Source organism: Orcinus orca, chromosome 4, assembly GCF_937001465.1.
Source record: "Orcinus orca chromosome 4, mOrcOrc1.1, whole genome shotgun sequence".
In the NCBI taxonomy this organism is placed as follows: Eukaryota; Metazoa; Chordata; class Mammalia; order Artiodactyla; family Delphinidae; genus Orcinus; species Orcinus orca.
The window spans coordinates 61,412,443-61,989,158 of record NC_064562.1 but is presented as its reverse complement, the minus strand read 5'-3'; positions in this window follow the sequence as shown (position 1 = coordinate 61,989,158).

Below are 576,716 nucleotides of genomic sequence, written 5' to 3'. Positions count from 1 at the left end.
GGGGTGGCTGTGTCTTTTTGATTTTAATTTCCCTAAGCTATAGGACCATAAGTGGAAGTGCCCTAGGCTCTGTTGCTTTGTTTTTTGGATGTTTTAGGAAACACCATACACTTCTCCAGAGTGGCTGTTGGCAATGTACATCCTGCCCATCAGCATAACAAGGCTCCCAGTTCTCCATGGCCTGTTCTGCCTTTCTGGATTTTACACTATTTTCAGATGGCCCTTTTGACCAGGGGGCAGTGAGACTTCATTGTAGTGCAGATTTCCTTTGCAAGCTTGCTTGGCTTGCCAAAAAGGGCGTATGCGTTTTTTCCTGAATATATTCAGGAAAAAACGCATACGCCCTCTTTGGCCAAGTGCATCATTGTGGACGTTCTGCCTCTTTTCCTATTCTTTACATGCAATTCCAGTCTACCTCCTGAAATCGGTTTCCTGCAATTCTGCCCCGCTTTCAAGTCCTCTTGGTAGCCTTACTTCAATATATTTTTGGACGATAGCTGTCATTTATAACTCTGCATGTTTGTGAATTACAGTGCCCCTGAGCTCCTTTCTTCAACTCGCTTTCTTGTGAGCTGGCCGCAACACCCTAGGATTGCTTCAGGCCCTATTGTGGTTCCGGCACGGCATGCTGAGCCTTTGGTTAATTCCTCTTCCTGGTGGGAAATGAGAGTTAAATTTGCCCATCCAGACACCTCCAGCTAGTCTCTCATTGGTTCTCCCTATTCCTGTTCATTTTCCGCAGAAATTGCAAACTGGGCAAAACAGGAGGTGAAAGGCACTGACTCTCCAAGTGGGGAGAGTGTTAGTAAAGCGTCTGGAATGTTGCACCCGAGTTCCAGGGGACGAAAACTGAGACACATTTGAACACGTTTCCCAATCACACGGTGGATCATACTCTGGGTTCCACATGCATGTTTTAGCTGAAGGAAGAATCCCTTAAATCTGGAGAGTTTAGACCCATGGAACGGGTACCATGCAATATGACTTCAAAGGGCCTGCATTTGCTCACCAATCCTCACCAATCCTATCACTGCTGTGTTTATGCCGCTGTACACACGCTTGATTCTGTTTCGGAGACATATAAATCCATAGGTTTTAAGATTCTTACTAGTCAGGTATATTCTTAGGCGTTTAATATGGGGAGTTGAGTCCACTTCGTTGAGCAAGGAGTAGCTCTTGTCTATTACATATTTGGCTTATGGAACGGTATCTGTGCTAATTTCAATCTCTGGTTTTATGCAGCACCCCAACTCACCTTTCCCCTTAAGCAATCTTAAGTTGGTTTTCTATGTTTGAGACCATGTTCTGTTTTGTAATTCAGTTCCTGTGTAGCCAAGTTTACATTCCGTGTAGTACTGATATCTTATGATGTTTCTTTTTCTCTGTGACTTATTTCACTTAGAATCATCGTACCTGAATCCACTCATTATGCTGCTATGGGCCTGATGACATAGATTTCATTGCTGGGTGATATTGCATTGTACGTAAGTACCACAACTTCTTTATCCATTTTTCGCTTTCTGTGATATTGAACTTCTACCGTAAAAGATTTTCTTAGAAACAGAGCTGTCCCAAACATTGGGGTGGCTGTGTCTTCTTGATTTTAATTTCCCTAAGCTATAGGACCATAAGTGGAAGTGCCCTAGGCTATGTTGCTTTGTTTTTTAGATGTTTCAGGAAACACCATACACTTCTCCAGAGTGGTGGTTGGCAATTTACATCCCACCCATCAGCATAACAAGGCTCCCAGTTCTCCATGGCTTGTCCTGCCTTTCTGGATTTTACACTTTTTCAGATGGCCCTTTTGACCGGGTGGCAGTGAGACTTCATTGTAGTGCAGATTTCCTTTGCAAGCTTGCTTGGTTGTCCAAAAAGGGCGTATGCATTTTCTCCTGAATATATTCAGGAAAAACGCATACGCCCTTTTTGGCCAAGTGCATCATTGTGGACGTTCTGCCTCTTTTCCTATGCTTTACATGCAATTCCAGTCTACCTCCTGAAATCGGTTTCCTACAATTCTGCACCGCTTTCAACTCCTCTTGGCAGCCTTACTTCAATATATTTTTGGACGATAGCTGTCATTTATGACTCTGCAGGTTTGTGAATTACAGTGCCCCTGAGCTCCTTTCTTCAGCTCGCTTTCTTGTGAGTTGCCCGCAACACCGCAGGATTGCTTCAGGCCCTAGTGTGGTTCCGGCATGGCACGCTGAGCCTTTGGTTAATTCCTCTTCCTGGTGGGAAATGAGAGTTAAATTTACCCGTCCAGACACCTCCAACTAGTCTCTCATTGGTTCTCCCTATTCCTGTTCATTTTCCGCAGAAATTGCAAACTGGGCCAAACAGGAGGTTAAAGGCACTGACTCTCCAAGTGGGCAGAATGTTAGTAAAGCGTCTGGAATGTTGCACCCGAGTACAAGGGGACGAAAACTGAGACACATTTGAACACGTTTCCCGATCACACGGTGGATCATACTCTGGGTTCCACATGCATGTTTTAGCTGAAGGAAGAATCCCTTAAACCTGGAGAGTTGAGACCCATGGAATGGGTGCCATGCAATATGACTTCAAAGGGTCTGCATTTGCTCACCGAACCTCACCAATCCTATCACTGCTGCGTTTATGCCGCTGTACACACGCTTGATTCACTTTCGGAGACATATATATCCATAGGTTTTAAGATTCTTACTTGTCAGGTATATTCTTAGGCGTTTAATATGTGGTGTTGAATCCACATCGTTGAGCAAGGAGTAGCTGTTGTGTATTACATATTTCGCTTATGGAACGGTATCTGTGCTAATTTCAATCTCTGGTTTTATGCAGCACCCCAACTCACCTTTCCCCTTAAGCAAGCATAAGTTGGTTTTCTACATTTGAGACCCTGTTCTGTTTTGTAATTCAGTTCCTGTGTAGCCAAGTTTACATTCCGTGTAGTAGTGATATCTTATGATGTTTCTTTTTCTGTGTGACTTATTTCACTTAGAATCATCATACCTGAATCCACTCATTATGCTGCTATGGGCCTGATGACATAGATTTCATTGCTGAGTGATATTGCATTGTACGTAAGTACCACAACTTCTTTATCCATTTTTTGCTTTCTGTGATATTGAACTTGTACCATAAACGAGGTTCTTGTAAATAGAGCCGTCCCAAATTTTGGGGTGGCTGTGTCTTTTTGATTTTAATTTCCCTAAGCTATAGGACCATAAGTGGAAGTGCCCTAGGCTCTGTTGCTTTGTTTTTTGGATGTTTCAGGAAACACCATACACTTCTCCAGAGTGGCTGTTGGCAATTTACATCCCGCCCATCAGCATAACAAGGCTCCCAGTTCTCCATGGCCTGTCCTGCCTTTCTGGATTTTACAGTTTTTTCAGATGGCCCTTTTGACCGGGGGGAAGTGAGACTTCATTGTCGTACAGATTTCCTTTGCAAGCTTGCTTGGTTGGCCAAAAGAGCGTATGCGTATTTTCCTGAATATATTCAGGAAAACACGCATACGCACTTTTTGGACAAGTGCCTCATTGTGGACGTTCTGCTTCTTTTCCTATGCTTTAAATGCAATTCCAGTCTACCTCCTGAAATCGGTTTCCTGCAATTCTGCCCCTCTTTCAAGTCCTCTTGGCAGCCTTACTTCAATATATTTTTGGACGATAGCTGTCATTTATAACTCTGCAGGTTTGTGATATACAGTGCCCCTGAGCTCCTTTCTTCAACTCGATTTCTTCTGAGCTCTCCGCAACACCGCAGGATTGCTTCAGGCCCTAGTGTAGTTCCAGAACGGCACACTGAGCCTTTGGTTAATTCCTCTTCCTGGTGGGAAATGAGAGTTAAATTTGCCCGTCCAGACTCCTCCAGCTAGTCTCTCATTGTTTCTCCCTATTCCTGTTAATCTTATGCAGAAATTGCAAACTGGGCCAAACAGGAGGTTAAAGGCACTGACTCTCCAAGTGAGGAGAGAGTTAGTAAAGCGTCTGGAATGTTGCACCCGACTACCAGGGGATGAAGACTGAGACAGATTTGAACACGTTTCCCGATCACACGGTGGATCATACTCTGGGTTCCACATGCATGTTTTAGCTGAAGGAAGAATCCCTTAAACCTGGAGAGTTGAGACCCATGGAATGGGTACCATGCAATATGACTTCAAAGGGTCTGCATTTGCTCACCGAACCTCACCAATTCTATCACTGCTGCGTTTATGCCGCTCTACACACGCTTGATTCTCTTTCGGAGACATATAAATCCATAGGTTTTAAGATTCTTACTAGTCAGGTATATTCTTAGGCGTTTAATATGGGGTGTTGAGTCCACTTCGTTGAGCAAGGAGTAGCCCTTGTTATTACATATTTGGCTTATGGAACGGTATCTGTGCTAATTTCAATCTCTGGTTTTATGCAGCACCCCAACTCACCTTTCCCCTTAAGCAAGCATAAGTTGGTTTTCTACATTTCAGACCCTGTTGTGTTTTGTAATTCAGTTCCTGTGTAGCCAAGTTTACATTCCGTGTAGTAGTGATATCTTATGATGTTTCTTTTTCTGTGTGACTTATTTCACTTAGAATCATCGTACCTGAATCCACTCATTATGCTGCTATGGGCCTGATGACGTAGATTTCATTGCTGAGTGATATTGCATTGTACGTAAGTACCACAACTTCTTTATCCATTTTTCGCTTTCTGTGATATTGAACCTGTACTATAAACTAGGTCCTTGTAAACAGAGCCGTCCCAAAGTTTGGGGTGGCTGTGTCTTATTGATTTCAATTTCCCTAATTATAGGACCATAAGAGGAAGTGACCTAGGCTGTGTTGCTTTGTTTTTTAGATGTTTCAGGAAACACCATACACTTCTCCAGAGTGGCTGTTGGCAATTTACATCCCACCCATCAGCATAACAAGGCTCCCAGTTCTCCATGGCCTGTCCTGCCTTTCTGGATTTTACACTTTTTTCACATGGCCCTTTTGACCGGGGGGCAGTGAGATTTCATTGTAGTGCAGATTCCCCTTGCAAGCTTGCTTGGTTGGCCAAAAAGTCCGTTTGCGTTTTTTCCTGAATATATTCAGGAAAAAACGCATACACCCTTTTTGGCCAAGTGCATCATTATGGACGTTCTGCGTCTTTTCCTATGCTTTACATTCAATTCCAGTCTACCTCCTGAAATCGGTTTCCTGCAATTCTGCCCCACTTTCAAGTACCCTTGGCAGCCTTACTTCAATATATTTTTGGACGATAGCTGTCATTTATAACTCTGCAGGTTTGTGAATTACAGTGCCCCTGAGCTCCTTTCTTCAACTCGCTTTCTTGTGAGCTGGCCGCAACACTGCAGGATTGCTTCAGGCCCTAGTGCGGTTCCGGCATGGCACGCTGAGCCATTGGTTAATTCCTCTTCCTGGTGGGAAATGAGAGTTAAATTTGCCCTTCCAGACACCTCCTGCTAGTCTCTCATTGGTTCTCCCTATTCCTGTTCATCTTCGGCAGAAATTGCAAACTGTGCCAAACAGGAGGTTAAAGGCACTGACTCTCCAAGTGGGGAGAGTGTTAGTAAAGCGTTTGGAATGTTGCACCCGAGTACCAGGGAACGAAAACTGAGACACATTTGAACACGTTTCCGGATCACACGGTGGATCATACTCTGGCTTCCACGTGCATGTTTTAGCTGAAGGAAGAATCCCTTCAACCTGGAGAGTGAGACCCATGGAATGGGTACAATGCAATATGACTTCAAAGGGTCTGCATTTGATCACCGATCCTCACCAATCCTATCACTGCTGCGTTTATGCCACTGTACACACGCTTGATTCTCTTTTGGAGACATATAAATCCATAGGTTTTAAGCTTCTTACTACTCAGGTATATCCTTAGGCGTTTAATATGGGGTGTTGAGTCCACTTCGTTGAGCAAGGAGTAGCTCTTGTCTATTACATATTTGGCTTACGGAACGGTATCTGTGCTAATTTCAATCTCTGGTTGTATGCAGCACCCCAACTCACCTTTTCCCTTAAGCAAGCATAAGTTGGTTTTCTACATTTGAGACCTTGTTCTGTTTTGTAATTCAGTTTCTGTGTAGCCAAGTTTACATTCCGTTTATTAGTGATATCTTATGATGTTTCTTTTTCTGTGTGACTTATTTCACTTAGAATCATCGTACCGGAATCCACTCATTATGCTGCTACAGGACTGATGACATAGATTTCATTGCTGAGTGATATTGCATTGTACGTAAGTACCACATATTCTTTATCTATTTTGTGCTTTCTGTGATATTGAACTTGTACTGTAAAGGAGGTTCTTGTAAACAGAGCCGTCCCAAACTTTGGGGTGGCTGTGTCTTTTTGATTTTAATTTCCCTAAGCTATAGGACCATAAGTGGAAGTGCCCTAGGCTCTGTTGCTTTGTTTCTTAGATGTTTCAGGAAACACCATACACTTCTCCAGAGTGGCTGTTGGCAATTTACATCCCGCCCATCAGCATAACAAGGCTCCCAGTTCTCCATGGCCTGTCCTGCCTTTCTGGATTTTACACTTTTTTCAGATGGCCCTTTTGACCGCAGGGCAGTGAGACCTCATTGTAGTGCAGATTTCCTTTGCAAGCTTGCTTGGTTGGCCAAAAAGTGCGTATGCGTTTTTTCCTGAATATCCAGGAAAAAACGCATACGCTCTTTTTGGCCAAGTGCATCATTGTGGACGTTCTGCCTCTTTTCCTATGCTTTACATGCAATTCCAGTCTACCTCCTGAAATCGGTTTCCTGCAATTCTGCCCCGCTTTCAAGTCCTCTTCACAGCCTTACTTCAATATATTTTTGTACGATAGCTCTCATTTATAACTCTGCAGGTTTGTGAATTACAGGGCCCCTGAGCTCCTTTCTTCATCTTGCTTTCTTGTGAGCTGGCCGCAATTCCGCAAGACTGCTTCAGGCCCTAATCTGCTTCTGGCAGGGCATGCTGAGCCTTTGGTTAATTCCTCTTCCTGGTGGTAAATGAGTGTTAAATATGCCCATCCACACACCTACCTCACTCTCAACCCCTTGGTGATGTGGGTCCTCTGGTTTGTGGCCACCTTTGCTGGGTTCCTCACCTTTCGATGATGTGGCCCCACTAGTGTGAGGACATTCCTGCCTGGTTCTCATCCACGTGGTTATGTGGTCCCCCTGGTGAGAGTCTGTTCCTGGCTGTGTTCCTCACCCACCTGTGAGGGAGACCCTCTGCTGATAGGTCACTCCTGCATGGCTGGAACACATTGCCTTGGTGAAGTCAGCCGTGTGGTGGCAGTTGGAGTGTGCTGGAATCTGCTCCCCCCGGTGATGAGGGCCCTCTTGGGTCAGGCCCTAACTGCTGGGCTCACTAACTTTTCTTAGTGAGCCCAGTGATGTTTTGGCACTCCTCTTAGGATCCCATCTCCATGGGGATGTGGGCCTTCTGCTCTGAGGTCCCAACGGCTGGGTTGTTCACATTTTCATGATGTGGGCTCTCTGGTGTTAGTTCACAGAGGCCTGGATCCCATAGCCTCTGTGCTCTTGGCCGCCTGCTGGGAGGTTCCAACTCCTGGATTCCTCACTTTTTTAATTTTTTGGACCCTCTGTTGTGAGGATCCTCCTGCCTGCCTCACTCCCAGCCCCTTCGTGATGTGTGTCATCTGGTTTGAGGCCACATGTGCTGGGTTCCTCACCTTTCGATGATGTGGGACCAATGGTCTTAGGAGACTCCTGCCTGGTTCACATCCCCTTGGTGATGTGAGCCCTCTGTTGAGAGTCTGATCCTGGCTGGGTTCCTCACCCTTCTGTGAGGTGGGCCGTCTGCTGTGAGGTCACTCCTGCCTGGCTTGCTCATCTCGCCTTGTGGACATGAGCCCTCTGGTGGCACTTGGAGCCTGCTGGGAGCCTCCTCCCCTCGGTGATGAGGGCCCTCTGGCGTCAGGCCCTAACTGCTGGGCTCCCCACATTTTGTGATGTGCTCCCAATGGTGCGAGGACACTCCAGCCAGGTTCACATCCCCATTGGGCTGTGGGCCTTCTGCTCTGAGGTCCCAACGCCTGGGTTGCTCACAGTTTCATGATGTGGGCTCTCTGCTGTTAGTTCACTCCTGCCTGCATCCCATAGCTTCTGTGCTCTCGGCCGCCTGCTGGGAGGTTCCAACTGCTGGATTCCTCACCTTTCTTATTCTTTGGGCCCTCTGTTTTTAGGCTACTCCTGCCTGCCTCACTCCCATTCCCTTAGTGATATGTGTCCTCTGATTTGAGGCCACATTTGCTGGGTTCCGCACCTTTCGATGATGTGGCCCCACTGGAGGGAAGACAGTCCTGACTGGTTCCCATCCCCTTGCTGATGTGGGCCCTCAGGTGAGAGTCTGATCCTGGCTGGGTTCCTCACCCTTCTGTGAGGTGGGCCCTCTGCTGTGAGGTCAATCATGCCTGCCCGCACATGTCACCTTGGCGACGTGGACCCTCTGGTGGCAGTTGGAGTGTGCTGGGATCCTCCTCCACTCGGTGATGAGGACCCTCTTGCCTTAAGCCATAACTGCTGGGCTCCCCACATTTTCTGATGTGCGCCAAGTGAGTGAGGACACTCTTGCCAGGTTCCCATCCCCATGGGGATATGGGCCTTCTGCTCTGAGGTCAAAACGGCTGGCTTGCTCACAGTACCTTGATGTGGGCCCTCTGCTGTGAGTTCACTCTGGCAAGGATCCCTTATCATCGGTGCTCTGAGCCGCCTGCTGGGAGGTTCCAACTGCTGGATTCCTCAACTTTTTATTCTATGTGCCCTCTGTTGTGAGGCTCCTCCTGCCTGCCTCACTACCAGCCCCTTGGTGATGACTGTCCTATGGCTTGAGGCCACATGTGCTGCGTTCCTCACCTTAAGATGATGAGGCCCCACTGGTGTGAGGATAATCCTGACTGGTTCCCATCCCCTTTGTGATGTGGGCCCTCTGGTGAGAGTCTGATGCTGGCTGGGTTCCTCACCCATCTGTGAGGTGGGCCCTCTACTATCAGGTAACTCTTGCCTGGCTTGCTCACCTCGCCTTGTTGACATGAGCCCTCTGGTGGCACTTGGACCCTGCTGGGAGCCTCCTCACCTCTGTGATGAGGGCCCTCTGACGTCAGGCCCTAACTGCTGGGCTCCCCAACTTTTCTTAGTGAGCCCAGTGATGCTCAGGCACTCCTCTTAGGTTCCCATCTCCATGGGGATGTGGGCCTTCTGCTCTGAGGTTCCAATGGCTGTGTTGATCACAATTTCATGATGTGGGCTCTCTGGTGTTAGTTCACTCTGGCCTGGATCCCATAGCCTCTGTGCTCTTGGCCGCCTGCTGGGAGGTTCCAACTGCTCGATTCCTCAACTTTTGTATTCTATGGGGCCTCTGTTGTGATGCTCCTCCTGCCTGCCTCACTCGCAACCCCTTCGTGATGTGGGTCTTCTGGTTTGAGGCCACATGTGCTGGGTTCCGCAACTTTCAATGATGTGGCCCCACTGGTGTGAGGACACTCCTGCCTGGTTCCCATCCCCTTGGTGTTGTGGGCCCTCTGGTGAGAGTCTCTTCCTGCCTCGGTTCCTCACCCTTCTGTGAGATAGGCCCTCTGCTGTGAGGTCAATCCTGCCTGACTTGCACACATCACCTTGGCGATGTGGGCCCTCTGTTGGCACATGGAACCTGCTGGGAGCCTCCTGCCCTCGGTGATGACGGCCCTCTAGTATCAGGCCCTAACTGCTGGGCTCCCCACGTTTTCTGATGTGAGCCCAGTGATGCCAGGACACTCCTGTCAGGTTCCCATCCCCATGGGGATGTGGGCTTTCTGCTCTGAGGTCCCAACGCCTGGGTTGCTCACAGTATCATGATGTGGGCTCTCTGGTGTTAGTTCACTCCTGCCTGCATCCCATAGCTTCTGTGCTCTCGGCCACCTGCTGGGAGGTTCCAAATGCTGGATTCCTCACATTTTTTATTCTTTGGGCCCTCTGTTTTTAGGCTACTTCCTACCTGCCTCACTCCCATCCCCTTTGTGATGTATGTCCTCTGATATGAGGCCACATGTGCTGGGTTCCTCACCTTTCGATGATGTGGCCCCACTGGTGGGAGGACAGTCCTGACTGGTTCCCATCCCCTTGGTGTTGTGGGCCCTCTGGTGAGAGTCTCATCCTGCCTCGGTTCCTCACCCTTCTGTGAGATAGGCCCTCTGCTGTGAGGTCACTACTGCCTGGCTGGCACATGCCACCTTGTAGACGTGGGCCCTCTGTTGACAGTTGGAACCTGCTGGGAGTCTCCTCCCCTCAGTTATGAGGGTCCCCTGGCATCAGGTCCTAACTGCTGGGCTCCTAACATTTTCTGATATGTGCTAAGTGGTGCGAAGCCACTCCTGCCAGGTTCCCATCCCAATGGGGATGTGGGCCTTCTGTTCTGAGGTCCCAACGGCTGGGCTGCTCACAGTTTCATGATGTGGGCCCTCTGCTGTGAGGTCATTCGTGCCTGGTTGGCACACATCGCCTTGGCGACGTCAGCCCTCTGGTGGCAGTTGGAGCCTGCTGGGAGCCTCCTTCCCTTGGTGATGAGGGTCCTCTGGCATCACGCCCCAACTGCTGGTCGCCCAGAATTTTCTGATACGTTCTCAGTGGTGCGAGGACACTCCTACCAGATTTCCATCCCCATGGGGATGTGGGCCTCCTGCTCTGAGGTCCCAATGGCTGGGTTGCTCAGTTTCATGACATGGGCCCTCTTCTGTGAGTTCACTGTGGCCTGGATCCCATAGCCTCGGTGCTCTGGGCCACCTGCTGGGAGGTTCCAACTGCTGGATTCCTCACTTTTTTATTCTATGTGCCCAGTGTTGTGAGGCTACTCCTGCCTGCCTCACTCCGAGGCCCTTGGTGATGTGGGTCCTCTGGTTTGAGGACACATGTGCTGAGTACCTCACCTTTCGATGATGTGGCCCCACTGTTGTGAAGACACTCCTGACTGGTTCCCATCCCCTTGGTGATGTGGGCCCTCTGGTGAGAGTCTGATGTTGGCTGGGTTTCTCACCCTTCTGTGAGGTGGGACCTCTGCTGTGAGGTAACTCCTGCCTGGCTTGCTCACGTTGCCTTGGCAATGTGAGCCCACAGGTGGCAGTTGGAGCCTGCTGGGAATCTCCTCCCCTCAGTTATGAGAGCTCTGGATAAAACACATATGCCCTTTTTTGCCAAGTGCATTATTTTCCAAGTTCTGTCTCTTTTCCTATGCTTTAAGAGCGACTCCCGTGTACTTTCTGAAATCGGTTTCCAGCAATTCTGCTGAGCATTCAAGTCCTCTTCGCAGCCTTACTTCAGTATAATTTTGGATGATAGCTGTCATTTATAACTCTGCAGGTTTGTGAATTACAGTGCCCCTCAGCTCCTTTCTTCAACTTGCTTTCCTGTGAGCTGGCCGCAAAACCGCAGGATCTCTTCAGGCCCTAATCTAGTTCCAGCACGGCACGTGGAGCCTTTGGTACATTCGTCTTCCTGGTGGGAAATGAGAGTTAAATTTGCCCGTCCAGAACCCTCCAGCTACTCTCTCATTGGTTATCCCTATTCCTGTTCATTTTCCGCAGAAATTGCAAACTTGGCCAAACAGGAGGTTAAAGGCACTGACTCTCCAAGTGGGGAGAGTGTTAGTAAAGCGTCTGGAATGTTGCACCCGAGTAACAGGGGACGAAAACTGAGACACATTTGAACACGTTTCCCGATCACACGGTGGATCATACTCTGGGTTCCCCATGCATGTTTTAGCTGAAGGAAGAATCCCTTAAACCTGGAGAGTTGAGACCCATGGAATGGGTACCATGCAATATGATTTCAAAGGGTCTGCATTTGCTCACCGAACCTCACCAATCCTATCACTGCTGCATTTATGCTGCCGTACACATGCTTGATTCTCTTTTGGAGACAGAGAAATCCATAGGTTTTAAGATTCTTACTAGTCAGGTATATTCTTAGGTGTTTAATATGGGGTGTTGAGTCCACTTCGTTGAGCAAGGAGTAGCTCTTGTCTATTACATATTTGGCTTATGGAACGGTATCTGTGCTAATTTCAATCTCTGGTTTTATGCAGCACCCCAACTCACCTTTCCCCTTAAGCAAGCATAAGTTGGTTTTCTACATTTGAGACCCTGTTCTGTTTTGTAATTCAGTTCCTGTGTAGCCAAGTTTTCATTGCGTGTATTAGTGATATCTTATGATGTTTCTTTTTCTGTGTGACTTATTTCACTTAGAATCATCGTACCTGAATCCACTCATTATGCTGCTACGGGCCTGATGACATAGATTTCATTGTTGAGTGATATTGCATTGTTCGGAAGTACCACAACTTCTTTATCCATTTTTTGCTTTTTGCGATATCGAACTTGTACCGTAAAAGAGGTTCTTGTAAACAGAGCTGTCCCAAACTTTGGGGTGGCTGTGTCTTTTTGATTTTAATTTCCCTAAGCTATAGGACCATAAGTGGAAGTGCCCTAGGCTCTGTTGCTTTGTTTTTTGGATGTTTCAGGAAACACCATACACTTCTCCAGAGTGGCTGTTGGCAATGTACATCCTGCCCATCAGCATAACAAGGCTCCCATTTCTCCATGGCCTGTCCTGCCTTTCTGGATTTTACACTTTTTTCTGATTGCTCTTTTGACCGGGGGGCAGTGAGAATTCATTGTAGTGCAGATTTCCTTTGCAAGCTTGCTTGGTTGGCCAAAAAGGGCGTATGCGTTTTTTCCTGAATATATTCAGGAAAAAACACATACGCCCTTTTTGGCCAAGTGCATCATTGTGGACGTTCTGCCTCTTTTCCTATGCTTTACATGCAATTCCACTCTACCTCCTGAAATCGGTTTCCTGCAATTCTGCCCCGCTTTCAAGTCCTCTTGGTAGCCTTAATTCAATATATTTTTGGACGATAGCTGTCATTTATAACTCTGCAGGTTTGTGAATTACAGTGCCCCTGAGCTCCTTTCTGCAACTCGCTTTCTTATGAGTTGGCCGCAACACCGCAGGATTGCTTCAGACCCTAGTGTGGTTCCGGCACGGCACGTTGAGCCTTTGGTTAATTCCTCTTCCTGGTGGGAAATGAGAGTTAAATTTGCCCGTCCAGACACCTCCAGCTAGTCTCTCATGGGTTCTCCCTATTCCTGTTCATTTTCCGCAGAAATTGCAAACTGGGCCAAACAGGAGGTTAAAGGCACTGACTCTCCAAGTGGGGAGAGTGTTAGTAAAGCGTCTGGAATGTTGCACGTGAGTACCAGGGGACGAAAACTGAGACACATTTGAACAGGTTTCCTGATCACACGGTGGATCATACTCTGGGTTCCACATGTATGTTTTAGCTGAAGGAAGAATCCCTTAAACCTGGAGATTTGAGACCCATGGAATGGGTACCATGCAATATGACTTCAAAGGGTCTGCATTTGCTCACCGAACCTCACCACTCCTATCACTGCTGCATTTATGCTGCCGTACACATGCTTGATTCTCTTTTGGAGACATAGAAATCCATAGGTTTTAAGATTCTTACTAGTCAGGTATATTCTTAGGTGTTTAATATGGGGTGTTGAGTCCACTTCGTTGACCAAGGAGTAGCTCTTGTCTATTACATATTTGGCTTATGGAACGGTATCTGTGCTAATTTCAATCTCTGGTTTTATGCAGCACCCCAACTCACCTTTCCCCTTAAGCAAGCATAAGTTGGTTTTCTACATTTGAGACCCTGTTCTGTTTTGTAATTCAGTTCCTGTGTAGCCAAGTTTTCATTGCGTGTATTAGTGATATCTTATGATGTTTCTTTTTCTGTGTGACTTATTTCACTTAGAATCATTGTACCTGGATCCACTCATTATGCTGCTACGGGCCTGATGACAAAGATTTCATTGTTGAGTGATATTGCATTGTACGGAAGTACCACAATTTCTTTATCCATTTTTTGCTTTCTGCGATATTGAACTTGTACCGTAAACGAGGTTCTTGTAAACAGAGCCGTCCCAAACTTTGGGGTGGCTGTGTCTTTTTGATTTTAATTTCCCTAAGCTATAGGACCATAAGTGGAAGTGCCCTAGGCTCTGTTGCTTTGTTTTTTGGATGTTTCAGGAAACAACATACACTTCTCCAGAGTGGCTGTTGGCAATGTACATCCTGCCCATCAGCATAACAAAGCTCCCAGTTCTCCATGGCCTGTCCTGCCTTTCTGGATTTTACACTTTTTTCAGATGGCCCTTTTGACCGGAGGGCAGTGAGAATTTATTGTAGTGCAGATTTCCTTTGCAAGCTTGCTTGGTTGGCCAAAAAGTGCGTATGCGTTTTTTCCTGAATATATTCAGGAAAAAACGCATACGCCCTTTTTGGCCAAGTGCATCATTGTGGACGTTCTGCCTCTTTTCCTATGCTTTACATTCAATTCTACTCTACCTCCTGAAATCGGTTTCCTGCAATTCTGCCCCGCTTTCAAGTCCTCTTGGCAGCCTTACTTCAATATATTTTTGGATGATAGCTGTCATTTATAACTCTGCAGGTTTGTGAATGACAGTGACCCTGAGCTCCTTTCTACAACTCGCTTTCTTATGAGCTGGCCGCAGCACCGCAGGATTGCTTCAGGCCCTAGTGTGGTTCCGGCATGGCACGTTGAGCCTTTGGTTAATTCCACTTCCTGGTGGGAAATGAGAGTTAAATTTACCCGTCTAGACACCTCCAGCTAGTCTCTCATTGGTTCTCCCTATTCCTGTTCATCTCCCGCAGAAATTGCAAACTGGGCCAAACAGGAGGTTAAAGGCACTGACTCTCCAAGTGGGGAGAGTGTTAGTAAAGCGTCTGGAATGTTGCACCCGAGTACCAGGGGACGAAAACTGAGACACACTTGAACACGTTCCCCAATCACACGGTGGATTATACTCTGGGTTCCACATGCATGTTTTAGCTGAAGGAATAATCCCTTAAACCTGGAGAGTTGAGACCCATGGAATGGGTACCATGCAATATGACTTCAAAGGGTCTGCATTTGATCATCGATTCCTACCTATCCTATCACTGCTGTGCTTATGCCGCTGTACACACGCTTGATTCTCTTTCAGAGACATATAAATCCATAGGTTTTAAGTTTCTTACTAGTGAGGTATATTCTTAGGCGTTTAATATGGGGTGTTGCGTCCACTTCGTTGAGCAAGGAGTAGCTCTTGTCTATTACATATTTGGCCTATGGAACAGTATCTGTGATCATTTCAATCTCTGGTTTTATGGAGCACCCCAACTCACCTTTCCCCTTCAGCAAGCATAAGTTGGTTTTCTACATTGGAGACCCTGTTCTGTTTTGTAATTCAGTTCCTGTGTAGCCAAGTTTACATTCCGTGTAGTAGTGATATCTTATGATGTTTCTTTTTCTGTGTGACTTATTTCACTTAGAATCATCGTACCTGAATCCACTCATTATGCTGCTATGGGCCTGATGACATAGATTTCATTGCTGAGTGATATTGCATTGTACGTAAGTACCACAACTTCTTTATCAATTTTTCGCTTTCTGCGATATTGAACTTGTACCGTAAACGAGGTTCTTGTAAACAGAGCCGTCCCAAACTTTGGCATGGCTGTGTCTTTTTTATTTTAATTTCCCTAAGCTATAGGACCGTAAGTGGAAGTGCACTAGGCTCTGTTGCTTTGTTTTTTGGATGTTTCAGGAAACACCATACCCTTCTCCAGAGTGGCTGTTGGCAATTTTCACCCCGCCCATCAGCATAACTAGGCTCCCAGTTCTCCATGGCCTGTCCTGCCTTTCTGGATTTTACACTTTTTTCACATGACCCTTTTGACCGGGGGGCAGTGAGACTTCATTGTAGTGCAGATTCCCCTTGCAAGCTTGCTTGGTTGGCCAAAAAGTCCGTATGCGTTTTTTCCTGTATATATTCAGGAAAAAACGCATACACCCTTTTTGGCCAAGTGCATCATTGTGTACGTTCTGCCTCTTTTCCTATGCTTTACATGCAATTCCAGTCTACCTCCTGAAATTGGTTTCCTGCAATTCTACCCCGCTTTCAAGTCCTCTTGGCAGCCTTACTTCAATATATTTTTGGACGATAGCTGTTATTTATAACTCTGCAGGTTTGTGAATTACAGTGCCCCTGAGCTCCTTTCTTCAACTCGCTTTCTTGTGAGTTGGCCGCAACACCGCAGGATTGCTTCAGACCCTAGTGTGGTTCCGGCATGGCACGCTGAGCCTTTGGTAAATTCCTCTTCCTGGTGGGAAATGAGAGTTAAATTTGCCCGTCCAGACACCTCCAGCTAGTCTCTCATTGGTTCTCCCTATTCCTGTTCATCTTACGCAGAAATTGCAAACTGGGCCAAACAGGAGGTTAAAGGCAGTGACTCTCCAAGTGGGGAGAGTGTTAGTAAAGCGTCTGGAATGCTGCACCCGATTACCAGGGGACGAAAACTGAGACACATTTGAACACGTTTCCCGATCACACGGTGGATCATACTCTGGGTTCCACATGCATGTTTTAGCTGAAGGAAGAATCCCTTAAACCTGGAGAGTTGAGACCCATGGAATGGGTACCAGGCAGTATGACTTCAAAGGGTCTGCATTTGCTCACTGAACCTCACCAATCCTATCACTGCTGCGTTTATGCCACTGTACACATGCTTGATTCTCTTTCGGAGACATATAAATCCATAGGTTTTAAGATACTTACTAGTCAGGTGTATTATTAGGTGTTTAATATGGGGTGTTGAGTCCACTTCGTTGAGCAAGGAGTAGCTCTTCTCTATTACATATTTGGCTTATGGAATGGTATCTGTGCTAATTTCAATCTCTGGATTTACGTAGCACCCCAACTCACCTTTCCCCTTAAGCAAGCATAAGTTGGTTTTCTACATTTGAGACCCTGTTCTGTTTTGTAATTCAGTTCCTGTGTAGCCAAGTTTACATTCTATGTATTAGTGATATCTTATGATGTTTCTTTTTCTGTGTGACTTATTTCACTTAGAATCATCGTACCTGAATCCACTCATTATGCTGCTACAGGCCTGATGACATAGATTTCATTGCTGAGTGATATTGCATTGTACGTAAGTACCACAACGTCTTTATCCATTTTTCGCTTTCTGTGATATTGAACTTGTACCGTAAACGAGGTTCTTGTAAACAGAGCCGTCCCAAACTTTGGGGTGGCTGTGTCTTTTTGATTTTAATTTCCCTAAGCTATAGGACCATAAGTGGAAGTGCCCTAGGCTCTGTTGCTTTGTTTTTTAGATGTTTCAGAAAACACCATACACTTCTCCAGAGTGGCTGTTGGCAATTTACATCCCGCCCATCAGCATAACAAGGCTCCCAGTTCTCCATGGCCTGTCCTGCCTTTCTGGATTTTACACTTTTCTCAGATGGCCCTTTAGACCGGGGGAAGTGACACTTCATAGTAGTTCGTATTTCCATTGCAAGCTTGCTTGGTTTGCCAAAAAGGGCGTATGTGTTTTTTCCTGAATATATTCAGGAACAAACTCATACGCCCTTTTTTGCCAAGTGCATCATTGTCGATGTTCTGCCTCTTTTCCTATGCTTTAAATGCAAATCCAGTCTACCTCCTGAAATCGGTTTCCTGAAATTCTGCCCCGCTTTCAAGTCCTCTTCACAGCCTTACTTCAATATATTTTTGGACGTTATCTGTCATTTATAACTCTGCAGGTTTGTGAATTACAGGGCCCCTGAGTTCCTTTCTTCAACTCGCTTTCTTGTGAGCTGGCCGCAAACCCGCAAGACTGCTTCAGGCCCTAATCTGCTTCTGGCAGGGCATGCTGAGCCTTTGGTTAATTCCTCTTCCTGGTGGGAAATGAGTGTTAAATATGCCCGTCCAGACACCTACCTCACTGTCAACCCCTTGGTGATGTGGGTCCTCTGGTTTGTGGCCACCTTTGCTGGGTTCCTCACCTTTCGATGATGTGGCCCCACTAGTGTGAGGACCCTCCTGCCTGGTTCTCATCCACGTGGTTATGTGGACCCCCTGGTGAGAGTCTGTTCCTGGCTGTGTTCCTCACCCTTCTGTGAGGGAGACCCTCTGCTGACAGGTCACTCCTGCATGGCTGGCACACATTGCCTTGGTGAAGTCAGCCATGTGGTGGCAGTTGGAGCGTGCTGGGAATCTCCTCCCCCCGGTGATGAGGGCCCTCTTGGGTCAGGCCCTAACTGCTGGGCTCACCAACTTTTCTTAGTGAGCCCAGTGATGCTTTGGCACTCCTCTTAGGATCCCATCTCCATGGGGATGTGGGCCTTCTGCTCTGAGGTCCCAACGGCTGGGTTGTTCACATTTTCATGATGTGGGCTCTCTGGTGTTAGTTCACAGAGGCCTGGATCCCATAGCCTCTGTGCTCTTGGCCGCCTGCTGGGAGGTTCCAACTGCTGGATTCCTCACTTTTTAAATTTTTTGGGCCCTCTGTTGTGAGGATCCTCCTGCCTGCCTCACTCCCAGCCCCTTCGTGATGTGTGTCATCTGGTTTGAGGCCACATGTGCTGGGTTCCTCACCTTTCGATGATGTGGGACCAATGGTCTTAGGAGACTCCTGCCTGGTTCACATCCCCTTGGTGATGTGGGCCCTCTGTTGAGAGTCTGATCCTGCCTGGGTTACTCACCCATCTGTGAGGTGGGCCGTGTGTTGCGAGGTCACTCCTGCCTGGCTTGCTCACCACGCCTTGTGGACATGAGCCCTCTGGTGGCACTTGGAGCCTGCTGGGAGCCTCCTCCCCTCGGTGATGAGGGCCCTCTGGCGTCAGGCCCTAACTGCTGGGCTCCCCACATTTTGTGATGTGCGCCCAGTGGTGCGAGGACACTCCAGCCAGGTTCACATCCCCATTGGGATGTGGGCCTTCTGCTCTGAGGTCCCAACGCCTGGGTTGCTCACAGTTTCATGATGTGGGCTCTCTGCTGTTAGTTCACTCCTGTCTGCATCCCATAGCTTCTGTGCTCTCGGCCGCCTGCTGGGAGGTTCCAACTGCTGGATTCCTCACCTTTCTTATTCTTTGGGCCCTCTGTTTTTAGGTTACTCCTCCCTGCCTCACTCCCATCCCCTTTGTGATGTATGTCCTCTGATATGAGGCCGCATGTGCTGGGTTCCTCACTTTTCGATGATGTGGCCCCACTGGTGGGAGGACAGTCCTGACTGGTTCCCATCCCCTTGGTGTTGTGGGCCCTCTGGCGAGAGTCTCATCCTGCCTCGGTTCCTCACCCTTCTGTCAGATAGGCCCTCTGCTGTGAGGTCACTACTGCCTGGCTGGCGCATGCCACCTTGTAGACGTGGGCCCTCTGTTGGCAGTTGGAACCTGCTGGGAGTCTCCTCCCCTCTGTTATGAGGGCCCCCTAGCGTCAGGCCCTAACTGCTGGGCTCCTAACATTTTCTGATATGTGCTAAGTGGTGCGAGGCCACTCCTGCCAGGTTCCCATCCCAATGGGGATGTGGGCCTTCTGTTTTGAGGTCCCAACAGCTGGGCTGCTCACAGGTTCATGATGTGGGCCCTCTGCTGTGAGTTCACTGCGGCCTGGATCCCATAGCCTCGGTGCTCTGGGCCACTTGCTGGGAGGTTCCAACTGCTGGATTCCTCAACTTTTATATTCTATGGACCCTGTGTTGTGAGGCCGGTCCTGCCAGCCTAATTCTGAACCCCTTGGTGATGTGGTTCCTCTGGTTTGAGGACACATGTGCTGGGATCCTCACCTTTCGATGATGTTGTCCCACTGGTGTGGGGACACTCCTGCCTGGTTCCCATCCCCTTGGTGAAGTGGGCCCTCTGGTGTGAGGCTGATCCTGACTGGGTTCGTCACACTTCTCTGAGGTGGGCCCTCTGCTGTGAGGTCATTCGTGCCTGGTTGGCACACATCGCCTTGGCGACGTCAGCCCTCTGGTGGCAGTTGGAGCCTGCTGGGAGTCTCCTTCCCTTGGTGATGAGGGCCCTCTGGCGTCAGGCCCTAAGTGCTGGTCTCCCAAAATTTTCTGATACGTTCTCAGTGGTGCGAGGACACTCCTACCAGATTTCCATCCCCATGGGGATGTGGGCCTCCTGCTCTGAAGTCCCAATGGCTGGGTTGCTCAGTTTCATGACATGAGCCCTCTTCTGTGAGTTCATGTGGGCTGGATCCCATAGCCTCGGTGCTCTGGGCCGCCTGCTGGGAGGTTCCAACTGCTGGATTCCTCACTTTTTTATTCTATGTGCCCAGTGTTGTGAGGCTACTCCTGCCTGCCTCACTCCGAGGCCCTTGGTGATGTGGGTCCTCTGGTTTGAGGACACATGTGCTGAGTACCTCACCTTTCGATGATGTGGCCCCACTGGTGTGAAGACACTCCTGCCTGGTTCCCATACCCTTGGTGATGTGGGCCCTCTGGTGAGAGTCTGATGTTGGCTGGGGTTCTCACCCTTCTGTGAGGTGGGACCTCTGCTGTGAGGTAACTGCTGCCTGGCTTGCTCACGTTGCCTTGGCAACGTGAGCCCTCAGGTGGCAGTTGGAGCCTGCTGGGAATCTCCTCCCCTCAGTTATGAGAGCTCTGGATAAAACACATATGCACTTTTTTGCCAAGTGCATTATTTTCCAAGTTCTGTCTCTTTTCCTATGCTTTAAGAGTGACTCCCCTGTACCTTCTGAAATCGGTTTCCTGCAATTCTGCCCTGCTTTCAAGTCCTCTTGGAAGCCTTACTTCAATATATTTTTGGACCATAGCTGTCATTTATAACTCTGCAGGTTTGTGAATGACAGTGCCCCTGAGCTCCTTTCTTCAACTCGCTTTCTTGTGAGCTCTCCGCAACACCGCAGGATTGCTTCAGGCCCTAGTGTAGTTCCGGAACGGCACGCTGAGCCTTTGGTTAATTCCTCTTCCTGGTGGGAAATGAGAGTTAAATTTGCCCGTCCTGACTCCTGCAGCTAGTCTCTCATTGGTTCTCCCGATTCCTGTTAACCTTATGCAGAAATTGCAAACTGGGCCAAACAGGAGGTTAAAGGCACGGACTCTCCAAGTGAGGAGAGTGTTAGTAAAGCATCTGGAATGTTGCACCCGAGTACCAGGGGACGAAAACTGAGACACATTTGAACACGTTTGCCGATCACATGGTGGATCATACTCTGGGTTCCACATGCATGTTTTAGATGAAGGAAGAATCCCTTAAACCTGGAGAGTTGAGACCCATGGAATGGATAATATGCAATATAACTTCAAAGAGTCTGCCTTTGCTCACCAAACCTCACCAATCCTATCACTGCTGCATTTATGCCACTGTAGACATGCTTGATTCTCTTTCAGAGACATATAAATCCATAGGTTTCAAGATTCTTACTAGTCAGGTATATTCTTAGGAATTTAATATGGGGTGTTGAGTCCATTTCGTTGAGCAAGGAGTAGATCTCGTCTGTTACATATTTGGCTTATGGAACGGTATCTGTGCTAATTTCAATCTCTGGTTTTATGCAGCACCCGAACTTACGTTTCCCCCTAAGCAAGCATAAGTTGGTTTTCTACATTTGAGACCCTGTTCTGTTTTGTAATTCAGTTCCTGTGTAGCCAAGTTTACATTCCATGTATTAGTGATATCTTATGATGTTTCTTTTTCTGTGTGACTTATTTCACTTAGAATCATCGTACCTGAATCCACTCATTATGCTGCTACGGGCCTGATGACATAGATTTCATTGCTGAGTGATATTGCATTGTACGTAAGTACCACAACTTCTTTATCCATTTTTCGCTTTCTGCGATATTGAACTTGTACCATAAACGAGGTTCTTGTAAACAGAGCCGTCCCAAACTTTGGGGTGGCTGTGTCTTTTTGATTTTAATTTCCCTAAGCTATAGGACCATAAGTGGAAGTGCCCTAGGCTCTGTTGCTTTGTTTTTTAGATGTTTCAGGAAACACCATACACTTCTCCAGAGTGGCTGTTGGCAATTTACATCCCACCATCAGCATAACAAGGCTCCAAGTTCTCCATGGCCTGTCCTGCCTTTCTGCATTTTACACTTTTTTCAGATGGCCCGTTTGACCGCGGGGCAGTGAGACTTCATTGTAGTGCAGATTTCTTTGCAAGCTTGCTTGGTTGGCCAAAAAGGGCGTATGCGTTTTTTCCTGAATATATTCAGGAAAAAACGCATACGCCCTTTTTGGCCAAGTGCATCATTGTGGACGTTCTGCCTCTTTTCCTATGCTTTACATGCAATTCCAGTCTACCTCCTGAAATCGGTTTCCTGCAATTCTGCCCCGCTTTCAAGTCCTCTTGGCAGCCTTACTTCAATATATTTTTGGACGATAGCTGTCATTTATAACTCTGCAGGTTTGTGAATTAGAGTGCCCCTGAGCTCCTTTCTTCAACTCACTTTCTTGTGGGCTGGCCGCAACACCGCAGGATTGCTTCAAGCCATAGTGTGGTTCCGGCATGGCACGCTGAGCCTTTGGTTAATTCCTCTTCCTGGTGGGAAATGAGAGTTAAATTTGCCCGTCCAGACACCTCCAGCTAGTCTCTCATTGGTTCTCCCTATTCCTGTTCATCTTACGCAGAAATTGCAAACTGGGCCAAACAGGAGGTTAAAGGCAGTGACTCTCCAAGTGGGGAGAGTGTTAGTAAAGCGTCTGGAATGCTGCACCCGAGTACCAGGGGACGAAAACTGAGACACATTTGAACACGTTTCCCGATCACACGGTGGATCATACTCTGGGTTCCACATGCATGTTTTAGCTGAAGGAAGAATCCCTTAAACCTGGAGAGTTGAGACCCATGGAATGGGTACCAGGCAGTATGACTTCAAAGGGTCTGCATTTGCTCACTGAACCTCACCAATCCTATCACTGCTGCGTTTATGCCACTGTACACATGCTTGATTCTCTTTCGGAGACATATAAATCCATAGGTTTTAAGATACTTACTAGTCAGGTGTATTATTAGGTGTTTAATATGGGGTGTTGAGTCCACTTCGTTGAGCAATGAGTAGCTCTTGTCTATTACATATTTGGCTTATGGAATGGTATCTGTGCTAATTTCAATCTCTGGATTTACGTAGCACCCCAACTCACCTTTCCCCTTAAGCAAGCATAAGTTGGTTTTCTACATTTGAGACCCTGTTCTGTTTTGTAATTCAGTTCCTGTGTAGCCAAGTTTACATTCTATGTATTAGTGATATCTTATGATGTTTCTTTTTCTGTGTGACTTATTTCACTTAGAATCATCGTACCTGAATCCACTCATTATGCTGCTACAGGCCTGATGACATAGATTTCATTGCTGAGTGATATTGCATTGTACGTAAGTACCACAACGTCTTTATCCATTTTTCGCTTTCTGTGATATTGAACTTGTACCGTAAACGAGGTTCTTGTAAACAGAGCCGTCCTAAACTTTGGGGTGGCTGTGTCTTTTTGATTTTAATTTCCCTAAGCTATAGGACCATAAGTGGAAGTGCCCTAGGCTCTGTTGCTTTGTTTTTTAGATGTTTCAGAAAACACCATACACTTCTCCAGAGTGGCTGTTGGCAATTTACATCCCGCCCATCAGCATAACAAGGCTCCCAGTTCTCCATGGCCTGTCCTGCCTTTCTGGATTTTACACTTTTCTCAGATGGCCCTTTAGACCGGGGGAAGTGACACTTCATAGTAGTTCGTATTTCCATTGCAAGCTTGCTTGGTTTGCCAAAAAGGGCGTATGTGTTTTTTCCTGAATATATTCAGGAACAAACTCATACGCCCTTTTTTGCCAAGTGCATCATTGTCGATGTTCTGCCTCTTTTCCTATGCTTTAAATGCAAATCCAGTCTACCTCCTGAAATCGGTTTCCTGAAATTCTGCCCCGCTTTCAAGTCCTCTTCACAGCCTTACTTCAATATATTTTTGGACGTTATCTGTCATTTATAACTCTGCAGGTTTGTGAATTACAGGGCCCCTGAGTTCCTTTCTTCAACTCGCTTTCTTGTGAGCTGGCCGCAAACCCGCAAGACTGCTTCAGGCCCTAATCTGCTTCTGGCAGGGCATGCTGAGCCTTTGGTTAATTCCTCTTCCTGGTGGGAAATGAGTGTTAAATATGCCCGTCCAGACACCTACCTCACTGTCAACCCCTTGGTGATGTGGGTCCTCTGGTTTGTGGCCACCTTTGCTGGGTTCCTCACCTTTCGATGATGTGGCCCCACTAGTGTGAGGACCCTCTTGCCTGGTTCTCATCCACGTGGTTATGTGGACCCCCTGGTGAGAGTCTGTTCCTGGCTGTGTTCCTCACCCTTCTGTGAGGGAGACCCTCTGCTGATAGGTCACTCCTGCATGGCTGGCACACATTGCCTTGGTGAAGTCAGCCATGTGGTGGCAGTTGGAGCGTGCTGGGAATCTCCTCCCCCCGGTGATGAGGGCCCTCTTGGGTCAGGCCCTAACTGCTGGGCTCACCAACTTTTCTTAGTGAGCCCAGTGATGCTTTGGCACTCCTCTTAGGATCCCATCTCCATGGGGATGTGGGCCTTCTGCTCTGAGGTCCCAACGGCTGGGTTGTTCACATTTTCATGATGTGGGCTCTCTGGTGTTAGTTCACAGAGGCCTGGATCCCATAGCCTCTGTGCTCTTGGCCGCCTGCTGGGAGGTTCCAACTGCTGGATTCCTCACTTTTTAAATTTTTTGGGCCCTCTGTTGTGAGGATCCTCCTGCCTGCCTCACTCCCAGCCCCTTCGTGATGTGTATCATCTGGATTGAGGACACATGTGCTGGGTTCCTCACCTTTCGATGATGTGGGACCAATGGTCTTAGGAGACTCCTGCCTGGTTCACATCCCCTTGGTGATGTGGGCCCTCTGTTGAGAGTCTGATCCTGGCTGGGTTCCTCACCCATCTGTGAGGTGGGCCGTCTGCTGTGAGGTCACTCCTGCCTGGCTTGCTCACCACGCCTTGTGGACATGAGCCCTCTGGTGGCACTTGGAGCCTGCTGGGAGCCTCCTCCCCTCGGTGATGAGGGCCCTCTGGCGTCAGGCCCTAACTGCTGGGCTCCCCACATTTTGTGATGTGCGCCCAGTGGTGCGAGGACACTCCAGCCAGGTTCACATCCCCATTGGGATGTGGGCCTTCTGCTCTGAGGTCCCAAAGCCTGGGTTGCTCACAGTTTCATGATGTGGGCTCTCTGCTGTTAGTTCACTCCTGTCTGCATCCCATAGCTTCTGTGCTCTCGGCCGCCTGCTGGGAGGTTCCAACTGCTGGATTCCTCACCTTTCTTATTCTTTGGGCCCTCTGTTTTTAGGCTACTCCTACCTGCCTCACTCCCATCCCCTTTGTGATGTATGTCCTCTGATATGAGGCCGCATGTGCTGGGTTCCTCACTTTTCGATGATGTGGCCCCACTGGTGGGAGGACAGTCCTGACTGGTTCCCATCCCCTTGGTGTTGTGGGCCCTCTGGCGAGAGTCTCATCCTGCCTCGGTTCCTCACCCTTCTGTCAGATAGGCCCTCTGCTGTGAGGTCACTACTGCCTGGCTGGCGCATGCCACCTTGTAGACGTGGGCCCTCTGTTGGCAGTTGGAACCTGCTGGGAGTCTCCTCCCCTCTGTTATGAGGGCCCCCTGGCGTCAGGCCCTAACTGCTGGGCTCCTAACATTTTCTGATATGTGCTAAGTGGTGCGAGGCCACTCCTGCCAGGTTCCCATCCCAATGGGGATGTGGGCCTTCTGTTCTGAGGTCCCAACAGCTGGGCTGCTCACAGGTTCATGATGTGGGCCCTCTGCTGTGAGTTCACTGCGGCCTGGATCCCATAGCCTCGGTGCTCTGGGCCGCTTGCTGGGAGGTTCCAACTGCTGGATTCCTCAACTTTTATATTCTATGGACCCTGTGTTGTGAGGCCGGTCCTGCCAGCCTAATTCTGAACCCCTTGGTGATGTGGTTCCTCTGGTTTGAGGACACATGTGCTGGGATCCTCACCTTTCGATGATGTTGTCCCACTGGTGTGGGGACACTCCTGCCTGGTTCCCATCCCCTTGGTGAAGTGGGCCCTCTGGTGTGAGGCTGATCCTGACTGGGTTCGTCACACTTCTCTGAGGTGGGCCCTCTGCTGTGAGGTCATTCGTGCCTGGTTGGCACACATCGCCTTGGCGACGTCAGCCCTCTGGTGGCAGTTGGAGCCTGCTGGGAGTCTCCTTCCCTTGGTGATGAGGGCCCTCTGGCGTCAGGCCCTAAGTGCTGGTCTCCCAAAATTTTCTGATACGTTCTCAGTGGTGTGAGGACACTCCTACCAGATTTCCATCCCCATGGGGATGTGGGCCTCCTGCTCTGAGGTCCCAATGGCTGGGTTGCTCAGTTTCATGACATGAGCCCTCTTCTGTGAGTTCATGTGGGCTGGATCCCATAGCCTCGGTGCTCTGGGCCGCCTGCTGGGAGGTTCCAACTGCTGGATTCCTCACTTTTTTATTCTATGTGCCCAGTGTTGTGAGGCTACTCCTGCCTGCCTCACTCCGAGGCCCTTGGTGATGTGGGTCCTCTGGTTTGAGGACACATGTGCTGAGTACCTCACCTTTCGATGATGTGGCCCCACTGGTGTGAAGACACTCCTGCCTGGTTCCCATACCCTTGGTGATGTGGGCCCTCTGGTGAGAGTCTGATGTTGGCTGGGGTTCTCACCCTTCTGTGAGGTGGGACCTCTGCTGTGAGGTAACTGCTGCCTGGCTTGCTCACATTGCCTTGGCAACGTGAGCCCTCAGGTGGCAGTTGGAGCCTGCTGGGAATCTCCTCCCCTCAGTTATGAGAGCTCTGGATAAAACACATATGCACTTTTTTGCCAAGTGCATTATTTTCCAAGTTCTGTCTCTTTTCCTATGCTTTAAGAGCGACTCCCCTGTACCTTCTGAAATCGGTTTCCTACAATTCTGCCCTGCTTTCAAGTCCTCTTGGAAGCCTTACTTCAATATATTTTTGGAATATAGCTGTCATTTATAACTCTGCAGGTTTGTGAATGACAGTGCCCCTGAGCTCCTTTCTTCAACTAGCTTTCTTGTGAGCTCTCCGCAACACCGCAGGATTGCTTCAGGCCCTAGTGTAGTTCCGGAACGGCAAGCTGAGCCTTTGGTTAATTCCTCTTCCTGGTGGGAAATGAGAGTTAAATTTGCCCGTCCTGACTCTTGCAGCTAGTCTCTCATTGGTTGTCCCGATTCCTGTTAATCTTATGCAGAAATTGCAAACTGGGCCAAAGAGGAGGTTAAAGGCACTGACTCTCCAAGTGGGGAGAGTGTTAGTAAAGCATCTGGAATGTTGCACCCGAGTACCAGGGGATGAAAACTGAGACACATTTGACCACGTTTGCCGATCACATGGTGGATCATACTCTGGGTTCCACATGCATGTTTTAGATGAAGGAAGAATCCCTTAAACCTGGAGAGTTGAGACCCATGGAATGGGTAATATGCAATATGACTTCAAAGGGTCTGCCTTTGCTCACCAAACCTCAACAATCCTATCACTGCTGCGTTTATGCCACTGTACACATGCTTGATTCTCTTTCGGAGACATATAAATCCATAGGTTTCAAGATTCTTACTAGTCAGGTATATTCTTAGGCATTTAATATGGGGTGTTGAGTCCATTTCGTTGAGCAAGGAGTAGCTCTTGTCTGTTACATATTTGGCTTATGGAACGGTATCTGTGCGAATTTCAATCTCTGGTTTTATGCAGCACCTGAACTTACGTTTCCCCTTAAGCAAGCATAAGTTGGTTTTCTACATTTGAGACCCTGTTCTGTTTTGTAATTCACTTCCTGTGTAGCCAAGTTTACATTCCGTGTATTAGTGATATCTTATGATGTTTCTTTTTCTGTGTGACTTATTTCACTTAGAATCATCGTACCTAAATCCACTCATTATGCTGCTACGGGCCTGATGACATAGATTTCATTGCTGAGTGATATTGCATTGTACGTAAGTACCACAACTTCTTTATCCATTTTTCGCTTTCTGCGATATTGAACTTGTACCATAAACGAGGTTCTTGTAAACAGAGCTGTCCCAAACTTTGGGGTGGCTGTGTCTTTTTGATTTTAATTTCCCTAAGCTATAGGACCATAAGTGGAAGTGCCCTAGGCTCTGTTGCTTTGTTTTTTAGATGTTTCAGGAAACACCATACACTTCTCCAGAGTGGCTGTTGGCAATTTACATCCCACCATCAGCATAACAAGTCTCCAAGTTCTCCATGGCCTGTCATGCCTTTCTGGATTTTACACTTTTTTCAGATGGCCCTTTTGACCGTGGGGCAGTGAGACTTCATTGTAGTGCAGATTTCTTTGCAAGCTTGCTTGGTTGGCCAAAAAGGGCGTATGCATTTTTTCCTGAATATATTCAGGAAAAAACGCATACGCCCTTTTTGGCCAAGTGCATCATTGTGGACGTTCTGCCTCTTTTCCTATGCTTTACATGCAATTCCAGTCTACCTCCTGAAATGGGTTTCCTGCAATTCTGCCCCGCTTTCAAGTCCTCTTGGCAGCCTTACTTCAATATATTTTTGGACGATAGCTGTCATTTATAACTCTGCAGGTTTGTGAATTAGAGTGCCCCTGAGCTCCTTTCTTCAACTCACTTTCTTGTGGGCTGGCCGCAACACCGCAGGATTGCTTCAAGCCATAGTGTGGTTCCGGCATGGCATGCTGAGCCTTTGGTTAATTCCTCTTCCTGGTGGGAAATGAGAGTTAAATTTGCCTGTCCAGACACCTCCAGCTAGTCTCTCATTGGTTCTCCCTATTCCTGTTCATTTTCCGCAGAAATTGCAAACTGGACCAAACAGGACGTTAAAGGCAGTGACTCTCCAAGTGGGGAGAGTGTTAGTAAAGCGTCTGGAATGCTGCACCCGAGTACCAGGGGACGAAAACTGAGACACATTTGAACACGTTTCCCGATCACACGGTGGATCATACTCTGGGTTCCACATGCATGTTTTAGCTGAAGGAAGAATCCCTTAAACCTGGAGAGTTGAGACCCATGGAATGGGTACCAGGCAGTATGACTTCAAAGGGTCTGCATTTGCTCACCGAACCTCACCAATCCTATCACTACTGCGTTTATGCCACTGTACACATGCTTGATTCTCTTTCGGAGACATATAAATCCATAGGTTTTAAGATTGTTACTAGTCAGGTATATTCTTAGGCGTTTAATACGGGGTGTTGAGTCCACTTCGTTGAGCAAGGAGTAGCTCTTGTCTATTACATATTGGGCTTATGGAACGGTATCTGTATTAATTTCAATCTCTGGTTTTATGCAGCACCCCAACTCACCTTTTCCCTTAAGCAAGCATAAGTTGGTGTTCTACATTTGAGACCCTGTTCTGTTTTGTAATTCAGTTCCTGTGTAGCCAAGTTTACATTCCTTGTAGTAGTGATATCTTATGATGTTTCTTTTTCTCTGTGAATTATTTCACTTAGAATAATCGTACCTGAATCAACTCATTATGCTGCGACGGGCCTGATGATATAGATTTCATTGTTGAGTGATATTGAATTGTACGTAAGTACCACTACTTCTTTATCCATTTTTCGCTTTCTGTTATATTGAACTTGTACCGTAAACGAGGTTCTTGTAAACAGAGCCGTCCCAAACTTTGGGGTGGCTGTGTCTTTTTGATTTTAATTTCCCTAAGCTATAGGACCATAAGTGGAAGTGCCCTAGGCTCTGTTGCTTTGTTTTTTGGATGTTTCAGGAAACACCATACACTTCTCCAGAGTGGCTGTTCGCAATTTACATCCCGCCCATCAGAATAAAAAGGCACACAGTTCTCCATGGCCTGTCCTGCCTTTCTGGATTTTACACTTTTTTCCGATGGCCCTTTTGACTTGGAGGCAGTGAGACTTCATTGTAGTGCAGATTTCCTTTGCATGCTTGCTTGGTTGTCCAAAAAGGGCGTATGCGTTTTTTCCTGAATATATTCAGGAAAACACGCATATGCCCTTTTTGGCCAAGTGCATCATTGTGGACGTTCTGCCTCTTTTCCTATACTTTACATGCAATTCCAGTCTACCTCCTGAAATCGGTTTCCTGCAATTCTGCCCCGCTTTCAAGTCCTCTTGGCAGCCTTACTTCAATATATTTTTGGACGATAGCTGTCATTTATAACTCTGCAGGTTTGTGAATTACAGTGCCCCTGAGCTCCTTTCTTCAAATCGCTTTCTTGTGAGCTGGCCGCAACACCACAGGATTGCTTCAGGCCCTAGTGTGGTTCTGGCACGGCACGATGAGCCTTTGGTTAATTCCTCTTCCTGGTGGGAAATGAGAGTTAAATTTGCCCGTCCAGATACCTCCAGCTAGTCTCTCATTGGTTCTCCCTATTCCTGTTCATTTTCCACAGAAATTGCAAACTGGGCCAAACAGGAGGTTAAAGGCACTGAGTCTCCGAGTGGGCAGAGTGTTAGTAAAGCGTCTGGAATGTTGCACCCGAGTACCAGGGGACGAAAACTGAGACACATTTGAACACGTTTCCCGATCACACGGTGGATCATACTCTGGGTTCCACATGAATGTTTTAGCCGAAGGAAGAATCCCTTAAACCTGGAGAGTTGAGACCCATGGAATGGGTACCATGCAATATGACTTCAAAGGGTCTGCATTTGCTCACCGAACCTCACCCATCCTATCACTGCTGTGTTTATGCCGCTGTACACACGCTTGATTCTCTTTTGGAGACATATAAATCCATAGGTTTTAAGATTCTTATTAGTCAGGTATATTCTTAGGTGATTAATATGGGGTGTTGAGTCCACTTCATTGAGCAAAGAGTAGCTCTTGTCTATTACATATTTGGCTTATGGAACGGTATCTGTGCTAATTTCAATCTCTGGTTTTATGCAGCACCCCAACTCACCTTTCCCCTTAAGCAAGCATAAGTTGGTTTTCTACATTTGAGACCCTGTTCTGTTTTGTAATTCAGTTCCTGTGTAGCCAAGTTTACATTCCGTGTAGTAGGGATATCTTATGATATTTCTATTTCTCTGTGACTTATTTCACTTAGAATCATCGTACCTGAATCCACTCATTATGCTGCTATGGGCCTGATGACATAGATTTCTTTGCTGAGTGATATTGCATTGTACGTAAGTACCACAACTTCTTTATCCATTTTTCGCTTTCTGTGATATTGAACTTGTACCGTAAACGAGGTTCTTGTAAACAGAGCCGTCCCAAACTTTGGGGTGGCTGTGTCTTTTTGATTTTAATTTCCTTAAGCTATAGGACCATAAGTGGAAGTGCCCTAGGCTCTGTTGCTGTGTTTTTTAGATGTTTCAGGAAACACCATACACTTCTCCAGAGTGACTGTTGGCAATTTACATCCCGCCCTTCAGTATAACAAGCTCCCAGTTCTCCATTGCCTGTCCTGCCTTTCTGGATTTTACACCTTTTTCAGATGGCCCTTTTGACTGAGGGGCAGTGAGACTTCATTGTAGTGCAGATTTCCTTTGCAAGCTTGCTTGGTTGGCCAGAAAGGGCGTATGCGTTTCTTCCTGAATATATTCAGGAAGAAACGCATACGCCCTTTTTGTCCAAGTGCATGATTGTCGATGTTCTGAGTCTTTTCATATGGTTTCGATGCAATTCCAGTCTACCTCCTGAAATCGGTTTCCTGCAATTCTGCCTTGCTGTCAGCGCCTCTTCATAGCCTTACCTCAATATACATTTTGAAAATAGTTGGCCTGTATAACTCTGCAGGTTTTTGAATTGCAGTTGCCCTTAGTTCCATTTTTCAGCTCTTATTTTTGTGATCTTGCCTCATATCCACAGGATTTCTTCAGGCCCTATTCTTCTTCTGGGGTGCCTTGCTGTGCCTTTGGTTAATTCTTCTTCTATGTGAAATTAGACTGACATGTGGCCATTGAAACCGCTACAGCTATTTTCTCACTGGTTCCCCCTATTCCCATTCATCCTCCGCACTAACTGCAGACTGTGCGATACCGGAACTTAAAGGCATTGACTCTCCATGTGGGGATGTTGTTAGTATAGTGGCTGGAATGTTGATCCGGAGCCCCAGGAGAGGAAAATGAGGTGCGTTTTAGAAACCTTTCCCGATCATATGGTATACCATCTGCTGGATTTCCCATGCATGGTTTAGCTGTAGGAAGATTCCCTTCAACCTGGAGTGTTGGGACCCTTGGAATGAGTAGCATGAAGTATTGCATTAAACTTTCGGCAGTTGCTCACCAAAGCTCACCAATCCTCTCAGCCCCAAGTGTCCAGCCTTATGTCTTATCCAGCTGTGGGTTTATATGTGGTCATTCCAGGTTGCATCACAGCCCCTGAGCGAATTTTGTAAGAATTTTTCTCTCTTTCATTGTTTCTGCGTTTTGGTTTTAAAATTTATTTCTATAATGGGGTTTAGCTCATTTTCACTGCTGTGTTTGTGCCGCTCTGCACACACTTGATTCCCTTATGGAGATATATCAATACATGGGTTTTAAGATTCTTATTACTCAGATATATTTCTCTGTGGTGTATAGGGTGTGTTGAGGCCAGTTCATTGAGCAAGGTGAAGATGTTGTCTAATACCTATTTGGTTTATTGAACGGTATCTGTGCTAATTTCAAACTCTGGTTTTATGCATCACCCCACCTCTCCTTTCCCCTTAAGCTGACATAATTGTGTTTTCTAAATGTGAGACACTGTTCTGTTTTGTAATTCATTTTTTGTGCAGCCATATTTATCCTCCCTCTATAAGTGATATCTTATGATATGTTTCTTTTTCTGTTTGACTTATTTCAAGTAGTATTATCGGACCTAAATCCACTCTTTATCCTTCTACTAGCCTTATTACATTGATTTCATGGTGAAGAGATATTCCATTGTACATAAGTACCACATTTTCTTTATCCATTGTTCTCTTTCCTGGGATATTTAAGGTGTACTGAAGTTGAGGTTCTTGTAAACAGAGTAGCCCTAAACTGTGGTGTGCTTGTGTCTTGTTGATTTTTAGACTTCCCTAGATATACTCCCATGATTGGAAGTGGCCTATGCTCTGTAGCTCTGTTTTTTAGATGATTTAGGAACCACCATACACTTCTCCGGAGTGGCTCTCGGCAGTTCACACACTGTCCATCAGCGTATAAAGGCTCCCTGTTCTCCATGGCCTGTCCTGCATTTCTGGTTTTTACAATTTTTTTGGATAGCCCTTTTGACCGGTGGGAAATGAGACTTCTTTGTTGTGCACATTTGCATTGCTTGCTTGCTTGGTTGCCCATAAAGTGCGTATGCGTTTTTTTCTGGATATATTCAGGAAAAAACGCATACTCCCTTTTGGGCCAACTGCATCATTGTCGAAATTCTGCCGCTTTTCATGTGCTTTAAAGATGAGTCCAATCTATCTCTTGAAATCTGTTTCTTGCAATTCTGTCTTGCATTCAGATCCTCTTCTTTGCCTTACCTCAACATATTTTTGGACGTTAGTTTTCATTTATAACTCTGCAGGTTTGTGAATTGCAGTGACCCTGAGCTCCATTTTTTAAGTTGCTCTTTTGTGAGCTGGCCTCAAAGCCGCAGGATTGCTTCAGGCCCTATTTTGGCTCTGGCGAGGCGGGCTGAGCCTTTTTTTAATTCTTATTCTTAATGGGAAATTAGAGTGACATGTGCCCGTCCAAACCCCTACAACTATTCTCTCATTGGTTCCCCCTCTTCCCGTTCATCCTCCTCACAATTTGCAAAATGTGTGAAACAGAAGTTTAAATGTGCTGATTCTCTAAGTGGGGAGATTCTAAGTAACGTGGCTGGAATGATGAACAGGAGCACCAGGAGAGGATAAATGAGGTGCATTTTAGACACATCTCCCGATCACATGGTGTACAGTCCTCTGGGTTTTCCATGCATGTTTTAGCTGTAGGAAGATTCCTTGAACCTGCAGATTTGGGACCCATTGAATGGGTACCAGGTAGTATTACTTTAAAGGGTGTGCATTTCCTCACCCAACCTCACATTTCTCTTAGCTCGAACAGTTTCCAGCCTTATGTCTCATCCTGCTGTGGGTCTAGATGTGTTCAATCCATGTTGCATCACCGTCCCAGAGGAAAAGTTGTAAGAGGTTTTCTCTGTCTCTCTGTCGTTTATTTTTTTCAATTTATTACTATATTGGTTACAGCTGATTTTCAAAGCTCTGTTTCTTGCTGCTGTACATCCACTTGATTCACGTAGAGAGAGACATCAATAAATTCTTTTTCAGATTCTTACCAGTCATAGATATTCTTTTCCGGTGACTTGAGTGTGCTGGGTGCAGTTCTTTTAGCTACCGTGTAGGCCTTGTTGATTATCAGTTTGGTATTTGGAATGGTATCTTTGCTAATTTCAACCTCCTGGATGATGCCTCACCCCCCCCCACCTTTCCCGTTTAGCAGCCTTACGCGTGTTTTCTACATATTTGACTATGTTTTTGTTTTGTAATTTATTTCATGTGTAGCCATTTTGGATTCCACCTTTAAGTGATATCTTATGATACGTGTCTTTTTCTTTTTGAATTATGTCACTTAGAATGATCATACGTAACTCCTCCGGAGTTGTTACAACTGGCCATATTTCATTGATTTCCAGGCTGAGTAATATTCCACTCTACATAAGTACCACATCTCTATCCATTTTTTCCCTCCAGAGACATTTAAGTTATATCCTAGTCGAGGATCTTTTAAACAGAGAGGCAGTAAACATTGGGGTGCCTGTGTCCTCTCGATTTTTGTTTTTCCCAAGATATACGCCCATGAGTGCAAGTGCCCTATGCTCTGTAGCTCATTTTTTAGATGCTTTAGTAAACACAATACACTTCTCCAGAATGGCCGTTGGCAATATACATTTCCACTATAAGCCTCACAGGGCTCCCTCTTCTCCTTGCCCTGTCCTGAATTTCTGGTGTTTACACTTTATGAGGATGGGTCTTCTGACTGATGCGAAGTGATATCTTTTGTAGTATTGATTTCCAGTGCCCACCTGTTTGGTTGGCTAAAAAAGTGTATGCCCTTTTCTTGAATATATACAGAAAAAAACGCATACAGCCTTTTTGGCCAACTGCAATGTTGGCAATGTTCAGCCCCTTTTCTTGTGCTTAATGGTGAGTCCTTTCTACCTCCTCAAATCCCTTTCCTGCCATTCTCCCTTGCTTACCAATCCTTTTCTCTGACTTTCCTCAAGACATTTTTCAGTGATAGATATTTTCAACTCTGCAGTTTTGTGAATTTTACTGCCCCTCAGTTCCATTGTTCAACTTGTGTTTATGGGAACTGGCCACAAAGCAGTGGGATTTCCTCAAGCCCTATACTGTTTCCATGGGCAACCCTAGCCTTTGGTCAATTCATCTTCCTGATTGGAAATTAGAGTGACATGTGCCTGTCTGAACACCTAGGACTTGTCTCTCATTGTTCCTCATCCTTCCGCTTCATCCTCTGGACAAATTCCAAACTGTACGCAACAGGATGTTGACAGTGCTGACATCTCCAAGTGGGGAGACTGTTAGTAAAGACGCTGGACCGGTGAACCCAAGCACCAGGAGATGAGGAGATGAGATGCCTTTTCCAAACTCTTCCCGATCAGACGGTATACCATCCTCTGGCTGTGACAGACATGTTTTAGCAGTAGGAAGAGTCCCATTCATGTAAGGAGAACACCAGGGCTTTTTCAAAATCAGTGTCTCCCCGAAACCCAAACTGGGGAGTTTTTTAAGCTATGGCTACACATATGTTCATTAAGGGCCTTGGGAAGTAGGCAGAGTCCAAACTTTAGATGATTGAAGTCTTCAGGGTCAGAAGCACTCACCACCGGCTTCCCTTAGGTTACACTTTAACTGTCATTGATAGAAGATGTCAATAAAAATATCTATTCTTTTTCCGATTATTTCCCCTTATAGGTTATTGCAAAATATTTAGTGTAGTTCCCTGTGCTATACAGTAGTTCCTTGTTGATGATCTATTTTATACATAGCAGTGTGTATGTGTTAATTCCAAACTGTTAATTTATCCCTCCTCCGACCTTTCCCCTTTGGTAATAATAAATTATAAGATTTTATACTTCTCAGAAATGGGGGAGCTGAAAGAGAGGTATCATTTTCAATGGAAAAGCATTTAAAACAAGATTGAAGCTTTAACCAAGATTATTAGATGTACATCCTTGGAAAGAAATAACTTCATTTCTCTAATATTGACTTGACAAATAAGACAAACCTTTTCACTGAACTTGCTTATAATAAAGTGATGGAAATATCAAATGGAAGTGTTAGAAACATCTTATTTTACCCGAGCCTTATAAACTGTTCTATGTTAACTACAGTTTGGCTCACACATCTGTTCATTGAAGTTACAATAGTCTCAATTTCTGTTACTGATCCTCCAGAGTGGACCCCAACAAGTGTCCCCCTGCCCAGTGTCATTGGGGCCAACAGATCGAGACTGAGTTTGGTTCACAAGCAAAGGAAACTTTATATTTTGATCAGAGAATGGAGAGGTGAGAGCATGCACTACCCCGTGGGCTGTGGGCTGGGCTGCTGTGTAGAGATCCTGTGAGAGTCAGTGGGAGGGAGGGGGCGGAGCTCTCGAGGGCCAGGTTGGCTGCAGCTCAGGCTCTATATCTCGGAGTCTGCACTGGGCCCCAGGAGCTGAGGTGTCGACCCAGCCATTCTGCACTAGGAAATCTGGTCTGAAGTGCCGCGTGTGGAACCTCTGCATGCGGGACCCTAGGAGCACGTGAAATTAGACAAAGCACAAAGGATAAAAAAGGTCAGACTTGACTTTATTGCCCAGATTCTATTTTTATCTCCCAGGGATTTTTAATGGGCTTTGCTGGGGACAAACCCCTCCTCTGCCTTTTGTCCCGTTCCTCATTCTTGGAGTGCTGGGGGTGCAGACCCTTCTTCTGTAACTGCTGAGTGCTGAGTTGGGAGCCCTCATACCAGGGGACGAGGGTCAGAACTTCTCCCCAGCAGCCTCCAGGTGACGTTGATTGGCCCCAGGACCCCTGCCTCCCTGCTCGTCCGCCTGAGCACCAGCATTGGAAGTGTTATAGATTCTAATGACCTTTAAGGGTCCAGGAAAGAGATGTGCAGAGACGCTGTGGGGGCCGGTTTCACCCCGCCCCACATTTGTTTGGCCACCTTAGGCTGACCGTTTCTGCCAGCCTAGATGCTCTGACCAGTAGTCTGCTCTTTCTTCAATTAGGCCCCTGAATTAACGTAAAAACAGCACCAGGTGTCAGAGCCCTGCCCACTCAACTCCCAGACAGTCCAGGGTCAGTGGTGATCAAGGACCATGATGGCCACTGAGTCAACAGCCTTTTGAAGTAAACAGGAGTCCAGCCGGTCTTATTGGCCACCATCATCACGGTGTCTGTAGGCTTTTCTATGGTGACAGTGTGATATACGGTTCCCCCACCAAGATTATTAGCTCCCCTCCGGGTGCAGTAAGTCCTGCAAGCAGTAGTCTACTCCTTCGGGACACACTATTGTTGTTTTATGAGAGAAACTCCAGGTCAAGTGATGTTCACACGAGTCGTCATGGTGCCCTGTTGCCCCCGGTTATCTCTCTGGATGTTGGAGTTGGAGGGCCTCCTCACTCGAGGTCGGTGTGCCCACGGAGCGAACCCTGCAACTTCAGGGCATGGCTGGTGATTAGGATCACCACGTGGGGTCCTTTTCCCTTAGGAAGGAGGTGGCCTTTTGGGCTGCTGATTTCCAGGTTTTTAGATACCGCCAGTATCTTGGCCAGATGTGGCAGTGGGCCAAGCCCCTTGGTGACTGTAGTTTATCCTACCTGGATGGCATTCTTGCGTTGTTCCATTTCAAGTGGTCCCAGTTTTTGCACTAATTCTCCAATGGCGATTCACCTTTCACCGGGAATGGAAAGGTCAAAGGGTTTAGCTCAATTAGGGAGGTCCAGGGCAAGGGTCTGAATTGACTGCTCTTTCCATTCTTGAAAGGCCACTTCTGGATTCTGTTCAAAAGGATCATCATCTTTTCCTTTCAGTGTTTCATATAGAGGCCCAGCTAGTAGACTGTAGTTAGGGATCCAGAAGCAGCAAACCCTGGCCTCCCCAGGAGCCCCTAAGCTGTCTTCTAGTTTTAGAAAGGGGTAAGGCTGCAAATGGTTTCTTCCCTTTCCTGGGATGGGCTTCTCTGACCTTGTGTGAGAATGAAGCCCAGGCAGGTCACCGCAGTCTGTGATATTTGAGCTTTTTCTTGGACAACTTCTATCCTTTATTGGCTTGGTAGTTCAGAGGCCTCCTTAGTAGGGCTGGCGATCAGAATGTCATCTGCATATTGAAGGAGGGTTTCCTTTTCCAGAGGTAGAACTTTTCGGTCTTTAGCTAAGCTTTCCCCAAAGATGGTGTGGGAATTTTTGAACCCTTGGGGCAAGACGGCCCGGAAGTATTGTTTTAGTTGTATGTTGAGTCCTGCCACTCACAAGCCAAAATTTCTTGTGACTCTGGGACTAATGGAATACAAAAGAAGGCATCATTGAAGACTAATACAGAATACCATGTCCTGGTGGTTGGTAGAATGACCAGCAGGGTGTAGGAATCAGGAGCAACTGGAGGTATATCCTCGGTGGCTTCACTGACTGTCCTGACATCCTTTACCAGGTCCCCAGCAGCCCATGGGGCTCTCGTGGTCAGGCCAATCCCAGGATATGGAGCTCTCCTGGGCAGGTACCCCACCCCCAACCCAGCCCACGGGGCTCTCATGGTCAGGCCCCTTCCAGGATACAGAGCTACCCTTGCAGGTACCGTGGCAGGGCTGGGCACACAGGAACCATGCACATAGCCCTCATTGAAGAGGACCCCCAGCTCACCTGTCGCTCAGAGCTGACACAGAGCACCTCAGAGCAGGACTTGAACTAACAAACAGCAGCTCCGACAGGTCTGTGACCCTGGGCATCACTCTGTGTGGCCTCCCTCCATCTGGTCTTCCAGAGACTTCCACTGCACCCAGGACACCAGGCCTCTGTCTCCAACCACCACCCACCCCTCCTCTCCCTGACTCCTGGGTTCCTCTCATTAGGAGAGGGTTTTCTTGAAGTTGTCTCCCACTCATGGGCCAGATAAAATGATTAGAAAACAAGCCAAAGCTGCAGCCCCTTGTCTATCCTGACTCTCAGGAGCCCACACCTGTTCCTTGGACCTGGCCGGTTCAGCAAGTTCCATTTTCTGCAACTGTGAGCCCCTGAGGGGTGATGATTGGCTGACCTGGGCAGCCTTACCGTGCCGGCCAGCCCTCCCCAGGTGTGCCTGGGTTGAGATCAATATAAATACCACTCCAGGCAGCAAGAGCCCCTGCAGCTGTGCCTGACGCCATTTTCTCTGCCCTGTCAGCAGTCTCGGGGCTGGGCTGGTGGGAGGGAGTGAGAGGCCACGGCTTTGTGGGTGGCCCAGTGTGAGTGGGGCTCTGCTGGACTTTCTGCAGCAGTTGCCAGGCTGCCACCTGCTAAAGAAGAGGATGTGTCACCCATACCTGCTGCTGGAATTTCTCCCTGGGCAGAGGTGAGGAAGGAAAAAAGCAGTGGGGGCAGGGACAGGACGGGTATCTCAGGCAGGGAAATGGAAATCTTCCAGAAGAGCACCCAGGGCCAGGACCATCCTGGCTGGCCTGCAGGCACCAAGTCAGCTGGCATGCTGTCACTCGTGTGGCTCCATGGCCCTTCCTCTAGGCTTTCAAGTCCTTGTATATATTCAGGTGTTTTACCTGGGAAGGGTGGGAACAGTTCAGCAGCAACTGGCCTGGGGCTCAGCTCACGTTTACTCACAGATGCCTTGGCACGGTGCCCCAGCTTTGCAATGAGGACGCTTGTTGTGTGGGGGCTGCTGGCTGAATGGGAGACGATTCCCCACCACTGACCAACTTCAGAATTGTTTACAACTGGAGCAAGTGCCCTGATACGGTTTTCCTCTGTGTAACTGGTGGGTTCTGTTTTTTTGTTCTCATTTTCGTTTTTGGTTCAAGGTAGATTTTATTCCTCTTTTTTGTATTTACAGATATAAGCATGGAAATAATTTATTCATATAAATACATGTATGTGAAGGGAATAATTGTTTTTTCTGTTTTATTTTTTAAATTTTATTTCTTTTTAATTTTGAATTTTATTTTATATTTTTATACAGCAGGTTCTTATTGGTTATCTATTTTATACATATAAATGTTTACATGCCAATCCCAATCTCTCAACTCCTCCCACCACCACCCCCCCAAGAGCTTTCCCCCCTTGTTGTCCATACGATTGTTGTCTGCATCTGTTGCTCTATTTATGCCTTGCAAAACGGTTAATCTGTACAGTTTTTCTAGGTTCCACATATATGCATGAATATACAAGATTTGTTTTTCTCTTTCTGACTTACTTCACTCTGTATGACAGTCTCTAGATCCATCGACGTCTCTACAAATGACCCAATTTCATTCCTTTCATGGCTTAGTAATATTCCATTTTATATATGTACCACATCTTTATGCATTCGTCTGTCTGTGGGCATTTAGGTTGCTTCCATTACCTCGATATTGTAAATAATGATGCAATGAACATTGCGGTGAATGTCTCTTTTTGATTTATGGTTTTGTCTGGGTATATGTCCAGTACTGGGATTGCTGTATCATATGGTAATTCTATTATTAGTTTCTTAAGAAACTCCATATTGTTCTCCATAGTGACTGTATCAATTTATATTCCCAACAATAGTGGAAGAGGCTTCCTTTTCTCCACACCCATTCCAGCATTTGTTGTTTGTAGATTTTCAGATGATGCCCATTCTAACAGGTGTGAGGTGATACCTCATTGTTGAGTCCATTTCGTTGAGCAAGGGGTAGGTCTTGTCTATTACATATTTGGCTTATGGAACGGTATCTGTGCTAATTTCAAACTCTGGTTTTATGCAGCACCCCAACTCACCTTTCCCCTTAAGCAAGCATAAGTTGGTTTTCTAAACTTGAGACCCTGTTCTGTTTTGTAATTCAGTTCATGTGTAGCCAAGTTTACATTCCGTACATTAGTGATACCTTATGATGTTTCTTTTTCTGTGTGACTTATTTCACTTAGAATCATCGTGCCTCAATCCACTCATTATGCTGGTACAGGCCTGGTGACACAGATTTCATTGCTGAGTGGTATTCTGTTGTCCGTAAGTACCGCAACTTCTTTATCAATTATTTGTTCTCTGGGATATTTAACTTGTACTGTAGAAGAGGTTCCTGTAAACAGAGCCGTCCCAAATTTTGGGGTGGCTGTGTCTTTTTGATTTTAATTTCCCTAAGCTATAGGACCATAAGTGGAAATGCCCTAGACTCTGTTGCTTTGTTTTTCAGATGTATCAGGAAACACCATACACTTCTCCAGAGTGGCTGTTGGCAATTTACATCCCGCCCATCAGCATAACAAGGCTCCTTTTTCCCCATGGCCTGTTTTGCCTTTCTGGATTTTACACTTTTCTCAGATGGCCCTTTAGACCGGGGGGAAGTGACACTTCATAGTAGTTCGGATTTCCATTGCAAGCTTGCTTGGTTTGCCAAAAAGGGCGTATGTGTTTTTTCCTGAATATATTCAGGAACAAACTCATACGCCCTTTTTTGCCAAGTGCATCATTGTCGATGTTCTGCCTCTTTTCCTATGCTTTAAATGCAAATCCAGTCTACCTCCTGAAATCGGTTTCCTGAAATTCTGCCCCGCTTTCAAGTCCTCTTCACAGCCTTACTTCAATATATTTTTGTACGATAGCTCTCATTTATAACTCTGCAGGTTTGTGAATTACAGGGCCCCTGAGTTCCTTTCTTCAACTCGCTTTCTGTGAGCTGGCCGCAAACCCGCAAGACTGCTTCAGGCCCTAATCTGCTTCTGGCAGGGCATGCTGAGCCTTTGGTTAATTCCTCTTCCTGGTGGGAAATGAGTGTTAAATATGCCCGTCCAGACACCTACCTCACTCTCAACCCCTTGGTGATGTGGGTCCTCTGGTTTGTGGCCACCTTTGCTGGGTTCCTCACCTTTCGATGATGTGGCCCCACTAGTGTGAGGACCCTCCTGCCTGGTTCTCATCCACGTGGTTATGTGGACACCCTGGTGAGAGTCTGTTCCTGGCTGTGTTCCTCACCCTTCTGTGAGGGAGACCCTCTGCTGATAGGTCACTCCTGCATGGCTGGCACACATTGCCTTGGTGAAGTCAGCCATGTGGTGGCAGTTGGAGCATGCTGGGAATCTCCTCCCCCCGGTGATGAGGGCCCTCTTGGGTCAGGCCCTAACTGCTGGGCTCACCAACCTTTCTTAGTGAGCCCAGTGATGCTTTGGCACTCCTCTTAGGATCCCATCTCCATGGGGATGTGGGCCTTCTGCTCTGAGGTCCCAACGGCTGGGTTGTTCACATTTTCATGATGTGGGCTCTCTGGTGTTAGTTCACAGAGGCCTGGATCCCATAGCCTCTGTGCTCTTGGCCGCCTGCTGGGAGGTTCCAACTGCTGGATTCCTCACTTTTTAAATTTTTTGGGCCCTCTGTTGTGAGGATCCTCCTGCCTGCCTCACTCCCAGCCCCTTCGTGATGTGTGTCGTCTGGTTTGAGGCCACATGTGCTGGGTTCCTCACCTTTCGATGATGTGGGACCAATGGTCTTAGGAGACTCCTGCCTGGTTCACATCCCCTTGGTGATGTGGGCCCTCTGTTGAGAGTCTGATCCTGGCTGGGTTCCTCACCCATCTGTGAGGTGGGCCGTCTGCTGTGAGGTCACTCCTGCCTGGCTTGCTCACCACGCCTTGTGGACATGAGCCCTCTGGTGGCACTTGGAGCCTGCTGGGAGCCTCCTCCCCTCGGTGATGAGGGCCCTCTGGCGTCAGGCCCTAACTGCTGGGCTCCCCACATTTTGTGATGTGCGCCCAGTGGTGCGAGGACACTCCAGCCAGGTTCACATCCCCATTGGGATGTGGGCCTTCTGCTCTGAGGTCCCAAAGCCTGGGTTGCTCACAGTTTCATGATGTGGGCTCTCTGCTGTTAGTTCACTCCTGTCTGCATCCCATAGCTTCTGTGCTCTCGGCCGCCTGCTGGGAGGTTCCAACTGCTGGATTCCTCACCTTTCTTATTCTTTGGGCCCTCTGTTTTTAGGCTACTCCTACCTGCCTCACTCCCATCCCCTTTGTGATGTATGTCCTCTGATATGAGGCCGCATGTGCTGGGTTCCTCACTTTTCGATGATGTGGCCCCACTGGTGGGAGGACAGTCCTGACTGGTTCCCATCCCCTTGGTGTTGTGGGCCCTCTGGCGAGAGTCTCATCCTGCCTCGGTTCCTCACCCTTCTGTCAGATAGGCCCTCTGCTGTGAGGTCACTACTGCCTGGCTGGCGCATGCCACCTTGTAGACGTGGGCCCTCTGTTGGCAGTTGGAACCTGCTGGGAGTCTCCTCCCCTCTGTTATGAGGGCCCCCTGGCGTCAGGCCCTAACTGCTGGGCTCCTAACATTTTCTGATATGTGCTAAGTGGTGCGAGGCCACTCCTGCCAGGTTCCCATCCCAATGGGGATGTGGGCCTTCTGTTCTGAGGTCCCAACAGCTGGGCTGCTCACAGGTTCATGATGTGGGCCCTCTGCTGTGAGTTCACTGCGGCCTGGATCCCATAGCCTCGGTGCTCTGGGCCGCTTGCTGGGAGGTTCCAACTGCTGGATTCCTCAACTTTTATATTCTATGGACCCTGTGTTGTGAGGCCGGTCCTGCCAGCCTAATTCTGAACCCCTTGGTGATGTGGTTCCTCTGGTTTGAGGACACATGTGCTGGGATCCTCACCTTTCGATGATGTTGTCCCACTGGTGTGGGGACACTCCTGCCTGGTTCCCATCCCCTTGGTGAAGTGGGCCCTCTGGTGTGAGGCTGATCCTGACTGGGTTCGTCACACTTCTCTGAGGTGGGCCCTCTGCTGTGAGGTCATTCGTGCCTGGTTGGCACGCATCGCCTTGGCAACGTCAGCCCTCTGGTGGCAGTTGGAGCCTGCTGGGAGTCTCCTTCCCTTGGTGATGAGGGCCCTCTGGCGTCAGGCCCTAAGTGCTGGTCTCCCAAAATTTTCTGATACGTTCTCAGTGGTGCGAGGACACTCCTACCAGATTTCCATCCCCATGGGGATGTGGGCCTCCTGCTCTGAGGTCCCAATGGCTGGGTTGCTCAGTTTCATGACATGAGCCCTCTTCTGTGAGTTCATGTGGGCTGGATCCCATAGCCTCGGTGCTCTGGGCCGCCTGCTGAGAGGTTCCAACTGCTGGATTCCTCACTTTTTTATTCTATGTGCCCAGTGTTGTGAGGCTACTCCTGCCTGCCTCACTCCGAGGCCCTTGGTGATGTGGGTCCTCTGGTTTGAGGACACATGTGCTGAGTACCTCACCTTTCGATGATGTGGCCCCACTGGTGTGAAGACACTCCTGCCTGGTTCCCATACCCTTGGTGATGTGGGCCCTCTGGTGAGAGTCTGATGTTGGCTGGGGTTCTCACCCTTCTGTGAGGTGGGACCTCTGCTGTGAGGTAACTGCTGCCTGGCTTGCTCACGTTGCCTTGGCAACGTGAGCCCTCAGGTGGCAGTTGGAGCCTGCTGGGAATCTCCTCCCCTCAGTTATAAGAGCTCTGGATAAAACACATATGCACTTTTTTGCCAAGTGCATTATTTTCCAAGTTCTGTCTCTTTTCCTATGCTTTAAGAGCGACTCCCCTGTACCTTCTGAAATCGGTTTCCTGCAATTCTGCCCTGCTTTCAAGTCCTCTTGGAGGCCTTACTTCAATATATTTTTGGACCATAGCTGTCATTTATAACTCTGCAGGTTTGTGAATGACAGTGCCCCTGAGCTCCTTTCTTCAACTCGCTTTCTTGTGAGCTCTCCGCAACACCGCAGGATTGCTTCAGGCCCTAGTGTAGTTCCGGAACGGCACGCTGAGCCTTTGCTTAATTCCTCTTCCTGGTGGGAAATGAGAGTTAAATTTGCCCGTCCTGACTCCTGCAGCTAGTCTCTCATTGGTTCTCCCGATTCCTGTTAATCTTACGCAGAAATTGCAAACTGGGCCAAACAGGAGGTTAAAGGCACTGACTCTCCAAGTGAGGAGAGTGTCAGTAAAGCGTCTGGAATGTTGCACCTGAGTACCAGGGGATGAAAACTGAGACACATTTGACCACGTTTGCCGATCACATGGTGGATCATACTATGGGTTCCACATGCATGTTTTAGATGAAGGAAGAATCCCTTAAACCTGGAGAGTTGAGACCCATGGAATGGGTAATATGCAATATAACTTCAAAGGGTCTGCCTTTGCTCACAAAACCTCACCAATCCTATCACTGCTGCGTTTATGCCACTGTACACACGCTTGATTCTCTTTCAGAGACATATAAATCCATAGGTTTCAAGATTCTTACTAGTCAGGTATATTCTTAGGCGTTTAATATGGGTTGTTGAGTCCATTTCGTTGAGCAAGGAGTAGCTCTTTTCTGTTACATATTTGGCTTATGGAACGGTATCTGTGCTAATTTCAATCTCTGGTTTTATGCAGCACCTGAACTTACGTTTCCCCTTAAGCAAGCATAACTTGGTTTTCTACATTTGAGACCCTGTTCTGTTTTGTAATTCAGTTCCTGTGTAGCCAAGTATACATTCCGTGTATTAGTGATATCTTATGATGTTTCTTTTTCTGTGTGACTTATTTCACTTAGAATAATCGTACCTGAATCCACTCATTATCCTGCTATGGGCCTGATGACAGAGATTTCGTTGCTGTGTGATATTGCATTGTACGTAAGTACCACAACTTCTTTATCCATTTTTCGCTTTCTGTGATATTGAACTTGTACCGTAAACGAGGTTGTTGTAAATAGAGCCGTCCCAAATTTTGGGGTGGCTGTGTCTTTTTGATTTTAATTTCCCTAAACTATAGGACCATAAGTGGAAGTGCCCTAGGCTCTGTTGCTTTGTTTTTTAGATTTTTCAGGAAACACCATACACTTCTCCAGAGTGGCTGTTGGCAATTTACATCCCACCATCAGCATAACAAGGCTCCCAGTTCTCCATGGCCTGTCCTGCCTTTCTGGATTTTACACTTTTTTCAGATGGCCCTTTTGACCGGGGGGCAGTGAGACTTCATTGTAGTGCAGATTTCTTTGCAAGCTTGCTTGGTTGGCCAAAAAGGGAATATGCGTTTTTTCCTGAATATATTCAGGAAAAAACGCATATGCCCTTTTTGGCCAAGTGCATCATTGTGGACGTTCTGCCTCTTTTCCTATGCTTTACATGCAATTGCAGTCTACCTCCTGAAATCGGTTTCCTGCAATTCTGCCCCACTTTCAAGTCCTCTTGGCAGCCTTACTTCAATATATTTTTGGACGATAGCTGTCATTTATAACTCTGCAGGTTTGTGAATTACAGTGCCCCTAAGCTCCTTTCTTCAACTCGTTTTTTTGTGGGCTGGCCGCAACACCGCAGGATTGCTTCAGGCCCTCGTGTGGTTCCGGCATGGCACGCTGAGCCTTTGGTTTATTCCTCTTCCTGGTGGGAAATGAGAGTTAAATTTGCCCGTCCAGAAACCTCCAGCTAGTCTCTCATTGGTTCTCCCTATTCCTGTTCATCTTACGCAGAAATTGCAAACTGGGCCAAACAGGAGGTTAAAGGCACTGACTCTCCAAGTGGGGAGATTGTTAGTAAAGCGTCTGGAATGCTGCACCCGAGTACCAGGGGATGAAAACTGAGACACATTTGAACACGTTTCCTGATCACACGGTGGATCATACTCTGGGTTCCACATGCATGTTTTAGCTGAAGGAAGAATCCTTTAAACCTGGAGAGTTGAGACCCATGGAATGGGTAATATGCAATATGACTTCAAAGGGTCTGCCTTTGCTCACCGAACCTCACCAATCCTATCACTGCTGCGTTTATGCCACTGTACACACGCTTGATTCTCTTTCAGAGACATATAAATCCATAGGTTTCAAGATTCTTACTAGTCAGGTATATTCTTAGGTGCTAAATATGGGGTGTTCAGTCCACTTTGTTGAGCAAGGAGTAGCTCTTGTCTATTACATATTTGGCTTATGGAACCGTATCTGTGCTACTTTCAATCTCTGGTTTTATGCAGCACCCCAACTCACCTTTCCCCTTAAGCAAGCATAAGTTGGTTTTCTACATTTGAGACCCTGTTCTGTTTTGTAATTCAGTTCCTGTGTAGCCAAGTTTACATTCCCTGTAGTAGTGATATCTTATGATGTTTCTTTTTCTGTGTGACTTATTTCACTTAGAATCATCGTACCTGAATCCACTCATTATGCTGCTACGGGCCTGATGACATAGATTTCATTGCTGAGTGATATTGCATTGTACGTAAGTACCACAACGTCTTTATCCATTTTTCACTTTCTGCAATATTGAACATGTACCGTAAGCGAGGTTCTTGTAAACAGAGCCGTCCCAAACTTTGGGGTGGCTGTGTCTTTTTGATTTTAATTTCCCTAAGCTATAGGGCCATAAGTGGAAGTGCCCTAGGCTCTGTTGCTTTGTTTTTTAGATGTTTCAGGAAACACCATACACTTCTCCACAGTGGCTGTTGGCAATTTTCATCCCACCCATCAGCATAACAATGCTCACAGTTCTCCATGGCCTGTCCTGCCTTTCTGGATTTTACACTTTTTTCAGATGGCCCTTTTGACCGGGGGGAAGTGACACTTCATTGTAGTGCAGATTTCCGTTGCAAGCTTGCTTGGTTGGCCAAAAAGTGCGTATGCGTTTTTTCCTGAATATATTCAGGGAAAAACGCATACGCCGTTTTTGGCCAAGTGCATCATTGTGGACGTTCTGCCTCTTTTCCTATGCTTTACATGCAATTCCAGTCTACCTCCTGAAATCAGTTTCCTGCAATTCTGCCCCGCTTTCAAGTATTCTTGGCAGCCTTACTTCAATATATTTTTGGACGATAGCTGTCATTTATAACTCTGCAGGTTTGTGAATTACAGTGCCCCTGAGCTCCTTTCTTCAACTCGCTTTCTTGTGAGCTGGCCGCAACACCGCAGGATTGCTTCAGGCCCTAGTGTGGTTCCGGCACGGCACGCTGCGCCTTTGGTTAATTCCTCTTCCTGCCGGGAAATGAGAGTAAAATTTGCCCGTCCAGACACCTCCAGCTAGTCTCTCATTGGTTCTCCCTATTCCTGTTCATTTTCCGCAGAATTTGCAAACTGGGCCAAACAGGAGGTTAAAGGCACTGACTCTCCAACTGGGGAGAGTGTTAGTAAAGCGTCTGGAATGTTGCACCCGAGTACCAGGGGACAAAAACTGAGACACATTTGAACACGTTTCCCGATCACACGGTGGATCATACTCTGGGTTCCACATGCATGTTTTAGCTGAAGGAAGAATCCCTTAAACCTGGAGAGTTGAGACCCATGGAATGGGTACCAGGCAGTATGACTTCAAAGGGTCTGCATTTGCTCACCGAACCTCACCAATCCTAACACTGCTGCACTTATGCCGCTGTACACACGCTTGATTCTCTTTCGGAGATATATAAATCCATAGGTTTAAAGATTCTTACAGGTCAGGTATATTCTTAGGCGTTTAATATGGGGTGTTGAGTCCACTTCGTTGAGCAAGGAGTAGCTCTTGTTATTACATATTTGGCTTATGGAACGGTATCTGTGCTAATTTCAATGTCTGGTTTTATGCAGCACCCCAACTCACCTTTCCCCTTAAGAAAGCATAAGTTGGTTTTCTACATTTGAGACCCTGTTCTGTTTTGTAATTCAGTTCCTGTGTAGCCAAGTTTACATTCCGTGTAGTAGTGATATCTTATGATGTTTCTTTTTCTGTGTGACTTATTTCACTTAGAATCATCGTACCTGAATCCACTCATTATGCTGCTATGGGCCTGATGACAGAGATTTCGTTGCTGTGTGATATTGCATTGTACGTAAGTACCACAACTTCTTTATCCATTTTTCGCTTTCAGTGATATTGAACTTGTACCGTAAACGAGGTTCTTGTAAACAGAGCCGTCCCAAACTTTGGGGTGCCTGTGTCTTTTTGATTTTAATTTCCCTAAGCTATAGGACCATAAGTGGAAGTGCCCTAGGCTCTGTTGCTTTGTTTCTTAGATGTTTCAGGAAACACCATACACTTCTCCAGAGTGGCTGTTGGCAATTTACATCCCGCCCATCAGCATAACAAGGCTCCCAGTTCTCCATGGCCTGTCCTGCCTTTCTGGATTTTACACTTTTTTCAGATGGCCCTTTTGACAGGGGGCAGTGAGACTTCATTGTAGTGCAGATTTCTTTGCAAGCTTGCTTGGTTGGCCAAAAAGGGAATATGCGTTTTTTCCTGAATATATTCAGGAAAAAACGCATATGCCCTTTTTGGCCAAGTGCATCATTGTGGACGTTCTGCCTCTTTTCCTATGCTTTACATGCAATTGCAGTCTACCTCCTGAAATCGGTTTCCTGCAATTCTGCCCCACTTTCAAGTCCTCTTGGCAGCCTTACTTCAATATATTTTTGGACGATAGCTGTCATTTATAACTCTGCAGGTTTGTGAATTACAGTGCCCCTAAGCTCCTTTCTTCAACTCGTTTTTTTGTGGGCTGGCCGCAACACCGCAGGATTGCTTCAGGCCCTCGTGTGGTTCCGGCATGGCACGCTGAGCCTTTGGTTTATTCCTCTTCCTGGTGGGAAATGAGAGTTAAATTTGCCCGTCCAGAAACCTCCAGCTAGTCTCTCATTGGTTCTCCCTATTCCTGTTCATCTTACGCAGAAATTGCAAACTGGGCCAAACAGGAGGTTAAAGGCACTGACTCTCCAAGTGGGGAGATTGTTAGTAAAGCGTCTGGAATGCTGCACCCGAGTACCAGGGGATGAAAACTGAGACACATTTGAACACGTTTCCTGATCACACGGTGGATCATACTCTGGGTTCCACATGCATGTTTTAGCTGAAGGAAGAATCCTTTAAACCTGGAGAGTTGAGACCCATGGAATGGGTAATATGCAATATGACTTCAAAGGGTCTGCCTTTGCTCACCGAACCTCACCAATCCTATCACTGCTGCGTTTATGCCACTGTACACACGCTTGATTCTCTTTCAGAGACATATAAATCCATAGGTTTCAAGATTCTTACTAGTCAGGTATATTCTTAGGTGCTAAATATGGGGTGTTCAGTCCACTTCGTTGAGCAAGGAGTAGCTCTTGTCTATTACATATTTGGCTTATGGAACCGTATCTGTGCTACTTTCAATCTCTGGTTTTATGCAGCACCCCAACTCACCTTTCCCCTTAAGCAAGCATAAGTTGGTTTTCTACATTTGAGACCCTGTTCTGTTTTGTAATTCAGTTCCTGTGTAGCCAAGTTTACATTCCCTGTAGTAGTGATATCTTATGATGTTTCTTTTTCTGTGTGACTTATTTCACTTAGAATCATCGTACCTGAATCCACTCATTATGCTGCTACGGGCCTGATGACATAGATTTCATTGCTGAGTGATATTGCATTGTACGTAAGTACCACAACGTCTTTATCCATTTTTCACTTTCTGCAATATTGAACATGTACCGTAAGCGAGGTTCTTGTAAACAGAGCCGTCCCAAACTTTGGGGTGGCTGTGTCTTTTTGATTTTAATTTCCCTAAGCTATAGGGCCATAAGTGGAAGTGCCCTAGGCTCTGTTGCTTTGTTTTTTAGATGTTTCAGGAAACACCATACACTTCTCCACAGTGGCTGTTGGCAATTTTCATCCCACCCATCAGCATAACAATGCTCACAGTTCTCCATGGCCTGTCCTGCCTTTCTGGATTTTACACTTTTTTCAGATGGCCCTTTTGACCGGGGGGAAGTGACACTTCATTGTAGTGCAGATTTCCGTTGCAAGCTTGCTTGGTTGGCCAAAAAGTGCGTATGCGTTTTTTCCTGAATATATTCAGGGAAAAACGCATACGCCGTTTTTGGCCAAGTGCATCATTGTGGACGTTCTGCCACTTTTCCTATGCTTTACATGCAATTCCAGTCTACCTCCTGAAATCAGTTTCCTGCAATTCTGCCCCGCTTTCAAGTATTCTTGGCAGCCTTACTTCAATATATTTTTGGACGATAGCTGTCATTTATAACTCTGCAGGTTTGTGAATTACAGTGCCCCTGAGCTCCTTTCTTCAACTCGCTTTCTTGTGAGCTGGCCGCAACACCGCAGGATTGCTTCAGGCCCTAGTGTGGTTCCGGCACGGCACGCTGCGCCTTTGGTTAATTCCTCTTCCTGCCGGGAAATGAGAGTAAAATTTGCCCGTCCAGACACCTCCAGCTAGTCTCTCATTGGTTCTCCCTATTCCTGTTCATTTTCCGCAGAATTTGCAAACTGGGCCAAACAGGAGGTTAAAGGCACTGACTCTCCAACTGGGGAGAGTGTTAGTAAAGCGTCTGGAATGTTGCACCCGAGTACCAGGGTATGAAAACTGAGACACATTTGAACACGTTTCCCGATCACACGGTGGATCATACTCTGGGTTCCACATGCATGTTTTAGCTGAAGGAAGAATCCCTTAAACCTGGAGAGTTGAGACCCATGGAATGGGTACCAGGCAGTATGACTTCAAAGGGTCTGCATTTGCTCACCGAACCTCACCAATCCTAACACTGCTGCACTTATGCCGCTGTACACACGCTTGATTCTCTTTCGGAGATATATAAATCCATAGGTTTAAAGATTCTTACAGGTCAGGTATATTCTTAGGCGTTTAATATGGGGTGTTGAGTCCACTTCGTTGAGCAAGGAGTAGCTCTTGTTATTACATATTTGGCTTATGGAACGGTATCTGTGCTAATTTCAATGTCTGGTTTTATGCAGCACCCCAACTCACCTTTCCCCTTAAGAAAGCATAAGTTGGTTTTCTACATTTGAGACCCTGTTCTGTTTTGTAATTCAGTTCCTGTGTAGCCAAGTTTACATTCCGTGTAGTAGTGATATCTTATGATGTTTCTTTTTCTGTGTGACTTATTTCACTTAGAATCATCGTACCTGAATCCACTCATTATGCTGCTATGGGCCTGATGACAGAGATTTCGTTGCTGTGTGATATTGCATTGTACGTAAGTACCACAACTTCTTTATCCATTTTTCGCTTTCAGTGATATTGAACTTGTACCGTAAACGAGGTTCTTGTAAACAGAGCCGTCCCAAACTTTGGGGTGCCTGTGTCTTTTTGATTTTAATTTCCCTAAGCTATAGGACCATAAGTGGAAGTGCCCTAGGCTCTGTTGCTTTGTTTCTTAGATGTTTCAGGAAACACCATACACTTCTCCAGAGTGGCTGTTGGCAATTTACATCCCGCCCATCAGCATAACAAGGCTCCCAGTTCTCCATGGCCTGTCCTGCCTTTCTGGATTTTACACTTTTTTCAGATGGCCCTTTTGACCGGGGGGCAGTGAGACTTCATTGTAGTGCAGATTTCCTTTGCAAGCTTGCTTGGTTGGCCAAAAAGGGCGTATGCGTTTTTTCCTGAATATATTCAGGAAAAAACGCATACGCACTTTTTGGCCAAGTACATCATTGTGGACGTTCTGCCTCTTTTCCTATGCACTACATGCAATTCCTGTCTACCTCCTGAAATCGGTTTCCTGCAATTTTGCCCCGCTTTCAAGTCCTCTTGGTAGCCTTACTTCAATATATTTTTGGACGATAGCCGTCATTTATAACTCTGCAGGTTTGTGAATGACAGTGCCCCTGAGCTCCTTTCTTCAACTCGCTTTCTTTTGAGCTGGCCGCAGCACCGCAGGATTGCTTCAGGCCCTAGTGTGGTTCCGGCACGGCATGCTGAGCCTTTGGTTAATTCCTCTTCCTGGTGGGAATTGAGAGTTAAATTTCCCCGTCCAGACACCTCCAGCTAGTCTCTCATTGGTTCTCCCTATTCCTGTTCATTTTCCACAGAAATTGCAAACTGGGCCAAACAGGAGGTTAAAGGCACTGACTCTCCAAGTGGGCAGAGTGTTAGTAAAGCGTCTGGAATTTTGCACCCGAGTACCAGGGGACGAAAACTGAGACACATTTGAACACGTTTCCCGATCACACGGTGGATCATACTCTGGGTTCCACATGCATGTTTTAGCTGAAGGAAGAATCCCTTAAATCTGGAGAGTTGAGACCCATGGAATGGGTACCATGCAATATGACTTCAAAGGGTCTGCATTTGCTCACCGAACCTCACCACTCCTATCACTACTGCGTTTATGCTGCTGTACACACGCTTGATTCTCTTTCGGAGATATATCAATCCATAGGTTTTAAGATTCTTACTAGTCAGGTATATTCTTAGGCGTTTAATATGGGGTGTTGAGTCCACTTCGTTGAGCAAGGAGTAGCTCTTGTCTATTACATATTTGGCTTATGGAATGGTATCTGTGCTAATTTCAATCTCTGGTTTTATGCAGCACCCCAACTCACCTTTCCCCTTAAGCAAGCATAAGTTGGTTTTCTACATTTGAGACCCTGTTCTGTTTTGTAATTCAGTTCCTGTGTAGCCAAGTTTACATTCCGTGTAGTAGTGATATCTTTTGATGTTTCTTTTTCTGTGTGACTTATTTCACTTAGAATCATCGTACCTGAATCCACTCATTATTCTGCTACGGGCCTGTTGATATAGATTTCATTGCTGAGTGATATTGCATTGTACGTAAGTACCACAAGTTCTTTATCCATTTTTCAACTTCTGCGATATTGAACTTGTACCGTAAACGAAGTTCTTGTTAACAGAGCCGTCCCAAACTTTGGGGTGGCTGTGTCTTTTTGATTTTAATTTCCCTAAGCTATAGGACCATAAGTGGAAGTGCCCTAGGCTCTGTTGCTTTGTTTTTTAGATGTTTCAGGAAACACCATACACTTCTCCAGAGTGGCTGTTGGCAATTTACATCCCGCCCATCAGCATAACAAGGCTCCCAGTTCTCCATGGCCTGTCCTGCCTTTCTGGATTTTACACTTTTTTCAGATGACCCTTTTGACTGGGGGGCAGTGAGTCTTCATTGTAGAGCAGATTTCCTTTGCAAGCTTGCTTGGTTGGCCAAAAAGGGCGTGAGCGTTTTTTCCTGAATATATTCAGGAAAAAACGCACACGCCCTTTTTGGCCAAGTGCATCATTGTGGACGTTCTGCCTCTTTTCCTATGCTTTACATGCAATTCCAGTCTACCTCCTGAAATCGGTTTCCTGCAATTCTGCCCCGCTTTCAAGTCCTCTTGGCAGCCTTACTTCAACATATTTCTGGACGATAGCTGTCATTTATAACTCTGCAGGTTTGTGAATTACAGTGCCCCTGAGCTCCTTTCTTCAACTCGCTTTCTTGTGTGCTGGCCGCAACACCACAGGATTGCTTCAGGCCCTAGTGTGGTTCCGGCATGGCACGCTGAGCCTTTGTTTAATTCCTCTTCCTGGTGGGAAATGAGAGTTAAATTTGCCCGTCCAGACACCTCCAGCTAGTCTCTCATTGGTTCTCCCTATTCCTGTTCATTTTCCGTAGAATTTGCAAACTGGACCAAACAGGATGTTAAAGGCACTGACTCTCCAAGTGGGGAGAGTGTTAGTAAAGCGTCTGGAATGTTGCACCCGAGTACCAGGGGACGAAAACTGAGACACATTTGAACACATTTCCCGATCACATGTTGGATCATACTCTGTGTTCCACATGCATGTTTTAGCTGAAGGAAGAATCCCTTAAACCTGGAGAGTTGAGACCCATGGAATGGGTACCATGCAATATGATTTCAAAGGGTCTGCATTTGCTCACCGAACCTCACCAGTCCTATCACTGCTGCGTTTATGCCGCTGTACACACGCTTGATTCTCCTTCGGAGACATATAAATCCATAGGTTTTAAGATTCTTACTAGTCAGGTATATTCTTAGGCGTTTAATATGGGGTGTTGAGTCCACTTCGTTGAGCAAGGAGTAGCTCTTGTCTATTACATATTTGGCTTATGGAACGGTATCTGTTCTAATTTCAATCTCTGGTTTTATGCAGCACCCCAACTCACCTTTCCCCTTAAGCAAGCATAAGTTGGTTTTCTGCATTTGAGACCCTGTTCTGTTTTGTAATTCAGTTCCTGTGTAGACAAGTTTACATTCCATGTATTAGTGATATCTCATGATGTTTCTTTTTCTGTGTGACTTATTTCACTTAGAATCATCGTACCTGAAAACACTCATTATGATACTTCGGGCCTGTTGACATAGATTTCCTTGCTGAGTGATATTGCATTGTACGTAAGTACCACAACTTCTTTATCCATTTTTCGCTTTCAGTGATATTGAACTTGTACCGTAAACGAGGTTCTTGTAAACAGAGCCGTCCCAAACTTTGGGGTGGCTGTGTCTTTTTGATTTTAATTTCCCTAAGCTATATGACCATAAGTGGAAGTGCCCTTGGCTCTGTTGCTTTGTTTTTTAGATGTTTCAGGAAACACCATACACTTCTCCAGAGTGGCTGTTGGCAATTTACATCCCGCCCATCAGCATAACAAGGCTCCCAGTTCTCCATGGCCTGTCCTGCCTTTCTGGATATTACACTTTTTTCAGATGGCCCTTTTGACCAGGGGACAGTGAGACTTCATCGTAGTGCCGATTTCCTTTGCAAGCTTGCTTGGTTGGCCAAAAAGAGCGTATGCGTTTTTTCCTGAATATATTCAGGAAAAAACGCATACGCCCTTTTTGTCCAAGTGCATCATTGTGGACGTTCTGCCTCTTTTCCTATGCTTTACATGCAATTCCAGTCTACCTCCTGAAATCGGTTTCCTGCATTTCTGTCCCACCTTCAAGTCCTCTTGGTAGCCTTACTTCAATATATTTTTGGACGATAGCTGTCATTTATAACTCTGGAGGTTTGTGAATTACAGTGCCCCTGAGCTCCTTTCTTCAACTCGCTTTCTTGTGAGCTGGCCGCAACACCGCAGGATTGCTTCATGCCCTAGTGTGGTTCCGGCATGGCACGCTGAGCCTTTGTTTAATTCCTCTTCCTGGTGGGAAATGAGAGTTAAATTTGCCCGTCCAGACACCTCCAGCTAGCCTCTCATTGGTTATCCCTATTCCTGTTCATTTTCCGCAGAAATTGCAAACTGGGCCAAACAGGAGGTTAAAGGCACTGACTCTACAAGTGGGGAGAGTGTTAGTAAAGCGTCTGGAATGTTGCACCCGAGTACCAGGGGACGAAAACTGAGACACATTTGAACACGTTTCCCGATCACATGGTGGATCATACTCTGGGTTCCACATGCATGTTTTAGCTGAAGGAAGAATCCCTTAAACCTGCAGAGTTGAGACCCATGGAATGGGTAGCATGCAATATGACTTCAAAGGGTCTGCATTTGCTCACCGAACCTCACCAATCCTGTCACTGCTGCGTTTATGCCGCTGTACACACGCTTGATTCTCTTTCGGAGACATATAAATCCATAGGTTTTAAGATTCTTACTAGTCAGGTATATTCTTAGGCGTTTAATATGGGGTGTTGAGTCCACTTAGTTGAGCAAGGAGTAGCTCTTGTCTATTACATATTTGGCTTATGGAACGGTATCTGTTCTAATTTCAATCTCTGGTTTTATGCAGCACCCCAACTCACCTTTCCCCTTAAGCAAGCATAAGTTGGTTTTCTGCATTTGAGACCCTGTTCTGTTTTGTAATTCAGTTCCTGTGTAGCCAAGTTTACATTCCATGTATTAGTGATATCTCATGATGTTTCTTTTTCTGTGTGACTTATTTCACTTAGAATCATCGTACCTGAAACCACTCATTATGATACTTCGGGCCTGTTGACATAGATTTCATTGCTGAGTGATATTGCATTGTACGTAAGTACCACAACTTCTTTATCCATTTTTCGCTTTCAGTGATATTGAACTTGTACCGTAAACGAGGTTCTTGTAAACAGAGCCGTCCCAAACTTTGGGGTGGCTGTGTCTTTTTGATTTTAATTTCCCTAAGCTATATGACCATAAGTGGAAGTGCCCTTGGCTCTGTTGCTTTGTTTTTTAGATGTTTCAGGAAACACCATACACTACTCCAGAGTGGCTGTTGGCAATTTACATCCTGCCCATCAGCATAACAAGGCTCCCAGTTCTCCATGGCCTGTCCTGCCTTTCTGGATTTTACACTTTTTTCAGATGGCCCTTTTGACCGGGGGGCAGTGAGACTTCATTGTAGTGCAGATTTCCTTTGCAAGCTTGATTGGTTGGCCAAAAAGGGCGTATGCGTTTTTTCCTGAATATATTCAGGAAAAAACGCATACGCCCTTTTTGTCCAAGTGCATCATTGTGGACGTTCTGCCTCTTTTCCTATGCTTTACATGCAATTCCAGTCTACCTCCTGAAATCGGTTTCCTGCATTTCTGCCCCACCTTCAAGTCCTCTTGGTAGCCTTACTTCAATATATTTTTGGACGATAGCTGTCATTTATAACTCTGGAGGTTTGTGAATTACAGTGCCCCTGAGCTCCTTTCTTCAACTCGCTTTCTTGTGAGCTGGCCGCAACACCGCAGGATTGCTTCATGCCCTAGTGTGGTTCCGGCATGGCACGCTGAGCCTTTGTTTAATTCCTCTTCCTGGTGGGAAATGAGAGTTAAATTTGCCCGTCCAGACACCTCCAGCTAGCCTCTCATTGGTTATCCCTATTCCTGTTCATTTTCCGCAGAAATTGCAAACTGGGCCAAACAGGAGATTAAAGGCACTGACTCTACAAGTGGGGAGAGTGTTAGTAAAGCGTCTGGAATGTTGCACCCGAGTACCAGGGGACGAAACCTGAGACACATTTGAACACATTTCCCGATCACTTGTTGGATCATACTCTGTGTTCCACATGCATGTTTTAGCTGAAGGAAGAATCCCTTAAACCTGGAGAGTTGAGACCCATGGAATGGGTACCATGCAATATGATTTCAAAGGGTCTGCATTTGCTCACCGAACCTCACCAGTCTTATCACTGCTGCGTTTATGCCACTGTACACACGCTTGATTCTCTTTCGGGGACATATAAATCCATAGGTTTTAAGATTCTTACTAGTCAGGTATATTTTTAGGCGTTTAATATGGGGTGTTGAGTCCACTTAGTTGAGCAAGGAGTAGCTCTTGTCTATTACATATTTGGCTTATGGAACGGTATCTGTTCTAATTTCAATCTCTGGTTTTATGCAGCACCCCAACTCACCTTTCCCCTTAAGCAAGCATAAGTTGGTTTTCTGCATTTGAGACCCTGTTCTGTTTTGTAATTCAGTTCCTGTGTAGCCAAGTTTACATTCCATGTATTAGTGATATCTCATGATGTTTCTTTTTCTGTGTGACTTATTTCACTTAGAATCATCGTACCTGAAACCACTCATTATGATACTTCGGGCCTGTTGACATAGATTTCATTGCTGAGTGATATTGCATTGTACGTAAGTACCACAACTTCTTTATCCATTTTTCGCTTTCAGTGATATTGAACTTGTACCGTAAACGAGGTTCTTGTAAACAGAGCCGTCCCAAACTTTGGGGTGGCTGTGTCTTTTTGATTTTAATTTCCCTAAGCTATAGGACCATAAGTGGAAGTGCCCTTGGCTCTGTTGCTTTGTTTTTTAGATGTTTCAGGAAACACCATACACTTCTCCAGAGTGGCTGTTGGCAATTTACATCCCGCCCATCAGCATAACAAGCCTCCCAGTTCTCCATGGCCTGTCCTGCCTTTCTGGATATTACACTTTTTTCAGATGGCCCTTTTGACCAGGGGACAGTGAGACTTCATTGTAGTGCCGATTTCCTTTGCAAGCTTGCTTGGTTGGCCAAAAAGAGCGTATGCGTTTTTTCCTGAATATATTCAGGAAAAAACGCATACGCCCTTTTTGTCCAAGTGCATCATTGTGGACGTTCTGCCTCTTTTCCTATGCTTTACATACAATTCCTGTCTACCTCCTGAAATCGGTTTCCTGCATTTCTGCCCCACCTTCAAGTCCTCTTGGTAGCCTTACTTCAATATATTTTTGGACGATAGCTGTCATTTATAACTCTGGAGGTTTGTGAATTACAGTGCCCCTGAGCTCCTTTCTTCAACTCGCTTTCTTGTGAGCTGGCCGCAACACCGCAGGATTGCTTCATGCCCTAGTGTGGTTCCGGCATGGCACGCTGAGCCTTTGTTTAATTCCTCTTCCTGGTGGGAAATGAGAGTTAAATTTGCCCGTCCAGACACCTCCAGCTAGCCTCTCATTGGTTATCCCTATTCCTGTTCATTTTCCGCAGAAATTGCAAACTGGGCCAAACAGGAGGTTAAAGGCACTGACTCTACAAGTGGGGAGAGTGTTAGTAAAGCGTCTGGAATGTTGCACCCGAGTACCAGGGGACGAAAACTGAGACACATTTGAACACGTTTCCCGATCACACGGTGGATCATACTCTGGGTTCCACATGCATGTTTTAGCTGAAGGAAGAATCCCTTAAACCTGCAGAGTTGAGACCCATGGAATGGGTACCATGCAATATGACTTCAAAGGGTCTGCATTTGCTCACCGAACCTCACCAATCCTATCACTGCTGCGTTTATGCCGCTGTACACACGCTTGATTGTCTTTCAGAGACATAGAAATCCATAGGTTTTAAGATTCTTACTAGTCAGTTATATTCTTAGGCGTTTAATATGGGGTGTTGAGTCCACTTCGTTGAGCAAGGAGTAGCTCTTGTCTATTATATATTTGGCTTATGGAACGGTATCTGTGCTAATTTCAATCTCTGGTTTTATGCAGCATCCCAACTCACCTTTCCCCTTAAGCAAGCATAAGTCAGTTTTCTACATTTGAGACCCTGTTTTGTTTTGTAATTCAGTTCCTGTGTAGCAAAGTTTACATTCCATGTAGTAGTGATATCTTATGATGTTTCTTTTTCTGTGTGACTTATTTCACTTAGAATCATCGTACCTGAATCCACTCATTATGCTGCTACGGGCCTGATGACATAGATTTCATTGCTGAGTGATATTGCATTGTACGTAAGTACCACAACTTCTTTATCCATTTTTCGCTTTCTGTGATATTGAACTTGTACTGTAAATGAGGTTCTTGTAAACAGAGCCGTCCCAAAATTTGGGGTGGCTGTGTCTTTTTGATTTTAATTTCCCTAAGGTATAGGTCCATAAGTAGAAGTGCCCTAGGCTCTGTTGCTTTGTTTTGTAGATGTTTCAGGAAACACCATAAACTTCTCCAGAGTGGCTGTTGGCAATTTTCATCCCGCCCTTCAGCATGGCAAGGCTCCCAGTTCTCCATGGCCTCTCCTGCCTTTCTGTATTTTACACTTTTTTCAGATGGCCCTTTTCACCGGGGGGCAGTGAGACTTCATTGTAGTGCAGATTTCCTTTGCAAGCTTGCTTGGTTGGCCAAAAAGGGCGTATGCGTTTTTTCCTGAATATATTCAGAAAAAAACGCATATGCCCTTTTTGGCCAAGTGCATCATTGTGGACGTTCTGCCTCTTTTCCTATGCTTTACATTCAATTCCAGTCTACCTCCTGAAATCGGTTTCCTGCAATTCTGCCCAACTTTCAAGTCCTCTTGGCAGCCTTACTTCAACATATTTTTGGACGATAGCTGTCATTTATAACTCTGCAGGTTTGTGAATTACAGTGCCCCTGAGCTCCTTTCTTCAACTCGCTTTCTTGTGTGCTGGCCGCAACACCACAGGATTGCTTCAGGCCCTAGTGTGGTTCCGGCATGGCACACTGAGCCTTTGGTTAATTCCTCTTCCTGGTGGGAAATGAGAGTTAAATTTGCCCGTCCAGACACCTCCAGCTAGTCTCTCATTGGTTCTCCCTATTCCTGTTCATTTTCCGTAGAATTTGCAAACTGGACCAAACAGGATGTTAAAGGCACTGACTCTCCAAGTGGGGAGAGTGTTAGTAAAGCGTCTGGAATGTTGCACCCAAGTACCAGGGGATGAAAACTGAGACACATTTGAACACATTTCCCGATCACATGTTGGATCATACTCTGTGTTCCACATGCATGTTTTAGCTGAAGGAAGAATCCCTTAAACCTGGAGAGTTGAGACCCATGGAATGGGTACCATGCAATATGATTTCAAAGGGTCTGCATTTGCTCACCGAACCTCACCAGTCCTATCACTGCTGCATTTATGCCACTGTACACACGCTTGATTCTCTTTCGGAGACATATAAATCCATAGGTTTTAAGATTCTTACTAGTCAGGTATATTCTTAGGCGTTTAATATGGGGTGTTGAGTCCACTTAGTTGAGCAAGGAGTAGCTCTTGTCTATTACATATTTGGCTTATGGAACGGTATCTGTTCTAATTTCAATCTCTGGTTTTATGCAGCACCCCAACTCACCTTTCCCCTTAAGCAAGCATAAGTTGGTTTTCTGCATTTGAGACCCTGTTCTGTTTTGTAATTCAGTTCCTGTGTAGCCAAGTTTACATTCCATGTATTAGTGATATCTCATGATGTTTCTTTTTCTGTGTGACTTATTTCACTTAGAATCATCGTACCTGAAACCACTCATTATGATACTTCGGGCCTGTTGACATAGATTTCATTGCTGAGTGATATTGCATTGTACGTAAGTACCACAACTTCTTTATCCATTTTTCGCTTTCAGTGATATTGAACTTGTACCGTAAACGAGGTTCTTGTAAACAGAGCCGTCCCAAACTTTGGGGTGGCTGTGTCTTTTTGATTTTAATTTCCCTAAGCTATAGGACCATAAGTGGAAGTGCCCTTGGCTCTGTTGCTTTGTTTTTTAGATGTTTCAGGAAACACCATACACTTCTCCAGAGTGGCTGTTGGCAATTTACATCCCGCCCATCAGCATAACAAGGCTCCCAGTTCTCCATGGCCTGTCCTGCCTTTCTGGATTTTACACTTTTTTCAGATGGCCCTTTTGACCGGGGGGCAGTGAGACTTCATTGTAGTGCAGATTTCCTTTGCAAGCTTGATTGGTTGGCCAAAAAGGGCGTATGCGTTTTTCCCTGAATATATTCAGAAAAAAACGCATATGCCCTTTTTGGCCAAGTGCATCATTGTGGACGTTCTGCCTCTTTTCCTGTGCTTTACATTCAATTCCAGTCTACCTCCTGAAATCGGTTTCCTGCAATTCTGCCCAACTTTCAAGTCCTCTTGGCAGCCTTACTTCAACATATTTTTGGACGATAGCTGTCATTTATAACTCTGCAGGTTTGTGAATTACAGTGCCCCTGAGCTCCTTTCTTCAACTCGCTTTCTTGTGTGCTGGCCGCAACACCACAGGATTGCTTCAGGCCCTAGTGTGGTTCCGGCATGGCACACTGAGCCTTTGGTTAATTCCTCTTCCTGGTGGGAAATGAGAGTTAAATTTGCCCGTCCAGACACCTCCAGCTAGTCTCTCATTGGTTCTCCCTATTCCTGTTCATTTTCCGTAGAATTTGCAAACTGGACCAAACAGGATGTTAAAGGCACTGACTCTCCAAGTGGGGAGAGTGTTAGTAAAGCGTCTGGAATGTTGCACCCAAGTACCAGGGGACGAAAACTGAGACACATTTGAACACATTTCCCGATCACATGTTGGATCATACTCTGTGTTCCACATGCATGTTTTAGCTGAAGGAAGAATCCCTTAAACCTGGAGAGTTGAGACCCATGGAATGGGTACCATGCAATATGATTTCAAAGGGTCTGCATTTGCTCACCGAACCTCACCAGTCCTATCACTGCTGCGTTTATGCCACTGTACACATGCTTGATTCTCTTTCGGAGACATATAAATCCATAGGTTTTAAGATTCTTACTAGTCAGGTATATTCTTAGGCGTTTAATATGGGGTGTTGAGTCCACTTAGTTGAGCAAGGAGTAGCTCTTGTCTATTACATATTTGGCTTATGGAACGGTATCTGTTCTAATTTCAATCTCTGGTTTTATGCAGCACCCCAACTCACCTTTCCCCTTAAGCAAGCATAAGTTGGTTTTCTGCATTTGAGACCCTGTTCTGTTTTGTAATTCAGTTCCTGTGTAGCCAAGTTTACATTCCATGTATTAGTGATATCTCATGATGTTTCTTTTTCTGTGTGACTTATTTCACTTAGAATCATCGTACCTGAAACCACTCATTATGATACTTCGGGCCTGTTGACATAGATTTCATTGCTGAGTGATATTGCATTGTACGTAAGTACCACAACTTCTTTATCCATTTTTCGCTTTCAGTGATATTGAACTTGTACCGTAAACGAGGTTCTTGTAAACAGAGCCGTCCCAAACTTTGGGGTGGCTGTGTCTTTTTGATTTTAATTTCCTTAAGCTATAGGACCATAAGTGGAAGTGCCCTTGGCTCTGTTGCTTTGTTTTTTAGATGTTTCAGGAAACACCATACACTTCTCCAGAGTGGCTGTTGGCAATTTACATCCTGCCCATCAGCATAACAAGGCTCCCAGTTCTCCATGGCCTGTCCTGCCTTTCTGGATATTATACTTTTTTCAGATGGCCCTTTTGACCAGGGGACAGTGAGACTTCATTGTAGTGCCGATTTCCTTTGCAAGCTTGCTTGGTTGGCCAAAAAGAGCGTATGCGTTTTTTCCTGAATATATTCAGAAAAAAACGCATATGCCCTTTTTGTCCAAGTGCATCATTGTGGACGTTCTGCCTCTTTTCCTATGCTTTACATGCAATTCCAGTCTACCTCCTGAAATCGGTTTCCTGCAATTCTGCCCAACTTTCAAGTCCTCTTGGCAGCCTTACTTCAACATATTTTTGGACGATAGCTGTCATTTATAACTCTGCAGGTTTGTGAATTACAGTGCCCCTGAGCTCCTTTCTTCAACTCGCTTTCTTGTGTGCTGGCCGCAACACCACAGGATTGCTTCAGGCCCTAGTGTGGTTCCGGCATGGCACACTGAGCCTTTGGTTAATTCCTCTTCCTGGTGGGAAATGAGAGTTAAATTTGCCCGTCCAGACACCTCCAGCTAGTCTCTCATTGGTTCTCCCTATTCCTGTTCATTTTCCGTAGAATTTGCAAACTGGACCAAACAGGATGTTAAAGGCACTGACTCTCCAAGTGGGGAGAGTGTTAGTAAAGCGTCTGGAATGTTGCACCCAAGTACCAGGGGATGAAAACTGAGACACATTTGAACACATTTCCCGATCACATGTTGGATCATACTCTGTGTTCCACATGCATGTTTTAGCTGAAGGAAGAATCCCTTAAACCTGGAGAGTTGAGACCCATGGAATGGGTACCATGCAATATGATTTCAAAGGGTCTGCATTTGCTCACCGAACCTCACCAGTCCTATCACTGCTGCATTTATGCCACTGTACACACGCTTGATTCTCTTTCGGAGACATATAAATCCATAGGTTTTAAGATTCTTACTAGTCAGGTATATTCTTAGGCGTTTAATATGGGGTGTTGAGTCCACTTAGTTGAGCAAGGAGTAGCTCTTGTCTATTACATATTTGGCTTATGGAACGGTATCTGTTCTAATTTCAATCTCTGGTTTTATGCAGCACCCCAACTCACCTTTCCCCTTAAGCAAGCATAAGTTGGTTTTCTGCATTTGAGACCCTGTTCTGTTTTGTAATTCAGTTCCTGTGTAGCCAAGTTTACATTCCATGTATTAGTGATATCTCATGATGTTTCTTTTTCTGTGTGACTTATTTCACTTAGAATCATCGTACCTGAAACCACTCATTATGATACTTCGGGCCTGTTGACATAGATTTCATTGCTGAGTGATATTGCATTGTACGTAAGTACCACAACTTCTTTATCCATTTTTCGCTTTCAGTGATATTGAACTTGTACCGTAAACGAGGTTCTTGTAAACAGAGCCGTCCCAAACTTTGGGGTGGCTGTGTCTTTTTGATTTTAATTTCCCTAAGCTATAGGACCATAAGTGGAAGTGCCCTTGGCTCTGTTGCTTTGTTTTTTAGATGTTTCAGGAAACACCATACACTTCTCCAGAGTGGCTGTTGGCAATTTACATCCCGCCCATCAGCATAACAAGGCTCCCAGTTCTCCATGGCCTGTCCTGCCTTTCTGGATTTTACACTTTTTTCAGATGGCCCTTTTGACCGGGGGGCAGTGAGACTTCATTGTAGTGCAGATTTCCTTTGCAAGCTTGATTGGTTGGCCAAAAAGGGCGTATGCGTTTTTCCCTGAATATATTCAGAAAAAAACGCATATGCCCTTTTTGGCCAAGTGCATCATTGTGGACGTTCTGCCTCTTTTCCTATGCTTTACATTCAATTCCAGTCTACCTCCTGAAATCGGTTTCCTGCAATTCTGCCCAACTTTCAAGTCCTCTTGGCAGCCTTACTTCAACATATTTTTGGACGATAGCTGTCATTTATAACTCTGCAGGTTTGTGAATTACAGTGCCCCTGAGCTCCTTTCTTCAACTCGCTTTCTTGTGTGCTGGCCGCAACACCACAGGATTGCTTCAGGCCCTAGTGTGGTTCCGGCATGGCACACTGAGCCTTTGGTTAATTCCTCTTCCTGGTGGGAAATGAGAGTTAAATTTGCCCGTCCAGACACCTCCAGCTAGTCTCTCATTGGTTCTCCCTATTCCTGTTCATTTTCCGTAGAATTTGCAAACTGGACCAAACAGGATGTTAAAGGCACTGACTCTCCAAGTGGGGAGAGTGTTAGTAAAGCGTCTGGAATGTTGCACCCAAGTACCAGGGGACGAAAACTGAGACACATTTGAACACATTTCCCGATCACATGTTGGATCATACTCTGTGTTCCACATGCATGTTTTAGCTGAAGGAAGAATCCCTTAAACCTGGAGAGTTGAGACCCATGGAATGGGTACCATGCAATATGATTTCAAAGGGTCTGCATTTGCTCACCGAACCTCACCAGTCCTATCACTGCTGCGTTTATGCCACTGTACACATGCTTGATTCTCTTTCGGAGACATATAAATCCATAGGTTTTAAGATTCTTACTAGTCAGGTATATTCTTAGGCGTTTAATATGGGGTGTTGAGTCCACTTAGTTGAGCAAGGAGTAGCTCTTGTCTATTACATATTTGGCTTATGGAACGGTATCTGTTCTAATTTCAATCTCTGGTTTTATGCAGCACCCCAACTCACCTTTCCCCTTAAGCAAGCATAAGTTGGTTTTCTGCATTTGAGACCCTGTTCTGTTTTGTAATTCAGTTCCTGTGTAGCCAAGTTTACATTCCATGTATTAGTGATATCTCATGATGTTTCTTTTTCTGTGTGACTTATTTCACTTAGAATCATCGTACCTGAAACCACTCATTATGATACTTCGGGCCTGTTGACATAGATTTCATTGCTGAGTGATATTGCATTGTACGTAAGTACCACAACTTCTTTATCCATTTTTCGCTTTCAGTGATATTGAACTTGTACCGTAAACGAGGTTCTTGTAAACAGAGCCGTCCCAAACTTTGGGGTGGCTGTGTCTTTTTGATTTTAATTTCCTTAAGCTATAGGACCATAAGTGGAAGTGCCCTTGGCTCTGTTGCTTTGTTTTTTAGATGTTTCAGGAAACACCATACACTTCTCCAGAGTGGCTGTTGGCAATTTACATCCTGCCCATCAGCATAACAAGGCTCCCAGTTCTCCATGGCCTGTCCTGCCTTTCTGGATATTATACTTTTTTCAGATGGCCCTTTTGACCAGGGGACAGTGAGACTTCATTGTAGTGCCGATTTCCTTTGCAAGCTTGCTTCGTTGGCCAAAAAGAGCGTATGCGTTTTTTCCTGAATATATTCAGAAAAAAACGCATATGCCCTTTTTGTCCAAGTGCATCATTGTGGACGTTCTGCCTCTTTTCCTATGCTTTACATGCAATTCCAGTCTACCTCCTGAAATCGGTTTCCTGCAATTCTGCCCAACTTTCAAGTCCTATTGGCAGCCTTACTTCAATATATTTTTGGACGATAGCTGTCATTTATAACTCTGGAGGTTTGTGAATTACAGTGCCCCTGAGCTCCTTTCTTCAACTCGCTTTCTTGTGAGCTGGCCGCAACACCGCAGGATTGCTTCATGCCCTAGTGTGCTTCCGGCATGGCACGCTGAGCCTTTGTTTAATTCCTCTTCCTGGTGGGAAATGAGAGTTAAATTTGCCCGTCCAGACACCTGCAGCTAGCCTCTCATTGGTTATCCCTATTCCTGTTCATTTTCCGCAGAAATTGCAAACTGGGCCAAACAGGAGGTTAAAGGCACTGACTCTCCAAGTGGGGAGAGTGTTAGTAAAGCGTCTGGAATGTTGCACCCAAGTACCAGGGGACGAAAACTGAGACACATTTGAACACATTTCCCGATCACTTGCTGGATAATACTCTGTGTTCCACATGCATGTTTTAGCTGAAGGAAGAATCCCTTAAACCTGGAGAGTTGAGACCCATGGAATGGGTACCATGCAATATGATTTCAAAGGGTCTGCATTTGCTCACCGAACCTCACCAGTCCTATCACTGCTGCGTTTATGCCACTGTACACACGCTTGATTCTCTTTCGGAGACATATAAATCCATAGGTTTTAAGATTCTTACTAGTCAGGTATATTCTTAGGCGTTTAATATGGGGTGTTGAGTCCACTTCGTTGAGCAAGGAGTAGCTCTTGTCTATTACATATTTGGCTTATGGAACGGTATCTGTTCTAATTTCAATCTCTGGTTTTATGCAGCACCCCAACTCACCTTTCCCCTTAAGCAAGCATAAGTTGGTTTTCTGCATTTGAGACCCTGTTCTGTTTTGTAATTCAGTTCCTGTGTAGCCAAGTTTACATTCCATGTATTAGTGATATCTCATGATGTTTCTTTTTCTGTGTGACTTATTTCACTTAGAATCATCGTACCTGAAACCACTCATTATGATACTTCGGGCCTGTTGACATAGATTTCATTGCTGAGTGATATTGCATTGTACGTAAGTACCACAACTTCTTTATCCATTTTTCGCTTTCAGTGATATTGAACTTGTACCGTAAACGAGGTTCTTGTAAACAGAGCCGTCCCAAACTTTGGGGTGGCTGTGTCTTTTTGATTTTAATTTCCCTAAGCTATATGACCATAAGTGGAAGTGCCCTTGGCTCTGTTGCTTTGTTTTTTAGATGTTTCAGGAAACACCATACACTTCTCCAGAGTGGCTGTTGGCAATTTACATCCCGCCCATCAGCATAACAAGGCTCCCAGTTCTCCATGGCCTGTCCTGCCTTTCTGGATTTTACACTTGTTTCAGATGGCCCTTTTGACAGGGGGCAGTGAGACTTCATTGTAGTGCAGATTTCCTTTGCAAGCTTGATTGGTTGGCCAAAAAGTGCGTATGCGTTTTTTCCTGAATATATTCAGAAAAAAACGCATATGCCCTTTTTGGCCAAGTGCATCATTGTGGACGTTCTGCCTCTTTTCCTATGCTTTACATGCAATTCCAGTCTACCTCCTGAAATCGGTTTCCTGCATTTCTGCCCCACCTTCAAGTCCTCTTGGCAGCCTTACTTCAACATATTTTTGGACGATAGCTGTCATTTATAACTCTGCAGGTTTGTGAATTACAGTGCCCCTGAGCTCCTTTCTTCAACTCGCTTTCTTGTGAGCTGGCCGCAACACCGCAGGATTGCTTCATGCCCTAGTGTGGTTCCGGCATGGCACGCTGAGCCTTTGTTTAATTCCTCTTCCTGGTGGGAAATGAGAGTTAAATTTGCCCGTCCAGACACCTCCAGCTAGCCTCTCATTGGTTATCCCTATTCCTGTTCATTTTCCGCAGAAATTGCAAACTGGGCCAAACAGGAGGTTAAAGGCACTGACTCTCCAAGTGGGGAGAGTGTTAGTAAAGCGTCTGGAATGTTGCACCCGAGTACCAGGGGACGAAAACTGAGACACATTTGAACACGTTTCCCGATCACATGGTGGATCATACTCTGGGTTCCACATGCATGTTTTAGCTGAAGGAAGAATCCCTTAAACCTGCAGAGTTGAGACCCATGGAATGGGTAGCATGCAATATGACTTCAAAGGGTCTGCATTTGCTCACCGAACCTCACCAATCCTATCACTGCTACGTTTATGCCGCTGTACACACGCTAGATTCTCTTTCGGAGACATATAAATCCATAGGTTTTAAGATTTTTACTAGTCAGGTATATTCTTAGGCGTTTAATATGGGGTGTTGAGTCCACTTCGTTGAGCAAGGAGTAGCTCTTGCCTATTACATATTTGGCTTATGGAACGGTATCTGTGCTAATATCAATCTCTGGCTTTATGCAGCACCCCAACTCACCTTTCCCCTTAAGCAAGCATAAGTTGGTTTTCTGCATTTGAGACCCTGTTCTGTTTTGTAATTCAGTTCCTGTGTAGCCAAGTTTACATTCCGTGTATTAGTGATATCTTACGATGTTTCTTTTTCTGTGTGACTTATTTCACTTAGAATCATCGTACCTGAATCCACTCATTATGCTGCTACGGGCCAGATGACATAGATTTCATTGCTGAGTGATATTGCATTGTACGTGAGTACCACAACTTCTTTATCCATTTTTCGCTTTCTGTGATATTGAACTTGTACCGTAAACGAGGTTCTTGTAAACAGAGCCGTCCCAAACTTTGCGTTGGCTGTGTCTTTTTGATTTTAATTTCCTTAAGCTATAGGACCATAAGTGGAAGTGCCCTAGGCTCTGTTGCTTTGTTTCTTAGATGTTTCAGGAAACACCATACACTTCTCCAGAGTGGCTGTTGGCAATTTACATCCCAGCCATCAGCATAACAAGGCTCCCAGTTCTCCATGGCCTGTCCTGCATTTCTGGATTTTACACTTTTTTCATATGGCCCTTTTGACCGGGGGGCAGTGAGACTTCATTGTAGTGCAGATTTCCTTTGAAAGCTTGCTTGGTTGGCCAAAAAGTGCGTATGAGTTTTTTCCTGAATATATTCAGGAAAAAACGCATACGCCCTTTTTGGCCAAGTGCATCATTGTGGACGTTCTGCCTCTTTTCCTATGCTTTACATGCAATTCCAGTCTACCTCCTGAAATCGGTTTCCTGCAATTCTGCCACACATTCAAGTCCTCTTGGCAGCCTTACTTCAATATATTTTTGGACGATAGCTGTCATTTATAACTCTGCAGGTTTGTGAATGACAGTGCCCCTGAGCTCCTTTCTTCAACTCGCTTTCTTGTGAGCTGGCTGCAACACCGCAGGATTGCTTCAGGCCCTACTGTGGTTCCGGCACGGCATGCTGAGCCTTTGTGTAAATCCTCTTCCTGGTGGGAAATGAGAGTTAAATTTTCCCGTCCAGACACCTCCAGCTAGTCTCTCATTGGTTCTCCCTATTCCTGTTCATTTTCCGCAGAAATTGCGAACTGGGCCAAACAGGAGTTTAAAGGGACTGACTCTCCAAGTGGGGAGAGTGTTAGTAAAGCGTCTGGAATGTTGCACCCGAGTACCAGGGGACAAAAACTGAGACACATTTGAACACGTTTCCCGATCACACGGTGGATCATACTCTGGGTTCCACATGCATGTTTTAGCTGAAGGTAGAATCCCTTAAACCTGGAGAGTTGAGACCCATGGAATGGGTACCATGCAATATGACTTCAAAGGGTCTGCATTTGCTCACCGAACCTCACCAATCCTATCACTGCTGCGTTTATGCCGCTGTACACACGCTTGATTCTCTTTCAGAGACATAGAAATCCATAGGTTTTAAGATTCTTACTAGTCAGTTATATTCTTAGGCGTTTAATATGGGGTGTTGAGTCCACTTCGTTGAGCAAGGAGTAGCTCTTGTCTATTATATATTTGGCTTATGGAACGGTATCTGTGCTAATTTCAATCTCTGGTTTTATGCAGCATCCCAACTCACCTTTCCCCTTAAGCAAGCATAAGTCAATTTTCTACATTTGAGACCCTGTTTTGTTTTGTAATTCAGTTCCTGTGTAGCAAAGTTTACATTCCATGTAGTAGTGATATCTTATGATGTTTCTTTTTCTGTGTGACTTATTTCACTTAGAATCATCGTACCTGAATCCACTCATTATGCTGCTACGGGCCTGATGACATAGATTTCATTGCTGAGTGATATTGCATTGTACGTAAGTACCACAACTTCTTTATCCATTTTTCGCTTTCTGTGATATTGAACTTGTACCGTAAATGAGGTTCTTGTAAACAGAGCCGTCCCAAAATTTGGGGTGGCTGTGTCTTTTTGATTTTAATTTCCCTAAGGTATAGGTCCATAAGTAGAAGTGCCCTAGGCTCTGTTGCTTTGTTTTGTAGATGTTTCAGGAAACACCATACACTTCTCCAGAGTGGCTGTTGGCAATTTTCATCCCGCCCTTCAGCATGGCAAGGCTCCCAGTTCTCCATGGCCTCTCCTGCCTTTCTGTATTTTACACTTTTTTCAGATGGCCCTTTTCACCGGGGGGCAGTGAGACTTCATTGTAGTGCAGATTTCCTTTGCAAGCTTGCTTGGTTGGCGAAAAAGGGCGTATGCGTTTTTTCCTGAATATATTCAGAAAAAAACGCATATGCCCTTTTTGGCCAAGTGCATCATTGTGGACGTTCTGCCTCTTTTCCTATGCTTTACATTCAATTCCAGTCTACCTCCTGAAATCGGTTTCCTGCAATTCTGCCCAACTTTCAAGTCCTCTTGGCAGCCTTACTTCAACATATTTTTGGACGATAGCTGTCATTTATAACTCTGCAGGTTTGTGAATTACAGTGCCCCTGAGCTCCTTTCTTCAACTCGCTTTCTTGTGTGCTGGCCGCAACACCACAGGATTGCTTCAGGCCCTAGTGTGGTTCCGGCATGGCACACTGAGCCTTTGGTTAATTCCTCTTCCTGGTGGGAAATGAGAGTTAAATTTGCCCGTCCAGACACCTCCAGCTAGTCTCTCATTGGTTCTCCCTATTCCTGTTCATTTTCCGTAGAATTTGCAAACTGGACCAAACAGGATGTTAAAGGCACTGACTCTCCAAGTGGGGAGAGTGTTAGTAAAGCGTCTGGAATGTTGCACCCAAGTACCAGGGGACGAAAACTGAGACACATTTGAACACATATCCCGATCACTTGTTGGATCATACTCTGTGTTCCACATGCATGTTTTAGCTGAAGGAAGAATCCCTTAAACCTGGAGAGTTGAGACCCATGGAATGGGTACCATGCAATATGATTTCAAAGGGTCTGCATTTGCTCACCGAACCTCAGCAGTCCTATCACTGCTGCGTTTATGCCACTGTACACACGCTTGATTCTCTTTCGGAGACATATAAATCCATAGGTTTTAAGATTCTTACTAGTCAGGTATATTCTTAGGCGTTTAATATGGGGTGTTGAGTCCACTTAGTTGAGCAAGGAGTAGCTCTTGTCTATTACATATTTGGCTTATGGAACGGTATCTGTTCTAATTTCAATCTCTGGTTTTATGCAGCACCCCAACTCACCTTTCCCCTTAAGCAAGCATAAGTTGGTTTTCTGCATTTGAGACCCTGTTCTGTTTTGTAATTCAGTTCCTGTGTAGCAAAGTTTACATTCCATGTAGTAGTGATATCTCATGATGTTTCTTTTTCTGTGTGACTTATTTCACTTAGAATCATCGTACCTGAAACCACTCATTATGATACTTCGGGCCTGTTGACATAGATTTCATTGCTGAGTGATATTGCATTGTACGTAAGTACCACAACTTCTTTATCCATTTTTCGCTTTCAGTGATATTGAACTTGTACCGTAAACGAGGTTCTTGTAAACAGAGCCGTCCCAAACTTTGGGGTGGCTGTGCCTTTTTGATTTTAATTTCCCTAAGCTATAGGACCATAAGTGGAAGTGCCCTTGGCTCTGTTGCTTTGTTTTTTAGATGTTTCAGGAAACACCATACACTTCTCCAGAGTGGCTGTTGGCAATTTACATCCCGCCCATCAGCATAACAAGGCTCCCAGTTCTCCATGGCCTCTCCTGCCTTTCTGGATTTTACACTTTTTTCAGATGGCCCTTTTGACCGGGGGGCAGTGAGACTTCATTGTAGTGCAGATTTCCTTTGCAAGCTTGATTGGTTGGCCAAAAAGGGCGTATGCGTTTTTTCCTGAATATATTCAGAAAAAAACGCATATGCCCTTTTTGGCCAAGTGCATCATTGTGGACGTTCTGCCTCTTTTCCTATGCTTTACATTCAATTCCAGTCTACCTCCTGAAATCGGTTTCCTGCAATTCTGCCCAACTTTCAAGTCCTCTTGGCAGCCTTACTTCAACATATTTTTGGACGATAGCTGTCATTTATAACTCTGCAGGTTTGTGAATTACAGTGCCCCTGAGCTCCTTTCTTCAACTCGCTTTCTTGTGTGCTGGCCGCAACACCACAGGATTGCTTCAGGCCCTAGTGTGGTTCCGGCATGGCACACTGAGCCTTTGGTTAATTCCTCTTCCTGGTGGGAAATGAGAGTTAAATTTGCCCGTCCAGACACCTCCAGCTAGTCTCTCATTGGTTCTCCCTATTCCTGTTCATTTTCCGTAGAATTTGCAAACTGGACCAAACAGGATGTTAAAGGCACTGACTCTCCAAGTGGGGAGAGTGTTAGTAAAGCGTCTGGAATGTTGCACCCAAGTACCAGGGGACGAAAACTGAGACACATTTGAACACATTTCCCGATCACATGTTGGATCATACTCTGTGTTCCACATGCATGTTTTAGCTGAAGGAAGAATCCCTTAAACCTGGAGAGTTGAGACCCATGGAATGGGTACCATGCAATATGATTTCAAAGGGTCTGCATTTGCTCACCGAACCTCACCAGTCCTATCACTGCTGCGTTTATGCCACTGTACACACGCTTGATTCTCTTTCGGAGACATATAAATCCATAGGTTTTAAGATTCTTACTAGTCAGGTATATTCTTAGGCGTTTAATATGGGGTGTTGAGTCCACTTAGTTGAGCAAGGAGTAGCTCTTGTCTATTACATATTTGGCTTATGGAACGGTATCTGTTCTAATTTCAATCTCTGGTTTTATGCAGCACCCCAACTCACCTTTCCCCTTAAGCAAGCATAAGTTGGTTTTCTGCATTTGAGACCCTGTTCTGTTTTGTAATTCAGTTCCTGTGTAGCCAAGTTTACATTCCATGTATTAGTGATATCTCATGATGTTTCTTTTTCTGTGTGACTTATTTCACTTAGAATCATCGTACCTGAAACCACTCATTATGATACTTCGGGCCTGTTGACATAGATTTCATTGCTGAGTGATATTGCATTGTACGTAAGTACCACAACTTCTTTATCCATTTTTCGCTTTCAGTGATATTGAACTTGTACCGTAAACGAGGTTCTTGTAAACAGAGCCGTCCCAAACTTTGGGGTGGCTGTGTCTTTTTGATTTTAATTTCCCTAAGCTATATGACCATAAGTGGAAGTGCCCTTGGCTCTGTTGCTTTGTTTCTTAGATGTTTCAGGAAACACCATACACTTCTCCAGAGTGGCTGTTGGCAATTTACATCCCGCCCATCAGCATAACAAGGCTCCCAGTTCTCCATGGCCTGTCCTGCCTTTCTGGATATTACACTTTTTTCAGATGGCCCTTTTGACCAGGGGACAGTGAGACTTCATTGTAGTGCCGATTTCCTTTGCAAGCTTCCTTGGTTGGCCAAAAAGAGCGTATGCGTTTTTTCCTGAATATATTCAGGAAAAAACGCATACGCCCTTTTTGTCCAAGTGCATCATTGTGGACGTTCTGCCTCTTTTCCTATGCTTTACATGCAATTCCAGTCTACCTCCTGAAATCGGTTTCCTGCATTTCTGCCCCACCTTCAAGTCCTCTTGGTAGCCTTACTTCAATATATTTTTGGACGATAGCTGTCATTTATAACTCTGGAGGTTTGTGAATGACAGTGCCCCTGAGCTCCTTTCTTCAACTCGCTTTCTTGTGAGCTGGCCGCAACACCGCAGGATTGCTTCATGCCCTAGTGTGGTTCCAGCATGGCACGCTGAGCCTTTGTTTAATTCCTCTTCCTGGTGGGAAATGAGAGTTAAATTTGCCCGTCCAGACACCTCCAGCTAGCCTCTCATTGGTTATCCCTATTCCTGTTCATTTTCCGCAGAAATTGCAAACTGGGCCAAACAGGAGGTTAAAGGCACTGACTCTCCAAGTGGGGAGAGTGTTAGTAAAGCATCTGGAATGTTGCACCCGAGTACCAGGGGACGAAAACTGAGACACATTTGAACACGTTTCCCGATCACATGGTGGATCATACTCTGGGTTCCACATGCATGTTTTAGCTGAAGGAAGAATCCCTTAAACCTGCAGAGTTGAGACCCATGGAATGGGTAGCATGCAATATGACTTCAAAGGGTCTGCATTTGCTCACCGAACCTCACCAATCCTATCACTGCTACGTTTATGCCGCTGTACACACGCTAGATTCTCTTTCGGAGACATATAAATCCATAGGTTTTAAGATTTTTACTAGTCAGGTATATTCTTAGGCGTTTAATATGGGGTGTTGAGTCCACTTCGTTGAGCAAGGAGTAGCTCTTGCCTATTACATATTTGGCTTATGGAACGGTATCTGTGCTAATATCAATCTCTGGCTTTATGCAGCACCCCAACTCACCTTTCCCCTTAAGCAAGCATAAGTTGGTTTTCTACATTTGAGACCCTGTTCTGTTTTGTAATTCAGTTCCTGTGTAGCCAAGTTTACATTCCGTGTATTAGTGATATCTTACGATGTTTCTTTTTCTGTGTGACTTATTTCACTTAGAATCATCGTACCTGAATCCACTCATTATGCTGCTACGGGCCAGATGACATAGATTTCATTGCTGAGTGATATTGCATTGTACGTGAGTACCACAACTTCTTTATCCATTTTTCGCTTTCTGTGATATTGAACTTGTACCGTAAACGAGGTTCTTGTAAACAGAGCCGTCCCAAACTTTGCGTTGGCTGTGTCTTTTTGATTTTAATTTCCTTAAGCTATAGGACCATAAGTGGAAGTGCCCTAGGCTCTGTTGCTTTGTTTCTTAGATGTTTCAGGAAACACCATACACTTCTCCAGAGTGGCTGTTGGCAATTTACATCCCAGCCATCAGCATAACAAGGCTCCCAGTTCTCCATGGCCTGTCCTGCGTTTCTGGATTTTACACTTTTTTCAGATGGCCCTTTTGACCGGGGGGCAGTGAGACTTCATTGTAGTGCAGATTTCCTTTGAAAGCTTGCTTGGTTGGCCAAAAAGTGCGTATGAGTTTTTTCCTGAATATATTCAGGAAAAAACGCATACGCCCTTTTTGGCCAAGTGCATCATTGTGGACGTTCTGCCTCTTTTCCTATGCTTTACATGCAATTCCAGTCTACCTCCTGAAATCGGTTTCCTGCAATTCTGCCACACCTTCAAGTCCTCTTGGCAGCCTTACTTCAATATATTTTTGGACGATAGCTGTCATTTATAACTCTGCAGGTTTGTGAATGACAGTGCCCCTGAGCTCCTTTCTTCAACTCGTTTTCTTGTGAGCTGGCCGCAACACCGCAGGATTGCTTCAGGCCCTACTGTGGTTCCGGCACGGCATGCTGAGCCTTTGGGTAAATCCTCTTCCTGGTGGGAAATGAGAGTTAAATTTTCCCGTCCAGACACCTCCAGCTAGTCTCTCATTGGTTCTCCCTATTCCTGTTCATTTTCCGCAGAAATTGCGAACTGGGCCAAACAGGAGTTTAAAGGGACTGACTCTCCAAGTGGGGAGAGTGTTAGTAAAGCGTCTGGAATGTTGCACCCGAGTACCAGGGGACAAAAACTGAGACACATTTGAACACGTTTCCCGATCACACGGTGGATCATACTCTGGGTTCCACATGCATGTTTTAGCTGAAGGTAGAATCCCTTAAACCTGGAGAGTTGAGACCCATGGAATGGGTACCATGCAATATGACTTCAAAGGGTCTGCATTTGCTCACCGAACCTCACCAATCCTATCACTGCTGCGTTTATGCCGCTGTACACACGCTTGATTCTCTTTCAGAGACATAGAAATCCATAGGTTTTAAGATTCTTACTAGTCAGTTATATTCTTAGGCGTTTAATATGGGGTGTTGAGTCCACTTCGTTGAGCAAGGAGTAGCTCTTGTCTATTATATATTTGCTTATGGAACGGTATCTGTGCTAATTTCAATCTCTGGTTTTATGCAGCATCCCAACTCACCTTTCCCCTTAAGCAAGCATAAGTCAGTTTTCTACATTTGAGACCCTGTTTTGTTTTGTAATTCAGTTCCTGTGTAGCAAAGTTTACATTCCATGTAGTAGTGATATCTTATGATGTTTCTTTTTCTGTGTGACTTATTTCACTTAGAATCATCGTACCTGAATCCACTCATTATGCTGCTACGGGCCTGATGACATAGATTTCATTGCTGAGTGATATTGCATTGTACGTAAGTACCACAACTTCTTTATCCATTTTTCGCTTTCTGTGATATTGAACTTGTACCGTAAATGAGGTTCTTGTAAACAGAGCCGTCCCAAAATTTGGGGTGGCTGTGTCTTTTTGATTTTAATTTCCCTAAGGTATAGGTCCATAAGTAGAAGTGCCCTAGGCTCTGTTGCTTTGTTTTGTAGATGTTTCAGGAAACACCATACACTTCTCCAGAGTGGCTGTTGGCAATTTTCATCCCGCCCTTCAGCATGGCAAGGCTCCCAGTTCTCCATGGCCTCTCCTGCCTTTCTGTATTTTACACTTTTTTCAGATGGCCCTTTTCACCAGGGGGCAGTGAGACTTCATTGTAGTGCAGATTTCCTTTGCAAGCTTGCTTGGTTGGCCAAAAAGGGCGTATGCGTTTTTTCCTGAATATATTCAGAAAAAAACGCATATGCCCTTTTTGGCCAAGTGCATCATTGTGGACGTTCTGCCTCTTTTCCTATGCTTTACATTCAATTCCAGTCTACCTCCTGAAATCGGTTTCCTGCAATTCTGCCCAACTTTCAAGTCCTCTTGGCAGCCTTACTTCAACATATTTTTGGACGATAGCTGTCATTTATAACTCTGCATGTTTGTGAATTACAGTGCCCCTGAGCTCCTTTCTTCAACTCGCTTTCTTGTGTGCTGGCCGCAACACCACAGGATTGCTTCAGGCCCTAGTGTGGTTCCGGCATGGCACACTGAGCCTTTGGTTAATTCCTCTTCCTGGTGGGAAATGAGAGTTAAATTTGCCCGTCCAGACACCTCCAGCTAGTCTCTCATTGGTTCTCCCTATTCCTGTTCATTTTCCGTAGAATTTGCAAACTGGACCAAACAGGATGTTAAAGGCACTGACTCTCCAAGTGGGGAGAGTGTTAGTAAAGCGTCTGGAATGTTGCACCCAAGTACCAGGGGACGAAAACTGAGACACATTTGAACACATATCCCGATCACATGTTGGATCATACTCTGTGTTCCACATGCATGTTTTAGCTGAAGGAAGAATCCCTTAAACCTGGAGAGTTGAGACCCATGGAATGGGTACCATGCAATATGATTTCAAAGGGTCTGCATTTGCTCACCGAACCTCAGCAGTCCTATCACTGCTGCGTTTATGCCACTGTACACACGCTTGATTCTCTTTCGGAGACATATAAATCCATAGGTTTTAAGATTCTTACTAGTCAGGTATATTCTTAGGCGTTTAATATGGGGTGTTGAGTCCACTTAGTTGAGCAAGGAGTAGCTCTTGTCTATTACATATTTGGCTTATGGAATGGTATCTGTTCTAATTTCAATCTCTGGTTTTATGCAGCACCCCAACTCACCTTTCCCCTTAAGCAAGCATAAGTTGGTTTTCTGCATTTGAGACCCTGTTTTGTTTTGTAATTCAGTTCCTGTGTAGCAAAGTTTACATTCCATGTATTAGTGATATCTCATGATGTTTCTTTTTCTGTGTGACTTATTTCACTTAGAATCATCGTACCTGAAACCACTCATTATGATACTTTGGGCCTGTTGACATAGATTTCATTGCTGAGTGATATTGCATTGTACGTAAGTACCACAACTTCTTTATCCATTTTTCGCTTTCAGTGATATTGAACTTGTACCGTAAACGAGGTTCTTGTAAACAGAGCCGTCCCAAACTTTGGGGTGGCTGTGTCTTTTTGATTTTAATTTCCCTAAGCTATAGGACCATAAGTGGAAGTGCCCTTGGCTCTGTTGCTTTGTTTTTTAGATGTTTCAGGAAACACCATACACTTCTCCAGAGTGGCTGTTGGCAATTTACATCCCGCCCATCAGCATAACAAGGCTCCCAGTTCTCCATGGCCTGTCCTGCCTTTCTGGATATTACACTTTTTTCAGATGGCCCTTTTGACCAGGGGACAGTGAGACTTCATTGTAGTGCCGATTTCCTTTGCAAGCTTGCTTGGTTGGCCAAAAAGAGCGTATGCGTTTTTTCCTGAATATATTCAGAAAAAAACGCATATGCCCTTTTTGGCCAAGTGCATCATTGTGGACGTTCTGCCTCTTTTCCTATGCTTTACATTCAATTCCAGTCTACCTCCTGAAATCGGTTTCCTGCAATTCTGCCCAACTTTCAAGTCCTCTTGGCAGCCTTACTTCAACATATTTTTGGACGATAGCTGTCATTTATAACTCTGCAGGTTTGTGAATTACAGTGCCCCTGAGCTCCTTTCTTCAACTCGCTTTCTTGTGTGCTGGCCGCAACACCACAGGATTGCTTCAGGCCCTAGTGTGGTTCCGGCATGGCACACTGAGCCTTTGGTTAATTCCTCTTCCTGGTGGGAAATGAGAGTTAAATTTGCCCGTCCAGACACCTCCAGCTAGTCTCTCATTGGTTCTCCCTATTCCTGTTCATTTTCCGTAGAATTTGCAAACTGGACCAAACAGGATGTTAAAGGCACTGACTCTCCAAGTGGGGAGAGTGTTAGTAAAGCGTCTGGAATGTTGCACCCAAGTACCAGGGGACGAAAACTGAGACACATTTGAACACATTTCCCGATCACTTGTTGGATCATACTCTGTGTTCCACATGCATGTTTTAGCTGAAGGAAGAATCCCTTAAACCTGGAGAGTTGAGACCCATGGAATGGGTACCATGCAATATGATTTCAAAGGGTCTGCATTTGCTCACCGAACCTCACCAGTCCTATCACTGCTGCGTTTATGCCACTGTACACACGCTTCATTCTCTTTCGGAGACATATAAATCCATAGGTTTTAAGATTCTTACTAGTCAGGTATATACTTAGGCGTTTAATATGGGGTGTTGAGTCCACTTCGTTGAGCAAGGAGTAGCTCTTGTCTATTACATATTTGGCTTATGGAACGGTATCTGTTCTAATTTCAATCTCTGGTTTTATGCAGCACCCCAACTCACCTTTCCCCTTAAGCAAGCATAAGTTGGTTTTCTGCATTTGAGACCCTGTTCTGTTTTGTAATTCAGTTCCTGTGTAGCCAAGTTTACATTCCATGTATTAGTGATATCTCATGATGTTTCTTTTTCTGTGTGACTTATTTCACTTAGAATCATCGTACCTGAAACCACTCATTATGATACTTCGGGCCTGTTGACATAGATTTCATTGCTGAGTGATATTGCATTGTACGTAAGTACCACAACTTCTTTATCCATTTTTCGCTTTCAGTGATATTGAACTTGTACCGTAAACGAGGTTCTTGTAAACAGAGCCGTCCCAAACTTTGGGGTGGCTGTGTCTTTTTGATTTTAATTTCCCTAAGCTATATGACCATAAGTGGAAGTGCCCTTGACTCTGTTGCTTTGTTTTTTAGATGTTTCAGGAAACACCATACACTTCTCCAGAGTGGCTGTTGGCAATTTACATCCCGCCCATCAGCATAACAAGGCTCCCAGTTCTCCATGGCCTGTCCTGCCTTTCTGGATTTTACACTTTTTTCAGATGGCCCTTTTCACCGGGGGGCAGTGAGACTTCATTGTAGTGCAGATTTCCTTTGCAAGCTTGATTGGTTGGCCAAAAAGGGCGTATGCGTTTTTTCCTGAATATATTCAGAAAAAAACGCATATGCCCTTTTTGGCCAAGTGCATCATTGTGGACGTTCTGCCTCTTTTCCTATGCTTTACATGCAATTCCAGTCTACCTCCTGAAATCGGTTTCCTGCATTTCTGCCCCACCTTCAAGTCCTCTTGGCAGCCTTACTTCAACATATTTTTGGACGATAGCTGTCATTTATAACTCTGCAGGTTTGTGAATTACAGTGCCCCTGAGCTCCTTTCTTCAACTCGCTTTCTTGTGAGCTGGCCGCAACACCGCAGGATTGCTTCATGCCCTAGTGTGGTTCCGGCATGGCACGCTGAGCCTTTGTTTAATTCCTCTTCCTGGTGGGAAATGAGAGTTAAATTTGCCCGTCCAGACACCTCCAGCTAGCCTCTCATTGGTTATCCCTATTCCTGTTCATTTTCCGCAGAAATTGCAAACTGGGCCAAACAGGAGGTTAAAGGCACTGACTCTACAAGTGGGGAGAGTGTTAGTAAAGCGTCTGGAATGTTGCACCCGAGTACCAGGGGACGAAAACTGAGACACATTTGAACACGTTTCCCGATCACATGGTGGATCATACTCTGGGTTCCACATGCATGTTTTAGCTGAAGGAAGAATCCCTTAAACCTGCAGAGTTGAGACCCATGGAATGGGTAGCATGCAATATGACTTCAAAGGGTCTGCATTTGCTCACCGAACCTCACCAATCCTATCACTGCTGCGTTTATGTCGCTGTACACACGCTAGATTCTCTTTCGGAGACATATAAATCCATAGGTTTTAAGATTTTTACTAGTCAGGTATATTCTTAGGCGTTTAATATGGGGTGTTGAGTCCACTTCGTTGAGCAAGGAGTAGCTCTTGCCTATTACATATTTGGCTTATGGAACGGTATCTGTGCTAATATCAATCTCTGGCTTTATGCAGCACCCCAACTCACCTTTCCCCTTAAGCAAGCATAAGTTGGTTTTCTACATTTGAGACCCTGTTCTGTTTTGTAATTCAGTTCCTGTGTAGCCAAGTTTACATTCCGTGTATTAGTGATATCTTACGATGTTTCTTTTTCTGTGTGACTTATTTCACTTAGAATCATCGTACCTGAATCCACTCATTATGCTGCTACGGGCCAGATGACATAGATTTCATTGCTGAGTGATATTGCATTGTACGTGAGTACCACAACTTCTTTATCCATTTTTCGCTTTCTGTGATATTGAACTTGTACCGTAAACGAGGTTCTTGTAAACAGAGCCGTCCCAAACTTTGCGGTGGCTGTGTCTTTTTGATTTTAATTTCCCTAAGCTATAGGACCATAAGTGGAAGTGCCCTAGGCTCTGTTGCTTTGTTTCTTAGATGTTTCAGGAAACACCATACACTTCTCCAGAGTGGCTGTTGGCAATTTACATCCCGCCCATCAGCATAACAAGGCTCCCAGTTCTCCATGGCCTCTCCTGCCTTTCTGGATTTTACACTTTTTTCAGATGGCCCTTTTGACCGGGGGGCAGTGAGACTTCATTGTAGTGCAGATTTCCTTTGAAAGCTTGCTTGGTTGGCCAAAAAGTGCGTATGAGTTTTTTCCTGAATATATTCAGGAAAAAACGCATACGCCCTTTTTGGCCAAGTGCATCATTGTGGACGTTCTGCCTCTTTTCCTATGCTTTACATGCAATTCCAGTCTACCTCCTGAAATCGGTTTCCTGCAATTCTGCCACACCTTCAAGTCCTCTTGGCAGCCTTACTTCAATATATTTTTGGACGATAGCTGTCATTTATAACTCTGCAGGTTTGTGAATGACAGTGCCCCTGAGCTCCTTTCTTCAACTCGCTTTCTTGTGAGCTGGCCGCAACACCGCAGGATTGCTTCAGGCCCTACTGTGGTTCCGGCACGGCATGCTGAGCCTTTGGGTAAATCCTCTTCCTGGTGGGAAATGAGAGTTAAATTTTCCCGTCCAGACACCTCCAGCTAGTCTCTCATTGGTTCTCCCTATTCCTGTTCATTTTCCGCAGAAATTGCGAACTGGGCCAAACAGGAGTTTAAAGGGACTGACTCTCCAAGTGGGGAGAGTGTTAGTAAAGCGTCTGGAATGTTGCACCCAAGTACCAGGGGACAAAAACTGAGACACATTTGAACACGTTTCCCGATCACACGGTGGATCATACTCTGGGTTCCACATGCATGTTTTAGCTGAAGGTAGAATCCCTTAAACCTGGAGAGTTGAGACCCATGGAATGGGTACCATGCAATATGACTTCAAAGGGTCTGCATTTGCTCACCGATCCTCACCAATCCTATCACTGCTGCGTTTATGCCGCTGTACACACGCTTGATTCTCTTTCAGAGACATAGAAATCCATAGGTTTTAAGATTCTTACTAGTCAGTTATATTCTTAGGCGTTTAATATGGGGTGTTGAGTCCACTTCGTTGAGCAAGGAGTAGCTCTTGTCTATTATATATTTGGCTTATGGAACGGTATCTGTGCTAATTTCAATCTCTGGTTTTATGCAGCATCCCAACTCACCTTTCCCCTTAAGCAAGCATAAGTCAGTTTTCTACATTTGAGACCCTGTTTTGTTTTGTAATTCAGTTCCTGTGTAGCAAAGTTTACATTCCATGTAGTAGTGATATCTTATGATGTTTCTTTTTCTGTGTGACTTATTTCACTTAGAATCATCGTACCTGAATCCACTCATTATGCTGCTACGGGCCTGATGACATAGATTTCATTGCTGAGTGATATTGCATTGTACGTAAGTACCACAACTTCTTTATCCATTTTTCGCTTTCTGTGATATTGAACTTGTACCGTAAATGAGGTTCTTGTAAACAGAGCTGTCCCAAAATTTGGGGTGGCTGTGTCTTTTTGATTTTAATTTCCCTAAGGTATAGATCCATAAGTAGAAGTGCCCTAGGCTCTGTTGCTTTCTTTTGTAGATGTTTCAGGAAACACCATACACTTCTCCAGAGTGGCTGTTGGCAATATTCATCCCGCCCTTCAGCATGGCAAGGCTCCCAGTTCTCCATGGCCTCTCCTGCCTTTCTGTATTTTACACTTTTTTCAGATGGCCCTTTTCACCGGGGGGCAGTGAGACTTCATTGTAGTGCAGATTTCCTTTGCAAGCTTGCTTGGTTGGCCAAAAAGGGCGTATGCGTTTTTTCCTGAATATATTCAGAAAAAAACGCATATGCCCTTTTTGGCCAAGTGCATCATTGTGGACGTTCTGCCTCTTTTCCTATGCTTTACATTCAATTCCAGTCTACCTCCTGAAATCGGTTTCCTGCAATTCTGCCCAACTTTCAAGTCCTCTTGGCAGCCTTACTTCAACATATTTTTGGACGATAGCTGTCATTTATAACTCTGGAGGTTTGTGAATTACAGTGCCCCTGAGCTCCTTTCTTCAACTCGCTTTCTTGTGTGCTGGCCGCAACACCACAGGATTGCTTCAGGCCCTAGTGTGGTTCTGGCATGGCACACTGAGCCTTTGGTTAATTCCTCTTCCTGGTGGGAAATGAGAGTTAAATTTGCCCGTCCAGACACCTCCAGCTAGTCTCTCATTGGTTCTCCCTATTCCTGTTCATTTTCCGTAGAATTTGCAAACTGGACCAAACAGGATGTTAAAGGCACTGACTCTCCAAGTGGGGAGAGTGTTAGTAAAGCGTCTGGAATGTTGCACCCAAGTACCAGGGGACGAAAACTGAGACACATTTGAACACATTTCCCGATCACTTGTTGGATCATACTCTGTGTTCCACATGCATGTTTTAGCTGAAGGAAGAATCCCTTAAACCTGGAGAGTTGAGACCCATGGAATGGGTACCATGCAATATGATTTCAAAGGGTCTGCATTTGCTCACCGAACCTCACCAGTCCTATCACTGCTGCGTTTATGCCACTGTACACACGCTTGATTCTCTTTCGGAGACATATAAATCCATAGGTTTTAAGATTCTTACTAGTCAGGTATATTCTTAGGCGTTTAATATGGGGTGTTGAGTCCACTTAGTTGAGCAAGGAGTAGCTCTTGTCTATTACATATTTGGCTTATGGAACGGTATCTGTTCTAATTTCAATCTCTGGTTTTATGCAGCACCCCAACTCACCTTTCCCCTTAAGCAAGCATAAGTTGGTTTTCTGCATTTGAGACCCTGTTCTGTTTTGTAATTCATTTCCTGTGTAGCCAAGTTTACATTCCATGTATTAGTGATATCTCATGATATTTCTTTTTCTGTGTGACTTATTTCACTTAGAATCATCGTACCTGAAACCACTCATTATGATACTTTGGGCCTGTTGACATAGATTTCATTGCTGAGTGATATTGCATTGTACGTAAGTACCACAACTTCTTTATCCATTTTTCGCTTTCAGTGATATTGAACTTGTACCGTAAACGAGGTTCTTGTAAACAGAGCCGTCCCAAACTTTGGGGTGGCTGTGTCTTTTTGATTTTAATTTCCCTAAGCTATATGACCATAAGTGGAAGTGCCCTTGGCTCTGTTGCTTTGTTTTTTAGATGTTTCAGGAAACACCATACACTTCTCCAGAGTGGCTGTTGGCAATTTACATCCCGCCCATCAGCATAACAAGGCTCCCAGTTCTCCATGGCCTGTCCTGCCTTTCTGGATATTACACTTTTTTCAGATGGCCCTTTTGACCAGGGGACAGTGAGACTTAATTGTAGTGCCGATTTCCTTTGCAAGCTTGCTTGGTTGGCCAAAAAGGGCGTATGCGTTTTTTCCTGAATATATTCAGGAAAAAACGCATACGCCCTTTTTGTCCAAGTGCATCATTGTGGACGTTCTGCCTCTTTTCCTATGCTTTACATGCAATTCCAGTCTACCTCCTGAAATCGGTTTCCTGCATTTCTGCCCCACCTTCAAGTCCTCTTGGTAGCCTTACTTCAATATATTTTTGGACGATAGCTGTCATTTATAACTCTGGAGGTTTGTGAATTACAGTGCCCCTGAGCTCCTTTCTTCAACTCGCTTTCTTGTGAGCTGGCCGCAACACCGCAGGATTGCTTCATGCCCTAGTGTGGTTCCGGCATGGCACGCTGAGCCTTTGTTTAATTCCTCTTCCTGGTGGGAAATGAGAGTTAAATTTGCCCGTCCAGACACCTCCAGCTAGCCTCTCATTGGTTATCCCTATTCCTGTTCATTTTCCGCAGAAATTGCAAACTGGGCCAAACAGGAGGTTAAAGGCACTGACTCTCCAAGTGGGGAGAGTGTTAGTAAAGCGTCTGGAATGTTGCACCCGAGTACCAGGGGACGAAAACTGAGACACATTTGAACACGTTTCCCGATCACATGGTGGATCATACTCTGGGTTCCACATGCATGTTTTAGCTGAAGGAAGAATCCCTTAAACCTGCAGAGTTGAGACCCATGGAATGGGTAGCATGCAATATGACTTCAAAGGGTCTGCATTTGCTCACCGAACCTCACCAATCCTATCACTGCTACGTTTATGCCGCTGTACACACGCTAGATTCTCTTTCGGAGACATATAAATCCATAGGTTTTAAGATTTTTACTAGTCAGGTATATTCTTAGGCGTTTAATATGGGGTGTTGAGTCCACTTCGTTGAGCAAGGAGTAGCTCTTGCCTATTACATATTTGGCTTATGGAACGGTATCTGTGCTAATATCAATCTCTGGCTTTATGCAGCACCCCAACTCACCTTTCCCCTTAAGCAAGCATAAGTTGGTTTTCTACATTTGAGACCCTGTTCTGTTTTGTAATTCAGTTCCTGTGTAGCCAAGTTTACATTCCGTGTATTAGTGATATCTTACGATGTTTCTTTTTCTGTGTGACTTATTTCACTTAGAATCATCGTACCTGAATCCACTCATTATGCTGCTACGGGCCAGATGACATAGATTTCATTGCTGAGTGATATTGCATTGTACGTGAGTACCACAACTTCTTTATCCATTTTTCGCTTTCTGTGATATTGAACTTGTACCGTAAACGAGGTTCTTGTAAACAGAGCCGTCCCAAACTTTGCGTTGGCTGTGTCTTTTTGATTTTAATTTCCTTAAGCTATAGGACCATAAGTGGAAGTGCCCTAGGCTCTGTTGCTTTGTTTCTTAGATGTTTCAGGAAACACCATACACTTCTCCAGAGTGGCTGTTGGCAATTTACATCCCAGCCATCAGCATAACAAGGCTCCCAGTTCTCCATGGCCTGTCCTGCGTTTCTGGATTTTACACTTTTTTCAGATGGCCCTTTTGACCGGGGGGCAGTGAGACTTCATTGTAGTGCAGATTTCCTTTGAAAGCTTGCTTGGTTGGCCAAAAAGTGCGTATGAGTTTTTTCCTGAATATATTCAGGAAAAAACGCATACGCCCTTTTTGGCCAAGTGCATCATTGTGGACGTTCTGCCTCTTTTCCTATGCTTTACATGCAATTCCAGTCTACCTCCTGAAATCGGTTTCCTGCAATTCTGCCACACATTCAAGTCCTCTTGGCAGCCTTACTTCAATATATTTTTGGACGATAGCTGTCATTTATAACTCTGCAGGTTTGTGAGTGACAGTGCCCCTGAGCTCCTTTCTTCAACTCGCTTTCTTGTGAGCTGGCCGCAACACCGCAGGATTGCTTCAGGCCCTACTGTGGTTCCGGCACGGCATGCTGAGCCTTTGGGTAAATCCTCTTCCTGGTGGGAAATGAGAGTTAAATTTTCCCGTCCAGACACCTCCAGCTAGTCTCTCATTGGTTCTCCCTATTCCTGTTCATTTTCCGCAGAAATTGCGAACTGGGCCAAACAGGAGTTTAAAGGGACTGACTCTCCAAGTGGGGAGAGTGTTAGTAAAGCGTCTGGAATGTTGCACCCGAGTACCAGGGGACAAAAACTGAGACACATTTGAACACGTTTCCCGATCACACGGTGGATCATACTCTGGGTTCCACATGCATGTTTTAGCTGAAGGTAGAATCCCTTAAACCTGGAGAGTTGAGACCCATGGAATGGGTACCATGCAATATGACTTCAAAGGGTCTGCATTTGCTCACCGAACCTCACCAATCCTATCACTGCTGCGTTTATGCCGCTGTACACACGCTTGATTCTCTTTCAGAGACATAGAAATCCATAGGTTTTAAGATTCTTACTAGTCAGTTATATTCTTAGGCGTTTAATATGGGGTGTTGAGTCCACTTCGTTGAGCAAGGAGTAGCTCTTGTCTATTATATATTTGGCTTATGGAACGGTATCTGTGCTAATTTCAATCTCTGGTTTTATGCAGCATCCCAACTCACCTTTCCCCTTAAGCAAGCATAAGTCAGTTTTCTACATTTGAGACCCTGTTTTGTTTTGTAATTCAGTTCCTGTGTAGCAAAGTTTACATTCCATGTAGTAGTGATATCTTATGATGTTTCTTTTTCTGTGTGACTTATTTCACTTAGAATCATCGTACCTGAATCCACTCATTATGCTGCTACGGGCCTGATGACATAGATTTCATTGCTGAGTGATATTGCATTGTACGTAAGTACCACAACTTCTTTATCCATTTTTCGCTTTCTGTGATATTGAACTTGTACCGTAAATGAGGTTCTTGTAAACAGAGCCGTCCCAAAATTTGGGGTGGCTGTGTCTTTTTGATTTTAATTTCCCTAAGGTATAGGTCCATAAGTAGAAGTGCCCTAGGCTCTGTTGCTTTGTTTTGTAGATGTTTCAGGAAACACCATACACTTCTCCAGAGTGGCTGTTGGCAATTTTCATCCCGCCCTTCAGCATGGCAAGGCTCCCAGTTCTCCATGGCCTCTCCTGCCTTTCTGTATTTTACACTTTTTTCAGATGGCCCTTTTCACCGGGGGGCAGTGAGACTTCATTGTAGTGCAGATTTCCTTTGCAAGCTTGCTTGGTTGGCCAAAAAGGGCGTATGCGTTTTTTCCTGAATATATTCAGAAAAAAACGCATATGCCCTTTTTGGCCAAGTGCATCATTGTGGACGTTCTGCCTCTTTTCCTATGCTTTACATTCAATTCCAGTCTACCTCCTGAAATCGGTTTCCTGCAATTCTGCCCAACATTCAAGTCCTCTTGGCAGCCTTACTTCAACATATTTTTGGACGATAGCTGTCATTTATAACTCTGCAGGTTTGTGAATTACAGTGCCCCTGAGCTCCTTTCTTCAACTCGCTTTCTTGTGTGCTGGCCGCAACACCACAGGATTGCTTCAGGCCCTAGTGTGGTTCCGGCATGGCACACTGAGCCTTTGGTTAATTCCTCTTCCTGGTGGGAAATGAGAGTTAAATTTGCCCGTCCAGACACCTCCAGCTAGTCTCTCATTGGTTCTCCCTATTCCTGTTCATTTTCCGTAGAATTTGCAAACTGGACCAAACAGGATGTTAAAGGCACTGACTCTCCAAGTGGGGAGAGTGTTAGTAAAGCGTCTGGAATGTTGCACCCAAGTACCAGGGGACGAAAACTGAGACACATTTGAACACATTTCCCGATCACATGTTGGATCATACTCTGTGTTCCACATGCATGTTTTAGCTGAAGGAAGAATCCCTTAAACCTGGAGAGTTGAGACCCATGGAATGGGTACCATGCAATATGATTTCAAAGGGTCTGCATTTGCTCACCGAACCTCACCAGTCCTATCACTGCTGCGTTTATGCCACTGTACACACGCTTGATTCTCTTTCGGAGACATATAAATCCATAGGTTTTAAGATTCTTACTAGTCAGGTATATTCTTAGGCGTTTAATATGGGGTGTTGAGTCCACTTAGTTGAGCAAGGAGTAGCTCTTGTCTATTACATATTTGGCTTATGGAACGGTATCTGTTCTAATTTCAATCTCTGGTTTTATGCAGCACCCCAACTCACCTTTCCCCTTAAGCAAGCATAAGTTGGTTTTCTGCATTTGAGACCCTGTTCTGTTTTGTAATTCAGTTCCTGTGTAGCAAAGTTTACATTCCATGTAGTAGTGATATCTCATGATGTTTCTTTTTCTGTGTGACTTATTTCACTTAGAATCATCGTACCTGAAACCACTCATTATGATACTTCGGGCCTGTTGACATAGATTTCATTGCTGAGTGATATTGCATTGTACGTAAGTACCACAACTTCTTTATCCATTTTTCGCTTTCAGTGATATTGAACTTGTACCGTAAACGAGGTTCTTGTAAACAGAGCCGTCCCAAACTTTGGGGTGGCTGTGCCTTTTTGATTTTAATTTCCCTAAGCTATAGGACCATAAGTGGAAGTGCCCTTGGCTCTGTTGCTTTGTTTTTTAGATGTTTCAGGAAACACCATACACTTCTCCAGAGTGGCTGTTGGCAATTTACATCCCGCCCATCAGCATAACAAGGCTCCCAGTTCTCCATGGCCTCTCCTGCCTTTCTGGATTTTACACTTTTTTCAGATGGCCCTTTTGACCGGGGGGCAGTGAGACTTCATTGTAGTGCAGATTTCCTTTGCAAGCTTGATTGGTTGGCCAAAAAGGGCGTATGCGTTTTTTCCTGAATATATTCAGAAAAAAACGCATATGCCCTTTTTGGCCAAGTGCATCATTGTGGACGTTCTGCCTCTTTTCCTATGCTTTACATTCAATTCCAGTCTACCTCCTGAAATCGGTTTCCTGCAATTCTGCCCAACTTTCAAGTCCTCTTAGCAGCCTGACTTCAACATATTTTTGGACGATAGCTGTCATTTATAACTCTGCAGGTCTGTGAATTACAGTGCCCCTGAGCTCCTTTCTTCAACTCGCTTTCTTGTGTGCTGGCCGCAACACCACAGGATTGCTTCAGGCCCTAGTGTGGTTCCGGCATGGCACACTGAGCCTTTGGTTAATTCCTCTTCCTGGTGGGAAATGAGAGTTAAATTTGCCCGTCCAGACACCTCCAGCTAGTCTCTCATTGGTTCTCCCTATTCCTGTTCATTTTCCGTAGAATTTGCAAACTGGACCAAACAGGATGTTAAAGGCACTGACTCTCCAAGTGGGGAGAGTGTTAGTAAAGCGTCTGGAATGTTGCACCCAAGTACCAGGGGACGAAAACTGAGACACATTTGAACACATTTCCCGATCACATGTTGGATCATACTCTGTGTTCCACATGCATGTTTTAGCTGAAGGAAGAATCCCTTAAACCTGGAGAGTTGAGACCCATGGAATGGGTACCATGCAATATGATTTCAAAGGGTCTGCATTTGCTCACCGAACCTCACCAGTCCTATCACTGCTGCGTTTATGCCACTGTACACACGCTTGATTCTCTTTCGGAGACATATAAATCCATAGGTTTTAAGATTCTTACTAGTCAGGTATATTCTTAGGCGTTTAATATGGGGTGTTGAGTCCACTTAGTTGAGCAAGGAGTAGCTCTTGTCTATTACATATTTGGCTTATGGAACGGTATCTGTTCTAATTTCAATCTCTGGTTTTATGCAGCACCCCAACTCACCTTTCCCCTTAAGCAAGCATAAGTTGGTTTTCTGCATTTGAGACCCTGTTCTGTTTTGTAATTCAGTTCCTGTGTAGCCAAGTTTACATTCCATGTATTAGTGATATCTCATGATGTTTCTTTTTCTGTGTGACTTATTTCACTTAGAATCATCGTACCTGAAACCACTCATTATGATACTTCGGGCCTGTTGACATAGATTTCATTGCTGAGTGATATTGCATTGTACGTAAGTACCACAACTTCTTTATCCATTTTTCGCTTTCAGTGATATTGAACTTGTACCGTAAACGAGGTTCTTGTAAACAGAGCCGTCCCAAACTTTGGGGTGGCTGTGTCTTTTTGATTTTAATTTCCCTAAGCTATATGACCATAAGTGGAAGTGCCCTTGGCTCTGTTGCTTTGTTTCTTAGATGTTTCAGGAAACACCATACACTTCTCCAGAGTGGCTGTTGGCAATTTACATCCCGCCCATCAGCATAACAAGGCTCCCAGTTCTCCATGGCCTCTCCTGCCTTTCTGGATTTTACACTTTTTTCAGATGGCCCTTTTCACCGGGGGGCAGTGAGACTTCATTGTAGTGCAGATTTCCTTTGAAAGCTTGCTTGGTTGGCCAAAAAGTGCGTATGAGTTTTTTCCTGAATATATTCAGGAAAAAACGCATACGCCCTTTTTGGCCAAGTGCATCATTGTGGACGTTCTGCCTCTTTTCCTATGCTTTACATGCAATTCCAGTCTACCTCCTGAAATCGGTTTCCTGCAATTCTGCCACACCTTCAAGTCCTCTTGGCAGCCTTACTTCAATATATTTTTGGACGATAGCTGTCATTTATAACTCTGCAGGTTTGTGAATGACAGTGCCCCTGAGCTCCTTTCTTCAACTCGCTTTCTTGTGAGCTGGCCGCAACACCGCAGGATTGCTTCAGGCCCTACTGTGGTTCCGGCACGGCATGCTGAGCCTTTGGGTAAATCCTCTTCCTGGTGGGAAATGAGAGTTAAATTTTCCCGTCCAGACACCTCCAGCTAGCCTCTCATTGGTTCTCCCTATTCCTGTTCATTTTCCGCAGAAATTGCGAACTGGGCCAAACAGGAGTTTAAAGGGACTGACTCTCCAAGTGGGGAGAGTGTTAGTAAAGCGTCTGGAATGTTGCACCCGAGTACCAGGGGACAAAAACTGAGACACATTTGAACACGTTTCCCGATCACACGGTGGATCATACTCTGGGTTCCACATGCATGTTTTAGCTGAAGGTAGAATCCCTTAAACCTGGAGAGTTGAGACCCATGGAATGGGTACCATGCAATATGACTTCAAAGGGTCTGCATTTGCTCACCGAACCTCACCAATCCTATCACTGCTGCGTTTTTGCCGCTGTACACACGCTTGATTCTCTTTCAGAGACATAGAAATCCATAGGTTTTAAGATTCTTACTAGTCAGTTATATTCTTAGGCGTTTAATATGGGGTGTTGAGTCCACTTCGTTGAGCAAGGAGTAGCTCTTGTCTATTATATATTTGGCTTATGGAACGGTATCTGTGCTAATTTCAATCTCTGGTTTTATGCAGCATCCCAACTCACCTTTCCCCTTAAGCAAGCATAAGTCAGTTTTCTACATTTGAGACCCTGTTTTGTTTTGTAATTCAGTTCCTGTGTAGCAAAGTTTACATTCCATGTAGTAGTGATATCTTATGATGTTTCTTTTTCTGTGTGACTTATTTCACTTAGAATCATCGTACCTGAATCCACTCATTATGCTGCTACAGGCCTGATGACATAGATTTCATTGCTGAGTGATATTGCATTGTACGTAAGTACCACAACTTCTTTATCCATTTTTCGCTTTCTGTGATATTGAACTTGTACCGTAAATGAGGTTCTTGTAAACAGAGCTGTCCCAAAATTTGGGGTGGCTGTGTCTTTTTGATTTTAATTTCCCTAAGGTATAGATCCATAAGTAGAAGTGCCCTAGGCTCTGTTGCTTTGTTTTGTAGATGTTTCAGGAAACACCATACACTTCTCCAGAGTGGCTGTTGGCAATTTTCATCCCGCCCTTCAGCATGGCAAGGCTCCCAGTTCTCCATGGCCTCTCCTGCCTTTCTGTATTTTACACTTTTTTCAGATGGCCCTTTTCACCGGGGGGCAGTGAGACTTCATTGTAGTGCAGATTTCCTTTGCAAGCTTGCTTGGTTGGCCAAAAAGGGCGTATGCGTTTTTTCCTGAATATATTCAGAAAAAAACGCATATGCCCTTTTTGGCCAAGTGCATCATTGTGGACGTTCTGCCTCTTTTCCTATGCTTTACATTCAATTCCAGTCTACCTCCTGAAATCGGTTTCCTGCAATTCTGCCCAACTTTCAAGTCCTCTTGGCAGCCTTACTTCAACATATTTTTGGACGATAGCTGTCATTTATAACTCTGCAGGTTTGTGAATTACAGTGCCCCTGAGCTCCTTTCTTCAACTCGCTTTCTTGTGTGCTGGCCGCAACACCACAGGATTGCTTCAGGCCCTAGTGTGGTTCCGGCATGGCACATTGAGCCTTTGGTTAATTCCTCTTCCTGGTGGGAAATGAGAGTTAAATTTGCCCGTCCAGACACCTCCAGCTAGTCTCTCATTGGTTCTCCCTATTCCTGTTCATTTTCCGTAGAATTTGCAAACTGGACCAAACAGGATGTTAAAGGCACTGACTCTCCAAGTGGGGAGAGTGTTAGTAAAGCGTCTGGAATGTTGCACCCAAGTACCAGGGGACGAAAACTGAGACACATTTGAACACATTTCCCGATCACATGTTGGATCATACTCTGTGTTCCACATGCATGTTTTAGCTGAAGGAAGAATCCCTTAAACCTGGAGAGTTGAGACCCATGGAATGGGTACCATGCAATATGATTTCAAAGGGTCTGCATTTGCTCACCGAACCTCACCAGTCCTATCACTGCTGCGTTTATGCCACTGTACACACGCTTGATTCTCTTTCGGAGACATATAAATCCATAGGTTTTAAGATTCTTACTAGTCAGGTATATTCTTAGGCGTTTAATATGGGGTGTTGAGTCCACTTAGTTGAGCAAGGAGTAGCTCTTGTCTATTACATATTTGGCTTATGGAACGGTATCTGTTCTAATTTCAATCTCTGGTTTTATGCAACACCCCAACTCACCTTTCCCCTTAAGCAAGCATAAGTTGGTTTTCTGCATTTGAGACCCTGTTCTGTTTTGTAATTCAGTTCCTGTGTAGCCAAGTTTACATTCCATGTATTAGTGATATCTCATGATGTTTCTTTTTCTGTGTGACTTATTTCACTTAGAATCATCGTACCTGAAACCACTCATTATGATACTTCGGGCCTGTTGACATAGATTTCATTGCTGAGTGATATTGCATTGTACGTAAGTACCACAACTTCTTTATCCATTTTTCGCTTTCAGTGATATTGAACTTGTACCGTAAACGAGGTTCTTGTAAACAGAGCCGTCCCAAACTTTGGGGTGGCTGTGTCTTTTTGATTTTAATTTCCCTAAGCTATATGACCATAAGTGGAAGTGCCCTTGGCTCTGTTGCTTTGTTTCTTAGATGTTTCAGGAAACACCATACACTTCTCCAGAGTGGCTGTTGGCAATTTACATCCCGCCCATCAGCATAACAAGGCTCCCAGTTCTCCATGGCCTGTCCTGCCTTTCTGGATATTACACTTTTTTCAGATGGCCCTTTTGACCAGGGGACAGTGAGACTTCATTGTAGTGCCGATTTCCTTTGCAAGCTTCCTTGGTTGGCCAAAAAGAGCGTATGCGTTTTTTCCTGAATATATTCAGGAAAAAACGCATACGCCCTTTTTGTCCAAGTGCATCATTGTGGACGTTCTGCCTCTTTTCCTATGCTTTACATGCAATTCCAGTCTACCTCCTGAAATCGGTTTCCTGCATTTCTGCCCCACCTTCAAGTCCTCTTGGTAGCCTTACTTCAATATATTTTTGGACGATAGCTGTCATTTATAACTCTGGAGGTTTGTGAATTACAGTGCCCCTGAGCTCCTTTCTTCAACTCGCTTTCTTGTGAGCTGGCCGCAACACCGCAGGATTGCTTCATGCCCTAGTGTGGTTCCGGCATGGCACGCTGAGCCTTTGTTTAATTCCTCTTCCTGGTGGGAAATGAGAGTTAAATTTGCCCGTCCAGACACCTCCAGCTAGCCTCTCATTGGTTATCCCTATTCCTGTTCATTTTCCGCAGAAATTGCAAACTGGGCCAAACAGGAGGTTAAAGGCACTGACTCTCCAAGTGGGGAGAGTGTTAGTAAAGCGTCTGGAATGTTGCACCCGAGTACCAGGGGACGAAAACTGAGACACATTTGAACACGTTTCCCGATCACATGGTGGATCATACTCTGGGTTCCACATGCATGTTTTAGCTGAAGGAAGAATCCCTTAAACCTGCAGAGTTGAGACCCATGGAATGGGTAGCATGCAATATGACTTCAAAGGGTCTGCATTTGCTCACCGAACCTCACCAATCCTATCACTGCTACGTTTATGCCGCTGTACACACGCTAGATTCTCTTTCGGAGACATATAAATCCATAGGTTTTAAGATTTTTACTAGTCAGGTATATTCTTAGGCGTTTAATATGGGGTGTTGAGTCCACTTCGTTGAGCAAGGAGTAGCTCTTGCCTATTACATATTTGGCTTATGGAACGGTATCTGTGCTAATATCAATCTCTGGCTTTATGCAGCACCCCAACTCACCTTTCCCCTTAAGCAAGCATAAGTTGGTTTTCTACATTTGAGACCCTGTTCTGTTTTGTAATTCAGTTCCTGTGTAGCCAAGTTTACATTCCGTGTATTAGTGATATCTTACGATGTTTCTTTTTCTGTGTGACTTATTTCACTTAGAATCATCGTACCTGAATCCACTCATTATGCTGCTACGGGCCAGATGACATAGATTTCATTGCTGAGTGATATTGCATTGTACGTGAGTACCACAACTTCTTTATCCATTTTTCGCTTTCTGTGATATTGAACTTGTACCGTAAACGAGGTTCTTGTAAACAGAGCCGTCCCAAACTTTGCGGTGGCTGTGTCTTTTTGATTTTAATGTCCTTAAGCTATAGGACCATAAGTGGAAGTGCCCTAGGCTCTGTTGCTTTGTTTCTTAGATGTTTCAGGAAACACCATACACTTCTCCAGAGTGGCTGTTGGCAATTTACATCCCAGCCATCAGCATAACAAGGCTCCCAGTTCTCCATGGCCTGTCCTGCGTTTCTGGATTTTACACTTTTTTCAGATGGCCCTTTTGACCGGGGGGCAGTGAGACTTCATTGTAGTGCAGATTTCCTTTGAAAGCTTGCTTGGTTGGCCAAAAAGTGCGTATGAGTTTTTTCCTGAATATATTCAGGAAAAAACGCATACGCCCTTTTTGGCCAAGTGCATCATTGTGGACGTTCTGCCTCTTTTCCTATGCTTTACATGCAATTCCAGTCTACCTCCTGAAATCGGTTTCCTGCAATTCTGCCACACCTTCAAGTCCTCTTGGCAGCCTTACTTCAATATATTTTTGGACGATAGCTGTCATTTATAACTCTGCAGGTTTGTGAATGACAGTGCCCCTGAGCTCCTTTCTTCAACTCGCTTTCTTGTGAGCTGGCCGCAACACCGCAGGATTGCTTCAGGCCCTACTGTGGTTCCGGCACGGCATGCTGAGCCTTTGGGTAAATCCTCTTCCTGGTGGGAAATGAGAGTTAAATTTTCCCGTCCAGACACCTCCAGCTAGTCTCTCATTGGTTCTCCCTATTCCTGTTCATTTTCCGCAGAAATTGCGAACTGGGCCAAACAGGAGTTTAAAGGGACTGACTCTCCAAGTGGGGAGAGTGTTAGTAAAGCGTCTGGAATGTTGCACCCGAGTACCAGGGGACAAAAACTGAGACACATTTGAACACGTTTCCCGATCACACGGTGGATCATACTCTGGGTTCCACATGCATGTTTTAGCTGAAGGTAGAATCCCTTAAACCTGGAGAGTTGAGACCCATGGAATGGGTACCATGCAATATGACTTCAAAGGGTCTGCATTTGCTCACCGAACCTCACCAATCCTATCACTGCTGCGTTTATGCCGCTGTACACACGCTTGATTCTCTTTCAGAGACATAGAAATCCATAGGTTTTAAGATTCTTACTAGTCAGTTATATTCTTAGGCGTTTAATATGGGGTGTTGAGTCCACTTCGTTGAGCAAGGAGTAGCTCTTGTCTATTATATATTTGGCTTATGGAACGGTATCTGTGCTAATTTCAATCTCTGGTTTTATGCAGCATCCCAACTCACCTTTCCCCTTAAGCAAGCATAAGTCAGTTTTCTACATTTGAGACCCTGTTTTGTTTTGTAATTCAGTTCCTGTGTAGCAAAGTTTACATTCCATGTAGTAGTGATATCTTATGATGTTTCTTTTTCTGTGTGACTTATTTCACTTAGAATCATCGTACCTGAATCCACTCATTATGCTGCTACGGGCCTGATGACATAGATTTCATTGCTGAGTGATATTGCATTGTACGTAAGTACCACAACTTCTTTATCCATTTTTCGCTTTCTGTGATATTGAACTTGTACCGTAAATGAGGTTCTTGTAAACAGAGCCGTCCCAAAATTTGGGGTGGCTGTGTCTTTTTGATTTTAATTTCCCTAAGGTATAGGTCCATAAGTAGAAGTGCCCTAGGCTCTGTTGCTTTGTTTTGTAGATGTTTCAGGAAACACCATACACTTCTCCAGAGTGGCTGTTGGCAATTTTCATCCCGCCCTTCAGCATGGCAAGGCTCCCAGTTCTCCATGGCCTCTCCTGCCTTTCTGTATTTTACACTTTTTTCAGATGGCCCTTTTCACCGGGGGGCAGTGAGACTTCATTGTAGTGCAGATTTCCTTTGCAAGCTTGCTTGGTTGGCCAAAAAGGGCGTATGCGTTTTTTCCTGAATATATTCAGAAAAAAACGCATATGCCCTTTTTGGCCAAGTGCATCATTGTGGACGTTCTGCCTCTTTTCCTATGCTTTACATTCAATTCCAGTCTACCTCCTGAAATTGGTTTCCTGCAATTCTGCCCAACTTTCAAGTCCTCTTGGCAGCCTTACTTCAACATATTTTTGGACGATAGCTGTCATTTATAACTCTGCAGGTTTGTGAATTACAGTGCCCCTGAGCTCCTTTCTTCAACTCGCTTTCTTGTGTGCTGGCCGCAACACCACAGGATTGCTTCAGGCCCTAGTGTGGTTCCGGCATGGCACACTGAGCCTTTGGTTAATTCCTCTTCCTGGTGGGAAATGAGAGTTAAATTTGCCCGTCCAGACACCTCCAGCTAGTCTCTCATTGGTTCTCCCTATTCCTGTTCATTTTCCGTAGAATTTGCAAACTGGACCAAACAGGATGTTAAAGGCACTGACTCTCCAAGTGGGGAGAGTGTTAGTAAAGCGTCTGGAATGTTGCACCCAAGTACCAGGGGACGAAAACTGAGACACATTTGAACACATTTCCCGATCACTTGTTGGATCATACTCTGTGTTCCACATGCATGTTTTAGCTGAAGGAAGAATCCCTTAAACCTGGAGAGTTGAGACCCATGGAATGGGTACCATGCAATATGATTTCAAAGGGTCTGCATTTGCTCACCGAACCTCACCAGTCCTATCACTGCTGCGTTTATGCCACTGTACACACGCTTGATTCTCTTTCGGAGACATATAAATCCATAGGTTTTAAGATTCTTACTAGTCAGGTATATTCTTAGGCGTTTAATATGGGGTGTTGAGTCCACTTAGTTGAGCAAGGAGTAGCTCTTGTCTATTACATATTTGGCTTATGGAACGGTATCTGTTCTAATTTCAATCTCTGGTTTTATGCAGCACCCCAACTCACCTTTCCCCTTAAGCAAGCATAAGTTGGTTTTCTGCATTTGAGACCCTGTTCTGTTTTGTAATTCAGTTCCTGTGTAGCCAAGTTTACATTCCATGTATTAGTGATATCTCATGATGTTTCTTTTTCTGTGTGACTTATTTCACTTAGAATCATCGTACCTGAAACCACTCATTATGATACTTCGGGCCTGTTGACATAGATTTCATTGCTGAGTGATATTGCATTGTACGTAAGTACCACAACTTCTTTATCCATTTTTCGCTTTCAGTGATATTGAACTTGTACCGTAAACGAGGTTCTTGTAAACAGAGCCGTCCCAAACTTTGGGGTGGCTGTGTCTTTTTGATTTTAATTTCCCTAAACTATATGACCATAAGTGGAAGTGCCCTTGGCTCTGTTGCTTTGTTTTTTAGATGTTTCAGGAAACACCATACATTTCTCCAGAGTGGCTGTTGGCAATTTACATCCCGCCCATCAGCATAACAAGGCTCCCAGTTCTCCATGGCCTGTCCTGCCTTTCTGGATTTTACACTTTTTTCAGATGGCCCTTTTGACCGGGGGGCAGTGAGACTTCATTGTAGTGCAGATTTCCTTTGCAAGCTTGATTGGTTGGCCAAAAAGGGCGTATGCGTTTTTTCCTGAATATATTCAGAAAAAAACGCATATGCCCTTTTTGGCCAAGTGCATCATTGTGGACGTTCTGCCTCTTTTCCTATGCTTTACATTCAATTCCAGTCTACCTCCTGAAATCGGTTTCCTGCAATTCTGCCCAACTTTCAAGTCCTCTTGGCAGCCTTACTTCAACATATTTTTGGACGATAGCTGTCATTTATAACTCTGCAGGTTTGTGAATTACAGTGCCCCTGAGCTCCTTTCTTCAACTCGCTTTCTTGTGTGCTGGCCGCAACACCACAGGATTGCTTCAGGCCCTAGTGTGGTTCTGGCATGGCACACTGAGCCTTTGGTTAATTCCTCTTCCTGGTGGGAAATGAGAGTTAAATTTGCCCGTCCAGACACCTCCAGCTAGTCTCTCATTGGTTCTCCCTATTCCTGTTCATTTTCCGTAGAATTTGCAAACTGGACCAAACAGGATGTTAAAGGCACTGACTCTCCAAGTGGGGAGAGTGTTAGTAAAGCGTCTGGAATGTTGCACCCAAGTACCAGGGGACGAAAACTGAGACACATTTGAACACATTTCCCGATCACTTGTTGGATCATACTCTGTGTTCCACATGCATGTTTTAGCTGAAGGAAGAATCCCTTAAACCTGGAGAGTTGAGACCCATGGAATGGGTACCATGCAATATGATTTCAAAGGGTCTGCATTTGCTCACCGAACCTCACCAGTCCTATCACTGCTGCGTTTATGCCACTGTACACACGCTTGATTCTCTTTCGGAGACATATAAATCCATAGGTTTTAAGATTCTTACTAGTCAGGTATATTCTTAGGCGTTTAATATGGGGTGTTGAGTCCACTTAGTTGAGCAAGGAGTAGCTCTTGTCTATTACATATTTGGCTTATGGAACGGTATCTGTTCTAATTTCAATCTCTGGTTTTATGCAGCACCCCAACTCACCTTTCCCCTTAAGCAAGCATAAGTTGGTTTTCTGCATTTGAGACCCTGTTCTGTTTTGTAATTCAGTTCCTGTGTAGCCAAGTTTACATTCCATGTATTAGTGATATCTCATGATGTTTCTTTTTCTGTGTGACTTATTTCACTTAGAATCATCGTACCTGAAACCACTCATTATGATACTTCGGGCCTGTTGACATAGATTTCATTGCTGAGTGATATTGCATTGTACGTAAGTACCACAACTTCTTTATCCATTTTTCGCTTTCAGTGATATTGAACTTGTACCGTAAACGAGGTTCTTGTAAACAGAGCCGTCCCAAACTTTGGGGTGGCTGTGTCTTTTTGATTTTAATTTCCCTAAGCTATATGACCATAAGTGGAAGTGCCCTTGGCTCTGTTGCTTTGTTTTTTAGATGTTTCAGGAAACACCATACACTTCTCCAGAGTGGCTGTTGGCAATTTACATCCCGCCCATCAGCATAACAAGGCTCCCAGTTCTCCATGGCCTGTCCTGCCTTTCTGGATATTACACTTTTTTCAGATGGCCCTTTTGACCAGGGGACAATGAGACTTCATTGTAGTGCCGATTTCCTTTGCAAGCATGCTTGGTTGGCCAAAAAGGGCGTATGCGTTTTTTCCTGAATATATTCAGGAAAAAACGCATACGCACTTTTTGTCCAAGTGCATCATTGTGGACGTTCTGCCTCTTTTCCTATGCTTTACATGCAATTCCAGTCTACCTCCTGAAATCGGTTTCCTGCATTTCTGCCCCACCTTCAAGTCCTCTTGGTAGCCTTACTTCAATATATTTTTGGACGATAGCTGTCATTTATAACTCTGGAGGTTTGTGAATTACAGTGCCCCTGAGCTCCTTTCTTCAACTCGCTTTCTTGTGAGCTGGCCGCAACACCGCAGGATTGCTTCATGCCCTAGTGTGGTTCCGGCATGGCACGCTGAGCCTTTGTTTAATTCCTCTTCCTGGTGGGAAATGAGAGTTAAATTTGCCCGTCCAGACACCTCCAGCTAGCCTCTCATTGGTTATCCCTATTCCTGTTCATTTTCCGCAGAAATTGCAAACTGGGCCAAACAGGAGGTTAAAGGCACTGACTCTACAAGTGGGGAGAGTGTTAGTAAAGCGTCTGGAATGTTGCACCCGAGTACCAGGGGACGAAAACTGAGACACATTTGAACACGTTTCCCGATCACATGGTGGATCATACTCTGGGTTCCACATGCATGTTTTAGCTGAAGGAAGAATCCCTTAAACCTGCAGAGTTGAGACCCATGGAATGGGTAGCATGCAATATGACTTCAAAGGGTCTGCATTTGCTCACTGAACCTCACCAATCCTATCACTGCTGCGTTTATGCCGCTGTACACACGCTAGATTCTCTTTCGGAGACATATAAATCCATAGGTTTTAAGATTTTTACTAGTCAGGTATATTCTTAGGCGTTTAATATGGGGTGTTGAGTCCACTTCGTTGAGCAAGGAGTAGCTCTTGCCTATTACATATTTGGCTTATGGAACGGTATCTGTGCTAATATCAATCTCTGGCTTTATGCAGCACCCCAACTCACCTTTCCCCTTAAGCAAGCATAAGTTGGTTTTCTACATTTGAGACCCTGTTCTGTTTTGTAATTCAGTTCCTGTGTAGCCAAGTTTACATTCCGTGTATTAGTGATATCTTACGATGTTTCTTTTTCTGTGTGACTTATTTCACTTAGAATCATCGTACCTGAATCCACTCATTATGCTGCTACGGGCCAGATGACATAGATTTCATTGCTGAGTGATATTGCATTGTACGTGAGTACCACAACTTCTTTATCCATTTTTCGCTTTCTGTGATATTGAACTTGTACCGTAAACGAGGTTCTTGTAAACAGAGCCGTCCCAAACTTTGCGGTGGCTGTGTCTTTTTGATTTTAATTTCCTTAAGCTATAGGACCATAAGTGGAAGTGCCCTAGGCTCTGTTGCTTTGTTTCTTAGATGTTTCAGGAAACACCATACACTTCTCCAGAGTGGCTGTTGGCAATTTACATCCCGCCCATCAGCATAACAAGGCTCCCAGTTCTCCATGGCCTCTCCTGCCTTTCTGGATTTTACACTTTTTTCAGATGGCCCTTTTGACCGGGGGGCAGTGAGACTTCATTGTAGTGCAGATTTCCTTTGAAAGCTTGCTTGGTTGGCCAAAAAGTGCGTATGAGTTTTTTCCTGAATATATTCAGGAAAAAACGCATACGCCCTTTTTGGCCAAGTGCATCATTGTGGACGTTCTGCCTCTTTTCCTATGCTTTACATGCAATTCCAGTCTACCTCCTGAAATCGGTTTCCTGCAATTCTGCCACACCTTCAAGTCCTCTTGGCAGCCTTACTTCAATATATTTTTGGACGATAGCTGTCATTTATAACTCTGGAGGTTTGTGAATGACAGTGCCCCTGAGCTCCTTTCTTCAACTCGCTTTCTTGTGAGCTGGCCGCAACACCGCAGGATTGCTTCAGGCCCTACTGTGGTTCCGGCACGGCATGCTGAGCCTTTGGGTAAATCCTCTTCCTGGTGGGAAATGAGAGTTAAATTTTCCCGTCCAGACACCTCCAGCTAGTCTCTCATTGGTTCTCCCTATTCCTGTTCATTTTCCGCAGAAATTGCGAACTGGGCCAAACAGGAGTTTAAAGGGACTGACTCTCCAAGTGGGGAGAGTGTTAGTAAAGCGTCTGGAATGTTGCACCCGAGTACCAGGGGACAAAAACTGAGACACATTTGAACACGTTTCCCGATCACACGGTGGATCATACTCTGGGTTCCACATGCATGTTTTAGCTGAAGGTAGAATCCCTTAAACCTGGAGAGTTGAGACCCATGGAATGGGTACCATGCAATATGACTTCAAAGGGTCTGCATTTGCTCACCGAACCTCACCAATCCTATCACTGCTGCGTTTATGCCGCTGTACACACGCTTGATTCTCTTTCAGAGACATAGAAATCCATAGGTTTTAAGATTCTTACTAGTCAGTTATATTCTTAGGCGTTTAATATGGGGTGTTGAGTCCACTTCGTTGAGCAAGGAGTAGCTCTTGTCTATTATATATTTGGCTTATGGAACGGTATCTGTGCTAATTTCAATCTCTGGTTTTATGCAGCATCCCAACTCACCTTTCCCCTTAAGCAAGCATAAGTCAGTTTTCTACATTTGAAACCCTGTTTTGTTTTGTAATTCAGTTCCTGTGTAGCAAAGTTTACATTCCATGTAGTAGTGATATCTTATGATGTTTCTTTTTCTGTGTGACTTATTTCACTTAGAATCATCGTACCTGAATCCACTCATTATGCTGCTACGGGCCTGATGACATAGATTTCATTGCTGAGTGATATTGCATTGTACGTAAGTACCACAACTTCTTTATCCATTTTTCGCTTTCAGTGATATTGAACTTGTACCGTAAACGAGGTTCTTGTAAACAGAGCCGTCCCAAACTTTGGGGTGGCTGTGTCTTTTTGATTTTAATTTCCCTAAGCTATATGACCATAAGTGGAAGTGCCCTTGGCTCTGTTGCTTTGTTTTTTAGATGTTTCAGGAAACACCATACACTTCTCCAGAGTGGCTGTTGGCAATTTACATCCCGCCCATCAGCATAACAAGGCTCCCAGTTCTCCATGGCCTGTCCTGCCTTTCTGGATTTTACACTTTTTTCAGATGGCCCTTTTAACCGGGGGGCAGTGAGACTTCATTGTAGTGCAGATTTCCTTTGCAAGCTTGATTGGTTGGCCAAAAAGTGCGTATGCGTTTTTTCCTGAATATATTCAGAAAAAAACGCATATGCCCTTTTTGGCCAAGTGCATCATTGTGGACGTTCTGCCTCTTTTCCTATGCTTTACATTCAATTCCAGTCTACCTCCTGAAATCGGTTTCCTGCAATTCTGCCCAACTTTCAAGTCCTCTTGGCAGCCTTACTTCAACATATTTTTGGATGATAGCTGTCATTTATAACTCTGCAGGTTTGTGAATTATAGTGCCCCTGAGCTCCTTTCTACAACTCGCTTTCTTGTGTGCTGGCCGCAACACCACAGGATTGCTTCAGGCCCTAGTGTGGTTCCGGCATGGCACACTGAGCCTTTGGTTAATTCCTCTTCCTGGTGGGAAATGAGAGTTAAATTTGCCCGTCCAGACACCTCCAGCTAGTCTCTCATTGGTTCTCCCTATTCCTGTTCATTTTCCGTAGAATTTGCAAACTGGACCAAACAGGATGTTAAAGGCACTGACTCTCCAAGTGGGGAGAGTGTTAGTAAAGCGTCTCGAATGTTGCACCCAAGTACCAGGGGACGAAAACTGAGACACATTTGAACACAATTCCCGATCACTTGTTGGATCATACTCTGTGTTCCACATGCATGTTTTAGCTGAAGGAAGAATCCCTTAAACCTGGAGAGTTGAGACCCATGGAATGGGTACCATGCAATATGATTTCAAAGGGTCTGCATTTGCTCACCGAACCTCACCAGTCCTATCACTGCTGCGTTTATGCCACTGTACACACGCTTGATTCTCTTTCGGAGACATATAAATCCATAGGTTTTAAGATTCTTACTAGTCAGGTATATTCTTAGGCGTTTAATATGGGGTGTTGAGTCCACTTAGTTGAGCAAGGAGTAGCTCTTGTCTATTACATATTTGGCTTATGGAACGGTACCTGTTCTAATTTCAATCTCTGGTTTTATGCAGCACCCCAACTCACCTTTCCCCTTAAGCAAGCATAAGTTGGTTTTCTGCATTTGAGACCCTGTTCTGTTTTGTAATTCAGTTCCTGTGTAGCCAAGTTTACATTCCATGTATTAGTGATATCTCATGATGTTTCTTTTTCTGTGTGACTTATTTCACTTAGAATCATCGTACCTGAAACCACTCATTATGATACTTCGGGCCTGTTGACATAGATTTCATTGCTGAGTGATATTGCATTGTACGTAAGTACCACAACTTCTTTATCCATTTTTCGCTTTCAGTGATATTGAACTTGTACCGTAAACGAGGTTCTTGTAAACAGAGCCGTCCCAAACTTTGGGGTGGCTGTGTCTTTTTGATTTTAATTTCCCTAAGCTATATGACCATAAGTGGAAGTGCCCTTGGCTCTGTTGCTTTGTTTTTTAGATGTTTCAGGAAACACCATACACTTCTCCAGAGTGGCTGTTGGCAATTTACATCCCGCCCATCAGCATAACAAGGCTCCCAGTTCTCCATGGCCTGTCCTGCCTTTCTGGATATTACACTTTTTTCAGATGGCCCTTTTGACCAGGGGACAGTGAGACTTCATTGTAGTGCCGATTTCCTTTGCAAGCTTGCTTGGTTGGCCAAAAAGAGCGTATGCGTTTTTTCCTGAATATATTCAGGAAAAAACGCATACGCCCTTTTTGTCCAAGTGCATCATTGTGGACGTTCTGCCTCTTTTCCTATGCTTTACATGCAATTCCAGTCTACCTCCTGAAATCGGTTTCCTGCATTTCTACCCCACCTTCAAGTCCTCTTGGTAGCCTTACTTCAATATATTTTTGGACGATAGCTGTCATTTATAACTCTGGAGGTTTGTGAATTACAGTGCCCCTGAGCTCCTTTCTTCAACTCGCTTTCTTGTGAGCTGGCCGCAACACCGCAGGATTGCTTCAGGCCCTAGTGTGGTTCCGGCATGGCACGCTGAGCCTTTGTTTAATTCCTCTTCCTGGTGGGAAATGAGAGTTAAATTTGCCCGTCCAGACACCTCCAGCTAGCCTCTCATTGGTTATCCCTATTCCTGTTCATTTTCCGCAGAAATTGCAAACTGGGCCAAACAGGAGGTTAAAGGCACTGACTCTACAAGTGGGGAGAGTGTTAGTAAAGCGTCTGGAATGTTGCACCCGAGTACCAGGGGACGAAAACTGAGACACATTTGAACACGTTTCCCGATCACATGGTGGATCATACTCTGGGTTCCACATGCATGTTTTAGCTGAAGGAAGAATCCCTTAAACCTGCAGAGTTGAGACCCATGGAATGGGTAGCATGCAATATGACTTCAAAGGGTCTGCATTTGCTCACCGAACCTCACCAATCCTATCACTGCTGCGTTTATGCCACTGTACACACGCTAGATTCTCTTTCGGAGACATATAAATCCATAGGTTTTAAGATTTTTACTAGTCAGGTATATTCTTAGGCGTTTAATATGGGGTGTTGAGTCCACTTCGTTGAGCAAGGAGTAGCTCTTGCCTATTACATATTTGGCTTATGGAACGGTATCTGTGCTAATATCAATCTCTGGCTTTATGCAGCACCCCAACTCACCTTTCCCGTTAAGCAAGCATAAGTTGGTTTTCTACATTTGAGACCCTGTTCTGTTTTGTAATTCAGTTCCTGTGTAGCCAAGTTTACATTCCGTGTATTAGTGATATCTTACGATGTTTCTTTTTCTGTGTGACTTATTTCACTTAGAATCATCGTACCTGAATCCACTCATTATGCTGCTACGGGCCAGATGACATAGATTTCCTTGCTGAGTGATATTGCATTGTACGTGAGTACCACAACTTCTTTATCCATTTTTCGCTTTCTGTGATATTGAACTTGTACCGTAAACGAGGTTCTTGTAAACAGAGCCGTCCCAAACTTTGCGGTGGCTGTGTCTTTTTGATTTTAATTTCCTTAAGCTATAGGACCATAAGTGGAAGTGCCCTAGGCTCTGTTGCTTTGTTTCTTAGATGTTTCAGGAAACACCATACACTTCTCCAGAGTGGCTGTTGGCAATTTACATCCCGCCCATCAGCATGACAAGGCTCCCAGTTCTCCATGGCCTCTCCTGCCTTTCTGGATTTTACACTTTTTTCAGATGGCCCTTTTGACCGGGGGGCAGTGAGACTTCATTGTAGTGCAGATTTCCTTTGAAAGCTTGCTTGGTTGGCCAAAAAGTGCGTATGAGTTTTTTCCTGAATATATTCAGGAAAAAACGCATACGCCCTTTTTGGCCAAGTGCATCATTGTGGACGTTCTGCCTCTTTTCCTATGCTTTACATGCAATTCCAGTCTACCTCCTGAAATCGGTTTCCTGCAATTCTGCCACACCTTCAAGTCCTCTTGGCAGCCTTACTTCAATATATTTTTGGACGATAGCTGTCATTTATAACTCTGGAGGTTTGTGAATGACAGTGCCCCTGAGCTCCTTTCTTCAACTCGCTTTCTTGTGAGCTGGCCGCAACACCGCAGGATTGCTTCAGGCCCTGCTGTGGTTCCGGCATGGCATGCTGAGCCTTTGGGTAAATCCTCTTCCTGGTGGGAAATGAGAGTTAAATTTTCCCGTCCAGACACCTCCAGCTAGTCTCTCATTGGTTCTCCCTATTCCTGTTCATTTTCCGCAGAAATTGCGAACTGGGCCAAACAGGAGTTTAAAGGGACTGACTCTCCAAGTGGGGAGAGTGTTAGTAAAGCGTCTGGAATGTTGCACCCGAGTACCAGGGGACAAAAACTGAGACACATTTGAACACGTTTCCCGATCACACGGTGGATCATACTCTGGGTTCCACATGCATGTTTTAGCTGAAGGTAGAATCCCTTAAACCTGGAGAGTTGAGACCCATGGAATGGGTACCATGCAATATGACTTCAAAGGGTCTGCATTTGCTCACCGAACCTCACCAATCCTATCACTGCTGCGTTTATGCCGCTGTACACACGCTTGATTCTCTTTCAGAGACATAGAAATCCATAGGTTTTAAGATTCTTACTAGTCAGTTATATTCTTAGGCGTTTAATATGGGGTGTTGAGTCCACTTCGTTGAGCAAGGAGTAGCTCTTGTCTATTATATATTTGGCTTATGGAACGGTATCTGTGCTAATTTCAATCTCTGGTTTTATGCAGCATCCCAACTCACCTTTCCCCTTAAGCAAGCATAAGTCAGTTTTCTACATTTGAAACCCTGTTTTGTTTTGTAATTCAGTTCCTGTGTAGCAAAGTTTACATTCCATGTAGTAGTGATATCTTATGATGTTTCTTTTTCTGTGTGACTTATTTCACTTAGAATCATCGTACCTGAATCCACTCATTATGCTGCTACGGGCCTGATGACATAGATTTCATTGCTGAGTGATATTGCATTGTACGTAAGTACCACAACTTCTTTATCCATTTTTCGCTTTCTGTGATATTGAACTTGTACCGTAAACGAGGTTCTTGTAAACAGAGCCGTCCCAAACTTTGGGGTGGCTGTGTCTTTTTGATTTTAATTTCCCTAAGCTATATGACCATAAGTGGAAGTGCCCTTGGCTCTGTTGCTTTGTTTTTTAGATGTTTCAGGAAACACCATACACTTCTCCAGAGTGGCTGTTGGCAATTTACATCCCGCCCATCAGCATAACAAGGCTCCCAGTTCTCCATGGCCTGTCCTGCCTTTCTGGATTTTACACTTTTTTCAGATGGCCCTTTTAACCGGGGGGCAGTGAGACTTCATTGTAGTGCAGATTTCCTTTGCAAGCTTGATTGGTTGGCCAAAAAGGGCGTATGCGTTTTTCCCTGAATATATTCAGAAAAAAACGCATATGCCCTTTTTGGCCAAGTGCATCATTGTGGACGTTCTGCCTCTTTTCCTATGCTTTACATTCAATTCCAGTCTACCTCCTGAAATCGGTTTCCTGCAATTCTGCCCAACTTTCAAGTCCTCTTGGCAGCCTTACTTCAACATATTTTTGGACGATAGCTGTCATTTATAACTCTGCAGGTTTGTGAATTATAGTGCCCCTGAGCTCCTTTCTTCAACTCGCTTTCTTGTGTGCTGGCCGCAACACCACAGGATTGCTTCAGGCCCTAGTGTGGTTCCGGCATGGCACACTGAGCCTTTGGTTAATTCCTCTTCCTGGTGGGAAATGAGAGTTAAATTTGCCCGTCCAGACACCTCCAGCTAGTCTCTCATTGGTTCTCCCTATTCCTGTTCATTTTCCGTAGAATTTGCAAACTGGACCAAACAGGATGTTAAAGGCACTGACTCTCCAAGTGGGGAGAGTGTTAGTAAAGCGTCTCGAATGTTGCACCCAAGTACCAGGGGACGAAAACTGAGACACATTTGAACACAATTCCCGATCACTTGTTGGATCATACTCTGTGTTCCACATGCATGTTTTAGCTGAAGGAAGAATCCCTTAAACCTGGAGAGTTGAGACCCATGGAATGGGTACCATGCAATATGATTTCAAAGGGTCTGCATTTGCTCACCGAACCTCACCAGTCCTATCACTGCTGCGTTTATGCCACTGTACACACGCTTGATTCTCTTTCGGAGACATATAAATCCATAGGTTTTAAGATTCTTACTAGTCAGGTATATTCTTAGGCGTTTAATATGGGGTGTTGAGTCCACTTAGTTGAGCAAGGAGTAGCTCTTGTCTATTACATATTTGGCTTATGGAACGGTATCTGTTCTAATTTCAATCTCTGGTTTTATGCAGCACCCCAACTCACCTTTCCCCTTAAGCAAGCATAAGTTGGTTTTCTGCATTTGAGACCCTGTTCTGTTTTGTAATTCAGTTCCTGTGTAGCCAAGTTTACATTCCATGTATTAGTGATATCTCATGATGTTTCTTTTTCTGTGTGACTTATTTCACTTAGAATCATCGTACCTGAAACCACTCATTATGATACTTCGGGCCTGTTGACATAGATTTCATTGCTGAGTGATATTGCATTGTACGTAAGTACCACAACTTCTTTATCCATTTTTCGCTTTCAGTGATATTGAACTTGTACCGTAAACGAGGTTCTTGTAAACAGAGCCGTCCCAAACTTTGGGGTGGCTGTGTCTTTTTGATTTTAATTTCCCTAAGCTATATGACCATAAGTGGAAGTGCCCTTGGCTCTGTTGCTTTGTTTTTTAGATGTTTCAGGAAACACCATACACTTCTCCAGAGTGGCTGTTGGCAATTTACATCCCGCCCATCAGCATAACAAGGCTCCCAGTTCTCCATGGCCTGTCCTGCCTTTCTGGATATTACACTTTTTTCAGATGGCCCTTTTGACCAGGGGACAGTGAGACTTCATTGTAGTGCCGATTTCCTTTGCAAGCTTGCTTGGTTGGCCAAAAAGAGCGTATGCGTTTTTTCCTGAATATATTCAGGAAAAAACGCATACGCCCTTTTTGTCCAAGTGCATCATTGTGGACGTTCTGCCTCTTTTCCTATGCTTTACATGCAATTCCAGTCTACCTCCTGAAATCGGTTTCCTGCATTTCTACCCCACCTTCAAGTCCTCTTGGTAGCCTTACTTCAATATATTTTTGGACGATAGCTGTCATTTATAACTCTGGAGGTTTGTGAATTACAGTGCCCCTGAGCTCCTTTCTTCAACTCGCTTTCTTTTGAGCTGGCCGCAACACCGCAGGATTGCTTCATGCCCTAGTGTGGTTCCGGCATGGCACGCTGAGCCTTTGTTTAATTCCTCTTCCTGGTGGGAAATGAGAGTTAAATTTGCCCGTCCAGACACCTCCAGCTAGCCTCTCATTGGTTATCCCTATTCCTGTTCATTTTCCGCAGAAATTGCAAACTGGGCCAAACAGGAGGTTAAAGGCACTGACTCTACAAGTGGGGAGAGTGTTAGTAAAGCGTCTGGAATGTTGCACCCGAGTACCAGGGGACGAAAACTGAGACACATTTGAACACGTTTCCCGATCACATGGTGGATCATACTCTGGGTTCCACATGCATGTTTTAGCTGAAGGAAGAATCCCTTAAACCTGCAGAGTTGAGACCCATGGAATGGGTAGCATGCAATATGACTTCAAAGGGTCTGCATTTGCTCACCGAACCTCACCAATCCTATCACTGCTGCGTTTATGCCGCTGTACACACGCTAGATTCTCTTTCGGAGACATATAAATCCATAGGTTTTAAGATTTTTACTAGTCAGGTATATTCTTAGGCATTTAATATGGGGTGTTGAGTCCACTTCGTTGAGCAAGGAGTAGCTCTTGCCTATTACATATTTGGCTTATGGAACGGTATCTGTGCTAATATCAATCTCTGGCTTTATGCAGCACCCCAACTCACCTTTCCCGTTAAGCAAGCATAAGTTGGTTTTCTACATTTGAGACCCTGTTCTGTTTTGTAATTCAGTTCCTGTGTAGCCAAGTTTACATTCCGTGTATTAGTGATATCTTACGATGTTTCTTTTTCTGTGTGACTTATTTCACTTAGAATCATCGTACCTGAATCCACTCATTATGCTGCTACGGGCCAGATGACATAGATTTCATTGCTGAGTGATATTGCATTGTACGTGAGTACCACAACTTCTTTATCCATTTTTCGCTTTCTGTGATATTGAACTTGTACCGTAAACGAGGTTCTTGTAAACAGAGCCGTCCCAAACTTTGCGGTGGCTGTGTCTTTTTGATTTTAATTTCCTTAAGCTATAGGACCATAAGTGGAAGTGCCCTAGGCTCTGTTGCTTTGTTTCTTAGATGTTTCAGGAAACACCATACACTTCTCCAGAGTGGCTGTTGGCAATTTACATCCCGCCCATCAGCATGACAAGGCTCCCAGTTCTCCATGGCCTCTCCTGCCTTTCTGGATTTTACACTTTTTTCAGATGGCCCTTTTGACCGGGGGGCAGTGAGACTTCATTGTAGTGCAGATTTCCTTTGAAAGCTTGCTTGGTTGGCCAAAAAGTGCGTATGAGTTTTTTCCTGAATATATTCAGGAAAAAACGCATACGCCCTTTTTGGCCAAGTGCATCATTGTGGACGTTCTGCCTCTTTTCCTATGCTTTACATGCAATTCCAGTCTACCTCCTGAAATCGGTTTCCTGCAATTCTGCCACACCTTCAAGTCCTCTTGGCAGCCTTACTTCAATATATTTTTGGACGATAGCTGTCATTTATAACTCTGGAGGTTTGTGAATGACAGTGCCCCTGAGCTCCTTTCTTCAACTCGCTTTCTTGTGAGCTGGCCGCAACACCGCAGGATTGCTTCAGGCCCTACTGTGGTTCCGGCATGGCATGCTGAGCCTTTGGGTAAATCCTCTTCCTGGTGGGAAATGAGAGTTAAATTTTCCCGTCCAGACACCTCCAGCTAGTCTCTCATTGGTTCTCCCTATTCCTGTTCATTTTCCGCAGAAATTGCGAACTGGGCCAAACAGGAGTTTAAAGGGACTGACTCTCCAAGTGGGGAGAGTGTTAGTAAAGCGTCTGGAATGTTGCACCCGAGTACCAGGGGACAAAAACTGAGACACATTTGAACACGTTTCCCGATCACACGGTGGATCATACTCTGGGTTCCACATGCATGTTTTAGCTGAAGGTAGAATCCCTTAAACCTGGAGAGTTGAGACCCATGGAATGGGTACCATGCAATATGACTTCAAAGGGTCTGCATTTGCTCACCGAACCTCACCAATCCTATCACTGCTGCGTTTATGCCGCTGTACACACGCTTGATTCTCTTTCAGAGACATAGAAATCCATAGGTTTTAAGATTCTTACTAGTCAGTTATATTCTTAGGCGTTTAATATGGGGTGTTGAGTCCACTTCGTTGAGCAAGGAGTAGCTCTTGTCTATTATATATTTGGCTTATGGAACGGTATCTGTGCTAATTTCAATCTCTGGTTTTATGCAGCATCCCAACTCACCTTTCCCCTTAAGCAAGCATAAGTCAGTTTTCTACATTTGAGACCCTGTTTTGTTTTGTAATTCAGTTCCTGTGTAGCAAAGTTTACATTCCATGTAGTAGTGATATCTTATGATGTTTCTTTTTCTGTGTGACTTATTTCACTTAGAATCATCGTACCTGAATCCACTCATTATGCTGCTACGGGCCTGATGACATAGATTTCATTGCTGAGTGATATTGCATTGTACGTAAGTACCACAACTTCTTTATCCATTTTTCGCTTTCTGTGATATTGAACTTGTACCGTAAATGAGGTTCTTGTAAACAGAGCCGTCCCAAACTTTGGGGTGGCTGTGTCTTTTTGATTTTAATTTCCCTAAGGTATAGGTCCATAAGTAGAAGTGCCCTAGGCTCTGTTGCTTTGTTTTGTAGATGTTTCAGGAAACACCATACACTTCTCCAGAGTGGCTGTTGGCAATTTTCATCCCGCCCTTCAGCATGGCAAGGCTCCCAGTTCTCCATGGCCTCTCCTGCCTTTCTGTATTTTACACTTTTTTCAGATGGCCCTTTTCACCGGGGGGCAGTGAGACTTCATTGTAGTGCAGATTTCCTTTGCAAGCTTGCTTGGTTGGCCAAAAAGGGCGTATGCGTTTTTTCCTGAATATATTCAGAAAAAAACGCATATGCCCTTTTTGGCCAAGTGCATCATTGTGGACGTTCTGCCTCTTTTCCTATGCTTTACATTCAATTCCAGTCTACCTCCTGAAATCGGTTTCCTGCAATTCTGCCCAACTTTCCAGTCCTCTTGGCAGCCTTACTTCAACATATTTTTGGACGATAGCTGTCATTTATAACTCTGCAGGTTTGTGAATTACAGTGCCCCTGAGCTCCTTTCTTCAACTCGCTTTCTTGTGTGCTGGCCGCAACACCACAGGATTGCTTCAGGCCCTAGTGTGGTTCCGGCATGGCACACTGAGCCTTTGGTTAATTCCTCTTCCTGGGGGGAAATGAGAGTTAAATTTGCCCGTCCAGACACCTCCAGCTAGTCTCTCATTGGTTCTCCCTATTCCTGTTCATTTTCCGTAGAATTTGCAAACTGGACCAAACAGGATGTTAAAGGCACTGACTCTCCAAGTGGGGAGAGTGTTAGTAAAGCGTCTGGAATGTTGCACCCAAGTACCAGGGGACGAAAACTGAGACACATTTGAACACATTTCCCGATCACATGTTGGATCATACTCTGTGTTCCACATGCATGTTTTAGCTGAAGGAAGAATCCCTTAAACCTGGAGAGTTGAGACCCATGGAATGGGTACCATGCAATATGATTTCAAAGGGTCTGCATTTGCTCACCGAACCTCACCAGTCCTATCACTGCTGCGTTTATGCCACTGTACACACGCTTGATTCTCTTTCAGAGACATATAAATCCATAGGTTTTAAGATTCTTACTAGTCAGGTATATTCTTAGGCGTTTAATATGGGGTGTTGAGTCCACTTAGTTGAGCAAGGAGTAGCTCTTGTCTATTACATATTTGGCTTATGGAACGGTATCTGTTCTAATTTCAATCTCTGGTTTTATGCAGCACCCCAACTCACCTTTCCCCTTAAGCAAGCATAAGTTGGTTTTCTGCATTTGAGACCCTGTTCTGTTTTGTAATTCAGTTCCTGTGTAGCCAACTTTACATTCCATGTATTAGTGATATCTCATGATGTTTCTTTTTCTGTGTGACTTATTTCACTTAGAATCATCGTACCTGAAACCACTCATTATGATACTTCGGGCCTGTTGACATAGATTTCATTGCTGAGTGATATTGCATTGTACGTAAGTACCACAACTTCTTTATCCATTTTTCGCTTTCAGTGATATTGAACTTGTACCGTAAACGAGGTTCTTGTAAACAGAGCCGTCCCAAACTTTGGGGTGGCTGTGTCTTTTTGATTTTAATTTCCCTAAGCTATAGGACCATAAGTGGAAGTGCCCTTGGCTCTGATGCTTTGTTTTTTAGATGTTTCAGGAAACACCATACACTTCTCCAGAGTGGCTGTTGGCAATTTACATCCCGCCCATCAGCATAACAAGGCTCCCAGTTCTCCATGGCCTGTCCTGCCTTTCTGGATTTTATACTTTTTTCAGATGGCCCTTTTGACTGGGGGGCAGTGAGACTTCATTGTAGTGCAGATTTCCTTTGCAAGCTTGATTGGTTGGCCAAAAAGGGCGTATGCGTTTTTTCCTGAATATATTCAGAAAAAACGCATATGCCCTTTTTGGCCAAGTGCATCATTGTGGACGTTCTGCCTCTTTTCCTATGCTTTACATTCAATTCCAGTCTACCTCCTGAAATCGGTTTCCTGCAATTCTGCCCAACTTTCAAGTCCTCTTGGCAGCCTTACTTCAACATATTTTTGGACGATAGCTGTCATTTATAACTCTGCAGGTTTGTGAATTACAGTGCCCCTGAGCTCCTTTCTTCAACTCGCTTTCTTGTGTGCTGGCCGCAACACCACAGGATTGCTTCAGGCCCTAGTGTGGTTCCGGCATGGCACACTGAGCCTTTGGTTAATTCCTCTTCCTGGTGGGAAATGAGAGTTAAATTTGCCCGTCCAGACACCTCCAGCTAGTCTCTCATTGGTTCTCCCTATTCCTGTTCATTTTCCGTAGAATTTGCAAACTGGACCAAACAGGATGTTAAAGGCACTGACTCTCCAAGTGGGGAGAGTGTTAGTAAAGCGTCTGGAATGTTGCACCCAAGTACCAGGGGACGAAAACTGAGACACATTTGAACACATTTCCCGATCACTTGTTGGATCATACTCTGTGTTCCACATGCATGTTTTAGCTGAAGGAAGAATCCCTTAAACCTGGAGAGTTGAGACCCATGGAATGGGTACCATGCAATATGATTTCAAAGGGTCTGCATTTGCTCACCGAACCTCACTAGTCCTATCACTGCTGCGTTTATGCCACTGTACACACGCTTGATTCTCTTTCGGAGACATATAAATCCATAGGTTTTAAGATTCTTACTAGTCAGGTATATTCTTAGGCGTTTAATATGGGGTGTTGAGTCCACTTAGTTGAGCAAGGAGTAGCTCTTGTCTATTACATATTTGGCTTATGGAACGGTATCTGTTCTAATTTCAATCTCTGGTTTTATGCAGCACCCCAACTCACCTTTCCCCTTAAGCAAGCATAAGTTGGTTTTCTGCATTTGAGACCCTGTTCTGTTTTGTAATTCAGTTCCTGTGTAGCCAAGTTTACATTCCATGTATTAGTGATATCTCATGATGTTTCTTTTTCTGTGTGACTTATTTCACTTAGAATCATCGTACCTGAAACCACTCATTATGATACTTCGGGCCTGTTGACATAGATTTCATTGCTGAGTGATATTGCATTGTACGTAAGTACCACAACTTCTTTATCCATTTTTCGCTTTCAGTGATATTGAACTTGTACCGTAAACGAGGTTCTTGTAAACAGAGCCGTCCCAAACTTTGGGGTGGCTGTGTCTTTTTGATTTTAATTTCCCTAAGCTATATGACCATAAGTGGAAGTGCCCTTGGCTCTGTTGCTTTGTTTTTTAGATGTTTCAGGAAACACCATACACTTCTCCAGAGTGGCTGTTGGCAATTTACATCCCGCCCATCAGCATAACAAGGCTCCCAGTTCTCCATGGCCTGTCCTGCCTTTCTGGATATTACACTTTTTTCAGATGGCCCTTTTGACCAGGGGACAGTGAGACTTCATTGTAGTGCCGATTTCCTTTGCAAGCTTGCTTGGTTGGCCAAAAAGAGCGTATGCGTTTTTTCCTGAATATATTCAGGAAAAAACGCATACGCCCTTTTTGTCCAAGTGCATCATTGTGGACGTTCTGCCTCTTTTCCTATGCTTTACATGCAATTCCAGTCTACCTCCTGAAATCGGTTTCCTGCATTTCTGCCCCACCTTCAAGTCCTCTTGGTAGCCTTACTTCAATATATTTTTGGACGATAGCTGTCATTTATAACTCTGCAGGTTTGTGAATTACAGTGCCCCTGAGCTCCTTTCTTCAACTCGCTTTCTTGTGAGCTGGCCGCAACACCGCAGGATTGCTTCATGCCCTAGTGTGGTTCCGGCATGGCACGCTGAGCCTTTGTTTAATTCCTCTTCCTGGTGGGAAATGAGAGTTAAATTTGCCCGTCCAGACACCTCCAGCTAGCCTCTCATTGGTTATCCCTATTCCTGTTCATTTTCCGCAGAAATTGCAAACTGGGCCAAACAGGAGGTTAAAGGCACTGACTCTCCAAGTGGGGAGAGTGTTAGTAAAGCGTCTGGAATGTTGCACCCGAGTACCAGGGGACGAAAACTGAGACACATTTGAACACGTTTCCCGATCACATGGTGGATCATACTCTGGGTTCCACATGCATGTTTTAGCTGAAGGAAGAATCCCTTAAACCTGCAGAGTTGAGACCCATGGAATGGGTAGCATGCAATATGACTTCAAAGTGTCTGCATTTGCTCACTGAACCTCACCAATCCTATCACTGCTGCGTTTATGCCGCTGTACACACGCTAGATTCTCTTTCGGAGACATATAAATCCATAGGTTTTAAGATTTTTACTAGTCAGGTATATTCTTAGGCGTTTAATATGGGGTGTTGAGTCCACTTCGTTGAGCAAGGAGTAGCTCTTGCCTATTACATATTTGGCTTATGGAACGGTATCTGTGCTAATATCAATCTCTGGCTTTATGCAGCACCCCAACTCACCTTTCCCCTTAAGCAAGCATAAGTTGGTTTTCTACATTTGAGACCCTGTTCTGTTTTGTAACTCAATTCCTGTGTAGCCAAGTTTACATTCCGTGTATTAGTGATATCTTACGATGTTTCTTTTTCTGTGTGACTTATTTCACTTAGAATCATCGTACCTGAATCCACTCATTATGCTGCTACGGGCCAGATGACATAGATTTCATTGCTGAGTGATATTGCATTGTACGTGAGTACCACATCTTCTTTATCCATTTTTCGCTTTCTGTGATATTGAACTTGTACCGTAAACGAGGTTCTTGTAAACAGAGCCGTCCCAAACTTTGCGGTGGCTGTGTCTTTTTGATTTTAATTTCCTTAAGCTATAGGACCATAAGTGGAAGTGCCCTAGGCTCTGTTGCTTTGTTTCTTAGATGTTTCAGGAAACACCATACACTTCTCCAGAGTGGCTGTTGGCAATTTACATCCCGCCCATCAGCATAACAAGGCTCCCAGTTCTCCATGGCCTCTCCTGCCTTTCTGGATTTTACACTTTTTTCAGATGGCCCTTTTGACCGGGGGGCAGTGAGACTTCATTGTAGTGCAGATTTCCTTTGAAAGCTTGCTTGGTTGGCCAAAAAGTGCGTATGAGTTTTTTCCTGAATATATTCAGGAAAAAACACATACGCCCTTTTTGGCCAAGTGCATCATTGTGGACGTTCTGCCTCTTTTCCTATGCTTTACATGCAATTCCAGTCTACCTCCTGAAATCGGTTTCCTGCAATTCTGCCACACCTTCAAGTCCTCTTGGCAGCCTTACTTCAATATATTTTTGGACGATAGCTGTCATTTATAACTCTGCAGGTTTGTGAATGACAGTGCCCCTGAGCTCCTTTCTTCAACTCGCTTTCTTGTGAGCTGGCCGCAACACCGCAGGATTGCTTCAGGCCCTACTGTGGTTCCAGCACGGCATGCTGAGCCTTTGGGTAAATCCTCTTCCTGGTGGGAAATGAGAGTTAAATTTTCCCGTCCAGACACCTCCAGCTAGTCTCTCATTGGTTCTCCCTATTCCTGTTCATTTTCCGCAGAAATTGCGAACTGGGCCAAACAGGAGTTTAAAGGGACTGACTCTCCAAGTGGGGAGAGTGTTAGTAAAGCGTCTGGAATGTTGCACCCGAGTACCAGGGGACAAAAACTGAGACACATTTGAACACGTTTCCCGATCACACGGTGGATCATACTCTGGGTTCCACATGCATGTTTTAGCTGAAGGTAGAATCCCTTAAACCTGGAGAGTTGAGACCCATGGAATGGGTACCATGCAATATGACTTCAAAGGGTCTGCATTTGCTCACCGAACCTCACCAATCCTATCACTGCTGCGTTTATGCCGCTGTACACACGCTTGATTCTCTTTCAGAGACATAGAAATCCATAGGTTTTAAGATTCTTACTAGTCAGTTATATTCTTAGGCGTTTAATATGGGGTGTTGAGTCCACTTCGTTGAGCAAGGAGTAGCTCTTGTCTATTATATATTTGGCTTATGGAACGGTATCTGTGCTAATTTCAATCTCTGGTTTTATGCAGCATCCCAACTCACCTTTCCCCTTAAGCAAGCATAAGTCAGTTTTCTACATTTGAGACCCTGTTTTGTTTTGTAATTCAGTTCCTGTGTAGCAAAGTTTACATTCCATGTAGTAGTGATATCTTATGATGTTTCTTTTTCTGTGTGACTTATTTCACTTAGAATCATCGTACCTGAATCCACTCATTATGCTGCTACGGGCCTGATGACATAGATTTCATTGCTGAGTGATATTGCATTGTACGTAAGTACCACAACTTCTTTATCCATTTTTCGCTTTCTGTGATATTGAACTTGTACCGTAAATGAGGTTCTTGTAAACAGAGCCGTCCCAAATTTGGGGTGGCTGTGTCTTTTTGATTTTAATTTCCCTAAGGTATAGGTCCATAAGTAGAAGTGCCCTAGGCTCTGTTGCTTTGTTTTGTAGATGTTTCAGGAAACACCATACACTTCTCCAGAGTGGCTGTTGGCAATTTTCATCCCGCCCTTCAGCATGGCAAGGCTCCCAGTTCTCCATGGCCTCTCCTGCCTTTCTGTATTTTACACTTTTATCAGATGGCCCTTTTCACCGGGGGGCAGTGAGACTTCATTGTAGTTCAGATTTCCTTTGCAAGCTTGCTTGGTTGGCCAAAAAGGGCGTATGCGTTTTTTCCTGAATATATTCAGGAAAAAATGCATACGCCCTTTTTGGCCAAGTGCATCATTGTGGACGTTCTGCCTCTTTTCCTATGCTTTACATGCAATTCCAGTCTACCTCCTGAAATCGGTTTCCTGCAATTCTGCTCCACTTTCAAGTCTTCTTGGCAGCCTTACTTCAATATATTTTTGGACGATAGCTGTCATTTATAACTCTGCAGGTTTGTGAATGACAGTGACCCTGAGCTCCTTTCTTCAACTCGCTTTCTTGTGAGCTGGCCGCAATACCGCAGGATTGCTTCAGGCCCTAGTGTGGTTCCGGCACGGCACGCTGAGCCTTTGGTTAATTCCATTTCCTGGTGGGAAATGAGAGTTAAATTTGCCCGTCCAGACACCTCCAGCTAGTCTCTCATTGGTTCTCCTTATTTCTGTTCATTTTCCGCAGAAATTGCAAACTGGGCCAAACAGGAGGTTAAAGGCACTGACTCTCCAAGTGGGGAGAGTGTTAGTAAAGCGTCTGGAATGTTGCACCCGAGTACCAGGGGACGAAAACTGAGACACATTTGAACACGTTTCCCGATCACACGGTGGATCATACTCTGGGTTCCACATGCATGTTTTAGCTGAAGGAAGAATCCCTTAAACCTGCAGAGTTGAGACCCATGGAATGGGTAATATGCAATATGACTTCAAAGGCTCTGCATTTGCTCACCAAACCTCACCAATCCTATCACTGCTGCGTTTATGCCGCTGTACACATGCTTGGTTATCTTTCGGAGACATATAAATCCATAGGTTTTAAGATTCTTACTAGTCAGGTATATTCTTAGGCGTTTAATATGGGGTGTTGAGTCCACTTCGTTGAGCAAGGAGTAGCTCTTGTCTATTACATATTTGGCTTATGGAACAGTATCTGTGCTACTTTCACTCTCCGGTTTTATGCAGCACCCCAACTCACCTTTCCCCTTAAGCAAGCATAAGTTGGTTTTCTGCATTTGAGACCCTGTTCTGTTTTGTAATTCAGTTCCTGTGTAGCCAAGTTTACATTCCGTGTAGTAGTGATATCTTATGATGTTTCTTTTTCTGTGTGACTTATTTCACTTAGAATCATCGTACCTGAATCCACTCATTATGCTGCTATGGGCCTGATGACATAGATTTCATTGCTGAGTGATATTGCATTGTACGTAAGTACCACAACTTCTTTATCCATTTTTCGCTTTCTGTGATATTGAACTTGTACCGTAAATGAGGTTCTTGTAAACAGAGCCGTCCCAAACTTTGGGGTGGCTGTGTCTTTTTGATTTTAATTTCCTTAAGCTATAGGACCATAAGTGGAAGTGCCCTAGGCTCTGTTGCTTTGTTTTTTAGATGTTTCAGGAAACACCATACACTTCTCCAGAGTGGCTGTTGGCAATTTTCATCCCGCCCATCAGCATAACAAGGCTCCCAGTTCTCCATGGCCTGTCTTGCCTTTCTGGATTTTACACTTTTTTCAGATGACCCTTTTGACCGGGAGGCAGTGAGACTTCAATGTAGTTCAGATTTCCTTTGCAAGCTTGCTTGGTTGGCCGAAAAGGGCGTATGCGTTTTTTCCTGAATATATTCAGGAATAAAGGCAAACGCCCTTTTTGGCCAAGTGCATCATTGTGGACGTTCTGCCTCTTTTCCTATGCTTTACATGCAATTCCAGTCTACCTCCTGAAATCGGATTCCTGCAATTCTGCCCCGCTTTCAAGTCCTCTTGGCAGCCTTACTTCAATATATTTTTGGACGATAGCTGTCATTTATAACTCTGCAGGTTTGTGAATTACAGTGCCCCTGAGCTCCTTTCTTCAACTCGCTTTCTTGTGAGCTGGCCGGAACGCCGCAGGATTGCTTCAGGCCCTAGTGTGGTTTCAGCATTGCATGCTGAGCCTTTGGTTAATTCCTCTTCCTGGTGGGAAATGAGAGTTAAATTTGCCCGTCCAGACACCTCCAGCTAGTCTCTCATTGGTTCTCCCTATTCCTGTTCTTTTTCCGCAGAAATTGCAAACTGGGCCAAACAGGAGGTTAAAGGCACTGACTCTCCAAGAGGGGAGAGTGTTAGTAAAGCGTCTGGAATGTTGCACCCGAGTACCAGGGGACGAAAACTGAGACACATTTCAACACGTTTCCCGATCACATGGTGGATCATACTCTGGGTTCCACATGCATGTTTTAGCTGAAGGAAGAATCCCTTAAACCTGGAGAGTTGAGACCCATGGAATGGGTAACATGCAATATGACTTCAAAGGGTCTGCATTTGCTCACCGATCCTCACCAATCCTATCACTGCTGCGTTTATGCCACTGTAAACATGCTTGATTCTCTTTTGGAGACATATAAATTCACAGGTTTTAAGATTCTTACTAGTCAGGTATATTCTTAGGCGTTTAATATGACGTGTTGAGTCCACTTCGTTGAGAGAGGAGTAGCTCTTGTCTATTACAAATTTGGCTTATGGAACGGTATCTGTGCTAATTTCAATCTCTGGTTTTATGCAGCACCCCAACTCACTTTTCAGCTTTAGCAAGCATATGTTGGTTTTCTACATTTGAGACCCTGTTCTGTTTTGTAATTCAGTTCCTGTGTACCCAAGTTTACATTCCGTGTAGTGGAGATATCTTATGATGTTTCTTTTTCTGTGCGAATTATTTCACTTAGAATCATCGTACGTGAATCCACTCATTATGCTGCTACGGGCCTGATGACATAGATTTCATTGATGAGTGATATTGCATTGTACGTAAGTTCCACAACGACTTTATCCATTTTTCGCATTCTGCGATATTGAACTTGTACCGTAAACGAGGTTCTTGTAAACAGAGCCGGCCCAACATTTGGGGTGGCTGTGTCTTTTTGAATTTAATTTCCCTAAGCTATAGGACCATAAGTGTAATTGCCCTAGGCTCTGTTGCTTTGTTTTTTAGATGTTTTAGAAAACACCATACACTTCTCCAGAGTGGTTGTTGGCAGTTTACATCCCGCCCATTAGCATAACAACTGTCGCAGTTCTCCATGGCCTGTCCTGCCTTTCTGGATTTTACACTTTTTTCAGATGGCCCTTTTGGCCGGGGGGCAGTGAGACTTCATTGTAGTGCAGATTTCCTTTGCAAGCTTGCTTGGTTGGCCAAAAAGTGTGTATGCGATATTTCCTGAATATATTCAGGAAAAAACGCATACGCCCTTTTTGGCCAAGTGCATCATTGTGGACGTTCTGCCTCTTTTCCTATGCTTTACATGCAATTCCAGTCTACCTCCTGAAATCAGTTTCCTGCAATTTTGCCCCGCTATCAAGTCCTCTTGGCAGCCTTACTTCACTATATTTTTGGACGATAGCTGTCATTTATAACTCTGCAGGTTTGTGAATTACAGTGCCCCTGAGCTCCTTTCTTCAACTTGCTTTCTTGTGAGCTGGTCGCAACGCCGCAGGATTGCTTCAGGCCCTAGTGTGGTTCCGGCATTGCATGCTGAGCCTTTGGTTAATTCCTCTTCCTGGTGGGAAATGAGAGTTAAATTTGCCCGTCCAGACACCTCCAGCTAGTCTCTCATTGGTTCTCCCTATTCCTGTTCATTTTCCGCAGAAATTGCAAACTGGGCCAAACAGGAGGTTAAAGGCACTGACTCTCCAAGTGGGGAGAGTGTTAGTAAAGCATCTGGAATGTTGCGCCCGAGTACCAGGGGACGAAAACTGAGACACATTTGAACACGTTTCCCGATCACACGGTGGATCATACTCTGGGTTCCACATGCATGTTTTAGCTGAAGGAAGAATCCCTTAAACCTGGAGAGTTGAGACCCATGGAATGGGTACCATGCAATATGACTTCAAAGGGTCTGCATTTGCTCACCGAACCTCACCAATCCTATCATTGCTGCGTTTATGCCAGTGTACACATGCTTGATTCTTTTTCAGAGACATATAAATCCATAGGTTTTAAGATTCTTACTAGTCAGGTATATTCTTCGGCGTTTAATATGGGGTTTTGAGTCCACTTCATTGAGCAAGGAGTAGCTCTTGTCTATTACATATTTGGCTTATGGAACGGTATCTGTTCTAATTTCAATCTCTGGTTTTATGCAGCACCCGAACTCACCTTTCCCCTTCAGCAAGTATAAGTTGTTTTTCTACATTTTAGACAATGTTCTGTTTTGTAATTCAGTTCCTGTGTAGCCAAGTTTACATTCCGTGTATTAGTGATATCTTATGATGTTTCTATTTCTGTGTGACTTATTTCACTTAGAATCATCATACCTGAATCCACGCATTATGCTGCTACGGGCCTGATGACATTGATTTCATTGCTGAGTGATATTGCATTGTTCGTAAGTACCACAACTTCTTTATCCATTTTTCGCTTTCTGTGATATTGAACTTGTACCATAAAGGAGGTTCTTGTAAACAGAGCCGGCCCAAACTTTGGGGTGGCTGTGTCTTTTTGACTTTAATTTCCCTAAGCTATAGGACATAAGTGGAAGTGCCCTAGGCTCTGTTGCTTTGTTTTTTAGATGTTTCAGGAAACACCATACACTTCTCCAGAGTGGCTTTTGGCAATTTACATCCCTCCCATCAGCATAACAATGCTCCCAGTTCTCCATGGCCTCTCCTGCCTCTGGATTTTACACTTTTTCAGATGGCCCTTTTGACCTGGGGGCAGTGAGACTTCATTGTAGTGCAGATTTCCTTTGCAAGCTTGGTTGGTTGGCCAAAAAGGGCGTATGCGTTTTTTCCTGAATATATTCAGGAAAAAACGCATACGCCCTTTTTGGCCAAGTGCATCATTGTGGATGTTCTGCCTCTTTTCCTATGCTTTACATGCAATTCCAGTCTACCTCCTGAAATCGGTTTCCTGCAATTCTGCCCCACTTTCAAGTCCTCTTGGCAGCCTTACTTCAATATATTTTTGGACGATAGCTGTCATTTATAACTCTGCAGGTTTGTGAATTACAGTGCCCCTGAGCTCCTTTCTTCAACTCGCTTTTTTGTGAGCTGGCCGCAACACCGCAGGATTGCTTCGGGCCCTAGTGTGGTTCCAGCATGGCAAACTGAGCCTTTGGTTAATTCCTCTTCCTGGTGGGAAATGAGAGTTAAATTTGCCCGTTCAGACACCTCCAGCTAGTCTCTCATGGGTTCTCCCTATTCCTGTTCATCTTCCGCAGAAATTGCAAACTGGGCCAAACAGGAGGTTAAAGGCACTGACTCTCCAAGTGGGGAGAGTGTTAGTAAAGCGTCTGGAATGTTGCACCCGAATACCAGGGGACGAAAACAGAGACACATTTGAACACGTTTCCCGATCACACAGTGGATCATACTCTGGGTTCCACATGCATGTTTTAGCTGAAGGAAGAATCCCTTAAACCTGGAGAGTTGAGACCAATGGAATGGGTAACATGCAATATGACTTCAAAGGGTCTGCATTTGCTCACCGAACCTCACCAATCCTATCACTGCTGCGTTTTTGCCGCTGTACACACGCTGGATTCTCTTTCGGAGACATATAAATCCATAGGTTTTAAGATTCTTACTAGTCAGGTATATTCTTAGGCGTTTAATATGGGGTGTTTTGTCCTCTTCTTTGAGCAAGGAATAGCTCTTGTCTATTACATATTTGGCTTATGGAACGGTATCTGTGCTAATTTCAATCTCTGGTAATGCAGCACCCCAACTCAACTTTCCCCTTAAGCAAGCATAAGTTGGTTTTCTACATTTGTGACCCTGTTCTGTTTTGTAATTCAATTCCTGTGTAGCCAAGTTTTCATTCCGTGTTTTAGTGATATCTTACGATGTTTCTTCTTCTCTGTGACTTATTTCACTTAAAATCATCGTACCTGAATCCACTCATTATGCTGCTATGGGCCTGATGACATAGATTTCATTGCTGAGTGATATTGCATTGCACGTAAGTACCACATCTTCTTTATCGATTTTTCGCTTTCTGTGATATTGAACTTGTACCGTAAACGAGGTTCTTGTAAACAGAGCCGTCCCAAACTTTGGGGTGGCTGTGTCTTTTTGAGTTTAATTTCCCTAAGCTATAGGACCATAAGTGGAAGTGCCCTAGGCTCTGTTGCTTTGTTTTTTGGATGTTTCAGGAAACAGCATACACTTCTCCAGAGTGGCTGTTGGCAATTTACATCCCGCCCATCAGCATAACGAGGCTCACAGTTCTCCATGGCCTGTCCTGCCTTTCTTATTTTACACTTTTTTCAGATGGCCCTTTTGACCGGGGGGCAGTGAGACTTCATTGTAGTGCAGATTTCTATTGCAAGCTTGCTTGGTTGGCCAAAAAGGGCGTATGCGTTTTTTCCTGTATATATTCAGGAAAAAATGCATATGCGCTTTTTGTCCAAATGCATCATTGTGGACGTACTGCCTCTTTTCCTATGCTTTACATGCAATTCCAGTCTACCTCCTGAAATCGGATTCCTGCAATTGTGCCCCGCTTTCAAGTCCTCTTGGCAGACTTACTTCAATATATTTTTGGACGATAGCTGTCATTTATAACTCTGCAGGTCTGTGAATTACAGTGCCCCTGAGCTCCTTTCTTCAACTCGCTTTCTTGTGAGCTGGCCGCAACACCGCAGGATTGCTTCAGGCCCTAGTGTGGTTCCAGCGTGGCACGCTGAGCCTTTGGTTAATTCCTCTTCCTGGTGGGAAATGAGAGTTAAATTTGCCCGTCCAGACACCTCCAGCTAGTCTCTCATTGGTTCTCCCTATTCCTGTTCATTTTCCGCAGAAATTGCAAACTGGGCCTAACAGGAGGTTAAAGGCACTGACTCTCCAAGTGGGGAGAGTGTTAGTAAAGCATCTGGAATGTTGCGCCCGAGTACCAGGGGACGAATACTGAGACACATTTGAACACGTTTCCCGATCACATGGTGGATCATACTCTGGGTTCACATGCATGTTTTAGCTGAAGGAAGAATCCCTTAAACCTGGAGAGTTGAGACCATGGAATGGGTACCATGCAATATGACTTCAAAGGGTCTGCATTTGCTCACCGATCCTCACCAGTCCTATCACTGCTGCGTTTATGCCGCTGTACACACGCTTGATTCTCTTTCAGAGACATATAAATCCATAGGTTTTAAGATTCTTACTAGTCAGGTATATTCTTCGGCGTTTAATATGGGGTTTTGAGTCCACTTCGTTGAGCAAGGAGTAGCTCTTGTCTATTACATATTTGGCTTATGGAATGGTATCTGTGCTGATTTCAATTTCTGTTTTTTTGCAGCACACCAACTCACCTTTCCCCTTAAGCAAGCATAAGTTGGTTTTCTGCATTTGAGACCCTGTTCTGTTTTGTAATTCAGTTCCTGTGTAGCCAAGTTTACATTCCGTGTATTAGTGATATCTTATGATGTTTCTTTTTCTGTGTGACTTATTTCACTTAGAATCATCATACCTGAATCCACGTATTATGCTGCTACGGGCCTGATGACATTGATTTCATTGCTGAGTGATATTGCATTGTACGTAAGTACCACAACTTCTTTATCCATTTTTCGCTTTCCGTGATATTGAACTTGTACCATAAAGGAGGTTCTTGTAAACAGAGCCGGCCCAAACTTTGGGATGGCTGTGTCTTTTGAACTTTAATTACCCTAAGCTATAGGACCATAAGTGGAAGTGCCCTAGGCTCTGTTGCTTTGTTTTTTAGATGTTTCAGGAAACAGGATAAACTTCTCCAGAGTGGCTGTTGGCAATTTACATCCCGCCCATCAGCATAACAAGGCTCCCAGTTCTCCATGTCCTGTCCTGCCTCTGGATTTTACACTTTTTCAGATGGCCCTTTGGACCTGGGGGCAGTGAGACTTCATTGTAGTGCAGATTTCCTTTCCAAGCTTGGTTGGTTGGCCAAAAAGGGCGTATGCGTTTTTTCCTGAATATATTCAGGAAAAAACGCATACGCCCTTTTTGGCCAAGTGCATCATTGTGGATGTTCTGCCTCTTTTCCTATGCTTTACATGCAATTCCAGTCTACCTCCTGAAATCGGTTTCCTGCAATTCTGCCCCACTTTCAAGTCCTCTTGGCAGCCTTACTTCAATATATTTTTGGACGATAGCTGTCATTTATAACTCTGCAGGTTTGGAATTACAGTGCCCCTGAGCTCCTTTCTTCAACTCGCTTTTTTGTGAGCTGGCCGCAACACCGCAGGATTGCTTCGGGCCCTAGTGTGGTTCCGGCATGGCAAACTGAGCCTTTGGTTAATTCCTCTTCCTGGTGGGAAATGAGAGTTAAATTTGCCCGTCCAGACACCTCCAGCTAGTCTCTCATTGGTTCTCCCTATTCCTGTTCATCTTCCGCAGAAATTGCAAACTGGGCCAAACAGGAGGTTAAAGGCACTGACTCTCCAAGTGGGGAGAGTGTTAGAAAAGTGTCTGCAATGTTGCACCCGAGTACCAGGGGACGAAAACTGAGACACATTTGAACACGTTTCCCGATCACACGGTGGATCATACTCTGGGTTCCACATGCATGTTTTAGCTGAAGGAAGAATACTTAAACGTGGAGAGTTGAGACCCATGGAATGGGTACCATTCAATTTGATTTCAAAGGATCTGCATTTGCTCACCGAACCTCACCAATCCTATCACTGCTGCATTTATGCCGCTGTACACACGCTTGATTCTCTTTTGGAGACATATAAATCCATAGGTTTTAAGATTCTTACTAGTCAGGTATATTCTTAGGCGTTTAATATGGGGTGTTGAGTCCACTTCGTTGAGCAAGGAGTAGCTCTTGTCTATTACATATTTGGCTAATGGAACGGTATCTGTGCTAATTTCAATCTCTGGTTTTATGCAGCACCCCAACTCACCTTTCCCCTTCAGCAAGCATAAGTTGGTTTTCTACATTTGAGACCCTTTTCTGTTTTGTAATTCAGTTCCTGTGTAGCCAAGTTTACATTCCAAGTATTAGTGATATCTCATGATGTTTCTTCTTCTGTGTGACTTATTTCACTTAGAATCATCGTACTTAAATGCACTCATTATGCTGCTACGGGCCTGATGACATAGATTACATTGCTGAGTGATATTGCATTGTACGTAAGTACCACAACTTCTTTATGCATTTTTCGCGTTCTGTGATATTGAACTTGTACCGTAAACGAGGTTCTTGTAAACAGAGCCGTCCCAAACTTTGGGGTGGCTGTGTCTTTTTGATTTTAATTTCCCTAACCTATAGGACCGTAAGTGGAAGTGCCCTAGGCTCTGTTGCTTTGTTTTTTGGATGTTTCAGAAAACACCATACACTTCTCCAGAGTGGCTGTTGGCAATTTACATCCCGCCCATCAGCATAACAAGGTTCCCAGGTCTCCATGGCCTGTCCGGCCTTTCTGGATTTTACACTTTTTTCAGATGGCCCTTTTGACCGGGGGGCAGTGAGACTTCATTGTAGTGCAGATTTCCTTTGCAAGCTTGCTTGGCTGGCCAAAAAGGGCGTACGCGTTCTTTCCTGAATATATTCCGGAAAAAACGCATACGCGCTTTTTTGCCAAGTGCATCATTGTGGACGTTCTGCCTCTTTTCCTATGCTTTACATGCAATTCCTGTCTACCTCCTGAAATAGGTTTCCTGCAATTCTGCCCCACTTTCAAGTCCTCTTGGCAGCCTTACTTCAATATATTTTTGGACGATAGCTGTCATTTATAACTCTGCAAGTTTGTGAATTACAGTGACCTTGAGCTCCTTTCTTCAACTCGCTTTCTTCGGAGCTGGCCGCAACACCGCAGGATTGCTACAGGCCCTAGTGTGGTTCCGGCATGGCAAGCTGAGCCTTTGGTTAAATCCACTTCCTGGTGGGAAATGAGAGTTAAATTTGCCCGTCCAGGCACCTCCAGCTAGTCTCTCATTGGTTTTCCCTATTCCTGTTGATTTTCCGAAGAAATTGCAAACTGGGCCAAACAGGAGGTTAAAGGCACTGACTCTCCAAGTGGGGAGAGTGTTAGTAAAGCGTCTGGAATGTTGCACCCGAGTACCAGGGGATGAAAACTGAGACACATTTGAACACGTTTTCCAATCACGCGGTGGATCATACTCTGGGTTCCACATGCATGTTTTAGCTGAAGGAAGAATCTCTTAAACCTGGAGAGTTGAGACCCATGGAATGGGTACCATGCAATATGACTTCAAAGGGTCTGCATTTGCTCACCGAACCTCACCAATCCTATCACTGCTGCATTTATGCCGCTGTACACACGCTTGATTCTCTTTTGGAGACATATAAATCCATAGGTATTAAGATTCTTACTAGTCAGGTATATTCTTCGGCGTTTAATATGGGGTGTTGAGTCCACTTCGTTGAGCAAGGAGTAGCTCTTGTCTATTACATATTTGGCTTATGGAACGGTATCTGTGCTAATTTCAATCTCTGGTTTTATGCAGCACCCCAACTCACCTTTCCCCTTCAGCAAGCATAAGTTGGTTTTCTACATTTGAGACCCTGTTCTGTTTTGTTATTCAGTTCCTGTGTAGCCAAGTTTACCTTCCGTGTAGTAGTGATATCTTATGATGTTTCTATTTCTGTGTGACTTATTTCACTTAGAATCATCCTACCTGAATGCACTCATTATGCTGCTACGGGCCTGATGACATAGATTTCATTGCTGAGTGATATTGCATTGTACGTAAGTACCACAACTTCTTTATCCATTTTTGGCTTTCTGTGATATTGAAATTGTACCGTAAACGAGGTTCTTGTAAACAGAGCCGTCCCAAACTTTGGGGTGGCTGTGTCTTTTTGATTTTAATTTCCCTAAGCTATAGGAGCATAAGTGGAAGTGCCCTAGGCTCTGATGCTTTGTTTCTTAGATGTTTCAGGAAACACCATACACTTCTCCAGAGTGGCTGTTGGCAATTTACATCCCGCTCATCAGCATAACAAGGCTCCCAGTTCTCCATGGCCTGTCCTGCCTTTCTGGATTTTACACTTTTTTCAGATGGCCCTTTTGACCGGGGGGCAGTGAGACTTCATTGTAGTGCAGATTTCCTTTGCAAGCTTGCTTGGTTGACCAAAAATTGCGTATGCGTTTTTTCCTGAATATATTCAGGAAAAAACGCATACGCCCTTTTTGGCCAAGTGCATCATTGTGGACGTTCTGCCTCTTTTCCTATGCTTTACATGCAATTCCTGTCTACCTCCTGAAATCGGCTTCCTGCAATTCTGCGCCACCGTCAAGTCCTCTTGGCAGCCTTACTTCAGTATATTTTTGGACGATAGCTGTCATTTATAACTCTGCAGGTTTGTGAATGACAGTGCCCCTGAGCTCCTTTCTTCAACTCGCTTTCTTGTGAGCTGGTCGCAACACCGCAGGATTGCTTCAGGCCCTAGTGTGGTTCCGGCATGGCACGCTAAGCCTTTGGTTAATTCCTCTTCCTGGTGGGAAATGAGAGTTAAATTTGCCCGTCCAGACACCTCCAGCTAGTCTCTCATTGGTTCTCCCTATTCCTGTTCATTTTCCGCAGAAATTGCAAACTGGGCCAAACAGGAGGTTAAAGGCACTGACTCTCCAAGTGGGGAGAGTGTTAGTAAAACGTCTGGAATGTTGCACCCGAGTACCAGGGGACGATAACTGAGACACATTCGAACACGTTTCCCGATCACACGGTGGATCATACTCTGGGTTCCACACGCACGTTTTAGATGAAGGAAGAATCCCTTAAACCTGGAGAGTTGAGACCCATGGAATGGGTACCATGCAATATGACTTCAAGGGGTCTGTATTTGCTCAGCGAACCTCACCAATCCTATCACTGCTGCGTTTATGCCACTGTACACACGCTTGATTCTCTTTTGGAGACATATAAATCCATAGGTTTTAAATTTCTTACTAGTCAGGTATATTCTTAGGCGTTTAATATGAGGTGTTGAGTTCACTTCGTTGAGCAAGGAGTAGCTCTTGTCTATTACATATTTGGCTTATGGAACGGTATCTGTGCTAATTTCAATCTCTGGTTTTATGCAGCACCCCAACTCACCTTTCCCCTTCAGCAAGCATAAGTTGGTTTTCTACATTGGAGACCCTGTTCTGTTTTGTAATTCAGTTCCTGTGTAGCCAAGTTTACATTCCGTGTAGTAGTGATATCTTATGATGTTTCTTTTTCTGTGTGACTTATTTCACTTAGAATCATCGTACCTGAATCCACTCATTATGCTGCTATGGGCCTGATGACATAGATTTCATTGCTGAGTGATATTGCATTGTACGTAAGTACCACAACTTCTTTATCCATTTTTCGGTTTCTGTGATATTGAACTTGTACCGTAAACGAGGTTCTTGTAAACAGAGCCGTCCCAAACTTTGGGGTGGCTGTGTCTTATTGATTTTAATTTCCCTAAGCTATAGGACCATAAGTGGAAGTGCCCTAGGCTCTGATGCTTTGTTTCTTAGATGTTTCAGGAAACACCATACACTTCTCCAGAGTGGCTGTTGGCAATTTTCATCCCGCCCTTCAGCATAACAAGGCTCCCAGTTCTCCATGGCCTGTCTTGCCTTTCTGGATTTTACACTTTTTTCAGATGGCCCTTTTGACCGGGGGGCAGTGAGACTTCATTGTAGTGCAGATTTCCTTTGCAAGCTTGCTTGGTTGGCCAATAATTGCGTATGCGTTTTTTCCTGAATATATTCAGGAAAAGACGCATACGCCCTGTTTGGCCAAGTGCATCATTGTGGACGTTCTGCCTCTTTTCCTATGCTTTACATGCAATTCCAGTCTACCTCATGAAATCGGCTTCCTGCAATTCTGCGCCACCTTCAAGTCCACTTGGCAGCCTTACTTCAGTATATTTTTGGACGATAGCTGTCATTTATAACTCTGCAGGTTTGTGAATTACAGTGCCCCTGAGCTCCTTTCTTCAACTCGCTTTCTTGTGAGCTGGTCGCAACACCGCAGGATTGCTTCAGGCCCTAGTGTGGTTCCGGCATGGCACGCTAAGACTTTGGTTAATTCTTCTTCCTGGTGGGAAATGAGAGTTAAATTTGCCCGTCCAGACACCTCCAGCTAGTCTCTCATTGGTTATCCCTATTCCTGTTCATTTTTCGCAGAAATTGCAAACTGGGCCAAAAAGGAGGTTAAAGGCACTGACTCTCCAAGTAGGGAGAGTGTTAGTAAAGCGTCTGGAATGTTGCACCCGAGTACCAGGGGACGATAACTGAGACACATTCGAACACGTTTCCCGATCACACGGTGGATCATACTCTGGGTTCCACACGCACGTTTTAGCTGAAGGAAGAATCCCTTAAACCTGGAGAGTTGAGACCCATGGAATGGGTTCCATGCAATATGACTTCAATGGGTCTGCATTTGCTCAGCGAACCTCACCAATCCTATCACTGCTGCGTTTATGCCACTGTACAAACGCTTGATTCTCTTTTGGAGACATATAAATCTATAGGTTTTAAATTTCTTACTAGTCAGGTATATTCTTAGGCGTTTAATATGGGGTGTTGAGTCCACTTCGTTGAGCAAGGAGTAGCTCTTGTCTATTACATATTTGGCTTATGGAACGGTATCTGTGCTAATTTCAATCTCTGGTAATGCAGCACCCCAACTCACCTTTCCCCTTCAGCAAGCATAAGTTGGTTTTCTACATTGGAGACCCTGTTGTGTTTTGTAATTCAGTTCCTGTGTAGCCAAGTTTACATTCCGTGTAGTAGTGATATCTTATGATGTTTCTTTTTCTGTGTGACTTATTTCACTTAGAATCATCGTACCTGAATCCACTCATGATGCTGCTATGGGCCTGATGACATAGATTTCATTGCTGAGTGATATTGCATTGTACGTAAGTACCACAACTTCTTTATCCATTTTTGGCTTTCTGTGATATTGAACTTGTACCGTAAACGAGGTTCTTGTAAACAGAGCCGTCCCAAACTTTGGGGTGGCTGTGTCTTTTTGATTTTAATTTCCCTAAGCTATAGGACCATAAGTGGAAGTGCCCTAGGCTCTGATGCTTTGTTTCTTAGATGTTTCAGGAAACACCATACACTTCTCCAGAGTGGCTGTTGGCAATTTACATCCCGCTCATCAGCATAACAAGGCTCCCAGTTCTCCATGGCCTGTCCTGCCTTTCTGGATTTTACACTTTTTTCAGATGGCCCTTTTGACCGGGGGGCAGTGAGACTTCATTGTAGTGCAGATTTCCTTTGCAAGCTTGCTTGGTTGGCCAAAAATTGCGTATGCGTTTTTTCCTGAATATATTCAGGAAAAAACGCATACACCCTTTTTGGCCAAGTGCATCATTGTGGATGTTCTGCCTCTTTTCCTATGCTTTACATGCAATTCCAGTCTACCTCCTGAAATCGGCTTCCTGCAATTCTGCGCCACCTTCAAGTCCTCTTGGCAGCCTTACTTCAGTATATTTTTGGACGATAGCTGTCATTTATAACTCTGCAGGTTTGTGAATTACAGTGCCCCTGAGCTCCTTTCTTCAACTCGCTTTCTTGTGAGCTGGTCGCAAAACCGCAGGATTGCTTCAGGCCCTAGTGTGGTTCCGGCATGGCACGCTAAGACTTTGGTTAATTCTTCTTCCTGGTGGGAAATGAGAGTTAAATTTGCCCGTCCAGACACCTCCAGCTAGTCTCTCATTGGTTCTCCCTATTCCTGTTCATTTTCCGCAGAAATTGCAAACTGGGCCAAACAGGAGGTTAAAGGCACTGACTCTCCAAGTAGGGAGAGTGTTAGTAAAGCGTCTGGAATGTTGCACCCGAGTACCAGGGGACGATAACTGAGACACATTCGAACACGTTTCCCGATCACACGGTGGATCATACTCTGGGTTCCACACGCACGTTTTAGCTGAAGGAAGAATCCCTTAAACCTGGAGAGTTGAGACCCATGGAATGGGTACCATGCAATATGACTTCAAGGGGTCTGCATTTGCTCAGCGAACCTCACCAATCCTATCACTGCTGCGTTTATGCCACTGTACAAACGCTTGATTCTCTTTTGGAGACATATAAATCCATAGGTTTTAAATTTCTTACTAGTCAGGTATATTCTTAGGCGTTTAATATGGGGTGTTGAGTCCACTTCGTTGAGCAAGGAGTAGCTCTTGTCTATTACATATTTGGCTTATGGAACGGTATCTGTGCTAATTTCAATCTCTGGTTTTATGCAGCACCCCAACTCACCTTTCCCCTTCAGCAAGCATAAGTTGGTTTTCTACATTGGAGACCCTGTTCTGTTTTGTAATTCAGTTCCTGTGTAGCCAAGTTTACATTCCGTGTAGTAGTGATATCTTATGATGTTTCTTTTTCTGTGTGACTTATTTCACTTAGAATCATCGTACCTGAATCCACTCATTATGCTGCTATGGGCCTGATGACATAGATTTCATTGCTGAGTGATATTGCATTGTACGTAAGTACCACAACTTCTTTATCCATTTTTCACTTTCTGTGATATTGAACTTGTACCGTAAACGAGGTTTTTGTAAACAGAGCCGTCCCAAACTTTGGGGTGGCTGTGTCTTTTTGGTTTTAATTTCCCTAAGCTATAGGACCATAAGTGGAAGTGCCCTAGGCTCTGATGCTTTGTTTCTTAGATGTTTCAGGAAACACCATACACTTCTCCAGAGTGGCTGTTGGCAATTTACATCCCGCTCATCAGCATAACAAGGCTCCCAGTTCTCCATGGCCTGTCCTGCCTTTCTGGATTTTACACTTTTTTCAGATGGCCCTTTTGACCGGGGGGCAGTGAGACTTCATTGTAGTGCAGATTTCCTTTGCAAGCTTGCTTGGTTGGCCAAAAATTGCGTATGCGTTTTTTCCTGAATATATTCAGGAAAAAACGCATACGCCCTTTTTGGCCAAGTGCATCATTGTGGACGTTCTGCCTCTTTTCCTATGCTTTACATGCAATTCCAGTCTACCTCCTGAAATCGGCTTCCTGCAATTCTGCGCCACCTTCAAGTCCTCTTGGCAGCCTTACTACAGTATATTTTTGGACGATAGCTGTCATTTATAACTCTGCAGGTTTGTGAATTACAGTGCCCCTGAGCTCCTTTCTTCAACTCGCTTTCTTGTGAGCTGGTCGCAACACCGCAGGATTGCTTCAGGCCCTAGTGTGGTTCCGGCACGGCACGCTAAGCCTGTGGTTAATTCCTCTTCCTGGTGGGAAATGAGAGTTAAATTTGCCCGTCCAGACACCTCCAGCTAGTCTCTCATTGGTTCTCCCTATTCCTGTTCATTATCCGCAGAATTTGCAAACTGGGCCAAACAGGAGGTTAAAGGCACTGACTCTCCAAGTGGGGAGAGTGTTAGTAAAGCGTCTGGAATGTTGCACCCGAGTACCAGGGGACGATAACTGAGACACATTCGAACAGGTTTCCCGATCACACGGTGGATCATACTCTGGGTTCCACACGCACGTTTTAGCTGAAGGAAGAATCCCTTAAACCTGGAGAGTTGAGACCCATGGAATGGGTACCATGCAATATGACTTCAAGGGGTCTGTATTTGCTCAGCGAACCTCACCAATCCTATCACTGCTGCGTTTATGCCACTGTACACACGCTTGATTCTCTTTTGGAGACATAAAAATCCATACGTTTTAAATTTCTTACTAGTCAGGTATATTCTTAGGCGTTTAATATGGGGTGTTGAGTTCACTTCGTTGAGCAAGGAGTAGCTCTTGTCTATTACATATTTGGCTTATGGAACGGTATCTGTGCTAATTTCAATCTCTGGTTTTATGCAGCACCCCAACTCACCTTTCCCCTTCAGCAAGCATAAGTTGGTTTTCTACATTGGAGACCCTGTTGTGTTTTGTAATTCAGTTCCTGTGTAGCCAAGTTTACATTCCGTGTAGTAGTGATATCTTATGATGTTTCTTTTTCTGTGTGACTTATTTCACTTAGAATCATCGTACCTGAATCCACTCATTATGCTGCTATGGGCCTGATGACATAGATTTCATTGCTGAGTGATATTGCATTGTACGTAAGTAGCACAACTTCTTTATCCATTTTTCACTTTCTGCGATATTGAACTTGTACCGTAAACGAGGTTCTTGTAAACAGAGCTGTCCCAAACTTTGGGGTGGCTGTGTCTTTTTGATTTTAATTTCCCTAAGCTATAGGACCATAAGTGGAAGTGCCCTAGGCTATGTTGCTTTGTTTTTTAGATGTTTCAGGAAACACCATACACTTCTCCAGAGTGGCTGCTGGCAATTTACATCCCGCCCATCAGCATAACAAGGCTCTCAGTTCTCCATGGCCTGTGCTGTATTTCTGGATTTTACACTTTTTTCACATGGCCCTTTTGACCGGGGGGAAGTGAGACTTCATTGCAGTGCAGATTTCCTTTGCAAGCAAGCTTGGTTGGCCAAAAAGTGGGTATGCATTTTTTTCTGAATATATTCAGGAAAAAACGCATACGCCCTTTTTGGCCAAGTGCATCATTGTGGACGTTCTGCCTCTTTTCCTATGCTTTACATGCAATTCCTGTCTACCTCCTGAAATCAGTTTCCTGCAATTCTGCCCCGTATTCAACTCCTCTTGGCACCCTTACTTCAATATATTTTTGGACGATAGCTGTCATTTATAACTCTGCATGTTTGTGAATTACAGTGCCCCTGAGCTCCTTTCTCCAACTCGCTTTCTTGTGAGCTGGCCGCAACACCGCAGGATTGCTTCAGGCCCTAGTGTGGTTCCGGCACGGCACGCTGAGCCTTTGGTTAATTCCTCTTCCTGGTGGGAAATAAGAGTTAAATTTGCCCATCCAGACACCTCCAGCTAGTCTCTCATTGGTTCTCCCTATTCCTGTTCATTTTCCGCAGAAATTGCAAACTGGGCCAAACAGGAGGTTAAAGGCACTGACTCTCCAAGTGGGGAGAGTGTTAGTAAAGTGTCTGGAATGTTGCACCCGAGTACCAGGGGACGAAAACTGAGACACATTTGAACACGTTTCCCGATCACACGGTGGATCATACTCTGGGTTCCACATGCATGTTTTAGCTGAAGGAAGAATCCCTTAAACCTGGAGAGTTGAGACCCATGGAATGGGTACGATGCAATATGACTTCAAAGGGTCTGCATTTGCTCACCGAACCTCACCAATCCTATCACTGCTGCATTTATGCCGATGTACACACGCTTGATTCTCTTTCGGAGACATAAAAATCCATAGGCTTTAAGATTCTTAATAGTCAGCTATATTCTTAGGCGTTTAAAATGGGGTGTTGAGTCCACTTCGTTGAGCAAGGAGTAGCTCTTGTCTATTACATATTTGGCTTATGGAACGGTATCTGTGCTAATTTCTATATCTGGTTTTATGCAGCACCCCAACTCACCTTTCCCCTTAAGCAAGCATAAGTTGGTTTTCTACATTTGAGACCCTGTTCTGTTTTGTTATTCAGTTCCTGTGTAGCCAAGTTTACCTTCCGTGTAGTAGTGATATCTTATGATGTTTCTATTTCTCTGTGACTTATTTCACTTAGAATCATCGTACCTGAATGCACTCATTATGCTGCTACGGGCCTGATGACATAGATTTCATTGCTGAGTGATATTGCATTGTACGTAAGTACCACAACTTCTTTATCCATTTTTCGCTTTCTGCGATATTGAACCTGTACCGTAAACGAGGTTCTTGTAAACAGAGCCGTCCCAAACTTTGGGGTGGCTGTGTCTTTTTGATTTTAATTTCCCTAAGCTATAGGAGCAAAAGTGGAAGTGCCCTAGGCTCTGATGCTTTGTTTCTTAGATGTTTCAGGAAACACCATACACTTCTCCAGAGTGGCTGTTGGCAATTTACATCCCGCTCATCAGCATAACAAGGCTCCCAGTTCTCCATGGCCTGTCCTGCCTTTCTGGATTTTACACTTTTTTCAGATAGCGCTTTTGACCGGGGGGCAGTGAGACTTCATTGTAGTGCAGATTTCCTTTGCAAGCTTGCTTGGTTGGCCAAAAATTGCGTATGCGTTTTTTCCTGAATATATTCAGGAAAAAACGCATACACCCTTTTTGGCCAAGTGCATCATTGTGGACGTTCTGCCTCTTTTCCTATGCTTTACATGCAATTCCAGTCTACCTCCTGAAATTGGCTTCCTGCAATTCTGCGCCACCTTCAAGTCCTCTTGGCAGCCTTACTTCAGTATATTTTTGGACGATAGCTGTCATTTATAACTCTGCAGGTTTGTGAATTACAGTGCCCCTGAGCTCCTTTCTTCAACTCGCTTTCTTGTGAGCTGGCCGCAACACCGCAGGATTGCTTCAGGCCCTAGTGTGGTTCCGGCACGGCACGCTGAGCCTTTGGTTAATTCCTTTTCCTGGTGGGAAATGAGAGTTTAATTTGCCCGTCCAGACACCTCCAGCTAGTCTCTCATTGGTTCTCCCTATTCCTGTTCATTTTCCGCAGAAATTGTACACTTGGCCAAACAGGAGGTTAAAGGCACTGACTCTCCAAGTGGGGAGAGTGTTAGTAAAGCGTCTGGAATGTTGCACCCGAGTACCAGGGGACGAAAACTGAGACACATTTGAACACGTTTCCCGATCACACGGTGGATCATACTCTGGGTTCCACATGCATGTTTTAGCTGAAGGAAGAATCCCTTAAACCTGGAGTGTTGAGACCCATGGAATGGGTACCATGCAATATGATTTCAAAGGGTCTGCATTTGCCACCGAACCTCACCAATCCTATCACTGCTGCATTTATGCCGCTGTACACACGCTTGATTCTGTTTCAGAGACATATAAATCCATAGGTTTTAAGATTATTACTAGTCAGCTATATTCTTAGGCGTTTAAAATGGGGTGTTGAGTACACTTCGTTGAGCAAGGAGTAGCTCTTGTCTATTACATATTTGGCTTATGGAATGGTATCTGTGCTAATTTCAATCTCTGGTTTTATGCAGCACCCCAACTCACCTTTCCCCTTAAGCAAGCATAACTTGGTTTTCTACATTTGAGACCCTGTTCTGTTTTGTAATTCAGTTCCTGTGTAGCCAAGTTTACATTCCGTGTATTAGTGATATCTTATGATGTTTCTTTTTCTGTGTGACTTATTTCACTTAGAATCATCGTACCTGAATCCACTCATTATGCTGCTATGGGCCTAATGACATAGATTTCATTGCTGAGTGATATTGCATTGTACGTAAGTAGCACAACTTCTTTATCCATTTTTCACTTTCTGCAATATTGAACTTGTACCGTAAACGAGGTTCTTGTAAACAGAGCTGTCCCAAACTTTGGGGTGGCTGTGTCTTTTTGATTTTAATTTCCCTAAGCTATAGGACCATAAGTGGAAGTGCCCTAGGCTATGTTGCTTTGTTTTTTAGATGTTTCAGGAAACACCATACACTTCTCCAGAGTGGCTGCTGGCAATTTACATCCCGCCCATCAGCATAACAAGGCTCTCAGTTCTCCATGGCCTGTGCTGTATTTCTGGATTTTACACTTTTTTCACATGGCCCTTTTGACCGGGGGGAAGTGAGACTTCATTGCAGTGCAGATTTCCTTTGCAAGCAAGCTTGGTTGGCCAAAAAGTGGGTATGCATTTTTTTCTGAATATATTCAGGAAAAAACGCATACGCCCTTTTTGGCCAAGTGCATCATTGTGGACGTTCTGCCTCTTTTCCTATGCTTTACATGCAATTCCTGTCTACCTCCTGAAATTGGTTTCCTGCAATTCTGCCCCGTATTCAACTCCTCTTGGCACCCTTACTTCAATATATTTTTGGACGATAGCTGTCATTTATAACTCTGCATGTTTGTGAATGACAGTGCCCCTGAGCTCCTTTCTCCAACTCGCTTTCTTGTGAGCTGGCCGCAACACCGCAGGATTGCTTCAGGCCCTAGTGTGGTTCCGGCACGGCACGCTGAGCCTTTGGTTAATTCCTCTTCCTGGTGGGAAATAAGAGTTAAATTTGCCCGTCCAGACACCTCCAGCTAGTCTCTCATTGGTTCTCCCTATTCCTGTTCATTTTCCGCAGAAATTGCAAACTGGGCCAAACAGGAGGTTAAAGGCACTGACTCTCCAAGTGGGGAGAGTGTTAGTAAAGTGTCTGGAATGTTGCACCCGAGTACCAGGGGACGAAAACTGAGACACATTTGAACACGTTTCCCGATCACACGGTGGATCATACTCTGGGTTCCACATGCATGTTTTAGCTGAAGGAAGAATCCCTTAAACCTGGAGAGTTGAGACCCATGGAATGGGTACGATGCAATATGACTTCAAAGGGTCTGCATTTGCTCACCGAACCTCACCAATCCTATCACTGCTGCATTTATGCCGATGTACACACGCTTGATTCTCTTTCGGAGACATAAAAATCCATAGGCTTTAAGATTCTTAATAGTCAGCTATATTCTTAGGCGTTTAAAATGGGGTGTTGAGTCCACTTCGTTGAGCAAGGAGTAGCTCTTGTCTATTACATATTTGGCTTATGGAACGGTATCTGTGCTAATTTCTATATCTGGTTTTATGCAGCACCCCAACTCACCTTTCCCCTTAAGCAAGCATAAGTTGGTTTTCTACATTTGAGACCCTGTTCTGTTTTGTTATTCAGTTCCTGTGTAGCCAAGTTTACCTTCCGTGTAGTAGTGATATCTTATGATGTTTCTATTTCTCTGTGACTTATTTCACTTAGAATCATCGTACCTGAATGCACTCATTATGCTGCTACGGGCCTGATGACATAGATTTCATTGCTGAGTGATATTGCATTGTACGTAAGTACCACAACTTCTTTATCCATTTTTCGCTTTCTGCGATATTGAACCTGTACCGTAAACGAGGTTCTTGTAAACAGAGCCGTCCCAAACTTTGGGGTGGCTGTGTCTTTTTGATTTTAATTTCCCTAAGCTATAGGAGCAAAAGTGGAAGTGCCCTAGGCTCTGATGCTTTGTTTCTTAGATGTTTCAGGAAACACCATACACTTCTCCAGAGTGGCTGTTGGCAATTTACATCCCGCTCATCAGCATAACAAGGCTCCCAGTTCTCCATGGCCTGTCCTGCCTTTCTGGATTTTACACTTTTTTCAGATAGCGCTTTTGACCGGGGGGCAGTGAGACTTCATTGTAGTGCAGATTTCCTTTGCAAGCTTGCTTGGTTGGCCAAAAATTGCGTATGCGTTTTTTCCTGAATATATTCAGGAAAAAACGCATACGCCCTTTTTGGCCAAGTGCATCATTGTGGACGTTCTGCCTCTTTTCCTATGCTTTACATGCAATTCCAGTCTACCTCCTGAAATCGGCTTCCTGCAATTCTGCGCCACCTTCAAGTCCTCTTGGCAGCCTTACTTCAGTATATTTTTGGACGATAGCTGTCATTTATAACTCTGCAGGTTTGTGAATTACAGTGCCCCTGAGCTCCTTTCTTCAACTCGCTTTCTTGTGAGCTGGCCGCAACACCGCAGGATTGCTTCAGGCCCTAGTGTGGTTCCGGCACGGCACGCTGAGCCTTTGGTTAATTCCTTTTCCTGGTGGGAAATGAGAGTTTAATTTGCCCGTCCAGACACCTCCAGCTAGTCTCTCATTGGTTCTCCCTATTCCTGTTCATTTTCCGCAGAAATTGTACACTTGGCCAAACAGGAGGTTAAAGGCACTGACTCTCCAAGTGGGGAGAGTGTTAGTAAAGCGTCTGGAATGTTGCACCCGAGTACCAGGGGACGAAAACTGAGACACATTTGAACACGTTTCCCGATCACACGGTGGATCATACTCTGGGTTCCACATGCATGTTTTAGCTGAAGGAAGAATCCCTTAAACCTGGAGTGTTGAGACCCATGGAATGGGTACCATGCAATATGATTTCAAAGGGTCTGCATTTGCCACCGAACCTCACCAATCCTATCACTGCTGCATTTATGCCGCTGTACACACGCTTGATTCTGTTTCAGAGACATATAAATCCATAGGTTTTAAGATTATTACTAGTCAGCTATATTCTTAGGCGTTTAAAATGGGGTGTTGAGTACACTTCGTTGAGCAAGGAGTAGCTCTTGTCTATTACATATTTGGCTTATGGAATGGTATCTGTGCTAATTTCAATCTCTGGTTTTATGCAGCACCCCAACTCACCTTTCCCCTTAAGCAAGCATAACTTGGTTTTCTACATTTGAGACCCTGTTCTGTTTTGTAATTCAGTTCCTGTGTAGCCAAGTTTACATTCCGTGTATTAGTGATATCTTATGATGTTTCTTTTTCTGTGTGACTTATTTCACTTAGAATCATCGTACCTGAATCCACTCATTATGCTGCTATGGGCCTAATGACATAGATTTCATTGCTGAGTGATATTGCATTGTACGTAAGTAGCACAACTTCTTTATCCATTTTTCACTTTCTGCGATATTGAACTTGTACCGTAAACGAGGTTCTTGTAAACAGAGCTGTCCCAAACTTTGGGGTGGCTGTGTCTTTTTGATTTTAATTTCCCTAAGCTATAGGACCATAAGTGGAAGTGCCCTAGGCTCTGTTGCTTTGTTTTTTGGATGTTTCAGGAAACACCATACACTTCTCCAGAGTGGCTGTTGGCAATTTACATCCCGCCCATCAGCATAACAAGCCTCCCAGTTCTCCATGGCCTGTCCTGCATTTCTGGATTTTACACTTTTTTCAGATGGCCCTTTTGACCGGGGGGCAGTGAGACTTCATTTTAGTGCAGATTTCCTTTGCAAGCTTGCGTGCTTGGCCAAAAAGGGCGTATGCGTTTTTTCCTGAATATATTCAGGAAAAAACGCATACGCCCTTTTTGGCCAAGTGCATCATTGTGGACGTTCTGCCTCTTTTCCTATGCTTTACATGCAATTCCAGTCTACCTCCTGAAATCGGTTTCCTGCAATTCTAACCCGCTTTCAACTACTCTTGTCAGCCTTACTTCAATATATTTTTGGACGATAGCTGTCATTTATAACTCTGCAGGTTTGTGAATGACAGTGCCCCTGAGCTCCTTTCTTCAACTCGCTTGCTTGTGAGCTGGCCGCAACACCGCAGGATTGCTTCAGGCCCTAGTGTGGTTCCGACAAACCACGCTGAGCCTTTGGTTAATTCCTCTTCCTGGTGGGAAATGAGAGTTAAATTTGCCCGTCCAGACACCTACAGCTAGTCTCTCATTGGTTCTCCCTATTCCTGTTCATTTTCCACAGAAATTGCAAACTGGGCCAAACAGGAGGTTAAAGGCACTGACTCTCCAAGTGGGGAGAGTGTTAGTAAAGCGTCTGGAATGTTGCACCCGAGTACCAGGGGACGATAACTGAGACACATTCGAACACGTTTCCCGATCACACGGTGGATCATACTCTGGGTTCCACACGCACGTTTTAGCTGAAGGAAGAATCCCTTAAACCTGGAGAGTTGAGACCCATGGAATGGGTACCATGCAATATGACTTCAAGGGGTCTGCATTTGCTCAGCGAACCTCACCAATCCTATCACTGCTGCGTTTATGCCACTGTACACACGCTTGATTCTCTTTTGGAGACATATAAATCCATAGGTTTTAAATTTCTTACTAGTCAGGTATATTCTTAGGCGTTTAATATGGGGTGTTGGGTCCACTTCGTTGAGCAAGGAGTAGCTCTTGTCTATTACATATTTGGCTTATGGAACGGTATCTGTGCTAATTTCAATCTCTGGTTTTATGCAGCACCCCAACTCACCTTTCCCCTTCAGCAAGCATAAGATGGTTTTCTACATTGGAGACCCTGTTCTGTTTTGTAATTCAGTTCCTGTGTAGCCAAGTTTACATTCCGTGTAGTAGTGATATCTTATGATGTTTCTTTTTCTGTGTGACTTATTTCACTTAGAATCATCATACCTGAATCCACTCATTATGCTGCTATGGGCCTGATGACATAGATTTCATTGCTGAGTGATATTGCATTGTACGTAAGTACCACAACTTCTTTATCCATTTTTCGCTTTCTGTGATATTGAACTTGTACCGTAAACGAGGTTCTTGTAAACAGAGCCGTCCCAAACTTTGGGGTGGCTGTGTCTTTTTGATTTTAATTTCCCTAAGCTATAGGACCATAAGTGGAAGTGCCCTAGGCTCTGATGCTTTGTTTCTTAGATGTTTCAGGAAACACCATACACTTCTCCAGAGTGGCTGTTGGCAATTTACATCCCGCTCATCAGCATAACAAGGCTCCCAGTTCTCCATGGCCTGTCCTGCCTTTCTGGATTTTACACTTTTTTCAGATGGCCCTTTTGACCGGGGGGCATTGAGACTTCATTGTAGTGCAGATTTCCTTTGCAAGCTTGCTTGGTTGGCCAAAAATTGCGTATGCGTTTTTTCCTGAATATATTCAGGAAAAAACGCATACGCCCTTTTTGGCCAAGTGCATCATTGTGGACGTTCTGCCTCTTTTCCTATGCTTTACATGCAATTCCAGTCTACCTCCTGAAATCGGCTTCCTGCAATTCTGCGCCACCTTCAAGTCCTCTTGGCAGCCTTACTTCAGTATATTTTTGGACGATAGCTGTCATTTATAACTCTGCAGGTTTGTGAATTACAGTGCCCCTGAGCTCCTTTCTTCAACTCGCTTTCTTGTGAGCTGGTCGCAACACTGCAGGATTGCTTCAGGCGCTAGTGTGTTTCCGGCACGGCACGCTGAGCCTTTGGTTAATTCCTCTTCCTGGTGGGAAATGAGAGTTAAATTTGCCCGTCCAGACACCTCCAGCTAGTCTCTCATTGGTTCTCCCTATTCCTGTTCATTTTCCGCAGAAATTGCAAACTGGGCCAAACAGGAGGTTAAAGGCACTGACTCTCCAAGTGGGTACAGTGTTAGTAAAGCGTCTGGAATGTTTCACCTGAGTACCAGGGGACGAAAACTGAGACACATTTGAACACGTTTCCCAATCACATGGTGGATCATACTCTGGGTTCCACATGCATGTTTTAGCTGAAGGAAGAATCCCTTAAACCTGGAGAGTTGAGACCCATGGAATGGGTACAATGCAATATGACTTCAAAGTGTCTGCATTTGCTCACCGAACCTCACCAATCCTATCACTGCTGCGTTTATGCCGCTGTACACACGCTTGATTCTCTTTCGGAGACATATAAATCCATAGGTTTTAAGATTCTTTCTACTCAGGTATATTCTTAGGCGTTTCATATGGGGTGTTGAGTCCACTTCGTTGAGCAAGGAGTAGCTCTTGTCTATTACATATTTGGCTTATGGAACGGTATCTGTGCTACTTTCAATCTCTGGTTTTATGCAGCACCCCAACTCACCTTTCCCCTTAAGCAAGCATAAGTTGGTTTTCTGCATTTGAGACCCTGTTCTGTTTTGTAATTCAGTTCCTGTGTAGCCAAGTTTACATTCCGTGTAGTAGAGATATCTTATGATGTTTCTTTTTCTGTGTGACTTATTTCACTTAGAATCATCGTACCTGAATCCACTCATTATGCTGCTATGGGCCTGATGACATAGATTTCATTGCTGAGTGATATTGCATTGTACGTAAGTACCACAACTTCTTTATCCATTTTTCGCTTTCTGTGATATTGAACTTGTACCGTAAACGAGGTTCTTGTAAACAGAGCCGTCCCAAACTTTGGGGTGGCTGTGTCTTTTTTATTTTAATTTCCCTAAGCTATAGGACCATAAGTGGAAGTGCCCTAGGCTCTGTTGCTTTGTTTTTTAGATGTTTCAGGAAACTCCATACACTTCTCCAGAGTGGCTGTTGGAAATTTACTTCCCGCCCATCAGCATAACAAGGCTCCCAGTTCTCCATGGCCTGTCCTGCCTTTCTGGATTTTACACTATTTTCAGATGGCCCTTTTGACCGGGGGGCAGTGAGACTTCATTGTAGTGCAGATTTCCTTTGCAAGCTTGCTTGGTTGGCCAAAAATTGCGTATGCGTTTTTTCCTGAATATATTCAGGAAAAAACGCATACGCCCTTTTTGGCCAAGTGCATCATTGTGGACGTTCTGCCTCTTTTCCTATGCTTTACATGCAATTCCAGTCTACCTCCTGAAATCGGCTTCCTGCAATTCTGCACCACCTTCAAGTCCTCTTGGCAGCCTTACTTCAGTATATTTTTGGACGATAGCTGTCATTTATAACTCTGCAGGTTTGTGAATTACAGTGCCCCTGAGCTCCTTTCTTCAACTCGCTTTCTTGTGAGCTGGTCACAACACCGCAGGATTGCTTCAGGCCCTAGTGTGGTTCCGGCACGGCACGCTGAGCCTTTGGTTAATTCCTCTTCCTGGTGGGAAATGAGAGTTAAATTTGCCCGTCCAGACACCTCCAGCTAGTCTCTCATTGGTTCTCCCTATTCCTGTTCATTTTCTGCAGAAATTGCAAACTGGGCCAAACAGGAGGTTAAAGGCACTGACTCTCCAAGTGGGGAGAGTGTTAGTAAAGCGTCTGCAATGTTGCACCCGAGTACCAGGGGACGATAACTGAGACACATTCGAACACGTTTCCCGATCACACGGTGGATCATACTCTGGTTTCCACACGCACGTTTTAGCTGAAGGAAGAATCCCTTAAACCTGGAGAGTTGAGACCCATGGAATGGGTACCATGCAATATGACTTCAAGGGGTCTGCATTTGCTCAGCGAACCTCACCAATCCTATCACTGCTGAGTTTATGCCACTGTACACACGCTTGATTCTCTTTTGGAGACATATAAATCCATAGGTTTTAAATTTCTTACTACTCAGGTATATTCTTAGGCGTTTAATATGGGGTGTTGAGTCCACTTCGTTGAGCAAGGAGTAGCTCTTGTCTATTACATATATGGCTTATGGAACGGTATCTGTGCTAATTTCAATCTCTGGTTTTATGCAGCACCCCAACTCACCTTTCCCCTTAAGCAAGCATAAGTTGGTTTTCTACATTTGAGACCCTGTTCTGTTTTGTAATTCAGTTCCTGTGTAGCCAAGTTTACCTTCCGTGTAGTAGTGATATCTTATGATGTTTCTATTTCTGTGTGACTTATTTCACTTAGAATCATCGTACCTGAATCCACTCATTATGCTGCTATGGGCCTGATGACATAGATTTCATTGCTGAGTGATATTACATTGTACGTAAGTACCACAACTTCTTTATCCATTTTTCGCTTTCTGTGATATTGAACTTGTACCGTAAACGAGGTTCTTGTAAACAGAACCGTCCCAAACTTTGGGGTGGCTATGTCTTTTTGATTTTAATTTCCCTAAGCTATAGGACCATAAGTGGAAGTGCCCTAGGCTCTGATGCTTTGTTTCTTAGATGTTTCAGGAAACACCATACACTTCTCCAGAGTGGCTGTTGGCAATTTACATCCCGCTCATCAGCATAACAAGGCTCCCAGTTCTCCATGGCCTGTCCTGCCTTTCTGGATTTTACACTTTTTTCAGATGGCCCTTTTGACCGGGGGGCAGTGAGACTTCATTGTAGTGCAGATTTCCTTTGCAAGCTTGCTTGGTTGGCCAAAAATTGCGTATGCGTTTTTTCCTGAATATATTCAGGAAAAAACGCATACGCCCTTTTTGGCCAAGTGCATCATTGTGGACGTTCTGCCTCTTTTCCTATGCTTTACATGCAATTCCAGTCTACCTCCTGAAATCGGCTTCCTGCAATTCTGCGCCACCTTCAAGTCCTCTTGGCAGCCTTACTTCAGTATATTTTTGGACGATAGCTGTCATTTATAACTCTGCAGGTTTGTGAATGACAGTGCCCCTGAGCTCCTTTCTTCAATTCGCTTTCTTGTGAGCTGATCGCAACACCGCAGGATTGCTTCAGGCCCTAGTGTGGTTCCGGCATGGCACGCTAAGCCTTTGGTTAATTCCTCTTCCTGGTGGGAAATGAGAGTTAAATTTGCCCGTCCAGACACCTCCAGCTAGTCTCTCATTGGTTCTCCCTATTCCTGTTCATTTTCCGCAGAAATTGCAAACTGGGCCAAACAGGAGGTTAAAGGCACTGACTCTCCAAGTGGGGAGAGTGTTAGTAAAGCGTCTGGAATGTTGCACCCGAGTACCAGGGGACGATAACTGAGACACATTTGAACACGTTTCCCGATCACACGGTGGATCATACTCTGGGTTCCACACGCACGTTTTAGCTGAAGGAAGAATCCCTTAAACCTGGAGAGTTGAGACCCATGGAATGGGTACCATGCAATATGACTTCAAGGGGTCTGCATTTGCTCAGTGAACCTCACCAATCCTATCACTGCTGCGTTTATGCCACTGTACAAACGCTTGATTCTCTTTTGGAGACATATAAATCCATAGGTTTTAAATTTCTTACTAGTCAGGTATATTCTTAGGCGTTTAATATGTGGTGTTGAGTCCACTTCGTTGAGCAAGGAGTAGCTCTTGTCTATTACATATTTGGCTTATGGAACGGTATCTGTGCTAATTTCAATCTCTGGTTTTATGCAGCACCCCAACTCACCTTTCCCCTTAAGCAAGCATAAGTTGGTTTTCTACATTTGAGACCCTGTTCTGTTTTGTTATTCAGTTCCTGTGTATCCAAGTTTACCTTCCGTGTAGTAGTGATATCTTATGATGTTTCTATTTCTCTGTGACTTATTTCACTTAGAATCATCGTACCTGAATGCACTCATTATGCTGCTACGGGCCTGATGACATTGATTTCATTGCTGAGTGATATTGCATTGTACGTAAGTACCACAACTTCTTTATCCATTTTTCGCTTTCTGCGATATTGAACTTGTACCGTAAACGAGGTTCTTGTAAACAGAGCCGTCCCAAAATTTGGGGTGGCTGTGTCTTTTTGATTTTAATTTCCCTAAGCTATAGGACCATAAGTGGAAGTGCCCTAGGCTATGTTGCTTTGTTTTTTAGATGTTTCAGGAAACACCATGCACTTCTCCAGAGTGGCTGCTGGCAATTTACATCCCGCCCATCAGCATAACAAGGCTCTCAGTTCTCCATGGCCTGTGCTGCCTTTCTGGATTTTACACTTTTTTCACATGGCCCTTTTGACCGGGGGGAAGTGAGACTTCATTGCAGTGCAGATTTCCTTTGCAAGCAAGCTTGGTTGGCCAAAAAGTGGGTATGCATTTTTTTCTGAATATATTCAGGAAAAAACGCATACGCCCTTTTTGGCCAAGTGCATCATTGTGGACGTTCTGCCTCTTTTCCTATGCTTTACATGCAATTCCTGTCTACCTCCTGAAATCGGTTTCCTGCAATTCTGCCCCGTATTCAAGTCCTCTTGGCACCCTTACTTCAATATATTTTTGGACGATAGCTGTCATTTATAACTCTGCATGTTTGTGAATTACAGTGCCCCTGAGCTCCTTTCTCCAACTTGCTTTCTTGTGAGCTGGCCGCAACACCGCAGGATTGCTTCAGGCCCTAGTGTGGTTCCGGCACGGCACGCTGAGCCTTTGGTTAATTCCTCTTCCTGGTGGGAAATAAGAGTTAAATTTGCCCGTCCAGACACCTCCAGCTAGTCTCTCATTGGTTCTCCCTATTCCTGTTCATTTTCCGCAGAAATTGCAAACTGGGCCAAACAGGAGGTTAAAGGCACTGACTCTCCAAGTGGGGAGAGTGTTAGAAAAGTGTCTGGAATGTTGCACCCGAGTACCAGGGGACGAAAACTGAGACACATTTGAACACGTTTCCCGATCACACGGTGGATCATACTCTGGGTTCCACATGCATGTTTTAGCTGAAGGAAGAATCCCTTAAACCTGGAGAGTTGAGACCCATGGAATGGGTATGATGCAATATGTCTTCAAAGGGTCTGCATTTGCTCACCGAACCTCACCAATCCTATCACTGCTGCATTTATGCCGATGTACACACGCTTGATTCTCTTTCGGAGACATATAAATCCATAGGCTTTAAGATTCTTAATAGTCAGCTATATTCTTAGGCGTTTAAAATGGGGTGTTGAGTCCACTTCGTTGAGCAAGGAGTAGCTCTTGTCCATTACATATTTGGCTTATGGAACGGTATCTGTGCTAATTTCTATATCTGGTTTTATGCAGCACCCCAACTCACCTTTCCCCTTAAGCAAGCATAAGTTGGTTTTCTACATTTGAGACCCTGTTCTGTTTTGTAATTCAGTTCCTGTGTAGCCAAGTTTACATTCCGTGTAGTAGTGATATCTTATGATGTTTCTTTTTCTGTGTGACTTATTTCACTTAGAATCATCGTACCTGAATCCACTCATTATGCTGCGATGGGCCTGATGACATAGATTTCATTGCTGAGTGATATTGCATTGTACGTAAGTACCACAACTTCTTTATCCATTTTTCGCTTTCTGTGATATTGAACTTGTACCGTAAATGAGGTTCTTGTAAACAGAGCCGTCCCAAACTTTGGGGTGGCTGTGTCTTTTTGATTTTAATTTCCCTAAGCTATAGGACCATAAGTGGAAGTGCCCTAGGCTCTGATGCTTTGTTTCTTAGATGTTTCAGGAAACACCATACAGTTCTCCAGAGTGGCTGTTGGCAATTTACATCCCGCTCATCAGCATAACAAGGCTCCCAGTTCTCCATGGCCTGTCCTGCCTTTCTGGATTTTACACTTTTTTCAGATGGCCCTTTTGACCGGGGGGCATTGAGACTTCATTGTAGTGCAGATTTCCTTTGCAAGCTTGCTTGGTTGGCCAAAAATTGCGTATGCGTTTTTTCCTGAATATATTCAGGAAAAAACGCATACACCCTTTTTGGCCAAGTGCATCATTGTGGACGTTCTGCCTCTTTTCCTATGCTTTACATGCAATTCCAGTCTACCTCATGAAATCGGCTTCCTGCAATTCTGCGCCACCTTCAAGTCCTCTTGGCAGCCTTACTTCAGTATATTTTTGGACGATAGCTGTCATTTATAACTCTGCAGGTTTGTGAATTACAGTGCCCCTGAGCTCCTTTCTTCAACTCGCTTTCTTGTGAGCTGGTCACAACACCGCAGGATTGCTTCAGGCCCTAGTGTGGTTCCGGCATGGCACGCTAAGACTTTGGTTAATTCTTCTTCCTGGTGGGAAATGAGAGTTAAATTTGCCCGTCCAGACACCTCCAGCTAGTCTCTCATTGGTTCTCCCTATTCCTGTTCATTTTCCGCAGAAATTGCAAACTGGGCCAAACAGGAGGTTAAAGGCACTGACTCTCCAAGTAGGGAGAGTGTTAGTAAAGCGTCTGGAATGTTGCACCCGAGTACCAGGGGACGATAACTGAGACACATTCGAACACGTTTCCCGATCACACGGTGGATCTTACTCTGGGTTCCACACGCACGTTTTAGCTGAAGGAAGAATCCCTTAAACCTGGAGAGTTGAGACCCATGGAATGGGTACCATGCAATATGACTTCAAGGGGTCTGCATTTGCTCAGCGAACCTCACCAATCCTATCACTGCTGCGTTTATGCCACTGTACAAACGCTTGATTCTCTTTTGGAGACATATAAATCCATAGGTTTTAAATTTCTTACTAGTCAGGTATATTCTTAGGCGTTTAATATCGGGTGTTGAGTCCACTTCGTTGAGCAAGGAGTAGCTCTTGTCCATTACATATTTGGCTTATGGAACGGTATCTGTGCTAATTTCAATCTCTGGTTTTATGCAGCACCCCAACTCACCTTTCCCCTTCAGCAAGCATAAGTTGGTTTTCTACATTTGAGACCCTGTTCTGTTTTGTTATTCAGTTCCTGTGTAGCCAAGTTTACCTTCCGTGTAGTAGTGATATCTTATGATGTTTCTTTTTCTGTGTGACTTATTTCACTTAGAATCATCGTACCTGAATCCACTCATTATGCTGCTATGGGCCTGATGACATAGATTTCATTGCTGAGTGATATTGCATTGTACGTAAGTACCACAACTTCTTTATCCATTTTTCGCTTTCTGTGATATTGAACTTGTACCGTAAACGAGGTTATTGTAAACAGAGCCGTCCCAAACTTTGGGGTGGCTGTGTCTTTTTGATTTTAATTTCCCTAAGCTATAGGACCATAAGTGGAAGTGTCCTAGGCTCTGTTGCTTTGTTTTTTAGATGTTTCAGGAAACACCATACACTTCTCCAGAGTGGCTGTTGGTAATTTACATCCCGCCCATCAGCATAACAAGGCTCCCAGTTCTCCATGGCCTGTCCTGCCTTTCTGGATTTTACACTATTTTCAGATGGCCCTTTTGACCGGTGGGCAGTGAGACTTCATTGTAGTGCAGATTTCCTTTGCAAGCTTGCTTGGTTGGCCAAAAATTGCGTATGCGTTTTTTCCTGAATATATTCAGGAAAAAACGCATACGCCCTTTTTGGCCAAGTGCATCATTGTGGACGTTCTGCCTCTTTTCCTATGCTTTACATGCAATTCCAGTCTACCTCCTGAAATCGGTTTCCTGAAATTCTGCCCCGCTTTCAAGTCCTCTTGGCAGCCTTACTTCAATATATTTTTGGACGATAGCTGTCATTTATAACACTGCAGATTTGTGAATTAGAGTGCCCCTGAGCTCCTTTCTTCAACTCGCTTTCTTGTGAGCTGGCCAGAACACCACAGGATTGCTTCGGGCCCTAGTGTGGTTCCGGCATGGCTGCTAAGCCTTTGGTTAATTCCTCTTCCTGGTGGGAAATGAGAGTTAAATTTGCCCGTCCAGACACCTCCAGCTAGTCTCTCATTGGTTCTCCCTATTCCTGTTCATTTTCCGCAGAAATTGCAAACTGGGCCAAACAGGAGGTTAAAGGCACTGACTCTCCAAGTGGGGAGAGTGTTAGTAAAACGTCTGGAATGTTGCACCCGAGTACCAGGGGACGATAACTGAGACACATTCGAACACGTTTCCCGATCACACGGTGGATCATACTCTGGGTTCCACACGCACGTTTTAGCTGAAGGAAGAATCCCTTAAACCTGGAGAGTTGAGACCCATGGAATGGGTACCATGCAATATGACTTCAAGGGGTCTGCATTTGCTCAGCGAACCTCACCAATCCTATCACTGCTGAGTTTATGCCACTGTACACACGCTTGATTCTCTTTTAGAGACATATAAATCCATAGGTTTTAAATTTCTTACTGGTCAGGTATTTTCTTTGGCGTTTAATATGGGGTGTTGAGTCCACTTCGTTGAGCAAGGAGTAGCTCTTGCTATTACATATTTGACTTATGGAATGGTATCTGTGCTAATTTCAATCTCTGGTTTTATGCAGCACCCCAACTCACCTTTCCCCTTCAGCAAGCATAAGTTGGTTTTCTACATTGGAGACCCTGTTCTGTTTTGTAATTCAGTTCCTGTGTAGCCAAGTTTACATTCCGTGTAGTAGTGATATCTTATGATGTTTCTTTTTCTGTGTGACTTATTTCACTTAGAATCATCGTACCTGAATCGACTTATTATGCTGCTATGGGCCTGATGACATAGATTTCATTGCTGAGTGATATTGCATTGTACGTAAGTACCACAACTTCTTTATCCATTTTTCGCTTTCTGTGATATTGAACTTGTACCGTAAACGAGGTTCTTGTAAACAGAGCCGTCCCAAACTTTGGGGTGGCTGTGTCTTTTTGATTTTAATTTCCCTAAGCTATAGGACCATAAGTGGAAGTGCCCTAGGCTCTGATGCTTTGTTTCTTAGATGTTTCAGGAAACACCATACACTTATCCAGAGTGGCTGTTGGCAATTTACATCCCGCCCATCAGCATAACAAGGCTCCCAGTTCTCCATGGCCTGTCCTGCCTTTATGGATTTTACACTTTTTTCAGATGGCCCTTTTGACCGGGGGGCAGTGAGACTTCATTGTAGTGCAGATTTCCTTTGCAAGCTTGCTTGGTTGGCCAAAAATTGCGTATACGTTTTTTCCTGAATATATTCAGGAAAAAACGCATACGCCCTTTTTGGCCAAGTGCATCATTGTGGACGTTCTGCCTCTTTTCCTATGCTTTACATGCAATTCCAGTCTACCTCCTGAAATCGGCTTCCTGCAATTCTGCGCCACATTCAAGTCCTCTTGGCAGCCTTACTTCAGTATATTTTTGGACGATAGCTGTCATTTATAACTCTGCAGGTTTGTGAATTACAGTGCCCCTGAGCTCCTTTCTTCAACTCGCTTTCTTGTGAGCTGGTCGCAACACTGCAGGATTGCTTCAGGCCCTAGTGTGGTTCCGGCACGGCACGCTGAGCCTTTGGTTAATTCCTCTTCCTGGTGGGAAATGAGAGTTAAATTTGCCCGTCCAGACACCTCCAGCTAGTCTCTCATTGGTTCTCCCTATTCCTGTTCATTTTCCGCAGAAATTGCAAACTGGGCCAAACAGGAGGTTAAAGGCACTGACTCTCCAAGTAGGGAGAGTGTTAGTAAAGCGTCTGGAATGTTGCACCCGAGTACCAGGGGACGATAACTGAGACACATTCGAACACGTTTCCCGATCACACGGTGGATCTTACTCTGGGTTCCACACGCACGTTTTAGCTGAAGGAAGAATCCCTTAAACCTGGAGAGTTGAGACCCATGGAATGGGTACCATGCAATATGACTTCAAGGGGTCTGCATTTGCTCAGCGAACCTCACCAATCCTATCACTGCTGCGTTTATGCCACTGTACAAACGCTTGATTCTCTTTTGGAGACATATAAATCCATAGGTTTTAAATTTCTTACTAGTCAGGTATATTCTTAGGCGTTTAATATCGGGTGTTGAGTCCACTTCGTTGAGCAAGGAGTAGCTCTTGTCCATTACATATTTGGCTTATGGAACGGTATCTGTGCTAATTTCAATCTCTGGTTTTATGCAGCACCCCAACTCACCTTTCCCCTTCAGCAAGCATAAGTTGGTTTTCTACATTTGAGACCCTGTTCTGTTTTGTTATTCAGTTCCTGTGTAGCCAAGTTTACCTTCCGTGTAGTAGTGATATCTTATGATGTTTCTTTTTCTGTGTGACTTATTTCACTTAGAATCATCGTACCTGAATCCACTCATTATGCTGCTATGGGCCTGATGACATAGATTTCATTGCTGAGTGATATTGCATTGTACGTAAGTACCACAACTTCTTTATCCATTTTTCGCTTTCTGTGATATTGAACTTGTACCGTAAACGAGGTTATTGTAAACAGAGCCGTCCCAAACTTTGGGGTGGCTGTGTCTTTTTGATTTTAATTTCCCTAAGCTATAGGACCATAAGTGGAAGTGTCCTAGGCTCTGTTGCTTTGTTTTTTAGATGTTTCAGGAAACACCATACACTTCTCCAGAGTGGCTGTTGGTAATTTACATCCCGCCCATCAGCATAACAAGGCTCCCAGTTCTCCATGGCCTGTCCTGCCTTTCTGGATTTTACACTATTTTCAGATGGCCCTTTTGACCGGTGGGCAGTGAGACTTCATTGTAGTGCAGATTTCCTTTGCAAGCTTGCTTGGTTGGCCAAAAATTGCGTATGCGTTTTTTCCTGAATATATTCAGGAAAAAACGCATACGCCCTTTTTGGCCAAGTGCATCATTGTGGACGTTCTGCCTCTTTTCCTATGCTTTACATGCAATTCCAGTCTACCTCCTGAAATCGGTTTCCTGAAATTCTGCCCCGCTTTCAAGTCCTCTTGGCAGCCTTACTTCAATATATTTTTGGACGATAGCTGTCATTTATAACACTGCAGATTTGTGAATTAGAGTGCCCCTGAGCTCCTTTCTTCAACTCGCTTTCTTGTGAGCTGGCCAGAACACCACAGGATTACTTCAGGCCCTAGTGTGGTTCCGGCATGGCTGCTAAGCCTTTGGTTAATTCCTCTTCCTGGTGGGAAATGAGAGTTAAATTTGCCCATCCAGACACCTCCAGCTAGTCTCTCATTGGTTCTCCCTATTCCTGTTCATTTTCCGCAGAAATTGCAAACTGGGCCAAACAGGAGGTTAAAGGCACTGACTCTCCAAGTGGGGAGAGTGTTAGTAAAACGTCTGGAATGTTGCACCCGAGTACCAGGGGACGATATCTGAGACACATTCGAACACGTTTCCCGATCACACGGTGGATCATACTCTGGGTTCCACACGCACGTTTTAGCTGAAGGAAGAATCCCTTAAACCTGGAGAGTTGAGACCCATGGAATGGGTACCATGCAATATGACTTCAAGGGGTCTGCATTTGCTCAGCGAACCTCACCAATCCTATCACTGCTGAGTTTATGCCACTGTACACACGCTTGATTCTCTTTTGGAGACATATAAATCCATAGGTTTTAAATTTCTTACTGGTCAGGTATTTTCTTTGGCGTTTAATATGGGGTGTTGAGTCCACTTCGTTGAGCAAGGAGTAGCTCTTGCTATTACATATTTGACTTATGGAATGGTATCTGTGCTAATTTCAATCTCTGGTTTTATGCAGCACCCCAACTCACCTTTCCCCTTCAGCAAGCATAAGTTGGTTTTCTACATTGGAGACCCTGTTCTGTTTTGTAATTCAGTTCCTGTGTAGCCAAGTTTACATTCCGTGTAGTAGTGATATCTTATGATGTTTCTTTTTCTGTGTGACTTATTTCACTTAGAATCATCGTACCTGAATCGACTCATTATGCTGCTATGGGCCTGATGACATAGATTTCATTGCTGAGTGATATTGCATTGTACGTAAGTACCACAAATTCTTTATCCATTTTTCGCTTTCTGTGATATTGAACTTGTACCGTAAACGAGGTTCTTGTAAACAGAGCCGTCCCAAACTTTGGGGTGGCTGTGTCTTTTTGATTTTAATTTCCCTAAGCTATAGGACCATAAGTGGAAGTGCCCTAGGCTCTGATGCTTTGTTTCTTAGATGTTTCAGGAAACACCATACACTTCTCCAGAGTGGCTGTTGGCAATTTATATCCCGCTCATCAGCATAACAAGGCTCCCAGTTCTCCATGGCCTGTCCTGCCTTTATGGATTTTACACTTTTTTCAGATGGCCCTTTTGACCGGGGGGCAGTGAGACTTCATTGTAGTGCAGATTTCCTTTGCAAGCTTGCTTGGTTGGCCAAAAATTGCGTATACGTTTTTTCCTGAATATATTCAGGAAAAAACGCATACGCCCTTTTTGGCCAAGTGCATCATTGTGGACGTTCTGCCTCTTTTCCTATGCTTTACATGCAATTCCAGTCTACCTCCTGAAATCGGCTTCCTGCAATTCTGCGCCACCTTCAATTCCTCTTGGCAGCCTTACTTCAGTATATTTTTGGACGATAGCTGTCATTTATAACTCTGCATGTTTGTGAATTACAGTGCCCCTGAGCTCCTTTCTTCAACTCGCTTTCTTGTGAGCTGGTCGCAACACTGCAGGATTGCTTCAGGCCCTAGTGTGGTTCCGGCACGGCATGCTGAGCCTTTGGTTAATTCCTCTTCCTGGTGGGAAATGAGAGTTAAATTTGCCCGTCCAGACACCTCCAGCTAGTCTCTCATTGGTTCTCCCTATTCCTGTTCATTTTCCGCAGAAATTGCAAACTGGGCCAAACAGGAGGTTAAAGGCACTGACTCTCCAAGTGGGGAGAGTGTTAGTAAAGCGTCTGCAATGTTGCACCCGAGTACCAGGGGACTATAACTGAGACACATTCGAACACGTTTCCCGATCACACGGTGGATCATACTCTGGGTTCCACATGCACGTTTTAGCTGAAGGAAGAATCCCTTAAACCTGGAGAGTTGAGACCCATGGAATGGGTACCATGCAATATGACTTCAAGGGGTCTGCATTTGCTCAGCGAACCTCACCAATCCTATCACTGCTGCGTTTATGCCACTGTACACACGCTTGATTCTCTTTTGGAGACATATAAATCCATAGGTTTTAAATTTCTTACTAGTCAGGTATATTCTTAGGCGTTTAATATGGGGTGTTGAGTCCACTTCGTTGAGCAAGGAGTAGCTCTTGTCTATTACATATTTGGCTTATGGAACGGTATCTGTGCTAATTTCAATCTCTGGTTTTATGCAGCACCCCAACTCACCTTTCCCCTTTAGCAAGCATAAGTTGGTTTTCTACATTTGAGACCCTGTTCTGTTTTGTAATTCAGTTCCTGTGTAGCCAAGTTTACATTCCGTGTAGTAGTGATATCTTTTGATGTTTCTTTTTCTGTGTGACTTATTTCACTTAGAATCATCGTACCTGAATCGACTCATTATGCTGCTATGGGCCTGATGACATAGAATTCATTGCTGAGTGATATTGCATTGTACGTAAGTACCACAACTTCTTTATCCATTTTTCGCTTTCTGTGATATTGAACTTGTACCGTAAACGAGGTTCTTGTAAACAGAGCCGTCCCAAACTTTGGGGTGGCTGTGTCTTTTTGATTTTAATTTCCCTAAGCTATAGGACCATAAGTGGAAGTGCCCTAGGCTCTGATGCTTTGTTTCTTAGATGTTTCAGGAAACACCATACCCTTCTCCAGAGTGGCTGTTGGCAATTTACATCCCGCTCATCAGCATAACAAGGCTCCCAGTTCTCCATGGCCTGTCCTGCCTTTCTGGATTTTACACTTTTTTCAGATGGCCCTTTTGACCGGGGGGCAGTGAGACTTCATTGTAGTGCAGATTTCCTTTGCAAGCTTGCTTGGTTGGCCAAAAATTGCGTATACGTTTTTTCCTGAATATATTCAGGAAAAAACGCATACGCCCTTTTTGGCCAAGTGCATCATTGTGGACGTTCTGCCTCTTTTCCTATGCTTTACATGCAATTCCAGTCTACCTCATGAAATCGGCTTCCTGCAATTCTGCGCCACCTTCAAGTCCTCTTGGCAGCCTTACTTCAGTATATTTTTGGACGATAGCTGTCATTTATAACTCTGCAGGTTTGTGAATTACAGTGCCCCTGAGCTCCTTTCTTCAACTCGCTTTCTTGTGAGCTGGTCGCAACACTGCAGGATTGCTTCAGGCCCTAGTGTGGTTCCGGCATGGCACGCTAAGCCTTTGGTTAATTCCTCTTCCTGGTGGGAAATGAGAGTTAAATTTGCCCGTCCAGACACCTCCAGCTAGTCTCTCATTGGTTCTCCCTATTCCTGTTCATTTTCCGCAGAAATTGCAAACTGGGCCAAACAGGAGGTTAAAGGCACTGACTCTCCAAGTGGGGAGAGTGTTAGTAAAGCGTCTGCAATGTTGCACCCGAGTACCAGGGGACGATAACTGAGACACATTCGAACACGTTTCCCGATCACACGGTGGATCATACTCTGGGTTCCACATGCACGTTTTAGCTGAAGGAAGAATCCCTTAAACCTGGAGAGTTGAGACCCATGGAATGGGTACCATGCAATATGACTTCAAGGGGTCTGCATTTGCTCAGCGAACCTCACCAATCCTATCACTGCTGCGTTTATGCCACTGTACACACGCTTGATTCTCTTTTGGAGACATATAAATCCATAGGTTTTAAATTTCTTACTAGTCAGGTATATTCTTAGGCGTTTAATATGGGGTGTTGAGTCCACTTCGTTCAGCAAGGAGTAGCTCTTGTCTATTACATATTTGGCTTATGGAACGGTATCTGTGCTAATTTCAATCTCTGGTTTTATGCAGCACCCCAACTCACCTTTCCCCTTTAGCAAGCATAAGTTGGTTTTCTACATTTGAGACCCTGTTCTGTTTTGTAATTCAGTTCCTGTGTAGCCAAGTTTACATTTCGTGTAGTAGTGATATCTTATGATGTTTCTTTTTCTGTGTGACTTATTTCACTTAGAATCATCGTACCTGAATCGACTCATTATGCTGCTATGGGCCTGATGACATAGATTTCATTGCTGAGTGATATTGCATTGTACGTAAGTACCACAACTTCTTTATCCATTTTTCGCTTTCTGTGATATTGAACTTGTACCGTAAATGAGGTTCTTGTAAACAGAGCCGTCCCAAACTTTGGGGTGGCTGTGTCTTTTTGATTTTAATTTCCCTAAGCTATAGGACCATAAGTGGAAGTGCCCTAGGCTCTGATGCTTTGTTTCTTAGATGTTTCAGGAAACACCATACACTTCTCCAGAGTGGCTGTTGGCAATTTACATCCCGCTCATCAGCATAACAAGGCTCCCAGTTCTCCATGGCCTGTCCTGCCTTTCTGGATTTTACACTTTTTTCAGATGGCCCTTTTGACCGTGGGGCAGTGACACTTCATTGTAGTGCAGATTTCCTTTGCAAGCTTGCTTGGTTGGCCAAAAATTGCGTATGCGTTTTTTCCTGAATATATTCAGGAAAAAACGCATACGCCCTTTTTGGCCAAGTGCATCATTGTGGACGTTCTGCCTCTTTTCCTATGCTTTACATGCAATTCCAGTCTACCTCCTGAAATCGGCTTCCTGCAATTCTGCGCCACCTTCAAGTCCTCTTGGCAGCCTTACTTCAGTATATTTTTGGACGATAGCTGTCATTTATAACTCTGCAGGTTTGTGAATTACAGTGCCCCTGAGCTCCTTTCTTCAACTCGCTTTCTTGTGAGCTGGTCGCAACACCGCAGGATTGCTTCAGGCCCTAGTGTGGTTCCGGCATGGCACGCTAAGCCTTTGGTTAATTCCTCTTCCTGGTGGGAAATGAGAGTTAAATTTGCCCGTCCAGACACCTCCAGCTAGTCTCTCATTGGTTCTCCCTATTCCTGTTCATTTTCCGCAGAAATTGCAAACTGGGCCAAACAGGAGTTTAAAGGCACTGACTCTCCAAGTGGGGAGAGTGTTAGTAAAACGTCTGGAATGTTGCACCCGAGTACCAGGGGACGATATCTGAGACACATTCGAACACGTTTCCCGATCACATGGTGGATCATACTCTGGGTTCCACACGCACGTTTTAGCTGAAGGAAGAATCCCTTAAACCTGGAGAGTTGAGACCCATGGAATGGGTACCATGCAATATGACTTCAAGGGGTCTGCATTTGCTCAGCGAACCTCACCAATCCTATCACTGCTGCGTTTATGCCACTGTACACACGCTTGATTCTCTTTTGGAGACATATAAATCCATAGGTTTTAAATTTCTTACTAGTGAGGTATATTCTTTGGCGTTTAATATGGGGTGTTGAGTCCACTTCGTTGAGCAAGGAGTAGCTCTTGCTATTACATATTTGGCTTATGGAATGGTATCTGTGCTAATTTCAATCTCTGGTTTTATGCAGCACCCCAACTCACCTTTCCCCTTCAGCAAGCATAAGTTGGTTTTCTACATTGGAGACCCTGTTGTGTTTTGTAATTCAGTTCCTGTGTAGCCAAGTTTACATTCCGTGTAGTAGTGATATCTTATGATTTTTCTTTTTCTGTGTGACTTATTTCACTTAGAATCATCGTACCTGAATCCACTCATTATGCTGCTATGGGCCTGATGACATAGATTTCATTGCTGAGTGATATTGCATTGTACGTAAGTACCACAACTTCTTTATCCATTTTTCGCTTTCTGTGATATTGAACTTGTACCGTAAATGAGGTTCTTGTAAACAGAGCCGTCCCAAACTTTGGGGTGGCTGTGTCTTTTTGATTTTAATTTCCCTAAGCTATAGGACCATAAGTGGAAGTGCCCTAGGCTCTGATGCTTTGTTTCTTAGATGTTTCAGGAAACACCATACACTTCTCCAGAGTGGCTGTTGGCAATTTACATCCCACTCATCAGCATAACAAGGCTCCCAGTTCTCCATGGCCTGTCCTGCCTTTCTGGATTTTACACTTTTTTCAGATGGCCCTTTTGACCGGGGGGCAGTGAGACTTCATTGTAGTGCAGATTTCCTTTGCAAGCTTGCTTGGTTGGCCAAAAATTGCGTATACGTTTTTTCCTGAATATATTCAGGAAAAAACGCATACGCCCTTTTTGGCCAAGTGCATCATTGTGGACGTTCTGCCTCTTTTCCTATGCTTTACATGCAATTCCAGTCTACCTCCTGAAATCGGCTTCCTGCAATTCTGCGCCACCTTCAAGTCCTCTTGGCAGCCTTACTTCAGTATATTTTTGGACGATAGCTGTCATTTATAACTCTGCAGGTTTGTGAATGACAGTGCCCCTGAGCTCCTTTCTTCAACTCGCTTTCTTGTGAGCTGGTCGCAACACCGCAGGATTGCTTCAGGCCCTAGTGTGGTTCCGGCATGGCACGCTAAGCCTTTGGTTAATTCCTCTTCCTGGTGGGAAATGAGAGTTAAATTTGCCCGTCCAGACACCTCCAGCTAGTCTCTCATTGGTTCTCCCTATTCCTGTTCATTTTCCGCAGAAATTGCAAACTGGGTCAAACAGGAGGTTAAAGGCACTGACTCTCCAAGTGGGGAGAGTGTTAGTAAAGCGTCTGGAATGTTGCACCCGAGTACCAGGGGACGATAACTGAGACACATTCGAACACGTTTCCCGATCACACGGTGGATCATACTCTGGGTTCCACACGCACGTTTTAGCTGAAGGAAGAATCCCTTAAACCTGGAGAGTTGAGACCCATGGAATGGGTACCATGCAATATGACTTCAAGGGGTCTGCATTTGCTCAGCGAACCTCACCAATCATATCACTGCTGCGTTTATGCCACTGTACAAACGCTTGATTCTCTTTTGGAGACGTATAAATCCATAGGTTTTAAATTTCTTACTAGTCAGGTATATTCTTAGGCGTTTAATATGGGGTGTTGAGTCCACTTCGTTGAGCAAGGAGTAGCTCTTGTCTATTACATATTTGGCTTATGGAACGGTATCTGTGCTAATTTCAATCTCTGGTTTTATGCAGCACCCCAACTCACCTTTCCCCTTCAGCAAGCATAAGTTGGTTTTCTACATTGGAGACCCTGTTCTGTTTTGTTATTCAGTTCCTGTGTAGCCAAGTTTACCTTCCGTGTAGTAGTGATATCTTATGATGTTTCTATTTCTGTGTGACTTATTTCACTTAGAATCATCGTACCTGAATGCACTCATTATGCTGCTACGGGCCTGATGACATAGATTTCATTGCTGAGTGATATTGCATTGTACGTAAGTACCACAACTTCTTTATCCATTTTTCGCTTTCTGTGATATTGAACTTGTACCGTAAATGAGGTTCTTGTAAACAGAGCCGTCCCAAACTTTGGGGTGGCTGTGTCTTTTTGATTTTAATTTCCCTAAGCTATAGGACCATAAGTGGAAGTGCCCTAGGCTCTGATGCTTTGTTTCTTAGATGTTTCAGGAAACACCATACACTTCTCCAGAGTGGCTGTTGGCAATTTACATCCCGCTCATCAGCATAACAAGGCTCCCAGTTCTCCATGGCCTGTCCTGCCTTTCTGGATTTTACACTTTTTTCAGATGGCCCTTTTGACCGGGGGGCAGTGAGACTTCATTGTAGTGCAGATTTCCTTTGCAAGCTTGCTTGGTTGGCCAAAAATTGCGTATATGTTTTTTCCTGAATATATTCAGGAAAAAACGCATACGCCCTTTTTGGCCAAGTGCATCATTGTGGACGTTCTGCCTCTTTTCCTATGCTTTACATGCAATTCCAGTCTACCTCATGAAATCGGCTTCCTGCAATTCTGCGCCACCTTCAAGTCCTCTTGGCAGCCTTACTTCAGTATATTTTTGGACGATAGCTGTCATTTATAACTCTGCAGGTTTGTGAATTACAGTGCCCCTGAGCTCCTTTCTTCAACTCGCTTTCTTGTGAGCTGGTCGCAACACCGCAGGATTGCTTCAGGCCCTAGTGTGGTTCCGGCATGGCACGCTAAGACTTTGGTTAATTCTTCTTCCTGGTGGGAAATGAGAGTTAAATTTGCCCGTCCAGACACCTCCAGCTAGTCTCTCATTGGTTCTCCCTATTCCTGTTCATTTTCCGCAGAAATTGCAAACTGGGCCAAACAGGAGGTTAAAGGCACTGACTCTCCAAGTAGGGAGAGTGTTAGTAAAGCGTCTGGAATGTTGCACCCGAGTACCAGGGGACGATAACTGAGACACATTCGAACACGTTTCCCGATCACACGGTGGATCATACTCTGGGTTCCACACGCACGTTTTAGCTGAAGGAAGAATCCCTTAAACCTGGAGAGTTGAGACCCATGGAATGGGTACCATGCAATATGACTTCAAGGGGTCTGCATTTGCTCAGCGAACCTCACCAATCCTATCACTGCTGCGTTTATGCCACTGTACAAACGCTTGATTCTCTTTTGGAGACATATAAATCCATAGGTTTTAAAATTCTTACTAGTCAGGTATATTCTTAGGCGTTTAATATGGGGTGTTGAGTCCACTTCGTTGAGCAAGGAGTAGCTCTTGTCCATTACATATTTGGCTTATGGAACGGTATCTGTGCTAATTTCAATCTCTGGTTTTATGCAGCACCCCAACTCACCTTTCCCCTTCAGCAAGCATAAGTTGGTTTTCTACATTGGAGACCCTGTTCTGTTTTGTTATTCAGTTACTGTGTAGCCAAGTTTACCTTCCGTGTAGTAGTGATATCTTATGATGTTTCTATTTCTGTGTGACTTATTTCACTTAGAATCATCGTACCTGAATGCACTCATTATGCTGCTACGGGCCTGATGACATAGATTTCATTGCTGAGTGATATTGCATTGTACGTAAGTACCACAACTTCTTTATCCATTTTTCGCTTTCTGTGATATTGAACTTGTACCGTAAATGAGGTTCTTGTAAACAGAGCCGTCCCAAACTTTGGGGTGGCTGTGTCTTTTTGATTTTAATTTCCCTAAGCTATAGGACCATAAGTGGAAGTGCCCTAGGCTCTGATGCTTTGTTTCTTAGATGTTTCAGGAAACACCATACACTTCTCCAGAGTGGCTGTTGGCAATTTACATCCCGCTCATCAGCATAACAAGGCTCCCAGTTCTCCATGGCCTGTCCTGCCTTTCTGGATTTTACACTTTTTTCAGATGGCCCTTTTGACCGGGGGGCAGTGAGACTTCATTGTAGTGCAGATTTCCTTTGCAAGCTTGCTTGGTTGGCCAAAAATTGCGTATGCGTTTTTTCCTGAATATATTCAGGAAAAAACGCATACGCCCTTTTTGGCCAAGTGCATCATTGTGGACGTTCTGCCTCTTTTCCTATGCTTTACATGCAATTCCAGTCTACCTCCTGAAATCGGCTTCCTGCAATTCTGCGCCACCTTCAAGTTCTCTTGGCAGCCTTACTTCAGTATATTTTTGGACGATAGCTGTCATTTATAACTCTGCAGGTTTGTGAATGACAGTGCCCCTGAGCTCCTTTCTTCAACTCGCTTTCTTGTGAGCTGGTCGCAACACCGCAGGATTGCTTCAGGCCCTAGTGTGGTTCCGGCATGGCATGCTAAGCCTTTGGTTAATTCCTCTTCCTGGTGGGAAATGAGAGTTAAATTTGCCCGTCCAGACACCTCCAGCTAGTCTCTCATTGGTTCTCCCTATTCCTGTTCATTTTCCGCAGAAATTGCAAACTGGGCCAAACAGGAGGTTAAAGGCACTGACTCTCCAAGTGGGGAGAGTGTTAGTAAAGCGTCTGGAATGTTGCACCCGAGTACCAGGGGACGATAACTGAGACACATTCGAACACGTTTCCCGATCACACGGTGGATCATACTCTGGGTTCCACACGCACGTTTTAGCTGAAGGAAGAATCCCTTAAACCTGGAGAGTTGAGACCCATGGAATGGGTACCATGCAATATGACTTCAAGGGGTCTGCATTTGCTCAGCGAACCTCACCAATCATATCACTGCTGCGTTTATGCCACTGTACAAACGCTTGATTCTCTTTTGGAGACGTATAAATCCATAGGTTTTAAATTTCTTACTAGTCAGGTATATTCTTAGGCGTTTAATATGGGGTGTTGAGTCCACTTCGTTGAGCAAGGAGTAGCTCTTGTCTATTACATATTTGGCTTATGGAACGGTATCTGTGCTAATTTCAATCTCTGGTTTTATGCAGCACCCCAACTCACCTTTCCCCTTCAGCAAGCATAAGTTGGTTTTCTACATTGGAGACCCTGTTCTGTTTTGTTATTCAGTTCCTGTGTAGCCAAGTTTACCTTCCGTGTAGTAGTGATATCTTATGATATTTCTATTTCTGTGTGACTTATTTCACTTAGAATCATCGTACCTGAATGCACTCATTATGCTGCTACGGGCCTGATGACATAGATTTCATTGCTGAGTGATATTGCATTGTACGTAAGTACCACAACTTCTTTATCCATTTTTCGCTTTCTGTGATATTGAACTTGTACCGTAAATGAGGTTCTTGTAAACAGAGCCGTCCCAAACTTTGGGGTGGCTGTGTCTTTTTGATTTTAATTTCCCTAAGCTATAGGACCATAAGTGGAAGTGCCCTAGGCTCTGATGCTTTGTTTCTTAGATGTTTCAGGAAACACCATACACTTCTCCAGAGTGGCTGTTGGCAATTTACATCCCGCTCATCAGCATAACAAGGCTCCCAGTTCTCCATGGCCTGTCCTGCCTTTATGGATTTTACACTTTTTTCAGATGGCCCTTTTGACCGGGGGGCAGTGAGACTTCATTGTAGTGCAGATTTCCTTTGCAAGCTTGCTTGGTTGGCCAAAAATTGCGTATATGTTTTTTCCTGAATATATTCAGGAAAAAACGCATACGCCCTTTTTGGCCAAGTGCATCATTGTGGACGTTCTGCCTCTTTTCCTATGCTTTACATGCAATTCCAGTCTACCTCCTGAAATCGGCTTCCTGCAATTCTGCGCCACCTTCAAGTCCTCTTGGCAGCCTTACTTCAGTATATTTTTGGACGATAGCTGTCATTTATAACTCTGCAGGTTTGTGAATGACAGTGCCCCTGAGCTCCTTTCTTCAACTCGCTTTCTTGTGAGCTGGTCGCAACACCGCAGGATTGCTTCAGGCCCTAGTGTGGTTCCGGCATGGCACGCTAAGCCTTTGGTTAATTCCTCTTCCTGGTGGGAAATGAGAGTTAAATTTGCCCGTCCAGACACCTCCAGCTAGTCTCTCATTGGTTCTCCCTATTCCTGTTCATTTTCCGCAGAAATTGCAAACTGGGTCAAACAGGAGGTTAAAGGCACTGACTCTCCAAGTGGGGAGAGTGTTAGTAAAGCGTCTGGAATGTTGCACCCGAGTACCAGGGGACGATAACTGAGACACATTCGAACACGTTTCCCGATCACACGGTGGATCATACTCTGGGTTCCACACGCACGTTTTAGCTGAAGGAAGAATCCCTTAAACCTGGAGAGTTGAGACCCATGGAATGGGTACCATGCAATATGACTTCAAGGGGTCTGCATTTGCTCAGCGAACCTCACCAATCATATCACTGCTGCGTTTATGCCACTGTACAAACGCTTGATTCTCTTTTGGAGACGTATAAATCCATAGGTTTTAAATTTCTTACTAGTCAGGTATATTCTTAGGCGTTTAATATGGGGTGTTGAGTCCACTTCGTTGAGCAAGGAGTAGCTCTTGTCTATTACATATTTGGCTTATGGAACGGTATCTGTGCTAATTTCAATCTCTGGTTTTATGCAGCACCCCAACTCACCTTTCCCCTTCAGCAAGCATAAGTTGGTTTTCTACATTGGAGACCCTGTTCTGTTTTGTTATTCAGTTCCTGTGTAGCCAAGTTTACCTTCCGTGTAGTAGTGATATCTTATGATGTTTCTATTTCTGTGTGACTTATTTCACTTAGAATCATCGTACCTGAATGCACTCATTATGCTGCTACGGGCCTGATGACATAGATTTCATTGCTGAGTGATATTGCATTGTACGTAAGTACCACAACTTCTTTATCCATTTTTCGCTTTCTGTGATATTGAACTTGTACCGTAAATGAGGTTCTTGTAAACAGAGCCGTCCCAAACTTTGGGGTGGCTGTGTCTTTTTGATTTTAATTTCCCTAAGCTATAGGACCATAAGTGGAAGTGCCCTAGGCTCTGATGCTTTGTTTCTTAGATGTTTCAGGAAACACCATACACTTCTCCAGAGTGGCTGTTGGCAATTTACATCCCGCTCATCAGCATAACAAGGCTCCCAGTTCTCCATGGCCTGTCCTGCCTTTCTGGATTTTACACTTTTTTCAGATGGCCCTTTTGACCGGGGGGCAGTGAGACTTCATTGTAGTGCAGATTTCCTTTGCAAGCTTGCTTGGTTGGCCAAAAATTGCGTATATGTTTTTTCCTGAATATATTCAGGAAAAAACGCATACGCCCTTTTTGGCCAAGTGCATCATTGTGGAAGTTCTGCCTCTTTTCCTATGCTTTACATGCAATTCCAGTCTACCTCATGAAATCGGCTTCCTGCAATTCTGCGCCACCTTCAAGTCCTCTTGGCAGCCTTACTTCAGTATATTTTTGGACGATAGCTGTCATTTATAACTCTGCAGGTTTGTGAATTACAGTGCCCCTGAGCTCCTTTCTTCAACTCGCTTTCTTGTGAGCTGGTCGCAACACCGCAGGATTGCTTCAGGCCCTAGTGTGGTTCCGGCATGGCACGCTAAGACTTTGGTTAATTCTTCTTCCTGGTGGGAAATGAGAGTTAAATTTGCCCGTCCAGACACCTCCAGCTAGTCTCTCATTGGTTCTCCCTATTCCTGTTCATTTTCCGCAGAAATTGCAAACTGGGCCAAACAGGAGGTTAAAGGCACTGACTCTCCAAGTAGGGAGAGTGTTAGTAAAGCGTCTGGAATGTTGCACCCGAGTACCAGGGGACGATAACTGAGACACATTCGAACACGTTTCCCGATCACACGGTGGATCATACTCTGGGTTCCACACGCACGTTTTAGCTGAAGGAAGAATCCCTTAAACCTGGAGAGTTGAGACCCATGGAATGGGTACCATGCAATATGACTTCAAGGGGTCTGCATTTGCTCAGCGAACCTCACCAATCCTATCACTGCTGCGTTTATGCCACTGTACAAACGCTTGATTCTCTTTTGGAGACATATAAATCCATAGGTTTTAAAATTCTTACTAGTCAGGTATATTCTTAGGCGTTTAATATGGGGTGTTGAGTCCACTTCGTTGAGCAAGGAGTAGCTCTTGTCCATTACATATTTGGCTTATGGAACGGTATCTGTGCTAATTTCAATCTCTGGTTTTATGCAGCACCCCAACTCACCTTTCCCCTTCAGCAAGCATAAGTTGGTTTTCTACATTGGAGACCCTGTTCTGTTTTGTTATTCAGTTACTGTGTAGCCAAGTTTACCTTCCGTGTAGTAGTGATATCTTATGATGTTTCTATTTCTGTGTGACTTATTTCACTTAGAATCATCGTACCTGAATGCACTCATTATGCTGCTACGGGCCTGATGACATAGATTTCATTGCTGAGTGATATTGCATTGTACGTAAGTACCACAACCTCTTTATCCATTTTTCGCTTTCTGTGATATTGAACTTGTACCGTAAATGAGGTTCTTGTAAACAGAGCCGTCCCAAACTTTGGGGTGGCTGTGTCTTTTTGATTTTAATTTCCCTAAGCTATAGGACCATAAGTGGAAGTGCCCTAGGCTCTGATGCTTTGTTTCTTAGATGTTTCAGGAAACACCATACACTTCTCCAGAGTGGCTGTTGGCAATTTACATCCCGCTCATCAGCATAACAAGGCTCCCAGTTCTCCATGGCCTGTCCTGCCTTTCTGGATTTTACACTTTTTTCAGATGGCCCTTTTGACCGGGGGGCAGTGAGACTTCATTGTAGTGCAGATTTCCTTTGCAAGCTTGCTTGGTTGGCCAAAAATTGCGTATACGTTTTTTCCTGAATATATTCAGGAAAAAACGCATACGCCCTTTTTGGCCAAGTGCATCATTGTGGACGTTCTGCCTCTTTTCCTATGCTTTACATGCAATTCCAGTCTACCTCCTGAAATCGGCTTCCTGCAATTCTGCGCCACCTTCAAGTCCTCTTGGCAGACTTACTTCAGTATATTTTTGGACGATAGCTGTCATTTATAACTCTGCAGGTTTGTGAATTACAGTGCCCCTGAGCTCCTTTCTTCAACTCGCTTTCTTGTGAGCTGGTCGCAACACCACAGGATTGCTTCAGGCCCTAGTGTGGTTCCGGCATGGCACGCTAAGACTTTGGTTAATTCTTCTTCCTGGTGGGAAATGAGAGTTAAATTTGCCCGTCCAGACACCTCCAGCTAGTCTCTCATTGGTTCTCCCTATTCCTGTTCATTTTCCGCAGAAATTGCAAACTGGGCCAAACAGGAGGTTAAAGGCACTGACTCTCCAAGTAGGGAGAGTGTTAGTAAAGCGTCTGGAATGTTGCACCCGAGTACCAGGGGACGATAACTGAGACACATTCGAACACGTTTCCCGATCACACGGTGGATCATACTCTGGGTTCCACACGCACGTTTTAGCTGAAGGAAGAATCCCTTAAACCTGGAGAGTTGAGACCCATGGAATGTGTACCATGCAATATGACTTCAAGGGGTCTGCATTTGCTCCGCGAACCTCACCAATCCTATCACTGCTGCGTTTATGCCACTGTACACACGCTTGATTCTCTTTTGGAGACATATACATCCATAGGTTTTAAATTTCTTACTAGTCAGGTATATTCTTAGGCGTTTAATATGGGGTGTTGAGTCCACTTCGTTGAGCAAGGAGTAGCTCTTGTCTATTACATATTTGGCTTATGGAACGGTATCTGTGCTAATTTCAATCTCTGGTTTTATGCAGCACCCCAACTCACCTTTCCCCTTTAGCAAGCATAAGTTGGTTTTCTACATTTGAGACCCTGTTCTGTTTTGTAATTCAGTTCCTGTGTAGCCAAGTTTACATTCCGTGTAGTAGTGATATCTTATGATGTTTCTTTTTCTGTGTGACTTATTTCACTTAGAATCATCGTACCTGAATCGACTCATTATGCTGCTATGGGCCTGATGACATATTTCATTGCTGAGTGATATTGCATTGTACGTAAGTACCACAACTTCTTTATCCATTTTTCGTTTTCTGTGATATTGAACTTGTACCGTAAACGAGGTTCTTGTAAACAGAGCCGTCCCAAACTTTGGGGTGGCTGTGTCTTTTTGATTTTAATTTCCCTAAGCTATAGGACCATAAGTGGAAGTGCCCTAGGCTCTGATGCTTTGTTTCTTAGATGTTTCAGGAAACACCATACACTTCTCCAGAGTGGCTGTTGGCAATTTACATCCCGCTCATCAGCATAACAAGGCTCCCAGTTCTCCATGGCCTGTCCTGCCTTTCTCGATTTTACACTTTTTTCAGATGGCCCTTTTGACCGGGGGGCAGTGACACTTCATTGTAGTGCAGATTTCCTTTGCAAGCTTGCTTTGTTGGCCAAAAATTGCGTATGCGTTTTTTCCTGAATATATTCAGGAAAAAACGCATATGCCCTTTTTGGCCAAGTGCATCATTGTGGACGTTCTGCCTCTTTTCCTATGCTTTACATGCAATTCCAGTCTACCTCCTGAAATCGGCTTCCTGCAATTCTGCGCCACCTTCAAGTCCTCTTGGCAGCCTTACTTCAGTATATTTTTGGACGATAGCTGTCATTTATAACTCTGCAGGTTTGTGAATGACAGTGCCCCTGAGCTCGTTTCTTCAACTCGCTTTCTTGTGAGCTGGTCGCAACACCGCAGGATTGCTTCAGGCCCTAGTGTGGTTCCGGCATGGCACGCTAAGCCTTTGGTTAATTCCTCTTCCTGGTGGGAAATGAGAGTTAAATTTGCCCGTCCAGACACCTCCAGCTAGTCTCTCATTGGTTCTCCCTATTCCTGTTCATTTTCCGCAGAAATTGCAAACTGGGCCAAACAGGAGGTTAAAGGCACTGACTCTCCAAGTGGGGAGAGTGTTAGTAAAACGTCTGGAATGTTGCACCCGAGTACCAGGGGACGATATCTGAGACACATTCGAACACGTTTCCCGATCACACGGTGGATCATACTCTGGGTTCCACACGCACGTTTTAGCTGAAGGAAGAATCCCTTAAACCTGGAGAGTTGAGACCCATGGAATGGGTACCATGCAATATGACTTCAAGGGGTCTGCATTTGCTCAGCGAACCTCACCAGTCCTATCACTGCTGTGTTTATGGCACTGTACACACGCTTGATTCTCTTTTGGAGACATATAAATCCATAGGTTTTAAATTTCTTACTAGTGAGGTATATTCTTTGGCGTTTAATATGGGGTGTTGAGTCCACTTCGTTGAGCAAGGAGTAGCTCTTGCTATTACATATTTGGCTTATGGAATGGTATCTGTGCTAATTTCAATCTCTGGTTTTATGCAGCACCCCAACTCACCTTTTCCCTTCAGCAAGCATAAGTTGGTTTTCTACATTGGAGACCCTGTTCTGTTTTGTAATTCAGTTCCTGTGTAGCCAAGTTTACATTCCGTGTAGTAGTGATATCTTATGATGTTTCTTTTTCTGTGTGACTTATTTCACTTAGAATCATCGTACCTGAATCCACTCATTATGCTGCTATGGGCCTGATGACATAGATTTCATTGCTGAGTGATATTGCATTGTACGTAAGTACCACAACTTCTTTATCCATTTTTCGCTTTCTGTGATATTGAACTTGTACCGTAAACGAGGTTCTAGTAAACAGAGCCGTCCCAAACTTTGGGGTGGCTGTGTCTTTTTGATTTTAATTTCCCTAAGCTATAGGACCATAAGTGGAAGTGCCCTAGGCTCTGATGCTTTGTTTCTTAGATGTTTCAGGAAACACCATACACTTCTCCAGAGTGGCTGTTGGCAATTTACATCCCGCTCATCAGCATAACAAGGCTCCCAGTTCTCCATGGCCTGTCCTGCCTTTCTCGATTTTACACTTTTTTCAGATGGCCCTTTTGACCGGGGGGCAGTGAGACTTCATTGTAGTGCAGATTTCCTTTGCAAGCTTGCTTGGTTGGCCAAAAATTGGGTATGCGTTTTTTCCTGAATATATTCAGGAAAAAACGCTAATGCCCTTTTTGGCCAAGTGCATCATTGTGGACGTTCTGCCTCTTTTCCTATGCTTTACATGCAATTCCAGTCTACCTCCTGAAATCGGCTTCCTGCAATTCTGCGCCACCTTCAAGTCCTCTTGGCAGCCTTACTTCAGTATATTTTTGGACGATAGCTGTCATTTATAACTCTGCAGGTTTGTGAATGACAGTGCCCCTGAGCTCCTGTCTTCAACTCGCTTTCTTGTGAGCTGGTCGCAACACCGCAGGATTGCTTCAGGCCCTAGTGTGGTTCCGGCATGGCACGCTAAGCCTTTGGTTAATTCCTCTTCCTGGTGGGAAATGAGAGTTAAATTTGCCCGTCCAGACACCTCCAGCTAGTCTCTCATTGGTTCTCCCTATTCCTGTTCATTTTCCACAGAAATTGCAAACTGGGCCAAACAGGAGGTTAAAGGCACTGACTCTCCAAGTGGGGAGAGTGTTAGTAAAGCGTCTGGAATGTTGCACCCGAGTACCAGGGGACGATAACTGAGACACATTCGAACACGTTTCCCGATCACACGGTGGATCATACTCTGGGTTCCACACGCACGTTTTAGCTGAAGGAAGAATCCCTTAAACCTGGAGAGTTGAGACCCATGGAATGGGTACCATGCAATATGACTTCAAGGGGTCTGCATTTGCTCAGCGAACCTCACCAATCCTATCACTGCTGCGTTTATGCCACTGTACAAACGCTTGATTCTCTTTTGGAGACGTATAAATCCATAGGTATTAAATTTCTTACTAGTCAGGTATATTTTTAGGCTTTTAATATGGGGTGTTGAGTCCACTTAGTTGAGCAAGGAGTAGCTCTTGTCTATTACATATTTGGCTTATGGAACGGTATCTGTGCTAATTTCAATCTCTGGTTTTATGCAGCACCCCAACTCACATTTCCCCTTCAGCAAGCATAAGTTGGTTTTCTACATTTGAGACCCTGTTCTGTTTTGTTATTCAGTTCCTGTGTAGCCAAGTTTACCTTCCGTGTAGTAGTGATATCTTATAATGTTTCTTTTTCTGTGTGACTTATTTCACTTAGAATCATTGTACCTGAATCCACTCATTATGCTGCTATGGGCCTGATGACATAGATTTCATTGCTGAGTGATATTGCATTGTACGTAAGTACCACAACTTCTTTATCCATTTTTGGCTTTCTGTGATATTGAAATTGTACCGTAAACGAGGTTCTTGTAAACAGAGCCGTCCCAAACTTTGGGGTGGCTGTGTCTTTTTGATTTTAATTTCCCTAAGCTATAGGACCATAAGTGGAAGTGCCCTAGGCTCTGATGCTTTGTTTCTTAGATGTTTCAGGAAACACCATACACTTCTCCAGAGTGGCTGTTGGCAATTTACATCCCGCTCATCAGCATAACAAGGCTCCCAGTTCTCCATGGCCTGTCCTGCCTTTCTGGATTTTACACTTTTTTCAGATAGCACTTTTGACCAGGGGGCAGTGAGACTTCATTGTAGTGCAGATATCCTTTGCAAGCTTGCTTGGTTGGCCAAAAATTGCGTATGCGTTTTTTCCTGAATATATTCAGGAAAAAACGCATACGTCTTTTTTGGCCAAGTGCATCATTGTGGACGTTCTGCCTCTTTTCCTATGCTTTACATGCAATTCCAGTCTACCTCCTGAAATCGGCTTCCTGCAATTCTGCGCCACCTTCAAGTCCTCTTGGCAGCCTTACTTCAGTATATTTTTGGGCGATAGCTGTCATTTATAACTCTGCAGGTTTGTGAATTACAGTGCCCCTGAGCTCCTTTCTTCAACTCGCTTTCTTGTGAGCTGGTCGCAACACCGCAGGATTGCTTCAGGCCCTAGTGTGGTTCCGGCACGGCACGCTAAGCCTTTGGTTAATTCCTCTTCCTGGTGGGAAATGAGAGTTAAATTTGCCCGTCCAGACACCTCCAGCTAGTCTCTCATTGCTTCTCCCTATTCCTGTTCATTTTCCACAGAAATTGCAAACTGGGCCAAACAGGAGGTTAAAGGCACTGACTCTCCAAGTGGGGAGAGTGTTAGTAAAGCGTCTGGAATGTTGCACCCGAGTACCAGGGGACGATAACTGAGACACATTCGAACACGTTTCCCGATCACACGGTGGATCATACTCTGGGTTCCACACGCACGTTTTAGCTGTAGGAAGAATCCCTTAAACCTGGAGAGTTGAGACCCATGGAATGGGTACCATGCAATATAACTTCAAGGGGTCTGCATTTGCTCAGCGAACCTCAGCAATCCTATCACTGCTGCGTTTATGCCACTGTACAAACGCTTGATTCTCTTTTGGAGACGTATAAATCCATAGGTTTTAAATTTCTTACTAGTCAGGTATATTTTTAGGCTTTTAATATGGGGTTTTGAGTCCACTTCGTTGAGCAAGGAGTAGCTCTTGTCTATTACATATTTGGCTTATGGAACGGTATCTGTGCTAATTTCAATCTCTGGTTTTATGCAGCACCCCAACTCACCTTTCCCCTTCAGCAAGCATAAGTTGGTTTTCTACATTTGAGACCCTGTTCTGTTTTGTTATTCAGTTCCTGTGTAGCCAAGTTTACCTTCCGTGTAGTAGTGATATCTTATGATGTTTCTTTTTCTGTGTGACTTATTTCACTTAGAATCATTGTACCTGAATCCACTCATTATGCTGCTATGGGCCTGATGACATAGATTTCATTGCTGAGTGATATTGCATTGTACGTAAGTACCACAACTTCTTTATCCATTTTTGGCTTTCTGTGATATTGAAATTGTACCGTAAACGAGGTTCTTGTAAACAGAGCCGTCCCAAACTTTGGGGTGGCTGTGTCTTTTTGATTTTAATTTCCCTAAGCTATAGGAGCATAAGTGGAAGTGCCCTAGGCTCTGATGCTTTGTTTCTTAGATGTTTCAGGAAACACCATACACTTCTCCAGAGTGGCTGTTGGCAATTTACATCCCGCTCATCAGCATAACAAGGCTCCCAGTTCTCCATGGCCTGTCCTGCCTTTCTGGATTTTACACTTTTTTCAGATAGCCCTTTTGACCGGGGGGCAGTGAGACTTCATTGTAGTGCAGATATCCTTTGCAAGCTTGCTTGGTTGGCCAAAAATTGCGTATGCGTTTTTTCCTGAATATATTCAGGAAAAAACGCATACGTCTTTTTTGGCCAAGTGCATCATTGTGGACGTTCTGCCTCTTTTCCTATGCTTTACATGCAATTCCAGTCTACCTCCTGAAATCGGCTTCCTGCAATTCTGCGCCACCTTCAAGTCCTCTTGGCAGCCTTACTTCAGTATATTTTTGGACGATAGCTGTCATTTATAACTCTGCAGGTTTGTGAATTACAGTGCCCCTGAGCTCCTTTCTTCAACTCGCTTTCTTGTGAGCTGGTCGCAACACCGCAGGATTGCTTCAGGCCCTAGTGTGGTTCCGGCACGGCACGCTAAGCCTTTGGTTAATTCCTCTTCCTGGTGGGAAATGAGAGTTAAATTTGCCCGTCCAGACACCTCCAGCTAGTCTCTCATTGCTTCTCCCTATTCCTGTTCATTTTCCACAGAAATTGCAAACTGGGCCAAACAGGAGGTTAAAGGCACTGACTCTCCAAGTGGGGAGAGTGTTAGTAAAGCGTCTGGAATGTTGCACCCGAGTACCAGGGGACGATAACTGAGACACATTCGAATACGTTTCCCGATCACACGGTGGATCATACTCTGGGTTCCACACGCACGTTTTAGCTGTAGGAAGAATCCCTTAAACCTGGAGAGTTGAGATCCATGGAATGGGTACCATGCAATATAACTTCAAGGGGTCTGCATTTGCTCAGCGAACCTCACAAATCCTATCAATGCTGCGTTTATGCCACTGTACACACGCTTCATTCTCTTTTGGAGACATATAAATCCATAGGTTTTAAATTTCTTACTAGTCAGGTATATTCTTTGGCGTTTAATATGGGGTGTTGAGTCCACTTCGTTGAGCAAGGAGTAGCTCTTGTCTATTACATATTTGGCTTATGGAACGGTATCTGTGCTAATTTCAATCTCTGGTTTTATGCAGCACCCCAACTCACCTTTCCCCTTAAGCAAGCATAAGTTGGTTTTCTACATTTGAGACCCTGTTCTGTTTTGTAATTCAGTTCCTGTGTAGCCAAGTTTACATTCCGTGTAGTAGTGATATCTTATGATGTTTCTTTTTCTGTGTGACTGATTTCACTTAGAATCATCGTACCTGAATCCACTCATTATGCTGCTATGGGCCTGATGACATAGATTTCATTGCTGAGTGATATTGCATTGTACGTAAGTACCACAACTTCTTTATCCATTTTTCGCTTTCTGTGATATTGAACTTGTACCGTAAACGAGGTTCTTGTAAACAGAGCCATCCCAAACTTTGGGGTGGCTGTGTCTTTTTGATTTTAATTTCCCTAAGCTATAGGACCATAAGTGGAAGTGCCCTAGGCTCTGTTGCTTTGTTTTTTAGATGTTTCAGGAAACTCCATACACTTCTCCAGAGTGGCAGTTGGCATTTTACATCCAGCCCATCAGCATAAGAAGGCTCTCCATTCTCCATGGCCTGTCCTGCCTTTCTGGATTTTACACTTTTTTCAGATGGCCCTTTTGACCGGGGTGCACTGAGACTTCATTGTAGTGCAGATTTCCTTTGCAAGATTGCTTGCTTGGCCAAAAAGGGCGTATGCGTTTTTTCCTGAATATATTAAGGAAAAAACGCATACGCCCTTTTTGGCCAAGTGCATCATTATGGTCGTTCTGCCTCTTTTTCTATACTTTACATGCAATTCCAGTCTACCTCCTGAAATCGGTTTCCTGCAATTCTGCCCCGCTTTCAGGTCCTCTTGGCAGCCTTACTTCAATATATTTTTGGACGATAGCTGTCATTTATAACTGTGCAGGTTTGTGAATTACAGTGCCCCTGAGCTTCTTTCTTCAACTCGCGTTCTTGTGAGCTGGCCGCAACACTGCAGGATTGCTTCAGGCGCTAGTGTGTTTCCGGCACGGCACGCTGAGCCTTTGGTTAATTCCTCTTCCTGGTGGGAAATGAGAGTTAAATTTGCCCGTCCAGACACCTCCAGCTAGTCTCTCATTGGTTCTCCCTATTCCTGTTCATTTTCCGCAGAAATTGCAAACTGGGCCAAACAGGAGGTTAAAGGCACTGACTCTCCAAGTGGGTAGAGTGTTAGTAAAGCGTCTGGAATGTTGCACCTGAGTACCAGGGGACGAAAACTGAGACACATTTGAACACGTTTCCCGATCACATGGTGGATCATACTCTGGGTTCCACATGCATGTTTTAGCTGAAGGAAGAATCCCTTAAACCTGGAGAGTTGAGACCCATGGAATGGGTACCATGCAATATGACTTCAAAGGGTCTGCATTTGCTCACCGAACCTCACCAATCCTATCACTGCTGCGTTTATGCCACTGTACACACGCTTGATTCTCTTTCGGTGACATATAAATCCAGAGGTTTTAAGATTCTTACTAGTCAGGTATATTCTTAGGGGTTTAATATGGGGTGTTGAGTCCACTTCGTTGAGCAAGGAGTAGCTCTTGTGTATTACATATTTGGCTTATTGAACGGTATCTGTGCTAATTTCAATCTCTGGTTTTATGCAGCACCCCAACTCACCTTTCCCCTTAAGCAAGCATAAGTTGGTTTTCTACATATGAGACGCTGTTCTGTTTTGTAATTCAGTTCCTGTGTAGCCAAGTTTACATTCCGTGTAGTAGTGACAACTTATGATGTTTCTTTTTCTCTTTGATTTATTTCACTTAAAATCATCGTACCTGAATCCACTCATTATGCTGCTACGGGCCTGATGACATAGATTTCATTTCTGAGTGATACTGCATTGTACGTAAGTACCACAACTTCTTTATACATTTTTCGCTTTCTGTGATATTGAACTTGTACCGTAAATGAGGTTCTTGTAAACAGAGTCGTCCCGAACTTTGGGGTGGCTGTGTCTTTTTTATTTTAATTTCCCTAAGCTAAAGGACCATAAGTGGAAGTGCCCCAGGCTCTGTTGCTTTGCTTTTTAGATGTTTCAGGAAACACCAAACACTTCTCCAGAGTGGCTGTTGGCAATTTACATCCCGCCCATCAGCATAACAAGGCTCCCAGTTCTCCATGGCCTGTCCTGCCTTTCTGGATTTTACACTTTTTTCAGATGGCCCTTTTGACCGGGGGGCAGTGAGACTTCATTGTAGTGCAGATTTCATTTGCAAGCTTGCTTGGTTGGTCAAAAAGGACGTATGCGTTTTTTCCTGAATATATTCAGGAAAAAACGCATACGCCCTTTTTGGCCAAGTGCATCATTGTGGACGTTCTGCCTCTTTTCCTATGCTTTACATGCAATTCCAGTCTACCTACTGAAATCAGTTTCCTGCAATTCTGCCCCGCTTTCAAGTCCTCTTGGCAGCCTTACTTCAATATATTTTTGGACGATAGCTTTCATTTATAACTCTGCACGTTTGTGAATTACAGTGTCCCTGAGCTCCTTTCTTCAACTCGCTTTCTTGTGAGCTGGCCGCAACACCGCAGGATTGCCTCAGGCCCCAATGAGGTTCCCGCACGGCACGTTGAGCCTTTGGTTAATTCCTCTTCCTGGTGGGAAATGAGAGTTAAATTTGCCCGTCCAGACACCTCCAGCTAGTCTCTCATTGGTTCTCCCTATTCTTGTTCATTTTCCGCAGAAATTGCAAACTGGGCCAAACAGGAGTTTAAAGGCACTGACTCTCCAAGTGGGGAGAGTGTTAGTAAAGCGTCTGGAATGTTGCACCGGAGTAGCAGGGGACGAAAACTGAGACACAGTTGAACACGTTTCCTGATAACACGGTAGATCATACTCTGGGTTCCACATGCATATTTTAGCTGAAGGAAGAATCCCTTAAACCTGGAGTGTTGAGACCCATGGAATGGGTACCATGCAATATGACTTCAAAGTGTCTGCATTTGCTCACCGAACCTAACCAATCCTATCACTGCTGCGTTTATGCCGCTGTACACACGCTTGATTCTCTTTCGGAGACATATAAATCCATAGGTTTTAAGATTCTTTCTACTCAGGTATATTCTTAGGCGTTTAATATGGGGTGTTGAGTCCACTTCGTTGAGCAAGGAGTAGCTCTTGTCTATTACATATTTGGCTTATTGAATGGTATGTGCTAATTTCAATCTCTGGTTTTATGCAGCACCCCAACTCACCTTTCCCCTTAAGCAAGCATAAGTTGGTTTTCTACATTTGAGACCCTGTTCTGTTTTGTAATTCAGTTCCTGTGTAGCAACGTTTACATTCCGTGTAGTAGTGATATCTTATGAAGTTTCTTTTTCTGTGTGACTTATTTCACTTAGAATCATAGTACCTGAATCCACTCATTATGCTGCTATGGGCCTGATGACATAGATTTCATTGCTGAGTGATATTGCAGTGTACGTAAGTACCACAACTTCTTTATCCATTTTTCACTTTCTGCGATATTGAATTTGTACCGTAAACGAGGTTCTTGTAAACAGAGCCGTCCCAAACTTTGGGGTGGCTGTGTGTTTTTGATTTTAATTTCCCTAAGCTATAGGACCATAATTGGAAGTGCCCTAGGCTCCGTTGCTTTGTTTTTTAGATGTTTCAGGAAACACCATACACTTCTCCAGAGTGGCTGTTGGCAATTTACATCCTGCCCAGCAGCATAACAAGGCTCCCAGTTCTCCATGGCCTCTCCTGCCTTTCTGGATTTTACACTTTTTTCACCTGGCCCTTTTGACCGCAGGGCAGTGAGACTTCATTGTAGTGCAGATTTCCTTTGCAAGCTTGCTTGGTTGGCCAAAAAGGGCGTATGCGTTTTTTCCTGAATATATTCAGGAAAAAACGCATACGCCCTTTTTGGCCAAGTGCATCATTGTGGACGTTCTGCCTCTTTTCGTATGCTTTACATGCAATTCCAGTCTACCTCCTGAAATCGGTTTCTTGCAATTCTGCCCCGTTTTCAAGTCCTCTTGGCAGCCTTACTTCAATATATTTTTGGACGATAGCTATCATTTATAACTCTGCAGGTTTGTGAATTACAGTGCCCTTGAGCTCCTTTCTTCAACTCGCTTTCCTGTGAGCTGGCCGCAACACCACAGGATTGCATCAGGCCCTAGTGTTGTTCCGGCATGGCACGCTGAGCCTTTGGTTAATTACTCTTCCTGGTGGGAAATGAGAGTTAAATTTGCCCGTCCAGACACCTCCAGCTAGTCTCTCATTGGTTCACCCTATTCCTGTTCATTTTCCGCAGAAATTGCAAACTGGGCCAAACAGGAAGTTAAAGGCACTGACTCTCCAAGTGGGGAGAGTGTTAGTAAAGCGTCTGGTATGTTGCACCCGAGTACCAGGGGACCAAAACTGAGACACATTTGAACACGTTTCCCGATCACACGGTGGGTCATACTCTGGGTTCCCCATGCATGTTTTAGCTGAAGGAAGAATCCCTGAAACCTGGAGAGTTAAGACCCATGGAATGGGTACCATGCAATATGACTTCAGAGGGTCTGCATTTGCTCACTGAACCTCACCAATCCTATCACTGCTGCATTTATGCGGCTGTACACACGCTTGATTCTCTTTCGGAGACATATAAATCCATAGGTTTTAAGATTCTTACTAGTCAGGTATATTCTTAAGCGTTTAATATGGGGTGTTGAGTCCGCTTCATTGAGCAAGGAGTAGCTCTTGTCTATTACATATTTGGCTTATGGAACGGTATCTGTGCTAATTTCAGTCTCTGGTTTTATGCAGCACCCCAACTCACCTTTCCCCTTAAGCAAGCATAAGTTGGTTTTCTACATTTGAGACCCTGTTCTGTTTTGTAATTCAGTTCCTCTGTAGCCAAGTTTACATTCCGTGTATTAGTGATATCTTATGATGTTTCTTTTTCTGTGTGACTTATTTCACTTATCATCATCATACCTGAATCCACTCATTATGCTGCTACGGGCCTGATGACATAGATTTCATTGCTGAGTGATATTGCATTGTACGCAAGTGCACAACTTCTTTATCCATTTTTCGCTTTCTGCGAAATTGAACTTGTCCCGTAAATGAGGTTCTTGTAAACAGAGCCGTCCCAAACTTTGGGGTGGCTGTGTCTTTTTGATTTTAATTTCCCTAATGTATATGACCATAAGTGGAAGTGCCTTAGGCTCTGTTGCTTTTTTTCTTGGATGTTTCAGGAAACACCATACACTTCTCCAGAGTGGCTGTTGGTAATTTACATGCCGCCCATCAGGATAACAAGGCTCCCAGTTCTCCATGGCCTCTCCTGCCTTTCTGGATTTTACACTTTTTTCACCTGGCCCTTTTGACCGCAGGGCAGTGAGACTTCATTGTAGTGCAGATTTCATTTGCAAGCTTGCTTGGTTGGCCAAAAAGGGCGTATGCGTTTTTTCCTGAATATATTCAGGAAAAAACGCATACGCCCTTTTTGGCCAAGTGCATCATTGTGGACGTTCTGCCTCTTTTCCTATGCTTTACATGCAATTCCAGTCTACCTCCTGAAATCGGTTTCCTGCAATTCTGCCCCGCTTTCAAGTCCTCTTGGCAGCCTTACTTCAATATATTTTTGGACGATAGCTGTCATTTATAACTCTGCAGGTTTGTGAATTACAGTGCCCCTGAGCTCCTTTCTTCAACTCGCTTTCTTGTGAGCTGGCCGCAACACCGCAGGATTGCTTCTGTCCCTAGTGTGCTTCTGGCATGGGACGCTGAGCTTTTGGTTAATTCCTCTTCCTGGTGGGAAATGAGAGTTATATTTGCCCGTCCAGACACCTCTAGCTAGTCTCTCATGGGTTCTCCCTATTCCTGTTCATTTTCCGCAGAAATTGCAAACTGGACCAAACAGGAGGTTAAAGGTACTGACTCTTCTAGTGGGGAGAGTGTTAGTAAAGCGTCTGTAATGTTGCACGCCAGTACCACGGGACGAAAACTGAGACACATTTGAACACATTTCCCGATCACACGGTGGATCATACTCTGGGTTCCACATGCATGTTTTAGCTGAAGGAAGAATCCCTTAAACCTGGAGAGTTGAGACCCATGAAATGGGTACCATGAAATATGTCTTCAAAGGGTCTGCATTTGCTCACCGATCCTCACCAATCCTATCAAATCTACATTTATGCTGCTGTACACACACTTGATTCTCTTTCAGAGACATAGAAATCCATAGGTTTTAAGATTCTTACTAGTCAGGTATATTCTTAGGCGTTTAATATGGGATGTTGAGTCCACTTCCTTGAGCAAGGAGTAGCTCTTGTCTATTACATATTTGGCTTATGGAACGGTATCTGTGCTAATTTCAATCTCTGGTTTTATGCAGCACCCCAACTCACCTTTCCCCTTAAGCAAGCATAAGTTGGTTTTCTACATTTGAGACCCTGTTCTGTTTTGTAATTCAGTTCCTGTGTAGCCAAGTTTCCATTCCGTGTATTAGTGATAACTTATGATGTTTCTATTTCTGTGTGACTTATTTCACTTAGAATCATCGTACCTGAATCCACTCATTATGCTGCGATGGGCCTGATGACATAGATTTCATTGCTGAGTGATATTGCATTGTACATAAGTACCACAACTTCTTTATCTATTTTTCACTTTCTGTGATATTGAACTTGTACCGTAAATGATGTTCTTGTAAACAGAGCCATCCCAAACATTGGGGTGTCTGTGTCTTTTAGATTTTAATTTCCCTAAGCTATAGGACCATAAGTGGAAGTGCCCTAGGCTCTGTTGCTTTGTTTTTTGGATGTTTCAGGAAACACCATACACTTCTCCAGAGTGGCTGTTGGCAATTTACATCCCGCCCATCAGCATAACAAGGCTCCCAGTTCTCCATGGCCTGTCCTGCCTTTCTGGATTTTACACTTTTTTCAGATGGCCCTTTTGACCGGGGTGCAGTGAGACTTCATTGTAGTGCAGATTTCCTTTGCAAGCTTGCTTGGTTGGCCAAAAAGGGCGTATGCTTTTTTTCCTGAATATATTCAGGAAAACACGCATACGCCGTTTTTGGCCAAGTGCATCATTGTGGACGTTCTGCCTCTTTTCCTATGCTTTAAATGCAATTCCAGTCTACGTCCTGAAATCGGTTTCCTGCAATTCTGCCCCGCTTTCAAGTCCTCTTGGCAGCCTTACTTCAATATATTTTTGGACGATAGCTGTCATTTATAACTCTGCAGGTTTGTCAATGACAGTGCCCCTTAGCTCCTTTCTTCAGCTCGTTTTCTTGTGAGCTGGCCGCAACACCGCAGGATTGCTTCAGGCCCTAGTGTGGTTCTGGCACGGCACGTTGTGCCTTTGGTTAATTCCTCTTGCTGGTGGGAAATGAGAGTTAAATTTGCCCGTCCAGACACCTCCAGCTAGTCTCTCATTGGTTCTCCCTATTCCTCTTCAATTTCCGCAGAAATTGCAAACTGGGCCAAACAGGAGTTTAAAGGCACTGACTCTGCAAGTGGGGAGAGTGTTAGTAAAGCGTCTGGAATGTTGCACCCGAGTACCACGGAACAAAAACTGAGACACGTTTGAACACCTTTTCCGAACACACGGTGGATCATACTCTGGGTTCCACATGCATGTTTTAGCTGAAGGAAGAATCCCTTAAACCTGGAGAGTTGAGACCCATGGAATGGGTACCATGCAATATGACTTCAAAGGGTCTGCATTTGCTCACCGAACCTCACGAATCCTATCACTACTGCGTGTATGCCGATGTACACACGCTTGATTCTCTTTTGGAGACATATAAATCCATAGGTTTTAAGATTCTTACTAGTCAGGTATATTCTTAGGCGTTTAATATGTGGTGTTGAGTCCACTTCGTTGAGCAAGGAGTAGCTCTTGTCTATTACATATTTGGCTTATGGAACGGTATCTGTGCTAATTTCAATCTCTGGTTTTATGCAGCACCCCAACTCACCTTTCCCCTTAAGCAAGCATAAGTTGGTTTTCTACATTTGAGACCCTGTTCTGTTTTGTAATTCACTTCCTGTGTAGCCAAGTTTACATTCCGTGTATTAGTGATATCTTATGATGTTTCTTTTTCTGTGTGACTTATTTCACTTAAATCATTGTACCTGAATCCACTCATTATGCTGCTACGGGCCTGATGACATAGATTTCATTGCTGAGTGATATTGCATTGTATGTAAGTACCACAACTTCTTTATCCATTTTTCGCTTTCTGTGATATTGAACTTGTACCGTAAACGAGGTTCTAGTAAACAGAGCCGTCCCAAACTTTGGGGTGGCTGTGTCTTTTTGATTTTAATTTCCCTAAGCTATAGGACTATAAGAGGAAGTGCCCTAGGCTGTGTTGCTTTGTTTTTTAGATGTTTCAGGAAACACCATACACTTCTACAGAGTGGCTGTTGGCAATTTACATCCCGCCCATCCGAATAACAAGGCTCCCAGTTCTCCATGGCCTGTCCTGCCTTTCTGGATTTTACACTTTGTTCAGATGGCCCTTTTCACCGGGGGGCAGTGAGATTTCATTGTAGTGCAGATTACCTTTGCAAGCTTGCTTGGTTGGCCAAAAATTGCGTATGCGTTTTTTCCTGAATATACTCAGGAGAAAACGCATACGCACTTTTTGGCCACGTGCATCATTGTGGACGTTCTGCCTCTTTTCCTATGCTTTACATGCAATTCCAGTCTACCTCCTGAAATCGGTTTCCTGCAATTCTGCCCCGCTTTCAAGTCCTCTTGGCAGCCTTACTTCAATATATTTTTGGACGATAGTTGTCATTTATAACTCTGCATGTTTGTGAATTACAGTGCCCCTGAGCTCCTTTCTTCAACTCGCTTTCTTGTGAGCTGGCCGCAACACCGCAGGATTGCTTCAGGCCCTAGTGTGGTTCCGGCATGGCACGCTGAGTCTTTGGTTAATTCCTCTTCCTGGTGGGAAATGAGAGTTAAATTTGCCCGTCCAGACACCTCCAGCTAGTCTCTCATCGGTTCTCCCTATTCCTGTTCATTTTACGTAGAAATTGCAAACTGGGCCAAACAGGAGGTTAAAGGCACTGACTCTCCAAGTGGGGAGAGTGTTAGTAAAGCGTCTGCAATGTTGCACCCGAGTACCAGGCGACGAAAACTGAGACACATTTGAACACGTTTCCCGATCACACGGTGGATCATAATCTGGGCTCCACATGCATGTTTTAGCTGAAGGAAGAATCCCTTAAACCTGGAGAGTTGAGACCCATGGAATGGGTACTATGCAATATCACTTCAAAGGGTCTGCATTTGCTCACCGAACCTCAGCAATCCTATCACTGCTGCGTTTATGCCGCTGTACACACGCTTGATTCTCTTTTGGAGACATATAAATCCATAGGTTTTAAGATTCTTACTAGTCAGTTATATTCTTAGGCGTTTAATATGGGGAGTTGAGTCCACTCCGTTGAGCAAGGAGTAGCTCTTGTCTATTACATATTTGGCTTATGGAACGGTATCTGTGCTAATTTCAATCTCTGGTTTTATGCAGCACCCCAACTCACCTTTCCCTTAAGCAAGCATAAGATGGTTTTCTACATTTGAGACCCTGTTCTGTTTTGTAATTCAGTTCCTGTGTAGCCAAGTTTACATTCCGTGTAGTAGTGATATCTTATGATGTTTCTTTTTCTGTGTGACTTATTTCACTTAGAATCATCGTACCTGAATCCACTCATTATGCTGCTATGGGCCTGATGACATAGATTTCATTGCTGAGTGATATTGCATTGTACGTAAGTACCACAACTTCTTTATCCATTTTTCGCTTTCTGCGATATTGAACCTGTACCGTAAACGAAGTTCTTGTATACAGAGCCGTCCCAAACTTTGGGGTGGCTGTGTCTTTTTGATTTTAATTTCCCTAAGCTATAGGACCATAAGTGGAAGTACCCTAGGCTCTGTTGCTTTGTTTTTTAGATGTTTCAGGAAACACCATAGACGTCTCCAGAGTGGCTGTTGGCAATTTACATCCCGCCCATCAGCATAACAAGGCTCCCAGTTCTCCATGGCCTGTCCTGCTTTTCTGGATTTTACACTTTTTTCAGATGGCCCTTTTGACCGGGGGGAAGTGAGACTTCATTGTAGTACAGATTTCCTTTGTAAGATTGCTTGGTTGGCCAAAAAGGGCGTATGCATCTTTTCCTGAATATATTCAGGAAAACACGCATACGCCCTTTTTGGCCAAGTGCATGATTGTGGACGTTCTGCTTCTTTTCCTATGCTTTAAATGCAATTCCAGTCTACCTCCTGAAATCGGTTTCCTGCAATTCTGCCCCGCTTTCAAGTCCTCTTGGCAGCCTTACTTCATTATATTTTTGGACGATAGCTGTCATTTATAACTCTGCAGGTTTTTGAATTACAGTGCCCCTGAGCTCCTTTCTTCAACTCGCTTTCTTGTGAGCTGGCCGCAACACCGCAGGATTGCTTCAGGCCCTCGTGTGGTTCCGGCATGGCACGCTGAGCCTTTGTTTAATTCCTCTTCCTGGTGGGAAATGAGAGTTAAATTTGCCCGTCCAGAAACCTCCAGCTAGTCTCTCATGGTTTCTCCCTATTCTTGTTCATTTTCCGCAGAAACTGCAAACTGGGCCAAACAGAAGGTTAAAGGCACTGACTCTCCAAGTGGGGAGAGTGTTAGTAAAGCATCTGGAATGTTGCACCCGAGTACCAGGCGACGAAAACTGAGACACATTTGAACACGTTTCCCGATCACACGGTGGATCATAATCTGGGTTCCACATGAATGTTTTAGCTGAAGGAAGAATCCCTTAAACCTGGAGAGTTGAGACCCATGGAATGGGTACCATGCAATATGACTTCAAAGGGCCTGCAATTGCTCACCGATCCTCACCAATCCTATCACTGCTGTGTTTATGACGCTGTACTCACGCTTGATTCTCTTTCGGACACATATAAATCCATAGGTTTTAAGATTCTTACTAGTCAGGTATATTCTTAGGCGTTTAATATGGGGTGTTGAGTCCACTTCGTTGAGCAAGGAGTAGCTCTTGTCTATTACATATTTGGCTTATGGAACGGTATCTGTGCTAATTTCAATCTCTGGTTTTATGCAGCACCCCAACTCACCTTTCCCCTTAAGCAAGCATAAGTTGGTTTTCTACATTTGAGACCCTGTTCTGTTTTGTAATTCAGTTCCTCTGTAGCCAAGTTTACATTCCGTGTAGTAGTGATATCTTATGATGTTTCTTTTTCTGTGTGACTTATTTCACTTAGAATCATCGTACCTGAATCCACTCATTATGCTGCTACGGGCCTGATGACAGATTTCATTGCTGAGTGATATTGCATTGTACGTAAGTAGCACAACTTCTTTATCCATTTTTCGCTTTCTGTGATATTGAACTTGTACCGTAAATGAGGTTCTTGTAAACAGAGCCGTCCCAAATTTTGGGGTGGCTGTGTCTTTTTGATTTTAATTTCCCTAAGCTATAGGACCATAAGTGGAAGTGCCCTAGGCTCTGTTGCTTTGTTTTTTGGATGTTTCAGGAAACACCATACACTTCTCCAGAGTGGCTGTTGACAATGTACATCCTGCCCATCAGCATAACAAGGCTCCCAGTTCTCCATGGCCTGTTCTGCCTTTCTGGATTTTACACTGTTTTCAGATGGCCCTTTTGACCAGGGGGCAGTGAGACTTCATTGTAGTGCAGATTTCCTTTGCAAGCTTGCTTGGCTTGCCAAAAAGGGCGTATGCGTTTTTTCCTGAATATATTCAGGAAAAAACGCATACGCCCTCTTTGGCCAAGTGCATCATTGTGGACGTTCTGCCTCTTTTCCTATTCTTTACATGCAATTCCAGTCTACCTCCTGAAATCGGTTTCCTGCAATTCTGCCCCGCTTTCAAGTCCTCTTGGTAGCCTTACTTCAATATATTTTTGGACGATAGCTGTCATTTATAACTCTGCATGTTTGTGAATTACAGTGCCCCTGAGCTCCTTTCTTCAACTCGCTTTCTTGTGAGCTGGCCGCAACACCCTAGGATTGCTTCAGGCCCTAGTGTGGTTCCGGCACGGCATGCTGAGCCTTTGGTTAATTCCTCTTCCTGGTGGGAAATGAGAGTTAAATTTGCCCATCCAGACACCTCCAGCTAGTCTCTCATTGGTTCTCCCTATTCCTGTTCATTTTCCGCAGAAATTGCAAACTGGGCAAAACAGGAGGTGAAAGGCACTGACTCTCCAAGTGGGGAGAGTGTTAGTAAAGCGTCTGGAATGTTGCACCCGAGTTCCAGGGGACGAAAACTGAGACACATTTGAACACGTTTCCCAATCACACGGTGGATCATACTCTGGGTTCCACATGCATGTTTTAGCTGAAGGAAGAATCCCTTAAATCTGGAGAGTTTAGACCCATGGAACGGGTACCATGCAATATGACTTCAAAGGGCCTGCATTTGCTCACCAATCCTCACCAATCCTATCACTGCTGTGTTTATGCCGCTGTACACACGCTTGATTCTGTTTCGGAGACATATAAATCCATAGGTTTTAAGATTCTTACTAGTCAGGTATATTCTTAGGCGTTTAATATGGGGAGTTGAGTCCACTTCGTTGAGCAAGGAGTAGCTCTTGTCTATTACATATTTGGCTTATGGAACGGTATCTGTGCTAATTTCAATCTCTGGTTTTATGCAGCACCCCAACTCACCTTTCCCCTTAAGCAATCTTAAGTTGGTTTTCTATGTTTGAGACCATGTTCTGTTTTGTAATTCAGTTCCTGTGTAGCCAAGTTTACATTCCGTGTAGTACTGATATCTTATGATGTTTCTTTTTCTCTGTGACTTATTTCACTTAGAATCATCGTACCTGAATCCACTCATTATGCTGCTATGGGCCTGATGACATAGATTTCATTGCTGGGTGATATTGCATTGTACGTAAGTACCACAACTTCTTTATCCATTTTTCGCTTTCTGTGATATTGAACTTCTACCGTAAACGATTTTCTTAGAAACAGAGCTGTCCCAAACATTGGGGTGGCTGTGTCTTCTTGATTTTAATTTCCCTAAGCTATAGGACCATAAGTGGAAGTGCCCTAGGCTATGTTGCTTTGTTTTTTAGATGTTTCAGGAAACACCATACACTTCTCCAGAGTGGTGGTTGGCAATTTACATCCCACCCATCAGCATAACAAGGCTCCCAGTTCTCCATGGCTTGTCCTGCCTTTCTGGATTTTACACTTTTTCAGATGGCCCTTTTGACCGGGTGGCAGTGAGACTTCATTGTAGTGCAGATTTCCTTTGCAAGCTTGCTTGGTTGTCCAAAAAGGGCGTATGCATTTTCTCCTGAATATATTCAGGAAAAACGCATACGCCCTTTTTGGCCAAGTGCATCATTGTGGACGTTCTGCCTCTTTTCCTATGCTTTACATGCAATTCCAGTCTACCTCCTGAAATCGGTTTCCTGCAATTCTGCCCCGCTTTCAACTCCTCTTGGCAGCCTTACTTCAATATATTTTTGGACGATAGCTGTCATTTATGACTCTGCAGGTTTGTGAATTACAGTGCCCCTGAGCTCCTTTCTTCAGCTCGCTTTCTTGTGAGTTGGCCGCAACACCGCAGGATTGCTTCAGGCCCTAGTGTGGTTCCGGCATGGCACGCTGAGCCTTTGGTTAATTCCTCTTCCTGGTGGGAAATGAGAGTTAAATTTACCCGTCCAGACACCTCCAACTAGTCTCTCATTGGTTCTCCCTATTCCTGTTCATTTTCCGCAGAAATTGCAAACTGGGCCAAACAGGAGGTTAAAGGCACTGACTCTCCAAGTGGGCAGAGTGTTAGTAAAGCGTCTGGAATGTTGCACCCGAGTACAAGGGGACGAAAACTGAGACACATTTGAACACGTTTCCCGATCACACGGTGGATCATACTCTGGGTTCCACATGCATGTTTTAGCTGAAGGAAGAATCCCTTAAACCTGGAGAGTTGAGACCCATGGAATGGGTGCCATGCAATATGACTTCAAAGGGTCTGCATTTGCTCACCGAACCTCACCAATCCTATCACTGCTGCGTTTATGCCGCTGTACACACGCTTGATTCACTTTCGGAGACATATAAATCCATAGGTTTTAAGATTCTTACTTGTCAGGTATATTCTTAGGCGTTTAATATGTGGTGTTGAATCCACATCGTTGAGCAAGGAGTAGCTGTTGTGTATTACATATTTCGCTTATGGAACGGTATCTGTGCTAATTTCAATCTCTGGTTTTATGCAGCACCCCAACTCACCTTTCCCCTTAAGCAAGCATAAGTTGGTTTTCTACATTTGAGACCCTGTTCTGTTTTGTAATTCAGTTCCTGTGTAGCCAAGTTTACATTCCGAGTAGTAGTGGTATCTTATGATATTTCTTTTTCTGTGTGACTTATTTCACTTAGAATCATCATACCTGAATCCACTCATTATGCTGCTATGGGCCTGATGACATAGATTTCATTGCTGAGTGATATTGCATTGTACGTAAGTACCACAACTTCTTTATCCATTTTTTGCTTTCTGTGATATTGAACTTGTACCATAAACGAGGTTCTTGTAAATAGAGCCGTCCCAAATTTTGGGGTGGCTGTGTCTTTTTTATTTTAATTTCCCTAAGCTATAGGACCATAAGTGGAAGTGCCCTAGGCTCTGTTGCTTTGTTTTTTGGATGTTTCAGGAAACACCATACACTTCTCCAGAGTGGCTGTTGGCAATTTACATCCCGCCCATCAGCATAACAAGGCTCCCAGTTCTCCATGGCCTGTCCTGACTTTCTGGATTTTACAGTTTTTTCAGATGGCCCTTTTGACCGGGGGGAAGTGAGACTTCATTGTCGTACAGATTTCCTTTGCAAGCTTGCTTGGTTGGCCAAAAAGGGCGTATGCGTATTTTCCTGAATATATTCAGGAAAACACGCATACGCACTTTTTGGACAAGTGCCTCATTGTGGACGTTCTGCTTCTTTTCCTATGCTTTAAATGCAATTCCAGTCTACCTCCTGAAATCGGTTTCCTGCAATTCTGCCCCTCTTTCAAGTCCTCTTGACAGCCTTACTTCAATATATTTTTGGACGATAGCTGTCATTTATAACTCTGCAGGTTTGTGATATACAGTGCCCCTGAGCTCCTTTCTTCAACTCGATTTCTTCTGAGCTCTCCGCAACACCGCAGGATTGCTTCAGGCCCTAGTGTAGTTCCAGAACGGCACACTGAGCCTTTGGTTAATTCCTCTTCCTGGTGGGAAATGAGAGTTAAATTTGCCCGTCCAGACTCCTCCAGCTAGTCTCTCATTGTTTCTCCCTATTCCTGTTAATCTTATGCAGAAATTGCAAACTGGGCCAAACAGGAGGTTAAAGGCACTGACTCTCCAAGTGAGGAGAGAGTTAGTAAAGCGTCTGGAATGTTGCACCCGACTACCAGGGGATGAAGACTGAGACAGATTTGAACACGTTTCCCGATCACACGGTGGATCATACTCTGGGTTCCACATGCATGTTTTAGCTGAAGGAAGAATCCCTTAAACCTGGAGAGTTGAGACCCATGGAATGGGTACCATGCAATATGACTTCAAAGGGTCTGCATTTGCTCACCGAACCTCACCAATTCTATCACTGCTGCGTTTATGCCGCTCTACACACGCTTGATTCTCTTTCGGAGACATATAAATCCATAGGTTTTAAGATTCTTACTAGTCAGGTATATTCTTAGGCGTTTAATATGGGGTGTTGAGTCCACTTCGTTGAGCAAGGAGTAGCCCTTGTTATTACATATTTGGCTTATGGAACGGTATCTGTGCTAATTTCAATCTCTGGTTTTATGCAGCACCCCAACTCACCTTTCCCCTTAAGCAAGCATAAGTTGGTTTTCTACATTTCAGACCCTGTTGTGTTTTGTAATTCAGTTCCTGTGTAGCCAAGTTTACATTCCGTGTAGTAGTGATATCTTATGATGTTTCTTTTTCTGTGTGACTTATTTCACTTAGAATCATCGTACCTGAATCCACTCATTATGCTGCTATGGGCCTGATGACGTAGATTTCATTGCTGAGTGATATTGCATTGTACGTAAGTACCACAACTTCTTTATCCATTTTTCGCTTTCTGTGATATTGAACCTGTACTATAAACTAGGTCCTTGTAAACAGAGCCGTCCCAAAGTTTGGGGTGGCTGTGTCTTATTGATTTCAATTTCCCTAATTATAGGACCATAAGAGGAAGTGACCTAGGCTGTGTTGCTTTGTTTTTTAGATGTTTCAGGAAACACCATACACTTCTCCAGAGTGGCTGTTGGCAATTTACATCCCACCCATCAGCATAACAAGGCTCCCAGTTCTCCATGGCCTGTCCTGCCTTTCTGGATTTTACACTTTTTTCACATGGCCCTTTTGACCGGGGGGCAGTGAGATTTCATTGTAGTGCAGATTCCCCTTGCAAGCTTGCTTGGTTGGCCAAAAAGTCCGTTTGCGTTTTTTCCTGAATATATTCAGGAAAAAACGCATACACCCTTTTTGGCCAAGTGCATCATTACGGACGTTCTGCGTCTTTTCCTATGCTTTACATTCAATTCCAGTCTACCTCCTGAAATCGGTTTCCTGCAATTCTGCCCCACTTTCAAGTACCCTTGGCAGCCTTACTTCAATATATTTTTGGACGATAGCTGTCATTTATAACTCTGCAGGTTTGTGAATTACAGTGCCCCTGAGCTCCTTTCTTCAACTCGCTTTCTTGTGAGCTGGCCGCAACACTGCAGGATTGCTTCAGGCCCTAGTGCGGTTCCGGCATGGCACGCTGAGCCATTGGTTAATTCCTCTTCCTGGTGGGAAATGAGAGTTAAATTTGCCCTTCCAGACACCTCCTGCTAGTCTCTCATTGGTTCTCCCTATTCCTGTTCATCTTCGGCAGAAATTGCAAACTGTGCCAAACAGGAGGTTAAAGGCACTGACTCTCCAAGTGGGGAGAGTGTTAGTAAAGCGTTTGGAATGTTGCACCCGAGTACCAGGGGACGAAAACTGAGACACATTTGAACACGTTTCCGGATCACACGGTGGATCATACTCTGGGTTCCACGTGCATGTTTTAGCTGAAGGAAGAATCCCTTCAACCTGGAGAGTGAGACCCATGGAATGGGTACAATGCAATATGACTTCAAAGGGTCTGCATTTGATCACCGATCCTCACCAATCCTATCACTGCTGCGTTTATGCCACTGTACACACGCTTGATTCTCTTTTGGAGACATATAAATCCATAGGTTTTAAGCTTCTTTCTACTCAGGTATATCCTTAGGCGTTTAATATGGGGTGTTGAGTCCACTTCGTTGAGCAAGGAGTAGCTCTTGTCTATTACATATTTCGCTTACGGAACGGTATCTGTGCTAATTTCAATCTCTGGTAGTATGCAGCACCCCAACTCACCTTTTCCCTTAAGCAAGCATAAGTTGGTTTTCTACATTTGAGACCTTGTTCTGTTTTGTAATTCAGTTTCTGTGTAGCCAAGTTTACATTCCGTTTATTAGTGATATCTTATGATGTTTCTTTTTCTGTGTGACTTATTTCACTTAGAATCATCGTACCGGAATCCACTCATTATGCTGCTACAGGACTGATGACATAGATTTCATTGCTGAGTGATATTGCATTGTACGTAAGTACCACAAATTCTTTATCTATTTTGTGCTTTCTGTGATATTGAACTTGTACTGTAAAGGAGGTTCTTGTAAACAGAGCCGTCCCAAACTTTGGGGTGGCTGTGTCTTTTTGATTTTAATTTCCCTAAGCTATAGGACCATAAGTGGAAGTGCCCTAGGCTCTGTTGCTTTGTTTCTTAGATGTTTCAGGAAACACCATACACTTCTCCAGAGTGGCTGTTTGCAATTTACATCCCGCCCATCAGCATAACAAGGCTCCCAGTTCTCCATGGCCTGTCCTGCCTTTCTGGATTTTACACTTTTTTCAGATGGCCCTTTTGACCGCAGGGCAGTGAGACCTCATTGTAGTGCAGATTTCCTTTGCAAGCTTGCTTGGTTGGCCAAAAAGTGCGTATGCGTTTTTTCCTGAATATCCAGGAAAAAACGCATACGCTCTTTTTGGCCAAGTGCATCATTGTGGACGTTCTGCCTCTTTTCCTATGCTTTACATGCAATTCCAGTCTACCTCCTGAAATCAGTTTCCTGCAATTCTGCCCCTCTTTCAAGTCCTCTTCACAGCCTTACTTCAATATATTTTTGTACGATAGCTCTCATTTATAACTCTGCAGGTTTGTGAATTACAGGGCCCCTGAGCTCCTTTCTTCATCTTGCTTTCTTGTGAGCTGGCCGCAATTCCGCAAGACTGCTTCAGGCCCTAATCTGCTTCTGGCAGGGCATGCTGAGCCTTTGGTTAATTCCTCTTCCTGGTGGTAAATGAGTGTTAAATATGCCCATCCACACACCTACCTCACTCTCAACCCCTTGGTGATGTGGGTCCTCTGGTTTGTGGCCACCTTTGCTGGGTTCCTCACCTTTCGATGATGTGGGTCCACTAGTGTGAGGACCCTCCTGCCTGGTTCTCATCCACGTGGTTATGTGGACCCCCTGGTGAGAGTCTGTTCCTGGCTGTGTTCCTCACCCACCTGTGAGGGAGACCCTCTGCTGATAGGTCACTCCTGCATGGCTGGAACACATTGCCTTGGTGAAGTCAGCCGTGTGGTGGCAGTTGGAGTGTGCTGGAATCTGCTCCCCCCGGTGATGAGGGCCCTCTTGGGTCAGGCCCTAACTGCTGGGCTCACCAACTTTTCTTAGTGAGCCCAGTGATGTTTTGGCACTCCTCTTAGGATCCCATCTCCATGGGGATGTGGGCCTTCTGCTCTGAGGTCCCAACGGCTGGGTTGTTCACATTTTCATGATGTGGGCTCTCTGGTGTTAGTTCACAGAGGCCTGGATCCCATAGCCTCTGTGCTCTTGGCCGCCTGCTGGGAGGTTCCAACTGCTGGATTCCTCACTTTTTTAATTTTTTGGACCCTCTGTTGTGAGGATCCTCCTGCCTGCCTCACTCCCAGCCCCTTCGTGATGTGTGTCATCTGGTTTGAGGCCACATGTGCTGGGTTCCTCACCTTTCGATGATGTGGGACCAATGGTCTTAGGAGACTCCTGCCTGGTTCACATCCCCTTGGTGATGTGAGCCCTCTGTTGAGAGTCTGATCCTGGCTGGGTTCCTCACCCTTCTGTGAGGTGGGCCGTCTGCTGTGAGGTCACTCCTGCCTGGCTTGCTCATCTCGCCTTGTGGACATGAGCCCTCTGGTGGCACTTGGAGCCTGCTGGGAGCCTCCTCCCCTCGGTGATGAGGGCCCTCTGGCGTCAGGCCCTAACTGCTGGGCTCCCCACATTTTGTGATGTGCTCCCAATGGTGCGAGGACACTCCAGCCAGGTTCACATCCCCATTGGGCTGTGGGCCTTCTGCTCTGAGGTCCCAACGCCTGGGTTGCTCACAGTTTCATGATGTGGGCTCTCTGCTGTTAGTTCACTCCTGCCTGCATCCCATAGCTTCTGTGCTCTCGGCCGCCTGCTGGGAGGTTCCAACTGCTGGATTCCTCACCTTTCTTATTCTTTGGGCCCTCTGTTTTTAGGCTACTCCTGCCTGCCTCACTCCCATTCCCTTAGTGATATGTGTCCTCTGATTTGAGGCCACATTTGCTGGGTTCCGCACCTTTCGATGATGTGGCCCCACTGGAGGGAAGACAGTCCTGACTGGTTCCCATCCCCTTGCTGATGTGGGCCCTCAGGTGAGAGTCTGATCCTGGCTGGGTTCCTCACCCTTCTGTGAGGTGGGCCCTCTGCTGTGAGGTCAATCATGCCTGCCCGCACATGTCACCTTGGCGACGTGGACCCTCTGGTGGCAGTTGGAGTGTGCTGGGATCCTCCTCCACTCGGTGATGAGGACCCTCTTGCCTTAAGCCATAACTGCTGGGCTCCCCACATTTTCTGATGTGCGCCAAGTGAGTGAGGACACTCTTGCCAGGTTCCCATCCCCATGGGGATATGGGCCTTCTGCTCTGAGGTCAAAACGGCTGGCTTGCTCACAGTACCATGATGTGGGCCCTCTGCTGTGAGTTCACTCTGGCAAGGATCCCTTATCATCGGTGCTCTGAGCCGCCTGCTGGGAGGTTCCAACTGCTGGATTCCTCAACTTTTTATTCTATGTGCCCTCTGTTGTGAGGCTCCTCCTGCCTGCCTCACTACCAGCCCCTTGGTGATGACTGTCCTATGGCTTGAGGCCACATGTGCTGCGTTCCTCACCTTAAGATGATGAGGCCCCACTGGTGTGAGGATAATCCTGACTGGTTCCCATCCCCTTTGTGATGTGGGCCCTCTGGTGAGAGTCTGATGCTGGCTGGGTTCCTCACCCATCTGTGAGGTGGGCCCTCTACTATCAGGTAACTCTTGCCTGGCTTGCTCACCTCGCCTTGTTGACATGAGCCCTCTGGTGGCACTTTGACCCTGCTGGGAGCCTCCTCACCTCTGTGATGAGGGCCCTCTGACGTCAGGCCCTAACTGCTGGGCTCCCCAACTTTTCTTAGTGAGCCCAGTGATGCTCAGGCACTCCTCTTAGGTTCCCATCTCCATGGGGATGTGGGCCTTCTGCTCTGAGGTTCCAATGGCTGTGTTGATCACAATTTCATGATGTGGGCTCTCTGGTGTTAGTTCACTCTGGCCTGGATCCCATAGCCTCTGTGCTCTTGGCCGCCTGCTGGGAGGTTCCAACTGCTCGATTCCTCAACTTTTGTATTCTATGGGGCCTCTGTTGTGATGCTCCTCCTGCCTGCCTCACTCGCAACCCCTTCGTGATGTGGGTCTTCTGGTTTGAGGCCACATGTGCTGGGTTCCGCAACTTTCAATGATGTGGCCCCACTGGTGTGAGGACACTCCTGCCTGGTTCCCATCCCCTTGGTGTTGTGGGCCCTCTGGTGAGAGTCTCTTCCTGCCTCGGTTCCTCACCCTTCTGTGAGATAGGCCCTCTGCTGTGAGGTCAATCCTGCCTGACTTGCACACATCACCTTGGCGATGTGGGCCCTCTGTTGGCACATGGAACCTGCTGGGAGCCTCCTGCCCTCGGTGATGACGGCCCTCTAGTATCAGGCCCTAACTGCTGGGCTCCCCACGTTTTCTGATGTGAGCCCAGTGATGCCAGGACACTCCTGTCAGGTTCCCATCCCCATGGGGATGTGGGCTTTCTGCTCTGAGGTCCCAACGCCTGGGTTGCTCACAGTTTCATGATGTGGGCTCTCTGGTGTTAGTTCACTCCTGCCTGCATCCCATAGCTTCTGTGCTCTCGGCCACCTGCTGGGAGGTTCCAAATGCTGGATTCCTCACATTTTTTATTCTTTGGGCCCTCTGTTTTTAGGCTACTTCCTACCTGCCTCACTCCCATCCCCTTTGTGATGTATGTCCTCTGATATGAGGCCACATGTGCTGGGTTCCTCACCTTTCGATGATGTGGCCCCACTGGTGGGAGGACAGTCCTGACTGGTTCCCATCCCCTTGGTGTTGTGGGCCCTCTGGTGAGAGTCTCATCCTGCCTCGGTTCCTCACCCTTCTGTGAGATAGGCCCTCTGCTGTGAGGTCACTACTGCCTGGCTGGCACATGCCACCTTGTAGACGTGGGCCCTCTGTTGACAGTTGGAACCTGCTGGGAGTCTCCTCCCCTCAGTTATGAGGGTCCCCTGGCATCAGGTCCTAACTGCTGGGCTCCTAACATTTTCTGATATGTGCTAAGTGGTGCGAAGCCACTCCTGCCAGGTTCCCATCCCAATGGGGATGTGGGCCTTCTGTTCTGAGGTCCCAACGGCTGGGCTGCTCACAGTTTCATGATGTGGGCCCTCTGCTGTGAGGTCATTCGTGCCTGGTTGGCACACATCGCCTTGGCGACGTCAGCCCTCTGGTGGCAGTTGGAGCCTGCTGGGAGCCTCCTTCCCTTGGTGATGAGGGTCCTCTGGCATCACGCCCCAACTGCTGGTCGCCCAGAATTTTCTGATACGTTCTCAGTGGTGCGAGGACACTCCTACCAGATTTCCATCCCCATGGGGATGTGGGCCTCCTGCTCTGAGGTCCCAATGGCTGGGTTGCTCAGTTTCATGACATGGGCCCTCTTCTGTGAGTTCACTGTGGCCTGGATCCCATAGCCTCGGTGCTCTGGGCCACCTGCTGGGAGGTTCCAACTGCTGGATTCCTCACTTTTTTATTCTATGTGCCCAGTGTTGTGAGGCTACTCCTGCCTGCCTCACTCCGAGGCCCTTGGTGATGTGGGTCCTCTGGTTTGAGGACACATGTGCTGAGTACCTCACCTTTCGATGATGTGGCCCCACTGGTGTGAAGACACTCCTGACTGGTTCCCATCCCCTTGGTGATGTGGGCCCTCTGGTGAGAGTCTGATGTTGGCTGGGTTTCTCACCCTTCTGTGAGGTGGGACCTCTGCTGTGAGGTAACTCCTGCCTGGCTTGCTCACGTTGCCTTGGCAATGTGAGCCCACAGGTGGCAGTTGGAGCCTGCTGGGAATCTCCTCCCCTCAGTTATGAGAGCTCTGGATAAAACACATATGCCCTTTTTTGCCAAGTGCATTATTTTCCAAGTTCTGTCTCTTTTCCTATGCTTTAAGAGCGACTCCCGTGTACTTTCTGAAATCGGTTTCCAGCAATTCTGCTGAGCATTCAAGTCCTCTTCGCAGCCTTACTTCAGTATAATTTTGGATGATAGCTGTCATTTATAACTCTGCAGGTTTGTGAATTACAGTGCCCCTCAGCTCCTTTCTTCAACTTGCTTTCCTGTGAGCTGGCCGCAAAACCGCAGGATCTCTTCAGGCCCTAATCTAGTTCCAGCACGGCACGTGGAGCCTTTGGTTCATTCGTCTTCCTGGTGGGAAATGAGAGTTAAATTTGCCCGTCCAGAACCCTCCAGCTACTCTCTCATTGGTTATCCCTATTCCTGTTCATTTTCCGCAGAAATTGCAAACTTGGCCAAACAGGAGGTTAAAGGCACTGACTCTCCAAGTGGGGAGAGTGTTAGTAAAGCGTCTGGAATGTTGCACCCGAGTAACAGGGGACGAAAACTGAGACACATTTGAACACGTTTCCCGATCACACGGTGGATCATACTCTGGGTTCCCCATGCATGTTTTAGCTGAAGGAAGAATCCCTTAAACCTGGAGTGTTGAGACCCATGGAATGGGTACCATGCAATATGACTTCAAAGGGTCTGCATTTGCTCACCGAACCTCACCAATCCTATCACTGCTGCATTTATGCTGCCGTACACATGCTTGATTCTCTTTTGGAGACATAGAAATCCATAGGTTTTAAGATTCTTACTAGTCAGGTATATTCTTAGGTGTTTAATATGGGGTGTTGAGTCCACTTCGTTGAGCAAGGAGTAGCTCTTGTCTATTACATATTTGGCTTATGGAACGGTATCTGTGCTAATTTCAATCTCTGGTTTTATGCAGCACCCCAACTCACCTTTCCCCTTAAGCAAGCATAAGTTGGTTTTGTACATTTGAGACCCTGTTCTGTTTTGTAATTCAGTTCCTGTGTAGCCAAGTTTTCATTGCGTGTATTAGTGATATCTTATGATGTTTCTTTTTCTGTGTGACTTATTTCACTTAGAATCATCGTACCTGAATCCACTCATTATGCTGCTACGGGCCTGATGACATAGATTTCATTGTTGAGTGATATTGCATTGTTCGGAAGTACCACAACTTCTTTATCCATTTTTTGCTTTTTGCGATATCGAACTTGTACCGTAAAAGAGGTTCTTGTAAACAGAGCTGTCCCAAACTTTGGGGTGGCTGTGTCTTTTTGATTTTAATTTCCCTAATCTATAGGACCATAAGTGGAAGTGCCCTAGGCTCTGTTGCTTTGTTTTTTGGATGTTTCAGGAAACACCATACACTTCTCCAGAGTGGCTGTTGGCAATGTACATCCTGCCCATCAGCATAACAAGGCTCCCTTTTCTCCATGGCCTGTCCTGCCTTTCTGGATTTTACACTTTTTTCTGATTGCTCTTTTGACCGGGGGGCAGTGAGAATTCATTGTAGTGCAGATTTCCTTTGCAAGCTTGCTTGGTTGGCCAAAAAGGGTGTATGCGTTTTTTCCTGAATATATTCAGGAAAAAACACATACGCCCTTTTTGGCCAAGTGCATCATTGTGGACGTTCTGCCTCTTTTCCTATGCTTTACATGCAATTCCAGTCTACCTCCTGAAATCGGTTTCCTGCAATTCTGCCCCGCTTTCAAGTCCTCTTGGTAGCCTTAATTCAATATATTTTTGGACGATAGCTGTCATTTATAACTCTGCAGGTTTGTGAATGACAGTGCCCCTGAGCTCCTTTCTGCAACTCGCTTTCTTATGAGCTGGCCGCAACACCGCAGGATTGCTTCAGACCCTAGTGTGGTTCCGGCACGACACGTTGAGCCTTTGGTTAATTCCTCTTCCTGGTGGGAAATGAGAGTTAAATTTGCCCGTCCAGACACCTCCAGCTAGTCTCTCATGGGTTCTCCCTATTCCTGTTCATTTTCCGCAGAAATTGCAAACTGGGCCAAACAGGAGGTTAAAGGCACTGACTCTCCAAGTGGGGAGAGTGTTAGTAAAGCGTCTGGAATGTTGCACGTGAGTACCAGGGGACGAAAACTGAGACACATTTGAACAGGTTTCCCGATCACACGGTGGATCATACACTGGGTTCCACATGTATGTTTTAGCTGAGGGAAGAATCCCTTAAACCTGGAGATTTGAGACCCATGGAATGGGTACCATGCAATATGACTTCAAAGGGTCTGCATTTGATCATCGATTCCTACCTATCCTATCACTGCTGTGCTTATGCCGCTGTACACACGCTTGATTCTCTTTCAGAGACATATAAATCCATAGGTTTTAAGTTTCTTACTAGTGAGGTATATTCTTAGGCGTTTAATATGGGGTGTTGCGTCCACTTCGTTGAGCAAGGAGTAGCTCTTGTCTATTACATATTTGGCCTATGGAACAGTATCTGTGATCATTTCAATCTCTGGTTTTATGCAGCACCCCAACTCACCTTTCCCCTTAAGCAAGCATAAGTTGGTTTTCTACATTGGAGACCCTGTTCTGTTTTGTAATTCAGTTCCTGTGTAGCCAAGTTTTCATTGCGTGTATTAGTGATATCTTATGATGTTTCTTTTTCTGTGTGACTTATTTCACTTAGAATCATTGTACCTGGATCCACTCATTATGCTGCTACGGGCCTGATGACAAAGATTTCATTGTTGAGTGATATTGCATTGTACGGAAGTACCACAACTTCTTTATCCATTTTTCGCTTTCTGCGATATTGAACTTGTACCGTAAACGAGGTTCTTGTAAACAGAGCCGTCCCAAACTTTGGGGTGGCTGTGTCTTTTTGATTTTAATTTCCCTAAGCTATAGGACCATAAGTGGAAGTGCCCTAGGCTCTGTTGCTTTGTTTTTTGGATGTTTCAGGAAACAACATACCCTTCTCCAGAGTGGCTGTTGGCAATTTACATCCCGCCCATCAGCATAACTAGGCTCCCAGTTCTCCATGGCCTGTCCTGCCTTTCTGGATTTTACACTTTTTTCACATGACCCTTTTGACCGGGGGGCAGTGAGACTTCATTGTAGTGCAGATTCCCCTTGCAAGCTTGCTTGGTTGGCCAAAAAGTCCGTATGCGTTTTTTCCTGTATATATTCAGGAAAAAACGCATACACCCTTTTTGGCCAAGTGCATCATTGTGGACGTTCTGCCTCTTTTCCTATGCTTTACATGCAATTCCAGTCTACCTCCTGAAATTGGTTTCCTGCAATTCTACCCCGCTTTCAAGTCCTCTTGGCAGCCTTACTTCAATATATTTTTGGACGATAGCTGTTATTTATAACTCTGCAGGTTTGTGAATTACAGTGCCCCTGAGCTCCTTTCTTCAACTCGCTTTCTTGTGAGTTGGCCGCAACACCGCAGGATTGCTTCAGACCCTAGTGTGGTTCCGGCATGGCACGCTGAGCCTTTGGTAAATTCCTCTTCCTGGTGGGAAATGAGAGTTAAATTTGCCCGTCCAGACACCTCCAGCTAGTCTCTCATTGGTTCTCCCTATTCCTGTTCATCTTACGCAGAAATTGCAAACTGGGCCAAACAGGAGGTTAAAGGCAGTGACTCTCCAAGTGGGGAGAGTGTTAGTAAAGCGTCTGGAATGCTGCACCCGAGTACCAGGGGACGAAAACTGAGACACATTTGAACACGTTTCCCGATCACACGGTGGATCATACTCTGGGTTCCACATGCATGTTTTAGCTGAAGGAAGAATCCCTTAAACCTGGAGAGTTGAGACCCATGGAATGGGTACCAGGCAGTATGACTTCAAAGGGTCTGCATTTGCTCACTGAACCTCACCAATCCTATCACTGCTGCGTTTATGCCATTGTACACATGCTTGATTCTCTTTCGGAGACATATAAATCCATAGGTTTTAAGATACTTACTAGTCAGGTGTATTATTAGGTGTTTAATATGGGGTGTTGAGTCCACTTCGTTGAGCAAGGAGTAGCTCTTGTCTATTACATATTTGGCTTATGGAATGGTATCTTTGCTAATTTCAATCTCTGGATTTACGTAGCACCCCAACTCACCTTTCCCCTTAAGCAAGCATAAGTTGGTTTTCTACATTTGAGACCCTGTTCTGTTTTGTAATTCAGTTCCTGTGTAGCCAAGTTTACATTCTATGTATTAGTGATATCTTATGATGTTTCTTTTTCTGTGTGACTTATTTCACTTAGAATCATCGTACCTGAATCCACTCATTATGCTGCTACAGGCCTGATGACATAGATTTCATTGCTGAGTGATATTGCATTGTACGTAAGTACCACAACGTCTTTATCCATTTTTCGCTTTCTGTGATATTGAACTTGTACCGTAAACGAGGTTCTTGTAAACAGAGCCGTCCCAAACTTTGGGGTGGCTGTGTCTTTTTGATTTTAATTTCCCTAAGCTATAGGACCATAAGTGGAAGTGCCCTAGGCTCTGTTGCTTTGTTTTTTAGATGTTTCAGAAAACACCATACACTTCTCCAGAGTGGCTGTTGGCAATTTACATCCCGCCCATCAGCATAACAAGGCTCCCAGTTCTCCATGGCCTGTCCTGCCTTTCTGGATTTTACACTTTTCTCAGATGGCCCTTTAGACCGGGGGAAGTGACACTTCATAGTAGTTCGGATTTCCATTGCAAGCTTGCTTGGTTTGCCAAAAAGGGCGTATGTGTTTTTTCCTGAATATATTCAGGAACAAACTCATACGCCCTTTTTTGCCAAGTGCATCATTGTCGATGTTCTGCCTCTTTTCCTATGCTTTAAATGCAAATCCAGTCTACCTCCTGAAATCGGTTTCCTGAAATTCTGCCCCGCTTTCAAGTCCTCTTCACAGCCTTACTTCAATATATTTTTGGACGTTATCTGTCATTTATAACTCTGCAGGTTTGTGAATTACAGGGCCCCTGAGTTCCTTTCTTCAACTCGCTTTCTTGTGAGCTGGCCGCAAACCCGCAAGACTGCTTCAGGCCCTAATCTGCTTCTGGCAGGGCATGCTGAGCCTTTGGTTAATTCCTCTTCCTGGTGGGAAATGAGTGTTAAATATGCCCGTCCAGACACCTACCTCACTGTCAACCCCTTGGTGATGTGGGTCCTCTGGTTTGTGGCCACCTTTGCTGGGTTCCTCACCTTTCGATGATGTGGCCCCACTAGTGTGAGGACCCTCCTGCCTGGTTCTCATCCACGTGGTTATGTGGACCCCCTGGTGAGAGTCTGTTCCTGGCTGTGTTCCTCACCCTTCTGTGAGGGAGACCCTCTGCTGACAGGTCACTCCTGCATGGCTGGCACACATTGCCTTGGTGAAGTCAGCCATGTGGTGGCAGTTGGAGCGTGCTGGGAATCTCCTCCCCCCGGTGATGAGGGCCCTCTTGGGTCAGGCCCTAACTGCTGGGCTCACCAACTTTTCTTAGTGAGCCCAGTGATGCTTTGGCACTCCTCTTAGGATCCCATCTCCATGGGGATGTGGGCCTTCTGCTCTGAGGTCCCAACGGCTGGGTTGTTCACATTTTCATGATGTGGGCTCTCTGGTGTTAGTTCACAGAGGCCTGGATCCCATAGCCTCTGTGCTCTTGGCCGCCTGCTGGGAGGTTCCAACTGCTGGATTCCTCACTTTTTAAATTTTTTGGGCCCTCTGTTGTGAGGATCCTCCTGCCTGCCTCACTCCCAGCCCCTTCTTGATGTGTGTCGTCTGGTTTGAGGCCACATGTGCTGGGTTCCTCACCTTTCGATGATGTGGGACCAATGGTCTTAGGAGACTCCTGCCTGGTTCACATCCCCTTGGTGATGTGGGCCCTCTGTTGAGAGTCTGATCCTGCCTGGGTTCCTCACCCATCTGTGAGGTGGGCCGTGTGTTGCGAGGTCACTCCTGCCTGGCTTGCTCACCACGCCTTGTGGACATGAGCCCTCTGGTGGCACTTGGAGCCTGCTGGGAGCCTCCTCCCCTCGGTGATGAGGGCCCTCTGGCGTCAGGCCCTAACTGCTGGGCTCCCCACATTTTGTGATGTGCGCCCAGTGGTGCGAGGACACTCCAGCCAGGTTCACATCCCCATTGGGATGTGGGCCTTCTGCTCTGAGGTCCCAACGCCTGGGTTGCTCACAGTTTCATGATGTGGGCTCTCTGCTGTTAGTTCACTCCTGTCTGCATCCCATAGCTTCTGTGCTCTCGGCCGCCTGCTGGGAGGTTCCAACTGCTGGATTCCTCACCTTTCTTATTCTTTGGGCCCTCTGTTTTTAGGTTACTCCTCCCTGCCTCACTCCCATCCCCTTTGTGATGTATGTCCTCTGATATGAGGCCGCATGTGCTGGGTTCCTCACTTTTCGATGATGTGGCCCCACTGGTGGGAGGACAGTCCTGACTGGTTCCCATCCCCTTGGTGTTGTGGGCCCTCTGGCGAGAGTCTCATCCTGCCTCGGTTCCTCACCCTTCTGTCAGATAGGCCCTCTGCTGTGAGGTCACTACTGCCTGGCTGGCGCATGCCACCTTGTAGACGTGGGCCCTCTGTTGGCAGTTGGAACCTGCTGGGAGTCTCCTCCCCTCTGTTATGAGGGCCCCCTGGCGTCAGGCCCTAACTGCTGGGCTCCTAACATTTTCTGATATGTGCTAAGTGGTGCGAGGCCACTCCTGCCAGGTTCCCATCCCAATGGGGATGTGGGCCTTCTGTTCTGAGGTCCCAACAGCTGGGCTGCTCACAGGTTCATGATGTGGGCCCTCTGCTGTGAGTTCACTGCGGCCTGGATCCCATAGCCTCGGTGCTCTGGGCCACTTGCTGGGAGGTTCCAACTGCTGGATTCCTCAACTTTTATATTCTATGGACCCTGTGTTGTGAGGCCGGTCCTGCCAGCCTAATTCTGAACCCCTTGGTGATGTGGTTCCTCTGGTTTGAGGACACATGTGCTGGGATCCTCACCTTTCGATGATGTTGTCCCACTGGTGTGGGGACACTCCTGCCTGGTTCCCATCCCCTTGGTGAAGTGGGCCCTCTGGTGTGAGGCTGATCCTGACTGGGTTCGTCACACTTCTCTGAGGTGGGCCCTCTGCTGTGAGGTCATTCGTGCCTGGTTGGCACACATCGCCTTGGCGACGTCAGCCCTCTGGTGGCAGTTGGAGCCTGCTGGGAGTCTCCTTCCCTTGGTGATGAGGGCCCTCTGGCGTCAGGCCCTAAGTGCTGGTCTCCCAAAATTTTCTGATACGTTCTCAGTGGTGCGAGGACACTCCTACCAGATTTCCATCCCCATGGGGATGTGGGCCTCCTGCTCTGAGGTCCCAATGGCTGGGTTGCTCAGTTTCATGACATGAGCCCTCTTCTGTGAGTTCATGTGGGCTGGATCCCATAGCCTCGGTGCTCTGGGCCGCCTGCTGGGAGGTTCCAACTGCTGGATTCCTCACTTTTTTATTCTATGTGCCCAGTGTTGTGAGGCTACTCCTGCCTGCCTCACTCCGAGGCCCTTGGTGATGTGGGTCCTCTGGTTTGAGGACACATGTGCTGAGTACCTCACCTTTCGATGATGTGGCCCCACTGGTGTGAAGACACTCCTGCCTGGTTCCCATACCCTTGGTGATGTGGGCCCTCTGGTGAGAGTCTGATGTTGGCTGGGGTTCTCACCCTTCTGTGAGGTGGGACCTCTGCTGTGAGGTAACTGCTGCCTGGCTTGCTCACGTTGCCTTGGCAACGTGAGCCCTCAGGTGGCAGTTGGAGCCTGCTGGGAATCTCCTCCCCTCAGTTATGAGAGCTCTGGATAAAACACATATGCACTTTTTTGCCAAGTGCATTATTTTCCAAGTTCTGTCTCTTTTCCTATGCTTTAAGAGTGACTCCCCTGTACCTTCTGAAATCGGTTTCCTGCAATTCTGCCCTGCTTTCAAGTCCTCTTGGAAGCCTTACTTCAATATATTTTTGGACCATAGCTGTCATTTATAACTCTGCAGGTTTGTGAATGACAGTGCCCCTGAGCTCCTTTCTTCAACTCGCTTTCTTGTGAGCTCTCCGCAACACCGCAGGATTGCTTCAGGCCCTAGTGTAGTTCCGGAACGGCACGCTGAGCCTTTGGTTAATTCCTCTTCCTGGTGGGAAATGAGAGTTAAATTTGCCCGTCCTGACTCCTGCAGCTAGTCTCTCATTGGTTCTCCCGATTCCTGTTAACCTTATGCAGAAATTGCAAACTGGGCCAAACAGGAGGTTAAAGGCACGGACTCTCCAAGTGAGGAGAGTGTTAGTAAAGCATCTGGAATGTTGCACTCGAGTACCAGGGGACGAAAACTGAGACACATTTGAACACGTTTGCCGATCACATGGTGGATCATACTCTGGGTTCCACATGCATGTTTTAGATGAAGGAAGAATCCCTTAAACCTGGAGAGTTGAGACCCATGGAATGGATAATATGCAATATAACTTCAAAGAGTCTGCCTTTGCTCACCAAACCTCACCAATCCTATCACTGCTGCATTTATGCCACTGTACACATGCTTGATTCTCTTTCAGAGACATATAAATCCATAGGTTTCAAGATTCTTACTAGTCAGGTATATTCTTAGGAATTTAATATGGGGTGTTGAGTCCATTTCGTTGAGCAAGGAGTAGATCTTGTCTGTTACATATTTGGCTTATGGAACGGTATCTGTGCTAATTTCAATCTCTGGTTTTATGCAGCACCCGAACTTACGTTTCCCCCTAAGCAAGCATAAGTTGGTTTTCTACATTTGAGACCCTGTTCTGTTTTGTAATTCAGTTCCTGTGTAGCCAAGTTTACATTCCATGTATTAGTGATATCTTATGATGTTTCTTTTTCTGTGTGACTTATTTCACTTAGAATCATCGTACCTGAATCCACTCATTATGCTGCTACGGGCCTGATGACATAGATTTCATTGCTGAGTGATATTGCATTGTACGTAAGTACCACAACTTCTTTATCCATTTTTCGCTTTCTGCGATATTGAACTTGTACCATAAACGAGGTTCTTGTAAACAGAGCCGTCCCAAACTTTGGGGTGGCTGTGTCTTTTTGATTTTAATTTCCCTAAGCTATAGGACCATAAGTGGAAGTGCCCTAGGCTCTGTTGCTTTGTTTTTTAGATGTTTCAGGAAACACCATACACTTCTCCAGAGTGGCTGTTGGCAATTTACATCCCACCATCAGCATAACAAGGCTCCAAGTTCTCCATGGCCTGTCCTGCCTTTCTGGATTTTACACTTTTTTCAGATGGCCCGTTTGACCGCGGGGCAGTGAGACTTCATTGTAGTGCAGATTTCTTTGCAAGCTTGCTTGGTTGGCCAAAAAGGGCGTATGCGTTTTTTCCTGAATATATTCAGGAAAAAACGCATACGCCCTTTTTGGCCAAGTGCATCATTGTGGACGTTCTGCCTCTTTTCCTATGCTTTACATGCAATTCCAGTCTACCTCCTGAAATCGGTTTCCTGCAATTCTGCCCCGCTTTCAAGTCCTCTTGGCAGCCTTACTTCAATATATTTTTGGACGATAGCTGTCATTTATAACTCTGCAGGTTTGTGAATTAGAGTGCCCCTGAGCTCCTTTCTTCAACTCACTTTCTTGTGGGCTGGCCGCAACACCGCAGGATTGCTTCAAGCCATAGTGTGGTTCCGGCATGGCACGCTGAGCCTTTGGTTAATTCCTCTTCCTGTTGGGAAATGAGAGTTAAATTTGCCCGTCCAGACACCTCCAGCTAGTCTCTCATTGGTTCTCCCTATTCCTGTTCATCTTACGCAGAAATTGCAAACTGGGCCAAACAGGAGGTTAAAGGCACTGAGTCTCCGAGTGGGCAGAGTGTTAGTAAAGCGTCTGGAATGCTGCACCCGAGTACCAGGGGACGAAAACTGAGACACATTTGAACACGTTTCCCGATCACACGGTGGATCATACTCTGGGTTCCACATGCATGTTTTAGCTGAAGGAAGAATCCCTTAAACCTGGAGAGTTGAGACCCATGGAATGGGTACCAGGCAGTATGACTTCAAAGGGTCTGCATTTGCTCACTGAACCTCACCAATCCTATCACTGCTGCGTTTATGCCACTGTACACATGCTTGATTCTCTTTCGGAGACATATAAATCCATAGGTTTTAAGATACTTACTAGTCAGGTGTATTATTAGGTGTTTAATATGGGGTGTTGAGTCCACTTCGTTGAGCAATGAGTAGCTCTTGTCTATTACATATTTGGCTTATGGAATGGTATCTGTGCTAATTTCAATCTCTGGATTTACGTAGCACCCCAACTCACCTTTCCCCTTAAGCAAGCATAAGTTGGTTTTCTACATTTGAGACCCTGTTCTGTTTTGTAATTCAGTTCCTGTGTAGCCAAGTTTACATTCTATGTATTAGTGATATCTTATGATGTTTCTTTTTCTGTGTGACTTATTTCACTTAGAATCATCGTACCTGAATCCACTCATTATGCTGCTACAGGCCTGATGACATAGATTTCATTGCTGAGTGATATTGCATTGTACGTAAGTACCACAACGTCTTTATCCATTTTTCGCTTTCTGTGATATTGAACTTGTACCGTAAACGAGGTTCTTGTAAACAGAGCCGTCCCAAACTTTGGGGTGGCTGTGTCTTTTTGATTTTAATTTCCCTAAGCTATAGGACCATAAGTGGAAGTGCCCTAGGCTCTGTTGCTTTGTTTTTTAGATGTTTCAGAAAACACCATACACTTCTCCAGAGTGGCTGTTGGCAATTTACATCCCGCCCATCAGCATAACAAGGCTCCCAGTTCTCCATGGCCTGTCCTGCCTTTCTGGATTTTACACTTTTCTCAGATGGCCCTTTAGACCGGGGGAAGTGACACTTCATAGTAGTTCGTATTTCCATTGCAAGCTTGCTTGGTTTGCCAAAAAGGGCGTATGTGTTTTTTCCTGAATATATTCAGGAACAAACTCATACGCCCTTTTTTGCCAAGTGCATCATTGTCGATGTTCTGCCTCTTTTCCTATGCTTTAAATGCAAATCCAGTCTACCTCCTGAAATCGGTTTCCTGAAATTCTGCCCCGCTTTCAAGTCCTCTTCACAGCCTTACTTCAATATATTTTTGGACGTTATCTGTCATTTATAACTCTGCAGGTTTGTGAATTACAGGGCCCCTGAGTTCCTTTCTTCAACTCGCTTTCTTGTGAGCTGGCCGCAAACCCGCAAGACTGCTTCAGGCCCTAATCTGCTTCTGGCAGGGCATGCTGAGCCTTTGGTTAATTCCTCTTCCTGGTGGGAAATGAGTGTTAAATATGCCCGTCCAGACACCTACCTCACTGTCAACCCCTTGGTGATGTGGGTCCTCTGGTTTGTGGCCACCTTTGCTGGGTTCCTCACCTTTCGATGATGTGGCCCCACTAGTGTGAGGACCCTCTTGCCTGGTTCTCATCCACGTGGTTATGTGGACCCCCTGGTGAGAGTCTGTTCCTGGCTGTGTTCCTCACCCTTCTGTGAGGGAGACCCTCTGCTGATAGGTCACTCCTGCATGGCTGGCACACATTGCCTTGGTGAAGTCAGCCATGTGGTGGCAGTTGGAGCGTGCTGGGAATCTCCTCCCCCCGGTGATGAGGGCCCTCTTGGGTCAGGCCCTAACTGCTGGGCTCACCAACTTTTCTTAGTGAGCCCAGTGATGCTTTGGCACTCCTCTTAGGATCCCATCTCCATGGGGATGTGGGCCTTCTGCTCTGAGGTCCCAACGGCTGGGTTGTTCACATTTTCATGATGTGGGCTCTCTGGTGTTAGTTCACAGAGGCCTGGATCCCATAGCCTCTGTGCTCTTGGCCGCCTGCTGGGAGGTTCCAACTGCTGGATTCCTCACTTTTTAAATTTTTTGGGCCCTCTGTTGTGAGGATCCTCCTGCCTGCCTCACTCCCAGCCCCTTCGTGATGTGTGTCATCTGGATTGAAGACACATGTGCTGGGTTCCTCACCTTTCGATGATGTGGGACCAATGGTCTTAGGAGACTCCTGCCTGGTTCACATCCCCTTGGTGATGTGGGCCCTCTGTTGAGAGTCTGATCCTGGCTGGGTTCCTCACCCATCTGTGAGGTGGGCCGTCTGCTGTGAGGTCACTCCTGCCTGGCTTGCTCACCACGCCTTGTGGACATGAGCCCTCTGGTGGCACTTGGAGCCTGCTGGGAGCCTCCTCCCCTCGGTGATGAGGGCCCTCTGGCGTCAGGCCCTAACTGCTGGGCTCCCCACATTTTGTGATGTGCGCCCAGTGGTGCGAGGACACTCCAGCCAGGTTCACATCCCCATTGGGATGTGGGCCTTCTGCTCTGAGGTCCCAAAGCCTGGGTTGCTCACAGTTTCATGATGTGGGCTCTCTGCTGTTAGTTCACTCCTGTCTGCATCCCATAGCTTCTGTGCTCTCGGCCGCCTGCTGGGAGGTTCCAACTGCTGGATTCCTCACCTTTCTTATTCTTTGGGCCCTCTGTTTTTAGGCTACTCCTACCTGCCTCACTCCCATCCCCTTTGTGATGTATGTCCTCTGATATGAGGCCGCATGTGCTGGGTTCCTCACTTTTCGATGATGTGGCCCCACTGGTGGGAGGACAGTCCTGACTGGTTCCCATCCCCTTGGTGTTGTGGGCCCTCTGGCGAGAGTCTCATCCTGCCTCGGTTCCTCACCCTTCTGTCAGATAGGCCCTCTGCTGTGAGGTCACTACTGCCTGGCTGGCGCATGCCACCTTGTAGACGTGGGCCCTCTGTTGGCAGTTGGAACCTGCTGGGAGTCTCCTCCCCTCTGTTATGAGGGCCCCCTGGCGTCAGGCCCTAACTGCTGGGCTCCTAACATTTTCTGATATGTGCTAAGTGGTGCGAGGCCACTCCTGCCAGGTTCCCATCCCAATGGGGATGTGGGCCTTCTGTTCTGAGGTCCCAACAGCTGGGCTGCTCACAGGTTCATGATGTGGGCCCTCTGCTGTGAGTTCACTGCGGCCTGGATCCCATAGCCTCGGTGCTCTGGGCCGCTTGCTGGGAGGTTCCAACTGCTGGATTCCTCAACTTTTATATTCTATGGACCCTGTGTTGTGAGGCCGGTCCTGCCAGCCTAATTCTGAACCCCTTGGTGATGTGGTTCCTCTGGTTTGAGGACACATGTGCTGGGATCCTCACCTTTCGATGATGTTGTCCCACTGGTGTGGGGACACTCCTGCCTGGTTCCCATCCCCTTGGTGAAGTGGGCCCTCTGGTGTGAGGCTGATCCTGACTGGGTTCGTCACACTTCTCTGAGGTGGGCCCTCTGCTGTGAGGTCATTCGTGCCTGGTTGGCACGCATCGCCTTGGCGACGTCAGCCCTCTGGTGGCAGTTGGAGCCTGCTGGGAGTCTCCTTCCCTTGGTGATGAGGGCCCTCTGGCGTCAGGCCCTAAGTGCTGGTCTCCCAAAATTTTCTGATACGTTCTCAGTGGTGTGAGGACACTCCTACCAGATTTCCATCCCCATGGGGATGTGGGCCTCCTGCTCTGAGGTCCCAATGGCTGGGTTGCTCAGTTTCATGACATGAGCCCTCTTCTGTGAGTTCATGTGGGCTGGATCCCATAGCCTCGGTGCTCTGGGCCGCCTGCTGGGAGGTTCCAACTGCTGGATTCCTCACTTTTTTATTCTATGTGCCCAGTGTTGTGAGGCTACTCCTGCCTGCCTCACTCCGAGGCCCTTGGTGATGTGGGTCCTCTGGTTTGAGGACACATGTGCTGAGTACCTCACCTTTCGATGATGTGGCCCCACTGGTGTGAAGACACTCCTGCCTGGTTCCCATACCCTTGGTGATGTGGGCCCTCTGGTGAGAGTCTGATGTTGGCTGGGGTTCTCACCCTTCTGTGAGGTGGGACCTCTGCTGTGAGGTAACTGCTGCCTGGCTTGCTCACGTTGCCTTGGCAACGTGAGCCCTCAGGTGGCAGTTGGAGCCTGCTGGGAATCTCCTCCCCTCAGTTATGAGAGCTCTGGATAAAACACATATGCACTTTTTTGCCAAGTGCATTATTTTCCAAGTTCTGTCTCTTTTCCTATGCTTTAAGAGCGACTCCCCTGTACCTTCTGAAATCGGTTTCCTACAATTCTGCCCTGCTTTCAAGTCCTCTTGGAAGCCTTACTTCAATATATTTTTGGAATATAGCTGTCATTTATAACTCTGCAGGTTTGTGAATGACAGTGCCCCTGAGCTCCTTTCTTCAACTCGCTTTCTTGTGAGCTCTCCGCAACACCGCAGGATTGCTTCAGGCCCTAGTGTAGTTCCGGAACGGCAAGCTGAGCCTTTGGTTAATTCCTCTTCCTGGTGGGAAATGAGAGTTAAATTTGCCTGTCCTGACTCTTGCAGCTAGTCTCTCATTGGTTGTCCCGATTCCTGTTAATCTTATGCAGAAATTGCAAACTGGGCCAAAGAGGAGGTTAAGGGCACTGACTCTCCAAGTGGGGAGAGTGTTAGTAAAGCATCTGGAATGTTGCACCCGAGTACCAGGGGATGAAAACTGAGACACATTTGACCACGTTTGCCGATCACATGGTGGATCATACTCTGGGTTCCACATGCATGTTTTAGATGAAGGAAGAATCCCTTAAACCTGGAGAGTTGAGACCCATGGAATGGGTAATATGCAATATGACTTCAAAGGGTCTGCCTTTGCTCACCAAACCTCACCAATCCTATCACTGCTGCGTTTATGCCACTGTACACATGCTTGATTCTCTTTCGGAGACATATAAATCCATAGGTTTCAAGATTCTTACTAGTCAGGTATATTCTTAGGCGTTTAATATGGGGTGTTGAGTCCATTTCGTTGAGCAAGGAGTAGCTCTTGTCTGTTACATATTTGGCTTATGGAACGGTATCTGTGCTAATTTCAATCTCTGGTTTTATGCAGCACCTGAACTTACGTTTCCCCTTAAGCAAGCATAAGTTGGTTTTCTACATTTGAGACCCTGTTCTGTTTTGTAATTCAGTTCCTGTGTAGCCAAGTTTACATTCCGTGTATTAGTGATATCTTATGATGTTTCTTTTTCTGTGTGACTTATTTCACTTAGAATCATCGTACCTGAATCCACTCATTATGCTGCTACGGGCCTGATGACATAGATTTCATTGCTGAGTGATATTGCATTGTACGTAAGTACCACAACTTCTTTATCCATTTTTCGCTTTCTGCGATATTGAACTTGTACCATAAACGAGGTTCTTGTAAACAGAGCTGTCCCAAACTTTGGGGTGGCTGTGTCTTTTTGATTTTAATTTCCCTAAGCTATAGGACCATAAGTGGAAGTGCCCTAGGCTCTGTTGCTTTGTTTTTTAGATGTTTCAGGAAACACCATACACTTCTCCAGAGTGGCTGTTGGCAATTTACATCCCACCATCAGCATAACAAGGCTCCAAGTTCTCCATGGCCTGTCATGCCTTTCTGGATTTTACACTTTTTTCAGATGGCCCTTTTGACCGTGGGGCAGTGAGACTTCATTGTAGTGCAGATTTCTTTGCAAGCTTGCTTGGTTGGCCAAAAAGGGCGTACGCGTTCTTTCCTGAATATATTCCGGAAAAAACGCATACGCGCTTTTTTGCCAAGTGCATCATTGTGGACGTTCTGCCTCTTTTCCTATGCTTTACATGCAATTCCTGTCTACCTCCTGAGATTGGTTTCCTGCAATTCTGCCCCGCTTTCAAGTCCTCTTGGCAGCCTTACTTCAATATATTTTTGGACGATAGCTGTCATTTAAACTCCGCAGGTTTGTGAATGACAGTGCCCCTGAGCTCCTTTCTTCAACTCGCTTTCTTGTGAGCTGGCCGCAACACCGCAGGATTGCTTCAGCCCCTAGTGTGGTTCCGGCACGGCACGCTGAGCCTTTGGTTAAATCCTCTTCCTGGTGGGAAATGAGAGTTAAATTTGCCCGTCCAGACACCTCCAGCTAGTCTCTCTTTGGTTCTCCCCATTCCTGTTCATCTTCCGCAGAAATTGCAAACTGGGCCAAACAGGAGGTTAAAGGCACTGACTCTCCAAGTGGGGAGAGTGTTAGTAAAGCGTCTGGAATGTTGCACACGAGTACCAGGGTATGAAAACTGAGACACATTTGAACACGTTTCCCGATCACACGGTGGATCATACTCTGGGTTCCACATGCATGTTTTAGCTGAAGGAGGAATCCCTTAAACCTGGAGAGTTGAGACCCATGTTATGGGTACCATGCAATATGACTTCAAAGGGTCTGTATTTGCTCACCGAACCTCACCAATGCTATAACTGCTGCGCTTATGCTGCTGTACACATGCTTGATTCTCTTTCAGAGACATATAAATCCATAGGTTTTAAGATTCTTACTAGTCAGGTGTATTCTTAGGCGTTTAATATGGGGTGTGGAGTCCACTTCGTTGAGAAAGGAGTAGCTCTTGTCTATTACATATTTGGCTTATGGAACGGTATCTGTGCTAATTTCAATCTCTGGTTTTATGCAGCACCCCAACTCACCTTTCCCCTTCAGCAAGCATAAATTGGTTTTCTACATTTGAGACCATGTTCTGTTTTGTAATTCAGTTCCTGTGTAGCCAAGTTTACATTCCGTGTAGTACTGATATCTTATGATGTTTCTTTTTCTGTGTGACTTATTCAGTTAGAATCATCGTACCTGAATCCACTCATTATACTGCTTCGGGCCTGATGACATAGATTTCATTGCTGAGTGATATTGCATTGTACGTAAGTACCACTACTTCTTTATCCATTTTTCGCTTTCTGCGATATTGAACTTGTACCGTAAACGAGGTTCTTGTAAACAGAACCGTCCCAAACTTTGGGGTGGCTGTGTCTTTTTGATTTTAATTTCCCTAAGCTATAGGACCATAAGTGGAAGTGCCCTAGGCTCTGTTGCTTTGTTTTTTGGATGTTTCAGGAAACACCATACACTTCTCCAGAGTGGCTGTTGGCAATTTACATCCCGCCCATCAGCATAACAAGGCTCCCAGTTCTCCATGGCCTGTCCTGCCTTTCTGGATTTTACACTTTTTTCAGATGGCCCTTTTGACTGGGGGGTAGTGAGAGTTCATTGTAGTGCAGATTTCCTTGGCAAGCTTGCTTGGTTGGCCAAAAAGGGCGTATGCGTTTTTTTCCTGAATACATTCAGGAAAAAACGCATACGCCCTTTTTGGCCAAGTGCATCATTCTGGACGTTCTGCCTCTTTTCCTATGCTTTACATGCAATTCCAGTCTACCTCCTGAAATCGGTTTCCTGCAATTCTGCCCCGCTTTCAAGTCCTCTTGGCAGCCGTACTTCAATATATTTTTGGTCGATAGCTGTCATTTATAACTCTGCAGGTTTGTGAATTACAGTGACCCTGATCTCCTTTCTTCAACTCGCTTTCTTGTGAGCTGTCCGCAACACTGCAGGATTGCTTCAGGCCCTAGTGTGGTACCGGCACGGCACGCTGAGCCTTTGGTTAATTCCTCTTCCTAGTGGGAAATGAGAGTTAAATTTGCCCGTCCAGACATATCCAGATAGTCTCTCATGGGTTCTCCCTATTCCTGTTCATTTTCCGCAGAAATTGCAAACTGTGCCAAACAGGAGGTTAAAGGCACAGACTCTCCAAGAGGGGAGAGTGTTAGTAAAGTGTCTGGAATGTTGCACCCGAGTACCAGGGGACGAAAACTGAGACACATTTGAACACGTTTCCTGATCACATGGTGGATCATACTCTCGGTTCCACATGCATGATTTAGCTGAAGGAAGAATCCCTTAAACCTGGATAGTTGAGACCCATGGAATGGGTACCATGCAATATGACTTCAAAGGGTCTGCCTTTGCTCACCGAACCTCACCAATCCTATCACTACTGCTTTTATGCCGCTGTACACCCACTTGATTCTCTTTCGGAGACATATAAATCCATAGGTTTTAAGATTCTTACTAGTCAGGTACATTCTTAGGCGTTTAATATGGGGTGTTGAGTCCACTTCGTTGAGCAAGGAGTAGCTCTTGTCTATTACATATTTGGCTTATGGAACGGTATCTGTGCTAATTTCAATCTCTGGTTTTATGCAGCACCCCAACTCACCTTTCCCCTTAAGCAAGCATAAGTTGGTGTTCTACATTTGAGACCCTGTTCTGTTTTGTAATTCAGTTCCTGTGTAGCCAAGTTTACTTTCCGTGTATTAGTGATATCTTATGATGTTTCTTTTTCTGTGTGACTTATTTCACTTAGAATCATCGTACCTGAATCCACTCATTATGCTGCTACGGGCGTGATGACATAGATTTCATTGCTGAGTGATATTGCATTGGACGTAAGTACCACAACTTCTTTATCCATTTTTTGCTTTCTGCGATATTGAACTTGTACCGTAAATGAGGTTCTTGTAAAAAGAGCCGGCCCAAATTTTGGTGTGGCTGTGTCTTTTTGATTTTAATTTCCCTAAGCTATAGGACCATAAGTGGAAGTGCCCTAGGCTCTGTTGCTTGTTTTTTAGATATTTCAGGAAACACCATACACTTCTCCAGAGTGGCTGTTGGCAATTTACATCCCGCCCATCAGCATAACAAGGCTCCCAGTTCTCCATGGCCTGTCCTGCCTTTCTGGATTTTACACTTTTTTCAGATGGCCCTTTTGACCCGGGGGCAGTGAGACTTCATTGTAGTGCAGATTTCTTTGCAAGCTTGCTTGGTTGGCCAAAAAGGGCGTATGCGTTTTTTCCTGAATATATTCACGAAAAAACGCATACGCTCTTTTTGGCCAATTGCATCATTGTGGACGTTCTGCCTCTTTTCCTATGCTTTACATGCAATTCCAGTCTACCTCCTGAAATCGGTTTCCTGCAATTCTGCCCCTCTTTCAAGTCCTCTTCGCAGCCTTACTTCAATATATTTTTGTACGATAGCTCTCATTTATAACTCTGCAGGTTTGTGAATTACAGGGCCCCTGAGCTCCTTTCTTCAACTTGCTTTCTTGTGAGCTGGCCGCAAACCCGCAAGACTGCTTCAGGCCCTAATCTGCTTCTGGCAGGGCATGCTGAGCCTTTGGTTAATTCCTCTTCCTGGTGGGAAATGAGTGTTAAATATGCCCATCCACACACCTACCTCACTCTCAACCCCTTGGTGATGTGGGTCCTCTGGTTTGTGGCCACCTTTGCTGGGTTCCTCACCTTTCGGTGATGTGGCCCCACTAGTGTGAGGACCCTCCTGCCTGGTTCTCATCCACGTGGTTATGTGGACCCCCTGGTGAGAGTCTGTTCCTGGCTGTGTTCCTCACCCACCTGTGAGGGAGACCCTCTGCTGATAGGTCACTCCTGCATGGCTGGAACACATTGCCTTGGTGAAGTCAGCCGTGTGGTGGCAGTTGGAGTGTGCTGGAATCTGCTCCCCCCGGTGATGAGGGCCCTCTTGGGTCAGGCCCTAACTGCTGGGCTCACCAACTTTTCTTAGTGAGCCCAGTGATGTTTTGGCACTCCTCTTAGGATCCCATCTCCATGGGGATGTGGGCCTTCTGCTCTGAGGTCCCAACGGCTGGGTTGTTCACATTTTCATGATGTGGGCTCTCTGGTGTTAGTTCACAGAGGCCTGGATCCCATAGCCTCTGTGCTCTTGGCCACCTGCTGGGAGGTTCCAACTGCTGGATTCCTCACTTTTTTAATTTTTTGGACCCTCTGTTGTGAGGATCCTCCTGCCTGCCTCACGCCCAGCCCCTTCGTGATGTGTGTCATCTGGTTTGAGGCCACATGTGCTGGGTACCTCACCTTTCGATGATGTGGGACCAATGGTCTTAGGAGACTCCTGCCTGGTTCACATCCCCTTGGTGATGTGGGCCCTCTGTTGAGAGTCTGATCCTGGCGGGGTTCCTCACCCATCTGTGAGGTGGGCCGTCTGCTGTGAGGTCACTCCTGCCTGGCTTGCTCATCTCGCCTTGTGGACATGAGCCCTCTGGTGGCACTTGGAGCCTGCTGGGAGCCTCCTCCCCTCGGTGATGAGGGCCCTCTGGCGTCAGGCCCTAACTGCTGGGCTCCCCACATTTTGTGATGTGCGCCCAGTGGTGCGAGGACACTCCAGCCAGGTTCACATCCCCATTGGGATGTGGACCTTCTGCTCTGACGTCCCAACGCCTGGGTTGCTCACAGTTTCATGATGTGGGCTCTCTGCTGTTAGTTCACTCCTGCCTGCATCCCATAGCTTCTGTGCTCTCGGCCGCCTGCTGGGAGGTTCCAACTGCTGGATTCCTCACCTTTCTTATTCTTTGGGCCCTCTGTTTTTAGGCTACTCCTGCCTGCCTCACTCCCATTCCCTTAGTGATATGTGTCCTCTGATTTGAGGCCACATTTGCTGGGTTCCGCACCTTTCGATGATGTGGCCCCACTGGAGGGAAGACAGTCCTGACTGGTTCCCATCCCCTTGCTGATGTGGGCCCTCAGGTGAGAGTCTGATCCTGGCTGGGTTCCTCACCCTTCTGTGAGGTGGGCCCTCTGCTGTGAGGTCAATCATGCCTGCCCGCACATGTCACCTTGGCGACGTGGACCCTCTGGTGGCAGTTGGAGTGTGCTGGGATCCTCCTCCGCTCGGTGATGAGGACCCTCTTGCCTTAAGCCATAACTGCTGGGCTCCCCACATTTTCTGATGTGCGCCAAGTGAGTGAGGACACTCTTGCCAGGTTCCCATCCCCATGGGGATATGGGCCTTCTGCTCTGAGGTCAAAACGGCTGGCTTGCTCACAGTACCATGATGTGGGCCCTCTGCTGTGAGTTCACTCCGGCAAGGATCCCTTATCATCGGTGCTCTGAGCCGCCTGCTGGGAGGTTCCAACTGCTGGATTCCTCAACTTTTTATTCTATGTGCCCTCTGTTTTGAGGCTCCTCCTGCCTGCCTCACTGCCAGCCCCTTGGTGATGACTGTCCTATGGCTTGAGGCCACATGTGCTGCGTTCCTCACCTTTTGATGATGTGGCCCCACTCGTGTGAGGACACTCCTGCCTGGTTCCCATCCCCTTGGTGAGGTGGGCCCTCTGGCGAGAGTCTAATCCTGGCTGGGTTCCTCAACGTTCTGTGAGGTAGGCCCTCTGCTGTGAGGTCACTCCTGCCTGGCTGGCACATGTCACCTTGGAGATGTGAGCCCTCTGGTGGCAGTTGGAGCATGCAGGGTGCCTCCTCCTCTCGGTGATGACGGCCCTCTGGCGTCAGGCCCTAAATGGTGGGCTCCCCACATTTTCTGATGTGCGCCCAGTGGTGCGAGGACACTCCAGCCAGGTTCCCATCCCCATGGGGATGTGGGCCCTCTGTGCTGTGGTCCCAACGCCAGGGTTGCTCACAGTTTTATGATGTGGGCCCTCTGCTGTGAGTTCACTGTGGCCTGGATCCCATAGCCTCGGTGTTCTGGGCCACCTGCTGGAAGGTCTAAATGCTGGAATCCTCACGTTTTTTATATTATGTGCCCTGTGTTGTGAGGCTACTCCTGCCTGCCTCACTCCAAGGCCCTTGGTGATGTGGGTCCTCTGGTTTGAGGACACATGTGCTGGGTTCCTCACCTTAAGATGATGAGGCCCCACTGGTGTGAGGATAATCCTGACTGGTTCCCATCCCCTTTGTGATGTGGGCCCTCTGGTGAGAGTCTGATCCTGGCTGGGTTCCTCACCCATCTGTGAGGTGGGCCCTCTACTATCAGGTAACTCTTGCCTGGCTTGCTCACCTCGCCTTGTTGACATGAGCCCTCTGGTGGCACTTGGACCCTGCTGGGAGCCTCCTCACCTCTGTGATGAGGGCCCTCTGACGTCAGGCCCTAACTGCTGGGCTCCCCAACTTTTCTTAGTGAGCCCAGTGATGCTCGGGCACTCCTCTTAGGTTCCCATCTCCATGGGGATGTGGGCCTTCTGCTCTGAGGTTCCAACGGCTTGGTTGATCACAATTTCATGATGTGGGCTCTCTGGTGTTAGTTCACTCTGGCCTGGATCCCACAGCCTCTGTGCTCTTGGCCGCCTGCTGGGAGGTTCCAACTGCTCGATTCCTCAACTTTTGTATTCTATGGGGCCTCTGTTGTGATGCTCCTCCTGCCTGCCTCACTCGCAACCCCTTCGTGATGTGGGTCTTCTGGTTTGAGGCCACATGTGCTGGGTTCCGCAACTTTCAATGATGTGGCCCCACTGGTGTGAGGACACTCCTGCCTGGTTCCATCCCCTTGGTGATGTGGGCCTTCTGGTGACAGTCTTATCCTGGCTGGGTTCCTCACTCTTCTGTGAGGTAGGCCCTCTGCTGTGAGGTCAATCCTGCCTGACTTGCACACATCACCTTGGCGATGTGGGCCCTCTGTTGGCACATGGAACCTGCTGGGAGCCTCCTGCCCTCGGTGATGACGGCCCTCTAGTATCAGGCCCTAACTGCTGGGCTCCCCACGTTTTCTGATGTGAGCCCAGTGATGCCAGGACACTCCTGTCAGGTTCCCATCCCCATGGGGATGTGGGCTTTCTGCTCTGAGGTCCCAACGCCTGGGTTGCTCACAGTTTCATGATGTGGGCTCTCTGGTGTTAGTTCACTCCTGCCTGCATCCCATAGCTTCTGTGCTCTCGGCCGCCTGCTGGGAGGTTCCAAATGCTGGATTCCTCACATTTTTTATTCTTTGGGCCCTCTGTTTTTAGGCTACTTCCTACCTGCCTCACTCCCATCCCCTTTATGATGTATGTCCTCTGATATGAGGCCACATGTGCTGGGTTCCTCACCTTTCGATGATATGGCCCCACTGGTGGGAGGACAGTCCTGACTGGTTCCCATCCCCTTGGTGATGTGGGCCCTCTGGTGAGAGTCTCATCCTGCCTCGGTTCCTCACCCTTCTGTGAGATAGGCCCTCTGCTGTGAGGTCACTACTGCCTGGCTGGCACATACCACCTTGTAGACGTGGGCCCTCTGTTGACAGATGGAACCTGCTGGGAGTCTCCTCCCCTCAGTTATGAGGGTCCCCTGGCATCAGGTCCTAACTGCTGGGCTCCTAACATTTTCTGATATGTGCTAAGTGGTGTGAAGCCACTCCTGCCAGGTTCCCATCCCAATGGGGATGTGGGGCTTCTGTTCTGAGGTCCCAACGGCTGGGCTGCTCACAGGTTCATGATGTGGGCCCTCTGCTGTGAGGTCATTCGTGCCTGGTTGGCACACATCGCCTTGGCGACGTCAGCCCTCTGGTGGCAGTTGGAGCCTGCTGGGAGCCTCCTTCCCTTGGTGATGAGGGTCCTCTGGCGTCAGGCCCCAACTGCTGGTCGCCCAGAATTTTCTGATATGTTCTCAGTGGTGCGAGGACACTCCTACCAGATTTCCATCCCCATGGGGATGTGGGCCTCCTGCTCTGAGGTCCCAATGGCTGGGTTGCTCAGTTTCATGACATGAGCCCTCTTCTGTGAGTTCATGTGGGCTGGATCCCATAGCCTCGGTGCTCTGGGCCGCCTGCTGGGAGGTTCCAACTGCTGGATTCCTCACTTTTTTATTCTATGTGCCCAGTGTTGTGAGGTTACTCCTGCCTGCCTCACTCCGAGGCCCTTGGTGATGTGGGTTCTCTGGTTTGAGGACACATGTGCTGAGTACCTCACCTTTCGATGATGTGACCCCACTGGTGTGAAGACACTCCTGACTGGTTCCCATCCCCTTGGTGATGTGGGCCCTCTGGTGAGAGTCTGATGTTGGTTGGGGTTCTCACCCTTCTGTGAGGTGGGACCTCTGCTGTGAGGTAACTCCTGCCTGGCTTTCTCACGTTGCCTTGGCAATGTGAGCCCACAGGTGGCAGTTGGAGCCTGCTGGGAATCTCCTCCCCTCAGTTATGAGAGCTCTGGATAAAACACATATGCCCTTTTTTGCCAAGTGCATTATATTCCAAGTTCTGTCTCTTTTCCAATGCTTTAAGAGCGACTCCCGTGTACTTTCTGAAATCTGTTTCCAGCAATTCTGCCCAGCATTCAAGTCCTCTTCGCAGCCTCACTTCAGTATAATTTTGGATGATAGCTGTCATTTATAACTCTGCAGGTTTGTGAATTACAGTGCCCCTCAGCTCCTTTCTTCAACTCGTTTTCCTGTGAGCTGGCCGCAAAACCGCAGGATCTCTTCAGGCCCTAATCTAGTTCCAACACGGCACGCAGAGCCTTTGGTTCATTCGTCTTCCTGGTGGGAAATGAGAGTTAAATTTGCCCGTCCAGAACCCTCCAGCTACTCTCTCATTGCTTATCCCTATTCCTGTTCATCTTACGCAGAAATTGCAAACTGGGCAAACAGGAGGTTAAAGGCACTGACTCTCCAAGTGGGGAGAGTGTTAGTAAAGCGTCTGGAATGTTGCACCCGAGTACCAGGGGACGATAACTGAGACACATTTGAACACGTTTCCCAATCACATGGTGGATCATACTCTGGGTTCCACATGCATGTTTTAGCTGAAGGAAGAATCCCTTAAACCTGGAGAGTTGAGACCCATGGAATGGGTACCATGCAATATGACTTCAAAGGGTCTGCATTTGCTCACCGAACCTCACCAATCCTATCACTGCTGCGTTTATGCCGCTGTACATATGCTTGATTCTCTTTTGGAGACATATAAATCCATAGGTTTTAAGATTCTTACTAGTCAGGTATATTCTTAGGCGTTTAATATGGGGTGTTGAGTCCACTTCGTTGAGCAAGGAGTAGCTCTTGTCTATTACATATTTGGCATATGGAAGGGTATCTGTGCTAATTTCAATCTCTGGTTTTATGCAGCACCCCAACTCACCTTTCCCCTTCAGCAAGCATAAGATGGTTTTCTACATTTGAGACCCTGTTCTGTTTTGTAATTCAGTTCATGTGTAGCCAAGTTTTCATTGCGTGTAGTAGTGATATCTTATGATGTTTCTTTTTCTGTGTGACTTATTTCACTTAGAATCATCGTACCTGAATCCACTCATTATGCTGCTACGGGCCTGATGACATAGATTTCATTGTTGAGTGATATTGCGGTGTACGTAAGTACCACAAATTCTTTATCCATTTTTTGCTTTTTGCGATATCGAACTTGCACCGTAAAACAGGTTCTTGTAAACAGAGCCGTCCCAAACTTTGGGGTGGCTGTGTCTTTTTGATTTTAATTTCCCTAAGCTATAGGACCATAAGTGGAAGTGCCCTAGGCTCTGTTGCTTTGTTTTTTGGATGTTTCAGGAAACACCATACACTTTTCCAGAGTGGCTGTTGGCAATGTACATCCTGCCCATCAGCATAACAAGGCTCCCAGTTCTCCATGGCCTGTCCTGCCTTTCTGGATTTTACACTTTTTTCTGATGGCTCTTTTGACCGGGGGGCAGTGAGAATTCATTGTAGTGCAGATTTCCTTTGCAAGCTTGCTTGGTTGGCCAAAAAGGACTTATGCGTTTTTTCCTGAATATATTCAGGAAAAAACACATACGCCCTTTTTGGCCAAGTGCATCATTGTGGACCTTCTGCCTCTTTTCCTATGCTTTACATGTAATTCCACTCTACCTCCTGAAATCGGTTTCCTGCAATTCTGCCCCGCTTTCAAGTCCTCTTGGTAGCCTTACTTCAATATATTTTTGGACGATAGCTGTCATTTATAACTCTGCAGGTTTGTGAATTACAGTGCCCCTGAGCTCCTTTCTGCAACTCGCTTTCTTATCAGCTGGCCGCAACACCGCAGGATTGCTTCAGGCCCTAGTGTGGTTCCGGCACGGCACGTTGAGCCTTTGGTTAATTCCTCTTCCTGGTGGGAAATGAGAGTTAAATTTGCCCGTCCAGACACCTCCAGCTAGTCTCTCATGGGTTCTCCCTATTCCTGTTCATTTTCCGCAGAAATTGCAAACTGGGCCAAACAGGAGGTTAAAGGCACTGACTCTCCAAGTGGGGAGAGTGTTAGTAAAGCGTTTGGAATGTTGCACCCGAGTACCAGGGGACGAATACTGAGACACATTTGAACACGTTTCCCGATCACACGGTGGATCATACTCTGGGTTCCACATGCATGTTTTAGCTGAAGGAAGAATCCCTTAAACCTGGAGAGTTGAGACCCATGGAATGGGTACCATGCAATATGACTTCAAAGGGTCTGCATTTGCTCACTGAACCTCACCAATCCTATCACTGCTGCATTTATGCTGCCGTACACATGCTTGATTCTCTTTTGGAGACATAGAAATCCATAGGTTTTAAGATTCTTACTAGTCAGGTATATTCTTAGGTGTTTAATATGGGGTGTTGAGTCCACTTCGTTGAGCAAGGAGTAGCTCTTGTCTATTACATATTTGGCTTATGGAACGGTATCTGTGCTAATTTCAATCTCTGGTTTTATGCAGCACCCCAACTCACCTTTCCCCTTAAGCAAGCATAAGTTGGTTTTCTACATTTGAGACCCTGTTCTGTTTTGTAATTCAGTTCCTGTGTAGCCAAGTTTTCATTGCGTGTATTAGTGATATCTTATGATGTTTCTTTTTCTGTGTGACTTATTTCACTTAGAATCATCGTACCTGAATCCACTCATTATGCTGCTACGGGCCTGATGACATAGATTTCATTGTTGAGTGATATTGCATTGTACGGAAGTACCACAACTTCTTTATCCATTTTTTGCTTTTTGCGATATCGAACTTGTACCGTAAAAGAGGTTCTTGTAAACAGAGCCGTCCCAAACTTTGGGGTGGCTGTGTCTTTTTGATTTTAATTTCCCTAAGCTATAGGACCATAAGTGGAAGTGCCCTAGGCTGTGTTGCTTTGTTTTTTGGATGTTTCAGGAAACACCATACACTTCTCCAGAGTGGCTGTTGGCAATGTACATCCTGCCCATCAGCATAACAAGGCTCCCATTTCTCTATGGCCTGTCCTGCCTTTCTGGATTTTACACTTTTTTCTGATTGCTCTTTTGACCGGGGGGCAGTGAGAATTCATTGTAGTGCAGATTTCCTTTGCAAGCTTGCTTGGTTGGCCAAAAAGGGCGTATGCGTTTTTTCCTGAATATATTCAGGAAAAAACACATACGCCCTTTTTGGCCAAGTGCATCATTGTGGACGTTCTGCCTCTTTTCCTATGCTTTACATGCAATTCCACTCTACCTCCTGAAATCGGTTTCCTGCAATTCTGCCCCGCTTTCAAGTCCTCTTGGTAGCCTTAATTCAATATATTTTTGGACGATAGCTGTCATTTATAACTCTGCAGGTTTGTGAATTACAGTGCCCCTGAGCTCCTTTCTGCAACTCGCTTTCTTATGAGCTGGCCGCAACACCGCAGGATTGCTTCAGACCCTAGTGTGGTTCCGGCACGGCACGTTGAGCCTTTGGTTAATTCCTCTTCCTGGTGGGAAATGAGAGTTAAATTTGCCCGTCCAGACACCTCCAGCTAGTCTCTCATGGGTTCTCCCTATTCCTGTTCATTTTCCGCAGAAATTGCAAACTGGGCCAAACAGGAGGTTAAAGGCACTGACTCTCCAAGTGGGGAGAGTGTTAGTAAAGCGTCTGGAATGTTGCACGCGAGTACCAGGGGACGAAAACTGAGACACATTTGAACAGGTTTCCTGATCACACGGTGGATCATACTCTGGGTTCCACATGTATGTTTTAGCTGAAGGAAGAATCCCTTAAACCTGGAGAGTTGAGACCCATGGAATGGGTACCATGCAATATGACTTCAAAGGGTCTGCATTTGATCATCGATTCCTACCTATCCTATCACTGCTGTGCTTATGCCGCTGTACACACGCTTGATTCTCTTTCAGAGACATATAAATCCATAGGTTTTAAGTTTCTTACTAGTGAGGTATATTCTTAGGCGTTTAATATGGGGTGTTGCGTCCACTTCGTTGAGCAAGGAGTAGCTCTTGTCTATTACATATTTGGCCTATGGAACAGTATCTGTGATCATTTCAATCTCTGGTTTTATGGAGCACCCCAACTCACCTTTCCCCTTCAGCAAGCATAAGTTGGTTTTCTACATTGGAGACCCTGTTCTGTTTTGTAATTCAGTTCCTGTGTAGCCAAGTTTACATTCCGTGTAGTAGTGATATCTTATGATGTTTCTTTTTCTGTGTGACTTATTTCACTTAGAATCATTGTACCTGAATCCACTCATTATGCTGCTATGGGCCTGATGACATAGATTTCATTGCTGAGTGATATTGCATTGTACGTAAGTACCACAACTTCTTTATCCATTTTTCGCTTTCTGTGATATTGAACTTGTACCGTAAACGAGGTTCTTGTAAACAGAGCCGTCCCAAACTTTGGCATGGCTGTGTCTTTTTTATTTTAATTTCCCTAAGCTATAGGACCATAAGTGGACGTGCACTAGGCTCTGTTGCTTTGTTTTTTGGATGTTTCAGGAAACACCATACCCTTCTCCAGAGTGGCTGTTGGCAATTTACATCCCGCCCATCAGCATAACTAGGCTCCCAGTTCTCCATGGCCTGTCCTGCCTTTCTGGATTTTACACTTTTTTCACATGACCCTTTTGACCGGGGGGCAGTGAGACTTCATTGTAGTGCAGATTCCCCTTGCAAGCTTGCTTGGTTGGCCAAAAAGTCCGTATGCGTTTTTTCCTGTATATATTCAGGAAAAAACGCATACACCCTTTTTGGCCAAGTGCATCATTGTGGACGTTCTGCCTCTTTTCCTATGGTTTACATGCAATTCCAGTCTACCTCCTGAAATTGGTTTCCTGCAATTCTACCCCGCTTTCAAGTCCTCTTGGCAGCCTTACTTCAATATATTTTTGGACGATAGCTGTTATTTATAACTCTGCAGGTTTGTGAATTACAGTGCCCCTGAGCTCCTTTCTTCAACTCGCTTTCTTGTGAGTTGGCCGCAACACCGCAGGATTGCTTCAGACCCTAGTGTGGTTCCGGCATGGCACGCTGAGCCTTTGGTAAATTCCTCTTTCTGGTGGGAAATGACAGTTAAATTTGCCCGTCCAGACACCTCCAGCTAGTCTCTCATTGGTTCTCCCTATTCCTGTTCATTTTCCGCAGACATTGTAAACTGGGCGAAACAGGAGTTTAAAGGCACTGACTCTCCAAGTGGGGAGAGTGTTAGTAAAGCGTCTGGAATGTTGCACCCGAGTACCAGGGGACAAAAACTGAGACACATTTGAACACGTTTCCCGATCACACGGTGGATCATATTCTGGGTTCCACATGCATGTTTTAGCTGAAGGAAGAATCCCTTAAACCTGGAGAGTTGAGACCCATGGAATGGGTACCAGGCAGTATGACTTCAAAGGGTCTGCATTTGCTCACCGAACCTCACCAATCCTATCACTGCTGCGTTTATGCCACTGTACACATGCTTGATTCTCTTTCGGAGTACATATAAATCCATAGGTTTTAAGATACTTACTAGTCAGGTGTATTATTAGGTGTTTAATATGGGGTGTTGAGTCCACTTCGTTGAGCAAGGAGTAGCTCTTGTTTATTACATATTTGGCTTATGGAATGGTATCTGTGCTAATTTCAATCTCTGGATTTACGTAGTACCCCAACTCACCTTTACCCTTAAGCAAGCATAAGTTGGTTTTCTACATTTGAGACCCTGTTCTGTTTTGTGATTCAGTTCCTGTGTAGCCAAGTTTACATTCTATGTATTAGTGATATCTTATGATGTTTCTTTTTCTGTGTGACTTATTTCACTTAGAATCATCGTACCTGAATCCACTCATTATGCTGCTACAGGCCTGATGACATAGATTTCATTGCTGAGTGATATTGCATTGTACGTAAGTACCACAACGTCTTTATCCATTTTTCGCTTTCTGTGATATTGAACTTGTACCGTAAACGAGGTTCTTGTAAACAGAGCCGTCCCAAACTTTGGGGTGGCTGTGTCTTTTTGATTTTAATTTCCCTAAGCTATAGGACCATAAGTGGAAGTGCCCTAGGCTCTGTTGCTTTGTTTTTTAGATGTTTCAGAAAACACCATACACTTCTCCAGAGTGGCTGTTGGCAATTTACATCCCGCCCATCAGCATAACAAGGCTCCCAGTTCTCCATGGCCTGTCCTGCCTTTCTGGATTTTACACTTTTCTCAGATTGCCCTTTAGACCGGGGGGAAGTGACACTTCATAGTAGTTCGGATTTCCATTGCAAGCTTGCTTGGTTTGCCAAAAAGGGCGTATGTGTTTTTTCCTGAATATATTCAGGAACAAACTCATACGCCCTTTTTTGCCAAGTGCATCATTGTCGATGTTCTGCCTCTTTTCCTATGCTTTAAATGCAAATCCAGTCTACCTCCTGAAATCGGTTTCCTGAAATTCTGCCCCGCTTTCAACTCCTCTTCACAGCCTTACTTCAATATATTTTTGGACGTTATCTGTCATTTATAACTCTGCAGGTTTGTGAATTACAGGGCCCCTGAGTTCCTTTCTTCAACTCGCTTTCTTGTGAGCTGGCCGCAAACCCGCAAGACTGCTTCAGGCCCTAATCTGCTTCTGGCAGGGCATGCTGAGCCTTTGGTTAATTCCTCTTCCTGGTGGGAAATGAGTGTTAAATATGCCCGTCCAGACACCTACCTCACTCTCAGCCCCTTAGTGATGTGGGTCCTCTGGTTTGTGGCCACCTTTGCTGGGTTCCTCACCTTTCGATGATGTGACCCCACTAGTGTGAGGACACTCCTGCCTGGTTCTCATCCACGTGGTTATGTGGACCCCCTGGTGAGAGTCTGTTCCTGGCTGTGTTCCTCACCCTTCTGTGAGGGAGACCCTCTGCTGATAGGTCACTCCTGCATGGCTGGCACACATTGCCTTGGTGAAGTCAGCCATGTGGTGGCAGTTGGAGCGTGCTGGGAATCTCCTCCCCCCCGGTGATGAGGGCCCTCTTGGGTCAGGCCCTAACTGCTGGGCTCACCAACTTTTCTTAGTGAGCCCAGTGATGCTTTGGCACTCCTCTTAGGATCCCATCTCCATGGGGATGTGGGCCTTCTGCTCTGAGGTCCCAACGGCTGGGTTGTTCACATTTTCATGATGTGGGCTCTCTGGTGTTAGTTCACAGAGGCCTGGATCCCATAGCCTCTGTGCTCTTGGCCGCCTGCTGGGAGGTTCCAACTGCTGGATTCCTCACTTTTTTAATTTTTTGGGCCCTCTGTTGTGAGGATCCTCCTGCCTGCCTCACTCCCAGCCCCTTCGTGATGTGTGTCGTCTGGTTTGAGGCCACATGTGCTGGGTTCCTCACCTTTCGATGATGTGGGACCAATGGTCTTAGGAGACTCCTGCCTGGTTCACATCCCCTTGGTGATGTGGGCCCTCTGTTGAGAGTCTGATCCTGCCTGGGTTCCTCACCCATCTGTGAGGTGGGCCGTCTGCTGTGAGGTCACTCCTGCCTGGCTTGCTCACCACGCCTTGTGGACATGAGCCCTCTGGTGGCACTTGGAGCCTGCTGGGAGCCTCCTCCCCTCGGTGATGAGGGCCCTCTGGCGTCAGGCCCTAACTGCTGGGCTCCCCACATTTTGTGATGTGCGCCCAGTGGTGCGAGGACACTCCAGCCAGGTTCACATCCCCATTGGGATGTGGGCCTTCTGCTCTGAGGTCCCAACGCCTGGGTTGCTCACAGTTTCATGATGTGGGCTCTCTGCTGTTAGTTCACTCCTGTCTGCATCCCATAGCTTCTGTGCTCTCGGCCGCCTGCTGGGAGGTTCCAACTGCTGGATTCCTCACCTTTCTTATTCTTTGGGCCCTCTGTTTTTAGGCTACTCCTACCTGCCTCACTCCCATCCCCTTTGTGATGTATGTCCTCTGATATGAGGCCGCATGTGCTGGGTTCCTCACTTTTCGATGATGTGGCCCCACTGGTGGGAGGACAGTCCTGACTGGTTCCCATCCCCTTGGTGTTGTGGGCCCTCTGGCGAGAGTCTCATCCTGCCTCGGTTCCTCACCCTTCTGTCAGATAGGCCCTCTGCTGTGAGGTCACTACTGCCTGGCTGGCGCATGCCACCTTGTAGACGTGGGCCCTCTGTTGGCAGTTGGAACCTGCTGGGAGTCTCCTCCCCTCTGTTATGAGGGCCCCCTGGCGTCAGGCCCTAACTGCTGGGCTCCTAACATTTTCTGATATGTGCTAAGTGGTGCGAGGCCACTCCTGCCAGGTTCCCATCCCAATGGGGATGTGGGCCTTCTGTTCTGAGGTCCCAACAGCTGGGCTGCTCACAGGTTCATGATGTGGGCCCTCTGCTGTGAGTTCACTGCGGCCTGGATCCCATAGCCTCGGTGCTCTGGGCCACTTGCTGGGAGGTTCCAACTGCTGGATTCCTCAACTTTTATATTCTATGGACCCTGTGTTGTGAGGCCGGTCCTGCCAGCCTAATTCTGAACCCCTTGGTGATGTGGTTCCTCTGGTTTGAGGACACATGTGCTGGGATCCTCACCTTTCGATGATGTTGTCCCACTGGTGTGGGGACACTCCTGCCTGGTTCCCATCCCCTTGGTGAAGTGGGCCCTCTGGTGTGAGGCTGATCCTGACTGGGTTCGTCACACTTCTCTGAGGTGGGCCCTCTGCTGTGAGGTCATTCGTGCCTGGTTGGCACGCATCGCCTTGGCGACGTCAGCCCTCTGGTGGCAGTTGGAGCCTGCTGGGAGTCTCCTTCCCTTGGTGATGAGGGCCCTCTGGCGTCAGGCCCTAAGTGCTGGTCTCCCAAAATTTTCTGATACGTTCTCAGTGGTGCGAGGACACTCCTACCAGATTTCCATCCCCATGGGGATGTGGGCCTCCTGCTCTGAGGTCCCAATGGCTGGGTTGCTCAGTTTCATGACATGAGCCCTCTTCTGTGAGTTCATGTGGGCTGGATCCCATAGCCTCGGTGCTCTGGGCCGCCTGCTGGGAGGTTCCAACTGCTGGATTCCTCACTTTTTTATTCTATGTGCCCAGTGTTGTGAGGCTACTCCTGCCTGCCTCACTCCGAGGCCCTTGGTGATGTGGGTCCTCTGGTTTGAGGACACATGTGCTGAGTACCTCACCTTTCGATGATGTGGCCCCACTGGTGTGAAGACACTCCTGCCTGGTTCCCATACCCTTGGTGATGTGGGCCCTCTGGTGAGAGTCTGATGTTGGCTGGGGTTCTCACCCTTCTGTGAGGTGGGACCTCTGCTGTGAGGTAACTGCTGCCTGGCTTGCTCACGTTGCCTTGGCAACGTGAGCCCTCAGGTGGCAGTTGGAGCCTGCTGGGAATCTCCTCCCCTCAGTTATGAGAGCTCTGGATAAAACACATATGCACTTTTTTGCCAAGTGCATTATTTTCCAAGTTCTGTCTCTTTTCCTATGCTTTAAGAGCGACTCCCCTGTACCTTCTGAAATCGGTTTCCTGCAATTCTGCCCTGCTTTCAAGTCCTCTTGGAAGCCTTACTTCAATATATTTTTGGACCATAGCTGTCATTTATAACTCTGCAGGTTTGTGAATGACAGTGCCCCTGAGCTCCTTTCTTCAACTCGCTTTCTTGTGAGCTCTCCGCAACACCGCAGGATTGCTTCAGGCCCTAGTGTAGTTCCGGAACGGCACGCTGAGCCTTTGGTTAATTCCTCTTCCTGGTGGGAAATGAGAGTTAAATTTGCCCGTCCTGACTCCTGCAGCTAGTCTCTCATTGGTTCTCCCGATTCCTGTTAACCTTATGCAGAAATTGCAAACTGGGCCAAACAGGAGGTTAAAGGCACGGACTCTCCAAGTGAGGAGAGTGTTAGTAAAGCATCTGGAATGTTGCACCCGAGTACCAGGGGACGAAAACTGAGACACATTTGAACACGTTTGCCGATCACATGGTGGATCATACTCTGGGTTCCACATGCATGTTTTAGATGAAGGAAGAATCCCTTAAACCTGGAGAGTTGAGACCCATGGAATGGATAATATGCAATATAACTTCAAAGAGTCTGCCTTTGCTCACCAAACCTCACCAATCCTATCACTGCTGCATTTATGCCACTGTACACATGCTTGATTCTCTTTCAGAGACATATAAATCCATAGGTTTCAAGATTCTTACTAGTCAGGTATATTCTTAGGAATTTAATATGGGGTGTTGAGTCCATTTCGTTGAGCAAGGAGTAGATCTTGTCTGTTACATATTTGGCTTATGGAACGGTATCTGTGCTAATTTCAATCTCTGGTTTTATGCAGCACCCGAACTTACGTTTCCCCCTAAGCAAGCATAAGTTGGTTTTCTACATTTGAGACCCTGTTCTGTTTTGTAATTCAGTTCCTGTGTAGCCAAGTTTACATTCCGTGTAGTAGTGATATCTTATGATGTTTCTTTTTCTGTGTGACTTATTTCACTTAGAATCATCGTACCTGAATCCACTCATTATGCTGCTACGGGCCTGATGACATAGATTTCATTGCTGAGTGATATTGCATTGTACGTAAGTACCACAACTTCTTTATCCATTTTTCACTTTCTGCGATATTGAACTTGTACCATAAACGAGGTTCTTGTAAACAGAGCCGTCCCAAACTTTGGGGTGGCTGTGTCTTTTTGATTTTAATTTCCCTAAGCTATAGGACCATAAGTGGAAGTGCCCTAGGCTCTGTTGCTTTGTTTTTTAGATGTTTCAGGAAACACCATACACTTCTCCAGAGTGGCTGTTGGCAATTTACATCCCACCATCAGCATAACAAGGCTCCAAGTTCTCCATGGCCTGTCCTGCCTTTCTGGATTTTACACTTTTTTCAGATGGCCCATTTGACCGCGGGGCAGTGAGACTTCATTGTAGTGCAGATTTCTTGGCAAGCTTGCTTGGTTGGCCAAAAAGGGCGTATGCATTTTTTCCTGAATGTATTCAGGAAAAAACGCATACGCCCTTTTTGGCCAAGTGCATCATTGTGGACGTTCTGCCTCTTTTCCTATGCTTTACATGCAATTCCAGTCTACCTCCTGAAATCGGTTTCCTGCAATTCTGCCCCGCTTTCAAGTCCTCTTGGCAGCCTTACTTCAATATATTTTTGGACGATAGCTGTCATTTATAACTCTGCAGGTTTGTGAATTAGAGTGCCCCTGAGCTCCTTTCTTCAACTCACTTTCTTGTGGGCTGGCCGCAACACCGCAGGATTGCTTCAAGCCATAGTGTGGTTCCGGCATGGCACGCTGAGCCTTTGGTTAATTCCTCTTCCTGGTGGGAAATGAGAGTTAAATTTGCCCGTCCAGACACCTCCAGCTAGTCTCTCATTGGTTCTCCCTATTCCTGTTCATCTTACGCAGAAATTGCAAACTGGGCCAAACAGGAGGTTAAAGGCAGTGACTCTCCAAGTGGGGAGAGTGTGAGTAAAGCGTCTGGAATGCTGCACCCGAGTACCAGGGGACGAAAACTGAGACACATTTGAACACGTTTCCCGATCACACGGTGGATCATACTCTGGGTTCCACATGCATGTTTTAGCTGAAGGAAGAATCCCTTAAACCTGGAGAGTTGAGACCCATGGAATGGGTACCAGGCAGTATGACTTCAAAGGGTCTGCATTTGCTCACTGAACCTCACCAATCCTATCACTGCTGCGTTTATGCCACTGTACACATGCTTGATTCTCTTTCGGAGACATATAAATCCATAGGTTTTAAGATACTTACTAGTCAGGGGTATTATTAGGTGTTTAATATGGGGTGTTGAGTCCACTTCGTTGAGCAATGAGTAGCTCTTGTCTATTACATATTTGGCTTATGGAATGGTATCTGTGCTAATTTCAATCTCTGGATTTACGTAGCACCCCAACTCACCTTTCCCCTTAAGCAAGCATAAGTTGGTTTTCTACATTTGAGACCCTGTTCTGTTTTGTAATTCAGTTCCTGTGTAGCCAAGTTTACATTCTATGTATTAGTGATATCTTATGATGTTTCTTTTTCTGTGTGACTTATTTCACTTAGAATCATCGTACCTGAATCCACTCATTATGCTGCTACAGGCCTGATGACATAGATTTCATTGCTGAGTGATATTGCATTGTACGTAAGTACCACAACGTCTTTATCCATTTTTCGCTTTCTGTGATATTGAACTTGTACCGTAAACGAGGTTCTTGTAAACAGAGCCGTCCCAAATTTTGGGGTGGCTGTGTCTTTTTGATTTTAATTTCCCTAAGCTATAGGACCATAAGTGGAAGTGCCCTAGGCTCTGTTGCTTTGTTTTTTAGATGTTTCAGAAAACACCATACACTTCTCCAGAGTGGCTGTTGGCAATTTACATCCCGCCCATCAGCATAACAAGGCTCCCAGTTCTCCATGGCCTGTCCTGCCTTTCTGGATTTTACACTTTTCTCAGATGGCCCTTTAGACCGGGGGAAGTGACACTTCATAGTAGTTCGGATTTCCATTGCAAGCTTGCTTGGTTTGCCAAAAAGGGCGTATGTGTTTTTTCCTGAATATATTCAGGAACAAACTCATACGCCCTTTTTTGCCAAGTGCATCATTGTCGATGTTCTGCCTCTTTTCCTATGCTTTAAATGCAAATCCAGTCTACCTCCTGAAATCGGTTTCCTGAAATTCTGCCCCGCTTTCAAGTCCTCTTCACAGCCTTACTTCAATATATTTTTGGACGTTATCTGTCATTTATAACTCTGCAGGTTTGTGAATTACAGGGCCCCTGAGTTCCTTTCTTCAACTCGCTTTCTTGTGAGCTGGCCGCAAACCCGCAAGACTGCTTCAGGCCCTAATCTGCTTCTGGCAGGTCATGCTGAGCCTTTGGTTAATTCCTCTTCCTGGTGGGAAATGAGTGTTAAATATGCCCGTCCAGACACCTACCTCACTGTCAACCCCTTGGTGATGTGGGTCCTCTGGTTTGTGGCCACCTTTGCTGGGTTCCTCACCTTTCGATGATGTGGCCCCACTAGTGTGAGGACCCTCCTGCCTGGTTCTCATCCACGTGGTTATGTGGACCCCCTGGTGAGAGTCTGTTCCTGGCTGTGTTCCTCACCCTTCTGTGAGGGAGACCCTCTGCTGACAGGTCACTCCTGCATGGCTGGCACACATTGCCTTGGTGAAGTCAGCCATGTGGTGGCAGTTGGAGCGTGCTGGGAATCTCCTCCCCCCGGTGATGAGGGCCCTCTTGGGTCAGGTCCTAACTGCTGGGCTCACCAACTTTTCTTAGTGAGCCCAGTGATGCTTTGGCACTCCTCTTAGGATCCCATCTCCATGGGGATGTGGGCCTTCTGCTCTGAGGTCCCAACGGCTGGGTTGTTCACATTTTCATGATGTGGGCTCTCTGGTGTTAGTTCACAGAGGCCTGGATCCCATAGCCTCTGTGCTCTTGGCCGCCTGCTGGGAGGTTCCAACTGCTGGATTCCTCACTTTTTAAATTTTTTGGGCCCTCTGTTGTGAGGATCCTCCTGCCTGCCTCACTCCCAGCCCCTTCGTGATGTGTGTCGTCTGGTTTGAGGCCACATGTGCTGGGTTCCTCACCTTTCGATGATGTGGGACCAATGGTCTTAGGAGACTCCTGCCTGGTTCACATCCCCTTGGTGATGTGGGCCCTCTGTTGAGAGTCTGATCCTGGCGGGGTTCCTCACCCATCTGTGAGGTGGGCCGTCTGCTGTGAGGTCACTCCTGCCTGGCTTGCTCACCACGCCTTGTGGACATGAGCCCTCTGGTGGCACTTGGAGCCTGCTGGGAGCCTCCTCCCCTCGGTGATGAGGGCCCTCTGGCGTCAGGCCCTAACTGCTGGGCTCCCCACATTTTGTGATGTGCGCCCAGTGGTGCGAGGACACTCCAGCCAGGTTCACATCCCCATTGGGATGTGGGCCTTCTGCTCTGAGGTCCCAACGCCTGGGTTGCTCACAGTTTCATGATGTGGGCTCTCTGCTGTTAGTTCACTCCTGTCTGCATCCCATAGCTTCTGTGCTCTCGGCCGCCTGCTGGGAGGTTCCAACTGCTGGATTCCTCACCTTTCTTATTCTTTGGGCCCTCTGTTTTTAGGCTACTCCTACCTGCCTCACTCCCATCCCCTTTGTGATGTATGTCCTCTGATATGAGGCCGCATGTGCTGGGTTCCTCACTTTTCGATGATGTGGCCCCACTGGTGGGAGGACAGTCCTGACTGGTTCCCATCCCCTTGGTGTTGTGGGCCCTCTGGCGAGAGTCTCATCCTGCCTCGGTTCCTCACCCTTCTGTCAGATAGGCCCTCTGCTGTGAGGTCACTACTGCCTGGCTGGCGCATGCCACCTTGTAGACGTGGGCCCTCTGTTGGCAGTTGGAACCTGCTGGGAGTCTCCTCCCCTCTGTTATGAGGGCCCCCTGGCGTCAGGCCCTAACTGCTGGGCTCCTAACATTTTCTGATATGTGCTAAGTGGTGCGAGGCCACTCCTGCCAGGTTCCCATCCCAATGGGGATGTGGGCCTTCTGTTCTGAGGTCCCAACAGCTGGGCTGCTCACAGGTTCATGATGTGGGCCCTCTGCTGTGAGTTCACTGCGGCCTGGATCCCATAGCCTCGGTGCTCTGGGCCACTTGCTGGGAGGTTCCAACTGCTGGATTCCTCAACTTTTATATTCTATGGACCCTGTGTTGTGAGGCCGGTCCTGCCAGCCTAATTCTGAACCCCTTGGTGATGTGGTTCCTCTGGTTTGAGGACACATGTGCTGGGATCCTCACCTTTCGATGATGTTGTCCCACTGGTGTGGGGACACTCCTGCCTGGTTCCCATCCCCTTGGTGAAGTGGGCCCTCTGGTGTGAGGCTGATCCTGACTGGGTTCGTCACACTTCTCTGAGGTGGGCCCTCTGCTGTGAGGTCATTCGTGCCTGGTTGGCACACATCGCCTTGGCGACGTCAGCCCTCTGGTGGCAGTTGGAGCCTGCTGGGAGTCTCCTTCCTTTGGTGATGAGGGCCCTCTGGCGTCAGGCCCTAAGTGCTGGTCTCCCAAAATTTTCTGATACGTTCTCAGTGGTGCGAGGACACTCCTACCAGATTTCCATCCCCATGGGGATGTGGGCCTCCTGCTCTGAGGTCCCAATGGCTGGGTTGCTCAGTTTCATGACATGAGCCCTCTTCTGTGAGTTCATGTGGGCTGGATCCCATAGCCTCGGTGCTCTGGGCCGCCTGCTGGGAGGTTCCAACTGCTGGATTCCTCACTTTTTTATTCTATGTGCCCAGTGTTGTGAGGCTACTCCTGCCTGCCTCACTCCGAGGCCCTTGGTGATGTGGGTCCTCTGGTTTGAGGACACATGTGCTGAGTACCTCACCTTTCGATGATGTGGCCCCACTGGTGTGAAGACACTCCTGCCTGGTTCCCATACCCTTGGTGATGTGGGCCCTCTGGTGAGAGTCTGATGTTGGCTGGGGTTCTCACCCTTCTGTGAGGTGGGACCTCTGCTGTGAGGTAACTGCTGCCTGGCTTGCTCACGTTGCCTTGGCAACGTGAGCCCTCAGGTGGCAGTTGGAGCCTGCTGGGAATCTCCTCCCCTCAGTTATGAGAGCTCTGGATAAAACACATATGCACTTTTTTGCCAAGTGCATTATTTTCCAAGTTCTGTCTCTTTTCCTATGCTTTAAGAGCGACTCCCCTGTACCTTCTGAAATCGGTTTCCTGCAATTCTGCCCTGCTTTCAAGTCCTCTTGGAAGCCTTACTTCAATATATTTTTGGACCATAGCTGTCATTTATAACTCTGCAGGTTTGTGAATGACAGTGCCCCTGAGCTCCTTTCTTCAACTCGCTTTCTTGTGAGCTCTCCGCAACACCGCAGGATTGCTTCAGGCCCTAGTGTAGTTCCGGAACGGCACGCTGAGCCTTTGGTTAATTCCTCTTCCTGGTGGGAAATGAGAGTTAAATTTGCCCGTCCTGACTCCTGCAGCTAGTCTCTCATTGGTTCTCCCGATTCCTGTTAACCTTATGCAGAAATTGCAAACTGGGCCAAACAGGAGGTTAAAGGCACGGACTCTCCAAGTGAGGAGAGTGTTAGTAAAGCATCTGGAATGTTGCACCCGAGTACCAGGGGACGAAAACTGAGACACATTTGAACACGTTTGCCGATCACATGGTGGATCATACTCTGGGTTCCACATGCATGTTTTAGATGAAGGAAGAATCCCTTAAACCTGGAGAGTTGAGACCCATGGAATGGATAATATGCAATATAACTTCAAAGAGTCTGCCTTTGCTCACCAAACCTCACCAATCCTATCACTGCTGCATTTATGCCACTGTACACATGCTTGATTCTCTTTCAGAGACATATATATCCATAGGTTTCAAGATTCTTACTAGTCAGGTATATTCTTAGGAATTTAATATGGGTTGTTGAGTCCATTTCGTTGAGCAAGGAGTAGATCTTGTCTGTTACATATTTGGCTTATGGAACGGTATCTGTGCTAATTTCAATCTCTGGTTTTATGCAGCACCCGAACTTACGTTTCCCCCTAAGCAAGCATAAGTTGGTTTTCTACATTTGAGACCCTGTTCTGTTTTGTAATTCAGTTCCTGTGTAGCCAAGTTTACATTCCGTGTAGTAGTGATATCTTATGATGTTTCTTTTTCTGTGTGACTTATTTCACTTAGAATCATCGTACCTGAATCCACTCATTATGCTGCTACGGGCCTGATGACATAGATTTCATTGCTGAGTGATATTGCATTGTACGTAAGTACCACAACTTCTTTATCCATTTTTCACTTTCTGCGATATTGAACTTGTACCATAAACGAGGTTCTTGTAAACAGAGCCGTCCCAAACTTTGGGGTGGCTGTGTCTTTTTGATTTTAATTTCCCTAAGCTATAGGACCATAAGTGGAAGTGCCCTAGGCTCTGTTGCTTTGTTTTTTAGATGTTTCAGGAAACACCATACACTTCTCCAGAGTGGCTGTTGGCAATTTACATCCCACCATCAGCATAACAAGGCTCCAAGTTCTCCATGGCCTGTCCTGCCTTTCTGGATTTTACACTTTTTTCAGATGGCCCGTTTGACCGCGGGGCAGTGAGACTTCATTGTAGTGCAGATTTCTTGGCAAGCTTGCTTGGTTGGCCAAAAAGGGCGTATGCATTTTTTCCTGAATGTATTCAGGAAAAAACGCATACGCCATTTTTGGCCAAGTGCATCATTGTGGACGTTCTGCCTCTTTTCCTATGCTTTACATGCAATTCCAGTCTACCTCCTGAAATCGGTTTCCTGCAATTCTGCCCCGCTTTCAAGTCCTCTTGGCAGCCTTACTTCAATATATTTTTGGACGATAACTGTCATTTATAACTCTGCAGGTTTGTGAATTAGAGTGCCCCTGAGCTCCTTTCTTCAACTCACTTTCTTGTGGGCTGGCCGCAACACCGCAGGATTGCTTCAAGCCATAGTGTGGTTCCGGCATGGCACGCTGAGCCTTTGGTTAATTCCTCTTCCTGGTGGGAAATGAGAGTTAAATTTGCCCGTCCAGACACCTCCAGCTAGTCTCTCATTGGTTCTCCCTATTCCTGTTCATCTTACGCAGAAATTGCAAACTGGGCCAAACAGGAGGTTAAAGGCAGTGACTCTCCAAGTGGGGAGAGTGTTAGTAAAGCGTCTGGAATGCTGCACCCGAGTACCAGGGGACGAAAACTGAGACACATTTGAACACGTTTCCCGATCACACGGTGGATCATACTCTGGGTTCCACATGCATGTTTTAGCTGAAGGAAGAATCCCTTAAACCTGGAGAGTTGAGACCCATGGAATGGGTACCAGGCAGTATGACTTCAAAGGGTCTGCATTTGCTCACTGAACCTCACCAATCCTATCACTGCTGCGTTTATGCCACTGTACACATGCTTGATTCTCTTTCGGAGACATATAAATCCATAGGTTTTAAGATACTTACTAGTCAGGTGTATTATTAGGTGTTTAATATGGGGTGTTGAGTCCACTTCGTTGAGCAATGAGTAGCTCTTGTCTATTACATATTTGGCTTATGGAATGGTATCTGTGCTAATTTCAATCTCTGGATTTACGTAGCACCCCAACTCACCTTTCCCCTTAAGCAAGCATAAGTTGGTTTTCTACATTTGAGACCCTGTTCTGTTTTGTAATTCAGTTCCTGTGTAGCCAAGTTTACATTCTATGTATTAGTGATATCTTATGATGTTTCTTTTTCTGTGTGACTTATTTCACTTAGAATCATCGTACCTGAATCCACTCATTATGCTGCTACAGGCCTGATGACATAGATTTCATTGCTGAGTGATATTGCATTGTACGTAAGTACCACAACGTCTTTATCCATTTTTCGCTTTCTGTGATATTGAACTTGTACCGTAAACGAGGTTCTTGTAAACAGAGCCGTCCCAAACTTTGGGGTGGCTGTGTCTTTTTGATTTTAATTTCCCTAAGCTATAGGACCATAAGTGGAAGTGCCCTAGGCTCTGTTGCTTTGTTTTTTAGATGTTTCAGAAAACACCATACACTTCTCCAGAGTGGCTGTTGGCAATTTACATCCCGCCCATCAGCATAACAAGGCTCCCAGTTCTCCATGGCCTGTCCTGCCTTTCTGGATTTTACACTTTTCTCAGATGGCCCTTTAGACCGGGGGAAGTGACACTTCATAGTAGTTCGTATTTCCATTGCAAGCTTGCTTGGTTTGCCAAAAAGGGCGTATGTGTTTTTTCCTGAATATATTCAGGAACAAACTCATACGCCCTTTTCTGCCAAGTGCATCATTGTCGATGTTCTGCCTCTTTTCCTATGCTTTAAATGCAAATCCAGTCTACCTCCTGAAATCGGTTTCCTGAAATTCTGCCCCGCTTTCAAGTCCTCTTCACAGCCTTACTTCAATATATTTTTGGACGTTATCTGTCATTTATAACTCTGCAGGTTTGTGAATTACAGGGCCCCTGAGTTCCTTTCTTCAACTCGCTTTCTTGTGAGCTGGCCGCAAACCCGCAAGACTGCTTCAGGCCCTAATCTGCTTCTGGCAGGGCATGCTGAGCCTTTGGTTAATTCCTCTTCCTGGTGGGAAATGAGTGTTAAATATGCCCGTCCAGACACCTACCTCACTGTCAACCCCTTGGTGATGTGGGTCCTCTGGTTTGTGGCCACCTTTGCTGGGTTCCTCACCTTTCGATGATGTGGCCCCACTAGTGTGAGGACCCTCTTGCCTGGTTCTCATCCACGTGGTTATGTGGACCCCCTGGTGAGAGTCTGTTCCTGGCTGTGTTCCTCACCCTTCTGTGAGGGAGACCCTCTGCTGATAGGTCACTCCTGCATGGCTGGCACACATTGCCTTGGTGAAGTCAGCCATGTGGTGGCAGTTGGAGCGTGCTGGGAATCTCCTCCCCCCGGTGATGAGGGCCCTCTTGGGTCAGGCCCTAACTGCTGGGCTCACCAACTTTTCTTAGTGAGCCCAGTGATGCTTTGGCACTCCTCTTAGGATCCCATCTCCATGGGGATGTGGGCCTTCTGCTCTGAGGTCCCAACGGCTGGGTTGTTCACATTTTCATGATGTGGGCTCTCTGGTGTTAGTTCACAGAGGCCTGGATCCCATAGCCTCTGTGCTCTTGGCCGCCTGCTGGGAGGTTCCAACTGCTGGATTCCTCACTTTTTAAATTTTTTGGGCCCTCTGTTGTGAGGATCCTCCTGCCTGCCTCACTCCCAGCCCCTTCGTGATGTGTGTCATCTGGATTGAGGACACATGTGCTGGGTTCCTCACCTTTCGATGATGTGGGACCAATGGTCTTAGGAGACTCCTGCCTGGTTCACATCCCCTTGGTGATGTGGGCCCTCTGTTGAGAGTCTGATCCTGGCTGGGTTCCTCACCCATCTGTGAGGTGGGCCGTCTGCTGTGAGGTCACTCCTGCCTGGCGTGCTCACCACGCCTTGTGGACATGAGCCCTCTGGTGGCACTTGGAGCCTGCTGGGAGCCTCCTCCCCTCGGTGATGAGGGCCCTCTGGCGTCAGGCCCTAACTGCTGGGCTCCCCACATTTTGTGATGTGCGCCCAGTGGTGCGAGGACACTCCAGCCAGGTTCACATCCCCATTGGGATGTGGGCCTTCTGCTCTGAGGTCCCAAAGCCTGGGTTGCTCACAGTTTCATGATGTGGGCTCTCTGCTGTTAGTTCACTCCTGTCTGCATCCCATAGCTTCTGTGCTCTCGGCCGCCTGCTGGGAGGTTCCAACTGCTGGATTCCTCACCTTTCTTATTCTTTGGGCCCTCTGTTTTTAGGCTACTCCTATCTGCCTCACTCCCATCCCCTTTGTGATGTATGTCCTCTGATATGAGGCCGCATGTGCTGGGTTCCTCACTTTTCGATGATGTGGCCCCACTGGTGGGAGGACAGTCCTGACTGGTTCCCATCCCCTTGGTGTTGTGGGCCCTCTGGCGAGAGTCTCATCCTGCCTCGGTTCCTCACCCTTCTGTCAGATAGGCCCTCTGCTGTGAGGTCACTACTGCCTGGCTGGCGCATGCCACCTTGTAGACGTGGGCCCTCTGTTGGCAGTTGGAACCTGCTGGGAGTCTCCTCCCCTCTGTTATGAGGGCCCCCTGGCGTCAGGCCCTAACTGCTGGGCTCCTAACATTTTCTGATATGTGCTAAGTGGTGCGAGGCCACTCCTGCCAGGTTCCCATCCCAATGGGGATGTGGGCCTTCTGTTCTGAGGTCCCAACAGCTGGGCTGCTCACAGGTTCATGATGTGGGCCCTCTGCTGTGAGTTCACTGCGGCCTGGATCCCATAGCCTCGGTGCTCTGGGCCGCTTGCTGGGAGGTTCCAACTGCTGGATTCCTCAACTTTTATATTCTATGGACCCTGTGTTGTGAGGCCGGTCCTGCCAGCCTAATTCTGAACCCCTTGGTGATGTGGTTCCTCTGGTTTGAGGACACATGTGCTGGGATCCTCACCTTTCGATGATGTTGTCCCACTGGTGTGGGGACACTCCTGCCTGGTTCCCATCCCCTTGGTGAAGTGGGCCCTCTGGTGTGAGGCTGATCCTGACTGGGTTCGTCACACTTCTCTGAGGTGGGCCCTCTGCTGTGAGGTCATTCGTGCCTGGTTGGCACGCATCGCCTTGGCGACGTCAGCCCTCTGGTGGCAGTTGGAGCCTGCTGGGAGTCTCCTTCCCTTGGTGATGAGGGCCCTCTGGCGTCAGGCCCTAAGTGCTGGTCTCCCAAAATTTTCTGATACGTTCTCAGTGGTGTGAGGACACTCCTACCAGATTTCCATCCCCATGGGGATGTGGGCCTCCTGCTCTGAGGTCCCAATGGCTGGGTTGCTCAGTTTCATGATATGAGCCCTCTTCTGTGAGTTCATGTGGGCTGGATCCCATAGCCTCGGTGCTCTGGGCCACCTGCTGGGAGGTTCCAACTGCTGGATTCCTCACTTTTTTATTCTATGTGCCCAGAGTTGTGAGGCTACTCCTGCCTGCCTCACTCCGAGGCCCTTGGTGATGTGGGTCCTCTGGTTTGAGGACACATGTGCTGAGTACCTCACCTTTCGATGATGTGGCCCCACTGGTGTGAAGACACTCCTGCCTGGTTCCCATACCCTTGGTGATGTGGGCCCTCTGGTGAGAGTCTGATGTTGGCTGGGGTTCTCACCCTTCTGTGAGGTGGGACCTCTGCTGTGAGGTAACTGCTGCCTGGCTTGCTCACGTTGCCTTGGCAACGTGAGCCCTCAGGTGGCAGTTGGAGCCTGCTGGGAATCTCCTCCCCTCAGTTATGAGAGCTCTGGATAAAACACATATGCACTTTTTTGCCAAGTGCATTATTTTCCAAGTTCTGTCTCTTTTCCTATGCTTTAAGAGCGACTCCCCTGTACCTTCTGAAATCGGTTTCCTACAATTCTGCCCTGCTTTCAAGTCCTCTTGGAAGCCTTACTTCAATATATTTTTGGAATATAGCTGTCATTTATAACTCTGCAGGTTTGTGAATGACAGTGCCCCTGAGCTCCTTTCTTCAACTCGCTTTCTTGTGAGCTCTCCGCAACACCGCAGGATTGCTTCAGGCCCTAGTGTAGTTCCGGAACGGCAAGCTGAGCCTTTGGTTAATTCCTCTTCCTGGTGGGAAATGAGAGTTAAATTTGCCCGTCCTGACTCTTGCAGCTAGTCTCTCATTGGTTGTCCCGATTCCTGTTAATCTTATGCAGAAATTGCAAACTGGGCCAAAGAGGAGGTTAAAGGCACTGACTCTCCAAGTGGGGAGAGTGTTAGTAAAGCATCTGGAATGTTGCACCCGAGTACCAGGGGATGAAAACTGAGACACATTTGACCACGTTTGCCGATCACATGGTGGATCATACTCTGGGTTCCACATGCATGTTTTAGATGAAGGAAGAATCCCTTAAACCTGGAGAGTTGAGACCCATGGAATGGGTAATATGCAATATGACTTCAAAGGGTCTGCCTTTGCTCACCAAACCTCACCAATCCTATCACTGCTGCGTTTATGCCACTGTACACATGCTTGATTCTCTTTCGGAGACATATAAATCCATAGGTTTCAAGATTCTTACTAGTCAGGTATATTCTTAGGCGTTTAATATGGGGTGTTGAGTCCATTTCGTTGAGCAAGGAGTAGCTCTTGTCTGTTACATATTTGGCTTATGGAACGGTATCTGTGCTAATTTCAATCTCTGGTTTTATGCAGCACCTGAACTTACGTTTCCCCTTAAGCAAGCATAAGTTGGTTTTCTACATTTGAGACCCTGTTCTGTTTTGTAATTCAGTTCCTGTGTAGCCAAGTTTACATTCCGTGTATTAGTGATATCTTATGATGTTTCTTTTTCTGTGTGACTTATTTCACTTAGAATCATCGTACCTGAATCCACTCATTATGCTGCTACGGGCCTGATGACATAGATTTCATTGCTGAGTGATATTGCATTGTACGTAAGTACCACAACTTCTTTATCCATTTTTCGCTTTCTGCGATATTGAACTTGTACCATAAACGAGGTTCTTGTAAACAGAGCTGTCCCAAACTTTGGGGTGGCTGTGTCTTTTTGATTTTAATTTCCCTAAGCTATAGGACCATAAGTGGAAGTGCCCTAGGCTCTGTTGCTTTGTTTTTTAGATGTTTCAGGAAACACCATACACTTCTCCAGAGTGGCTGTTGGCAATTTACATCCCACCATCAGCATAACAAGGCTCCAAGTTCTCCATGGCCTGTCATGCCTTTCTGGATTTTACACTTTGTTCAGATGGCCCTTTTGACCGCGGGGCAGTGAGACTTCATTGTAGTGCAGATTTCTTTGCAAGCTTGCTTGGTTGGCCAAAAAGGGCGTATGCATTTTTTCCTGAATATATTCAGGAAAAAACGCATACGCCATTTTTGGCCAAGTGCATCATTGTGGACGTTCTGCCTCTTTTCCTATGCTTTACATGCAATTCCAGTCTACCTCCTGAAATGGGTTTCCTGCAATTCTGCCCCGCTTTCAAGTCCTCTTGGCAGCCTTACTTCAATATATTTTTGGACGATAGCTGTCATTTATAACTCTGCAGGTTTGTGAATTAGAGTGCCCCTGAGCTCCTTTCTTCAACTCACTTTCTTGTGGGCTGGCCGCAACACCGCAGGATTGCTTCAAGCCATAGTGTGGTTCCGGCATGGCATGCTGAGCCTGTGGTTAATTCCTCTTCCTGGTGGGAAATGAGAGTTAAATTTGCCCGTCCAGACACCTCCAGCTAGTCTCTCATTGGTTCTCCCTATTCCTGTTCATTTTCCGCAGAAATTGCAAACTGGACCAAACAGGACGTTAAAGGCAGTGACTCTCCAAGTGGGAAGAGTGTTAGTAAAGCGTCTGGAATGCTGCACCCGAGTACCAGGGGATGAAAACTGAGACACATTTGAACACGTTTCCCGATCACACGGTGGATCATACTCTGGGTTCCACATGCATGTTTTAGCTGAAGGAAGAATCCCTTAAACCTGGAGAGTTGAGACCCATGGAATGGGTACCAGGCAGTATGACTTCAAAGGGTCTGCATTTGCTCACCGAACCTCACCAATCCTATCACTACTGCGTTTATGCCACTGTACACATGCTTGATTCTCTTTCGGAGACATATAAATCCATAGGTTTTAAGATTCTTACTAGTCAGATATATTCTTAGGCGTTTAATACGGGGTGTTGAGTCCACTTCGTTGAGCAAGGAGTAGCTCTTGTCTATTACATATTTGGCTTATGGAACGGTATCTGTGTTAATTTCAATCTCTGGTTTTATGCAGCACCCCAACTCACCTTTTCCCTTAAGCAAGCATAAGTTGGTGTTCTACATTTGAGACCCTGTTCTGTTTTGTAATTCAGTTCCTGTGTAGCCAAGTTTATATTCCGTGTAGTAGTGATATCTTATGATGTTTCTTTTTCTCTGTGAATTATTTCACTTAGAATAATCGTACCTGAATCAACTCATTATGCTGCGACGGGCCTGATGATATAGATTTCATTGTTGAGTGATATTGAATTGTACGTAAGTACCACTACTTCTTTATCCATTTTTCGCTTTCTGTTATATTGAACTTGTACCGTAAACGAGGTTCTTGTAAACAGAGCCGTCCCAAACTTTGGGGTGGCTGTGTCTTTTTGATTTTAATTTCCCTAAGCTATAGGACCATAAGTGGAAGTGCCCTAGGCTCTGTTGCTTTGTTTTTTGGATGTTTCAGGAAACACCATACACTTCTCCAGAGTGGCTGTTCGCAATTTACATCCCACCCATCAGAATAAAAAGGCACACAGTTCTCCATGGTCTGTCCTGCCTTTCTGGATTTTACACTTTTTTCCGATGGCCCTTTTGACTTGGAGGCAGTGAGACTTCATTGTAGTGCAGATTTCCTTTGCATGCTTGCTTGGTTGTCCAAAAAGGGCGTATGCGTTTTTTCCTGAATATATTCAGGAAAACACGCATATGCACTTTTTGGCCAAGTGCATCATTGTGGACGTTCTGCCTCTTTTCCTATGCTTTACATGCAATTCCAGTCTACCTCCTGAAATCGGTTTCCTGCAATTCTGCCCCGCTTTCAAGTCCTCTTGGCAGCCTTACTTCAATATATTTTTGGACGATAGCTGTCATTTATAACTCTGCAGGTTTGTGAATTACAGTGCCCCTGAGCTCCTTTCTTCAAATCGCTTTCTTGTGAGCTGGCAACAACACCACAGGACTGCTTCAGGCCCTAGTGTGGTTCTGGCACGGCACGATGAGCCTTTGGTTAATTCCTCTTCCTGGTGGGAAATGAGAGTTAAATTTGCCCGTCCAGATACCTCCAGCTAGTCTCTCATTGGTTCTCCCTATTCCTGTTCATTTTCCACAGAAATTGCAAACTGGGCCAAACAGGAGGTTAAAGGCACTGAGTCTCCGAGTGGGCAGAGTGTTAGTAAAGCGTCTGGAATGTTGCACCCGAGTACCAGGGGACGAAAACTGAGACACATTTGAACACGTTTCCCGATCACACGGTGGATCATACTCTGGGTTCCACATGAATGTTTTAGCCGAAGGAAGAATCCCTTAAACCTGGAGAGTTGAGACCCATGGAATGGGTACCATGCAATATGACTTCAAAGGGTCTGCATTTGCTCACCGAACCTCACCCATCCTATCACTGCTGTGTTTATGCCGCTGTACACACGCTTGATTCTCTTTTGGAGACATATAAATCCATAGGTTTTAAGATTCTTATTAGTCAGGTATATTCTTAGGTGATTAATATGGGGTGTTGAGTCCACTTCATTGAGCAAAGAGTAGCTCTTGTCTATTACATATTTGGCTTATGGAACGGTATCTGTGCTAATTTCAATCTCTGGTTTTATGCAGCACCCCAACTCACCTTTCCCATTAAGCAAGCATAAGTTGGTTTTCTACATTTGAGACCCTGTTCTGTTTTGTAATTCAGTTCCTGTGTAGCCAAGTTTACATTCCGTGTAGTAGGGATATCTTATGATATTTCTATTTCTCTGTGACTTATTTCACTTAGAATCATCGTACCTGAATCCACTCATTATGCTGCTATGGGCCTGATGACATAGATTTCTTTGCTGAGTGATATTGCATTGTACGTAAGTACCACAACTTCTTTATCCATTTTTCGCTTTCTGTGATATTGAACTTGTACCGTAAACGAGGTTCTTGTAAACAGAGCCGTCCCAAACTTTGGGGTGGCTGTGTCTTTTTGATTTTAATTACCTTAAGCTATAGGACCATAAGTGGAAGTGCCCTAGGCTCTGTTGCTGTGTTTTTTAGATGTTTCAGGAAACACCATACACTTCTCCAGAGTGACTGTTGGCAATTTACATCCCGCCCTTCAGTATAACAAGCTCCCAGTTCTCCATGGCCTGTCCTGCCTTTCTGGATTTTACACCTTTTTCAGATGGCCCTTTTGACTGAGGGGCAGTGAGACTTCCTTGTAGTGCAGATTTCCTTTGCAAGCTTGCTTGGTTGGCCAGAAAGGGCGTATGCGTTTCTTCCTGAATATATTCAGGAAGAAACGCATACACCCTTTTTGTCCAAGTGCATGATTGTCGATGTTCTGAGTCTTTTCATATGGTTTCGATGCAATTCCAGTCTACCTCCTGAAATCGGTTTCCTGCAATTCTGCCTTGCTGTCAGCGCCTCTTCATAGCCTTACCTCAATATACATTTTGAAAATAGTTGGCCTGTATAACTCTGCAGGTTTTTGAATTGCAGTTGCCCTTAGTTCCATTTTTCAGCTCTTATTTTTGTGATCTTGCCTCATATCCACAGGATTTCTTCAGGCCCTATTCTTCTTCTGGGGTGCCTTGCTGTGCCTTTGGTTAATTCTTCTTCTATGTGAAATTAGACTGACATGTGGCCATTGAAACCGCTACAGCTATTTTCTCACTGGTTCCCCCTATTCCCATTCATCCTCCGCACTAACTGCAGACTGTGCGATACCGGAACTTAAAGGCATTGACTCTCCATGTGGGGATGTTGTTAGTATAGTGGCTGGAATGTTGATCCGGAGCCCCAGGAGAGGAAAATGAGGTGCGTTTTAGAAACCTTTCCCGATCATATGGTATACCATCTGCTGGATTTCCCATGCATGGTTTAGCTGTAGGAAGATTCCCTTCAACCTGGAGTGTTGGGACCCTTGGAATGAGTAGCATGAAGTATTGCATTAAACTTTCGGCAGTTGCTCACCAAAGCTCACCAATCCTCTCAGCCCCAAGTGTCCAGCCTTATGTCTTATCCAGCTGTGGGTTTATATGTGGTCATTCCAGGTTGCATCACAGCCCCTGAGCGAATTTTGTAAGAATTTTTCTCTCTTTCATTGTTTCTGCGTTTTGGTTTTAAAATTTATTTCTATAATGGGGTTTAGCTCATTTTCACTGCTGTGTTTGTGCCGCTCTGCACACACTTGATTCCCTTATGGAGATATATCAATACATGGGTTTTAAGATTCTTATTACTCAGATATATTTCTCTGTGGTGTATAGGGTGTGTTGAGGCCAGTTCATTGAGCAAGGTGAAGATGTTGTCTAATACCTATTTGGTTTATTGAACGGTATCTGTGCTAATTTCAAACTCTGGTTTTATGCATCACCCCACCTCTCCTTTCCCCTTAAGCTGACATAATTGTGTTTTCTAAATGTGAGACACTGTTCTGTTTTGTAATTCATTTTTTGTGCAGCCATATTTATCCTCCCTCTATAAGTGATATCTTATGATATGTTTCTTTTTCTGTTTGACTTATTTCAAGTAGTATTATCGGACCTAAAGCCACTCTTTATCCTTCTACTAGCCTTATTACATTGATTTCATGGTGAAGAGATATTCCATTGTACATAAGTACCACATTTTCTTTATCCATTGTTCTCTTTCCTGGGATATTTAAGGTGTACTGAAGTTGAGGTTCTTGTAAACAGAGTAGCCCTAAACTGTGGTGTGCTTGTGTCTTGTTGATTTTTAGACTTCCCTAGATATACTCCCATGATTGGAAGTGGCCTATGCTCTGTAGCTCTGTTTTTTAGATGATTTAGGAACCACCATACACTTCTCCGGAGTGGCTCTCGGCAGTTCACACACTGTCCATCAGCGTATAAAGGCTCCCTGTTCTCCATGGCCTGTCCTGCATTTCTGGTTTTTACAATTTTTTTGGATAGCCCTTTTGACCGGTGGGAAATGAGACTTCTTTGTTGTGCACATTTGCATTGCTTGCTTGCTTGGTTGCCCATAAAGTGCGTATGCGTTTTTTTCTGGATATATTCAGGAAAAAACGCATACTCCCTTTTGGGCCAACTGCATCATTGTCGAAATTCTGCCGCTTTTCATGTGCTTTAAAGATGAGTCCAATCTATCTCTTGAAATCTGTTTCTTGCAATTCTGTCTTGCATTCAGATCCTCTTCTTTGCCTTACCTCAACATATTTTTGGACGTTAGTTTTCATTTATAACTCTGCAGGTTTGTGAATTGCAGTGACCCTGAGCTCCATTTTTTAAGTTGCTCTTTTGTGAGCTGGCCTCAAAGCCGCAGGATTGCTTCAGGCCCTATTTTGGCTCTGGCGAGGCGGGCTGAGCCTTTTTTTAATTCTTATTCTTAATGGGAAATTAGAGTGACATGTGCCCGTCCAAACCCCTACAACTATTCTCTCATTGGTTCCCCCTCTTCCCGTTCATCCTCCTCACAATTTGCAAAATGTGTGAAACAGAAGTTTAAATGTGCTGATTCTCTAAGTGGGGAGATTCTAAGTAACGTGGCTGGAATGATGAACAGGAGCACCAGGAGAGGATAAATGAGGTGCATTTTAGACACATCTCCCGATCACATGGTGTACAGTCCTCTGGGTTTTCCATGCATGTTTTAGCTGTAGGAAGATTCCTTGAACCTGCAGATTTGGGACCCATTGAATGGGTACCAGGTAGTATTACTTTAAAGGGTGTGCATTTCCTCACCCAACCTCACATTTCTCTTAGCTCGAACAGTTTCCAGCCTTATGTCTCATCCTGCTGTGGGTCTAGATGTGTTCAATCCATGTTGCATCACCGTCCCAGAGGAAAAGTTGTAAGAGGTTTTCTCTGTCTCTCTGTCGTTTATTTTTTTCAATTTATTACTATATTGGTTACAGCTGATTTTCAAAGCTCTGTTTCTTGCTGCTGTACATCCACTTGATTCACGTAGAGAGAGACATCAATAAATTCTTTTTCAGATTCTTACCAGTCATAGATATTCTTTTCCGGTGACTTGAGTGTGCTGGGTGCAGTTCTTTTAGCTACCGTGTAGGCCTTGTTGATTATCAGTTTGGTATTTGGAATGGTATCTTTGCTAATTTCAACCTCCTGGATGATGCCTCACCCCCCCCCACCTTTCCCGTTTAGCAGCCTTACGCGTGTTTTCTACATATTTGACTATGTTTTTGTTTTGTAATTTATTTCATGTGTAGCCATTTTGGATTCCACCTTTAAGTGATATCTTATGATACGTGTCTTTTTCTTTTTGAATTATGTCACTTAGAATGATCATACGTAACTCCTCCGGAGTTGTTACAACTGGCCATATTTCATTGATTTCCAGGCTGAGTAATAGTCCACTCTACATAAGTACCACATCTCTATCCATTTTTTCCCTCCAGAGACATTTAAGTTATATCCTAGTCGAGGATCTTTTAAACAGAGAGGCAGTAAACATTGGGGTGCCTGTGTCCTCTCGATTTTTGTTTTTCCCAAGATATACGCCCATGAGTGCAAGTGCCCTATGCTCTGTAGCTCATTTTTTAGATGCTTTAGTAAACACAATACACTTCTCCAGAATGGCCGTTGGCAATATACATTTCCACTATAAGCCTCACAGGGCTCCCTCTTCTCCTTGCCCTGTCCTGCATTTCTGGTGTTTACACTTTATGAGGATGGCTCTTCTGACTGATGCGAAGTGATATCTTTTGTAGTATTGATTTCCAGTGCCCACCTGTTTGGTTGGCTAAAAAAGTGTATGCCCTTTTCTTGAATATATACAGAAAAAAACGCATACAGCCTTTTTGGCCAACTGCAATGTTGGCAATGTTCAGCCCCTTTTCTTGTGCTTAATGGTGAGTCCTTTCTACCTCCTCAAATCCCTTTCCTGCCATTCTCCCTTGCTTACCAATCCTTTTCTCTGACTTTCCTCAAGACATTTTTCAGTGATAGATATTTTCAACTCTGCAGTTTTGTGAATTTTACTGCCCCTGAGTTCCATTGTTCAACTTGTGTTTATGGGAACTGGCCACAAAGCAGTGGGATTTCCTCAAGCCCTATACTGTTTCCATGGGCAACCCTAGCCTTTGGTCAATTCATCTTCCTGATTGGAAATTAGAGTGACATGTGCCTGTCTGAACACCTAGGACTTGTCTCTCATTGTTCCTCATCCTTCCGCTTCATCCTCTGGACAAATTCCAAACTGTACGCAACAGGATGTTGACAGTGCTGACATCTCCAAGTGGGGAGACTGTTAGTAAAGACGCTGGACCGGTGAACCCAAGCACCAGGAGATGAGGAGATGAGATGCCTTTTCCAAACTCTTCCCGATCAGACGGTATACCATCCTCTGGGTGTGACAGACATGTTTTAGCAGTAGGAAGAGTCCCATTCATGTAAGGAGAACACCAGGGCTTTTTCAAAATCAGTGTCTCCCCGAAACCCAAACTGGGGAGTTTTTTAAGCTATGGCTACACATATGTTCATTAAGGGCCTTGGGAAGTAGGCAGAGTCCAAACTTTAGATGATTGAAGTCTTCAGGGTCAGAAGCACTCACCACCGGCTTCCCTTAGGTTACACTTTAACTGTCATTGATAGAAGATGTCAATAAAAATATCTATTCTTTTTCCGATTATTTCCCCTTATAGGTTATTGCAAAATATTTAGTGTAGTTCCCTGTGCTATACAGTAGTTCCTTGTTGATGATCTATTTTATACATAGCAGTGTGTATGTGTTAATTCCAAACTGTTAATTTATCCCTCCTCCCACCTTTCCCCTTTGGTAATAATAAATTATAAGATTTTATACTTCTCAGAAATGGGGGAGCTGAAAGAGAGGTATCATTTTCAATGGAAAAGCATTTAAAACAAGATTGAAGCTTTAACCAAGATTATTAGATGTACATCCTTGGAAAGAAATAACTTCATTTCTCTAATATTGACTTGACAAATAAGACAAACCTTTTCACTGAACTTGCTTATAATAAAGTGATGGAAATATCAAATGGAAGTGTTAGAAACATCTTATTTTACCCGAGCCTTATAAACTGTTCTATGTTAACTACAGTTTGGCTCACACATCTGTTCATTGAAGTTACAATAGTCTCAATTTCTGTTACTGATCCTCCAGAGTGGACCCCAACAAGTGTCCCCCTGCCCAGTGTCATTGGGGCCAACAGATCGAGACTGAGTTTGGTTCACAAGCAAAGGAAACTTTATATTTTGATCAGAGAATGGAGAGGTGAGAGCATGCACTACCCCGTGGGCTGTGGGCTGGGCTGCTGTGTAGAGATCCTGTGAGAGTCAGTGGGAGGGAGGGGGCGGAGCTCTCGAGGGCCAGGTTGGCTGCAGCTCAGGCTCTATATCTCGGAGTCTGCACTGGGCCCCAGGAGCTGAGGTGTCGACCCAGCCATTCTGCACTAGGAAATCTGGTCTGAAGTGCCGGGTGTGGAACCTCTGCATGCGGGACCCTAGGAGCACGTGAAATTAGACAAAGCACAAAGGATAAAAAAGGTCAGACTTGACTTTATTGCCCAGATTCTATTTTTATCTCCCAGGGATTTTTAATGGGCTTTGCTGGGGACAAACCCCTCCTCTGCCTTTTGTCCCGTTCCTCATTCTTGGAGTGCTGGGGGTGCAGACCCTTCTTCTGTAACTGCTGAGTGCTGAGTTGGGAGCCCTCATACCAGGGGACGAGGGTCAGAACTTCTCCCCAGCAGCCTCCAGGTGACGTTGATTGGCCCCAGGACCCCTGCGTCCCTGCTCGTCCGCCTGAGCACCAGCATTGGAAGTGTTATAGATTCTAATGACCTTTAAGGGTCCAGGAAAGAGATGTGCAGAGACGCTGTGGGGGCCGGTTTCACCCCGCGCCACATTTGTTTGGCCACCTTAGGCTGACCGTTTCTGCCAGCCTAGATGCTCTGACCAGTAGTCTGCTCTTTCTTCAATTAGGCCCCTGAATTAACGTAAAAACAGCACCAGGGGTCAGAGCCCTGCCCACTCAACTCCCAGACAGTCCAGGGTCAGTGGTGATCAAGGACCATGATGGCCACTGAGTCAACAGCCTTTTGAAGTAAACAGGAGTCCAGCCGGTCTTATTGGCCACCATCATCACGGTGTCTGTAGGCTTTTCTATGGTGACAGTGTGATATACGGTTCCCCCACCAAGATTATTAGCTCCCCTCCGGGTGCAGTAAGTCCTGCAAGCAGTAGTCTACTCCTTCGGGACACACTATTGTTGTTTTATGAGAGAAACTCCAGGTCAAGTGATGTTCACACGAGTCGTCATGGTGCCCTGTTGCCCCCGGTTATCTCTCTGGATGTTGGAGTTGGAGGGCCTCCTCACTCGAGGTCGGTGTGCCCACGGAGCGAACCCTGCAACTTCAGGGCATGGCTGGTGATTAGGATCACCACGTGGGGTCCTTTTCCCTTAGGAAGGAGGTGGCCTTTTGGGCTGCTGATTTCCAGGTTTTTAGATACCGCCAGTATCTTGGCCAGATGTGGCAGTGGGCCAAGCCCCTTGGTGACTGTAGTTTATCCTACCTGGATGGCATTCTTGCGTTGTTCCATTTCAAGTGGTCCCAGTTTTTGCACTAATTCTCCAATGGCGATTCACCTTTCACCGGGAATGGAAAGGTCAAAGGGTTTAGCTCAATTAGGGAGGTCCAGGGCAAGGGTCTGAATTGACTGCTCTTTCCATTCTTGAAAGGCCACTTCTGGATTCTGTTCAAAAGGATCATCATCTTTTCCTTTCAGTGTTTCATATAGAGGCCCAGCTAGTAGACTGTAGTTAGGGATCCAGAAGCAGCAAACCCTGGCCTCCCCAGGAGCCCTTAAGCTGTCTTCTAGTTTTAGAAAGGGGTAAGGCTGCAAATGGTTTCTTCCCTTTCCTGGGATGGGCTTCTCTGACCTTGTGTGAGAATGAAGCCCAGGCAGGTCACCGCAGTCTGTGATATTTGAGCTTTTTCTTGGACAACTTCTATCCTTTATTGGCTTGGTAGTTCAGAGGCCTCCTTAGTAGGGCTGGCGATCAGAATGTCATCTGCATATTGAAGGAGGGTTTCCTTTTCCAGAGGTAGAACTTTTCGGTCTTTAGCTAAGCTTTCCCCAAAGATGGTGTGGGAATTTTTGAACCCTTGGGGCAAGACGGCCCGGAAGTATTGTTTTAGTTGTATGTTGAGTCCTGCCACTCACAAGCCAAAATTTCTTGTGACTCTGGGACTAATGGAATACAAAAGAAGGCATCATTGAAGACTAATACAGAATACCATGTCCTGGTGGTTGGTAGAATGACCAGCAGGGTGTAGGAATCAGGAGCAACTGGAGGTATATCCTCGGTGGCTTCACTGACTGTCCTGACATCCTTTACCAGGTCCCCAGCAGCCCATGGGGCTCTCGTGGTCAGGCCAATCCCAGGATATGGAGCTCTCCTGGGCAGGTACCCCACCCCCAACCCAGCCCACGGGGCTCTCATGGTCAGGCCCCTTCCAGGATACAGAGCTACCCTTGCAGGTACCGTGGCAGGGCTGGGCACACAGGAACCATGCACATAGCCCTCATTGAAGAGGACCCCCAGCTCACCTGTCGCTCAGAGCTGACACAGAGCACCTCAGAGCAGGACTTGAACTAACAAACAGCAGCTCCGACAGGTCTGTGACCCTGGGCATCACTCTGTGTGGCCTCCCTCCATCTGGTCTTCCAGAGACTTCCACTGCACCCAGGACACCAGGCCTCTGTCTCCAACCACCACCCACCCCTCCTCTCCCTGACTCCTGGGTTCCTCTCATTAGGAGAGGGTTTTCTTGAAGTTGTCTCCCACTCATGGGCCAGATAAAATGATTAGAAAACAAGCCAAAGCTGCAGCTCCTTGTCTATCCTGACTCTCAGGAGCCCACACCTGTTCCTTGGACCTGGCCGGTTCAGCAAGTTCCATTTTCTGCAACTGTGAGCCCCTGAGGGGTGATGATTGGCTGACCTGGGCAGCCTTACCGTGCCGGCCAGCCCTCCCCAGGTGTGCCTGGGTTGAGATCAATATAAATACCACTCCAGGCAGCAAGAGCCCCTGCAGCTGTGCCTGACGCCATTTTCTCTGCCCTGTCAGCAGTCTCGGGGCTGGGCTGGTGGGAGGGAGTGAGAGGCCACGGCTTTGTGGGTGGCCCAGTGTGAGTGGGGCTCTGCTGGACTTTCTGCAGCAGTTGCCAGGCTGCCACCTGCTAAAGAAGAGGATGTGTCACCCATACCTGCTGCTGGAATTTCTCCCTGGGCAGAGGTGAGGAAGGAAAAAAGCAGTGGGGGCAGGGACAGGACGGGTATCTCAGGCAGGGAAATGGAAATCTTCCAGAAGAGCACCCAGGGCCAGGACCATCCTGGCTGGCCTGCAGGCACCAAGTCAGCTGGCATGCTGTCACTCGTGTGGCTCCATGGCCCTTCCTCTAGGCTTTCAAGTCCTTGTATATATTCAGGTGTTTTACCTGGGAAGGGTGGGAACAGTTCAGCAGCAACTGGCCTGGGGCTCAGCTCACGTTTACTCACAGATGCCTCGGCACGGTGCCCCAGCTTTGCAATGAGGACGCTTGTTGTGTGGGGGCTGCTGGCTGAATGGGAGACGATTCCCCACCACTGACCAACTTCAGAATTGTTTACAACTGGAGCAAGTGCCCTGATACGGTTTTCCTCTGTGTAACTGGTGGGTTCTGTTTTTTTGTTCTCATTTTCGTTTTTGGTTCAAGGTAGATTTTATTCCTCTTTTTTGTATTTACAGATATAAGCATGGAAATAATTTATTCATATAAATACATGTATGTGAAGGGAATAATTGTTTTTTCTGTTTTATTTTTTAAATTTTATTTCTTTTTAATTTTGAATTTTATTTTATATTTTTATACAGCAGGTTCTTATTGGTTATCTATTTTATACATATAAATGTTTACATGCCAATCCCAATCTCTCAACTCCTCCCACCACCACCCCCCCAAGAGCTTTCCCCCCTTGTTGTCCATACGATTGTTGTCTGCATCTGTTGCTCTATTTATGCCTTGCAAAACGGTTAATCTGTACAGTTTTTCTAGGTTCCACATATATGCATGAATATACAAGATTTGTTTTTCTCTTTCTGACTTACTTCACTCTGTATGACAGTCTCTAGATCCATCGACGTCTCTACAAATGACCCAATTTCATTCCTTTCATGGCTTAGTAATATTCCATTTTATATATGTACCACATCTTTATGCATTCGTCTGTCTGTGGGCATTTAGGTTGCTTCCATTACCTCGATATTGTAAATAATGATGCAATGAACATTGCGGTGAATGTCTCTTTTTGATTTATGGTTTTGTCTGGGTATATGTCCAGTACTGGGATTGCTGTATCATATGGTAATTCTATTATTAGTTTCTTAAGAAACTCCATATTGTTCTCCATAGTGACTGTATCAATTTATATTCCCAACAATAGTGGAAGAGGCTTCCTTTTCTCCACACCCATTCGAGCATTTGTTGTTTGTAGATTTTCAGATGATGCCCATTCTAACAGGTGTGAGGTGATACCTCATTGTTGAGTCCATTTCGTTGAGCAAGGGGTAGGTCTTGTCTATTACATATTTGGCTTATGGAACTGTATCTGTGCTAATTTCAAACTCTGGTTTTATGCAGCACCCCTACTCACCTTTCCCCTTAAGCAAGCATAAGTTGGTTTTCTAAACTTGAGACCCTGTTCTGTTTTGTAATTCAGTTCATGTGTAGCCAAGTTTACATTCCGTACATTAGTGATACCTTATGATGTTTCTTTTTCTGTGTGACTTATTTCACTTAGAATCATCGTGCCTCAATCCACTCATTATGCTGGTACAGGCCTGGTGACACAGATTTCATTGCTGAGTGGTATTCTGTTGTCCGTAAGTACCGCAACTTCTTTATCAATTATTTGTTCTCTGGGATATTTAACTTGTACTGTAGAAGAGGTTCCTGTAAACAGAGCCGTCCCAAATTTTGGGGTGGCTGTGTCTTTTTGATTTTAATTTCCCTAAGCTATAGGACCATAAGTGGAAATGCCCTAGACTCTGTTGCTTTGTTTTTCAGATGTATCAGGAAACACCATACACTTCTAGAGAGTGGCTGTTGGCAATTTACATCCCGCCCATCAGCATAACAAGGCTCCTTTTTCCCCATGGCCTGTTTTGCCTTTCTGGATTTTACACTTTTCTCAGATGGCCCTTTAGGCCGGGGGGAAGTGACACTTCATAGTAGTTCGGATTTCCATTGCAATCTTGCTTGGTTTGCCAAAAAGGGCGTATGTGTTTTTTCCTGAATATATTCAGGAACAAACTCATATGCCCTTTTTTGCCAAGTGCATCATTGTCGATGTTCTGCCTCTTTTCCTATGCTTTAAATGCAAATCCAGTCTACCTCCTGAAATCGGTTTCCTGAAATTCTGCCCCGCTTTCAAGTCCTCTTCACAGCCTTACTTCAATATATTTTTGTACGATAGCTCTCATTTATAACTCTGCAGGTTTGCGAATTACAGGGCCCCTGAGTTCCTTTCTTCAACTCGCTTTCTGTGAGCTGGCCGCAAACCCGCAAGACTGCTTCAGGCCCTAATCTGCTTCTGGCAGGGCATGCTGAGCCTTTGGTTAATTCCTCTTCCTGGTGGGAAATGAGTGTTAAATATGCCCGTCCAGACACCTACCTCACTGTCAACCCCTTGGTGATGTGGGTCCTCTGGTTTGTGGCCACCTTTGCTGGGTTCCTCACCTTTCGATGATGTGGCCCCACTAGTGTGAGGACCCTCCTGCCTGGTTCTCATCCACGTGGTTATGTGGACCCCCTGGTGAGAGTCTGTTCCTGGCTGTGTTCCTCACCCTTCTGTGAGGGAGACCCTCTGCTGACAGGTCACTACTGCATGGCTGGCACACATTGCCTTGGTGAAGTCAGCCATGTGGTGGCAGTTGGAGCGTGCTGGGAATCTCCTCCCCCCGGTGATGAGGGCCCTCTTGGGTCAGGCCCTAACTGCTGGGCTCACCAACTTTTCTTAGTGAGCCCAGTGATGCTTTGGCACTCCTCTTAGGAGCCCATCTCCATGGGGATGTGGGCCTTCTGCTCTGAGGTCCCAACGGCTGGGTTGTTCACATTTTCATGATGTGGGCTCTCTGGTGTTAGTTCACAGAGGCCTGGATCCCATAGCCTCTGTGCTCTTGGCCGCCTGCTGGGAGGTTCCAACTGCTGGATTCCTCACTTTTTAAATTTTTTGGGCCCTCTGTTGTGAGGATCCTCCTGCCTGCCTCACTCCCAGCCCCTTCGTGATGTGTGTCGTCTGGTTTGAGGCCACATGTGCTGGGTTCCTCACCTTTCGATGATGTGGGACCAATGGTCTTAGGAGACTCCTGCCTGGTTCACATCCCCTTGGTGATGTGGGCCCTCTGTTGAGAGTCTGATCCTGGCTGGGTTCCTCACCCATCTGTGAGGTGGGCCGTCTGCTGTGAGGTCACTCCTGCCTGGCTTGCTCACCACGCCTTGTGGACATGAGCCCTCTGGTGGCACTTGGAGCCTGCTGGGAGCCTCCTCCCCTCGGTGATGAGGGCCCTCTGGCGTCAGGCCCTAACTGCTGGGCTCCCCACATTTTGTGATGTGCGCCCAGTGGTGCGAGGACACTCCAGCCAGGTTCACATCCCCATTGGGATGTGGGCCTTCTGCTCTGAGGTCCCAACGCCTGGGTTGCTCACAGTTTCATGATGTGGGCTCTCTGCTGTTAGTTCACTCCTGTCTGCATCCCATAGCTTCTGTGCTCTCGGCCGCCTGCTGGGAAGTTCCAACTGCTGGATTCCTCACCTTTCTTATTCTTTGGGCCCTCTGTTTTTAGGCTACTCCTACCTGCCTCACTCCCATCCCCTTTGTGATGTATGTCCTCTGATATGAGGCCGCATGTGCTGGGTTCCTCACTTTTCGATGATGTGGCCCCACTGGTGGGAGGACAGTCCTGACTGGTTCCCATCCCCTTGGTGTTGTGGGCCCTCTGGCGAGAGTCTCATCCTGCCTCGGTTCCTCACCCTTCTGTCAGATAGGCCCTCTGCTGTGAGGTCACTACTGCCTGGCTGGCGCATGCCACCTTGTAGACGTGGGACCTCTGTTGGCAGTTGGAACCTGCTGGGAGTCTCCTCCCCTCTGTTATGAGGGCCCCCTGGCGTCAGGCCCTAACTGCTGGGCTCCTAACATTTTCTGATATGTGCTAAGTGGTGCGAGGCCACTCCTGCCAGGTTCCCATCCCAATGGGGATGTGGGCCTTCTGTTCTGAGGTCCCAACAGCTGGGCTGCTCACAGGTTCATGATGTGGGCCCTCTGCTGTGAGTTCACTGCGGCCTGGATCCCATAGCCTCGGTGCTCTGGGCCGCTTGCTGGGAGGTTCCAACTGCTGGATTCCTCAACTTTTATATTCTATGGACCCTGTGTTGTGAGGCCGGTCCTGCCAGCCTAATTCTGAACCCCTTGGTGATGTGGTTCCTCTGGTTTGAGGACACATGTGCTGGGATCCTCACCTTTCGATGATGTTGTCCCACTGGTGTGGGGACACTCCTGCCTGGTTCCCATCCCCTTGGTGAAGTGGGCCCTCTGGTGTGAGGCTGATCCTGACTGGGTTCGTCACACTTCTCTGAGGTGGGCCCTCTGCTGTGAGGTCATTCGTGCCTGGTTGGCACGCATCGCCTTGGCGACGTCAGCCCTGTGGTGGCAGTTGGAGCCTGCTGGGAGTCTCCTTCCCTTGGTGATGAGGGCCCTCTGGCGTCAGGCCCTAAGTGCTGGTCTCCCAAAATTTTCTGATACGTTCTCAGTGGTGCGAGGACACTCCTACCAGATTTCCATCCCCATGGGGATGTGGGCCTCCTGCTCTGAGGTCCCAATGGCTGGGTTGCTCAGTTTCATGACATGAGCCCTCTTCTGTGAGTTCATGTGGGCTGGATCCCATAGCCTCGGTGCTCTGGGCCGCCTGCTGGGAGGTTCCAACTGCTGGATTCCTCACTTTTTTATTCTATGTGCCCAGTGTTGTGAGGCTACTCCTGCCTGCCTCACTCCAAGGCCCTTGGTGATGTGGGTCCTCTGGTTTGAGGACACATGTGCTGAGTACCTCACCTTTCGATGATGTGGCCCCACTGGTGTGAAGACACTCCTGCCTGGTTCCCATACCCTTGGTGATGTGGGCCCTCTGGTGAGAGTCTGATGTTGGCTGGGGTTCTCACCCTTCTGTGAGGTGGGACCTCTGCTGTGAGGTAACTGCTGCCTGGCTTGCTCACGTTGCCTTGGCAACGTGAGCCCTCAGGTGGCAGTTGGAGCCTGCTGGGAATCTCCTCCCCTCAGTTATAAGAGCTCTGGATAAACCACATATGCACTTTTTTGCCAAGTGCATTATTTTCCAAGTTCTGTCTCTTTTCCTATGCTTTAAGAGCGACTCCCCTGTACCTTCTGAAATCGGTTTCCTGCAATTCTGCCCTGCTTTCAAGTCCTATTGGAAGCCTTACTTCAATATATTTTTGGACCATAGCTGTCATTTATAACTCTGCAGGTTTGTGAATGACAGTGCCCCTGAGCTCCTTTCTTCAACTCGCTTTCTTGTGAGCTCTCCGCAACACCGCAGGATTGCTTCAGGCCCTAGTGTAGTTCCGGAACGGCACGCTGAGCCTTTGGTTAATTCCTCTTCCTGGTGGGAAATGAGAGTTAAATTTGCCCGTCCTGACTCCTGCAGCTAGTCTCTCATTGGTTCTCCCGATTCCTGTTAATCTTACGCAGAAATTGCAAACTGGGCCAAACAGGAGGTTAAAGGCACTGACTCTCCAAGTGAGGAGAGTGTCAGTAAAGCGTCTGGAATGTTGCACCTGAGTACCAGGGGATGAAAACTGAGACACATTTGACCACGTTTGCCGATCACATGGTGGATCATACTATGGGTTCCACATGCATGTTTTAGATGAAGGAAGAATCCCTTAAACCTGGAGAGTTGAGACCCATGGAATGGGTAATATGCAATATGACTTCAAAGGGTCTGGCTTTGCTCACGAAACCTCACCAATCCTATCACTGCTGCGTTTATGCCACTGTACACACGCTTGATTCTCTTTCAGAGACATATAAATCCATAGGTTTCAAGATTCTTACTAGTCAGGTATATTCTTAGGCGTTTAATATGGGTTGTTGAGTCCATTTCGTTGAGCAAGGAGTAGCTCTTTTCTGTTACATATTTGGCTTATGGAACGGTATCTGTGCTAATTTCAATCTCTGGTTTTATGCAGCACCTGAACTTACGTTTCCCCTTAAGCAAGCATAACTTGGTTTTCTACATTTGAGACCCTGTTCTGTTTTGTAATTCAGTTCCTGTGTAGCCAAGTATACATTCCGTGTATTAGTGATATCTTATGATGTTTCTTTTTCTGTGTGACTTATTTCACTTAGAATCATCGTACCTGAATCCACTCATTATCCTGCTATGGGCCTGATGACAGAGATTTCGTTGCTGTGTGATATTGCATTGTACGTAAGTACCACAAATTCTTTATCCATTTTTCGCTTTCTGTGATATTGAACTTGTACCGTAAACGAGGTTGTTGTAAATAGAGCCGTCCCAAATTTTGGGGTGGCTGTGTCTTTTTGATTTTAATTTCCCTAAGCTATAGGACCATAAGTGGAAGTGCCCTAGGCTCTGTTGCTTTGTTTTTTAGATTTTTCAGGAAACACCATACACTTCTCCAGAGTGGCTGTTGGCAATTTACATCCCACCATCAGCATAACAAGGCTCCCAGTTCTCCATGGCCTGTCCTGCCTTTCTGGATTTTACACTTTTTTCAGATGGCCCTTTTGACCGGGGGGCAGTGAGACTTCATTGTAGTGCAGATTTCTTTGCAAGCTTGCTTGGTTGGCCAAAAAGGGCATATGCGTTTTTTCCTGAATATATTCAGGAAAAAACGCATATGCCCTTTTTGGCTAAGTGCATCATTGTGGACGTTCTGCCTCTTTTCCTATGCTTTACATGCAATTGCAGTCTACCTCCTGAAATCGGTTTCCTGCAATTCTGCCCCACTTTCAAGTCCTCTTGGCAGCCTTACTTCAATATATTTTTGGACGATAGCTGTCATTTATAACTCTGCAGGTTTGTGAATTACAGTGCCCCTAAGCTCCTTTCTTCAACTCGTTTTTTTGTGGGCTGGCCGCAACACCGCAGGATTGCTTCAGGCCCTCGTGTGGTTCCGGCATGGCACGCTGAGCCTTTGGTTTATTCCTCTTCCTGGTGGGAAATGAGAGTTAAATTTGCCCGTCCAGACACCTCCAGCTAGTCTCTCATTGGTTCTCCCTATTCCTGTTCATCTTACGCAGAAATTGCAAACTGGGCCAAACAGGAGGTTAAAGGCACTGACTCTCCAAGTGGGGAGATTGTTAGTAAAGCGTCTGGAATGCTGCACCCGAGTACCAGGGGATGAAAACTGAGACACATTTGAACACGTTTCCTGATCACACGGTGGATCATACTCTGGGTTCCACATGCATGTTTTAGCTGAAGGAAGAATCCCTTAAACCTGGAGAGTTGAGACCCATGGAATGGGTAATATGCAATATGACTTCAAAGGGTCTGCCTTTGCTCACCGAACCTCACCAATCCTATCACTGCTGCGTTTATGCCACTGTACACACGCTTGATTCTCTTTCAGAGACATATAAATCCATAGGTTTCAAGATTCTTACTAGTCAGGTATATTCTTAGGTGCTAAATATGGGGTGTTCAGTCCACTTCGTTGAGCAAGGAGTAGCTCTTGTCTATTACATATTTGGCTTATGGAACCGTATCTGTGCTACTTTCAATCTCTGGTTTTATGCAGCACCCCAACTCACCTTTCCCCTTAAGCAAGCATAAGTTGGTTTTCTACATTTGAGACCCTGTTCTGTTTTGTAATTCAGTTCCTGTGTAGCCAAGTTTACATTCCCTGTAGTAGTGATATCTTATGATGTTTCTTTTTCTGTGTGACTTATTTCACTTAGAATCATCGTACCTGAATCCACTCATTATGCTGCTACGGGCCTGATGACATAGATTTCATTGCTGAGTGATATTGCATTGTACGTAAGTACCACAACGTCTTTATCCATTTTTCACTTTCTGCAATATTGAACATGTACCGTAAGCGAGGTTCTTGTAAACAGAGCCGTCCCAAACTTTGGGGTGGCTGTGTCTTTTTGATTTTAATTTCCCTAAGCTATAGGGCCATAAGTGGAAGTGCCCTAGGCTCTGTTGCTTTGTTTTTTAGATGTTTCAGGAAACACCATACACTTCTCCACAGTGGCTGTTGGCAATTTTCATCCCACCCATCAGCATAACAATGCTCACAGTTCTCCATGGCCTGTCCTGCCTTTCTGGATTTTACACTTTTTTCAGATGGCCCTTTTGACCGGGGGGAAGTGAGACTTCATTGTAGTGCAGATTTCCGTTGCAAGCTTGCTTGGTTGGCCAAAAAGTGCGTATGCGTTTTTTCCTGAATATATTCAGGGAAAAATGCATACGCCGTTTTTGGCCAAGTGCATCATTGTGGACGTTCTGCCTCTTTTCCTATGCTTTACATGCAATTCCAGTCTACCTCCTGAAATCAGTTTCCTGCAATTCTGCCCCGCTTTCAAGTATTCTTGGCAGCCTTACTTCAATATATTTTTGGACGATAGCTGTCATTTATAACTCTGCAGGTTTGTGAATTACAGTGCCCCTGAGCTCCTTTCTTCAACTCGCTTTCTTGTGAGCTGGCCGCAACACCGCAGGATTGCTTCAGGCCCTAGTGTGGTTCCGGCACGGCACGCTGCGCCTTTGGTTAATTCCTCTTCCTGCCGGGAAATGAGAGTAAAATTTGCCCGTCCAGACACCTCCAGCTAGTCTTTCATTGGTTCTCCCTATTCCTGTACATTTTCCGCAGAATTTGCAAACTGGGCCAAACAGGAGGTTAAAGGCACTGACTCTCCAAGTGGGGAGAGTGTTAGTAAAGCGTCTGGAATGTTGCACCCGAGTACCAGGGTATGAAAACTGAGACACATTTGAACACGTTTCCCGATCACACGGTGGATCATACTCTGGGTTCCACATGCATGTTTTAGCTGAAGGAAGAATCCCTTAAACCTGGAGAGTTGAGACCCATGGAATGGGTACCAGGCAGTATGACTTCAAAGGGTCTGCATTTGCTCACCGAACCTCACCAATCCTATCACTGCTGCACTTATGCCGCTGTACACACGCTTGATTCTCTTTCAGAGATATATAAATCCATAGGTTTAAAGATTCTTACAGGTCAGGTATATTCTTAGGCGTTTAATATGGGGTGTTGAGTCCACTTCGTTGAGCAAGGAGTAGCTCTTGTTATTACATATTTGGCTTATGGAACGGTATCTGTGCTAATTTCAATCTCTGGTTTTATGCAGCACCCCAACTCACCTTTCCCCTTAAGAAAGCATAAGTTGGTTTTCTACATTTGAGACCCTGTTCTGTTTTGTAATTCAGTTCCTGTGTAGCCAAGTTTACATTCCGTGTAGTAGTGATATCTTATGATGTTTCTTTTTCTGTGTGACTTATTTCACTTAGAATCATCGTACCTGAATCCACTCATTATGCTGCTATGGGCCTGATGACAGAGATTTCGTTGCTGTGTGATATTGCATTGTACGTAAGTACCACAACTTCTTTATCCATTTTTCGCTTTCTGTGATATTTAACTTGTACCGTAAACGAGGTTGTTGTAAATGGAGCCGTCCCAAACTTTGGGGTGGCTGTGTCTTTTTGATTTTAATTTCCCTAAGCTATAGGACCATAAGTGGAAGTGCCCTAGGCTCTGTTGCTTTGTTTTTTAAATGTTTCAGGAAACATCATACACTTTTCCAGAGGGGCTGTTGGCAATTTACGTCCCGCCCATCAGCATAACAAGGCTCCCAGTTCTCCATAGACTGTTTTGCCTTTCTGGATTTTACACTTTTTTCAGATGACCCTTTTGATTGGGGGGAAGTGAGACTTCATTGTAGTGCAGATTTCCATGGTCAGCTTGCTTGGTTGGCCAAAAAGGGCATATGCATTTTTTCCTGAATATATTCAGGAAAAAACGCATATGCCCTTTTTGGCCAAGTGCATCATTGTGGACGTTCTGCCTCTTTTCTTGTGCTTTACATGCAAATCCAGTCTACCTCCTGAAATTGGTTTCCTGCAATTATGCCCTGCTTTCAAGTCCTCTTGGCAGCCTTACTTCAATATATTTTTGGACGATAGCTGTCATTTATACCTCTGCAGGTTTGTGAATGATAGTGCCCCTGAGCTCCTTTCTTCAACTCGCTTTCTTGTGAGCTGGCCGCAACACCGCAGGATTGCTTCAGGCCCTCGTGTGGTTCCGGCATGGCACGCTGAGCCTTTGGTTTATTCCTCTTCCTGGTGGGAAATGAGAGTTAAATTTGCCCGTCCAGACACCTCCAGCTAGTCTCTCATTGGTTCTCCCTATTCCTGTTCATCTTACGCAGAAATTGCAAACTGGGCCAAACAGGAGGTTAAAGGCACTGACTCTCCAAGTGGGGAGATTGTTAGTAAAGCGTCTGGAATGCTGCACCCGAGTACCAGGGGATGAAAACTGAGACACATTTGAACACGTTTCCTGATCACACGGTGGATCATACTCTGGGTTCCACATGCATGTTTTAGCTGAAGGAAGAATCCCTTAAACCTGGAGAGTTGAGACCCATGGAATGGGTAATATGCAATATGACTTCAAAGGGTCTGCCTTTGCTCACCGAACCTCACCAATCCTATCACTGCTGCGTTTATGCCACTGTACACACGCTTGATTCTCTTTCAGAGACATATAAATCCATAGGTTTCAAGATTCTTACTAGTCAGGTATATTCTTAGGTGCTAAATATGGGGTGTTCAGTCCACTTCGTTGAGCAAGGAGTAGCTCTTGTCTATTACATATTTGGCTTATGGAACCGTATCTGTGCTACTTTCAATCTCTGGTTTTATGCAGCACCCCAACTCACCTTTCCCCTTAAGCAAGCATAAGTTGGTTTTCTACATTTGAGACCCTGTTCTGTTTTGTAATTCAGTTCCTGTGTAGCCAAGTTTACATTCCCTGTAGTAGTGATATCTTATGATGTTTCTTTTTCTGTGTGACTTATTTCACTTAGAATCATCGTACCTGAATCCACTCATTATGCTGCTACGGGCCTGATGACATAGATTTCATTGCTGAGTGATATTGCATTGTACGTAAGTACCACAACGTCTTTATCCATTTTTCACTTTCTGCAATATTGAACATGTACCGTAAGCGAGGTTCTTGTAAACAGAGCCGTCCCAAACTTTGGGGTGGCTGTGTCTTTTTGATTTTAATTTCCCTAAGCTATAGGGCCATAAGTGGAAGTGCCCTAGGCTCTGTTGCTTTGTTTTTTAGATGTTTCAGGAAACACCATACACTTCTCCACAGTGGCTGTTGGCAATTTTCATCCCACCCATCAGCATAACAATGCTCACAGTTCTCCATGGCCTGTCCTGCCTTTCTGGATTTTACACTTTTTTCAGATGGCCCTTTTGACCGGGGGGAAGTGAGACTTCATTGTAGTGCAGATTTCCGTTGCAAGCTTGCTTGGTTGGCCAAAAAGTGCGTATGCGTTTTTTCCTGAATATATTCAGGGAAAAATGCATACGCCGTTTTTGGCCAAGTGCATCATTGTGGACGTTCTGCCTCTTTTCCTATGCTTTACATGCAATTCCAGTCTACCTCCTGAAATCAGTTTCCTGCAATTCTGCCCCGCTTTCAAGTATTCTTGGCAGCCTTACTTCAATATATTTTTGGACGATAGCTGTCATTTATAACTCTGCAGGTTTGTGAATTACAGTGCCCCTGAGCTCCTTTCTTCAACTCGCTTTCTTGTGAGCTGGCCGCAACACCGCAGGATTGCTTCAGGCCCTAGTGTGGTTCCGGCACGGCACGCTGCGCCTTTGGTTAATTCCTCTTCCTGCCGGGAAATGAGAGTAAAATTTGCCCGTCCAGACACCTCCAGCTAGTCTTTCATTGGTTCTCCCTATTCCTGTACATTTTCCGCAGAATTTGCAAACTGGGCCAAACAGGAGGTTAAAGGCACTGACTCTCCAAGTGGGGAGAGTGTTAGTAAAGCGTCTGGAATGTTGCACCCGAGTACCAGGGTATGAAAACTGAGACACATTTGAACACGTTTCCCGATCACACGGTGGATCATACTCTGGGTTCCACATGCATGTTTTAGCTGAAGGAAGAATCCCTTAAACCTGGAGAGTTGAGACCCATGGAATGGGTACCAGGCAGTATGACTTCAAAGGGTCTGCATTTGCTCACCGAACCTCACCAATCCTATCACTGCTGCACTTATGCCGCTGTACACACGCTGGATTCTCTTTCAGAGATATATAAATCCATAGGTTTAAAGATTCTTACAGGTCAGGTATATTCTTAGGCGTTTAATATGGGGTGTTGAGTCCACTTCGTTGAGCAAGGAGTAGCTCTTGTTATTACATATTTGGCTTATGGAACGGTATCTGTGCTAATTTCAATCTCTGGTTTTATGCAGCACCCCAACTCACCTTTCCCCTTAAGAAAGCATAAGTTGGTTTTCTACATTTGAGACCCTGTTCTGTTTTGTAATTCAGTTCCTGTGTAGCCAAGTTTACATTCCGTGTAGTAGTGATATCTTATGATGTTTCTTTTTCTGTGTGACTTATTTCACTTAGAATCATCGTACCTGAATCCACTCATTATGCTGCTATGGGCCTGATGACAGAGATTTCGTTGCTGTGTGATATTGCATTGTACGTAAGTACCACAACTTCTTTATCCATTTTTCGCTTTCTGTGATATTTAACTTGTACCGTAAACGAGGTTGTTGTAAATGGAGCCGTCCCAAACTTTGGGGTGGCTGTGTCTTTTTGATTTTAATTTCCCTAAGCTATAGGACCATAAGTGGAAGTGCCCTAGGCTCTGTTGCTTTGTTTTTTAAATGTTTCAGGAAACATCATACACTTTTCCAGAGGGGCTGTTGGCAATTTACGTCCCGCCCATCAGCATAACAAGGCTCCCAGTTCTCCATAGACTGTTTTGCCTTTCTGGATTTTACACTTTTTTCAGATGACCCTTTTGATTGGGGGGAAGTGAGACTTCATTGTAGTGCAGATTTCCATGGTCAGCTTGCTTGGTTGGCCAAAAAGGGCATATGCATTTTTTCCTGAATATATTCAGGAAAAAACGCATATGCCCTTTTTGGCCAAGTGCATCATTGTGGACGTTCTGCCTCTTTTCTTGTGCTTTACATGCAAATCCAGTCTACCTCCTGAAATTGGTTTCCTGCAATTATGCCCTGCTTTCAAGTCCTCTTGGCAGCCTTACTTCAATATATTTTTGGACGATAGCTGTCATTTATACCTCTGCAGGTTTGTGAATGATAGTGCCCCTGAGCTCCTTTCTTCAACTCGCTTTCTTGTGAGCTGGCCACAACACCGCAGGATTGCTTCAGGCCCTAGTGTGTTTCCAGCACGGCACGCTGAGCATTTGGTTACTTCCTCTTCCAGGTGGGAAATGAGAGTTAAATTTGCCCGTCCAGACACCTCCAGGTAGTCTCTCATTGGTTCTCCCTATTCCTGTTCATCTTACGCAGATACTTCAAACTGGGCCAACCAGGAGGTTAAAGGCACTGACTCTCCAAGTGGGGAGAGTGTTAGTAAAGCATCTGGAAGTTTGCAGCCGAGTACCAGGGGACAAAAACTGAGACACATTTGAACACGTTTCCCGATCACACGATGGATCATACTCTGGGTTCTACATGCATGTTTTATCTGAAGGTAGAATCACTTAAACCTGGAGAGTTGAGACCCATGGAATGGGCACCATGCAATATGACTTCAAAGGGTCTGCATTTGCTCACCGAACCTCACCAATCCTATCACTGCTGGGTTTATGCCGCGGTACACACGCTTGGTTCTCTTTCGGAGACATATAAATCCATAGGTTTTAAGATTCTTACTAGTCAGGTATATTCTTAGGCGTTTAATATGGGGTGTTGAGTCCACTTCTTTGAGCAAGGAGTAGCTCTTGTCTGTTACATATTTGGCTTATGGAACGGTATCTGTGCTAATTTCAATCTCTGGTTTTATGCAGCACCCAACTCACCTTTTCCCTTAAGCAAGCATAAGTTGGTGTTCTACATTTGAGACCCTGTTCTGTTTTGTAATTCAGTTCCTGTGTAGCCAAGTTTACATTCCGAGTAGTAGTGATATCTTTTGATGTTTCTTTTTCTGTGTGACTTATTTCACTTAGAATCATCGTACCTGAATCCATTCATTATGCTGCGACGGACCTGATGACATAGATTTCATTGCTGAGTGATATTGCATTGTACATAAGTACCACAACTTCTTTATCCATTTTTCGCTTTCTGTGATATTGAACTTGTACCGTAAACGAGGTTCTTGTAAACAGAGCTTCCCAAACTTTGGGGTGGCTGTGTCTTTTTGATTTTAATTTCCCTAAGCTATAGGACCATAAGTGGAAGTGCCCTAGGCTCTGTTGCTTTGTTTTTTGGATGTTTCAGGAAACACCATACACTTCTTCAGAGTGGCTGTTGGCAATTTACATCCCGCCCATCAGCATAACAAGGCTCCCAGTTCTCCATGGCCTGTCCTGCCTTTCTGGATTTTACACTTTTTTCAGATGGCCCTTTTGACCGTGGGGCAGTGAGACTTCATTGTAGTGCAGATTTCCTTTGCAAGCTTGCTTGGTTGGCCAAAAAGGGCGTATGCGTTTTTTCCTGAATATATTCAGGAAAAAACGCATACGCCCTTTTTGGCCAAGTGCATCATTATGGACGTTCTGCCTCTTTTCCTATGCTTTACATTCAATTCCAGTCTACCTCCTGAAATCGGTTTCCTGCAATTCTGCCCCGCTTTCAAGTCCTCTTGGCAGCCTTACTTCAATATATTTTTGGACGATAGCTGTCATTTATAACTCTGCAGGTTTGTGAATGACAGTGCCCCTGAGCTCCTTTCTTCAACTCGCTTTCTTGTGAGCTGGCCGCAACACCGCAGGATTGCTTCCGGCCCTTGTGTGGTTCCGGCACGGCACGCTGAGCCTTTGGTTAATTCCTCTTCCTGGTGGGAAATGAGAGTTAAATTTGCCCATCCAGACACCTCCAGCTAGTCTCTCATTGGTTCTCCTTATTCCTGTTCATTTTCTGCAGAAATTGCAAACTGGGCCAAACAGGAGATTAAAGGCATTGACTCTCCAACTGGGGAAAGTGTTAGTAAACTGTCTGGAATGTTGCACCCAAGTGCCAGGGGAGGAAAACTGAGACACATTTGAACACATTTCCTGATCACACAGTGGATCATACTCTGGGTTCCACATGCACGTTTTTGCTGAAGGAAGAATCCCTTAAACCTGGAGAGTTGAGACCCATGGAATGGGTTACATGCAATATGACTTCAAAGGGTCTGCATTTCCTCACCGAACCTCACCTATCCTATCACTGCTGTGTTTATGCCGCTGTACACACGCTTGATTCTCTTTCGGAGACATATAAATCCATAGGTTTTAAGATTCTTACTAGTCAGGTATATTCTTAGGCGTTTAATATGGGGTGTTGAGTCCACTTCGTTGAGCAAGGAGTAGCTCTTGTCTATTACATATTTGGCTTATGGAACGGTATCTGTGCTAATTTCAATCTCTGGTTTTATGCAGCACCCCAACTCACCTTTCCCCTTAAGCAAGCATAAGTTGGTGTCCTACATATGAGACCCTGTCCTGTTTTGTAATTCACTTCCAGTGTAGACAAATTTACATTCCGTGTAGTAGTGATATCTTATGATGTTTCTTTTTCTGTGTGACTTATTTCACTTAGCATCATCATACCTGAATCCACTCATAATCCTGCGACGGGCCTTATGACATAGATTTAATTGCTGAGTGATATTGCATTGTACGTAAGTACCACAACGTCTTTATCCATTTTTCACTTTCTGTGATATTGAACTTGTACCGTAAATGAGGTTCTTGTAAACAGAGCCATCCGAAACTTTGGGGTGCCTGTGTCTTTTTGATTTTAATTTCCCTAAGCTATAGGACCATAAGTGGAAGTGCCCTAGGCTCTGTTGCTTTGTTTTTTAGATGTTTCAGGAAACACCATACACTTCTCCAGAGTGGCTGTTGGCAATTTACATCCCGCCCATCAGCATAACAAGGCTCCCAGTTCTCCATGGCCTGTCCTGCCTTTCTGGATTTTACACATTTTTCAGATGGCCCTTTTGACCGGGGTGCAGTGAGACTTCATTGTAATGCAGATTTCCTTTGCAAGCTTGATTGGTTGGCCAAAAACGGCATATGCGTTTTTTCCTGAATATATTCAGGAAAAAACGCATATGCCCTTTTTGGCCAAGTGCATCATTGTGGACGTTCTGCCTCTTTTCCTATGCTTTACATGCAATTCCAGTCTACCTCCTGAAATTGGTTTCCTGCAATTCTGCCCCGCTTTCAAGTCCTCTTGGCAGCCTTACTTCAATATATTTTTGGACGATAGCTGTCATTTATAACTCTGCAGGTTTGTGAATTACAGTGACTCTGAGCTCCTTTCTTCAACTCGCTTTCTTGTGAGCTGGCCGCAACACCGCAGGATTGCTTCCGGCCCTTGTGTGGTTCCGGCACGGCACGCTGAGCCTTTGGTTAATTCCTCTTCCTGGTGGGAAATGAGAGTTAAATTTGCCCATCCAGACACCTCCAGCTAGTCTCTCATTGGTTCTCCTTATTCCTGTTCATTTTCTGCAGAAATTGCAAACTGGGCCAAACAGGAGATTAAAGGCATTGACTCTCCAACTGGGGAAAGTGTTAGTAAACTGTCTGGAATGTTGCACCCAAGTGCCAGGGGAGGAAAACTGAGACACATTTGAACACATTTCCTGATCACACAGTGGATCATACTCTGGGTTCCACATGCACGTTTTTGCTGAAGGAAGAATCCCTTAAACCTGGAGAGTTGAGACCCATGGAATGGGTTACATGCAATATGACTTCAAAGGGTCTGCATTTCCTCACCGAACCTCACCTATCCTATCACTGCTGTGTTTATGCCGCTGTACACACGCTTGATTCTCTTTCGGAGACATATAAATCCATAGGTTTTAAGATTCTTACTAGTCAGGTATATTCTTAGGCGTTTAATATGGGGTGTTGAGTCCACTTCGTTGAGCAAGGAGTAGCTCTTGTCTATTACATATTTGGCTTATGGAACGGTATCTGTGCTAATTTCAATCTCTGGTTTTATGCAGCACCCCAACTCACCTTTCCCCTTAAGCAAGCATAAGTTGGTGTCCTACATATGAGACCCTGTCCTGTTTTGTAATTCACTTCCAGTGTAGACAAATTTACATTCCGTGTAGTAGTGATATCTTATGATGTTTCTTTTTCTGTGTGACTTATTTCACTTAGCATCATCATACCTGAATCCACTCATAATCCTGCGACGGGCCTTATGACATAGATTTAATTGCTGAGTGATATTGCATTGTACGTAAGTACCACAACGTCTTTATCCATTTTTCACTTTCTGTGATATTGAACTTGTACCGTAAATGAGGTTCTTGTAAACAGAGCCATCCGAAACTTTGGGGTGCCTGTGTCTTTTTGATTTTAATTTCCCTAAGCTATAGGACCATAAGTGGAAGTGCCCTAGGCTCTGTTGCTTTGTTTTTTAGATGTTTCAGGAAACACCATACACTTCTCCAGAGTGGCTGTTGGCAATTTACATCCCGCCCATCAGCATAACAAGGCTCCCAGTTCTCCATGGCCTGTCCTGCCTTTCTGGATTTTACACATTTTTCAGATGGCCCTTTTGACCGGGGTGCAGTGAGACTTCATTGTAATGCAGATTTCCTTTGCAAGCTTGATTGGTTGGCCAAAAACGGCATATGCGTTTTTTCCTGAATATATTCAGGAAAAAACGCATATGCCCTTTTTGGCCAAGTGCATCATTGTGGACGTTCTGCCTCTTTTCCTATGCTTTACATGCAATTCCAGTCTACCTCCTGAAATTGGTTTCCTGCAATTCTGCCCCGCTTTCAAGTCCTCTTGGCAGCCTTACTTCAATATATTTTTGGACGATAGCTGTCATTTATAACTCTGCAGGTTTGTGAATTACAGTGACTCTGAGCTCCTTTCTTCAACTCGCTTTCTTGTGAGCTGTCCGCAACACTGCAGGATTGCTTCAGGCCCTAGTGTGGTACTGGCACGGCACGCTGAGCTTTTGGTTAATTCCTCTTCCTGGTGGGAAATGAGAGTTAATTTTGCCCATCCAGACACATCCAGATAGTCTCTCATGAGTTCTCCCTATTCCTGTTCATTTTCCGCAGAAATTGCAAACTGGGCCAAACAGGAGGTTAAAGGCACTGACTCTCCAAGTCGGGAGAGTGTTAGTAAAGAGTCTGGAATGTTGCACCCGAGTACCAGGGGACAAAAACTGAGACACATTTGAACATGTTTCCCGATCACACGGTGGATCATACTCTGGGTTCCACATGCATGTTTTAGCTAAAGGAAGAATCCCTTAAAGCTGGAGAGTTGAGACCCATGGAATGGGTACCATGCAATATGACTTCAAAGGGTCTGCCTTTGCTCACCAAACCTCACCAATCCTATCACTGCTGCGTTTATGTCGCTGTACACACGCTTGATTCTCGTTTGGAGACATATCAATCCATAGGTTTTAAGTTTCTTACTAGTCAGGTATATTCTTAGGCGTTTAATATGGGGTGTTGAGTCCACTTCGTTGAGCAAGGAGTAGCTCTTGTTATTACATAGTTGGCTTATCTAACGGTATCTGTGCTAATTTCACTCTCTGGTTTTATGCAGCACCCCAACTCACCTTTCCCCTTAAGCAAGCATAAGTTGGTTTTCTACATTTGAGAACCTGTTCTGTTTGGTAATTCAGTTCCTGTGTAGCCAAATTTACATTCCGTGTAGTAGTGATATCTTATGATGTTTCTTTTTCTGTGTGACTTATTTCACTTAGAATCATCGTACCTGAATCCACTCATTATGCAGCTATGGGTCTGATTACATAGATTTCATTGCTGAGTGATATTGCATTGTACGTAAGTACCACAACTTCTTTATCCATTTTTCGCTTTCTGTGATATTGAACTTGTACCATAAACGAGGTTCTTGTAAACAGAGCCGTCCCAAAATTTGGGGTGGCTGTGTCTTTTTGATTTTAATTTCCCTAAGTTATAGGACCATAAGTGGAAGTGCCCTAGGCTCTGTTGCTTTGTTTCTTAGATGTTTCAGGAAACAGCATACACTTCTCTAGAGTGGCTGTTGGCAATTTACATCCCGTCAATCAACATAACAAGGCCCCCAGTTCTCCATGGCCTGTCCTGCCTTTCTGGATTTTACACTTTTTTCAGATGGCCCTTTTGACCGGAGGGCAGTGAGACTTCATTGTAGTGCAGATTTCCTTTACAAGCTTGCTTGGTTGGCCAAAAAGGGCGTATGTGTTTTTTCCTGAATATATTCAGGAAAAAACGCATACGCCCTTTTTGGCCAAGTGCATCATTGTGGACGTTCTGCCTCTTTTCCTATGCTTTACATGCAATTCCAGTCTACCTCCTGAAATCGGTTTCCTGCAATTCTGCCCCGCATTCAAGTCCTCTTGGCAGCCTTACTTCAATATATTTTTGGACGATAGCTGTCATTTATAACTCTGCAGGTTTGTGAATTACAGTGCCCCTGAGCTCCGTTCTTCAACTCGCTTTCTTGTGAGCTGGCCGCAACACCGCAGGATTGCTTCAGGTCCTAGTGTGGTTCTGGCACGGCACGCTGAGCCTTTGGTTAATTCCCCTTCCTGGTGGGAAATGAGAGTTAAATTTGCCCGTCCAGACACCTCCAGCTAGTCTCTCATTGGTTCTCCCTATTCCTGTTCATCTTACGCAGAAATTGCAAACTGGGCCAAACAGGAGGTTAAAGGCACTGACTCTCCAAGTGGGGAGAGTGTTAGTAAAGCGTCTGGAATGTTGCACCCGAGTACCAGGGGACGAAAACTGAGACACATTTGAACACGTTTCCCGATCACACGGTGGATCATACTCTGGGTTCCCCATGCATGTTTTAGCTGAAGGAAGAATCCCTTAAACCTGGAGAGTTGAGACCCATGGAATGGGTACCATGCAATATTACTTCAAAGGGTCTGCATTTACTCACCGAACCTCACCAATCCTATCACTGCTGCGTTTATGTCGCTGTACACACGCTTGATTCTCTTTCGGAGACATATAAATCCATAGGTTTTAAGATTCTTACTAGCCAGGTATATTCTTAGGCGTTTAATATGTTGTGTTGAGTCCATTTCGTTGAGCAAGGAGTAGCTCTTGTCTGTTACATATTTGGCTTATGGAATGGTATCTGTGCTAATTTCAATCTCTGGTTTTATACAGCACCCCAACTCACCTTTCCCCTTAAGCAATCATAAGTTGGTTTTCTACATTTGAGACCCTGTTCTGTTTTGTTATTCAGTTCCTGTGTAGCCAAGTTTACATTCCGTGTATTAGTGATATCTTTTGATGTTTCTTTTTCTGTGTGACTTATTTCACTTAGAATCATCGTACCTGAATCCACTCATTATGCTGCTACTGGCCTGATGACATAGATTTCATTGCTGAGTGATATTGCATTGTACGTAAGTACCACAACGTCTTTATCCATTTTTCACTTTCTGTGATATTGAACTTGTACCGTAAACGAGGTTCTTGTAAACAGAGCCATCCGAAACTTTGGGGTGCCTGTGTCTTTTTGATTTTAATTTCCCTAAGCTATAGGACCATAAGTGGAAGTGCCCTAGGCTCTGTTGCTTTGTTTTTTGGATGTTTCAGGAAACATCATACACTTCTCCAGAGTGGCTGTTGGCAATTTACATCACGCCCATCAGCATAACAAGGCTCCCTGTTCTCCATGGCCTGTCCTGCCTTTCTGGATTTTACACTTTTTTCAGATGGCCCTTTTGACCGGGGTGCAGTGAGACTTCATTGTAATGCAGATTTCCTTTGCAAGCTTGCTTGGTTGGCCAAAAAAGGCATATGCGTTTTTTCCTGAATATATTCAGGAAAAAACGCATATGCCCTTTTTGGCCAAGTGCATCATTGTGGACGTTCTGCCTCTTTTCCTATGCTTTACATGCAATTCCAGTCTACCTCCTGAAATTGGTTTCCTGCAATTCTGCCCTGCTTTCAAGTCCTCTTGGCAGCCTTACTTCAATATATTTTTGGACGATAGCTGTCATTTATAACTCTGCAGCTTTGTGGATTACAGTGACCCTGAGCTCCTTTCTTCAACTCGCTTTCTTGTGAGCTGTCCGCAACACTGCAGGATTGCCTCAGGCCCTAGTGTGGTACTGGCACGGCACGCTGAGCCTTTGGTTAATTCCTCTTCCTGGTGGGAAATGAGAGTTAAATTTGCCCATCCAGACACATCCAGATAGTCTCTCATGAGTTCTCCCTATTCCTGTTCATTTTCCGCAGAAATTGCAAACTGGGCCAAACAGGAGGTTAAAGGCACTGACTCTCCAAGTCGGGAGAGTGTTAGTAAAGAGTCTGGAATGTTGCACCCGAGTACCAGGGGACAAAAACTGAGACACATTTGAACATGTTTCCCGATCACACGGTGGATCATACTCTGGGTTCCACATGCATGTTTTAGCTAAAGGAAGAATCCCTTAAAGCTGGAGAGTTGAGACCCATGGAATGGGTACCATGCAATATGACTTCAAAGGGTCTGCCTTTGCTCACCAAACCTCACCAATCCTATCACTGCTGCGTTTATGCCGCTGTACACACGCTTGATTCTCGTTTGGAGACATATCAATCCATAGGTTTTAAGTTTCTTACTAGTCAGGTATATTCTTAGGCGTTTAATATGGGGTGTTGAGTCCACTTCGTTGAGCAAGGAGTAGCTCTTGTTATTACATAGTTGGCTTATCTAACGGTATCTGTGCTAATTTCACTCTCTGGTTTTATGCAGCACCCCAACTCACCTTTCCCCTTAAGCAAGCATAAGTTGGTTTTCTACATTTGAGAACCTGTTCTGTTTGGTAATTGAGTTCCTGTGTAGCCAAATTTACATTCCGTGTAGTAGTGATATCTTATGATGTTTCTTTTTCTGTGTGACTTATTTCACTTAGAATCATCGTACCTGAATCCACTCATTATGCAGCTATGGGTCTGATTACATAGATTTCATTGCTGAGTGATATTGCATTGTACGTAAGTACCACAACTTCTTTATCCATTTTTCGCTTTCTGTGATATTGAACTTGTACCATAAACGAGGTTCTTGTAAACAGAGCCGCCCAAAATTTGGGGTGGCTGTGTCTTTTTGATTTTAATTTCCCTAAGTTATAGGACCATAAGTGGAAGTGCCCTAGGCTCTGTTGCTTTGTTTTTTAGATGTTTCAGGAAACAGCATACACTTCTCTAGAGTGGCTGTTGGCAATTTACATCCCGTCAATCAACATAACAAGGCCCCCAGTTCTCCATGGCCTGTCCTGCCTTTCTGGATTTTACACTTTTTTCAGATGGCCCTTTTGACCGGAGGGCAGTGAGACTTCATTGTAGTGCAGATTTCCTTTACAAGCTTGCTTGGTTGGCCAAAAAGGGCGTATGTGTTTTTTCCTGAATATATTCAGGAAAAAACGCATACGCCCTTTTTGGCCAAGTGCATCATTGTGGACGTTCTGCCTCTTTTCCTATGCTTTACATGCAATTCCAGTCTACCTCCTGAAATCGGTTTCCTGCAATTCTGCCCCGCATTCAAGTCCTCTTGGCAGCCTTACTTCAATATATTTTTGGACGATAGCTGTCATTTATAACTCTGCAGGTTTGTGAATTACAGTGCCCCTGAGCTCCGTTCTTCAACTCGCTTTCTTGTGAGCTGGCCGCAACACCTCAGGATTGCTTCAGGCCCTAGTGTGGTTCTGGCACGGCACGCTGAGCCTTTGGTTAATTCCCCTTCCTGGTGGGAAATGAGAGTTAAATTTGCCCGTCCAGACACCTCCAGCTAGTCTCTCATTGGTTCTCCCTATTCCTGTTCATCTTACGCAGAAATTGCAAACTGGACCAAACAGGAGGTTAAAGGCACTGACTCTCCAAGTGGGGAGAGTGTTAGTAAAGCGTCTGGAATGTTGCACCCGAGTACCAGGGGACGAAAACTGAGACACATTTGAACACGTTTCCCGATCACACGGTGGATCATACTCTGGGTTCCCCATGCATGTTTTAGCTGAAGGAAGAATCCCTTAAACCTGGAGAGTTGAGACCCATGGAATGGGTACCATGCAATATTACTTCAAAGGGTCTGCATTTACTCACCGAACCTCACCAATCCTATCACTGCTGCGTTTATGTCGCTGTACACACGCTTGATTCTCTTTCGGAGACATATAAATCCATAGGTTTTAAGATTCTTACTAGCCAGGTATATTCTTAGGCGTTTAATATGTTGTGTTGAGTCCATTTCGTTGAGCAAGGAGTAGCTCTTGTCTGTTACATATTTGGCTTATGGAACGGTATCTGTGCTAATTTCAATCTCTGGTTTTATACAGCACCCCAACTCACCTTTCCCCTTAAGCAATCATAAGTTGGTTTTCTACATTTGAGACCCTGTTCTGTTTTGTAATTCAGTTCCTGTGTAGCCAAGTTTACATTCCGTGTATTAGTGATATCTTTTGATGTTTCTTTTTCTGTGTGACTTATTTCACTTAGAATCATCGTACCTGAATCCACTCATTATGCTGCTACTGGCCTGATGACATAGATTTCATTGCTGAGTGATATTGCATTGTACGTAAGTACCACAACGTCTTTATCCATTTTTCACTTTCTGTGATATTGAACTTGTACCGTAAACGAGGTTCTTGTAAACAGAGCCATCCGAAACTTTGGGGTGCCTGTGTCTTTTTGATTTTAATTTCCCTAAGCTATAGGACCATAAGTGGAAGTGCCCTAGGCTCTGTTGCTTTGTTTTTTGGATGTTTCAGGAAACATCATACACTTCTCCAGAGTGGCTGTTGGCAATTTACATCACGCCCATCAGCATAACAAGGCTCCCTGTTCTCCATGGCCTGTCCTGCCTTTCTGGATTTTACACTTTTTTCAGATGGCCCTTTTGACCGGGGTGCAGTGAGACTTCATTGTAATGCAGATTTCCTTTGCAAGCTTGCTTGGTTGGCCAAAAAGGGCATATGCGTTTTTTCCTGAATATATTCAGGAAAAAACGCATATGCCCTTTTTGGCCAAGTGCATCATTGTGGACGTTCTGCCTCTTTTCCTATGCTTTACATGCAATTCCAGTCTACCTCCTGAAATTGGTTTCCTGCAATTCTGCCCCGCTTTCAAGTCCTCTTGGCAGCCTTACTTCAATATATTTTTGGACGATAGCTGTCATTTATAACTCTGCAGCTTTGTGGATTACAGTGACCCTGAGCTCCTTTCTTCAACTCGCTTTCTTGTGAGCTGTCCGCAACACTGCAGGATTGCTTCAGGCCCTAGTGTGGTAATGGCACAGCATGCTGAGCCTTTGGTTAATTCCTCTTCCTGGTGGGAAATGAGAGTTAAATTTGCCCATCCACACATACAGATAGTCTCTCATGAGTTCTCCCTATTCCTGTTCATTTTCCGCAGAAATTGCAAACTGGGCCAAACAGGAGGTTAAAGGCACTGACTCTCCAAGTCGGGAGAGTGTTAGTAAAGAGTCTGGAATGTTGCACCCGAGTACCAGGGGACAAAAACTGAGACACATTTGAACATGTTTCCCGATCACACGGTGGATCATACTCTGGGTTCCACATGCATGTTTTAGCTAAAGGAAGAATCCCTTAAAGCTGGAGAGTTGAGACCCATGGAATGGGTACCATGCAATATGACTTCAAAGGGTCTGCCTTTGCTCACCAAACCTCACCAATCCTATCACTGCTGCGTTTATGCCGCTGTACACACGCTTGATTCTCGTTTGGAGACATATCAATCCATAGGTTTTAAGTTTCTTACTAGTCAGGTATATTCTTAGGCGTTTAATATGGGGTGTTGAGTCCACTTCGTTGAGCAAGGAGTAGCTCTTGTTATTACATAGTTGGCTTATCTAACGGTATCTGTGCTAATTTCACTCTCTGGTTTTATGCAGCACCCCAACTCACCTTTCCCCTTAAGCAAGCATAAGTTGGTTTTCTACATTTGAGAACCTGTTCTGTTTGGTAATTCAGTTCCTGTGTAGCCAAATTTACATTCCGTGTAGTAGTGATATCTTATGATGTTTCTTTTTCTGTGTGACTTATTTCACTTAGAATCATCGTACCTGAATCCACTCATTATGCAGCTATGGGTCTGATTACATAGATTTCATTGCTGAGTGATATTGCATTGTACGTAAGTACCACAACTTCTTTATCCATTTTTCGCTTTCTGTGATATTGAACTTGTACTGTAAACGAGGTTCTTGTAAACAGAGCCGTCCCAAAATTTGGGGTGGCTGTGTCTTTTTGATTTTAATTTCCCTAAGCTATAGGACCATAAGTGGAAGTGCCCTAGGCTCTGTTGCTTTGTTTCTTAGATGTTTCAGGAAACAGCATACACTTCTCTAGAGTGGCTGTTGGCAATTTACATCCCGTCAATCAACATAACAAGGCCCCCAGTTCTCCATGGCCTGTCCTGCCTTTCTGGATTTTACACTTTTTTCAGATGGCCCTTTTGACCGGAGGGCAGTGAGACTTCATTGTAGTGCAGATTTCCTTTACAAGCTTGCTTGGTTGGCCAAAAAGGGCGTATGTGTTTTTTCCTGAATATATTCAGGAAAAAACGCATACGCCCTTTTTGGCCAAGTTCATCATTGTGGACGTTCTGCCTCTTTTCCTATGCTTTACATGCAATTCCAGTCTACCTCCTGAAATTGGTTTCCTGCAATTCTGCACCGCATTCAAGTCCTCTTGGCAGCCTTACTTCAATATATTTTTGGACGATAGCTGTCATTTATAACTCTGCAGGTTTGTGAATTACAGTGCCCCTGAGCTCCGTTCTTCAACTCGCTTTCTTGTGAGCTGGCCGCAACACCGCAGGATTGCTTCAGGCCCTAGTGTGGTTCTGGCACGGCACGCTGAGCCTTTGGTTAATTCCCCTTCCTGGTGGGAAATGAGAGTTAAATTTGCCCGTCCAGACACCTCCAGCTAGTCTCTCATTGGTTCTCCCTATTCCTGTTCATCTTACGCAGAAATTGCAAACTGGGCCCAACAGGAGGTTAAAGGCACTGACTCTCCAAGTGGGGAGAGTGTTAGTAAAGCGTCTGGAATGTTGCACCCGAGTACCAGGGGACGAAAACTGAGACACATTTGAACACGTTTCCCGATCACACGGTGGATCATACTCTGGGTTCCCCATGCATGTTTTAGCTGAAGGAAGAATCCCTTAAACCTGGAGAGTTGAGACCCATGGAATGGGTACCATGCAATATGACTTCAAAGGGTCTGCATTTACTCACCGAACCTCACCAATCCTATCACTGCTGCATTTATGTCGCTGTACACACGCTTGATTCTCTTTCGGAGACATATAAATCCATAGGTTTTAAGATTCTTTCTAGCCAGGTATATTCTTAGGCGTTTAATGTGTTGTGTTGAGTCCATTTCGTTGAGCAAGGAGTAGCTCTTGTCTGTTACATATTTGGCTTATGGAACGGTATCTGTGCTAATTTCAATCTCTGGTTTTATACAGCACCCCAACTCACCTTTCCCCTTAAGCAATCATAAGTTGGTTTTCTACATTTGAGACCCTGTTCTGTTTTGTAATTCAGTTCCTGTGTAGCCAAGTTTACATTCCGTGTATTAGTGATATCTTTTGATGTTTCTTTTTCTGTGTGACTTATTTCACTTAGAATCATCGTACCTGAATCCACTCATTATGCTGCTACTGGCCTGATGACATAGATTTCATTGCTGAGTGATATTGCATTGTACGTAAGTACCACAACTTCTTTATCCATTTTTCACTTTCTGTTATATTGAACTTGTACCGTAAACGAGGTTCTTGTAAACAGAGCCGTCCCAAACTTTGGGGTGGCTGTGTCTTTTTGATTTTAATTTCCCTAAGCTATAGGACCATAAGTGGAAGTGCCCTAGGCTCTGTTGCTTTGTTTTTTAGATGTTTCAGGAAACACCATACACTTCTCAAGAGTGGCTGTTGGCAATTTGCATCCCGCCCATCAGCATAACAAGGCTCCCAGTTCTCCATGGCCTGTCCTGCCTTTCTGGAGTTTACACTTTTTTCAGTTGGCCCTTTTAAACGTGGGGCAGTGAGACTTCACTTTAGTGCAGATTTCCTTTGCAAGCTTGCTTAGTTGGCCAAAAAGTGCGTATGCGTTTTTTCCTGAATATATTCAGGAAAAAACGCATACGCACTTTTTGGCCAAGTGCATCATTGTGGACGTTCTGCCTCTTTTCCTATGCTTTACATGCAATTCCAGTCTATCTCCTGAAATCGGTTTCCTGCAATTCTGCCCCACTTTCAAGTCCTCTTGGCAGCCTTACTTCAATATATTTTTGGATGATAGCTGTCATTTATAACTCTGCAGGTTTGTGAATTACAGTGCCCCTGAGCTCCTTTCTTCATCTCGCTTTCTTGTGAGCTGGTCGCAACACGGCAGGATTCTTTCGGGCCCTAGTGTTGTTCCGGCATGGCACGCTGAGCCTTTGGTAAATTCCTCTTTCTGGTGGGAAATGAGAGTTAAATTTGCCCGTCTAGACACCTCCAGCTAGTCTCTCATTGGTTCTCCCTATTCCTGTTCATTTTCCGCAGAAATTGCAAACTGGGCCAAACAGGAGGTTAAAGGCACTGACTCTCCAAGTGGGGAGAGTGTTAGTAAAGTGTCTGGAATGTTGCACCCGAGTACCAGGGGACGAAATCTGAGACACATTTGAACACGTTTCCCGATCACACGGTGGATCATACTCTGGGTTCCACATGCATGTTTAAGCTGAAGGTAGAATCCCTTAAAACTGGAGACTTGAGACCCATGGAATGGGTACCATGCAATATGACTTCAAAGGGTCTGCGTTTGCTCACCGAACCTCACCAATCCTATCACTGCTGAGTTTATGCCACTGTACACACGCTTGATTATCTTTTGGAGACATATAAATCCATAGGTTTTAAGATTCTTACTAGTCAGGTGTATTCTTAGGCGTTTAATATGGGGTGTTGTGTCCTCTTCGTTGAGCAAGGAGTAGCTCTTGTCTATTACATATTTGGCTTATGGAACGGTATCTCTGCTAATTTCAATCTCTGGTTTTATGCAGCACCCCAACTCACCTTTCCCCTTAAGGAAGCATAAGTTGGTTTTCTACGTTTGAGACCATGTTCTGTTTTGTAATTCAGTTTCTGTGTAGCCAAGTTTACAATCCGTGTAGTAGTGATATCTTATGATGTTTCTTTTTCTGTGTGACTTATTTCACTTAGAATCATCGTACCTGAATCCACTCATTATGCTGCTACTGGCCTGAGGACATAGATTTCATTGCTGAGTGATATTGCATTGTACGTAAGTACCACAACTTCTTTATCCATTTTTCGCTTTCTGTGATATTGAACTTGTACCGTAAACGAGGTTCTTGTAAACAGAGCCGGCACAAAATTTGGGGTGGCTGTGTCTTTTTGATTTTAATTTCCCTAAGCTATAGGACGATAAGTGGAAGTGCCCTAGGCTCTGTTGCTTTGTTTTTTAGATGTTTCAGGAAACACCATACACTTCTCCAGAGTGGCTGTTAGCAATTTACATCCCGCCCTTCAGCATAACAAGGCTCCCAGTTTTCCATGGCCTGTCCTGCCTTTCTGGATTTTACACTTTTTTCAGATGGCCCTTTTGACCGGGGGGCAGTGAGACTTCATTGTAGTGCAGATTTCCTTTGCAAGCTTGCTTGGTTGGCCAAAAAGGGCGTATGCGTTTTGTCCTGAATATATTCAGGAAAAAACGCATACGCCCTTTTTGGCCAAGTGCATCATTGTGGACGTTCTGCCTCTTTTCCTATGCTTTACATGCAATTCCAGTCTACCTCCTGAAATTGGTTTCCTGCAATTCTGCCCAGCTTTCAAGCACTCTTGGCAGCCTTACTTCAATATATTCTTGGAGGATAGCTGTCATTTATAACTCTGCAGGTTTGTGAATGACAGTGCCCCTGAGCTCCTTTCTTCAACTCGCTTTCTTGTGAGCTGGCCGCAACACCGCAGGATTGCTTCAGGCCCTAGTGTGGTTCCAGCATGGCACGCTGAGCCTTTGGTTAATTCCTCTTCCTTGTGGGAAATGAGAGTTAAATTTGCCCGTCCAGACACCTCCAGCTAGTCTCTCATTGGTTCTCCCTATTCCTGTTCATTTTCCACAGAAATTGCAAACTGGGCCAAACAGGAGGTTAAAGGCACTGACTCTCCAAGCGGGAAGAGTGTTAGTAAAGCGTCTGGAATGTTGCACCCGAGTACCAGGGGACGAAAACTGAGACACATTTGAACACGTTTCCCAATCACACGGTGGATCATACTCTGGGTTCCACATGCATGTTTTAGCTGAAGGAAGAATCCCGTAAACCTGGAGACTTGAGACCCATGGAATGGGTACCATGCAATATGACTTCAAAGGGTCTGCATTTGCTCACGGAACCTCACCAATCCTATCATTGCTGCTTTTATGCCACTGTACACACGCTTGATTTTCTTTCGGAGACTTATAAATCCATAGGTTTTAAGATTCTTACTAGTCAGGTATATTCTTAGGCGTTTAATATGGGGTGTTGAGTCCACTTCGTTGAGCAAGGAGTAGCTCTTGTCTATTACATATTTGGCTTATGGAACGGTATCTGTGCTAATTTCAATCTCTGGTTTTATACAGCACCCCAACTCACCTTTCCCCTTAAGCAATCATAAGTTGGTTTTCTACATTTGAGACCCTGTTCTGTTTTGTAATTCAGTTCCTGTGTAGCCAAGTTTACATTCCGTGTATTAGTGATATCTTATGATGTTTGTTTTTCTGTGTGACTTATTTCACATAGAATCATCGTACCTGAATCCACTCATTATGCTGCTATGCGCCTGATGACATAGATTTCATTGCTGAGTGATATGGCATTATATGTAAGTACCACAACATCTTTATCCATTTTTCGCTTTCTGTGATATTGAACTTGTACCGTAAACGAGGTTCTTGTAAACAGAGCCGTCCCAAACTTTGGGGTGGCTGCGTGTTTTTGATTTTAATTTCCCTAAGCTATAGGACCATAACTGGAAGTGCCCTAGGCTCTGTTGCTTGTTTTTTAGATGTTTCAGGAAATACCATACACTTCTCCAGAGTGGCTGCTGGCAATTTACATCCCACCCATCAGAATAACAAGGCTCCCAGTTCTCCATGGCCTGTCCTGCCTTTCTGGATTTTACACTTTTTTCAGATTGCCCTTTTGACCGGGGGGCAGTGAGACTTCATTGTAGTGCAGATTTCCTTTGCAAGCTTGCTTGGTTGGCCAAAAAGGGCGTATGCGTTTTTTCCTGAATATATTCAGGAAAAAACTCATACGCCCTTTTTGGCCAAGTGCATCATTGTGGACGTTCTTCCTCTTTTTGTATGCTTTACATGCAATTCCAGTCTACCTCCTGAAATTGGTTTCCTGCAATTCTGCCCCGCTTTCAAGTCCTCTTGGAAGCCTTACTTCAATATATTTTTGGACGATAGCTGTCATTTATAACTCTGCAGGTTTGTGAATTACAGTGCCCCTGAGCTCCTTTCTTCAACTCGCTTTCTTGTGAGCTGGCCGCAACACCGCATGATTGCTTCAGGCCCTAGTGTGGTTCCGGCATGGCACGCTGAGCCTTTGGTTAATTCCTCTTCCTGGTGGGAAATGAGAGTTAAATTTGCCCGTCCAGACACCTCCAGCTAGTCTCTCATTGGTTCTCCCTATTCCTGTTCATTATCCGCAGAAATTGCAAACTGGGCCAAACAGGAGGTTAAAGGCACTGACTCTCCAAGTGGGGAGAGTGTTAGTAAAGCGTCCGGAATGTTGCACCCGAGTACCAGGGGACGAAAACTGAGACACATTTGAACACGTTTCCCGATCACACGGTGGATCATACTCTGGGTTCCACATACATGTTTTAGCTGAAGGAAGAATCACTTAAACCTGGAGACTTGAGACCCATGGAATGGGTACCATGCAATATGACTTCAAAGTGTCTGCATTTGCTCACCGATCCTCCCCAATCCTATCACTGCTCCGTTTATGCCGCTGTACACACGCTTGATTCTCTTTTGGAGACATATCAATCCATAGGTTTTAAGATTCTTACTAGTCAGGTATATTCTTAGGCGTTTAATATGGGGTGTTGAGTCCACTTCGTTGAGCAAGGAGTAGCTCTTGTCTATTACATATTTGGCTTATGGAACGGTATCTGTGCTAATTTCAATCTCTGGTTTCATGCAGCACCCCAACTCACCTTTCCCCTTAAGCAAGCATAAGTTGGTGTTCTACATTTTAGACATTGTTCTGTTTTGTAATTCAGTTCCTGTGTAACCAAATTTACATTCCGTGTATTAGTGATATCTTATGATGTTTCTTTTTCTCTGTGACTTATTTCACTTAGAATCATCATACCTGAATCCACTCATTATGCTGCTATGGGCCTGATGACATAGATTTCATTGCTGAGTGATATAGCATTGTACGTAAGTACCACATCTTCTTTATCCATTTTTCACTTTCTGCGATATTGAACTTGTACCATAAACGAGGTTCTTGTTAACAGAGCCGTCCCAAACTTTGGGGTGGCTGTGTCTTTTTGATTTTAATTTCCCTAAGCTATAGGACCATAAGTGGAAGTGCACTAGGCTCTGTTGCTTTGTTTTTTGGATGTTTCAGGAAACACCATACACTTCTCCAGAGTGGCTGTTGGCAATTTACATCCCACCCATCAGTATAACAAGGCTCCCAGTTCTCCATGGCCTGTCCTGCCTTTCTGGATTTTACAGTTTTTTCAGATGTCCCTTTTGACCGGGGGGCAGTGAGACTTCATTGTAGTGCAGATTTCCTTTGCAAGCTTGCTTGGTTGGCCAAAAAGGGCGTATGCGTTTTTTCCTGAATATATTCAGGAAAAAACGCATACGCCCTTTTTGGCCAAGTGCATCATTGTGGACGTTCTGCCTCTTTTCCTATGCTTTACATGCAATTCCAGTCCACCTCCTGAGATTGGTTTCCTGCAATTCTGCCCCGCTTTCAAGTCCTCTTGGCAGCCTTACTTCAATATATTTTTGGACGATAGCTGTCATTTATAACTCTGCAGGTTTGTGAATTACAGTGCCCCTGAGCTCCTTTCTTCAACTCGCTTTCTTGTGAGCTGGCCGCAACACCGCAGGATTGCTTCAGCCCCTAGTGTGCTTCCGGCACGGCACGCTGAGCCTTTGGTTAAATCCTCTTCCTGGTGGGAAATGAGAGTTAAATTTGCCCGTCCAGACACCTCCAGCTAGTCTCTCTTTGGTTCTCCCCATTCCTGTTCATCTTACGCAGAAATTGCAAACTGGGCCAAACAGGAGGTTAAAGGCACTGACTCTCCAAGTGGGGAGAGTGTTAGTAAAGCGTCTGGAATGTTGCACTCGAGTACCAGGGTATGAAAACTCAGACACATTTGAACACGTTTCCCGATCACACGGTGGATCATACTCTGGGTTCCACATGCATGTTTTAGCTGAAGGAGGAATCCCTTAAACCTGGAGAGTTGAGACCCATGGAATGGGTACCATGCAATATGAGTTCAAAGGGTCTGTATTTGCTCACCGAACCTCACCAATGCTATAACTGCTGCGCTTATGCTGCTGTACACATGCTTGATTCTCTTTCGGAGACATATAAATCCATAGGTTTTAAGATTCTTACTAGTCAGGTGTATTCTTAGGCGTTTAATATGGAGTGTTGAGTCCACTTGTTGACCAAGGAGTAGCTCTTGTCTATTACATATTTGGCTTATGGAACGGTATCTGTGCTAATTTCAATCTGTGGTTTTATGCAGCAACCCAACTCACCTTTCCCCTTAAGCAAGCATAAGTTGGTTTTCTACATTTGAGACCCTGTTCTGTTTTGTAATTCAGTTCCTCTGTAGCCAAGTTTACATTCCGTGTATTAGTGATATCTTATGATGTTTCTTTTTCTGTGTGACTTATTTCACATAGAATCATCGTACCTGAATCCACTCATTATGCTGCTATGCGCCTGATGACATAGATTTCATTGCTGAGTGATATTGCATTGTATGTAAGTACCACAACGTCTTTATCCATTTCTCGTTTTCTGTGATATTGAACTTGTATCCTAAACGAGGTTCTTGTAAACAGAGCCGTCCCAAACTTTGGGGTGGCTGTGTCTTTTTGATTTTAATTTCCCTAAGCTATAGGACCATAAGTGGAAGTGCCCTAGGCTCTGTTGCTTTGTTGTTTAGATGTTTCAGGAAACACCATACACTTCTCCAGAGTGGCTGTTGGCAATTTACATCCCGCCCATCAGCAAAACAGGCTCCCAGTTCTCCATGGAATGTCCTGCCTTTCTGGATTTTACACTTTTTTCAGATGGCCCTTTTGACCCGGGGGCAGTGAGACTTCATTGTAGTGCAGATTTCCTTTGCAAGCTTGCTTGGTTGGCCAAAAAGGGCGTATGCGTTTTTTCCTGAATATATTCAGGAAAAAACGCGTACGCCCTTTTTGGCCAAGTGCATCATTGTGGACGTTCTGCCTGTTTTCCTATGCTTTACATGCAATTCCAGTCTACCTCCTGAAATTGGTTTCCTGCAATTCTGCCCCGCTTTCAAGTCCTCTTGGCAGCCTTACTTCAATATATTTTTGGACGATAGCTGTCATTTATAACTCTGCAGGATTGTGAATTACAGTGACCCTGAGCTCCTTTCTTCAACTCGCTTTCTTGTGAGCTGTCCGCAACACTGCAGGATTGCTTCAGGCCCTAGTGTGGTAGCGGCACGGCACGCTGAGCCTTTGGTTAATTCCTCTTCCTGGTGGGAAATGAGAGTTAAATTTGCCCGTCCAGACACATCCAGATAGTCTCCCATGAGTTCTCCCTATTCCTGTTTATTTTCCGCAGAAATTGCAAACTGGGCCAAACAGGAGGTTAAAGGCACTGACTCTCCAAGTCGGGAGAGTGTTAGTAAAGAGTCTGGAATGTTGCACCCGAGTACCAGGGGACAAAAACTGAGACACATTTGAACATGTTTCCCGATCACACGGTGGATCATACTCTGGGTTCCACATGCATGTTTTAGCTAAAGGAAGAATCCCTTAAACCTGGAGAGTTGAGACCCATGGAATGGGTACCATGCAATATGACTTCAAAGGGTCTGCCTTTGCTCACCAAACCTCACCATTCCTATAACTGCTGCGTTTATGCCGCTGTACACACGCTTGATTCTCGTTTGGAGACATATCAATCCATAGGTTTTAAGATTCTTACTAGTCAGGTATATTTTTAGGCCTTTAATATGGGGTGTTGAGTCCACTTCATTGAGCAAGGAGTAGCTCTTGTTATTACATAGTTGGCTTATCTAACGGTATCTGTGCTAATTTCACTCTCTGGTTTTATGCAGCACCCCAACTCACCTTTCCCCTTAAGCAAGCATAAGTTGGTTTTCTACATTTGAGAACCTGTTCTGTTTGGTAATTGAGTTCCTGTGTAGCCAAATTTACATTCCGTGTAGTAGTGATATCTTATGATATTTCTTTTTCTTTGTGACTTATTTCACTTAGAATCATCGTACCTGAATCCACTCATTATGCAGCTATGGGTCTGATTACATAGATTTCATTGCTGAGTGATATTGCATTGTACGTAAGTACCACAACTTCTTTATCCATTTTTCGCTTTCTGTGATATTGAACTTGTACCATAAACGAGGTTCTTGTAAACAGAGCCGTCCCAAAATTTGGGGTGGCTGTGTCTTTTTGATTTTAATTTCCCTAAGCTATAGGACCATAAGTGGAAGTGCCCTAGGCTCTGTTGCTTTGTTTTTTGGATGTTTCAGGAAACACCATACGCTTTTCTAGAGTGGCTGTTGGCAATGTACATCCTGCCCATCAGCATAACAAGGCTCCAAGTTCTCCATGGCCTGTCCTGCCTTTCTGGATTTTACACTTTTTTCAGATGGCCCTGTTGACCGGCGGGCAGTGAGAATTCATTGTAGTGTAGATTTCCTTTGCAAGCTTGCTTGGTTGGCCAAAAAGGGCGTATGCGTTTTTTCCTGAATATATTCAGGAAAAAACGCATACGCCCTTTTTGGCCAAGTGCATCATTGTGGACGTTCTGCCTCTTTTCCTATGCTTTACATGCAATTCCAGTCTACCTCCTGAAATCGGTTTCCTAAAATTCTGCCCCGCTTTCAAGTCCTCTTGGCAGCCTTACTTCAATATATTTTTGGACGATAGCTGTCATTTATAACTCTGCAGGTTTGTGAATTACAGTGTCCCTGAACTCCTTTCTTCAACTCGCTTTCTTGTGAGCTGGCCGCAACACCACAGGATTGCTTCAGCCCTAGTGTGGTTCCGGCATGGCACGCTGAGCCTTTGGTTAATTCCTCTGCTTGGTGGGAAATGAGAGTTAAATTTGCCCGTCCAGACACCTCCAGCTAGTCCCTCATGGGTTCTCCCTATTCCTGTTCATCTTCCGCAGAAATTGCAAACTGGGCCAAACAGGAGGATAAAGGCACTGACTCTCCAATGGGCAGAGTGTTAGTAAAGCGTCTGGTATGTTACACCCGAGTACCAGGGAAAAAAACTGAGACACATTTGAACACGCTTCCCGGTCACACGGTGGATCATACACTGGGTTCCACATGCATGTTTTAGCTGAATGAAGAATCCCTTAAACCTGGAGAGTTGAGACCCATGGAATGGGTACCATGCAATATGACTTCAAAGGGTCTGCATTTGCTCACCGAACCTCACCAATCCTATCACTGCTACGTTTATGCCACCATACACACGCTTGATTCTCTTTTGGAGACATATCAATCCATAGGTTTTAAGATTCCTACTAGTCAGGTATATTCTTAGGCGTTTAATATGTGGTGTTGTGTCCACTTCGTTGAGCAAGGAGTAGCTCTTGTCTATTACATATTTGGCTTATGGAACGGTATCTGTGCTAATTTCAATCCTGATTTTATGCAGCACCCCAACTCACCTTTCCCCTTAAGCAAGCATAAGTTGGTTTTCTACATTGGAGACCCTGTTCTGTTTTGTAATTCAGTTCCTGTGTAGCCAAGTTTACATTCTGTGTAGTAGTGATATCTTATGATGTTTCTTTTTCTGCGTGACTCATTTCACTTAGAATCATCGTACCTGAATCCACTCATTATGCTGCTATGGGCCTGATGACATAGATTTCATTGCTGGGTGATATTGCATTGTACGTAAGTACCACAACTTCTTTATCCATTTTTCGCTTTCTGTGATATTGAACTTGTACCATAAATGAGGTTCTTGTAAAGAGAGCCGTCCCAAACATTGAGGTGGCTGTGTCTTTTTGATTTTAATTTCCCTAAACTATAGGACCATAATTGGAAGTGCCCTAGGCTCTGTTGCTTTGTTTTTTGGATGTTTCAGGAAACACCATACACTTCTCCAGAGTGGCTGTTGGCAATTCACATCCCGCCCATCAGCATAACAAGGCTCCCAGTTCTCCATGGCCTGTCCTGCCTTTCTGGATTTTACACTTTTTTCAGATGGCCCTTTTGACCGCGGGGCAGTGAGATTTCATTGTACTGCCGATTTACTTTGCAAGCTTGCTTGGTTGGCCAAAAAGGGCGTATGCGTTTTTTCCTGAATATTCAGGAAAAAAAGCATATGCTTTTTTGGCCAAGTGCATCATTGTGGACGTTCTGCCTCTTTTCCTATGCTTTACATGCAATTCCAGTCTACCTCCTGAAATCAGTTTCCTGCAATTCTGCCCCACATTCAAGTCCTCTTGGCAGCCTTACTTCAATATATTTTTGGACGATAGCTGTACTTTATATCTCAGCAGGTTTGTGAATTACAGTGCCCCTGAGCTCCTTTCTTCAACTCGCTTTCTTGTGAGCTGGCCGCAACACCGCAGGATTGCTTCAGGCCCTCGTGTGGTTCCGGTACGGCATGCTGAGCTTTTGGTTAATTCCTCTTCCTAGTGGGAAATGAGAGTTAAATTTGCCCGTCCAGACACCTCCAGCTAGTCTCTCATTGGTTCTCCCTATTACTGTTCATTTTCCGCAGAAATTGCAAACTGGGCCAAACAGGAGGTTAAAGGCAGTGACTCTCCAAGTGGGGAGAGTGTTAGTAAAGCGTCTGGAATGTTGCACCCGAGTACCAGGGGACGAAAACTGAGACACATTTGAACACGTTTCCCAATCACACGGTGGACCATACTCTGGGTTGCACATGCAAGTTTTAGCTGAAGGAAGAATCCCTTAAACCTGGAGAGTTGAGACCCATGGAATGGGTACCATGCAATATGACTTCAAAGGGTCTGCATTTGCTCACCGAACCTCACCAATCCTATCACTGCTGCATTTATGCCGCTGTACACACGCTTGGTTCTCTTTCGGAGACATATAAATCCATAGGTTTTAAGATTCTTACTAGTCAGGTATATTCTTACGCATTTAATATGGGGCATTGAGTCCACTTCGTTGAGCAAGGAGTAGCTCTTGTCTATTATATATTTGGCTTATGGAACGGTATCTGTGCTAAGTTCAATCTCTGGTTTTATGCAGCACCCCAACTGACCTTTCCCCTTAAGCAAGCATAAGTTGGTTTTCTACATTTGAGACCCTGTTCTGTTTTGTAATTCAATTCCTGTGTAGCCAAGTTTACATTCCATGTAGTAGTGATATCTTATGGTGTTTCTTTTTCTGTGTGACTTATTTCACTTAGAATCATCGTACCTGAATCCACTCATTATGCTGCTACGGGCCTGATGACATAGATTTAATTGCTGAGTGATATTGCATTGTACGTAAGTACCACAACGTGTTTATCAATTTTTCGCTTTCTGTGTTATTGAACTTGTACCGTAAACGAGGTTCTTGTAAACAGAGCAGTCCCAAACTTTGGGGTGGCTGTGTCTTTTTGATTTTAATTTCCCTAAGCTATAAGACCATAAGTGGAAGTGCCCTAGGCCCTGTTGCTTTGTTTTTTAGATGTTTCAGGAAACACCATACACTTCTCCAGAGTGGCTGTTGGCAATTTACATCCCGCCCATCAGCATAACAAGGCTCCCAGTTCTCCATGGCCTGTCCTGCTTTTCTGGATTTTACACTTTTTTCAGATGGCCCTTTTGACCGGGGGGCAGTGAGACTTCATTGTAGTGCAGATTTCCTTTGCAAGCTTGCTTGGTTGGCCGAAAAGTGCGTATGCGTTTTTTCTTGAATATATTCAGGAAAAAATGCATACGCACTTTATAGCCACGTGCATCTTTGTGGACGTTCTGCCTCTTTTCCTATGCTTTACATGCAATTCCAGTCTACCTCCTGAAATCAGTTTCCTACAATTCTGCCCCGCTTTCGAGTCCTCTTGGCAGCCTTACTTCAATATATTTTTGGACGATAGCTGTCATTTATAACTCTGCAGGTTTGTGAATGACAGTGCCCGTGAGCTCCTTTCTTCAACTCGCTTTCTTGTGAGCTGGCCGCAACACCGCAGGATTGCTTCAGGCCCTAGTGTGGTTCTGGCGGCATGCTGAGCCTTTGGTTAATTCCTCTTCCTGGTGGGAAATGAGAGTTAAATTTGCCCGTCCAGACACCTCCAGCTAGTCTCTCATTGCTTCTCCCTCTTCCTGTTCATTTTCCACAGAAATTGCAAACTGGGCCAAACAGGAGGTTAAAGGCACTGACTCTCCAAGTGGGGAGAGTGTTAGTAAAGCGTCTGGAATGTTGCACCCGAGTACCAGGGGACGAAAACTGAGACACATTTCAACACGTTTCCCGATCACACGGTGGATCATACTCTGGGTTCCACATGCTTGTTTTAGCTGAAGGAAGAATCCCTTAAACCTGGAGAGTTGAGACCCATGGAATGGGTACCATGCAATATGACTTCAAAGGGTCTGCATTTGCTCACCGAACCTCACCAATCCTATCACTGCTGCGTGTATGCCGCTGTACACACGCTTGATTCTCTTTCGGAGACATATAAATCCATAGGTTTTAAGATTCTTACTAGTCAGGTATATTCTTAGGCGTTTAATATGGGGTGTTGAGTCCACTTCGTTGAGTAAGGAGTAGCTCTTGTCTATTACATATTTGGCTTATGCAACGGTATCTGTGCTAATTTCAATCTCTGGTTTTATGCAGCACCCCAAATCAACTTTCCCCTTAATCAAGCATAAGTCGGTTTTCTACATTTGAGACCCTGTTCTGTTTTGTAATTCAGTTCCTGTGTAGCCAAGTTTACATTCCGTGTATTAGTGATATCTTATGATGTTTCTTTTTCTGTGTGACTTATTTCACTTAGAATCATCGTACCTGAATCCACTCATTGTGCTGCTACGGGCCTGATGACATAGATTTCATTGCTGAGTGATATTGCATTGTACGTAAGTACCACAACTTCTTTATCCAGTTTTCGCTTTCTGTGATATTGAACTTGCACCGTAAACGAGGTTCTTGTAAACAGAGCTGTCCCAAACTTTGGGGTGGCTGTATCTTTTTGATTTTAATTTCCCTAATCTATAGGACCATAAGTGGAAATGCCCTAGGTTCTGTTGCTTTGTTTTTAGGATGTTTCAGAAAACACCATACATTTCTCCAGAGTGGCTGTTGGCAATTTACATCCCACCCATCAGCATAACAAGGCTCCCAGTTCTCCATAGACTGTCCTGCCTTTCTGGATATTACACTTTTTTCAGATGACCCTTTTGACCGGGGGGCAGTGAGACTTCATTGTAGTGCAGATTTCCTTTGCAAGCTTGCTTGGTTGGCCAAAAAGGGTGTATGAGTTTTTTCCCGAATACATTCAGGAAAAAACGCATACGCCCTTTTTGGCCACGTGCATCATTGTGGACGTTCTGCCTCTTTTCCTATGCTTTACATGCAATTCCAATCTACCTCCTGATATCGGTGTCCTGCAATTCTGCCACGCTTTCAAGTTCTCTTGGCAGCCTTACTTCAATATATTTTTGGACGATAGCTGTCATTTATAACTCTGCAGGTTTGTGAATGACAGTGCCCCTGAGCTCCTTTCTTCAACTCGCTTTCTTGTGAGCTGGCCGCAACAGCGCAGGATTGCTTCAGGCCCTAGTGTGGTTCCGGCATGGCATGCTGAGCCTTTGGTTAATTCCTCTTCCTGGTGGGAAATGAGAGTTAAATTTGCCCGTCCAGACACCTCCAGCTAGTCTCTCATTGGTTCTCCCTATTCCTGTTCATTTTCCACAGAAATTGCAAACTGGGCCAAACAGGAGGTTAAAGGCACTGACTCTCCAAGTGGGGAGAGTGTTAGTAAAGCGTCTGGAATGTTGCACCCGAGTACCAGGGGATGAAAACTGAGACATATTTGAACACATTTCCCGATCACACGGTGGATCATACTCTGGGTTCCACATGCATGTTTTAGCTGAAGGAAAAAACCCTTAAACCTGGAGAGTAGGGACCCATGGAATTGGTACCATGCAATATGACTTCAAAGGGTCTGCATTTGCTCACCGATCCTCACCAGTCCTATCACTGCTGCGTTTATGCCGCTGTACACACGCTTGATTCTCTTTCAGAGACATATTAATCCATAGGTTTTAAGATTCTTACTAGTCAGGTATATTCTTAGGCGTTTAATATGGGGTGTTGAGTCCACTTCATTGAGCAAAGAGTAGCTCTTGTCTATTACATATTTGGCTTATGGAACGGTATCTGTGCTGATTTCAATTTCTGTTTTTTTGCAGCACCCCAACTCACCTTTCCCCTTAAGCAAGCATAAGTTGCTTTTCTACATTTGAGACCCTGTTCTGTTTTGTAATTTTGTTCCTGTGTAGCCAAGTTTACATTCCGTCTAGTAGTGATAACTTATGAAGTTTCTTTTTCTGTGTGACTTATTTCACTTAGAATCATCGTACCTGAATCCACTCATTATGCTGCTATGGGCCTGATGAATTAGATTTCGTTGCTGAGTGATATTGCATTGTATGTAAGTACCACAACTTCTTTATCCATTTTTCGCTTTCTGTGATATTGAACTTGTACCGTAAATGAGGTTCTTGTAAGCAGAGCCATCCCAAACTGGGTTGGCTGTGTCTTTTTGAATTTAATTTCCCTAAACTATAGGACCATAAGTGGAAGTGCCCTAGGCTCTGTTGTTTTGTTTTTTAGATGTTTCAGGAAACACCATACACTTCTCCAGAGTGGCTGTTGGCAATTTACATCCCGCCCATCAGCATAACAAGGCTCCCAGTTCTCCATGGCCTGTCCTGCCTTTCTGGATTTTACACTTTTTTCAGATGGCCCTTTTGACCGGGGGGCAGTGAGACTTCATTGTAGTGCAGATTTCCTTTGCAAGCTTGCTTGGTTGGCCAAAAAGGGCGTATGCGTTTTTTCCTGAATACATTCAGGAAAAAACGCATACGCCCTTTTTGACCAAGTGCATCATTCTGGACGTTCTGCCTCTTTTCCTATGCTTTACATGCAATTCCAGTCTACCTCCTGAAATCGGTTTCCTGCAATTCTGCCCCGCTTTCAAGTCCTCTTGGCAGCCTTACTTCAATATATTTTTGGACGATAGCTGTCATTTATAACTCTGCAGGTTTGTGAATTACAGTGCCCCTGAGCTCCTTTCTTCAACTCGCTTTCTTGTGAGCTGGCCGCCACGCCGCATGATTGCTTCAGGCCCTAGTGTGGTTCCGGCATTGCATGCTGAGCCTTTGGTCAATTCCTCTTCCTGGTGGGAAATGAGAGTTAAATTTGCCCGTCCAGACACCTCCAGCTAGTCTCTCATGGGTTCTCCCTATTCCTGTTCATTTTCCGCAGAAATTGCAAACTTGGCCAAACAGGAGGTTAAAGGCACTGACTCTCCAAGTGGGGAGAGTGTTAGTAAAGCGTCTGGAATGTTTCACCCAAGTACCAGGGGGCGAAAACTGAGACATATTTGAACACGTTTCCTGATCACACGGTGGATCATACTCTGGGTTCCTCATGCATGTTTTAGCTGAAGGAAGAATCCCTTAAACCTGGAGAGTTGAGACCCATGGAATGGGTACGATGCAATATGACTTCAAAGGGTCTGCATTTGCTCACCGAACCTCACCAATCCTATCACTGCTGCGTTTATGCCGCTGTACACACGCTTGATTCTCTTTCGGTGACATATAAATCCATACGTTTTAAGATTCTTACTAGTCAGGTATATTCTTAGGGGTTTAATATGGGGTGTTGAGTCCACTTCGTTGAGAGAGGTGTAGCTCTTGTCTATTACATATTTGGCTTACGGAACGGTATCTGTGCTAATTTCAATCTCTGGTTTTATGCAGGACCCCAACTCACCTTTCCCCTTAAGCAAGCATAAGTTGGTTTTCTACATTTGAGACCCTGTTCTGTTTTGTAATTCAGTTCCTGTGTAGCCATGTTTACATTCCGTGTAGTAGTGATATCTTATGATGTTTCTTTTTCTGTGTGACTTATTTCACTTAGAATCATCGTACCTGAATCCACTCATCATGCTGCTACGGGCCTGATGACATAGATTTCATTGCTGAGTGATATTGCATTGTACATAAGATCCACAACGTCTTTATCCATTTTTCGCATTCTGCGATATTGAACTTGTACCGTAAACGAGGTTCTTGTAAACAGAGCCATCCCAAACTTTGGGGTGGCTGTGTCTTTTTGATTTTAATTTCCCTAAGCTATAGGACCATAAGTGGAAGTGCCTTAGGCTCTGTTGCTTTGTTTTTTAGATGTTTCTGAAAACACCATACACTTCTCCAGAGTGGTTCTTGGCAGTTTACATCCCGCCCATCAGCATAACAAGGCTCCCAGTTCTCCATGGCCTGTCCTGCCTTTCTGGATTTTACACTTTTTTCAGATGGCCCTTTTGACTGGGGGGCCGTGGGACATCATTGTAGTGCAGATTTCCTTTGCGAGCTTGCTTGGTTGGCCAAAAAGGGCGTATGCGTTTTTTCCTGAATATTCAGGAAAAAATGCATATGCCCTTTTTGGCCTCGTGCATCTTTCTGGATGTTCTGCCTCTTTTCCTATGCTTTACATGCAATTCCAGTCTACCTCCTGAAATCGGTTTCCTGCAATTCTGCCCCACTTTCAAGTCCTCTTGGCAGCCTTACTTCAATACATTTTTGGACGATAGCTGTCATTTATAACTCTGCAGGTTTGTGAATGACAGTGCCCCTGAGCTCCTTTCTTCAACTCGCTTTCTTGTGAGCTGGCCGCAACACCACAGGATTACTTCAGCCCTAGTGTGGTTCCGGCATGGCACGCTGAGCCTTTGGTTAATTCCTCTGCTTGGTGGGAAATGAGAGTTAAATTTGCCCGTCCAGACACCTCCAGCTAGTCCCTCATGGGTTCTCCCTATTCCTGTTCATCTTCCGCAGAAATTGCAAACTGGGTCAAACAGGAGGATAAATGCACTGACTCTCCAATGGGCAGAGTGTTAGTAAAGCGTCTGGTATGTTACACCCGAGTACCAGGGAAAAAAACTGAGACACATTTGAACACGCTTCCCGGTCACACGGTGGATCATACTCTGGGTTCCACATGCATGTTTTAGCTGAATGAAGAATCCCTTAAACCTGTAGAGTTGAGACCCATGGAATGGGTACCATGCAATATGACTTCAAAGGGTCTGCATTTGCTCACCGAACCTCACCAATCCTATCACTGCTGCGTTTATGCCGCCATACACACGCTTGATTCTCTTTTGGAGACATATCAATCCATAGGTTTTAAGATTCCTACTAGTCAGGTATATTCTTAGGCGTTTAATATGTGGTGTTGTGTCCACTTCGTTGAGCAAGGAGTAGCTCTTGTCTATTACATATTTGGCTTATGGAACGGTATCTGTGCTAATTTCAATCCTGATTTTATGCAGCACCCCAACTCACCTTTCCCCTTAAGCAAGCATAAGTTGGTTTTCTACATTGGAGACCCTGTTCTGTTTTGTAATTCAGTTCCTGTGTAGCCAAGTTTACATTCCGTGTAGTAGTGATATCTTATGATGTTTCTTTTTCTGCGTGACTCATTTCACTTAGAATCATCGTACCTGAATCCACTCATTATGCTGCTATGGGCCTGATGACATAGATTTCATTGCTGGGTGATATTGCATTGTACGTAAGTACCACAACTTCTTTATCCATTTTTCGCTTTCTGTGATATTGAACTTGTACCATAAATAAGGTTCTTGTAAAGAGAGCCGTCCCAAACATTGGGGTGGCTGTGTCTTTTTGATTTTAATTTCCCTAAACTATAGGACCATAATTGGAAGTGCCCTAGGCTCTGTTGCTTTGTTTTTTGGATGTTTCAGGAAACACCATACACTTCTCCAGAGTGGCTGTTGGCAATTTACATCCCGCCCATCAGCATAACAAGGCTCCCAGTTCTCCATGGCCTGTCCTGCCTTTCTGGATTTTACACTTTTTTCAGATGGCCCTTTTGACCGCGGGGCAGTGAGACTTCATTGTATTGCCGATTTACTTTGCAAGCTTGCTTGGTTGGCCAAAAAGTGCGTATGCGTTTTTTCCTGAATATTCAGGAAAAAACGCATATGCTCTTTTTGGCCAAGTGCATCATTGTGGACGTTCTGCCTCTTTTCCTATGCTTTACATGCAATTCCAGTCTACCTCCTGAAATCAGTTTCCTGCAATTCTGCCCCGCATTCAAGTCCTCTTGGCAGCCTTACTTCAATATATTTTTGGACGATAGCTGTACTTTATATCTCAGCAGGTTTGTGAATTACAGTGCCCCTCAGCTCCTTTCTTCAACTCGCTTTCTTGTGAGCTGGCCGCAACACCGCAGGATTGCTTCAGGCCCTCGTGTGGTTCCGGTACGGCATGCTGAGCCTTTGGTTAATTCCTCTTCCTGGTGGGAAATGAGAGTTAAATTTGCCCGTCCAGACACCTCCAGCTAGTCTCTCATTGGTTCTCCCTATTACTGTTCATTTTCCGCAGAAATTGCAAACTGGGCCAAACAGGAGGTTAAAGGCAGTGACTCTCCAAGTGGGGAGAGTGTTAGTAAAGCGTCTGGAATGTTGCACCCGAGTACCAGGGGACGAAAACTGAGACACATTTGAACACGTTTCCCAATCACACGGTGGACCATACTCTGGGTTGCACATGCATGTTTTAGCTGAAGGAAGAATCCCTTAAACCTGGAGAGTTGAGACCCATGGAATGGGTACCATGCAATATGACTTCAAAGGGTCTGCATTTGCTCACCGAACCTCACCAATCCTATCACTGCTGTGTTTATGCCGCTGTACACACGCTTGATTCTCTTTCAGAGACATATAAATCCATAGGTTTTAAGATTCTTACTAGTCAGGTATATTCCTAGGCATTTAATATGGGGTGTTGAGTCCACTTCGTTGAGCAAGGAGTAGCTCTTGTCTATTACATATTTGGCTTATGGAATGATATGTGCTAATTTCAATCTCTTGTTTTTTGCAGCACCCCAACTCACCTTTCCCCTTAAGCAAGCATAAGTTGGTTTTCTACATTTGAGACCCTGTTCTGTTTTGTAATTCAGTTCCTGTGTAGCCAAGTTTACATTCCGTGTATTAGTGATATCTTATGAGGTTTCTTTTTCTGTGTGACTTATTTCACTTAGAATCATCGTACCTGAATCCACTCATTATGCTGCTATGGGCCTGATGACATAGATTTCATTGCTAAGTGATATTGCATTGTACGTAAGTACCACAACTTCTTTATCCATTTTTCGCTTTCTGCGATATTGAACTTGTACCGTAAACGAGGTTCTTGTAAACAGAGCCGTCCCAAACTTTGGGGTGGCTGTGTCTTTTTGATTTTAATTTCCCTAAGCTATAGGACCATAAGTGGAAGTGCCCTAGGCTCTGTTGCTTTGTTTTTTGGATGTTTCAGGAAACACCATACACTTCTCCAGAGTGGCTGTTGGCAATTTACATCCCTCCCATCAGCATAACAAGGCTCCCAGTTCTCCATGGCCTGTCCTGTCTTTCTGGATTTTACACCATTTTCAGATGACCCTTTTGACCGGGGGGCAGTGAGACTTCATTGTAGTGCAGATTTCCTTTGCAAGCTTGCTTGGTTGGCCAAAAAGGGCATATGCGTTTTTTCCTGAATATATTCAGGAAAAAACGCATATGCCATTTTTGGCCAAGTGCATCATTGTGGACGTTCTGCCTCTTTTCCTATGCTTTACATGCAATTCCAGTCTACCTCCTGAAATCGGTTTCCTGCAATTCTGCCCCGCTTTCAAGTCCTCTTGGCAGCCTTACTTCAATATATTTTTGGACGATAGCTGTCATTTATAACTCTGCAGGTTTGTGAATTACAGTGCCCCTGAGCTCCTTTCTTCAACTCGCTTTCTTGTGAGCTGGCCGCCACGCCGCATGATTGCTTCAGGCCCTAGTGTGGTTCCGGCATTGCATGCTGAGCCTTTGGTCAATTCCTCTTCCTGGTGGGAAATGAGAGTTAAAGTTGCCCGTCCAGACACCTCCAGCTAGTCTCTCATTGGTTCTCCCTATTCCTGTTCATTTTCCGCAGAAATTGCAAACTGGGCCAAACAGGAGGTTAAAGGCACTGACTCTCCAAGTGGGGAGAGTGTTAGTAAAGCGTCTGGAATGTTTCACCCACGTACCAGGGGGCGAAAACTGAGACATATTTGAACACGTTTCCTGATCACACGGTGGATCATACTCTGGGTTCCTCATGCATGTTTTAGCTGAAGGAAGAATCCCTTAAACCTGGAGAGTTGAGACCCATGGAATGGTTACGATGCAATATGACTTCAAAGGGTCTGCATTTGCTCACCGAACCTCACCAATCCTATCACTGCTGCGTTTATGCCGCTGTACACACGCTTGATTCTCTTTCGGAGACATATAAATCCATAGGTTTTAAGATACTTACTAGTCAGGTATATTCTTAGGGGTTTAATATGGTGTGTTGAGTCCACTTCGTTGAGAGAGGTGTAGCTCTTGTCTATTACATATTTGACTTATGGAACGGTATCTGTGCTAATTTCAATCTCTGGTTTTATGCAGGACCCCAACTCACCTTTCCCCTTAAGCAAGCATAAGTTGGTTTTCTACATTTGAGACCCTGTTCTGTTTTGTAATTCAGTTCCTGTGTAGCCATGTTTACATTCCGTGTAGTAGTGATATCTTATGATGTTTCTTTTTCTGTGTGACTTATTTCACTTAGAATCATCGTACCTGAATCCACTCATCATGCTGCTACGGGCCTGATGACATAGATTTCATTGCTGAGTGATATTGCATTGTACATAAGATCCACAACATCTTTATCCATTTTTCGCATTCTGCGATATTGAACTTGTACCGTAAACGAGGTTCTTGTAAACAGAGCCGGCCCAAACTTTGGGGTGGCTGTGTCTTTTTGATTTTAATTTCCCTAAGCTATAGGACCATAAGTGGAAGTGCCCTAGGCTCTGTTGCTTTGTTTTTTAGATGTTTCTGAAAACACCATACACTTCTCCAGAGTGGTTGTTGGCAGTTTACATCCCGCCCATCAGCATAACAAGGCTCCCAGTTCTCCATGGCCTGTCCTGCCTTTCTGGATTTTACACTTTTTTCAGATGGCCCTTTTGACTGGGGGGCCGTGGGACATCATTGTAGTGCAGATTTCATTTGCGAGCTTGCTTGGTTGGCCAAAAAGGGCGTATGCGTTTTTTCCTGAATATTCAGGAAAAAATGCATACGCCCTTTTTGGCCTCGTACATCTTTCTGGATGTTCTGCCTCTTTTCCTATGCTTTACATGCAATTCCAGTCTACCTCCTGAAATCGGTTTCCTGCAATTCTGCCCCGCTTTCAAGTCCTCTTGGCAGCCTTACTTCAATACATTTTTGGACGATAGCTGTCATTTATAACTCTGCAGGTTTGTGAATGACAGTGCCCCTGAGCTCCTTTCTTCAACTCGCTTTCTTGTGAGGTGGCCGCAACACCGCAGGATTGCTTCAGGCCCTATTGTGGTTCCGGCATGGCACGCTGAGCTTTTGGTTAATTCCTCTTCCTGGTGGGAAATGAGAGTTAAATTTGCCCGTCCAGACACCTCCAACTAGTCTCACATGGGATCTCCTATTCCTGTTCATTTTCTGCAGAAATTGCAAACTGGGCCAAACAGGAGGTTAAAGGCACTGACTCTCCAAGTGGGGAGAGTGTTAGTAAAGCGTCTGGAATGTTGCACCCGAGTACCAGGGGACGAAAACTGAGACACATTTGAACATGTTTCCCGATCACATGGTGGATCATACTCTGGGTTCCACATGCATGTTTTAGCTGAAGGAAGAATCCCTTAAACCTGGAGAGTTGAGACCCATGGAATGGGTACGATGCAGTATGACTTCAAAGGGTCTGCATTTGCTCACCGAACCTCACCAATCCTATCACTGCTGCATTTATGCCGCTGTACACACGCTTGGTTCTCTTTCGGAGACATATAAATCCATAGGTTTTAAGATTCTTACTAGTCAGGTATATTCTTACGCATTTAATATGGGGCATTGAGTCCACTTCGTTGAGCAAGGAGTAGCTCTTGTCTATTATATATTTGGCTTATGGAACGGTATCTGTGCTAATTTCAATCTCTGGTTTTATGCAGCACCCCAACTGACCTTTCCCCTTAAGCAAGCATAAGTTGGTTTTCTACATTTGAGACCCTGTTCTGTTTTGTAATTCAATTCCTGTGTAGCCAAGTTTACATTCCATGTAGTAGTGATATCTTATGATGTTTCTTTTTCTGTGTGACTTATTTCACTTAGAATCATCGTACCTGAATCCACTCATTATGCTGCTATGGGCCTGATGACATAGATTTCATTGCTGAGTGATATTGCATTGTACGTAAGTACCACAACGTGTTTATCCATTTTTCGCTTTCTGTGTTATTGAACTTGTACCGTAAACGAGGTTCTTGTAAACAGAGCAGTCCCAAACTTTGGGGTGGCTGTGTCTTTTTGATTTTAATTTCCCTAAGCTATAGGACCATAAGTGGAAGTGCCCTAGGCCCTGTTGCTTTGTTTTTTAGATGTTTCAGGAAACACCATACATTTCTCCAGAGTGGCTGTTGGCAATTTACATCCCGCCCATCAGCATAACAAGGCTCCCAGTTCTCCATGGCCTGTCCTGCCTTTCTGGATTTTACACTTTTTTCAGATGGCCCTTTTGACCGGGGGGCAGTGAGACTTCATTGTAGTGCAGATTTCCTTTGCAAGCTTGCTTGGTTGGCCGAAAAGTGCGTATGCGTTTTTTCTTGAATATATTCAGGAAAAAACGCATACGCCCTTTATAGCCACTTGCATCTTTGTGGACGTTCTGCCTCTTTTCCTATGCTTTACATGCAATTCCAGTCTACCTCCTGAAATCAGTTTCCTACAATTCTGCCCCGCTTTCAAGTCCTCTTGGCAGCCTTACTTCAATATATTTTTGGAAGATAGCTGTCATTTATAACTCTGCAGGTTTGTGAATGACAGTGCCCATGAGCTCCTTTCTTCAACTCGCTTTCTTGTGAGCTGGCCGCAACACCGCAGGATTGCTTCAGGCCCTAGTGTGGTTCTGGCGGCATGCTGAGCCTTTGGTTAATTCCTCTTCCTGGTGGGAAATGAGAGTTAAATTTGCCCGTCCAGACACCTCCAGCTAGTCTCTCATTGGTTCTCCCTCCTCCTGTTTATTTTCCGCAGAAATTGCAAACTGGGCCAAACAGGAGGTTAAAGGCACTGACTCTCCAAGTGGGGAGAGTGTTAGTAAAGCGTCTGGAATGTTGCACCCGAGTACCAGGGGACGAAAACTGAGACACATTTCAACACGTTTCCCGATCACACGGTGGATCATACTCTGGGTTCCACATGCTTGTTTTAGCTGAAGGAAGAATCCCTTAAACCTGGAGAGTTGAGACCCATGGAATGGGTACCATGCAATATGACTTCAAAGGGTCTGCATTTGCTCACCGAACCTCACCAATCCTATCACTGCTGCGTTTATGCCGCTGTACACACGCTTGATTCTCTTTCGGAGACATATAAATCCATAGGTTTTAAGATTCTTACTAGTCAGGTATATTCTTAGGCATTTAATATGGGGTGTTGAGTCCACTTCGTTGAGTAAGGAGTAGCTCTTGTCTATTACATATTTGGCTTATGCAACGGTATCTGTGCTAATTTCAATCTCTGGTTTTATGCAGCACCCCAACTCAACTTTCCCCTTAATCAAGCATAAGTCGGTTTTCTACATTTGAGACCCTGTTCTGTTTTGTAATTCAGTTCCTGTGTAGCCAAGTTTACATTCCGTGTATTAGTGATATCTTATGATGTTTCTTTTTCTGTGTGACTTATTTCACTTAGAATCATCGTACCTGAATCCACTCATTGTGCTGCTACGGGCCTGATGACATAGATTTCATTGCTGAGTGATATTGCATTGTACGTAAGTACCACAACTTCTTTATCCAGTTTTCGCTTTCTGTGATATTGAACTTGCACCGTAAACGAGGTTCTTGTAAACAGAGCTGTCCCAAACTTTGGGGTGGCTGTATCTTTTTGATTTTAATTTCCCTAATCTATAGGACCATAAGTGGAAATGCCCTAGGTTCTGTTGCTTTGTTTTTAGGATGTTTCAGAAAACACCATACATTTCTCCAGAGTGGCTGTTGGCAATTTACATCCCACCCATCAGCATAACAAGGCTCCCAGTTCTCCATAGACTGTCCTGCCTTTTTGGATATTACACTTTTTTCAGATGGCCCTTTTGACCGGGGGGCAGTGAGACTTCATTGTAGTGCAGATTTCCTTTGCAAGCTTGCTTGGTTGGCCAAAAAGGGTGTATGAGTTTTTTCCCGAATACATTCAGGAAAAAACGCATATGCCCTTTTTGGCCACGTGCATCATTGTGGACGTTCTGCCTCTTTTCCTATGGTTTACATGCAATTCCAATCTACCTCCTGAAATCGGTGTCCTGAAATTCTGCCACGCTTTCAAGTTCTCTTGGCAGCCTTACTTCAATATATTTTTGGACGATAGCTGTCATTTATAACTCTGCAGGTTTGTGAATGACAGTGCCCCTGAGCTCCTTTCTTCAACTCGCTTTCTTGTGAGCTGGCCGCAACAGCGCAGGATTGCTTCAGGCCCTAGTGTGGTTCCGGCATGGCATGCTGAGCCTTTGGTTAATTCCTCTTCCTGGTGGGAAATGAGAGTTAAATTTGCCCGTCCAGACACCTCCAGCTAGTCTCTCATTGGTTCTCCCTATTCCTGTTCATTTTCCACAGAAATTGCAAACTGGGCCAAACAGGAGGTTAAAGGCACTGACTCTCCAAGTGGGGAGAGTGTTAGTAAAGCGTCTGGAATGTTGCACCCGAGTACCAGGGGATGAAAACTGAGACATATTTGAACACATTTCCCGATCACACGGTGGATCATACTCTGGGTTCCACATGCATGTTTTAGCTGAAGGAAAAAACCCTTAAACCTGGAGAGTAGGGACCCATGGAATTGGTACCATGCAATATGACTTCAAAGGGTCTGCATTTGCTCACCGATCCTCACCAGTCCTATCACTGCTGCGTTTATGCCGCTGTACACACGCTTGATTCTCTTTCAGAGACATATTAATCCATAGGTTTTAAGATTCTTACTAGTCAGGTATATTCTAAGGCGTTTAATATGGGGTGTTGAGTCCACTTCACTGAGCAAAGAGTAGCTCTTGTCTATTACATATTTGGCTTATGGAACGGTATCTGTGCTGATTTCAATTTCTGTTTTTTTGCAGCACCCCAACTCACCTTTCCCCTTAAGCAAGCATAAGTTGCTTTTCTACATTTGAGACCCTGTTCTGTTTTGTAATTTAGTTCCTGTGTAGCCAAGTTTACATTCCGTCTAGTAGTGATAACTTATGAAGTTTCTTTTTCTGTGTGACTTATTTCACTTAGAATCATCGTACCTGAATCCACTCATTATGCTGCTATGGGCCTGATGAATTAGATTTCGTTGCTGAGTGATATTGCATTGTATGTAAGTACCACAACTTCTTTATCCATTTTTCGCTTTCTGTGATATTGAACTTGTACCGTAAATGAGATTCTTGTAAGCAGAGCCATCCCAAACTGGGTTGGCTGTGTCTTTTTGAATTTAATTTCCCTAAACTATAGGACCATAAGTGGAAGTGCCCTAGGCTCTGTTGTTTTGTTTTTTAGATGTTTCAGGAAACACCATACACTTCTCCAGAGTGGCTGTTGGCAATTTACATCCCGCCCATCAGCATAACAAGGCTCCCAGTTCTCCATGGCCTGTCCTGCCTTTCTGGATTTTACACTTTTTTCAGATGGCCCTTTTGACCGGGGGGCAGTGAGACTTCATTGTAGTGCAGATTTCCTTTGCAAGCTTGCTTGGTTGGCCAAAAAGGGCGTATGCGTTTTTTCCTGAATACATTCAGGAAAAAACGCATACGCCCTTTTTGACCAAGTGCATCATTCTGGACGTTCTGCCTCTTTTCCTATGCTTTACATGCAATTCCAGTCTACCTCCTGAAATCGGTTTCCTGCAATTCTGCCCCGCTTTCAAGTCCTCTTGGCAGCCTTACTTCAATATATTTTTGGACGATAGCTGTCATTTATAACTCTGCAGGTTTGTGAATTACAGTGCCCCTGAGCTCCTTTCTTCAACTCGCTTTCTTGTGAGCTGGCCGCCACTCCGCATGATTGCTTCAGGCCCTAGTGTGGTTCCGCCATTGCATGCTGAGCCTTTGGTCAATTCCTCTTCCTTGTGGGAAATGAGAGTTAAATTTGCCCGTCCAGACACCTCCAGCTAGTCTCTCATTGGTTCTCCCTATTCCTGTTCATTTTCCGCAGAAATTGCAAACTTGGCCAAACAGGAGGTTAAAGGCACTGACTCTCCAAGTGGGGAGAGTGTTAGTAAAGCGTCTGGAATGTTTCACCCAAGTACCAGGGGGCGAAAACTGAGACATATTTGAACACGTTTCCTGATCACACGGTGGATCATACTCTGGGTTCCTCATGCATGTTTTAGCTGAAGGAAGAATCCCTTAAACCTGGAGAGTTGAGACCCATGGAATGGGTACGATGCAATATGACTTCAAAGGGTCTGCATTTGCTCACCGAACCTCACCAATCCTATCACTGCTGCGTTTATGCCACTGTACACACGCTTGATTCTCTTTCGGTGACATATAAATCCATACGTTTTAAGATTCTTACTAGTCAGGTATATTCTTAGGGGTTTAATATGGGGTGTTGAGTCCACTTCGTTGAGAGAGGTGTAGCTCTTGTCTATTACATATTTGGCTTACGGAACGGTATCTGTGCTAATTTCAATCTCTGGTTTTATGCAGGACCCCAACTCACCTTTCCCCTTAAGCAAGCATAAGTTGGTTTTCTACATTTGAGACCCTGTTCTGTTTTGTAATTCAGTTCCTGTGTAGCCATGTTTACATTCCGTGTAGTAGTGATATCTTATGATGTTTCTTTTTCTGTGTGACTTATTTCACTTAGAATCATCGTACCTGAATCCACTCATCATGCTGCTACGGGCCTGATGACATAGATTTCTTTTCTGAGTGATATTGCATTGTACATAAGATCCACAACGTCTTTATCCATTTTTCGCATTCTGCGATATTGAACTTGTACCGTAAACGAGGTTCTTGTAAACAGAGCCGGCCCAAACTTTGGGGTGGCTGTGTCTTTTTGATTTTAATTTCCCTAAGCTATAGGACCATAAGTGGAAGTGCCCTAGGCTCTGTTGCTTTGTTTTTTAGATGTTTCTGAAAACACCATACACTTCTCCAGAGTGGTTGTTGGCAGTTTACATCCCGCCCATCAGCATAACAAGGCTCCCAGTTCTCCATTGCCTGTCCTGCCTTTCTGGATTTTACACTTTTTTCAGATGGCCCTTTTGACTGGGGGGCCGTGGGACATCATTGTAGTGCAGATTTCCTTTGCGAGCTTGCTTGGTTGGCCAAAAAGGGCGTATGCGTTTTTTCCTGAATATTCAGGAAAAAATGCATACGCCCTTTTTGGCCTCGTACATCTTTCTGGATGTTCTGCCTCTTTTCCTATGCTTTACATGCAATTCCAGTCTACCTCCTGAAATCGGTTTCCTGCAATTCTGCCCCACTTTCAAGTCCTCTTGGCAGCCTTACTTCAATACATTTTTGGACGATAGCTGTCATTTATAACTCTGCAGGTTTGTGAATTACAGTGCCCCTGAGCTCCTTTCTTCAACTCGCTTTCTTGTGAGGTGGCCGCAACACCGCAGGATTGCTTCAGGCCCTAGTGTGGTTCCGGCATGGCACGCTGAGCTTTTGGTTAATTCCTCTTCCTGGTGGGAAATGAGAGTTAAATTTGCCCGTCCAGACACCTCCAACTAGTCTCACATGGGATCTCCTATTCCTGTTCATTTTCCGCAGAAATTGCAAACTGGGCCAAACAGGAGGTTAAAGGCACTGACTCTCCAAGTGGGGAGAGTGTTAGTAAAGCGTCTGGAATGTTGCACCCGAGTACCAGGGGACGAAAACTGAGACACATTTGAACATGTTTCCCGATCACATGGTGGATCATACTCTGGGTTCCACATGCTTGTTTTACCTGAAGGAAGAATCCCTTAAACCTGGAGAGTTGAGACCCATGGAATGGGTACGATGCAGTATGACTTCAAAGGGTCTGCATTTGCTCACCGAACCTCACCAATCCTATCACTGCTGCATTTATGCCGCTGTACACACGCTTGGTTCTCTTTCGGAGACATATAAATCCATAGGTTTTAAGATTCTTACTAGTCAGGTATATTCTTACGCATTTAATATGGGGCATTGAGTCCACTTCGTTGAGCAAGGAGTAGCTCTTGTCTATTATATATTTGGCTTATGGAATGGTATCTGTGCTAATTTCAATCTCTGGTTTTATGCAGCACCCCAACTGACCTTTCCCCTTAAGCAAGCATAAGTTGCTTTTCTACATTTGAGACCCTGTTCTGTTTTGTAATTCAATTCCTGTGTAGCCAAGTTTACATTCCATGTAGTAGTGATATCTTATGATGTTTCTTTTTCTGTGTGACTTATTTCACTTAGAATCATCGTACCTGAATCCACTCATTATGCTGCTATGGGCCTGATGACATAGATTTCATTGCTGAGTGATATTGCATTGTACGTAAGTACCAAGACGTGTTTATCCATTTTTCGCTTTCTGTGTTATTGAACTTGTACCGTAAACGAGGTTCTTGTAAACAGAGCAGTCCCAAACTTTGGGGTGGCTGTGTCTTTTTGATTTTAATTTCCCTAAGCTATAGGACCATAAGTGGAAGTGCCCTAGGCCCTGTTGCTTTGTTTTTTAGATGTTTCAGGAAATACCATACACTTCTCCAGAGTGGCTGTTGGCAATTTACATCCCGCCCATCAGCATAACAAGGCTCCCAGTTCTCCATGGCCTGTCCTGCTTTTCTGGATTTTACACTTTTTTCAGATGGCCCTTTTGACCGGGGGGCAGTGAGACTTCATTGTAGTGCAGATTTCCTTTGCAAGCTTGCTTGGTTGGCCGAAAAGTGCGTATGCGTTTTTTCTTGAATATATTCAGGAAAAAACGCATACGCCCTTTATAGCCACATGCATCTTTGTGGACGTTCTGCCTCTTTTCCTATGCTTTACATGCAATTCCAGTCTACCTCCTGAAATCAGTTTACTACAATTCTGCCCCGCTTTCAAGTCCTCTTGGCAGCCTTACTTCAATATATTTTTGGACAATAGCTGTCATTTATAACTCTGCAGGTTTGTGAATGACAGTGCCCGTGAGCTGCTTTCTTCAACTCGCTTTCTTGTGAGCTGGCCGCAACACCGCAGGATTGCTTCAGGCCCTAGTGTGGTTCCGGCGGCATGCTGAGCCTTTGGTTAATTCCTCTTCCTGGTGGGAAATGAGAGTTAAATTTGCCCGTCCAGACACCTCCAGCTAGTCTCTCATTGGTTCTCCCCCCTCCTGTTTATTTTCCGCAGAAATTGCAAACTGGGCCAAACAGGAGGTTAAAGGCACTGACTCTCCACGTGGGGAGAGTGTTAGTAAAGCGTCTGGAATGTTGCACCCGAGTACCAGGGGACGAAAACTGAGACACATTTCAACACGTTTCCCGATCACACGGTGGATCATACTCTGGGTTCCACATGCTTGTTTTAGCTGAAGGAAGAATCCCTTAAACCTGGAGAGTTGAGACCCATGGAATGGGTACCATGCAATATGACTTCAAAGGGTCTGCATTTGCTCACTGAACCTCACCAATCCTATCACTGCTGTGTGTATGCCGCTGTACACACGCTTGATTCTCTTTCGGAGACATATAAATCCATAGGTTTTAAGATTCTTACTAGTCAGGTATATTCTTAGGCGTTTAATATGGGGTGTTGAGTGCACTTCGTTGAGTAAGGAGTAGCTCTTGTCTATTACATATTTGGCTTATGCAATGGTATCTGTGCTAATTTCAATCTCTGGTTTTATGCAGCACCCCAACTCAGCTTTCCCCTTAATCAAGCATAAGTCGGTTTTCTACATTTGAGACCCTGTTCTGTTTTGTAATTCAGTTCCTGTGTAGCCAAGTTTACATTCCGTGTATTAGTGATATCTTATGATGTTTCTTTTTCTGTGTGACTTATTTCACTTAGAATCATCGTACCTGAATCCACTCATTGTGCTGCTACGGGCCTGATGACATAGATTTCATTGCTGAGTGATATTGCATTGTACGTAAGTACCACAACTTCTTTATCCAGTTTTCGCTTTCTGTGATATTGAACTTGCACCGTAAACGAGGTTCTTGTAAACAGAGCTGTCCCAAACTTTGGGGTGGCTGTGTCTTTTTGATTTTAATTTCACTAATCTATAGGACCATAAGTGGAAGTGCCCTAGGTTCTGTTGCTTTGTTTTTTGGATGTTTCAGAAAACACCATACATTTCTCCAGAGTGGCTGTTGGCAATTTACATCCCACCCATCAGCATAACAAGGCTCCCAGTTCTCCATAGACTGTCCTGCCTTTTTGGATATTACACTTTTTTCAGATGGCCCTTTTGACCGGGGGGCAGTGAGACTTCATTGTAGTGCAGATTTCCTTTGCAAGCTTGCTTGGTTGGCCAAAAAGGGTGTATGAGTTTTTTCCCGAATACATTCAGGAAAAAACGCATACGCCCTTTTTGGCCACGTGCATCATTGTGGACGTTCTGCCTCTTTTCCTATGGTTTACATGCAATTCCAATCTACCTCCTGAAATCGGTGTCCTGCAATTCTGCCATGCTTTCAAGTTCTCTTGGTAGCCTTACTTCAATATATTTTTGGACGATAGCTGTCATTTATAACTCTGCAGGTTTGTGAATGACAGTGCCCCTGAGCTCCTTTCTTCAACTCGCTTTCTTGTGAGCTGGCCGCAACAGCGCAGGATTGCTTCAGGCCCTAGTGTGGTTCCGGCATGGCATGCTGAGCCTTTGGTTAATTCCTCTTCCTGGTGGGAAATGAGAGTTAAATTTGCCCGTCCAGACACCTCCAGCTAGTCTCTCATTGGTTCTCCCTATTCCTGTTCATTTTCCACAGAAATTGCAAACTGGGCCAAACAGGAGGTTAAAGGCACTGACTCTCCAAGTGGGGAGAGTGTTAGTAAAGCGTCTGGAATGTTGCACCCGAGTACCAGGGGATGAAAACTGAGACATATTTGAACACATTTCCCGATCACACGGTGGATCATACTCTGGGTTCCACATGCATGTTTTAGCTGAAGGAAAAAACCCTTAAACCTGGAGAGTAGGGACCCATGGAATTGGTACCATGCAATATGACTTCAAAGGGTCTGCATTTGCTCACCGATCCTCACCAGTCCTATCACTGCTGCGTTTATGCCGCTGTACACACGCTTGATTCTCTTTCAGAGACATATTAATCCATAGGTTTTAAGATTCTTACTAGTCAGGTATATTCTAAGGCGTTTAATATGGGGTGTTGAGTCCACTTCACTGAGCAAAGAGTAGCTCTTGTCTATTACATATTTGGCTTATGGAACGGTATCTGTGCTGATTTCAATTTCTGTTTTTTTGCAGCACCCCAACTCACCTTTCCCCTTAAGCAAGCATAAGTTGCTTTTCTACATTTGAGACCCTGTTCTGTTTTGTAATTTAGTTCCTGTGTAGCCAAGTTTACATTCCGTCTAGTAGTGATAACTTATGAAGTTTCTTTTTCTGTGTGACTTATTTCACTTAGAATCATCGTACCTGAATCCACTCATTATGCTGCTATGGGCCTGATGAATTAGATTTCGTTGCTGAGTGATATTGCATTGTATGTAAGTACCACAACTTCTTTATCCATTTTTCGCTTTCTGTGATATTGAACTTGTACCGTAAATGAGATTCTTGTAAGCAGAGCCATCCCAAACTGGGTTGGCTGTGTCTTTTTGAATTTAATTTCCCTAAACTATAGGACCATAAGTGGAAGTGCCCTAGGCTCTGTTGTTTTGTTTTTTAGATGTTTCAGGAAACACCATACACTTCTCCAGAGTGGCTGTTGGCAATTTACATCCCGCCCATCAGCATAACAAGGCTCCCAGTTCTCCATGGCCTGTCCTGCCTTTCTGGATTTTACACTTTTTTCAGATGGCCCTTTTGACCGGGGGGCAGTGAGACTTCATTGTAGTGCAGATTTCCTTTGCAAGCTTGCTTGGTTGGCCAAAAAGGGCGTATGCGTTTTTTCCTGAATACATTCAGGAAAAAACGCATACGCCCTTTTTGACCAAGTGCATCATTCTGGACGTTCTGCCTCTTTTCCTATGCTTTACATGCAATTCCAGTCTACCTCCTGAAATCGGTTTCCTGCAATTCTGCCCCGCTTTCAAGTCCTCTTGGCAGCCTTACTTCAATATATTTTTGGACGATAGCTGTCATTTATAACTCTGCAGGTTTGTGAATTACAGTGCCCCTGAGCTCCTTTCTTCAACTCGCTTTCTTGTGAGCTGGCCGCCACTCCGCATGATTGCTTCAGGCCCTAGTGTGGTTCCGCCATTGCATGCTGAGCCTTTGGTCAATTCCTCTTCCTTGTGGGAAATGAGAGTTAAATTTGCCCGTCCAGACACCTCCAGCTAGTCTCTCATTGGTTCTCCCTATTCCTGTTCATTTTCCGCAGAAATTGCAAACTTGGCCAAACAGGAGGTTAAAGGCACTGACTCTCCAAGTGGGGAGAGTGTTAGTAAAGCGTCTGGAATGTTTCACCCAAGTACCAGGGGGCGAAAACTGAGACATATTTGAACACGTTTCCTGATCACACGGTGGATCATACTCTGGGTTCCTCATGCATGTTTTAGCTGAAGGAAGAATCCCTTAAACCTGGAGAGTTGAGACCCATGGAATGGGTACGATGCAATATGACTTCAAAGGGTCTGCATTTGCTCACCGAACCTCACCAATCCTATCACTGCTGCGTTTATGCCACTGTACACACGCTTGATTCTCTTTCGGTGACATATAAATCCATACGTTTTAAGATTCTTACTAGTCAGGTATATTCTTAGGGGTTTAATATGGGGTGTTGAGTCCACTTCGTTGAGAGAGGTGTAGCTCTTGTCTATTACATATTTGGCTTACGGAACGGTATCTGTGCTAATTTCAATCTCTGGTTTTATGCAGGACCCCAACTCACCTTTCCCCTTAAGCAAGCATAAGTTGGTTTTCTACATTTGAGACCCTGTTCTGTTTTGTAATTCAGTTCCTGTGTAGCCATGTTTACATTCCGTGTAGTAGTGATATCTTATGATGTTTCTTTTTCTGTGTGACTTATTTCACTTAGAATCATCGTACCTGAATCCACTCATCATGCTGCTACGGGCCTGATGACATAGATTTCTTTTCTGAGTGATATTGCATTGTACATAAGATCCACAACGTCTTTATCCATTTTTCGCATTCTGCGATATTGAACTTGTACCGTAAACGAGGTTCTTGTAAACAGAGCCGGCCCAAACTTTGGGGTGGCTGTGTCTTTTTGATTTTAATTTCCCTAAGCTATAGGACCATAAGTGGAAGTGCCCTAGGCTCTGTTGCTTTGTTTTTTAGATGTTTCTGAAAACACCATACACTTCTCCAGAGTGGTTGTTGGCAGTTTACATCCCGCCCATCAGCATAACAAGGCTCCCAGTTCTCCATTGCCTGTCCTGCCTTTCTGGATTTTACACTTTTTTCAGATGGCCCTTTTGACTGGGGGGCCGTGGGACATCATTGTAGTGCAGATTTCCTTTGCGAGCTTGCTTGGTTGGCCAAAAAGGGCGTATGCGTTTTTTCCTGAATATTCAGGAAAAAATGCATACGCCCTTTTTGGCCTCGTACATCTTTCTGGATGTTCTGCCTCTTTTCCTATGCTTTACATGCAATTCCAGTCTACCTCCTGAAATCGGTTTCCTGCAATTCTGCCCCACTTTCAAGTCCTCTTGGCAGCCTTACTTCAATACATTTTTGGACGATAGCTGTCATTTATAACTCTGCAGGTTTGTGAATTACAGTGCCCCTGAGCTCCTTTCTTCAACTCGCTTTCTTGTGAGGTGGCCGCAACACCGCAGGATTGCTTCAGGCCCTAGTGTGGTTCCGGCATGGCACGCTGAGCTTTTGGTTAATTCCTCTTCCTGGTGGGAAATGAGAGTTAAATTTGCCCGTCCAGACACCTCCAACTAGTCTCACATGGGATCTCCTATTCCTGTTCATTTTCCGCAGAAATTGCAAACTGGGCCAAACAGGAGGTTAAAGGCACTGACTCTCCAAGTGGGGAGAGTGTTAGTAAAGCGTCTGGAATGTTGCACCCGAGTACCAGGGGACGAAAACTGAGACACATTTGAACATGTTTCCCGATCACATGGTGGATCATACTCTGGGTTCCACATGCTTGTTTTACCTGAAGGAAGAATCCCTTAAACCTGGAGAGTTGAGACCCATGGAATGGGTACGATGCAGTATGACTTCAAAGGGTCTGCATTTGCTCACCGAACCTCACCAATCCTATCACTGCTGCATTTATGCCGCTGTACACACGCTTGGTTCTCTTTCGGAGACATATAAATCCATAGGTTTTAAGATTCTTACTAGTCAGGTATATTCTTACGCATTTAATATGGGGCATTGAGTCCACTTCGTTGAGCAAGGAGTAGCTCTTGTCTATTATATATTTGGCTTATGGAATGGTATCTGTGCTAATTTCAATCTCTGGTTTTATGCAGCACCCCAACTGACCTTTCCCCTTAAGCAAGCATAAGTTGCTTTTCTACATTTGAGACCCTGTTCTGTTTTGTAATTCAATTCCTGTGTAGCCAAGTTTACATTCCATGTAGTAGTGATATCTTATGATGTTTCTTTTTCTGTGTGACTTATTTCACTTAGAATCATCGTACCTGAATCCACTCATTATGCTGCTATGGGCCTGATGACATAGATTTCATTGCTGAGTGATATTGCATTGTACGTAAGTACCAAGACGTGTTTATCCATTTTTCGCTTTCTGTGTTATTGAACTTGTACCGTAAACGAGGTTCTTGTAAACAGAGCAGTCCCAAACTTTGGGGTGGCTGTGTCTTTTTGATTTTAATTTCCCTAAGCTATAGGACCATAAGTGGAAGTGCCCTAGGCCCTGTTGCTTTGTTTTTTAGATGTTTCAGGAAATACCATACACTTCTCCAGAGTGGCTGTTGGCAATTTACATCCCGCCCATCAGCATAACAAGGCTCCCAGTTCTCCATGGCCTGTCCTGCTTTTCTGGATTTTACACTTTTTTCAGATGGCCCTTTTGACCGGGGGGCAGTGAGACTTCATTGTAGTGCAGATTTCCTTTGCAAGCTTGCTTGGTTGGCCGAAAAGTGCGTATGCGTTTTTTCTTGAATATATTCAGGAAAAAACGCATACGCCCTTTATAGCCACATGCATCTTTGTGGACGTTCTGCCTCTTTTCCTATGCTTTACATGCAATTCCAGTCTACCTCCTGAAATCAGTTTACTACAATTCTGCCCCGCTTTCAAGTCCTCTTGGCAGCCTTACTTCAATATATTTTTGGACGATAGCTGTCATTTATAACTCTGCAGGTTTGTGAATGACAGTGCCCGTGAGCTGCTTTCTTCAACTCGCTTTCTTGTGAGCTGGCCGCAACACCGCAGGATTGCTTCAGGCCCTAGTGTGGTTCCGGCGGCATGCTGAGCCTTTGGTTAATTCCTCTTCCTGGTGGGAAATGAGAGTTAAATTTGCCCGTCCAGACACCTCCAGCTAGTCTCTCATTGGTTCTCCCCCCTCCTGTTTATTTTCCGCAGAAATTGCAAACTGGGCCAAACAGGAGGTTAAAGGCACTGACTCTCCACGTGGGGAGAGTGTTAGTAAAGCGTCTGGAATGTTGCACCCGAGTACCAGGGGACGAAAACTGAGACACATTTCAACACGTTTCCCGATCACACGGTGGATCATACTCTGGGTTCCACATGCTTGTTTTAGCTGAAGGAAGAATCCCTTAAACCTGGAGAGTTGAGACCCATGGAATGGGTACCATGCAATATGACTTCAAAGGGTCTGCATTTGCTCACTGAACCTCACCAATCCTATCACTGCTGTGTGTATGCCGCTGTACACACGCTTGATTCTCTTTCGGAGACATATAAATCCATAGGTTTTAAGATTCTTACTAGTCAGGTATATTCTTAGGCGTTTAATATGGGGTGTTGAGTGCACTTCGTTGAGTAAGGAGTAGCTCTTGTCTATTACATATTTGGCTTATGCAATGGTATCTGTGCTAATTTCAATCTCTGGTTTTATGCAGCACCCCAACTCAGCTTTCCCCTTAATCAAGCATAAGTCGGTTTTCTACATTTGAGACCCTGTTCTGTTTTGTAATTCAGTTCCTGTGTAGCCAAGTTTACATTCCGTGTATTAGTGATATCTTATGATGTTTCTTTTTCTGTGTGACTTATTTCACTTAGAATCATCGTACCTGAATCCACTCATTGTGCTGCTACGGGCCTGATGACATAGATTTCATTGCTGAGTGATATTGCATTGTACGTAAGTACCACAACTTCTTTATCCAGTTTTCGCTTTCTGTGATATTGAACTTGCACCGTAAACGAGGTTCTTGTAAACAGAGCTGTCCCAAACTTTGGGGTGGCTGTGTCTTTTTGATTTTAATTTCACTAATCTATAGGACCATAAGTGGAAGTGCCCTAGGTTCTGTTGCTTTGTTTTTTGGATGTTTCAGAAAACACCATACATTTCTCCAGAGTGGCTGTTGGCAATTTACATCCCACCCATCAGCATAACAAGGCTCCCAGTTCTCCATAGACTGTCCTGCCTTTTTGGATATTACACTTTTTTCAGATGGCCCTTTTGACCGGGGGGCAGTGAGACTTCATTGTAGTGCAGATTTCCTTTGCAAGCTTGCTTGGTTGGCCAAAAAGGGTGTATGAGTTTTTTCCCGAATACATTCAGGAAAAAACGCATACGCCCTTTTTGGCCACGTGCATCATTGTGGACGTTCTGCCTCTTTTCCTATGGTTTACATGCAATTCCAATCTACCTCCTGAAATCGGTGTCCTGCAATTCTGCCATGCTTTCAAGTTCTCTTGGTAGCCTTACTTCAATATATTTTTGGACGATAGCTGTCATTTATAACTCTGCAGGTTTGTGAATGACAGTGCCCCTGAGCTCCTTTCTTCAACTCGCTTTCTTGTGAGCTGGCCGCAACAGCGCAGGATTGCTTCAGGCCCTAGTGTGGTTCCGGCATGGCATGCTGAGCCTTTGGTTAATTCCTCTTCCTGGTGGGAAATGAGAGTTAAATTTGCCCGTCAAGACACCTCCAGCTAGTCTCTCATTGGTTCTCCCTATTCCTGTTCATTTTCCACAGAAATTGCAAACTGGGCCAAACAGGAGGTTAAAGGCACTGACTCTCCAAGTGGGGAGAGTGTTAGTAAAGCGTCTGGAATGTTGCACCCGAGTACCAGGGGATGAAAACTGAGACATATTTGAACACATTTCCCGATCACACGGTGGATCATACTCTGGGTTCCACATGCATGTTTAAGCTGAAGGAAAAAACCCTTAAACCTGGAGAGTAGGGACCCATGGAATGGGTACCATGCAATATGACTTCAAAGTGTCTGCATTTGCTCACCGAACCTCACCAATCCTATCACTGCTGCGTTTATGCCGCTGTACACACGCTTGATTCTCTTTCGGAGACATATAAATCCATAGGTTTTAAGATTCTTACCAGTCAGGTATATTCTTAGGCGTTTAATATGGGGTGTTGAGTCCACTTCGTTTAGCAAGGAGTAGCTCTTGTCTGTTACATATTTGGCTTATGGAACGGTATCTGTGCTAATTTCAATCTCTGGTTATATGCAGCACCCCAACTCACCTTTCCCCTTAAGCAAGCATAAGTTGGTTTTCTACATTTGAGACCCTGTTCTGTTTTGTAATTCAGTTCCTGTGTAGCCAAGTTTACATTCCGTGTATTAGTGATATCTTATGATGTTTCTTTTTCTGTGTGACTTATTTCACTTAGAATCATCGTACCTGAGTCCACTCATTATGTTGCTAAGGCCCTGATGACATAGATTTCATTGCTGAGTGATATTGCATTGTACGTAAGTACCACAACTTCTTTATCCATTTTTCGCTTTCTGTGATATTGAACTTGTACCGTAAACGAGGTTCTTGTAAACAGAGCCATCCCAAACTTGGGGTGGCTGTGTCTTTTTGATTTTAATTTCCCTAAGCTATAGGACCATAAGTGGAAGTGCCATAGGCTCTGTTGCTTTGTTTTTTAGATGTTTCAGGAAAGACCATACACTTCTCCAGATTGGCTGTTGGCAGTTTACATCCCGCCCATCAGCATAACACGGCTCCCAGTTCTCCATGGCCTGTCCTGCCTTTCTGGATTTTACACTATTTTCAGATGACCCTTTTGACCGGGGGGCAGTGAGACTTCATTGTAGTGCAGATTTCCTTTGCAAGCTTGCTTGGTTGGCCAAAAAGGGCGTTTGCGTTTTTTCCTGAATATATTCAGGAAAAAACTCATACGTCCTTTTTGGCCAAGTGCATCATTGTGGACGTTCTGCCTCTTTTCCTATGCTTTACATGCAATTCCAGTCTACCTCCTGAAATCGGTTTCCTGCAATTCTGCCCCGCTTTCAAGTCCTCTTGGCAGCCTTACTTCAATATATTTTTGGAAAATTGTTGGCCTTTATAACCCTGCAGGTTTTTGAATTGCAGTTGCCCTTAGTTCCATTTTTCAGCTCTTATTTTTGTGATCTTGCCTCATATCCACAGGATTTCTTCAGGCCCTATTCTTCTTCTGGGGCGCCTTGCTGTGCCTTTGGTTAATTCTTCTTCCTATGTGAAATTAGAGTGACATGTGGCCATTGAAACCGCTACAGCTATTTTCTCACTGGTTCCCCCTATTCCCATTCATCCTCCGCACTAACTGCAGACTGTGCGATACCGGAACTTAAAGGCATTGACTCTCCATGTGGGGATGTTGTTAGTAAAGTGGCTGGAATGTTGATCCGGAGCCCCAGGAGAGGAAAATGAGGTGCGTTTTAGAAACCTTTCCCGATCATATGGTATACCATCTGCTGGATTTCCCATGCATGGTTTAGCTGTAGGAAGATTCCCTTCAACGTGGAGTGTTGGGACCCTTGGAATGAGTAGCATGAAGTATTGCATTAAACATTCGGCAGTTGCTCACCAAAGCTCACCAATCCTCTCAGCCCCAAGTGTCCAGCCTTATGTCTTATCCAGCTGTGGGTTTATATGTGGTCATTCCAGGTTGCATCACAGCCCCTGAGTGAATTTTGTAAGAATTTTTCTCTCTTTCATTGTTTCTGCGTTTTGGTTTTAAAATTTATTTCTATAATGGGGTTTAGCTCATTTTCACTGCTGTGTTTGTGCCGCTCTGCACACACTTGATTCCCTTATGGAGATATATCAATACATGGGTTTTAAGATTCTTATTACTCAGATATATTTCTCTGCGGTGTATAGGGTGTGTTGAGGCCAGTTCATTGAGCAAGGTGTAGATCTTGTCTAATACCTATTTGGTTTATTGAACGGTATCTGTGCTAATTTCAAACTCTGGTTTTATGCATCACCCCACCTCTCCTTTCCCCTTAAGCTGACATAAGTGTGTTTTCTAAATGTGAGACACTGTTCTGTTTTGTAATTCATTTTTTGTGCAGCCATATTTATCCTCCCTCTATAAGTGATATCTTATGATATGTTTCTTTTTCTGTTTGACTTATTTCAAGTAGTATTATCGGACCTAAATCCACTCTTTATCCTTCTACTAGCCTTATTACATTGATTTCATGGTGAAGAGATATTCCATTGTACGTAAGTACCACATTTTCTTTATCCATTGTTCTCTTTCCTGGGATATTTAAGGTGTACTGAAGTTGAGGTTCTTGTAAACAGAGTAGCCCTAAACTGTGGTGTGCTTGTGTCTTGTTGATTTTTAGACTTCCCTAGATATACTCCCATGATTGGAAGTGCCCTATGCTCTGTAGCTCTGTTTTTTAGATGATTTAGGAACCACCATACACTTCTCTGGAGTGGCTCTCGGCAGTTCACACACTGTCCATCAGCGTATAATGGCTCCCTGTTCTCCATGGCCTGTCCTGCATTTCTGGTTTTTACAATTTTTTCGGATGGCCCTTTTGACCGGTGGGAAATGAGACTTCTTTGTTGTGCACATTTGCATTGCTTGCTTGCTTGGTTGCCCATAAAGTGCGTATGCGTTTTTTCCTGGATATATTCAGGAAAAAACGCATACTCCCTTTTGGGCCAACTGCATCATTGTCGAAATTCTGCCGCTTTTCATGTGCTTTAAAGACGAGTCCAATCTATCTCTTGAAATCTGTTTCTTGCAATTCTGTCTTGCATTCAGATCCTCTTCTTTGCCTTACCTCAACATATTTTTGGATGTTAGTTTTCATTTATAACTCTGCAGGTTTTTGAATTGCAGTGACCCTGAGCTCCATTTTTTAAGTTGCTCTTTTGTGAGCTGGCCTCAAAACCGCAGGATTGCTTCAGGCCCTATTTTGGCTCTGGCGAGGCGGGCTGAGCCTTTTTTTAATTCTTATTCTTAATGGGAAATTAGAGTGACATGTGCCCGTCCAAACCCCTACAACTATTCTCTCATTGGTTCCCCCTCTTCCCGTTCATCCTCCTCACAATTTGCAAAATGTGTGAAACAGAAGTTTAAATGTGCTGATTCTCTAAGTGGGGAGATTCTAAGTAACGTGGCTGGAATGATGAACAGGAGCACCAGGAGAGGATAAATGAGGTGCATTTTAGTCACATATCCCGATCACATGGTGTACAGTCCTCTGGGTTTTCCATGCATGTTTTAGCTGTAGGAAGATTCCTTGAACCTGCAGATTTGGGACCCATTGAATGGATACCAGGTAGTATTACTTTAAAGGGTGTGCATTTCCTCACCCAACCTCACATTTCTCTTAGCACGAACAGTTTCCAGCCTTATGTCTCATCCTGCTGTGGGTCTAGATGTGTTCAATCCATGTTGCATCACCGTCCCTGAGGAAAAGTTGTAAGAGGTTTTCTCTGTCTCTCTGTCGTTTATTTTTTTAATTTATTACTATATTGGTTACAGCTGATTTTCAAAGCTCTGTTTCTTGCTGCTGTACATCCACTTGATTCACGTACAGAGAGACATCAATAAATTCTTTTTCAGATTCTTACCAGTCATAGATATTCTTTTCCAGTGACTTGAGTGTGCTGAGTGCAGTTCTTTTAGCTACCGTGTAGGCCTTGTTGATTATCAGTTTGGTATTTGGAATGGTATCTTTGCTAATTTCAACCTCCTGGATGATGCCTCACCCCTCCCCACCTTTCCCGTTTAGCAGCCTTACGCGTGTTTTCTACATATTTGACTATGTTTTTGTTTTGTAATTTATTTCATGTGTAGCCATTTTGGATTCCACCTTTAAGTGATATCTTATGATACGTGTCTTTTTCTTTTTGAATTATGTCACTTAGAATGATCATACGTAACTCCTCCGGAGTTGTTACAACTGGCCATATTTCATTGATTTCCAGGCTGAGTAATAGTCCACTCTACATAAGTACCACATCTCTATCCATTTTTTCCCTCCAGAGACATTTAAGTTATATCCTAGTCGAGGATCTTTTAAACAGAGAGGCAGTAAACATTGGGGTGACTGTGTCCTCTCGATTTTTGTTTTTCCCAAGATATACGCCCATGAGTGCAAGTGCCCTATGCTCTGTAGCTCATTTTTTAGATGCTTTAGTAAACACAATACACTTCTCCAGAATGGCCGTTGGCAATATACATTTCCACTATAAGCCTCACAGGGCTCCCTCTTCTCCTTGCCCTGTCCTGCATTTCTGGTGTTTACACTTTATGAGGATGGCTCTTCTGACTGATGCGAAGTGATATCTTTTGTAGTATTGATTTCCAGTGCCCACCTGTTTGGTTGGCTAAAAAAGTGTATGCCTTTTTCTTGAATATATACAGAAAAAAACGCATACAGCCTTTTTGGCCAACTGCAATGTTGGCAATGTTCAGCCCCTTTTCTTGTGCTTAATGGCGAGTCCTTTCTACCTCCTCAAATCCCTTTCCTGCCATTCTCCCTTGCTTACCAATCCTTTTCTCTGACTTTCCTCAAGACATTTTTCAGTGATAGATATTTTCAACTCTGCAGTTTCATGAATTTTACTGCCCCTGAGTTCCATTGTTCAACTTGTGTTTATGGGAACTGGCCACAAAGCAGTGGGATTTCCTCAAGCCCTATACTGTTTCCATGGACAACCCTAGCCTTTGGTCAATTCATCTTCCTGATTGGAAATTAGAGTGACATGTGCCTGTCTGAACACCTAGGACTTGTCTCTCATTGTTCCTCATCCTTCCGCTTCATCCTCTGGACAAATTCCATACTGTACGCAACAGGATGTTGACAGTGCTGACATCTCCAAGTGGGGAGACTGTTAGTAAAGACGCTGGACGGGTGAACCCGAGCACCAGGAGATGAGGAGATGAGATGCCTTTTCCAAACTCTTCCCGATCAGACGGTATACCATCCTCTGGGTGTGACAGACATGTTTTAGCAGTAGGAAGAGTCCCATTCATGTAAGGAGAACACCAGGGCTTTTTCAAAATCAGTGTCTCCCCGAAACCCAAACTGGGGAATTTTTTAAGCTACGGCTACACATATGTTCATTAAGGGCCTTGGGAAGTAGGCAGAGTCCAAACTTTAGATGATTGAAGTCTTCAGGGTCAGAAGCACTCACCACCGGCTTCCCTTAGGTTACACTTTAACTGTCATTGATAGATGATGTCAATAAAAATATCTATTCTTTTCCCGATTATTTCCCCTTATAGGTTATTGCAAAATATTGAGTGTAGTTCCCTGTTCTATACAGTAGTTCCCTGTTGATGATCTATTTTATACATAGCAGTGTGTATGTGTTAATTCCAAACTGTTAATTTATCCCTCCTCCCACCTTTCCCCTTTGGTAATAATAAATTATAAGATTTTATACTTCTCAGAAATGGGGGAGCTGAAAGAGAGGTATCATTTTCAATGGAAAAGCATTTAAAACAAGATTGAAGCTTTAACCAAGATTATTAGATGTACATCCTTGGAAAGAAATCACTTCATTTCTCTAATATTGACCTGACAAATAAGACAAACCTTTTCACTGAACTTGCTTATAATAAAGTGATGGAAATATCAAATGGAAGTGTTAGAAACATCTTATTTTACCCGAGCCTTATACACTGTTCTATGTTAACTACAGTTTGGCTCACACATCTGTTCATTGAAGTTACAATAGTCTCAATTTCTGTAACTGATCCTCCAGAGTGGACCCCAACAAGTGTCCCCCTGCCCAGTGTCATTGGGGCCAACAGATCGAGACTGAGTTTGGTTCACAAGCAAAGGAAACTTTATATTTTGATCAGAGAATGGAGAGGTGAGAGCATGCACTACCCCGTGGGCTGTGGGCTGGGCTGCTTTGTAGAGATCCTGTGAGAGTCAGTGGGAGGGAGGGGGCGGAGCTCTCGAGGGCCGGGTTGGCTGCAGCTCAGGCTCTATATCTCGGAGTCTGCACTGGGCCCCAGGAGCTGAGGTGTCGACCCAGCCATTCTGCACTAGGAAATCTGGTCTGAAGTGCCGGGTGTGGAACCTCTGCATGCGGGACCCTAGGAGCACGTGAAATTAGACAAAGCACAAAGGATAAAAAAGGTCAGACTTGACTTTATTGCCCAGATTCTATTTTTATCTCCCAGGGATTTTTAATGGGCTTTGCTGGGGACAAACCCCTCCTCTGCCTTTTGTCCCGTTCCTCATTCTTGGAGTGCTGAGGGTGCAGACCCTTCTTCTGTAACTGCTGAGTGCTGAGTTGGGAGCCCTCATACCAGGGGACGAGGGTCAGAACTTCTCCCCAGCAGCCTCCAGGTGACGTTGATTGGCCCCAGGACCCCTGCCTCCCTGCTCGTCCGCCTGAGCACCAGCATTGGAAGTGTTATAGATTCTAATGACCTTTAAGGGTCCAGGAAAGAGATGTGCAGAGACGCTGTGGGGGCCGGTTTCACCCCGCGCCACATTTGTTTGGCCACCTTAGGCTGACCGTTTCTGCCAGCCTAGATGCTCTGACCAGTAGTCTGCTCTTTCTTCAATTAGGCCCCTGAATTAACGTAAAAACAGCACCAGGTGTCAGAGCCCTGCCCACTCAACTCCCAGACAGTCCAGGGTCAGTGGTGATCAAGGACCATGATGGCCACTGAGTCAACAGCCTTTTGAAGTAAACAGGAGTCCAGCCGGTCTTATTGGCCACCATCATCACGGTGTCTGTAGGCTTTTCTATGGTGACCGTGTGATATACGGTTCCCCCGCCAAGATTATTAGCTCCCCTCCGGGTGCAGTAAGTCCTGCAAGCAGTAGTCTACTCCTTCGGGACACACTATTGTTGTTTTATGAGAGAAACTCCAGGTCAAGTGATGTTCACACGAGTCGTCATGGTGCCCTGTTGCCCCCGGTTATCTCTCTGGATGTTGGAGTTGGAGGGCCTCCTCACTCGAGGTCGGTGTGCCCACGGAGCGAACCCTGCAACTTCAGGGCATGGTTGGTGATTAGGATCACCACGTGGGGTCCTTTTCCCTTAGGAGGGAGGTGGCCTTTTGGGCTGCTGATTTCCAGGTTTTTAGATACCGCCAGTATCTTGGCCAGATGTGGCAGTGGGCCAAGCCCCTTGGTGACTGTAGTTTATCCTACCTGGATGGCATTCTTGCATTGTTCCATTTCAAGTGGTCCCAGTTTTTGCACTAATTCTCCAATGGCGATTCACCTTTCACCGGGAATGGAAAGGTAAAAGGGTTTAGCTCAATTAGGGAGGTCCAGGGCAAGGGTCTGAATTGACTGCTCTTTCCATTCTTGAAAGGCCACTTCTGGATTCTGTTCAAAAGGATCATCATCTTTTCCTTTCAGTGTTTCATATAGAGGCCCAGCTAGTAGACTGTAGTTAGGGATCCAGAAGCAGCAAACCCTGGCCTCCCCAGGAGCCCCTAAGCTGTCTTCTAGTTTTAGAAAGGGGTAAGGCTGCAAATGGTTTCTTCCCTTTCCTGGGATGGGCTTCTCTGACCTTGTGTGAGAATGAAGCCCAGGCAGGTCACCGCAGTCTGTGATATTTGAGCTTTTTCTTGGACAACTTCTATCCTTTATTGGCTTGGTTGTTCAGAGGCCTCCTTAGTAGGGCTGGTGATCAGAATGTCATCTGCATATTGAAGGAGGGTTTCCTTTTCCAGAGGTAGAACTTTTCGGTCTTTAGCTAAGCTTTCCCCAAAGATGGTGTGGGAATTTTTGAACCCTTGGGGCAAGACGGCCCGGAAGTATTGTTTTAGTTGTATGTTGAGTCCTGCCACTCACAAGCCAAAATTTCTTGTGACTCTGGGACTAATGGAATACAAAAGAAGGCATCATTGAAGACTAATACAGAATACCATGTCCTGGTGGTTGGTAGAATGACCAGCAGGGTGTAGGAATCAGGAGCAACTGGAGGTATATCCTCGGTGGCTTCACTGACTGTCCTGACATCCTTTACCAGGTCCCCAGCAGCCCATGGGGCTCTCGTGGTCAGGCCAATCCCAGGATATGGAGCTCTCCTGGGCAGGTACCCCACCCCCAACCCAGCCCACGGGGCTCTCATGGTCAGGCCCCTCCCAGGATACAGAGCTACCCTTGCAGGTACCGTGGCAGGGCTGGGCACACAGGAACCGTGCACATAGCCCTCATTGAAGAGCACCCCCAGCTCACCTGTCGCTCAGAGCTGACACAGAGCACCTCAGAGCAGGACTTGGACTAACAAACAGCAGCTCCGACAGGTCTGTGACCCTGGGCATCACTCTGTGTGGCCTCCCTCCACCTGGTCTTCCAGAGACTTCCACTGCACCCAGGGCACCAGGCCTCTGTCTCCAACCACCACCCACCCCTCCTCTCCCTGACTCCTGGGTTCCTCTCATTAGGAGAGGGTTTTCTTGAAGTTGTCTCCCACTCATGGGCCAGATAAAATGATTAGAAAACAAGCCAAAGCTGCAGCTCCTTGTCTATCCTGACTCTCAGGAGCCCACACCTGTTCCTTGGACCTGGCCGGTTCAGCAAGTTCCATTTTCTGCAACTGTGAGCCCCTGAGGGGTGATGATTGGCTGACCTGGGCAGCCTTACCGTGCCGGCCAGCCCTCCCCAGGTGTGCCTGGGTTGAGGTCAATATAAATACCACTCCAGGCAGCAAGAGCCCCTGCAGCTGTGCCTGACGCCATTTTCTCTGCCCTGTCAGCAGTCTCGGGGCTGGGCTGGTGGGAGGGAGTGAGAGGCCACGGCTTTGTGGGTGGCCCAGTGTGAGTGGGGCTCTGCTGGACTTTCTGCAGCAGTTGCCAGGCTGCCACCTGCTAAAGAAGAGGATGTGTCACCCATACCTGCTGCTGGAATTTCTCCCTGGGCAGAGGTGAGGAAGGAAAAAAGCAGTGGGGGCAGGGACAGGACGGGTATCTCAGGCAGGGAAATGGAAATCTTCCAGAAGAGCACCCAGGGCCAGGACCATCCTGGCTGGCCTGCAGGCACCAAGTCAGCTGGCATGCTGTCACTCGTGTGGCTCCATGGTCCTTCCTCTAGGCTTTCAAGTCCTTGTATATATTCAGGTGTTTTACCTGGGAAGGGAGGGAACAGTTCAGCAGCAACTGGCCTGGGGCTCAGCTCACGTTTACTCACAGATGCCTCGGCACGGTGCCCCAGCTTTGCAATGAGGACGCTTGTTGTGTGGGGGCTGCTGGCTGAATGGGAGACGATTCCCCACCACTGACCAACTTCAGAATTGTTTACAACTGGAGCAACTGCCCTGATACGGTTTTCCTCTGTGTAACTGGTGGGTTCTGTTTTTTTTTTTCTCTTTTTCGTTTTTGGTTCAAGGTAGATTTTATTCCTCTTTTTTGTATTTACAGATATAAGCATGGAAATAATTTATTCATATAAATACATGTATGTGAAGGGAATAATTGTTTTTTCTGTTTTTTTTTTAAATTTTATTTCTTTTTAATTTTGAATTTTATTTTATATTTTTATACAGCAGGTTCTTAGTGGTTATCTATTTTATACATATAAATGTTTACATGCCAATCCCAATCTCTCAACTCCTCCCACCACCACCCCCCCCAAGAGCTTTCCCCCCTTGTTGTCCATACGATTGTTGTCTACATCTGTTGCTCTATTTATGCCTTGCAAAATGGTTAATCTGTACAGTTTTTCTAGGTTCCACATATATGCATGAATATACAAGATTTGTTTTTCTCTTTCTGACTTACTTCACTCTGTATGACAGTCTCTAGTTCTATCAACGTCTCTACAAATGACCCAATTTCATTCCTTTCATGGCTTAGTAATATTCCATTTTATATATGTACCACATCTTTATGCATTCGTCTGTCTGTGGGCATTTAGGTTGCTTCCATTACCTCGATATTGTAAATAGTGATGCAATGAACATTGCGGTGAATGTCTCTTTTTGATTTATGGTTTTGTCTGGGTATATGTCCAGTACTGGGATTGCTGTATCATATGGTAATTCTATTATTAGTTTCTTAAGAAACTCCATATTGTTCTCCATAGTGACTGTATCAATTTATATTCCCAACAATAGTGGAAGAGACTTCCTTTTCTCCACACCCTTTCCAGCATTTGTTGTTTGTAGATTTTCAGATGATGCCCATTCTAACAGGTGTGAGGTGATACCTCATTGTTGAGTCCATTTCGTTGAGCAAGGGGTAGGTCTTGTCTATTACATATTTGGCTTATGGAACGGTATCTGTGCTAATTTCAAACTCTGGTTTTATGCAGCACCCCAACTCACCTTTCCCCTTAAGCAAGCATAAGTTGGTTTTCTAAACTTGAGACCCTGTTCTGTTTTGTAATTCAGTTCATGTGTAGCCAAGTTTACATTCCGTGCATTAGTGATACCTTATGATGTTTCTTTTTCTGTGTGACTTATTTCACTTAGAATCATCGTGCCTCAATCCACTCATTATGCTGGTACAGGCCTGGCGACACAGATTTCATTGCTGAGTGGTATTCTGTTGTACGTAAGTACTGCAACTTCTTTATCAATTATTTGTTCTCTGGGATATTTAACTTGTACTGTAGAAGAGGTTCCTGTAAACAGAGCCGTCCCAAATTTTGGGGTGGCTGTGTCTTTTTGATTTTAATTTCCCTAAGCTATAGGACCATAAGTGGAAATGCCCTAGACTCTGTTGCTTTGTTTTTCAGATGTACCAGGAAACACCATACACTTCTCCAGAGTGGCTGTTGGCAATTTACATCCCGCCCATCAGCATAACAAGGCTCCTTTTTCCCCATGGCCTGTCTTGCCTTTCTGGATTTTACACTTTTCTCAGATGGCCCTTTAGACCGGGGGGAAGTGACACTTCATAGTAGTTCGGATTTCCATTGCAAGCTTGCTTGGTTTGCCAAAAAGGGCGTATGTGTTTTTTCCTGAATATATTCAGGAACAAACTCATACGCCCTTTTTTGCCAAGTGCATCATTGTCGATGTTCTGCCTCTTTTCCTATGCTTTAAATGCAAATCCAGTCTACCTCCTGAAATCGGTTTCCTGAAATTCTGCCCCGCTTTCAAGTCCTCTTGGCAGCCTTACTTCAATATATTTTTGGACGTTATCTGTCATTTATAACTCTGCAGGTTTGTGAATTACAGGGCCCCTGAGCTCCTTTCTTCAACTCGCTTTCTTGTGAGCTGGCCGAAAACCCGCAAGACTGCTTCAGGCCCTAATCTGCTTCTGGCAGGGCACGCTGAGCCTTTGGTTAATTCCTCTTCCTGGTGGGAAATGAGTGTTAAATATGCCCGTCCAGACACCTACCTCACTCTCAACCCCTTGGTGATGTGGGTCCTCTGGTTTGTGGCCACCTTTGCTGGGTTCCTCACCTTTCGATGATGTGGCCCCACTAGTGTGAGGACACTCCTGCCTGGTTCTCATCCACGTGGTTATGTGGACCCCCTGGTGAGAGTCTGTTCCTGGCTGTGTTCCTCACCCTTCTGTGAGGGAGACCCTCTGCTGATAGGTCACTCCTGCATGGCTGGCACACATTGCCTTGGTGAAGTCAGCCGTGTGGTGGCAGTTGGAGCGTGCTGGGAATCTCCTCCCCCCGGTGATGAGGGCCCTCTTGCGTCAGACCCTAACTGCTGGGCTCACCAACTTTTCTTAGTGAACCCAGTGATGCTTTGGCACTCCTCTTAGGATCCCATCTCCATGGGGATGTGGGCCTTCTGCTCTGAGGTCCCAACGGCTGGGTTGTTCACATTTTCATGATGTGGGCTCTCTGGTGTTAGTTCACAGAGGCCTGGATCCCATAGACTCTGTGCTCTTGGCCGCCTGCTGGGAGGTTCCAACTGCTGGATTCCTCACTTTTTTAATTTTTTGGGCCCTCTGTTGTGAGGATCCTCCTGCCTGCCTCACTCCCAGCCCCTTCGTGATGTGTGTCGTCTGGTTTGAGGCCACATGTGCTGGGTTCCTCACCTTTCGATGATGTGGGACCAATGGTCTTAGGAGACTCCTGCCTGGTTCACATCCCCTTGGTGATGTGAGCCCTCTGTTGAGAGTCTGATCCTGGCTGGGTTCCTCACCCATCTGTGAGGTGGGCCGTCTGCTGTGAGGTCACTCCTGCCTGGCTTGCTCACCTCGCCTTGTGGACATGAGCCCTCTGGTGGCACTTGGAGCCTGCTGGGAGCCTCCTCCCCTCGGTTATGAGGGCCCTCTGGCGTCAGGCCCTAACTGCTGGGCTCCCCACATTTTGTGATGTGCACCCAGTGGTGCGAGGACACTCCAGCCAGGTTCACATCCCCATTGGGATGTGGGCCTTCTGCTCTGAGGTCCCAACGCCTGGGTTGCTCACAGTTTCATGATGTGGGCTCTCTGCTGTTAGTTCACTCCTGTCTGCATCCCATAGCTTCTGTGCTCTCGGCCGCCTGCTGGGAGGTTCCAACTGCTGGATTCCTCACCTTTCTTATTCTTTGGGCCCTCTGTTTTTAGGCTACTCCTGCCTGCCTCACTCCCATTCCCTTTGTGATATGTGTCCTCTGATTTGAGGCCACATGTGCTGGGTTCCACACCTTTCAATGATGTGGCCCCACTGGAGGGAAGACAGTCCTGACTGGTTCCCATCCCCTTGCTGATGTGGGCCCTCAGGTGAGCGTCTGATCCTGGCTGGGTTCCTCACCCTTCTGTGAGGTGGGCCCTCTGCTGTGAGGTCAATCATGCCTGTCTGGCACACGTCACCTTGGCGACGTGGGCCCTCTGGTGGCAGTTGGAGTGTGCTGGGATCCTCCTCCCCTCGGTGATGAGGGCCCTCTTGCCTTAGGCCATAACTGCTGGGCTCCCCACATTTTCTGATGTGCGCCAAGTGAGTGAGGACACTCTTGCCAGGTTCCCATCCCCATGGGGATATGGGCCTTCTGCTCTGAGGTCAAAACGGCTGGCTTGCTCACAGTACCATGATGTGGGCCCTCTGCTGTGAGTTCACTCCGGCAAGGATCCCTTATCATCGGTGCTCTGAGCTGCCTGCTGGGAGGTGCCAACTGCTGGATTCCTCAACTTTTTTATTCTATGTGCCCTCTGTTGTGAGGCTCCTCCTGCTTGCCTCACTGCCAGCCCCTTGGTGATGACTGTCCTATGGCTTGAGGCCACATGTGCTGCGTTCCTCACCTTTCGATGATGTGGCCCCACTCGTGTGAGGACACTCCTGCCTGGTTCCCATCCCCTTGGTGAGGTGGGCCTTCTGGTGACAGTCTTATCCTGGCTGGGTTCCTCACTCTTCTGTGAGGTAGGCCCTCTGCTGTGAGGTCAATCCTGCCTGACTTGCACACATCACCTTGGCGACGTGGGCCCTCTGTTGGCACATGGAACCTGCTGGGAGCCTCCTGCCCTCGGTGATGACTGCCCTCTAGCATCAGGCTCTAACTGCTGGGTTCCCCACGTTTTCTGATGTGAGCCCAGTGATGCCAGGACACTCCTGTCAGGTTCCCATCCCCATGGGGATGTGGGCTTTCTGCTCTGAGGTCCCAATACCTGGGTTGCTCACAGTTTCATGATGTGGGCTCTCTGGTGTTAGTTCACTCCTGCCTGCATCCCATAGCTTCTGTGCTCTCGGCCGCCTGCTGGGAGGTTCCAAATGCTGGATTCCTCACCTTTTTTATTCTTTGGGACCTCTGTTTTTAGGCTACTCCTACCTGCCTCACTTCCATCCCCTTTGTGATGTATGTCCTCTGATATGAGGCCACATGTGCTGGGTTCCTCACCTTTCGATGATGTGGCCCCACTGGTGGGAGGACAGTCCTGACTGGTTCCCATCCCCTTGGTGTTGTGGGCCCTCTGGTGACAGTCTCATCCTGCCTCGGTTCCTCACCCTTCTGTGAGATAGGCCCTCTGCTGTGAGGTCACTACTGCCTGGCTGGCACATGCCACCTTGTAGACGTGGGCCCTCTGTTGACAGTTGGAACCTGCTGAGAGTCTCCTCCCCTCAGTTATGAGGGCCCCCTGGCGTCAGGCCCTAACTGCTGGGCTCCTAACATTTTCTGATATGTGCTAAGTGGTGCAAAGCCACTCCTGCCAGGTTCCCATCCCAATGGGGATGTGGGCCTTCTGTTCTGAGGTCCCAATGGCTGGGCTGCTCACAGGTTCATGATGTGGGCCCTCTGCTGTGAGTTCACTGCGGCCTGGATCCCATAGCCTCGGTGCTCTGGGCCACTTGCTGGGAGGTTCCAACTGCTGGATTCCTCAAATTTTATATTCTATGGACCCTGTGTTGTGAGGCCGGTCCTGCCAGCCTCATTCCGAACCCCTTGGTGATGTGGTTCCTCTGGTTTGAGGACACATGTGCTGGGATCCTCACCTTTCGATGATGTTGTCCCACTGGTGTGGGGACACTCCTGCCTGGTTCCCATCCCCTTGGTGATGTGGGCCCTCTGGTGAGAGTCTGATCCTGGCTGTGTTCCTCACCCTTCTGTGAGGTGGGCTCTCTGCTGTGAGGTCACTCCTGCCAGGCTGGCACACATCGCCTTGGCAACGTTGGCCCTCTGGTGGCAGCTGGAGCCTGCTGGGAGCCTCCTCCTCTCGGTGATGAGTGCCCTCTAGCGTCAGGCCCTAACTTCTGAGCACCCCACATTTTCTGATTTGAGCCCAGTGATGCCAGGACACTCCTGTCATGTTCCCATCACCATGGGGATGTGGGCCTTCTGCTCTGAGGTCCCAATGTCTGGGTTGCTCACAGTTTCATGCTGTGGGCTGTCTGGTGTTAGTTCACTCCGGCCTGGATCCCCTAGCCTCTGTGCTCTGGGCCGCCTGCTGGGAGGTTCCAACTGCTGGATTCCTCACCTTTCTTATTTTTGGGCCCTCTGTTATGAGGTTCCTCCTGCCTGCCTCACTCCCAGCCCCTTGGTGATGGGTGTCCTATGGTTTGAAGCCACATGTTCTGGGTTCCTCACCTTTAGATGATGTGGCCCTACTCATCTGAGGACACTCCTGCCTGGTTCCAATCCATTTGGTGATGTCGGCCCTCTGGTGCGAGTCTGATCCTGACTGGGTTCGTCACACTTCTCTGAGGTGGGCCCTCTGCTGTGAGGTCATTCGTGCCTGGTTGGCACACATCGCCTTGGCAACGTCAGCCCTCTGGTGGCAGTTGGAGCCTGCTGGGAGCCTCCTTCCCTTGGTGATGAGGGTCCTCTGGCGTCAGGCCCTAACTGCTGTTCACCCAAAATTTTCTGATACGTTCTCAGTGGTGCGAGGACACTCCTACCAGATTTCCATCCCCATGGGGATGTGGGCCTCCTTCTCTGAGGTCCCAATGGCTGGGTTGCTCAGTTTCATGACATGGGCCCTCTTCTGTGAGTTCACTGTGGCCTGGATCCCATAGCCTCGGTGCTCTGGGCCGCCTGCTGGGAGGTTCCAACTGCTGGATTCCTCACATTTTTATTCTATGGGCCCAGTGTTGTGAGGCTACTCCTGCCTGCCTCACTCCGAGGCCCTTGGTGATGTGGGTCCTCTGGTTTGAGGACACATGTGCTGAGTACCTCACCTTTTGATGATGTGGCCCCACTGGTGTGAAGACACTCCTGCCTGGTTCCCATCCCCTTGGTAATGTGGGCCCGCTGGTGAGAGTCTGATGTTGGCTGGGCTTCTCACCCTTCTGTGAGGTGGGACTTCTGCTGTGAGGTAACTCCTGCCTGGCTTGCTCACGTTGCCTTGGCAATGTGAGCCCTCAGGTGGCAGTTGGAGCCTGCTGGGAATCTCCTCCCCTCAGTTATGAGAGCTCTGGATAAAACACATATGCCCTTTTTTGCCAAATGCATTATTTTCCAAGTTCTGTCTCGTTTTCTATGCTTTAAGAGCGACTCCCGTGTACCTTCTGAAATCGGTTTCCAACAATTCTGCCCCGCATTCAAGTCCTCTTCGCAGCCATACTTCAGTATAATTTTGGATGACAGCTGTCATTTATAACTCCGCAGGTTTGTGAATTACAGTGACCCTGAGCTCCTTTCTTCAACTCGCTTTCTTGTGAGCTGGCCGCAAAACCACAGGATCTCTTCAGGCCCTAATCTAGTTCCAGCACGGCACGCGGAGCCTTTGGTTCATTCATCTTCCTGGTGGGAAATGAGAGTTAAATTTGCCCGTCCAGACACCTACAAATAGTCTCCCATTGCTTCTCCTTATTTCTGTTCATCTTCCTAAGAAATTGCAAACTGGGCCAAACAGGAGGTTAAAGGCACTGACTCTCCAAGTGGGGAGAGTGTTAGTAAAGTGTCTGGAAAATTGCACCGAGTAGCAGGGGATGAAAAATGAGATACATTTGAACACGTTTCCCGATCACACGGTGGATCATACTCTGGGTTCCACATGCATGTTTTAGCTGAAGGAAGAATCCCTTAAACCTGGAGAGTAGGGACCCATGGAATGGGTACCATGCAATATGACTTCAAAGGGTCTGCATTTGCTCACCGAACCTCACCAATGCTATCACTGCTGCATTTATGCCGCTGTACACACGCTTGATTCTCTTTTGGAGACATAGAAATCCATAGGTTTTAAGATTCTTACTAGTCAGGTATATTCTTAGGCGTTTAATATGGGGTGTTGAGTCCACTTCGTTGAGCAAGGAGTAGCTCTTGTCTGTTACATATTTGGCTTATGGAACGGTATCTGTGCTAATTTCAATCTCTGGTTTTATGCAGCACCCCAACTCACCTTTCCCCTTAAGCAAGCATAAGTTGGTTTTCTACATTTGAGACCCTGTTCTGTTTTGTAATTCAGTTCCTGTGTAGCCAAGTTTACATTCCGTGTACTAGTGATATCTTATGATGTTTCTTTTTCTGTGTGACTTATTTCACTTAGAATCATCGTACCTGAATCCACTCATTATGCTACTACGGGACTGATGACATAGATTTCATTGCTGAGTGATATTGCATTGTACGTAAGTACCACAACTTCTTTATCCATTTTTCGCTTTCTGCGATATTGAACTTGTACCGTAAACGAGTTTCTTGTAAACAGAGCCGTCCCAAACATTGGGGTGGCTGTGTCTTTTTGATTTTAATTTCCCTAAGCTATAGGACCATAAGTGGAAGTGCCCTAGGCTCTGTTGCTTTGTTTTTTGGCTGTTTCAGGAAACACCACACACTTCTGCAGAGTGGCTGTTGGCAATTTACATTCCGCCCATCAGCATAACAAGGCTCCCAGTTCTCCATGGCCTGTCCTGCCTTTCTGGATTTTACACTTTTTTCAGATGGCCCTTTTGACCAGGGGGCAGTGAGACTTCATTGTAGTGCAGATTTCCTTTGCAAGCTTGCTTGGTTGGCCAAAAAGGGCGTATGCGTTTTTTCCTGAATATATTCAGGAAAAAACGCATACGCCCTTTTTGGCCAAATGCATCATTGTGGATGTTATGCCTCTTTTCCTATGCTTTACATGCAATTCCAATCTACCTCCTGAAATCGGTTTCCTGCAATTCTGCCTTGCTGTCAATGCCTCTTCATAGCCTTACCTCAATATACTTTTGGAAAATAGTTGGCCTGTATGACTCTGCAGGTTTTTGAATTGCAGTTGCCCTTAGTTCCATTTTTCAGCTCTTATTTTTGTGATCTTGCCTCATATCCACAGGATTTCTTCAGGCCCTATTCTTCTTCTGGGGCGCCTTGCTTTGCCTTTGGTTAATTCTTCTTCCTATGTGAAATTAGAGTGACATGTGGCCATTGAAACCGCTACAGCTATTTTCTCACTGGTTCCCCCTATTCCCATTCATCCTCCGCACTAACTGCAGACTGTGCGATACTGGAACTTAAAGGCATTGACTCTCCATGTGGGGATGTTGTTAGTAAAGGTGCTGGAATGTTGATCCGGAGCCCCAGGAGAGGAAAATGAGGTGCGTTTTAGAAACCTTTCCCGATCATATGGTATACCATCTGCTGGATTTCCCATGCATGGTTTAGCTGTAGGAAGATTCCCTTCAACCTGGAGTGTTGGGACCCTTGGAATGAGTAGCATGAAGTATTGCATTAAACTTTCGGCAGTTGCTCACCAAAGCTCACCAATCCTCTCAGCCCCAAGTGTCCAGCCTTATGTCTTATCCAGCTGTGGGTTTATATGTGGTCATTCCAGGTTGCATCACAGCCCCTGAGCGAATTTTGTAAGAATTTTTCTCTCTTTCATTGTTTCTGCGTTTTGGTTTTAAAATTTATTTCTATAATGGGGTTTAGCTCATTTTCACTGCTGTGTTTGTGCCGCTCTGCACACACTTGATTCCCTTATGGAGATATATCAATACATGGGTTTTAAGATTCTTATTACTCAGATATATTTCTCTGCGGTGTATAGGGTGTGTTGAGGCCAGTTCATTGAGCAAGGTGTAGATCTTGTCTAATACCTATTTGGTTTATTGAACGGTATCTGTGCTAATTTCAAACTCTGGTTTTATGCATCACCCCACCTCTCCTTTCCCCTTAAGCTGACATAAGTGTGTTTTCTAAATGTGAGACACTGTTCTGTTTTGTAATTCATTTTTTGTGCAGCCATATTTATCCTCCCTCTATAAGTGATATCTTATGATATGTTTCTTTTTCTGTTTGACATATTTCAAGTAGTACTATCGGACCTAAATCCACTCTTTATCCTTCTACTAGCCTTATTACATTGATTTCATGGTGAAGAGATATTCCATTGTACGTAAGTACCACATTTTCTTTATCCATTGTTCTCTTTCCTGGGATATTTAAGGTGTACTGAAGTTGAGGTTCTTGTAAACAGAGTAGCCCTAAACTGTGGTGTGCTTGTGTCTTGTTGATTTTTAGACTTCCCTAGATATACTCCCGTGATTGGAAGTGCCCTATGCTCTGTAGCTCTGTTTTTTAGATGATTTAGGAACCACCATACACTTCTCCAGAGTGGCTCTCAGCAGTTCACACACTGTCCATCAGCGTATAAAGGTTCCCTGTTCTCCATGGCCTGTCCTGCATTTCTGGTTTTTACAATTTTTTCGGATGGCCCTTTTGACCGGTGGGAAATGAGATTTCTTTGTTGTGCACATTTGCATTGCTTGCTTGCTTGGTTGCCCATAAAGTGCGTATGCGTTTTTTCCTGGATATATTCAGGAAAAAACGCATACTCCCTTTTGGGCCAACTGCATCATTGTCGAAATTCTGCCACTTTTCATGTGCTTTAAAGATGAGTCCAATCTATCTCTTGAAATCTGTTTCTTGCAATTCTGTCTTGCATTCAGATCCTCTTCTTTGCCTTACCTCAACATATTTTTGGATGTTAGTTTTCATTTATAACTCTGCAGGTTTGTGAATTGCAGTGACCCTGAGCTCCATTTTTTAAGTTGCTCTTTTGTGAGCTGGCCTCAAAGCCGCAGGATTGCTTCAGGCCCTATTTTGGCTCTGGCGAGGCGGGCTGAGCCTTTTTTTAATTCTTATTCTTAATGGGAAATTAGAGTGACATGTGCCAGTCCAAATCCCTACAACTATTCTCTCATTGGTTCCCCCTCTTCCCGTTCATCCTCCTCACAATTTGCAAAATGTGTGAAACAGAAGTTTAAATGTGCTGATTCTCTAAGTGGGGAGATTCTAAGTAACGTGGCTGGAATGATGAACAGGAGCATCAGGAGAGGATAAATGAGGTGCATTTTAGACACATCTCCCGATCACATGGTGTACAGTCCTCTGGGTTTTCCATGCATGTTTTAGCTGTAGGAAGATTCCTTGAACCTGCAGATTTGGGACCCATTGAATGGATACCAGGTAGTATTACTTTAAAGGGTGTGCATTTCCTCACCCAACCTCACATTTCTCTTAGCGCGAACAGTTTCCAGCCTTATGTCTCATCCTGCTGTGGGTCTAGATGTGTTCAATCCATGTTGCATCACCGTCCCTGAGGAAAAGTTGTAAGAGGTTTTCTCTGTCTCTCTGTCGTTTATTTTTTTCAATTTATTACTATATTGGTTACAGCTGATTTTCAAAGCTCTGTTTCTTGCTGCTGTACATCCACTTGATTCACGTACAGAGAGACATCAATAAATTCTTTTTCAGATTCTTACCAGTCATAGATATTCTTTTCCAGTGACTTGAGTGTGCTGAGTGCAGTTCTTTTAGCTACCGTGTAGGCCTTGTTGATTATCAGTTTGGTATTTGGAATGGTATCTTTGCTAATTTCAACCTCCTGGATGATGCCTCACCCCTCCCCACCTTTCCCGTTTAGCAGCCTTACACGTGTTTTCTACATATTTGACTATGTTTTTGTTTTGTAATTTATTTCATGTGTAGCCATTTTGGATTCCACCTTTAAGTGATATCTTATGATACGTGTCTTTTTCTTTTTGAATTATGTCACTTAGAATGATCATACGTAACTCCTCCGGAGTTGTTACAACTGGCCATATTTCATTGATTTCCAGGCTGAGTAATATTCCACTCTACATAAGTACCACATCTCTATCCATTTTTTCCCTCCAGAGACATTTAAGTTATATCCTAGTCGAGGATCTTTTAAACAGAGAGGCAGTAAACATTGGGGTGACTGTGTCCTCTCGATTTTTGTTTTTCCCAAGATATACGCCCATGAGTGCAAGTGCCCTATGCTCTGTAGCTCATTTTTTAGATGCTTTAGTAAACACAATACACTTCTCCAGAATGGCCGTTGGCAATATACATTTCCACTATAAGCCTCACAGGGCTCCCTCTTCTCCTTGCCCTGTCCTGCATTTCTGGTGTTTACACTTTATGAGGATGGCTCTTCTGACTGATGCGAAGTGATATCTTTTGTAGTATTGATTTCCAGTGCCCACCTGTTTGGTTGGCTAAAAAAGTGTATGCCCTTTTCTTGAATATATACAGAAAAAAACGCATACAGCCTTTTTGGCCAACTGCAATGTTGGCAATGTTCAGCCCCTTTTCTTGTGCTTAATGGCGAGTCCTTTCTACCTCCTCAAATCCCTTTCCTGCCATTCTCCCTTGCTTACCAATCCTTTTCTCTGACTTTCCTCAAGACATTTTTCAGTGATAGATATTTTCAACTCTGCAGTTTCATGAATTTTACTGCCCCTGAGTTCCATTGTTCAACTTGTGTTTATGGGAACTGGCCACAAAGCAGTGGGATTTCCTCAAGCCCTATACTGTTTCCATGGACAACCCTAGCCTTTGGTCAATTCATCTTCCTGATTGGAAATTAGAGTGACATGTGCCTGTCTGAACACCTAGGACTTGTCTCTCATTGTTCCTCATCCTTCCGCTTCATCCTCTGGACAAATTCCATACTGTACGCAACAGGATGTTGACAGTGCTGACATCTCCAAGTGGGGAGACTGTTAGTAAAGACGCTGGACGGGTGAACCTGAGCACCAGGAGATGAGGAGATGAGATGCCTTTTCCAAACTCTTCCCGATCAGACGGTATACCATCCTCTGGGTGTGACAGACATGTTTTAGCAGTAGGAAGAGTCCCATTCATGTAAGGAGAACACCAGGGCTTTTTCAAAATCAGTGTCTCCCCGAAACCCAAACTGGGGAATTTTTTAAGCTACGGCTACACATATGTTCATTAAGGGCCTTGGGAAGTAGGCAGAGTCCAAACTTTAGATGATTGAAGTCTTCAGGGTCAGAAGCACTCACCACCGGCTTCCCTTAGGTTACACTTTAACTGTCATTGATAGATGATGTCAATAAAAATATCTATTCTTTTCCCGATTATTTCCCCTTATAGGTTATTGCAAAATATTGAGTGTAGTTCCCTGTTCTATACAGTAGTTCCTTGTTGATGATCTATTTTATACATAGCAGTGTGTATGTGTTAATTCCAAACTGTTAATTTATCCCTCCTCCCACCTTTCCCCTTTGGTAATAATAAATTATAAGATTTTATACTTCTCAGAAATGGGGGAGCTGAAAGAGAGGTATCATTTTCAATGGAAAAGCATTTAAAACAAGATTGAAGCTTTAACCAAGATTATTAGATGTACATCCTTGGAAAGAAATCACTTCATTTCTCTAATATTGACCTGACAAATAAGACAAACCTTTTCACTGAACTTGCTTATAATAAAGTGATGGAAATATCAAATGGAAGTGTTAGAAACATCTTATTTTACCCGAGCCTTATACACTGTTCTATGTTAACTACAGTTTGGCTCACACATCTGTTCATTGAAGTTACAATAGTCTCAATTTCTGTAACTGATCCTCCAGAGTGGACCCCAACAAGTGTCCCCCTGCCCAGTGTCATTGGGGCCAACAGATCGAGACTGAGTTTGGTTCACAAGCAAAGGAAACTTTATATTTTGATCAGAGAATGGAGAGGTGAGAGCATGCACTACCCTGTGGGCTGTGGGCTGGGCTGCTTTGTAGAGATCCTGTGAGAGTCAGTGGGAGGGAGGGGGCGGAGCTCTCGAGGGCCGGGTTGGCTGCAGCTCAGGCTCTATATCTCGGAGTCTGCACTGGGCCCCAGGAGCTGAGGTGTCGACCCAGCCATTCTGCACTAGGAAATCTGGTCTGAAGTGCCGGGTGTGGAACCTCTGCATGCGGGACCCTAGGAGCACGTGAAATTAGACAAAGCACAAAGGATAAAAAAGGTCAGACTTGACTTTATTGCCCAGATTCTATTTTTATCTCCCAGGGATTTTTAATGGGCTTTGCTGGGGACAAACCCCTCCTCTGCCTTTTGTCCCGTTCCTCATTCTTGGAGTGCTGAGGGTGCAGACCCTTCTTCTGTAACTGCTGAGTGCTGAGTTGGGAGCCCTCATACCAGGGGACGAGGGTCAGAACTTCTCCCCAGCAGCCTCCAGGTGACGTTGATTGGCCCCAGGACCCCTGCCTCCCTGCTCGTCCGCCTGAGCACCAGCATTGGAAGTCTTATAGATTCTAATGACCTTTAAGGGTCCAGGAAAGAGATGTGCAGAGACGCTGTGGGGGCCGATTTCACCCCGCCCCACATTTGTTCGGCCACCTTAGGCTGACCGTTTCTGCCAGCCTAGATGCTCTGACCAGTAGTCTGCTCTTTCTTCAATTAGGCCCCTGAATTAACGTAAAAACAGCACCAGGTGTCAGAGCCCTGCCCGCTCAACTCCCAGACAGTCCAGGGTCAGTGGTGATCAAGGACCATGATGGCCACTGAGTCAACAGCCTTTTGAAGTAAACAGGAGTCCAGCCGGTCTTATTGGCCACCATCATCACGGTGTCTGTAGGCTTTTCTATGGTGACAGTGTGATATACGGTTCCCCCGCCAAGATTATTAGCTCCCCTCCGGGTGCAGTAAGTCCTGCAAGCAGTAGTCTACTCCTTCGGGACACACTATTGTTGTTTTATGAGAGAAACTCCAGGTCAAGTGATGTTCACATGAGTCGTCATGGTGCCCTGTTGCCCCCGGTTATCTCTCTGGATGTTGGAGTTGGAGGGCCTCCTCACTCGAGGTTGGTGTGCCCACGGAGCGAACCCTGCAACTTCAGGGCATGGTTGGTGATTAGGATCACCACGTGGGGTCCTTTTCCCTTAGGAGGGAGGTGGCCTTTTGGGCTGCTGATTTCCAGGTTTTTAGATACCGCCAGTATCTTGGCCAGATGTGGCAGTGGGCCAAGCCCCTTGGTGACTGTAGTTTATCCTACCTGGATGGCATTCTTGCGTTGTTCCATTTCAAGTGGTCCCAGTTTTTGCACTAATTCTCCAATGGCGATTCACCTTTCACCGGGAATGGAAAGGTAAAAGGGTTTAGCTCAATTAGGGAGGTCCAGGGCAAGGGTCTGAATTGACTGCTCTTTCCATTCTTGAAAGGCCACTTCTGGATTCTGTTCAAAAGGATCATCATCTTTTCCTTTCAGTGTTTCATATAGAGGCCCAGCTAGTAGACTGTAGTTAGGGATCCAGAAGCAGCAAACCCTGGCCTCCCCAGGAACCCCTAAGCTGTCTTCTAGTTTTAGAAAGGGGTAAGGCTGCAAATGGTTTCTTCCCTTTCCTGGGATGGGCTTCTCTGACCTTGTGTGAGAATGAAGCCCAGGCAGGTCACCGCAGTCTGTGATATTTGAGCTTTTTCTTGGACAACTTCTATCCTTTATTGGCTTGGTAGTTCAGAGGCCTCCTTAGTAGGGCTGGTGATCAGAATGTCATCTGCATATTGAAGGAGGGTTTCCTTTTCCAGAGGTAGAACTTTTCGGTCTTTAGCTAAGCTTTCCCCAAAGATGGTGTGGGAATTTTTGAACCCTTGGGGCAAGACGGCCCGGAAGTATTGTTTTAGTTGTATGTTGAGTCCTGCCACTCACAAGCCAAAATTTCTTGTGACTCTGGGACTAATGGAATACAAAAGAAGGCATCATTGAAGACTAATACAGAATACCATGTCCTGGTGGTTGGTAGAATGACCAGCAGGGTGTAGGAATCAGGAGCAACTGGAGGTATATCCTCGGTGGCTTCACTGACTGTCCTGACATCCTTTACCAGGTCCCCAGCAGCCCATGGGGCTCTCGTGGTCAGGCCAATCCCAGGATATGGAGCTCTCCTGGGCAGGTACCCCACCCCCAACCCAGCCCACGGGGCTCTCATGGTCAGGCCCCTCCCAGGATACAGAGCTACCCTTGCAGGTACTGTGGCAGGGCTGGGCACACAGGAACCGTGCACATAGCCCTCATTGAAGAGCACCCCCAGCTCACCTGTCGCTCAGAGCTGACACAGAGCACCTCAGAGCAGGACTTGGACTAACAAACAGCAGCTCCGACAGGTCTGTGACCCTGGGCATCACTCTGTGTGGCCTCCCTCCACCTGGTCTTCCAGAGACTTCCACTGCACCCAGGGCACCAGGCCTCTGTCTCCAACCACCACCCACCCCTCCTCTCCCTGACTCCTGGGTTCCTCTCATTAGAAGAGGGTTTTCTTGAAGTTGTCTCCCACTCATGGGCCAGATAAAATGATTAGAAAACAAGCCAAAGCTGCAGCCCCTTGTCTATCCTGACTCTCAGGAGCCCACACCTGTTCCTTGGACCTGGCCGGTTCAGCAAGTTCCATTTTCTGCAACTGTGAGCCCCTGAGGGGTGATGATTGGCTGACCTGGGCAGCCTTACCGTGCCGGCCAGCCCTCCCCAGGTGTGCCTGGGTTGAGATCAATATAAATACCACTCCAGGCAGCAAGAGCCCCTGCAGCTGTGCCTGACGCCATTTTCTCTGCCCTGTCAGCAGTCTCGGGGCTGGGCTGGTGGGAGGGAGTGAGAGGCCACGGCTTTGTGGGTGGCCCAGTGTGAGTGGGGCTCTGCTGGACTTTCTGCAGCAGTTGCCAGGCTGCCACCTGCTAAAGAAGAGGATGTGTCACCCATACCTGCTGCTGGAATTTCTCCCTGGGCAGAGGTGAGGAAGGAAAAAAGCAGTGGGGGCAGGGACAGGACGGGTATCTCAGGCAGGGAAATGGAAATCTTCCAGAAGAGCACCCAGGGCCAGGACCATCCTGGCTGGCCTGCAGGCACCAAGTCAGCTGGCATGCTGTCACTCGTGTGGCTCCATGGTCCTTCCTCTAGGCTTTCAAGTCCTTGTATATATTCAGGTGTTTTACCTGGGAAGGGAGGGAACAGTTCAGCAGCAACTGGCCTGGGGCTCAGCTCACGTTTACTCACAGATGCCTCAGCACGGTGCCCCAGCTTTGCAATGAGGACGCTTGTTGTGTGGGGGCTGCTGGCTGAATGGGAGACGATTCCCCACCACTGACCAACTTCAGAATTGTTTACAACTGGAGCAAGTGCCCTGATACGGTTTTCCTCTGTGTAACTGGTGGTTCTGTTTTTTTTTTCTCTTTTTCGTTTTTGGTTCAAGGTAGATTTTATTCCTCTTTTTTGTATTTACAGATATAAGCATGGAAATAATTTATTCATATAAATACATGTATGTGAAGGGAATAATTGTTTTTTCTGCTTTATTTTTTAAATTTTATTTCTTTTTAATTTTTAATTTTATTTTATATTTTTATACAGCAGGTTCTTAGTGGTTATCTATTTTATACATATAAATGTTTACATGCCAATCCCAATCTCTCAACTCCTCCCACCACCACCCCCCCAAGAGCTTTCCCCCCTTGTTGTCCATACGATTGTTGTCTACATCTGTTGCTCTATTTATGCCTTGCAAAATGGTTAATCTGTACAGTTTTTCTAGGTTCCACATATATGCATGAATATACAAGATTTGTTTTTCTCTTTCTGACTTACTTCACTCTGTATGACAGTCTCTAGATCCATCGACGTCTCTACAAATGACCCAATTTCATTCCTTTCATGGCTTAGTAATATTCCATTTTATATATGTACCACATCTTTATGCATTCGTCTGTCTGTGGGCATTTAGGTTGCTTCCATTACCTCGATATTGTAAATAGTGATGCAATGAACATTGCGGTGAATGTCTCTTTTTGATTTATGGTTTTGTCTGGGTATATGTCCAGTACTGGGATTGCTGTATCATATGGTAATTCTATTATTAGTTTCTTAAGAAACTCCATATTGTTCTCCATAGTGACTGTATCAATTTATATTCCCAACAATAGTGGAAGAGGCTTCCTTTTCTCCACACCCTTTCCAGCATTTGTTGTTTGTAGATTTTCAGATGATGCCCATTCTAACAGGTGTGAGGTGATACCTCATTGTTGAGTCCATTTCGTTGAGCAAGGGGTAGGTCTTGTCTATTACATATTTGGCTTATGGAACGGTATCTGTGCTAATTTCAAACTCTGGTTTTATGCAGCACCCCAACTCACCTTTCCCCTTAAGCAAGCATAAGTTGGTTTTCTAAACTTGAGACCCTGTTCTGTTTTGTAATTCAGTTCATGTGTAGCCAAGTTTACATTCCGTGCATTAGTGATACCTTATGATGTTTCTTTTTCTGTGTGACTTATTTCACTTAGAATCATCGTGCCTCAATCCACTCATTATGCTGGTACAGGTCTGGTGACACAGATTTCATTGCTGAGTGGTATTCTGTTGTACGTAAGTACTGCAACTTCTTTATCAATTATTTGTTCTCTGGGATATTTAACTTGTACTGTAGAAGAGGTTCCTGTAAACAGAGCAGTCCCAAATTTTGGGGTGGCTGTGTCTTTTTGATTTTAATTTCCCTAGGCTATAGGACCATAAGTGGAAATGCCCTAGACTCTGTTGCTTTGTTTTTCAGATGTACCAGGAAACACCATACACTTCTCCAGAGTGGCTGTTGGCAATTTACATCCCGCCCATCAGCATAACAAGGCTCCTTTTTCCCCATGGTCTGTCTTGCCTTTCTGGATTTTACACTTTTCTCAGATGGCCCTTTAGACCGGGGGGAAGTGACACTTCATAGTAGTTCGGATTTCCATTGCAAGCTTGCTTAGTTTGCCAAAAAGGGCGTATGTGTTTTTTCCTGAATATATTCAGGAACAAACTCATACGCCCTTTTTTGCCAAGTGCATCATTGTCGATGTTCTGCCTCTTTTCCAATGCTTTAAATGCAAATCCAGTCTACCTCCTGAAATCGGTTTCCTGAAATTCTGCCCCGCTTTCAAGTCCTCTTGGCAGCCTTACTTCAATATATTTTTGGACGTTATCTGTCATTTATAACTCTGCAGGTTTGTGAATTACAGGGCCCCTGAGCTCCTTTCTTCAACTCGCTTTCTTGTGAGCTGGCCGAAAACCCGGAAGACTGCTTCAGGCCCTAATCTGCTTCTGGCAGGGCATGCTGAGCCTTTGGTTAATTCCTCTTCCTGGTGGGAAATGAGTGTTAAATATGCCCGTCCAGACACCTACCTCACTCTCAACCCCTTGGTGATGTGGGTCTTCTGGTTTGTGGCCACCTTTGCTGGGTTCCTCACCTTTCAATGATGTGGCCCCACTAGTGTGAGGACACTCCTGCCTGGTTCTCATCCACGTGGTTATGTGGACACCCTGGTGAGAGTCTGTTCCTGGCTGTGTTCCTCACCCTTCTGCGAGGGAGACCCTCTGCTGATAGGTCACTCCTGCATGGCTGGCACACATTGCCTTGGTGAAGTCAGCCGTGTGGTGGCAGTTGGAGCGTGCTGGGAATCTCCTCCCCCCGGTGATGAGGGCCCTCTTGCGTCAGGCCCTAACTGCTGGGCTCACCAACTTTTCTTAGTGAGCCCAGTGATGCTTTGGCACTCCTCTTAGGATCCCATCTCCATGGGGATGTGGGCCTTCTGCTCTGAGGTCCCAACGGCTGGGTTGTTCACATTTTCATGATGTGGGCTCTCTGGTGTTAGTTCACAGAGGCCTGGATCCCATAGCCTCTGTGCTCTTGGCCGCCTGCTGGGAGGTTCCAACTGCTGGATTCCTCACTTTTTTAATTTTTTGGGCCCTCTGTTGTGAGGATCCTCCTGCCTGCCTCACTCCCAGCCCCTTCGTGATGTGTGTCGTCTGGTTTGAGGCCACATGTGCTGTGTTCCTCACCTTTCGATGATGTGGGACCAATGGTCTTAGGAGACTCCTGCCTGGTTCACATCTCCTTGGTGATGTGGGCCCTCTGTTGAGAGTCTGATCCTGGCTGGGTTCCTCACCCATCTGTGAGGTGGGCCGTCTGCTGTGAGGTCACTCCTGCCTGGCTTGCTCACCTCGCCTTGTGGACATGAGCCCTCTGGTGGCACTTGGAGCCTGCTGGTATCCTCCTCCCCTCGGTGATGAGGGCCCTCTTGCCTTAGGCCATAACTGCTGGGCTCCCCACATTTTCTGATGTGCGCCAAGTGAGTGAGGACACTCTTGCCAGGTTCCCATCCCCATGGGGATATGGGCCTTCTGCTCTGAGGTCAAAACGGCTGGCTTGCTCACAGTACCATGATGTGGGCCCTCTGCTGTGAGTTCACTCCGGCAAGGATCCCTTATCATCGGTGCTCTGAGCTGCCTGCTGGGAGGTTCCAACTGCTGGATTCGTCAACTTTTTATTCTATGTGCCCTCTGTTGTGAGGCTCCTTCTGCCTGCCTCACTGCCAGCCCCTTGGTGATGACTGTCCTATGGCTTGAGGCCACATGTGCTGCGTTCCTCACCTTTCGATGATGTGGCCCCACTCGTGTGAGGACACTCCTGCCTGGTTCCCATCCCCTTGGTGAGGTGGGCCCTCTGGCGAGAGTCTAATCCTGGCTGGGTTCCTCAACGTTCTGTGAGGTAGGCCCTCTGCTGTGAGGACACTCCTGCCTGGCTGGCACACGTCACCTTGGAGACGTGAGCCCTCTGGTGGCAGTTGGAGCGTGCAGGGTGCCTCCTCCTCTCGGTGATGACGGCCCTCTGGCGTCAGGCCCTAAATGGTGGGCTCCCCACATTTTCTGATGTGCGCCCAGTGGTGCGAGGACACTCCAGCCAGGTTCCCATTCCCATGGGGATGTGGGCCTTCTGCGCTGAGGTCCCAACGCCAGGGTTGCTCACAGTTTTATGATGTGGGCCCTCTGCTGTGAGTTCACTGTGGCCTGGATCCCATAGCCTCGGTGTTCTGGGCCGCCTGCTGGAAGGTCTAAATGCTGGAATCCTCACGTTTTTTATATTATGTGCCCTGTGTTGTGAGGCTACTCCTGCCTGCCTCACTCCAAGGCCCTTGGTGATGTGGGTCCTCTGGTTTGAGGACACATGTGCTGGGTTCCTCACCTTAAGATGATGAGGCCCCACTGGTGTGAGGATAATCCTGACTGGTTCCCATCCCCTTTGTGATGTGGGCCCTCTGGTGAGAGTCTGATCCTGGCTGGGTTCCTCACCCATCTGTGAGGTGGGCCCTCTACTATCAGGTAATTCTTGCCTGGCTTGCTCACCTCGCCTTGTTGACATGAGCCCTCTGGTGGCACTTGGACCCTGCTGGGAGCCTCCTCACCTCTGTGATGAGGGCCCTCTGACGTCAGGCCCTAACTGCTGGGCTCCCCAACTTTTCTTAGTGAGCCCAGTGATGCTCGGGCACTCCTCTTAGGTTCCCATCTCCAAGGGGATGTGGGCCTTCTGCTCTGAGGTTCCAGCGGCTGTGTTGATCACAATTTCATGATGTGGGCTCTCTGGTGTTAGTTCACTGTGGCCTGGATCCCATAGCCTCTGTGCTCTTGGCCGCCTGCTGGGAGGTTCCAACTGCTCGATTCCTCAACTTTTGTATTCTATGGGTCCTCTGTTGTGAAGCTCCTCCTGCCTGCCTCACTCACAACCCCTTTGTGATGTGGGTCTTCTGGTTTGAGGCCACATGTGCTGGGTTCCGCAACTTTCAATGATGTGGCCCCACTGGTGTGAGGACACTCCTGCCTGGTTCCCATCCCCTTGGTGATGTGGGCCTTCTGGTGACAGTCTTATCCTGGCTGGGTTCCTCACTCTTCTGTGAGGTAGGCCCTCTGCTGTGAGGTCAATCCTGCGTGACTTGCACACATCACCTTGGCGACGTGGGCCCTCTGTTGGCACATGGAACCTGCTGGGAGCCTCCTGCCCTCGGTGATGACGGCCCTCTAGCATCAGGCTCTAACTGCTGGGTTCCCCACGTTTTCTGATGTGAGCCCAGTGATGCCAGGACACTCCTGTCAGGTTCCCATCCCCATGGGGATGTGGGCTTTCTGCTCTGAGGTCCCAATGCCTGGGTTGCTCACAGTTTCATGATGTGGGTTCTCTGGTGTTAGTTCACTCCTGCCTGCATCCCATAGCTTCTGTGCTCTCGGCCGCCTGCTGGGAGGTTCCAAATGCTGGATTCCTCACCTTTTTTATTCTTTGGGACCTCTGTTTTTAGGCTACTCCTACCTGCCTCACTTCCATCCCCTTTGTGATGTATGTCCTCTGATATGAGGCCACATGTGCTGGGTTCCTCACCTTTCGATGATGTGGCCCCACTGGTGGGAGGACAGTCCTGACTGGTTCCCATCCCCTTGGTGTTGTGGGCCCTCTGGTGACAGTCTCATCCTGCCTGGGTTCCTCACCCTTCTGTGAGATAGGCCCTCTGCTGTGAGGTCACTACTGCCTGGCTGGCGCATGCCACCTTGTAGATGTCGGCCCTCTGTTGACAGTTGGAACCTGCTGAGAGTCTCCTCCCCTCAGTTATGAGGGCCCCCTGGCGTCAGGCCCTAACTGCTGGGCTCCTAACATTTTCTGATATGTGCTAAGTGGTGCAAAGCCACTCCTGCCAGGTTCCCATCCCAATGGGGATGTGGGCCTTCTGTTCTGAGGTCCCAATGGCTGGGCTGCTCACAGGTTCATGATGTGGGCCCTCTGCTGTGAGTTCACTGCGGCCTGGATCCCATAGCCTCGGTGCTCTGGGCCACTTGCTGGGAGGTTCCAACTGCTGGATTCCTCAAATTTTATATTTTATGGACCCTGTGTTGTGAGGCCGGTCCTGCCAGCCTCATTCCGAACCCCTTGGTGATGTGGTTCCTCTGGTTTGAGGACACATGTGCTGGGATCCTCACCTTTCGATGATGTTGTCCCACTGGTGTGGGGACACTCCTGCCTGGTTCCCATCCCCTTGGTGATGTGGGCCCTCTGGTGAGAGTCTGATCCTGGCTGTGTTCCTCACCCTTCTGTGAGTTGGGCCCTCTGCTGTGAGGTCACTCCTGCCAGGCTGGCACACATCGCCTTGGCAACATTGGCCCTCTGGTGGCAGCTGGAGCCTGCTGGGAGCCTCCTCCTCTCGGTGATGAGTGCCCTCTAGCGTCAGGCCCTAACTTCTGAGCACCCCACGTTTTCTGATGTGAGCCCAGTGATGCCAGGACACTCCTGTCATGTTCCCATCACCATGGGGATGTGGGCCTTCTGCTCTGAGGTCCCAATGTCTGGGTTGCTCACAGTTTCATGCTGTGGGCTGTCTGGTGTTAGTTCACTCCGGCCTGGATCCCCTAGCCTCTGTGCTCTGGGCCGCCTGCTGGGAGGTTCCAACTGCTGGATTCCTCACCTTTCTTATTTTTGGGCCCTCTGTTATGAGGTTCCTCCTGCCTGCCTCACTCCCAGCCCCTTGGTGATGGGTGTCCTATGGTTTGAAGCCACATGTTCTGGGTTCCTCACCTTTAGATGATGTGGCCCTACTCATCTGAGGACACTCCTGCCTGGTTCCAATCCATTTGGTGATGTCGGCCCTCTGGTGCGAGTCTGATCCTGACTGGGTTCGTCACACTTCTCTGAGGTGGGCCCTCTGCTGTGAGGTCATTCGTGCCTGGTTGGCACACATCGCCTTGGCAACGTCAGCCCTCTGGTGGCAGTTGGAGCCTGCTGGGAGCCTCCTTCCCTTGGTGATGAGGGTCCTCTGGCGTCAGGCCCTAACTGCTGTTCACCCAAAATTTTCTGATACGTTCTCAGTGGTGCGAGGACACTCCTACCAGATTTCCATCCCCATGGGGATGTGGGCCTCCTGCTCTGAGGTCCCAATGGCTGGGTTGCTCAGTTTCATGACATGGGCCCTCTTCTGTGAGTTCACTGTGGCCTGGATCCCATAGCCTCGGTGCTCTGGGCCGCCTGCTGGGAGGTTCCAACTGCTGGATTCCTCACTTTTTTATTCTATGGGCCCAGTGTTGTGAGGCTACTCCTGCCTGCCTCACTCCGAGGCCCTTGGTGATGTGGGTCCTCTGGTTTGAGGACACATGTGCTGAGTACCTCACCTTTCGATGATGTGGCCCCACTGGTGTGAAGACACTCCTGCCTGTTTCCCATCCCCTTGGTGATGTGGGCCCTCTGGTGAGAGTCTGATGTTGGCTGGGTTTCTCACCCTTCTGTGAGGTGGAACCTCTGCTGTGAGGTAACTCCTGCCTGGCTTGCTCACATTGCCTTGGCAATGTGAGCCCTCAGGTGGCAGTTGGAGCCTGCTGGGAATCTCCTCCCCTCAGTTATGAGAGCTCTGGATAAAACACATATGCCCATTTTTGCCAAGTGCATTATTTTCCAAGTTCTGTCTCTTTTCCTATGCTTTAAGAGCGACTCCCGTGTACCTTCTGAAATCGGTTTCCTGCAATTCTGCCCCGCTTTCAAGTCCTCTTGGCAGCCTTACTTCAATATATTTTTGGACGATAGCTGTCATTTATAACTCTGCAGGTTTGTGAATGACAGTGCCCCTGAGCTCCTTTCTTCAACTCGCTTTCTTGTGAGCTGGCCGAAACACCGCAGGATTGCTTCAGGCCCTAGTGTGGTTCCGGCACGGCACGCTGAGCCTTTGGTTAATTCCTCTTCCTGGTGGGAAATGAGAGTTAAATTTGCCCGTCCAGACACCTCCAGCTAGTCTGTCATTGGTTCGCCCTATTCCTGTTCATTTTCCGCAGAAATTGCAAACTGGGCCACACAGGAGGTTAAAGGCACTGACTCTCCAAGTGGGGAGAGTGTTAGTAAAGCGTCTGCAATGTTGCACCCGAGTACCAGGGGACGAAAACTGAGACACATTTGAACACGTTTCCCGATCACTCGGTGGATCATACTCTGGGTTCCACATGCATGTTTTAGCTGAAGGAAGAATCCCTTAAACCCGGAGAGTTGAGACCCATGGAATGGGTACCATGCAATATGACTTCAAAGGGTCTGCATTTGCTCACCGAACCTCACCAATCTTATCACTGCTGTGTTCATGCCGCTGTACACATGCTTGATTCTCTTTCGGAGACATATAAATCCATAGGTTTTAAGATTCTTACTAGTCAGGTATATACTTAGGCGTTTAATATGGGGTGTTGTGTTCACTTCGTTGAGCAAGGAGTAGCTCTTGTCTATTACATATTTGGCTTATGGAATGGTATCTGTGCTAATTTCAATCTCTGGTTTTATGCAGCACCCCAACTCACCTTTCCCCTTAAGCAAGCATAAGTTGGTTTTCTACATTTGAGACCCTGTTCTGTTTTGTAATTCAGTTCCTGTGTAGCCAAGTTTACATTCTGTATTAGTTATATCTTATGATGTTTCTTTTTCTGTGTGACTTATTTCAGTTAGGATCATCGTACCTGAATCCACTCATTATGCTGCTACGGGCCTGATGACATAGATTTCATTGCTGAGTGATATTGCATTGTTCGTAAGTACAACAACTTCTTTATCCATTTTTCGCTTTCTGTGATATTGAACTTGTACTGTAAATGAGGTCCTGTAAACAGAGCCGTCCCAAACTTTGGGGTGGCTGTGTCTTTTTGATTTTAATTTCCTTAAGCTATAGGACCATAAGTGGAAGTGCCCTAGGCTCTGTTGCTTTGGTTTTTAGATGTTTCAGGAAACACCATACACTTCTCCAGAGTGGCTGTTGGCAATTTACATCCCGCCCATCAGCATAACAAGGCTCCCAGTTCTCCATGGCCTGTCCTGCCTTTCTGGATTTTACACTTTTTTCAGATGGCCCTTTTGACTGGGGGGAAGTGAGACTTCATTGTAGTGCAGATTTCCTTTGCAAGCTTGCTTGGTTGGCCAAAAAGGGCGTATGCGTTTCTTCCTGAATATATTCAGGAAGAAACGCATACGCCCTTTTTGCCCAAGTGCATGATTGTCGATGTTCTTAGTCTTTTCATATGTTTTCAATTCAATTCCAGTCTACCTCCTGAAATCAGTTTCCTGTAATTCTGCCTTGCTGTCAGTGCCTCTTCATAGCCTTACCTCAATATACTTTTGAAAAATAATTGGCCTTTATAACTCTGCAGGTTTTTGAATTGCAGTGGCCCTTAGCTCCATTTTTCAGCTCTTATTTTTGTGATCTTGCCTCATATCCTCAGGATTTCTTCAAACCCTATTCTTCTTCTGGGGCGCCTTGCTGTGCCTTTGGTTAATTCTTCTTCCTATGTGAAATTAGAGTGACATGTGGCCATTGAAACCGCTACAGCTATTTTCTCACTGGTTCCCCCATTCCCATTCATCCTCCGCACTAACTGCAGACTGTGTGATACCGGAACTTAAAGGCATTGACGCTCCATGTGGGGATGTTGTTAGTAAAGTGGCTGGAATGTTGATCCGGAGCCCCAGGAGAGGAAAATGAGGTGCGTTTTAGAAACCTTTCCCGATCATATGGTATACCATCTGCTGGATTTCCCATGCATGGTTTAGCTGTAGGAAGATTCCCTTCAACCTGGAGTGTTGGGACCCTTGGAATGAGTAGCATGAAGTATTGCATTAAACTTTCGGCAGTTGCTCACCAAAGCTCACCAATCCTCTCAGCCCCAAGTGTCCAGCCTTATGTCTTATCCAGCTGTGGGTTTATATGTGGTCATTCCAGGTTGCATCACAGCCCCTGAGCGAATTTTGTAAGAATTTTTCTCTCTTTCATTGTTTCTGCGTTTTGGTTTCAAAATTTATTTCTATAATGGGGTTTAGCTCATTTTCACTGCTGTGTTTGTGCCGCTCTGCACACACTTGATTCCCTTATGGAGATATATCAATACATGGGTTTTAAGATTCTTATTACTCAGATATATTTCTCTGTGGTGTATAGGGTGTGTTGAGGCCAGTTCATTGAGCAAGGTGTAGATCTTGTCTAATACCTATTTGGTTTATTGAATGGTATCTGTGCTAATTTCAAACTCTGGTTTTATGCATCACCCCACCTCTCCTTTCCCCTTAAGCTGACATAAGTGTGTTTTCTAAATGTGAGACACTGTTCTGTTTTGTAATTCATTTTTTGTGCAGCCATATTTATCCTCCCTCTATAAGTGATATCTTATGATATGTTTCTTTTTCTGTTTGACTTATTTCAAGTAGTATTATCAGACCTAAATCCACTCTTTATCCTTCTACTAGCCTTATTACATTGATTTCATGGTGAAGAGATATTCCATTGTACATAAGTACCACATTTTCTTTATCCATTGTTCTCTTTCCTGGGATATTTAAGGTGTACTGAAGTTGAGGTTCTTGTAAACAGAGTAGCCCTAAACTGTGGTGTGCTTGTGTCTTGTTGATTTTTAGACTTCCCTAGATATACTCCCGTGATTGGAAGTGCCCTATGCTCTGTAGCTCTGTTTTTTAGATGATTTAGGAACCACCATACACTTCTCCAGAGTGGCTCTCGGCAGTTCACACACTGTCCATCAGCGTATAAAGGCTCCCTGTTCTCCATGGCCTGTCCTGCATTTCTGGTTTTTACAATTTTTTCGGATGGCCCTTTTGACCAGTGGGAAATGAGACTTCTTTGTTGTGCACATTTGCATTGATTGCTTGCTTGGTTGCCCATAAAGTGCGTATGCGTTTTTTCCTGGATATATTCAGGAAAAAACGCATACTCCCTTTTGGGCCTACTGCATCATTGTCGAAATTCTGCCGCTTTTCATGTGCTTTAAAGACGAGTCCAATCTATCTCTTGAAATCTGTTTCTTGCAATTCTGTCTTGCATTTAGATCCTCTTCTTTGCCTTACCTCAACATATTTTTGGACGTTAGTTTTCATTTATAACTCTGCAGGTTTGTGAATTGCAGTGACCCTGAGCTCCATTTTTTAAGTTGCTCTTTTGTGAGCTGGCCTCAAAGCCACAGGATTGCTTCAGGCCCTATTTTGGCTCCGGCGAGGCGGGCTGAGCCTTTTTTTAATTCTTATTCTTAATGGGAAATTAGAGTGACATGTGCCCTTCCAAACCCCTACAACTATTCTCTCATTGGTTCCCCCTCTTCCCGTTCATCCTCCTCACAATTTGCAAAATGTGTGAAACAGAAGTTTAAATGTGCTGATTCTCTAAGTGGGGAGATTCTAAGTAACGTGGCTGGAATGATGAACAGGAGCACCAGGAGAGGATAAATGAGGTGCATTTTAGACACATCTCCCGATCACATGGTGTACAGTCCTCTGGGTTTTCCATGCATGTTTTAGCTGTAGGAAGATTCCTTGAACCTGCAGATTTGGGACCCATTGAATGGGTACCAGGTAGTATTACTTTAAAGGGTGTGCATTTCCTCATCCAACCTCACATTTCTCTTAGCGCGAACAGTTTCCAGCCTTATGTCTCATCCTGCTGTGGGTCTAGATGTGTTCAATCCACGTTGCATCACCATCCCTGAGGAAAGGTTGTAAGAGGTTTTCTCTGTCTCTCTGTCGTTTATTTTTTTCAATTTATTACTATATTGGTTACAGCTGATTTTCAAAGCTCTGTTTCTTGCTGCTGTACATCCACTTGATTCACGTACAGAGAGACATCAATAAATTCTTTTTCAGATTCTTACCAGTCATAGATATTCTTTTCCGGTGACTTGAGTGTGCTGAGTGCAGTTCTTTTAGCTACCGTGTAGGCCTTGTTGATTATCAGTTTGGTATTTGGAATGGTATCTTTGCTAATTTCAACCTCCTGGATGATGCCTCACCCCTCCCCACCTTTCCCGTTTAGCAGCCTTACGCGTGTTTTCTACATATTTGACTATGTTTTTGTTTTGTAATTTATTTCATGTGTAGCCATTTTGGATTCCACCTTTAAGTGATATCTTATGATACGTGTCTTTTTCTTTTTGAATTATGTCACTTAGAATGATCATACGTAACTCCTCTGGAGTTGTTACAACTGGCCATATTTCATTGATTTCCAGGCTGAGTAATAGTCCACTCTACATAAGTACCACATCTCTATCCATTTTTTCCCTCCAGAGACATTTAAGTTATATCCTAGTCGAGGATCTTTTAAACAGAGAGGCAGTAAACATTGGGGTGCCTGTGTCCTCTCGATTTTTGTTTTTCCCAAGATATACGCCCATGAGTGCAAGTGCCCTATGCTCTGTAGCTCATTTTTTAGATGCTTTAGTAAACACAATACACTTCTCCAGAATGGCCGTTGGCAATATACATTTCCACTATAAGCCTCACAGGGCTCCCTCTTCTCCTTGCCCTGTCCTGCATTTCTGGTGTTTACACTTTATGAGGATGGCTCTTCTGACTGATGCGAAGTGATATCTTTTGTAGTATTGATTTCCAGTGCCCACCTGTTTGGTTGGCTAAAAAAGTGTATGCCCTTTTCTTGAATATATACAGAAAAAAACGCATACAGCCTTTTTGGCCAACTGCAATGTTGGCAATGTTCAGCCCCTTTTCTTGTGCTTAATGGCGAGTCCTTTCTACCTCCTCAAATCCCTTTCCTGCCATTCTCCCTTGCTTACCAATCCTTTTCTCTGACTTTCCTCAAGACATTTTTCAGTGATAGATATTTTCAACTCTGCAGTTTCGTGAATTTTACTGCCCCTCAGTTCCATTGTTCAACTTGTGTTTATGGGAACTGGTCACAAAGCAGTGGGATTTCCTCAAGCCCTATACTGTTTCCATGGGCAGCCCTAGCCTTTGGTCAATTCATCTTCCTGATTGGAAATTAGAGTGACATGTGCCTGTCTGAACACCTAGGACTTGTCTCTCATTGTTCCTCATCCTTCCGCTTCATCCTCTGGACAAATTCCAAACTGTACGCAACAGGATGTTGACAGTGCTGACATCTCCAAGTGGGGAGACTGTTAGTAAAGACGCTGGAGGGGTGAACCCGAGCACCAGGAGATGAGGAGATGAGATGCCTTTTCCAAACTCTTCCCGATCAGACGGTATACCATCCTCTGGGTGTGACAGACATGTTTTAGCAGTAGGAAGAGTCCCATTCATGTAAGGAGAACACCAGGGCTTTTTCAAAATCAGTGTCTCCCCGAAACCCAAACTGGGGAGTTTTTTAAGCTACGGCTACACATATGTTCATTAAGGGCTGGGGAAGTAGGCAGAGTCCAAACTTTAGATGATTGAAGTCTTCAGGGTCAGAAGCACTCACCACCGGCTTCCCTTAGGTTACACTTTAACTGTCATTGATAGATGATGTCAATAAAAATATCTATTCTTTTTCCGATTATTTCCCCTTATAGGTTATTGCAAAATATTGAGTGTAGTTCCCTGTGCTATACAGTAGTTCCTTGTTGATGATCTATTTTATACATAGCAGTGTGTATGTGTTAATTCCAAACTGTTAATTTATCCCTCCTCCCACCTTTCCCCTTTGGTAATAATAAATTATAAGATTTTATACTTCTCAGAAATGGGGGAGCTGAAAGAGAGGTATCATTTTCAATGGAAAAGCATTTAAAACAAGATTGAAGCTTTAACCAAGATTATTAGATGTACATCCTTGGAAAGAAATCACTTCATTTCTCTAATATTGACCTGACAAATAAGACAAACCTTTTCACTGAACTTGCTTATAATAAAGTGATGGAAATATCAAATGGAAGTGTTAGAAACATCTTATTTTACCCGAGCCTTATAAACTGTTCTATGTTAACTACAGTTTGGCTCACACATCTGTTCATTGAAGTTATAATAGTCTCAATTTCTGTTACTGATCCTCCAGAGTGGACCCCAACAAGTGTCCCCCTGCCCAGTGTCATTGGGGCCAACAGATCGAGACTGAGTTTGGTTCACAAGCAAAGGAAACTTTATATTTTGATCAGAGAATGGAGAGGTGAGAGCATGCACTACCCCGTGGGCTGTGGGCTGGGCTGCTGTGTAGAGATCCTGTGAGAGTCAGTGGGAGGGAGGGGGCGGAGCTCTCGAGGGCCGGGTTGGCTGCAGCTCAGGCTCTATATCTCGGAGTCTGCACTGGGCCCCAGGAGCTGAGGTGTCGACCCAGCCATTCTGCACTAGGAAATCTGGTCTGAAGTGCCGGGTGTGGAACCTCTGCATGCGGGACCCTAGGAGCACGTGAAATTAGACAAAGCACAAAGGATAAAAAAGGTCAGACTTGACTTTATTGCCCAGATTCTATTTTTATCTCCCAGGGATTTTTAATGGGCTTTGCTGGGGACAAACCCCTCCTCTGCCTTTTGTCCCGTTCCTCATTCTTGGAGTGCTGAGGGTGCAGACCCTTCTTCTGTAACTGCTGAGTGCTGAGTTGGGAGCCCTCATACCAGGGGACGAGGGTCAGAACTTCTCCCCAGCAGCCTCCAGGTGACGTTGATTGGCCCCAGGACCCCTGCCTCCCTGCTCGTCCGCCTGAGCACCAGCATTGGAAGTGTTATAGATTCTAATGACCTTTAAGGGTCCAGGAAAGAGATGTGCAGAGACGCTGTGGGGGCCGATTTCACCCCGCCCCACATTTGTTCGGCCACCTTAGGCTGACCGTTTCTGCCAGCCTAGATGCTCTGACCAGTAGTCTGCATTTTCTTCAATTAGGCCCCTGAATTAACGTAAAAACAGCACCAGGTGTCAGAGCCCTGCCCGCTCAACTCCCAGACAGTCCAGGGTCAGTGGTGATCAAGGACCATGATGGCCACTGAGTCAACAGCCTTTTGAAGTAAACAGGAGTCCAGCCGGTCTTATTGGCCACCATCATCACGGTGTCTGTAGGCTTTTCTATGGTGACAGTGTGATATACGGTTCCCCCGCCAAGATTATTAGCTCCCCTCTGGGTGCAGTAAGTCCTGCAAGCAGTAGTCTACTCCTTCGGGACACACTATTGTTGTTTTATGAGAGAAACTCCAGGTCAAGTGATGTTCACACGAGTCGTCATGGTGCCCTGTTGCCCCCGGTTATCTCTCTGGATGTTGGAGTTGGAGGGCCTCCTCACTCGAGGTCGGTGTGCCCACGGAGCGAACCCTGCAACTTCAGGGCATGGTTGGTGATTAGGATCACCACGTGGGGTCTTTTTCCCTTAGGAGGGAGGTGGCCTTTTGGGCTGCAGATTTCCAGGTTTTTAGATACCGCCAGTATCTTGGCCAGATGTGGCAGTGGGCCAAGCCCCTTGGTGACTGTAGTTTATCCTACCTGGATGGCATTCTTGCGTTGTTCCATTTCAAGTGGTCCCAGTTTTTGCACTAATTCTCCAATGGCGATTCACGTTTCACCAGGAATGTAAAGGTCAAAGGGTTTAGCTCAATTAGGGAGTTCCAGGGCAAGGGTCTGAATTGACTGCTCTTTCCATTCTTGAAAGGCCACTTCTGGATTCTGTTCAAAAGGATCATCATCTTTTCCTTTCAGTGTTTCATATAGAGGCCCAGCTAGTAGACTGTAGTTAGGGATCCAGAAGCAGCAAACCCTGGCCTCCCCAGGAACCCCTAAGCTGTCTTCTAGTTTTAGAAAGGGGTAAGGCTGCAAACGGTTTCTTCCCTTTCCTGGGATGGGCTTCTCTGACCTTGTGTGAGAATGAAGCCCAGGCAGGTCACCGCAGTCTGTGATATTTGAGCTTTTTCTTGGACAACTTCTATCCTTTATTGGCTTGGTAGTTCAGAGGCCTCCTTAGTAGGGCTGGCGATCAGAATGTCATCTGCATATTGAAGGAGGGTTTCCTTTTCCAGAGGTAGAACTTTTCGGTCTTTAGCTAAGCTTTCCCCAAAGATGGTGTGGGAATTTTTGAACCCTTGGGGCAAGACGGCCCGGAAGTATTGTTTTAGTTGTATGTTGAGTCCTGCCACTCACAAGCCAAAATTTCTTGTGACTCTGGGACTAATGGAATACAAAAGAAGGCATCATTGAAGACTAATACAGAATACCATGTCCTGGTGGTTGGTAGAATGACCAGCAGGGTGTAGGAATCAGGAGCAACTGGAGGTATATCCTCGGTGGCTTCACTGACTGTCCTGACATCCTTTACCAGGTCCCCAGCAGCCCATGGGGCTCTCGTGGTCAGGCCAATCCCAAGATATGGAGCTCTCCTGGGCAGGTACCCCACCCCCAACCCAGCCCACGGGGCTCTCATGGTCAGGCCCCTCCCAGGATACAGAGCTACCCTTGCAGGTACCGTGGCAGGGCTGGGCACACAGGAACCGTGCACATAGCCCTCATTGAAGAGCACCCCCAGCTCACCTGTTGCTCAGAGCTGACACAGAGCACCTCAGAGCAGGACTTGAACTAACAAACAGCAGCTCCGACAGGTCTGTGACCCTGGGCATCACTGTGTGTGGCCTCCCTCCACCTGGTCTTCCAGAGACTTCCACTGCACCCAGGGCACCAGGCCTCTGTCTCCAACCACCACCCACCCCCTCCTCTCCCTGACTCCTGGGTTCCTCTCATTAGGAGAGGGTTTTCTTGAAGTTGTCTCCCACTCATGGGCCAGATAAAATGATTAGAAAACAAGCCAAAGCTGCAGCCCCTTGTCTATCCTGACTCTCAGGAGCCCACACCTGTTCCTTGGACCTGGCCGGTTCAGCAAGTTCCCTTTTCTGCAACTGTGAGCCCCTGAGGGGTGATGATTGGCTGACCTGGGCAGCCTTACCGTGCCGGCCAGCCCTCCCCAGGTGTGCCTGGGTTGAGATCAATATAAATACCACTCCAGGCAGCAAGAGCCCCTGCAGCTGTGCCTGACGCCATTTTCTCTGCCCTGTCAGCAGTCTCGGGGCTGGGCTGGTGGGAGGGAGTGAGAGGCCACGGCTTTGTGGGTGGCCCAGTGTGAGTGGGGCTCTGCTGGACTTTCTGCAGCAGTTGCCAGGCTGCCACCTGCTAAAGAAGAGGATGTGTCACCCATACCTGCTGCTGGAATTTCTCCCTGGGCAGAGGTGAGGAAGGAAAAAAGCAGTGGGGGCAGGGACAGGACGGGTATCTCAGGCAGGGAAATGGAAATCTTCCAGAAGAGCACCCAGGGCCAGGACCATCCTGGCTGGCCTGCAGGCACCAAGTCAGCTGGCATGCTGTCACTCGTGTGGCTCCATGGCCCTTCCTCTAGGCTTTCAAGTCCTTGTATATATTCAGGTGTTTTACCTGGGAAGGGTGGGAACAGTTCAGCAGCAACTGGCCTGGGGCTCAGCTCACGTTTACTCACAGATGCCTCGGCACGGTGCCCCAGCTTTGCAATGAGGACGCTTGTTGTGTGGGGGCTGCTGGCTGAATGGGAGACGATTCCCCACCACTGACCAACTTCAGAATTGTTTACAACTGGAGCAAGTGCCCTGATACGGTTTTCCTCTGAGTAACTGGTGGGTTCTGTTTTTTTTTTTTCTCTCTTTTTCGTTTTTGGTTCAAGGTAGATTTTATTCCTCTTTTTTGTATTTACAGATATAAGCATGGAAATAATTTATTCATATAAATACATGTATGTGAAGGGAATAATTGTTTTTTCTGTTTTATTTTTTAAATTTTATTTCTTTTTAATTTTTAATTTTATTTTATATTTTTATACAGCAGGTTCTTATTGGTTATCTATTTTATACATATAAATGTTTACATGCCAATCCCAATCTCTCAACTCCTCCCACCACCACCCCCCCAAGAGCTTTCCCCCCTTGTCCATACGATTGTTGTCTACATCTGTTGCTCTATTTATGCCTTGCAAAACGGTTAATCTGTACAGTTTTTCTAGGTTCCACATATATGCATGAATATACAAGATTTGTTCTTCTCTTTCTGACTTACTTCACTCTGTATGACAGTCTCTAGATCCATCGACGTCTCTACAAATGACCCAGTTTCATTCCTTTCATGGCTTAGTAATATTCCATTTTATATATGTACCACATCTTTATGCATTCGTCTGTCTGTGGGCATTTAGGTTGCTTCCATTACCTCGATATTGTAAATAGTGATGCAATGAACATTGCAGTGAATGTCTCTTTTTGATTTATGGTTTTGTCTGGGTATATGTCCAGTACTGGGATTGCTGTATCATATGGTAATTCTAGTATTAGTTTCTTAAGAAACTCCATATTGTTCTCCATAGTGACTGTATCAATTTATATTCCCAACAATAGTGGAAGAGGCTTCCTTTTCTCCACACCCTTTCCAGCATTTGTTGTTTGTAGATTTTCAGATGATGCCCATTCTAACAGGTGTGAGGTGATACCTCATTGTTGAGTCCATTTCGTTGAGCAAGGGGTAGGTCTTGTCTATTACATATTTGGCTTATGGAATGGTATCTGTGCTAATTTCAATCTCTGGTTTTATGCAGCACCCCAACTCACCTTTCCCCTTAAGCAAGCATAAGTTGGTTTTCTAAACTTGAGACCCTGTTCTGTTTTGTAATTCAGTTCATGTGTAGCCAAGTTTACATTCCGTGCATTAGTGATACCTTATGATGTTTCTTTTTCTGTGTGACTTATTTCACTTAGAATCATCGTGCCTCAATCCACTCATTATGCTGGTACAGGCCTGGTGACACAGATTTCATTGCTGAGTGGTATTCTGTTGTCCATAAGTACCGCAACTTCTTTATCAATTATTTGTTCTCTGGGATATTTAACTTGTACTGTAGAAGAGGTTCCTGTAAACAGAGCCGTCCCAAATTTTGGGGTGGCTGTGTCTTTTGGATTTTAATTTCCCTAAGCTATAGGACCATAAGTGGAAATGCCCTAGACTCTGTTGCTTTGTTTTTCAGATGTATCAGGAAACACCATACACTTCTCCAGAGTGGCTGTTGGCAATTTACATCCCGCCCATCAGCATAACAAGGCTCCTTTTTCCCCATGGCCTGTCTTGCCTTCCTGGATTTTACACTTTTCTCAGATGGCCCTTTAGACCGGGGGGAAGTGACACTTCATAGTAGTTCGGATTTCCATTGCAAGCTTGCTTGGTTTGCCAAAAAGGGCGTATGTGTTTTTTCCTGAATATATTCAGGAACAAACTCATACGCCCTTTTTTGCCAAGTGCATCATTGTCGATGTTCTGCCTCTTTTCCTATGCTTTAAATGCAAATCCAGTCTACCTCCTGAAATCGGTTTCCTGAAATTCTGCCCCACTTTCAAGTCCTCTTCGCAGCCTTACTTCAATATATTTTTGGACGTTATCTGTCATTTATAACTCTGCAGGTTTGTGAATTACAGGGCCCCTGAGCTCCTTTCTTCAACTCGCTTTCTTGTGAGCTGGCCGCAAACCCGCAAGACTGCTTCAGGCCCTAATCTGCTTCTGGCAGGGCATGCTGAGCCTTTGGTTAATTCCTCTTCCTGGTGGGGAATGAGTTAAATATGCCCGTCCGACACCTACCTCACTCTCAACCCCTTGGTGATGTGGGTCCTCTGGTTTGTGGCCACCTTTGCTGGGTTCCTCACCTTTCGATGATGTGGCCCCACTAGTGTGAGGACACTCCTGCCTGGTTCTCATCCACGTGGTTATGTGGACCCCCTGGTGAGAGTCTGTTCCTGGCTGTGTTCCTCACCCTTCTGTGAGGGAGACCCTCTGCTGATAGGTCACTGCTGCATGGCTGGCACACATTGCCTTGTGAAGTTAGCCGCGTGGTGGCAGTTGGAGCGTGCTGGGAATCTCCTCCCCCCTGTGATGAGGGCCCTCTTGGGTCAGGCCCTAACTGCTGGGCTCACCAACTTTTCTTAGTGAGCCCAGTGATGCTTTGGCACTCCTCTTAGGATCCCATCTCCATGGGGATGTGGGCCTTCTGCTCTGAGGTCCCAACGGCTGGGTTGTTCACATTTTCATGATGTGGGCTCTCTGGTGTTAGTTCACAGAGGCCTGGATCCCATAGCCTCTGTGCTCTTGGCCGCCTGCTGGGAGGTTCCAACTGCCGGATTCCTCACTTTTTTAATTTTTTGGGCCCTCTGTTGTGAGGATCCTCCTGCCTGCCTCACTCCCAGCCCCTTCATGATGTGTGTCGTCTGGTTTGAGGCCACATGTGCTGGGTTCCTCACCTTTCGATGATGTGGGACCAATGGTCTTAGGAGACTCCTGCCTGGTTCATATCCCCTTGGTGATGTGGGCCCTCTGTTGAGAGTCTGATCCTGGCTGGGTTCCTCACCCATCTGTGAGGTGGGCCGTCTGCTGTGAGGTCACTCCTGCCTGGCTTGCTCACCTCGCCTTGTGGACATGAGCCCTCTGGTGGCACTTGGAGCCTGCTGGGAGCCTCCTCCCCTCGGTGATGAGGGCCCTCTGGCGTCAGGCCCTAACTGCTGGGCTCCCCACATTTTGTGATGTGCGCCCAGTGGTGCGAGGACACTCCAGCCAGGTTCACATCCCCATTGGGATGTGGGCCTTCTGCTCTGAGGTCCCAACGCCTGGGTTGCTCACAGTTTCATGATGTGGGCTCTCTGCTGTTAGTTCACTCCTGCCTGCATCCCATAGCTTCTGTGCTCTCGGCCGCCTGCTGGGAGGTTCCAACTGCTGGATTCCTCACCTTTCTTATTCTTTGGGCCCTCTGTTTTTAGGCTACTCCTGCCTGCCTCACTCCCATTCCCTTTGTGATATGTGTCCTCTGATTTGAGGCCACATGTGCTGGGTTCCGCACCTTTCGATGATGTGGCCTCACTGGAGGGAAGACAGTCCTGACTGGTTCCCATCCCCTTGCTGATGTGGGCCCTCAGGTGAGAGTCTGATCCTGGCTGGGTTCCTCACCCTTCTGTGAGGTGGGCCCTCTGCTGTGAGGTCAATCATACCTGTCTGGCACACGTCACCTTGACGACGTGGGCCCTCTGGTGGCAGTTGGAGTGTGCTGGGATCCTCCTCCCCTCGGTGATGAGGGCCCTCTTGCCTTAGGCCATAACTGCTGGGCTCCCCACATTTTCTGATGTGCGCCAAGTGAGTGAGGACACTCTTGCCAGGTTCCCATCCCCATGGGGATATGGGCCTTCTGCTCTGAGGTCAAAATGGCTGGCTTGCTCACAGTACCATGATGTGGGCCCTCTGCTGTGAGTTCACTCCGGCCAGGATCCCTTATCATCGGTGCTCTGAGCCGCCTGCTGGGAGGTTCCAACTGCTGGATTCCTCAACTTTTGTATTCTATGTGCCCTCTGTTGTGAGGCTCCTCCTGCCTGCCTCACTGCCAGCCCCTTGGTGATGACTGTCCTATGGCTTGAGGCCACATGTGCTGCGTTCCTCACCTTTCGATGATGTGGCCCCACTCGTGTGAGGACACTCCTGCCTGGTTCCCATCCCCTTGGTGAGGTGGGCCCTCTGGCGAGAGTCTAATCCTGGCTGGGTTCCTCAACGTTCTGTGAGGTAGGCCCTCTGCTGTGAGGTCACTCCTGCCTGGCTGGCACACGTCACCTTGGAGACGTGAGCCCTCTGGTGGCAGTTGGAGCATGCAGGGTGCCTCCTCCTCTCGGTGATGACGGCCCTCTGGCGTCAGGCCCTAAATGGTGGGCTCCCCACATTTTCTGATGTGTGCCCAGTGGTGCGAGGACACTCCAGCCAGGTTCCCATTCCCATGGGGATGTGGGCCTTCTGCGCTGAGGTTCCAACGCCTGGGTTGCTCACAGTTTTATGATGTGGGCCCTCTGCTGTGAGTTCACTGTGGCCTGGATCCCATAGCCTCGGTGTTCTGGGCCACCTGCTGGAAGGTCTAAATGCTGGAATCCTCACGTTTTTTATATTATGTGCCCTGTGTTGTGAGGCTACTCCTGCCTGCCTCACTCCAAGGCCCTTGGTGATGTGGGTCCTCTGGTTTGAGGACACATGTGCTGGGTTCCTCACCTTAAGATGATGAGGCCCCACTGGTGTGAGGATAATCCTGACTGGTTCCCATCCCCTTTGTGATGTGGGCCCTCTGGTGAGAGTCTGATCCTGGCTGGGTTCCTCACCCATCTGTGAGGTGGGCCCTCTACTATCAGGTAACTCTTGCCTGGCTTGCTCACCTCGCCTTGTTGACATGAGCCCTCTGGTGGCACTTGGACCCTGCTGGGAGCCTCCTCACCTCTGTGATGAGGGCCCTCTGACGTCAGGCCCTAACTGCTGGGCTCCCCAACTTTTCTTAGTGAGCCTAGTGATGCTCGGGCACTCCTCTTAGGTTCCCATCTCCACGGGGATGTGGGCCTTCTGCTCTGAGGTTCCAATGGCTGGGTTGATCACAATTTCATGATGTGGGCTCTCTGGTGTTAGTTCACTGTGGCCTGGATCCCATAGCCTCTGTGCTCTTGGCCACCTGCTGGGAGGTTCCAACTGCTCGATTCCTCAACTTTTGTACTCTATGGGTCCTGTGTTGTGATGCTCCTCCTGCCTGCCTCACTCGCAACCCCTTCGTGATGTGGGTCTTCTGGTTTGAGGCCACATGTGCTGGGTTCCACAACTTTCAATGATGTGGCCCCACTGGTGTGAGGACACTCCTGCCTGGTTCCCATCCCCTTGGTGATGTGGGCCTTCTGGTGACAGTCTTATCCTGGCTGGGTTCCTCACTCTTCTGTGAGGTAGGCCCTCTGCTGTGAGGTCAATCCTGCCTGACTTGCACACATCACCTTGGTGACGTGGGCCCTCTGTTGGCACATGGAACCTGCTGGGAGCCTCCTGCCCTCGGTGATGACGGCCCTCTTGCATCAGGCTCTAACTGCTGGGCTCCCCACGTTTTCTGATGTGAACCCAGTGATGCCAGGACACTCCTGTCAGGTTCCCATCCCCATGGGGATGTGGGCTTTCTGCTCTGAGGTCCCAACGCCTGGGTTGCTCACAGTTTCATGATGTGGGCTCTCTGGTGTTAGTTCACTCCTGCCTGCATCCCATAGCTTCTGTGCTCTCGGCCGCCTGCTGGGAGGTTCCAACTGCTGGATTCCTCACCTTTTTTATTCTTTGGGCCCTCTGTTTTTAGGCTACTCCTACCTGCCTCACTCCCATCCCCTTTGTGATGTATGTCCTCTGATATGAGGCCACATGTGCTGGGTTCCTCACCTTTCGATGATGTGGCCCCACTGGTGGGAGGACAGTCCTGACTGGTTCCCATCCCCTTGGTGTTGTGGGCCCTCTGGCGAGAGTCTCATCCTGCCTCGGTTCCTCACCCTTCTGTGAGATAGGCCCTCTGCTGTGAGGTCACTACTGCCTGGCTGGCGCATGCCACCTTGTAGACGTGGGCCCTCTGTTGGCAGTTGGAACCTGCTGGGAGTCTCCTCCCCTCAGTTATGAGGGCCCCCTGGCGTCAGGCCCTAACTGCTGGGCTCCTAACATTTTCTGATATGTGCTAAGTGGTGCGAAGCCACTCCTGCCAGGTTCCCATCCCAATGGGGATGTGGGCCTTCTGTTCTGAGGTCCCAACGGCTGGGCTGCTCACAGGTTCATGATGTGGGCCCTCTGCTGTGAGTTCACTGTGGCCTGGATCCCATAACCTCAGTGCTCTGGGCCACTTGCTGGGAGGTTCCAACTGCTGGATTCCTCAACTTTTATATTCTATGGACCCTGTGTTGTGAGGCCGGTCCTGCCAGCCTCATTCTGAACCTCTTGGTGATGTGGTTCCTGTGGTTTGAGGCTACATGTGCTGGGATCCTCACCTTTCGATGATGTTGTCCCACTGGTGTGGGGACACTCCTGCCTGGTTCTCATCCCCTTGGTGATGTGGGTCCTCTGGTGCGAGTCTGATCCTGACTGGGTTCGTCACACTTCTCTGAGGTGGGCCCTCTGCTGTGAGGTCATTCGTGCCTGGTTGGCACACATCGCCTTGGAGACGTCAGCCCTCTGGTGGCAGTTGGAGCCTGCTGGGAGCCTCCTTCCCTTGATGATGAGGGTCCTCTTGCGTCAGGCCCTAACTGCTGGTCGCCCAAAATTTTCTGATACGTTCTCAAGGGTGCGAGGACAGTCCTAACAGATTTCCATCCCCATGGGGATGTGGGCCTCCTGCTCTGAGGTCCCAATGGCTGGGTTGCTCAGTTTCATGACATGGGCCCTCTTCTGTGAGTTCACTGTGGCCTGGATCCCATAGCCTCGGTGCTCTGGGCCGCCTGCTGGGAGGTTCCAACTGCTGGATTCCTCACTTTTTTATTCTATGGGCCCAGTGTTGTGAGGCTACTCCTGCCTGCCTCACTCCGAGGCCCTTGGTGATGTGGGTCCTCTGGTTTGAGGACACATGTGCTGAGTACCTCACCTTTCGATGATGTGGCCCCACTGGTGTGAAGACACTCCTGACTGGTTCCCATCCCCTTGGTGATGTGGGCCCTCTGGTGAGAGTCTGATGTTGGCTGGGTTTCTCACCCTTCTGTGAGGTGGGACCTCTGCTGTGAGGTAACTCCTGCCTGGCTTGCTCACATTGCCTTGGCAATGTGAGCCCTCAGGTGGCAGTTGGAGCCTGCTGGGAATCTCCTCCCCTCAGTTATGAGAGCTCTGGATAAAACACATATGCCCATTTTTGCCAAGTGCATTATTTTCCAAGTTCTGTCTCTTTTCCTATGCTTTAAGAGCGACTCCCGTGTACCTTCTGAAATCGGTTTCCTGCAATTCTGCCCCGCTTTCAAGTTCTCTTGGCAGCCTTACTTCAATATATTTTTGGACGATAGCTGTCATTTATAACTCTGCAGGTTTGTGAATGACAGTGCCCCTGAGCTCCTTTCTTCAACTCGCTTTCTTGTGAGCTGGCCGAAACACCGCAGGATTGCTTCAGCCCTAGTGTGGTTCCGGCACGGCACGCTGAGCCTTTGGTTAATTCCTCTTCCTGGTGGGAAATGAGAGTTAAATTTGCCCGTCCAGACACCTCCAGCTAGTCTCTCATTGGTTCTCCCTATTCCTGTTCATTTTCCGCAGAAATTGCAAACTGGGCCACACAGGAGGTTAAAGGCACTGACTCTCCAAGTGGGGAGAGTGTTAGTAAAGCGTCTGCAATGTTGCACCCGAGTACCAGGGGACGAAAACTGAGACACATTTGAACACGTTTCCCGATCACTCGGTGGATCATACTCTGGGTTCCACATGCATGTTTTAGCTGAAGGAAGAATCCCTTAAACCTGGAGAGTTGAGACCCATGGAATGGGTACCATGCAATATGACTTCAAAGGGTCTGCATTTGCTCACCGAACCTCACCAATCCTATCACTGCTGTGTTCATGCCGCTGTACACATGCTTGATTCTCTTTCGGAGACATATAAATCCATAGGTTTTAAGATTCTTACTAGTCAGGTATATACTTAGGCGTTTAATATGGGGTGTTGTGTCCACTTCGTTGAGCAAGGAGTAGCTCTTGTCTATTACATATTTGGCTTATGGAATGGTATCTGTGCTAATTTCAATCTCTGGTTTTATGCAGCACCCCAACTCACCTTTCCCCTTAAGCAAGCATAAGTTGGTTTTCTACATTTGAGACCCTGTTCTGTTTTGTAATTCAGTTCCTGTGTAGCCAAGTTTACATTCTGTATTAGTTATATCTTATGATGTTTCTTTTTCTGTGTGACTTATTTCAGTTAGGATCATCGTACCTGAATCCACTCATTATGCTGCTATGGGCCTGATGACATAGATTTCATTGCTGAGTGATATTGCATTGTTCGTAAGTACAACAACTTCTTTATCCATTTTTCGCTTTCTGTGATATTGAACTTGTACCGTAAACGAGGTCCTGTAAACAGAGCCGTCCCAAACTTTGGGGTGGCTGTGTCTTTTTGATTTTAATTTCCTTAAGCTATAGGACCATAAGTGGAAGTGCCCTAGGCTCTGTTGCTTTGGTTTTTAGATGTTTCAGGAAACACCATACACTTCTCCAGAGTTGCTGTTGGCAATTTACATCCCGCCCATCAGCATAACAAGGCTCCCAGTTCTCCATGGCCTGTCCTGCCTTTCTGGATTTTACACTTTTTTCAGATGGCCCTTTTGACTGGGGGGAAGTGAGACTTCATTGTAGTGCAGATTTCCTTTGCAAGCTTGCTTGGTTGGCCAAAAAGGGCGTATGCATTTTTTCCTGAATATATTCAGGAAAAAACGCATACGCCCTTTTTGGCCAAGTGCATGATTGTCGATGTTCTGAGTCTTTTCATATGTTTTCAGTGCAATTCCAGTCTACCTCCTGAAATCGGTTTCCTGCAATTCTGTCTTGCTGTCAGTGCCTCTTCATAGCCTTACCTCAATATACTTTTGGAGAATAGTTGGCCTTTATAACTCTGCAAGTTTTTGAAATGCAGTTGCCCTTAGTTCCATTTTTCAGCTCTTATTTTTGTGAACTTGCCTCATATGCACAGGATTTCTTCAGGCCCTATTCTTCTTCTGGGGCGCCTTGCTGTGCCTTTGGTTAATTCTTCTTCCTATGTGAAATTAGAGTGACATGTGGCCATTGAAACCGCTACAGCTATTTTCTCAGTGGTTCCCCCTATTCCCATTCATCCTCCGCACTAACTGCAGACTGTGCGATACCGGAACTTAAAGGCATTGACTCTCCATGTGGGGATGCTGTTAGTAAAGTGGCTGGAATGTTGATCCGGAGCCCCAGGAGAGGAAAATGAGGTGCGTTTTAGAAACCTTTCCCGATCATATTGTATACCATCTGCTGGATTTCCCATGCATGGTTTAGCTGTAGGAAGATTCCCTTCAACCTGGAGTGTTGGGACCCTTGGAATGAGTAGCATGAAGTATTGCATTAAACTTTCGGCAGTTGCTCACCAAAGCTCACCAATCCTCTCAGCCCCAAGTGTCCAGCCTTATGTCTTATCCAGCTGTGGGTTTATATGTGGTCATTCCAGGTTGCATCACAGCCCCTGAGCGAATTTTGTAAGAATTTTTCTCTCTTTCATTGTTTCTGCGTTTTGGTTTTAAAATTTATTTCTATAATGGGGTTTAGCTCATTTTCACTGCTGTGTTTGTGCCGCTCTGCACACACTTGATTCCCTTATGGAGATATATCAATACATGGGTTTTAAGATTCTTATTACTCAGATATATTTCTCTGTGGTGTATAGGGTGTGTTGAGGCCAGTTCATTGAGCAAGGTGTAGATCTTGTCTAATACCTATTTGGTTTATTGAATGGTATCTGTGCTAATTTCAAACTCTGGTTTTATGCATCACCCCACCTCTCCTTTCCCCTTAAGCTGACATAAGTGTGTTTTCTAAATGTGAGACACTGTTCTGTTTTGTAATTCATTTTTTGTGCAGCCATATTTATCCTCCCTCTATAAGTGATATCTTATGATATGTTTCTTTTTCTGTTTGACTTATTTCAAGTAGTATTATCAGACCTAAATCCACTCTTTATCCTTCTACTAGCCTTATTACATTGATTTCATGGTGAAGAGATATTCCATTGTACATAAGTACCACATTTTCTTTATCCATTGTTCTCTTTCCTGGGATATTTAAGGTGTACTGAAGTTGAGGTTCTTGTAAACAGAGTAGCCCTAAACTGTGGTGTGCTTGTGTCTTGTTGATTTTTAGACTTCCCTAGATATACTCCCGTGATTGGAAGTGCCCTATGCTCTGTAGCTCTGTTTTTTAGATGATTTAGGAACCACCATACACTTCTCCAGAGTGGCTCTCGGCAGTTCACACACTGTCCATCAGCGTATAAAGGCTCCCTGTTCTCCATGGCCTGTCCTGCATTTCTGGTTTTTACAATTTTTTCGCATGGCCCTTTTGACCAGTGGGAAATGAGACTTCTTTGTTGTGCACATTTGCATTGCTTGCTTGCTTGGTTGCCCATAAAGTGCGTATGCGTTTTTTCCTGGATATATTCAGGAAAAAACGCATACTCCCTTTTGGGCCTACTGCATCATTGTCGAAATTCTGCCGCTTTTCATGTGCTTTAAAGACGAGTCCAATCTATCTCTTGAAATCTGTTTCTTGCAATTCTGTCTTGCATTCAGATCCTCTTCTTTGCCTTACCTCAACATATTTTTGGACATTAGTTTTCATTTATAACTCTGCAGGTTTGTGAATTGCAGTGACCCTGAGCTCCATTTTTTAAGTTGCTCTTTTGTGAGCTGGCCTCAAAGCCACAGGATTGCTTCAGGCCCTATTTTGGCTCCGGCGAGGCGGGCTGAGCCTTTTTTAAATTCTTATTCTTAATGGGAAATTAGAGTGACATGTGCCCTTCCAAACCCCTACAACTATTCTCTCATTGGTTCCCCCTCTTCCCGTTCATCCTCCTCACAATTTGCAAAATGTGTGAAACAGAAGTTTAAATGTGCTGATTCTCTAAGTGGGGAGATTCTAAGTAACGTGGCTGGAATGATGAACAGGAGCACCAGGAGAGGATAAATGAGGTGCATTTTAGACACATCTCCCGATCACATGGTGTACAGTCCTCTGGGTTTTCCATGCATGTTTTAGCTGTAGGAAGATTCCTTGAACCTGCAGATTTGGGACCCATTGAATGGGTACCAGGTAGTATTACTTTAAAGGGTGTGCATTTCCTCATCCAACCTCACATTTCTCTTAGCGCGAACAGTTTCCAGCCTTATGTCTCATCCTGCTGTGGGTCTAGATGTGTTCAATCCACGTTGCATCACCATCCCTGAGGAAAGGTTGTAAGAGGTTTTCTCTGTCTCTCTGTCGTTTATTTTTTTCAATTTATTACTATATTGGTTACAGCTGATTTTCAAAGCTCTGTTTCTTGCTGCTGTACATCCACTTGATTCACGTACAGAGAGACATCAATAAATTCTTTTTCAGATTCTTACCAGTCATAGATATTCTTTTCCGGTGACTTGAGTGTGCTGAGTGCAGTTCTTTTAGCTACCGTGTAGGCCTTGTTGATTATCAGTTTGGTATTTGGAATGGTATCTTTGCTAATTTCAACCTCCTGGATGATGCCTCACCCCTCCCCACCTTTCCCGTTTAGCAGCCTTACGCGTGTTTTCTACATATTTGACTATGTTTTTGTTTTGTAATTTATTTCATGTGTAGCCATTTTGGATTCCACCTTTAAGTGATATCTTATGATACGTGTCTTTTTCTTTTTGAATTATGTCACTTAGAATGATCATACGTAACTCCTCCGGAGTTGTTACAACTGGCCATATTTCATTGATTTCCAGGCTGAGTAATAGTCCACTCTACATAAGTACCACATCTCTATCCATTTTTTCCCTCCAGAGACATTTAAGTTATATCCTAGTCGAGGATCTTTTAAACAGAGAGGCAGTAAACATTGGGGTGCCTGTGTCCTCTCGATTTTTGTTTTTCCCAAGATATACGCCCATGAGTGCAAGTGCCCTATGCTCTGTAGCTCATTTTTTAGATGCTTTAGTAAACACAATACACTTCTCCAGAATGGCCGTTGGCAATATACATTTCCACTATAAGCCTCACAGGGCTCCCTCTTCTCCTTGCCCTGTCCTGCATTTCTGGTGTTTACACTTTATGAGGATGGCTCTTCTGACTGATGCAAAGTGATATCTTTTGTAGTATTGATTTCCAGTGCCCACCTGTTTGGTTGGCTAAAAAAGTGTATGCCCTTTTCTTGAATATATACAGAAAAAAACGCATACAGCCTTTTTGGCCAACTGCAATGTTGGCAATGTTCAGCCCCTTTTCTTGTGCTTAATGGCGAGTCCTTTCTACCTCCTCAAATCCCTTTCCTGCCATTCTCCCTTGCTTACCAATCCTTTTCTCTGACTTTCCTCAAGACATTTTTCAGTGATAGATATTTTCAACTCTGCAGTTTCGTGAATTTTACTGCCCCTCAGTTCCATTGTTCAACTTGTGTTTATGGGAACTGGCCACAAAGCAGTGGGATTTCCTCAAGCCCTATACTGTTTCCATGGGCAGCCCTAGCCTTTGGTCAATTCATCTTCCTGATTGGAAATTAGAGTGACATGTGCCTGTCTGAACACCTAGGACTTGTCTCTCATTGTTCCTCATCCTTCCGCTTCATCCTCTGGACAAATTCCAAACTGTACGCAACAGGATGTTGACAGTGCTGACATCTCCAAGTGGGGAGACTGTTAGTAAAGACGCTGGAGGGGTGAACCCGAGCACCAGGAGATGAGGAGATGAGATGCCTTTTCCAAACTCTTCCCGATCAGACGGTATACCATCCTCTGGGTGTGACAGACATGTTTTAGCAGTAGGAAGAGTCCCATTCATGTAAGGAGAACACCAGGGCTTTTTCAAAATCAGTGTCTCCCCGAAACCCAAACTGGGGAGTTTTTTAAGCTACGGCTACACATATGTTCATTAAGGGCTGGGGAAGTAGGCAGAGTCCAAACTTTAGATGATTGAAGTCTTCAGGGTCAGAAGCACTCACCACCAGCTTCCCTTAGGTTACACTTTAACTGTCATTGATAGATGATGTCAATAAAAATATCTATTCTTTTTCCGATTATTTCCCCTTATAGGTTATTGCAAAATATTGAGTGTAGTTCCCTGTGCTATACAGTAGTTCCTTGTTGATGATCTATTTTATACATAGCAGTGCGTATGTGTTAATTCCAAACTGTTAATTTATCCCTCCTCCCACCTTTCCCCTTTGGTAATAATAAATTATAAGATTTTATACTTCTCAGAAATGGGGGAGCTGAAAGAGAGGTATCATTTTCAATGGAAAAGCATTTAAAACAAGATTGAAGCTTTAACCAAGATTATTAGATGTACATCCTTGGAAAGAAATCACTTCATTTCTCTAATATTGACCTGACAAATAAGACAAACCTTTTCACTGAACTTGCTTATAATAAAGTGATGGAAATATCAAATGGAAGTGTTAGAAACATCTTATTTTACCCGAGCCTTATAAACTGTTCTATGTTAACTACAGTTTGGCTCACACATCTGTTCATTGAAGTTACAATAGTCTCAATTTCTGTTACTGATCCTCCAGAGTGGACCCCAACAAGTGTCCCCCTGCCCAGTGTCATTGGGGCCAACAGATCGAGACTGAGTTTGGTTCACAAGCAAAGGAAACTTTATATTTTGATCAGAGAATGGAGAGGTGAGAGCATGCACTACCCCGTGGGCTGTGGGCTGGGCTGGGCTGCTGTGTAGAGATCCTGTGAGAGTCAGTGGGAGGGAGGGGACGGAGCTCTCGAGGGCCGGGTTGGCTGCAGCTCAGGCTCTATATCTCGGAGTCTGCACTGGGCCCCAGGAGCTGAGGTGTCGACCCAGCCATTCTGCACTAGGAAATCTGGTCTGAAGTGCCGGGTGTGGAACCTCTGCATGCGGGACCCTAGGAGCACGTGAAATTAGACAAAGCACAAAGGATAAAAAAGGTCAGACTTGACTTTATTGCCCAGATTCTATTTTTATCTCCCAGGGATTTTTAATGGGCTTTGCTGGGGACAAACCCCTCCTCTGCCTTTTGTCCCGTTCCTCATTCTAGGAGTGCTGAGGGTGCAGACCCTTCTTCTGTAACTGCTGAGTGCTGAGTTGGGAGCCCTCATACCAGGGGACGAGGGTCAGAACTTCTCCCCAGCAGCCTCCAGGTGACGTTGATTGGCCCCAGGACCCCTGCCTCCCTGCTCGTCCGCCTGAGCACCAGCATTGGAAGTGTTATAGATTCTAATGACCTTTAAGGGTCCAGGAAAGAGATGTGCAGAGACGCTGTGGGGGCCGATTTCACCCCGCCCCACATTTGTTCGGCCACCTTAGGCTGACCGTTTCTGCCAGCCTAGATGCTCTGACCAGTAGTCTGCTCTTTCTTCAATTAGGCCCCTGAATTAACGTAAAAACAGCACCAGGTGTCAGAGCCCTGCCCACTCAACTCCCAGACAGTCCAGGGTCAGTGGTGATCAAGGACCATGATGGCCACTGAGTCAACAGCCTTTTGAAGTAAACAGGAGTCCAGCCGGTCTTATTGGCCACCATCATCACGGTGTCTGTAGGCTTTTCTATGGTGACAGTGTGATATACGGTTCCCCCGCCAAGATTATTAGCTCCCCTCTGGGTGCAGTAAGTCCTGCAAGCAGTAGTCTACTCCTTCGGGACACACTATTGTTGTTTTATGAGAGAAACTCCAGGTCAAGTGATGTTCACACGAGTCGTCATGGTGCCCTGTTGCCCCCGGTTATCTCTCTGGATGTTGGAGTTGGAGGGCCTCCTCACTCGAGGTCGGTGTGCCCACGGAGCGAACCCTGCAACTTCAGGGCATGGTTGGTGATTAGGATCACCACGTGGGGTCCTTTTCCCTTAGGAGGGAGGTGGCCTTTTGGGCTGCTGATTTCCAGGTTTTTAGATACCGCCAGTATCTTGGCCAGATGTGGCAGTGGGCCAAGCCCCTTGGTGACTGTAGTTTATCCTACCTGGATGGCATTCTTGCGTTGTTCCATTTCAAGTGGTCCCAGTATTTGCACTAATTCTCCAATGGCGATTCACGTTTCACCAGGAATGTAAAGGTCAAAGGGTTTAGCTCAATTAGGGAGTTCCAGGGCAAGGGTCTGAATTGACTGCTCTTTCCATTCTTGAAAGGCCACTTCTGGATTCTGTTCAAAAGGATCATCATCTTTTCCTTTCAGTGTTTCATATAGAGGCCCAGCTAGTAGACTGTAGTTAGGGATCCAGAAGCAGCAAACCCTGGCCTCCCCAGGAACCCCTAAGCTGTCTTCTAGTTTTAGAAAGGGGTAAGGCTGCAAACGGTTTCTTCCCTTTCCTGGGATGGGCTTCTCTGACCTTGTGTGAGAATGAAGCCCAGGCAGGTCACCGCAGTCTGTGATATTTGAGCTTTTTCTTGGACAACTTCTATCCTTTATTGGCTTGGTAGTTCAGAGGCCTCCTTAGTAGGGCTGGCGATCAGAATGTCATCTGCATATTGAAGGAGGGTTTCCTTTTCCAGAGGTAGAACTTTTCGGTCTTTAGCTAAGCTTTCCCCAAAGATGGTGTGGGAATTTTTGAACCCTTGGGGCAAGACGGCCCAGAAGTATTGTTTTAGTTGTATGTTGAGTCCTGCCACTCACAAGCCAAAATTTCTTGTGACTCTGGGACTAATGGAATACAAAAGAAGGCATCATTGAAGACTAATACAGAATACCATGTCCTGGTGGTTGGTAGAATGACCAGCAGGGTGTAGGAATCAGGAGCAACTGGAGGTATATCCTCGGTGGCTTCACTGACTGTCCTGACATCCTTTACCAGGTCCCCAGCAGCCCATGGGGCTCTCGTGGTCAGGCCAATCCCAAGATATGGAGCTCTCCTGGGCAGGTACCCCACCCCCAACCCAGCCCACGGGGCTCTCATGGTCAGGCCCCTCCCAGGATACAGAGCTACCCTTGCAGGTACCGTGGCAGGGCTGGGCACACAGGAACCGTGCACATAGCCCTCATTGAAGAGCACCCCCAGCTCACCTGTTGCTCAGAGCTGACACAGAGCACCTCAGAGCAGGACTTGAACTAACAAACAGCAGCTCCGACAGGTCTGTGACCCTGGGCATCACTGTGTGTGGCCTCCCTCCACCTGGTCTTCCAGAGACTTCCACTGCACCCAGGGCACCAGGCCTCTGTCTCCAACCACCACCCACCCCCTCCTCTCCCTGACTCCTGGGTTCCTCTCATTAGGAGAGGGTTTTCTTGAAGTTGTCTCCCACTCATGGGCCAGATAAAATGATTAGAAAACAAGCCAAAGCTGCAGCCCCTTGTCTATCCTGACTCTCAGGAGCCCACACCTGTTCCTTGGACCTGGCCGGTTCAGCAAGTTCCCTTTTCTGCAACTGTGAGCCCCTGAGGGGTGATGATTGGCTGACCTGGGCAGCCTTACCGTGCCGGCCAGCCCTCCCCAGGTGTGCCTGGGTTGAGATCAATATAAATACCACTCCAGGCAGCAAGAGCCCCTGCAGCTGTGCCTGACGCCATTTTCTCTGCCCTGTCAGCAGTCTCGGGGCTGGGCTGGTGGGAGGGAGTGAGAGGCCACGGCTTTGTGGGTGGCCCAGTGTGAGTGGGGCTCTGCTGGACTTTCTGCAGCAGTTGCCAGGCTGCCACCTGCTAAAGAAGAGGATGTGTCACCCATACCTGCTGCTGGAATTTCTCCCTGGGCAGAGGTGAGGAAGGAAAAAAGCAGTGGGGGCAGGGACAGGACGGATATCTCAGGCAGGGAAATGGAAATCTTCCAGAAGAGCACCCAGGGCCAGGACCATCCTGGCTGGCCTGCAGGCACCAAGTCAGCTGGCATGCTGTCACTCGTGTGGCTCCATGGCCCTTCCTCTAGGCTTTCAAGTCCTTGTATATATTCAGGTGTTTTACCTGGGAAGGGTGGGAACAGTTCAGCAGTAACTGGCCTGGGGCTCAGCTCACGTTTACTCACAGATGCCTTGGCACGGTGCCCCAGCTTTGCAATGAGGACGCTTGTTGTGTGGGGACTGCTGGCTGAATGGGAGACAATTCCCCACCACTGACCAACTTCAGAATTGTTTACAACTGGAGCAAGTGCCCTGATACGGTTTTCCTCTGAGTAACTGGTGGGTTCTGTTTTTTTTTTTTCTCTCTTTTTCGTTTTTGGTTCAAGGTAGATTTTATTCCTCTTTTTTGTATTTACAGATACAAGCATGGAAATAATTTATTCATATAAATACATGTATGTGAAGGGAATAATTGTTTTTTCTGTTTTATTTTTTAAATTTTATTTCTTTTTAATTTTTAATTTTATTTTATATTTTTATACAGCAGGTTCTTATTGGTTATCTATTTTATACATATAAATGTTTACATGCCAATCCCAATCTCTCAACTCCTCCCACCACCACCCCCCCAAGAGCTTTCCCCCCTTGTTGTCCATACGATTGTTGTCTACATCTGTTGCTCTATTTATGCCTTGCAAAACGGTTAATCTGTACAGTTTTTCTAGGTTCCACATATATGCATGAATATACAAGATTTGTTCTTCTCTTTCTGACTTACTTCACTCTGTATGACAGTCTCTAGATCCATCGACGTCTCTACAAATGACCCAGTTTCATTCCTTTCATGGCTTAGTAATATTCCATTTTATATATGTACCACATCTTTATGCATTCGTCTGTCTGTGGGCATTTAGGTTGCTTCCATTACCTCGATATTGTAAATAGTGATGCAATGAACATTGCAGTGAATGTCTCTTTTTGATTTATGGTTTTGTCTGGGTATATGTCCAGTACTGGGATTGCTGTATCATATGGTAATTCTAGTATTAGTTTCTTAAGAAACTCCATATTGTTCTCCATAGTGACTGTATCAATTTATATTCCCAACAATAGTGGAAGAGGCTTCCTTTTCTCCACACCCTTTCCAGCATTTGTTGTTTGTAGATTTTCAGATGATGCCCATTCTAACAGGTGTGAGGTGATACCTCATTGTTGAGTCCATTTCGTTGAGCAAGGGGTAGGTCTTGTCTATTACATATTTGGCTTATGGAACGGTATCTGTGCTAATTTCAAACTCTGGTTTTATGCAGCACCCCAACTCACCTTTCCCCTTAAGCAAGCATAAGTTGGTTTTCTAAACTTGAGACCCTGTTCTGTTTTGTAATTCAGTTCATGTGTAGCCAAGTTTACATTCCGTGCATTAGTGATACCTTATGATGTTTCTTTTTCTGTGTGACTTATTTCACTTAGAATCATCGTGCCTCAATCCACTCATTATGCTGGTACAGGCCTGGTGACACAGATTTCATTGCTGAGTGGTATTCTGTTGTCCATAAGTACCGCAACTTCTTTATCAATTATTTGTTCTCTGGGATATTTCACTTGTACTGTAGAAGAGGTTCCTGTAAACAGAGCCGTCCCAAATTTTGGGGTGGCTGTGTCTTTTTGATTTTAATTTCCCTAAGCTATAGGACCATAAGTGGAAATGCCCTAGACTCTGTTGCTTTGATTTTCAGATGTATCAGGAAACACCATACACTTCTCCAGAGTGGCTGTTGGCAATTTACATCCCGCCCATCAGCATAACAAGGCTCCTTTTTCCCCATGGCCTGTCTTGCCTTTCTGGATTTTACACTTTTCTCAGATGGCCCTTTAGACCGGGGGGAAGTGACACTTCATAGTAGTTCGGATTTCCATTGCAAGCTTGCTTGGTTTGCCAAAAAGGGCGTATGTGTTTTTTCCTGAATATATTCAGGAACAAACTCATACGCCCTTTTTTGCCAAGTGCATCATTGTCGATGTTCTGCCTCTTTTCCTATGCTTTAAATGCAAATCCAGTCTACCTCCTGAAATCGGTTTCCTGAAATTCTGCCCCACTTTCAAGTCCTCTTCGCAGCCTTACTTCAATATATTTTTGGACGTTATCTGTCATTTATAACTCTGCAGGTTTGTGAATTACAGGGCCCCTGAGCTCCTTTCTTCAACTCGCTTTCTTGTGAGCTGGCCGCAAACCCGCAAGACTGCTTCAGGCCCTAATCTGCTTCTGGCAGGGCATGCTGAGCCTTTGGTTAATTCCTCTTCCTGGTGGGGAATGAGTGTTAAATATGCCCGTCCGACACCTACCTCACTCTCAACCCCTTGGTGATGTGGGTCCTCTGGTTTGTGGCCACCTTTGCTGGGTTCCTCACCTTTCGATGATGTGGCCCCACTAGTGTGAGGACACTCCTGCCTGGTTCTCATCCACGTGGTTATGTGGACCCCCTGGTGAGAGTCTGTTCCTGGCTGTGTTCCTCACCCTTCTGTGAGGGAGACCCTCTGCTGATAGGTCACTGCTGCATGGCTGGCACACATTGCCTTGTGAAGTCAGCCGCGTGGTGGCAGTTGGAGCGTGCTGGGAATCTCCTCCCCCCTGTGATGAGGGCCCTCTTGGGTCAGGCCCTAACTGCTGGGCTCACCAACTTTTCTTAGTGAGCCCAGTGATGCTTTGGCACTCCTCTTAGGATCCCATCTCCATGGGGATGTGGGCCTTCTGCTCTGAGGTCCCAACGGCTGGGTTGTTCACATTTTCATGATGTGGGCTCTCTGGTGTTAGTTCACAGAGGCCTGGATCCCATAGCCTCTGTGCTCTTGGCCGCCTGCTGGGAGGTTCCAACTGCTGGATTCCTCACTTTTTTAATTTTTTGGGCCCTCTGTTGTGAGGATCCTCCTGCCTGCCTCACTCCCAGCCCCTTCGTGATGTGTGTCGTCTGGTTTGAGGCCACATGTGCTGGGTTCCTCACCTTTCGATGATGTGGGACCAATGGTCTTAGGAGACTCCTGCCTGGTTCATATCCCCTTGGTGATGTGGGCCCTCTGTTGAGAGTCTGATCCTGGCTGGGTTCCTCACCCATCTGTGAGGTGGGCCGTCTGCTGTGAGGTCACTCACGCCTGGCTTGCTCACCTCGCCTTGTGGACATGAGCCCTCTGGTGGCACTTGGAGCCTGCTGGGAGCCTCCTCCCCTCGGTGATGAGGGCCCTCTGGCGTCAGGCCCTAACTGCTGGGCTCCCCACATTTTGTGATGTGCGCCCAGTGGTGCGAGGACACTCCAGCCAGGTTCACATCCCCATTGGGATGTGGGCCTTCTGCTCTGAGGTCCCAACGCCTGGGTTGCTCACAGTTTCATGATGTGGGCTCTCTGCTGTTAGTTCACTCCTGCCTGCATCCCATAGCTTCTGTGCTCTCGGCCGCCTGCTGGGAGGTTCCAACTGCTGGATTCCTCACCTTTCTTATTCTTTGGGCCCTCTGTTTTTAGGCTACTCCTGCCTGCCTCACTCCCATTCCCTTTGTGATATGTGTCCTCTGATTTGAGGCCACATGTGCTGGGTTCCGCACCTTTCGATGATGTGGCCCCACTGGAGGGAAGACAGTCCTGACTGGTTCCAATCCCCTTGCTGATGTGGGCCCTCAGGTGAGAGTCTGATCCTGGCTGGGTTCCTCACCCTTCTGTGAGGTGGGCCCTCTGCTGTGAGGTCAATCATGCCTGTCTGGCACACGTCACCTTGATGACGTGGGCCCTCTGGTGGCAGTTGGAGTGTGCTGGGATCCTCCTCCCCTCGGTGATGAGGGCCCTCTTGCCTTAGGCCATAACTGCTGGGCTCCCCACATTTTCTGATGTGCGCCAAGTGAGTGAGGACACTCTTGCCAGGTTCCCATCCCCATGGGGATATGGGCCTTCTGCTCTGAGGTCAAAATGGCTGGCTTGCTCACAGTACCATGATGTGGGCCCTCTGCTGTGAGTTCACTCCGGCAAGGATCCCTTATCATCGGTGCTCTGAGCCGCCTGCTGGGAGGTTCCAACTGCTGGATTCCTCAACTTTTGTATTCTATGTGCCCTCTGTTGTGAGGCTCCTCCTGCCTGCCTCACTGCCAGCCCCTTGGTGATGACTGTCCTATGGCTTGAGGCCACATGTGCTGCGTTCCTCACCTTTCGATGATGTGGCCCCACTCGTGTGAGGACACTCCTGCCTGGTTCCCATCCCCTTGGTGAGGTGGGCCCTCTGGCGAGAGTCTAATCCTGGCTGGGTTCCTCAACGTTCTGTGAGGTAGGCCCTCTGCTGTGAGGTCACTCCTGCCTGGCTGGCACACGTCACCTTGGAGACGTGAGCCCTCTGGTGGCAGTTGGAGCATGCAGGGTGCCTCCTCCTCTCGGTGATGACGGCCCTCTGGCGTCAGGCCCTAAATGGTGGGCTCCCCACATTTTCTGATGTGCGCCCAGTGGTGCGAGGACACTCCAGCCAGGTTCCCATTCCCATGGGGATGTGGGCCTTCTGCGCTGATGTCCCAACGCCTGGGTTGCTCACAGTTTTATGATGTGGGCCCTCTGCTATGAGTTCACTGTGGCCTGGATCCCATAGCCTCGGTGTTCTGGGCCGCCTGCTGGAAGGTCTAAATGCTGGAATCCTCACGTTTTTTATATTATGTGCCCTGTGTTGTGAGGCTACTCCTGCCTGCCTCACTCCAAGGCCCTTGGTGATGTGGGTCCTCTGGTTTGAGGACACATGTGCTGGGTTCCTCACCTTAAGATGATGAGGCCCCACTGGTGTGAGGATAATCCTGACTGGTTCCCATCCCCTTTGTGATGTGGGCCCTCTGGTGAGAGTCTGATCCTGGCTGGGTTCCTCACCCATCTGTGAGGTGGGCCCTCTACTATCAGGTAACTCTTGCCTGGCTTGCTCACCTCGCCTTGTTGACATGAGCCCTCTGGTGGCACTTGGACCCTGCTGGGAGCCTCCTCACCTCTGTGATGAGGGCCCTCTGACGTCAGGCCCTAACTGCTGGGCTCCCCAACTTTTCTTAGTGAGCCTAGTGATGCTCGGGCACTCCTCTTAGGTTCCCATCTCCACGGGGATGTGGGCCATCTGCTCTGAGGTTCCAACGGCTGGGTTGATCACAATTTCATGATGTGGGCTCTCTGGTGTTAGTTCACTGTGGCCTGGATCCCATAGCCTCTGTGCTCTTGGCCACCTGCTGGGAGGTTCCAACTGCTCGATTCCTCAACTTTTGTACTCTATGGGTCCTGTGTTGTGATGCTCCTCCTGCCTGCCTCACTCGCAACCCCTTCGTGATGTGGGTCTTCTGGTTTGAGGCCACATGTGCTGGGTTCCACAACTTTCAATGATGTGGCCCCACTGGTGTGAGGACACTCCTGCCTGGTTCCCATCCCCTTGGTGATGTGGGCCTTCTGGTGACAGTCTTATCCTGGCTGGGTTCCTCACTCTTCTGTGAGGTAGGCCCTCTGCTGTGAGGTCAATCCTGCCTGACTTGCACACATCACCTTGGTGACGTGGGCCCTCTGTTGGCACATGGAACCTGCTGGGAGCCTCCTGCCCTCGGTGATGACGGCCCTCTTGCATCAGGCTCTAACTGCTGGGCTCCCCACGTTTTCTGATGTGAGCCCAGTGATGCCAGGACACTCCTGTCAGGTTCCCATCCCCATGGGGATGTGGGCTTTCTGCTCTGAGGTCCCAATGCCTGGGTTGCTCACAGTTTCATGATGTGGGCTCTCTGGTGTTAGTTCACTCCTGCCTGCATCCCATAGCTTCTGTGCTCTCGGCCGCCTGCTGGGAGGTTCCAACTGCTGGATTCCTCACCTTTTTTATTCTTTGGGCCCTCTGTTTTTAGGCTACTCCTACCTGCCTCACTCCCATCCCCTTTGTGATGTATGTCCTCTGATATGAGGCCACATGTGCTGGGTTCCTCACCTTTCGATGATGTGGCCCCACTGGTGGGAGGACAGTCCTGACTGGTTCCCATCCCCTTGGTGTTGTGGGCCCTCTGGCGAGAGTCTCATCCTGCCTCGGTTCCTCACCCTTCTGTGAGATAGGCCCTCTGCTGTGAGGTCACTACTGCCTGGCTGGCGCATGCCACCTTGTAGACGTGGGCCCTCTGTTGGCAGTTGGAACCTGCTGGGAGTCTCCTCCCCTCAGTTATGAGGGCCCCCTGGCGTCAGGCCCTAACTGCTGGGCTCCTAACATTTTCTGATATGTGCTAAGTGGTGCGAAGCCACTCCTGCCAGGTTCCCATCCCAATGGGGATGTGGGCCTTCTGTTCTGAGGTCCCAACGGCTGGGCTGCTCACAGGTTCATGATGTGGGCCCTCTGCTGTGAGTTCACTGCGGCCTGGATCCCATAACCTCGGTGCTCTGGGCCACTTGCTGGGAGGTTCCAACTGCTGGATTCCTCAACTTTTATATTCTATGGACCCTGTGTTGTGAGGCCGGTCCTGCCAGCCTCATTCTGAACCCCTTGGTGATGTGGTTCCTGTGGTTTGAGGCTACATGTGCTGGGATCCTCACCTTTCGATGATGTTGTCCCACTGGTGTGGGGACACTCCTGCCTGGTTCCCATCCCCTTGGTGATGTGGGTCCTCTGGTGCGAGTGTGATCCTGACTGGGTTCGTCACACTTCTCTGAGGTGGGCCCTCTGCTGTGAGGTCATTCGTGCCTGGTTGGCACACATCGCCTTGGAGACGTCAGCCCTCTGGTGGCAGTTGGAGCCTGCTGGGAGCCTCCTTCCCTTGATGATGAGGGTCCTCTTGCGTCAGGCCCTAACTGCTGGTCGCCCAAAATTTTCTGATACGTTCTCAAGGGTGCGAGGACAGTCCTAACAGATTTCCATCCCCATGGGGATGTGGGCCTCCTGCTCAGAGGTCCCAATGGCTGGGTTGCTCAGTTTCATGACATGGGCCCTCTTCTGTGAGTTCACTGTGGCCTGGATCCCATAGCCTCGGTGCTCTGGGCCGCCTGCTGGGAGGTTCCAACTGCTGGATTCCTCACTTTTTTATTCTATGTGCCCAGTGTTGTGAGGCTACTCCTGCCTGCCTCACTCCGAGGCCCTTGGTGATGTGGGTCCTCTGGTTTGAGGACACATGTGCTGAGTACCTCACCTTTCGATGATGTGGCCCCACTGGTGTGAAGACACTCCTGCCTGTTTCCCATCCCCTTGGTGATGTGGGCCCTCTGGTGAGAGTCTGATGTTGGCTGGGTTTCTCACCCTTCTGTGAGGTGGGACCTCTGCTGTGAGGTAACTCCTGCCTGGCTTGCTCACATTGCCTTGGCAATGTGAGCCCTCAGGTGGCAGTTGGAGCCTGCTGGGAATCTCCTCCCCTCAGTTATGAGAGCTCTGGATAAAACACATATGCCCATTTTTGCCAAGTGCATTATTTTCCAAGTTCTGTCTCTTTTCCTATGCTTTAAGAGCGACTCCCGTGTACCTTCTGAAATCGGTTTCCTGCAATTCTGCCCCGCTTTCAAGTCCTCTTGGCAGCCTTACTTCAATATATTTTTGGACGATAGCTGTCATTTATATCTCTGCAGGTTTGTGAATGACAGTGCCCCTGAGCTCCTTTCTTCAACTCGCTTTCTTGTGAGCTGGCCGCAACACCGCAGGGTTGCTTCAGGCCCTAGTGTGGTTCCAGCATGGCACGCTGAGCCTTTGATTAATTCCTCTTCCTGGTGGGAAATGAGAGTTAAATTTGCCCGTCCAGACACCTCCAGCTAGTCTGTCATTGGTTCTCCCTATTCCTGTTCATTTTCCGCAGAAATTGCAAACTGGGCCACACAGGAGGTTAAAGGCACTGACTCTCCAAGTGGGGAGAGTGTTAGTAAAGCGTCTGGAAAGTTGCACCGAGTAGCAGGGGACGAAAACTGAGATACATTTGAACACGTTTCCCGATCACACGGTGGATCATACTCTGGGTTCCACATGCATGTTTTAGCTGAAGGAAGAATCCCTTAAACATGGAGAGTTGAGACCCATGGAATGGGTACCATGCAATATGACTTCAAAGGGTCTGCATTTGCTCACCGAACCTCACCAATCCTATCAGTGCTGCATTTATACCGCTGTACACACGCTTGATTCTCTTTCGGAGACATATAAATCCATAGGTTTTAAGATTATTACTAGTCAGGTATATTCTTAGGCGTTTAATATGGGGTGTTGAGTCCACTTCGTTGAGCAAGGAGTAGCTCTTGTCTATTACATATTTGGATTATGGAACTGTATCTGTGCTAATTTCAATCTCTGGTTTTATGCAGCACCCCAACTCACCTTTCCCCTTAAGCAAGCATAAGTTGGTTTTCTACATTTGAGACCCTGTTCTGTTTTGTAATTCAATTCCTGTGTAGCCAGGTTTAAATTCCGTGTAGTAATGATATCTTATGATGTTTCTTTTTCTGTGTGACTTATTTCACTTAGAATAATCGTACATGAATCCACTCATTATGCTGCTACGGGCCTGATGACATAGATTTCATTGCTGAGTGATATTGCATTGTACGTAAGTACCACAACTTCTTTATCCATTTTTCGCTTTCTGTGATATTGAACTTGTACCGTAAATGAGGTTCTTGTAAACAGAGCCGTCCCAAACTTTGGGATGGCTGTGTGTTTTTGATTTTAAATTCCCTAATCTATAGAACCATAAGTGGAAGTGCCCTAGGCTCTGTTGCTTTGTTTTTTAGATGTTTCTGGAAACACCATACACTTCTCCAGAGTGGCTCTTGGCAATTTACATCCCACCCATCATAATAACAAGGCTCCCAGTTCTTCATGGCCTGTCCTGCCTTTCTGGATTTTACACTTTTTTCAGATGGCCCTTTTGACCGGCGGGCAGTGGGACTTCATTGTAGTGCAGATTTCCTTTGCAAGCATGCTTGGTTGGCCAAAAAGTGCATATGCATTTTTTCCTGAATATATTCAGGAAAAAACGCATATGCCATTTTTGGCCAAGTGCATCATTGTGGACGTTCTGCCTCTTTTCCTATGCTTTACATGCAATTCCAGTCTACCTCCTGAAATCGGTTTCCTGCAATTCTGCCCCGATTTCAAGTCCTCTTGGCAGCCTTACTTCAACATATTTTTGGACGATAGGTGTCATATATAACTCTGCAGGTTTGTGAATTACAGTGCCCCTGAGCTCCTTTCTTCAACTCGTTTTCTTGTGAGCTGGCCGCAACACCGCAGGATTGCTTCAGGCCCTAGTGTGGTTCTGGCATGCCACGCTGAGCCTTCGGTTAATTCCTCTTCCTGGTGGGAAATGAGAGTTAAATTTGCCCGTCCAGACACCTCCAGCTAGTCTCTCATTGGTTCTCCCTATTCCTGTTCATTTTCCGCAGAAATTGCAAACTGGGCCATACAGGAGGTTAAAGGCACTGACTCTCCAAGTGAGGAGAGTGTTAGTAAAGCATCTGGAATGTTGTGCCCGAGGACCAGGGGATGAAAACTGAGAAACATTTGAACACGTTTCCCGATCACACGGTGGATCATACTCTGGGTTCCACATGCATGTTTTAGCTGAAGGAAGAATCCCTTAAACCTGGATGGTTGAGACCCATGGAATGGGTACCATGCAATATGACTTCAAAGGGTCTGCATTTGCTCACCAAACCTCACCAATCCTATCACTGCTGCGTTTATGCCACTGTACACATGCTTGATTCTCTTTCGGAGACATATCAATCCATAGGTTTTAAGATTCTTACTAGTCAGGTATATTCTTAGGTGTTTAATATGGGGTGTTGAGTCCACTTCGTTGAGCAAGGAGTAGCTCTTGTCTATTACATATTTGGCTTATGGAACGGTATCTGTGCTATTTTCAATCTCTGGTTTTATGCAGCACCCCAACTCACCTTTCCCCTTAAGCAAGCATAAGTTGGTTTTCTACATTTGAGACCCTGTTCTGTTTTGTAATTCAGTTTCTGTGTAGCCAAGTTTGCATTCCGTGTATTAGTGATATCCTATGATGTTTCTTTTTCTGTGTGACTTATTTCACTTAGAATCATTGTACCTGAATCCACTCATTATGCTGCTATGGGCCTGATGACATAGATTTCATTGAAGTGTGATATTGCATTGTACGTAAGTACCACATCTTCTTTATCCATTTTTCGCTTTCTGCGATATTGAACTTGTACCGTAAATGAGGTTCTTGTAAACAGAGCGGTTGCAAACTTTGGGGTGGCTGTGTCTTTTTGATTTTAATTTCCCTAAGCTATAGGACCATAAGTGGAAGTGCCCTAGGCTCTGTTGCTTTGTTTTTTGGATGTTTCAGGAAACACCATACACTTCTCCAGAGTGGCTGTTGGCAATTTACATCCCGCCCATCAGCATAACAAGGCTCCCAGTTCTCCATGGCCTGTCCTGCCTTTCTGGATTTTACACTTTTTTCAGATTGCCCTATTGACCGGGTGGAAGTGAGACTTCATTGTAGTGCAGATTTCCTTTGCAAGCTTGCTTGGTTGGCCAAAAAGTGCGTATGCGTTTTTTCCTGAATGTATTCAGGAAAAAACGCATACGCCCTTTTTGGCCAAGTGCATCATTTTGGACGTTCTGCCTCTTTTCCTATGCTTTACATGCAATTCCAGTCTACCTCATGAAATCGGTTTCCTGCAATTCTGCCCCGATTTCAAGTCCTCTTGGCAGCCTTACTTCTATATATTTTTGGACGATAGCTGTCATTTATAACTCTGCAGGTTTGTGAATTACAGTGCCCATGAGCTCCTTTCTTCAACTCGCTTTCTTGTGAGCTGGCCGCAACACCGCAGGATTGCTTCAGGCCCTAGTGTGGTTCTGGCATGGCACGCTGAGCCTTTGGTTAATTCCTCTTCCTGGTGGGAAATGAGAGTTAAAGTTACCCATCCAGACACCTCCAGCTAGTCTCTCATTGGTTCTCCCTATTCCTGTTAATTTTCCGCAGAAATTGCAAATTGGGCCAAACAGGAGGTTAAAGGCACTGACTCTCCAAGTGGGGAGAGTGTTAGTAAAGCGTCTGGAATGTTGCACCCGAGTACCAGGGGATGATAACTGAGACACTTTTGAACACGTTTCCCGATCACACGGTGGATCATACTGTGGGTTCCACATGCATGTTTTAGCTGAAGGAAGAACCCCTTAAACCTGGAGAGTTGAGACCCATGGAATGGGTAATATGCAATATGACTTCAAAGGGTCTGCATTTGCTCACCGATCCTCACCAATCCTATCACTGCTGTGTATATGCCGCTGTGAACATGCCTGATTCTCTTTCGGAGACATATAAATCCATAGGTTTTAAGATTCTTACTAGTCAGGTATATTCTTAGGTGTTTAATATGGGGTGTTGAGTCCACTTCGTTGAGCAAGGAGTAGCTCTTGTCTATTACATATTTGGCTTATGGAACGGTATCTGTGCTATTTTCAATCTCTGGTTTTATGCAGCACCCCAACTCACCTTTCCCCTTAAGCAAGCATAAGTTGGTTTTCTACATTTGAGACACTGTTCTGTTTTGTAATTCAGTTTCTGTGTAGCCAAGTTTGCATTCCGTGTATTAGTGATATCCTATGATGTTTCTTTTTCTGTGTGACTTATTTCACTTAGAATCATCGTACCTGAATCCACTCATTATGCTGCTACGGGCCTGATGACATAGATTTCATTGCTGAGTGATATTGCATTGTACGTAAGTACCACAACTTCTTTATCCATTTTTCGCTTTCTGTGATATTGAACTTGTACCGTAAATGAGGTTCTTGTAAACAGAGCAGTCGCAAACTTTGGGGTGGCTGTGTCTTTTTTATTTTAATTTCCCTACGCTATAGGACCATAAGTGGAAGTGCCCTAGGCTCTGTTGCTTTGTTTTTTGGATGTTTCAGGAAACACCATACACTTCTCCAGAGTGGCTGTTGGCAATTTACATCCCGCCCATCAGCATAACAAGGCTCCCAGTTCTCCATGGCCTGACCTGCCTTTCTGGATTTTACACTTTTTTCAGATGGCCCTTTTGACCGGGGGGCAGTGAGACTTCATTGTAGTGAAGATTTCCTTTGCAAGCTTGCTTGGTTGGCCAAAAAGTGCGTATGCGTTTTCTCATGAATATATTCAGGAGAAAACGCATACGCCCTTTTTTCCCAAGTGCATCATTTTGGACGTTCTGCCTCTTTTCCTATGCTTTACATGCAATTCCAGTCTACCTCCTGAAATCGGTTTCCTGCAATTCTGCCCCGCTTTCAAGTCCTCTTGGCAGCCTTACTTCAATATATTTTTGGACGATAGCTGTCATTTATAACTTTGCAGGTTTGTGAATGACAGTGCCCCTGAGCTCCTTTCTTCAACTCGCTTTCTTCTGAGCTGGCCGCAACACTGCAGGATTGCTTCAGGCCCTAGTGTGGTTCTGGCATGGCAAGCTGAGCCTTTGGTTAATTCCTCTTCCTGGTGGGAAATGAGAGTTAAATTTGCCCATCCAGACACCTCCAGCTAGTCTCTCATTGGTACTCCCTATTCCTGTTCATTTTCCGTAGAAATTGCAAACTGAGCCAAACAGGAGGTTAAAGGCACTGACTCTCCAAGTGGGGAGAGTGTTAGTAAAGCGTCTGGAATGTTGCACCCAAGTACCAGGGGACGAAAACTGAGACACATTTGAACACATTTCCCAATCACATGGTGGATCATACTCTGGGTTCCACATGCATGTTTTAGCTGAAGGAAGAATCCCTTAATCCTGGAGAGTTGAGACCCTTGGAATGGGTACCATGCAATATGACTTGAAAGGGTCTGCATTTGTTCACGGAACCTCACCAGTCCTATCACTGCTGCGTTTATTCCGCTGTACACATGCTTGATTCTCTTTCAGAGACATATAAATCCATTGGTTTTAAGATTCTTACTAGTCAGGTATATTCTTAGGCGTTTAATATGGGGTGTTGAGTCCAGTTCGTTGAACAAGGAGTAGCTCTTGTCTATTACATATTTGGCTTATGGAACGGTATCTGTGCTAATTTAAATCTCTGGTTTTATGCAGCACCCCAACTCACCTTTCCCCTTAAGCAAGCATAAGTTGGTTTTCTGCATTTGAGTCCCTGTTCTGCTTTGTAATTCAGTTCCTGTGTAGCCAAGTTTACATTCCGTGTATTAGTGATATCTGATGATGTTTCTTTTTCTGTGTGACTTATTTCACTTAGAATCATCGTATCTGAATCCACTCATTATGCTGCTATGGGCCTGATGACATAGATTTCATTGCTGATTGATATTGCATTGTATGTAAGTACCACAACTTCTTTATCCATTTTTCGCTTTCTGCGATATTGAACATGTACCGTAAACGAGGTTCTTGTAAAGAGAGCCATCCCAAACTTTGGGGTGGCTGTGTCTTTTTGATTTTAATTTCCCTATTCTATAGGACCATAAGTCGAAGTGCCCTAGGTTCTGTTGCTTTGTTTTTTGGATGTTTCAGGAAACACCATACACTTCTCCAGAGTGGCTGTTGGCAATTTACATCCCACCCATCAGCATAACAAGGCTCCCAGTTCTCCATGGCCTGTCCTGCCTTTCCGGATTTTACACTTTTTTCAGATGGCCCTTTTGACCGGGGGGCAGTGAGACTTCATTGTAGTGCAGATTTCCTTTGCAAGCTTGCTTGGTTGGCCAAAAAGGGCGTATGCGTTTTTTCCTGAATATATTCAGGGAAGAACGCATACGCCCTTTTTGGCCAAGTGCATCATTGTGGACGTTCTGCCTCTTTTCCTATGCTTTACATGCAATTCCAGTCTACCTCCTGAAATCGGTTTCCTGCAATTCTGCCCCACTTTCAAGTCCTCATGGCAGAGTTACTTCAACATATTTTTGGACGATACCTGTCATTTATAACTCTGCAGGTTTTTGAATTACAGTGCCCCTGAGCTCCTTTCTTCAACTCACTTTCTTGTGAGCTGGCCGCAACACCGCAGGATTGCTTCAGGCCCCAGTGTTGTTCTGGCATGGCACGCTGAGCCTTTCGTTAATTCCTCTTCCTGGTGGGAAATGAGAGTTAAATTTACCCGTCCAGACACCTCCAGCTAGTCTCTCATTGGTTCTCCCTATTCCTGTTCATTTTCCGCAGAAATTGCAAACTGGGCCAAACAGGAGGTTAAAGGCACTGACTCTCCAAGTGGGGAGAATGTTAGTAAAGCGTCTGGAATGTTGCACCCGCGTACCAGGGGACGAAAACTGAGACACATTTGAACACGTTTCCCGATCACACGGTGGATCATACTCTGGGTTCCACATGCATGTTTTAGCTTAAAGAAGAATCCCTTAAACCTGCAGAGTTGAGACCCATGGAATGGGTACCATGCAATATGACTTGAAAGGGTCTGCATTTGTTCACGGAACCTCACCAGTCCTATCACTGCTGCGTTTATTCCGCTGTACACATGCTTGATTCTCTTTCAGAGACATATAAATCCATTGGTTTTAAGATTCTTACTAGTCAGGTATATTCTTAGGCGTTTAATATGGGGTGTTGAGTCCAGTTCGTTGAACAAGGAGTAGCTCTTGTCTATTACATATTTGGCTTATGGAACGGTATCTGTGCTAATTTAAATCTCTGGTTTTATGCAGCACCCCAACTCACCTTTCCCCTTAAGCAAGCATAAGTTGGTTTTCTGCATTTGAGTCCCTGTTCTGCTTTGTAATTCAGTTCCTGTGTAGCCAAGTTTACATTCCGTGTATTAGTGATATCTGATGATGTTTCTTTTTCTGTGTGACTTATTTCACTTAGAATCATCGTATCTGAATCCACTCATTATGCTGCTATGGGCCTGATGACATAGATTTCATTGCTGATTGATATTGCATTGTATGTAAGTACCACAACTTCTTTATCCATTTTTCGCTTTCTGCGATATTGAACATGTACCGTAAACGAGGTTCTTGTAAAGAGAGCCATCCCAAACTTTGGGGTGGCTGTGTCTTTTTGATTTTAATTTCCCTATTCTATAGGACCATAAGTCGAAGTGCCCTAGGTTCTGTTGCTTTGTTTTTTGGATGTTTCAGGAAACACCATACACTTCTCCAGAGTGGCTGTTGGCAATTTACATCCCACCCATCAGCATAACAAGGCTCCCAGTTCTCCATGGCCTGTCCTGCCTTTCCGGATTTTACACTTTTTTCAGATGGCCCTTTTGACCGGGGGGCAGTGAGACTTCATTGTAGTGCAGATTTCCTTTGCAAGCTTGCTTGGTTGGCCAAAAAGGGCGTATGCGTTTTTTCCTGAATATATTCAGGGAAGAACGCATACGCCCTTTTTGGCCAAGTGCATCATTGTGGACGTTCTGCCTCTTTTCCTATGCTTTACATGCAATTCCAGTCTACCTCCTGAAATCGGTTTCCTGCAATTCTGCCCCACTTTCAAGTCCTCATGGCAGAGTTACTTCAACATATTTTTGGACGATACCTGTCATTTATAACTCTGCAGGTTTTTGAATTACAGTGCCCCTGAGCTCCTTTCTTCAACTCACTTTCTTGTGAGCTGGCCGCAACACCGCAGGATTGCTTCAGGCCCCAGTGTTGTTCTGGCATGGCACGCTGAGCCTTTCGTTAATTCCTCTTCCTGGTGGGAAATGAGAGTTAAATTTACCCGTCCAGACACCTCCAGCTAGTCTCTCATTGGTTCTCCCTATTCCTGTTCATTTTCCGCAGAAATTGCAAACTGGGCCAAACAGGAGGTTAAAGGCACTGACTCTCCAAGTGGGGAGAATGTTAGTAAAGCGTCTGGAATGTTGCACCCGCGTACCAGGGGACGAAAACTGAGACACATTTGAACACGTTTCCCGATCACACGGTGGATCATACTCTGGTTTCCACATGCATGTTTTAGCTTAAAGAAGAATCCCTTAAACCTGCAGAGTTGAGACCCATGGAATGGGTACCATGCAATATGACTTCAAAGGGTCTGCATTTGCTCACCGAACCTCACCAATCCTATCAATGCTGCGTTTATGCCGCTGTACACACGCTTGATTCTCTTTTGGAGACATATAAATCATAGGTTTTAAGATTCTTACTAGTCAGGTATATTCTTAGGCATTTAATATGGGGTGTTGAGTCCACTTCGTTGAGCAAGGAGTAGCTCTTGTCTATTACATATTTGGCTTATGGAACGGTATCTGTGGTACTTTCAATCTCTGGTTTTATGCAGCACCCCAACTCACCTTTCCCCTTAAGCAAGCATAAGTTGTTTTTCTACATTTGAGACCCTGTTCTGTTTTGTAATTCAGTTCCTGTGTAGCCAAGTTTACATTCCGTGTAGTAGTGATATCTTCTGATGTTTCTTTTTCTGTGTGACTTATTTCACTTAGAATCATCGTACCTGAATCCACTCATTATGCTGCTACGGGCCTGGTGACATAGATTTCATTGCTGAGTGATATTGCATTGTACGTAAGTACCACAACTTCTTTATCCATTTTTCACTTTCTGTGATATTGAACTTGTACCGTAAACGAGGTTCTTTTAAACAGAGCCGTCCCAAACTTTGGGGTGGCTGTGTCTTTTTGATTTTAATTTCCCTAAGCTATAGGACCATAAGTGGAAGTGCCCTAGGCTCGGCTGCTTTGTTTTTTAGATGTTTCAGGAAACACCATACACTTCTCCAGAGTGGCTGTTGGCAATTTACATCCCGCCCATCAGCATAACAAGGCTCCCAGTTCTCCATGGCCTGTCCTGCTTTTCTGGATTTTACACATTTTTCAGATGGCCCTTTTGACCTGGGGGCAATGAGACTTCATTGTAGTGCAGATTTCCTTTGCAAGCTTGCTTGGTTGGCCAAAAAGGGCGTATGCGTTTTTTCCTGAATATATTCAGGAAAAAATGCATATGCCCTTCTTGGCCAAGAGCATCATTGTGGACGTTCTGCCTCTTTTCCTATGCTTTACATGCAATTCCAGTCTACCTCCTGAAATCGGTTTCCTGCAATTCTGCCCCACTTTCAACTTCTCTTGGCAGCCTTACTTCAATATATTTTTGGACGATAGCTGTGATTTATAACTCTGTAGGTTTGTGAATTACAGTGCCCCTGAGCTCCTTTCTTCAACTCACTTTCTTGTGAGCTGGCCGCAAAATGGCAGGATTGCTTCAGGTCCTAGTGTGGTTCCGGCATGGCACGCTGAGCCTTTGGTTAATTCCTCTTCCTGGTGGGAAATGAGAGTTAAATTTACCCGTCCAGACACCTCCAGCTAGTCTCTCATTGGTTCTCCCTATTCCTGTTCATTTTCCGCAAAAATTGCAAACTGGGCCAAACAGGAGGTTAAAAGCACTGACCCTCCATGTGGGGAGAGTGTTAGTAAAGAGTCTGGAATGTTGCCCCCTAGTACCAGGGGACGAAAACTGAGACACATTTGAATACGTTGCCAGATCACACGGTGGATCATAATCTGGGTTCCACATGCATGTTTTAGCTGAAGGAAGAATCCCTTAAACCTGGATGGTTGAGACCCATGGAATGGGTACCATGCAATATGACTTCAAAGGGTCTGCATTTCCTCACCGAACCTCACCAATCCTATCACTGCTGCGTTTATGCCACTGTACACACGCTTGATTGTCTTTTGGAGACATATAAATCCATAGCTTTTAAGATTCTTACTAGTCAGGTATATTCTTAGGCGTTTAATATGGTGTGTTGAGTCCACTTCGTTGAGCAAGGAGTAGCTCTTGTCTGTTACATATTTGGCTTATGGAACGGTATCTGTGCTAATTTCAATCTCTGGTTTTATGCAGCACCCCAACTCACCTTTCCCCTTAAGCAAGCATAAGTTGGTTTTCTACATTTGAGACCCTGTTCTGTTTTGTAATTCAGTTCCTGTGTAGGCAAGTTTACATTCCGTGTATTAGTGATATCTTATGATGTTTCTTTTTCTGTGTGACTTATTTCACTTAGAATCATCGTACCTGAATCCACTCATTATGCTGCTATGGGCCTGATGACATAGATTTCATTGCTGAGTGATATTGCATTGTACGTAAGTACCACAACTTCTTTATCCATTTTTCGCTTTCTGCGATATTGAACTTGTACCGTAAACGAGGTTCTTGTAACCAGAGCCGTCCCAAACGTTGGGGTGGCTGTGTCTTTTTGATTTTAATTTCCCTAAGCTATAGGACCATAAGTGGAAGTGCCCTAGGCTCTGTTGCTTTGTTTTTTGGATGTTTCAGGAAACACCATACACTTCTCCAGAGTGGCTGTTGGCAATTTACATCCCGCCCATCAGCATAACAAGGCTCCCAGTTCTCCATGGCCTGTCCTGCCTTTCTGGATTTTACACTTTTTTCAGATGGCCCTTTTGATCGGGGGGCAGTGAGACTTCATTGTAGTGCAGATTTCCTTTGCAAGCTAGCTTGCTTGGCCAAAAATTGCGTATGCGTTTTTTCCTGAATATATTCAGGATAAAACGCATACGCCCTTTTTGGCCAAGTGCATCATTGTGGACGTTCTGCCTCTTTTCCTATACTTGACATGCAATTCCAGTCTACCTCCTGAAATTGGTTTCCTGCAATTCTGCCCCGCTTTCAAGTCCTCTTGGCAGCCTTACTTCAATATATTTTTGGACGATAGCTGTCATTTATAACTCTGCATGTTTGTGAATGACAGTGCCCCTGAGCACCTTTCAACAACTCGCTTTCTTGTGAGCTGGCCGCAACACCGCAGGATTGCTTCAGGCCCTGGTGTGGTTCCGGCATGGCTCGCTGAGCCTTTGGGTAATTCCTCTTCCTGCTGGGAAATGAGAGTTAAATTTGCCCGTCCAGACACCTCCAGCTAGTCTCTCACTCTTTCTCCCTATTCCTGTTCATCTTACGCAGAAATTGCAAATTGGGCCAAACAGGAGGTTAAAGGCACTGACTCTCCAAGTGGGGAGAGTGTTAGTAAAGCGTCTGGAATGTTGCACCCGCGTACCAGGGGATGAAAACTGAGACACATTTGAACACGTTTCCTGATCACTCGGTGGATCATACTCTGGTTTCCACATGCATGTTTTAGCTGAAAGAAGAATCCCTTAAACCTGGAGAGTTGAGAGAGACCCATGGAATGGGTACCATGCAATATGACTTCAAAGTTTCTGCAATTGCTCACTGAACCTCACCCATCCTATCACTGCTGCGTTTATGCCGCTGTACACATGCTTGATACCCTTTCGGAGACATATCAATCCATAGGTTTTAAGATTCTTACTAGTCAGGTATAGTCTTAGGCGTTTAATATGGGGTTTTGAGTCCACTTCATTGAGCAAGGAGTAGCTCTTGTATATTACATATTTGGCTTAGGGAATGGTATCTGTGCTAATTTCAATCTCTGGTTTTATGCAGCACCCCAACTCACATTTCCCCTTAAGCAAGCATAAGTTGGTTTTCTACATTTGAGACCCTGTTCTGTTTTGTAATTCAGTTCCTGTGTAGCCAAGTTTCCATTCCGTGTAGTAGTGATATCTTATGATGTTTCTTTTTCTGTGTGACTTATTTCACTTAGAATCATCGTACCTGAATCCACTCATTATGCTTCCACGGGCCTGATGACATAGATTTTATTGCTGAGTGATATTGCATTGTACGTAAGTACCACAACTTCTTTATCCATTTCTCGCTTTCTTCGATATTGAACTCGTACCATAAACGAGGTTCTTGTAAACAGAGCCGTCCCAAACTTTTGGGTGGCTGTGTCTTTTTGATTTTAATTTCCCTAAGCTATAGGACCATAAGTGGAAGTGCCCTAGGCTCTGTTGCTTTGTTTTTTACATGTTTCAGGAAACACCATACACTTCTCCAGAGTGGCTGTTGGCAATTTACATCCCGCCCATCAGCATAACAAGGCTCCCAGTTCTCCATGGCCTGTCCTGCCTTTCTGGATTTTACACTTTTTTCAGATGGCCCTTTTGACCGCGGGGCAGTGAGACTTCATTTTAGTGCAGATTTCCTTTGCAAGCTTGCTTGGTTGGCCAAAAAGTGCGTATTCCTTTTTTCCTGACTATATTCAGGAGAAAACGCACACGCCATTTCCGGCCAAGTGCATCACTGTGGATGTTCTGCCTCTTTTCCTAGGCTTTACATGCAATTCCAGTCTACCTCCTGAAATCGATTTCCTGCAATTCTGCCCCGCTTTCAAGTCCTCTTGGCAGCCTTACTTCAATATATTTTTGGACGATAGCTGTCATTTATAACTCTGCAGGTTTGTGAATGACAGTGCCCCTGAGCTCCTTTCTTCAACTCGCTTTCTTGTGAGCTGGCCGCAACACCGCAGGATTCCTTCAGGCCCTAGTGTGGTTCCGGCACGGCATGCTGAGCCTTTGGTTAATTCCTCTTCCTGGTGGGAAATGAGAGTTAAATTTGCCCGTCCAGACACCTCCAGCTAGTCTCTCATTGGTTCTCCCTATTCCTGTTCATTTTCCGCAGAAATTGCAAACTGGGCCAAACAGGAGGTTAAAGGCACTGACTCTCCAAGTGGGGAGAGTTAGTAAAGCGTCTGGAATGTTGCAACCGAGTACCAGGGGACGAAAACTGAGACACATTTGAACACGTTTCCCGATCACACGGTGTATCATATTCTGGGTTCCACATGCATGTTTTAGCTGAAGGAAGAATCCCTTAAACCTGGAGAGTTGAGACCCATGGAATGGGTACCATGCAATATGACTTCAAAGGGTCTGCATTTGCTCACCGAACCTCACCAATCCTATCACTGCTGCGTTTATTCTGCTGTACACACGCTTGATTCTCTTTCGGAGACATATCAATCCATAGGTTTTAAGATTCTTACTAGTCAGGTATATTCTTAGGCGTTTAATATGGGGTGTTGAGTCCACGTCATTGAGCAAGGAGTAGCTCTTGTCTATTACATATTTGGCTTACGGAACGGTATCTGTGCTAATTTCAATCTCTGGTTTTATGCAGCACCCCAACTCACCTTTCCCCTTAAGCAAGCATAAGTTGGTTTTCTACATTTGAGACCCTGTTCTGTTTTGTAATTCAGTTCCTGTGTAGCCAAGTTTACATTCCGTGTATTAGTGATACCTTATGATGTTTCTTTTTCTGTGTGACTTATTTCACTTAGAATCATCTTACCTGAATCCACTCATTATGCTGATATGGGACAGAAAACATAGATTTCATTGCTGAGTGATATTGCATTGTACGTAAGTACCACAACCTCTTTATCCATTTTTCGCTTTCTGTGATATTGAACTTGTACCATAAACGAGGTTCTTGTAAACAGAGCCGTCCCAAACTTTGGGGTGGCTGTGTCTTTTTTATTTTAATTTCCCTAAGCTATAGGACCATAAGTGGAAGTGCCCTAGGCTCTGTTGCTGTGTTTTTTAGATGTTTCAGGAAACACCATACACTTCTCCAGAGTTTCTGTTGGCAATTTACATCCCGCCCATCAGCGTAAGAAGGCTCCCAGTTCTCCATGGCCTGTCCTGCCTTTCTGGATTTTACACTTTTTTCAGATGGCCCTTTTGACAGGGGGGCAGTGAGACTTCATTGTAGTTCAGATTTCCTTTGCAAGCTTGCTTGGTTGGCCAAAAAGGGCGTATGCGTTTTTTCCTGACTATATTCAGGTGGAAACGCATACGCCCTTTTTGGCCAAGTGCATCATTGTGGACGTTCTGCCTCTTTTCCTATGCTTTACATGCAATTCCAGTCTACCTCCTGAAATTGGTTTCCTGCAATTCTGCCCTGCTTTCAAGTCCTCTTGGCAGCCTTACTTCAATATATTTTTGGACGATAGCTGTCATTTATAACTCTGCAGGTTTGTGAATGAGAGTGCCCCTGAGCTCCTTTCTTCAACTCGCTTTCTTGTGAGCTGGCCGCAACACCGCAGGATTGCTTCAGGCCCTAGTGTGGTTCCGGCACGGCACGTTGAGCCTTTGGTTAATTCCTCTTCCTGGTGGGAAATGAGAGTTAAATTTGCCCGTCCAGACACCTCCAGCTAGTCTCTCATTGGTTCTCCCTATTCCTGTTCATTTTCCGCAGAAATTGCAAACTGGGCCAAACAGGAGGTTAAAGGCACTGACTCTCCAAGTGGGGAGAGTTAGAAAAGCGTCTGGAATGTTGCACCCGAGTACCAGGGGACGAAAACTGAGACACATTTGAACACGTTTCCCGATCACACAGTGGATCATAATCTGGGTTCCACATGCATGTTTTAGCTGAAGGAAGAATCCCTTAAACCCGGAGAGTTGAGACCCATGGAATGGGTACCATGCAATATGACTTCAAAGGGTCTGCATTTGCTCACCGAACCTCACCTATCCTATCACTGCTGCGTTTATGCCACTGTACACACGCTTGAATCTCTTTCGGAGACATATCAATCCATAGGTTTTAAGGTTCTTACTAGTCAGGTATAGTCTTAGGCGTTTAATATGGGGTGTTGAGTCCACTTCGTTGAGCAAGGAGTAGCTCTTGTCTATTACATATTTGGCTAATGGAACGGTATCTGTGCTAATTTCAATCTCTGGTTTTATGCAGCACCCCAACTCACCTTTCCTCTTAAGCAAGCATAAGTTGGTTTTCTACATTTGAGACCCTGTTCTGTTTTGTAATTCAGTTCCTGTGTAGCCAAGTTTACATTCCATGTATTAGTGATATCTTATGATGTTTCTTTTTCTGTGTGACTTATTTCACTTAGAATCATCGTACCTGAATCCACTTTTTATGCTGCTATGGGCCTGATGACATAGACTTCATTGCTGAGTGATATTGCATTGTACGTAAGTACCACAACTTCTTTATCCATTTTTCACTTTCTGCGATATTGAACTTGTACCGTAAACGAGGTTCTTGTAAACAGAGCCGTCCCAAACTTTGGGGTGGCTGTGTCTTTTTGATTTTAATTTCCCTAAGCTATAGGACCATAAGTGGAAGTTCCCGAGGCTCTGTTGCTTTGTTTTTTGGATGTTTCAGGAAACACCATACACTTCTCCAGAGTGGCTGTTGGCAATTTACATCCCGCCCATCAGCATAACAAGGCTCCCAGTTCTCCATGGCCTGTCCTGCCTTTCTGGATTTTACACTTTTTTCAGATGACCCTTTTGACCGGGGGGCAGTGAGACTTCATTGTAGTGCAGATTTCCTTTGCAAGCTTGCTTCGTTGGCCAAAAAGTGCTTATGCGTTTTTCCCTGAATATATTCAGGGAAAAACGCATACGCCCTTTTTGGCCAAGTGCATCATTGTGGACTTTCTGCCTCTTTTCCTGTGCTTTACATGCAATTCCAGTCTACTTCCTGAAATCGGTTTCCTGCAATTCTGCCCCACTTTCAAGTCCTCTTGGCAGCCTTACTTCAACATATTTTTGGACGATAGCTGTCATTTATAACTCTGCAGGTTTGTGAATGACAGTGCCCCTGAGCTCCTTTCTTCAACTCGCTTTCTTGTGAGCTGGCCGCAACACCGCAGGATTGCTTCAGGCCCGAGAATTGTTCTGGCATGGCACGCTGAGCCTTTCGTTAATTCCTCTTCCTGGTGGGAAATGAGAGTTAAATTTGCCCGTCCAGACACCTCCAGCTAGTCTCTCATTGGTTCTCCCTATTCCTGTTCATTTTCCGCAGAAATTGAAAGCTGGGCCAAACAGGAGGTTAAAGGCACTGACTCTCCAAGTGGGGAGAGTTAGTAAAGCGTCTGGAATGTTGCACCCGAGGACCAGGGGACGAAAACTGAGACACATTTGAACACGTTTCCCGATCACACGGTTGATCATACTCTGGGTTCCACATGCATGTTTTAGCTGAAAGAAGAATCCCTTAAACCTGGAGAGTTGAGACCCATGGAACGGGTAATATGCAATATGACTTCAAAGGGTCTGCATTTGCTCACCGAACCTCACCAATCCTATCAGTGCTGCGTTTATGCCACTGTACACACGCTTGATTCTCTTTCGGAGACATATAAATCCATAGGTTTTAAGATTCTTACTAGTCAGGTATATTCTTAGGCGTTTAATATGGGGTGCTGGGTCCACTTGGTTGAGCAAGGAGTAGCTCTTGTCTATTACATATTTGGCTTATGGAACGGTATCTGTGCTAATTTCAAACTCTGGTTTTATGCAGCACCCCAACTCACCTTTCCCCTTAAGCAAGCATAAGTTGGTTTTCTACATTTGAGACCCTGTTCTGTTTTATAATTCAGTTCCTGTGTAGCCAAGTTTACATTCCGTGTAGTAGTGATATCTTATGATGTTTCTTTTTCTGTGTGACTTATTTCACTTAGAATCATCATACCTGAATCCAGTCATTTTGGTGCTACGGGCCTGATGACATAGATTTCATTGCTGAGTGATATTGCATTGTACGTAAGTACCACAACTTCTTTATCCATTTGTCGCTTTCTGTGATATTGGACTTGTACTGTAAACGAGGTTCTGGTAAACAGTGCCGGCCCAAAGTTTGGGGTGGCTGTGTCTTTTTGATTTTAATTTCCCTAAGCTATAGGACCATAAGTGGAAGTGCCCTAGCCTCTGTTGCTTTGTTTTTTAGATGTTTCAGGAAACCCCATACACTTCTCCAGAGTGGCTGTTGGCAATTTACATCCCGCCCATCAGCATAACAAGGCTCCCAGTTCTCCATGGCCTGTCCTGCCTTTCTGGATTTTACACTTTTTTCAGATGGCCCTTTTGACCGGGGGGAAGTGAGACTTCATTTTAGTGCAGATTACATTTGCAAGCTTGCTTGGTTGGCCAAAAAGGGCGTATGCGTTTTTTCCTGAATATATTCAGGAAAAACGCATATGCCCTTTTTGGCCAAGTGCATCATTGTGGACGTTCTGCCTCTTTTCCTATGCTTTACATGCAAATCCACTCTACCTCCTGAAATCAGTTTCCTGCAATTCTGCCCCGCATTCAAGTCCTCTTGGCAGCCTTACTTCAATATATTTTTGGACGATAGCTGTCATTTATAACTCTGCAGGTTTGTGAATTACAGTGCCCCTGAGCTCCTTTCTTCAACTCGCTTTCATGTGAGGTGGCCACAACACCGCAGGATTGCTTCAGTCCCTAGTGTTGTTCCGGCATGGCACACTGAGCCTTTGGTTATTTCCTCTTCCTGGTGGGAAATGAGAGTTAAATTTGCCCGTCCAGACACCTCCAGCTAGTCTCTCATTGGTTCTCCCTATTCCTGTTCATTTTCTGCAGCAATTACAAGCTGGGCCAAACAGGAGGTTAAAGGCACTGACTCTCCAAGTGGGGAGAGTGTTAGTAAAGAGTCTGGAATGTTGCAACCGAGTACCAGGGGACGAAAACTGAGACACATTTGAACACGTTTCCCGATCACATGGTGGATCATACTCTGGGTTTCACATGCATGTTTTAGCTGAAGGAAGAATCCCTTAAACCTGGAGACTTGAGACCCATGGAATGGGTACCATGCAATATGACTTCAAAGGGTCTGCATTTGCTCACCGAACCTCACCAATCCTATCACTGCTGCATTTATGCCGCTGTACACACGCTTGATTCTCTTTCGGAGACATATCAATCCATAGGTTTTAAGATTCCTACTAGTCAGGTACACTCTTAGGTGTTTAATATGGGGTGTTGAGTCCACTTCGTTGAGCAAGGAGTAGCTATTGTCTATTACATATTTGGCTTATGGAACGGTATCTGTGCTAATTTCAATCTCTGGTTTTATGCAGCACCCCAACTCACCTTTCCCCTTAAGCAAGCATAAGTTGGTTTTCTACATTTGAGACACTGTTCTGTTTTGTAAGTCAGTTCCTGTGTAGCCAAGTTTACATTCCGTGTATTAGTGATATCTTATGATGTTTCTTTTTCTGTGTGACTTATTTCACTTAGAATCATCGTACCTGAATCCACTCATTATGCTGTTACGGGCCTGATGACATAGATTTCATTGCTGAGTGATATTGCATTGTACGTAAGTACCACAATTTCTTTATCCATTTTTCATGTTCAGTGATATTGAACTTGTACTGTAAACGAGCTTCTTGTTTACAGAGCCGTCCAAAATTTTGGGGTGGCTGTGTCTTTTTATTTTAATTTCCCTAAGCTATAGGACCATAAGGGGAAGTGCCCTAGGCTCTGTTGCTTTGTTTTTTAGATGTTTCAGGAAACACCGTACACTTCTCCAGAGTGGCTGTTGGCAATTTACATCCCGCCCATCAGCATAACAAGGCTCCCAGTTCTCCATGGCCTGTCCTGCCTTTCTGGATTTTACACTTTTTTCAGATGGCCCTCTTGACAGGGGGGCAGTGAGACTTCATTGTAGTGCAGTTTTCCTTTGCAAGCTTGCCTGCTTGGCCAAAAAGTGCGTATGCGTTTTTTCCTGAATATATTCAGGAAAAAACGCATACGCCCTTTTTGGCCAAGTGCATCATTGTGGACGTTCTGCCTCTTTTCCTATGCTTTACATGCAATTCCAGTCTACCTCCTGAAATCGGTTTCCTGCAATTCTGCCCCGCTTTCAAGTCCTCTTGGCAGCCTTACTTCAATATATTTTTGGACGATAGCTGTCATTTATAACTCTGCAGGTTTGTGAATGACAGTGCCCCTGAGCTTCTTTCTTCAACTCGCTTTCTTGTGAGCTGGCCGCAACACCGCAGGATTGCTTCAGGCCCTAGTGTTTTTCCGGCACGGCACGCTGAGCCTTTGGTTCATTCCTCTTCCTGGTGGGAAATGAGAGTTAAATTTGCCCGTGAGACACCTCCAGCTAGTCTCTCATTGGTTCTCCCTATTCCTGTTCATTTTCCACAGAAATTGCAAACTGGGCCAAACAGGACGTTAAAGGCACTGACTCTCCAAGTGGGGAGAGTTAGTAAAGCATCTGGCATGTTGCAACCGAGTACCAGGGGAGAAAAACTGAGACACATTTGAACACGTTGCCCGATCACACGGTGGATCATACTCTGTGTTCCACATGCATGTTGTAGCTGAAGGAAGAATCCCTTAAACCTGGAGAGTTGAGACCCATGGAATGGGTACCATGCAATATGACTTCAAAGGGTCTGCATTTGCTCACCGAACCTCACCAATCCTATCACTGCTGCATTTATGCCGCTGTACACACGCTTGATTCTCTTTCGGAGACATATCAATCCATAGGTTTTAAGATTCTTACTAGTCAGGTATATTCTTAGGCGTTTAATATGGGGTGTTGAGTCCACTTCATTGAGCAAGGAGTAGCTCTTGTCTATTACATATTTGGCTTACGGTACGGTATCTGTGCTAATTTCAATCTCTGGTTTTATGCAGCACCCCAACTCACCTTTCCCCTTAAGCAAGCATAAGTTGGTTTTCTACATTTGAGACCCTGTTCTGTTTTGTAATTCAGTTCCTGTGTAGCCAGTTTTACATTCCGTGTATTAGTGATATCTTATGATGTTTCTTTTTCTGTGTGACTTATTTCACTTAGAATCATCGTACCTGAATCCACTCATTATGCTGCTACGGGACAGAAAACATAGATTTCATTGCTGAGTGAGATTGCATTGTACATAAGTACCACAACTTCTTTATCCATTTTTCACTTTCTGCGATATTGAACTTGTACCGTAAACGAGGTTCTTGTTAACAGAGCCATCCCAAATTTTGGGGTGGCTGTGTGTTTTTGATTTTAATTTCCCTAAGCTATAGGACCATAAGTGGAAGTGCCCTAGGCCCTGATGCTTTGTTTTTTAGCTGTTTCAGGAAACACCATACACTTCTCCAGAGTGGCTGTTGGCAATTTACATCCCGCCCATCAGCATAACAAGGCTCCCAGTTCTCCATGGCCTGTCCTGCCTTTCTGGATTTTACACTTTTTTCAGATGGCAGTTTTGACCGGTAGGCAGTGAGACTTCATTGTAGTGCAGATTTCCTTTGCAAGCTTGCTTAGTTGGCCAAAAAGGGCGTATGCGTTTTTTCCTGAATATATTCAGGAAAAAACGCATACGCCCTTTTTGGCCAAGTGCATCATTGTGGACGTTCTGCCTCTTTTCCTATGCATTACATGCAATTCCCGTCTACCTCCTGAAATCGGTTTCCTGCAATTCTGCACCGCTTTCAAGTACTCTTGGCAGCCTTACTTCAATATATTTTTGGACGATAGCTGTCATTTATAACTCTGCAGGTTTGTGAATTACAGTGCCCTTGAGACACTTTCTTCAACTCGCTTTCTCGTGAGCTGGCCGCAACACCGCAGGACTGCTTCAGGCCCCAGTGTGGTTCCGGCACGGCATGCTGAGCCTTTGGTTAATTCCTCTTCCTGGTGGGAAATAACAGTTAAATTTGCCCGTCCAGACACCTCCAGCTAGTCTCTCATTGGTTCTCCCTATTCCTGTTCATTTTCCGCAGAAATTGCAAACTGGGCCAAACAGGAGGTTAAAGGCACTGACTCTCCATGTAGGGAGAGTTAGTAAAGCGTCTGGAATGTTGCACCCGAGTACCAGGGGACAAAAACTGAGACACATTTGAACACGTTTCCCGATCACACGGTGGATCATACTGTGGGTTCCACATGCATGTTTTAGCTGAAGGAAGAATCCCTTAAACCTGGAGAGTTGAGACCCATGGAATGGGTACCATGCAATATGACTTCAAAGTTTCTGCAATTGCTCACTGAACCTCACCCATCCTATCACTGCTGCGTTTATGCCGCTGTACACATGCTTGATACCCTTTCGGAGACATATCAATCCATAGGTTTTAAGATTCTTACTAGTCAGGTATAGTCTTAGGCGTTTAATATGGGGTTTTGAGTCCACTTCATTGAGCAAGGAGTAGCTCTTGTATATTACATATTTGGCTTAGGGAATGGTATCTATGCTAATTTCAATCTCTGGTTTTATGCAGCACCCCAACTCACATTTCCCCTTAAGCAAGCATAAGTTGGTTTTCTACATTTGAGACCCTGTTCTGTTTTGTAATTCAGTTCCTGTGTAGCCAAGTTTCCATTCCGTGTAGTAGTGATATCTTATGATGTTTCTTTTTCTGTGTGACTTATTTCACTTAGAATCATCGTACCTGAATCCACTCATTATGCTTCCACGGGCCTGATGACATAGATTTTATTGCTGAGTGATATTGCATTGTACGTAAGTACCACAACTTCTTTATCCATTTCTCGCTTTCTTCGATATTGAACTCGTACCATAAACGAGGTTCTTGTAAACAGAGCCGTCCCAAACTTTTGGGTGGCTGTGTCTTTTTGATTTTAATTTCCCTAAGCTATAGGACCATAAGTGGAAGTGCCCTAGGCTCTGTTGCTTTGTTTTTTACATGTTTCAGGAAACACCATACACTTCTCCAGAGTGGCTGTTGGCAATTTACATCCCGCCCATCAGCATAACAAGGCTCCCAGTTCTCCATGGCCTGTCCTGCCTTTCTGGATTTTACACTTTTTTCAGATGGCCCTTTTGACCGCGGGGCAGTGAGACTTCATTTTAGTGCAGATTTCCTTTGCAAGCTTGCTTGGTTGGCCAAAAAGTGCGTATTCCTTTTTTCCTGACTATATTCAGGAGAAAACGCACACGCCATTTCCGGCCAAGTGCATCACTGTGGATGTTCTGCCTCTTTTCCTAGGCTTTACATGCAATTCCAGTCTACCTCCTGAAATCGATTTCCTGCAATTCTGCCCCGCTTTCAAGTCCTCTTGGCAGCCTTACTTCAATATATTTTTGGACGATAGCTGTCATTTATAACTCTGCAGGTTTGTGAATGACAGTGCCCCTGAGCTCCTTTCTTCAACTCGCTTTCTTGTGAGCTGGCCGCAACACCGCAGGATTCCTTCAGGCCCTAGTGTGGTTCCGGCACGGCATGCTGAGCCTTTGGTTAATTCCTCTTCCTGGTGGGAAATGAGAGTTAAATTTGCCCGTCCAGACACCTCCAGCTAGTCTCTCATTGGTTCTCCCTATTCCTGTTCATTTTCCGCAGAAATTGCAAACTGGGCCAAACAGGAGGTTAAAGGCACTGACTCTCCAAGTGGGGAGAGTTAGTAAAGCGTCTGGAATGTTGCAACCGAGTACCAGGGGACGAAAACTGAGACACATTTGAACACGTTTCCCGATCACACGGTGTATCATATTCTGGGTTCCACATGCATGTTTTAGCTGAAGGAAGAATCCCTTAAACCTGGAGAGTTGAGACCCATGGAATGGGTACCATGCAATATGACTTCAAAGGGTCTGCATTTGCTCACCGAACCTCACCAATCCTATCACTGCTGCGTTTATTCTGCTGTACACACGCTTGATTCTCTTTCGGAGACATATCAATCCATAGGTTTTAAGATTCTTACTAGTCAGGTATATTCTTAGGCGTTTAATATGGGGTGTTGAGTCCACGTCATTGAGCAAGGAGTAGCTCTTGTCTATTACATATTTGGCTTACGGAACGGTATCTGTGCTAATTTCAATCTCTGGTTTTATGCAGCACCCCAACTCACCTTTCCCCTTAAGCAAGCATAAGTTGGTTTTCTACATTTGAGACCCTGTTCTGTTTTGTAATTCAGTTCCTGTGTAGCCAAGTTTACATTCCGTGTATTAGTGATACCTTATGATGTTTCTTTTTCTGTGTGACTTATTTCACTTAGAATCATCTTACCTGAATCCACTCATTATGCTGATATGGGACAGAAAACATAGATTTCATTGCTGAGTGATATTGCATTGTACGTAAGTACCACAACCTCTTAATCCATTTTTCGCTTTCTGTGATATTGAACTTGTACCATAAACGAGGTTCTTGTAAACAGAGCCGTCCCAAACTTTGGGGTGGCTGTGTCTTTTTTATTTTAATTTCCCTAAGCTATAGGACCATAAGTGGAAGTGCCCTAGGCTCTGTTGCTGTGTTTTTTAGATGTTTCAGGAAACACCATACACTTCTCCAGAGTTTCTGTTGGCAATTTACATCCCGCCCATCAGCGTAAGAAGGCTCCCAGTTCTCCATGGCCTGTCCTGCCTTTCTGGATTTTACACTTTTTTCAGATGGCCCTTTTGACAGGGGGGCAGTGAGACTTCATTGTAGTTCAGATTTCCTTTGCAAGCTTGCTTGGTTGGCCAAAAAGGGCGTATGCGTTTTTTCCTGACTATATTCAGGTGGAAACGCATACGCCCTTTTTGGCCAAGTGCATCATTGTGGACGTTCTGCCTCTTTTCCTATGCTTTACATGCAATTCCAGTCTACCTCCTGAAATTGGTTTCCTGCAATTCTGCCCTGCTTTCAAGTCCTCTTGGCAGCCTTACTTCAATATATTTTTGGACGATAGCTGTCATTTATAACTCTGCAGGTTTGTGAATGAGAGTGCCCCTGAGCTCCTTTCTTCAACTCGCTTTCTTGTGAGCTGGCCGCAACACCGCAGGATTGCTTCAGGCCCTAGTGTGGTTCCGGCACGGCACGTTGAGCCTTTGGTTAATTCCTCTTCCTGGTGGGAAATGAGAGTTAAATTTGCCCGTCCAGACACCTCCAGCTAGTCTCTCATTGGTTCTCCCTATTCCTGTTCATTTTCCGCAGAAATTGCAAACTGGGCCAAACAGGAGGTTAAAGGCACTGACTCTCCAAGTGGGGAGAGTTAGAAAAGCGTCTGGAATGTTGCACCCGAGTACCAGGGGACGAAAACTGAGACACATTTGAACACGTTTCCCGATCACACAGTGGATCATAATCTGGGTTCCACATGCATGTTTTAGCTGAAGGAAGAATCCCTTAAACCCGGAGAGTTGAGACCCATGGAATGGGTACCATGCAATATGACTTCAAAGGGTCTGCATTTGCTCACCGAACCTCACCTATCCTATCACTGCTGCGTTTATGCCACTGTACACACGCTTGAATCTCTTTCGGAGACATATCAATCCATAGGTTTTAAGGTTCTTACTAGTCAGGTATAGTCTTAGGCGTTTAATATGGGGTGTTGAGTCCACTTCGTTGAGCAAGGAGTAGCTCTTGTCTATTACATATTTGGCTAATGGAACGGTATCTGTGCTAATTTCAATCTCTGGTTTTATGCAGCACCCCAACTCACCTTTCCTCTTAAGCAAGCATAAGTTGGTTTTCTACATTTGAGACACTCTTCTGTTTTGTAATTCAGTTCCTGTGTAGCCAAGTTTACATTCCGTGTATTAGTGATATCTTATGATGTTTCTTTTTCTGTGTGACTTATTTCACTTAGAATCATCGTACCTGAATCCACTCATTATGCTGCTACGGGCCTGACGACATAGATTTCATTGCTGAGTGATATTGCATTGTACGTAAATACCACAACTTCTTTATCCATTTTTTGCTTTCTGTGATATTGAACTTGTACCGTAAACGAGGTTCTTGTAAACAGAGCTGTCCCAAACTTTGGGGTGGCTGTGTCTTTTTGATTTTAATTTCCCTAAGCTATAGGACCATAAGTGGAAGTGCCCTAGGCTCTGTTGCTTTGTTTTTTAGATGTTTCAGGAAACACCATACACTTCTCCAGAGTGGCTGTTGGCAATTTACATCCCGCCATTCAGCATAAAACGGCTTCCAGTTATCCATGGCCTGTCCTGCCTTTCTGGATTTTACACTTTTTTCAGATGGCCCTTTTGACCGGGAGGCAGTGAGACTTCATTGTAGTGCAGATTTCCATTGCAAGCTTGCTTAGTTGGCCAAAAAGGGCGTATGCGTTTTTTCCTGAATATATTCAGGAAAAAACGCATATGCCCTTTTTGGCCAAGTGCATCATTGTGGACGTTCTGCCTCTTTTCCTATGCTTTACATGCAATTCCAGTCTACCTCCTGAAATCGGTTTCCTGCAATTCTGCCCCGCTTTCAAGTCCTCTTGGCAGCCTTACTTCAATATATTTTTGGACGATAGCTGTCATTTATAACTCTGCAGGTTTGTGAATCACAGGGCCCCTGAGCTCCTTTCTTCAACTCGCTTTCTTGTGAGCTGGCCGCAACACCGCAGGATTGCTTCAGGCCTAGTGTGGTTCCAGCATGGCATGCTGAGCCTTTGGTTAATTCCTCTTCCTAGTGGGAAATGAGAGTTAAATTTACCCGTCCAGGCACCTCCAGCTAGTCTCTCATTGGTTATCCCTATTCCTGTTCATTTTCCGCAGAAATTGCAAACTGGGCCAAACAGGAGGTTAAAGGCACAGACAATCCAAGTGGGGAGAGTGTTAGTAAAGCGTCTGGAATGTTGCACCCGAGTACCAGGGGACGAAAACTGAGACCCATTTGAACACGTTTCCCGATCACATGGTGGATCATACTCTGGGTTCCACATGCATGTTTTAGCTGAAGGAAGAATCCCTTAAACCTGGAGAGTTGAGACCCATGGAATGGGTATCATGCAATATGACTTCAAAGGGTCTGCATTTGCTCACCGAACCTCACCAATCCTATCACTGCTGCGTTTATGCCGCTGTACACACGCTTGATTCTCTTTCGGAGACATATCAATCCATAGGTTTTAAGATTCTTACTAGTCAGGTATATTCTTAGGCGTTTAATATGGGGTGTTGAGTCCACTTCATTGAGCAAGGAGTAGCTCTTGTATATTACGTATTTGGCTTACGGAACGATATCTGTGCTAATTTCAATCTCTGGTTTTATGTAGCACCCCAACTCACCTTTCCCCTTAAGCAAGCATAAGTTGGTTTTCTACATTTGAGACCCTGTTCTGTTTTGTAATTCAGTTCCTGTGTAGCCAAGTTTACATTCCGTGTAGTAGTGATATCTTATGATGTTTCTTTTTCTGTGTGACTTATTTCACTTAGAATCATCATATCTGAATCCACTCATTATGCTTCCACGGGCCTGATGACATAGATTTTATTGCTGAGTGATATTGCATTGTACGTAAGTACCACAACTTCTTTATCCATTTCTCGCTTTCTTCGATATTGAACTCGTACCATAAACGAGGTTCTTGTAAACAGAGCCGTCCCAAACTTTTGGGTGGCTGTGTGTTTTTGATTTTAATTTCCCTAAGCTATAGGACCATAAGTGGAAGTGCCCTAGGCTCTGTTGCTTTGTTTTTTAGATGTTTCAGGAAACACCATACACTACTCCAGAGTGGCTGTTGGGAATTTACGTCCCGACCATCAGCATAACAAAGCTCCCAGTTCTCCATGGCCTGTCCTGCCTTTCTAGATTTTACACTTTTTTCAGATGGCCCTTTTGACAGGGGGACAGTGAGACTTCATTGTAGTGCAGATTTCCTTTGCAAGATTGCTCGGTTGGCCAAAAAGTGCGTATGCGATTTTTCCTGAATATATTCAGGAAAAAACGCATACACACTTTTTGGCCAAGTGCATCATTGTGGACGTTCTGCCTCTTTTCCTATGCTTTAAATGCAATTCCAGTCTACCTCCTGAAATCGGTTTCCTGCAATTCTGAGCCGCTTTCAATTCCTCTTGGCAGCCTTACTTCAATATGTTTTTGGACGATAGCTGTCGTTTATAACTCTGCAGGTTTGTGAATTACAGTGCCCCTGAGCTCCTTTCTTCAACTCGCTTTCTTGTGAGCTGGCCGCAACTCCGCAGGATTACTTCAGGCCCTAGTGTGGTTACAGCACGGCATGCTGAGCCTTTGTTTAATTCCTCTTCCTAGTGGGAAATGAGAGTTAAATTTGCCCGTCCAGACACCTCCAGCTAGACTCTCATTGGTTCTCCCTATTCCTGTTCATCTTCCGCAGAAATTGCAAACTGGGCCAAACAGGTGGTTAAAGGCACTGACTCTCCAAGTGGGGAGAGTGTTAGTAAAGGGTCTGGAATGTTGCACCTGAGTACCAGGGGACGAAAACTGAGACACATTTGAACATGTTTCCCGATCACATGGTGGATCATACTCTGGGTTCCACATGCGTGTTTTAGCTGAAGGAAGAATCCCTTAAACCTGGAGAGTTGAGACCCATGGAATGGGTACCATGCAATATGACTTCAAAGGGTCTGCATTTGCTCACCAAACCTCACCAATCCTACCATTGCTACGTTTATGCCGCTGTACACACGCTTGATTCTCTTTCAGAGACATATAAATCCATAGGTTTTAAGATTCTTACTAGTCAGGTATATTCTTAGGCGTTTAATATGAGGTGTTGAGTCCATTACGTTTAGCAAGGAGTAGCTGTTGTCTGTTACATATTTGGCTTATGGAACGGTATCTGTGCTAATTTCAATCTCTGGTTTCATGCAGCACCCCAACTCACCATTCCCCTTAAGCAAGCATAAGTTGGTTTTCTACATTTGAGACCCTGTTCTGTTTTGTAATTCAGTTCCTGTGTAGCCAAGTTTACATTCCGTGTAGTAGTGATATCTTATGATGTTTCTTTTTCTGTGTGACTTATTTCACTTAGAATCATCGTACGTAAATCCACTCATTATGCTGCTACGGGCCTGATGACATAGATTTCATTGCTGAGTGATATTGCATTTTACGTAAGTACCACAACTTCTTTATCCATTTTTCGCTTTCTGCGATATTGAACTTGTACCATAAATGAGTTTCTTGTAAACAGAGCCGTCCCAAATTTTGGGGTGGGTGTGTCTTTTTGATTTTAATTTCCCTAAGCTATAGGACCATAAGTGGAAGTGCCCTAGGCTCTGTTGCTTGTTTTTTAGATGTTTCAGGAAACACCATACACTTCTCCAGAGTGGCTGTTGGCAATTTACATCCCGCCCATCAGCATAACAAGGCTCCCAGTCCTCCATGGCCTGTCCTGCCTTTCTGGATTTCACACTTTTTCAGATGGCCCTTTTGACTGGGCGGAGGTGAGACTTCATTGTAATGCAGATTTCCTTTGCAAGCTTGCTTGGTTGGCCAGAACGGGCGTATGCGTTTCTTCCTGAATATATTCAGGAAGAAACGCATACGCCGATTTTGGCCAAGTGCATGATTGTCGATGTTCTGAGTCTTTTCATATGTTTTCAATGCAATTCCAGTCTACCTCCTGAAATCGGTTTCCTGCAATTCTGCCTTGCTGTCAGTGCCTCTTCATAGCCTTACCTCAATATACTTTTGAAAAATAATTGGCCTTTATAACTCTGCAGGTTTTTGAATTGCAGTGGCCCTTAGCTCCATTTTTCAGCTCTTATTTTTGTGATCTTGCCTCATATCCGCAGGATTTCTTCAGGCCCTATTCTTCTTCTGGGGCGCCTTGCTGTGCCTTTGGTTAATTCTTCTTTCTATGTGAAATTAGAGTGACATGTGGCCATTGAAACCGCTACAGCTATTTTCTCACTGGTTTCCCCTAGTCCCATTCATCCTCCACACTAACTGCAGACTGTGCGATACCGGAACTTAAAGGCATTGATTCTCCATGTGGGGATGTTGTTAGTAAAGTGGCTGGAATGTTGATCCGGAGCTCCAGGAGAGGAAAATGAGGTGTGTTTTAGAAACCTTTCCTGATCATATGGTATACCATCTGCTGGATTTCCCATGCATGGTTTAGCTGTAGGAAGATTCCCTTCAACCTGGAGTGTTGGGACCCTTGGAATGAGTAGCATGAAGTATTGCATTTTGGCAGTTGCTCACCAAAGCTCACCAATCCTCTCAGCCCCAAGTGTCCAGCCTTATGTCTTATCCAGCTGTGGGTTTATATGTGGTCATTCCAGGTTGCATCACAGCCCCTGAGCGAATTTTGTAAGAATTTTTCTCTCTTTCATTGTTTCTGCGTTTTGGTTTTAAAATTTATTTCTATAATGGGGTTTAGCTCATTTTCACTGCTGTGTTTGTGCTGCTCTGCACACACTTGATTCCCTTATGGAGATACATCAATACATGGGTTTTAAGATTCTTATTACTCAGATATATTTCTCTGCGGTGTATAGGGTGTGTTGAGGCCAGTTCATTGAGCAAGGTGTAGATCTTGTCTAATACCTATTTGGTTTATTGAACGGTATCTGTGCTAATTTCAAACTCTGGTTTTATGCATCACCCCACCTCTCCTTTCCCCTTAAGCTGACATAAGTGTGTTTTCTAAATGTGAGACACTGTTCTGTTTTGTAATTCATTTTTTGTGCAGCCATATTTATCCTCCCTCTATAAGTGATATCTTATGATATGTTTCTTTTTCTGTTTGACTTATTTCAAGTAGTATTATCGGACCTAAATCCACTCTTTATCCTTCTACTAGCCTTATTACATTGATTTCATGGTGAAGAGATATTCCATTGTACGTAAGTACCACATTTTCTTTATCCATTGTTCTCTTTCCTGGGATATTTAAGGTGTACTGAAGTTGAGGTTCTTGTAAACAGAGTAGCCCTAAACTGTGGTGTGCTTGTGTCTTGTTGATTTTTAGACTTCCCTAGATATACTCCCGTGATTGGAAGTGCCCTATGCTCTGTAGCTCTGTTTTTTAGATGATTTAGGAACCACCATACACTTCTCCAGAGTGGCTCTCGGCAGTTCACACACTGTCCATCAGCGTATAAAGGCTCCCTGTTCTCCATGGCCTGTCCTGCATTTCTGGTTTTTACAATTTTTTCGGATGGCCCTTTTGACCGGTGGGAAATGAGACTTCTTTGTTGTGCACATTTGCATTGATTGCTTGCTTGGTTGCCCATAAAGTGCGTATGCGTTTTTTCCTGGATATATTCAGGAAAAAACGCATACTCCCTTTGGGGCCAACTGCATCATTGTCGAAATTCTGCCGCTTTTCATGTGCTTTAAAGACGAGTCCAATCTATCTCTTGAAATCTGTTTCTTGCAATTCTGTCTTGCATTCAGATCCTCTTCTTTGCCTTACCTCAACATATTTTTGGACGTTAGTTTTCATTTATAACTCTGCAGGTTTGTGAATTGCAGTGACCCTGAGCTCCATTTTTTAAGTTGCTCTTTTGTGAGCTGGCCTCAAAGCCGCAGGATTGCTTCAGGCCCTATTTTGGCTCTGGCGAGGCGGGCTGAGCCTTTTTTTAATTCTTATTCTTAATGGGAAATTAGAGTGACATGTGCCCGTCCAAACCCCTACAACTATTCTCTCATTGGTTCCCCCTCTTCCCGTTCATCCTCCTCACAATTTGCAAAATGTGTGAAACAGAAGTTTAAATGTGCTGATTCTCTAAGTGGGGAGATTCTAAGTAACGTGGCTGGAATGATGAACAGGAGCACCAGGAGAGGATAAATGAGGTGCATTTTAGACACATCTCCCGATCACATGGTGTACAGTCCTCTGGGTTTTCCATGCATGTTTTAGCTGTAGGAAGATTCCTTGAACCTGCAGATTTGGGACCCATTGAATGGATACCAGGTAGTATTACTTTAAAGGGTGTGCATTTCCTCACCCAACCTCACATTTCTCTTAGCGCGAACAGTTTCCAGCCTTATGTCTCATCCTGCTGTGGGTCTAGATGTGTTCAATCCATGTTGCATCACCGTCCCTGAGGAAAAGTTGTAAGAGGTTTTCTCTGTCTCTCTGTCATTTATTTTTTTCAATTTATTACTATATTGGTTACAGCTGATTTTCAAAGCTCTGTTTCTTGCTGCTGTACATCCACTTGATTCACGTACAGAGAGACATCAATAAATTCTTTTTCAGATTCTTACCAGTCATAGATATTCTTTTCCGGTGACTTGAGTGTGCTGAGTGCAGTTCTTTTAGCTACCGTGTAGGCCTTGTTGATTATCAGTTTGGTATTTGGAATGGTATCTTTGCTAATTTCAACCTCCTGGATGATGCCTCACCCCTCCCCACCTTTCCCGTTTAGCAGCCTTACGCGTGTTTTCTACATATTTGACTATGTTTTTGTTTTGTAATTTATTTCATGTGTAGCCATTTTGGATTCCACCTTTAAGTGATATCTTATGATACGTGTCTTTTTCTTTTTGAATTATGTCACTTAGAATGATCATACGTAACTCCTCCGGAGTTGTTACAACTGGCCATATTTCATTGATTTCCAGGCTGAGTAATAGTCCACTCTACATAAGTACCACATCTCTATCCATTTTTTCCCTCCAGAGACATTTAAGTTATATCCTAGTCGAGGATCTTTTAAACAGAGAGGCAGTAAACATTGGGGTGCCTGTGTCCTCTCGATTTTTGTTTTTCCCAAGATATACGCCCATGAGTGCAAGTGCCCTATGCTCTGTAGCTCATTTTTTAGATGCTTTAGTAAACACAATACACTTCTCCAGAATGGCCGTTGGCAATATACATTTCCACTATAAGCCTCACAGGGCTCCCTCTTCTCCTTGCCCTGTCCTGCATTTCTGGTGTTTACACTTTATGAGGATGGCTCTTCTGACTGATGCGAAGTGATATCTTTTGTAGTATTGATTTCCAGTGCCCACCTGTTTGGTTGGCTAAAAAAGTGTATGCCCTTTTCTTGAATATATACAGAAAAAAACGCATACAGCCTTTTTGGCCAACTGCAATGTTGGCAATGTTCAGCCCCTTTTCTTGTGCTTAATGGCGAGTCCTTTCTACCTCCTCAAATCCCTTTCCTGCCATTCTCCCTTGCTTACCAATCCTTTTCTCTGACTTTCCTCAAGACATTTTTCAGTGATAGATATTTTCAACTCTGCAGTTTCATGAATTTTACTGCCCCTGAGTTCCATTGTTCAACTTGTGTTTATGGGAACTGGCCACAAAGCAGTGGGATTTCCTCAAGCCCTATACTGTTTCCATGGGCAGCCCTAGCCTTTGGTCAATTCATCTTCCTGATTGGAAATTAGAGTGACATGTGCTTGTCTGAACACCTAGGACTTGTCTCTCATTGTTCCTCATCCTTCCGCTTCATCCTCTGGACAAATTCCATACTGTACGCAACAGGATGTTGACAGTGCTGACATCTCCAAGTGGGGAGACTGTTAGTAAAGATGCTGGACGGGTGAACCCGAGCACCAGGAGATGAGGAGATGAGATGCCTTTTCCAAACTCTTCCCGATCAGACGGTATACCATCCTCTGGGTGTGACAGACATGTTTTAGCAGTAGGAAGAGTCCTATTCATGTAAGGAGAACACCAGGGCTTTTTCAAAATCAGTGTCTCCCCGAAACACAAACTGGGGAATTTTTTAAGCTACGGCTACACATATGTTCATTAAGGGCTGGGGAAGTAGGCAGAGTCCAAACTTTAGATGATTGAAGTCTTCAGGGTCAGAAGCACTCACCACCGGCTTCCCTTAGGTTACACTTTAACTGTCATTGATAGATGATGTCAATAAAAATATCTATTCTTTTCCCGATTATTTCCCCTTATAGGTTATTGCAAAATATTGAGTGTAGTTCCCTGTGCTATACAGTAGTTCCTTGTTGATGATCTATTTTATACATAGCAGTGTGTATGTGTTAATTCCAAACTGTTAATTTATCCCTCCTCCCACCTTTCCCCTTTGGTAATAATAAATTATAAGATTTTATACTTCTCAGAAATGGGGGAGCTGAAAGAGAGGTATCATTTTCAATGGAAAAGCATTTAAAACAAGATTGAAGCTTTAACCAAGATTATTAGATGTACATCCTTGGAAAGAAATCACTTCATTTCTCTAATATTGACCTGACAAATAAGACAAACCTTTTCACTGAACTTGCTTATAATAAAGTGATGGAAATATCAAATGGAAGTGTTAGAAACATCTTATTTTACCCGAGCCTTATACACTCTTCTATGTTAACTACAGTTTGGCTCACACATCTGTTCATTGAAGTTACAATAGTCTCAATTTCTGTTACTGATCCTCCAGAGTGGACCCCAACAAGTGTCCCCCTGCCCAGTGTCATTGGGGCCAACAGATCGAGACTGAGTTTGGTTCACAAGCAAAGGAAACTTTATATTTTGATCAGAGAATGGAGAGGTGAGAGCATGCACTACCCCGTGGGCTGTGGGCTGGGCTGCTGTGTAGAGATCCTGTGAGAGTCAGTGGGAGGGAGGGGGCGGAGCTCTCGAGGGCCGGGTTGGCTGCAGCTCAGGCTCTATATCTCGGAGTCTGCACTGGGCCCCAGGAGCTGAGGTGTCGACCCAGCCATTCTGCACTAGGAAATCTGGTCTGAAGTGCCGGGTGTGGAACCTCTGCATGCGGGACCCTAGGAGCACGTGAAATTAGACAAAGCACAAAGGATAAAAAAGGTCAGACTTGACTTTATTGCCCAGATTCTATTTTTATCTCCCAGGGATTTTTAATGGGCTTTGCTGGGGACAAACCCCTCCTCTGCCTTTTGTCCCGTTCCTCATTCTTGGAGTGCTGAGGGTGCAGACCCTTCTTCTGTAACTGCTGAGTGCTGAGTTGGGAGCCCTCATACCAGGGGACGAGGGTCAGAACTTCTCCCCAGCAGCCTCCAGGTGACGTTGATTGGCCCCAGGACCCCTGCCTCCCTGCTCGTCCGCCTGAGCACCAGCATTGGAAGTGTTATAGATTCTAATGACCTTTAAGGGTCCAGGAAAGAGATGTGCAGAGACGCTGTGGGGGCCGGTTTCACCCCGCCCCACATTTGTTCGGCCACCTTAGGCTGACCGTTTCTGTCAGCCTAGATGCTCTGACCAGTAGTCTGCTCTTTCTTCAATTAGGCCCCTGAATTAACGTAAAAACAGCACCAGGTGTCAGAGCCCTGCCCGCTCAACTCCCAGACAGTCCAGGGTCAGTGGTGATCAAGGACCATGATGGCCACTGAGTCAACAGCCTTTTGAAGTAAACAGGAGTCCAGCCGGTCTTATTGGCCACCATCATCACGGTGTCTGTACGCTTTTCTATGGTGACAGTGTGATATACAGTTCCCCCGCCAAGATTATTAGCTCCCCTCCGGGTGCAGTAAGTCCTGCAAACAGTAGTCTACTCCTTCGGGACACACTATTGTTGTTTTATGAGAGAAACTCCAGGTCAAGTGATGTTCACACGAGTCGTCATGGTGCCCTGTTGCCCCCGGTTATCTCTCTGGATGTTGGAGTTAGAGGGCCTCCTCACTCGTGGTTGGTGTGCCCACGGAGCGAACCCTGCAACTTCAGGTCATGGTTGGTGATTAGGATCACCACGTGGGGTCCTTTTCCCTTAGGAGGGAGGTGGCCTTTTGGGCTGCTGATTTCCAGGTTTTTAGATACCGCCAGTATCTTGGCCAGATGTGGCAGTGGGCCAAGCCCCTTGGTGACTGTAGTTTATCCTACCTGGATGGCATTCTTGCGTTGTTCCATTTCAAGTGGTCCCAGTTTTTGCACTAATTCTCCAATGGCGATTCACCTTTCACCGGGAATGGAAAGGTAAAAGGGTGTAGCTCAATTAGGGAGGTCCAGGGCAAGGGTCTGAATTGACTGCTTTTTCCATTCTTGAAAGGCCACTTCTGGATTCTGTTCAAAAGGATCATCATCTTTTCCTTTCAGTGTTTCATATAGAGGCCCAGCTAGTAGACTGTAGTTAGGGATCTAGAAGCAGCAAACCCTGGCCTCCCCAGGAACCCCTAAGCTGTCTTCTAGTTTTAGAAAGGGGTAAGGCTGCAAATGGTTTCTTCCCTTTCCTGGGATGGGCTTCTCTGACCTTGTGTGAGAATGAAGCCCAGGCAGGTCACCGCAGTCTGTGATATTTGAGCTTTTTCTTGGACAACTTCTATCCTTTATTGGCTTGGTAGTTCAGAGGCCTCCTTAGTAGGGCTGGTGATCAGAATGTCATCTGCATATTGAAGGAGGGTTTCCTTTTCCAGAGGTAGAACTTTTCAGTCTTTAGCTAAGCTTTCCCCAAAGATGGTGTGGGAATTTTTGAACCCTTGGGGCAAGACGGCCCGGAAGTATTGTTTTAGTTGTATGTTGAGTCCTGCCACTCACAAGCCAAAATTTCTTGTGACTCTGGGACTAATGGAATACAAAAGAAGGCATCATTGAAGACTAATACAGAATACCATGTCCTGGTGGTTGGTAGAATGACCAGCAGGGTGTAGGAATCAGGAGCAACTGGAGGTATATCCACGGTGGCTTCACTGACTGTCCTGACATCCTTTACCAGGTCCCCAGCAGCCCATGGGGCTCTCGTGGTCAGGCCAATCCCAGGATATGGAGCTCTCCTGGGCAGGTACCCCACCCCCAACCCAGCCCACAGGGCTCTCATGGTCAGGCCCCTCCCAGGATACAGAGCTACCCTTGCAGGTACCGTGGCAGGGCTGGGCACACAGGAACCGTGCACATAGCCCTCATTGCAGAGCACCCCCAGCTCACCTGTCGCTCAGAGCTGACACAGAGCACCTCAGAGCAGGACTTGGACTAACAAACAGCAGCTCCGACAGGTCTGTGACCCTGGGCATCACTGTGTGTGGCCTCCCTCCACCTGGTCTTCCAGAGACTTCCACTGCACCCAGGGCACCAGGCCTCTGTCTCCAACCACCACCCACCCCCTCCTCTCCCTGACTCCTGGGTTCCTCTCATTAGGAGAGGGTTTTCTTGAAGTTGTCTCCCACTCATGGGCCAGATAAAATGATTAGAAAACAAGCCAAAGCTGCAGCCCCTTGTCTATCCTGACTCTCAGGAGCCCACACCTGTTCCTTGGACCTGGCCGGTTCAGCAAGTTCCCTTTTCTGCAACTGTGAGGCCCTGAGGGGTGATGATTGGCTGACCTGGGCAGCCTTACCGTGCCGGCCAGCCCTCCCCAGGTGTGCCTGGGTTGAGATCAATATAAATACCACTCCAGGCAGCAAGAGCCCCTGCAGCTGTGCCTGACGCCATTTTCTCTGCCCTGTCAGCAGTCTCGGGGCTGGGCTGGTGGGAGGGAGTGAGAGGCCACGGCTTTGTGGGTGGCCCAGTGTGAGTGGGGCTCTGCTGGACTTTCTGCAGCAGTTGCCAGGCTGCCACCTGCTAAAGAAGAGGATGTGTCACCCATACCTGCTGCTGGAATTTCTCCCTGGGCAGAGGTGAGGAAGGAAAAAAGCAGTGGGGGCAGGGACAGGACGGGTATCTCAGGCAGGGAAATGGAAATCTTCCAGAAGAGCACCCAGGGCCAGGACCATCCTGGCTGGCCTGCAGGCACCAAGTCAGCTGGCATGCTGTCACTCGTGTGGCTCCATGGCCCTTCCTCTAGGCTTTCAAGTCCTTGTATATATTCAGGTGTTTTACCTGGGAAGGGTGGGAACAGTTCAGCAGTAACTGGCCTGGGGCTCAGCTCACGTTTACTCACAGATGCCTCGGCACGGTGCCCCAGCTTTGCAATGAGGACGCTTGTTGTGTGGGGGCTGCTGGCTGAATGGGAGACGATTCCCCACCACTGACCAACTTCAGAATTGTTTACAACTGGAGCAAGTGCCCTGATACGGTTTTCCTCTGAGGAACTGGTGGGTTCTGTTTTTTTTTTTTCTCTCTTTTTCGTTTTTGGTTCAAGGTAGATTTTATTCCTCTTTTTTGTATTTACAGATACAAGCATGGAAATAATTTATTCATATAAATACATGTATGTGAAGGGAATAATTGTTTTTTCTGTTTTATTTTTTAAATTTTATTTCTTTTTAATTTTGAATTTTATTTTATATTTTTATACAGCAGGTTCTTATTGGTTATCTATTTTATACATATAAATGTTTACATGCCAATCCCAATCTCTCAACTCCTCCCACCACCCCCCCCCAAGAGCTTTCCCCCCTTGTTGTCCATACGATTGTTGTCTACATCTGTTGCTCTATTTATGCCTTGCAAAACGGTTAATCTGTACAGTTTTTCTAGGTTCCACATATATGCATGAATATACAAGATTTGTTTTTCTCTTTCTGACTTACTTCACTCTGTATGACAGTCTCTAGATCCATCGACGTCTCTACAAATGACCCAATTTCATTCCTTTCATGGCTTAGTAATATTCCATTTTATAGATGTACCACATCTTTATGCATTCGTCTGTCTGTGGGCATTTAAGTTGCTTCCATTACCTCGATATTGTAAATAGTGATGCAATGAACATTGCGGTGAATGACTCTTTTTGATTTATGGTTTTGTCTGGGTATATGTCCAGTACTGGGATTGCTGTATCATATGGTAATTCTATTATTAGTTTCTTAAGAAACTCCATATTGTTCTCCATAGTGACTGTATCAATTTATATTCCCAACAATAGTGGAAGAGGCTTCCTTTTCTCCACACCCTTTCCAGCATTTGTTGTTTGTAGATTTTCAGATGATGCCCATTCTAACAGGTGTGAGGTGATACCTCATTGTTGAGTCCATTTCGTTGAGCAAGGGGTAGGTCTTGTCTATTACATATTTGGCTTATGGAACGGTATCTGTGCTAATTTCAAACTCTGGTTTTATGCAGCACCCCAACTCACCTTTCCCCTTAAGCAAGCATAAGTTGGTTTTCTAAACTTGAGACCCTGTTCTGTTTTGTAATTCAGTTCATGTGTACCCAAGTTTACATTCCGTGCATTAGTGATACCTTATGATGTTTCTTTTTCTGTGTGACTTATTTCACTTAGAATCATCATGCCTCAATCCACTCATTATGCTGGTACAGGCCTGGTGACACAGATTTCATTGCTGAGTGGTATTCTGTTGTACGTAAGTACCGCAACTTCTTTATCAATTATTTGTTCTCTGGGATATTTAACTTGTACTGTAGAAGAGGTTCCTGTAAACAGAGCCGTCCCAAATTTTGGGGTGGCTGTGTCTTTTTGATTTTAATTTCCCTAAGCTATAGGACCATAAGTGGAAATGCCCTAGACTCTGTTGCTTTGTTTTTCAGATGTATCAGGAAACACCATACACTTCTCCAGAGTGGCTGTTGGCAATTTACATCCCGCCCATCAGCAAAACAAGGCTCCTTTTTCCCCATGGCCTGTCTTGCCTTTCTGGATTTTACACTTTTCTCAGATGGCCCTTTAGACCGGGGGGAAGTGACACTTCATAGTAGTTCGGATTTCCATTGCAAGCTTGCTTGGTTTGCCAAAAACGGCGTATGTGTTTTTTCCTGAATATATTCAGGAACAAACTCATACGCCCTTTTTGGCCAAGTGCATCATTGTCGATGTTCTGCCTCTTTTCCTATGCTTTAAATGCAAATCCAGTCTACCTCCTGAAATCGGTTTCCTGAAATTCTGCCCCGCTTTCAAGTCCTCTTCGCAGCCTTACTTCAATATATTTTTGGACGTTATCTGTCATTTATAACTGCAGGTTTGTGAATTACAGGGCCCCTGAGCTCCTTTCTTCAACTCGCTTTCTTGTGAGCTGGCCGCAAACCCGCAAGACTGCTTCAGGCCTTAATCTGCTTCTGGCAGGGCACGCTGAGCCTTTGGTTAATTCCTCTTCCTGGTGGGAAATGAGTGTTAAATATGCCCGTCCAGACACCTACCTCACTCTCAACCCCTTGGTGATGTGGGTCCTCTGGTTTGTGGCCACCTTTGCTGGGTTCCTCACCTTTCGATGATGTGGCCCCACTAGTGTGAGGACACTACTGCCTGGTTCTCATCCACGTGGTTATGTGGACCCCCTGGTGAGAGTCTGTTCCTGGCTGTGTTCCTCACCCTTCTGTGAGGGAGACCCTCTGCTGATAGGTACCTCCTGCATGGCTGGCACACATTGCCTTGGTGAAGTCAGCCATGTGGTGGCAGTTGGAGCGTGCTGGGAATCTTCTCCCCCCGGTGATGAGGACCCTCTTGCGTCAGGCCCTAACTGCTGGGCTCACCAACTTTTCTTAGTGAGCCCAGTGATGCTTTGGCACTCCTCTTAGGATCCCATCTCCATGGGGATGTGGGCCTTCTGCTCTGAGGTCCCAACGGCTGGGTTGTTCACATTTTCATGATGTGGGCTCTCTGGTGTTAGTTCACAGAGGCCTGGATCCCATAGCCTCTGTGCTCTTGGCCGCCTGCTGGGAGGTTCCAACTGCTGGATTCCTCACTTTTTTAATTTTTTGGGCCCTCTGTTGTGAGGATCCTCCTGCCTGCCTCACTCCCAGCCCCTTCGTGATGTGTGTCGTCTGGTTTGAGGTCACATGTGCTGTGTTCCTCACCTTTCGATGATGTGGGACCAGTGGTCTTGGGAGACTCCTGCCTGGTTCACATCCCCTTGGTGATGTGGGCCCTCTGTTGAGAGTCTGATCCTGGCTGGGTTCCTCACCCATCTGTGAGGTGGGCCGTCTGCTGTGAGGTCACTCCTGCCTGGCTTGCTCACCTCGCCTTGTGGACATGAGCCTTCTGGTGGCACTTGGAGCCTGCTGGGAGCCTCCTCCCCTCGGTGATGAGGGCCCTCTGGCGTCAGGCCCTAACTGCTGGGCTCCCCACATTTTGTGATGTGCGCCCAGTGGTGCGAGGACACTCCAGCCAGGTTCACATCCCCATTGGGATGTGGGCCTTCTGCTCTGAGGTCCCAACGCCTGGGTTGCTCACAGTTTCATGATGTGGGCTCTCTGCTGTTAGTTCACTCCTGTCTGCATCCGATAGCTTCTGTGCTCTCGGCCGCCTGCTGGGAGGTTCCAACTGCTGGATTCCTCACCTTTCTTATTCTTTGGGCCCTCTGTTTTTAGGCTACTCCTGCCTGCCTCACTCCCATTCCCTTTGTGATATGTGTCCTCTGATTTGAGGCCACATGTGCTGGGTTCCGCACCTTTCGATGATGTGGCCCCACTGGAGGGAAGACAGTCCTGACTGGTTCCCATCCCCTTGCTGATGTGGGCCCTCAGGTGAGCGTCTGATCCTGGCTGGGTTCCTCACCCTTCTGTGAGGTGGGCCCTCTGCTGTGAGGTCAATCATGCCTGTCTGGCACACGTCACCTTGGCGACGTGGGCCCTCTGGTGGCAGTTGGAGTGTGCTGGGATCCTCCTCCGCTCGGTGATGAGGGCCCTCTTGCCTTAGGCCATAACTGCTGGGCTCCCCACATTTTCTGATGTGCGCCAAGTGAGTGAGGACACTCTTGCCAGGTTCCCATCCCCATGGGGATATGGGTCTTCTGCTCTGAGGTCAAAATGGCTGGCTTGCTCACAGTACCATGATGTGGGCCCTCTGCTGTGAGTTCACTCCGGCCAGGATCCCTTATCATCGGTGCTCTGAGCTGCCTGCTGGGAGGTTCCAACTGCTGGATTCCTCAACTTTTTTATTCTATGTGCCCTCTGTTGTGAGGCTCCTCCTGCCTGCCTCACTGCCAGCCCCTTGGTGATGACTGTCCTATGGCTTGAGGCCACATGTGCTGCGTTCCTCACCTTTTGATGCTGTGGCCCCACTCGTGTGAGGACACTCCTGCCTGGTTCCCATCCCCTTGGTGAGGTGGGCCCTCTGGCGAGAGGCTAATCCTGGCTGGGTTCCTCAACGTTCTGTGAGGTAGGCCCTCTGCTGCGAGGTCACTCCTGCCTGGCTGGCACATGTCACCTTGGAGACGTGAGCCCTCTGGTGGCAGTTGGACCGTGCAGTGTGCCTCCTCCTCTCGGTGATGACGGCCCTCTGGCGTCAGGCCCTAAATGGTGGGCTCCCCACATTTTCTGATGTGTGCCCAGTGGTGCGAGGACACTCCAGCCAGGTTCCCATTCCCATGGGGATGTGGGCCTTCTGCGCTGAGGTCCCAACGCCTGGGTTGCTCACAGTTTTATGATGTGGGCCCTCTGCTGTGAGTTCACTGTGGCCTGGATCCCATAGCCTCGGTGTTCTGGGCCGCCTGCTGGAAGGTCTAAATGCTGGAATCCTCACGTTTTTTATATTATGTGCCCTGTGTTGTGAGGCTACTCCTGCCTGCCTCACTCCAAGGCCCTTGGTGATGTGGGTCCTCTGGTTTGAGGACACATGTGCTGGGTTCCTCACCTTAAGATGATGAGGCCCCACTGGTGTGAGGATAATCCTGACTGGTTCCCATCCCCTTTGTGATGTGGGCCCTCTGGTGAGAGTCTGATCCTGGCTGGGTTCCTCACCCATCTGTGAGGTGGGCCCTGTACTATCAGGTAATTCTTTCCTGGCTTGCTCACCTCGCCTTGTTGACATGAGCCCTCTGGTGGCACTTGGACCCTGCTGGGAGCCTCCTCACCTCTGTGATGAGGGCCCTCTGACGTCAGGCCCTAACTGCTGGGCTCCACAACTTTTCTTAGTGAGCCCAGTGATGCTCCGGCACTCCTCTTAGGTTCCCATCTCCGTGGGGATGTGGGCCTTCTGATCTGAGGTTCCAACGGCTGTGTTGATCACAATTTCATGATGTGGGCTCTCTGGTGTTAGTTCACTCTGGCCTGGATCCCATAGCCTCTGTGTTCTTGGCCGCCTGCTGGGAGGTTCCAACTGCTCGATTCCTCAACTTTTGTATTCTATGGGTCCTGTGTTGTGATGCTCCTCCTGCCTGCCTCACTCGCAACCCCTTCGTGATGTGGGTCTTCTGGTTTGAGGCCACATGTGCTGGGTTCCGCAACTTTCAATGATGTGGCCCCACTGGTGTGAGGACACTCCTGCCTGGTTCCCATCCCCTTGGTGTTGTGGGCCCTCTGGTGAGAGTCTCATCCTGCCTCGGTTCCTCACCCTTCTGTGAGATAGGCCCTCTGCTGTGAGGTCAATCCTGCCTGACTTGCACACATCACCTTGGCGACGTGGGCCCTCTGTTGGCACATGGAACCTGCTGGGAGCCTCCTGCCCTCAGTGATGACGGCCCTCTAGCATCAGGCTCTAACTGCTGGGTTCCCCACGTTTTCTGATGTGAGCCCAGTGATGTCAGGACACTCCTGCCAGGTTCCCATCCCAATGGGGATGTGGGCCTTTTGTTCTGAGGTCCCAACGGCTGGGCAGCTGACAGGTTCATGATGTGGGCCCTCTGCTGTGAGTTCACTGTGGCCTGGATCCCATAGCCTCGGTGCTCTGGGCCACTTGCTGGGAGGTTCCAACTGCTGGATTCCTCAACTTTTATATTCTATGGGCCCTGTGTTGTGAGGCCGGTCCTGCCAGCCTCATTCCGAACCCCTTTGTGATGTGGTTCCTCTGGTTTGAGGACACATGTGCTGGGATCCTCACCTTTCGATGATGTGGCCCCACTGGTGTGGGGACACTCCTGCCTGGTTCCCATCCCCTTGGTGAAGTGGGCCCTCTGGTATGAGGCTGATCCTGACTGGGTTCGTCACACTTCTCTGAGGTGGGCCCTCTGCTGTGAGGTCATTAGTGCCTGGTTGGCACACATCGCCTTGGCGACGTCAGCCCTCTGGTGACAGTTGGAGCCTGCTGGAAGCCTGCTTCCCTTGGTGATGAGGGCCCTCTGGCGTCAGGCCCTAAGTGCTGGTCTCCCAAAATTTTCTGATAAGTTCTCAGTGGTGCGAGGACACTCCTACCAGATTTCCATCCCCATGGGGATGTGGGCCTCCTGCTCTGAGGTCCCAATGGCTGGGTTGCTCAGTTTCATGACATGAGCCCTCTTCTGTGAGTTCACTGTGGCCTGGATCCCATAGCCTCGGTGCTCTGGGCCGCCTGCTGGGAGGTTCCAACTGCTGGATTCCTCACTTTTTTATTCTATGTGCCCAGTGTTGTGAGGCTACTCCTGCCTGCCTCACTCCGAGGCCCTTGGTGATGTGGGTCCTCTGGTTTGAGGACACATGTGCTGAGTACCTCAACTTTCGATGATGTGGTCCCACTGGTGTGAAGACACTCCTGCCTGGTTCCCATACCCTTGGTGATGTGGGCCTTCTGGTGAGAGTCTGATGTTGGCTGGGTTTCTTACCCTTCTGTGAGGTGGGACCTCTGCTGTGAGACAAATCCTGCCTGGCTTGATCACGTTGCCTTGGCAACGTGATCCCTCAGGTGGCAGTGGGAGCCTGCTGGGAATCTCCTCCCCTCAGTTATGAGAGCTCTGGATAAAACACATATGCACTTTTTTGCCAAGTGCATTATTTTCCAAGTTCTGTCTCTTTTCCTATGCTTTAAGAGCGACACCCGTGTACCTTCTGAAATCGGTTTCCTGCAATTCTGCCCAACTTTCAAGTCCTCTTGGCAGCCTTACTTCAATATATTTTTGGACTATAGCTGTCATTTATAACTCTGCAGGTTTGTGAATTACAGTGCCCCTGAGCTCCTTTCTTCAACTCGTTTTCTTGTGAGCTGGCCGCAACACGGCAGGATTGCTTCAGGCCTTAGTGTGGTTCCGGCACGGCACACTGAGCCTTTGGTTAAATCCTCCTCCTGGTGGGAAATGAGGGTTAAATTTGCCCGTCCAGACACCTCCAGCTAGTCTCTCATTGGTTCTCCCTATTCCTGTTCATTTTCCACAGAAATTGCAAACTGGGCCAAACAGGAGGTTAAAGGCACTGACTCTCCAAGTGGGGAGAGTGTTAGTAAAGCGTCTGGAATGTTGCACCCGAGTACCAGGGGACGAAAACTGATACACATTTGAACACGTTTCCCGATCACACGGTGGATCATACTCTGGGTTCCACATGCATGTTTTAGCTGAAGGAAGAATCCCTTAAACCTGGAGAGTTGAGACCCATGGAATGGGTACCATGCAATATGACTTCAAAGGGTCTGCATTTGCTCACCGAACCTCACCAATCCTATCACTGCTGCATTTATGCTGCTGTACACATGCTTGATTCTCTTTCAGAGACATATAAATCCATAGGTTTTAAGATTCTTACTAGTCAGGTATATTCTTAGGCGTTTAATATGGGGTGTTGAGTCCACTTCGTTGAGCAAGGAGTAGGTCTTGTCTATTACATATTTGGCTTATGGAACGGTATCTGTGCTAATTTCAATCTCTGATTTTATGCAGCACCCCAACTCACCATTCCCCTTAAGCAAGCATAAGTTGGTTTTCTACATTTGAGACCCTGTTCTGTTTTGTAATTCAGTTCCTGTGTAGCCAAGTTTACATTCCGTGTAGTAGTGATATCTTATGATGTTTCTTTTTCTGTGTGACTTATTTCACTTAGAATCATCATACCTGAATCCACTCATTATGCTGCTACAGGCCTGATGGCATAGATATCATTGCTGAGTGATATTGCATTGTACGTAAGTACCACAACTTCTTTATCCATTTTTCGCTTTCTGTGATATTGAACTTGTACCGTAAACGAGGTTCTTGTAAACAGAGCCGTCCCAAATTTTGGGGTGGCTGTGTCTTTTTGATTTTAATTTCCCTAAGCTATAGGACCATAAGTGGAAGTGACCTAGGCTCTGTTGCTTTGTTTTGTAGATGTTTCAGGAAACACCATACAATTCTGCAGAGTGGCTGTTGGCAATTTTCAACTCCCCCCCTCAGCATGACAAGGCTCCCAGTTCTCCATGGCCTATCCTGCCTTTCTGGATTTTACACTATTTTCAGATGACCCTTTTGACCGGGAGGTAGTGAGACTTCATTGTAGTGCAGATTTCCTTTGCAAGCTTGCTTGGTTGGCCAAAAAGGGCGTATGCGTTTTTTCCTGAATATATTCAGGAAAAAACGCATACGCCCTTTTTGGCCAAGTGCATCATTGTGGATGTTCTGCTCTTTTGCTATGCTTTAAATGAAATTCCAGTCTACCTCCTGAAATCGGTTTCCTGCAATTCTACCCTGCTTTCAAGTCCTCTTGGCAGCCTTACTTCAATATATTTTTGGACGATCGTTGTCATTTATAACTCGGCAGGTTTGTGAATGACAGTGCCCCTGAGCTCCTTTCTTCAACTCGCTTTCTTGTGAGCTGGCCGCAAAACCGCAGGATTGCTTCAGACCCTAGTGTGGTTCCGGAACGGCACGCTGAGCCTTTGTTAATTCCTCTTCCTGGTGGGAAATGAGTGTTAAATTTGCCCGTCCAGACACCTCCAGCTAGACTCTCATTGGTTCTCCCTATTCCTGTACATCTTCCGCAGAAATTGCAAACTGGGCCAAACAGGAGGTTAAAGGCACTGACTCTCCAAGTGGGGAGAGTGTTAGTAAAGCGTCTGGAATGTTGCACCCGAGTACCAGGGGACGAAAACTGAGACACATTTGAACACGTTTCCCGATCACACGGTGGATCATACTCTGGGTTCCACATGCATGTTTTAGCTGAAGGAAGAATCCCTTAAGCCTGGAGAGTTGAGACCCATGGAATGGATACCATGCAATATGACTTAAAAGGGTCTGCATTTGCTCACTGAACCTCACCAATCCTATCACTGCTGCGTATATGCCGCTGTACACACGCTTGATTCTCTTTCGGAGACATATAAATCCACAGGTTTTAAGATACTTACTAGTCAGGTATATTCTTAGGCATTTAATATAGGGTGTTGAGTCCACTTCATTGAGCAAGGAGTAACTCTTGTTATTACATATTTGGCTTATGGAACGGTATCTGTGCTAATTTCAATCTCTGGTTTTATGCAGCACCCCTACTCACCTTTCCCCTTAAGCAAGCATAAGTTGGTTTTCTACATTTGAGACCCTGTTCTGTTTTGTAATTCAGTTCCTTGTAGGCAAGTTTACATTCCGTGTAGTAGTGATATCTTATGATGTTTCTTTTTCTGTGTGACTTATTTCACTTAGAATCATCGTACCTGAATCCACTCATTATGCTGCTACGGGCCTGATGACATAGATTTCATTGCTGAGTGATATTGCATTGTACGTAAGTACCACAACGTCTTTATCCATTTTTCGCTTTCTGCGATATTGAACTTGTACCGTAACCGAGGTTCTTGTAAACAGAGCCGTACCAAACTTTGGGGTGGCTGTGTCTTTTTGATTTTAATTTCCCTAAGCTATAGGACCATAAGTGGAAGTGCCCTAGGCTCTGTTGCTTTGTTTTTTAGATGTTTCAGGAAACACCATACACTTCTCCAGAGTGGCTGTTGGCAATTTACATCCCGCCCATCAGCATAACAAGGCTCCCAGTTCTCCATGGCCTGTCCTGCCTTTCTGGATTTTACACTTTTTTCAGATGGCCCTTTTGACCGGGGGGCAGTGAGACTTCATTGTAGTGCAGATTTCCTTTGCAAGCTTGCTTGGTTGTCCAAAAAGGGCGTATGCGTTTTTTCCTGAATATATTCAGGAAAAAACGCAAACGCTCTTTGAGGCCAAGTGCATCATTGTGGACGTTCTGCCTCTTTTCCTATGCTTTACATGCAATTCCAGTCTACCTCCTGAAATGGTTTCCTGCAATTCTGCCCCACTTTCAAGTCCTCTTGGCAGACTACTTCAATATATTTTTGGAGGATAGCTGTCATTTATAACTCTGCAGGTTTGTGAATTATAGTGCCCCTGAGCTCCTTTCTTCAACTCGCTTTCTTGTGAGCTGGCCGCAACACCGCAGGATTGCTTCAGGCCGTAGTGTGGTTCCGGCACGGCACGCTTAGCCTTTAGTTAATTCCTCTTCCTGGTGGGAAATGAGAGTTAAATTTGCCCGTCCAGACACCTCCAGCTAGTCTCTCATTGGTTCTCCCTATTGCTGTTGATTTTCCGCAGAAATTGCAAACTGGGCCAAACAGGAGGTTAAAGGCACTGACTCTCCAAGTGGGGAGAGTGTTAGTAAAGCGTCTGGAATGTTGCACCCAAGTACCAGGGGACGAAAACTGAGACACATTTGAACACGTTTTCCGATCACACAGTGGATCATACTCTGGGTTCCACATGCATGTTTTAGCTGCAGGAAGAATCCCTTAAACCTAGAAAGTTGAGACCCATGGAATGGGTACCATGCAATATGACTTCAAAGGGTCAGCATTTGCTCACCTAACCTCACCAATCCTATCACTGCTGCTTTTATGTCGCTGTACACATGCTTGATTCTCTTTCGGTGACATATAAATCCATAGGTTTTAAGATTCTTACTAGTCAGGTATATTCTTAGGGGTTTAATATGGGGTGTTGAGTCCACTTCGTTGAGCAAGGAGTAGCTCTTGTGTATTATATATTTGGCTTATTGAACAGTATCTATGCTAATTTCAATCTCTGGTTTTATGCAGCACCCCAACTCACCTTTCCCCTTAAGCAAGCATAAGTTGGTTTTCTACATTGGAGACCCTGTTCTGTTTTGTACTTCAGTTCCTGTGTAGCCAAGTTTACATTCCGTGTATTAGTGATATCTTATGATTTTTCTTTTTCTGTGTGACTTATTTCACTTAGAATCATCGTACCTGAATCCACTCATTATGCTACTATGGGCCTGATGACATAGAGTTCATTGCTAACAGATATTGCATTGTACGTAAGAACCACAACTTCTTTATCCACTTTTCGCTTTCTGCGATATTGAACTTGTCCCTTAAACGAGGTTCTTGTAAACAGAGCCGTCCCAAACTTTTGGGTGGCTGTGTCTTTTTGATTTTAATTTCCCTAAGCTATAGGACCATAAGTGGAAGTGCCCTAGGCTCTGTTGCTTTGTTTTTTGGATGTTTCAGGAAACACCATACACTTCTCCAGAGTGGCTGCTGGCAATTTACATCCCGCCCATCAGCATAACAAGGCTCCCAGTTCTCCATGGCCTGTGCTACCTTTTTGGATTTTACACTTTTTTCAGATGGCCCTTTTGACCGGGGGGAAGTGAGACTTCATTGTAGTGCAGATTTCCTTTGCAAGCAAGCTTGGTTGGCCAAAAAGTGCGTATGCATTTTTTTCTGAATATATTCAGGAATAAACGCATACGCTCTTTTTGGCCAAGTGCATCATTTTGGACGTTCTGCCTCTTTTTCTATGCTTTAAATGCATTTCCAGTCTACCTCCAGAAATCGGGTTCCTGAAATTCTGCCCCACTTGCAAATCCTCTTGGCAGCCTAAGTTCAATATATTTTTGGACGATAGCTGTCATTTATAACTCTGCAGGTTTGTGAATGACAGTGGCCCTGAGCTCCTTTCTTCAACTCGCTTTCTTGTGAGCTGGCCGCAACGCCGCAGGATTGCTTCAGGCCCTAGTGTGGTTCCGGCATGGCACGCTGAGCCTTTGGTTAATTCCTCTTCCTGGTGGGAAATGAGAGTTAAATTTGCCCGTCCAGACACCTCCAGCTAGTCTCTCATTGGTTCTCCCTATTCCTGTTCATCTTCCGCAGAAATTGCAAACAGGGCCAAACAGGAGGTTAAAGGCACTGACTCTCCAAGTGGGGAGAGTGTTAGTAAAGCGTCTGGCATGTTGCACCCGAGTACTAGGGGACGAAAACTGAGACACATTTGAACACGTTTCCCGATCACACGGTGGATCATACTCTGGGTTCCACATGCATGATTTAGCTGATGGAAGGATCCCTTGAACCTAGAGTTGAGACCCATGGAATGGGTACCATGCAGTATGACTTCAGAGGGTCTGCATTTGCTCACCGAACCTCACCAATCCTATCACTGCTGCGTTTAAGCCACTGTACACACGCTTGATTCTCTTTCGGAGACATATAAATCCATAGGTTTTAAGATTCTTACTAGTCAGGTATATTCTTAGGCGTTTAATATGGGGTGTTGAGTCCACTTTGCTGAGCAAGGAGTAGCTCTTGTCTATTACATATTTGGCTTATGGAACGGTATCTGTGCTAATATCTATTTCTGGTTTTATGCAGCACCCCAACTCACCTTTCCACTTAAGCAAGCATAAGTTGGATTTCTACATTTGAGACCATGTTCTGTTTTGTAATTCAGTTCCTGTGTAGCCAAGTTTACATTCCGTGTATTAGTGATATCTTATGATGTTTCTTTTTCTGTGTGACTTATTTCACTTAGAATCATTGTACCTGAATACACACATTATGCTGCTACGGGCCTGATGACATAGATTTCATTGCTGAGTGATATTGCATTGTACGTAAGTACCACAACTTCTTTATCCATTTTTCGCTTTCTGTGATATTGAACTTGTACCGTAAACGAGGTTCTTGTTAACAGAGCCATCCGAAAATTTTGGGTGGCTGTGTCTTTTTGATTTTAATTTCCCTAAGCTATAGGACCATAAGTGGAAGTGCCCTAGGCTCTGTTGCTTTTTTTTTTATATGTTTCAGGAAACACCATACACTTCTCCGGAGTGGCTGTTGGCAATTTACATCCCACCCATCAGCATAACGAGGCTCCCAGTTCTCCATGGCCTGTCCTGCCTTTCTGGATTTTACACTTTTTTCAGATGGCATTTTTGACCTGGGGGCAGTGAGACTACATTGTAATGCAGATTTCCTTTGCAACCTTGCTTGGTTGGCCAAAAAGGGCGTATGCGTTTTTTCCTGAATATATTCAGGAAAAAACGCATACGCACTCTTTGGCCAAGTGCATCATTGTGGACGTTCTGCCTCTTTTCCTATGCTTTACATGCAATTCCAGTCTACCTCCTGAAATCGGTTTCCTGCAATTCTGCTCCACTTTCAAGTCCTCTTGGCAGCCTTACTTCAACATATTTTTGGACAATAGCTGTCATTTATAACTCTGAAGGTTTGTGAATTACAGTGCCCCTGAACTCCTTTCCTCAACTCGCTTTCTTGTGAGCTGACCGCAACACGGCAGGATTTCTTCAGGCCCTAGTGTGGTTCTGGCATGGCACACTGAGCCTTTGGTTAATTCCTCTTCCTGGTGGGAAATGAGACTTAAATTTGCCCGTCCAGATACCTCCAGCTAGTCTCTCATTGGTTCTCCCTATTCCTGTTCATCTTACGCAGAAATTGCAAACTGCGCCAAACAGGAGGTTAAAGGCACTGACTCTCCAAGTGGGGAGAGTGTTAGTAAAGCATCTGGAATGTTGCACCCGAGTACCAGGGGACGAAAACTGAGACACATTTGAACACGTTTCCCGATCGCACGGTGGATCATACTCTGGGTTCCACATGCATGTTTTAGCTGATGGAAGAATCCCTTAAACCTGCAGATTTGAGACCCATGGAATGGGTACCATGCAATATGATTTCAAAGGGTCTGCATTAGCTCACCGAACCTCACCAATCCTATCACTGCTGCGTTTATGCCGCTGTACACACGCTTGATTCTCTTTCGGAGACATATAAATCCATAGGTTTTAAGATTCTTACTATTCAGGTATATTCTTAGGAGTTTAATATGGGGTGTTGAGTCCAGTTCGTTGAGCAAGGAATAGCTCTTGTGTATTACATATTTGGCTTATGGAACGGTATCTGTGCTAATTTCAATCTCTGGTTTTATGCAGCACCCCAACTCACCTTTCCCGTTAAGCAAGCATAAGTTGGTTTTCTACATTTGAGACCCTGTTCTGTTTTGTAATTCAGTTCCTGTGTAGCCAATTTTACATTCTGTGTAGTAGTGATATCTTATGATGTTTCTTTTTCTGAGTGACTTATTTCACTTAGAATCATCGTACCTGAATCCACTCATTATGCCGCTACGGTCCTGATGACATAGATTTCATTGCTGAGTGATATTGCATTGTACGTAAGTACCACAACGTCTTTATCCATTTTTCGCTTTCTGTGATATTGAACTTGTACCCTAAACGAGGTTCTTGTAAACAGAGCCGTCCCAAACTTTGGGGTGGCTGTGTCTTTTTGATTTTAATTTCCCTAAGCTATAGGACCATAAGTGGAAGTGCCCTAGGCTCTCTTGCTTTGTTTTTTGATGTTTCAGGAAACACCATACACTTCTCCAGAGTGGCTGTTGGCAATTTACATCCCGCGCATCATCATAACAAGGCTCACAGTTCTCCATGGCCTGTCCTGCCTTTCTGGATTTTACACTTTTTTCAGATGGCCCTTTTGACCGAGGGCAGTGAGACTTCATTGTAGTGCAGATTTCCTTTGCAAGCTTGCTTGGTTGGCCAAAAAGGGCGTATGCGTTTTTTCCTGAATATATTCAGGAAAAAATGCATACGCCCTTTTTGGCCAAGTGCATCATTGTGGACGTTCTTCCTCTTTTCCTATGCTTTACATGCAATTCCAGTCTACCTCCTGAAATCGGTTTCTTGCAATTCTGCCCCGCTTTCAGGTGCTCTTGGCAGCCTTACTTCAATATATTTTTGGACGATAGCTGTCATTTATAACTCTGTAGGTTTGTGAATTACAGTGTCCCTGAGCTCCGTTCTTCAACTCGCTTTCTTGTGAGCTGGCCGCAACACCGCAGGATTGCTTCAGGCCCTAGTGTGGTTGCGGCACGGCACGCTGAACCTTTGCTTAATTCCTCTTCCTGGTGGGAAATGAGAGTTAAATTTGCCCGTCCAGACACCTCCAGCTAGTCTCTCATTGGTTCTCCCTATTCCTTTTCATTTTCCGCGGAAATTGCAAACTGGGCCAAACAGGAGGTTAAAGGCACTGACTCTCCAAGTGGGGAGAGTGTTAGTAAAGCGTCTGGAATGTTGCACCCGAGTACCAGGGGAGGAAAACTGAGACACATTTGAACACGTTTCCCGATCACACGGTGGATCATACTCTGGGTTCCACATGCATGTTTTAGCTGAAGGAAGAATCCCTTAAACCTGCAGAGTTGAGACCCATGGAATGGGTACCATGCAATATGACTTCAAAGGGTCTGCATTTGCTCACCGAACCTCACCAATCCTATCACTGCTGTGTTTATGCCACTGTACACACGCTTGATTCTCTTTCGGAGACATATAAATCCATAGGTTTTAAGATTTTTACTAGGCAGGTATATCCTTAGGCCTTTAATATGGGGTGTTGAGTCCACTTCGTTGAGCAAGGAGTAGCTCTTGTCTATTACATATTTGGCGTATGGAACGGTATCTGTGCTAATTTCAATCTCTGGTTTTATGCAGCACCCCAACTCACCTTTCCTGTTAAGCAAGCATAAGTTGGTTTTCTACATTTGAGACCCTGTTCTGTTTTGTAATTCAGTTCCTGTGTAGACAATTTTACATTCTGTGTAGTAGTGATATCTTATGATGTTTCATTTTCTGAGTGACTTATTTCACTTAGAATCAACGTACCTGAATCCATTCATGATGCCGCTACGGGCCTGATGACATAGATTTCATTGCTGAGTGATATTGCATTGTACGTAGGTACCACAACGTCTTTATCCATTTTTCGCTTTCTGTGATATTGATCTTGTACCCTAAACGAGGTTCTTGTAAACAGAGCCGTCCCAAAGTTTGGGGTGGCTGTGTCTTTTTGATTTTAATTTCCGTAAGCTATAGGACCATAAGTGGAAGTGCCCTAGGCTCTGTTGCTTTGTTTTTTGATGTTTCAGGAAACACCATACACTTCTCCAGAGTGGCTGTTGGCATTTTATATCCCGCCCATCAGCATAACAAGGCTCCCTGTTCTCCATGACCTGTCCTGCCTTTCTGGATTTTACACTTTTTTCAGATGGCCATTTTGACCGGGGGGCAGTGAGACTTCATTGTAGTGCACATTTCCTTTGCAAGCTTGCTTGGTTGGCCAAAAAGGGCGTATGCGTTTTTTCCTGAAGGAAAAAACGCATACGCCCTTTTTGGCCAAGTGTATCATTCTGGACGTTCTGCCTCTTTTCCTATGCTTTACATGCAATTCCAGTCTACCTCCTGAAATCGGTTTCCTGCAATTCTGCCCCGCTTTCATGTCCTCTTGGCAGCCTTACTTCAATATATTTTTGGACGATAGCTGTCATTTATAACTCTGCAGGTTTGTGAATTACAGTTCCACTGAGTTTCTTTCTTCAACTCGCTTTCTTGTGAGCTGGCCGCAACACTGCAGGATTGCTTCAGGCCTTGTGTGGTTCTGGCACGGCACACTGAGCCTTTGGTTAAATCCTCTTCCTTGTGGGAAATGAGAGACAAATTTGCCCATCCAGACACCTCCAGCTAGTCTCTCATTGGTTCTCTCTATTCCTGTTCATTTTCCGCAGAAATTGCAAACTGGGCCAAACAGGAGTTTAAAGGCACTGACTCTCCAAGTGGGGAGAGTGTTAGTAGAGCGTCTGGAATGTTGCACCCGAGTACCAGGGGACGAACAGTGAGACACATTTGAACATGTTTCCCGATCACACGGTGGATCATACTCTGGGTTCCACATGCATGTTTTAGCTGAAGGAAGAATCCCTTAAACCTGCAGAGTTGAGACCCATGGAATGGGAACCATGCAATATGACTTCAAAGGGTCTGCATTTGCTCACCGAACCTCACCAATCCTATCACTGCTGTGTTTATGCCGCTGTACACACGCTTGATTCTCTTTCAGAGACATATAAATCCATAGGTTTTAAGATTCTTACTAGTCAGGTATATTCTTAGGCGTTTAATATGGGGTGTTGTGTCCACTTCGTTGAGCAAGGAGTAGCTCTTGTCTATTACATATGTGGCTTATGGAACAGTATATGTGCTAAATTCAATGTCTGGTTTTATGCAGCACCCCAACTCACCTTTCCCCTTAAACAAGCAAAAGTTGGTTTTCTACATTTGAGACCCTGTTCTGTTTTGTAATTCAGTTCCTGTGTAGCCAAGTTTACATTCCGTGTAGTAGTGATATCTTATGATGTTTCTTTTTCTGTGTGACTTATTTCACTTAGAATCATCGTACCTGAATCCACTCTTTATGCTGCTGTGGGCCTGATGACATAGATTTCATTGCTGAGTGATATTGCATTGTACGTAAGTACCACAACTTCTTTATCCATTTTTCGCTTTCTGTGATATTGAACCTATACCGTAAACGAGGTTCTTGTAAACAGAGCCGTCCCAAATTTTGGGGTAGCTGTGTCTTTTTTATTTTAATTTCCCTAAGCTATAGGACCATAAGTGGAAGTGCCCTAGGCTCTGTTGCTTTGTTTTTTAGATGTTTCAGGAAACACCATACACTTCTCCAGAGTGGCTGTTGGCAATTTACATCCCACCCATCAGCATAACATGGCTCCCAGTTCTCCATGGCCTGTCCTTCCTTTCTGGATTTTACACTTTTTTCAGATGGCCCTTTTGACCGGGGGGAAGTGAGACTTCATTTTAGTGCAGATATCCTTTGCAAGCTTGCTTGGTTGGCCAAAAAGGGCATATGCGTTTTTTCCTGAATATATTCAGGAAAAAACGCATACGCCTTTTTTTGCCAAGTGCATCATTGTGGACGTTCTGCCTCTTTTCCTATGCTTTACATGCAATTCCAGTCTACCTCCTGAAATCGGTTTCCTGCAATTCTGCCCTGCTTTCAAGTCCTCGTGGCAGCCTTACTTCAATATATTTTTGGACGATAGCTGTCATTTATAACTCTGCATGTTTGTGAATTATAGTGCCCCTGAGCTCCTTTCTTCAACTCGCTTTCTTGTGAGCTGGCCAAAACACCGCATCATTGCTTTAGGCCCTAGTGTGGTTCCGGCACGGCACACTGAGCCTTTGGTTAATTCCTCTTGCTGGTGGGAAATGAGAGTAAAATTGGCCCGTCCAGACACCTCCAGCTAGTCTCTCATAGGTTCTCCCTATTCCTCTTCATCTTATGCACAAATTGCAAACTGGGCCAAGCAGGAGGTTAAAGGCACTGGCTCTCCAAGTGGGGAGAGTGTTAGTAAAGCGTCTGGAATGTTGCACCCGAGTACCAGGGGACAAAAACTGAGACACATTTGAACACGTTTCCCGATCACACGGTGGATCATACTCTGGGTTCCACATGCATGTTTTGGCTGAAGGAAGAATCCCTTAAACCTAGAGATTTGAGACCCATGGAATGGGTACCATGCAATATGAATTCAAAGTGTCTTCATTTGCTCACCGAACCTCACCAATCCTATTACTGCTGCATTTTTGCCACTGTACACATGCTTGATTCTCTTTCGGAGACATATAAATCCATAGGTTTTAAGATTTTTACTAGTCAGGTATATTCTTACGCCTTTAATATGGCGTCTTGAGTCCACTTCGTTGAACAAGGAGTAGCTCTTGTCTATTACATATTTGGCTTATGGAACTGTATCTGTGCCAATTTCAATCTCTGGTTTCATGCAGCACCCCAACACACCATTCCCCTTAAGCAAGCATAAGTTGGTTTTCTACATTTGAGACCCTGTTCTGTTTTGTAATTCAGTTCCTGTGTAGCCAAGTTTACATTCCGTGTAGTAGTGATATCTTATGATGTTTCTTTTTCTGTGTGACTTATTTCACTTAGAATCATCGTACCTGAATCCACTCATTATGCTGCTATGGGCCTGATGACATAGATTTCATTGCTGAGTGATATTGCATTGTACGTAAGTACCACAACTTCTTTATCCATTTTTCGCTTTCTGTGATATTGAACCAGTACCGTAAACGAGGTTCTTGTAAACAGAGCCGTCCCAAACTATGGGGTGGCTGTGTCTTTTTGATTTTAATTTCCCTAAGCTATAGGACCATAAGTAGAAGTACCCTAGGCTCTGTTGCTATGATTTTAGATGTTTCAGGAAACACCATACACTTCCCCAGAGTGGCTGTTGGCAATTTACATCTCGCCCATCAGCATAACAAGGCTCCCAGTTCTCCATGGCCTGTCCTGCCTTTCTGGATTTTACACTTTTTTCAGATGGCCCTTTTGACCGGGAGGAAGTGAGACTTCATTGTAGTGCAGATTTCTTTTGCAAGCTTGCTTGGTTGGCCAAAAAGGGCGTATGGTTTTTTCCTGAATATATTCAGGAAAAATCGCATACACCCTTTTTGGCCAAGTGCATCATTATGGACGTTCTGCCTCTTTTCCTATGCTTTACATGCAATTCCAGTCTACCTCCTGAAATCGGATTCCTGCTATTCTGCCCCGCGTTCAAGTCCTCTTGGCAGCCTTACTTCAATATATTTTTGGACGATAGCTGTCATTTATAACTCTGCAGGTTTGTGAATGACAGTGCACCTGAGCTCCTTTCTTCAACTCGCTTTCTTGTGAGCTGGCTGCAACACCGCAGGATTGCTTCAGGCCCTAGTGTGGTTCCGGCACAGCACGCTGATCTTTTGGTTAATTCCTCTGCCTGGTGGGAAATGAGAGTTAAATTTGCCCATCCAGACACCTCCAGCTAGTCTCTCATTGGTTATCCCTATTCCAGTTCATCTTACGCAGAAATTGCTAACTGGGCCAAACAAGAGGTTAAAGGCACTGACTCTCCAAGTGGGGAGAGTGTTAGTAAAGCATCTGGAATGTTGTACCCGAGTACCAGGGGACGAAAACTGAGACACATTTGAACACGTTTCCCGATCACATGGTGGATCATACTCTGGGTTCCACATGCATGTTTTAGCTGAAGGAAGAATCCCTTAAACCTGGAGAGTTGAGACCCATGGAATGCGTACCATGCAATATGACTTCAAAGGGTGTGCATTTGCTCACCGAACCTCACCAATCCTATCACTGCTGCGTTTATGTCGCTGTACACACGCTAGATTTTCGGAGACATATAAATCCATAGGTTTTAAGATTCTTACTAGTCAGGTATATTCTTAGGCATTTAATATGTGGTGTTGTGTCCACTTCGTTGAGGAAGGAGTAGCTCTTGTCTATTACATATTTGGCTTATGGAACGGTATCTGTGCTAATTTCAATCTCTGGTTTTATGCAGCACCCCAACTCACCTTTCCCCTTAAGCAAGCATAAGTTGATTTTCTACATTTGAGACCCTGTTCTGTTTAGTAATTCAGTCCCTGTGTAACCAAGTTTACATTCCGTGTAGTAGTGATATCTTATGATGTTTCTTTTTCTGTGTGACTTATTTCACTTAGAATCATCGTACCTAAATCCACTCATTATGCTGCTACGGGCCTGATGACATAGATTTCATTGCTGAGTGATATTGCATTGTACGTAAGTACCACAACTTCTTTATCCATTTTTTGCTTTCATGATATTGAACTTGTACCATAAACGAGGTTCTTGTTAGCAGAGCTGTCCCAAACTTTGGGGTGGCTGTGTCTTTTTGATTTTAATTTCCCTAAGCTATAGGAACAAAGGGGAAGTGCCCTAGGCACTGTTGCTTTGTTTTTTAGATGTTTCAGGAAACACCATACACTTCTCCCGAGTGGCTGTTGGCAATTTACATCCCTCCCATCAACATAACAAGGCTCCCAGTTCTCCATGGCCTGTCCTGCCTTTCTGGATTTTACACTTTTTTCAGATGGCCCTTTTGAACCGGGGGAAGTGATACTTCATTGTAGTGCAGATTTTCTTTGCAAGCTTGCTTGGTTGGCCAAAAAGTGCATATGCGTTTTTTCCTGAATATATTCAGGAAAAAAGGCATACACCCTTTTTGGCCAAGTGCATCATTGTGGATGTTCTGCCTCTTTTCCTATGCTTTACATGCAATTCCAGTCTACCTCCTGAAATCGGTTTCCTGCAATTCTGCCCTGCTTTCAAGTCCTCTTGGCAGCCTTACTTCAATATATTTTTGGACAATAGCTGTCATTTATAACTCTGCAGGTTTGTGAATGACAGTGCCCCTGAGCTCCTTTCTTCAACTCGCTTTCTTGTGAGCTGGCCGCAACACCGCAGGATTGCTTCAGGCCCCAATGTCATTCCGGCATGGGACGTTGAGCCTTTGGTTAATTCCTCTTCCTGGTGTGAAATGAGAGTTAAATTCCCGTCCAGACACCTCCAGCTAGTCTCTCATTTGTTCTCCGTATTCCTGTTCATTTTCCGCAGAAATTGCAAACTGGGCCAAACAGGAGGTTAAAGGCACTGACTCTCCAAGTGGGTAGAGTGTTAGTAAAGCTTCTGGAATGTTGCAGCCGAGTACCAGGGGACGACACCTGAGATACTTTTGAACACGTTTCCCGATCACACGGTGGATCATATTCTGGGTTCCACATGCATGTTTTAGCTGAAGGAAGAATCCGTTAATCCTGGAGAGTTGAGACCCATGGAATGGGTACCATGCAATATGACTTCAAAGGGTCTGCATTTGCTCACCGAACCTCACCAATCCTATCACTGCTGCAATTATGCCGCTGTAAACACGCTTGATTCTCTTTCGGAGACATATAATTCCATAGGTTTTAAGATTCTTACTAGTCAGGTATATTCTTAAGCGTTTAATATGGGGTGTTGAGTCCACTTCGTTGAGCAAGGAGTAGCTCTTGTCTATTACATATTTGGCTTATGGAACGGTATCTGTGCTAATTTCAATCTCTGGTTTTATGCAGCACCCCAACTCACCTTTCCCCTTAAGCAAGCATAAGTTGGTTTTCTACATTTGAGACCCTGTTCTGTTTTGTAATTCAGTTCCTGTGTAGCCAAGTTTACATTCCGTGTATTAGTGATATCTTATGATGTTTCTTTTTCTGTGTGACTTATTTCACTTAGAATCATCGTACCTGAATCCACTCATTATGATGCTATGGGCCTGATGACACAGATTTCGTTGCTCTGTGATATTGCATTGTACGTAATTACCACAACTTCTTTATCCATTTTTCGCTTTCTGTGATATTGAACTTGTACCGTAAACGAGGTTCTTGTAATCAGAGCCGTCCCAAACTTTGGGGTTGCTGCGTCTTTTTGATTTTAATTTCCCTAAGCTATAGGACCATAAGTGGAAGTGCCCTAGGCTCTGTTGCTTTGTTTTTTAGATGGTCCAGGAAACACCATACTCTTCTCCAGATTGGCTGTTGATAATTTTCATCCCGCCCTTCAGCATAACAAGGCTCCCAGTTCTACACGGCCTGTCCTGCCTTTCTGGATTTTACACTTTTTAAAGATGGCCCTTTTGACCAGGGGGCAGTGAGACTTCATTGTAGTGCAGATTTCCTTTGCAAGCTTGATTGGCTGGCCAAAAAGGGCATATGCGTTTTTTCCTGAATATATTCAGGAAAAAACGCATACGCCCTTTTTTGCCAAGTGCATCATTGTGGACGTTCTGCCGCTTTTCCTATGCTTTACATGCAATTCCAGTCTACCTCCTGAAATCGGTTTCCTGCAATTCTGCCCCGCTTTCAAGTCCTCTTGGCAGCCTTACTTCAATATATTTTTGGACGATAGCTGTAATTTATAACTCTGCAGGTTTGTGAATGACAGTGCCCCTGAGCTCCTTTCTTCAGCTCGCTTTCTTGTGAGCTGGCCGCAACACCGCAGGATTGCTTCAGGCCCTAGTGTGGTTCCAGCTCGGCACGCTGAGCCTTTGGTTAATTCCTCTTCCAGGTGGGAAATGAGAGTTAAATTTGCCCATCCAGACACCTCCAGCTAGTCTCTCATTGGTTCTCCCTATTCCTGTTCATTTTACGCAGAAATTGCAAACTGGGCCAAACAAGAGTTTAAAGGCACTGACTCTCCAAGTGGGGAGAGTGTTAGTAAAGCGTCTGGAATGTTGCACCCGAGTACCAGGGGACGAAAACTGAGACACATTTGAACACGTTTCCCGATCACACGGTGGATCATACTCTGGGTTCCACATGCATGTTTCAGCTGAAGGAAGAATCCCTTAAACCTGGAGAGTTGAGACCTATGGAATGGGTACCATGCAATATGACTTCAAAGGGTCTGCATTTGCTCACCGAACCTCACCAATCCTATCACTGGTGCGTTTATGTCGCTGTACACACGCTTGATTCTCTTTCGGAGACATATAAATCCATAGGTTTTAAGATTCTTACTAGTCAGGTATATTCTTAGGCGTTTAATATGGGGTGTTGAGTCCACTTCGTTGAGCAAGGAGTAGCTCTTGTCTATTACATATTTGGCTTATGGAACGGTATCTGTGCTAATTTCAATCTCTGGTTTTAAGCAGCACCCCAACTCACCTTTCCCCTTAAGCAACATAAGTTGGTTTTCTACATTTGAGACCCTGTTCTGTTTTGTAATTCAGTTCCTGTGTAGCCAAGTTTACATTCCGTGTACTAGTGATATCTTATGATGTTTCTTTTTCTGTGTGACTTATTTCACTTAGAATAATCGTACCTGAATCCACTCTTTATGCTGCTACGGGCCTGATGACATAGATTTCATTGCTGAGTGATATTGCATTGTACGTAAGTACCACAACTTCTTTATCCATTTTTCGCTTTCTGTGATATTGAACTTGTATTGTAAATGAGGTTCTTGTAAACAGAGCCGTCCCAAACTTTGGGATGGCTGTGTCTTTTTGATTTTAATTTCCCTAAGCTATAGGACCATAAGCGGAAGTGCCCTAGGCTCTGTTGCTTTGTTTTTTAGATGTTTCAGGAAACACCATACTCTTCTCCAGAGTGGCTGTTGGCAATTTACATCCCACCCATCAGCATAACAAGGCTCCCAGTTCTCCATGGCCTTGTCCTGATTTTCTGGATTTTACACTTTTTTCAGATTGCCCTTTTGACCGGGGGGCAGTGAGATTTCATTGTAGTGCAGATTTCGTTTGCAAGCTTGCTTGGTTGGCCAAAAAGGGCGTATGCGTTTTTTCCTGAATATATTCAGGAAAAAACGCATACGCTCTTTTTGGCCAAGTGCATCATTGTGGACGTTCTGCCTCTTTTCCTATGCTTTATATGCAATTCCAGTCTTCCTCCTGAAATCGGTTTCCTGCAATTCTGCCCCGCTTTCAAGTCCTCTTGGCAGCCTTACTTCAATATATTTTTGGACGATAGCTGTCATGTATAACTCTGCAGGTTTGTGAATGACAGTGCCCCTGAGCTCCTTTCTTCAACTCGCTTTCTTGTGAGCTGGCCGCAAACCGCAGGGTTGCTTCAGGCCCTAGTGTGGTTCCGGCACGGCACGCTGAGCATTTGTTTAAATCCTCTTGCAGGTGGGAAATGAGAGTTAAATTTGCCCGTCCAGACACCTCCAGCTAGTCTGTCATTGGTTTTCCCTATTCCTGTTCATTTTCCGCAGAAATTGCAAACTGGGACAAACAGGATGTTAAAGGCACTGACTCTCCCAGTGGGGAGAGTGTTAGTAAAGCGTCTGGAATGTTGCACCCGAGTACCAGGGGACGAAAACTGAGACACATTTGAACACGTTTCCCGATCACACGGTGGATCATACTCTGGGTTCCACATGCATGTTTTAGCTGAAGGAAGAATCCCTTAAACCTGGAGAGTTGAGACCCATGGAATGGGTACCATGCAATATGACTTCAAAGGGTCTGCATTTGCTCACCGAACCTCACCAGTCCTATCACTGCTGTATATATGCCGCTGTACACACGCTTGATTCTCTTTCAGAGACATATAAATCCATAGGTTTTAAGATTCTTACTAGTCAGGTATATTCTTAGGCGTTTAATATGGGGTGTTGAGTCCACTTCGTTGAGCAAGGAGTAGCTATTGTCTATTACATATTTGGCTTATGGAACGGTATCTGTGCTAATTTCAATCTCTGGTTTTATGCAGCACCCCAACTCACCTTTCCCCTTAAGCAAGCATAAGTTGGTTTTCTACATTTGAGACCCTGTTCTGTTTTGTAATTGAGTTCCTGTGTAGCCAAGTTTACATTCCCTGTAGTAGTGATATCTTATGATGTTTCTTTTTCTCTGTGACTTATTTCACTTACAATCATCGTACCTGAATCCACTCATTATGCTGCTACGGGCCTGATGACATAGATTTCATTGCTGAGTGATATTGCATTGTACCTAAGTTCCACAACTTCTTTATACATTTTTCGCTTTCTGTGATATTGAACTTGTACCGTAAACGAGGTTCCTGTAAACAGAGCCGTCCCAAACTTTGGGATGGCTGTGTCTTTTTGATTTTAATTTCCGTAAGCTATAGGACCATAAGTGAAAGTGCCCTAGACTCTGTTGCTTTGTTTTGTAGATGTTTCAGGAAACACCATACACTTCTCCAGAGTGGCTGTTGGCAATTTACATCCCACCCATCAGCATAACAAGGCTCCCAGTTCTCCATGGCCTGTCTTGCCTTTCTGGATTTTACACTTGTTTCAGATGGCCCTTTTTACAGGGGGGAAGTGATACTTCATTGTAGTGCAGATTTCCTTTGCAAGCTTGCTTGGTTGGCCAAAAAGGGCGTATGCGTTTTTTCCTGAATATATTCAGGAAAAAACACATACGCCCTTTTTGGCCCAGTGCATCATTGTGGACGTTCTGCTTCTTTTCCTATGCTTTACATGCAATTCCAGTCTACCTCCTGAAATCGGTTTCCTGCAATTCTGCCCCGCTTTCAAGTCCTCTTGGCAGCCTTACTTCAATATATTTTTGGACGATAGCTGTCATTTATAACTCTTCAGGTTTGTGAATTACAGTGCCCCTGAGCTCCTTTCTTCAACTCGCTTTCTTGTGAGCTGGCCGCAACACCGCAGGATTGCTTCAGGCCCTAGTGTGGTTCCGGCACGGCACGCTGAGCCTTTGGTTAATTCCTCTTCCTGGTGGGAAATGAGAGTTAAATTTGCCCGTCAAGACTCCTCCAGCTAGTCACTCATGTGTTCTCTCTATTCCTGTTCATTTTCCGCAAAAATTGCAAACTGGGCCAAACAGGAGATTAAAGGCACTGACTCTCCAATTGGGGAGAGTGTTAGTAAAGCGTCTGGAATGTTGCACCCGAGTACCAGGGGACGAAAACTGAGACACATTTGAACACGTTTCCCGATCACTCGGTGGATCATACTCTGGATTCCACATGCATGTTTTAGCTGAAGGAAGAATCCCTTAAATCTGCAGAGTTGAGACCCATGGAATGGGTAATATGTAATGTGATTTCAAAGGGTCTGCATTTGCTCACCGAACCTCACCAATTCTATCACTGCTGCATTTATGCCGCTGTACAGACGCTTGATTCTCTTTCGGAGACATATCAATCCATAGGTTTTAAGATTCTTACTAGTCAGGTATATTCTTAGGCGTTTAATATGGTGTGTTGAGTCCACTTCGTTGACCAAGGAGTAGCTCTTGTCTATTACATATTTGGCTTATGGAACGGTATCTGTGCTCATTTCAATCTCTGGTTTTATGCAGCACCCCAACTCACCTTTCCCCTTAAGCAAGCATAAGTTGGTTTTCTACATTTGAGACACTGTTCTGTTTTGTAATTCAGTTCCTGTGTAGCCAAGTTTACGTTCCATGTAGTAGTGATATCTTATGATGTTTCATTTTCTTTGTGACTTATTTCCCTTAGAATCATCGTACCTGAGTTCACTCATTATGCTGCTACGGGGCTGATGACATAGATTTCATTGCTGAGTGATATTGCATTGTACGTAAGTACCACAACTTCTTTATCCATTTTTTGCCTTCTGTGATATTGAACTTGTACCTTAAACGAGGTTCTTGTAAACAGAGCCGTCCCAAACTTTGGGGTGGTTGTGTCTTTTTGATTTTAATTTCCCTAAGCTATACGACCATAAGTGGAAGTGCCCTAGGCTCTGTTGCTTTGTTTTTTAGATGTTTCAGGAAACACCATACACTTTTCCAGAGTGGCTGTTGACAATTTACATCCCGCCCTTCAGCATAACAAGTCTACAAGTTCTCCATGGCCTGTCCTGCCTTTCTGGATTTTACACTTTTTTCAGATGGCCCTTTTGACCGGGGGGCAGTGAGACTTCATTGTAGTGCAGATTTCCTTTGCAAGCTTGCTTGGTTGGCCAAAAAGGGCGTATGCGTTTTCTCCTGAATATATTCAGGAAAAAACGCATACGCCCTTTTTGGCCAAGTGCATCATTGTGGACGTTCTGCCTCTTTTCGTATGCTTTACATGCAATTCCAGTCTACCTCCTGAAATCAGTTTCCTGCAATTCTGCCCCGATTTCAAGTCCTCTTGGCAGCCTTACTTCAATATATTTTTGGACGATAGCTGTCATTTGTAACTCTGCAGTTTTGTGAATTACAGTGCCCCTGAGCTCCTTTCTTCAACTCGCTTTCTTGTGAGCTGGCCGCAACACCGCAGGATTTCTTCAGGCCCTAGCGTGGTTCCGGCACGGCACGCTGAGCCTTTGGTTAATTCCTCTTCCTGGTGGGAAATGAGAGTTAAATTTGCCCGTCCAGACACCTCCAGCTAGTCTCTCATTGGTTCTCCCTATTCCTGTTCATCTTACGCAGGAATTGCAATTTGGGCCAAAGGAGGTTAAAGGCACTGAGTCTCCAAGTGGGGAGAGTGTTAGTAAAGCGTCTGGAATGTTGCACCCGAGTACCAGGGGATGAAAACTGAGACACATTTGAACACGTTTCCCAATCACATGGTGGATCATACTCTGGGTTCCACATGCATGTTTTAGCTGAAGGAAGAATCCCTTAAACCTGGAGAGTTGGGACCGATGGAATGGGTACCATGCAATATGACTTCAAAGGGTCTGCATTTGCTCACCGAACCTCACCAATCCTATCACTGCTGCGTTTATGCCACTGTACACACGCTTGATTCTCTTTCGGAGACATATAAATCCATAGGTTTTAAGATTCTTAATAGTCAGGTATATTCTTAGGCGTTTAATATGGGGTGTTGAGTCCACTTCGTTGAGCAAGGAGTAGCTCTTGTCTATTACATATTTGGCTTATGGAACGGTATCTGTGCTACTTTCAATCAGTGGTTTTATGCAGCACCCCAACTCACCTTTCCCCTTAAGCAAGCATAAGTTGGTTTTCTACATTTGAGACCCTGTTCTGTTTTGTAATTCAGTTCCTGTGTAGCCAAGTTTACATTTCGTGTAGTAGTGATATCTTATGATGTTTCTTTTTCTGTGTGACTTATTTCACTTAGAATCATCGTACCTGAATCCACTCATTATGGTGCTACGGGCCTGATGACACAGATTTCATTGTTGAGTGATATTGCATTGTACGTAAGTACCACAACTTCTTTATCCATTTTTCACTTTCTGCGATATTGAACTTGTACCGTAAACGAGGTTCTTGAAAACAGAGCGGGCCGAAACGTTGGGGTGGCTGTGTCTTTTTGATTTTAATTTCCCTAAGCTATAGGACCATAAGTGGAAGTGCCCTAGGCTCTGTTGCTTTGTTTTTTGATGTTTCAGGAAATACCATACACTTCTCCAGAGTGGCTGTTGGCAATTTAAATCCTGCCTATCAGCATAACAATGCTCCCAGTTCTCCATGGCCTGTCCTGCCTTTCTGGATTTTACACTTTTTTCAGATGGCCCTTTTGACCAGGGGGCAGTGAGACTTCATTTTAGTGCAGATTTCTTTGCAAGCTTGATTGGTTGGTCAAAAAGGGCGTATGCGTTTTTTCCTGAATATATTCAGGAAAAAACGCATACGCCCTTTTTGGTCAAGTGCATCATTGTGGACGTTCTGCCTCTTTTCCTATGCTTTACATGCAATCCCAGTCTACCTCCTGATATCGGTTTCCTGCAATTCTGCCCCGTTTTCAAGTCCTCTTGGCAGCCTTACTTCAGTATATTTTTGGACGATAGCTGTCATTTATAAATATGCAGGTTTGTGAATGATAGTGCCCCTGAGCTCCTTTCTTCAACTCGTTTTCTTGTGAGCTGGCCGCAACAATGCAGGATTGCTTCAGGCCCTAGTGTGGTTCCGGCACGGCACGCTGAGGCTTTGGTTAATTCCTCTTCCTGGTGGGAAATGAGAGTTAAATTTGCCCGTCCAGACACCTCCAGCTTGTCTCTCATTGGTTCTCCCTATTCCTGTTCATTCTCCGCATAAATTGCAAACTGGGCCAAACAGGAGTTTAAAGGCACTGACTCTCCAAGTGGGGAGAGTGTTAGTAAAGCGTCTGGAATGTTGCACCCGAGTACCAGGGCATGAAAACTGAGACACATTTGAACACGTTTCCCGATCACACGGTGGATCATACTCTGGGTTCCACATGCATGTTTTAGCTGAAGAAAGAATCCCTAAAACCTGCGGAGTTGAGACCCATGGAATGGGTACCATGCAATATGACTTCAAAGGGTCTGCATTTGCTCACCGGACCTCACCCATCCTACCACTCTGCGTTTATGCCATTGTACACACACTTGATTCTCTTTCGGAGACATATAAATCCATAGGTTTTAAGATTCTTACTAGTCAGGTATATTCTTAGGCGTTTCATATGGGGTGTTGAGTCCACTTCGTTGAGCAAGGAGTAGCTCTTGTCTGTTACATATTTGGCTTATGGAACGTTATCTGCTGCCAATTTAAATCTCTGGTTTCATGCAGCACCCAAACTCACCATTCCCCTTAAGCAAGCATAAGTTGGTTTTATACATTTGAGACCCTGTTCTGTTTTGTAATTCAGATCCTGTGTAGCCAAGTTTACATTCCATGTAGTAGTGATATCTTATGATGTTTCTTTTTTTTGTGACTTATTTCACTTAGAATCATCGTACCTGAATCCACTCATTATGCTGCTACGGGCCTGATGACATAGATTTCATTGCTGAGTGATATTGCATTGTACGTAAGTACCACAACTTCTTTATCCATTTTTCGCATTCTGCGATATTGAACTTGTACCGTAAACGAGGTTCTTGTAAACAGAGCCATCCCAAACATTGGGGTGGCTGTGTCTTTTTGATTTTAATTTAACTAAGCTATAGGACCATAAGTGGAAGTGCCCTAGGCTCTGTTACTTTGTTCTTTAGATATTTCAGGAAACACCATGCACTTCTCCAGAGTGGCTGTTGGCAATTTACATCCCGCCCATCAGCATAACAAGGCTCCCAGTTCTCCATGGCCTGTCCTGCCTTTCTGGATTTTACACTTTTTTCAGATGGCCCTTTTGACCGGGGGGAAGTGAGACTTCATTGTAGTGCAGATTTCCTTTGCAAGCTTGCTTGGTTGACCAAAAAGGGCGTATGCGTTTTTTCCTGAATATATTCAGGAAAAAACACATACGCCCTTTTTGGCCAAGTGCATCATTGTGGACGTTCTGCCTCTTTTCCTATGCTTTACATGCAATTCCAGTCTACTTCCTAAAATCAGTTTCCTGCAATTCTGCCCCAATTTCAAGTCCTCTTGGCAGCCTTAGTTCAATATATTTTTGGACGATAGCTGTCGTTTATAACTCTGCATGTTTGTGAATTACAGTGCCGCTGAGCTCCTTTCTTCTACTCGCTTTCTTGTGAGCTGGCCGCAACACCGCAGGATTGCTTCAGGCCCTAGTGTGGTTCTGGCATGGCACGCTGAGCCTTTGGTTAATTCCTCTTCCTGGTGGGAAATGAGAGTTAAATTTGCCGGTCCAGACACCTCCAGCTAGTCTCTCATGGGTTCTCCCTATTCCTGTTCATTTTCCGCAGAAATTGCAAACTGGGCCAAACAGGATGTTAAAGTCACTGACTCTCCAAGTGGGGAGAGTTTTAGTAAAGTGTCTGGAATGTTTCACCCGAGTACCAGGGGACAAAAACTGAGACACATTTGAACACGTTTCCCGATCACACGGTGGATCATACTCTGGGTTCCACATGCATGTTTTAGCTGAAGGAAGAATCCCTTAAACCTGGAGAGTTGAGACCCATGGAATGCGTACCATGCAATATGACTTCAAAGGGTGTGCATTTGCTCACCGAACCTCACCAATCCTATCACTGCTGCGTTTATGTCGCTGTACACACGCTAGATTCTCTTTCGGAGACATATAAATCCATAGGTTTTAAGATTCTTACTAGTCAGGTATATTCTTAGGCATTTAATATGTGGTGTTGTGTCCACTTCGTTGAGGAAGGAGTAGCTCTTGTCTATTACATATTTGGTTATGGAACGGTATCTGTGCTAATTCCAATCTGTGGTTTTATGCAGCACCCCAACTCACCTTTCCCCTTAAGCAAGCATAAGTTGATTTTCTACATTTGAGACCCTGTTCTGTTTAGTAATTCAGTGCCTGTGTAACCAAGTTTACATTCCGTGTAGTAGTGATATCTTATGATGTTTCTTTTTCTGTGTGACTTATTTCACTTAGAATCATCGTACCTAAATCCACTCATTATGCTGCTACGGGCCTGATGACATAGATTTCATTGCTGAGTGATATTGCATTGTACGTAAGTACCACAACTTCTTTATCCATTTTTTGCTTTCATGATATTGAACTTGTACCATAAACGAGGATCTTGTTAGCAGAGCCGTCCCAAACTTTGGGGTGGCTGTGTCTTTTTGATTTTAATTTCCCTAAGCTATAGGAACAAAGGGGAAGTGCCCTAGGCACTGTTGCTTTGTTTTTTAGATGTTTCAGGAAACACCATACACTTCTCCAGAGTGGCTGTTGGCAATTTACATCCCTCCCATCAGCATAACAAGGCTCCCAGTTCTCCATGGCCTGTCCTGCCTTTCTGGATTTTACACTTTTTTCAGATGGCCCTTTTGAACCAGGGGAAATGATACTTCATTGTAGTGCAGATTTTCTTTGCAAGCTTGCTTGGTTGGCCAAAAAGAGCGTATGCGTTTTTTCCTGAATATATTCAGGAAAAAACGCATATGCCCTTTTTGGCCAAGTGCATCATTGTGGACGTTCTGCCTCTTTTCCTATGCTTTACATGCAATTCCTGTCTACCTCCTGAAATCGGTTTCCTGCAATTCTGCCCCGCTTTCAAGTCCTCTTGGCAGCCTTACTTCAATATATTTTTGGACAATAGCTGTCACTTATAACTCTGCAGGTTTGTGAATGACAGTGCCCCTGAGCTCCTTTCTTCAACTCGCTTTCTTGTGAGCTGGCCGCAACACCGCAGGATTGTTTCAGGCCCCAATGTCATTCCGGCATGGGACGTTGAGCCTTTGGTTAATTCCTCTTCCTGGTGGGAAATGAGAGTTAAATTCCCGTCCAGACACCTCCAGCTAGTCTCTCATTTGTTCTCCATATTCCTGTTCATTTTCCGCAGAAATTACAAACTGGACCAAACAGGAGATTAAAGGCACTGACTCTCCAAGTGCGGAGAGTGTTAGTAAAGCTTCTGGAATGTTGCAACCGAGTACCAGGGGACGACACCTGAGATACTTTTGAACACGTTTCCCGATCACACGGTGGATCATACTCTGGGTTCCACATGCATGTTTTAGCTGAAGGAAGAATCCGTTAATCCTGGAGAGTTGAGACCCATGGAATGGGTACCATGCTATATGACTTCAAAGGGTCTGCATTTGCTCACCGAACCTCACCAATCCTATCACTGCTGCAAATATGCCGCTGTAAACACGCTTGATTCTCTTTCGGAGACATATAATTCCATAGGTTTTAAGATTCTTACTAGTCAGGTATATTCTTAGGCATTTAATATGGGGTGTTGAGTCCACTTCGTTGAGCAAGGAGTAGCTCTTGTCTATTACATATTTGGCTTATGGAACGGTATCTGTGCTAATTTCAATCTCTGGTTTTATGCAGTACCCCAACTTACCTTTCCCCTTAAGCAAGCATAAGTTGGTTTTCTACATTTGAGACCCTGTTCTGTTTTGTAATTCAGTTCCTGTGTAGCCAAGTTTACATTCCGTGTATTAGTGATATCTTATGATGTTTCTTTTTCTGTGTGACTTATTTCACTTAGAATCATCGTACCTGAATCCACTCATTATGCTGCTATGGGCCTGATGACACAGATTTCGTTGCTGTGTGATATTGCATTGTACGTAATTACCACAACTTCTTTATCCATTTTTCGCTTTCTGTGATATTGAACTTGTACCGTAAACGAGGTTCTTGTAATCAGAGCCGTCCCAAACTTTGGGGTTGCTGTGTCTTTTTGATTTTAATTTCCCTAAGCTATAGGACCATAAGTGGAAGTGCCCTAGGCTCTGTTGCTTTGTTTTTTAGATGTTTCAGGAAACACCATACTCTTCTCCAGATTGGCTGTTGACAATTTTCATACCGCCCTTCAGCATAACAAGGCTCCCAGTTCTACACGGCCTGTCCTGCCTTTCTGGATTTTACACTTTTTTCAGATGGCCCTTTTGACCAGGGGGCAGTGAGACTTCATTGTAGTGCAGATTTCCTTTGCAAGCTTGATTGGCTGGCCAAAAAGGGCATATGCGTTTTTTCCTGAATATATTCAGGAAAAAACGCATACGCACTTTTTTGACAAGTGCATCATTGTGGACGTTCTGCCGCTTTTCCTATGCTTTACATGCAATTCCAGTCTACCTCCTGAAATCGGTTTCCTGCAATTCTGCCCCACATTCAAGTCCTCTTGGCAGCCTTACTTCAATATATTTTTGGACGATAGCTGTAATTTATAACTCTGCAGGTTTGTGAATGACAGTGCCCCTGAGCTCCTTTTTTCAACTTGCTTTCTTGTGAGCTGGCCGCAACACCGCAGGATTGCTTCAGGCCCTAGCGTGGTTCCGGCACGGCACGCTGAGCCTTTGGTTAATTCCTCTTCCAGGTGGGAAATGAGAGTTAAATTTGCCCATCCAGGCACCTCCAGCTAGTCTCTCATTGGTTCTCCCTATTCCTGTTCATTTTACGCAGAAATTGCAAACTGGGCCAAACAGGAGTTTAAAGGCACTGACTCTCCAAGAGGGGAGAGTGTTAGTAAAGCGTCAGGAATGTTGCACCCGAGTACCAGGGGACGAAAACTGAGACACATTTGAACACGTTTCCCGATAACACGGTGGATCATACTCTGGGTTCCACATGCATGTTTCAGCTGAAGGAAGAATCCCTTAAACCTGGAGAGTTGAGACCTATGGAATGGGTAGCATGAAATATGTCTTCAAAGGGTCTGCATTTGCTCACCGAACCTCACCAATCCTATCACTGGTGCGTTTATGTCGCTGTACACATGCTTGATTCTCTTTCGGAGACATATAAATCCATAGGTTTTAAGATTCTTACTTGTCAGGTATATTCTTAGGCGTTTAATATGGGGTGTTGAGTCCACTTCGTTGAGCAAGGAGTAGCTCTTGTCTATTACATATTTGGCTTATGGAACGGTATCTGTGCTAATTTCAATCTCTGGTTTTAAGCAGCACCCCAACTCACCTTTCCCCTTAAGCAAGCATAAGTTGGTTTTCTACATTTGAGACCCTGTTCTGTTTTGTAATTCATTTCCTGTGTAGCCAAGTTTACATTCCGTGTACTAGTGATATCTTATGATGTTTCTTTTTCTGTGTGACTTATTTCACTTAGAATAATCGTACCTGAATCCACTCATTATGCTGCTACGGGCCTGATGACATAGATTTCATTGCTGCGTGATATTGCATTGTACGTAAGTACCACAACTTCTTTATCCATTTTTCGCTTTCTGTGATATTGAACTTGTACTGTAAATGAGGTTCTTGTAAACAGAGCCGTCCCAAACTTTGGGATGGCTGTGTCTTTTTGATTTTAATTTCCCTAAGCTATAGGACCATAAGTGGAAGTGCCCTAGGCTCTGTTGCTTTGTTTTTTAGATGTTTCAGGAAACACCATACACTTCTCCAGAGTGGCTGTTGACAATTTACATCCCACCCATCAGCATAACAAGGCTCCCAGTTCTCCATGGCCTGTCCTGCCTTTCTGGATTTTACACTTTTTTCAGATTGCCCTTTTGACCGGGGGGCAGTGAGATTTCATTGTAGTGCAGATTTCCATTGCAAGCTTGTTTCGTTGGCCATAAAGTGCGTATGCGTTTTCTCCTGAATATATTCAGGAGAAAACGCATACGCCCTTTTTGGCCAAGTGCATCATTGTGGACGTTCTGCCTCTTTTCCTATGCTTTATATGCAATTCCAGTCTTCCTCCTGAAATCGGTTTCCTGCAATTCTGCCCCGCTTTCAAGTCCTCTTGGCAGCCTTACTTCAATATATTTTTGGACTATAGCTGTCATGTATAACTCTGCAGGTTTGTGAATGACAGTGCCCCTGAGCTCCTTTCTTCCACTCGCTTTCTTGTGAGCTGTCCGCAAACAGCAGGGTTGCTTCAGGCCCTAGTGTGGTTCCGGCACAGCACGCTGAGCATTTGTTTAAATCCTCTTCCAGGTGGCAAATGAGAGTTAAATTTGCCCGTCCAGACACCTCCAGCTAGTCTCTCATTGGTTCTCCCTATTCCTGTTCATTTGCCGCAGAAATTGCAAACTGGGCCAAACAGGAGTTTAAAGGCACTGACTCTCCAAGTGGGGAGAGTGTTAGTAAAGCGTCTGGAATGTTGCACCCGAGTACCAGGGGACGAAAACTGAGACACATTTGAACACGTTTCCCAATCACACGGTGGATCATACTCTGGGTTCCACATGCATGTTTTAGCTGAAGAAAGAATCCCTTAAACCTGCAGAGTTGAGACCCATGGAATGGGTACCATGCAATATGACTTCAAAGGGTCTGCATTTGCTCACTGAACCTCACCAATCCTATCACTGCTGCAATTATGCCGCTGTAAACATGCTTGATTCTCTTTCGGAGACATATAAATCCATAGGTTTTAAGATTCTTACTAGTCAGGTATATTCTTAGGCGTTTAATATGGGGTGTTGAGTCCACTTCGTTGAGCAAGGAGTAGCTCTTGTCTATTACATATTTGGCTTATGGAATGGTATCTGTGCTAATTTCAATCTCAGGTTTTATGCAGCACCCCAACTCACCTTTCCCCTTAAGCAAGCATAAGTTGGTTTTCTACATTTGAGACCCTGTTCTGTTTTGAAATACAGTTCCTGTGTAGCCAAGTTTACATTCCATGTATTAGTGATATCTTATGATGTTTATTTTTCTGTGTGACTTATTTCACTTAGAATCATCGTACCTGAATCCACTCATTATGCTGCTACGGGCCTGATGACATAGATTTCATTGCTGAGTGATATTGCATTGTACGTAAGTACCACAACTTCTTTATCCATTTTTCGCTTTCTGTGATATTGAACTCGTACCGTAAACGAGGTTCTTGTAAACAGAGCCATCCCAAACTTTGGGGTGGCTGTGTCTTTTTGATTTTAATTTCCCTAAGTTATAGGACCATAAGTGGAAGTGCCGTAGGCTCTGTTGCTTTGTTTTTTGGATGATTCAGGAAACACCATACACTTCTCCAGAGTGGCTGTTGGCAATTTACATCCCACCAATCAGCATAACAAGGCTCCCAGTTCTCCATGGCCTGTCCTGCCTTTCTGGATTTTACACTTTTTTCAGATGGCCTTTTGACCGGGGGGCAGTGAGACTTCATTGTAGTGCAGATTTCCTTTGCAAGCTTGCTTGGTTGGCCAAAAAGTGCGTATGCGTTTTTTCCTGAATATATTCAGGAAAAAACGCATACGTCCTATTTGTCCAAGTGCATCATTGTGGACGTTCTGCCTCTTTTCCTATGCTTTACATGCAATTCCAGTCTACCTCCTGAAATCGGTTTCCTGCAATTCTGCCCCGCTTTCAAGTCCTCTTGGCAGCCTTACTTCAATATATTTTTGGACGATAGCTGTCATTTATAATTCTGTAGGTTTTTGAATTACAGTGCCCCTGAGCTCCTTTCTTCAACTCGCTTTCTTGTGAGCTGACCACAACACCGCAGGATTGCTTCCGGCCCTAGTGTACTTTCCGCATGGCACGCTGAGACTTTGGTTAATTCCTCTTCCTGGTGGGAAATGAGAGTTAAATTTGCCCGTCCAGACACCTCCAGCTAGTCTCTCATGGGTTCTCCCTATTCCTGTTCATTTTCAGCAGAAATTGCAAACTGGGCCAAACAGGAGTTTAAAGGCACTGACACTCCAAGTGGGGAGAGTGTTAGTAAAGCGTCTGGAATGTTGCACCCGAGTACCAGGGGACGAAAACTGAGACACATTTGAACACATTTCCCGATCGCACGGTGGATCATACTCTGGGTTCCACATGCATGTCTTAGCTGAAGGAAGAATCCCTTAAACTTGGAGAGTTGAGACCCATGGAATGGGTACCATGCAATATGACTTCAAAGTGTCTGCATTTTCACACTGATCCTCACCAATCCTATCACTGCTGCGTTTATGCCACTGTACACACGCTTGATTCTCTTTCGGAGACATATAAATCCATAGGTTTTAAGATTCTTACTAGTCAGGTATATTCTTAGGCGTTTAATATGGGGTGTTGAGTCCACTTCGTTGAGCAAGGAGTAGCTCTTGTCTATTACATATTTGGCTTATGGAACGGTATCTGTGCTAATTTCAATCTCTCATTTTATGCAGTACACCAACTCACCTTTCCCCTTAAGCAAGCATAAGTTGCTTTTCTACATTTGAGACCCTGTTCTGTTTTGTAATTCAGTTCCTGTGTAGCCAACTTTACATTCCGTGTAGTAGTGATATCTTATGATGTTTCTTTTTCTGTGTGACTTATTTCACTTAGAATCATCGTACCTGAATCCACTCATTATTGTGCTAAGGGCCTGATGACATAGATTTCATTGCTGAGTGATATTGCATTGTACGTAAGTACCACGACTTCTTTTTCCATTTTTCGCTTTCTGCGGTATTGAACATGTACCTTAAACGAGGTTCTTGTAAACAGAGCCGTCCCAAACATTGGGGTGGCTGTGTCTTTTTGATTTTAATTTCCCTAAGCTATAGGACCATAAGTGGAAGTGCCCTAGGCTCTGTAGCTTTGTTTTTTAGATGTTTCAGGAAACACCATACAATTCTCCAGAGTGGCTGTTGGCAATTTACATCACACCCATCAGCATAACAAGGCTCCCAGTTCTCCATGGCCTGTCCTGCCTTTCTGGATTTTATACTTTTCTCAGATGGCCCTTTTGACCGGGGGGCAGTGAGACTTCATTTTAGTGCAGATTCCTTTGCAAGCTTGCTTGGTTGGCCAAAAAGGGCGTATGCGTTTTTTCCTGAATATATTCAGGAAAAAACGCATACGCCCTTTTTGGCCAAGTGCATCATTGTGGACGTTCTGCCTCTTTTCCTATGCTTTACATGCAATTCCAGTCTACCTCCTGAAATCGGTTTCCTGAAATTCTGCCCCACATTCAAGTCCTCTTGGCAGCCTTACTTCAATATATTTTTGGACGATAGCTGTCATTTATAACTCTGCAGGTTTGTGAATGATAGTGCCCCTGAGCTCCTTTCTTCAACTCGTTTTCTTGTGAGCTGCCCACAACACCACAGGATTGCTTCAGGCCCTAGTGTGGTTCCGGCACGGCACGCTGAGGCTTTGGTTAATTCCTCTTCGAGGTGGGAAATGAGAGTTAAATTTGCCCGTCCAGACACCTCCAGCTAGTCTCTCATTGGTTCTCCCTATTCCTGTTCATTCTCCGCATAAATTTCAAACTGGGCCAAACAGGAGTTTAAAGGCACTGACTCTCCAAGTGGGGAGAGAGTTAGTAAAGCGTCTGGAATGTTGCACCCGAGTACCAGGGGACAAAAACTGAGACACATTTGACCAAGTTTCCCGATCACACGGTGGATCATACTCTGGGTTCCACATGCATGTTTTAGCTAAAGAAAGAATCCCTTAAACCTGCAGAGTTGATGCCCATGGAATGGGTACCATGTAATATGACTTCAAAGGGTCTGCATTTGCTCACTGAACCTCACCAATCCTATCACTGCTGCATTTATGCCGCTGTACACACACTTGATTCTCTTTCGGAGACATATAAATCCATAGGTTTTAAGATTCTTACTAGTCAGGTATATTCTTAGGCGTTAAATATGGCGTCTTGAGTCCACTTCGTTGAGCAAGGAGTAGCTCTTGTCTATTACATATTTGGCTTATGGAACGGTATCTGTGCTAATTTCAATCTCTGGTTTTATGCAGCACCCCACCTCACCTTTCCCCTTAAGCAAGCATAAGTTGGTTTTCTACATTTGAGACCCTGTTCTGTTTTGTAATTCAGTTCCTGTGTAGCCAAGTTTACATTCCGTGTACTAGTGATATCTTATGATGTTTCTTTTTCTGTGTGACTTATTTCACTTAGAATCATCGTACCTGAATCCACTCATTATGCAGCTACTGGCCTGATGACATAGATTTCATTTCTGAGTGATATTGCATTGTAGGGAAGTACCACAACTTCTTTATCCATTTTTCGCTTTCTGTGATATTGAACTTGTACCATAAACGAGGTTCTTGTAAACAGAGCGTCCCAAACTTTGGGGTGGCTGTGTCTTTTTGATTTTAATTTCCCTAAGCTATAGGACCATAAGTGGAAGTGCCCTAGGCTCTGTTGCTTTGTTTTTTAGATGTTTCAGGAAACACCATACACTTCTCCAGAGTGGCTGTTGGCAATTTACATCCCGCCCATCAGCATAACAAGGCTCCCAGTTCTCCATGGCCTGTCCTGCCTTTCTGGATTTTACACTTTTTTCAGATGGCCCTTTTGACCGGGGCGCAGTGAGACTTCATTGTAGTGCAGATTTCCTTTGCAAGCTTGCTTGGTTGGCCAAAAAGTGCGTATGCGGTTTTTCCTGAATATATTCAGGAAAAAACGCATACGCACTTTTTGGCCATGTGCATCATTGTGGACGTTCTGCGTCTTTTCCTATGCTTTACATGCAATTCCAGTCTACCTCCTGAAATCGGTTTCCTGCAATTCTGCCCCACATTCAAGTCCTCTTGGCAGTCTTACTTCAATATATTTTTGGACGATAGCTGTCATTTATAACTCTGCAGGTTTGTTAAAGACAGTGCCCCTGAGCTCCTTTCTTCAACTCGCTTTCTTGTGAGCTGGGCGCAACTCCGCAGGATTGCTTCAGGCTCTAGCGTGGTTCCGGCACGGCACGCTGAGCATTTGTTTAAATCCTCTTGCAGGTGGGAAATGAGAGTTAAATTTGCCTGTCCAGACACCTCCAGCTAGTCTCACATTGGTTCTCCCTATTCCTGTTCATTTTCCGCAGAAATTGCAAACTGGGCCAAACAGGAGTTTAAAGGCACTGACTCTCCAAGTGGGGAGAGTGTTAGTAAAGCGTCTGGAATGTCGAACCCGAGTACCAGAGGACGAAAACTGAGACACATTTGAACACGTTTCCCGATCACAGGGTGGATCACACTCTGGGTTCCACATGCATGTTTTAGCTGAAGAAAGAATCCCTTAAACCTGCAGAGTTGAGACCCATGGAATGGGTACCATGCAATACGACTTCAAAGGGTCTGCATTTGCTCACCGAACCTCTCCAATCCTATCACTGCTGCATTTATGCCGATGTACACACACTTGATTCTCTTTCGGAGACATATAAATCCATAGGTTTTAAGATTCTTACTAGTCAGGTATATTCTTAGGCGTTTAATATGGGGTTTTGAGTCAACTTCGTTGAGCAAGGAGTAGCTCTTGTCTATTATATATTTGGCTTATGGAACGGTATCTGTGCTAATTTCAATCTCTGGTTTTATGCAGCACCCCAACTCACCTTTCCCCTTAAGCAAGCATAAGTTGGTTTTCTACATTTGAGACACTGTTCTGTTTTGTAATTCAGTTCCTGTGTAGCCAAGTTTACATTCCGTGTATTAGTGATATCTTATGATGTTTCTTTTTCTGTGTGATTATTTCACTTAGAATCATCGTACCTGAATCCACTCATTATGCTGCTACGAGCCTGATGACATAGATTTCATTGCTGAGTTATATTGTATTGTACGTAAGTACCACAACTTCTTTATCCATTTTTCTCTTTCTGTGATATTGAACTTGTACCGTAAACGAGGTTCTTGTAAACAGAGTCGTCCCAAACTTTGGGGTGGCTGTGTCTTTTTGATTTTAATTTCCCTAAGCTATAGGACCATAAGTGGAAGTGCCCTAGGCTCTGTTGCTTTGTTTTTTAGATGTTTCAGGAAACACCATACAATTCTCCAGAGTGGCTGTTGGCAATTTACATCCCACCCATCAGCATAACAAGGCTCCCAGTTCTCCATGGCCTGTCCTGCCTTTCTGGATTTTATACTTTTCTCAGATGGCCCTTTTGACCGGGGGGCAGTGAGACTTCATTTTAGTGCAGATTCCTTTGCAAGCTTGCTTGGTTGGCCAAAAAGGGCGTATGCGTTTTTTCCTGAATATATTCAGGAAAAAACGCATACGCCCTTTTTGGCCAAGTGCATCATTGTGGACGTTCTGCCTCTTTTCCTATGCTTTACATGCAATTCCAGTCTACCTCCTGAAATCGGTTTCCTGCAATTCTGCCCCACATTCAAGTCCTCTTGGCAGCCTTACTTCAATATATTTTTGGACGATAGCTGTCATTTATAACTCTGCAGGTTTGTGAATGATAGTGCCCCTGAGCTCCTTTCTTCAACTCGTTTTCTTGTGAGCTGCCCACAACACCGCAGGATTGCTTCAGGCCCTAGTGTGGTTCCGGCACGGCACGCTGAGGCTTTGGTTAATTCCTTTTCAAGGTGGGAAATGAGAGTTAAATTTGCCCGTCCAGACACCTCCAGCTAGTCTCTCATTGGTTCTCCCTATTCCTGTTCATTCTCCGCATAAATTTCAAACTGGGCCAAACAGGAGTTTAAAGGCACTGACTCTCCAAGTGGGGAGAGAGTTAGTAAAGCGTCTGGAATGTTGCACCCGAGTACCAGGGGACGAAAACTGAGACACATTTGACCAAGTTTCCCGATCACACGGTGGATCATACTCTGGGTTCCACATGCATGTTTTAGCTAAAGAAAGAATCCCTTAAACCTGCAGAGTTGAGACCCATGGAATGGGTACCATGTAATATGACTTCAAAGGGTCTGCATTTGCTCACTGAACCTCACCAATCCTATCACTGCTGCATTTATGCCGCTGTACACACACTTGATTCTCTTTCGGAGACATATAAATCCATAGGTTTTAAGATTCTTACTAGTCAGGTATATTCTTAGGCGTTAAATATGGCGTCTTGAGTCCACTTCGTTGAGCAAGGAGTAGCTCTTGTCTATTACATATTTGGCTTATGGAACGGTATCTGTGCTAATTTCAATCTCTGGTTTTATGCAGCACCCCACCTCACCTTTCCCCTTAAGCAAGCATAAGTTGGTTTTCTACATTTGAGACCCTGTTCTGTTTTGTAATTCAGTTCCTGTGTAGCCAAGTTTACATTCCGTGTACTAGTGATATCTTATGATGTTTCTTTTTCTGTGTGACTTATTTCACTTAGAATCATCGTACCTGAATCCACTCATTATGCAGCTACTGGCCTGATGACATAGATTTCATTGCTGAGTGATATTGCATTGTAGGGAAGTACCACAACTTCTTTATCCATTTTTCGCTTTCTGTGATATTGAACTTGTACCGTAAACGAGGTTCTTGTAAACAGAGCGTCCCAAACTTTGGGGTGGCTGTGTCTTTTTGATTTTAATTTCCCTAAGCTATAGGACCATAAGTGGAAGTGCCCTAGGCTCTGTTGCTTTGTTTTTTAGATGTTTCAGGAAACACCATACACTTCTCCAGAGTGGCTGTTGGCAATTTACATCCCGCCCATCAGCATAACAAGGCTCCCAGTTCTCCATGGCCTGTCCTGCCTTTCTGGATTTTACACTTTTTTCAGATGGCCCTTTTGACCGGGGCGCAGTGAGACTTCATTATAGTGCAGATTTCCTTTGCAAGCTTGCTTGGTTGGCCAAAAAGTGCGTATACGGTTTTTCCTGAATATATTCAGGAAAAAACGCATACGCACTTTTTGGCCATGTGCATCATTGTGGACGTTCTGCGTCTTTTCCTATGCTTTACATGCAATTCCAGTCTACCTCCTGAAATCGGTTTCCTGCAATTCTGCCCCACATTCAAGTCCTCTTGGCAGCCTTACTTCAATATATTTTTGGACGATAGCTGTCATTTATAACTCTGCAGGTTTGTTAAAGACAGTGCCCCTGAGCTCCTTTCTTCAACTCGCTTTCTTGTGAGCTGGGCGCAACTCCGCAGGATTGCTTCAGGCTCTAGCGTGGTTCCGGCACGGCACGCTGAGCATTTGTTTAAATCCTCTTGCAGGTGGGAAATGAGAGTTAAATTTGCCTGTCCAGACACCTCCAGCTAGTCTCACATTGGTTCTCCCTATTCCTGTTCATTTTCCGCAGAAATTGCAAACTGGGCCAAACAGGAGTTTAAAGGCACTGACTCTCCAAGTGGGGAGAGTGTTAGTAAAGCGTCTGGAATGTCGAACCCGAGTACCAGAGGACGAAAACTGAGACACATTTGAACACGTTTCCCGATCACAGGGTGGATCACACTCTGGGTTCCACATGCATGTTTTAGCTGAAGAAAGAATCCCTTAAACCTGCAGAGTTGAGACCCATGGAATGGGTACCATGCAATACGACTTCAAAGGGTCTGCATTTGCTCACCGAACCTCTCCAATCCTATCACTGCTGCATTTATGCCGATGTACACACACTTGATTCTCTTTCGGAGACATATAAATCCATAGGTTTTAAGATTCTTACTAGTCACGTATATTCTTAGGCGTTTAATATGGGGTTTTGAGTCAACTTCGTTGAGCAAGGAGTAGCTCTTGTCTATTATATATTTGGCTTATGGAACGGTATCTGTGCTAATTTCAATCTCTGGTTTTATGCAGCACCCCAACTCACCTTTCCCCTTAAGCAAGCATAAGTTGGTTTTCTACATTTGAGACACTGTTCTGTTTTGTAATTCAGTTCCTGTGTAGCCAAGTTTACATTCCGTGTATTAATGATATCTTATGATGTTTCTTTTTCTGTGTGATTATTTCACTTAGAATCATCGTACCTGAATCCACTCATTATGCTGCTACGAGCCTGATGACATAGATTTCATTGCTGAGTTATATTGTATTGTACGTAAGTACCACAACTTCTTTATCCATTTTTCTCTTTCTGTGATATTGAACTTGTACCGTAAACGAGGTTCTTGTAAACAGAGTCGTCCCAAACTTTGGGGTGGCTGTGTCTTTTTTATTTTAATTTCCCTAAGCTATAGGACCATAAGTGGAAGTGCCCTAGGCTCTGTTGCTTTGTTTTTTAGATGTTTCAGGAAACACCATACAATTCTCCAGAGTGGCTGTTGGCAATTTACATCCCACCCATCAGCATAACAAGGCTCCCAGTTCTCCATGGCCTGTCCTGCCTTTCTGGATTTTATACTTTTCTCAGATGGCCCTTTTGACCGGGGGGCAGTGAGACTTCATTTTAGTGCAGATTCCTTTGCAAGCTTGCTTGGTTGGCCAAAAAGGGCGTATGCGTTTTTTCCTGAATATATTCAGGAAAAAACGCATACGCCCTTTTTGGCCAAGTGCATCATTGTGGACGTTCTGCCTCTTTTCCTATGCTTTACATGCAATTCCAGTCTACCTCCTGAAATCGGTTTCCTGCCATTCTGCCCCGTTATCAAGTCCTCTTGGCAGCCTTACCTCAATATATTTTTGGACGATAGCTGTCATTTATAACTCTGCAGGTTTGTGAATGACAGTGCCCCTGAGCTCCTTTCTTCAACTCGCTTTCTTGTGAGCTGGCCGCAACAGCGCAGGATTGCTTCAGGCCCTAATCTGGTTCTGGAACGGCACGCTGAGCCTTTGGTTAATTCCTCTTCCTGGTGGGAAATGAGAGTTAAATTTGCCCGTCCAGACACCTCCAGCTAGTCTCTCATTGGTTCTCCCTATTCCTGTTCATTTTCCGCAGAAATTGCAAAGTGCACCAAACAGGAGGTTAAAGGCACTGACTTTCCAAGTGGGGAGAGTGTTAGTGAAGCGTCTTAAATGTTGCACCCGAGTATCAGGGGACGAAAACTGAGACACATTTGAACACGATTCCCGATCACACGGTGATCATACTCTGGGTTCTACATGCATGTTTTAGCTGAAGGAAGATTCCCTTAAACCTGGAGAGTTGAGACCCATGGAATGGGTAATATGCATTATGACTTCAAAGGGTCTGCATTTGTTCACCGAACCTCACCAATCCTATCACTGCTGCGTGTATGCCGCTGTACACACGCTTGATTCTCTTTCGGAGACATATAAATCCATAGGTTTTAAGATTCTTACTAGTCAGGTATATTCGTAGCCTTTTAATATGCGGTGTTGAGTCCACTTCATTGAGCAAGGAGTAGCTCTTGTCTATTACATATTTGGCTTATGGATCGATATCTGTGCTACTTTCAATCTCTGGTTTTATGCAGCACCCCAACTCACCTTTCCCCTTAAGGAAGCATAAGTTGGTTTTCTACATTTGAGACCCTGTTCTGTTTTGTAATTCAGTTCCTGTGTAGACAAGTTTACATTCTGTGTATTAGTGATATCTTATGATGTTTCTTTTTCTGTGTGACTTATTTCACTTAGAGTCATCGTACCTGAATCCACTCATTATGCTGCTACAGGCCTGATGACAGAGATTTCGTTGCTGTGTGATATTGCATTGTACGTAAGTACCACAACTTCTTTATCCATTTTTCGCTTTCTGTGATATTGAACTTGTACCGTAACCGAGGTTCTTGTAAACAGAGCCGTCCCAAACTTTGGGGTGGCTGTGTCTTTTTGATTTTAATTTCCCTAAGCTATAGGACCATAAGTGGAAGTGCCCTAGGCTCTGTTGCTTTGTTTTTTAGATGTTTCAGGAAACACCATACACTTCTCTAGAGTGGCTGTTGGCAATTTACATCCTGCCTATCAGCATAACAAGGCTCCCTGTTCTCCATGGCCTGTCCTGCCTTTCTGGATTTTATGCTTTTTTCAGATGGCCCTTTGGACCGGGGGGAAGTGAGACTTCATTTTAGTGCAGATTCCTTTGCAAGCTTGCTTGGTTGGCCAAAAAGGGCGTATGCGTTTTTTCCTGAATATATTGAGGAAAAAACGCAAACGCCCTTTTTGGCCAAGTGCATCATTGTGGACGTTCTGCCTCTTTTCCTATGCTTTACATGCAATTCCAGTCTACCTACTGAAATTGGTTTCCTGCAATTCTGCCCCACATTCAAGTCCTCTTCGCAGCCTTACTTCAATATATTTTTGGACGATATCTGTCATTTATAACACTGCAGGTTTGTGAATGACAGTGCCCCTGAGCTCCTTTTTTCAACTCGCTTTCTTGTGAGCTGGCCGCAACAGCGCAGGATTGCTTCAGGCCCTAATCTGGTTCCGGCACGGCACGCTGAGCCTTTGGTTAATTCCTATTCCTGGTGGGAAATGAGAGTTAAATTTGCCCGTCCAGACACCTCCAGCTAGTCTCTCATTGGTTCTCCCTATTCCTGTTCATTTTCCGCAGAAATTGCAAACTGCACCAAACAGGAGGTTAAAGGCACTGACTTTCCAAGTGGGGAGAGTGTTAGTGAAGCGTCTTAAATGTTGCACCCGAGTATCAGGGGACGAAAACTGAGACACATTTGAACACGATTCCCGATCAAACGGTGATCATACTCTGGGTTCTACATGCATGTTTTAGCTGAAGGAAGAATCCCTTAAACCTGCAGAGTTGAGACCCATGGAATGGGTAATATGCAATATGACTTCAAAGGGTCTGCATTTGTTCACCGAACCTCACCAATCCTATCACTGCTGCGTTTATGCCACTGTACACACGCTTGATTCTCTTTCGGAGACAAATAAATCCATAGGTTTTAAGATTCTTACTAGTCAGGTATATTCGTAGCCGTTTAATATGCGGTGTTGAGTCCACTTCATTGAGCAAGGAGTAGCTCTTGTCTATTACATATTTGGCTTATGGATCGATATCTGTGCTACTTTCAATCTCTGGTTTTATGCAGCACCCCAACTCACCTTTCCCCTTAAGCAAGCATAAGTTGGTTTTCTACATTTGAGACCCTGTTCTGTTTTGTAATTCAGTTCCTGTGTAGACAAGTTTACATTCCGTGTATTAGTGATATCTTATCATGTTTCTTTTTCTGTGTGACTTATTTCACTTAGAGTCATCGTACCTGAATCCACTCATTATGCTGCTACGGGCCTGATGACAGAGATTTCATTGCTGTGTGATATTGCATTGTACGTAAGTACCACAACTTCTTTATCCATTTTTCGCTTTCTGTGATATTGAACTTGTACCGTAAACGAGGTTCTTGTAAACAGAGCCGTCCCAAACTTTGGGGTGGCTGTGTCTTTTTTATTTTAATTTCCCTAAGCTATAGGACCATAAGTGGAAGTGCCCTAGGCTCTGTTGCTTTGTTTTTTAGATGTTTCAGGAAACACCATACACTTCTCTGGAGTGGCTGTTGGCAATTTACATCCCGCCCTTCAGCATAACAAGGCTCCCAGTTCTCCATGGCCTGTACTGCCTTTCTGGATTTTACACTTTTTTCAGATGGCCCTTTTGACCGGGGGGCAGTGAGACTTCATTGTAGTGCAGATTTCCTTTGCAAGCTTGCTTGGTTGGCCAAAAAGGTCGTATGCGTTTTTTCCTGAATATATTCAGGAAAAATGCATACGCCCTTTTTGGCCAAGTGCATCATTGTGGACGTTCTGCCTCTTTTCCTATGCTTTACATGGACTTCCAGTCTACCTCCTGAAATCGGTTTCCTGCAATTCTGCCCTGCTTTCAAGTCCTCTTGGCAGCCTTACTTCAATATATTTTTGCACGATAGCTGTCGATTATAACTCTGCAGGTTTGTGAATTACAGTGCCCCTGAGCTCCTTTCTTCAACTCGCTTTCTTGTGAGCTGGCCGCAACACTGCAGGATTGCTTTAGGCCCTAGTGCGGTTCTGGCATGGCACGCTGAGCCTTTGGTTAATTCCTCTTCCTGGTGGGAAATGAGAGTTAAATTTGCCCGTCCAGACACCTCCAGCTAGTCTCTCATTGGTTCTCCCTATTCCTGTTCATTTTCCACAGAAATTGCAAACTGTGCCACACAGGAGTTTAAAGGCACAGACTCTCCTAGTGGGGAGAGTGTTAGTAAAGCGTCTGAAATGTTGCACCCAAGTACCAGGGGACGAAAACTGAGTCACATTTGAACACATTTCCCGATCACACGGTGGATCATACTCTGGGTTCCACATGCATGTTTTAGCTAAAGGAAGAATCCCTTAAACCTGGAGAGTTGAGACCCATGGAATGGGTACCATGCAATATGACTTCAAAGGGTCTGCATTTGCTCACCGAACCTCACCCATTCTATCACTGCTGCGTTTATGCCACTGTACACATGCTTGATTCTCTTTCGGAGACATATAACTCCATAGGTTTTAAGATTCTTACTAGTCAGGTATATTCTTAGGCATTTAATATGGGGTGTTGAGTCCACTTCGTTGAGCAAGGAGTAGCTATTGTCTATTACATATTTGGTTTATGGAATGGTATATGTGCTAATTTCAATCTCTGGTTTTATGCAGCACCCCAACTCACCTTTCCCCTTAAGCAATCATAAGTTGGTGTTCTACATTTGATACACTATTGTGTTTTGTAATTCAGTTCCTGTGTAGCCAAGTTTATATTCCGTGTAGTAGTGATATCTTATGATGTTTCTTTTTCTGTGTGACTTATTTCACTTAGAATCATCGTACCTGAATCCACTCATTATGCTGCTACGGGCCTGATGACATAGATTTCATTGCTGAGTGATATTGCATTGTACGTAAATACCACTACTTCTTTATCCATTTGTCGCTTTCTGTGATATTGAACTTGTACCGTAAACGAGGTTCTTGTAAACAGAGCCGTCCCAAAATTTTGGGTGGCTGTGTCTTTTTGATTTTAATTTCCCTAAGCTATAGGACCATAAGTGGAAGTGCCCTAGGCTCTGTTGCTTTGTTTTTTAGATGTTTCAGGAAACACCATACACTTCTCCAGAGTGGCTGTTGGCAATTTACATCCCGCCCATCAGCATAACAAGGCTCCCAGTTCTCCATGGCCTGTCCTGCCTTTCTGGATTTTACACTTTTTTCAGATGGCCCTTTTGACCGGGGGGCAGTGAGACGTCATTGTAGTGCAGATTTCCTTTGCAAGCTTGCTTGGTTGGCCAAAAAGGGCATATGCGTTTTTTCCTGTATATATTCAGGAAAAAACTCATACGCCCTTTTTGGCCAAGTGCATCATTGTGGACGTTCTGCCTCTTTTCCTATGCTTTACATGCAATTCCAGCCTACCTCCTGAAATCGGTTTCCTGCAATTCTGCCCCGCTTTCAAGTCCTCTTGGCAGCCTTACTTCAATATATTTTTGGACGATAGCTGTCATTTATAACTCTGCAGGTTTGTGAATTACAGTGCCCCTGAGCTCCTTTCTTCAACTCGCTTTCTTGTGAGTGGGCCCCAACACCGCAGGATTGCTTCAGGCCCTAATCTGGTTGTGGCACGGCACGCTGAGCCTTTGGTTAATTCCTCTTCCTGGTGGGAAATGAGAGTTAAATTTGCCCGTCCAGACACCTCCAGCTAGTCTCTCATTGGTTCTCCCTATTCCTGTTCATCTTCTGCAGAAATTGCAAACTGGGCCAAACAGGAGGTTAAAGGCACAGACTCTCCACGTCGGGAGAGTGTTAGTAAAGCATCTGGAATGTTGCACCCGAGTACCAGGGGACGAAAACTGAGACACATTTGAACACGTTTCCCGATCACACGGTGGATCATACTCTGGGTTCCACATGCATGTTTTAGCTGAAGGAAGAATTCCTTAAACCTGGAGAGTTGAGAACCATGGAATGGGTATCATGCAATATGACTTCAAAGGGTCTGCATTTGCTCACCGAACCTCACCAATCCTATCACTGCTGTGTTTATGCCGCTGTACACACCCTTGATTCTCTTTCGGAGACATATAAATCCATAGGTTTTCAGATTCTTACTAGTCAGGTATATTCTTAGGCGTTTAATATGGGGTGTTGAGTCCACTTCGTTGAGCAATGACTAGCTCTTGTCTATTACATATTTGGCTTATGGAGCGGTATCTGTGCTAATTTCAATCTCTGGTTTTATGCAGCAGCCCAACTCACCTTTCCCCTTAAACAAGCATAAGTTGGTGTTCTACATTTGAGACCCTGTTCTGTTTTGTAATTCAGTTCCTGTGTAGCCAAGTTTACATTCCGTGTATTAGTGATATCTTATGATGTTTCTTTTTCTCTGTGACTTATTTCACTTAGAATCATCGTACCTGAATCCACTCATTATGCAGCTACGGGCCTGATGACATAGATTTCATTGCTGAGTGATATTGCATTGTACGTAAGTACCACAACTTCTTTATCCATTTTTCACTTTCTGTGATATTGAACTTGTACCGTAAATGAGGTTCTTGTAAACAGAGCCGTCCCAAATTTTGGGGTGGCTGTGTCTTTTTGATTTTAATTTCCCTAAGCCATAGGACCATAAGTGGAAGTGCCCTAGGCTCTGTTGCTTTGTTTTTTAGATGTTTCAGGAAACACCATACACTTCTCCAGAGTGGCTGTTGGTAATTTACATCCCGCCCTTCAGCATAACAAGGCTCCCAGTTCTCCATGGCCTGTCCTGCCTTTCTGGATTTTACACTTTTTTCAGATGGCCCTTTTGACCGGGGAGAAGTGAGACGTCATTTTTGTGCAGATTTCCTTTGCAAGCTTGCTTGGTTGTCCAAAAAGGGCGTATGCGTTTTTTCCTGAATATATTCAGGAAAAAACGCATACGCCCTTTTTGGCCAAGTGCATCATTGTGGACGTTCTGCCTCTTTTCCTATGCTTTACATGCAATTCCTGTTTACCTCCTGAAATCGGTTTCCTGCAATTCTGCCCCGCTTTCAAGTCCTCTTGGCAGCCTTACTTCAATATATTTTTGGACGATAGCTGTCATTTATAACTCTGCAGGTTTTTGAATGACAGTGCCCCTGAGCTCCTTTCTTCAACTCGCTTTCTTGTAAGCTGGCCATAACACCGCAGGATTGCTTCAGGCCCTAGTGTGGTTCCGGCACGGCACGCTGAGCCTTTGATTAAATCCTCTTCGTGGTGGGAAATGAGAGTTAAATTTGCCCGTCCAGACACGTCCAGCTAGTCTCTCATTGATTCTCCCTATTCCTGTTCATTCTCCGCATAAATTGCAAACTGGGCCAAACAGGAGTTTAAAGGCACTGACTCTCCAAGTGTGGAGAGTGTTAGTAAACCCTCTGGAATGTTGCACCCGAGTACCAGGGGACGAAAACTGAGACACATTTGAACACATTTCCCAATCACACGGTGGATCATACTCTGGGTTCCACATGCATATTTTACCTGAAGGAAGAATCCCTTAAAACTGGAGAGTTGAGACCCATGGAATGGGTACCATGCAATATGACTTCAAAGGGTCTGCATTGGCTCACCGAACCTCACCAATCCTATCACTGCTGCGTTTATGCCGCTGTACACATGCTTGATTTTCTTTCGGAGACATAGAAATCCATAGCTTTTAAGACTCTTACTAGACAGGTACATTCTTAGGCGTTTAATATGGGGTGTTGAGTCCACTTTGTTGAGCAAGGAGTAGCTATTGTCTATTACATATTTGGTTTATGGAATGGTATATGTGCTAATTTCTATCTCTGGTTTTATGCAGCACCCCAACTCACCTTTCCCTTTAAGCAATCATAAGTTGGTGTTCTACATTTGATACACTATTCTGTTTTATAATTCAGTTCCTGTGTAGCCAAGTTTATATTCCGTGTAGTAGTGATATCTTATGATGTTTCTTTTTCTGTGTGACTTATTTCACTTAGAATCATCATACCTGAATCCACTCATTATGCTGCTACGGGCCTGATGACATAGATTTCATTGCTGAGTGATATTGCATTGTACGTAAATACCACTACTTCTTTATCCATTTGTCGCTTTCTGTGATATTGAACTTGTACCGTAAACGAGGTTCTTGTAAACAGAGCCGTCCCAAACTTTTGGGTGGCTGTGTCTTTTTGATTTTAATTTCCCTAAGCTATAGGACCATAAGTGGAAGTGCCCTAGGCTCTGTTGCTTTGTTTTTTAGATGTTTCAGGAAACACCATACACTTCTCCAGAGTGGCTGTTGGCAATTTACATCCCGCCCATCAGCATAACAAGGCTCCCAGTTCTCCATGGCCTGTCCTGCCTTTCTGGATTTTACACTTTTTTCAGATGGCCCTTTTGACCGGGGGGCAGTGAGACGTCATTGTAGTGCAGATTTCCTTTGCAAGCTTGCTTGGTTGGCCAAAAAGGGCATATGCGTTTTTTCCTGTATATATTCAGGAAAAAACTCATACGCCCTTTTTGGCCAAGTGCATCATTGTGGACGTTCTGCCTCTTTTCCTATGCTTTACATGCAATTCCAGCCTACCTCCTGAAATCGGTTTCCTGCAATTCTGCCCCGCTTTCAAGTCCTCTTGGCAGCCTTACTTCAATATATTTTTGGACGATAGCAGTCATTTATAACTCTGCATGTTTGTGAATGACAGTGCCCCTGAGCTCCTTTCTTCAACTCGCTTTCTTGTGAGCAGGCCGCAACACCGCAGGATTGCTTCAGGCCCTAGTGTGGTTCTGGCATGGCACACTGAGCCTTTGGTTAATTCCTCTTCCTGGTGGGAAATGAGAGTTAAATTTGCCCGTCCAGACACCTCCAGCTAGTCTCTCATGGGTTCTCCCTATTCCTGTTCATTTTCCGCAGAAATTGCAAACTGGACCAAACAGGAGGTTAAAGGCACTGACTTTCCTAGTGGGGAGAGTGTTAGTAAAGCATCTGGAATGTTGCACCCGAGTACCAGGGGACGAAAACTGAGACACATTTGAACACGTTTCCCGATCACACGGTGGATCATACTCTGGGTTCCACATGCATGTTTTAGCTGAAGGAAGAATCCCTTAAACCTGGAGAGTTGAGAACCATGGAATGGGTACCATGCAATATGACTTCAAAGGGTCTGCATTTGCTCACCGAACCTCACCAATCCTATCACTGCTGTGTTTATGCCGCTGTACACACCCTTGATTCTCTTTCGGAGACATATAAATCCATAGGTTTTCAGATTCTTACTAGTCAGGTATATTCTTAGGCGTTTAATATGGGGTGTTGAGTCCACTTCGTTGAGCAATGACTAGCTCTTGTCTATTACATATTTGGCTTATGGAGCGGTATCTGTGCTAATTTCAATCTCTGGTTTTATGCAGCAGCCCAACTCACCTTTCCCCTTAAGCAAGCATAAGTTGGTGTTCTACATTTGAGACCCTGTTCTGTTTTGTAATTCAGTTCCTGTGTAGCCAAGTTTACATTCCGTGTATTAGTGATATCTTATGATGTTACTTTTTCTGTGTGACTTATTTCACTTAGAATCATCGTACCTGAATCCACTCATTATGATGCTACGGGCCTGATGACATAGATTTCATTGCTGAGTGATATTGCATTGTACGTAAATACCACAACTTCTTTATCCATTTTTCGCTTTCTGCGATATTGAACTTGTACCGTAAACGAGGTTCTTGTAAACAGAGCCGGCCCAAACTTTGGGTTGGCTGTGTCTTTTTGATTTTAATTTCCCTAAGCTATAGGACCATAAGTGGATGTGCCCTAGGCTCTGTTGCTTTGTTTTTTAGATGTTTCAGGAAACACCATACACTTCTCCAGAGTGGCTGTTGGCAATTTACATCACGCCCATCAGCATAACAAGGCTCCCAGTTCTCCATGGCCTGTCCTGCCTTTCTGGATTTTACACTTTTTTCAGATGGCCCTTTTGACCGGGGGGCAGTGAGACTTCATTGTAGTTTAGATTTCCTTTGCAATGTTGCTTGGTTGGCCAAAAAGGGCGTATGCGTTTTTTCCTGAATATATTCTGGAAAAAAGGCGTACGCCATTTTTGGCCAAGTGCGTCATTGTGGATGTTCTGCCGCTTTTCCTATGCTTTACATGCAATTCCAGTCTACTTCCTGAAATCAGTTTCCTGCTATTCTGCCCCAATTTCAAGTCCTCTTGGCAGCCTTACTTCAATATATTTTTGGACGATAGCTGTCATTTATAACTCTGCAGGTTTGTGAATGACAGTGCCCCTGAGCGCCTTTCTTCAACTCGCTTTCTTGTGAGCTGGCCGCAACACCACAGGATTGCTTCAGGCCCTAGTGTGGTTCCGGCATGGCACGCTGAGCCTTTGGTTAATTCCTCTTCCTGGTGGGAAATGAGAGTTAAATTTGCCCGTCCAGACACCTCCAGCTAGTCTCTCATTGGTTCTCCCTATTCCTGTTCATTTTCCGCAGCAATTGCAAACTGGGCCAAACAGGAGGTTAAAGGCCCTGACTCTCCAAGTGGGGAGAGTGTTAGTAAAGCGTCTGGAATGTTGCACCCGAGTACCAGGGGACGAAAACTGAGACACATTTGAACACGTTTCCCGAACGCACGGTGGATCATACTCTGGGTTCCACATGCATGTTTTAGCTGAAAGAAGAATCCCTTAAACCTGGAGAGTTGAGACCCATGGAATGGGTACCATGCAATATGACTTCAAAGGGTCTGCATTTGCTCACCGAAGCTCACCAATCCTATCACTGCTGCGTTTATGCCGCTGTACACATGCTTGATTCTCTTTCAGAGACATATAAATCCATAGGTTTTAAGATTCTTAGTAATCAGGTATATTCTTAGGCGTTTAATATGGGGTGTTGACTCCACTTCGTTGAGCAAGGAGTAGCTCTTGTCTATTACATATTTGGCTTATGGAACGGTATCTGTGCTAATTTCAATCTCTGGTTTTATGCAGCACCCCAACTCACCTTTCCGCTTAAGCAAGCGTAAGTTGGTTTTCTACATTTGAGACCCTGTTCTGTTTCATAATTCAGTTCCTGTGTAGCCAAGTTTACATTCCGCGTAGTAGTGATATCTTATGATATTTCTTTTTCTCTGTGACTTATTTCACTTAGAATCATCGTACCTGAATCCACTCATTATGCTGCTACGGGCCTGATGACATAGATTTCATTGCTGAGTGATATTGCATTGTAAATATGTACCACAACTTCTTTATTCATTTTCCGCTTTCTGTGATATTGACCTTGTACTGTAAATGAGGTTCTTGTAAACAGAGCTGTCCCAAACTTTGGGGTGGCTGTGTCTTTTTGATTTTATATCCCTAAGCTATAGGACCATAAGTGGAAGTGCCCTAGGCTCTGTTGCTTTGTTTTTTGGATGTTTCAGGAAACACCATACAGTTCTCCAGAGTGGCTGTTGGCAATTGACATCCCGCCCATCAGCATAACAAGGCTCCCAGTTCTCCATGGCCAGTCCTGCCTTTCTGGATTTTACAGTTTTTTCAGATGTCCCTTTTGACCGGGGGGGCGGTGAGACTTCATTGTAGTGCAGATTTCTTTTGCAAGCTTGCTTGGTTGGCCAAAAAGGGCGTATGCGTTTTTTCCTGAATATATTCAGGAAAAAACGCATACGCCCTTTTTGGCCAAGTGCATCATTGTGGACGTTCTGCCTCTTTTCCTATGCTTTACATGCAATTCCAGTCTACCTCCTGAAATCGGTTTCCTGCAATTCTGCCCCGTTTTCAAGTCCTCTTGGCGGACTTACTTCAATATATTTTTCGAAGATAGCTGTCATTTATAACTCTGCAGGTTTGTGAATGTTAGTGTCCTTGAGCTCCTTTCTTCAACTCGGTTTCTTGTGAGCTGGCTGCAACACTGCAGGATTGCTTCAGTCCCTGGTGTGGTTCCGGCATGGCACGCTGAGCCTTTGGTTAATTCCTCTTTCTAGTGGGAAATGAGAGTAAAATTTGCCTGTCCAGACACCTCCAGCTAGTCTCTCATTGGTTCTCCCTATTCCTGTTCATTTTCCACAGAAATTGCAAACTGGGCCAAACAGGAGGTTAAAGGCTCTGACTATCCAAGTGGGGAGAGTGTTAGTAAAGCATCTGGAATGTTGCACCCGAGTACCAGGGGACGGAAACTGAGACACATGTGAACACATTTCCCGATCACATGGTGGATCATACTGTGGGTTCCTCATGCATGTTTTATCTGAAAGAAGAATCCCTTAAACCTGGAGAGTTGAGACCCATGGAATGGGTACCATGCAATATGACTTCAAAGGGTCTGCATTTGCTCACCAAACCTCACCAATCCTATCACTGCTGCGTGTATGCCGCTGTACACACGCTTGATTCTCTTTCGGAGACATATAAATCCATAGGTTTTAAGATTCTTACTAGTCAGGTATATTCTTAGGCGTTTAATATGTGGTGTTGAGTCCACTTCGTTGAGCAAGGAGTAGCTCTTGTCTATTACATATTTGGCTTATGGAACGGTATCTGTGCTAATTTCAATCTCTGGTTTTATGCAGCACCCCAACACACCTTTCCCCTTAAGCAAGCATAAGTTGGTTTTCTACATTTGAGACCCTGTTCTGTTTTGTAATTCAGTTCCTGTGTAGCCAAGTTTACATTCCGTGTAGTAGTGATATCTTATGATGTTTCTTTTTCTGTGTGACTTATTTCGCTTAGAATCATCGTACCTGAATCCACTCATTATGCTTCTACGGGCCTGATGACATAGATTTCTTTGCTGAGTGATATTGCATTGTACGTAAGGACCACAACTTCTTTATCCATTTTTCGCTTTCTGCGATATAGAACTTGTACCGTAACCGAGGTTCTTGTAAACTCAGCCGGCCCAAACTTTGCGGTGGCTGTGTCTTTTTGATTTTAATTTCCCTAAGCTATAGGACCATAAGTGGAAGTGCTCTAGGCTCTGTTGCTTTGTTTTTTAGATGTTTCAGGAAACACCATACACTTCTCCATGATGGCTGTTGGCAATTTACATCTCGCCCATCAGCAAAAATAGGCTCCTAGTTCTCCATGGCCTGTCCTGCCTTTCTGGATTTTACACTTTTTTCAGATGGCCCTTTTGACCGGGGGGGCAGTGAGACTTCATTGTAGTGCAGATTTCCTTTGCAAGCTTGCTTGTTTGGCCAAAAAGGGCGTATGCGTTTTTTCCTGAATATATTCAGGAAAAAACGCATACGCCCTTTTTGGCCAAGTGTATCATTGTGGACGTTCTGCCTCTTTTCCTATGCTTTACATGCAATTCCAGTCTACCTCCTGAAATCGGTTTCCTGCAATTCTGCCCCGCTTTCAAGTTCTCTTGGCAGCCTTACTGCAATATATTTTTGGACAATAGCTGTCATTTATAACTCTGCAGGTTTGTGAATAACAGTGCCCCTGAGCTCCTTTCTTCAACTCGCTTTCTTGTGAGCTGGCCGCAACACTGCAGGATTGCATCAGGCCCTAGTGTGGTTCTGGCACGGCACGCTGAGCCTTTGGTTAATTCCTCTTCCTGGTGGGAAATGAGAGTTAAATTTGCCCGTCCAGACACCTCCAGCTAGTCTCTCATTGGTTCACCTTATTCCTGTTCATTTTCTGCAGAAATTGCAAACAGGGCCAAACAGGAGGTTAAAGGCACTGACTCTCCAAGTGGGGAGAGTGTTAGTAAAGCGTCTAGAATGCTGCACCCGAGTACCAGGGGACAAAAACTGAGACACATTTGAACACGTTTCCCTATCACACGGTGGATCATACTCTGGTTTCCACATGCATGTTTTAGCTGAAGGAAGAATCCCTTAAAACTGCAGAGTTGAGACCCATGGAATGGGTACCATGCAATATGACTTCAAAGGGTCTTCATTTGCTCACCGAACCTCACCAATCCTATCACTTCTGCGTTTATGCCACTGTACACACACTTGATTCTCTTTTGGAGACATATAAATACATAGGTTTTAAGATTCTTACTAGTCAGGTATATTCTGAGGCGTTTAATATGGCGTCTTGAGTCCACATCGTTGAGCAAGGAGTAGCTCTAGTCTATTACATATTTGGCTTATGGAACGGTATCTGTGCTAATTTCAATCTCTGGTTTTATGCAGCACCCCAACTCACCTTTCCCCTTAAGCAAGAATAAGTTGGTTTTCTACATTTGAGACACTGTTCTGTTTTGTAATTCAGTTCCTGTGTAGCGAAGTTTACATTCCGTATATTAGTGATATCTTATGATGTTTCTTTTTCTGTGTGAATTATTTCACTTAGAATCATCGTACCTGAATCCACTCATTATGCTGCTACAGACCTGATGACATAGATTTCATTAATGAGTGATATTGCATTGTACATAAGTACCACATCTTCTTTATCCATTTTTTGCTTTCTGTGATATTGAACTTGTACCGTAAACGATGTTCTTGTAAACAGAGCCGTCCCAAACTTTGGGGTGGCTGTGTCTTTTTGATTTTAATTTCCCTAAGCTATAGGACCATAAGTGGAAGTGCCCTAGGCTCTGTTGCATTGTTTTTTAGATGTTTCAGGAAACACCACACACTTCTCCAGAGTGGCTGTTGGCAATTTACATCCCGCCCATCAGCATAACAAGGCTCCCAGTTCTCCATGGCCTGTCCTGCCTTTCTGGATTTTACACTTTTTTCAGATGACCCTTTTGACGGGGGGGATGTGAGACTTCATTGTAGTGCAGATTTCCTTTGCAAGCTTGCTTGGTTGGCCAAAAATGGCGTATGCGTTTTTTCCTGAATATATTCAGGAAAAAAGCATATGCCCTTTTTGGCCAAGTGCATCATTGTGGACGTTCTGCCTCTTTTCCTATGGTTTACATTCAGTTCCAGTCTACATACTGAAATCGGTTTCCTGCAATTCTGCTCCGCTTTCAAGTCCTCTTGGCAGACTACTTCAATATATTTTTGGAGGATAGCTGTCATTTATAACTCTGCAGGTTTGTGAATGACAGTGCTCCTGAGCTCCTTTCTTCAACTCGCTTTCTTGTGAGCTGGCCGCAACACCGCAGGATTGCTTCAGGCCCTAGTGTGGTTCCGGCACGGCACGCTGAGCCTTTGGTTAATTCCTCTTCCTGGTGGGAAATGAGAGTTAAATTTGCCCGTCCAGACACCTCCAGCTAGTCTCTCATTGGTTCTCCCTATTCCTGTTCATCTTCCGCAGAAATTGCAAACTGGGCCAAACAGGAGGTTAAAGGCACTGACTCTCCAAGTCGGGAGAGTGTTAGTAAAGCGTCTGGAATGTTGCACCCAAGTACCAGGGGACGAAAACTGAGACACATTTGAACATGTTTCCCGATCACACGGTGGATCATACTATGGGTTCCACATGCATGTTTTAGCTGAAGGAAGAATCCCTTAAACCTGGAGAGTTGAGACCCATGGAATGGGTACCATGCAATATGACTTCAAAGGGTCTGCATTTGCTCACCGAACCTCACCAATCCTATCACTGTTGCGTTTATGCTGCTGTACACACGCTTGATTCTCTTTTGGAGACATATAAATCCATAGGTTTTAAGATTCTTACTAGTCAGGTATATTCTTAGGGGTTTAATATGGGGTGTTGTGTCCACTTCGTTGAGCAAGGAGTAGCTCTTGTCTATTACACATTTGGCTTATGGAACGGTATATGTGCTAATTTCAATCTCTGCTTTTATGCAGCACCCCAACTCACCTTCCCCCTTAAGCAAGCATAAGTTGGTTTTCTACATTTGAGACCCTGTTCTGTTTTGTAATTCAGTTCCTGTGTAGCCAAGTTTACATTCCGTGTATTAGTGATATCTTATGATGTTTCTTTTTCTGTGTGCCTTATTTCACTTAGAATCATCATACCTGAATCCACTCATTATGCTGCTATGGGCCTGATGACATAGATTTCATTGCTGAGTGATATTGCATTGTACGTAAGTACCACAACTTCTTCATCCATTTTTCGCTTTCTGTGATATTGAACTTGTACCGTAAACGAGGTTCTTGTAAACAGAGCCGTCCCAAACTTTGGGGTGGCTGTGTCTTTTTGATTTTAATTTCCCTAAGCTATAGGACCATAAGTGGAAGTGCCCTAGGCTCTGTTGCTTTGTTTCTTAGATGTTTCAGGAAACACCATACACTTCTCCAGAGGGGCTGTTGGCAATTTACATCCCGCCCATCAGCATAACAAGGCTCCCAGTTCTCCATGGCCTTTCCTGCCTTTCTGGATTTTACACTTTTTTCAGATGGCCCTTTTGACCGGGTGGCAGTGAGACTTCATTGTAGTGCAGATTTCCTTTGCAAGCTTGCTTGGTTGGCCAAAAAGGGCGTATGCGTTTTTTCCTGAATATATTCAGGAAAAAACGCATACGCCCTTTTTGGCCAAGTGCATCATTGTGGACGTTCTGCCTCTTTTCCTATGCTTTACATGCAATTCCAGTCTACCTCCTAAAATCGGTTTCCTGCAATTCTGCCCCGCTTTCAAGTCCTCTTGGCAGCCTTACTTCAATATATTTTTGGACGATAGCTGTCAGTTATTACTCTGCAGGTTTGTGAATTACAGTTCCCGTGAGCTCCTTTCTTCAACTCGCTTTCTTGTGAGCTGGCCGCAACACCACAGGATTGCTTCAGGCCCTAGTGTGGTTCCGGCATGGCACGCTGATCCTTTGGTTAATTCCTCTACCTGGTGGGAAATGAGAGTTAAATTTGCCCGTCCAGACACCTCCAGCTAGTCTCTCATGGGTTCTCCCTATTCCTGTTCATTTTCCACAGAAATTGCAAACTGGGCCAAACAGGAGGTTAAAGGCACAGACACTCCAAGTGGGGAGAGTGTTAGTAAAGCGTCTGGAATTTTGCACCCGAGGACCAGGGGACAAAAACTGAGACACATTTGAACACGTTTCCCGATCACACGGTGGATCACACTCTGGGTTCCACATGCATGTTTTAGCTGATATAAGAATCCCTTAAACCTGCAGAGTTGAGACCCATGGAATGGGTGCCATGCAATATGACTTCAAAGGGTCTGCATTTGCTCACCGAACCTCACCAATCCTATCACTGCTGCATTTATGCCACTGTACACACGCTTGATTCTCTTTCGGAGACATATAAATCCATAGGTTTTAAGATTCTTACTAGTCAGGTATATTCTTAGGCGTTTAATATGGGGTGTTGAGTCCACTTCGTTGAGCAAGGAGTAGCTCTTGTCTATTACACATTTGGCTTATGGAACGGTATCTGTGCTAATTTCAATCTCTGGTTTTATGCAGCACCCCAACTCACCTTTCCCCTTAAGCACGCATCAGTTGGTGTTCTACATTTGAGACCCTGTTCTGTTTTGTAATTCAGTTCCTGTGTAGCCAATTTCACATTCCGTGTAGTAGTGATATCTTATGATGTTTCTTTTTCTGTGTGACTTATTTCACTTAGAATCATCGTACCTGAATCCACTCATTATGCTGCTTCGGGCCTGATGACATAGATTTCATTGCTGAGTGCCATTGCATTGTACGTAAGTACCACAACTTCTTTATCCATTTTTCGCTTTTTGTGATATTGAACTTGTACTGTAAACGAGGTTCTTGTAAACAGAGCCGTCCCAAACTTTGGGGTGGCTGTGTCTTTTTTATTTTAATTTCCCTAAGCTATAGGACCATAAGTGGAAGTGCCCTAGGCTCTGTTGCTTTGTTTTTTAGATGTTTCAGGAAACACAATACACTTCTCCAGAGTGGCTGTTGCCAATTTACATCCCGCCCATCAGCATAACAAGGCTCCCAGTCTCCATGGCCTGTCCTGCCTTTCTGGATTTTACACTTTTTTCAGATGACCCTTTTGACTGGGGGGCAGTGAGACTTCATTGTAGTGCAGATTTCCTTTGCAAGCTTGCTTGGTTGGCGAAAAAGGGCGTATGCTTTTTTTCCTGAATATATTCAGGAAAAAACACATACGCTCTTTTTGGCCAAGTGCATCATTGTGGACGTTCTGCCTCTTTTCCTATGCCTTACATGCAATTCCAGTCTACCTCCTGAAATCGGTTTCCTGCAATTCTGCCCCGCTTCAAGTCCTCTTGGCAGCCTTACTTCAATATATTTTTGGACGATAGCTGTCATTTATAACTCTGCAGGTTTGTGAATTACAGTGCCCCTGAGCTCCTTTCTTCAACTCGCTTTCTTGTGAGCTGGCCGCAACACCGCAGGATTGCTTCAGGCCCTAGTGTGGTTCCGGTATGGCCCGCTGAGCCTTTGGTTAATTCCTCTTCCTGGTGGGAAATGAGAGTTAAATTTGCCCGTACAGACACCTCCAGTTAGTCTCTCATTGGTTCTCCCTATTCCTGTACATCTTACACAGAAATTGCAAACTGGGCCAAACAGGAGGTTAAAGGCACTGACTCTCCAAGAGGGGAGAGTGTTAGTAAAGCGTCTGGAATGTTGCACCCAAGTACCAGGGGAGGAAAACTGAGACACATTTGAACACGTTTCCCGATCACACGGTGGATCATACTCTGGGTTCCACATGCATGTTTTAGCTGAAGGAAGAATCCCTTAAACCTGGAGAGTTGAGACCCATGGAATGGGTACCATGCAATATGACTTCAAAGGGTCTGCATTTGCTCACCGAACCTCACCAATGCTATCACTGCTGTGTTTGTGCTGCTGTACAAACGCTTGATTCTCTTTCGGAGACATAGAAATCCATAGGAATTAAGATTCATAATTGTCAGGTATATTCTTAGGCGTTTATTATGGGGTGTTGAGTCCACTTCGTTGAGGAAGGAGTAGCTCTTGTCTATTACGTATTTGGCTTATGGAACGGTATCTGTGCTAATTTCAATCTCTGGTTTTACGCAGCACCCCAACTCACCTTTCCCCTTAAGCAAGCAGAAGTTGGTGTTCTACATTTGAGACCCTCTTCTGTTTTGTAATTCTGTTCCTGTGTAGCCAAGTTTACATTCCGTGTAGTAGTGATATCTTATGATGTTTCTTTTTCTGTGTGACTTATTTCACTTAGAATCATCGTACCTGAATCCACTCATTATGCTGCTACGGGCCTGATGACATAGATTTCATTGCTGAGTGATATTGCATTGTACGTAAGTACCACAACTTCTTTATCCATTTTATGCTTTCTGTGATATTGAAATTGTACTGTAAACGAGGTTCTTGTAAACAGAGCCGTCCCAAACTTTGAGGTGGCTGTGTCTTTTTGATTTTAATTTCCCGAAGCTATAGGACCATAAGTGGATGTGCCCGAGGTTCTGTTGCTTTGTTTTTTAGATGTTTCAGGAAACACCATACACTTCTCCAGAGTAGCTGTTGGCAATTTACATCCCGACCATCAGCATGACAAGGCTCCCAGTTCTCCATGGCCTGTCCTGCCTTTCTGGATTTTACACTTTTTTCAGATGGCCCTTTTGACCAGGGGGCAGTGAGACTTCATTGTAGTGCAGATTTCCTTTGCAAGCTTGCTTGGTTGGCCAAAAGGTGCGTATGCGTTTTTTCCTGAGTATATTCAGGAAAAAACGCATACGCCCTTTTTGGCCAAGTGCATCATTGTGGACGTTCTGCCTCTTTTCCTATGCTTTACATGCAATTCCAGTCTACCTCCTGAAATCGGTTTCCTGCAATTCTGCCCGGCTTTCAAGTCCTCTTGGCAGCCTTACTTCAATATATTTTTGGATGATAGCTGTCATTTATAACTCTGCAGGTTTGTGAATGACAGTGCCCCTGAGCTCCTTTCTTCAACTCGCTTTCTTGTGCGCTGGCCGCAACACCGCAGGATTGCTTCAGGCCCTAGTGTGGTTCCAGCATGGCACGCTGAGCCTTTGGTTAATTCGTCTTCCTGGTGGGAAATGAGAGTTAAATTTGCCCGTCCAGACACCTCCTGCTAGTCTCTCATTGGTTCTCCCTATTCCTGTTCATCTTCGGCAGAAATTGCAAACTGGGTCAAACAGGAGGTTAAAGGCACTGAGTCTCCAAGTGGGGAGAGTGTTAGTAAAGCTTCTGGAATGTTGCACCCGAGTACCAGGGGACGAAAACTGAGACACATTTGAACACGTTTCCCGATCACACGGTGGATCATACTCTGGGTTTTACATGCATGTTTTAGCTGAAGGAAGAATCCCTTAAACCTGGAGAGTTGAGACCCATGGAATGGGTACCATGCAATATGACTTCAAAGGGTCTGCATTTGCTCACCGAACCTCACCAATCCTATCACTGCTGCATTTATGCGGCTGTACACACGCTTGATTCTCTTTCGGAGACATAGAAATCCATAGGTTTTAAGATTGTTACTAGTCAGGTATATTCTTAGGCGTTTAAAATGTGGTGTTGAGTCCACTTCGATGAGCAAGGAGTAGCTCTTGTCTATTACATATTTGGCTTATGGAACGGTATCTGTGCTAATTTCAATCTCTAGTTTTATGCACCACCCCAACTCACCTTTCCCCTTAAGCAAGCATAAGTTGGTGTTCTACATTTGAGACCCTCTTCTGTTTTGTAATTCAGTTCCTGTTTAGCCAACTTTACATTCCGTCTATTAGTGATATCTTATGATATTTCTTTTTCTGTGTGACTTATTTCAGTTAGAATCATCATACCTGAATCCACTCATTATGCTGCTACGGGCCTGATGACATAGATTTCATTGCTGAGTGATATTGCATTGTACGTAAGTACCACAACTTCTTTATCCTTTTTCACTTTCTGCAATATTGAACTTGTAGTGTACACGAGGTTCTTGTAAAAGAGCTGTCCCAAACTTTGGGGTGGCTGTGTCTTTTTGATTTTAATTTCCCTAAGCTATAGGACCATAAGTGGAAGAGCCCTAGGCTCTGTTGCTTTGTTTTTTAGATGTTTCAGGAAACACCATACACTTCTCCAGAGTGGCTGTTGGCAATTTACATCCCGCCCATCAGCATAACAAGGCTCCTAGTTCTCCATGGCCTGTTCTGCCTTTCTGGATTTTACACTTTTTTCAGATGGCCCTTTTGAGCGGGGGGAAGTGAGACTTCATTGTAGTGCAGATTTCCTTTGCAAGCTTGCTTGGTTGGCCAAAAAGTGCGTATGCGTTTTTTCATGAATATATTCGGGAAAAAACACATACACCCTTTTTGGCCAAGTGCATCATTGTGGACGTTCTGCCTCTTTTCCTATGCTTTACATGCAATTCCAGTCTACCTCCTGAAATCGGTTTCCTGCAATTCTGCCCTGCTTTCTAGTCCTCTTAGCAGCCTTACTTCAATATATTTTTGGACGATAGCTGTCATTTATAGCTCTGCAGGTTTGTGAATTACAGTGCCCCTGAGCTCCTTTCTTCAACTCGCTTTCTTGTGCGCTGATCGCAACACCGCAGGATTGCTTCAGGCCCTAGTGTGGTTCCAGCATGGCATGCTGAGCCTTTGGTTAATTCCTATTTCGGGTGGGAAATGAGAGTTAAATTTGCCCATCCAGACACCTCCAGCTAGTCTCTCATTGGTTCTCCCTATTCCTGTTCATCTTCCACAGAAATTGCAAACTGGGTCAAACAGGAGGTTAAAGGCACTGACTCTCCAAGTGGGGAGATTGTTAGTAAAGCATCTGGAATGTTGCACCCGAGTACCAGGGGACGAAACCTGAGACACATTTGAAAACGTTTCCCGATCACACGGTGGATCATACTCTGGGTTCTACATGCATGTTTTAGCTGAAGGAAGTATCTCTTAAACCTGGAGAGATGAGACCCATGGAATGGGTACCATGCAATATGACTTCAAAGGGTCTGCATTTGCTCACCGAACCTCACCAGTCCTATCACTGCTGCGTTTTTGCCACTGGACACATGCCTGATTCTCTTTCGGAGACATATAAATCCATAGGTTTTAAGATTCTTACTAGTCAGGTGTATTCTTATGCGTTTAATATGGGGTGTTTTGTCCACTTCGTTGAGTAAGGAGTAGCTCTTGTCTATTACATATTTGGCTTATGGAATGGTACCTGTGCTAATTTCAATCTCTGGTTTTACGCAGCACCCCAACTCACCTTTCCCCTTAAGCAAGAATAAGTTGGTTTTCTACATTTGAGACACTGTTCTGTTTTGTAATTCAGTTCCTGTGTAGCGAAGTTTACATTCCGTATATTAGTGATATCTTATGATGTTTCTTTTTCTGTGTGAATTATTTCACTTAGAATCATCGTACCTGAATCCACTCATTATGCTGCTACAGACCTGATGACATAGATTTCATTAATGAGTGATATTGCATTGTACGTAAGTACCACATCTTCTTTATCCATTTTTTGCTTTCTGTGATATTGAACTTGTACCGTAAACGATGTTCTTGTAAACAGAGCCGTCCCAAACTTTGGGGTGGCTGTGTCTTTTTGATTTTAATTTCCCTAAGCTATAGGACCATAAGTGGAAGTGCCCTAGGCTCTGTTGCATTGTTTTTTAGATGTTTCAGGAAACACCACACACTTCTCCAGAGTGGCTGTTGGCAATTTACATCCCGCCCATCAGCATAACAAGGCTCCCAGTTCTCCATGGCCTGTCCTGCCTTTCTGGATTTTACACTTTTTTCAGATGGCCCTTTTGACGGGGGGGATGTGAGACTTCATTGTAGTGCAGATTTCCTTTGCAAGCTTGCTTGGTTGGCCAAAAATGGCGTATGCGTTTTTTCCTGAATATATTCAGGAAAAAAGCATATGCCCTTTTTGGCCAAGTGCATCATTGTGGACGTTCTGCCTCTTTTCCTATGGTTTACATTCAGTTCCAGTCTACATACTGAAATCGCTTTCCTGCAATTCTGCTCCGCTTTCAAGTCCTCTTGGCAGACTACTTCAATATATTTTTGGAGGATAGCTGTCATTTATAACTCTGCAGGTTTGTGAATGACAGTGCCCCTGAGCTCCTTTCTTCAACTCGCTTTCTTGTGAGCTGGCCGCAACACCGCAGGATTGCTTCAGGCCCTAGTGTGGTTCCGGCACGGCACGCTGAGCCTTTGGTTAATTCCTCTTCCTGGTGGGAAATGAGAGTTAAATTTGCCCGTCCAGACACCTCCAGCTAGTCTCTCATTGGTTCTCCCTATTCCTGTTCATCTTCCGCAGAAATTGCAAACTGGGCCAAACAGGAGGTTAAAGGCACTGACTCTCCAAGTGGGGAGAGTGTTAGTAAAGCGTCTGGATTGTTGCACCCAAGTACCAGGGGACGAAAACTGAGACACATTTGAACATGTTTCCCGATCACACGGTGGATCATACTATGGGTTCCACATGCATGTTTTAGCTGAAGGAAGAATCCCTTAAACCTGGAGAGTTGAGACCCATGGAATGGGTACCATGCAATATGACTTCAAAGGGTCTGCATTTGCTCACCGAACCTCACCAATCCTATCACTGTTGCGTTTATGCCGCTGTACACACGCTTGATTCTCTTTTGGAGACATATAAATCCATAGGTTTTAAGATTCTTACTAGTCAGGTATATTCTTAGGGGTTTAATATGGGGTGTTGTGTCCACTACGTTGAGCAAGGAGTAGCTCTTGTCTATTACACATTTGGCTTATGGAACGGTATCTGTGCTAATTTCAATCTCTGGTTTTATGCAGCACCCCAACTCACCTTTCCCCTTAATCAAGCATAAGTTGGTTTTCTACATTTGAGACCCTGTTCTGTTTTGTAAATCTGTTCCTGTGTAGCCAATTTTACATTCCGTGTAGTAGTGATATCCTAGATGTTTCTTTTTCTGTGTGACTTATTTCACTTAGAATCATCGTATCTGAATCCACTCATTATGCTGCTACTGGACTGATGACATAAATTTCATTGCTGAGTGATATTGCATTGTACGTAAGTATCACAACGTCTTTATCTATTTTTCGCTCTCTGTGATATTGAACTTGTACCCTAAATGAGGTTCTTGTAAACAGAGCCCTCCCAAACTTTGGGGTGGCTGTGTCTTTTTGATTTTAATTTCCCTAAGCTATAGGACCATAAGTGGAAGTGCCCTAGGCTCTGTTGCTTTGTTTTTTAGATGTTTAAGGAAACACCATACACTTCTCCAGAGTGGCTGTTGCTAATTTACATCCCGCCCATCAGCATAACAAGGCTCCCAGTTCTCCATGGCCTGTCCTGCCTTTCTGGATTTTACACTTTTTTCAGATGACCCTTTTGACTGGGGGGCAGTGAGACTTCATTGTAGTGCAGATTTCTTTTGGAAGCTTGCTTGGTTGGTGAAAAAGGGCGTATGCTTTTTTTCCTGAATATATTCAGGAAAAAACACATACGCAATTTTTGGCCAAGTGCATCATTGTGGACGTTCTGCCTCTTTTCCTATGCTTTACATGCAATTCCAGTCTACCTCCTGAAATCGGTTTCCTGCAATTCTGCCCCGCTTTCAAGTCCTCTTGGCAGCCTTACTTCAATATATTTTTGGACGATAGCTGTCATTTATAACTCTGCAGGTTTGTGAATTACAGTGCCCCTGAGCTCCTTTCTTCAACTCGCTTTCTTGTGAGCTGGCCGCAACACCGCAGGATTGCTTCAGGCCCTAGTGTGGTTCCGGAATGGCCCGCTGAGCCTTTGGTTAATTCCTCTTCCTGATGGGAAATGAGAGTTAAATTTGCCCGTACAGACACCTCCAGTTAGTGTCTCATTGGTTCTCCCTATTCCTGTTCATCTTACGCAGAAATTGCAAACTGGGCCAAACAGGAGGTTAAAGGCACTGACTCTCCAAGAGGGGAGAGTGTTAGTAAAGCGTCTGGAATGTTGCACCCAAGTACCAGGGGAGGAAAACTGAGACACATTTGAACACGTTTCCCGATCACACGGTGGATCATACTCTGGGTTCCACATGCATGTTTTAGCTGAAGGAAGAATCCCTTAAACCTGGAGAGTTGAGACCCATGGAATGGGTACCATGCAATATGACTTCAAAGGGTCTGCATTTGCTCACCGAACCTCACCAATGCTATCACTGCTGCGTTTGTGCCACTGTACGCACGCTTGATTCTCTTTCGGAGACATAGAAATCCATAGGAATTAAGATTCTTAATTGTCAGGTATATTCTTAGGCGTTTATTATGGGGTGTTGAGTCCACTTCATTGAGCAAGGAGTAGCTCTTGTCTATTACATATTTGGCTTATGGAACGGTATCTGTGCTAATTTCAATCTCTTGTTTTACGCAGCACCCCAACTCACCTTTCCCCTTAAGCAAGCATAAGTTGGTGTTCTACATTTGAGACCCTCTTCTGATTTGTAATTCTGTTCCCGTGTAGCCAAGTTTACATTCCGTGTAGTAGTGATATCTTATGATGTTTCTTTTTCTGTGTGACTTATTTCACTTAGAATCATCGTACGTGAATCCACTCATTATGCTGTTTCGGGCCTGATGACATAGATTTCATTGCTGAGTGATATTGCATTGTACGTAAGTACCACAACTTCTTTATCCATTTTTTGCATTCTCTGATATTGAACTTGTACCGTAAACGAGGTTCTTGTAAACAGAGCCATCCCAAACTTTGGGGTGCCTGTGTCTTTTTGATTTTAATTTCCCTAAGCTATAGGACCATAAGTGGAAGTGCCCTAGGCTCTGTTGCTATGTTTTTTAGATGTTTCAGGAAACACCATACACTTCTCCAGAGTGGCTGTTGGCAATTTACATCCCGCCCATCAGCATAACAAGGCTCCCAGTTCTCCATGGCCTGTCCTGCCTTTCTGGATTTTACACTTTTTTCAGATGGCGCTATTGACCGGGGGGCAGTGAGACTTCATTGTAGTGCAGATTTCCATTCCAAGCTTGCTTGGTTGGCCAAAAAGGGCGTATGCGTTTTTTCCTGAATATATTCAGGAAAAAACGCATACGCCCTTTTTGGCCAAGTGCATCATTGTGGACGTTCTGCCTCTTTTCCTATGCTTTACATGCAGTTCCAGTCTACCTCCTGAAATCGGTTTCCTGCAATTCTGCCCGGCTTTCAAGTCTTCTTGGCAGCCTTACTTCAATATATTTTTGGACGATAGCTGTCATTTATAACTCTGCAGGTTTGTGAATTACAGTGCCCGTGAGCTCCGTTCTTCAACTCGCTTTCTTGTGCGCTGGCCGCAACACCGCAGGATTGCTTTAGGCCCTAGTGTGGTTCCGGCATGGCACGCTGAGCCTTTGGTTAATTCCTCTTCCTGTTGGGAAATGAGAGTTAAATTTGCCCGTCCAGACACCTCCAGCTAGTCTCTCATTGGTTCTCCCTATTCCTGTTCATCTTATGCAGAAATTGCAATTTGGGCCAAACAGGAGATTAAAGGCACTGACTCTCCAAGTGGGGAGAGTGTTAGTAAAGCGTCTGGAATGTTGCACCCGAGTACCAGGGGAAGAAAACTGAGACACATTTGAACACGTTTCCCGAACGCATGGTGGATCATACTCTGGGTTCCACATGCATGTTTTAGCTGAAGGAAGAATCCCTTAAACCTGGAGAGTTGAGACCCATGGAATGGGTACCATGCAATATGACTTCAAAGGGTCTGCATTTGCTCACCGAACCTCACCATCCTATCACTGCTGCATGTATGCCACTGTACACACGCTTGATTCTCTTTTGGATACATATAAATCCATAGGTTTTAAGATTCTTACTAGTCAGGTATATTCTTAGGCGTTTAATATGGGGTGTTGAGTCCAGTTCGTTGAGCAAGGAGTAGCTCTTGTCTATTACATATTTGGCTTATGGAACGGTATCTGTGCTAATTTCCATCTCTGGTTTTATGCAGCACCCCAACTCACATTCCCCCTTAAGCAAGCATAAGTTGGTTTTCTACATTTGAGACCCTGTTCTGTTTTGTAATTCAGTTCCTGTGTAGCCAAGTTCACATTCCGTGTAGTAATGATATCTTATGATGTTTCTTTTTCTATGTGACTTATTTCACTTAGAATCATCGTACCTGAATCCACTCATTATGCTGCTTCGGGCCTGATGACATAGATTTCATTGCTGAGTGTTATTGCATTGTACGTAAGTACCACAACTTCTTTATCCATTTTTTGCATTCTCTGATATTGAACTTGTACCGTAAACGAGGTTCTTGTAAACAGAGCCATCCCAAACTTTGGGGTGCCTGTGTCTTTTTGATTTTAATTTCCCTAAGCTATAGGACCATAAGTGGAAGTGCCCTAGGCTCTGTTTCTTTGTTTTTTAGATGTTTCAGGAAACACCATAGAATTCTCCAGAGTGGCTGTTGGCAATTTCCATCCCGCCCATCAGCATAACAAGGCTCCCAGTTCTCCATGGCCTGTCCTGCCTTTCTGGATTTTACACTTTTTTCAGATGACCCTTTTGACCGAGGGGCAGTGAGACTTCATTGTAGTGCAGATTTCCTTTGCAAGCTTGCTTGGTTGGCCCAAAAGTGCGTATGCGTTTTTTCCTGAATATATTCAGGAAAAAACGCATACGCCCTTTTTGGCCAAGTGCATCATTGTGGACGTTCTGCCTCCTTTCCTATGCTTTACATGCAATTCCAGTCTACCTCCTGAAATCGGTTTCCTGCAAATCTGCTCCACTTTCAAGTCCTCTTGGCAGCCTTACTTCAATATATTTTTGGACGATAGCTGTCATTTATAACTCTGCAGGTTTGTGAATGACAGTGCCCCTGAGCTCCTTTCTTCAACACGTTTTCTTGTGAGCTGGCCGCAACACTGCAGGATTGCTTCAGGCCCTAGTGCGGTTCCGGCATGGCACGCTGAGCCTTTGGTTAATTCCTTTTCCTGTTGGGAAATGAGAGTTAAATTTGCCCGTCAAGACACCTCCAGCTTGTCTCTCATTGGTTCTCCCTATTCCTGTTCATTTTCAGCAGAAATTGCAAACTGGGTCAAACAGGAGTTTAAAGGCACTGACTCTCCAAGTGGGGAGAGTGTTAGTAAAGCGTCTGGAATGTTGCACCCGTGTACCAGGGAATGAAAACTGAGACACATTTGAACACGTTTCCCGATCACACGGTGGATCATACTCTGGGTTCCACATGCATGTTTTAGCTGAAGGAAGAATCCCTTAAACCTGCAGAGTTGAGACCCATGGAATGGGTACCATGCAATATGAATTCAAAGGGTCTGCATTTGCTCACCGAACCTCACCAATCCTATCACTGCTGCGTTTATGCCGCTGTACACACGCTTGATTCTCTTTCGGAGACATAGAAATCCATAGGTTTTAAGATTCTTACTAGTCAGGTATATTCTTAGGCATTTAATATGGGGTGTTGAGTCCACTTCGTTGAGCAAGGAGTAGCTCTTGTCTATTACATATTTGGCTTATGGAACGGTATCTGTGCTAATTTCAATCTCTGGTTTTATGCAGCACCCCAACTCACCTTTCCCCTTAAGCAAGCATAAGTTGGTTTTCTACATTTGAGACCCTGTTCTGTGTTGTAATTCAGTTCCTGTGTAGCCAAGTTTACATTCCGTGTAGTAGTGATATCTTATGATGTTTCTTTTTCTGTGTGACTTATTTCACTTAGAATCATCGTACCTGAATCCACTCATTATGCTGCTTTGGGCCTGATGACATAGATTTCATTGCTGAGTGATATTGCATTGTACGTAGGTACCACAACTTCTTTATCCATTTTTCGCTTTCTGCGATATTGAACTTGTACCGTAAACGAGGTTCTTGTAATCAGAGGCGTCCCAAACATTGGGGTGGCTGTGTCTTTTTGATTTTAATTTCCCTAAGCTATAGGACCATAAGTGGAAGTGCCCTAGGCTCTGTTGCTTTTTTTTTAGATGTTTCAGGAAACACCATACACTTCTGCAGAATGGCTGTTGGCAATTTTCATCCCTCCCACCAGCATGACAAGGAGCCCACTTCTCCATGGCCTGTCCTGCCTTTCTGTATTTTACACTTTTTTCAGATGGCCATTTTGACCGGGGGGCAGTGAGACTTCATTGTAGTGCAGATTTCCTTTGCAAGCTTGCTTGGTTGGCCAAAAAGGGCGTATGCGTTTTTTCCTGAATATATTCAAGAAAAAACACATACGCCCTTTTTGGCCAAGTGCCTCATTGTGGACGTTCTGCCTCTTTTCCTATGCTTTAAATGCAATTCTAGTCTACCTCCTGAAATCGGTTTCCTGCAATTCTGCCCCGCTTTCAAGTCCTGTTGGCAACCTTACTTCAATATATTTTTGGACGATAGCTGTCATTTATGACTCTGCAGGTTTGTGAATTACAGTGCCCCTGAGCTCCTTTCTTCAACTCGCTTTCTTGTGAGCTGGCTGCAAAGCCGCAGGATTGCTTCAGGCCCTAGTGTGGTTCCGGCATGGCATGCAGAGCCTTTGGTTAATTCCATTTCCTGGTGGGAAATGAGAGTTAAATTTGCCCGTCCAGACACCTCCAGCTAGTCTGTCATTGGTTCTCCCTATTCCTGTTCATCTTACGCAGAAATTGCAAACTGGGCCAAACAAGAGTTTAAAGGCACTGACTCTCCAAGTGGGGAGAGTGTTAGTAAAGCGTCTGGAATTTTGCACCCGAGTACCAGGGGACAAAAATGAGACACATTTGAACACGTTTCCCGATCACATGGTGGATCATAACCTGGGTTCCACATGCATGTTGTAGCTGAAGGAAGAATCCCTTAAACCTGGAGAGTTGAGACCCATGGAATGGTTACCATGCAATATGACTTCAGAGGGTCTGCATTTGCTCACCGAACCTCACCGATCCAATCACTGCTGCGTTTATGCCAGTCTACACACGCTTCATTCTCTTTCAGAGACATATCAATCCATAGGTTTTAAGATTCTTACTAGTCAGGTATATTCTTAGGCGTTTAATATGGGGTGTTGAGTCAATTTCATTGAGCAAGGAATAGCTCTTGTCTATTACATATTTGGCTTATGGAACAGTATATGTGCTCATTTCAATCTCTGGTTTTATGCAGCGCCCCAACTCACCTTTCCCCTTAAGCAAGCATACGTTGGTTTTCTAAATTTAAGTCCCTGTTCTGTTTTGTAATTCAGTTCCTGTGTAGCCAAGTATACATTCCGTGTATTAGTGATATCTTACGATTTTTCTTTTTCTGTGTGACTTATTTCACTTAGAATCATCGTACCTAAATCCACTCGTTATGCTGCCACGGGCCTGATGACATAGATTTCATTGCTGAGTGATACTGCATTGTATGTAAGTAGCACAACTTCTTTTTCCGTTTTTCGCTTTCTGCGGTATTGAACTTGTACTGTAAACGAGGTTCTTGTAAACAGAGCCGTCCCAAACTTTGGGGTGGCTTTTTTTTTTGATTTTAATTTCCCTAAGCTATAGGAGCATAAGTGGAAGTGCCCTAGGCTCTGTTGCTTTGCTTTTTAGATGTTTCAGGAAACACCATGCACTTCTCCAGAGTGGCTATTGGAAATTTACATCCCGCCCATTAGCAAAACAAGGCTCCCAGTTCTCCGTGGCCTGTCCTGCCTTTCTGGATTTTACACTTTTTTCAGATGGCCCTTTTGACTGTGGGGAAGTGAGACTTCATTGTGGTGCAGATTTCCTTTGCAAGCTTGCTTTGTTGGCCAAAAAGTGCCTATGCGTTTTTTCCTGAATATATTCAGGAAAAAACGCATACGCCGTTTTTGGCCAAGTGCATCATTGTGGACGTTCTGCCTCTTTTCCTATGCTTTACATGCAACTCCAGTCTACCTCCTGAAATCGGTTTCCTGCAATTCTGCCCCGCTTTCAAGTGTTCTTGGCAGCCTTACTTCAATATATTTTTGAATGATAGCTGTCATTTATAACTCTGCAGATTTGTGAATGACAGTGTCCTTGAGCTCCTTTCTTCAACTCGCTTTCTTGTGAGCTGGCCGCAACACCGCAGGATTGCTTCAGGCCCTAGTGTGGTTCCGGCATGGCACGCTGAGCCTTTGGTTCATTCCTCTTCCTGGTGGGAAATGAGAGTTAAATTTGCCCGTCCAGACACCGCCAGCTTGTCTCTCATGGGTTCTCCCTATTCCTGTTGATCTTCCGCAGAAATTGCAAACTGGGTCAAACAGGAGGTTAAAGGCACTGACTCTCAATGTGGGGAGAGTGTTACTAAAGCGTCTGGAATGTTGCACCCGATTACCAGGGGACGAAAACTGAGACACATTTGAACACGTTTCCCGATCACACGGTGTATCATACTCTGGGTTCCACATGCATGTTTTAGCTGAGGAAGAATCCCTTAAACCTGGAGAGTTGAGACCCATGGAATGGGTACCATGCAATATGACTTCAACGGGTCTGCATTTGCTCACTAAACCTCACCAATCCTATCACTGCTGCGTTTATGCTGCTGTACACATGCTTAGTTCTCTTTCGTAGACATATAAATCCATAGGTTTTAAGATTCTTACTAGTCAGGTATATTCTTAGGCGTTTAATATGGGGTGTTGAGTCCACTTCGTTGAGCAAGGAGTAGCTCTTGTCTATTACATATTTGGCTTATGGAACGGCATCTGTGCTAATTTCAATCTCTGGTTTTATGCAGCACCCCAACTCACCTTTCCCCTTAAGCAAGCGTAAGTTGGTTCTCTACATTTGAGACCTTGTTATGTTTGTAATTCAGTTCCTGTGTAGCCAAGTTTACATTCCGTGTATTAGTGATATCTTATGACGTTTGTTTTTCTGTGTGACTTATTTCACTTAGAATCATCGTACGTGAATCCACTCATTATGCTGTTACAGACCTGATGACATAGATTTCATTGCTGAGTGATATTGCATTGTACGTAAGTACCACATCTTCTTTATCCATTTTTCGCTTTCTGTGATATTGAACTTGTACCGTAAACGATGTTTTTGTAAACAGAGCCGTCCCAAACTTTGGGGTGGCTGTGTCTTTTTGATTTTAATTTCCCTAAACTATAGGACCATAAGTGGAAGTGACCTAGGCTCTGTTGCTTTGTTTTTTAGATGTTTCAGGAAACACCATACACTTCTCCAGAGTGGCTGTTGGCAATTTACATCCCGCCCATCAGCATAACAAGGCTCCCAGTTCTCCATGGCCTGTCCTGCCTTTCTGGATTGTACACTTTTTTCAGATGGCCCTTTTGACCGGGGGGAAGTGAGACTTCATTGTAGTGCAGATTTCCTTTGCAAGCTTGCTTGGTTGGCCAGAAAGGGCGTATGCGTTTTTTCCTGAATATATTCAGGAAAAAACGAATACGCCCTTTTTGGCCAAGTGCATCATTGTGGACGTTCTGCCTCTTTTCCTATGCATTACATGCAATTCCAGTCTACCTCCTAAAATCGGTTTCCTGCAATTCTGCCCCGCTTTCAAGTCCTCTTGGCAGCCTTACTTCAATATATTTTTGGACGATAGCTGTCATTTATTACTCTGCAGGTTTGTGAATTACAGTGCCCGTGAGCTCCTTTCTTCAACTCGCTTTCTTGTGAGCTGGCCGCAACACCACAGGATTGCTTCAGGCCCTAGTGTGGTTCCGGCATGGCACGCTGATCCTTTGGTTAATTCCTCTACCTGGTGGGAAATGAGAGTTAAATTTGCCCGTCCAGACACCTCCAGCTAGTCTCTCATGGGTTCTCCCTATTCCTGTTCATTTTCCACAGAAATTGCAAACTGGGCCAAACAGGAGGTTAAAGGCACAGACTCTCCAAGTGGGGAGAGTGTTAGTAAAGCGTCTGGAATTTTGCACCCGAGGACCAGGGGACAAAAACTGAGACACATTTGAACACGTTTCCCGATCACACGGTGGATCACACTCTGGGTTCCACATGCATGTTTTAGCTGATATAAGAATCCCTTAAACCTGCAGAGTTGAGACCCATGGAATGGGTACCATGCAATATGACTTCAAAGGGTCTGCATTTGCTCACCGAACCTCACCAATCCTATCACTGCTGCATTTATGCCGCTGTACACACGCTTGATTCTCTTTCGGAAACATAGAAATCCATAGGTTTTAAGATTCTTACTAGTCAGGTATATTCTTAGGCGTTTAATATGTGGTGTTGAGTCCACTTCGTTGAGCAAGGAGTAGCTCTTGTCTATTACACATTTGGCTTATGGAACGGTATCTGTGCTAATTTCAATCTCTGGTTTTATGCAGCACCCCAAGTCACCTTTCCCCTTAAGCACGCATCAGTTGGTGTTCTACATTTGAGACCCTGTTCTGTTTTGTAATTCAGTTCCTGTGTAGCCAAGTTCACATTCCGTGTAGTAGTGATATCTTATGATGTTTCTTTTTCTGTGTGACTTATTTCACTTAGAATCATCATACCTGAATCCACTCATTATGCTGCTTTGGGCCTGATGACATAGATTTCATTGCTGAGTGCCATTGCATTGTACGTAAGTACCACAACTTCTTTATCCATTTTTCGCTTTTTGTGATATTGAACTTGCACTGTAAACGAGGTTCTTGTAAACAGAGCCTTCCCAAACTTTGGGGTGGCTGTGTCTTTTTTATTTTAATTTCCCTAAGCTATAGGACCATAAGTGGAAATGCCCTAGGCTCTGTTGCTTTGTTTTTTGGATGTTTCAGGAAACACCATACACTTCTCCAGAGGGGCTGTTGGCAATTTACATCCCGCCCATCAGCATAACAAGGCTCCCAGTTCTCAATGGCCTTTCCTGCCTTTCTGGATTTAACACATTTTTCAGATGGCCCTTTTGACCAGGGGGCAGTGAGACTTCATTGTAGTGCAGATTTCCTTTGCAAGCTTGCTTGGTTGGCCAAAAAGGGCGTATGCGTTTTTTCCTGAATATATTCAAGAAAAAACGCATACGCCCTTTTTGGCCAAGTGCATCATTGTGGACGTTCTGCCTCTTTTCCTATGCTCTACATGCAATTCCAGTCTACCTCCTGAAATCGGTTTCCTGCAATTCTGCCCCGCTTTCAAGTCCTCTTGGCAGACTTACTTCAGTATATTTTGAGACGATAGCTTCCATTTATAACTCTGCATTTTTGTGAATGACAGTGCCCCTGAGCTCCTTTCTTCATCTCGCTTTCTTGTGAGCTGGCCGCAACACTGCAGGATTGCTTAAGGCCCTAGTGCGGTTCCGGCATGGCACGCTGAGCCTTTGGTTAATTCCTCTTCTTGGTGGGAAATGAGAGTTAAATTTGCCCGTCTAGACACCTCCAGCTTGTCTCTCATTGGTTCTCCCTATTTCGGTTCATTTTACGCAGAAATTGAAAACTGGGCCAAACAGGAGGTTAAAGGCACTGACTCTCCAAGTTGGGAGAGTGTTATTAAAGCGTCTGGAATGTTGCACCCGAGTACCAGGGGACGAAAACTGAAACACATTTGAACACGTTTCCCGATCACACGGTGGATCATACTCTGGGTTCCACATGTATGTTTTAGGTGAAGGAAGAATCCCTTAAACCTGGAGAGTTGAGACCCGTGGAATGGGTACCATGCAATATGACTTCAAAGGGTCTGCATTTGCTCACTGAACCTCACCAATCCTATCACTGCTGTGTTTATGCCGCTGTACACACGCTTGATTCTTTTTCGGAGACATATAAGTCCATAGGTTTTAAGATTCTTACTAGTCAGGTATATTCTTAGGCATTTAATATGGGGTGTTGAGTCCACTTCGATGAGCAAGGAGTAGCTCTAGTCTATTACATATTTGGCTTATGGAATGGTATCTGTGCTAATTTCAATCTCTGGTTTTATGCAGCCCCCCAACTCACCTTTCCCCTTAAGCAAGCATAAGTTGGTTTTCTACATTTCAGACCGTGTTCTGTTCTGTAATTCAGTTCCTGTTTAGCCAAGTTTACATTCCGTGTAGTAGTGATATCTTATGATGTTTCTTTTTCTGTGTGACTTATTTCACTTAGAATCATCGTACCTGAATCCACTCATTATGCTGCTACGGGCCTGATGACATAGATTTCATTGCTGAGTGATATTGCATTGTACGTAAGTACCACAACTTCTTTATCCATTTTTCGCTTTCTGTGATATTGAACTTGTACCGTAAACGAGGTTCTTGTAAACAGAGCCGTCCCAAACTTTGGGGTGGCTGTGTCTTTTTGATTTTTATTTCCATAAGCTATAGGACCATAAGTGCAAATGCCCTAGGCTCTGTTGCTTTGTTTTTTAGATGTTTCAGGAAACACCATACACTTCTCCAGAGTGGCTGTTGGCAATTTACATCCCGCCCATCAGCATAACAAGGCTCCCAGTTCTCCATGGCCTGTCCTGCCTTTCTGGATTTTACACTTTTTTCAGATGTCCCTTTTGACCGGGGGGCAGTGAGAGTTCATTGTAGTGCAGATTTCATTTGCAAGCTTGCTTGGTTGGCCAAAAAGGGCGTATGCGTTTTTTCCTGAATATATTCAGGAAAAAACGCATACGCCCTTTTTGGCCAAGTGCATCATTGTGGACGTTCTGCCTCTTTTCCTATGCTTTACATGCAATTCCAGTCTACCTCCTGAAATCGGTTTCCTGCAATTCTGCCCCGCTTTCAAGTCCTCTTGGCAGCCTTACTTCAATATATTTTTGGACGATAGCTGTCATTTATAACTCTGAAGGTTTGTGAATTACAGTGCCCCTGAGCTCCTTTCTTCAACTCGCTTTCTTGTGAGCTGGCCGCAACACCGCAGGATTGCTTCAGGCCCTAGTGTGGTTCCGGCATGGCACGCTGAGCCTTTGGTTAATTCTTCTTCCTGGTGGGAAATGAGAGTTAAATTTGACCGTCCAGACACCTCCAGGTAGTCTCTCATGTGTTCTCCCTATTCCTGTTCATCTTACGCAGAAATTGCAAACTGGGCCAAACAGGAGGTTAAAGGCACTGACTCTCCAAGTGGGGAGAGTGTTAGTAAAGCATCTGGAATGTTGCACCCGAGTACCAGGGGACGAAAACTGAGGCACATTTGAACACGTTTCCTGATCACACGTTGGATCATACTCTGGGTTCCACATGCATTTTTCAAATGAAGGAAGAATCCCTTAAACCTGGAGAGTTGAGACCCATGGAATGGGTACCATGCAATATGACTTCAAAGGGTCTGCATTTGTTCACCGAACGTCACCAATCCTATCACTGCTGCGTTTATGCCGCTGTACACACGCTTGATTCTCTTTCGGAGACATATAAATCCATAGGTTTTAAGATTCTTACTAGTCAGGTATATTCTTAGGCGTTTAATATGGGGTGTTGAGTCCACTTCGTTGAGCAAGGAGCAGCTCTTGTCTATTACATATTTGGCTTATGGAACGGTATCTGTGCTAATTTCAATCTCTGGTTTTATGCAGCACCCCAACTCACCTTTCCCCTTAAGCAAGCATAAGTTGGTTTTATACGTTTGAGACCCTGTTCTGTTTTGTAATTCAGTTCCTGTGTAGCCAAGTTTACATTCCGTGTAGTAGTGATATCTTCTGATGTTTCTTTTTCTGTATGACTTATTTCACTTAGAATCATCGTACCTGAATCCTCTCATTATTCTGCTACGGTCCTGATGACATAGATTTCATTGCTGAGTGATATAGCATTGTACGTAAGTACCACAACTTCTTTATCCATTTTTCGCTTTCTGTGATATTGAACTTGTACTGTAAATGAGGTTCTTGTAAACAGAGCCGTCCCAAATATTGGGGTGGCTGTGTCTTTTTGATTTTAATTTCCCTAAGCTATAGGACCATAAGTGGAAGTGCCCTAGGCTCTGTTGCTTTCTTTTTTAGATGTTTCAGGAAACACCATACACTTCTCCAGAGTGGCTGTTGGCAATTTACATCCTGCCCTTCAGCATAACAAGGCTCCCAGTTCTCCATGGCCTGTCCTGCCTTTCTGCATTTTACACTTTTTTCAGATGGCCCTTTTGACCGGGGGGCAGTGAGACTTCATTGTAGTGCAGATTTCCTTTGCAAGCTTGCTTGGTTGGCCAAAAAGGGCATATGCGTTTTTTCCTGAATATATTCAGGAAAAAACGCACATGCCCTTTTTGGCCAAGTGCATCATTGTGGACGTTCTGCCTCTTTTCCTATGCTTTACATGCAATTCCAGTCTACCTCGTGAAATCGGTTTCCTGCAATTCTGCTCCACTTTCAAGTCCTCTTGGCAGCCTTACTTCAATATATTTTTGGACGATAGCTGTCATTTATAACTCTGCAGGTTTGTGAATCACAGTGCCCCTGAGCTCCTTTCTTCAACTCGCTTTCTTGTGAGCTGGCTGCAACACCCAAGGATTGCTTCAGGCCCTAGTGCGGTTCCGGCATGGCACTCTAAGTCTTTGGTTAATTCCTCTTCCTGATGGGAAATGAGAGTTAAATATGCCCGTCCAGACACCTCCAGCTAGTCTCTCATTGGTTCTCCCTATTCCTGTTCATTTTCCGCAGAAATTGCAAACTGGGCTAAACAGGAGGTTAAAGGCACAGACTGTCCAAGTGGGGAGAGTGTTAGTAAAGCGTCTGGAATTTGCACCCGAGTACCAGGGGACGAAAACTTAGACACATTTGAACACGTTTCCCAATAACACGGTGGATCATACTCTGGGTTCCACATGCATGTTTTAGCTGAAGGAAGAATCCCTTAAACCTGGAGAGTTGAGGCGCATGGAATTGGTACCATGCAATATGACTTCAAAGGGTCTGCATTTGCTCACCGAACCTCACCAATCCTATCATTGCTGCGTTTATGCCGCTGTACACACACTTGATTCTCTTTCGGAGACATATCAATCCATAGGTTTTAAGATTTTTACTAGTCAGGTATATTCTTAGGCGTTTAATATGGGGTGTTGAGTCCACTTCGTTGAGCAAGGAGTAGCTCTTGTCATTACATATTTGGCTTATCTAACGGTATCTGTGCTAATTTCAATCTCTTGTTTTATGCAGCACCGCAACTCACCTTTCCCCTTAAGCAAGCATAAGTTGGTTTTCTACATTTGAGACCCTGTTCTGTTTTGTAATTCAGTTCCTGTGTAGCCAAGTTTACATCCGTGTATTAGAGATAACTTATGATGTTTCTTTTTCTGTGTGACTTATTTCACTTAGAATCATCGTACCTGAATCCACTCTTTATGCTGCTAAGGGTCTGATGACATAGATTTCATTGCTGAGTAATATTGCATTGTATGTAAGTACCACAACTTCTTTATCCATTTTTCGCTTTCTGCGATATTGAACTTGTACCGTAAACGAGGTTCTTGTAAACAGAGCCGTCCTAAACTTTCAGGTGGCAGTGTCTTTTTGATTTTAATTTCCCTAATCTATAGGACCATAAGTGGAATTGCCCTAGGCTCTGTTGCTTTGTTTTTTAGATGTTTCAGGAAACACCGTACACTTCTCCAGAGTGGCTGTTGGCAATTTACATCCCGCCCATCAGCATAAGAAGGCTCCCAGTTCTCCATGGCCTGTCCTGCCTTTCTGGATTTTACCATTTTTTCAGATGGCCCTTTTGACCGGGGGGAAGTGAGACTTCATTGTAGTGCAGATTTCCTTTGCAAGCTTGCTTGGTTGGCCAAAAAGTGCGTATGCGTTTTTTTCCTGAATATATTCAGGAAAAAAACGCATACGTCCTTTTTGGCCAAGTGCATCATTTTGGACGGTCTGCCTCTTTTCCTATGCTTTACATGCAATTCCAGTCTACCTCCTGAAATCGGTTTCCTGCAATTCTGCTCCGCTTTCAAGTCCTCTTGGCAGCCTTACTTCAATATATTTTTGGACGATAGCTGTCATTTATAACTCTGCAGGTTTGTGAATTACAGTGCCCCTGAGCTCCTTTCTTCAACTCGCTTTCTTATGAGCTGGCCGCAACACCGCAGGATTGCTTCAGGCCCTAGTGTGGTTCTGGCATGGCATGCTGAGCCTTTGGTTAATTCCTCTTCCTGGTGGGAAATGAGAGTTAAATTTGCCCGTCCAGACACCTCCAGCTAGTCTCTCATGGGTTCTCCCTATTCCTGTTCATTTTATGCAGAAATTGCAAACTGGGCCAATCAAGAGGTTAAAGGCACTGACTCTCCAAGTGGGGAGAGTGTTAGTAAAGCGTCTGTAATGTTGCACCCGAGTACCAGGGGATGATAACTGAGACACATTTGAACACGTTTCCCGATCACACGGTGGATCATACTCTGGGTTCCACACGAGTGTTTTAGCTGAAGGAAGAATCCCTTAAACCTGGAGAGTTGAGACCCATGGAATGGGTACCATGCAATATGACTTCAAAGGGTCTGCATTTGCTCACCGAACCTCACCAATCCTATCACTGCTGCGTTTATGCCGCTGTACACACGCTTGATTCTCTTTCGGAGACATATAAATCCATAGGTTTTAAAATTCTTACTAGTCAGGTATATTCTTAGGCATTAAATATGGCGTCTTGAGTCCACATCGTTGAGAAAGGAGTAGCTCTTGTCTATTATATATTTGGCTTATGGAACGGTATCTGTGCTAATTTCAATCTCTGGTTTTATGTAGCACCCCAACTCACCTTTCCCCTTAAGCAAGCATAAGTTGTTTTTCTACATTTGAGACACAGTTCTGTGTTGTAATTCAGTTCCTGTGTAGCCAAGTTTACATTCCATGTAGTAGTGATATCTTATGATGTTTCTTTTTCTGTGTGACTTATTTCACTTAGAATCATCGTACCTGAATCCACTTATTATGCTGCTACGGACCTGATGACATAGATTTCATTGCTGAGTGATATTGCATTGTACGTAAGTACCACAAATTCTTTATGCATTTTTCACATTCTGTGATATTGAACTTGTACCGTAAATGAGGATCTTGTAAACAGAGCCGTCCCAAATTTTGGGGTGGCTGTGTCTTTTTGATTTTAATTTCCCTAAGGTATAGGACCATAAGTGGAAGTGCACTAGGCTCTGTTGCTTTGTTTTTTGGATGTTTCAGGAAACATCATACACTTCTCCAGAGTGGCTGTTGGCAATTTACATCCCGCCCATCAGCATAACAAGGCTCCCAGTTCTCCATGGCCTGTCCTGCCTTTCTGGATTTTACACTTTTTTCAGATGGCCCTTTAGACCGGGGGGCAGTGAGACTTCATTGTAGTGCAGATTTACTTTGAAAGCTTGTTTGGTTGGCCAAAAAGGGCGTATGCGTTTTTTCCTGAATATATTCAGGAGAAAACGCATACGCACTTTTTGGCCAAGTGCATCATTGTGGACGTTCTGCCTCTTTTCCTATGCTTTACATGCAATTCCAGTCTACCTCCTGAAATCGGTTTCCTGCAATTCTGCCCCACTTTCAAGTCCTCTTGGCGGACTTACTTCAATATATTTTTCGACGATAGCTGTCATTTATAACTCTGCAGGTTTGTGAATATTAGTGCCCTTGAGCACCTTTCTTCAACTCGGTTTCTTGTGAGCTGGCCGCAACACCGCAGGATTGCTTCAGGCCCTAGTGTGGTTCCGGCATGGCACGCTGAGCCTTTGGTTAATTCCTCTTTCTGGTGGGAAATGAGAGTAAAATTTGCCTGTCCAGACACCTCCAGCTAGTCTCTCATTGGTTCTCCATATTCCTGTTCATTTTCCACAGAAATTGCAAACTGGGCTAAACAGGAGGTTAAAGGCTCTGACTATCCAAGTGGGGAGAGTGTTAGTAAAGCATCTGGAATGTTGCACCCGAGTACCAGAGGACGAAAACTGAGACACATGTGAACACGTTTCCCGATCACATGGTGGATCATACTGTGGGTTCCACATGCATGTTTTATCTGAAAGAAGAATCCCTTAAACCTGGAGAGTTGAGACCCATGGAATGGGTACCATGCAATATGACTTCAAAGGGTCTGCATTTGCTCACCGAACCTCACCAATCCTATCACTGCTGCGTGTATGCCACTGAACACATGCTTGATTCTCTTTCGGAGACATATAAATCCATAGGTTTTAAGATTCTTACTAGTCAGGTATATTCTTAGGCGTTTAATATGGGGTGTTGAATCCACTTCGTTGAGCAAGGAGTAGCTCTTGTCTATTACATATTTGGCTTATGGAACGGTATCTGTGCTAATTTCAATCTCTGGTTTTATGCAGCACCCCAACACACCTTTCACCTTAAGCAAGCATAAGTTGGTGTTCTACATTTGAGACCCTGTTCTGTTTTGTAATTCAGTTCCTGTGTAGCCAAGTTTACATTCCGTGTAGTAGTGATATCTTATGATGTTTCTTTTTCTGTGTGACTTATTTCACTTAGAATCATCGTACCTGAATCCACTCATTATGCTGCTACGGGCCTGATGACATAGATTTGTTTGCTGAGTAATATTGCATTGTACGTAAGTACCACCACTTCTTTATCCATTTTTCGCTTTCTGCGATATTGAACTTGTACCGTAACCGAGGTTCCTGTAAACTCAGCCGGCCCAAACTTTGGGGTGGCTGTGTCTTTTTGATTTTAATTTCCCTAAGCTATAGGACCATAAGTGGAAGTGCTCTAGGCTCTGTTGCTTTGTTTTTTAGATGTTTCAGGAAACACCATACACTTCTCCATGTTGGCTGTTGGCAATTTACATCTCGCCCATCAGCACAAAAAGGCTCCTAGTTCTCCATGGCCTGTCCTGCCTTTCTGGATTTTACACTTTTTTCAGATGGCCCTTTTGACCGGGGGGGCAGTGAGACTTCATTGTAGTGCAGATTTCCTTTGCAAGCTTGCTTGGTTGGCCAAAAAGGGCGTATGCGATTTTTCCTGCATATATTCAGGAAAAAACGCGTACGCCCTTTTTGGCCAAGTGCTGGCCAAGTGCATCATTGTGGACGTTCTGCCACTTTTCCTATGCTTTACATGCAATTCCAGTCTACCTCCTGAAATGGGTTTCCTGCAATTCTGCCCCGCTTTCAACTCCTCTTGGCAGCCTTACTTCAATATATTTTTGGACGATAGCTGTCATTTATAACTCTGCACGTTTGTGAATGACAGTGCCCCTGAGCTCCTTTCTTCAACTCGCTTTCTTGTGAGCTGGCCGCAACACCGCAGGATTGCTTCAGGCCCTAGTGTGGTTCCGGCATGGCATGCTGAGCCTTTGGTTAATTCCTCTTCCTTGTGGGAAATGAGAGTTAAATTTGCCAGTCCAGACACCTCCAGCTACTCTCTCATTGGTTCTCCCTATTCCTGTTCATATTCCGCAGATATTGCAAACTGGGCCAAACAGGAGGTTAAAGGCACTGACCCTCCAAGTGGGGAGAGTGTTAGTAAAGCGTCTGGAATGTTGCACCCGAGTACCAGGGGACGAAAACTGAGACACATTTGAACACGTTTCCCGATCACATGGTGGATCATACTCTGGGTTCCACATGCATGTTTTAGCTGAAGGAAGAATCCCTTAAACCTGGAGAGTTGAGACCCATGGAATGGGTACCATGCAATATGACTTCAAAGGGTCTGCCTTTGCTCACCGAACCGCACCAGTCCTATCACTGCTGCGTTTATGTCGCTGTACACATGCTTGATTCTCTTTCGGAGACATAGAAATCCATAGGTTTTAAGATTCTTACTAGTCAGGTATATTCTTAGGCGTTTAATATGGGGTGTTGAGTCCACTTCGTTGAGCAAGGAGTAGCTCTTGTCTATTACATATGTGGCTTATGGAACGATATCTGTGCTAATTTCAATATCTGGTTTTATGCAGCACCCCAACTCACCTTTCCCCTTAAGCAAGCATAAGTTGGTTTTCTACATTTGAGACCCTGTTCTGTTTTGAAATTCAGTTCCTGAGTAGCCAAGTTTACATTCCATGTAGTAGTGATATCTTATGATGTTTCTTTTTCTGTGTGACTTATTTCACTTAGAATCATCGTACCTGAATCCACTCATTATGCTGCTACGGGCCTGATGACATAGATTTCATTGCTGAGTGATATTGCATTGTACGTAAGTACCACCACTTCTTTATCCATTTTTCGCTTTCTGCGATATTGAACTTGTACCGTAACTGAGGTTCCTGTAAACTCAGCCGGCCCAAACTTTGGGGTGGCTGTGTCTTTTTGATTTTAATTTCCCTAAGCTATAGGACCATAAGTGGAAGTGCTCTAGGCTCTGTTGCTTTGTTTTTTAGATGTTTCAGGAAACACCATACACTTCTCCATGGTGGCTGTTGGCAATTTACATCTCGCCCATCAGCACAAAAAGGCTCCTAGTTCTCCATGGCCTGTCCTGCCTTTCTGGATTTTACACTTTTTTCAGATGGCCCTTTTGACCAGGGGGCAGTGAGACTTCATTGTAGTGGAGATTTCCTTTGCAAGCTTGCTTCGTTGGCTAAAAAGGGCGTATGCGTTTTTTCCTGAATATATTCAGGAAAAAACGCATATGCCCTTTTTGGCCAAGTGCATCATTGTGGACGTTCTGCCTTTTTTCCTATGCTTTACATGCAATTCCAGTCTACCTCCTGAAATCGGTTTCCTGCAATTCTGCCCCACCTTCAAGTCCTCTTGGCAGCCTTACTTCAATATATTTTTGGACGATAGCTGTCATTTATAACTCTGCAGGTTTGTGAATTACAGTGCCCCTGAGCTCCTTTCTTCAACTCGCTTTCTTGTGAGCAGGCCGCAACACCGCAGGATTGCTTCAGGCCCTAGTGTGGTTCCGGCACGGCACGCTGAGCCTTTGGTTAATTCCTCTTCCAGGTGGGAAATGAGAGTTAAATTTGCCCGTCCAGACACCTCCAGCTAGTCTCTCATTGGTTCTCCCTATTCCTGTTCATTTTCCGCAGAAATTGCACACTGGGCAAACAGGAGGTTAAAGGCACTGACACTCCAAGTGGGGAGAGTTAGTAAAGCGTCTGGAATGTTGCACCCGAGTACCAGGGGACGAAAACTGAGACACATTTGAACACGTTTCCCAATCACATGGTGCACCATACTCTGGGTTCCACATGCATGTTTTAGGTGAAGGAAGAATCCCTTAAACCTGGAGAGTTGAGACCCATGGAATGGGTACCATGCAATATGACTTCAAAGTGTCTGCATTTGATCACCGAACCTCACCAATCCTATCACTGCTGCATTTATGCCGCTGTTCACACGCTTGATTCTCTTTCGGAGACATATAAATCCATAGGTTTTAAGATTCTGACTAGTCAGGTATATTCTTAGGTGTTTAATATGGGGTGTTGAGTCCACTTCGTTGAGCAAGGAGTAGCTCTTGTCTATTACATATTTGGCTTATGGAATGGTATCTGTGCTAATTTCAATCTCTGATTTTATGCAGCACCCCAACTCACCTTTCCCCTTAAGCAAGCATAAGTTGGTTTTCTACATTTGAGACCCTGTTCTGTTTTGTAATTCAGTTCCTGTGTAGCCAAGTTTACATTTCGTGTATTAGTGATATCTTATGATGTTTCTTTTTCTGTGTGACTTATTTCACTTAGAATCATCGTACCTGAATCCACTCATTATGCTGCTACGGGCTGATGACATAGATTTCATTGCTGAGTGATATTGCATTGTACGTAAGTACCACAACTTCTTTATGTATTTTTTGCTTTCTGCGATATTGAACTTGTACCGTAAATGAGGTTCTTGTAAACAGAGCCGTCCAAAACTTTGGGGTGGCTGTATCCTTTTGATTTTAATTTCCCTAAGCTATAGGACCATAAGTGGAAGTGCTCTAGGCTTTGTTGCTTTGTTTTTTGGATGTTTCAGGAAACACCATACACTTCTCCAGAGTGGCTGTTGGCAATTTACATCCCGCCCATCAGCATAACAAGGCTCCCAGTTCTCCATGGCCTGTCCTGCCTTTCTGGATTTTACACTTTTTTCAGATGGCCCTTTTGACCGGGGGGCAGTGAGAATTCATTGTAATGCAGATTTCCTTTGCAAGCTTGCTTGGTTGGCCAAAAAGGGCGTATGCGTTTTTTCCTGAATATATTTAGGAAAAATTCATACGCCTTTTTTGGCCAAGTGCATCATTGTGGACGTTCTGCGTCTTTTCCTATGCTTTACGTGCAATTCCAGTCTACCTCCTGAAATCGGTTTCCTGCAATTCTGCCCCGCTTTCAAGTCCTCTTGGCAGCCTTACTTCAATATATTTTTGGATGATAGCTGTCATTTATTACTCTGCAGGTTTGTGAATTACAGTGCCCCTGAGCTCCTTTCTTCAAATCGCTTTCTTGTGAGCTGGCTGCAACACCGCAGGATTTCTTCAGGCCCTAGTGTGGTTCCGGCATGGCACACGGAGCCTTTGGTTAATTCCTCTTCCTGGTGGGAAATGAGAGTTAAATTTGCCCGCCCAGACACCTCCAGCTAGTCTCTCATTGGTTCTCCCTATTCCTGTTCATTTTCCGCAGAAATTGCAAACTGGGCCAAACAGGCGGTTAAAGGCACTGACTCTCCAAGTGGGGAGAGTGTTAGTAAAGCGTCTGGAATATTGCACCCGAGTACCAGGGGATGAAAACTGAGACACATTTGAACACGTTTCCCGATCACATGGTGGATCATACTCTGGGTTCCACATGCATGTTTTAGCCGAAGGAAGAATCCCTTAAACCTGGAGACTTGAGACCCATGGAATGGGTACCATGCAATATGACTTCAAAGGGTCTGCATTTGCTCACCGAACCTCACCAATCCTATCACTGCTGCGTTTATGCCACTGTACACATGCTTGATTCTCTTTCGGAGACATATAAATCCATAGGATTTAAGATTCTTACTAGTCAGATTTATTCTTAGGCGTTTAATATGGGGTGTTGAGTCCACTTCGTTGAGCAAGGAGTAGCTCTTGTCTATTACATATTTGGCTTATGGAACGGTATCTGTGCTAATTTCAATCTCTGGTTTTATGCAGCACCCCAACTCACCTTTCCCCTTAAGCAACCATAAGTTGGTTTTCTACATTTGAGACCGTGTTCTGTTTTGTAATTCAGTTCCTGTGTAGCCAAGTTTACATTCCGTGTAGTAGTGATATCTTATGATGTTTCTTTTTCTGTGTGACTTATATCACTTAGAATCATCGTACCTGAATCCACAGATTATGATGCTACGGGCCTGATGACATAGATTTCATTGCTGAGTGATATTGCATTGTACGTAAGTACCACAACATCTTTATCCATTTTTCGCTTTCTGTGATATTGAACTTGTACCGTAAACGAGGTTCTTGTTAACAGAGCCCTCCCAAATTTTGGGGTGGCTGTGTCTTTTTGATTTTAATTTCCCTAAGCTATAGGACCATAAGTGGAAGTGCCCTAGGCTCTGTTGCTTTGTTTTTTAGATGTTTCAGGAAACACCATACACTTCTCCAGAGTGGCTGTTGGAAATTTACGTCCCGCCCATCAGCATAACAAGGCTCCCAGTTCTCCATGGCCTGTCCTGCCTTTCTGGATTTTACACTTTTTTCAGATGGCCCTTTTGACCGGGGGGCAGTGAGACTTCATTGTAGTGCAGATTTCCTTTGCATGCTTGCTTGGTTGGCCAAAAAGGACGAATGCGTTTTTTCCTATTCAGGAAAAAACGCATACGCACTTTTTGGCCAAGTGCATCATTGTGGACGTTCTGCCTCTTTTCCTATGCTTTACATGCAATCCCAGTCTACCTCCTGAACTCGGTTTCCTGCAATTCTGCCCCACATACAAGTCCTCCTGGCAGCCTTACTTCAATGTATTTTTGGACGATAGCTGTCATTTATAACTGCAGGTTTGTGAATGACAGTGCCCCTGAGCTCCTTTCTTCAACTCGCTTTCTTGTGAGCTGGCCGCAACACCGCAGGATTGCTTCAGGACCTAGTGTGTTTCCGGCACGGCACGCTGAGCCTTTGCTTAATTCCTCTTTCTGGTGGGAAATGATAGTTAAATTTGCCCGTCCAGACACCTCCAGCTAGTCTCTCATTGGTTTTCCCTATTCCTGTTCATTTTCAGCAGAAATTGCAAACTGGGCCAAACAGTCGGTTAAAGGCACAGACTCTCCAAGTGGGGAGAGTGTTAGTAAAGCGTCTGGAATATTGCACCCGAGTACCAGAGGACGAAAACTGAGACACATTTGAACACATTTCCCGTTCATATGGTGGATCATACTGTGGGTTCCACATGCATGTTTTAGCCGAAGGAAGAATCCCTTAAACCTGGAGAGTTGAGACCCATGGAATGGGTACCATGCAATATGACTTCAAAGGGTCTGCATTTGCTCACCGAACCGCACCAGTCCTATCACTGCTGCGTTTATGTCGCTGTACACACGCTTGATTCTCTTTCGGAGACATAGAAATCCATAGGTTTTAAGATTCTTACTAGTCAGGTATATTCTTAGGCGTTTAATATGGGGTGTTGAGTCCACTTCGTTGAGCAAGGAGTAGCTCTTGTCTATTACATATGTGGCTTATGGAACGATATCTGTGCTAATTTCAATATCTGGTTTTATGCAGCACCCCAACTCACCTTTCCCCTTAAGCAAGCATAAGTTGGTTTTCTACATTTGAGACCCTGTTCTGTTTTGAAATTCAATTCCTGAGTAGCCAAGTTTACATTCCATGTAGTAGTGATATCTTATGATGTTTCTTTTTCTGTGTGACTTATTTCACTTAGAATCATCGTACCTGAATCCACTCATTATGCTGCTACGGGCCTGATGACATAGATTTCATTGCTGAGTGATATTGCATTGTACGTAAGTACCACCACTTCTTTATCCATTTTTCGCTTTCTGCGATATTGAACTTGTACCGTAACCGAGGTTCCTGTAAACTCAGCCGGCCCAAACTTTGGGGTGGCTGTGTCTTTTTGATTTTAATTTCCCTAAGCTATAGGACCATAAGTGGAAGTGCTCTAGGCTCTGTTGCTTTGTTTTTTAGATGTTTCAGGAAACACCATACACTTCTCCATGGTGGCTGTTGGCAATTTACATCTCGCCCATCAGCACAAAAAGGCTCCTAGTTCTCCATGGCCTGTCCTGCCTTTCTGGATTTTACACTTTTTTCAGATGGCCCTTTTGACCAGGGGGCAGTGAGACTTCATTGTAGTGGAGATTTCCTTTGCAAGCTTGCTTCGTTGGCTAAAAAGGGCGTATGCGTTTTTTCCTGAATATATTCAGGAAAAAACGCATACGCCCTTTTTGGCCAAGTGCATCATTGTGGACGTTCTGCCTTTTTTCCTATGCTTTACATGCAATTCCAGTCTACCTCCTGAAATCGGTTTCCTGCAATTCTGCCCCACCTTCAAGTCCTCTTGGCAGCCTTACTTCAATATATTTTTGGACGATAGCTGTCATTTATAACTCTGCAGGTTTGTGAATTACAGTGCCCCTGAGCTCCTTTCTTCAACTCGCTTTCTTGTGAGCAGGCCGCAACACCGCAGGATTGCTTCAGGCCCTAGTGTTGTTCCGGCATGGCACGCTGAGCCTTTGGTTAATTCCTCTTCCTGGTGGGAAATGAGAGTTAAATTTCCCGTCCAGACACCTCCAGCTAGTCTCTCATTGGTTCTCCCTATTCCTGTTCATTTTCCGCAGAAATTGCAAACTGAGCCAAACAGGAGGTTAAAGGCACTGACTCTCCAAGTGGGGAGAGTGTTAGTAAAGCGTCTGGAATGTTGCACCCGAGTACCAGGGGACGAAAACTGAGACACATTTGAACACGTTTCCCGAACGCACGGTGGATCATACTCTGGGTTCCACATGCATGTTTTAGCTGAAAGAAGAATCCCTTAAACCTGGAGAGTTGAGACCCATGGAATGGGTACCATGCAATATGACTTCAAAGGGTCTGCATTTGCTCACCGAACCTCACCAATCCTATCACTGCTGCGTGTATGCCGCTGTACACATGCTTGATTCTCTTTCAGAGACATATAAATCCATAGGTTTTAAGATTCTTACTAATCAGGTATATTCTTAGGCGTTTAATATGGGGTGTTGAGTCCACTTCGTTGAGCAAGGAGTAGCTCTTGTCTATTACATATTTGGCTTATGGAACGGTATCTGTGCTAATTTCAATCTCTGGTTTTATGCAGCACCCCAACTCACCTTTCCCCTTAAGCAAGCGTAAGTTGGTTTTCTACATTTGAGTCCCTGTTCTGTTTCGTAATTCAGTTCCTGTGTAGCCAAGTTTACATTCCGTGTAGTAGTGATATCTTATGATGTTTCTTTTTCTGTGTGACTTATTTCACTTAGAATCATCGTACCTGAATCTACTCATTATGCTGCTACGGGCCTGATGACATAGATTTCATTGCTGAGTGATATTGCATTGTACGTAAGGACCACAACTTCTTTATCCATTTTTCGCTTTCTGTGATATTGAACTTGTACGGTAAACGAGGTTCTTGTAAACAGAGCCGTCCCAAACTTTGGGGTGGCTGTGTCTTTTTGATTTTAATTTCCCTAAGCTATAGGACCATAAGTGGAAGTGCCCTAGGCTCTGTTGCTATGTTTTTTAGATGTTTCAGGAAACACCATACACTTCTCCAGAGTGGCTGTTGGCAATTTACATCCCGCCCATCAGCATAACAAGGCTCCCAGTTCTCCATGGCCTGTCCTGCCTTTCTGGATTTTACACTTTTTTCAGATGGCCCTTTAGCCCGGGGGGCAGTGAGACTTCATTGTAGTGCAGATTTACTTTGAAAGCTTGTTTGGTTGGCCAAAAAGGGCGTATGCGTTTTTTCCTGAATATATTCAGGAAAAAACGCATACGCCCTTTTTGGCCAAGTGCATCATTGTGGACGTTCTGCCTCTTTTCCTATGCTTTACATGCAATTCCAGTCTACCTCCTGAAATCGGTTTCCTGCAATTCTGCCCCACTTTCAAGTCCTCTTGGCGGACTTACTTCAATATATTTTTCGACGATAGCTGTCATTTATAACTCTGCAGGTTTGTGAATGTTAGTGCCCCTGAGCTCCTTTCTTCAACTCGGTTTCTTGTGAGCTGGCCACAACACCGCAGGATTGCTTCAGGCCCTAGTGTGGTTCCGGCATGGCACGCTGAGCCTTTGGTTAATTCCTCTTTCTGGTGGGAAATGAGAGTAAAATTTGCCTGTCCAGACACCTCCAGCTAGTCTCTCATTGGTTCTCCCTATTCCTGTTCATTTTCCACAGAAATTGCAAACTGGGCCAAACAGGAGGTTAAAGGCTCTGACTATCCAAGTGGGGAGAGTGTTAGTAAAGCATCTGGAATGTTGCACCCGAGTACCAGAGGACGAAAACTGAGACACATGTGAACACGTTTCCCGATCACATGGTGGATCATACTGTGGGTTCCACATGCATGTTTTATCTGAAAGAAGAATCCCTTAAACCTGGAGAGTTGAGACCCATGGAATGGGTACCATGCAATATGACTTCAAAGGGTCTGCATTTGCTCACCGAACCTCACCAATCCTATCACTGCTGCGTGTATGCCACTGAACACACGCTTGATTCTCTTTCGGAGACATATAAATCCATAGGTTTTAAGATTCTTACTAGTCAGGTATATTCTTAGGCGTTTAATATGGGGTGTTGAATCCACTTCGTTGAGCAAGGAGTAGCTCTTGTCTATTACATATTTGGCTTATGGAACGGTATCTGTGCTAATTTCAATCTCTGGTTTTATGCAGCACCCCAACACACCTTTCACCTTAAGCAAGCATAAGTTGGTGTTCTACATTTGAGACCCTGTTCTGTTTTGTAATTCAGTTCCTGTGTAGCCAAGTTTACATTCCGTGTAGTAGTGATATCTTATGATGTTTCTTTTTCTGTGTGACTTATTTCACTTAGAATCATCGTACCTGAATCCACTCATTATGCTGCTACGGGCCTGATGACATAGATTTGTTTGCTGAGTAATATTGCATTGTACGTAAGTACCACCACTTCTTTATCCATTTTTCGCTTTCTGCGATATTGAACTTGTACCGTAACCGAGGTTCCTTTAAACTCAGCCGGCCCAAACTTTGGGGTGGCTGTGTCTTTTTGATTTTAATTTCCCTAAGCTATAGGACCATAAGTGGAAGTGCTCTAGGCTCTGTTGCTTTGTTTTTTAGATGTTTCAGGAAACACCATACACTTCTCCATGGTGGCTGTTGGCAATTTACATCTCGCCCATCAGCACAAAAAGGCTCCTAGTTCTCCATGGCCTGTCCTGCCTTTCTGGATTTTACACTTTTTTCAGATGGCCCTTTTGACCGGGGGGGCAGTGAGACTTCATTGTAGTGCAGATTTCCTTTGCAAGCTTGCTTGGTTGGCCAAAAAGGGCGTATGCGATTTTTCCTGCATATATTCAGGAAAAAACGCGTACGCCCTTTTTGGCCAAGTGCTGGCCAAGTGCATCATTGTGGACGTTCTGCCACTTTTCCTATGCTTTACATGCAATTCCAGTCTACCTCCTGAAATGGGTTTCCTGCAATTCTGCCCCGCTTTCAACTCCTCTTGGCAGCCTTACTTCAATATATTTTTGGACGATAGCTGTCATTTATAACTCTGCACGTTTGTGAATGACAGTGCCCCTGAGCTCCTTTCTTCAACTCGCTTTCTTGTGAGCTGGCCGCAACACCGCAGGATTGCTTCAGGCCCTAGTGTGGTTCCGGCATGGCATGCTGAGCCTTTGGTTAATTCCTCTTCCTTGTGGGAAATGAGAGTTAAATTTGCCCGTCCAGACACCTCCAGCTACTCTCTCATTGGTTCTCCCTATTCCTGTTCATATTCCGCAGATATTGCAAACTGGGCCAAACAGGAGGTTAAAGGCACTGACCCTCCAAGTGGGGAGAGTGTTAGTAAAGCGTCTGGAATGTTGCACCCGAGTACCAGGGGACGAAAACTGAGACACATTTGAACACGTTTCCCGATCACATGGTGGATCATACTCTGGGTTCCACATGCATGTTTTAGCTGAAGGAAGAATCCCTTAAACCTGGAGAGTTGAGACCCATGGAATGGGTACCATGCAATATGACTTCAAAGGGTCTGCCTTTGCTCACCGAACCGCACCAGTCCTATCACTGCTGCGTTTATGTCGCTGTACACACGCTTGATTCTCTTTCGGAGACATAGAAATCCATAGGTTTTAAGATTCTTACTAGTCAGGTATATTCTTAGGCGTTTAATATGGGGTGTTGAGTCCACTTCGTTGAGCAAGGAGTAGCTCTTGTCTATTACATATGTGGCTTATGGAACGATATCTGTGCTAATTTCAATATCTGGTTTTATGCAGCACCCCAACTCACCTTTCACCTTAAGCAAGCATAAGTTGGTTTTCTACATTTGAGACCCTGTTCTGTTTTGAAATTCAGTTCCTGAGTAGCCAAGTTTACATTCCATGCAGTAGTGATATCTTATGATGTTTCTTTTTCTGTGTGACTTATTTCACTTAGAATCATCGTACCTGAATCCACTCATTATGCTGCTACGGGCCTGATGACATAGATTTCATTGCTGAGTGATATTGCATTGTACGTAAGTACCACCACTTCTTTATCCATTTTTCGCTTTCTGCGATATTGAACTTGTACCGTAACCGAGGTTCCTGTAAACTCAGCCGGCCCAAACTTTGGGGTGGCTGTGTCTTTTTGATTTTAATTTCCCTAAGCTATAGGACCATAAGTGGAAGTGCTCTAGGCTCTGTTGCTTTGTTTTTTAGATGTTTCAGGAAACACCATACACTTCTCCATGGTGGCTGTTGGCAATTTACATCTCGCCCATCAGCACAAAAAGGCTCCTAGTTCTCCATGGCCTGTCCTGCCTTTCTGGATTTTACACTTTTTTCAGATGGCCCTTTTGACCAGGGGGCAGTGAGACTTCATTGTAGTGGAGATTTCCTTTGCAAGCTTGCTTCCTTGGCTAAAAAGGGCGTATGCGTTTTTTCCTGAATATATTCAGGAAAAAACGCATACGCCCTTTTTGGCCAAGTGCATCATTGTGGACGTTCTGCCTTTTTTCCTATGCTTTACATGCAATTCCAGTCTACCTCCTGAAATCGGTTTCCTGCAATTCTGCCCCACCTTCAAGTCCTCTTGGCAGCCTTACTTCAATATATTTTTGGACGATAGCTGTCATTTATAACTCTGCAGGTTTGTGAATTACAGTGCCCCTGAGCTCCTTTCTTCAACTCGCTTTCTTGTGAGCAGGCCGCAACACCGCAGGATTGCTTCAGGCCCTAGTGTTGTTCCGGCATGGCACGCTGAGCCTTTGGTTAATTCCTCTTCCTGGTGGGAAATGAGAGTTAAATTTCCCGTCCAGACACCTCCAGCTAGTCTCTCATTGGTTCTCCCTATTCCTGTTCATTTTCCGCAGAAATTGCAAACTGAGCCAAACAGGAGGTTAAAGGCACTGACTCTCCAAGTGGGGAGAGTGTTAGTAAAGCGTCTGGAATGTTGCACCCGAGTACCAGGGGACGAAAACTGAGACACATTTGAACACGTTTCCCGAACGCACGGTGGATCATACTCTGGGTTCCACATGCATGTTTTAGCTGAAAGAAGAATCCCTTAAACCTGGAGAGTTGAGACCCATGGAATGGGTACCATGCAATATGACTTCAAAGGGTCTGCATTTGCTCACCGAACCTCACCAATCCTATCACTGCTGCGTGTATGCCGCTGTACACATGCTTGATTCTCTTTCAGAGACATATAAATCCATAGGTTTTAAGATTCTTACTAATCAGGTATATTCTTAGGCGTTTAATATGGGGTGTTGAGTCCACTTCGTTGAGCAAGGAGTAGCTCTTGTCTATTACATATTTGGCTTATGGAACGGTATCTGTGCTAATTTCAATCTCTGGTTTTATGCAGCACCCCAACTCACCTTTCCCCTTAAGCAAGCGTAAGTTGGTTTTCTACATTTGAGACCCTGTTCTGTTTCGTAATTCAGTTCCTGTGTAGCCAAGTTTACATTCCGTGTAGTAGTGATATCTTATGATGTTTCTTTTTCTGTGTGACTTATTTCACTTAGAATCATCGTACCTGAATCTACTCATTATGCTGCTACGGGCCTGATGACATAGATTTCATTGCTGAGTGATATTGCATTGTACGTAAGGACCAAAACTTCTTTATCCATTTTTCGCTTTCTGTGATATTGAACTTGTATGGTAAACGAGGTTCTTGTAAACAGAGCCGTCCCAAACTTTGGGGTGGCTGTGTCTTTTTGATTTTAATTTCCCTAAGCTATAGGACCATAAGTGGAAGTGCCCTAGGCTCTGTTGCTATGTTTTTTAGATGTTTCAGGAAACACCATACACTTCTCCAGAGTGGCTGTTGGCAATTTACATCCCGCCCATCAGCATAACAAGGCTCCCAGTTCTCCATGGCCTGTCCTGCCTTTCTGGATTTTACACTTTTTTCAGATGGCCCTTTAGACCGGGGGGCAGTGAGACTTCATTGTAGTGCAGATTTACTTTGAAAGCTTGTTTGGTTGGCCAAAAAGGGCGTATGCGTTTTTTCCTGAATATATTCAGGAAAAAACGCATACGCCCTTTTTGGCCAAGTGCATCATTGTGGACGTTCTGCCTCTTTTCCTATGCTTTACATGCAATTCCAGTCTACCTCCTGAAATCGGTTTCCTGCAATTCTGCCCCACTTTCAAGTCCTCTTGGCGGACTTACTTCAATATATTTTTCGACGATAGCTGTCATTTATAACTCTGCAGGTTTGTGAATGTTAGTGCCCCTGAGCTCCTTTCTTCAACTCGGTTTCTTGTGAGCTGGCCACAACACCGCAGGATTGCTTCAGGCCCTAGTGTGGTTCCGGCATGGCACGCTGAGCCTTTGGTTAATTCCTCTTTCTGGTGGGAAATGAGAGTAAAATTTGCCTGTCCAGACACCTCCAGCTAGTCTCTCATTGGTTCTCCCTATTCCTGTTCATTTTCCACAGAAATTGCAAACTGGGCCAAACAGGAGGTTAAAGGCTCTGACTATCCAAGTGGGGAGAGTGTTAGTAAAGCATCTGGAATGTTGCACCCGAGTACCAGAGGACGAAAACTGAGACACATGTGAACACGTTTCCCGATCACATGGTGGATCATACTGTGGGTTCCACATGCATGTTTTAACTGAAAGAAGAATCCCTTAAACCTGGAGAGTTGAGACCCATGGAATGGGTACCATGCAATATGACTTCAAAGGGTCTGCATTTGCTCACCGAACCTCACCAATCCTATCACTGATGCGTGTATGCCACTGTACACACGCTTGATTCTCTTTCGGAGACATATAAATCCATAGGTTTTAAGATTCTTACTAGTCAGGTATATTCTTAGGCGTTTAATATGGGGTGTTGAATCCACTTCGTTGAGCAAGGAGTAGCTCTTGTCTATTACATATTTGGCTTATGGAACGGTATCTGTGCTAATTTCAATCTCTGGTTTTATGGAGCACCCCAACTCACCTTTCCCCTTAAGCAAGCATAAGTTGGTTTTCTACATTTGAGACCCTGTTCTGTTTTGTAATTCAGCTCCTGTGTAGCCAAGTTTACATTCCGTGTATTAGTGATATCTTATGATGTTTCTTTTTCTGTGTGACTTATTTCACTTAGAATCATCGTACCTGAATCCACTCATTATGCTGCTACGGGCCTGATGATATAGATTTCATTGTTGAGTGATATTGCATTGTACGTAAGTACCACAAGTTCTTTATCCATTTTTCACCTTCTGCGATATTGAACTTGTACCGTAAACGAGGTTCTTGTTAACAGAGCCGTCCCAAACTTTGGGGTCGCTGTGTCTTTTTGATTTTAATTTCCCTAAGCTATAGGACCATAAGTGGAAGTGCCCTAGGCTCTGTTGCTTTGTTTTTTAGATGTTTCAGGAAACACCATACACTTCTCCAGAGTGGCTGTTGGCAATTTACTTCCCGCCCATCAGCATAACAAGGCTCCCAGTTCTCCATGGCCTGTCCTGCCTTTCTGGATTTTACACTTTTTTCAGATGGCCCTTTAGACCGGGGGGCAGTGAGACTTCATTGTAGTGCAGATTTCCTTTGCAATGTTGCTTGGTTGGCCAAAAAGGGCGTATGCGTTTTTTCCTGAATATATTCTGGAAAAAAGGCGTACGCCATTTTTGGCCAAGTGCATCATTGTGGATGTTCTGCCTCTTTTCCTATGCTTTACATGCAATTCCAGTCTACTTCCTGAAATCAGTTTCCTGCAATTCTGCCCCACTTTCAAGTCCTCTTGGCAGCCTTACTTCAATATATTTTTGGACGATAGCTGTCATTTATAACTCTGCAGGATTGTGAATGACAGTGCCCCTGAGCGCCTTTCTTCAACTCGCTTTCTTGTGAGATGGTCGCAACACCACAGGATTGCTTCAGGCACTAGTGTGGTTCCGGCATGGCACACTGAGCCTTTGGTTAATTCCTCTTCCTGGTGGGAAATGAGAGTTAAATTTGCCCGTCCAGACACCTCCAGCTAGTCTCTCATTGGTTCTCCCTAGTCCTGTTCATTTTCCGCAGCAATTGCAAACTGGGCCAAACAGGAGGTTAAAGGCCCTGGCTCTCCAAGTGGGGAGAGTGTTAGTAAAGCGTCTGGAATGTTGCACCCGAGTACCAGGGGACGAAAACTGAGACACATTTGAACACGTTTCCCGAACGCACGGTGGATCATACTCTGGGTTCCACATGCATGTTTTAGCTGAAAGAAGAATCCCTTAAACCTGGAGAGTTGAGACCCATGGAATGGGTTCCATGCAATATGACTTCAAAGGGTCTGCATTTGCTCACCGAACCTCACCAATCCTATCACTGCTGCGTGTATGCCGCTGTACACATGCTTGATTCTCTTTCAGAGACATATAAATCCATAGGTTTTAAGATTCTTACTAATCAGGTATATTCTTAGGCGTTTAATATGGGGTGTTGAGTCCACTTCGTTGAACAAGGAGTAGCTCTTGTCTATTACATATTTGGCTTATGGAACGGTATCTGTGCTAATTTCAATCTCTGGTTTTATGCAGCACCCGAACTCACCTTTCCCCTTAAGCAAGCGTAAGTTGGTTTTCTACATTTGAGACCCTGTTCTGTTTCGTAATTCAGTTCCTGTGTAGCCAAGTTTACATTCCGTGTAGTAGTGATATCTTATGATGTTTCTTTTTCTGTGTGACTTATTTCACTTAGAATCATCGTACCTGAATCCCCTCATTATGCTGCTACGGGCCTGATGACATAGATTTCATTGCTGAGTGATATTGCATTGTACGTAAGGACCACAACTTCTTTATCCATTTTTCGCTTTCTGTGATATTGAACTTGTACGGTAAACGAGGTTCTTGTAAACAGAGCCATCCCAAACTTTGGGGTGGCTGTGTCTTTTTGATTTTAATTTCCCTAAGCTATAGGACCATAAGTGGAAGTGCCCTAGGCTCTGTTGCTATGTTTTTTAGATGTTTCAGGAAACACCATACACTTCTCCAGAGTGGCTGTTGGCAATTTACATCCCGCCCATCAGCATAACAAGGCTCCCAGTTCTCCATGGCCTGTCCTGCCTTTCTGGATTTTACACTTTTTTCAGATGGCCCTTTAGACCGGGGGGCAGTGAGACTTCATTGTAGTGCAGATTTACTTTGAAAGCTTGTTTGGTTGGCCAAAAAGGGCGTATGCGTTTTTTCCTGAATATATTCAGGAGAAAACGCATACGCACTTTTTGGCCAAGTGCATCATTGTGGACGTTCTGCCTCTTTTCCTATGCTTTACATGCAATTCCAGTCTACCTCCTGAAATCGGTTTCCTGCAATTCTGCCCCACTTTCAAGTCCTCTTGGCGGACTTACTTCAATATATTTTTCGACGATAGCTGTCATTTATAACTCTGCAGGTTTGTGAATATTAGTGCCCTTGAGCACCTTTCTTCAACTCGGTTTCTTGTGAGCTGGCCGCAACACCGCAGGATTGCTTCAGGCCCTAGTGTGGTTCCGGCATGGCACGCTGAGCCTTTGGTTAATTCCTCTTTCTGGTGGGAAATGAGAGTAAAATTTGCCTGTCCAGACACCTCCAGCTAGTCTCTCATTGGTTCTCCATATTCCTGTTCATTTTCCACAGAAATTGCAAACTGGGCTAAACAGGAGGTTAAAGGCTCTGACTATCCAAGTGGGGAGAGTGTTAGTAAAGCATCTGGAATGTTGCACCCGAGTACCAGAGGACGAAAACTGAGACACATGTGAACACGTTTCCCGATCACATGGTGGATCATACTGTGGGTTCCACATGCATGTTTTATCTGAAAGAAGAATCCCTTAAACCTGGAGAGTTGAGACCCATGGAATGGGTACCATGCAATATGACTTCAAAGGGTCTGCATTTGCTCACCGAACCTCACCAATCCTATCACTGCTGCGTGTATGCCACTGAACACACGCTTGATTCTCTTTCGGAGACATATAAATCCATAGGTTTTAAGATTCTTACTAGTCAGGTATATTCTTAGGCGTTTAATATGGGGTGTTGAATCCACTTCGTTGAGCAAGGAGTAGCTCTTGTCTATTACATATTTGGCTTATGGAACGGTATCTGTGCTAATTTCAATCTCTGGTTTTATGCAGCACCCCAACACACCTTTCCCCTTAAGCAAGCATAAGTTGGTGTTCTACATTTGAGACCCTGTTCTGTTTTGTAATTCAGTTCCTGTGTAGCCAAGTTTACATTCCGTGTAGTAGTGATATCTTATGATGTTTCTTTTTCTGTGTGACTTATTTCACTTAGAATCATCGTACCTGAATCCACTCATTATGCTGCTACGGGCCTGATGACATAGATTTGTTTGCTGAGTAATATTGCATTGTACGTAAGTACCACCACTTCTTTATCCATTTTTCGCTTTCTGCGATATTGAACTTGTACCGTAACCGAGGTTCCTGTAAACTCAGCCGGCCCAAACTTTGGGGTGGCTGTGTCTTTTTGATTTTAATTTCCCTAAGCTATAGGACCATAAGTGGAAGTGCTCTAGGCTCTGTTGCTTTGTTTTTTAGATGTTTCAGGAAACACCATACACTTCTCCATGGTGGCTGTTGGCAATTTACATCTCGCCCATCAGCACAAAAAGGCTCCTAGTTCTCCATGGCCTGTCCTGCCTTTCTGGATTTTACACTTTTTTCAGATAGCCCTTTTGACCGGGGGGGCAGTGAGACTTCATTGTAGTGCAGATTTCCTTTGCAAGCTTGCTTGGTTGGCCAAAAAGGGCGTATGCGATTTTTCCTGCATATATTCAGGAAAAAACGCGTACGCCCTTTTTGGCCAAGTGCATCATTGTGGACGTTCTGCCACTTTTCCTATGCTTTACATGCAATTCCAGTCTACCTCCTGAAATGGGTTTCCTGCAATTCTGCCCCGCTTTCAACTCCTCTTGGCAGCCTTACTTCAATATATTTTTGGACGATAGCTGTCATTTATAACTCTGCACGTTTGTGAATGACAGTGCCCCTGAGCTCCTTTCTTCAACTCGCTTTCTTGTGAGCTGGCCGCAACACCGCAGGATTGCTTCAGGCCCTAGTGTGGTTCCGGCATGGCATGCTGAGCCTTTGGTTAATTCCTCTTCCTTGTGGGAAATGAGAGTTAAATTTGCCCGTCCAGACACCTCCAGCTACTCTCTCATTGGTTCTCCCTATTCCTGTTCATATTCCGCAGATATTGCAAACTGGGCCAAACAGGAGGTTAAAGGCACTGACCCTCCAAGTGGGGAGAGTGTTAGTAAAGCGTCTGGAATGTTGCACCCGAGTACCAGGGGACGAAAACTGAGACACATTTGAACACGTTTCCCGATCACATGGTGGATCATACTCTGGGTTCCACATGCATGTTTTAGCTGAAGGAAGAATCCCTTAAACCTGGAGAGTTGAGACCCATGGAATGGGTACCATGCAATATGACTTCAAAGGGTCTGCCTTTGCTCACCGAACCGCACCAGTCCTATCACTGCTGCGTTTATGTCGCTGTACACACGCTTGATTCTCTTTCGGAGACATAGAAATCCATAGGTTTTAAGATTCTTACTAGTCAGGTATATTCTTAGGCGTTTAATATGGGGTGTTGAGTCCACTTCGTTGAGCAAGGAGTAGCTCTTGTCTATTACATATGTGGCTTATGGAACGATATCTGTGCTAATTTCAATATCTGGTTTTATGCAGCACCCCAACTCACCTTTCCCCTTAAGCAAGCATAAGTTGGTGTTCTACATTTGAGACCCTGTTCTGTTTTGAAATTCAGTTCCTGAGTAGCCAAGTTTACATTCCATGTAGTAGTGATATCTTATGATGTTTCTTTTTCTGTGTGACTTATTTCACTTAGAATCATCGTACCTGAATCCACTCATTATGCTGCTACGGGCCTGATGACATAGATTTCATTGCTGAGTGATATTGCATTGTACGTAAGTACCACCACTTCTTTATCCATTTTTCGCTTTCTGCGATATTGAACTTGTACCGTAACCGAGGTTCCTGTAAACTCAGCCGGCCCAAACTTTGGGGTGGCTGTGTCTTTTTGATTTTAATTTCCCTAAGCTATAGGACCATAAGTGGAAGTGCTCTAGGCTCTGTTGCTTTGTTTTTTAGATGTTTCAGGAAACACCATACACTTCTCCATGGTGGCTGTTGGCAATTTACATCTCGCCCATCAGCACAAAAAGGCTCCTAGTTCTCCATGGCCTGTCCTGCCTTTCTGGATTTTACACTTTTTTCAGATGGCCCTTTTGACCAGGGGGCAGTGAGACTTCATTGTAGTGGAGATTTCCTTTGCAAGCTTGCTTCGTTGGCTAAAAAGGGCGTATGCGTTTTTTCCTGAATATATTCAGGAAAAAACGCATACGCCCTTTTTGGCCAAGTGCATCATTGTGGACGTTCTGCCTTTTTTCCTATGCTTTACATGCAATTCCAGTCTACCTCCTGAAATCGGTTTCCTGCAATTCTGCCCCACCTTCAAGTCCTCTTGGCAGCCTTACTTCAATATATTTTTGGACGATAGCTGTCATTTATAACTCTGCAGGTTTGTGAATTACAGTGCCCCTGAGCTCCTTTCTTCAACTCGCTTTCTTGTGAGCAGGCCGCAACACCGCAGGATTGCTTCAGGCCCTAGTGTTGTTCCGGCATGGCACGCTGAGCCTTTGGTTAATTCCTCTTCCTGGTGGGAAATGAGAGTTAAATTTCCCGTCCAGACACCTCCAGCTAGTCTCTCATTGGTTCTCCCTATTCCTGTTCATTTTCCGCAGAAATTGCAAACTGAGCCAAACAGGAGGTTAAAGGCACTGACTCTCCAAGTGGGGAGAGTGTTAGTAAAGCGTCTGGAATGTTGCACCCGAGTACCAGGGGACGAAAACTGAGACACATTTGAACACGTTTCCCGAACGCACGGTGGATCATACTCTGGGTTCCACATGCATGTTTTAGCTGAAAGAAGAATCCCTTAAACCTGGAGAGTTGAGACCCATGGAATGGGTACCATGCAATATGACTTCAAAGGGTCTGCATTTGCTCACCGAACCTCACCAATCCTATCACTGCTGCGTGTATGCCGCTGTACACATGCTTGATTCTCTTTCAGAGACATATAAATCCATAGGTTTTAAGATTCTTACTAATCAGGTATATTCTTAGGCGTTTAATATGGGGTGTTGAGTCCACTTCGTTGAGCAAGGAGTAGCTCTTGTCTATTACATATTTGGCTTATGGAACGGTATCTGTGCTAATTTCAATCTCTGGTTTTATGCAGCACCCCAACTCACCTTTCCCCTTAAGCAAGCGTAAGTTGGTTTTCTACATTTGAGACCCTGTTCTGTTTCGTAATTCAGTTCCTGTGTAGCCAAGTTTACATTCCGTGTAGTAGTGATATCTTATGATGTTTCTTTTTCTGTGTGACTTATTTCACTTAGAATCATCGTACCTGAATCTACTCATTATGCTGCTACGGGCCTGATGACATAGATTTCATTGCTGAGTGATATTGCATTGTACGTAAGGACCACAACTTCTTTATCCATTTTTCGCTTTCTGTGATATTGAACTTGTACGGTAAACGAGGTTCTTGTAAACAGAGCCGTCCCAAACTTTGGGGTGGCTGTGTCTTTTTGATTTTAATTTCCCTAAGCTATAGGACCATAAGTGGAAGTGCCCTAGGCTCTGTTGCTATGTTTTTTAGATGTTTCAGGAAACACCATACACTTCTCCAGAGTGGCTGTTGGCAATTTACATCCCGCCCATCAGCATAACAAGGCTCCCAGTTCTCCATGGCCTGTCCTGCCTTTCTGGATTTTACACTTTTTTCAGATGGCCCTTTAGACCGGGGGGCAGTGAGACTTCATTGTAGTGCAGATTTACTTTGAAAGCTTGTTTGGTTGGCCAAAAAGGGCGTATGCGTTTTTTCCTGAATATATTCAGGAAAAAACGCATACGCCCTTTTTGGCCAAGTGCATCATTGTGGACGTTCTGCCTCTTTTCCTATGCTTTACATGCAATTCCAGTCTACCTCCTGAAATCGGTTTCCTGCAATTCTGCCCCACTTTCAAGTCCTCTTTGCGGACTTACTTCAATATATTTTTCGACGATAGCTGTCATTTATAACTCTGCAGGTTTGTGAATGACAGTGCCCCTGAGCTCCTTTCTTCAACTCGGTTTCTTGTGAGCTGGCCACAACACCGCAGGATTGCTTCAGGCCCTAGTGTGGTTCCGGCATGGCACGCTGAGCCTTTGGTTAATTCCTCTTTCTGGTGGGAAATGAGAGTAAAATTTGCCTGTCCAGACACCTCCAGCTAGTCTCTCATTGGTTCTCCCTATTCCTGTTCATTTTCCACAGAAATTGCAAACTGGGCCAAACAGGAGGTTAAAGGCTCTGACTATCCAAGTGGGGAGAGTGTTAGTAAAGCATCTGGAATGTTGCACCCGAGTACCAGAGGACGAAAACTGAGACACATGTGAACACGTTTCCCGATCACATGGTGGATCATACTGTGGGTTCCACATGCATGTTTTAACTGAAAGAAGAATCCCTTAAACCTGGAGAGTTGAGACCCATGGAATGGGTACCATGCAATATGACTTCAAAGGGTCTGCATTTGCTCACCGAACCTCACCAATCCTATCACTGATGCGTGTATGCCACTGTACACACGCTTGATTCTCTTTCGGAGACATATAAATCCATAGGTTTTAAGATTCTTACTAGTCAGGTATATTCTTAGGCGTTTAATATGGGGTGTTGAATCCACTTCGTTGAGCAAGGAGTAGCTCTTGTCTATTACATATTTGGCTTATGGAACGGTATCTGTGCTAATTTCAATCTCTGGTTTTATGCAGCACCCCAACACACCTTTCCCCTTAAGCAAGCATAAGTTGGTGTTCTACATTTGAGACCCTGTTCTGTTTTGTAATTCAGTTCCTGTGTAGCCAAGTTTACATTCCGTGTAGTAGTGATATCTTATGATGTTTCTTTTTCTGTGTGTCTTATTTCACTTAGAATCATCGTAGCTGAATCCACTCATTATGCTGCTACGGGCCTGATGACATAGATTTGTTTGCTTAGTGATATTGCATTGTACGTAAGTACCACCACTTTTTTATCCATTTTTCGCTTTCTGCGATATTGAACTTGTACCGTAACCGAGGTTCCTGTAAACTCAGCTGGCCCAAACATTGGGGTGGCTGTGTCTTTTTGATTTTAATTTCCCTAAGCTATAGGACCATAAGTGGAAGTGCCCTAGGCTCTCTTGCTTTGTTTTTTAGATCTTTCAGGAAACACCATACACTTCTCCAGAGTGGCTGTTGGCAATTTACATCCCGCCCATCAGCATAACAAGGCTCCCAGTTCTCCATGGCCTGTCCTGCCTTTCTGGATTTTACACTTTTTTCAGATGGCCCTTTTGACCCGGGGGCAGTGAGACTTCATTGTAGTGCAGATTTCCTTTGCAAGCTTGCTTTGTTGGCCAAAAAGGGCGTATGAATTTTTCCTGAATATATTCAGGAAAAAACGCATACGCCCTTTTTGGCCAAGTGCATCATTGTGGACGTTCTGCCTCTTTTCCTATGCTTTACATGCAATTCCAGTCTACCTCCTGAAATCGGTTTCCTGCAATTCTGCCCCGCTTTCAACTCCTCTTGGCAGCCTTACTTCAATATATTTTTGGACGATAGCTGTCATTTATAACTCTGTAGGTTTGTGAATTACAGTGCCCCTGAGCTCCTTTCTTCAACTCGCTTTCTTGTGAGCTGGCCGCAACACCGCAGGATTGCTTCAGGCCCTAGTGTGGTTCCGGCATGGCACGCTGAGCCTTTGGTTAATTCCTCTTCCTGGTGGGAAATGACAGTTAAATTTGCCCGTCCAGACACCTCCAGCTAGTCTCTCATGGGTTCTCCCTATTCCTGTTCGTTTTCCGCAGAAATTGCAAACTGGGCCAAACAGGAGGTTAAAGGCACTGACTCTCCAAGTGGGGAGAGTGTTAGTAAAGCGTCTGGAATGTTGCACCCAAGTACCGGGGGACAAAAACTGAGACACATTTCAACACGTTTCCCGATCACACGGTGGATCATACTCTGGGTTCCACATGCATGTTTTAGCTGAAGGAAAAATCCCTAAAACCTGGAGAGTTGAGACCCATGGAATGGGCAATATGCAATATGACTTCAAAGGCTCTGCATTTGCTCACCGAACCTCACCAGTCCTTTCACTGCTGCGTTTATGCCACTGTACACACGCTTGATTCTCTTTCGGAGACATATAAATCCATAGGTTTTAAGATTCTTACTAGTCAGGTATAGTCTTAGGCGTTTAATATGGGGTGTTGAGTCCACTTCGTTGAGCAAGGAGTAGCTCTTGTCTATTACATATTTGGCTTATGGAACGGTATCTGTGCTAATTTCAATCTCTGGTTTTATGTAGCACCCCAACTCACCTTTCCCCTTAAGCAAGCATAAGTTGGTTTTCTACATTTGAGACCCTGTTCTGTTTTGTAATTCAGTTCCTGTGTAGCCAAGTTTACATTCCGTGTAGTAGTGATATCTTATGATGTTTCTTTTTCTGTGTGACTTATTTCACTTAGAATCATCGTTCCTGAATCCCCTCTTTATTCTGCTACGGGCCTGATGACATAGATTTCATTGCTGTGTGATATTGCATTGTACGTAAGTACCACATCTTCTTTATCCATTTTTCGTTTTCTGCGATATTGAACTTGTACTGTAAACGAGGTTCTTGTAAACAGGGCCGTCCCAAACTTTGGGGTGGCTGTGTCTTTTTGAGTTTAATTTCCCTAAGCTATAGGACCATAAGTGGAAGTGCCCTAGGCTCTGTTGCTTTGTTTTTTGGATGTTTCAGGAAACACCATACACTTCTCCAGAGTGGCTTTTGGCAATTTACATCCCGCCCATCAGCATAACAAGGCTCCCAGTTCTCCATGGCCTGTCCTGCCTTTCTGGATTTTACACTTTTTTCAAATGGCCCTTTTGACCTTGGGGCAGTGAGACTTCATTGTAGTGCAGATTTCCTTTGCAAGCATGCTTGGTTGGCTAAAAAGGGCGTATGCGTTTTTTCCTATTGAGGAAAAAACGCATACGCCCTTTTTGGCCAAGTGCATTATTGTGGACGTTCTGCCTCTTTTCCTATGCTTTACATGCAATTCCAGTCTATCTCCTGAAATCGGTTTCCTGCAATTCTGCCCCACTTTCAAGTCCTCTTGGCAGCCTTACTTCAATATATTTTTGGACGATAGCTGTCATTTATAACTGCAGCTTTGTGAATGACAGTGCCCCTGAGCTCCTTTCTTCAACTCGCTTTCTTGTGAGCTGGCCGCAACACTGCAGGATTGCTTCAGGCCCTAGTGTGGTTCCGGCACGGCACTCTGAGCCTTTGCTTAATTCCTCTTCCTGGTGGGAAACGAGAGTTAAATTTCCCCGTCCAGACACCTCCAGCTAGTCTCTCATTGGTTCTCGCTATTCCTGTTCATTTTCCGCAGGAATTGCAAACTGGGCCAAACAGGCGGTTAAAGGCACTGACTCTCCAAGTGGGGAGAGTGTTAGTAAAGCGTCTGGAATATTGCACCCGAGTACCAGGGGAGGAAACCTGAGACACATTTGAACACATTTCCCGATCACACGGTCGATCATACTCTGGGTTCCACATGCATGTTTTAGCCGAAGGAAAAATCCCTTAAACCTGGAGAGTTGAGACCCATGGAATGGGTACCATGCAATATGACTTCAAAGAGTCTGCATTTGCTCACCGAACCTCACCCATCCTATCACTGCTGCGTTTATGCCGCCGTACACACGCTTGATTCTCTTTCGGAGACATATAAATCCATAGGTTTTAAGATTCTTACTACTCAGGTATATTCTTAGGCGTTTAATATGGGGTGTTGAGTCCACTTCGTTGAGCAAGGAGTAGCTCTTGTCTATTACATATTTGGCTTATGGAACAGTATCTGTGCTACTTTCAATCTCTGGTTTTATGCAGCACCCCAACTCATCTTTCCCCTTAAGCAAGCATAAGTTGGTTTTCTACATTTGAGACCCTGTTGTGTTTTGTAATTCAGTTCCTGTGTAGCCAAGTTTACATTTCGTGTATTAGTGATATCTTATGATGTTTCTTTTTCTGTGTGACTTTTTTCACTTAGAATCATCGTACCTGAATCCACTCATTATGCTGCTACAGGCCTGATGACATAGATTTCATTGCTGAGTGATATTGCATTGTACGTAAGTACCACAACTTCTTTATCCATTTTTCGCTTTCTGTGATATTGAACTTGTACCGTAAACGAGGTTCCTGTAAACAGAGCCGTCCCAAACTTTGGGGTGGCTGTGTCTTTTTGATTTTAATTTTCCTAAGCTATAGGAGCATAAGTGGAATTGCCCTAGGCTCTCTTGCTTTGTTTTTTAGATGTTTCAGGAAACACCATACACTTCTCCAGAGTGGCTGTTGGCAATTTACATCCCGCCCATCAGCATAACAAGGCTCACAGTTCTCCATGGCCTGTCCTGCCTTTCTGGATTTTAGACTTTTTTCAGATGACCCTTTTGACAGGGGCACTGTGACACTTCATTGTAATGCAGATTTCCGTTGCAAGCTTGCTTGGTTGGCCAAAAAGGGCGTATGCGTTTTTTCCTGAATATATTCAGGATAAAGCACGTACGCACTTTTTGGCCAAGTGCATCATTGTGGACGTTCTGCCTCTTTTCCTATGCTTTACATGCAATTCCAGTCTACCTCCTGAAACCGGTTTCCTGCAATTCTTCCCCGCTTTCAAGTCCTCTTGGCAGCCTTACTTCAATATATTTTTGGACGATAGCTGTCATTTATAACTCTGCAGGTTTGTGAATGACAGTGCCCCTGAGCTCCTTTCTTCAACTCGCTTTCTTGTGAGCTGGCCGCAACACCGCAGTTTGCTTCAGGCCCCAGTGTGGTTCCGGCATGGCACGCTGAGCCTTTGGTTAATTCCTCTTCCTGGTGGGAAATGAGAGTTAAATTTACCCGTACAGACACCTCCAGCTAGTCTCTCATTGGTTCTCCCTATTCCTGTTCATTTTCCGCAGAATTTGCAAACTGGGCCAAACAGGAGGTTAAAGGCACTGACTCTCCAAGTGGGGAGAGTGTTAGTAAAGCATCTGGAATGTTGCACCCGAGTACCAGGGGACGAAAACTGAGACACATTTGAACACGTTTCCCGATCACATGGTGGATCATACTCTGGGTTCCACATGTATGTTTTAGCTGAAGGAGGAATCCCTTAAACCTGGAGAGTTGAGACCCATGGAATGGATGCCATTTAATATGAATTCAAAGGGTCTGCATTTGCTCACCGAACCTCACCAATCCTATCACTGCTGCATTTATGCCGCTGTACACACGCTTGATTCTCTTTCGGAGACATATGAATCCATAGGTTTTAAGATTCTTACTAGTCAGGTATATTCTTAGGCGTTTAATATGGGGTGTTGAGTCCACGTCGTTGAGCAAGGATTAGCTCTTGTCTATTACATATTTGGCTTATGGAACGGTATCTGTTCTAATTTCAATCTCTGGTTTTATGCAGCACCCCAACGCACCTTTCCCCTTAAGCAAGCATAAGTTGGTTTTCTACATTTGAGTCCCTGTTCTCTTTTGAAATTCAGTTCCTGTGTAGCCAAGTTTACATTCCGTGTATTAGTGATATCTTATGATGTTTCTTTTTCTGTGTGACTTATTTCACTTAGAATCATCGTACCTGAATCCACTCATTATGCTACTACGGGCCTGATGACATAGATTTCATTGCTGAGTCATATTGCATTGTACGTAAGTACCACAACTTCTTTATCCATTTTTCACTTTCTGTGATATTGAACTTGTACCGTAAACGAGGTTCTTGTAAACAGAGCCGTCCCAAACTTTGGGGTGGCTGTGTCTTTTTGATTTTAATTTCCCTAAGCTATAGGACCATAAGTGGAAGTGCCCTAGGCTGTGTTGCTTTGTTTTTTAGATGTTTAGGAAACACCATACACTTCTCCAGAGTGGCTGTTGGCAATTTACATCCTGCCCTTCAGCATAACAAGGCTCCCAGTTCTCCATGGCCTGTCCTGGCTTTCTGGATTTTACACTTTTTTCAGATGGCCCTTTTGACCGGGGGGCAGTGAGACTTCACTGTAGTGCAGATTTCCTTTGCAAGCTTGCTTGGTTGGCCAAAAAGGGCGTATGCGTTTTTTCCTGAATATATTCAGGAAGAAACGCATACGCCCTTTTTGGCCAAGTGCATCATTTTGGACGTTCTGCCTCTTTTCCTATGATTTACATGCAATTCCAGTCTACCTCCTGAAATCGGTTTCCTGCAATTCTGACCTGCTTTCAAGTACTCTTGGCAGCCTTACTTCAATATATTTTTGGACGATAGCTGTCATTTATAACTCTGCATGTTTGTGAATTACAGTGCCCCTGAGCTCCTTTCTTCAACTCGCTTTCTTGTGAGCTGGCCGCAACACCGCAGGATTGCTTCATGCCCTAGTGTGGTTCCAGCATGGCACGCTGAGCCTTTGGTTAATTCCTCTTCCTGGTGGGAAATGAGAGTTAAATTTGCCCGGCCAGACACCTCCAGCTAGTCTCTCATTGGTTCTCCCTATTCCTGTTCATTTTCCACAGAAATTGCAAACTGGGCCAAACAGGAGGTTAAAGGCACTGACTGTCCAAGTGGGGAGAGTGTTAGTAAAGCGTCTGGAATGTTGCACCCGAGTACCAGGGGACGAAAACTGAGACACATTTGAACACATTTCCCGATCACACGGTGGATCATACTCTGGGTTCCACATGCATGTTTTAGCTGAAGGAAGATTCCCTTAAACCTGGAGAGTTGAGACCCATGGAATGGATACCATGCAATATGAGTTCAAAGGGTCTGCATTTGCTCACCGAACCTCAACAATCCTATCACTGCTGCGTTTATGCCTCTGTACACACGCTTGATTCTCTTTCGGAGACATATAATTCCATAGGTTTTAAGATTCTTACTAGCCAGGTATATTCTTAGGCGTTTAATATGGGGTGTTGAGTCCACTTCGTTGAGCAAGGAGGAGCTTTTGTCTGTCACATATTTGGCTTATGGAACGGTATCTGTGCTCATTTCAATCTCTGGTTTTATGCAGCACCCCAACTCACGTTTCCCCTTAAGCAAGCATAAGCTGGTTTTCTACATTTGAGACCCTGTTCTGTTTTGTAATTCAGTTCCTGTGTAGCCAATTTTACATTCCGTGTATTAGTGATATCTTATGATGTTTCTTTTTCTGTGTGACTTATTTCACTTAGAATCATCATACGTGAATCCACTCATTATGCTGCTACAGGCCTGATGACATAGATTTCATTGCTGAGTGATATTGCATTGTACGTATGTAGCACAACTTCTTTATCCATTTTTCGCTTTCTGCAACATTGAACTTGTACTGTAAACGAGGTTCTTGTAAACAGAGCCGTCCCAAACTTTGGGGTGCCTCTCTCTTTTTGATTTTAATTTCCCTAAGCTATAAGACCATAAGTGGAAGTGGCCTAGACTCTGTTGCTTTGTTTTTTGGATGTTTCAGGAAATACCATACACTTCTCCAGAGTGGCTGTTGGCAATTTACATCTCGCCCATCAGCATCACAAGGCTCCCAGTTCTCCATGGCCTGTCCTGCCTTTCTGGATTTTACACTTTTTTCACATGGCCCTTTTGACCGGGTGGCAGTGAGACTTCATTGTAGGGCAGATTTCCTTTGCAAGCTTGCTTGGTTGGCCAAAAAGGGCGTATGCGTTTTTTCCTGAATATATTCAGGAAAAAATGCATATGCCCTTTTTGGCCAAGTGCATCATTGTGGACGTTCTGCCTCTTTTCCTATGCTTTACATGCAATTCCAGTCTACCTCCTGAAATCGGTTTCCTGCAATTCTGACCCTCTTTCAAGTCCTCTTGGCAGCCTTACTTCAATGTATTTTTGGACGATAGCTGTCATTTATAACTCTGCAGGTTTGTGAGTTACAGTGCCCCTGAGCTCCTTTTTTCAACTCGCTTTCTTGTGAGCTGGCCGCAACACCGCAGGATTGCTTCTGGCCCTAGTGTGGTTCCGACATGGCACGTTGAGCCTTTGGTTAATTCCTCTTCCTGGTGGGAAATGAGAGTTAAATTTGCCCGTCCAGACACCTCCAGCTAGTCTCTCATTGGTTCTCCCTATTCCTGTTCATTTTCCGTAGAAATTGCAAACTGGGCCAAACAGGAGGTTAAAGGCACTGACTCTCCAAGTGGGGAGAGTGTTAGTAAAGCGTCTGGAATGTTGCACCCGAGTACCAGGGGACAAAAAATTGAGACACATTTGAACAGGTTTCCCGATCACACGGTTGATCATACTCTGGGTTCCACATGCATGTTTTAGCTGAAGGAAGAATCCCTTAAACCTGGAGAGTTGAGACCCATGGAATGGGTACCAGGCAGTATGACTTCAAAGGGTCTGCATTTGCTCACCTAACCTCACCAATCCTATCACTGCTGCGTTTATGCCGCTGTACACACGCTTCATTCTCTTTCGGAGACATATAAATCCATAGGTTTAAAGATTCTTACTAGTCAGGTATATTCTTAGGCGTTTAATATGGGGTTTTGAGTCCACTTTGTTGAGCAAGGAATAGCTCTTGTCTATTACATATTTGGCTTATGGAACTGTATCTGTGCTAATTTCAATCTCTGGTTTTATGCAGCATCCCAACTCACCTTTCCCCTTAAGCAAGCATAAGTTGGTTTTCTACATTTGAGACCCTCTTCTGTTTTGTAATTCAGTTCCTGTGTAGCCAAGTTTACATTCCGTGTATTAGTGATATCTTATGATGTTTCTTTTTCTGTGTGACTTTTTTCACTTAGAATCATCGTACCTGAATCCACTCATTATGCTGCTACGGGCTTGATAATATAGATTTTATTGCTGAGTGATATTGCATTGTACGTAAGTACCACAAATTCATTATCCATTTTTCACCTTCTGCGATATTGAACTTGTACCGTAAACGAGGTTCTTTTTAACAGAGCCGTCCCAAACTTTGGGGTGGTTGTGTCTTTTTGATTTTAATTTCCCTAAGCTATAGGACCATAAGTGGAAGTGCCCTAGGCTCTGTTGCTTTGTTTTTTAGATGTTTCAGGAAACACCATACACTTCTCCTGAGTGGCTGTTGGCAATTTACATCCCGCCCATCAGCATAACAAGGCTCCCAGTTCTCCATGGCCTGTCCTGCCTTTCTGGATTTTACACTTTTTTCAGATGGCCCTTTTGACCGGGGGGCAGTGAGACTTCATCGTAGTGCAGATTTCCTTTGCAAGCTTGCTTGGTTGGCCAAAAAGGGCGTATGCGTTTTTTCCTGAATATATTCAGGAAAAAAGGCATACGCCCTTTTTGGCCAAGTGCATCATTGTGGACGTTCTGCCTCTTTTCCTATGCTTTACATTCAATTCCAGTCTACCTCCTGAAATCGGTTTCCTGCAATTCTGCCCCGCTTTCAAGTGCTCTTGGCAGCCTTACTTCAATATATTTTTGGACGATAGCTGTCATTTACAACTCTGCAGGTTTGTGAATTACAGTGCCCCTGAGCTCCTTTCTTCAACTCGCTTTTTTTTGAGCTGGCCGCAACACCGCAGAATTGCTTCAGGCCCTAGTGTGGTTCCGGCATGGCACGCTGAGCCTTTGGTTAATTTCTCTTCCTGGTGGGAATGTAGAGTTAAATTTGCCCGTCCAGACACCTCCAGCTTGTCTCTTATTGGTTTTCCCTATTCCTGTTCATCTTACGCAGGAATTGCAAACTGGGCCAAAGGAGGTTAAAGGCACTGACTCTCCAAGTGGGGAGAGTGTTAGTAAAGCGTCTGGAATGTTGCACCCGAGTACCAGGGGACGAAAACTGAGACACATTTGAACACGTTTCCCGATCACACGGTGGATCATACTCTGGGTTCCACATGTGTGTTTTAGCTTAAGGAAGAATCCCTTAAACCTGGAGAGTTGAGACCCATGGAATGGGTACCATGCAACATGACTTCAAAGGGTCTGCATTTGCTCACCGAACCTCACCAATCCTATCACTGCTGCATTTATGCCGCTGTACACACGCTTGATTCTTTTTCGGAGACATATAAATCCATAGGTTTTAAGATTCTTACTAGTCAGGTATATTCTTAGGCGTTTAATATGGGGTGTTGAGTCCACTTCGTTGAGCAAGGAGTAGCTCTTGTCTATTACATATTTGGCTTATGGAATGGTATGTGCTAATTTCCATCTGTGGTTTTATGCAGCACCCCAACTCACCTTTCCCCTTAAGCAAGCATAAGTTGGTGTTCTACATTTGAGACCCTGTTCTGTTTTGTAATTCTGTTCCTGTGTAGCCATGTTTACATTCCGTGTAGTAGTGATATCTTATGATGTTTCTTTTTCTGTGTGACTTATTTCACTTAGAATCATCGTACCTGAATCCACTCATTATGCTGCTATTGGCCTGATGACATAGATTTCTTTGCTGAGTGATATTGCATTGTACGTAAGTACCACAACTTCTTTATCCAGTTTTCGCTTTCTGTGATATTGGACTTGTACCGTAAACGAGGTTCTTCTAAACAGAGCCGTCCCAAACTTTGGGGTGGCTGTGTCTTTTTGATTTTAATTTCCCTAAGCTATAGGACCATAAGTGGAAGTGCCCCTAGGCTCTGTTGCTTTGTTTTTTAGATGTTTCAGGAAACACCATACACTTCTCCAGAGTGGCTGTTGGCAATTTACATCCCGCCCATCAGCATAACAAGGCTCCCAGTTCTCCATGGCCTGTCCTGCCTTTCTGGATTTTACACTTTTTTCAGATGGCCCTTTTGACCACGGGGCAGTGAGACTTCATTATAGTGCAGATTTCCTTTGCAAGCTTGCTTGGTTGGCCAAAAAGGGCGTATGCGTTTTTTCCTGAATATTCAGGAATAAATGGATACGCCCTTTTTGGTCAAGTGCATCATTGTGGACGTTCTGCCTCTTTTCCTATGGTTTACATGCAATTCCAGTCTACCTCCTGAAATCGGTTTCCTGCAATTCTGCCCCGCTTTCAAGTGCTCTTGGCAGCCTTACTTCAATATATTTTTGGACGATAGCTGTCATTTACAACTCTGCAGTTTTGTGAATTACAGTGCCCCTGAGCTCCTTTCTTCAACACGCTTTCTTGTGAGCTGGCCGCAACACTGCAGGATTGCTTCAGGCTCTAGTGTTGTTCCGGCACGGCACGCTGAGCCTTTGGTTAATTTCCTCTTCCTGGTGGAAATGAGAGTTAATTTGCCCGTCCAGACACCTCCAGCTAGTCTCTCATTGGTTCTCCCTATTCCTGTTCATTTTCCGCAGAAATTGCAAACTGGGCAAAACAGGAGGTTAAAGGCACTGACTCTCCAAGTGGGGAGAGTGTTAGTAAAGCGTCTGGAATGTTGCACCCGAGTACCAGGGGACGAAAACTGAGACACATTTGAACACGTTTCCCGATCACACGGTGGATCATACTCTGGGTTCCACATGCATGTTTTAGCTGAAGGAAGAATCCCTTAAACCTGGAGAGTTGAGACCCATGGAATGGGTACCATGCAATATGACTTCAAGGGGTCTGCATTTGCTCACCGAACCTCACCAGTCCTATCAAGGCTGCATTTATGCCGCTGTACACACGCTTGACTGTCTTTCGGAGTCATATAAATCCATAGGTTTTAAGATTACTAGTCAGGTATATTCTTAGGCGTTTAATATGGGGTGTTGAGTCCACTTCGTTGAGCAAGGAGTAGCTCTTGTCTATTACATATTTGGCTTATGGAATGGTATCTGTGCTAATTTCAATCTCTGGTTTTATGCAGCACCCCAACTCACCTTTCCCCTTAAGCAAGCATAAGTTGATTTTCTACATTTGAGACCCTGTTCTGTTTTGTAATTCAGTACCTGTGTAGCCAAGTTTACATTCGGTGTAGTAGTGATATCTTATGATCTTTCTTTTTCTGTGTGACTTATTACACTTAGAATCATCGTACCTGAATCCACTCATTATGCTGCTACGGGCCTGATGACATAGATTTCATTGCTGAGTGATATTGCATTGTACGTAAGTACCACAACTTCTTCATCCATTTTTCGCTTTCTGTGATATTGAACTTGTACCGTAAACGAGGTTCTTGTAAACAGAGCCGTCCCAAACTTTGGGGTGGCTGTGTCTTTTTGATTTTAATTTCCCTAAGCTATAGGACCATAAGTGGAAGTGCCCTAGGCTCTGTTGCTTTGTTTCTTAGATGTTTCAGGAAACACCATACACTTCTCCAGAGGGGCTGTTGGCAATTTACATCCCGCCCATCAGCATAACAAGGCTCCCAGTTCTCCATGGCCTGTCCTGCCTTTCTGGATTTTACACTTTTTTCAGATGGCCCTTTTGACTGGGGGGAAGTGAGACTTCATTGTAGTGCATATTACCTTTGCAAGCTTGCTTGGTTGGCCAAAAAGGGCGTATGCGTTTCTTCCTGAATATATTCCTGAATATATTCAGGAAAAAACATATACGCCCTTTTTGGCCAAGTGCATCATTGTGGACGTTCTGCCTCTTTTCCTATGCTTTACATTCATTTCCAGTCTACCTCCTGATCGGTTTCTTGCAATTCTGCACCGCTTTCAAGTCCTCTTGGCAGCCTTACTTCAATATATTTTGGGACGATAGCTGTCATTTATAACTCTGCAGATTTGTGAATGACAGTGCCTCTGAGCTCCTTTCTTCACCTCGCTTTCTTGTGAGCTTGCCGCAACACCGCAGGATTGCTTCAGGCCCTAGTGTGGTTCCGGCACGGCACGCTGAGCCTTTGGTTAATTCCTCTTTCTGGTGGGTAATGAGAGTTAAATTTGCCCGTCCAGACACCTCCTGCTAGTCTCTCATTGGTTCTCCCTATTCCTGTTCATCTTCCACAGAAATTGCAATCTGGGACAAACAGGAGGTTAAAGGCACTGACTCTCCAAGTGGGGAGAGTGTTAGTAAAGCGTCTGGAATGTTGCACCCGAGTACCAGGGGACGAAAACTGAGACACATTTGAACACGTTTCCCGATCACACGGTGGATCATACTCTGGGTTCCACATGCATGTTTTAGCTGAAGGAAGAATCCCTTAAACCTGGAGAGTTGAGACCCATGGAATGGGTACCATGCAATATGACTTCAAAGGGTCTGCATTTGCTCACCGAACCTCACCAATCCTATCACTGTTGCGTTTATGCCGCTGTACACACACTTGATTCTCTTTTGGAGACATATAAATCCATAGGTTTTAAGATTCTTACTAGTCAGGTATATTCTTAGGGGTTTAATATGGGGTGTTGTGTCCACTTCGTTGAGCAAGGAGTAGCTCTTGTCTATTACACATTTGGCTTATGGAACGGTATATGTGCTAATTTCAATCTCTGGTTTTATGCAGCACCCCAACTCACCTTCCCCCTTAAGCAAGCATAAGTTGGTTTTCTACATTTGAGACACTGTTCTGTTTTGTAATTCAGTTCCTGTGTAGCCAAGTTTACATTCCGTGTAGTAGTGATATCTTATGATGTTTCTTTTTCTGTGTACCTTATTTCACTTAGAATCATCATACCTGAATCCACTCATTATGCTGCTATGGGCCTGATGACATAGATTTCATTGCTGAGTGATATTGCATTGTACGTAAGTACCACAACTTCTTCATCCATTTTTCGCTTTCTGTGATATTGAACTTGTACCGTAAACGAGGTTCTTGTAAACAGAGTCGTCCCAAACTTTGGGGTGGCTGTGTCTTTTTGATTTTAATTTCCCTAAGCTATAGGACCATAAGTGGAAGTGCCCTAGGCTCTGTTGCTTTGTTTCTTAGATGTTTCAGGAAACACCATACACTTCTCCAGAGGGGCTGTTGGCAATTTACATCCCGCCCATCAGCATAACAAGGCTCCCAGTTCTCCATGGCCTGTCCTGCCTTTCTGGATTTTACACTTTTTTCAGATGGCCCTTTTGACCAGGGGGCAGTGAGACTTCATTGTAGTGCAGATTTCCTTTGCAAGCTTGCTTGGTTGGCCAAAAAGTGCGTATGCGTTTTTTCCTGAATATATTCAGGAAAAAACGCATACGCCCTTTTTGGCCAAGTGCATCATTGTGGACGTTCTGCCTCTTTTCCTATGCTTTACATGCAATTCCAGTCTACCTCCTGAAATCGGTTTCCTGCAATTCTGCCCCGCTTTCAAGTCCTCTTGGCAGCCTTACTTCAATATATTTTTGGACGATAGCTGTCATTTATTACTCTGCAGGTTTGTGAATTACAGTGCCCGTGAGCTCCTTTCTTCAACTCGCTTTCTTGTGAGCTGGCCGCAACACCGCAGGATTGCTTCAGGCCCTAGTGTGGTTCCGGCATGGCACGCTGAGCCTTTGGTTAATTCCTCTACCTGGTGGGAAATGAGAGTTAAATTTGCCCGTCCAGACACCTCCAGCTAGTCTCTCATGGGTTCTCCCTATTCCTGTTCATTTTCCGCAGAAATTGCAAACTGGGCCAAACAGGAGGTTAAAGGCACAGACTCTCCAAGTGGGGAGAGTGTTAGTAAAGCGTCTGTAATTTTGCACCCGAGGACCAGGGGACAAAAACTGAGACACATTTGAACACGTTTCCCGATCACATGGTGGATCATACTCTGGGATCCACATGCATGTTTTAGCTGCAGGAAGAATCCCTTAAACCTGGAGAGTTGAGACCCATGGAATGGGTACCATGCAATATGACTTCAAAGGGTCTGCATTTGCTCACCAAACCTCACCAATCCTATCCCTGTTGCGTTTATGCCGCTGTACACACACTTGATTCTCTTTCGGAGACATATAAATCCATAGGTTTTAAGATTCTTACTAGTCAGGTATATTCTTAGGCGTTTAATATGGGGTGTTGAGTCCACTTCGTTGAGCAAGGAGTAGCTCTTGTCTATTACATATTTGGCTTATGGAACGGTATCTGTGCCAATTTCAATCTCTGGTTTTATGCAGCACCCCAACACACCTTTCCCCTTAAGCACTCATAAGTTGGTGTTCTATATTTGAGACCCTGTTCTGTTTTGTAATTCAGTTTCTGTATAGCCAAGTTTGCTTTCCGTGTAGTAGTGATATCTTATGATGATTCTTTTTCTGTGTGACTTATTTCACTTAGAATCATCGTACCTGAATCCACTCATTATGCTGCTACGGGCCTGATGACATAGATTTCATTGCTGAGTGATATTGCATTGTACGTAAGTACCACAACTTCTTTATCCATTTTTCGCTTTTTGTGATATTGAACTTGTACCGTAAACGAGGTTCTTGTAAACAGAGCCGTCCCAAACTTTGGGGTGGCTGTGTCTTTTTTATTTTAATTTCCCTAAGCTATAGGACCATAAGTGGAAGTGCCCTAGGCTCTGTTGCTTTGTTTTTTGGATGTTTCAGGAAACACCATACACTTCTCCAGAGGGGCTGTTGGCAATTTACATCCCGCCCATCAGCATAACAAGGCTCCCAGTTCTCAATGGCCTTTCCTGCCTTTCTGGATTTAACACTTTTTTCAGATGGCCCTTTTGACCGGGGGGCAGTGAGACTTCATTGTAGTGCAGATTTCCTTTGCAAGCTTGCTTGGTTGGCCAAAAAGGGCGTATGCATTTTTTCCTGAATATATTCAAGAAAAAACGCATACGCCCTTTTTGGCCAAGTGCATCATTGTGGACGTTCTGCCTCTTTTCCTATGCTCTACATGCAATTCCAGTCTACCTCCTGAAATCGGTTTCCTGCAATTCTGCCCCGCTTTCAAGTCCTCTTGGAAGCCTTACTTCAATATATTTTTGGACGATAGCTGTCATTTATAACTCTGCAGGTTTGTGAATGACAGTGCCCCTGAGCGCCTTTCTTCAACTCGCTTTCTTGTGAGCTGGCCGCAACACCACAGGATTGCTTCAGGCCCTAGTGTGGTTCCGGCATGGCACGCTGAGCCTTTGGTTAATTCCTCTACCTGGTGGGAAATGAGAGTTAAATTTGCCCGTCCAGACACCTCCAGCTAGTCTCTCATGGGTTCCCCCTATTCCTGTTCATTTTCCGCAGAAATTGCAAACAGGGCCAAACAGGAGGTTAAAGGCACTTACTCTCCAAGTGGGGAGAGTGTTAGTAAAGTGTCTGTAATTTTGCACCCGAGGACCAGGGGACAAAAACTGAGACACATTTGAACACATTTCCCGATCACATGGTGGATCATACTCTGGGTTCCACATGCATGTTTTAGCTGAAGGAAGAATCCCTTAAACCTTGAGAGTTGAGGCCCATGGAATGTGTACCATGCAATATGACTTCAAAGGGTCTGCATTTGCTCACCGAACCTCACCAATCCTATCACTGCTGCGTTTATGCCGCTGTACACACACTTGATTCTCTTTCGGAGACATATAAATCCATAGGTTTTAAGATTCTTACTAGTCAGGTATATTCTTAGGCGTTTAATATGGGGTGTTGAGTCCACTTCGTTGAGCATGGAGTAGCTCTTGTCTATTACATATTTGGCTTATGGAACGGTATCTGTGCCAATTTCAATCTCTGGTTTTATGCAGCACCCCAACACACCTTTCCCCTTAAGCACGCATAAGTTGGTGTTCTACATTTGAGACCCTGTTCTGTTTTGTAATTCAGTTCCTGTGTAGCCAAGTTCACATTCCGTGTAGTAGTGATATCTTATGATGTTTCTTTTTCTGTGTGACTTATTTCACTTAGAATCATCGTACCTGAATCCACTCATTATGCTGCTTCGGGCCTGATGACATAGATTTCATTGCTGAGTGATATTGCATTGTACGTAAGTACCACAACTTCTTTATCCATTTTTCGCTTTTTGTGATATTGAATTTGTACTGTAAACGAGGTTCTTGTAAACAGAGCCGTCCCAAACATTGGGGTGGCTGTGTCTTTTTGATTTTAATTTCCCTAAGCTATAGGACCATAAGTGGAAGTGCCCTAGGCTCTGTTGCTTTGTTTTTTGGATGTTTCAGGAAACACCATACACTTCTCCAGAGTGGCTGTTGGCAATTTACATCCTGCCCGTCAGCATAACAAGGCTTCCAGTTCTCAATGGCCTGTCCTGCCTTTCTGGATTTAACACTTTTTTCAGATGGCCCTTTGACCGGGGGCAGTGAGACTTCATTGTAGTGCAGATTTCCTTTGCAAGCTTGCTTGGTTGGCCAAAAAGGGCGTATGCGTTTTTTCCTGAATATATTCAAGAAAATACGCATACGCCCTTTTTGGCCAAGTGCATCATTGTGGACGTTCTGCCTCTTTTCCTATGCTCTACATGCAATTCCAGTCTACCTCCTGAAATCGGTTTCCTGCAATTCTGCCTCGCTTTCAAGTCCTCTTGGCAGCCTTACTTCAATATATTTTTGGACGATAGCTGTCATTTATAACTCTGCAGGTTTGTGAATGACAGTGCCCCTGAGCGCCTTTCTTCAACTCGCTTTCTTGTGAGCTGGCCGCAACACCACACGATTGCTTCAGGCCCTAGTTTGGTTCCGGCATGGCACGCTGAGCCTTTGGTTAATTCCTCTACCTGGTGGGAAATGAGAGTTAAATTTGCCCGTCCAGACACCTCCAGCTAGTCTCTCATGTGTTCTCCCTATTCCTGTTCATTTTCCGCAGAAATTGCAAACTGGGCGAAACAGGAGGTTAAAGGCACTTACTCTCCAATTGGGGAGAGTGTTAGTAAAGCGTCTGTAATTTTGCACCCGAGGACCAGGGGACAAAAACTGAGACACATTTGAACACGTTTCCCGATCACATGGTGGATCATACTCTGGGTTCCACATGCATGTTTTAGCTGAAGGAAGAATCCCTTAAACCTGGAGAGTTGAGACCCATGGAATGGGTACCATGCAATATGACTTCAAAGGGTCTGCATTTGCTCACCGAACCTCACCAATCCTATCACTGCTGCGTTTATGCTGCTGTACACACACTTGATTCTCTTTCGGAGACATATAATCCATAGGTTTTAAGATTCTTACTAGTCAGGTATATTCTTAGGCGTTTAATATGGGGTGTTGAGTCCACTTCGTTGAGCAAGGAGTAGCTCTTGTCTATTACATATTTGGCTTATGGAACGGTATCTGTGCCAATTTCAATCTCTGGTTTTATGCAGCACCCCAACACACCTTTGCCCTTAAGCACGCATAAGTTGGTGTTCTACATTTGAGACCGTGTTCTGTTTTGTAATTCAGTTTCTGTGTAGCCAAGTTTGCATTCCGTGTATTAGTGATATCTTATGATGTTTCTTTTTCTGTGTGACTTATTTCACTTAGAATCATCGTACCTGACTCCACTCATTATGCTGCTACGGGCCTGATGACATAGATTTCATTGCTGAGTGATATTGCATTGTATGTAAGTACCCAAACTTCTTTATCCATTTTTCGCTTTCTGTGATATTGAACTTGTACCGTAAACGAGGTTCTTGTAAACAGAGCCGTCCCAAACTTTGGGGTGGCTGTGTCTTTTTGATTTTAATTTCCCTAAGCTATAGGACCATAAGTGGAAGTGCCCTAGGCTCTGTTGCTTTGTTTTTTAGATGTTTCAGGAAACACCATACACTTCTCCAGAGTGGCTGTTGGCAACTTACATCCCGCCTATCAGCATAACAAGGCTCCCAGTTCTCCATGGCCTGTCCTGCCTTTCTGGATTTTACACTTTTTTCAGATTGCCCTTTGACCGGGGGGCAGTGAGACTTCATTGTAGTGCAGATTTCCTTTGCAAGCTTGCTTGGTTGGCCAAAAAGTGCGTATGCGTTTTTTCCTGAATATATTCAGGACAAAACGCATACGCACTTTTTGGCCAAGTGCATCATTGTGGACGTTCTGCCTCTTTTCCTATGCTTTACATGCAATTCCAGTCTACCTCCTGAAATCGGTTTCCTGCAATTCTGCCCCGTTTTCAAGTCCTCTTGGCGGACTTACTTCAATATATTTTTCGACGATAGCTGTCATTTATAACTCTGCAGGTTTGTGAATGTTAGTGCCCTTGAGCTCCTTTCTTCAACTCGGTTTCTTGTGATCTGGCTGCAACACTGCAGGATTGCTTCAGGCCCTGGTGTGGTTCCGGCATGGCACGCTGAGCCTTTGGTTAATTCCTCTTTCTAGTGGGAAATGAGAGTAAAATTTGCCTGTCCAGACACCTCCAGCTAGTCTCTCATTGGTTCTCCCTATTCCTGTTCATTTTCCACAGAAATTGCAAACTGGGCCAAACAGGAGGTTAAAGGCTCTGACTATCCAAGTGGGGAGAGTGTTAGTAAAGCATCTGGAATGTTGCACCCGAGTACCAGGGGATGAAAACTGAGACACATGTGAACACGTTTCCCGACCACATGGTGGATCATACTGTGGGTTCCACATGCATGTTTTATCTGAAAGAAGAATCCCTTAAACCTGGAGAGTTGAGACCCATGGAATGGGTACCATGCAATATGACTTCAAAGGGTCTGCATTTGCTCACCAAACCTCACCAATCCTATCACTGCTGCGTGTATGCCGCTGTACACACGCTTGATTCTCTTTCGGAGACATATAAATCCATAGGTTTTAAGATTCTTACTAGTCAGGTATATTCTTAGGCGTTTAATATGGGGTGTTGAGTCCACTTCGTTGAGCAAGGAGTAGCTCTTGTCTATTACATATTTGGCTTATGGAACGGTATCTGTGCTAATTTCAATCTCTGGTTTTATGCAGCACCCCAACACACCTTTCCCCTTAAGCAAGCATAAGTTGGTGTTCTACATTTGAGACCCTGTTCTGTTTTGTAATTCAGTTCCTGTGTAGCCAAGTTTACATTCCGTGTAGTAGTGATATCTTATGATGTTTCTTTTTCTGTGTGACTTATTTCACTTAGAATCATCGTACCTGAATCCACTCATTATGCTGCTACGGGCCTGATGACATAGATTTCTTTGCTGAGTGATATTGCATTGTACGTAAGGACCACAACTTCTTTATCCATTTTTCGCTTTCTGTGATATTGAACTTGTACCGTAACCGAGGTTCTTGTAAACTCAGCCGGCCCAAACTTTGGGGTGGCTGTGTCTTTTTGATTTTAATTTCCCTAAGCCATAGGACCATAAGTGGAAGTGCTCTAGGCTCTGTTGCTTTGTTTTTTAGATGTTTCAGGAAACACCATACACTTCTCCATGATGGCTGTTGGCAATTTACATCTCGCCCATCAGCATAAAAAGGCTCCTAGTTCTCCATGGCCTGTCCTGCCTTTCTGGATTTTACACTTTTTTCAGATGGCCCTTTTGACTGGGGGGGCAGTGAGACTTCATTGTAGTGCAGATTTCCTTTGCAAGCTTGCCTGGTTGGCCAAAAAGGGCGTATGCGTTTTTTCTTGAATATATTCAGGAAAAAACGCATACGCCCTTTTTGGCCAAGTGTATCATTGTGGACGTTCTGCCTCTTTTCCTATGCTTTACATGCAATTCCAGTCTACCTCCTGAAATTGGTTTCCTGCAATTCTGCCCCGCTTTCAAGTCCTCTTGGCAGCCTTACTGCAATATATTTTTGGACAATAGCTGTCATTTATAACTCTGCAGGTTTGTGAATAACAGTGCCCCTGAGCTCCTTTCTTCAACTCACTTTCTTGTGAGCTGGCCGCAACACCGCAGGATTGCATCAGGCCCTAGTGTGGTTCTGGCACGGCACGCTGAGCCTTTGGTTAATTCCTCTTCCTGGTGGGAAATGAGAGTTAAATTTGCCCGTCCAGACACCTCCAGCTAGTCTCTCATTGGTTCACCTTATTCCTGTTCATTTTCTGCAGAAATTGCAAACAGGGCCAAACAGGAGGTTAAAGGCACTGACTCTCCAAGTGGGGAGAGTGTTAGTAAAGTGTCTAGAATGCTGCACCCGAGTACCAGGGGACGAAAACTGAGACACATTTGAACACGTTTCCCTATCACACGGTGGATCATACTCTGGTTTCAACATGCATGTTTTAGCTGAAGGAAGAATCCCTTAAACCTGCAGAGTTGAGACCCATGGAATGGGTGCCATGCAATATGACTTCAAAGGGTCTTCATTTGCTCACCGAACCTCACCAATCCTATCACTTCTGCGTTTATGCCACTGTACACACACTTGATTCTCTTTCGGATACATATAAATCCATAGGTTTTAAGATTCTTACTAGTCAGGTATATTCTTAGGCGTTTAATATGGCGTCTTGAGTCCACATCGTTGAGCAAGGAGTAGCTCTAGTCTATTACATATTTGGCTTATGGAACGGTATCTGTGCTAATTTCATTCTCTGGTTTTATGCAGCACCCCAACTCACCTTTCCCCTTAAACAAGCATAAGTTGGTTTTCTACATTTGAGACCCTGTTCTGTTTTGTAATTCAGTTCCTGTGTAGCCAAGTTTACATTCCATGTATTAGTGATATCTTATGATGTTTCTTTTTCTGTGTGACTTATTTCACTTAGAATCATCGTACCTGAATCCACTCATTATGCTGCTATGGGCCTGAAGACATAGATTTCATTGCTTAGTGATATTGCATTGTACGTAAGTACCACAACGTCTTTATCCATTTTTCACTTTCTTTGATATTGAACTTGTACTGTAAACGAGGTTCTAGTAAACAGAGCCGACCCAAACTTTGGGGTGGCTGTGTCTTTTTTATTTTAAGTTCCCTAAGCTATAGGACCATAAGTGGAAGTGCTGTAGGCTCTGTTGCTTTGTTTTTTAGATATTTCAGGAAACACCATACACTTCTCCAGAGTGGCTGTTGGCAATTTACATCCCGCCCACCAGCATAACAAGGCTCCCAGTTCTCCATGGCCTGTCCTGCCTTTCTGGATTTTACACTTTTTTCAGATGGCCCTTTTGACCGGGGGGCAGTGAGACTTCATTGTAGTGCAGATTTCCTTTGCAAGCTTGCTTGGTTGGCCAAAAAGGGCGTCTGCATTTTTTCCTGAATATATTCAGGAAAAAACGCATACGCCCTTTTTGGCCAAGTGCATCATTGTGGACGTTCTGCCTCTTTTCCTATGCTTTACATGCAACTCCAGTCTACCTCCTGAAATCGGTTTCCTGCAATTCTGCCCCGCGTTCAAGTCCTCTTGGCAGCCTTACTTCAATATATTTTTGGACGATAGCTGTCATTTATAACTCTGCAGGTTTGTGAATGACAGTGCCCCTGAGCTCCTTTCTTCAACTCGCTTTCTTGTGAGCTGGCCGCAACACCGCAGGATTGCTTCAGGCCCTAGTGTGTTTCCGGCATGGCACGCTGAGCCTTTGGTTAATTCCTCTTCCTGGAGGGAAATGAGAGTTAAATTTGCCCGCCCAGACAACTCCAGCTAGTCTCTCATGGGTTCTTCCTATTCCTGTTCATTTTCCGCAGAAATTGCAAACTGGGCCAAACAGGAGGTTAAAGGCACTGACTCTCCAAGTGGGGAGAGTGTAAGTAAAGCGTCTGGAATGTTGCACCCGAGTACCAGGGGACAAAAACTGAGACACATTTGAACACGTTTCCCGATCACATGGTGGATCATACTCTGGGTTCCACATGCATGTTTTATCTGAAAGAAGAATCCCTTAAACCTGGAGAGTTGATACCCATGGAATGGGTACCATGCAATATGATTTCAAAGGGTCTGCATTTGCTCTCCGAACCTCACCAATCCTATCACTGCTGCGTGTATGCCACTGTACACACGCTTGATTCTCTTTCGGAAACATATAAATCCATAGGTTTTAAGATTCTTACTAGTCAGGTATATTCTTAGGCGTTTAATATGGGGTGTTGAGTCCACTTCGTTGAGCAAGGAGTAGCTCTTGTCTATTACATATGTGGCTTATGGAACGGTATCTGTGCTAATTTCAATCTCTGGTTTTATGCAGCACCCCAACACACCTTTCCCCTTAAGCAAGCATAAGTTGGTGTTCTACATTTGAGACCCTGTTCTGTTTTGTAATTCAGTTCCTGTGTAGCCAAGTTTACATTCCGTGTAGTAGTGATATCTTATGATGTTTCTTTTTCTGTGCGACTTATTTCACTTAGAATCATCGTAGCTGAATCCACTCATTATGCTGCTACGGGCCCGATGACATAGATTTCTTTGCTGAGTGATATTGCCTTGTACGTAAGTACCACAACTTCTCTATCCATTTTTCGCTTTCTGCGATATTGAACTTGTACCGTAACCGAGGTTCCTGTAAACACAGCCGGCCCAAACATTGGGGTGGCTGTGTCTTTTTGATTTTAATTTCCCTAAGCTATAGGACCATAAGTGGAAATGTTCTAGGCTCTGTTGCTTTGTTTTTTAGATGTTTCAGGAAACACCATACACTTCTCCAGAGTGGCTGTTGGCAATTTTCATCCCGCCCTTCACCATGACAAGGCTCCCAGTTCTCCACGGCCTGTCCTGCCTTTCTGGATTTTACACTTTTTTCAGATGGCCCTTTTCACCACGGGGCAGTGAGACTTCATTGTAGTACAGATTTCCTTTGCAAGCTTGCTTGGTTGGCCAAAAAGGGCGTATGCGTTTTTTCCTGAATATATTCAGGAAAAAACGCATACGCCCTTTTTGGCCAAGTGCATCATTGTGGACGTTCTGCCTCTTTTCCTATGCTTTACATGCAATTCCAGTCTACCTCCTGAAATTGGTTTCCTGCAATTCTGCCCCGCTTTCAAGTCCTCTTTGCAGCCTTACTTCAATATATTTTTGGACGATAGCTGTCATTTATAACTCTGCAGGTTTGTGAATGACAGTGCCCCTGATCTCCTTTCTTCAACTCGCTTTCTTGTGAGCTGGCCGCAACACTGCAGGATTGCTTCAGGCCCTAGTGCGGTTCTGGCATGGCACGCTGAGCCTTTGGTTAATTCCTCTTCCTGGTGGGAAATGAGAGTTAAATTTGCAAGTCCAGACACCTCCAGCTAGTCTCTCATTGGTTCTCCCTATTCCTGTTCATTTTCCGCAGAAATTGCAAACTGGGCCAAACAGGAGGTTAAAGGCACAGACTCTCCAAGTGGGGAGAGTGTTAGTAAAGCGTCTGGAATGTTGCACCCGAGTACCAGGGGACGAAAACTGAGACACATTTGAACACGTTTCCCGATCACACGGTGGATCATACTCTAGGTTCCACATGCATGTTTTAGCTGAAGGAAGAATCCCTTAAACCTGGAGAGTTGAGACCCATGGAATGGGTACCATGCAATATGACTTCAAAGGGTATGCCTTTGCTCACTGAACCTCACCAATCCTATCACTGCTGCGTTTATGCCGCTGTACACATGCTTGATTCTCTTTCGGAGACTTAGAAATCCATAGGTTTTAAGATTCTTACTAGTCAGGTATATTCATAGGCATTTAATATGGGGTGTTGAGTCCACTTCGTTGAGCAAGGAGTAGCTCTTGTCTATTACATATTTGGCTTATGGAACGATATCTGTGCTACTTTCAATCTCTCGTTTATGCAGCACCCCAACTCACCTTTCCCCTTAAGCAAGCATAAGTTGGTTTTCTACATTTGAGACCCTGTTCTGTTTTGTAATTCAGTTCCTGTGTAGCCAAGTTTACATTCCGTGTATTAGTGATATCTTATGATGTTTCTTTTTCTGTGTGACTTATTTCACTTAGAATCATCGTACCTGAATCCACTCATTATGCTGCTACAGGCCTGATGACATAGATTTCATTGTTGAGTGATATTGCATTGTACGTAAGTACCACAACGTCTTTATCCATTTTTCGCTTTCTGTGATATTGAACTTGTACCGTAATCGAGGTTCTTGTAAACAGAGTCGTCCCAAACTTTGGGGTGGCTGTGTCTTTTTGATTTTAATTTCCCTAAGCTATAGGACCATAAGTGGAAGTGCCCTAGGCTCTGTTGCTTTGTTTTTTAGATGTTTCAGAAAACACCATACACTTCTCCAGAGTGGCTGTTGGCAATTTACATCCCGCCCATCAGCATAACAAGGCTCCCAGTTCTCCATGGCCTGTTTTGCCTTTCTATATTTTACACTTTTTTCAGATGGCCGTTTTTGACCGGGGGGCAGTGAGACTTCATTGTAGTGCAGATTTCCTTTGCAAGCTTGCTTCGTTGGCAAAAAAGGGCGGATGCGTTTTTTCCTGAATATATTCAGGAAAAAACGCATACGCCCTTTTTGGCCAAGTGCATCATTGTTGACGTTCTGCCTCTTTTCCTATGCTTTACATGCAATTCCAGTCTACCTCCTGAAATCGGTTTCCTGCAATTCTGCCCCGCTTTCAAGTCCTCTTGGCAGCCTTACTTCAATATATTTTTGAACGATAGCTGTCATTTATAACTCTGCAGGTTTGTGAATTACAGTGCCCCTGAGCTCCTTTCTTCAACTCTCTTTCTTGTGAGCTGCCCGCAACACTGCAGAATTGCTTCAGGCCCTAGTGTGGTTCCGGCACAGCACGCTGATCGTTTGGTTAATTCCTCTTCCTGGTGGGAAATGAGAGTTAAATTTGCCCGTCCAGACACCTCCAGCTAGTCTCTCATTGGTTCTCCCTATTCCTGTTCATTTTCCGCAGAAATTGCAAACTCGGCCAAACAGGAGGTTAAAGGCACTGACTCTCCAAGTGGGGAGAGTGTTAGTAAAGTGTCTGGAATGTTGCACCCGAGTACCAGGGGACGAAAACTGAGACACATTTGAACACGTTTCACGATCACACGGTGGATCATACTCTGGGTTCCACATGCATGTTTTAGCTGAAAGAAGAATCCCTTAAACCTGCAGAGTTGAGACCCATGGAATGGGTACCATGCAATATGACTTCAAAGGGTCTGCATTTGCTCACCGAACCTCACCAACCCTATCACTGTTGCGTTTATGCTGCTGTTCAGACGCTTGATTCTCTTTCGGAGACATATAAATCCATAGGTTTTAATATTGTTACTAGTCAGGTATATTCTTAGGCGTTTAATACGGGGTGTTGAGTCCACTTCGTTGAGCAAGGAGTAGCTCTTGTCTATTACATATTTGGCTTATGGAATGGTATCTGTGCTAATTTCAATCTCTGGTTTTATGCAGCACCGCAACTCACCTTTTCCCTTAAGCAAGCATAAGTTGGTGTTCTACATTTGAGTCCCTGTTCTGTTTTGTAATTCAGTTCCTGTGTAGCCAAGTTTACATTCCGTGTAGTAGTGATATCTTATGATATTTCTTTTTCTGTGTGAATTATTTCACTTAGAATAATCGTACCTGAATCCACTCATTATGCTGCGATGGGCCTGATGATATAGATTTCATTGTTGAGTGATATTGCATTGTACGTAAGTGCCACAAGGTCTATATCCATTTTTCGCTTTCTGTGATATTGAACTTGTACCATAAACGAAGTTCTTGTAAACAGAGCCGTCCCAAACTTTGGGGTGGCTGTGTCTTTTTGATTTTAATTTCCCTAAGCTATAGGACCATAAGTGGAAGTGCCCTAGGCTCTGTTGCTTTGTTTTTTGGATGTTTCAGGAAACACCATACACTTCTCCAGAGTGGCTGTTCGCAATTTACATCCCGCTCATCAGAATAAAAAGGCAACAATTCTCCATGGCCTGTCCTGCCTTTCTGGATTTTACACTTTTTTCCGATGGCCCTTTTGACTGGGAGGCAGTGAGACTTCATCGTAGTGCAGATTTCCTTTGCAAGCTTGCTTGGTTGTCCAAAAAGGGCGTATTTTCCTGAATATATTCAGGAAAAAACTCATACGCCCTTTTTGGCCAAGTGCATCATTGTGGACGTTCTGCCTCTTTTCCTATACTTTACATGCAATTCAAGTCTACCTCCTGAAATCGGTTTCCTGCAATTCTGCCCCGCTTTCAAGTCCTCTTGGCAGCCTTACTTCAATATATTTTTGGACGACAGCTGTCATTTATAACTCTGCAGGTTTGTGAATTACAGTGCCCCTGAACTCCTTTCTTGAAATCGCTTTCTTGTGAGCTGGCCGCAACACCACAGTATTGCTTCAGGCCCTAGTGTGGTTCTGGCACGGCACGCTGAGCCTTTGGTTAATTCCTCTTCCTGGTGGGAAATGAGAGTTAAATTTGCCCGTCCAGACACCTCCAGTTAGTCTCTCTTTGGTTCTCCCTATTCCTGTTCATTTCCTGCAGAAATTGCAAACTGGGCCAAACAGGAGGTTAAAGGCACTGACTCTCCAAGTGGGCAGAGTGTTAGTAAAGCGTCTGGAATTTTGCACCCGAGTACAAGGGGACGAAAACTGAGACACATTTGAACACGGTTCCCGATCACACGGTGGATCATACTCTGGGTTCCACATGCATGTTTTAGCCGAATGAAGAATCCCTTAAACCTGGAGAGTTGAGACCCATGGAATGGGTGCCATGCAATATGACTTCAAAGGGTCTGCATTTGCTCACCGAACCTCACCCATCCTATCACTGCTGCGTTTATGCCTCTGATCATATGCTTGATTCTCTTTCGGAGACATATAAATCCATAGGTTTTAAGATTCTTACTAGTCAGGTATATTCTTAGGTGATTAATATGGGGTGTTGAGTCCACTTCGTTGAGCAAAGAGTAGCTCTTGTCTATTACATATTTGGCTTATGGAACGGTATCTGTGCTAATTTCAATCTCTGGTTTTATGCAGCACCCCAACTCACCTTTCCCCTTAAGCAAGCATAAGTTGGTTTTCTACATTTGATACCCTGTTCTGTTTTGTAATTCAGTTCCTGTGAGGCCAAGTTTACATTCCGTGTAGTAGTGATATCTTATGATATTTCTATTTCTCTGTGACTTATTTCACTTAGAATCATCGTACCTGAATCCACTCATTATGCTGCTATGGGCCTGATGACATAGATTTCTTTGCTGAGTGATATTGCATTGTATGTAAGTACCACAACTTCTTTATCCATTTTTCGCTTTCTGTGATATTGAACTTGTACCGTAAACGAGGTTCTTGTAAACAGAGCCGTCCCAAACTTTGGGGTGGCTGTGTCTTTTTTATTTTAATTTCCCTAAGCTATAGGACCATAAGTGGAAGTGCCCTAGGCTCTGTTGCTTTGTTTTTTAGATGTTTCAGGACACACCATACACTTCTCCAGAGTGGCTCTTGGCAAATTACATCCCGCCCTTCAGCATAACAAGCTCCCAGTTCTCCATGGCCTGTCCTGCCTTTCTGGATTTTACACCTTTTTCAGATGGCCCTTTTGACAGAGGGGCAGTGAGACTTCATTGTAGTGCAGATTTCCTTTGCAAGCTTGCTTGGTTGGCCAGAAAGGGCTTATGCGTTTCTTCCTGAATATATTCAGGAAAAAACGCATACGCCGTTTTTGGCCAAGTGCATGATTGTCGATGTTCTGAGTCTTTTCATATGGTTTCGATGCAATTCCAGTCTACCTCCTGAAATCGGTTTCCTGCAATTCTGCCTTGCTGTCAGCGCCTCTTCATAGCCTTACCTCAATATACTTTTGGAAAATAGTTGGCCTTTATAACTCTGCAGGTTTTTGAATTGCAGTTGCCCTTAGTTCCATTTTTCAGCTCTTATTTTTGTGATCTTGCCTCATATCCACAGGATTTCTTCAGGCCCTATTCTTCTTCTGGGGCTCCTTGCTGTGCCTTTGGTTAATTCTTCTTCTATGTGAAATTAGAGTGACATGTGGCTATTGAAACTGCTACAGCTATTTTCTCACTGGTTCCCCCTATTCCCATTCATCCTCCTCACTAACTGCAGACTGTGCGATACCGGAACTTAAAGGCATTGACTCTCCATGTGGGGATGTTGTTAGTAAAGTGGCTTGAATGTTGATCCGGAGCCCCAGGAGAGGAAAATGAGGTGCGTTTTAGAAACCTTTCCCGATCATATGGTATACCATCTGCTGGATTTCCCATGCATGGTTTAGCTGTAGGAAGATTCCCTTCAATCTGGAGTGTTGGGACCCTTGGAATGAGTAGCATGAAGTATTGCATTAAACTTTCGGCAGTTGCTCACGAAAGCTCACCAATCCTCTCAGCCCCAAGTGTCCAGCCTTATGTCTTATCCAGCTGTGGGTTTATATGTGGTCATTCCAGGTGGCATCACAGCCCCTGAGCGAATTTTGTAAGAATTTTTCTCTCTTTCATTGTTTCTGCGTTTTGGTTTTAAATTTTATTTCTATAATGGGGTTTAGCTCATTTTCACTGCTGTGTTTGTGCTGCTCTGCACACACTTGATTCCCTTATGGAGATATATCAATACATGGGTTTTAAGATTCTTATTACTCAGATATATTTCTCTGCGGTGTATAGGGTGTGTTGAGGCCAGTTCATTGAGCAAGGTGTAGATCTTGTCTAATACCTATTTGGTTTATTGAATGGTATCTGTGCTAATTTCAAACTCTGGTTTTATGCATCACCCCACCTCTCCTTTCCCCTTAAGCTGACATAAGTGTGTTTTCTAAATGTGAGACACTGTTCTGTTTTGTAATTCATTTTTTGTGCAGCCATATTTATCCTCCCTCTATAAGTGATATCTTATGATATGTTTCTTTTTCTGTTTGACTTATTTCAAGTAGTATTATCGGACGTAAATCCACTCTTTATCCTTCTAATAGCCTTATTACATTGATTTCATGGTGAAGAGATATTCCATTGTACATAAGTACCACATTTTCTTTATCCATTGTTCTCTTTCCTGGGATATTTAAGTTGTACTGAAGTTGAGGTTCTTGTAAACAGAGTAGCCCTAAACTGTGGTGTGGTTGTGTCTTGTTGATTTTTAGACTTCCCTACATATACTCCCATGATTGGAAGTGCCCTATGCTCTGTAGCTCTGTTTTTTAGATGATTTAGGAACCACCATACACTTCTCCGGAGTGGCTCTCGGCAGTTCACACACTGTCCATCAGCGTATAAAGGCTCCCTGTTCTCCATGGCCTGTCCTGCATTTCTGGTTTTTACAATTTTTTCGGATGGCCCTTTTGACTGGTGGGAAATGAGACTTCTTTGTTGTGCACATTTGCATTGCTTGCTTGCTTGGTTGCCCATAAAGTGCGTATGCGTTTTTTTCTGGATATATTCAGGAAAAAACGCATACTCCCTTTTGGGCCAACTGCATCATTGTCGAAATTCTGCCGCTTTTCATGTGCTTTAAAGACGAGTCCAACTATCTCTTGAAATCTGTTTCTTGCAATTCTGTCTTGCATTCAGATCCTCTTCTTTGCCTTACCTCAACATATTTTTGGACGTTAGTTTTCATTTATAACTCTGCAGGTTTGTGAATTGCAGTGACCCTGAGCTCCATTTTTTAAGTTGCTCTTTTGTGAGCTGGCCTCAAAGCCGCAGGATTGCTTCAGGCCCTATTTTGGCTCTGGCGAGGCGGGCTGAGCCTTTTTTTAATTCTTATTCTTAATGGGAAATTAGAGTGATATGTGCCCGTCCAAACCCCTACAACTATTCTCTCATTGGTTCCCCCTCTTCCCGTTCATCCTCCTCAAAATTTGCAAAATGTGTGAAACAAGTTTAAATGTGCTGATTCTCTAAGTGGGGAGATTCTAAGTAACGTGGCTGGAATGATCAACAGGAGCACCAGGAGAGGATAAATGAGGTGCATTTTAGACACATCTCCCGATCACATGGTGTACAGTCCTCTGGGTTTTCCATGCATGTTTTAGCTGTAGGAAGATTCCTTGAACCTGCAGATTTGGGACCCATTGAATGGGTACCAGGTAGTATTACTTTAAAGGGTGTGCATTTCCTCACCCAACCTCACATTTCTCTTAGCGCGAACAGTTTCCAGCCTTATGTCTCATCCTGCTGTGGGTCTAGATGTGTTCAATCCATGTTGCATCACCGTCCCTGAGGAAAAGTTGTAAGAGGTTTTCTCTGTCTCTCTGTCGTTTATTTTTTTCAATTTATTACTATATTGGTTACAGCTGATTTTCAAAGCTCTGTTTCTTGCTGCTGTACGTCCACTTGATTCACGTACAGAGAGACATCAATAAATTCTTTTTCAGATTCTTACCAGTCATAGATATTCTTTTCCGGTGACTTGAGTGTGCTGAGTGCAGTTCTTTTAGCTACCGTGTAGGCCTTGTTGATTATCAGTTTGGTATTTGGAATGGTATCTTTGCTAATTTCAACCTCCTGGATGATGCCTCACCCCCCCACCTTTCCCGTTTAGCAGCCTTACGCGTGTTTTCTACATATTTGACTATGTTTTTGTTTTGTAATTTATTTCATGTGTAGCCATTTTGGATTCCACCTTTAAGTGATATCTTATGATACGTGTCTTTTTCTTTTTGAATTATGTCACTTAGAATGATCATACGTAACTCCTCCGGAGTTGTTACAACTGGCCATATTTCATTGATTTCCAGGCTGAGTAATATTCCACTCTACATAAGTACCACATCTCTATCCATTTTTTCCCTCCAGAGACATTTAAGTTATATCCTAGTCGAGGATCTTTTAAACAGAGAGGCAGTAAACATTGGGGTGCCTGTGTCCTCTCGATTTTTGTTTTTCCCAAGATATACGCCCATGAGTGCAAGTGCCCTATGCTCTGTAGCTCATTTTTTAGATGCTTTAGTAAACACAATACACTTCTCCAGAATGGCCGTTGGCAATATACATTTCCACTATAAGCCTCACAGGGCTCCCTCTTCTCCTTGCCCTGTCCTGCATTTCTGGTGTTTACACTTTATGAGGATGGCTCTTCTGACTGATGCGAAGTGATATCTTTTGTAGTATTGATTTCCAGTGCCCACCTGTTTGGTTGGCTAAAAAAGTGTATGCCCTTTTCTTGAATATATACAGAAAAAAACGCATACAGCCTTTTTGGCCAACTGCAATGTTGGCAATGTTCAGCCCCTTTTCTTGTGCTTAATGGCGAGTCCTTTCTACCTCCTCAAATCCCTTTCCTGCCATTCTCCCTTGCTTACCAATCCTTTTCTCTGACTTTCCTCAAGACATTTTTCAGTGATAGATATTTTCAACTCTGCAGTTTCGTGAATTTTACTGCCCCTGAGTTCCATTGTTCAACTTGTGTTTATGGGAACTGGCCACAAAGCAGTGGGATTTCCTCAAGCCCTATACTGTTTCCATGGGCAACCCTAGCCTTTGGTCAATTCGTCTTCCTGATTGGAAATTAGAGTGACATGTGCCTGTCTGAACACCTAGGACTTGTCTCTCATTGTTCCTCATCCTTCCGCTTCATCCTCTGGACAAATTCCAAACTGTATGCAACAGGATGTTGACAGTGCTGACATCTCCAAGTGGGGAGACTGTTAGTAAAGACGCTGGACGGGTGAACCCGAGCACCAGGAGATGAGGAGATGAGATGCCTTTTCCAAACTCTTCCCGATCAGACGGTATACCATCCTCTGGGTGTGACAGACATGTTTTAGCAGTAGGAAGAGTCCCATTCATGTAAGGAGAACACCAGGGCTTTTTCAAAATCAGTGTCTCCCCGAAACCCAAACTGGGGAGTTTTTTAAGCTATGGCTACACATATGTTCATTAAGGGCCTTGGGAAGTAGGCAGAGTCCAAACTTTAGATGATTGAAGTCTTCAGGGTCAGAAGCACTCACCACCGACTTCCCTTAGGTTACACTTTAACAGTCATTGATAGATGATGTCAATAAAAATATCTATTCTTTTTCCGATTATTTCCCCTTATAGGTTATTGCAAAATATTGAGTGTAGTTCCCTGTGCTATCCAGTAGTTCCTTGTTGATGATCTATTTTATACATAGCAGTGTGTATGTGTTAATTCCAAACTGTTAATTTATCCCTCCTCCCACCTTTCCCCTTTGGTAATAATAAATTATAAGATTTTATACTTCTCAGAAATGGGGGAGCTGAAAGAGAGGTATCATTTTCAATGGAAAAGCATTTAAAACAAGATTGAAGCTTTAACCAAGATTATTAGATGTACATCCTTGGAAAGAAATCACTTCATTTCTCTAATATTGACCTGACAAGTAAAACAAACCTTTTCACTGAACTTGCTTATAATAAAGTGATGGAAATATCAAATGGAAGTGTTAGAAACATCTTATTTTACCCGAGCCTTATACACTCTTCTATGTTAACTACAGTTTGGCTCACACATCTGTTCATTGAAGTTACAATAGTCTCAATTTCTGTAACTGATCCTCCAGAGTGGACCCCAACAAGTGTCCCCCTGCCCAGTGTCATTGGGGCCAACAGATCGAGACTGAGTTTGGTTCACAAGCAAAGGAAAGTTTATATTTTGATCAGAGAATGGAGAGGTGAGAGCATGCACTACCCCGTGGGCTGTGGGCTGGGCTGCTGTGTAGAGATCCTGTGAGAGTCAGTGGGAGGGAGGGGGCGGAGCTCTCGAGGGCCGGGTTGGCTGCAGCTCAGGCTCTATATCTCGGAGTCTGCACTGGGCCCCAGGAGCTGAGGTGTCGACCCAGCCATTCTGCACTAGGAAATCTGGTCTGAAGTGCCGGGTGTGGAACCTCTGCATGCGGGACCCTAGGAGCACGTGAAATTAGACAAAGCACAAAGGATAAAAAAGGTCAGACTTGACTTTATTGCCCAGATTCTATTTTTATCTCCCAGGGATTTTTAATGGGCTTTGCTGGGGACAAACCCCTCCTCTGCCTTTTGTCCCGTTCCTCATTCTTGGAGTGCTGAGGGTGCAGACCCTTCTTCTGTAACTGCTGAGTGCTGAGTTGGGAGCCCTCATACCAGGGGACGAGGGTCAGAACTTCTCCCCAGCAGCTTCCAGGTGACGTTGATTGGCCCCAGGACCCCTGCCTCCCTGCTCGTCCTCCTGAGCACCAGCATTGGAAGTGTTATAGATTCTAATGACCTTTAAGGGTCCAGGAAAGAGATGTGCAGAGACGCTGTGGGAGCCGGTTTCACCGGCCCCACATTTGTTCGGCCACCTTAGGCTGACCGTTTCTGCCAGCCTAGATGCTCTGACCAGTAGTCTGCTCTTTCTTCAATGAGGCCCCTGAATTAACGTAAACACAGCACCAGGTGTCAGAGCCCTGCCCGCTCTACTCCCAGACAGTCCAAGGTCAGTGGTGATCAAGGACCATGATGGCCACTGAGTCAACAGCCTTTTGAAGTAAACAGGAGTCCAGCCGGTCTTATTGGCCACCATCATCACGGTGTCTGTAGGCTTTTCTATGGTGACAGTGTGATATACGGTTCCCCCGCCAAGATTATTAGCTCCCCTCCGGGTGCAGTAAGTCCTGCAAGCAGTAGTCTACTCCTTCGGGACACACTATTGTTGTTTTATGAGAGAAACTCCAGGTCAAGTGATGTTCACACGAGTCGTCATGGTGCCCTGTTGCCCCCGGTTATCTCTCTGGATGTTGGAGTTGGAGGGCCTCCTCACTCGAGGTCGGTGTGCCCACGGAGCGAACCCTGCAACTTCAGGGCATGGTTGGTGATTAGGATCACCACGTGGGGTCCTTTTCCCTTAGGAGGGAGGTGGCCTTTTGGGCTGCTGATTTCCAGGTTTTTAGATACCGCCAGTATCTTGGCCAGATGTGGCAGTGGGCCAAGCCCCTTGGTGACTGTAGTTTATCCTACCTGGATGACATTCTTGCGTTGTTCCATTTCAAGTGGTCCCAGTTTTTGCACTAATTCTCCAATGGCGATTCACCTTTCACCGGGAATGGAAAGGTCAAAGGGTTTAGCTCAATTAGGGAGGTCCAGGGCAAGGGTCTGAATTGACTGCTCTTTCCATTCTTGAAAGGCCACTTCTGGATTCTGTTCAAAAGGATCATCATCTTTTCCTTTCAGTGTTTCATATAGAGGCCCAGCTAGTAGACTGTAGTTAGGGATCCAGAAGCAGCAAACCCTGGCCTCCCCAGGAACCCCTAAGCTGTCTTCTAGTTTTAGAAAGGGGTAAGGCTGCAAATGGTTTCTTCCCTTTCCTGGGATGGGCTTCTCTGACCTTGTGTGAGAATGAAGCCCAGGCAGGTCACCGCAGTCTGTGATATTTGAGCTTTTTCTTGGACAACTTCTATCCTTTATTGGCTTGGTAGTTCAGAGGCCTCCTTAGTAGGGCTGGCGATCAGAATGTCATCTGCATATTGAAGGAGGGTTTCCTTTTCCAGAGGTAGAACTTTTCGGTCTTTAGCTAAGCTTTCCCCAAAGATGGTGTGGGAATTTTTGAACCCTTGGGGCAAGACGGCCCGGAAGTATTGTTTTAGTTGTATGTTGAGTCCTGCCACTCACAAGCCAAAATTTCTTGTGACTCTGGGACTAATGGAATACAAAAGAAGGCATCATTGAAGACTAATACAGAATACCATGTCCTGGTGGTTTTTAGAATGACCAGCAGGGTGTAGGAATCAGGAGCAACTGGAGGTATATCCTCGGTGGCTTCACTGACTGTCCTGACATCCTTTACCAGGTCCCCAGCAGCCCATGGGGCTCTCGTGGTCAGGCCAATCCCAGGATATGGAGCTCTCCTGGGCAGGTACCCCACCCCCAACCCAGCCCACGGGGCTCTCGTGGTCAGGCCCCTCCCAGGATACAGAGCTACCCTTGCAGGTACCGTGGCAGGGCTGGGCACACAGGAACCGTGCACATAGCCCTCATTGAAGAGCACCCCCAGCTCACCTGTTGCTCAGAGCTGACACAGAGCACCTCAGAGCAGGACTTGGACTAACAAACAGCAGCTCCGACAGGTCTGTGACCCTGGGCATCACTCTGTGTGGCCTCCCTCCACCTGGTCTTCCAGAGACTTCCACTGCACCCAGGGCACCAGGCCTCTGTCTCCAACCACCACCCACGCCTCCTCTCCCTGACTCCTGGGTTCCTCTCATTAGGAGAGGGTTTTCTTGAAGTTGTCTCCCACTCATGGGCCAGATAAAATGATTAGAAAACAAGCCAAAGCTGCAGCCCCTTGTCTATCTTGACTCTCAGGAGCCCACACCTGTTCCTTGGACCTGGCCGGTTCAGCAAGTTCCATTTTCTGCAACTGTGAGCCCCTGAGGGGTGATGATTGGCTGACCTGGGCAGCCTTACCATGCCGGCCAGCCCTCCCCAGGTGTGCCTGGGTTGAGATCAATATAAATACCACTCCAGGCAGCAAGAGCCCCTGCAGCTGTGCCTGACGCCATTTTCTCTGCCCTGTCAGCAGTCTCGGGGCTGGGCTGGTGGGAGGGAGTGAGAGGCCACGGCTTTGTGGGTGGCCCAGTGTGAGTGGGGCTCTGCTGGACTTTCTGCAGCAGTTGCCAGGCTGCCACCTGCTAAAGAAGAGGATGTGTCACCCATACCTGCTGCTGGAATTTCTCCCTGGGCAGAGGTGAGGAAGGAAAAAAGCAGTGGGGGCAGGGACAGGACGGGTATCTCAGGCAGGGAAATGGAAATCTTCCAGAAGAGCACCCAGGGCCAGGACCATCCTGGCTGGCCTGCAGGCACCAAGTCAGCTGGCATGCTGTCACTCGTGTGGCTCCATGGCCCTTCCTCTAGGCTTTCAAGTCCTTGTATATATTCAGGTGTTTTACCTGGGAAGGGTGGGAACAGTTCAGCAGCAACTGGCCTGGGGCTCAGCTCACGTTTACTCACAGATGCCTCGGCACAGTGCCCCAGCTTTGCAATGAGGACGCTTGTTGTGTGGGGGCTGCTGGCTGAATGGGAGACGATTCCCCACCACTGACCAACTTCAGAATTGTTTACAACTGGAGCAAGTGCCCTGATACGGTTTTCCTCTGTGTAACTGGTGGGTTCTGTTTTTTTTTTCTCTTTTTCGTTTTTGGTTCAAGGTAGATTTTATTCCTCTTTTTTGTATTTACAGATATAAGCATGGAAATAATTTATTCATATAAATACATGTATGTGAAGGGAATAATTGTTTTTTCTGTTTTATTTTTTAAATTTTATTTCTTTTTAATTTTGAATTTTATTTTATATTTTTATACAGCAGGTTCTTATTGGTTATCTATTTTATACATATAAATGTTTACATGCCAATCCCAATCTCTCAACTCCTCCCACCACCACCCCTCCAAGAGCTTTCCCCCCTTGTTGTCCATACGATTGTTGTCTGCATCTGTTGCTCTATTTATGCCTTGCAAAATGGTTAATCTGTACAGTTTTTCTAGGTTCCACATATATGCATGAATATACAAGATTTGTTTTTCTCTTTCTGACTTACTTCACTCTGTATGACAGTCTGTAGATCCATCGACGTCTCTACAAATGACCCAATTTCATTCCTTTCATGGCTTAGTAATATTCCATTTTATATATGTACCACATCTTTATGCATTCGTCTGTCTGTGGGCATTTAGGTTGCTTCCATTACCTCGATATTGTAAATAGTGATGCAATGAACATTGCGGTGAATGTCTCTTTTTGATTTATGGTTTTGTCTGGGTATATGTCCAGTACTGGGATTGCTGTATCATATGGTAATTCTATTATTAGTTTCTTAAGAAACTCCATATTGTTCTCCATAGTGACTGTATCAATTTATATTCCCAACAATAGTGGAAGAGGCTTCCTTTTCTCCACACCCTTTCCAGCATTTGTTGTTTGTAGATTTTCACATGATGCCCATTCTAACAGGTGTGAGGTGATACCTCATTGTTGAGTCCATTTCGTTGAGCAAGGGGTAGGTCTTGTCTATTACATATTTGGCTTATGGAACGGTATCTGTGCTAATTTCAAACTCTGGTTTTATGCAGCACCCCAACTCACCTTTCCCCTTAAGCAAGCATAAGTTGGTTTTCTAAACTTGAGACCCTGTTCTGTTTTGTAATTCAGTTCATGTGTAGCCAAGTTTACATTCCGTGCATTAGTGATACCTTATGATGTTTCTTTTTCTGTGTGACTTATTTCACTTAGAATCATCGTGCCTCAATCCACTCATTATGCTGGTACAGGCCTGGTGACACAGATTTCATTGCTGAGTGGTATTCTGTTGTCCGTAAGTACTGCAACTTCTTTATCAATTATTTGTTCTCTGGGATATTTAACTTGTACTGTAGAAGAGGTTCCTGTAAACAGAGCCGTCCCAAATTTTGGGGTGGCTGTGTCTTTTTGATTTTAATTTCCCTAAGCTATAAGACCATAAGTGGAAATGCCCTAGACTCTGTTGCTTTGTTTTTCAGATGTATCAGGAAACACCATACACTTCTCCAGAGTGGCTGTTGGCAATTTACATCCCGCCCATCAACATAACAAGGCTCCTTTTTCCCCATGGCCTGTCTTGCCTTTCTGGATTTTACACTTTTCTCAGATGGCCCTTTAGACCGGGGGGAAGTGACACTTCATAGTAGTTCGGATTTCCTTTGCAAGCTTGCTTGGTTTGCCAAAAAGGGTGTATGTGTTTTTTCCTGAATATATTCAGGAACAAACTCATACGCCCTTTTTTGCCAAGTGCATCATTGTCGATGTTCTGCCTCTTTTCCTATGCTTTAAATGCAAATCCAGTCTACCTCCTGAAATCGGTTTCCTGAAATTCTGCCCCGCTTTCAAGTCCTCTTCACAGCCTTACTTCAATATATTTTTGGACGTTATCTGTCATTTATAACTCTGCAGGTTTGTGAATTACAGGGCCCCTGAGCTCCTTTCTTCAACTCACTTTCTTGTGAGCTGGCCGCAAACCCGCAAGACTGCTTCAGGCCCTAATCTGCTTCTGGCAGGGCATGCTGAGCCTTTGGTTAATTCCTCTTCCTGGTGGGAAATGAGTGTTAAATATGCCCGTCCAGACACCTACCTCACTCTCAACCCCTTGGTGATGTGGGTCCTCTGGTTTGTGGCCACCTTTGCTGGGTTCCTCACCTTTCGATGATGTGGCCCCACTAGTGTGAGGACACTCCTGCCTGGTTCTCATCCACGTGGTTATGTGGACCCCCTGGTGAGAGTCTGTTCCTGGCTGTGTTCCTCACCCTTCTGTGAGGGAGACCCTCTGCTGATAGGTCACTCCTGCATGGCTGGCACACATTGCCTTGGTGAAGTCAGCCGTGTGGTGGCAGTTGGAGCGTGCTGGGAATCTCCTTCCCCCCGGTGATGAGGGACCTCTTGGGTCAGGCCTTAACTGCTGGGCTCACCAACTTTTCTTAGTGAGCCCAATGATGCTTTGGCACTCCTCTTAGGATCCCATCTCCATGGGGATGTGGGCCTTCTGCTCTGAGGTCCCAACGGCTGGGTTGTTCACATTTTCATGATGTGGGCTCTCTGGTGTTAGTTCACAGAGGCCTGGATCCCATAGCCTCTGTGCTCTTGGCCGCCTGCTGGGAGGTTCCAACTGCTGGATTCCTCACTTTTTTAATTTTTGGGGCCCTCTGTTGTGAGGATCCTCCTGCCTGCCTCACTCCCAGCCCCTTCGTGATGTGTGTCGTCTGGTTTGAGGCCACATGTGCTGGGTTCCTCACCTTTCGATGATGTGGGACCAATGGTCTTAGGAGACTCCTGCCTGGTTCACATCCCCTTGGTGATGTGGGCCCTCTGTTGAGAGTCTGATCCTGGCTGGGTTCCTCACCCATCTGTGAGGTGGGCCGTCTGCTGTGAGGTCACTCCTGCCTGGCTTGCTCACCTCGCCTTGTGGACATGAGCCCTCTGGTGGCACTTGGAGCCTGCTGGGAGCCTCCTCCCCTCGGTTATGAGGGCCCTGTGGCGTCAGGCCCTAACTGCTGGGCTCCCCGCATTTTGTGATGTGCGCCCAGTGGTGCGAGGACACTCCAGCCAGGTTCACATCCCCATTGGGATGTGGGCCTTCTGCTCTGAGGTCCCAACGCCTGGGTTGCTCACAGTTTCATGATGTGGGCTCTCTGCTGTTAGTTCACTCCTGTCTGCATCCCATAGCTTCTGTGCTCTCAGCCGCCTGCTGGGAGGTTCCAACTGCTGGATTCCTCACCTTTTTTATTCTTTGGGCCCTCTGTTTTTAGGCTACTCCTGCCTGCCTCACTCCCATCCCCTTTGTGATGTATGTCCTCTGATATGAGGCCGCATGTGCTGGGTTCCTCACCTTTCGATGATGTGGCCCCACTGGTGGGAGGACAGTCCTGACTGGTTCCCATCCCCTTGGTGTTGTGGGCCCTCTGGCGAGAGTCTCATCCTGCCTCGGTTCCTCACCCTTCTGTTAGATAGGCCCTCTGCTGTGAGGTCACTACTGCCTGGCTGGCGCATGCCACCTTGTAGACATGGGCCCTCTGTTGGCAGTTGGAACCTGCTGGGAGTCTCCTCCCCTCAGTTATGAGGGCCCCCTTGCGTCAGGCCCTAACTGCTGGGCTCCTAACATTTTCTGATATGTGCTAAGTGGTGCGAGGCCACTCCTGCCAGGTTCCCATCCCAATGGGGATGTGGGCCTTCTGTTCTGAGGTCCCAACGGCTGGGCTGCTCACAGGTTCGTGATGTGGGCCCTCTGCTGTGAGTTCACTGCGGCCTGGATCCCATAGCCTCGGTGCTCTGGGCCGCTTGCTGGGAGGTTCCAACTGCTGGATTCCTCAACTTTTATATTCTATGGACCCTGTGTTGTGAGACCGGTCCTGCCAGCCTAATTCTGAACCCCTTGGTGATGTGGTTCCTCTGGTTTGAGGCTACATGTGCTGGGATCCTCACCTTTCGATGATGTTGTCCCACTGGTGTGGGGACACTCCTGCCTGGTTCCCATCCCCTTGGTGAAGTGGGCCCTCTGGTGTGAGGCTGATCCTGACTGGGTTCGTCACACTTCTCTGAGGTGGGCCCTCTGCTGTGAGGTCATTCGTGCCTGGTTGACACACATCGCCTTGGCGACATCAGCCCTCTGGTGGCAGTTGGAGCCTGCTGGGAGTCTCCTTCCCTTGGTGATGAGGGCCCTCTGGCCTCAGGCCCTAAGTGCTGGTCTCCCAAAATTTTCTGATACGTTCTCAGTGGTGCGAGGACACTCCTACCAGATTTCCATCCCCATGGGGATGTGGGCCTCTTGCTCTGAGGTCCCAATGGCTGGGTTGCTCAGTTTCATGACATGAGCCCTCTTCTGTGAGTTCACTGTGGGCTGGATCCCCTAGCCTCTGTGCTCTGGGCCGCCTGCTGGGAGGTTCCAACTGCTGGATTCCTCACTTTTTTATTCTATGTGCCCAGTGTTGTGAGGCTACTCCTGCCTGCCTCACTCCGAGGCCCTTGGTGATGTGGGTCCTCTGGTTTGAGGACACATGTGCTGAGTACCTCACCTTTCAATGATGTGGCCCCACTGGTGTGAAGACACACCTGCCTGGTTCCTATACCCTTGGTGATGTGGGCCCTCTGGTGAGAGTCTGATGTTGGCTGGGGTTCTCACCCTTCTGTGAGGTGGGACCTCTGCTGTGAGGTAACTCCTGCCTGGCTTGCTCACGTTGCCTTGGCAACGTGAGCCCTCAGGTGGCAGTTGGAGCCTGCTGGGAATCTCCTCCCCTCAGTTATGAGAGCTCTGGATAAAACACATATGCCCTTTTTTGCCAAGTGCATTATTTTCCAAGTACTGTCTCTTTTCCTATGCTTTAAGAGCGACTCCCCTGTACCTTCTGAAATCAGTTTCCTGCAATTCTGCCCCGCTTTCAAGTCCTCTTGGCAGCCTTACTTCAATATATTTTTGGACCATAGCTGTCATTTATAACTCTGCAGGTTTGTGAATGACAGTGCCCCTGAGCTCCTTTCTTCAACTCACTTTCTTGTGAGCTGGAAGCAACACAGCAGGATTGCTTCAGGCCCTAGTGTGGTTCCAGCACGGCACACCGAGCCTTTGGTTAATTCCTCTTCCTGGTGGGAAATGAGAGTTAAATTTGCCCGTCCAGACACCTCCAGCTAGTCTCTCATTGGTTCTCCCTATTCCTGTTCATTTTCCGCAGAAATTGCAAACTGGGCCAAACAGGAGGTTAAAGGCACTGACTCTCCAAGTGGGGAGAGGGTTAGTAAAGCGTCTGGAATGTTGCACCCGAGTACCAGGGGACGAAAACTGAGACACATTTGAACACGTTTCCCGATTACACCGTGGATCATACTCTGGGTTCCACATGCATGTTTTAGCTGAAGGAAGAATCCCTTAAATCTGGAGAGTTGAGACCCATGGAATGGGTGCCATGCAACATGACTTCAAAAGGTTTGCATTTGCTCACCGAACCTCACCAATCCTATCACTGCTGCATTTATGCCGCTGTACACACGCTTGATTCTCCTTCGGAGACATATAAATCCATAGGTTTTAAGATACTTACTAGTCAGGTATATTTTTAGGCGTTTAATATGGGGTGTTGAGTCCACTTCGTTGAGCAAGGAGTAGCTCTTGTCTATTGCATATTTGGCTTATGGAACAGTATCTGTGCTAATTTCAATCTCTGGTTTTATGCAGCACCCCAACTCACCTTTCACCTTAAGCAAGCATAAGTTGGTTTTCTACATTAGAGACCCTGTTCTGTTTTGTAATTCAGTTCCAGTGTAGCCAAGATTACATTCCGTGTAGTAGTGATATCTTATGATGTTTCTTTTTCTCTGTGACTTATTTCACTTAGCATCATCGTACCTGAATCCACTCCTTATGCTGCTACGGGTCTGATGACATAGATTTCATTGCTGAGTGATATTGCACTGTAAGTTAGTACCACAAATTCTTTATCCATTTTTCGCTTTCTGCGATATTGAACTTGTACCGTAACCGAGATTCTTGTAAACAAAGCCGGCCCAAAGTTTGGGGTGGCTGTGTCTTTTTGATTTTAATTTCCCTAAGCTATAAGACCATAAGTGGAAGTGCCCTAGGCTCTGTTGCTTTGTTTTTTAGATGTTTCAGGAAACACCATACACTTCTCCAGAGTGGCTGTTGGCAATTTACATCCCGCCCATCAGCATAACAAGGCTCCCAGTTCTCCATGGCCTGTCCTGCCTTTCTGGATTTTACACTTTGTTCAGATGGCCCTTTTGATCGGGGGGCAGTGAGACTTCATTGTAGTGCAGATTTCCTTTGCAAGCTTGCTTGGTTGGCTAAAAAGGGCGAATGCGTTTTTTCCTGAATATATTCACGGAAAAACGCATACGCCCTTTTTGGCCAAGTGCATCATTGTGGACGTTCTGCCTCTTTTCCTATGCTTTACATGCAATTCCAGTCTACCTCCTGAAATCGGTTTTCTGCAATTCTGCCCCGCTTTCAAGTCTTCTTGGCAGCCTTACTTCAATATATTTTTGGACGATAGCTGTGATTTATAACTCTGCATGTTTGTGAATTACAGTGCCCCTGAGCTCCTTTCTTCAACTCGCTTTCTTGTGAGCTGGCCGCAACACCACAGGATTGCTTCAGGCCCTAGTATGTTTCCCTCATGGCATGCTGGGCCTTTGGTTAATTCCTCTTCCTGGTGGGAAATGAGAGTTAAATGTGCCCGTCCAGACACCTCCAGCTGGTCTCTCATTGGTTCTCCCTATTCCTGTTCATTTTCCACAGAAATTGCAAACTGGGCCAAACAGGAGGTTAAATGCACTGACTCTCCAAGTGGGGAGAGTATTAGTAAAGCGTCTGGAATGTTGCACCCGAGTACCAGGGGACGAAAACTGAGACACATTTGAACACGGTTCCCGATCACACGGTGGATCATACTCTGGGTTCCACATGCTTGTTTTAGCTGAAGGAAGAATCCCTTAAACCTGGAGAGTTGAGACCCATGGAATGGGTATCATGCAATATGACTTCAAAGGGTCTGCATTTGCTCACCGAACCTCACCAATCCTATCACTGCTGCGTTTATGCCGCTGTACACACGCTTGATTCTCTTTCGGAGACATATCAATCCATAGGTTTTAATATTTTTACTAGTCAGGTATATTCTTAGGCGTTTAATATGGGGTGTTGAGTCCACTTCGTTGAGCAAGGAGTAGCTCTTCTCTATTACATATTTGGATTATGGAACGGTATCTGTGCTAATTTCAATCTCTGGTTTTATGCAGCACCCCAACTCACCTTTCCCCTTAAGCAAGCATAAGTTGGTTTTCTACATTTGAGACCCTGTTCTGTTTTGTAATTCAGTTCCTGTGTAGCCAAGTTTACATTCCGTGTAGTAGTGATATCTTATGATGTTTCTTTTTCTGTGTGACTTATGTCACTTAGAATCATCGTACCTGAATCCACTCATTATGCTGCTATG